The 496870-nt window shown below is 42.8% G+C and overlaps 2 protein-coding genes and 1 long non-coding RNA gene across 13 annotated transcripts; 1 reads left to right on the top strand and 2 right to left on the bottom strand.

The window, feature by feature from the left end:
- Positions 1-26413: 26413 nt before the first annotated feature.
- B3GALT1 (beta-1,3-galactosyltransferase 1) lies at positions 26414-362297 on the top strand. Of its 4 annotated transcripts, none has more exons than XM_083577462.1 (5): positions 26414-26669; positions 109159-109302; positions 184725-184889; positions 271715-271834; positions 354230-362297. In XM_083577462.1, exon 5 carries the CDS (start codon positions 354443-354445, stop codon positions 355421-355423), a length of 981 nt encoding a protein of 326 aa, XP_083433588.1. In that variant the 5' UTR covers positions 26414-26669; positions 109159-109302; positions 184725-184889; positions 271715-271834; positions 354230-354442; the 3' UTR covers positions 355424-362297. The 4 variants fall into 4 exon arrangements, with proteins under 4 accessions (XP_083433588.1, XP_083433589.1, XP_083433590.1 ...); XM_083577463.1 differs by having other exon boundaries at positions 26434-26702; XM_083577464.1 differs by lacking the exon at positions 26414-26669 and adding an exon at positions 26809-27314.
- Positions 321543-326681, bottom strand: LOC310745399. The gene is made up of 3 exons (XR_014540112.1): positions 326646-326681; positions 322372-322417; positions 321543-321936 (listed from the first exon to the last, which is right to left on the bottom strand). It is a non-coding gene; the product is annotated as an uncharacterized lncRNA (long non-coding RNA).
- A 24397-nt stretch (positions 362298-386694) lies between the features above and the next one.
- STK39 (serine/threonine kinase 39) lies at positions 386695-496433 on the bottom strand. Of its 8 annotated transcripts, none has more exons than XM_083577271.1 (18): positions 496349-496433; positions 450966-451078; positions 450127-450235; positions 449041-449182; positions 448202-448257; positions 443409-443518; positions 443215-443316; positions 439748-439881; positions 436171-436219; positions 435981-436046; positions 422982-423104; positions 422458-422490; positions 421105-421167; positions 419966-420033; positions 403990-404042; positions 400961-401029; positions 393547-393611; positions 386695-388247 (listed from the first exon to the last, which is right to left on the bottom strand). In XM_083577271.1, the coding sequence occupies exons 2-18, from the start codon at positions 450978-450980 to the stop codon at positions 388173-388175; spliced, it is 1332 nt and encodes a 443-aa protein (XP_083433397.1). In that variant the 5' UTR covers positions 450981-451078; positions 496349-496433; the 3' UTR covers positions 386695-388172. The 8 variants fall into 8 exon arrangements, with proteins under 8 accessions (XP_083433397.1, XP_083433392.1, XP_083433398.1 ...); XM_083577266.1 differs by lacking the exon at positions 496349-496433 and adding an exon at positions 490418-491129; XM_083577272.1 differs by lacking the exon at positions 496349-496433 and adding an exon at positions 490425-491125.
- Positions 496434-496870: the final 437 nt, after the last annotated feature.

Here is a 496870-nt window from a genome sequence, read left to right as displayed (position 1 = left end):
AAGAAATTAATGTTACAGGGCTGTACTGTATAAAAAATTGTGGGTAGTTGTTTCTTTTTTAAGATGCACATTCCCTCCACTTGAGAGCACTTTGCCTTGAACTGTTCCTATTATACAACTCATTGAACATTTACTCAGAGATTTGCCATCATCATAACCATCTCACGTGACCTTTTGGATGCTGATCATTTTTATTTGTTTCTGAGAAAGAGGTTGCATCCTTCACCCTTGCCTCCGATGAAACAAATGTGGTATTATGACTTGCATCTAAGTGATTGGCAGGGAGTGTGACTTTGCAAGCGTAAATTCCATTGCACAAATGATTACCAGCCCAAAGTGCTCCCTGAAAAGATTTTCCATATATATATATATATATATATATATATATATATATATATATTCATTGCACAATAGTCTAAAACTTTAAGCAGTACTCTAAATCTTCCCTGAAGGAGATAAAAATGAGGCAGCTCATCCATACCAGAAATGAGACACATGGATCACTTGCCCAAATCCCCATCAATTTCAGTGAAGAAGGCTGAGTGAAAGAAAGAGAATGTGAAAGTAAAGCCAAACCAGTCCGTGCAGCGCAGCCGTTAGCATAATAATAAAAAAGTTGAAGTCAAAGAGATCAGGGAAGTGGCATTCTTCAAAGTATTTCTCATCAGGCTAATAGAAAAGGACTGTAGCAACTCTCCATTGCAAAACTTGGGGGGAAATGGTGTTGGGGTTGGATGTGATTGTGCTCTTTATAATATCAATAGTATGCTGAAATCAAATCTAAGAAGCTTTGGAAGATCTGCACTGTGGGAGCCCTGGAGCTGTCAGGACAAACAGGCAAATTAGCAATGTGGAAGCATCTTTTAGCAGAGGTGAGTTTGCACCATTACCCACTTTCCTGAAAGAGGCTGACAGGAATTTCCTAAAGAAGAAGGGGCAAGGTCACCTGGGCCATGGTGACCAATCATGGGGGAGCAGACCTGGCCAATTTAGGGTTGCTCTGACCTCTCCTCGTTCTCTTTCTGCTCTGCAGCAAAGGTGAAAGGTAGAAGGTAGACAATGAACTTTCTCCCTGTGTGGATTGGATTCCACCTTCCTGTCCTCTTGCACGACCTGCAGAGAATGGATTGCACAGAGTTGTGGTGGGAAATGAGCTGCTACCAGCAATGGCAAGCCTGGCTTGACTTCTCTCTCGTCTCCCAGTAACATGTAATTGAGCTTACCTTACAGGACGGCCTTGACTGATGGAGCATAATAATTGAAATGTGGTGATGGTCAATGGCTTAGGCTGCGATCCCAAACCTACTCCACCCTGGCGGAGTTTTCCAGAGTGCTGGAACCACCACCACCTTCACAGTCCATCTGCACCTTGAGATCTATGGGTATAGGGCAGTATGCAAAATTTAATAAATAATAATAATAAGGTGGGAGGGGCAAGCAGATTGCTGCCCAGCAATAGGGCCTTACCGAGGATCCAATGGGACCTATTTGGGGGGTTTCCGCTGGTAGGGATCCCACCAATGCACTTCCACTCAAGAGGCAAGGTGAAGCAAAGGTCTCAGGCAGTAGGAGCCAAAGAAGCAACAAGATCCAAAGGGGTAGTAGGTCCTGCCTCCAAGGAAGGCATCAGCTGTGCTGTCCTTGGAGGCCAACCCTACCACCTCTTCAGCCGCCCTCCCCTGCCTCTACAGCCACCTTTCAGTGAAAAGAGGATGCTGCTGGTCTCGTTCCACCCCTAGGGAGCAAATGGCTGGGACCACTTTCTGGGGTCTCCTGGGCTCTGATTCAAAGCCAACCCCTTTCTCCCCTGCAATGGCCTTTGATCCCCATGACCACCATTGGGTATGGTTACTTTGATTCCCTCCCTGGTTCCTGATAGAGATCTTGATTCCCACCTTGTTCCAGGTGTCAATCTTTACTCACCTTTACTCATCTTCCCTGGTTGTGGGGGGAAGGGCACCATTTGTGGTTTCCCTCAGGTGCCAAAGTACCTCAAGCCAGCCCTGCTTCCATCCACTTGTTTGGAGGGCAGCAGGTGGAGCTACACCTCAGTAGAGCGATACCAGAGTCAATCCACAGGTAGCAGTGGGTGGGAGGCCAATGGAAGCTGGTGGAGTTGGGCAGAGGGGCACTTCTGTGAATCCAACCCCTCCCTCAGCCTGGCGCAAAGTGGGTTTGGGTTGCTCTGCCAAATGCCTTTAAAAGAAGAAGAAGAAGAAGAGTTTGGATTTGATATCCCGCCTTTCACTCCCCTTCAGGAGTCTCAAAGCGGCTAACATTCTCCTTTCCCTTCCTCCCCCACAACAAACACTCTGTGAGGTGAGTGGGGCTGAGAGACTCCAAAGAAGTGTGACTGGCCCAAGGTCACCCAACAGCTGCATGTGGAGGAGCGGAGACGCGAACCCGGTTCCCCAGATTACGAGACTACCGCTCATAACCACTACACCACACTGGCTCAATGAAGGGTCAATGGTGTGTCACAAATTCATGGGCCTGTCTGTGATGGGTGGCTTTAAGAAATGTCTATATCCAGAGCCCATTGATCACTGAATACCATTGGCATAGGCAGAGATGGGGTATAAACTGAAATGTTGCCTTCAGACTACGCATGGGTTTTCTGCAAGCATCTGGTGGAAATGAAGATGGTGGCCTCAACCTATAGTGACCTCTGGTCTGATCCAGCAGAGTTAGAGTTCTTCTAATGTTCTTAAAAAGCTTTTTAAAAATTGAATTCCTTTGTCAACCTAGGAAGGCACAGGAGCCCCTTGGGAAGGCTCACTAGCTTTATTGAATTTGAAATTCCTTGGCTGCACCTCAGGCCCTGCCACAAAATTCACTTTGAATTTTGCTTTATGTGAAATATCACCGGTGACTCTACTTGCACATTTTCTTCAGACTATCTGCCAAAAGGGGGTGGGGGGTGGAGGCTGCCATGAGGGTTTTTGAAACTGGACTTTCAGCTCAAACCTGGTTCTTTTATATACATAAACCTGTAGAATTGCTACCTCTGAAATCAGGGGCTGCCAAAAATCCAGTCAGCTCTGCTGAGACAGAGCAGGAGGGGAAAGGCCATTTTGTGGCCTCGCTACGGAACTGTGACTAAAAGCTATATTAAACCTTTCAACATTTGCTCTGACTCATAAGACAGTGCCTCTCTTAAGTAGAAAAGTTAATCTGGTGGAAGAGAGATAAAAATCTAAAACTCTTTTGTAAAAATGCCATCCTGGGACAGTTTCATTTTCAGTTTTGTCAGATCCATATTTAACTCAGAATGACTCTTTGCTGCAGACGCTAGAGACTGCAATAAAGAAGCAAAACAGCCCACAAAACAGAAAGGGGCTACTTTTCACTGGTGGTCATTCCAAGGGTAAAACGCCTCTTCCCTGGAGTTGTCATTGTTGTTTGCTAAATATGTTGGCTTGGATGTGGTCCACAACCCATCATTGTATAAAAGGCAACACTCGTGTTTTGTCATTAGTGCTATCTTGTCACTATAGCAAGAGAACTGGGAGCCCAGGTGATTTGCAGGTGGGATTTGTGGGGAAGGAGGGGAGGAGAGGGAGGAGAAAGTGGGGGGTATCACACCACTTACTATGCCCTTCTCCCAACCTTGTGCTGGTTTGACAATTCATTAGTTGTCATCTGAAAAGAGTCATGCAAATTCCTCTTAAGTGTCAGTTTGTGTCATCATTTATGACAGAGGGAAAGTGACCATGGGATGGGCCATAGAACCACATGGAGGCACTTCAACAAATACAGATTCAACACGGGGAAAATGACAGGTGACCTTTTTCTTCTTCTCACAACTGTGAGTACAAACTGAGGATGCAGACTTGCATCTGGTCCAGCTGATTCCTTAGTTGGGGCTACTTTTAGTTGGTGAAAATATGAAGTAAAAGCATACCTGCTTGGGATACACACACGCACACACACACACACACTTACAAGATTTAAAAAAATTAAAATATGTTAGCAATAAAATGTCACTCTCCGGTATACCACCTTCAGTTACATTGTGTCACAACTTTGTTTATTTTTGATATTATTATAGTTCAAATAATTATAGTTAAGGATTCAATTCTAGTATGAAGGATGATGACTAAAATTACTTGTGCAATATGTGGCATGTTAGTTCTTACATGCTTTCTAATGTGTTAGGCGTTTTTATTTCTAACAGACTCTCATTCTTACAATGAAAGCCTTTAGTTTAGTGTCATAGACTGGCAGGACAATGGAGAAGAGGAAGAGGATCCCAGTGAAGGGTGTGGCTGGGACTGGGACACACCGGGGCAAGCTGAGGATGGACAAGGAGAGGTTGGTGTAGGAAGTACTCATGGAGTGTCAGAGGATGATAAGGGGATGGGGGTCAGTGCACAGGAACCAGAGCAGCAAGACCCATCACCAGAGCCACAGGGATCCCAGCCTCCACGAACACAGAGGACTCTGAGGCATAGGGAGCAACAAGCAGGGTGCTCTAGGAGGCAGAGGCAGGCAAGGACCCACAGCCCAGCTCACTAGCAAGCCAGGTGGGGCTCACTAGTGTGTGATTCCTCAGCTGGAGTAGACCTGGAACAGGTGAGGGTCACTTGCCTTGCCAAGCCCAGGTGCTGCAATCAGCATGCAAACTATAAAACAGCAGCAGAGCTGAGGTGCTGTGTCTGCTCAAGTGCCCATGTTGATGGACCCCAGCTTGGATGAGATAGAATCTCTGTGGGACTGTGCTTCAGTTTGGACTTTGGACCTATGGATTGACCCTGGACTGGGCGCTTGCCACCAGGTAGGCCAGGGGTTCAGGACATTTACTGAACCATTTTCTTCTCAGCTGTGGAGGAACTGCTTTAAGAGGCAAGAATCAAACATTATTTAATCACTTTGCAGCCCTAGCACAGCACTCATCGCCCTGCAATGTAGGGTGCCATCTGGCACAGGGCTGCCTCTCCTCTTCTGCATAGAAGGGCCACAGCTCAATGGTAGAGCATGTGTTCTACCTGCAGAGGACCAAAGTTCAATCCTTGGCATCTCTGGATTAGGCTGGGGGAGACTCCTGCTGGGGGAGACTGTTGCCTGATATCCTGAAAAGCCACTACCAGTCACTTGCGCTATGTGCTAAGTGAAGACTGTGCAAGGGTGTGAACTTCTGGAGAGGAGCTTGCCGTCACTTTGCTCCTTCCCAGTGCTTTTTGTTGCTGCACCATACTGAGATAAGCCAAAGTTCGGTTCACTTTGTTGTCCAAATAGTGGTTAAACTCATGCGAACCTTGGTTTGGCTGACTGCGCAGTGTGAATCGGGCCAGTGCGGCTAATAGTGAGCCATATCATGGGTGGGGAATCTGTGGCCCTCCAAATGTTGCTGAACGACAACTCCCACCATCCCTGGCCATTGCCCTTGCTTGCTGGGGCTGATGGGAGCTGTGGTTCGGCAACATCTGAAGGGCCAAGGATTCCCCAGCGCTTAGCTAGATGGACCAATGCAGACCCTCCAAGTGTCCTTATTTTCCAGGGACAGTCACAGGTTTACAGAAGCCATCGCAGTTTCTGATTCAATCCTGGAATGGCCTGCTTTTCCTTAGGACATCCCTATTTTCATTGGAGAAATGTTGGAGGGTATGGAACTATTCAACCCCCGAGCTGTCTGAAGGCAGCCCTGTACAGTGGTACCTCTGGTTATGAACTTAATTTGTTCAAAGGCCCGTTCTTAACCTGAAACCGTTTATTACCTGAGGCAAAACTTTAGCTGATGGGGCCTCCTGCCACTGCCACACAATTTCTGTTCTCATCCTGAGGTAAAGTTCTTAACCTGAGGTACTGCTTCCGGGTTAGCAGAGTCTGTAACCCGAAGTGTTTGTAACCCGAGGTACCACTGTATAGGGAAGTTTTTTAATATATGTTTCATGTTGTTGTTATATATGTTGAAAGCTGCCCAGAGAGGCTGGGACAACGAAATCAGATGGGTGGGCTATAAATAGTAGAGATGTTGTTACAGAATAGGACGTCCCTATTTTCATAGGGATGCAGTGGCGCTGTGGGTTAAACCACAGAGCCTAGGGTTTGCCAATCAGAAGGTTGGCGGTTCAAATCCCCGTGATGGGGTGAGCTCCCGTTGCTCGGTCCCTGCTCCTGCCAACCTAGCAGTTTGAAAGCACATCAAAGTGCAAGTAGATAAATAGGTACCGCTCTGGCGGGAAGGTAAACAGCATTTCCGTGCGCTGCTCTGGTTCGCCAGCAGCAGCTTAGTCATGCTGGCCACATGACCCGGAAGCTGTACGCCGGCTCCCTCGGCCAATAATGCGAGATGAGCGCCACAACCCCAGAGTTGGTCACGACTGGACCTAATGGTCAGGGGGTCCTTTTAGCATTACTATTTTCATAGGAGAAATGCTGAAGGGTGTGCCAATCGTATGACTCAATATAAGGTTGCTTTCTATGTTTCCACCTATGTCCCTAAAATGTAAACAATTCAACTAGGTCTAGATCTCTCTATCCGTATCGGCACTTAAGGTTGCCAGCCAGCCAAGGAAAAAGAAACGGCCTGTCTTGATCCCTGTTGTTTTAACAGCAGCTTGGACTTTTCAGGCTATGAAGCTAAACCAGGTCACCTGCTAATTGCTGCAAATCAGACGGCTGTTAAAGGAACAGTTAGAATGCCTGCTTCTAAAACTAGCCCCCCTATTAGCAGGGGGCAGAGCACCCACTTTTGTATCACAGGGCCCCAAGAGTGGACACGTTTTCTTCTGCACTAATCAAAGGATGTGAGTTGATGTGTCCTTAAGAGACTTTTGCATTTCTAGTACTAGGCTTTATGGGGCTTGTAAATGTGTGGAGGGGAGGGAGAGAAGGCCCTTTGCAGCTTCATTAACATAGCTGGCTTAGCACCCGGGCCAGCTTGGAACAACCTGAATTGGCGCTGTTTGCATGATCAACGAGGTGCATCCTGACAACTATAAAAAATGGAACATAGATCATAACTGTAAATGTCTGCCTGAGGTGTTCTTGTTTTCACTGGGATGTGTGGCCACAAAAAGGAAGTGGATGGCTCTTGTACTGTCTTGGTAGTATTTGTGTTTTCTGTGAAACATAGCCAACTTTATGGCCCACAGCACACATACATATATTAGCATCATAAAATGACCCAGGAAATTTTAGTGGTGACTGTAAAGTTCTCCTAGCTAGGAATTTTGCTTCTTTTGGATCCATGAATGCTACATGACCTTGGGGGATAAGATCCCTAGAGACTTGCCAAGAAGGTGGGGAGGGGAGAGGAAGGAGGACTGAGAGGAAAGTGTGCGTGTGAAAGTCCTTAGTAGGAAATAGCAACTTTCTCATCTTCACTGCAAGGCAGTCCTTCGGGACCCTTCCAGTCCTGCAGTTCTGTGATTCTATGATTTTCTGCCCTTTGCATAAATCCTAGCTGTTGAATCCTAGAAATTTTGTGAAGTTGGGTGACAAAACTCTTCCTACACCCAAAAGAGAGAAAATCCATCACTACTTCTTTTCATCTAAAGCAGCCTTCTGCAACCTGGTGCCCTCCAGGTGTTTGGGACTCCAATACCCATCAGCCCCAGCCAGTATGGCCAATTATCAAGACTTGTGGGAGTTGTAGTCCAACAAAACCTGGAGGTTACCATGTGTTAAAACCTAACACACACACCCTGCCCTGGTGATGGAATTAGGTCAGTGGTGTAACATGGGTTGCCAGTGCCCGGGGCTGCGCAGAGGGGTGGGTGGGAGGGAGGGGAACAGACATAGTATGCATGCACATTCGACTGCTTGACAGTATCCACATCACTCAGGAGATCACAGCCACAGAGATAAGAAGAGTGTTCCATTGTCTAGAAAGATCACTTCTTGGTTTGCATGGAGAAGCCATTTTGAAAAGTACCCAGTGACGGAAGTGTGCACCTGTATTAAGGCAGCACCAGGTGTTGAATTTTTTATCCTGCTGCATAATCCGCCCACCAACTCAAATCAGAGCTAGTTCATGGGATCTGGAGGCTGACTGAGGTAGCCAAGAAAAAACTCTGAGCCAAGAAAAACCTTACCCCAGTCCCACCAAACTGAAGGCAAGGGATGGAAGCTTCCAAACTCCTCCCCGGCAACATTCAAGAAAACTCTTCCCGTCATGCTAGAGCCCAACCTTATCTAGCACCCCACAAAGCACTTTCTGCAGAATCTCAGCTATAAATATTTACAGTCAAGGCTTCTGTTCCAACATGGAGGATAATTACCAGAATTATTTATGTAAGATTTAGGTCACAGGAGTTAACTTCCAACTGGTAAATGCAGTTGCAAGCATATTAAATTACCACTGTGAACAACACACAACAAACAAATGCAGAGCAAACGACAGGCAGAAGCAAAAAATGCGTAACAACTATCAAATGTCTAATTATAATAATCTAAATGAAATATTTCATAAGTGCTAATGGCTTCTAGGTATATAAACTGAACTTGCGACTAAAAATTAAATCCATCATGAATAGGCTGTGAAGCATTTGTTTTGCAGAGTGTTTTTAAAAACAAACAAACAAGAAGTTCAGGAAGTTATTGAAAGGCGCTGTAACAGATTACTTTCTGCCTTCCCTCACACTTGGGGCATGGGGCACTTTGCTACTAGAGTTACCACATTTCCCCCCCCATACTTTTTTGTCTATACTTTAACAGCTGCCCAGCATGAGAAAAATAGTGTGGGAGGGTTCTAGGATGGTGATAACACAGTAAAGAAACATTTGCATGTGTCATGTGTGAAAGTGCCACCTCTAAGTGCAATTTGTCTAGCCAGTTAGATAGTGAAGGCCTCAACAACGCCTTCCACCTGGAATAAAGATACAGCATGAGCCTGGAGAACATTGCTGGATGCTTTTCCTTCCAACCTACATAGCAGCAGATAGGAACCTCTGACCATCAGGCCTCTTTAAGGCCTCCCCGGCTTCCACAGCTGGCCCACAAGGCTGTTTCGGTCAAGCCATGCCCGCTTGCCTTACACCTGATGTCACATATGATATACAGACCCTCCAGGTACCCCTGTTTTCCAGGGACAGTCCTGGATTTACAGAAGTCATTCTGGTTTCTGAATTGTACTGGAATGTCCTGCTTTTCCTTAAAGGTAAAGTGACCCCTGACCATTAGGTCCAGTCATGGCCAACTCTGGGGTTGCGCCGCTCATCTCGCTTTATTGGCCGAGGGAGCCGGCGTACAGCTTCCGGGTCATGTGGCCAGCATGACTAAGCCGCTTCTGGCAAACCAGAGCAGTGCACGGAAACGCCGTTTATCTTCCCACTGGAGAGGTACCTATTTATCCACTTGCACTTTGACGTGCTTTTGAATTGCTAGGTCGGCAGGAGCAGGGACTGAACAATGGCAGCTCATCCTGTCGTGGGGATTCAAACTGCCAACCTTCTGATTGGCAAGTCCTAGGCTCTGTGGTTTAACCCACAGCGCCACCTACGTCCCTTGTTTTTCCTGAGGACTCCCCTATTTTCAGTGGAGAAATGTTGAAGGGGACATTTCTATTTTCATTGGAAAAATTGAGCGTATGTGTCAAGTGGAGGTGGTGGGGAGGTAACTAAGAGAGTTGGCCAACAGGTTGTTTCCGGGCATCACCAACTAGCAGATTGGAAGTACCTGCAAAGGTCCTGTGCCCAGCTCTGTGCCCTGTGATCTGGAAGCCCTGCCAACTAACTAATCATCAGGATGTATCTATCCGGTGCTTTTTTCTGGGGGGATGCAGGGGTATGCATATCCCTAAACATTTTGTGACTCTTTGTACTTTTGTCCATTTACTGAATTTATTTCCCCTGGTTTGAACTATAAAATGGTAGTTTTCTTGAGTCAAAATGAGAGTACCCCTAAACATTTTCTTAAGGAAAAAAAGCACTGTATCTACCACACTGTCCAACTCTTCCAGACCCCAAACTGGGGCGCACGTCTTCCAGGACGTGCTTCTGGGAGAGTCACCTGACCCAGATCTTCCTCTTGCCCCAAAAAAGCACTTTTGGAGGGCAAGATCTTGTGCAACCCCAAAAAAGCACTGCCTAGGGGTGAGAATGCAGAGTGAAAGGACTGTACCCAAAATGACCACCACAAGCTTGTGCAAAAAAACAGGATGTCCCATTTTTTTCTGGGGCACTTGGCAGGTACAATATATTCAGTGTATAATTCTTCTTCCAATGAGGGGTACTCTGTCTTCTTTGGATCACCCCCTTAAGGTAGGCATACTATAAAAGCAGTTAAGAGGGGAAAGTGTGCAGTGGACAGCTAGATGTTATTATATATTCCATTCTTATTTTATGAGCCTTGGGCAACCCAGGGCAGGGACAGCGAACCAGTTTTCCTCCTGATCTTCTGTTGGATTACCATCCCCAACATCCCTGACCTTTGGTCATGCTCGCCGGTGCTGATGAGCATTGAAGTCCATCAACATCTGGAGCTCCCCAGGTCCTCCAACCCTGGCTTAGGGTGAAGCAATGAGTGAAGGGGAAAAAATTAATACCTGCACATTTTTTTGCATCCTCTTGTTTTCTATCTTCCTTTGCTTGCTGAGTCAATGCTATAATTCATCAGTACAGGGCTCATTTTTCAAAAAAAGATACAAATTGTGCCTTTGTGAGGAAGGCTGGTGAGAGGAGATTTCCGTCGCCATCAGGCACAGCTATTTTGATACTTGGGAAAGAGGCAACGGAGAACAATTTGAAAGGCTCTTGGTTGCTGTCTCTGCTGTCGGAGTGCAACAAAAGAGAAGCCATGTGAACCCTGCTTGTGGAGTGAAGCAGCATCGCCAGGAGCCTTTTCCCATTTTTCTTTTATTCCTCAGAAGCACGTAAGCCTGCAATTTGTGCACGATCACACCTTGGAAGCTGCTTTTTTTTTTTAAGGCACCATATGGCACAGCCAGAAAGGAAGATACAAACCCTCCCTCAAATACCCACAACCCAAGCCCAGATTAATGTTGCGATGAAATGATTCACTGTCAAGCTCACTGGTGCTTTACGGTAGCCTGACATAATAAAGCTCACGTGGGCTCCACAAGCAAGGCTGAGAAACCATCAGGAAAATAAATGTGCAGAAGAGGGAGATGCTTTGACTGGAGAGGCTGTGCGCCGTGTCGGAATAAAGTCACCTTCTAGTACAAAGTTAGGTGCCTGGTTTAGAAATGTTCAGCCTTCGGGGGCTGGAAACGGCTACAGGACAGAACGGCCTGCCACCATTTGAAATGAAGGCATGTCTCCTCCTGATGTGTTCATTATATAGTTCCAGCCCTGGAGGATTCTTAGCACTTCAAAGAACTGGCACATTTCGGGATCAAAACCACTATTTTTGAACGTTTATTCTTCTTGCCTCTGTCCCACTTAGCTCTGCACAGCTGGAACACCACCTAAGTCACCTGATTTTCAGAAGCAGGGTTGTGGCAATATCAGATAATTAGCGTTTTCTAAAACCAATGAGAGAGATTACATATATTGGGAGGGGGGAGGGATGTTTATTGCAGTGTTAGAGCTTCTGCTCTGTATGCAGAAGGTTGCAGGTTCCATCTCCAGGTGGGACTGAAAAATACCCTGGTCTGAAAATCTGGAGAGCTGCTTCCTGTCATTGTCAACAGATGCACCAATGGCTTGGCTTGGTATGAGGTGTATTCCTATGTTCCTATTGTCTCTTCCCCATTTTACCATTTTGAGAAAGGCTGGAGGTCAGTGGAGGAGCATCTGCTTAGTCCACAAAAGTCCCCTGTTTCAATCTCTGGTGTCTCCAGGTTACAAGGGCACCAGTTTCTGGGCCCAAGGCACTTTGGGCCCTGATCTTTTTTTCTGGGGCTGGGCCCCCTCAAAATTCAGAGAGTTCCAAGTGTGACACCAGGACATCACACATCATCATGTGCGCAATGTCAGGATGGCATGTCAGGGGCCCTCAATCATCTGGAGAAGCTGGAGATGCCAGAGGTTGGAATATTCCACACACAAGCACCTTCTGATCAATTCAACTAATGCTACAACTCTATACCAACTTACCTGAGAGTAAGTCCCATTGAAGCCAATGGGGCTTATTTCTGAGTGTATGTGTACAGGATTATATTGTAAGGGCTATTGAAGGATCAAACTGATGAAATAATTTCTGTGGGCTTTGATCGTCAACTAATCTGATCAGAAGTACAACCTGAGTGCTATGTCCAGGGCAAAGGCAGAGTGGCAGAACATGTTCATGTTTCTTAATTACTTTATGTATAAATGTGTACGTGACTACATTGCCCCAATGCAGCGGAATAAACTCTTCTCTGAGACCCATGATTGCCCTTCTTTATTGACCTTCAGCTGTTTTAATTTGCTCAGGTAGCTTGAGCTTTGTTTGCTTTATATATTTAGTTATTCAGCCAAAATATTGCCAAAGTGTCCTTTATCAGGAGATTCCAGGGCAATGAACAAGTGTGAAAACAATTCCCACACCCTGATCCCACTTGTACTTGCTGTGTTCCACAACTTTAAGTGATTTTCTACATACCTTACTTCATATCATATGTGATCCTATTCCCTCCCAACTTACCTTGCAGTTCTAAGTTTGTGTGTGTGTGTGTGTGTGTGTGTGTGTGTGAGAGAGAGAGAGAGAGAGAGAGAGAGAGAGAGAGAGAGAGATAGATTAGGGTTCTTCCTCCTCTTACCCAATCTGCCCTGCTGCATTAGGGGTACCTCACTACATCCCCAAATTAGTGGGTATATCCCCAAAGATCCTTGAAATAAAGCAGTCTTGAATCTTCAGAGCTTAAGCATCCAACTGGTCTAAAAGATGCATAGGAAAACAGTAGTTAGCACTTCAAAGGAACTTTAATGGTCATATAGGTAATAATGTAACATGGGTGGCGTAGTGGTCTAAACCACAGAGCCTAGGGCTTGCCGATCAGAAGGTCGGCGGTTCGAATCCCCACAACGGGGTGAGCTCCCGTTGCTCAGTCCTAGCTCCTGCCCACCTAGCAGTTCGAAAGCTTATCAAAGTGCAAGTAGATAAATAGGTACCACTTCAGCGGGAAGGTAAATGGTGTTTCCGTGCGCTGCTCTGGTTTGCCAGAAGCGGCTTAGTCATGCTGGCCACATGACCCAGAAGCTCTCTGCAGACGAACGCCGACTCCTTCGGCCTATAGAGCGAGATGAGCACACAACCCCAGAGTCGTCCGCGACTAGACCTAAAGGTCAGGGTATCTTTACCTCTTTACCTTTAAAGAGGGATTGGACCATTCATGGTGATTATATTACCTCCCATATCAGAAGCAGCATTGAACACCAATTGTTGGGGATCATGAGCAGGCTATTGTAGGGTTGCCATATTTCAAAAAGTGGGCCAAAGATGCCATCAGGGAGGGTGCCACTACCAGGAAGGCCTTCTTCCTGGTTCCCTGTAACTTTGCATCTCACAGTGAGGGAACCAGCAGATGACCTTCGAAGGAGGACCTCAGTGTCTGGGCTGAACGAGGGAGGTGGAGATGCTCCTTCAGGTATACTAGGCCGAGACCATTTAGGACTTTAAAGGTCAGCACCAACATTGTGCTCGGAAATGTCCTGGGAGCCAGTGACATTTGTTATGTCCAAGTTCATGAGAAATATCAAATCAAACACTTGTCCATGGACCCTGGTTTGGTTTGCATTATGAAGTTACCTAACATAGTAGGACTGGGGGATCCAAACACCTCTTCTCAAGCTGAATTTGCTAACATGCACAGGGGACTATTCCAGGTCTTGGGCACCAGGGAATGCATTCCATGTGGTGTATTTTAGACAATGAATATTTTAGATTGGTCAGGACACAAAGTTGTTTGCAAGCTACTGGTTCCACCCTATTCATATTGTCTCCAATTTACCTCCTTTTGTTCATGGAGAGATGTGCTCTGTTACACTGCATTCTAAAATCCATTTTTTTCATTCATCTACATATTTTTGATGGCTTTGCGCTGAGCCCAAGGGTAAACAGACAGCTGTTAATAGCCATCGGTTGGAAGCCAGAAAGATATTTCTTGATCAACAACATTTTAACAATAGAGTTGTTGTGTCATCATGATTCACTAGCAAATCACTCAGCCCCGTCTCAGAATTTTTTATCATTATGTTTAACTTAATTATATTCACAATCTTTTGTTATCACCAGCTGGATTCTTTGAAACATGCAGAAATCTCCCCCCAAGAGTGTGGTCATGGTACCATTTAGAGACAGTGGTGGTCCATTTGTCAGAATGTCCTCCAGAAGCACCTATAATCCCTTCATTGGGGGCAGCAGTGCAGCTACAATACAAACTTATGCCAGTTTTATATCATCTTAACTATCAGGGCTTCTGGGATTGGTAGTTTGGTGAAAACGCTGGGAATTCCTACATGCTATTATGTTTAGTGGAACACATATCGGAAAACATTCTCTGCCCTGAAAATAAATGCCTTAGACCATAGCTGGTGTGTCTTCAGATGTTTGCTTATCTGCACCCCCCCCAAAAAAAACCTCTAACCACTCCAGAACTTCAGTTCTGAGCAGTAGTAGGTGATAGGGTAGGATGGCAGTAGTTACATAACCTCCTGCTGTTTTCCAAGAGGGAGCGTGAACGAGGCAAGGCAGTGGAGACTTCAACTGACATGGTCTCCTGCTGGTGTGTTTGCACAGCACTGACCTCCCTGCTTCCTTGCCCTTCCCACTATCCCTCCAGGTGAGCTGTAGAGACTCTGCTGCTAGGAGGTCAGGTAAATGCCCCATCCCATTCTCTCCTACAGGTTCTCAGGGTTTCCTAGGAAGAGCACCTTGTGTTAAAACAGCTTTGTATTGTAGAAACACTGAGTAGTTGTTGTCGGCGGCATTTAACTGGGTCTGCACCTAAAATCCAAGAAGGATGCCAAGTGGGTGCAAGTCAAGAAGGTGGAAGGCAAGGTAGAAGGCCATCTCCCCAATACCCATTAGTCATAGCTCACTTGGCGGGGGCACCCGGAGAAGGGCTTCTGAAGGTCACCTTATCAATTTGATTATCTACCTTGACCTTAAGCAATGTACAGAAGCATGTAATACTGTGATAAATGCATGAAGACTTCTCATTAGAAATGTTTCCGCACATCTCTCCGGACAATGGCACATGAAATTGCCACAGTGCATATGCTGAAGGGGCTTCAGTCTGTGGTGCAGAATGATTATAGAACCAGTGAGTGATGCAGGCTGCATAGTGTTCTCTTTTGTGTGTGTACATATCTAGTAAGTCTGGTTGTGAACTGTAGCACACTGACCTTCTGCACTGTAAATTTGGTACAGGAAATGAGGATCTAAACTATATATAGCTTAAGCCAATGCATGTCCACTCCGAAGTAAGACTGCAATCCTAACCCCACGTACCTAGGAGTAAGCTCCAATGAATTTAGTAGGGCTTATTTTTGAGTAGACACAGGTAGGATTGCACTGTCCTTGATTTACTCTCCAGACAAGTATAGCACGGCTAGACCATGTGGCCCCCTCCATATATTGCTGCCCCAGCCAGCATAAGCAAAAGTCAGGGATGGTGGGAGATAGAATGCACCTGGATTTGGAGGTCATGTGAGAGCACAACCCCCATAAATTAAACTAATTTCTGACTCAAGCAAGGTGAGTGGACTGCAGAATGGACTTTTGTTCCTTTTGTTCAATCTTCCTTTGCATCTGTGAGTGGTTAAGCTATTTCACATCCCACCCCCCACCTGCCACCCCCCGGTTAGAATCTGTCTCTCCACCCCCTCACCAGACAGTAGCAGACCATCTGTTTCAAGGAACATTAATGCTATCAAGAATGCAAAAATTAATTTTCTAATACAAAAAATTAATCTGAACTGGATTAACCGAGGGAAAGAACATTCAGCTTTCAGCTTGCATAAATCTGTAGTTTTGTTCAGTGGTTTCCTTAATCGTGATTAATATTTTCATTTTATTTATAATTTTGCATGTAATTTCTTTCTAAAGGCTTTTCATGGGATAATCTGGCAATTGCTGCTGTTAATAATCATGAGAAGATAACCTGTTTCCCTTTCCCATGGCAGGGATGATGTGTGACTTTTTGGGAAGGGGTCCAGACACTGGCAGGCCTGTCTCAGTCAGGTTGTTTGGGAAGCTGGATCATTTCGCTAAAAGTCAAAACGAAGGTCCCTGAGGAGTATTAACCAGGATCCAAATACCTCTGCTCGCTAGCAGGAAGGGGAAAGGGTGGAGTCTGCTTATGGAACAGTTCCAAACTGTGATTTCATCTTCGCAGAAATATGTTCTGTCTGATTCTGGGGAGGAGGAGTTACAGGTTCAGGTTCCAGAATTTTAAAAAAGCAAAAGACCTCAATAACGAAACACAGGCCACATCTGCACTGTACATTTAAACCAGAGGAGTATCATATACCACTGTTATCATAGCAGTATCATTAGAAGCTCCCTATTCCCCTCACAGAGGCACAATTCCCAGAGTTCCCTGGGAAGAGGGATTGACTGTTAAAGCACTCTTGGAATCGTAGCTCGGTGAGTGGAATAATGGTCTCCTAACAACTCTCAGCCTCCTTAAGAAACGCTGGATCCTTTGGGGAAAGCTATGAGTGCTTTAAAGTGGAATGATACTGCTTTAAATGTATAGTGCAGATAGGTGTAGTGCAATGCAATACAGCAATGGACAGAAAATCGTCAATAAAATCTAGAACTACTAATACAATAATATCCAGCCTCGACAATGCTGGAAACTAGGACCTGGTTCTTCTTGATTCGGTTTTTCTGTGCAGTGAGTTCACCTATGTGGGGCATTTCTTACTAACAGGGAGAGCTAAAAAAAAAATGAGATAATAAGTGCTAGCTAAATTAAATTTTAGGCATATCATTGATGTGATTTCCACACACACCCCTCCCCAAAGTGTGATTTTTAAACGGTTTGTTTCCTTTATCTCTGCCTCCACCAAGATTCTTCCAGCAGGCACTTTTGGGAGAATCTGCAACAATACAGCTGTTGAGATGTGATAGATGGTTTTTGTATTCCAACCAAATGCTGTTTAGTTATCTTCCAACACTTTTGATGAATTGGGTTAGACATATTACTGATTCTGAGTAGGCTGAGGGCAGGCTTTTCTGGACAAGAAAATAGCTACTGTGTGCACCAGAGCTATTATATTATGGGAAGAAACTGCACCAGAATGTTGAGTCTTGAAGGTTATATTTATGAGATGGCCAATATTGTCCAAGCGGAATGGCTGAAGGTTTTTGTTTACGCTTTTCAGATAATACAAAAATATTTCTCTTAGCTATTCAGAAATGACTGAACACAGAATTATTCCCTTTTTTCCCCCTGGCTTGAAGGATTTATGAATCCCACACAGGGAAAATGTAAAATACATTATATGTAAAACTGCAGACTTTAAATATTTATGTTCTAAAGACAACTAAACATTTCTATTGCTAAATATCTGCTTTAACTCACATACAATACCGTAGGCTAGCTTTTGAATATTCATTGAAGGTTTGAGTAACTTACAGCTGATAATTAGTTTCTAATTCAATTCTGCTGCATCCAAAGAGTCACATTTTGAAAACTGGTGGTTGCATTGGACTTTGATGCCCCAATGAAGAATGCTTTGACCCGGGTGCCATACTTGCACATGCAGGTGTCACCATTCGTTTCAATGAAGGACGCCACTTCACATGCACATTCCTTTCTGTGCATGGAGCTGCCTCTTCCATCAAAGTTAATAAACTCCTGAGGAACTACACATATCTGTTGGAGCCCTTGTGACTGCAGGAACATTGCATTAGCCTGTGCACAGTTTAGTGCATTACGCTACATTGACATCATCCTGTAATAGCAACTCATTAAAGGAAACATCATGTGGATTGTTCTTCTGGATGAGGGAGGAACCTGTGACCAACCAGAGGTTGTTGGACTCCAACTCCCATCAGCCCCAGCAAGTATGGCCAAAGGTCAGGGGTGGTGGGAGCTGAACAATGTCCTGAGGGCCACCGGCTCCCTCATCCCTGTTAGGGATGAGCTTCCAGCCACATGTGTAAAAGGGTGCTTTGTAAGAAGGCAGCAACCTTAATCTACAAACACAGCGATGCCCCATACACATTGAGCTCATACTTGTATCATCTCTTGTCAGCTGTCTGATGGATGCGGACCACAGGCTCCCTATTTCCTTAAACCACCCTGCATATATATCATTCTTTCCAGATGTTTTGGTGCTTGCTTATTTGTATCACTGTCGTGTTCCAAATGACACAAGGTTTTGTAACTAAGAACGTTGTCAGTTGATACAGTGGTACCCAACTTGTCAAAAGGATGCTGAGCTGTAGCTTGTGCTGTCCATCCTCTGTGCAGTCAGCTTTCTCTCTGAAAAATTATTGTGAAGCCTTATGATTACAGCAAGTGCACTGAAGGAGGAAAAGGTACTATTGCTAGTGTAAACTGTTCAAAATGCCTTGAAATAAAGAATTGCAAGCACACAAGTTTGGAAATCCAATGAAGAATTCAACGTAATTAATTGGCTTATAGTCCTTCAAATCCTGTAAGCTTAAGCAGTTCAAGTACCTTGATTAATTTACTGCAAATCATATCATCTAAAATTTTTGACTTTTTCCTTTAAAAAAACACACCTCACAATGAATTAAAATCATAATATTGGATTTCAGCACTGAGCTTTCAATTTCTCAGAACTCTCCTTGCTTTTTATGGTACTGCTTTCCCACGGGATTTTAGACGCATTTCCCAGAACTTTGCTTGACCATCTCCAGTTTCAGAAGCTTGCAAATTTTTGCTTCAGGTTGTCTCATCTATAATCTCGGGATCAGATGGTCAAGCCAGTAAAATGAGACAAGGACTGGAAGAAATAAATTTACAACTTAGCAGCTCCCTCAAACCATCTAAATAAATCCTCAAATCCCACTCCCTACAGGAATTAGTTTAGCTGCCAAGTTCCCCATGAGTTCCTAAGTGAAGATATTTGGCAATGTGGAAGGTTGGTGTCACCCAAAACAGGTGAGGAGTGATAATTCAGCTGTGCAGCTGATTTTTGCTAACCCCTGACAGCCAAATCACCCCCTTAAAAAGCTAAAGGTAAAGGTAAAGGGACCCCTGACCATTAGGTCCAGTTGTGGCCGACTCCGGGGTTGCGGTGCTCATCTCGCTTTATTGGCCGAGGGAGCCGGCGTACAGCTTCCAGGTCATGTGGCCAGCAGGACTAAGCCGCTTCTGGTGAACCAGAGCAGCACACGGAAACGCCGTTTAGCTTCCCGCCAGAGCAGTACCTATTTATCTACTTGCACTTTGACGTGCTTTCGAACTGCTAGGTTGGCAGGAGCAGGAACCGAGCAATGGGCGCTCACCCCGTCACGGGGATTCAAACTGCCAACCTTATGATCGGCAAGTCCTAGGCTCTGTGGTTTAACCCACAGCGCCACCCGCGTCCCTTCTAATCACCCCCTTAGGATGCAGTAATAAAGAGGTGTTCTTAACGCCTCCTATTTCACAGTGGAAAGGGGAAATGTGGCAATGACAAAGCAAATACTTAGCAATACTTAGCCTTAATAAATTATATTGAGAATCTGTTTACAAAAACAGTACTTTAGGAGGGGGAAACACAAGGCAAAGTCTCAGTGAGGCACAACCTTTATTAAGAAAAATGCCACACAGAGTAGAAGCCAGCTTTCAAGTTATCCAGAACTGCTTAGGCTGGAAGTTAGAACCACAGTGAAGGAGGAAGTGGAGGAGGCACAAGAAAGGGAGGGGAATTGCTGAGCTTGATGTTGAAGATGCAGAGTCTGCAGATAGGGGTGCAGGAGGTGGTAGGCAGACCATGTTTGGCTCTGCAAGGTGCAAAACAGTGTTCAGGTTGCACTGAAGACTGCCAGAACAAAGAAACAATGATGGTTGTTCCCCCGTACTGTTGGAAAACAGAGAATCTAGCAGTTATTTGGATGTGTCTTCGGGACTGAAGAGGACATAGAGGATCCATCTGAGGCAGGAAGCAGAAGAGAAATGAGGCGACACACATTTATGTGTATCTGTTTGTTTTATGCGTATCTGTATGGGACGCGGATGGCGCTGTGATCTAAACCACTGAGCCTAGGGCTTGCTGATCGGAAGGTAGGCAGTTCAAATCCCCGCAACGGGGTAAACTCCACTTGCTCCGTTCCAGCTCCTGCCAACCTAGCAGTTCGAAAGCACGTCCAAACAGTGCAAGTAGATAAATAGGTACCGCTCCAGTGGGAAGGTAAATGGTGTTTCCATGTGCTGCTCTGGTTTCGTCAGAAGCGGCTTAGTCATGCTGGCCACATGACCTAGAAAAACTGTCTGCGGACAAACATCGGCTCCCTCAGCCAGTAAAACGAGATGAGCACCACAACCCCAGTTGTTCGCGACTGGACTTAACTGTCAGGGGTCCTTTACCTTTACCTTTCATGTTCGTTTTATTTATTTATTGCATTTATACACAGCCTTTCTGCCAAAGCCCCCAAGGCGGTTTACAATGTTAAAATGCTAACACAAATAAATGATACAAGACTTTGTGAATCAAAAGCGGAGACGCTATATGTACTTTGTTTGTTTTGCAAATAATAAAATATTCTGTCTGTATGTATGTATATATACAGTCGTACCTTGGTTGACGAATGCCTTGCAACGCGAACGTTTTGGCTCCTGAACGCCACAAAGTGAGTGTTCTGGTTTGTGAATGTTCTTTGGAACCTGAACATCTGGCTCGGCTTGCACGGCTTCCGATTGGCTGCAGGAACTTCCTGCAGCCAATCGGAAGCCACACCTTGGTTTCTGAATGTTTTGGAAGTCAAACAGACTTCTGGAAATACACACACACACACACACGTGTAAAAGTTGCACCTGACAAAGGCAAGGGGAGAGGACACAGGCCCTGCCTCTCTCGCTCTCTCCTTCCTTCTCACAGGGCAGGTAGTGTCAGTTTGCACTGTGTGAGGAGGGGGCTGTTTGACATATTTCCTCTCTTCTTCCTTGTCACAGGGCAGACCCCTTTGGCCCTGGGAAGGAGAGGAGTCAGTCCAACTCCAGCAGGCCCTGATGTTGCCCTAGCAACAATATACTCCATGACTGTGTTTGTCTATCTGTTTTTGCTTCCTTTGCTGTGTGAATTTGACAACGGTTGCCTTTGTAGATTTCCTGGTAAATTTTGCTAACATGTTGCTTTGCAGAAACTGGAGAAAACTGAAGCAGGAAAGACACCCCACTGCCAGGAAGATAACATTCAGAGTTTGCCCCACGGTTTTGTAATGCCTAACAAAATCCTTTTGTTTGGGGTCTTTTGGTGAGCACACAAAATAACAGAATGACCTTATCAGAACTGGGGGAAACACGAGTGTGAGGATTTTGCCTGGTATATCTATGTGACTGTTTTTGGCTGGTGGAACAAGAAGGCATTTACCACACACCATTCAGAATATTGCCCATAAACTGTTATGTAATTATGGACCTGGTCAAAGAGGGAGGGACCTTCAAGCTTTCTGGACAGAAACTCTGATATTGCTCTAAAAGCATAAAATAAGGATTGACTGCAATACCACATATGCATATTTACTCAGAAGGACAATCCAACCAAGGTCAGTAGAACTTACTCCCAAGTAAGTGGCTTTAAGATCGTATCCTAATGGTGCAATTGTACATGTCTACTCAGAAATAAGTCCGCAGTGGGGCTTACTCCCAAGTATAGCGCTGAGGCCTTTCCACTGAAATCTTGGTTTAGGAATCACAAGCTTGGAAAACACAACATACGGTATGTGCAGTTTATTTGCTTCCCAGTTACGTTGCCTTTCAAACGTGCTGCCCTCATAATTTAAAGCTTCTACCTGAAAACATGACAGGAAAATGACTTTTAAAAATGCAGAAAGATTTTCCAGGAAGCTACAAAGCACAACAGAAGCTTGGCAATGGCGTACGGCCTGAACCCTTCTCCTTACGGTACCATAATAGGAAAAAGCAAGTTATTATACTGCTAATCTTTATTATCTGCCATCGACTCTGGGCTAAGCCATTCTCTCACAGCTCTTCCCATCCATAAAACTGTATAGGAGACACTGCTTTGTATCATCTTCTAAGATTTTGACATTTTGAGGTGAGGAGTGCCTGGTGCTCTGTCTTAAGTAATAAATAACTTTAGATAAGAGTCTATTGTGGCTGAGTATGATGGTAACACACTATTGTGTTTGGACAGGGAGGAGGGGAAGCTTTTATTACTGTACTTGCATCCTGACCAATATAATGCTGGGAGTTCATTTGCCATCCTCTGGGCTTTTTCTTTCCAACTTCTTTTGAAGTTTAGCATGTTTTGGTGTTGCTGTCAGTCTGTTCAGGAGTCCTGTCTTCCTGCCAATGCAGATCATCTTATATTTGTGAATGGTGTGTTGCTGTTCATAAGCTAGCTAGCTCTCTTTAAGACATCTTTTTGCACACATTTGTTTTTAATCCTCTGGTACCCAAGGGTAATTAACCCAAGCAATGTTGACATGCAGCCATGGATTTTATTAGCGCTGGGATCAATGCTTTGCTCTTTAAGTGCTTTGCAGTTTAAGAAATGTGGGGTGCTTTTACTGAAGAGATTGAAAGGTTTTGTTTTTAGTTTTTGTAAGTTGAGTTGCTAGACGGAAGAAAAGTGTCTTCATGTTCCGTTTGCTGTGGCACTTTGGATTTCTGTACAGTTGCTGCAGATCTCTGTGGATTGACAAAATACATACAACGCAGCGTTGATATTGATGATACTTATAACTAATCCTGAATTAAACAGAATCGGCAGTATACATTGTGGTAACTTGTTTAAAATGCAGTTTCCTGCTGGGCTTTTAGCTATTTTATATTGACATGCTATGTACACAAACATCCTAAGTCCCCTCAGGCCTGAAAAATGTTTCAAGCTGTAAGGCTTTAAGAGAACTTATAATTTTCTGTCATAAATTACACAGTGTAAGAATCTGAGATTTTAAGCATAGAATAATGGAATTATAGAGTTGGAAAGGTTCTTGAGTGTCATCTAGTCCAACCCCCAGCAATGCAGGAATTTCAACTAAATCATGCATGACAGATGGCCAATTAGCCTCTGCTTAAAAACATCCAAGGAAGGAGAGGCCACCACCTCTCATGGGAGTCTGTTTCACTGTTGAACAGCCCTTACTGTCAGAAAGTTCTTTCTGATGCTTAGTTGGAATTTCCTTTCTTGTAACTTGAATCCATTGGTTCGGGTCCTAGCCTCCAAAGCAGGAAAAAACAGGCTCGCTCCATCCTCCATGTGATAGCCCTTTAGATATTTAAAGATGGCTATCATATCTCCTCTCAGTCTCCTGTTTTCCAGGCCCAACTCCATCAACCGTTCCTTAGAAGGCTTGGTTTCCAGTCTCTTGATCATATTGGTTGCCTTCCTCTGCACATGTTTCAGCTTGTCAATATCTTTCTTAAATTGTGGTTCCCAGAACTAGACACAGTTCTCCAGGTGTGGTCTGACCAAGGCAGAATAGAGCAGGACTGTAACATCCCTTGATATTATTATTATTATTATTATTATTATTATTATTATTATTATTATTTGTACCCCACCCATCTGTCTGGGTTTTCCTAGCCACTCTGGGTGGCTTCCAACAAAGATTAAAAATACATTAAAATGTCACACATTAAAAACTTCACTGAACACGGCTGCCTTCAGATGTCTTCTAAATGTCAGGTAGTTGTTTATCTCTTTGACATCTGATGGGAGGGCGTTCCACAGGGCGGGCGCCACTACTGAGAAGGCCCTCTGACTGGTTCCCTGTAGCTTTGCTTCTTGCAATGAGGGAACCACCAGAAGGCCCTCAGCGCTGGACCTCAGCATCCGGGCAGAACGATGGGGGTGGAGACGCTCCTTCAGGTATACTGGACTGAGGCAGTTTAGGACTTTAAAGGTCAACACCAACACTTTGAATTGTGCTTGGAAACGTATTGTGATCTGGACACTATAGTTCTGTTGATGCAGTCCGTAACATTATTAGCATATATTTTTTGCTGCTGCATCAAACTGTTGACTCATGTTAAACTTGTGGTCTACTAAGACCTCTAGATCCTTTCCACATGGACTACTGGCAATCCAGATGTTTCCCATCTTATATTTGTGCAGCTAGTTCTTCCTGCCTAAATGCAGAGCCTCCCATTTGTCCCTATTGAAATCCACACTTGGCTATGATGCTCACTGGGTGGTCTTGCTCAAGTCACAATCTTGCAGCCTAGCCTATCTCAAAGGGTTGTTGAAAGGCTTTAAATCCTCACACAAAGACCAATATATCAATGGAACAAGTGCCTTAGCATTATAGAAAAACTTTGATATTTCTCCTGAGGTGGTATGGTTGACAGGTGCCTATAAATGTACAGCATATACTGCCAAATTCACACGGTAAAGGATGCAAAGACATGCTACAGCTGGGTAATATACAATATTGGTCATACTGTACTCAAAGTAGATAATTGATTTCAGTGGGTCTGAGTATGACTTAGTTGGAGTTCACTTCCACCACACATGCACCAAATACAGGGTGCTAATCTTGAAGTGAGACGAATGCGTGTCAACACACACAAATGTGTGGAACTGAACCCACAAGTTCTCAAAGAACAGATTTTTTCCAACATTGTCACCAGACAACATGGATTCCAGGATTCTCTTCCATGCTTTAGTCTCCAAGTTATTTTTGTTCTGAAGCCAATGAAATACATAACAGTGTATTTGTCCCATCTTCCTTTTAACCCGTGGACATTGCATAAGCTCCAAAATTGTTATAAATATTTGGTTATGGGCTCTCCCATTCATTTGGCTCTGGACACATTACTGGTGCCCCCACCAATAGTGATTGAAGCCATGTGCATATGACATGGCACCACAGTTTTAAGAAGGATATTGACAAGCTGGAACATGTGCAGGGGAGGGCGACCAAGATGATCAAGGGTATGGAAACCAAGCTTTATGACGAAAGGTTGAGGGAGTTGGGTATGCTTAGTCTGGAAAAGAAAAGACTGAGAGGAGATATAATAGGTATCTTCAAATATCTGAAGAGCTGTCATATGGATGGAGTAAGCTTGTTTGCTGAGGCTTCAAGGGGTAGAACATGAACCAATGGATTCAAATAGCAAGAAAGGAGATTCCAACTAAACATTAGGAATACGTTTCTGACAGTAAGAGCTGTTCGACAGTCAAATGGGCTCCCTCAGAAGGTGGTGGCCTCACCACCCTTGGAAGCTTTTACGCAGATGTTATGTGGCCATCTGTCCAGGATTCTGTAGCTATGATTCCTGGATTGTTGGGTCCTTTCCAACTCTACCATTCTATGGCTCTATGACATTAGCCACAATTTGTATCTGCCTTGTAATTTTTGAGAAATACAGCTGTTGGATGTACTTCCCCTCAAACCAGCTTCCATGTGATTTGAAAATGTAAGGCACATTCACTTCATGATGAAACTGTGATGTATACACTCGAGACTGCTTTGACACATGTGCAAATGCCAGCTGTGAGAATAGGCTTTTTTCCAGTGGGGTGGGTGGGGGGTAGCAGGTGTAGTTGAAACCAAACAGGCAATGCATATTGGGTGAAGTCAACCTTATTGTGTTCTAAGTTGCTAACCTGCACATAGCCTTTGAGAATGAGAAGCAGACTATGTTGCATGAAACTCAAAAAACAAAAACAAGTTCTCTCCCTATTGCTGGGGACAATCTCCATCCTTGGCCACGAACCTCTCCTTTGTTGCTACCAATGGCTCTGCTACATTCCCTCACCCCACAGCCTCATTCCTAAATACCTATCTGTTAGAAACGCAACGATGCCAGCTTTCAGATAAGAAAAGGGAAATGGAGAGAGGGGCTGGGGAGGAAAGGAACGGGGAAGGCTGGAGTGATCAGGGACAAGGGATCAGAAAGGTGCACTTTCTGCTTGCAGCAGGTGCAAACCTTCCTTCAGCATGGGGGCATGTTTTGCTAGCTCTGCCCTATACTCCCCACCCCCCGCGATGCTAATCCCACCTTCCTTGCGTGCAACGCTTACTCTAAAGGTATTCTCCCGAAGAAGCAGTGATTCCTTTGGTACCGATTTGTCCCCCGCCCCCTCTCTTTCGACCCGGGGTCCCTCCGATCCCCCGGTTAAGCTGGAAGGGGATGGCCGAAGCCACCTTAAACAAAGCCTCGGGCAAGGCGGGCGCACCTCGGCGCTGCGGACCCCCGAAAGCCCCACCGGGAGCCGACTGCCCCTTCCTTCCCGCTCTCCCGGAAGCCGAGCCGCCGACTGAAGCAGGGGGCGAACAAGAACGCGAGGAAGCAAGGAGGCGACCACGGGGGCTGGGTGGGCGGGGGAAGCGGCTGGGCGGGCAGCCCTCCTCCCGCCATTGGTGGGCGCCCCTCTCTCCCGGGGAGCCCGAGGAGGCGCCGATTGGCTGCCGGCGCTTGTCAGTCGGCGAGGGCCGAGTTCCATTGCTGGCTGGGCGTGCGGCGTGAATCGCTGCTGCTGCTGCCGCGGCGGCTGGTGCAGCTGCGGGGAAAGCGGGGCTGGCGGCGCGGCGGCAGCGGAGGGAGAAGGGATGCTGGCGGAATGGGCGGCCGGGCAGGAAAGCGGCGAGCGGGAGCCGGAACTCCGCTGAGAAGCGTCCGCGCTGCTGCTGCTGCTGCTGCTGCTGCTGCCAGTCAAGGGAAGGACGTGAGCCGAGCCCCGCCGGTGAGGTTTGGCGCCGGGCAGGCTTCTTTCTGGGTGTGTGTTGTGGTGTGTGTGTGTGTGTCTCTGTGTGTATTGTGGCTGTGCGTGAGGGGCAGGATCTCCCCGCGCAGCATCCGTTGTTGGAAGGGCTGGACTCGGGCGGCGCAGGGCAGGGGATCGGCCGCCGCCGGGCAGGGCTGGGCTTGGCTGGGGGGCATTGAGCAAGATGTCTGGGCGAGGGGCGAGCGCGGCTGAGCGGCATGGGCGCCTGGAGGGCTTGGGCGCACTTGGCGGGGCAGAGGCGCCCGGCCGCCTCCGGAGCATCGCCCTGGTGCTCGGATGCCCTTCAAGGAGGCTTCGCCGGCAGCCGGAACGCGAGGACGAAGGAGCATCCAGGAAGCCCCGCAGATGGAACTTTATTGGCCTAATTAAAAGAGGATTTGCATGGCGAGGGGAAGCGCGGATTGGCAAGGCAATGCCCTGGGCGCAGGTTGCTGGAGAGCAAGAGGGGTTGCTTGCTTTGGGGTTCTTTTTGCTTCTTGCAAGCGAAACTTCAGCTGGAGCCCGTGGCCTGGCGGGCTTTGCCCCGCAGCCCATGCCCGAAGTTGAGGAAGCGAGCCCTTGGACTGATCTCTCCTAGCAGCTTCGAGCTCCTCAGACCTTAGGGTGAGTCAGGTAGGCAGCCGCCCAACTCCTTCCCTGCCCACCTCTGCCTTGGTTCGAATACCTATAGATCCACCGTGTGGATGCCAGGCTTTGGGTTCAGCTCGCCTACTTTTCTGGAGCTTTTCCCGTGTGTGAGAGAGTACTATTGGAGGCGTGTGTTTGGCTGGGTGTTGGTGGAGAAGAGCAAGCTTTTGTTTTCCTGTCTGAGCGAGAGAGTTGAGAAGTCCAGTGGCTCTCAGCTGTGAACTGTCAGTTCCCCACAATGGGATGCCGGATTATTTGCCAGCCTGCACTGTGGGACTTCCAAAGTGTATTGATGTCAGGGCAGCTGTTACTTTGCTTTTTTCCCTCCCAAATAAGATGCAGGGATTTATTTATTTATTTTAAAAGACAGATTGCCAATTAAGAAAACAGCGTTAACCTTCTGTTTTTGTAACCATCTCCGCAGGGGACTGGGTTTGATTTTATTCTCCCACAGAAATTGCGTTAAATGAAAAGGGCTTTTTTTGTTCCCAACTCTGATGCTGATGGCTAATGCTGGTTGGTTGGTAGATTTGGAACCTTGCAACTTTGGGAAGTGGATGGGATGACCCACTGATGCTTGTTCCTTAATAGTTTTTTTGAGGATTATTATTTTTAAAAGAAGAACTCTATGAATATTGATCCTAGAGGAGGTAATGGTGTTAGTCTGTTGTAGCAACGTTGACGAAAGGGTCTTGTGGCACCTTTCGAAAAGCTAACTGATCTTGTGGTATAAGGTTTCATGGACGAGAAGTCGCTTGCTATCCTATACAAAAGTAAGTCTGTGAGGTTTACTCTCAAGTAAATGTGCATTGGATTGTGGCTGCAGCCATATGTATCCTCTTGAATATAACAAAGTGGGTTGCTTGTAGCCATAAAACCTTTTGGCATGATACATTGTAAGTCTTAAAGATACATCAGAACTTTCCCTGTTTTTTCCTTAGAGATATGCAACCTAATATTAAGCAGTTTTTCTCAGAAGTAAGGTGAAGTAATTCAGTGACACGTCAGTCACCTGTTTGACTTCTCTTGGTTCTTTGAGGGGTAAAAGCAATACAGAAATGAAGCAGAAAAAGCTACTCTGTGCATACTGAGAAAGAGCAAACTAATGGTCAAAAGACACATGCACAAGAGCTACTTAAAGAGAATAGCAACTTGGCTGAGATTTTGGTTGCAGAAAGTTTATTACAAAATCCCTGACCTTGACTTGCGGATACTAATGTGCAGTGCTGCTCTTGGCATGTTTACTCATGTTTCAGTTGCGTTGGGGGGGGGTGTTACTTCTTTGTAAGCGTGGTTAGGATCACAGTATTAAATTCTTCCAAACCTTAGGTCTCACCAGATGAATTCTGGATTTACTGGGATGTGTTCTTTCTTCTTGAAGACTGGAAGCAATAAAACAAAGCCAAACTTCAGCTTATCCAGTGGTCTAATATGTTGCTCTGTTGGCTGCAATCTTGTACACACTTCCTAGTGAGTAAGCACTGTGGACCTCAGTGGGAACTTACTCCTGAGTAAATATGCCCAGGCTTGGGCTGCAGACCATTACGAACACTAGATTCTGAGTTGGTTAGTAGTGTTTTGTTATCTTAGCATGCATTGGTTGTTCTCATATCTTTCTTAAAAAGGAACGACTCCATAATGCAAAACATTAACTCTCTAATAGCTAACCCTCATAATTACGAGAGGGATCTTTATTTTTATTTTTTATGGTGCTTAATGCTTCTAAATTTTCTGAAGCATTGTGCCACTGATGTAATTAGCAGCCAAACACCAACACATTGGGGAAAGTGTAGCATATCTATGATCTTCCATCTGATGTAGAGTCTAATCTACATACCATTCTAATGATTTGTTAAATAATGGATTGTGATCTGCAGATACCTTGGCCTTATTAATTCAAAGCCAGTGGTGGAATGGTAGGGAGACTGCTCAAATATTTAAGATGGTATTTTGTTCTGCTAAAACCATCTGGTTCCCTGTAGGCATTTTTAGCTCTGAAAAAGTCTCACATAGTTTAGAAGTCTAGGAATGTGCCATGTTGCTTATGCGACCTCCTTCTCTAACATACATGAATTCTCTTCTCTGTTTCCAGGTTGTACTATCCACACTTTCCCTTGATGTCTGAACTGGGTAAACCATGGTTAGCATTCACATAATTCATGTTTTGCAAACCGACCTCAAACCATGGTTTCAAGTTGTGCTTTGTTTGAGTGTTAGCACCAATCATGTTTTACTTGATTCAGACTTGGATGCTACATTGGAAAGCCGTGGTTAGGGCAACTTAGAAATGGATGAGTAATTGAAGTATCAGGGAGGGGGAAGAGGAATGAGTGTTTAAACCCACAATACACTCCCAGACCTCCAAAACATGGTGCAACCTGGGTTACTGTGTCTTGGTTGGATGCACAAATCCATTCATAATAGTTGAAAAACTAATGGGAAGTTAATGAAAGCTACGTATTGACACCATTGGGCTTTAGAATACTTAATCCTTTGGTCAAATCAGGTTGTCATTAACAGTATGTTTGTGTTTTGCACTAATAAGCTTTTATAGCTGAATTGTAAATATTAAGGGTAGGTTTTAATACTCAGTGCTTTCCTTGGTCCCTATAAAACACAAATCTTCTGTCCTGCAATGCACTTATCAGAGAAAAATATATTTACTTACAGGAAACAGAACTGAAATGGTACTTTATCAGATTTATGAATTTTTGTCATATGGTGCTAAAAAAGTGTTAAACAGATGTGAAGCAGTTAATGAAATCTATTTAAGATTTTTTTTCGGTAGCTAGGTACGTTGCAGAGAGCTGTGTGCAGTTTGTTCTATTCCTACTTAGTGCTTCCATTCTAGTTTTTCCTGACCTACACCACTGGGTGCAGTCAGTGTCAATTTTTTTTAGTGGTTTAGTGACATAGACAAATGCTGTTTTGTCAAAAGGCAAGGTTGAAACCCCCAAACTGATTTTCCTTGTGCCTTACATTGTATATTGGGGCTTCAATCCATTGTTCATTTGATTCCTGCTTACTCACTTGGGAAATCCTATTTACTTCAGCGCAATTATTCATCTGAATAGAAATATAGGAAATCTCCCTTATTTTTATTGTACTGCCTTACCTCTTAAGCTACTGGTCCTCTGGGCAGCTATTGCGTTTGGAATTACAAAATAATGGGTTGTCAACAATGCTAGCCCTACTTGGAGTAAACCCATTAAAACTAAGGGGCCTAAGTTAGGCATGTGTATTAATTTCAGTGGGTCTGCTCTGAGTAGGACTAGCATTGAAAACTACTTGGTGCAAATAAGAATGATATTATAAGAATAAGAATAAAATCAAAGCAACGTAAAAGTAATTCATAACATAAAAGCTCCCATTTCAAAGGCCTGATGAAAGGGGCATTTATTTGCCCTAAATGAAATGGATCTAGTAGGGAGCCAGCTCTTAAAAGACCGTGTGCAATGCAGATACGTCAAATAACTAAGGCACAGCAAGTTCATTGAGGCTTTCTCCCTGGTAAGCAGACACAGGACTGCTGCCTCAGTGTATGGTATTGTTATTTTAATGGATCAAGAACTTTTTTTTTTACATTATTATAATCTTTTGTGTTCAAATTGTTGAATACACCAAACTTAACCACAATAAAGCTGTAAATTCTCCTACTACAGAATAAGTATTTTTTAAAAAATAAAAATGACTCAACTACCACAGGGCATATTTGCCATATTTTTTGTGTTTTGTCTTTGCATTAAAATATGAAATGTCAAAAAGAGCATTCAGTTTCCATTCTGCCTTTCAAAATGGTAGAAGAAATAGAAGTTCCTTCTGAAAATATATTCAAATCCTATTGCCTGGATAATTAGCGAGCTACTATATTTCTTTGAAAAAGAAACTTCCTCATTTTCCTCATTGCACGAAAGGGATGTAAACAATTAATTTATGTATGTGTTCGGCTTTTTTAAAAAAAATTGAATGAAACAGTCATTTTTGCACATGCCAACCTGCTGCCTGATTTAATTGCCCAAATAAAGATTATATCACAGCACTAAAATCTCAGTGGTGAAATTGGCAGCAATAAAGCGACTTACATGGATACAGCAGGAGAAAACAAAGCCCTTAAATATTGTGTTTGTATACAACAGGTCGAACTACTAAAGTGGTTTTTAAGAACTGCAGAGGTGTTCTTCTTGTTAATTTAGTAATTTTATGAACCCTTCAAAATTGCGTTCTGACTGACATGGGAAAGTTACTCTTCTCCTTGAACTAAAGTTAATTGGTGACATCTATGTCTCCCATTGAAATGATGTTTTTATAAATGCACATTTTTCAGGCACTCAGCAGACCTCCCACGGGCTACCAAGGCAACCAAGAGATGAAACTACACTGATCTGTCAGTTGTTGCCTTACATCTTCCAAATTACTTGATGGTTTTCTTTGGGACATGCATAGATTATCCTTCATTTGCATGAAGGAACTTTGATCTTGGTTAGAAGAACATTTTCCTAATTTCTCTGATGCCCTCCCACCACCTAGTCTGAGGTCTGGATTCTTCATCCAAGTCTCTCCACATACACCAAGACAGGTGTTTCTATGCATAACCGTGTAATGGCTTCCAAAATCAGTGCACAACTCAAAAAGACCAGCTGGACAATTGTTATCTAGTAGTCTCAACCCCCAGAAAGAGTGGAAATGCAGAGTATATGAAGGTTCTGGAGACTGTAGTCATTGTAGTATTGCTACCTATTTGTTGTATATTAATTGTCTTCAGTGTGTTTTGACAAACTAAATTCTTTATCATTCTTCTTAGAGCAGGGGTGGGGAACCTTTGACCTTTCAGATGTTGTTGGACTTCAGATGTTTCTGTCCAGCCCATCCAGCTCAGCCAATGGCCAGATATGACAGGAGTTGTGGTCCTGTACTGTCGAGAGGGCCACAGATCCCCCACCCCAGGGTTAGAGAATTGGTCTCTCTATTACCATCTTCTCTTAGCTGAAAATGTTGGTGATGGCCCATATTGCCTTAAGTGACTTGAGTTCATCATACCTAAGAGAACATATCCATCCCTTTGTCCCATCACAACCTGGAAGACCAACTGGATATACTCTGTTATGTTTACAAACCAAGCTGCAATGGCATATCTTTATTTTTAAAGACTTATATTCCACCTTCTCCCAAAGAATGGATTCAAGATGGCATACATAGCAAAGCCATATAGGCAGAGAGGCGTTAATGATGATGACTTCTTAACTTTGGGTTTTGATTCTTTTGTTGATTTATTCAGATGCAAATGTGATTGTCTTCAGGAAGCAGTGGAATACGTTTTCCAGTTGACTTTGTGTATGAGGAGGGAAGAGGGGAATTTTGAGTGCCTTAGTTGCAGTTTGATTACAGTATTTCAACTGCCCAAGTCCTTTGTATGCAGAGAACAATACATAAGAGATAAAGAAAAGTTCCACAGGAAGTTACTAATGACATGTAGATGCAGAAAATGTCAGGAGAACTTCTAGTGAGCTGGACAAAAGCAACTGGATCACACTACCACCACAATAAAAAGTCTGCAACTCTCATTGCTATGTTTCTATAATGATGGTTTTCAAACTGTGTTCCCTCTATTAAAACTTTTTTTAAAAGGTCTACACTAAATGATAGGTTTTAATTTAATAAGAAAGTTTTTTTTTGGGGGGGGTTGCAGGAAACCCCCTAGATGATGTAGTCATTTATATTTATAAAAATTATATTTTTTTAAATTTTGCAAATACAGTTTTAATCAATAACTATATCCTCTAGGGTCCTGGACTTCATTTGAAGTTTCTTATGGCTTTCTTAATGAGAAAATTTGTCAACTGATAGACAAGATGCCCTAAGTAGTTGTTTCTTTGCTATTGTTGATCTTCCCTTGCAAAGGCCAGCGGCTGGGGAACGTTGAGCAGTTTCTGTTGTGTGTTGTCAACTCCGGAAACAAATAAAAAAGGGCCCTTTGGCAGGCAAAGGGGCCTAGAAAGGTTTTCCCTGTTGTAAATTTGAAAACCACCGCTCTAGAATGTAGGAAACAGTGCTAAAAGTGGGGTTTTGACATTTTGGAGAGGCTGGGCACCTCTGCCGCTCATGGACATCTATGGCTGACCCCTTATCCAGTTTCTATTGCTACAGGCAAGAAAGCATCTTTTCATTTCCGTTGGAATTCCACAGTATTTTTACACGAACATTTCTTAACAAAGAAGCAGAGGAAGCAAAGTTAGGGTCGCAAATTTGTTTTCCAGGAAACCAATTAGTTCGGTGTGACAGAAGAAAGCGCTGATATTCAATCAGGAAGACATTACAAATAGATTGTCTACCTAAAGCTGTGTCTTTGAGCAGTGCTTCTGAGCTGAGCCAGGGAGAAAGGAAGGATGGGAAGAAAGTCTTTGTTCCTAATTATGAGGCTATGTCTCTAAAAAATATAATTAGACAGAGGGCTGGTTGTGCAGCCCAATTCTATGCATGTTTACCCATAAATTAGTCCCATTATCTTCAGTGGAGCTGACTTGCTAGCAAGCGTGTTTTAGGATGGAATGCTTAGGAATAATACTGTCCATTCAAGGCATGTCCAGCAAGTAAGGCTGCAGTCTTTACTGGCATAATTGGTAGACCAATTACTATGCTTTTGTTGATTAATCAAGGACACATTTTAATCACTGGGCTGAAAAGGAAGGACACATTTGTTTACTTTGAGACCATTTGAGGTTTTGCCATGGAAATTAAAATTAAAATGCCTAAGAGAGTTGTTTTCTTCTCACCATTTGTGGTATCTTATAAAATAAGATGCACCATAATAACTTGGCCAGCCTTGGATTCTATCCACCTTGACTGTGTGTGTGTGTGTGTGTGTGTGTGTGAGAGAGAGAGAGAGAGAGAGAGAGAGAGAGAGAGAGAGATGCCTCTGGCTGTGGTAATTCTCCCATCTGTCCTCCTTCAGCAATAGTGGGTGGGTAGCTGGCTTTTCCAAGTGTCACCCATGGCTAGTGCTACTTAGCCTGAGAGGCAAAATAGGTGAAATAATGTAGCTAAGTTCATCTCCCTTGTATGCAGAAGTTCCCAGATTCAATCCCCAACATCGCCAGACAGGACTGGGAAAACAACCCTGTCCGAATATCCATTTCCTGTCTATGTGGACAGTATTGAGTTAATTAGCCCAATGGTCCACATCAGTATATAAAGCTGCTTTCTGTTTCTGTGCTCTAGCCTGTTTGAAGAAGAAGCATGTGAGATGACATTCTTCTGCAAGCCTCTGCTGATGTTTTGTGATGCTATCCTTTTGTTGGCTCATTTCCACTTAAGTGCTAAACCTGCTGTGGAGCACATTCTGATTCTAGGTTGAGAGTGTTAGGCTAACTTGCAACAAATGAGTAATTTTTTTTTGCCATAGCGGTAGGAATGATTGGAGGATTCAATCTTTCATTGCTGATCCACCCCTCCTGGACTAATGTGTAAATAGGAATGTGGTTATCCAGCAACTTTTGCACTTCTGGGATGCTCCATGTTTTCTGTTCACATGATCACGTTTAGAAATGCATCTTCTGGAGAAAAATGTGCTTAGAAATTTAAATATGAATTTTCATGTAGATTGTGTATGTGTGAAAAGAAGCAGCAAATAATGCTGAAGTAATGTACATGCAGGATGGGACAGTCTTATAGGTGAGTGCATGCAAAAGTGATATGAACCAGAAATAGACTAATTCATCCATCCCTAGTAGATTCCCGTTTATGGTCACGGGAGCTTAGATACATGCAATAGAGACCTCCTCTCTGCACTCACAGGGTGGTGTATAAGTCTCATGAAAGAGATAGGGGCCAAAAATAGATTGAATCAACCATCCTTTTGATTATATATATATATATATATATATATGCACACACATACATATTTTAACAGTGCAACACATCTCAGAAATAAGTATAAAGTGGGAGTAGGATTGTACCCTAAAGCCTGTAACAGCTGCAGATTTGTTCAATTAGAAGATGGTCAACATAATGGAATTTTTATATCCATCAAAAGTCTCAAGTGGGAGGAGATGAGAGAGACAAGATCATCTCTGAAACACATTTAGAAGCCTCAGAAATTTTTGCAAAGGCTCATTTGGCAGCTTCTATCCTATTATAATCCAAATCCTTTTACTCTGTCCTCTATTTCACGTTGCTAATCGTAGCTCCATTGTGTGGAATATTATTTACAAAATGACAGATGTGCTGATTTTGGATCAACTTTGAATGATGGAGTACTTGAATGCAGGACCTGCTGTCAGTGCTGAATTTAAGCTCACTGTTTTCAGCTCCACTTGGGAGCTTGTAGTTGGGACCTCCTGAATGGAATAAATTTTAGGGGGGCAGCTGCAAGCCCTACTTCTGGCAGGGATCAGCTGCACTCAGGAATCAGTCCTAGCTGGGCTTGCTTCTGAGGCCAGATTTAAAAGACACCAAATGCAAGAACAACTGAGAATCTATTTCAAGGTTTCTGATTGTTGCTTTTGTAGTAGTTATTTTACCTGCCCTACAGCTGATGTGTGTGGTTGGTGGGCATAGCTGAGGGAAATTGTCCCACAGGCTGAATTAGAACCCCTGGTGGGCCTAATTTGACCCATTGACTGGATGTTCTCCAGCTACTTATGTTCCTATGTTTCTAGATTCCAGGATAGGCAAAGTCAAGGGTTAGGGGATACTCTTAAATTAGCTGAAGGAATGTGTAGGTGACATTTGAACTGGGAAAGGTATTATCTTGTAAATGGTAGTAATGCACATAAAATGGACAGGAGTAAGATACTTAAGTGGTGATTCATGTGCTTTAAAATGCATGTGTGATTTTGCTTTGGCTAAAGAATTGGAGGCATAGCATGTTGGGGCTCATGCACACGGCATCCATATAAACGACTAAATTAAAGGAGGATGAATAATTAGGTTGATCATGCAGTTATTGTGTTCTCCTTTGATTCCGTAAGCTTTGTGATGACTGAAGAAATAGGCAGAACTCTTCAAACATTTCAGTGAATATCAACATCTTTCAGTCTCGTTATGCGTTGATTCAGCTTAGTTGCTTTTGTGGTTAATTTTACTTTAAAATATGAAACAATGTATCAAAAATACCCACCTGTTTGCAAATGACATTACATGTTAAAACCAAACACATCAACCTCAAAGTAAACCACCTAACAAAAAATCAGAATACCCTCTACCCTATTGAAGTTCTTTGCTATTTTTCTACCAGAGAAGAGTTATGTTTTCATTTCCTTATTTTAGACACTTAAAAAAAAATCCAATTTCTTATCTTTATAGCTAATGTCAACCCAAAGGTAGCAACAGCTGCTTTCCCTCCACAGCAAAACAGAATAGAATTCTATCAGGCTAGAATATCATTAAATATAATTCCCATCCTCAGTCAACTTAACCCTGAGCCCCAAAGCTGACTGAATGAGAGGCTTTACTACAATTTCAAAAGGCACCTGGTGGTGGTAGAGAAAAGGCATGGCAGAATCCAAGTACTGGGGAAAATGAAATGCCCAGATCATATTCTATCAAGAGTAGAGTTGGGGGAAGAAATCTGATATGGTTCTCTTTTTAAGGCAAGCCTACCTGATATGCACTTCCTGAAACAATACACAAACTGAAATACAGTTCTTTCTTTCACAGTTCAAACTTATTCAAATGCTGTTATCCAATAGAAAATGCGTACAAAAATACAAATAGGGAAAGTGTGCATATAGTTGCCAATCTCCCTTTCTTGGGCAAGATCCCTGAGCGGATGATTGTGGACCAGATCCAGGCACTCTTGGAGGAAACCGATTTTCTGGATCCATTTCAAACAGGGTTTAGGCCCAGCTTTGGGACAAAAACTGCTTGGTGACCAGCTGTATGAAGATCTCTGTTGGGAGATTATCTGGGGAAAATGTGTCCCCGTTAATTCTCCTTGACCTCTCAGCAGCTTTCAATACCACCAGCCATGGTATCCTTCTGGAGTGGCTGTCTGAGTTGGAGGTGGGTGGCCCTACTTTGCAGTGGTTCTGGTCCTTCTTGGATGGTCGTTCCCAGAGGGTGATGCCTGGGGAATGCTCTTTGGTCCCGTGGAGCCTTCAATGTAGAGTTCCTCAAAAGTTCGATTTTATCCCCTACCTTATGCTGTTTAACATCTACATGAAACTGCTGAGTTGGAACATCCAGAGTTTTGTAGTACAATGTTAGCAAAATGCTGAGGACATACAGCTGTGCTTTTCCTTTACACCTGCAAGTATGTAAGTGGATGTGCCTCGGTAATGGACTGAATGAGAGCCAACAAACTGATGCTCAATCCAGATAGGCACTGTTAGTGTTAGAATTCCCGCTCCGTGATTGCAGTCATGGGATTGTTGTCTTTCACATGACGTGGTGTGTTTTGACTCCACAAAGTGGGAAGTGACAGAGACGGGATGTTTGTGTTACTGTGTTCCGTGAAGTAGGTCTATTGGCCTTTGTTTTTTATCTTTGCTGTCTGATGCTAGAGAGAGAGGGAGCCATGTTGCAGTGCTCCGTGTGTGTTTATATGTAAATAAAGTAGATTAGCCAAAATGCTGAGTTGCTGAGGTCTGTCATGCGAACTGTGAAGACTCTGCAGATCCCTAAGTGTGCCGGTGTCTGTTGGCATCGGTTGCTGTGATGTTCAGGTGGAAGAAAGCTTTTGAAGCTCCCAAACGAAAGACCAGGAGGGAGAGAACATGCTAGTTGGGCATATGTCTCTGCCAGGGTCCTACTCGAGTGTAGGGCAAGCTCCTGACAGCTAGTGGGTGGTTCCCTAGACTGGATGGTTAGGAGGCTGCCTGCTCTTGCTGGGGTTACACTTCTTCTGAAGGAGCAGATACAGAGCCTGGGGGTCCTTCTGGATTCTTTGCTGTCACCTGAGGCTCAGGTGGCCTCAGTGGCATGGAGTGCCTTCCATCAGCTTTGTCTTGTGGCCCAGCTGCACCTTTATCTGGACAGGGATAGGTAGGTAAGGGTAGAGCAAGCAGGTCCAGCCTAGTCAATGAAGGCAAAGTCAGAGCAAAGTTCTCTTACATGAAACACAACAGGACCCTGGACAGCTCCAAATAGGTTATGCTGGCTGAAGCTTTTCCCTCCTAACGTACACAGAGAAGGACATATCAGCTGGAATTTTGGGCTGACCAAAGCCTTATTTAATCTGATGTGACGAGGTGTGGCTGGCTTCCTGTTTACCCTCTACAGCAGTTTTAGGGGGAAGTTTGGGGCGGCAGGAATGGGAGAGGAAAAAAGGAAGTCCTGCTGAGTGAGCAGAACTCCAGTCTTGCAGCATACATTGCAACCCCTAGTTTAGTTACTAGTGAACTTAAATTACATATATGTGGCAGAATTTTTCTTCAGTTCTTTGCTTCCTATTTGAAAGAGACAATGGAGTTGTTGCCCAGCTTCCTGACTGAGGGTTCAGATCAAAGTTGTTGAGCTTTTTATAGGAAGGAAAGCCCTGTTATGGGGGGTTCAGAGAGGAGGAAGGTCTGTTTTTGGGGGATGCAGGGTAAAATGTTGAGCTTTTTTAGGGGAACTAAAGTTATTGAACTTCTTTGGGGGGAGCCAGTGACCTACCGGTGATCTACCACAGATGTCCAGTGATCACGATCTACCTATTGGATGTGCCTGATTTAGACCATTTCTCTACCACTTTATATCTATCTATCTATCTATCTATCTATCTATCTATCTATCTATCTATCTATCTAATTGGGTACAGAAAGCAGCAGCACTTCTGTTGACACTACGAAAACTGCATCATACTGAAGAAGTAATCGTATTATATCAATAATAACAGAATATAGATAGTGACAGTGTGGATAACTTTCAAAGAAACTGCTTTTCATTTAAGTAACTGTCACCTGCAATATAATTAAAATATCATTGTACCATAAAAGCCTTTCAATTGGCAAAGTGTTAGTTTTCTTTAGTCGCAAAAGATGGGGTCTGTTTATAATGAATGGTTTGCTTAGAGAGCAGTTATTCAGGGCAAGAAGAGCGATCCTCACATGGGAAACTTTTTTGACTACTCTTTAGATGAGACGAAGACTAATTGAATTGACAGATTTAAGCTGGCTGGTACAGGACACAACATTGTCTGGAACACTGAAGTCCGTGGCATGGGTAGGGAACATTGAGAATGGCCATGGGCTTGCCCCTAAGACATAGTGTAGGGATAATACACAGGACTGACAAAAAGTCGACTTTCCCTCAGGTTTCTGTGGGAATCTGATATGTTGCCATTGTTAGCCAATTAGGAATCAAATATCCTTCTCAACTGGTTGAAAAGCATCCAGAGCATCACTGATAGATCCCAGTCTTCCTTCTGCTGAACTTGGTCTATGTACTAGGTATCAAAAGACCAAAAGAAACAAAACCAAAACCCCTCTTTTGCTTTCAAAAGGCATTGCTATGGTTATTATTACATGTAAACAAGGAACACAACAAATTCTCCTTGGAATGCAATGCTTCTTCCACTCCACCCTCTCTCATATATTCTTGAATATATCCAAGATCAGACTTTTGAACTTTGCTATGGAGCTTGCCGCTTTCTGCTAAAAAACAACAACCACCCCTCTCCTGCCGATGGAGTCTTTGTGTTTTGTTGTATTATTATAGAACAAATACCCCCCTAAAGAGAGGCATAAGAAAAATCTTCTTAAGAAAGAAGCAGAGAAGATTGTGAGGCTTTATTCAATTACTCCCTAAAGGGTTGAATGTGAGTATTGATTATATGCCTCTTTTAAAATAATAGTGGAGTTATCTGGGCAGTCCCTGAGTTCCAGAAATTGTGTACTGTATTTCTGGTTCCTTGTCTCTACACTAGGGGTGGAGATGTTGTTGGGCTACAACTGCTGTCATTCCTGACCATTGCCCATGCAGGTTGCCCTATTATATTCTGTGACCCCAAGAAAGTTAACATACCTGTACTGAGGAGTTGGACTGAAACCCAGCATCTACTATGTTTAGGTTGGAATGTTTTGGAGTAGTGACCTGAGTTTCGCATTCCTCACCCTATGAGCTGCTTTCTCTAAAGCTCCAATAAACCATGAAAAGTCCTGTCAGGGCTTGCAAATTTGATTTGGGTTGCCAGTTGGATCTCAGTGTGTTGGAGGGAACTGTTTGGCCCTTTTCAGGCTTTGTTTTGTTTTGGTTTTTAAATGCCTAATTGGCTTGCTGCTATTGTCTTCTGCTTGCTGCCAGACAGGCAGCAATAGTTGTGCAAGTAGTAGCTTCAGCTCTTTTAAGTATTGGTGCCAGAAGATGGGATCTGTGTTCTGAAATGTACTGAGCTATGATAAATCCTCCCGAGCCGGCACTTTTGAGAACAAGTTTTTCTTTTTGTGTTCCTTCTCATTTCTGTGCCTTTCTTTTGGGTTTCTGCTTTTATTATGCGTCACACAGCAGGTGTGGATGTGATTTTGTTTTGTTTTTTATTGTTATTTTTTGCTTTTATGAAATGATTTATGGTACAAACCCTGAGGACTGCAAGGTTTTTAAAATTCTCTTCTTTTCCCCAGGGATTTCTTTTGTGGGGGCGGTGGTAGTTCTTCTTTTGAAGAGACGTTTGTGAATTGTAACTTGAAATGGGCCATTGCGACTCCCATGTTCTCCAAGCGAGAGTGGGATGTCTGCAGTGCTAGGCTTTGATTGGAGTGATGCTTTGAATCCATGATGGTGCCACAACCTGATAATAAAATGAAGCCTTTTTTTTTTTTGAATGCTTGAATTTTAATCAGTTCCAGTCAATCACAGTTTTTGAAGTGATTTTGAGCACAGCTCCTTCTTTGTTTCTGCTGTACGGTAAGCAGGTCTTCGAAACTGCTCCGGCTCTCTAGGATTGCCCTGCGCAGGTCCTCTCCAATTACTCGTATTAATTATTGGCATCATTCCGCAATGATTTTGTCCCTGGAGCCAGGGCACGAAATAACTCTGCTTGGAAAGAAGTGAGGCATTTCGAGGATGAGCTTTCCACAGAACTAACACAACAGAGGCAGCCTGCAGTACAGCACAGATTTTTATGGCTGTTTGCTTTTGTTTACATTTCTTTCCTATCTTTCCACCAAGGTCCCATCTGTGCTATACATTTAAAGCACTGTGATACTGCTTGGCTTCCCCCATGAAATCCCGGGAGTGTGGTTTGTTAAGGGTGCTGGGGGTTGTTAAGAGACCCATATTTTCCTTAGAGCTACAATTCTCAAAGTGGTTTAACAATCAGCCTCTCTTCCCAGGGAACTCTTGAGAATTGTTGGGGAATAAGGGTCTGTAGCAACTCTCAGCACCTTTAACAAACTACGCAGTCCCCATGATTCTTTGGGGAGGAATCACAACTGTTTAAAGTGATATGATAATGGTTTTGAATGTATAGTGTTGATGGCACCTAAGTTGCTGAGGGCAGCAAAGAATGGGGGTGATTCCATTCCCCCCCCAAAAAAAAACCCCGGTTCTGTAAGGCTGAGAGGGTGAGGTTAAGAGATCATGGCTGACCCATAAATTTTGAATAGGGAAGAAAATTAAATTGATTTTGTCTGCATTTTAATAAGAAACTACCCAATTTACACTTTCCAAACCAGTATGCTGGCTGAAACATGGTTATCCCTTGAAATCTGCTATTCTCTGAATTTTGTGATGTGGGCCTCCAGCCACTGTGAACAAAAATGAACTTATTAGGGGAGAGGGTGTGCAAAAAATGCATTGCATTCATGAAAATAACATACAAGGAAGGATTATATTAGGGAAAATTGCTTGCAAAAAACATGCATATTCATCAGACCTTTCTACAAAAATGTCTATTTTAAGAGAAATTAGCATTAAAATGCCAAGAAATTGAGAGGATATAATTGAAATTGACAGATTCGTTCATCCTTACACAAGGCATGCTGGGAAAATCCCGCCAATGGGAGATTTGACTCCCAACTGTCCTCTATCCAGTAGACCATTGTAAACAATACATCTTAGGTCTAAGAATTAAGTAGGGCTGCTTCAAATGTCCTGTCAGACTACTTGGGTGGGGCATCATACATGGGTATCTTCTGCCTCTAGCATAGTCCAGGAAAGGAGAAAATTTGAATTTTTCATATAACTATCTAGCATCTACTGCTCAAACTCTAATAGGTTTGTAACCATAGAAACTTTATTGAAATAATGGGTGATAAAAATTCTAAACAGGGAAGAATGTCAAAGAGTAGGAATTGCAGGAAGAAGGGGCTGCACTTTCAACTCTTTGGGGGTGATGCTGTTCATAGAACATTCTGTCTTTAGTTAAACAAATTAGATGACTTCCGTTTGCCCCCCAGGAGGCTGGTCTCTGTATTATAAAATCACTGCCTATCACTTGACATAATTAGCCACATTCTGTTAAAAGTCTGCTCATGCAAAAAAAAAAAAAAAAAAAGCTGCATGGAGGGATCGTTAAACAAGATTTTTTAAAAAGTGTAGATGTATTGGGCAATATCTAGTATGGACTTTGTGCTGGTGGAAAGCATTCTTTCTCTAAAGTGGCGCGCCAGAAATTTGACATCCGGAATTGTCCCCATTCAGTGTTAGAAACTCAGATATATAAGCTGGGTGCCAAATGGCTCCTTAAACCAAGGCTACAGTTGCCAAAAAAGGAATGTCTAGTTGCCATATTGGGGCAAAGACAGCTCTAAAGTCTTATTTTTCAAATGATGGACTGACTGGGATTATCACTTAAGCATCTGGCTAGTTCAGATGACAACCTTGAGCTAGGTTAAGAACATGTTGTTGTTGTTTAGTCATTTAGTTGTGTCTGACGCTTCATGACCCCATAGGCCAGAGCACGCCAGGCACTCTTGTCTTCCACTGCTTCCTGCAGCTTGATCAAACTCATGTTGGTAGCTTCGAGAACACTGTCCAACCATCTCGCCCTCTGTCGTCCCCTTCTCCTTGTGCCCTCCATCTTTCCCAACATCAGGGTCTTTTCCAGGGAGTCTTCTCTTCTCATGAGGTGGCCAAAGTATTGGAGCCTCAGCTTCACGATGTGTCCTTCCAGTGAGCACTCAGGGCTGATTTCCTTAAGAATGGAGAGGTTTGATCTTCTTGCAGTCCATGGGACTCTCTAGAGTCTCCTCCAGCACCATAATTCAAAAGCATCAATTCTTCAGCAATCAGCCTTCTTGATGGTCCAGCTCTCACTTCCATACATCACTACTGGAAAAACCATAGCTTTAGCTATATGGACCTTTGTTGGCAAGGTGATGTCTCTGCTTTTTAAGATGCTGTCTAGGCTTGTCATTGCTTTTCTCCCAAGAAGCAGGCGTCTTTTAATTTCGTGACTGCTGTCACCATCTGCAGTGATCATGGAGCCCAAGAAAGTAAAATCTCTTACTGCCTCCATTTCTCGCCCCCTCTATATATCAGCCTATTCCTACCTCTTTTTCTTAAAGGTGACATGGACCATTCATAGTGTAGGAATAGTCTTCACAACTGTTAGCATGTCTGTGAACCTGCCCTGTGTTTTCCAGGATGGAGGCCTCGTTTGTGCAGTCTCTTGAAAGCCAAAAGTCGGCCTCAGTAGTGGGGGGGGGGGGAGAAGAAGCTCCTGTATCTTTTCAAAAGTAGCTTCCTCCCTCCCTGTTTTCTTTCTTTCAGTGGCATCACTTGAGGCTTTTGTCTGAGCATAAGGGAGCCCCGTGGCTGTGGCTGTGATATCAATAAGCAGGTCAAAACGGCATTTGACTGAGCTCTATTCACTGAATACTAGAAGCCAGCTCACTGGCACCCCTTTTTTTGCCTGAAGGATTCAGAACTGTAGTTCTGAATCAGTGCAACCAGGGCTGGATTAATATCGGCGAATGTAGAGTCTTCTCCCACCTACCCACATACCTCGTTCCAGGTTCTCTGAAGCTATTAATAATTACAAATGCTAAAACCAGAGAGGTCTTGGAGGAGAGACACCAAAAGCTCGGAGAAGCCTTTAAATTGCTGCATGGTTTTGATTGTCAGGAGCTAGCTAGTTATTTATTTACCATACTTTCCCATCTATAAGACGCCCCCATCTATAAGACGCCCCCTATTTTGGGGGACTCCAGTTTAAGAAAATTGGGGGTGTATCTGTGTATAAGATGCCCCCAATTTTTTGACATTATTTTTTAGCGGGGGAAACCTAGTCTTATAAACAGAAAAGTACGGTATTTAAACAAATCACCTACCACATCATCAAAAAGCAAACTTCTTAGTGTGAGGGCATTTTGGGTTGTTGTTTCTCCTGTTTCTACATGGTTCTGCCCGAAAGCTGGAGAAAGAGAACGCAGTCATCAGCAGCAAAAAAGAAGAAGAAGAAAGAATATGCAGTATAGCAGCCTTTTGTTTTGGTCTCCCAACTCCCATTGTCCTCCACCCATTGGCCCTGCTGGCTGATGGGAGTTGGAGTTCAGTGACTTTTGTTTGGTGGGGACAGGGAGGAGTTGGATCAGGCAAAGACCCACTGAATCCTAAGATGGACCAGCCACCATAAAATAGCAGTAGGCCTGATTCAGGGCTCTCTGCTGTTCCATTCTGAAGAACATTTTCCTGCCCTTGCTACCTTCCATCCTGACCATTGCAAGTTGTGGGGCTGCAGTGGCTCCATTGCTCCATTAAACCCCAACACTGCCTCCCACCACCAGGGTTTTGATTGTGCTCTTGGGATCAGGGTGTTAGGGCACCATCCTGTTTATAGGGGCAAATAGCTACTAAATAAATGCTGTTAAACAAATAGCTATTGTCAGTAGAAATCGACCCCATGCAATCACTTGTTACCTTCTAGAACAGACTTGGGTCTTCAGCTGTTTTTGGACTACAATTCTCATCATCCCTGGCCACTGGTCCTGCTAGCTAGGGATGATGGGAGTTGTAGTCCAAAAATAAGCCAGAGTTTGGGAAACCCTGTTCTAGAAGGACAAAAGATATAGCATTCCTTTATATGGGTAACTATGAAATAATGAAAATGGCTAAATTGGAACTTAAGCTGGTGATTGTCAGATTGAGAAACTCTCTTAGTAGGTCTTTTTGGAACAAAGAACTATCGGCTTAATTTTTTTATTCCTGCTTGAAAAATATTTATTGGTCAAATGTTTCCTGTAGAGCACAGTAACGTGTTTACAAATTTAATTGCTTTTTCCAATTGTATTGTCAAGTTATAATGATACATTGTATCAATCTACACTAAATAAAAATTATTAAGATTTGTGCTGGTGATACCACGCGAGGCAATTTAATCATATCCAGGATTAACGGTGAAACAAAATCCTGGAGTAATTGCAGTAGGTAATATTAAAAACATGTGGCTGTTGTTTTTTTGAAGACATATTGTTCTGTGATAATGAATTAATGCCAGGAACTTGAATGCTTCCAGAGAAAAGACTGTCAGCATAGTGATAGGTTTCTGAAACAGGCATTTCAAACAGAATGCTGCTGCTTCTTTCGTTTTTTCATTCCTTGCATTTGTTACTTTCCCCGTAATCCTGGTTCTCTTGGCATCACAGGCATGATAGAATATTCCAGGTTTCCCACTCTGACGTTGGAGTGAGAGCTCCAATATCAGATCCACCACAACCTACTACTGTGAAACTTCTGGTGTCTTGGCCCAACTGATAGTGGCTTACCAGTATTGGTAGGGCCAAATGTTTGGGATATCAAGGACAGTTTGGGGGTGTAAGAACGGAGGAACAGGAAATGGCTTTCACCCAATGCTGCCTCGGTGCATAACACTTCTGGAAAATGAAGATATTTAGACCAGCTCAGGAGCTGGTTTAAACCTTTCTCTCCCTGTTTTGTATTGAAGTTCTCTCCCTGGACCAGCAGGGGGATACTGTAGATAGTTTTCACTCAGGTCCACATATGCAAATAAGGAATTGAAAGTGACGTTCAGTGATTGGATAGTTACAGAAAGTTGTTACTGTTGCTTTGTAGTTGAGCTCTATATAAGCAGGTTGGCTGAACCCTTCAGCCCAGTTCTGTTCTGGGCCTGTGAATAAACAAGAGGTGTTTGAAGAATCGCTGTGTCGTCTAATATGTTCACCCACAATTTAACACTCCCTCTGATTTTCCTCTCATTGCTGCTGCCCGACTAAAATAAAATAGAATAAAATATAATGCCCCCAAAGGATGGTGAAGTAAAAGAGCACACCACCACCTTTGCCTCCATCCTAGATTTCAGTCTTAAAACAGAAACTTCATATAAAAAAGGAAAATACAAGTTTCGTTTGCAAATAGCTACAATACTCCAAACAGATGATTGACCAATTGCAACTCTGCCCCAAGAACAATACAACTCATTTTCCCATGGTGTGACCCAGAATGTAGCAGTAACTTCCCCATTAAAGTTTTTTTGTGTGTGGTACATCTTTGGAATCAATAACGTCTCATCTGCGAGCAAGTGGAAATTTCTGCTGTTGACTTCAAACAATAGAGAAATGAACCCCAACACATTGAACTATATAACAAGTAGGCTTCATTCTGTGCAATAGGGGCAGCTGAATAATGGGCTCTGAGAAGACGCTGCTGTAATCTGGTATATTGCTCCCTCCATGGTATTGATGAAGGGAGCCTTCCTTTGTATCTTGCTCTTTGTCAAATGTTATTTATTTTTGTTTGTTTGATGATTTATGACTAATAGCAAAATCTTCGCGGCTAAATCCCTTGTCCTTGCTTCTTGGATAGATTTATTCATGTGGCTTGTCGGGCTTCTAGACCCAAAAGTCTTCTGTACCATTTCACGGCATTTCATCTAACCCTGCTTGAAATTTCTGCTTACTGCCTTTGCTGCCAGAATTGCAAATTGAAGCCCAGTAGAATCGCTAAAACATAAGACGTTGGCAGGCATCACCCAGCCCAAGCTTAGAGGAGGAAATTCTGTACCGAAAGCATCCCGCTGAGATTTCTATCTACCGTAGCTTCCTTAAAACCTCCAGTGATAAGAGATCCCATAGCTTTTCTGGGCAACATGTTCAATTTCCTAGCTGTTGTTATTCAATCTAAATTGATGCTGCTGCAGTCCTTTGGCCCTCTTCCTTGGGCCAGGGAAGAATTGTTTCCTTTACCTGCTGTCCACCCCCCAATTGAATACCTGAGTGCCAGGATTCACAGAGAATGAATGTGCACGGTTCTTTTAACCTTTCTTTATCTAATTAATATCAGGCTTGGAATGGTGTTGGGATTTAGAATTGTGTCGGAACTCTTGAATGGTTCTTTTTTTTTAATCTGGATGATTTACAGCACTTTGCTGCCAGCTTGGTCTGAAAGGCTATACCAAGAAATGTAATCGCTGGGAGAAAAAGAGAGATAAGGGATGTCATCCAATTAAAGAAATCTTCGTCAACTAATCAAAGTAATTTTAATTTTTGATTAAGGCTGCATACGTTTGCATACGACTAAAACAATAGTTTTGATCAAAAACACACTCCTTTGTTTTTAGGTGGTGCATGTAGATGTCACAAAAGATGCATTTGCTTTTGTGTGAAACTGAAGGGGAATGTCTGTTCAAAGATTATGCCTGCCATCTGCAGTTTATGGAAGTGCTTATATTAACAGTAATTACCGTATTTTTCGCTCTATAAGACGCACCAGACCATATGACGCACCTAGTTTTTGGAGGAGGAAAACAAGAAAAAAAAATATTCTGAATCCCAGAAGCCAGAACAGCAAGAGGGATTGCTACGCAGCGAAAGCAGCGATCCCTCTTGCTGTTCTGGCTTCTGGGATAGCCGCGCAGCCTACATTCACTCCATAAGACGCACACACATTTCCCCTTACTTTTTAGGAGGGAAAAAGTGAGTCTTATAGAGCAAAAAATACGGTACTTGTTCTATTGCTAATTGGGAAGCATATTTCTTTTAAAAAGTTGATTCTTGAGGTATGTATTTGGGAGTGAGCTGGTTAGAATTCCATAATGGCAAAAGGCAGTGATACAGATGTGTGTGTTTAATGAGCAAATTTAAAATAGTTCATCGCTCATCAGTGGTACAGGCCCTTGGAATTGGGGGGATGACTCATATGCCTTGCTTCTTCTTTTTTAAAAAGCAAAACTTTTTCAAAACTGGAGAAAGTGATGATTTCCCAAAAGCTTAATTAGATCCTGAAAGTGTGGGCTGGTTGCTGATCTACTTTAGTTTAACACTTCTTACTTTGGATTTCAGTTATGGTCTTAAATATGTTTTGTATTTTGATTTTATTGGATCTTGGTTTATTCTTAAAAAAATAAACCATAGTTGGATAATGCCTTTAGGACTAATTAATACATCGCAAATACTCTGTGAGCTTTAAAGTTCTCCAGAACTTTTCATCAGGCCAGATGTTACTCAGTGTTGGTGTAGCTGGGTGAACCAAAGAGTCATTCTTTTATTTATTTGACATTGTTTGTGGAGTTTGCTAAGAAGCACTGTAGAAATGGAATGAATAAATGTTGAAAGAGAGACCATGTCTTGTCCCCTTGCTCGCTCAGATCCATCACATACAAATGCAGTACTAATGCCTACAAGACACAAAGAAGCAGCTTTGGCATGGAAATGCTACCTGCAGCGGAAATCAAGTGAACTGGATGGGGAGAGAGTTTCTCATCAAGAAAAACATCTGAGGAATTTTGGCGAATGGCAAAGCAATATAAATGCACTTAGGAAAGTTTCTCAGCATAGTTCCCTGAATTCCTGCAGAATAGTAGGTGCACCTAATTTGAATTGCCATTGCTTCTGCTGTTATTTACAGTGGTACCTTGGATTAAGAACTTAACTCGTTCTGGAGGTCCGTTCTTAACCTGAGGTACCACTTTAGCTAATGGGGCCTCCCACTGCCACCGCACCGCCGGCACGCAATTTCTGTTCTCATCCTGAGGTAAAGTTCTTAACCTGAGGTCCTATTTCTGGGTTAGCGGAGTCTGTAACCTGAAGCATCTGTAACCTGAAGTGTCTGTAACCCGAGGTACCACTGTATTAGATTTCTTACCTACCTTTTGCTGTGAGGGACCAGAGCAGGTCACAACCATTTGGAAATACAATATTAAAACCAGTTAAGACATGATCAGCTCCTATAATCCGCTGCTCACACAAGCTATATTGGCTGTCTGAATGTCCACCTGCTGCATGTATGGATGATCTCAAAAGCTGGTGAATCATTGTGTCACCCTCTTCCTAGATAGGGCTGGTTCAAGACCTTCTGCTGCCCCAGGTGAAGGTTCCCTTTCCTATTCATTGTACAGAAGCAGGTTGGACTACCAGTTGAATCTTACTTGACGCTACCATCAATTTAGCCTCCTCATCTTCTGCACCTGAAGGTAGCGGGTCAGTTTAGAGGGTTGCATGACAGGTTGTGTGACGCACACACAGAGAGCTCTGATCCCTAACAGAAGGGAATGGCCAGAGGCCTCATCTACCTAATGGTAGGACCGACCCTGTTCTTCAAAATTGTTGTAAATGCCTGATTCCTGCATTATGTTTGAGCATGTGGATAGGCAGTTGGGGACGACTGGGGTTACTCATGTTTTAGAGATTTATAAGGAGGGATCAGGATCCCAGCAGCAAAACACCTTTCACAACCAGCACATGTTTGTTTAGAATGGAGAGTTCCCACACATAGAAGCTGTATATCATAGGAGGGTTTCTACATGTTTGAATGAATGTGCCTAGGTGGTGGGAAGAGCCTGCTGCCACAATGCAGCTCCCTTAAGGTATTTTCATTCTCTGCCTCCCCCCCCCACTTATGTCAGAACGGGACTTACATCCGAAACAGCCCATTAATTCTTACTTGTGTGCTTATATTTCTTCATTCCAGTGGAATTAAGCTTGCAATCCAATCTGACCAGGAGACCAATGTAGAAATGTGCCAAAATATTGATAGAAATGGAAGATATGATGGGGTAGAGATGGGGAAAATATGTGAGTTCTGGTTAGAAATATACACTGGAAACCTAATGTATGTTAACATGAACACAAGCGCCCCCCCCCCATTTTTAAATAGGGATTTTCAGTTCTCTAAGGGAAGGGCTTAGATCTTTGTGATTTAGTTCTCCATTCCATGCCTTGCACTTAAGAAAAAGAGGCTTTTCAGAATAAGGAGGACACTGCATAATTAAACTGATGATTAAATATTTTTCTTCTAAAATATATTTTTTGGGGGGTGGGGAGTCTATTTCCCCTTCAGTTCTCATTAGTGCTAATAGGGGCTTTCCACTTATTGCAGACCTGCCCATCTTCACCACATAAGACGAAGAAAGAAAGGATGCAAATAATTAGGCACGCCGTAAAAAAATGAACAACACTCTGTTTACCTGATAGCATGTTTTCATAGTAAGTATGGAAAGCATACTATTGTCTTAAGGAGGATCTCTTTTTTTAAAAAAACCAACCTGCATTTTAATGACACCTCGGTATAATTTGCTCTTGATTATCACAGAGCTCCTTTCCCCTTGATGCAGGACTTTCATCTCTCTCTTTGTATCTAGGGTAAAATTTGCATAAAAGTAAGAAATACAGAGGAACTAAAGAAGAAGGGAAAGTGGCCCATTCCCAAAGAAGGCTATAAAATAACTGTTGTGAGGAAGCGATGCAAGAGTTGGGAACTTTAGTCTCCATTGCACTTCTTATTCATTCTTCTTTCCATAAAAAGGCTGCATTTTGCCAGGGAAGAAACCCAAGAAGTCATTCCTGCCAGGCCACAGCAGGCTTGGCATCAATGCCCAGCACCCTTGGAACCCTAGCACAGTCCATCCATGTTGGTGCCAGTCCTGGACTGATGGCCACAGGCTTATCTGTGAGCGGCAGCATCAAGGAGGTGTTTTATCTTCCCACAGTGCTTTGCATAGTGTCATGCAGGCACTGTGGGAAATTAAAGTGTTCATTTGCTGCTACTGCTGCTGTGAGGAAAACCTCTTGGTTGGGAGCTCACTGGCATTGCTGGGGAGAGCTTTACTAAGGATACTTCAGGGCAGAAGCTGGCCCTGACACCTGCATCGTTGGCCCTCACATTTTGTGCTCCATTACTGCCTTAGTCAATATAATTGCAAAGATTTATGTTATGGGCACAACATCACTTTTGTACTACATGCCTGTAATATTTTTAATGTATCTGTAACTACACAATCCGATTCAATTTTAGTTTACTTATTTGCTATCTGTCTGTCTAAAACAGTCATGTCATCAAAGACCCAGGAGGGGAAAAAAAGAGTTTTCACCTGCTTAAAAGGTAAAGGGACCCCTGACCATTAGGTCCAGTCGTGGCCGACTCTGGGGTTGCGGCGCTCATCTCGCTTTATTGGCTGAGGGAGCCGGCGTACAGCTTCCGGGTCATGTGGCCAGCATGACTAAGCCGCTTCTGGCGAACTAGAGCAGCGCACGGAAACGCCGTTTACCTTCCCGCCGGAGCGGTACCTATTTATCTACTTGCACTTTGACGTGCTTTTGAACTGCTAGGTTGGCAGGAGCTGGGACCGAGCAACGGGAGCTCACCCCGTCGCGGGGATTCGAACTGCCGACCTTCTAATCGGCAAGTCCTAGGCTCTGTGGTTTAACCCACAGCGCCACCCACGTACTTTCACCTGCTTAGAATCATAGAATTGTAGAGCTGGAAGGGACTGCAAGGGCATACAGCCATTGGCTGAGCAACTCTGATGCGATCAAGTAGTCTTCCCCATCCTGCTGACCTTCAGCTTGTTCCTAAATGGCACCTCCCATGGGTGATGCTTCCTGAGAACAATGGGAGTTGGAATCAAAGATCACCCACAGCAGGGTTTCCCAAATTTGGGACTCCAGCTGTTGTTGGACTACAACTCTCATCATCCCAAACTAACCAGTGGTCAAGGATGATGGTAATTGTAGTCCAAGAACAGCTGGAGACCCAAGTTTGGATCACCTAGAGGACCACAGGTTCTCCACCGCTGATCTAAGAATAACCCCAATCCATGAACATGACCTTTCTAAACCTCTCCAGCGCACTTTGAGTGCCACGTCTCTGTTTCATTAAACTGCCCAACAGTGGAACCTCCATCTTGGGTCAACTGAACTTCAGTTTGTTGGTCCTCAACAAATGATGCAGCCACACTTCCTGGGGTGTGTCTTCTACAAAATCACAAGGTATGACATCTGGCCCAGTGCATCATTTGGGCACCAGACAGTGTCAAGCATGGCAGTCCCATGCCACTAATAGGCAAAATACGAAGAAGAGAATAAGCAGATAGAAGTGAGTTTGGACTACTACAAATCGCATGCCTGTACCTCTAGGAGAGTGTCCTCTATGTGTACCTGTAAGAAGAGTTATTTGATGTGCATGACAGTAAGCCATTGTGACAAGCAAGCTGCTGAATATGACTTTGAGCCTGCCCTTTTTAAATAGAGAATGGTGACAATGGCTTTATGCTTCATTAAAATGCTGAACAAAACATACTCCAGCTCTGCTGTTTTTGTGGATTTGTGAATGAATGTATAGTAACAACGTGCTAAACATTTTCTCATGGAATTATCTTCTATTTTCAGTTCTCTGGCTGTAGAATATGTTGTGTTTGTCAAGATGTTTTGCTATTTTGTTGCTCATAGCTGAGTATTACAGTGTGACCAGGGAGTGGGTGACACTGTGCTGTGGTCCAAACCACTGAGCCTCTTGGGCAGGGGTCAGCAACCTTTTTCAGCCGTGGGCTGGTCCACCGTCCCTCAGACCATGTGGTGGGCTGGACTATACTTTTTTGGAGCGAATGAACAAATTCCTATGTCACATAAATAACCCAGAGATGCATTTTAAATAAAAGGACACATTCTACTCATGTAAAAACACACTGATTCCTGGACCATCCACGGGCCGGATTGAGAAGGCGATTGGGCCGCATCTGGCCCATGGGCCTTAGGTTGCCCACCCCTGCTCTTGGGTTTGCCAATTGGAAGGTTGGCGGTTCAAATCTGTGCAATGGGGTGCACTCCCGTTGCTCTGTCCCAGCTTCTGCCAACCTAGCAGTTCGAAAGCACGCCAGTGCAAGTATATAAAGAGGTACCACTGTGGCGGAAAGGTAAACGGGGTTTCCGTATGATCTGGCACTCATCACGGTGTCCTGTTGTGCCAGAAGTGGTTTAGTCATGCTGGCCACATGACCCGGAAAGCTGTCTGCGGACAAACGCTTACTCCCTCAGCCTGAAGCGAGATGAGCACCCCACCCCATAGTCAAGTCTGACTGGACTTAACCATCCAGGGGCCCTTTATCTTTTACCTTTACCGTTACAGTATGTATGCTGAGCTGCTGTTCTGTGCACCTAAGGTTCCTTTCACTCCCTGCCCCATGTAAGCTACTCATTACTGAGAACTATTATGGTTAATAATTTTATTAGACAATAAAAAACCAGGTCCTAATTCAATCCTTTAAAATGGTACCGACCACCCAAATTAAAGTCCTGTGTAATTAGATTGAACTGTGTTGAGAGGTGAAGGGAGAGAGGAGTATTGTTTTACATCAAGAATGTTACTCCAATAGAGAGATGACCAGCCACTGATCAATGTCAGCAGGCTAAATGCATATTGGTGTATGTTATGCAGAACACAGACCACACTTCAGCACCTGTGTAGCATTTTATCTGTAAGTGAAATCTAAATAATATTTATTTCCCCCACCCATCCCTTGTATTATTTACAGATTTTGCACTATCCAACATTTTTTCAGTGCTACTTCTAAAAATTATGTCACTACATTATGGATGTTTTGCACTCAATTTCAGCTGTCTTGGGCCCAATTTGGGCAGAATGTGTGAAAATTATAGCCCCAAACTGGTAACTATTTATTTTTGGCTATTTATTGAACATAATCAACCTTCCTCACACACAGTGAAACAACTTATTACCTAAGCTACCTCATTTATTCAACCATATGGTAATGACCATCCCATCTGGCCCATAAACTAATTGGTATCTAGGGATGGATAGACCTTATTAAAGTCTGGTCTATCCCCGTTCTGCAAGGGTGTTGGCAAGTCCATCCCATTTACATGCAGAATATTTAGGGGAAACCCTTAAAATATCATGCGGAAACACCCAATGTATTTTTATGCTGTTGTTTTCTGGAAATATTCTTTTACATTGATTTACTTTAAGATGATGTAACATACAGTTTACAACAACATCTATTTATTTATCTTGGCAACTTCCCATCCTTCCATCTTTTAAAAGTTAATTGTGATTGAGGTGGTCTGAAGGCTGCAGCATTCCTTCTGTTCCTCCAAAAGAGATTTCTCTCCTTTCAAACTTCTAGGATGCAGGGCTCCTTAGCACTGCATGCTTTGAACGCAATAGAGTAAGTCTCCCTGGGGGTGTTAGGATGATTGTGTGTATGGGACTGCACCTCTTAGCTATGTCCCAGACACCTGTGTGCTTCTCGTCCCTACCCTTAGATGTCTGCTCATTTAGAAAAGCCTCTCCTCCTCCCGGAGGGGAGGGGTTGTGATTGGGAACCGATTCCCGCACTTCACAGGGGGCGTTCTGGCCCCTGCTTGCCATCATCGCTGATGCGCCATGCTCCCCAGATAGGCTTCCAATCAGTGGGAAGCTCAAATGCGGCCACAGCAGCTCTGCCCCTCATTGCGCTGCCAGATTTCTTCGAGTCACCCACCCACCACTCCCTTTAGTTCATCGCTTCATGCTTGACCTTGCTTTGGACCCATGGTTGGTCGCCTTGGTTGCCCAGGGGGCCTGGTAGGAGTTTTTACCCAATTGGCAAATTGGCACTGGCCTCTTGGTTTTTCGCCTACCTCGTAGCAATCGTCACAACTTTCCCGATATTGGCGGTTAGGCATTGGAATGTGTTGTTGGTGTATGGAAAGGCAGGGTGTGGCCATCACCTACCCCTTCACTTATGGGTATTCTGTTAAAGGAATCCGGCGGTCGTGGATCCTGTCCGATGCCCTGCGTGGCTGGGGGCCATGGCACGACCCCCGGTGACATCAGGGGAGAGCTTATAGTTGTATTTACATCAACAGGCTCCCCCTACTGGTGGTTAACCCTCGTTAGACTCACTCCTCTCTGAGTGGGTGGAGTCAAGATTTTCTGTTGCCCAATGCCTAAGCCCAATACCTCTCACATGCTGTAATCGATAAAGTTGTAGCCTTTTCTAGCCCATTAACCTGTGTCCACGTATCTTTATTATTCCCAAGCGGGGAGACGGGTCCTCGAATCACAAAATGTAGTTCCCCACCACCATTCCTCTCAGTCTGTGGTCATTGGGGGCACGGGAGGAAGAGAGAAGACACTGGAGAGGCACAGACCCACTTCCCCTCCATTGGGCATATATATGGAAGGAGCTTTGCTAAGTAGATGTACTGCGGTGAAAGGAAACTGCCACATTTCAGCCTACCCTTGATTCTTTGCAGCCATTAAGGGGCGGAGCAGGCTGCTACATTTTCCTCTCCATTGCCTAGCCCTGATGCAGTTAATGCAAGTTATTAAGAGTGAACTCTATCACTTTGGAGCTGCAATTAAAACATTTTCCACTGGGGAAGCCACCCTTGGAGCACACCCACAAATTGAATTTCCCTGTTCGCTGGTTCTGCACTTAAGATATGCTAGTCTGGTTCACTGAAGAGAAGTATTTTAAACAAGACTCACTAACACACAGTATTTTTGAGTTGGGATCTATTTAAGTGTATCTTTGTAGGGATGAACCCATAATGAAGAAATATAAAATAGTTTCCTGAAATTCATACTACTACTTTTTATTGTATTATTTACTATATTCTATGGCAAGGTGTGAATATTATTTTTTCCTAGGTGCCAGAAGAATGATAAGAAGTAAGTTTTTTTATCATCTGAAAGTTGGTCGTTTCTGGAGGAGCAAGTTACTTTAATTACGTCAATGTGCAGCTTTTTAAAAATAAAAATAAGGTTATTTTTATAATAATTGGAAAAAGATTATAGGTGAGCATTATCCCGGAATGTGTTGTTTCCAGTACATTGCAAACATTATCCACTTTTCAATGAACGTTTCTTTGTGAGCATCATTATGCGTTCTCAGGTAATACAAGTTAACGTAGACATAAAGTGCAAAGTTTATTAATGGCATGGTCTAAAGCTTGCGACATTTAAGCAGGAGCCTAATTAAATCTTCCAGCTGGGATTCTAGGGAAGTGCCTTATATGGAGTTTGACCATTGATCCATTTGTTCAGTTGCATCTACATACACTGCTAAGGGCTCCCCAAGGTTTTAGGGAGAGATCTTTCCCAGCCTTAACTGGAGATACCAGATTTAAACCTGGGACCTGTTGCACACAGAGCATGTGCTTTACCACAGAACCATAGTCCTCCATGATGGAGAAGGTGGAGCTGTGCTCCCATCGACTCTACACCTCATTTGGGTGACCGGATTCTGAGTCCATGGGAACAGCATGGCAACCAGAGGAAGCTACAGTGGTACCTCGGGTTTCAGACGCTTCAGGTTACAGATGCTTCAGGTTACAGACTCCGCTAACCCAGAAATATTACCTTGGGTTAAGAACTTTGCTTCAGGATGAGAACAGAAATTGTGCGGTGGTGGTGCGGCAGTGGGAGGCCCCATTAGCTAAAGTGGTACTTCAGGTTAAGAACAGTTTCAGATTAAGAACGGACCTCCGGAACGAATTAAGTTCTTAACACGAGGTGCCACTGTATTTAGTACTCTTCCTGATTGGGAGACATCAGCCAGGGTCATTCCTACCCGCTCCCCCACCACCTATTAATGATTGATGTTTTACTGTGTTTTAATATTTTGTTGGGAGCTGCTCAGAGTGGCTGGGCCAACCCAGTCATATGGGTGGCATATAAATATAAATATAAATATAAATATAATAATAATAATAATAATAATAATAATAATAATAATAATTTTCTGAGTTTATGTTGCAAGTTGATTCAAAAGTGTTACCAAGCAACTCCCATGCTACAGAAGTCCGGAGATTCATGCAGATAGCCTCTCAAAACCCCACCCTCTCAGTGGATAAATGGGAATAATTTCTCCTCCCCTAGCAAAATGTTCCAACAGTTTCTTGGATATGAGGTTCACCATTAGCAGTGGTGGTTTTTCTTTTGTTTTGCTGCTGCTACAACTGATACCTGTGGCAGCCAAGGGACACCCATTTTCCATTCTCCTCAAAGGCCAGCATTCTTTCTTTCAGAAGGGGTGGAATCCCCAGGTGAGTGGTAAAAGCAGTGGAAAATCTTACAGCCCCTTAACCTCCTCACAGCGCTGTTTTAGCAAGGAATGAGCACTCTCAATAAGAGAGAGAGAGAGAGAGAGAGAAAGAGAGAGGAGGGGGCACCAGGGAGCCTTTGCTACTTGTGTAGGTTCCCCACTATCATGGGCCAGGAGTCAGCTTCGCCTGCTGAACAGCTGCTTGAAGGTGGAGAAGGTGGAGTGACTCCACCTGCAGCTGATCAGCCATTAAGGACACAGAGGAGGAGGCACTGATGAGAACCAGCTGGCTTCAGTCTTCTTAAGCAGAGCTTCCAGCAGCAGTCAGATGCTGGTAACAACGCTTGTAGTTCCTGGTCCTACCTTGCTGCTCATCTTGACCCCATGATCATCAGATTCCCTGACCCCTGGACTGTCTGACCACGTGGATTGCTTTTTGTCCAATCCTAGGACTGGACCTGACTTCAGATGCTGACTCTGACTCCAGGCAAGTACACCTCAGAGACTCTTCTGGCTGGCTGGCCTCCCACTCAACTGAACTCTGCACATTGTTGCTCAGCAACGAGACTATGACACCCACCTGACTTAGAACCTTGGAAGGTCAAGGTTGTTGATCATGCAGGGAGCTTCCTTGAGTACAGTTTGCTCTCTGTGCCAGAAGGTCAGTCTCTCTCCTTCCTGCAGATTAGCCTCTCCACCTTGTGCAATGGAAATTGCACTGCTGGGAGAGGACAAACCAAATGGAGGTAGGGTCCCCTTTGAAAGGACCCACCTTGAACCCAAACCGGGGCCTCGTTTCATAATTTGTTTGGCAGTGGTGGTAGTGCTGCTGTGGCGACGCAAACCAAGTCAACTTGTTTATGACCAGCTGAAGGCCAGAGAATCCTTTAAAGACATTGTCACTTACTGCGTTGAAGGCCATTATTAAAACTGGAGTTTTCTGATGAGTGCAGATTGCTGATTTTATGTTGTGGGTCTGCCTGTCAATTGCTTGGCGGGGTGGGGGTGGGGAACAGAGACAGGGAGATAGTCTGTTCACTTCCTAATCTTTTGAAAATGTACATTTACCCCCTTTTAAGTAATGTTTAGTGAATCGGAATAATGGAAGCAAAGCAACATGTACTTGTAATATGAAAAGAGCTAAGTACAGTAATCTCCTTGCAGAAAGAACAAAAAGAGGGAGGTGTGGGTTCCTTCCATTTGCTACAGTTGCTAGGAGCTGCTTGCAGTGTGTTAATGGGAAACACACGAGGCTGATAATTTCTCTGAAACAGGTTATGGCTGACGGTTGCCTTTAAAAGTCTGAACCTTCTGGTTTAAAATAAAAAGCTAATGCAGATGTTGATAGAACTGTCAGACAGCACATCTGTGGCAGTTATACAAGACATGCAACACAGGGTGGGCTGCCAAAAGCACAATATTTTTAAATGATGTATGTTAAAAGGCAGCAAAACAAGGTGAGAGTGAATAACTTGCATGCACTTGAGGCATTTTTAAATTGCTCTGTGTAGAACTGCCTTCATGCCATAAACAAAACAAATGCATTGGCTTTCTCTATGTTGCTATGGTCTCCCTGTCTCGCTCTTTTCCGAACTTTCCTCAGCGTTTTTAAGATGTTAGCTCCTCACATATTGGCTGTGTGTGCAGCATACGTTTAAACCATGTCTGTCCCCCAAAGAATCCTGGGAACTGTAGTTTAAGGGTGCTGGGAGTTGTAGCTCTGTGAAAGGTAAACCACAGTCCCCAGGCTTCTTTGAGGGGAATCATGTGCTTGAAATGGATGGCTTGTGCGTTATCTGTTGGAGATAATTCGTCCTCTTTACCTGTGGGGCTGAATTGTGGGCTGGAACATGGAACCACTAATGAGAGTGGCTCCACTGTAGTGGTCTTAGCAGATTTGAAAAGTTTCTTTTAAGAGCAAGCTTGGGTGCTGCTTGAAATGAAAACCTCTCCCCCCTTTTAATTAATTCTGAAGTGCTAAGACAGCTCAGTGTGGGAGAAGAAAACCCTGTCAGGAACAATAACAAAGCCTTTTACTTAGATGGGGGCAATGTGAGTATTTTAATAATATATATTTTGCTGCCAGCTATATGCATAGAGTGGAGATGGCTCTGATAAGGAAGATTTGTTGTCTTTTGTCATAGCTCTCCGCCCCCCCCCCCCCAGCACATGCATTTGGTACAGTGCAATGCAAGTTTGTCCCCTTGGCAGCTGAGGCTTCAGCTATTCAGATCTAGCCTCTGCCTATATTGATGGACACCAGGAGTATTTTTAGGTGGGTGAGAATGCCCAAGGCAGTCAGGAGGGCATGATGAATGTTGCCCACATTTCATGTTCATCATGACATCAGCTTATTTAGTGGGCAAAGTATAAAGCTATAAACTATCACATTCAATATTTTTGAAATGAGCTGATTGCACTCATATGCACAAAGAGAGAAGAATATATTAACTTGTTGCCATCCGTCTGTCTCGGGAGACAGCAGAAGTGTGGCTTTAGAGACCAATACAGGAGAGCAGTGGCCGACGCTCCCGATGTTCTAGGCGCATTTTGCAATAGGGAATTTCATTCACGCGAGCAGTTTCTGAGCTCTGAGCACAGTACTGCACCTAAGATTTCAGATTAAAACTGCAGAGTGGAAGGAAAGGATGACCTTTTTCTGCCTCCCCACTTCCATATACTCTCTGAAGACTAGATAATAGACCCTCTTAAGAATATTAGAAGGGGTGGGCAACGGAAGGATTAGACCATGTGAAAAATGAGCATATTTTAGCTGCAGCTCGTTCATTATCTGCTTTGTATTCTTATAAAAAAAGTGTGCCTAGGCATTCCATTGTTGCGCCCATAACCTAGTTTTAAGGTGCCATTGAGCTCCTAGCTTTCATATCTGTTTCGAACACTGTAGAAGAGACGTGTTTTGTTGTAGCTGGGGCAGAAGGCACCTGGTTTTCCTGCTACAAGTGCCTCATGGCGTTTCTTCTCTCTGCACTTCTCCCAGTGATCATATAATAACTAGTAGCTAAGCAAAACAAACATGGAAGAACATCAGCCACCCTCGACTACAACAGCAGTCCCTGTCCCCGATCATATCTGGGGATGCTCAGCCCTCAGAGAGCTCTGCTCCCTCCTGCTTCCAGGAACTGTGCCTGCATTGCCAATAGACTGGAAACCTAGTGTTATCCACATTTCTGACTGGACAGTCGTCATAGTTTCTTTGGAAATGTTTAATGCACAACTGCACAGCTGTGCTTAACTTTAAAAGCCCTGTTCATCCAGATCTTCACCTTTCACAGGGATTGGAGAATGCAACTGTGGTGGTAGCTGCATGCAGCGTGCAACACTTTCTGGGGGAAGTGGGGCTGCCTCCTATTTACCCCAATACAAGTTAATTGAGAGAGCGATTCCTCCCTTAGCCTGCATGGGGAAAAGAAAGGACTGGATCTTCAGAAATGAGTGGTTTTGGTGGAGAATATCTCCCCACTAGCACATATACACCAGTGGTGAGATTTCCTCCCCAGCTGTTTCTGGGGATGCAGCCTCTTCTTTTCCCCTATGCAAGTTAAGGGAGAGATTAATTTGTTAATGTGCATTACATATCTGGGCAGGTGTGGAAGTGCACATGGATGTACTGGGGGGTGGGGAGGAAAGTGGCCTTTCAAGCACCACACACTTCCTATATTGCATGGTGGGGCAGGGGGAGGCAATACAGTAGACATGATTATTGGACCCGCCTCCAGTCGCCTGCAACACACAATTGCCTTTATCCAGCATTGTATTCCATATGTGTGCTCTGCGAACAGCAACTGCATAAGCAAAAAATACGAGCGCAGCTTTGCCTCCCGAGCAAAAGGGGCTGCAATCTGGATTGCATCATGAGATGGATGTGCCTTCCTTCACATCTAAGGTGCAGCTTCTTTAAACGCAAATAGCATCAGGCAGGTAGGTGGGTGCAATTTGCATTTTCAAAAACCTGCTCATTAGGTGCCAAAAACCCGCAGTTGACATCACTTCTGCTTAGGGTCTGAGTCAATCATCTGAGGAAGGCACCCATTTTGACATCCGTATTCCAAAGCACTTCTGCAACAAATAAAAATCTTAAATTTGCTGCAGAGTTAAATGCGCCTTGATTAGTGGAAACATGCGGAAATGAGATGCTTTTAACCGAAGCGTGCATCAGGCAAGAAGGTTAAGCTCTAGGAATTCATCGTTCACGTGTATGAAACGGACTCAGGCTGAAGAATAGGAATGATGCGGGTAGACAAAAATGTAATTCTGAAAATCCTATGAAGGCAAATATGTGGGTTGTGGGGGTGTGATATGTATCAACCATGCCTGAATTGGGGTGTGTGGGGTATGTTTGTGGGTGTATAACATGAGTGGGGAGCCTCAGACCTGGGTTCCATATGTGGGCCTCTGTATCTGGCTCTTGACTCTCCTCAGCTACACTAGTCACTACCCCTCATTTGCACCCTGCTTCGGTGTTTTTGCCTGGCTGGAATGTGTACTTGGATGCTGATAATTCTTCTCACACGCGTGGCTGAAGGGTGGAGAGAGGTCTGTATGTAGATACTAATCTAATGTACGAAGGTAATATTCATTCATTGTTCTAGTTTTGCATACGGACCCATCCACCAGTGGCATGTGGTCCCTGGAAGATTGCCAAGAAGGGAATACAGTCCACAGGCTGAAAATGGTATCTTATCCCTGCCGTATGAGATTTGCAGGTGTGCCCCTTCTGGAGGTCCTGCCAGTAACTGTGATACTATGAGTGGTGACTCGAGATAGGGTCTTTTCAGTGGTGGCACCCAGCTGTGGAACTCCCTCTCATCAGGAATATGTTTAGCCCCGCTACATTGTATGGGATTGATGCTAGCTGAAGGCAACTGGGAAGGTCGTCAGTGTAGTCTATTTATAATGAGCAACTGCGAGGCTTATAATTTGGACAAAAAAATTGGCTTCCAGGTGGAAAAATCAAAATTGGAAACAGAACTGTTAGATCCCAAAACAAAGATACTTTCAAGAATGTATAACTTGCTGTTAAAATGGAATACGCAGGATGAAACGGTTAAATCTGCTATGATTAAATGGGCACAAGTTGTTGGACATAACATTATGTTTGCTGACTGGGAACAGTTGTGGACCACAGGTATGAAATTTACGGCTTGTAATGCCTTAAGAGAGAATATTATGAAAATGATATACAGGTGGTACATGACACCAGTCAAGCTTGCAAAAATCTATCATTTGCCCGATAATAAATGTTGGAAATGTAAAGAAAATGAAGGTACATTCTTTCACCTTTGGTGGACGTGCCCAAAGATTAAGGCTTTCTGGGAGATGATCTATAATGAAATGAAAAAGGTATTTAAATATACCTTCCTGAAGAAACCAGAGGCCTTTCTCCTGGGCATAGTCGGCCAATTGGTGCCAAAGAAGGATAGAACTTTCTTTATGTATGCTACAACAGCAGCAAGAATACTCATTGCAAAGTATTGGAAGACACAAGATCTACCCACCCTGGAAGAGTGGCAGATGAAGGTGATGGACTATATGGAACTGGCGGAAATGACTGGCAGAATCCGAGACCAGGGAGAAGAGTCGGTGGAAGAAGATTGGAAGAAATTCAAAGACTATTTGCAGAAACATTGTAAAATTAATGAATGTTAAAATGATGTTGGATTGAAATTAAGCGGCCTTAGCAACAAGGTTAATAAGAATATGTAAAAATGGATTGATAACGGATGAAAATATAAAGTTATAATATGTTGAGATATAGAGTTAAGATAAATGAAAGAGGGTAAGGATTTGCTGAACTAACCATGTGAACAGGAAAACAAAAAAGGGAGGTGTGAGGAGGTCAGGGAAATAAGCAAACGAAATTTAAGATATGAAAAAATGGATTTGTTTTTAATTATTTTCTATCTACTTTTTCTGTATTTTGTATCTTTTTTTCTACGTATTTTTGTATTTTTTCGTGTGTTTTTTTGCTTTCTTTTTATTCTGTAATTTTCTTCTTTTTGTAAAACTTCAATAAATATCTTTTAAAAAAATATATAATGAGCAACTGCTTTCTGCTGTAGGTTTGGTATGGATTTTAGCACTGATCTTAATTAGTTGTATTGTGTTCAATAGTGTTTTGTAGTTTTAATAGCAAGTATTGTTTGTGTAAGCCGCCCTGAAGTTCTTTACCATGAATGGCATAGAAATTTATTAAATAATTTAAATACTCTATTAAATAATTGAAATGCATTTGTTTCTGACTGCCAGTGACCAATACAATTAAAACTTTGATAATGCTAGAAATGTTAATGCATTTATTTATTTATTCCTTCAAAGTGAAATAAAGCAAAGAAATGCCTTGATGGCTATTTCATATTGTAGGGTTTTGAGTGGACATTGAGGTGAACTAACCTCTATGTTTTAAACCTAGCGGTATGCATTTTCCAAAATTGAGAGTCTTTATTGCAATGCAGCTGTACCATGGTTTTCAAAAGTTACACACCAGTCCTGTCGAAAATTGGTTTGAGTCAGTCTACGGCCATACTACCCTGAACACGCCCGATCTCGTCAAAAATTGGTTTGAGTCAGTTTTTAATTTGGAGCTAGAGGAGACAGTGTCATGTATTCAGGAAAGAGAAATATTTTGTAGACTGTCAGCATTCCTTTCATATTAGTTTCACATCAGATTAGTATGCTGACAAACCACTGGTTTCTCTTTCACTTGAAATGTTTCTAACGTCAATAGGAAACTCAAAGTATCACTAGACATGCAAGCTACATATCAAGTCAAGAACAGAGGAGGTAAATATTGAGGTTTATTTGTTTTATACTGGTGTTATTTCCTTCCTGCAAGACACTTCTGATGAAATACAAGACACAGATGATTAAAAAGGCATGTGGTTTGAGTTTTATTTCTCTGAATAAAGATTGGTTACTTTTGATATACAGAGTTTTGGGAGCAGGAGCTAAAACCAAGCATTTTGTGCTGGGTTGTGTCCCATTTCTGAGCCTGTTCATGGGATCAGTTCTCCTGGGATAACAACCACTGAACTCCCTTCAGCCTTATAAAAATGATCAAAGATATGAATGAGGACTGATTCGCATTTCATACACTTTAAATTCCTATTCTAATGCTGCAGGAGAAAGAGGGAGGGGAATTGTGTGATTTGGTCCTTCACACTGATAGATATGTGCAGTGGCGTAGCGTGGGTTGTCAGCACCCGGGGCAAGGCAAGTAATTTGCGCCCCCTAACCCTAACCCCCAGATGTTGCGCCCGGTGCGGCCGGCCCCCCCCCCTGCACCCCCCACGCTACGCCACTGGATATGTGGATAGGATTTATCACCCACATATTACATTGTGAACTCCAAGGAGGAGGAGGTCCTGCTTCTTAACTATAAGAACAAAAAACTTCAAATACCTGATCTAGACCTGACAAGCACAATAACTTTTGAATGGGAGACATTCAAACAGGGAAACACAACAGCTCTTGCTGGGGAGCTATGAATGATTACTGCACCCTAGTGCATGGGTTGTCAATGGGGAGCCCAGCAGATATTGTTGGACTTCAACTCCCATCACCCCTTTCCAGCATGGTCAAGGTTGATGGGAGAAGTAGTCCAACAACATGTGGAGAGCACTCTGGTTCAGTGCATGTTTAGGGTGAAACATAAGTGAAGGTGGAGTCACTTGAATAATGCAACCAGAGTCCAGAGACTAAAAGAAACTGATAATACTTCACTGAGCAAACTGAAAAAGAAAAGTCTAATACTTGAGGAGAAATAAACAGAGGGCGGTTGTATTTCTTAGTAGTTCAGGACTAGTACATAGCAGGAAGACATACAACTACACATACCGGGCAAAGCTCCCTCAGAACCACACAGCCAATCAACAAGTTACCTCAGCAAGGATCATGGCAATCTTGACTCATTGCTAGGCAGAACCTCCTCCATCATCACCCTCTTGGTTGGCTGACTGTCAAGAGAATTAACCCATAGGTTACCAATTGAATGATACCTGGTATTCTACATCTAACAATGATCTCATATTTGACAGTGCTGTCTGTGGCAGTGCAAACATCAGGGGGAAAGTTTGCATTGCAAAGTGTGAATCAAGCCTCAGAAGTTGATGTTAGCACCAAAGAGTCATCCACCTTTTTTTTTTTTTTTTTTTTTTTTTTTTTGCATACTTCTCCCTCCCTCCTTGGATAAGTAATCATATAAAGCCTTGGTGTGTGTGATTTGTTTCTTAAAGGTAAAGGTAAAGGGACCCCTGACCATTAGGTCCAGTCGTGACCGACTCTTGGGTTGCAGCGCTCATCTCGCTTTATTGGCCGAGGGAGCTGGCGTACAGCTTCCAGGTCATGTGGCCAGCATGACTAAGCCGCTTCTGGTGAACCAGAGCAGCGCACGGAAATGCCGTTTACCTTCCCGCCGGAGCGGTACCTATTTATCTACTTGCACTTTGATGTGCTTTTGAACTGCTAGGTTGGCAGGAGCTGGGACCGAGCAACAGGAGCTCACCCCATCATGGGGATTCGAACCGCCGACCTTCTGATCGGCAAGCCCTAGGCTCTGTGGTTTAGACCACAGCGCTTCTTAGCAGATGCCATAAAGATGCTGAGTGATTTGTGAATGACCTAAGCTGTGCATAGAGATCATATAGCTGAAACAACTATTCAAAGGGGTTGCATGCAGCTTTAAGCTGGTGGTTACTTATTTCTTGCCTTAATATACACCATATGGTAGAAAGACAATTACCGAAATTGCAAAACAGTTTTCATTCTTATTCAGTCCCATTTATTATATAAAAAAATTCTGGAAATACCTGGCAAGATTGTTATAGCTAGCATCCTGTTCTAATATTTAAAAAAAAAAAAATCAGAGAAAATTGGTAATGTGGAGTGCAATTTGACCTGGTGTATCTCAACAGATGTGTGTTCGGCTAGCAAAAGCCTTCCCAATAAACTCTTACCCTTGAGACTTTAGAGACGAACAGAGTAATTCTTTTTCAGTTTATTGTATACCATTTTTAAAAAAGCAAATGATTTGGGAGGAAAATGTGTTGTCAGATGGCAATGTAATTGTTTGTTGGCATGTTCGTGTTTGTTTAGTTTAATCAGTTGAGGTCCGCTTGTCCCAAGGGGTAACAGGATGGTTCTGAATGGATAAAAGTTGCATAGCCTACAACTCCACTGGTATAAGAAACTGAGAGCCTTGGTTCCTAGGAATCTTGCTTACACATTATATCAGTAAACAGCTTTGGGCACAACTTTAAGTAACTTCCTAGGCTCAGTGGTGTTTGGCTTGACAAGACATGTCCATGTATTTCACAGTTGACCATAGAGTTGATTAAAATATAATTTTGAGGGAAAGCATTCCTTGTTTGTTGATCAGGGCCAGATTTTGGGAAATCCTTGTCATGGTGTTGTTGATGCTCCCCCCCAGCTCACCCACCCCATCCAATGTGGCTATGCTATCTATCTATCTATCTATCTATCTATCTAATCTATTTCTGTCATCACTCACTCTCTTCCCCAAGCAGTGTTTTAGCAATGAGGAAATGGCAGTGCCACCTTATTTACCCAAAATGGCAGTGCCATCCTTATTTACCCAAAATGCCATGCCATGCCCTATGCTATAGATCTGTGAAATCATAGATTGGGTAAATTAAAATGGCGGGAGGCCACTGTGGATGGGAACATAGCTTGACTGCCATTCAGAAAGTGGTATCTCCACCCACTCAGAAATAAAACAACCACCTGGGAATTCTAAGAGTTCCTTGGGGAAGAGGGATTGGCTGTCATTTGTAACTCTCTGTGAGGGGAATAGGGCTCTCCTAACAGCTCTCAAGGATGCGGGTGGTGCTGTGGGTTAAACCACAGAGCCTAGGACTTGCCGATCAGAAGGTCAGCGGTTCGAATCCCTGCAACGGAGTGAGCTCCCATTGCTCGGTCCCTGTTCCTGCCAACCTAGCAGTTCGAAAGCACGTCAAAGTGCAAGTAGATAAATAGGTACCGCTCCGGCAGGAAGGTAAATGGCGTTTCCGTGCGCTGGTCTGGTTCGCCAGAAGCAGCTTAGTCATGCTGGCCACATGACCTGGAAGCTGTACGCCGGCTCCCTCGGCCAGCAATCCGAGTCTGTCACGACTGGACCTAATGGTCAGGGGTCCCTTTACCTTTAACTCTCAGCACCCTGAAAAGGCGACAGTTCCCAGGATTCTTTGGAGGAAGCCATGACTGTTTAAAGCGGCATGATACTGCTTTAAATGTAAATGGGGCCCAAGAGAGTCTTCTGCAGATATTTGAAAGTGTTTAAGCATCGTCTCGTCTCTCTCCACTTTCTGCTGTTTTGTTGAAAGTTAATTAACAGCCAGACAGTGCTCAAGGAAAATTTTCATCGTATGTTTTCAAGGAGAGCGATGGACAGAGGTCTGGCTAACACCCTCTCATATGCAGAGTCCTAAACTGATTTTTACACTGGTGAAGGCTGGTCCATTGGGACAAATGGGGAGCTGCTCCACCAACCAAATCCTGCCCTCAGCCAGCTCCTAGTTGCCTGCCTTCTTCCTTGCAACCAGTCCAGGGGCTAGTTCTGGTTATCTGGTCCCCCACCCCTTAGTCTTAAGTGTTAAACTTACAGAATTCTGCAGAGAGTGAAATGGGGACAGAACTACACTTAATGGGCTCTGAATCCAGCTGTCACTGGCTCCCTCACGCTGTTGCTCTCCAAGGTAGACATCTTGGAAAAGCTGCTTTCCTCTCAGATAATATCCTATTAGTTGGACGGGGTTAAAATGTTTGCTCACATCACTCTTACAGGATAGAGAATGAGTGGCAAGTGACGGGAGGGTTTCTAGATACCTTTTTGTAAAATCAATGCAGAGAATCTTCCTTTCAGTGTTGGTGGGAGGATGGTAAATTGTCACAGGGAGCTAGTACAGATTTCTCTCATGTGCTCAGCTTGAGATCCAAACAAGGTCAGGGACATACAAGTCCATTTTTGTTGTGAGAAACCTTTAAAAAAAACCCACAAAGATTCGGAAAGGGGCACTATTCATTTATTGTTTGCTCACAACATTTGACACAGCTGGCCAAAGAAGTTCAAAACCATATTCCCGAAAAATAGTTTACAGCTTAGTTTTGCTTTCAATGTATATTAAGGCAGGCATTGAAAGAAACTGATTTTTCTTTCTTCAGATTGTGTAAGGGAACATTGTGAGAAAATTTGCTGTGCTCCCTAGACATTCTTAACCTAACAGAAGTTTTATTCTTTTTTGGTGACGCAGAGAAAGAACTTGAGTACATTAAAGAATATATATTCCTCTGAGTGTCACTCTGGCTTTGTTCTTAGCCCACTAATATCAGGAAAATTATATATATATATATATAGATAACAAAATGCTCAACTCTACATTGTATTCATGTGGTTTCACATCTTTAACTTTAAAATTAGTGGTTTTCTGTATCCATTAGTATTTTTATTTTATTTTAAATTTTGGAATCGTCTTTCAGTACTATTTGCAAGTTAAAAGCTGCTCTCTCGTTATATTTGTCTTCTTGCAAAATCTGAAGATGCGGTAAACAAGGATAAAAATAGAATATGTTTGTCAGGTGGTGGCAGTTTTTCTGGTACAAAGGTAGCTGTGCCATAATCCATCATAAAGTGATGAGGGGAAGGGGGAGGGAGTCATAAGAAATCAAGCTCAATAAAGTCACAATACAAGGATGGTTGACAGGTGCGGATATGTCTCTGTCAGTGTCCATATAAGCTTTGGAAGGATTCTTCTATAACTATATTGTAATGAAGGCACTGAAGTTTTTAGCCTTTGGCAGAAATTGGCTAAGCTTCTGTGGTATCGCGGAATTTTTATGGACCTTCAAGCAGGTGTGAGGAAATATGTCCGTATGTCTGGCTTCATACAGACCCCAGGAACAAGCCTGAATACTAGATATTTGAGTGTAACAATATCCTAGGGAGTGGGAAATCCAAGGGGCAGAGAAGTTAGAAGAGGGAAGTTTGAGAAAGTAGCAGAGTGGAGTTACATCAACCTTAAGGAAGGCAGGTGCAAAAGATGGCCAGGGTAAACAACAGCAGATAAAGCACAGTTGAAAAAAGAGGGGTTAATGAAAGGTAGGGTGTGGAGAAAGCTCATGGAGGGCTAAAGACCTGCCAAAGTAGGGATTGGCAGCCTTAGATTACCATACTGTTTTCTTGCCTCAGAAAATCTATTCTGAAACTACTTCCTTAGCTGCATACGTTAATTGTGCATGCAGTGGTAGTTGGGTTATCAACATGTTGCTGTAGCATTTCTGGAGGAAAGAAATCACAGTTGCAGCTGCGTAATATTTTCCCCCAACCTGACTATTTTCATTCTCTCAGTCCCTCTCTCTCTCTCTCTCTCTCTCTCTCTCTCTCTCTCTCTCTCTAAGCTCTTGGTCCTTATCATAAGAGGAAATGTGAATAAGAAATGCTTGGGAATTAAAATTCTTAATCCCATTGAATACAGAACACAAAGGGATTGAATAAGGATAATGAATCATTATAACGGTTTAACCCAGAGATGACACTGCAGATGTTATCGGACTACAACAGGGGTACCCAATGGGGTGCCCTCGATATGTTGTGGGACTACAGTTCTTGTCAGCCCCTGCCAGCATGATCAAGGATAATGGAAACTGTAGTCCAGCAACAACCGTAGAGCACCATATTGGCTACCCCAAGACTACAATTCCCATTACCTATGGCCATTGACTGATTATTTAATTTCCATAATATTAAAAAAAAGATTTTGCGAAGTTCCCGAGCTTTAAAAGCTTCCCTTGTACTTCTCTGACAGCTCACATTCTAATATTATTTTGCCTTTTTAAAATCCAATTTGCCAACGTTCATGATGTAAGAGAGAGAAGTTACCAGAGACGCCAACAAACTCAAAGCCAGCTTGATTTCGGATTAAACATCCAAATCAATTTATAGCAATTTTAGCAAATTCCTTTTTTTTTTAACTTATACCCAGAACAAACTTAGTTGGTCTCTAAGGTGCTACTGGGCAATTTTTTTAATTCATTCCTTTTTCCTAGTTTGTTTGTTTTTTGTTTTTCGTAGCCAGTGCATAGAGGGCAACTCTGTGTGTTACGAAGCTATTATTGTCACTGAAAAGAAATTGAACTATTTCTGCTGGGGTGTGCATGTGTGAATAAAGGTTTTGGAAAGCGATCTCTTGGATGTCTGTATAAGGAGCAGGCTAACAGATAATGTGTGATGTATTCCACCTGAGGTTGACCACAAATACAAAGTCTGTCTGGGTTTGGGACCTTATTGTAGCAACCATCCAAGATGGGATGGGCAGAGAGGGTTTCGCTAAATGATACACCCAGATATCTAAATAAGTGAGTTTGTTCTATAGCTTGCTGATCTAAGCTCTGTTTATACCCAGGACTGTGTTTTCCCAAACTCATAATCTTGGTCTTAGTTACACTATGTGCTGAACACCTCCAAGTGATTTCGAGGCCTAGTCGAGAAAGAGAGAGGAGCACTAAATCATCTGCAAACTTCAAGATTGAGATCTTTTTGTTCCTAATTACTGGAGAGGGGGAGTTTGCATTGGCATCCATCATTAATATAAAAGTTAAAGAGTGGGAGCCAGAATTCAACCTTGCTTCATGCCTTGTGACATTTTAGAAGCATCAGCCATGCCACCATTTAAACCTACTCTGACCCTCATTTCTGTATTGCTTTATAGTTCTTGGATCAATAGCAAAAGTCTGCAGTTGATGTTAACAATTTGAAATTGCCCCCACAGTCTGTTTCGATTAATAGAGTCGAATGTAGCAGGAAGATCAATAAAGGCTGCATAAAGATTATTCTTAATGCTCTTAGTATATTTCCTTACAATATGGTTCAGAGTAAAACAGTGATCAATGGTACTGTGTCTTCCTCTGAATCCCATTTGTTCTTCATGAATAATGCTGTTGTTTTTGCAACCAGTCTGATCGCTTTTGAAGGCGATGCCGCGCATATAGCTTTGAGGATATGTCTAACAAGCTAATTGACCTATAGCTTGTGGATCCTTCCTATCCTTTTTCTTATAAATCAATAAAATTATACTCATTTTCCATCCAGGGGACATTTGGCCTGTCTTGTTTATGGTAGTAAATAAGCCAGCCAGGATAGGCATCCACTGTTCTGTGTATTCGTTATAGAGCTCAGGAGGAAGAACTGGCTGTGCGAAAAGGTGCCATTCTGGAAGGGGACCAGCCAGGTAGATTTCACCCCTATTTCTTCAGAGCACTATACATATGCATCTTTGGCTGCTATGTATGCAGGCATCTGGATCAAATCAATTCTCAGCATTTTTTCCTCCCCAGATTGTTTTTCTCCAGATTGCTGTCTTAGGTGTGGGCTGAAATATTAAGTGAGAGAAGACCTTAAGAGGGAATGTGCCCATCTCTAAGCTGATCTGCTGGTTATGTTTCTGGGAATGTTAAGGTTTCTAGTGGGTACTGGTCTGTAGGATCCCAGAAACAGCACCAAGCAAGGAAAGGATTGTCTTTGGGCTTTCAGCTCTACACCAAACTCAGCAGCAGGAGGTGAAAAAAGAGCAAATGTTCTCCTTCCTGCCAAACAAAAGGGGCCCTCATTTCTGCTGTTTGGCAACAGCAAAAGCATCTTGGGAACTAACAAGCCTTAATTACAACTTGTGGATCTGCGATTGTCTCAGTATAGCTATTACCATGGACGTAGCTGAAAATAACTATGCTTAGAGCACTGGCATGAGGGAAAATAAATAGGGATGGGTGAGCTCCCTCAGGCTTACCTCATAATTAATTTTGCTTTTGCAGAGAAATCATGGGATGCGGGGGGGGGGGGGGGGCTCAGCTTTTTTTCCTGAGGAGTTTCAGAAATGCCAAGCTTGAGAGAGCTTGAGAGAGCCCCACTATTAGTTCCTTCCCCTTTCCAAGCAACATATCCTTGTCACGTGTGTCAAGGGGGGTGGTGAAAAGCAGTAGGGAAAGGTCACTATAGAAAGGCTTTGTAGGCCACACTAACGGATTGGATGTGTAGCAGGTTCTTTCAGTATTTAAAAAAACCAGGTTTTGGATATGAGAACATGTATACCAAGAATGAGGAACCTGTGGGGTGGTAGTTGTAGTCCAAAAACGTCTAGATATAGAATAGCCAGTGTGGTACCCTTCACATATTTTGGAGCTCAAATCTCACCAACCTCAATGTGAGTTGTGGTCCTCAATAGCTGGAGAACACCACTTTGGCTACCCCTGTTCTAGATGATATTGAAATACGACTCTCATCCTCCCTGACTATTGGCCATGATGGCTGTGATGGAAGTTGGTGTTAAACAACATCTGGAGGTCCAGCGTTCCTCACCACTTCTTCAGCCCTGAGGGACAGCTCAGTCAGTAGAGCATGAGACTCTTAGTCGTGGGTTTGAGCCCCACATTGAGCACAATATTCCCACACTGTAGCTGTAATACACTTGGTGGCAAATATGAAACCCAATTTGAGCCATCTTTTTCAATTTGACTGGGCAGCGCTCAAGGTTTACGACTCCTGTATGTAATAGAAAGTCAAACGTATGCTCCTTTGTGCGGTTATATATAAAAAAAGTTTATATACTGAGAAAAACTAGTTGGAAGCTTGATCACATTTATTTTCCCACCTTTACCCCATATAAAAACCAATACCCACTCCAATAATACATTAGCTCTTGCTGACCAGATATGTTTGGCTTGCTTCCTTCTCTCCTGTCCACCCCCACCCTGCTTTCTCTCACACACTTTCACGCTTTCTGTATCTGTAAGAAGAATTTGGAAGTCTGTCATTCCTTTCTGTCCTCAGAAAACATTTTACTTCTAAGAGAGGTGAGGAAAACAGCTCTGTTTATGGGGCTGAGTGTCTGCAAGGAGAAAACTGCAATGAAACCCTGTAATTTCATAATCTAGTGAAGTTTATCCAAACCCTGAACAAATGGGCAACAGCAGGTGCAATTTTTCTGGTTTCCTACACTTTTTTTAAAAGTCTTTGATAAGGACTGGCTTGCTCCTTTTGAGGTCAGTGAATCTGCCCATCTCAGGTCACTCTTCTTACACCTGGCAGATGCGAATATATATGGCTGGATCTCAGCAATGACCTTTTTTCTTGAGGTCATTCAATGGGAGAAAATGCAGGTTTGAGCCAGGGGTCAAGGAGGGCATAGCACATCCTCTGCCACTGGAATTTAAAGGCCCTGGTTTGGAAGGCATACAGTTTTTAGAAAGCACTGTGTTCAAATTCTTTTTAAAGCCAACATGTAAAAGGCCCGTGAAAGGTAACAGGGGGTTGGCCTCTTTAATCTAGCCCTAGACCTCATGTAGAAAATCTGATGAGAACTATATCCGTTCTTTTTATCTACTTCAAAAGATAACTGGGTTGTGTTGCCCAGTGTCCAGTCTTGTTCTCATCTGCCACTTCTAGGAAGTTGTATCTTTCTTTCTGCAGAGTGCCAGTTCTTATCTTTTGAAGCCATGGGGCTGCTCTGCATTTTAGCGGCATTAATCACTTGACATATTCCACTTCTTTCTGATGACCATCAATGACATTATGCGAAGCTTTCAACCTCAAAGAGACTTTCACAGATCAGGGTGCCAACTGAAGCAGTGAGCTTCTTAGAAAGTCAATGGAGCTAAATATTGACACCCCCCCCCAAAAAAACCAACACTTTTATTTTGGGCTCTGCTGACATGCAGTACTGATTGATAAGCTGTGTTATGACAACTTTTCATGTGGTAGAGTCTACTTTGAACCCAATGGGGCTAACTTCTAAGTAGGTACATATAGGATTGCACTGTAATTGCCCCTTTATTATGGATGGATATATCTTTGTGTGTCTGCAATTTTTATTAGATTTTTTCAAACATTTTAACAGTAACCACCTTCAAATCAAATAATTAGATTGTTTTGTAAGTTGACTTCCTACCCTCACCTCCACAGTGTTTTTACTCAAACCTTTTCTACTGCATTATATAATTATCTATTACAAAAGTTTCTCTATTATAATTATTTTATCATTTTTCTTCCACTGCTTTTATCTCAAATCCTGCCCGTTATTTTATTTGACTGTAATATGTTTTAAAATAGTCCACGAAAGGCCTCCATTCTTCTATAAAAAGTTGTTCATTTTGATCTCTTCCTTTCTCTGTCATCATTGCAATTCCTGCATAGTCTGTTACTTTCAAAAGCCATTCCTCCTTTGTTGCAACCTTCTTTTCTTTCCATTTATGTGCATATAATGGGGTCACGAAGAGTCGGAAACGACTAAACAGCAACAACAATGTTCTAGCAGCTGCTGTTGGTATTATAGATTAGAGATGTGGAGTTTTCAGACATTTTGAAACCAGGGAAGCACACACACCCTAATTTTTTTTTTTGTAAAATTAAAAAAAAATGGGGAAAATGAAATATCTGCAATACTATTCTTTTCTCTGTTCTAAACTACTGCTTAAGAACATAAAATGCATTATGAATAACTTAGCACATGCAATTGCTAAAATAATTACGTTTAAAATTTTGAATGTTTTACTTTTGTTCAAACGATCATTAAAAATATATTCAGTGTTAGGTTATAACAGCTTGCTGCTCCATATTTATGAAAACAGGGAAAATGAGAGTTTAAGAATAGAACCCATCAACATTGTAGTAAACAGAAGGAAAATTTGCACAGAAGGAAAACAGAAGTAAAAAAAAAACTATTTGGGCTTGGAAAGAATCTCCATGCTCAGTTTTTTCAGGAACAGAAGAAATAATATCCATAACCACCGCCCCCCCCCAAAACCACATACTTCTGTGAGGTGACTAGGATGCTTTTACATGCTATAACCAGCCCTCTCTCTTTGAAGCAGTTTTCTACTCGCCTAAAAGAACTAATGTTTCTCTCTACCCAAGAAGAGTCCTGCCTACCTAGTCCCGCCTCCTGTTCTCACAGTGGCCAATCAGATGCCTGCGGGAAACCCGTAAGCAGGACTCGAGCACAACATCATTCTTTCCCTCCTGCATTTTCCAGCAACTGGTATTCAGAAAGATTACTGCCTCTGACCACAGACTGGTTCACATCAACAATCTACAGGAATCGTTTGCTAATGTAATTTCCTAATGCGACATATTGTCTCCCGAATTATTTTAAGGGTGCAAAGTGCAACTAAAACAGTTTTCAAATCTATAAAACGTTTCCCATGTTGTTGTAAAAGAGAAAATGATTCGAAAGAGCAGAGGGCAGATTTAGGGCAGTTCCGCCACACTGGAAGCTGAGCCTAGAGGGTGATGTAGTGAACTGAATGGAAGGCGAGAGGTGGCGGTGCTGAATTTTGGGCTTGCACAGGGCGCCGTGGAAGTCTGAAAGACCAAAGTGAGTCCTTGATAAGTGGTTCCCAACACCACCCAGTTTCCCCTGATTGCCAATGTTTCAGGAAAAAGGGAGGGGGCTCTGTTTCTCCCACAGCCTTTCCCATTTTCCCCTAGACTTGCATATCCTTTACCCATGTTTGGTATCTGAAGAAGTGTGCATGAACATGAAAGCTCATACCAATAGCAAACTTAGTTGGTCTCTTAGGTGCTACTGGAATGATTTTTTTTTTTTTGTGACTACCGTTAGATTTCATTTATTTTTAGACCGTTGAGATGCTTTTAAAATCATGAATGTAATCAGAACATCAGGGTTTTGTTTTTGTTTTTTATAATAATAATAATAATAATAATAATAATAATAATAATAATAATAATAATTGAGCAGTGCCTCCAACAAGCTTACCTTGCTGCTGTTTTTGTGGTTGGGTTATAATTTGCTATGCAGATCAACTCGATTGCATTTTATGAATACTTCGGACACTTGGTGGCTGGGATAGACTTCAAGGCAGGAGATGCACATGCACAAATATTTATAGAACTTTATCTTAAAACTGGCCAAAAGTTGGCTTAGGGGCCGTTCAAAGCAGCATAAACATGAGAGGGAGGTGGGATGGCACTCATGCTGCTGGAGTCTTCCCCATTTCCTCAAACATACATGCCCCATTGGTGGTGGGTATTGAGGTATGTTGGGAATCACTAAATCTGCAGGGTCCTAATGCCACCTCCGTTCCCCCAGGATACCTCCTTGTAAAACCCTCAGTAATGCCATCCTAGAAGCCTTTTCTTCACAACTCAGTTTCTGGAGAAAGCAGATGAGAAGTGAATTTTAGTCCCTGGGTTATGCAGAGAATAACTCCAGCAGTGTTTGTACTGAATTGTGCAATTACACTGACACCTATCAAGAACCGAGCATATCTGGGTGTAAATATCCAGTGTTATTATACAAGGTATCTGAGCACACTAGATCAAAGAGGAAGATGTTGTGTTTCTATTCTGAAGACATATCAAATGCATCAGCTTCCTTACTGAAGTCGAGGCACACACACACCTCCCTGGGAGAAATATAATACAAAGGGAAAATGAGTTTTAAAGACACTTCAAATCTCCCAGATGAAATGGGCTCATTTCTTTCTTAATAAATTGAATATTGCAAAAAATGCTGAGTTAGCAGCATTAAAGGAGAAGAATCGGCCTTTTGGATAGTAACGTTTTATTTAATAAACACTAACATCTTATTTATATTGCATTTTGAGATGGCATTATTTCTGAAAACTATCTCCCAAATAACTGCTCAGTTGAGTGGAAAATTAAAGTCAGAACACTTTTTATTTCAATTGTGCAATGTCCCTTGTTGATACTCCCAGACAGAAAAAATACCCAAAACGTTCCATATTGTCTACACACAGAGAAGTCAGTTCTTGTTGCATTTCATGGATTGTTCCACATTATGTCCTGATCTACAAAATTCCTGCACTGTGTTGGTGTAACTCCCTAAAACTCCCCCCCCCAAAAAAAACTGTGCAGGGCTGGCGTTGGTACCCAGTGTTGTTAGACACCTGCCAGGGACCCAGCAATCTGTGTTGACCCACCACTGGCATGCCCTGAATTCTCCTTTTACATTTTTATTTTCTGGCCCAGAGCTCTGAGAAATTCTAGGTTGCTTTAAGCCCTACTTAAGGCTTAAGTTTGGTTTATTTTGAAGGTGCACATTCTATTCAAAAGTTATGGCTTCCCTCTCCTGGTTCTGACTGCACTGCACCAGGAGCAACAAACCACAAGCCTTGGCTTGTTGTGTAGTCTGGCCCTGTACTCCTGGTTTTTTTTCCCTCCAAACAAATCATGAGCAGCAATCAAAGTTTGTTCTTGGCTTTCCACTTGTAGTTTGTTTGAGGGAAACAAGCCATGAGTCTGGGTTCAAATGACTTGACAGGCCAAGGCATGTGGTGTGGCCAGGAGAGGAGGAGGACTGAAGTCGGGACTTTTGAGCAGCACAGAGCAGCATTCTGCTCATTTTCATTAAACCACAGTTAAACGTTAAAGGTAAAGGTAAAGGGACCCCTGACCATTAGGTCCAGTTGTGGCCAACTCTGGGGTTGCGGTGCTCATCTCGCTTTATTGGCCGAGGGAGTCGGCGTACAGCTTCCGGGTCATGTGGCCAGTATGACTAAGCCGCTTTTGGCGAACCAGAGCAGAGCATGGAAATGCCATTTACCTTCCCGCCGGAGCGGTACCTATTTATCTATTTGCACTTTGATGTGCTTTCGAACTGCTAGGTTGGCAGGAGCAGGGACCAAGCAACGGGAGCTCACCCCGTCACGGGGATTTGAACCGCCAATCTTCTGATCGGCAAGTCCTAGGCTCTGTGGTTTAACCCACTGCGCCACCCATGTCCCTCAGTTAAACATTAAGTATAGTTAAATGTGACGTGCAAATGCAGCCACTGTCTCCTAATCATATTGTATGATCTGCTTGCTAGTCTCCTAGGTTGTTTTTTTGCTGCTCTCATTCATACTCATCTTGCACAAAGATTTCTTTGAAGAGTTGTTATGGGGGGTGAAACTTGATTAAACTACTGCTCAGTAAATGATAGCTTGCATTCTGCAACTTTCCTAATTGCACTTCCTCTGATAACAAGTTATGCTGTGGCAGCTGTCTCTCTTTGATAGAATTTACATATCATTTAGTAAACAGAAATCAAGCAAAATTAAACATAAATCTCCTGCGATAACTCAGGTTCCTGAAAAGGCAAAAAAATAATAATAATGGTGGAGAACTTGGATCCAGAATTGATCGTGGCTTCTGTTAGAAGCTTAATCCACTTTCCCAGTTTGGAGGCAACAAGAAACTGTGTTTAAAAATACCCCAGAAATATTGCATTAACTAAGGCATGTGAGAGGAAGGAGCAGGGAGTTTATGGGTACAGTGGAGATCGGCTTGATAAACTGTGGTTTATTGAGCTAAAGTTGAGCTTCTGTCTCTCTAGAATTCCTTGGCTGATGCAAGTGGAACAGCAGAGCAAGTTATTTAGCTACCACAACGTTTTTATAGTTTTAATGTTGGGGTTTTTTGTGTTGGATTTTTAAAGCCCCCCTTCTCCCCTGCTGAATGTAATGGTAATGTAGATGGGATTGACAGCCACACACACAGCCACACACACACACTTGTGCTCGGATTGCAACTTGTAGTTAGTTGACAAGGTCAGATGGAAAATGATGCTTCTTCTGACCATTATCAGTATTAAGCAGTGCTTCACTCCTTCATCCTTAGGGCAATGCTTCCAGCCATAACATCCTCACCTGCTGCTTTATGGCTTTTGCTGCCACCTTAGCTGTAGCAGCCAAGCACACACTTGCACCAGGGCAGTTAAAGCAGCATCCCATGTCAGGCCACGTGTGGCCAAACTGTAGAGTTCAGCTTCATTGGTCTTAGGAAGCCCTTACGGTCCATTTTCCACTACAGCTTTGTGTTGGCAATCGGGATCCTGGAGTGTACCAGATCCTGCATTGTTCATCATAGGAATGAACCATCAGTCTGCCTCACATTGCATGGTGTGTGTGTGTGTGTGTGAGAGAGAGAGAGAGAGGGAGAGGGAGGAATGTTGTCACAAGGAAAATTCTGAGCTTTGACATACTGCGCTTTGTGAATTGTGGGAGCCTCCTTCCTTGCTGTGAGAAGCACAACTAATTTCAAAGGGAGCACAGGGGAGAATAAAGAGGCAAGTCCATAATTTCCATAGCTTGTGTTTCTGACAGATTTTTAAAATATATGTGCAGCCTGTGTTGTTGCGTATTTAGCTTGGACTTTTCTGTTCTGACGGGAGTGCTTGCTGCTCTGCTTGCTATTGGCACTTTGCACTTCTTGGTTCCTAACAGCTTGTGCCAACCCAACTTCTGCACAGCGCCTTTTGGCTAGTGTGAGTAGATGAGTTCTATTCATGTTTTTCTTGCAGGCTGCCTTCCAGTTTAGTCTTTTTGTTTTGTTTTTCCTCCTCCTCCTTTTAAATTTAAAAGCTAAGCCTTTGGCCTGAATTATACCTAGTTCTAACAAAAAAAAATGCGATCTACAGTGGCACAAAAAACATATTTCATCAGCTTGTAAATAAGTGATGGCAACTTGTTTCTAGGAGAAACTACTTTTCTGACATTTCAACAGAGTCCACTAACAGGCAATTCGTTTCTGGAAAAGTTCCACAAAGCAGCACTGAAGGGAAAGCAGTGGGTGAAGACAGTGGGTGGTGGGAGAGAGGGAACACCCTCTTCTTTATTTTTCAGTGTTTTAATTGAATTTTGATAATAAACAAAAGCAATAATTCAACAATAGATACCTGCAGTTTCAGTATATCTGCAGTGATACAGTCTGTACCAGGCACTAGCAGTAATTTATATTGTGAGTCAATCCAACCAAGCAGACCTTGGAAAGGCTGAGGGTTGCAGCACATTGCCATTGCGGTTAACATATGCAGCAGAAGGAAGCCGTATTTCAGAAGATTTACCCCCTTCTACTTCACCTCTAGCCAACCTACAGCTCCAAGTTAGCTTCTCTGCTGACTTCTTAAAATGTTCAAAAGATTTTAGAGAAATTGCCATTTGAAGCTGTCTTCATCCTTCAGCGTTAATAGTCCTTATCATCCTTTTCAGCCTACTGACTTAGTAAAATGTAATTGTCTCCATTGCAATAGGCCTACTCCTTCAATAGATTCCACTGAGGGAGCTGTTCTGCCACATATGAAAGCCTGACCCAGAATCCTGTTGCCTGACTTGACTTCACCTGGGACTGTTTCAGAAAGCTCTGCATTTCTTGTTTCCCTTGGGTAACTAAAATTTATGCATGAGGTTCTAGTGGGAACCAAAGGGCATGAGCCAAAGGGATTTCACCCTTTGAGGTAGAGCCTGTGGCCACCAAGATCGGCAGGTGCAATAAGGGCAGAAAAACTACATAACCTATTTGTTAATGCTGCTCATTGTGAAACCTGAAGCAGTAAAAGGGTATTCCTTGGCCCTGGTTTGCACATAGTTTTTTAGGGCTTCTGTTTTAGTTACTATAACTTTAAGAGGGGCTTTGTGATTTTGCTTTTAGTTATTTTTAAGATGCAGTGAGTTACCTTATAAATAGTAAGACCAGACACCCAAGTAGCCCTGGACTTTGTCCCTCTGTGTCTAAATCTAAACAGCAGAACTGATTATTTTCAGATTTCTCCAACTCTCCCTTTTGAGATTAACATTCCTGTTCATAATGGTTTTGCTGCATTTGATTTTGATGCGGCAGGGCTGATAGTGGTCTCAAATCAAGTTTAACTCTTTATTTTTATTTCTTAAAAAGTCTGCTTAAAGAAACACACAAAACTCAACACAATAGAGTTTTGACATACAGTGGTACCTCGGGTTAAGTACTTAATTCGTTCCGGAGGTCCGTACTTAACCTGAAACTGTTCTTAACCTGTAGCACCACTTTAGCTAATGGGGCCTCCTGCTGCCGCTGCGCCGCCGGAGCACAATTTCTGTTCTCATCCTGAGGTAAAGTTCTTAACCTGAAGCACTATTTCTGGGTTAGCGGAGTCTGTAACCTGAAGCGTATGTAACCTGAAGCGTATGTAACCCGAGGTACCACTGTACTGGCTTCAGTAAACAGATCCTTGTGTGCCATCAGCAAACATATGGGTCTGGTCTGGCAGCAGTGATCCCCTGTTCTGGGAAGAGGAGGTCCAGCTTCTGCCCTCGCAGCAGGTGATTGGAACTGTCAGAACTGATTGACAGATGGTCAGAGCAATGGCTGCAGTTAAAGATCCAATCCAGCAATGATCAATGGACAACTCTCCAGGATATGTTGATAGTGCATGCATTGCCTGTCAAGAAAGTAGCCATAGAGAGAGACCCTGCTTCTCTGGACAAATAACTTCTTTCATTTTTCTTTATGCAAACGTCTCATAGTCACAGTAACTAATGAATTTTGCTATTTTCTCAACAATATATTATAGCTTTGCTTGTGTGTTTAAGTGCTTGGTTTCCTGTAACTGTGCTAACATCTCACTAAGTCTTTACACTTTGTTTTTTTGCAGGAAAGTAATTTAATCTTTTATTTCTTTTGAAATTTACTAGTCAGACCAATCAATCTTCCTGGGAGCATTACACTGGCATGTGTCTTTTCTTTGGTTATATGCCTCCTTGCCCCCCTCCCCCCAGCCGCGAAGCGTGCTTAAACATGTGACTGGAGATAATCCAAAAGGCACTTTTTTGGATGTCTCCCGTGGGAAATATGAAAGTGTCCTTTTGAACAGTAGCTCCTTTTCCATGCCAAATCACAAACCCTTGGTATGCTTCTGTCCAACAGACATAAAGTCTCCAAATGATACGTGGACCTATTGTTGTTTGCATTTCTATATCACTTTATATTTTTATTTTAAAAATCTTAAAGCAGTTTACAACACATTAAAACATCAAATAAAACTATCCAGAATAAAACATTGTTGAAGACTGTCAACTATAAAGTAGTAGTAGCAGCAATAGTCATAATAATACTTTTATTAGTTGTACCCTGCCCATCTGACTGGGTTTCCTCAGCCACTCTTGGTGGTTTCCAACAAATATAAAAGCATAATGAAACGCCAAACATTAAAAATTTTCCTATACAAGGCTTCCTTCAGATATCTTCCACAAGTTGTGTAGCTATTTATCTCCTTGATATCTGATGGGAGGGCGTTCCACAGGGTGGAAAACACAAAGTACACATTCAAAGCAACATAATTAAAAGGAAACTAAAATATTATTTTAGTGGTTCTGTGGTTTAAACCACAGTGCCTAGGGCTTGCTGATCAGAAGGTCGGTGGTTCGAATCCCCACGACGGGGTGAGCTCCTGTTGTTCGCTCCCAGCTCCTGCCCACCTAGCAGTTCGAAAGCACGGCAAGTGCAAGTAGATAAATAGTACCACTCCGGCGGGAACATAAACAGCGTTTCCGTGCGCTGCTCTGGTTCACCAGAAGCGGCTTAGTCTGTGGACAAATGCCAGCTCCCTCAGCCTATAGAGCGAGATGAGCGCCACAACCCCAGAGTCGTCCGTGACTAGACCTAATGGTCAGGGGTACCTTTACCTTTACCTAAAATATTATTTTAAAGATTTTAAAATAAAATGTTACAAAGGAAGCCAACTACAGAAGGCACGTTTATTGCATCAAAGTTAACCAAAAAATGCTATAAATATTTCAAAAGAAAACATTACTAAAGGAAGTCAAATATAAAGTGCACACTTGAAACAGTATAATAAGCAAGAGAATACAATGTTATCATAAGCATAGAACATGTCTGCTGCTGTTGCTGCCAATCCTGTCAATGGTGGCTCAAGGTAGGTAGCAGTAGTGGTAGTTCAGGCATGAAGATCTGGGTCTGCACTAAGATAAAGCCAAGATGGTCTCTGGTCTCTTCAGCAGCTTCAGCTTTTGTAGCTGGAGTCAGTCTGGGCCCTGCCCTCTCAGTCTAGGTGAGCAAAGGCCTGCAATACAGGGAGCAGGGCTTCCAGGACTCACAGTCAAGATGGTCTTACACCTGGGAATGTAAACATGCACCATTTTCTGTTCCACCCTCTATTCATCGCATGCTGTGCTCTTTCTGTTCTGCTGCAGTTTGTCTTCTGCCAGTCCCCCCCTACATTATTCATAACACTGTCCACTGTGATGAAATTATGTAACATAAATAATTATGTAAATTGCATAAGTGGCTCGGTCATTATGATAGTCCACCCCATTCATTTCAATCCAAAGAAAACACAGCGCAAATGGAGAGGAATGTAATCAATTACTTATTGTTCGTTAAGCAGCAAATCCTAATTGTGTTGGCTAGATAGGTTTCCGTTCTGGACATGGGGCAAATAAGCAAATACTGGCAATTCTGCTCCTGTGTCTGTTTTCATCCAAATTCTTCTGCATCTCTACTTACAACTTGATGTTATCTGTGCATATTTGTTGGGAAGCAAGTTGCAGTTTTCCACGAAGGCTTCCTTCCAGCTTTGTGGCATTGTGCTGAGCCCTTAGTTCCACACCTTGAGCTTTGCCCGAGGAAATGCAGTGTTACTGAATCAGGGCTGTGGTTCCTTTTCCCACATCAGAACCGCACAGTTCTTCCATGCTTTATTGAATTCACAACATTTGTAGGTTTATAAGTTTATAATCCTGCAATCTTACAAATTTATAGATGGCATTTCATGGGTAGCCTCCAAATGCAAACATTTTAATGTATTGAATCGCTGTGAAACAGAACTGCTGAGAGATGTTGTAGAAGGTCTTTTCTCCAGGAATGGTATCCTCTATGCAACCACAATTTCAATCCTCCTTTCTCTCCTCTCTCTCTCTCTCTCTCTCTCTCTCTCTCTCTCTCTTTTTATTATGACCAGGCAAGAACACTTTAAAAAAGTGAGCCACACATTTGCTTCATGTTTGCATAATTAGATCTATGCTTTGCCTCTCTGCCTCAAAGGAATTGCAGTAGTGGGTTGAAAAAGTAAAGTTGTCGAGAAAGGAATTTTTTAAAATGCAGAAAGTGTGTGTAATTTAACATGACCCAAATCTAATGTTCAAAAGTTGTAAGCCCTTTCTATTTTTGTTTTTTTAAGTGTATGTGTCAAAAGATTCAGGAAAATATTCTTATGATTGTTTTCATTATAATTTTATTACTTTCAGGGCAGCATGTTTGCTATTTAATGTCGCTACATGAAAAACTCATTTAAGGTCATCAGGAAAAGTCTGATTGAAATAAGACTTTGTATTGGGATAACTGGGTCAGTTACTCATTGAAATAGCTCAGTTGGTAGAGCATGAGGCTCTTAATCTCAGGGTCTTGGGTTCAAGCCCCACGTTGGCCAAAAGATTCTTACTTTGCAGGGGGTTGGACCAGATGACTCTCATGGTCCCTTCCAACAATTCTGTGATTCTGTGCAGAATGAGCAATGTTTGACTAGTGAATCTTGCTTAGAGAATAGACTTTACCTGTTGTGATCACACACAGTGATATGCTTGTAGGTAACAAAATGCTTGTAGGGACGCTGGTGGCGCTGTGGGTTAAACCACAAAGCCTAGGACTTGCCGATCAGAAGGTCGGCGGTTCGAATCCCCGCGATGGGGCGAGCTCCCGTTGCTCGGTCCCTGCTCCTGCCAACCTAGCAGTTCGAAAGCACGTCAAAGTGCAAGTAGATAAATAGGTACCGCTCCGGTGGGAAGGTAAACGGTGTTTCCGTGCGCTGCTCTGGTTCACCAGAAGCAGCTTAGTCATGCTGGCCACATGACTCGGAAGCTGTACGCCGGCTCCCTCTGCCAATAAAGCGAGATGAGTGCTTCAACCCCAGAGTTGGCCACAACTGGACCTAATGGTCAGGGGTCCCTTTACCTTTAAGAAAATAATAAAGTTGTTTACTGAAGAAATGCATAACTTGGATAGAAAACTTTGTAATTTTCACCCAAACTTCCAACAGTTGGCAAGTGCCATTGGGAGAAATCCTATTCTCGCAACCCACCTGACTTTCCAGTGTCCCTGTTAACAATGCTCTCGCCTTTATTTATCACTCAGTCTAATTTGAAGTATGCAGGGCTTGTAGGTGTCTATATTTCTTGAATTGTGGAATTATAGATTTTAAATGTTAGGTATTCATCATTCATCTAGTAGTAGACAACGGTCCTGAGGCTGGAGAACATATACCTAAAGCACACCTGATGGATGCCTTTACTCTTCATTGGCTTTTGTTTGAATAGCTCCAAGGAAGATTCCTAAACTGATCTGGACAGACTTTTCTGCTGATGAACTGCTCCTGTACTGCAGAAACAATAATGTAACCTGCCTTGGATAGGAATAAGGACAGGCAACTGAGAAGCCTTGAACTGGGCCTTGGAGCAAAATTTGAATGACTTACTCATGCAGTCCTCCGCATAAGAGCAAGACGCATGTGGTCCTCTGGATATAGCTGTATTTATCCTCTTTTCATCCGACCGCAGCACCACTCCTTTGCAGCTACTGTTTGGATTGGTAAACCATTGATTAAAAACCAACTGATTCTGTTGCCTGCCTGGAACCACAAGTGGGATTATCAAGCACCAGAGGTGCCATCTTGTGCCCAAGATTGAGGGAACCTGGTGCGCATTGCGCACATGCAGCATCATGCCTGCAACGTTAGGAGGAGGCCAAGTGTGGAGCCCAGTGTGGCATGGCATGGCTTCAATGGCCGGTGGCTCCTCCAGCTCAGTCATCCTATTCATTGAGCTTCCTTTAGCACATGTAAGCTCAACTTCATAGTGATCGGAAATGATGTTCTAAAATACAAGGTTTCAATGAAGTTGTTTCTCTTGCTCATCAGTGTTTCATTTCTAAATTGAGAGGTGCTGAGGGAGGTCCATCATTCCTCATAGTAGTGAGCACAGGTAGACCTGTACCGATTGGTTAGGATGGTCATCACAAAAAGATGAGGTTGCTGTATACCCAGTGGGAATTCCAAGCAATAGTGACAGCTGACTTACCCCTTGCTCTGGCCGGGACCAAATCTACGATCGTCACCTCTAGGGGAGAGAGGACTTTACATTGATGCTCTGACTGTTTTGCCAGGAACACCTCTGCTTGCTTCTTCTATTTACTTGAGGATGGACAGGATAGTGTCTACCCATAGTCAAACAACAGTTCCAGATTGATTTCCATGGACGGCACTCATATTTGCTTTAGAAAAAATCTGAACATGGCTTCCAGTGTAAATCTGGAAATTGCCCATCTAGACAAAGGAGGTAATTCATGCTGGACCTTTTCCTATTTTTTGGCTTATCTCTTTGCAACCAGTTAAAATGATTGCCTTAACCACAGTCTTTATATAGTGCACATTTATCAACCTTACTAAAATATTGCTGTATATTAACCATTTACAAAGCTGGAGATTGGAGTTGATTAATTTAACGTCCGTCTCAGTCCCAAAATGTGGGTTTGTGTTTAACACCGTGGTGGAGGAGCAAATCCCATGCACTGTGCTTGCAATATGACAAATACACAAGTTCTTTCTCATGCTCTCCTTCTGCAGATTCTGCTTAGGGGGAAAAAATGCATTTCTCCAAAGATAAATGCCACAGCCCTGTAGCTTTGGATTAATGCACTTCTCTGTTTCCAAAACACAAAACATTTACAATATTGAGCAGGTCTGACCTGAACAAATTTGGCGTAAAGATAGTGATTTGAAGAGGGATCATTTTTTATCTCCGCGTGTAGAAGAATATGTCGAAAAGCCAATCAGTTCTGTCATGGACCAGGATGGTGGTTAAGAAATGGAAAACATCTCTGCTAGCAGGTACAACTCTTCATTCTTGACAACTGGCTGGTGCAGTATTCTTGCATCTTGATTTATCGAAACAGATGGTCTATAAAGTTGATTTCCGGACAGTGTCCACCATTCATTCAAGTATTCCTTCAGAATGAAATGCATCAAGAGACTAAGATCTAGGAGGACATGGAACTCCCAAATGCCCACATGACCTCTACTTTAGTTTAATCAGGAGCCTGGTGAGCCACAATCAATACGCCAGAGTTGTAGGATTACAGTGGACTCTCAGGTTGTGAACGTGATCCATGCAGGATGCATGTTCGCAACCCGTGTCTGTGCCCGCGTGGGTTGCGATTCGGTGCTTCTGCGTGTGTGCAAAGTGCCGAAACCCGGAAGTAACCCGTTCCAGTACTTCCGGGTTTTGGTGGTCCGCAACCCCAAAAAAAGCAACCTGAAGCGGCTGTAACCTGAGGTATGACTGTATAGGCAGCCTTCCTCAAACTGGTGTCCTACACTTGTTGCTGGACTGTAACTCCCATCAGCTGCAGCCAGCACAACCGATGCCCAGGGATGCTGGGAGTTGCAGTTCCAGCTTAGAGAAGACTGGATGAGACAGGTGTTGTCTGGATCTTGCCTTTCCTTCCCATGGAGGTTATTTGGGTAATACATATTTTAAAGCTGATCCTGCTTTGCCTTTACACCTTAAGCTGTATCCCCATCACCCCTGAAACCCAGTATGATAGGTGTGTGTAGGGGGCTGTAAGCTCGTTTCTGGTAGTGAAATGTCTTGGTGCCAGCTGTACAATTTGAAAACTGACTTTTCTTAAATCATTTGGCCTCTCTTTTTCACCACTTTTGTGTGAAAATGTGTAAGAACGTGGTTTTCACAAAGACCTCTAAGTACTCTGTCAACTTCAAGCACGCTGTGAAGCTTGCTTAGCAGATTTCTTTGACTCCTCACTTAATCGCAGTGTTCAAAATTAGCCGGGTGCAACTTTGTACCTGACTATTGGCCACCTGCAATCAAGTGATGGTGCCTAACATCTCTGCCATCTGAAGGTACATGTCTGGGGAATCATTGGACCTTGCCTGTTTTTACACACTTAATACCACATCCTGCAGACTTAGAGCAGTTATATTTTATCTGCACATTTGAATTTCAGGAACTAAGATGCTTTTTCTGTGCAGCCTGAGCAGGAGCAGTGAATGATGTTATTGTTAACTGTTGTCCCTTGTCCTGCTCACAGTTGAGAAGAATTATCCCTACGTTATGAATGGTTCGTGTCGCCATTCAGAAAGAGAGGCAGGAATAGGCCAATATATATATGTGTGAACTGTCCATGGATCAAGTGACTTTTCGTCTTTGGGTTCTCAGAGTTCTTAACCTAGCTCAAGGTTGTCATCTGAACTAGTCAGATGCTTAGCTGATAATCACAGTCAGTGCATCATTTGAAAAATAAAGACTTTAGAGCCGTCGTTCCCCAAAATGGCAACTAGACATTCCGTATTGATGACTGTAACCTTGGTTTAAGGAGCCATTTGGTGCCCAGCTTATATATCTGAGTTTCTAACGCTGCTTGGCAGCTGTACTTTTTAAGGGCTATATCCCTTATCCAGCTCTGTCTGCTTCTCTTCCCTTTGACTACACTCAAGTTCCCTCATTAGGCTTCCATACGTTAGCCAAGCAGTCATCCAAGGCTCCAATAGGCCAGTTGACCACGTCACTGTGTCACATGATACTCTGGTAAATCAGCTATCATGTGCCTTGGGTTGTTGGATTAAAATTTCAAAAATGATGACCCAGTTTTGTTGGTCTGCTTATATACATATGCACGCAATGTGTGTGAACTCCTATCTTAATATGTGTGGTAATGGAACTGTGAAGACAGTTTTGTACTGCAGAGATTATTGCAGTGAACACCAATACTCTGTCTCTGTTTCCTTGATTAGTAGGGGAAATTTAGCAAAGAAACACACAATTATTATGATTAAAGCATTTATGTGCACAACATGGAAAACAGCGAGTAAAACAGCACTGAGGCATTTACTGAATTCATATCCTGCCCTTCCTGCCACAGGAGCCCAAGGCAGCAAACAGATCCACAATTGAAAGCAAAAACATTCCAAAACAATTGAAACATTCTAAGAACAATTACAGTTGAAAACATCTAAAAGCAGTTACAGTTAAAAACATTGTTCTATTTAGTCACCCCGGGCTTGTCAGTACAGAGAAAAGTGGGTGGTTAGTTACAGCTTAAATAAGGTGTATATATAGTGTGGAATGATAGTATATTAGTGGAGTTGTCATTTTACTTCTCCACTTCTTCTCTACTTTACTGTGGCCCTTTCTTGCTAGGGTAGCATTGAAAACCAGGTTTCTGCTAGGGCTGTGCACCAGATTCATAGACTACTCATAGAATGGTAGAATTCGAAGGGACCCTGGGGATCATCTAGTCCAACCCCCTGCAATGCAGAATATGCAGCTGTCCCACATGGGGATCGAACCTGCAACCTTGCCATTATCAGCACCACTCTAACCAACTGAACTATGTATTGTGGGCCCACCTGCTTATTCTTCTAAATGGGACATTGTTTGTTTATATGCCACTTTCCTCAAAATTGTGTCCAAAGTAGCTTACAACATGTAAAATGGGCAACAATAAATATAAACATTGAGAAATGTTAGAAACAATTAGATATAAGCATATCAATAAATACAAAAAATTATATTTGTATGAAAATGATATAAATACGCTAATCTATTTCAACAGTTTAAACTAAACATTGTATAAAGTAACCTAATTAAATAGCTTCAACTGAACAGGAAAGAGAGTAACGCGAACACGAAAATAGAACATTTCCATGTTTCAGACAATGCAACAGATTAGACTGATTTTGAGGGCTCCGAATGTGAGTTGTGTTGGGTTGAGATACCCTTGGCTGGGTTGCAGGGTCCATATTAATTCAGGGCTGTCTGAGGGTGATGTGTAGATCGGAAGAAGGAGATGCAATCATCTTCATGGTAGAAGTTGAGGGTGGGCGGCTGCTTTCCCACCTGAGCTTTTCTTCTTCCTGCCAGGCTTCTCCTCCTTCTCACCCCTGAAGCAGCACCTTGCAGGATTCAATCCTCTTAGAGTGAGTAGAAAGATTTATCCCTGTATAGTGCCGGTAGCTAGTGATGTATGGAAGTGAGAGCTGGACCATAAGGAAGGCTGATCGCTGAAGAATTGATGCTTTTGAATTATGGTGCTGTAGGAGACTCTTGAGAGTCCCATGGACTGCAAGAAGATCAAACCGATCCATTCTTAAGGAAATCAGCCCTGAGTTCTCACTGGAAGGACAGATCCTGAAGCTGAGGCTCCAATACTTTGGCCACCTCATGAGAAGAGAAGACTCCCTGGAAAAGACCCTGATGTTGGGAAAGATGGAGAGCACAAGGAGAAGGGGACGACAGAGGACGAGATGGTTGGACAGTGTTCTTGAAGCTACAAACATGAGTTTGACCAAACTGCGGGAGGCAGTGGAAGACAGGAGTGCCTGGCGTGCTCTGGTCCATGGGGTCAGGAAGAGTCGGACACGACTAAACGACTAAACAACAAAGTGCCGGTAGCTACTCCTTCGAATGCAAGGAAGATGCTTGCTCACTGAATCATAGACTTAGAGTTGGAAGGGACCACAAGCGTCATCTAGTCCAACCCCTGCAATGCAGGACTCTTTCCCCCAACATGGGGCTGAAACCCATGACCCTAAGATCGAGTCTCCTGCTCTACAGACTGAGCTATCCCAGGCCCTATCATGAGCAGCAGCCTGCAGACCTGTTTTATGGCTTTTTTGTAGAGTTGAAGTATTTTGGAATAAGCTATTAAGGTTTTAAAAAAAGGGAACATCTGTCAACATTATTACTTTTATTCACTTTGCTTATAAAGGAACGCAGCACAACTACATTAGCGTTGCTGATGCACTTACCCAATTTGCCGAATTACTTTTTGTTTACACAGGATTTTGTTAGGCAACTGTGTGGCATTATTTAATGACAGCACCATCTCAAATTAAATTACAGCTTGTGTTCACCTACAAATTACTACTTTGCTCAAAATGAAAGAGTTGAGGAAGACAAGAAAGGAAGCATTTTTAAAATTTACGGTTTTAGAGGGAGGAAGTAGCAAGTTGGCTTGTGAAGAGAAATATTTACTGGTGTGTGAGTCCCATCCCCCCTGTATTTCATAGACATATATTTCTATTGTACTACCACCTGGATTCCACCCTAAACAGCAGCCTCTCCGTTGATGCCGAACTGGACATGCATATTGGCAAGACAACTACAGCAATGGCTCACCTCTCAAAAAGGATATGGGAGAATTTGATGCTAACATCCAATACCAAGATGAGCTGTCAGGAGTGACGCCTCAATGCCTTCCACATGTGATGTGGCAGGAAAATAGTCAGTCTATCACATGGCAGGACAGAGTTTCAAACAAAGATGTGCTCTCCCGAGTCTACATTCCCAGCATGTTTGCACTCCTATCTCAGCGACATCTATGCTGACTTGGTCATGTTCACAGAATCCCCAAAGATGTGCTTTATGGGGAGCTGGCTTCGGGCACTAGGCCCATTGGCAGACCAACTCTGCTTTACAAAGTTGTCTGTAAACATGACATGAAGGTTGGCAGTATCAACCTTGCCATGTGCGATTGCTTGCAGACAACCACAGCGCCTGGAGACAGACAGACAGGTCATGTATCCACAGCAGTGACCAGTGGAGGAATGACCACTGGGAGGAGCACAGAGAAGAAATGCCGTGGTGCATCTGCAGCAGCACGACCAGAAACATTCATCTGCTCCAGCTGCAACAAAATGTGTCTCTTCTGCATCAGTCTCTACAGCCACAAGAGGCACTGCAACCTTCCAATAGTTTGACTTCACCCCCAAAGGTGCAGTCCTCCATTTACTCCCAAGATAAAGATGCCAACACATTTATGTTGTGGCCCATCCAATACATTCTCACTAGACCAGGGTTTCCCAAACTTGGGTCTCCAGCTGTTGTTGGACTACAGCTCCCATCATCCTAGTTAGCAGGAATAGTTGGCAAGGATGGTGGGTATTGTAGCCCCCAAACAGCTGGAGACCCAAGTTTGGTAAACCCTGCACTAGACTATCTCCACCCCCCCCCATAAGTGCAGATATGTCCATGTCAAGGCATCACATTATATATTTTATTTCCCTACCCCATGAATGTCGTGGGCTGGAGAAAACATATTCTGATGTTGTAAAGCATGGGAAACGTGCATTGCATAAGATGGAGTGTTGCTGCATATCGTGAATGATTGAGACAGATGGGGTGAGCGCCCATTGCTCTGTCCCAGCTCCTGCCAACCTAGCATGCCAGTGCGAGTAGATAAATAGGTACCGCTGTGGCGGGAAGGTAAACAGCATTTTTGTGCGTTCTGGCTTCCATCACACTGTTCCGTTGCAGCAGAAGCGGTTTAGTCATGCTGGCCACTTGACCTGGAAAATTGTCTGTGGACAAACGCCAGCTCCCTTGGCCTGAAGTGAGATGAGTGTCACACCCCATAGTCACCTTTGACTGTACTTAGCCATCCAGGGGTCCCCCCCCCCCATTTTTTTTTACTACAGGTGGAGGGAACTTTTGATCCCCCAGATGTTGCTGAACTCATCTCCCATCAACTGCAGGAAGCATGGCCAATGGCCAGGGTTGACAGTTGTGGAAACAAGGGTTCCGCACTCCCACTCCACCACAATGCTAAGAGGTACCATAGCCATAGCACACTTCTCTGGCAGCTCAGAGCACAGCCGTGGCAGGAGAGATAGCAGGAATATCTAGCACAAAAATTGCTTTCCAAGGCAGCACAGCAACTGCAACATCCAATGAAGAAAAGAAGGCAGCAGAGTTAATTAAAAATAAAAGCAAAGCCACACTGAGCTAGGAAATACCATAAACTGAAACTGGTTTGGAGTGAGAATAAAAAAGTGTGGGAGGCAAGTAACTCAGAAATACCTCAATTTCAGAGGAATAATTTGTTACAATGTCTTGTTGTTGGAGCGGGTTAATTTAAAAAGGGCAGAGCCTTGACTAATCCACGTCTTCATTTGAGGACTGGGAGGTTTTTTGTTGGAAAGAGATAAGTTGACATCAATGAGGATTGTTTTCAAATCTGTTTGGCTGTAGCAACAGTAATAAATATTTACAGGTGGCCTACTTTTGGGATTGCAAAGTATACCTTCACAGACCTAGATTTGTCAAGATTCATGCAAAACACACATAATTTCAGACAGGGTTGCTGGAAGTCAAGCTATTCAAATAAGATGTGTAAATCTGCTAAGTGATATTTATCTTTTCCGATTGCTCTTTGTCTTGAGCCTGGTGAGGTTTTTCTGGATGGAAAAGCAATCTGTAAAAAGGGAAGAGCACTTCTAAATTCCGTAGTAGGACAGCTTGCCAGCAACCACTTAAAATTGGAGTGATCAAACAGAAAGATGAAAACATCCTCCCAACCCTACCTCACCAATGGATAATGCCACAATGTGTAAACACATCCTAATGCAACAGACACCACTTCACTTTTTTTAAATAGAAAGTGACCCAGTTACTGAAGGAGAAAGACCTTGGATTTAAAAAGCAGACAACCAGTCATGTTTTTGCTTATGAATCCTCTTCACAGAAGTTGTTTTTAGGGTATCTGCTTTTGAGGGAAGCATAAAAAAGAAGCATGCCAAATTTTAGTCACGCAGGGTGCCACTGAAAATTGAGAGACAAAGTCCACCACTGCTCTTTATACCACTTAAATTTGTGTTGTCAGTTTGAATATTTGGTCAGTTTCAGCACTGGTTGTTTGGTGAGTGTGCCCAGTTCCACTCTCAAATTGTATAGGTGCCTGGTGGGGAGAAACATACATTTGCCTCCTGACACAAGGCCTTTGAGAGAGCTTTCTGAACTTCTCACTCATTCTGCTAACGCTGAACTATTCCGAATACACCATGGTTATGATACCTTGGTAGAATATTTGTTATCCCCCCCATCCTTCTTTTTAAAACCTCTTTAAACAGTAAATCATGCAGTTGTCAAGATTAAAAAATAAATAATTTATTTCTGTTGTTTTGGATTGCAAACAAGGGCACTGTGCCCCCTTTTCACTCTGCATAGCTATTTAATGTTAATACAAAACATTAAAGGGATGAATTTTAAACAATTAAAATAATTTCTACCTGCTGCAGCACTAGTGACATTTTCCAAAGAGCAAAACTTGAATAAATAAAATAAATGTGGAATAAATCTGCATGGAATGTGGCACTGAAGAAATAGCGTCTGCCTCTGTGTGAGAAGAATGAAAAAAGGACTAGGCTGGAAGAGTAAACAGCATTTGCACAGAGGTGTAAAATATATATATATATATATATATGAGAGAGAGAATATCTCATGCATATGCACTTATTTACTTATTTTTAAAAATATGTTATATCCCCTTTCAAGGCAATTACAAATAACACATGTAAAACAAAAGCATTGTAAAATACAGTTAACCGAGCATCAGCATTAGTGTTCTACTTCAATACAAACCAAAAAATACAAGTGGCAGTTAAAACTACAGCTTTATAAAAGATGTAAATCAGCAGACTTTATTCAGTTAAAAGTGGACAGAAGTCTCCAGATCTTTAAGGCCAATTTAAAAGTAGTCAGGGAGTGGGCCTGACAGACTTTCCCATGGGAGGACATTGCATAAGGATGGAGCCAGGGACCATGAGGGATAAGTCCTAGGGACAAGCCATAGCTCAGTTGGTAGAGCGTGAGACTCTCAATCTCAGGGTTGTGTGTTCGAACCCCACGTTGGGCAAAAGAGTTGGTTCCTACCAACTCTACAATTCTATAATTCTGTGATTCTAAGCTTTTGAATAGGGGCTTTGTGGCTGATTTTAGGATGCAGGCAGGCTGATGCAAAGGTGTGTGTTTGTGTGGAGAGAGACAGAAGGGAAAACAAAATTATGCTAGGTAAACATCTCAGAAGAGATAAAGGTAAAAGACATACAAGAACTTGCAGACTGTGGATTCAAGGTGTTGAAGCTGAATGACAAAGTTACCTCAGAGGATTGCGGTTAGGAGGAAGAAAATACAAAAACTAAAAAATAAAAAAGAAGCGACGTGAGGGAATATCAGTAAAGTGTGTCTGAGGAACTAAGACGAATTTTCAGCAGAAAATCTGAATGCGCAAATTGCCACACTTCGATTTTACCGTCAACATTAGGGCTGAGCCAGAATTGCTCACTGTTATCCACAAACATTTGCAGCACTGCCTACAACCACCCTGATGCCTCCTTTCCATCGTGTGTGTTGCTGTTTGAAGGCAGGGGTTGCCTATCCTTAGAGAGATATTGCAAAAAGGGGGAATTAAAGCACTGCAGCTGTAGTGACATCTCTAGTGCCTTCCCTGCATTCATATATCTGAAATGTTGGTTGCATGGAGTTTCTTTCAAGACAACATTCCATTTTCCTTACAATCCTGGAATATTGTGTCAGTTGCACTTTGAGGAACCTGTAGCTCAGCGACAGAGTCCATACCTTAAATACAGAAAGTTCTAGGTTCCTTCTAAGGCAACATCTCCTTTTAAGAAGAACTTGGATTGTAGGGCTGTGGAAGATTTCTACCAGACAGAGCTTGGGAAGTTGCTCCCATCAGCTTCGGCTATCTTGGTCTTAAATAGATGGAGGGATAATTTGACTGCATCCAAGGCAGCTTCAGATGTTCAGTTGCATCAATGGTTCATCCTTATGCACAGATGCCACCTCTTTCCTGCATTCAGCTGCTACTACCCTGGAGGATGGCATCTTCTGGAGCTTGGAACATTGCATAGGAAAGAATCGGAGGTGAGGTCCATTGCCCATTGAAGGAACATGAAATAGCATCATTAATCTCCTGGAGCTATAATCTATGAAGCTCGGTCCCAGGCACATCTGTGTCCTCGCAGAGACAAGCAATTGTTAATGAATGTGTTGCCTCTTTGAGTAAGAGCTGAATACCCTTGTGGGTACAGGTACCAGATGGTGGCAAGGCTGTTCCAAAAATACTGGAACTTGTCCCAAACGCTTCACAGCAATTTATTTATTTTTAAAAATAAATAAAGAATAATAACCAAACAAACTCTGGGAATCCAAAATTGGCATAAGAATAACCCAGCTGTAGGAATCTTCCTCCAGCCTAACATTGAGTTAGGTTTCAAGGCACAAAAACATGGACCAGGATTCCACATGGTTATGAAAAAAAATAACCCATGTTCTCATTAATAAATGGAACCTGCAGCCATAAATCTGTGTTTTTGCATTGCACGTAGATCCATTGTGCAAGCTGGAGAAGCTGTTCGACGTACTCATCTTCCCATGACTGGCCGTCTTTTTATTCGTTCCTTATAGCAAAATGCCTATAATGAAACCTCTAAGCAGTTTACAAGGAATATTAAAGTTATCATTAGATATAGTTAAAAGCCTGCCTCCAAAGTCCCCAGTCTCACAGCCCAGCTCTGCTCATGGATGAGAAACCAATTTCCACATTGAGGGCCATATTTCCTTAAGGGCAGCTTTCCGGGTGCCTCTTGCCAGTGAGGGGCAGGGCCAGTAGGGAGAGCAATATTTAAAGGATATGTTTGTACAGTAGACTAGTAGTTTCTGCACACACACACTGTCCTCTGTCTTCTATCCAGGCAAGCAGACACTATCAAAGTTCAAGGACAAGTTTCAAGCAGGCTCGAAAGCAGGGACTGTGAGGGATACGTCCTAGGGACAGGTGGTGGTGGTGCAGAGGGTTTAGGCCTGAAGGCCTGCATTTGGCCCCAAGGCCTGGGGTTCCCCATCCTGGGTCTGGCTCCATACCTACTTGCCTTCTAAAATATGTGGCAAGCAGCCTAACCACTTTCTGTGGGGATTTGTTGTGAGACAAACTTGTCCGCAAGGCAGACTATCTCTATCTCCTCCAGCAAATGAGCACTCGGCAAGGTAAATAAGAGTTGTAACAGCTAGCTTTTGTGGCTCAGACAGAATCATAGAGACCTTGAAATACTTCACAGCTTCCCAGAGACTATTTTAGCTGCAAATGACAAAGGCGCTGATGATTGCGCTACTGTAATTTTCAGTTAATGAGAACTCCTGAGATTTCTACACATGAACTGTGAATGTACAAATAATTTCTTTTTTTTCCAGGACTCTTGCCATGAAGTACCATTTAATTAGGTCACAACTGGAAGTATTAGCTCATACATCAGCCAGAGACATAATTGTTTCCATTTAATGAAATATTTTTTTATAGCAAGAACTAAAATCTCTTAAGTGCCATCAGTTCACCTTACCTTAAAGCAAGTGTGATACAAAAGAAAGACTGAATCAATTTTTAGATGGCTTAACTTGACCATTGTGACTTACAGCTTTTTTCTTTTTAAGTGTCTTTCAGGTCAAAGGTTGTGCCTTAGGCTTACTCTAGACTTGGCAGTCCGAACAGTACAGCGAAGAAAAATACAATGATGGCTCAATTTTTTAAATGGCTGGGTACATCTACTGGCAGGAAAGATTGTCCCATACTGTGAATAGGAAATGCCGCTAATGCCTAAATGAAAGTTTACTGAATATCACAACGATAGAATTAGTTTGCCTTCAAAGTGGCCACGTTTTCATTTTATCAGTTGCGGTTCTGCTTTTCAAGCAAGTAACACACAGTATTTAGCTTATTTGTTTATGGCAATGACAGCTCTCCCAAACATGGCGCTCTACAGATGTTTTGGTCTTTATAGGGCCGACAGGAGTCCAGCAGGACACCAGGTTGTAAAAATGTTGATCTGTGAAGTCACCCTCATGGTGTGTTTCACATCATCTCTGTGTTTACAGTCCAAAGTGAGATAAGATGTACAGGCAACTAGATGAAATGGGAAGACCAGGGGTGATGACAGCCATTACTGTTTGCCAAGACAGAAAACTGTAAGCCAACGGCACAAACGTAATACAAAACTTTGGCGCTGTTTGGAGTCAACTAGACAAGGTTGGGTTTTTTGGTTCATGGCACAAAACAGCACAGAACTGGCACTAAGCTTTGGCATCAGTTTGGGGGGGGATCCAGAATTTTGGGGTTGCATGTTAATGAAGCTGTGGAAACAGTCACCTGGTGTGGGAATGAGCTACAGTGGTACCTCTGTTTGTGAACGGGATCCATTCTGGAGGCCAGTTTGCAACCTGAAAAGAACGCAACCCGCATCTGCGCACGTGTGGGTCGTGATTCGTCACTTCTGCGCATGCGCGTGACGTCATTTTGTGCGTCTGCGCATGCGCGAGCAGCGAAACCCAGAAGTAACCCTTTCCGGTACTTCCAGGTCACCGCAGGACACAACCTGAAAACGTGCAACCTGAAGCAAACATATCATGAGGTATGACTGTATATGCCCTGGTGCGCCCTCCTTGCACGCTTTGCTCTTTGGGGAACATTGCCATCACACTGTGTCTCTCAAGGCCCCACTAGCCTTTGAAAGAAGAGTGTTGAGACTTGAAACATACTACCTCATGTAGTAAATGCTTACATGATTCATTTTGCTTGTTGTTTAGTCGTGTTAGTTGTGTTCAACTCTCCGTTACCCTATGAACCACGGCATACCTTGGAAACTCTCACTTTCTTCTCAAAGCTTCTCCTTTTTTATGTCCATGGAGTTCTCTTGGCAAAATACTGGAGTGGTTTGCCAGTTACTTCTCCAGGTGGATCACACTTCATCTAAACTTTCGGCTATGACCTGTCCATCTTGGGTAGCCCTGCACAGCATAGCTCACGGCTATGCAATGCTTGTTTGGGGAGGAGGGAAGAGCTGTTGGCCAGGTGGGCCCATGAGCACATGCCAGGCTTTCCCATCACTAGTTATGGAAGAGGATGGTCAGCCATAGCCTGCCATTGAAACCTCTCTGTGTGTGTGGATTGGTGTTGGGGTCACTTGGCCTGTTTGTTTATGCTTTCATTAGTAATAAGTTTCACCTACGACTGCATGTTGCTCAGAAGAGTCAGGGAAAGAAGCTGCAATATTTAGCGACACTCTTGGTACATTATATGGTGTTGCTTACAATTTATGCAAGTCACTTGCTGATAATTTAGAAAGCCTTTAGGTCATAAAGTTAAGGACTTAGCCCCGATTGATTTTTCCCCCTGGTGGGACAATACTTAAAATCTGATTTAGTGGCCTTCAGTGACTTAGCTGGCTGGTTGGCATTTTCTTTGCAGCCCACAAGATTTTAACTTCTCCTCTGTCGCTACAAAGATAATTTTCCTTATAATGTATCTTGTACTGAATGGGTTCTCTGGGTGATTTATGAGCACCCCGGTGTGAAACTCATATTCTGTAGAGATGGTTCAACAAAGTAATGTGTTAGCACTGCCTGAAGTAAGAAAGTCCACTACAGAGAAGCAGGAGTGGGGGGAGATGGAAGAGATGAAGACAATAGGTTGACAGTTCAGTGTTTGCGGCTTGGTCATGCTGGGCGTTCGATGCAGTGGATCCTGTTAGGATATTCCGTTCCATCTTAAGTACAGGCATGATTGTTGTGTGTCACATGCCTGTTTACACTCCAGCACAGCTTGCTGGGAACTTCCGTTTGTGTATAGCTTTTGCTTATGCTGCTTGCTTTTGGACACGAAGGAGGTCGGACATGTTTTCCTTTTGTCCTGCTGTACGCTGAATAAACTGCTTGTAGATATGCTCACACAGCCGTCTCCTGCCACTTCTGTTGCATAGCATTTACTCTGCTGAGTAGCAAGCTCTAGCTTCTGAAGCTCGAGTCACTGATGCTGCACCAAGGACTGGAGATTGCCCGGCACACTGGCCGGTGGGCTGGGGCCAGCTGGGGGCTTGCCAATAGCCCCTGTTTCCTTGGCTGCATCCTCTGCTGGAAGGGGTGTGCAGATGCTGGAAAGTCAACATGGTATGCAGGTATAGTCAACATGGTGCCCTCCATAACCTGGTGGATTGCAGCTCCCTTCAGTCACTGAAAGCACAGCCATAGCACAGATGATGAGAGCTGCAGGCCAACAATATTGGGAGTGCAACGTGTGGCTACCCTTCCCTTAGGGAAGAGGTGAGACCTGTTGCTTCCCTACTTACAGAGGTTTTATCTGTCCTCGCCAATTGCTCCCATTGACTTTTATTAGACAATGTAAATCAAGAAGACTTGGGGGGGGAGAGCAGAATTAGGCCCTTTAGTCCAGCTTAGTAAGAATGGACGTTTTGCTGTCACCTCAATGACACTGGGAGTCACCTTATCCTGCCTGAACTGGTGGGATCGTTTCATATCTATGGAAGAAATGAAAGACAGGCAATGGCGATTTACAAGTGTCCTATTGATGTGTGATTGTGCGTACGCATACAGTGCCAAACCCAGAAGTGACCCTCAAATGTCACTAAAACATCACTAAAAGGGTGGAACGGGGGCGGGGTGGGGACAATGCTTTATGCAGGCCCCACCAATGTACATGGGGGACTGCAAGTAACCCCTGTACATCAGAGAGTTTCAAACTGATCGGGGGGGGATGCAACCCTGGGAAATTTGGGATAGATAATACAGGATATCTATGTAAAACATAATATACATTTTAAAGATCTGATGCAGATACTGGCTTTTACTCTGAAACAGAAGGAATCCTAGGATAAGTGACCCCAATTCATAAGTGCATTTCCAGCTGGGGTGTGGAGGGGAAAAATATCACTTAAGAACCCACTTCAGCACTTCAAATATTGTGTCATTGAGGTTCAGTGGTTCAGACTGTTGTTTCACTATGTTTTAGATTCAAAGCAGAGCCTCACTTCAGAAAATACAAATTTTTGTATGTCTCCCAAAAAACTGTAGTTGGGAAATCCACAAATTGCTGTAGTGTGTGTGTGTGTGTGTGTGAGAGAGAGAGAGAGAGAGAGAGAGAGAGAGAGGGTGGGATTTGCATGGAATGTGCAGGCATTATAGACCTATCTGAAGTGATGAAACCTGCCAAATTTCAGGCAAAAAAATGCAGGTTGTGTGTGTGTGTGTGTGTGTGTGTGTGTGTGTTGTGTGTGTGCGCGCACACACCAGGCACATTTAAAGTTGATTTGGGGGGAGAGGATTGAGATTGTCCTCCAAAAATACATATCTACCTTGGGCAGGCACAGAACAAACCATGCCAGGCTCCTGCTTGATGGAGTGCATGATACTTTATTGAAATTTAAAAATGTACACCAATACAGGTTTTGTACACAGGCCCGTGCAGTGGGGGTGCAGCCAGGTTCACTTGCCCCCCCCAGGTCTTGGAGGGTTAAGCCAGTCAGGGGACCCTGCCAGGGGCTTGACGGAGTTACACTGTCATGCCAAGAATGCCCTGTGCCTCCCAGCCAACTGGGGACTTAATGAGTCAAATGGCCATGGGCCCACGCCTGTCTGTCTGCATGGCAAGGCTTCAATAGTAAAATCTGGACTTGCATTGCTACATACCAGTGTGTAACGTCAGATCAGATTAGGTGGCGGTGCTGCAATGGTGAGTCTCATGGACAGGGCTTCTTTTTTTTTTTTTAAAAAAAATCTTTTTATTGAGTTTCAGTTACAACGTCAAAAAAAGAAAAGAAAAAAAAAAACCAAAAAAGAAAACAAGAAACGAAACAAGTTTCAGAAAAAAGGGAAAACAAGAAGAAAAAATATCCATACATAACACCAAAAAGAACATCAATCTCTTACAATTCTTTATCTTATTCTTTAAATCTTTATATATTTAGATATTTAGATCTTTTTTCTACACCCCTATTGACCTCCTTCCCTTCCGATTTCGGGTTTCTTGAAGAAAAGAAATTTTCTATTTTCTGCAGCTAATAGTTATTGATGGTTTGCGCATCGTAAGTTTTATAACAGACCTGCTATAGTTTTTAAATTTCTATAGTTTCCTTCAATGTATACTGTAATGGCTTTAGGGGTTGCTTGTGCGTAAATAGCTGCCGCTCTGGTTGGCTGGTTAAACCATTTCTCGCTGGACAGCCATCCACTCCGTGGCTGTTCAGTCGCTGGCAGAATCCGTCAGTGGGCATTTCTTAAACCTTTTCCAACATAAAAGTTGTTTGACGCCCAGTCTCCTCCTACTCTCCCTGCGCGGAAGTCTTCTGCGCAGGGAGGGCGTGGGTAGCGGAGGACCTGTGCTCTCCCCGCTGGTGTCCAGTGAAGAGTCCCGGAGCCTGCTCTCTGCTTCCCCCATTGGCCCCCCTCTATCCCTGGTGTAGCGCTGATTTTCTTCCTCAACAGGAGACTTGCCTCTCTCCCTGCTTGGCCCCTCTCCAGCATCGTTGTGGGGCCTCGCCGCCTCCTCTAGTTCCGATGGCAGTTCCCTGACATATACCATAAATTTATTCCAATCACTAATAAACTTTGTATTTTTTTGGTTTCTAATTTTTTGCGTCATTTTTGCTAGTTCAACATATTCAAATAATTTTGTTTGCCAGTCTCTTGCCGTTGGTATATTTGTACTTTTCCAATTTTGTGCAATTAGTATTCTGGCCGCTGCTGTCAAGTATTGGAATAAAATCTTATCTTCTTTTTTAATTTCATCCCCAAATATTCCTAGTAAAAAGGCCTCTGGTCTTTTAGGGAAAATATATTTAAATATTTTTTTTAACTCGTTATAAATCAAATCCCAGAATTTCTTCATTTCTTCACAGGTCCACCACATATGGTAGAAATTGCTTTCTTTGATTTTACACTTCCAGCAGGCCTTATTTCCTGTTTTGTACATTTTTCCTAATTTTGCTGGTGTGATGTACCACCTATACATCATCTTCTCCAAATTTTCTCTAAGTGTGACGCTTGCCGTAAATTTTATTCCTTTGTTCCATAATTTCGACCACTTTTCATATTCTATATTGTATCCCAAGTCCATTGCCCATTTTATCATAACCTCTTTTATTTCTTCATCTTTGGTGTCCCATTCCAATAGTATTTCATACATTTTGGATAATAACTTGGTTTTACCTTCAATTATTTCTATCTGAAATTTGGATTTTTTTTCACTCATCCCTGCTTTTTTATCCTCCATCCATATTGCATTTATTTGATGATATTGTAGCCAGCCTGTTAATCTTTCTTTCAAATCCTCATATGTTTTCAATTTCCAGCTGCTTTCTGATCTTATCAGTAGGTCTTCGTAGGTCAGTCTTTCTCCTTCCATATTTACTTTCTTAGTTATTAAAATATCCGTTAGTGATAACCACCAGGGTATTTTCCATTCTAAAAGTTTTTTATTTTTCTCCCAAACTTCATATAGTGGTCCTCTAATAATATGGCTTGAAAACCCTTTATGTACCTTTTCTTTGTTTAACCACAAGTAGGCGTGCCAACCGAACCTATTGTTGAACCCTTCTAGGTCTAACAAGTCAGTGTTTTCCAAAATTATCCAATCTTTGATCCAGCAAAGGCAGGTGGCCTCGAAGTATAATTTCAGATTTGGTACCGAGAATCCCCCTCTTTCTTTTCGATCTGTGAGTAATTTGAATCTGATTCTCGGTCTTTTCCCTTGCCATATAAATTTCGAAAGGGTTTTCTGCCATTCCTTAAACATTATGGAACCTCTAATCACTGGGATGTTTTGGAACAGGAATAATATTTTTGGGAGTACGTTCATTTTTATTGCAATAAAAAAAAAACAATAAAAATGGACAGGGCTTCCGCTGCAGGCCTCAGACAAGCTTTGCACGGGCCTCCTTGTACATAGTATAGTGTACACACACACACACACACACACACACACACACACACAGTCAGACAGATACTCTACTATAACTCACAGATACAGAACTCTGCAGTGATTTAATGCCAAACTTTAATCAAATGCAACCAAGGCCAGAAGAGGAATGAGATTGGGGTTCGGGAAAAGATAAGTGACTTAAAAGCAACCAACAGCAAGAGTAAAACCAGCAGAACAACAACAACAAGGGTTTGGATTTTAGGAAAGAATTGATCTGGATTGCAATAAGATCATACAAGTTCAACCACTACTGCCCACAACTCCGCAACTCGGAAAGTTGCTGTGCCAAGGAGATTCAATAGAACTGGAACAACTTCGGGCAAGTTACTTCCTCCCTAAAGCACTGTGATTGGAAAGCGCAGGAAAGGTTGTTTCTGGATCGGGAACTTAAGCTATCACAAAACTTATCCACCAGCCCTTTGCCCATCAGCACCACCAGCAGCAGCCTTGTATTTCTCTTCAATATAATGGGGGATTTGTTTTGTGCAAATTGAAACTCAAAACAACCCTCTGAAGCAGATACAAAGCTCTGGGAGCAGGGCCACTTCTCTTCAGACCATGTGGTAGCAGTGGCGTAGCGTGGGTTGTCAGCACCCGGGGCAAGGCAAGTAATTTGCACCCCCTAACCCGTGGATTTGCGCCCCCTAACCCTAACCCCCAGATGTTGCGCCCGGTGCGGCCGGCCCCCCCTGCACCCCCCACGCTACGCCACTGTGTGGTAGACATTGCAACTAGACTGCTGTAGCTGGTGCTGGGGAGCTAGAAGGCTCCATGATGCAGCACAAGCCTATGCATGCCTACTCAGAAGTAAGTTCCATGGAGTGCAGTGGAACTTACTCCCAGGTAAGTGTTTATAGGATTGCAGGAACAGGTTGTTGTGAAGCTAGACTAGCTCTCCTTGGCAACTGATATATTTTAAACACCTGGCACGCCAGAAGGTGTCATAGCTGGATGATCATCAGTGTTTTGTTCTTCGGTAACCACAATAGCACAATCTAATTGTGTGCCTTACTCTCGGGTACAACGAACAATGAACACTGCTGGATTAAGCAAAAAGCCCATCTAGTCTAGCATCCTGTTTTCAGAGTGACTGTACAAATAAAGTTGTACATACAAATAGAACTGGAGAGAATAAGGTGAATGGCTTAACCTTCTTTCTGTCATCCATCTCGAGAGACGATAGGACATCAACGAGGCCAAGAGAGGGGTCTTGTTGTCTGGGCAGCCCAGGACCTCCATGACTTAAGCAAAATAAGCTAAATTGACACTTCTGGGAATTAAGATCAGAACAGATAAACCGACACAAAAAATATGAATGTACTATATAGGCACAGTCTGTAGGTTGTATTTAACATTAGTCCTGCTCAGAGTAGACCCATTTAAATCCCTGGACATAGCTAAATGTGCGCCAAATTCAATGGGTCTAAGTATAACCTGGATACAGCCCTAGTTATAAATGTTCAGTGAAACCATGAGAACACACAGTCTAAAGAGTGGAATTCTTGTACCACGAGAGAAAGATTCAAGAGAAAAATAATGCCTATGAGGCATGCTATGAATGCAGTGTTGGAGAAGAACAGTATTTATGCTTCACAAAGAACAGCAGCATAAATAATTTCATAAAGAACTCATAACCTTCCTACTTGTAGTGCCAAGGCAAGTTATTGAACAGAACTGAAAGTGTTTAGACCATCTTCATCTCGCACAGGAGAGCCCTGATGGAGAAATTGACTAAACACATAAAAGTGCTAAATAACACCCAGGACTCGGACAAATCCATTGAAATATGGCATCCATTCATCCATCTCTGGAGAAATGTTTTCTCTTAACAAGGATGTTGATCTGCAATGGGTTCAGTTAAAGGAGGAGGAGTGGAGAGCAAGAATAGTTTTATCCTAGATTCTGGACTGTCTCGTTTCCCCTTTCCTTTTTTTCTCCCACTTTGCTGCACATAGTGAATTCTCCCCCAAGGCCCTTTTTTATTGTACATCTGAATCTTACAGTACAAATAAATTTGAATTGACTGGTGTATACGGGTTTGGTGCTAATGTTCTCCTTAGGGGACGGGCAGCGCCGACCCCCGCAGACATCTGCTGCCAGCTGCCATGGTTATAAAAACTTGGAATCCTGTATGCCTTGCAGATGGTGGAGAAAGATGTATGCTCTCTGCTCCCCACATGTAATGGCTGGGGATTAGGAGCTGCTTCAAATGCAGTTTCTCTGGTGCAACTTTGCCGCAGCAGAAGCATGCTGTGTGTGAACTTGCTGGCTTTTCTGCACTTCCGGATGCTGAATTAGGTGATACCTAATATAGTGTGTTGAAAGTTACTCAAGGGAATCTAGTGGCACTAATGTCTCCTCGGTGGAGTAGGAATAATAATTCCACTCAAAGAATAAACACCCTGTCTCCTGCTTTGCTGGTGAATGCATATCATCGGTGGAAGGCGAAAAAGATCACTACTAAGGGGGAAATAAGGCTCTGAATCTTGGCGTTCATTTAACATGATCATATGCAATGTCAGCTTTTGAATGCGTACCGATTTTTAGCACCATGTATTAATTTGGAGGGAGATTTTGGGAATGCCCTTTGGGAAATTTGCTAGTAAGAAGTATGAGAGATTATTTTAATTTGTTCGTCGGTTGGTTAAATTAGTATTTGCATTTGTTCGCAACCTCGTTACAATAATTCATTTTTAAAAAATTCTTTCCAGAAAAGTAGACAAAACAGGAATAGTAAGGAAAATGACCCCCTCTTCCTCCCCCTGAAAGAGAACAGGTGCCAAAGTGATGTAGAGAAAGTCACTTCACTGATGGAATGAGGAGTTCTTTAGCGAAATGAGTTTTAAAAGAAATAAAAATGCAACATAGAATAATATAAAACAAAGACAGCAGGGATGGGGGGGCCCTGGCTGCAGAGCCAAATGTGGCCTTCTAGAACTTTCTGTCTGACCCTTGAGATTCTCCTAAGGCCACACCTGCTCTGTGACCCTTCTTTGCATTGAGCATTGATGCTATTCTGCCTGGCCTTTAATTTGAATTCAGCCTGATCTTTTATTTCCCTTCCCTTCTCTTCCCTCCCCCTCCCCTTTTATGAAGTTCACCCGCTCTGAGAACCCACAGCTAATTCTCCCCTGGCCTCCTCGCTGGCCCAAGTAGGACTAATTCAGCCAGCTAGCCCTGGTGACAATCTAATGCTTATTAGATGGATTTCCCCCAAATTGATTTCTGAACTTTGAATTTTATTGTTATTCATGTTTTTATACTGTATTTCATGCTGCTTCTACAATTAAGTGTTTTAAATTTGTTGTTAGCTGCCCTGAGCCCAGTTTTCTGAACCGGGAAGGGTGGTGTATAAATAAAAAATATTATTATTATTATTATTATTATTATTATTATTATTATTATTATCATCATTCTATTCTTTTCTCTTTTTTTGCTTGCCTGGATGAAGGATAAAATATATAAGGGTGTGAGTAGAAACCAACCTACTTCGCAAAGGGAAAACTTACAATAATTGACCTGCCCAATTTTGCACCTGACCCTCCCCAGAATTGGCATGCGGCCCTCGAAAGGGAGTGCGGCCCTTGAGCAATATACATACGCCACTGCAAAGCAAACAAGAGCGGCGCAAGATGCTGAGCTACTCAAAAGTCATGGAATTGTAGAGCTGGAAAGGACCTCTGGGTACATCTAGTCTAACACTCTGCAATACAGGAACCAGAGGATATAAAAGTCAGAGAAGGTCCTCTAGCAGTTGGGAGTTCTAGCCCATAAGATCTGAAGGGTGCTAGATTGGGGAAGGGTCCTCTACTTTCACATTATGGAGGGGGCAATGCTGCTCAGTGTAAGAATGCATAAATGTCTCTTTCACCTGTGGGGTACAGTGGTACCTCAGGTTACATACGCTTCAGGTTACAAACTCCGCTAACCCAGAAATAGTGCTTCAGGTTAAGAACTTTGCTTCAGGTCAGGAAGAGAACAGAAATCGTGCTCCGGCAGTGCAGCGGCAGCAGGAGGCCCCATTAACTAAAGTGGTGCTTCAGGTTAAGAACAGTTTCAGGTTAAGTATGGACCTCCGGAACAAATTAAGTACCGTATTTTTTGCTCTATACGACTCACTTTTTCCCTCCTAAAAAGTAAGGGGAAATGTGCGTGCATCTTATGGAGCGAATGCAGGCTGCGCAGCTATCCCAGAAGCCAGAACAGCAAGAGGGATTGCTGCTTTCACTGCGTAGCGATCCCTCTTGCTGTTCTGGCTTCTGAGATTCAGAATATTTTTTTTTCTTGTTTTCCTCCTCCAAAAACTAGGTGCGTCTTATGGTCTGGTGTGTCTTATAGAGTGAAAAATACGGGTACTTAACCCGAGGTACCACTGTAATGGAAAAGGTATGGACTAGGCTCTCCGGAGAGATCAACTGTGAGAACCAGAGGGTCTACTTCCAGCCTAGATTAAGAGGAGGATTTACCAGTGCAGCCCTGTGGTTTACAAGGTACACAAGGTTGAGGAAGATTATTGCTGTGTGTGAAACAAGCTGCGTAATAGTACTCTCGCTGATTTGGAATGTCCGGAGTTAAAGATTTACTCAGAGCATCCCAAAGAAAGTCCAGACATAATCTGTAGTTACTATGGATGGATTGCATTTGAGGCTGTCCTATCACTCCATATCATTGCTTTTACAAGGCAACCAATTACACCCATGAGCTGATAAAAGCTCCTCTCACATTTAAAGCTCTTTCAAAGGTTGGAATGCTTTCTGAATTTCAATAATCCTCCCTCCCTTTTCAGTTCTTCCAGACTGAGCTAAGGGCGTGGGGACAACTTATTCAGGGAAAGGATGCACTGTAAAGTGGTAACTAATAAGTCAAACAGAAACAAATTCCTAAATTGTTTTCTTTCTTTCTTTGTTTTAAAAATCATGTCTCCTATGCTTCCTCCCTCCCTTTCAGTCTTTAAATGATGTCATTTCCTGCAACAATTCTCTGTTTTGGGCCATCAACTCTCTCAGACAGTACAGATTAGTTCAGTGCTAAGCAGTGGGTGGGGAGGATTGAGAAGATTAGAGAACAGGAAAATTAAAAAGGAGGGAGGAGGAATGCTTACAATGAGCAGAGGCAAAATAAAAAATAAAAAAATGAAGTGTAGGTTCCCAAAAGCTGAGAACATTAATAAAATGCTGTATCTTTCTTTTTTCCCGCCCTTCCTTCCTTCCTTCCTTCCTTCCTTCCTTCCTCCCTTCTAGGAGCACTCATCACCAGTCTAAGAGTGGAAACACATGCTCAGAAGTTTCACACTGGGCCACACCATGAGGCTGAACCTGTTCTTCCCACAGCTTAAATCCCGGAAGACTAGGGTGGGAATCAGAAGCATCCATGACCTTATTGAGGTGAGATCTTGCTTGCTATATGCACAGTACTGGTACAAACTGCCTTTTATTTCCCTTCCACTACACTCTAGAACAGCAGTTCCTAACCTGTGGGTCCCCAGATGTTGTTGAACTACAACTCCCATCATCCCTGAGCTCTGGCCTTGCTAGCTAGGGATGATGGGAGTTGTAGTCCAACAACATCTGGGGACCCACAGGTTGAGAACCGCTGCTCTAAAACATAGGGTCAGCCTGTAGCTCCCACCAACCCTCCAAGTGTTCCTATTTTCCAGGGAGGACCCTGATTTAGAGAAGCCATCCCAGTTTCTGATTTGATCCTGGAATGTCTCACTTTCCTCTAGGATGTCCCTATTTTCATCAGAGAAATCTTGGAGGGTATGGTAGGATGTCCCTATTGGAGAAATGTTGAAGGGTTTGGAGTTATCCAACCCCCAAGCTGTATAGAGAAGTTATATATATATATATAAAGTTTAATGTTGTATTATGTTTTTATATATGTTTGAGGCTACCCCAGAGTGGCTGGAGCAACCCAGTAAGATGTGTGGGTTATAAATAGTAAAATTAACTTTATGGAATGGGGTGTCCCTATTTTCATCAGAGAAATGTTGGAGGGTATGCACTCATCATTCCATCATGGCAGAGGCTGATGGGAGCTGGAGTCCGACAGTATCGGGAGAGTGACAGGGACTGCCCTGGAATGATCCTCCTATCGCCCACCCATCCAGAAGTTCCTTCTGCCTCCCAGGATCGCTCTATGGGCTTCCTGGGAATGAAATCCTTTCACAGCCCAAGCCTCAAGTCTGAAGCAGCCCGAGATTATTTGGGAGGATTTAATTCTCTAGTTTTGTCACAGCTGCCCAAATGCCACCCAGCTGGCTTTCACTGTTGTCCTCTCCTAACACAAGACAGCCGGTGGTTGCTTTAGCAACAGCAAAGTGAAGGACATCAAGTATTTGCTAATTACCGTATTTTTTGTCCCATAGGACGCACCTAGTTTTTTGGGGGGGAAATAAAGGTCGGGAAAACCAAACCAGGTTGGGGAACAGCGGTATGGCGGCGCTCCGCCTCCCCGCTGTCCCCCAAGCTTGTGGGACTGGCACTGGGGAAAAGCGCACTTCTCCCCAGCGCCAGCCTCCAAACCAGGTCAGGGAACAGTGGGATGGCGGCGCTGCGCCTCCCCGCTGCCCTCCGAGCTTGTGGGGCTGGCTGATGTCTGCCCGAAGCGCGGGGCACTCTGCTTCAGTGCGCCCCGCGCTCCGTGCAGCAGGCTGTTATCCACAGCCTAGGGAGCCCTGCGGGAACTCCCGCAGGGCTCCCCAGGCTGCAGATGTTTGCCCGGCGTGCAGGGCGCTCTGCTTCAGGGCGCCCTGCGCGCCGGGCGGCAGGCTGCTATCTGCAGCCTAGGGAGCCCTGCGGTAACTCCCGCGGGCTCCCCAGGCTTGCTGATAGCTTTCTGAAGCCTGGAGAGCGAGAGGGGTCGGTGCGCACCGACCCCTCTCGCTCTCCAAGCTTCAGCGAAAGCCTGTATTCGCCCCATAGGACACACACAGATTTACCCTTCATTTTTGGAGGGGAAAAAGTGCGTCCTATAGGGCGAAAAATACGGTATTAAGGTTCTAAGTGTTTTCAAAAGGCCTATGACTTTAAAAGGTAATAGCAAAAGACATTGGGGGCGGGGGGGGCGAGGGGAAGAATCAAATAAAAATTCATGCCACCAACCTTGAAGGTGCATTTGTCTCACCATGGGATGGTCAGTTCTGTAGAGAGAGGAGAGCCTTCCCCCTCACCCAAGAGCTCCAGTATGGGTCTGAACCATTGTCCCTTCATGTACAGTGGTTATAGGCGCTTCAGGTTGCAGACTCCACTAACCCAGAAATAGTACCTCGGGTTAAGAACTTTGCTTCAGGATGAGAACAGAAATCGCGCGACGGCAGCGGGAGGCCCCATTAGCTAAAGTGGTACTTCATGTTAAGAACAGTTTCAGGTTAAGAACGGACCTCCAGAACGAATTACATTCTTAACCTGAGGTACCACTGTACCTTAAATTTTCCTAAACAATCTGTTTATTTGCACTTCTTTTTACATTTTATTTGCACTGTCAGTTTTACATTTGCTCAGGGAGGGAGGATCTCTTGCTGTTGATTTATTATCTCTTTGAGTGTCAGAGTGAAACTTCTCTGAAGCCCTGGTGGGATCCTCAACTTATATCTCCTTTGCCAGGATGCCTTGATGTGAGAACCTTTCACAGTTGAGGCTCAGATCTCTCTGTTCTTCACTGTTCTATCCCACTATCAGACACCTGGATCTCACATCTTTCACCCCTTTCGCACACCCTTGCACTCCCAAATCTTGTCGCTCCCCTCCCCCCCCCTTTAGGACATCAGTTGTCTGAAGTTCATCTCTCTTGCAAGCGAACTTTTGTTTTGTCAGCCAGCCTGTCTGTGGTTTTATTGTTTTCCTTCCCTGGTAGTCAGTCTCTTTTGAGTGCCAGTTTTATTGAGGCAAGAAATCTTGGTGAGTCAGTGATTGTCCTATCATCCTAAAGTCTGAGCTGCTGACAATGAGCAGACACAGGCTTTTTTAGCTGCCCAGTATTTTAGGGTGGTGGTGGTAGGGATGCAGAGTGCAAAATCTCTAAAATCCCACCAGTCATTTCAGATTGTGGTCTAACCACAGAAATAACATCTTTCAACACCCCGTCATAAGAGGGGGGAAAACACGTCTAGGAGGAGGGTCCTAATTTCCAGATTTCTATATGCAGTGAGGTTCTTTTAAAAAAAGAAAAGAACAGAAACCTTTGGAGAAAGACTTGCAATCTGGCATGGTTATGACTCAGCAAGAGTCGCACCCTATAATCCTTCTCTGCATGTGTTTCAGCTCTGTCCTCGATCCCAAATGGTGCTGAATAGAACATGAGACTTGGAGATTCAAATGGCTGCTGAATAATATTATCCAGAATTGGTTTAGCTGCCACTCACGTTCCCCATTAAAAAGCACAGACATCTCTATAGCAAAGCAGAATGCAGCTCAGAATCATTGTTGCCCATTGCATGTCCTTAATTGCAGAGCAGCTTGCATATACAATCACCACATCTAATCAGAGATATGATGATAAAAGTCTCAGACATGGCAACCTTTTGGGGACGCACTCTACAAAATGGAATAGGTAGGGGAGGTGTGTTAGATGTTTGTAATATCAAGAGTAATTTGCCTTCTCTTATTCTAACCTTGGGAGGGACGCGGGTGGCGCTGTGGGTTAAACCACAGAGCCTAGGGCTTGCTGATCAGAAGGTTGGTGGTTCGAATCCCCACAACGGGGTGAGCCCCCGTTGTTCGGTCCCTGCTCCTGCCAACTTAGCAGTTCGAAAGCATGCCAAGTGCAAGTAAATAAGTAGGTACCGCTCAGCGGGAAGGTAAGCGGTGTTTCTGTGCGCTGCTCTGGTCCGCCAGAAGCTGCTTAGTCATGCTGGTCACATGACCCGGAAGCTGTTCACTGGCTCCCTCGCCCAATAAAGCGAGATGAGCGCCGCAACCCCAGAGTCGGCCACGACTGGACCTAATGGTCAGGGGTCCCTTTACCTTTACCCTTTACTATTCTAACCTTACACAGGGAAACATCAGTTTCTAATTCCTACATGGCACAGTACCCAAATCACCTAACTGCCCCCCCCCAATTCTGCAGCTGGAATGATAGATGGATGGATAGCTATATGCATTACCAAAAAGAAAGAAAAACTAAAGAAGCGTTGCATTGTAAAATATGGAAATGGAGATGGGAGGAGATCTAATATCCTACACGTATCATCCATATTATATCGACCATCACATTTTATACATAGATACGCACATTGTGATTCACTGCCATCGTTTTTACACTACTGATTCAGATATATACACTCATGGCAAAGGTAGTAGATGGAATTCATATGTCAACTGTAAACCAAAGTAGCAAAAGTGTTCCATACTATTCAACACAACATCAGTAAATCATTATTTTATATGAACACACACATTACCACTGACAAATTATTAAAAGGCATATCCAGGAACTTTATACCTTAGAAACCAAGCCCTTGCCATAGCTATCTGAATGTTTTAGGCTGTTCTTTATTTCATAATATCTTGATTTTCTTGAGAGGCTTTTAAACTTGCTGGCTTTCCCTCTTGCCCATTCGTTGGATTCTAATTTCCCTTTTAGGAGACTGCAAATGATAGAGCAGGAATTGCTACTTGCAGATAATTAACAAGAGCTGGGCAAGTAATTTGCAGTGAATAATTTGGTACTTCTAATCACTTTGCTTGCAATTTATCTATGAATATCTTACTAACCGTCCAAAAATTTATTTGTTATTCATTGAAATCATTCGGCATTCAATTAGGAGTGGCAGATACAATTGTGCTCGTGGCTTCTGTTCTGCAAGATGACAAAAATCTACTCTGATGCTCTTAGTGGCTTTCTTAACATATGCTAGATATTTAACAATATTGAATAACACTTAGAAAGTGATCAAGCCATGTAAGGATCAGGCGATGGCTCGCTTAAGGCCACTTACTGAATTCATGGCTGAGGTGTGGCATAAACTGGGGGATACTTTGCTTACATCTCATACAGTGAATGACCATTCTGCTGTATTCCAAAAGAAAGGCTATCAGACCGCAAGAGAGAAAATGGTTTCACTGTAGAAAATTCCATTGTCAAAGAGACTCGCTTACTCTTAGTCTGTTTTAACTGAACAGTAGCTTGTCTCTTCACCATATCGAAAAGAGCTCTGCTTTGGAGTTCTGCATTGGATCTTGACCTTAAAATACATTGAATGGAATTCAGTGTTGCACTGTGATGAACTTTCTGCCTGTTCAAGCATTGCAGCTTGCCAGATGGAATGATCCCCCCTCTCCTGCCAACATGAACTGTTCTAGGGATTCTCCCAACCCACTCAAAGCCAATTTCAGGGGGTGCAGGAGGAGGAGGAGAGGTTGTAAACCCTATCACACAGGCAAAAGCTCAGGGCTTCAACTGATGAGGCTTATTCGGCAAATCCCACCTTTTGCTTCTGAAAATACCTTCCAAAACCACATACTAGACAATTTATCTGGAAAGGTAAGTTTCCATGCAAACATAATATCCAGAAATGTTGCAGACGTGCATGACTTATTTTCTAAAAACGCCCGTTCTGATCTGTGGAGCTCCAATATGTACACACATAAATTTACCTTATCACAAGTAGCTTTGCACTCTTGGTTGGGCTTACAAAGCCTTTTGAGAGTTTAGAAGTGACAGCAATTTGAAAAAGGTTAAGTAAGAGCAGGCCTTCATGTGCCTGGGTTAGAGCTTCAGGTAGGTAGCCATGTTGGTCTGACGCAGTCAAAATAAATTAAAAAATTGTCCAGTAGCACCTTAGAGATCAACTCAGTTTGTTCTGGGTATAAGTGCACACGAAAGCTTATACCCAGAACAAACTTAGTTGGTCTCGAAGGTGCTACTGGACAATTTTTATTTATTTTGACTTCCGTAGAGCTGTTACAGTACCGCAGAGTCCTCTTAAATTGGTAAAGTTTGCTTTATGTGGAATTTGATTACAGTTCTCGCATAGGATCCCTGTAGCTGTGTGTACATCATTGACAGCACTGTCCCCAGGGCATTTGCTCAGAGGTATGTCTCACTGGATTCAGCGGAGTTTACTCCAGGGTTAGCATGCTTCTTTATTGTATAGAATCAACAAGAAGGAAATACTACACAAGTTTAGGAGGCAGACAGCACTGTATTCAAGGCACACCACAATTTTTAATATATTTTTAATATCAGTGTTATGTAGCCCTTACAAATTTGTAGGAATAATTTTACAGTTAGGGATTATTAAATAATAGTTTTAAACATGATTAATTACAATACGATGCAGATTTCAGTGATCCAAAGAAAATACATATTATTGCTTGACATTTGTCTACAGTTGTGAAAATATATTGGTAGTGGGGAGAGATGCTGAAAGAGATATACAGTAGATAGGATGGCAGTGTAATAAATGCAAGTTCATAAAACGAGAGTCTTGCTTCCTAGATGAGAGTTTTAGTACCATTAGGAACACTTGTGGGCTTTGACCTTTCTTTGATGTTTATAATTGTACTAACTCAGATGTGAAATTCATTATGGGCTCTAGCAAGAGAGAAATTAATTTTTAGAAAACCTTTTAATTTAGTAAAAGTCCCAGTGGCACTAAAAATGTAAAACAAAATATGAGCAAAAACTCCCAACAATAACTGGAATTTCACTGCATGGCAAACACACAAATATAAGCTCTTTTCCTTGTTTGTTATGAAGTCTTCCATGAGTTTCAAAAACTACATGGATTTCTCATTAAAACCTGAATAAGATTTTGAATCCAGATTACAGGTTTCCCGCTCAGGAAAAGCAAAACTGAAACCCCTCAAAAGGAAATGAAGTTGGAGAAGACAAAGTGGAATTCATTGCAACATGCTTACGTTGGATACATGGAATATGTTCGTGTCCGTGTGACCATCGCTATCACTGGATCTCCTGAATGAAATCTGGTGCTAGTGAAGCAAGTTTGCACGCAGAAGATAAACTTGGAACAAAGTTCCAATGGCTGCATTTGATGTGAGGATTATTGTGCTAGTTTTCCTCATTACAATGCCAGCACGTCTGTCCCGGTTTCCAAGGCTTATTTTACACTGCATTGCTTCTTGCATTATGAAACTGCAACTTTTTAGTCACTTATACTGACACGCCATACTACATTTTCATCCATGCCAGCAAGGTGTGGTGTGACAGAACAGCAGTGTCATCCCTCGACATGTCGCCACTTGTCAGGTGCCTAGTATGCCAGTCCAGTTATGTTATTTTGTTACACAGGAAGCTTGACAGGACTGCCCCAAATTCTGGAGGCCTGCTCCCCACCAATGCAGAAAATACTGAGCTAGATTGGTCAGAATCTGAGGCCGTCTCCTGCCATGGAGATGCTGGGGATTGAATCTGAATAATGATGATGATGATGATGATGATAGTTTATATCCCACCCTCTCCAGCCAAAGCCGGGCTCAGAGCGGCTAACAACAATAAAATAATACAGCATTCTAAAATCAATTCATTATAAAATCAGTTCAAATCAAATTAATGGCAACCATTGGGCTAGAGTTCTATGAGGATTACCACAGAGGATGTTTCTCTGTGTAAAACAAATTCTCTCCCACTGACCTGTGACCCTTCTCCAATCTGATACCTGAGGCAAAAAATCCTACAAGCCTGTTTTCCCCTCCCTGGCATTAAAATACATTTTACTTATTATTTATATGCTGTCCATCTGACTGGGTACCCCCAGCTACTGTGGGCGGCTTCCAACAGAGTAAAACCCAATATGGCATGTATACGATACAACATTACGTATACGATACACATATGATAAAATAACTGATGCTTTGATGTCCTGTCATAAAACCAGAATCGGCTGCCTGAGGCAACCACCTCGCTCTAACTAGTGCTCTAGTTCTGAGAGGAACATAGGAAGATTCTTTAGCTCAGCTCAGAGTCAGACTATCTGCCCATCCAGTCCGGTATTGTCCATTCTGACTCCCTATCTGCTCCAGTGGTTTGGAATCAAGCCCAAGCATGTTGCTGGAGGCTGGAGTTGGAAGAGCAGAGGCAAGGGAGGTGTCATCTCAAGGACTATAGTAGGGCTGGGCAAGATACAGATATATCGTCCCAAACCAATTTGAAGTCCATGTTATTGTATCACTTTCCATAATTTTTAACCTGGCAATGTATTTCAAATCATGATGTATGTCAGTGTTCTACACAAAAAAATCACAATGTGGGAATAATGACAAAGCCAACCAATGCTTCTCTGGACTTTTGTAGCCTCTGCTGGCTCAGCTCTCGCCTGCCTCCTTCAGGGAGCAGCAAATCACAAGAGCGGGCACTGGCAAAAATCATGTTGCAGGAAAAACCATGAAGTCAGCCAGTGTCTCTACATAGGTAAAGGTAAAGGGACCCCTGACCATTAGGTCCAGTTGTGGCCGACTCTGGGGTTGCGGTGCTCATCTTGCTTTATTGACCAAGGGAGCTGGCGTATAGCCTCTGGGTCATGTGGCCAGCATGACTAAGCCGCTTCTGGCGAACCAGAGCAGTGCATGGAAACGCCGTTTACCTTCCCGCCGGAGCGGTACCTATTTATCTACTTGCACTTCGATGGGCTTTCGAACTGCTAGGTTGGCAACGGGAGCTCACCCCGTCGTGGGGATTCGAACCGCCGACCTTCTGATCGGCAAGTCCTAGACTCTGTGGTTTAACCCACAGCGCCACCCGCGTCCCGTCTCTATGTAGCTCCATCCTTATTTCAGACATTATGATATATCAGTACAGTGGTACCTCGGGTTAAGAACTTAATTCGTTCTGGAGGTCCGTTCTTAACCTGAGGTACCACTCTAGCTAATGGGGCGTGTTGTTGCCGCTGCGCCGCCGCCACACAATTTCTGTTCTTATCCTGAAGCAAAGTTCTTAATCTGAGGTACTATTTCTGGGTTAGCGGAGTCTGTAACCTGAAGCGTCTGTAACCTGAAGCGTCTGTAACCCAAGGTACCACTGTATATCACTGTGTTTAGCTGGTGATATCTGGTTTTCAACATCATGATATATCGCCCATTTGTAGGAGGGAATTGCTGTCCCGAATCCTATGTTATGATGAGCTTTGGGCTCCTAGGTCTACAGTCAGGAACCAAGAGTGGCTCTAAGCTCTGACCTTTGGTGGTGGGATTGCTATGAGAGTTGTGAAAAATATCACATGCTGCCTGCTAGTGTTTTATGACAGAAGCAACCTTGGGAGAGTCTTTACCCTTAATAGAAGCACATAGATGCTTTAAATAAATAAAGCTGTCATACACTGAAAGCCCAAAAGAATTAAGCACACACATCCCAGCTCTCTTCCCGTTTAGAAATGTTTCGTTGCCTGATCACCTGAGGGCAATTTTTACTCAACCCAAATAGTAATTGGCTGTTTAGATGACATGACTCAACCTGCAGTTGCCCCTTAAGAATGAGAACTTGCTGAGGAAGGTTAAGGAATTAGCTCTGTGTGTGCTGAACCAACTGGTAGTTTTGTTTCTTTTAGGGGAGTGAAGCCATCGTGCTTTGTTTTCTATTGATATTTTGTTACAAATCTCAGCAGGCACAATGTGTGTATCTCTCTGAGCTAATAAACTAACGTGAGTAATTTATATTGCTAACAATGCCGATACTTAGAGCTCCTTAGCATTCTTACTTTTTCTAACCACTTCTACTGAACACTATCGAAAACCTGCCATGATAACATATTTGTGATTTGGAAACAAGTTCAAGGGAAAGACTTATTTTAAAAACAAAGGTAGGAAAAACCTTTTTTTTCTAACTGACACAGTGAGTGCTGAAAATTACTTTAATTTTCTTTTCTGTGTTCCATTCATTTTAATAACAGAATAGCGAGAGTCCTATAATTGGAAGGTGCTTATTCAGACCTGAGCCCCTTTCTGTTTAATGCAGTTTTCTCTCTGGTTGGTGTGTGTAGAATGCATTGCAGCCAAAAAGTTCAATAACCTCATGTTATACCAGTCTAGTGTCGTAGAGTAATAGAATCAGTGTGGTGGAGCAGACTTGAGAGATCTGGGTTCAAATCCTAAATAAGCCATGAAATTTGTTAGGCCAGTCACGCACTCACTTATCCTCTCAATCTGAGGATAAAATGAAAAAGGAGAGAAAAATGCATGTCACCTTCAGCTCTTTGAAGGAAAGGTGGGCTAAAAATGCAGTGAGTCACTCATAAATAAGTAATTTTTAGTTTGGCATCTACCAAGTTTGAAAGAGAAAGATCTCTTAAAACTCCTCAGTATTTGGCAAGTAATCTCTGTATTCATGGATTTCACATTGCTAGATCTTTCGTATCTCTCGAGTATTGCTGGGGTGGGAGAAGGGGAATATCTCAACACTGAAGAATTCCTAATCAGTTTGCTTTAGAACCACTTCTTCATAAGTAAACATCAGGAGAAGCTGGGCTATTTTGAAATCATTATTTTGAAGCGAGAAAATATATGGCTGTGATCCAGTCATACTTAAATCCCTTTGATTTTAGTGGGAGAGTTGGCCATAGGCCTCCCTCTCTCCCACTGAAATTCATAAAACTTTAAAGTTATTATTTTTGGCTGGATAGTGTCATACATTTTTTAAATGAATGCTGAAGTTGTCTGAATTGCAAAGGAATGGAAGGCTTTCCATGCTCAAAAGCTAGATAAAGCAATGTGCATCACTGTTGGATATGATAAAGCTGAAGAGTTTTGTTTTGGGTAACAGTTTATATATTGTTTTTGTTGGTCATGATGGTAGGAATGCCTATGCCAACGGCCTCCTTTCTGCCTATACTAGGTGTCTTTTTCAAATATTTTCACCCCATCTCACTCTCCCCATCACATTTAGAGATGGTGCTGCTATAATATATCACAGCCTTATGTGTTTTCCATACATTAAGCTGGCTTGCGTAGACTAATGGACCACACAGTGCTTTGCGTTATTCAGGTGTGAATGATTTTGAGGATGAAAATATATTGGGTTGGAATTTATTATTATACCCCAAAAGCAATATTTTGTTTGCTAAAATTGAACATCTTCATATCTTTCAAGGTAAGTGAGGTCTGGCCCTGAGTGAAATGAGGCACTAAACATGATCTAGTATAAATCAAGAGACTGGAAAAGAACAAATAAGAGTGAACCAAGGCTGAGGAAATGTGCTTGAACACATAGCTGGGTTATATATATATATATATATATATATATATATATATATATATAATAATTGTATTCTTCTAACCATAAAAGAGATGTATGGGAAGTAAATTCCTTTAAATTGCGATCTTGATGGGTTTATTCCATGTTGGGATGGATATCATACAAATGTTACAAACAATTAGGGGTTAAATAACTGATACCCCAGATTATAAATATTACAGAATTTTTATTTTGATTTTTTAAATACTGCCCACTTTACCTTGGGTATTACTGTTCCAGTAAATCTGACTCCTGCTCTTCAAATATTGAAATCTGCCGTGCTTCTGTTGAATTTGTGCAAGCCCATTGTGGACTTGGAGTATTCATTGCTGTCACACTTAAACTATGTGTACTGTACTGTATGCATTAGTGTCCACTGTCTTTGTCCAAACATCTCTCCCCAAGGTGTGCTCTGAGACTAAAACTCAGCTTTCCTGGAACAAAAGGAAGCTGGCGTTGCATGGAGAAATAAGTCCCACACTCATTACCTAGCTCTAGCTAAGAGTATATGCTATTCACCTTTCCTTGGGTGGCGACTCATGCAGGGCATAAAATGGCTATTGATGCATTTTATGTCATCAAAAGCAAAACACGGAGGTGTTTGGTTTCCCACCTGTCACCCCCATGCTCGTTCACTCGGCTTGGAATAATGCTGTTGTTGCTGCCCTTGTCTTCTGCTATATGAGTGCTGCATTTTGGACATGCCACGTCACTGTGTTTGCAGCAACAGCAGTTCATTTATGCTGCCTGAGCTGAATGTGTGAGCCACAACCACATATTGAAATTCTTGCATAGGCAAAGTCAGCAAGAGTCTTCCTACCTGGGAAAATAACCCAAACACCTCACTGACATAAGACATTCTCAAGGATTTATCACCAGTACAAATGTATCGGAGGTATTTCTCGTGGAACGGAGCCTCCTTAATTAGAACAAGTTGCATGTGTGCCAATAATAAATTGGAAACAATTTGGATTTTGTTCATAAATCATGTGTAAATATTATCTTTTTTTATTTCAAGGTGTTAATTAGGCAAATGGAATCCTTATGTCACGCTTGCAAATTTTCATAAAAAGATAACTCTGGTTATTACCTTATTTCTGTAAATAGTTCTGACAGGAGGTGATAAAGAGGCTGGATTTTCTAATTAATTTCAAAACTCATTTAAGATAGTCCAGAATATGCTTTAATTAAAAAAAAAGTTCTGACAGAGGTTTGTTACTGATGAATAATGCAAGAAATGTGACCAAAAAGTCATTTTCAGCAGGCATTTTTTATTTAAGCTTGCGTATCATTGCAACAGTTTCCCCAAACCAGAGTGTTGCAATAGCACATCATTATCTTTGTTCAAAATAATAAGTTTTCAAAATCAGTATGCAGTATGTAGTATCCAGCCAGAGTAAACAAGATGGTCTGCATTCAGGCAGACTCATGAAGAAATTGCAGGTCCGGCTCTTCCATTAGACAGACTGAGGAAGTTGCCTCAGGTGTCAGATACTTGGAGTATGTGATGGAACAGTGGCATCCGGACCATCTTCCTGTTAGAATTCCTGCTCCATGATTGTAGTCATGGGATTGTTGTCTTTCACATTGGCTTCACAAAGTGGGAAATGATGGAGACAGGATGTTTGTGTTACTGTGTTCCGTGAAGTGGGACTATTGTCCTTTGTTCTTATTATTTCTTGTCTGATGCTAGAGAGAGAGGGAGCCATGTTGCAGTGCTCCGTGTGTGTTTATTTGTAAATAAAGTAGATTAGCCAAACTGCTGAGTTGCTGAGGTCTGTCATGAAAACTGCGCAGACTCTGCAGATCCCTAAGTGCTCCTGACACTTCCTGTTTCCGCCTTCAGCTGTTCCCCTCTGTTGGAGAACAACAGTTGTGTTCACCATGTGGCCTACCCTGTGCCCCCTAAGTCTGTATTAGAATTGTTTTTAGGTGTTTTATCATTTGTGTGTTTGCTAGCTTGGGCTTTTTGGGGAGAAAAGCGGGGATATAAATGATAGTGATGGTGGTGTGTACCTGCACTCTTCAGGTGTGGTGAAGGATGCTGTCCTGTTTCCAGCACTGAATTCAGCTTCAGCTTTTACTCTAGTCTGCTTCTGTATATGGATTGTGTGTCATCTTGACTTGCTCCTCAGGCAGCAAAATGTCTTAGGCCAGTCCTGAGTAATGGAAGCATCAATGGCAGTCCACTTTATTCCTAGGGAACAGAACCAAACTCTTGTTCCTTTCTAGTAGAGACGCTATTGGCAAATAACAGGTCTGTTGTAGGGGAAAATGTGTGCCCCCCCCAGCAAGTGCCACTTTTCTTCCTCTGGCATGACAGGCAACACCTGTTACCATCCCCTTTTCTGTTTGTTGAGCAATAATTCTGATTTGTTTATGGGGAGGTTATACAATGTCATGTACAGCAATTATTACCCTACACTTTCCAGGGAATTTTCCTGCCACTGTCCTTACAGCAAAAAGTCTTGTGCAACAAATCTGCTTTTTAAAAAATAAAAAACACCAGAGTGCCAAGTTCACTTTAAATATGCAAGGTCAATTTGCTAGTGTGCAATTCACCCTGCACGCAAAATACCAAGTCTGTAAGCAGTCTTTGTGGCATCTAATACTCATTATCAATTTCTCTGTTGCTATTTAAAGAGGCAAGTTGACTGACATGAAGACTAAATATCAACTTTACAATCCTATCTCCTTTCTCCCTGGTGAACCATCCTTTTATATTCACAATTCTGGTCCTTTCAAGACTCACCCAAGGACAGATTTTTGGCAGCTACAGAGTCAACATCACGGCAGTTCTTCCGAAAAGACAGATGTAACCTTCTGCAATCAATAGTGTGTCATCATTTTGGCAGATGAGTTAACACTGTTGTTTCAGAAGTACCAGAATATTTTTCAGAAATCTAGTGAATAAATGTGCCAGAAGCCAGCTGGTATTTAAGAATCAGCCTGTGTCAGCACCTTCCCCTTTTGCAGCATTGATACAATAGGAAGTTAGAGGACAGAAGTTGATTCATGTATATACAGTAGTACCTTGGATCCCGAATGCCTTGCGAGTTGAATGTTTTGGCTCCTGAATGCTGCAAATGCGGAAGTGACTGTTCTGGTTTGCAAACGTTCTTTGGAACCCGAATGTCCTACGTGGCTTCCAATTGGCTGCAGGAGCTTTCTGCAGCCAATCGGAAGCCGTGCCTTGGTTTCTGAATGTTTTGGAAATCGAATGGACTTCCAGAACAGATTCCATTTGACTTCCGAGATACCACTGTACTTCTACTGTGCCTTTGCCACCAAAATGTGTATCATGAAGCATGCAAGCTTTCATAAAACTAGCAACATGTCACCCTGAATGCCTACGTTGTTCTTCTGATGTTGCGAAAACTCTACTCTTTCCTATGCCATTGGATATGTGTTTGAATGAACCCCTTCCACACAGAAACCTAACATGGAGATCTCAGCCATCACAACTGGTGACTGTACAATGTCTGAAAAGGAGCCACCTACACAGATACAGTTGCACAAATGTAGTCAGTCCACATGATCAGGAACACCAGTCACAGACAGAGATAGACTCTCCGTTCAGATGGATGTCATGGGAAGGGTTAGGAAGCATGCAGGCAATGCCAGAGGGCTCCAGCCTTTCAATTTAACTGGATAAGTTCACATCCTCCTAAGTGTTGCCCTTATGCTGTGATAGTCACCAGCATCACTAACAAAAATAATTTCAATAGGGACAAATGGAAGGTCCTACACTTGGGCAGAAGGAGCCAGCTGCACAAATATAAGATAGGGGACACTTTGATTGCCAGTAGTAGATGTGAAAAGGATCTAGGGGTCTTGGTAGACCACAAGCTTAACATGAGTCAACAGAATGATGCAGCAGCAAAAATAATAATAATAATAAAAATGCTACTGCTGTTCTAGACTGCATTTACAGTGTTCTGATCAAGGGAAGTAATAGCCCCACTCTATTCTGCCTTGTTCAGACCATACCTGGAGTACTGAGACCTGTTTGGGGCAGCACAATTTAAGAAGGATATTGACAAGCCGGACATGTGCAGAGAAGGGTGACTGATATGATCAAGGATCTGGAAAGCAAGCCTTATAAAGAATGGATGAAGGAGTTGGGTATGTTTGGCCTGGAAAAGAGGAGATTGAGAGGAGATATGATAGCCATCTTCAGATATGGAAAGGGCTGTCCCATGGAAGATGGAGCAAACTTGCTTCCTCCTCCAGAGGGTAAGACCTGAACCAGTGGATTCAAGTCACAAGAAAGGAGATTCCAACCAAGCATCAGGAAGGACATGCCAGTAAGGGCTATTCAATAGTGGAACAGACACCCATAAGATATGGTGGACCCTCCTTCCTTGGAGGTTTTTAAACAGAGGTTGGATCACCATCTATCATGCAGGGGGTTGGACTAGATGACACTCAGGACCCCTTCTAACTCTGCAATGATTATGTGATCACAAGGTAAAGATAGCATTTGGAAGCACCTAGTGCAGAAATGAGGAACTTGTGGTCCACCAGATGTTGCCAGACTCCCAACTCCCATCATCCTTGATCTTTGGCATGTTGGGAGTCCAATGATATGTGGAGGGTCATGGTTCCCTATCCTAATGCAAACTGACCAATTGATTTAGAGCTCACCTGCATGTACTTGTTTTGCTGTGGGCTGAGCCAATCTAACCTGGAGTTGCTATGGTTCAAGTCAGAAAGGAATCCTTCTCAGGGAGTTGATCGCTGTCAAAGGTGCTTCTTTGTGTTCCAGGGGAAAGAAAACTGGGGTTGAATTTAGAACATCCCACCTTATTTCTATGGTGCTTCTGGCCACAGCTTGCCTTCCCTCTTATTTAAAAGACTGACTCAGCTACTTTCTCCGCATGTGTGCTGTGAAGCAGGCGTCATGCTGGAAGGCATCCATTATTTTTCTCTTAAATACATGTACTCTGCTCTATTAATTGAGCAGCAAGCTGGCTAGAACTGGAAGCCTCTTTCTAATAGCTTTGCCTCCATTTACAAAGCGAATGAGTAATACATCCACAGGGTTTCAGGCAATTTGTCCCCCCACCCACCCACATTTACATAAAAATCTGACAAGGGAACTGAAACTCAAACTAGACAGGTGCTGATACTTACCTGCAAATCTCAACACAGGATGGGGTTTGCATACTTAAGGGTGCACAAGGCTACGTACCCCCTCCCTTGTATCTGGAGAGGAGGGTGCATGATAGCCATGCGCAAGGTTGCAAAGAACTGGTGGATGCAAGGAGTAAACTACGCAGGAACTTGCCTGACTCCAACCTTGCAGACCTTTCAGGTGCCCTGGTCCGCTTGGCTGAAAAGATTAGTAGATCGGGATGGAGCTTTTCTGGTGCATGCAGGAAGCAGAACACAGAATGCTACTATTTGGATGGTGGTCATGTAGTTGGGCTCAGTAGTTGACATCCCCAGAGGGAATACTATAGCCCTCCAGTGGATTGTCACATATAATGAATCGTCCCACCCCAATGTGGCAGAATGAAGCACCGCAAAAGAAGATAGTGGCCTAGGGAGGGCAAAGTCTGCCCCCCCAATCCCTAATACTCAGACCCTCATTGGTAAGACTTCTGAAGTAGTTTGTAAAACACAGCAGGGAGTGTCGACCCTTCAACTGCCCAGATGTTGCAGGTCCAACTCCAATGACCAATGTGGTCAACAGTCAGGGTTGATGAGAGTTGGAGTCTAGCAATACCTGGTAGGACACAGGTTTGCCATCACTACCCCAAAGGCCATTGTAACATTTTTCTTCGCACACACTCTGCACTCTCTCTCTCTCACTCACACACTCACACACCTCACACTATGTTGGGCAATTTGCTATAAGAAATACATGGGTAAAGAAGAGTATCAAAGGACAGGATTATTGATGGATGAACTGAAAAGATATAAAGATATGAGTAATTCATTAGAATATCAGTGATAACAAACTGATGTGATGGGAAGGTATGCTTGGTGCATTGCACACTTAATCCTCGTCTTTTGGTGGGCAGTAAAGAATCTTATTCCAGCAAGCATTTTCTAAATTTGGCCTCTGGTGTTTCAACTGCTGCTGCTTTTTACTGTTTCATTGTTGTGCTTATACTTCTTCTTTTAAGAAATAAGTTGTGGCTTTATTGCCTTGAGTATGCTTCATTGTAGGGAATCAGTGTAGAAATAATTTCAGTGAATAAGCACACATATTATAAGGTATTTTGTATAATGGGTAAATTTGATTGATTTTTTTTTTAAATGATAAAAAACAGGCTTTGTGACCAAGCTAGTTAAAATGTAGTTGTTGAGTATTTTTGAAGGTGAAACCAACTCTTCAGGTGAGTCTTCCCGACACACAGCAAGTCTTTCCTCCCTGCGGCAAGTTAAGTAAACACAAAAGGAAGGGAAGCAGTGATGAGCTCCACCCTTCCATTGCCGTTCTTGTTGCCCTTGCAAATGGAAAAATGAATTTCTGAAGTCCCCTTCCTCCCCGTGGTACTCATGGAAGCTCCCAACATGTTATAGAGCCCTAGAAAATTTAAGTTCTAGAATGTGTGGCGAGACAGGGGCGTCCTGCTTCAGAAGATCATGCTTTATGAGGTGGAGGGTGGCTAAAAACTGAGGGCAGTTTTCTAAACTCACAGCAATGATGCTTGAAGACGGCCGTAGTAAAGAACCAGAGCAAGAGCTGCAGGATTTTACCTCATTAGATGGAATGTCAGTGCAAAGCAAAAGCTTTTGTCTGTTGTGCAGTACAGTCTCCCCCCAGAATTATGCTGCATATTGAAAGTGTCGACGGTGGGTGAACCTTGACAATAAAGCAAAGCAATGGATGCTTGAAAGAAAAGGGGAGACACTATAATCAGGCTTGGAATAATAGCAGGAAAAGTAGTGTCCAGGGGAAAATGCAAGAGTAATTCCATAATTGATTGCTATCATTTAATCTCTCTTATAAATTACTAGACCGTGTTATGGAAAATAATGCCACCAGACGAGCATGTCTAACAAAATATAATTGAGTGCATTACAAATTCGACTGCGGCGACTACTGCAGCAGGGTTATTAGAACCATTTGTCAATGCTCCCTTTTTAACTAGTCATCTGCTCCTCCCTGAAAGCATCCAGGTTTTTTGGGAGATCTCCTGGCTGCTAAAGACTGGTCCCCCTTGATCTTCAGGCTGTGTGTAGATCTGGTTACCACCACCTTAGTAGATTTACCCTAGCAGAAAGTGCCACTTAATAAAATGCCAAATGAGAGCCATGTGGAAACAGATTATGGTATATGAAGTAGAATGATTCTCTCTAGTATTCTGAGGATTATGTGAATTAAGAACATAATAAACTAACTCTATGGGAAAAGCACAGCAATTAAAAGTGTATTATGTCTGCAATCTCAGCCTCTTCCTCTACTGAATTGACATTCTGACTCATAAGAGAGCATTAATGTACTTAGTTTAAACTTTATTACAATTTATGTATGAGCTTGAGTTCCCCTTCACCCCCGCATAATCTGACTTTTGAAAAGTACAAACCTTCATTGGTGGGAGTCACCAGCCTCAGAGCTGGTAGCTACTGAACCAATTCTGAATTGAGCTGAAGGTAGTCGCTAATTAGAGATGCCCATTGCTCAAGAAGATGATGGTTATGATGCTTGGAAGAACCACTGAATGCAAAAAAATCTGTTACCAAAGAACTACTGTATGCAAAAATCCCTGATACTCTGTTCATTGGTGTGAGCTACACACCCTTATACACACACACACACACACACACACACACACCCCTATTCTGCTTTCTAAACCTTTAGCAGAGCTTCCAACAAGGTTTGGGGTTTCCCCCACCAATGAAGATAAGAAAATATCATAGAATCACAGAATTGGAATAGACCACAAGGGTCGTTTAGTCCAGCCCCCTGCAGTGCAATACACCCCCATTTTACAAGCAAAAGCGCGTTTCTTTCCAAGTCACTAATTTTAAAATAAAATAAAAACAACGTCTGCTATGCAACAGCAGCTATGCGACTAACAAGATTCCAGGCTTAGTTGTTGACTCTGATCATTCCCTTGCGTTCCCTTGAAGGCTTCAGCACCGCTCCCTCAAAACATTGGGATTGGAGAACTAGACCTGTCAGTAACAATGACGGGCATCTTCTCTGCTCTCCTCTCCTTGGCATTTTGCTTTTACTGTAAGCTTTGAAACATTAGTTCTGCTTGTATGGACGTTGGCTTTGTATGTCAGATTTGCTAAGGTGCCACAAAGCGCTTCAGAGGTCCTCACTTTGGTTCAGGGTGAATTGGGCGGATGCCGCTCAGACAAGCCCAGAATGCCTGCAAAGCATCTTGCTTTGGTTTGGCATTCGTTTGAACCTATCTCACATCCCAGTATGTACTTTGCAGTGTGGTCCTATGCGTACTTACTCAGAGGTATGTCTCACTTTATTCAAAGAGCTTACTCACAGGTAAGTGTATGACTGCAGTCAGCTACAGTCCTATGCATACTTACCTGGGTGTACACCCCATTGAACATAGTGGGTCTTCCATTTACAGGAATAGGATCACACTGCTAGTCACTCATGACTCTAGTAAGTCTTTCCATGTCACTCAACTGCTGTTTGATCTCATAACAGTTTGCACAAAGAATTTTAAGAAATTGTTCCCCAGGTATGCAGTACCACACCATCTAGAACAAAGCAATTTCACATTAGTAGATTCAGCCCCCAGCCCCACATTTACAAATTCTCCACTTTCCTAACCTTTCTGTTACTGAATCACCATGACGCTTCTCCTTTTCCCCCTCTTTCAGTTGCCCTAGACAACTGCAGTGTGTTTGATTCTCTCACCCATTTTTCACCCATTTAATTCAAAGGACTCTGAATAGCAGTCCTGATCCAATGACAAAATTCCCATTAACTTCAGGAGAACTGGACTCAGTGGGTTAATGTAAGCCAGCCAAAGAGGAAAAACAATTGCTGTCGCCTTGATGTGTGCTAAGTTCCCCTTCGCTCCTTTTGCACATTAAAACACAGCCTAGTTGGAATTCAAACAGCTGAACAGGCAGTTGGCTGAAAGGTTACCCTTTGGAACTTAGATCCTTCTAATAACCTTTTTTTGTTTAACGAGGAAGGTTTAGATGCAGGAGATTGGTGGTAGAAAGAAGAGCTTTGCCAAGACCTGTGTCAGTGAGTTCATTCCATTACAGCAAGCTGTGGTCAGCTGCTACCAAGTGTGACTTTTCTTTGCTAGACTGGGGGGGGAAAAGAGGAAATGCCTTTGAGTTGTATTGGTGGCGGCAGAGAAAGCATGACTGAGGAGCCTGGGAGCAGAATTTATCAGGCGGTCTTTGGTTAGCATTGCAACACCTCTCTATGACGCAGCTGGAGTGGCAGTGTGCATTTCAGATCATAAAAAAGAAATTGGAGAAGAGGCAATTAAGGGCCCTGACATACTCTGCAACATTTCATAATGCCGTGGAATGGTTGTAAGCAGGCTAGCAGCAAGCTAGAAGCGGTTATCCAACTGGAATTATTTTACACACATGCTCTCGCTCACTAATGAGACTGAAGTGTAAAATGTAGTCTAGGGGAAGGTGAGCAAGTAATTGTTGATAGATGTAATTTATTCTTCAGGCAGAGCTGAATTAATATGAATGTCAAATGGGGAAAGTATTTGCCTCTCCAGATTGCAAAGAGAGAGGATAATGGAGAGAGTGAGCGAGCCGTATTTTGTAGTTAGAAATAAGTAGAGAACAAAGGCCACTGATTGCTCTCAGTCCAGCAAGTTAAGAAAGAATAGGAACTGCAGAAGGGCATACAAGACAGACAGATCACCTCACTTGGAAACTCTCTTTTTTATATAGCTCTTAGTTTAACAGAGATCCTTCCACAAAGAATCCACTTATGATCTCTGCCACTGCAATTCCCATGAGTAGGCCACTGTCTTGTCTCCTTCATTTAGGTGGTTGCATTCAGTGAGATGGTGAAAACAATGTAAAAGTGATCCTGGCAAGGACACACACACACAATTACCATCACTTTCAAACAACTTTCAGCTCTCTTTAAAAAAAAAAAAACACTGCTTACTCCGGCCTTAAGGTACTTTCCTAGGCATCCCAAGTTACCCTGGAATCAATAGGACTTAAGTGTGACTAAAGCTGTGCACGTAGGCAGCCAAACAGTGCGCAAGGATTTCTGCAACTCAATTTTGTGGTAGCAATTTGCACATTGTTTTTGCAAATGTTTTTGCTTTTATAGGACCTCTGGGATTCTGGAAGGGCCACATCTATGCAGTAGTGCAATTGCTGTGAACCATTGGGGCCTCCATTTTGGAGCTGTAGATATGCCGTTGTTATGCCCAAATTGCAAACAATTTTATATTCCTTTTATAGGATCACTTACATAGTTTAGATAGGATCACTGGGATTTATTTCAGCAGCCGTTTTAAGTAAGTTTCCTTATGTTACAGATGCAGTCATACCTTGGGTTGAATGTGCTTCGGGATGAGCGCATTTGAGTTGCACTCCACGGCAACCCGGAAGTAACGGAGTGTGTTACTTCCAGGTTTCGCCGCTTGTGCACTCGCAGACGCTCAAAATGACGTCACGCGCATGCGCAGAAGCGGCGAAAAGTGATGTGCATGTGCGCGCAGACGTGCCATCGCTAGTTACGTTTGCTTCTAGATGTGAACAGGGCTCTGGGACGGATCCCGTTCACATCTAAAGGTACCACTGTAGTTTCAACTGGTTTTATTTTCACTGTATCTTTTTTATCTTTACACTGCTTAGAGACTAAGGTGTTAAGCAGTATAAAATGATAAAGAAATAAGACTGTTTGCACTGTGGAAATGAAATGATAAGCAAATATGGCTGCTGCACCAAGATTTTTGTGAGCTGGAAGCTCTCTGCCTCCCCGCCGTTGGCGTTTGATGGGCTGCTTCTTCGTTTCATGCACCCCCCTTTACGCAGGACAGAATTTTGAGACATTGACTAGCTATCATTCCATCCTCGTAATAGATTTCCTCTTTCATGTTTCTCTCACTATTTCTGTGATGCAAGCGAACCGATTTTCAGAAATCTCGGATCTGTAGGACTTTGGTTTTTGTGTGTTTTTTTAATGAATTATCAATGGCAAAGCGATTGCCTTCTTGGGGAGGAAGATGTAGGATTGCTGGTGATAAAAGAAACCCTGTTGGATTTAATTTATTACTAAGAGGAAAGTGCCAGGCTCAGCCCATCCTAGTGCACTGAGAGCTACTTTGTAATAACAGGCTTAAAAGACAGAGTAGTTCAGTAGCTTCTCAGTGTTGGTATAATTGGCACATTTGACAACGCGGGAGAGAGTTTAAATTGATACACCTATCTGCAGGTCTGAAAGCACTAGGAGTGGTACTTGCAAATGGATATTTTTGACACACAAATTAGAGCCTTGTTTTTTAAAAGGGGCGAACAACGGGTTTCTGCCTCGTAAAGTCTGTGCGAAGCAGGCTGCTCAGCGTGGAGGTAGAAGGAGGAGTTACCACCTTGGTTTTCTCCCTTCTGTTGCCTAAGCTAGAAACACAGCCATCCCACCTTTTGTCAGATTGGCCTGGAGGGAGATCAGGCTTGTAATGAACATTCTCTGTAACAGGGCATGGGAGTAGCTTTGGGGAGCTTGCAGGTGGTTATTTATGTATTGGAGTACTTGAAGGTTACATTTTGCTGTAAAGAGCCAGGAACCAAAGATTTCAATTTGCAGGCAAGGAGACATGAGGACTGTTGTGCATGTGTTTGTTTTTTAATGTTTTGGTCTTGTCTACAACTTTGAGCAGGTGTATAAATCATAATATTAGAGACCTCAACTTTTCAAGGACAGGCTTTGGCAAAATCTATTTACATTCTTATTAAACAGAACGTCCTTCATACAATAGGGATAGACACACCCACTTTTAAATACAGTCATACCTCATGTTACGTCCGCTTCATGTTACATCCTTTCATGTTACGTCCCGCAGCGACCCAGAAGTACCGGAAAGGGTTACTTCTGGGTTTCGCCGCTCGCACATGCACAAAATGACATCACACACATGCGCAGAAGTGGCGAATTGCAACCCGCGTGTGCGCAGACGCACTGCTGCGGGTTGCATTCTTTTCATGTTGCGAACGGTCCTCCGGAACGGATCCCGTTCGCAACCAGAGGTACCACTGTATAGACATGTCCCACAATTATTCTTGTTAATTTGCAGAGCAAATTGAATTGTGCTTCAAAAAAATAATAATTTAAAAATTGATGTGGGGTGAGAGTCATGCTTCAGCATCTCAAGAACACTGCAACATATTTGGGAAGATTTCCTCTAGTTCCTTTCCTTTATTGTTCCATGGGTCTTGTGTTCCATTCCTCCCAGGTTCACACAGACTAGCTCCACTTCTGATGTCACACATTCTCACTATCCCTACATCTGGCGATGTCTACAGGGAACCATTTCTGTCAGACTTAGCACACAAGTGTTAAGAACAGACATAGGAGCCAACTCCTAGAGGCCGAGATCCTTTCGGGGGGCCCAATAAAACGAGGCACTGCACAGCCTCAAAGCCTTCTGTTGGTGGCTTGTTTCCAGCAAGAGTCACTTTTGAGGAGACATCTGTTGACATCTTACTTTACTTCTTCATTAGAAAGGGAAACAAAATGGGGAGGGAGACTAGAGCAATTTGGTTTCCTTGGGTAGACCTGACCTAGGACAACGGCTCTCTGTGGGCTGCTTGTAAGTGTAACGTGCAGGCAACATCAGGCAACCATTCTGAAGATTTGTGAAGCTGTCATGTTTGAAGCTAGCAGTGCAACAGTTACAGCGCATGACTTCTCTTCTGCTAGGTTCTTACAGAGCCCTCTACCTCTCAGGACTTGCGTCAAGTTAGTGACTCGCTCCTCTGCTTCTGCTGCTGCTGCTTCCTTGAAACCATGTGCAGCCTTTTTATAGAAGTGCCCGGGGTTAACACATGCGATTGTGGCACTTAATTTAATACACCTGGATGTGGCAGGACCTCTGGCTGTGGAGTTGATGACAGGACAGGGGTGTCTTGGGACCAAGGTAATGCATGACGGGAGAAAGAAACACACTGTTGCCCAATTAAGGGAACAGATCTCTGTGTGCGGAAACAAGCTCCAGCCGGGGAATCTTCTATGCCAAGCAGGATGCTGTGCAGGAAGGTCATCGGAAGCTGTCTTGTACTTGTGCATCTATCTGTCTGTCTGTCTGTCTGTCTGTCTGTCTGTCTATCTATCTATCTATCTATCTATCTATCTATCTATCTATCTATCATCTATCTATATCTACCTCAGTACTATCCAGCCTGACTGGCAGTGCCTCTCCACAGTTCCAGGCAGGAGTCTTTCTTAGCCCTGTCTGGAGAGGCCAGGGGCTGAACCTCGGACCGTCTTCATGCAGAAGAGATGTTTTACCCCTGAGCTGCATTCCTTACTCTGCAGCATCCTTCCCAAACACCCAGCACAGACAATCATAGAATTGCAGAGTTGGAGGGGACTCTGAGGGTCATCTATATTTAATTTTTAACTTTTTCCAAACATTTTCACAATTCCTTTCAAATTACAGGGAAGTCAAATCATAAACTGACTTCCTGCTCTCACCTCCACCGTGTTTTTACTCAAACCTTTCCTACTGCATTAAATCTTTATCTAATACAAAAAGTTTCTCTGTTGCAATTATTCTGTCATTTTTTTAATCTCTAATCCTGCCTGCGATTTCATTTGACTGTATTTTTTTTAAAAAAAATAGTCCACAAAAGGCCTCCATTCTTCTACAAAAAGTTCCTCATTTTGATCTCTTAATTTCACTGTTGGCTTTGCCATTTCTGCATAGTCCATTACTTTCAGAAGCCATTCCCCTTCCTTGGAACCTTCTCTTCTTTCAATTTCTGTGCATATAATATTCTAGCTGCTGTTGTCAGCAGAACTGAGGGTCATCTAGTCCAACCCCCTACAATGCAGGAATCTCAACTTTCAGTCCCCCATACAATTTGAAACCATACTGGATCCTGCTTAGCTTTGATCATGTGCTAGCAGTTTTATTGCTGCACCTCTCTGCTCTCTTATGGACCTTCTTGTTCAAGTGCTGCCATCGCTATTTCTTCAACCCCATATGAGAGTTCATAAAGGATGTGAGAGGCTTCTGTTACGATAATGAAGCAATGCTCCTGCAAAGTCCTAGCTTGAAAAGTAAACATGATGGGAATGTTGGGACTGTCCGTGGGAAAAAGAGGGACAGTCAATTCACAGTGCGAAGCACCAGAATTAGCTCAGAGTGAAATATGAGCTCTTCCGTTTATTCCTGTCCGGGATGTACAGGAAGTGTTAGTCACAACACTGCTGGAGTATGGAGAGAGCAGTCATGTTTTTTGTAACGCTGCAAAGACAGAAATAAAAGCATGTAAATACGTTTCTGTCTATCTCTTTCCCCTGCCTGGGGGGGGGGCAGGAAAGAGGGGTGTGTTCTTCTCACGTTTGAGAAGAATCGCCGATCGAGACCTTGCCTGCGCTTGCTGGGGAATGCAGCCAGGGAGGTCAACAGGGAATCAAGCCGGGTGCCTGGGACTGCTGCCAGCTTCTCCTGAGAAGGGCTTGAATTTCCCAACATCTCCAGTCCTGTTCAGCACTGGAAGAGCACCTCCCATCCCCAAGAAATGCTCTACATCCTGCTATAACTGAACATCCTCAGTCCTCATTGGGCTTGGGGGTCCACTTTTAAAAAAGATTTCTATAACTTTTTTCTAAACTTGGGTTTCCCTTGAGTGTGATGATACCTCCATCTTGTTTCTCAATGATAGGGAAGCAGTTGGCGCTGTGGTCTAAACCTCTGAGCCTCTTGGGCTTGCCAATCGGAGGTTAGCGGCTCCAATCCCCATGATGGGGTGGGCTCCCATTGCTTTGTCCCAGCTCCTGCCAACCTAGCAGTTCCAAAGCATGCCAATGCAAGTAGATAAATAGGTACCACTCTCTGGCTTCCGTCACAGTGTCCCTTTGCACCAGAAGCGGTTTAGTCATGCCTGGCCACATGACCCAGAAAGCTGTCTATGGACAAACACCAGCTCCCTCAACCTGAAAGCAAGATGAGCGTCGCAACCCCATAGTCACCTTTGACTGGACTTAACCATCCAGGGGTCCTTTACTTTTACCTTGTTTCTCAATGACCCCATTTTGGAGTCCTTCCTGTTGGCATTCACCAGCTGAATTTCTAATAGAGAGGGTGATAAAAGCAACAGTGGTGTGTGCACCTTTCCTGTTGGCTGCCTTGTGAAGACCATTAGCTTTTAATTCTCTTAACTGAGAAGTGGAACTCATCAGATATTTTCTCCAGGAGAAGCCGAGGTTCCCGGGTATAGCTTAACAGCTAAATCTGTAATAATTAAATTTTAAATGTTAATATTTTGTATTAATTGGGAGACTAACACATAAAAGCAAAACAAATACAATACATAAAGCAGGGTCAAAGATTGTTAAAAATAAACCATTTACACTTACATTGCAAGAACTGAACAGGCAAACACATCCTAGCTTGTTGGCAATTTCAAATTAATACAGTGGTACCTCGGGTTACAGATGCTTCAGGTTACAGACGCTTCAGGTTACAGACTCCGCTAGCCAAGAAATAGTACCTCAGGTTAAGAACAAAAATCGTGCGGCGGCAGTGGGAGGCCCCATTAGCTAAAGTGGTGCTTCAGGTTAAGGACTGTTTCAGGTTAAGAACAGACCTCCAGAACGAATTAAGTTCTTAACCCGAGTTACCACTGTATTCATCTTCCTAACAGATTCCAGGTTACCCGTTACCCCCCTCACTCACAAACAAGCAAACAAACAAAAATACTGTAATGACAAACAAGAATATGCTGCATCTGTACTCATTTTTTAAAAAACAAAATTAAACTGTGGTCATCATTATGCATATATTCAGTCACTCAGCAAAATGCAAAACCTTTTAAAGTTAATTAAAATGATAGAAAACTAAAATACATTTAAACAGGTTGGTTTTTTTAAGTGACTTGCAAAGAAAACTGGAGCAACTACCATAAACATTTAAGAAAGCCGCAAACAAAATTCAATTCCAAGAAACAGATGTGCAATATCAATATTTCCCTAAACTCAAAAACCATTTGTTTTCTTTTGTGTTAATTTTGTTCCTCTCCACTTAATTGTCTGAATTATTATGAATGTTTGTAGGTGCTAAGAGGAGAACCTAAGAAACGTTCAAAACAAAACTTTGCTGAATAGGCACACTAAATACTTTTTCAAATGCACATTTCCTTGCTGTCAACTTTCATTTGCCTTCAGGTCCAAACATCTCCTTGTTAATTTTGAAATGCCTTTTCTGCCAAAGTCATGCTTTGGAAAATAAGACTACCTTGGGGGTGGGTAGAGGTGGAATACCTAAGGCTGTTTCCGACTTCCATCATACTAACAAAGGCCAAGTGATTCCCATAGAAACTCTGTACATAACACACAAATTTCTCCTGCCCATGTAGAAGTGTGGAGGGCAAAGGACTTGCCGCAACCAGAATGTATTTCTTCCTGTAACATATTTAATACATACAGCAGAGGTGGAGAAAAGCAACCGCTTTTCAAGCTGTAGGTTGGATAATATTAATCCCATTACCCTCACATTTCGCACAGCTTTCACGCAGCAACTATATGCAAGAAAACAAACCTTGTTGAACTCAACGGGAGTTACTTTTGAGTAGACAAGTGTAGGGTTGCATCATCAAGCAGTTATACAAAGCAAACCTGTGGGTCCAATGAGACAAACTCCAAGGTAGGTATGCATAAGATGGCAGCCTTGAAGATAGAACACATGACAGTCTTTCAACTGGAGACAACAAAAGAAAAGATTCTCAAGCATAGCTAAACATCTGTTAAACCCCTATGTTGGGTGATATATTCTTATGCTGACTTGTACTGAACCAGACCTTTGGGGCTCGTCTAGCTCTACATTCACCCAGACTGTAGTCTATTCCACCTGCATTTCTTAAGTGGAGCTCTTCCACATTCTTTACCATCCAAGGTTTAGTGCTGTCTTTTAAAAAAAAGAAAACTGGATATGGCAGGAATTGCATCAAGGACCTTGTGTGAACCAAGTAGGGATGGGCAAGTTCCCTTGGGCTTGTGTCTGATTGCATTGGATTGGGAAAATAAGCCAGGCTGCTACTCAAAAATTTAGAAATGGCTTGGCTTATTTTCTAAGACAATAGGAACTGCCCACCCTGCATAACATCTCCTTACCCAGTTCCCTTCTTTTCTTTGAGAAAGGTCTTACCCTGTCTTCCCTTGCTCTTTCGCTGACCCTTGAGAATTCTTCCATCCAAAACAATTCCCAAAGGGCTCCCTTCTTTCCTCTCCACATATTGACAGGAGGACCACAGCCACTGATTCTTCACTGGAGCTTAACAAGGAAGAGGGTTGGTGATTGGTGTGTGGAAGAAGGCTTGAGGGCTCTGGCGGGAGTAAATTTGGAGTAGTGCTTTGGTTCAGATTTTAATCCAAGCTGAAGAAGAATATGGTGGCTCCCTTGTTTCTTCTATAATATGAAAATTTATGATCTCAAATTTTGTATCTGAGTCCGAAGCTTGTGTGCATCACCTCCATCTTTAATGTGAAGCATTAACACTTGCCCTTCCCTTCCCTACATCACCAGAAATTGCATCATCTGCAGTTCAACATATCGAGATATTTTAGCACACTCAGCTGCAATCACGTTCCTTCCCTTCTGGTTTTCTTTCAGATGCTGTCTGACAATAAACGTAAATTAGATACACTGCAATTCTTTTTAGTTTTTCCTACACTTGAAAGCCAAGAGCTCTCCTGACACTTGAATGGAGAATCCAAAATGTGCAGTACAACTAAAACCCCGAGTCCATTCTTGCAGCCCTTTGAAGTTTTTAAAAAAGAGAGAAATGATATGAAACACTATGTTTTTAAGTAATGAAAACACATGTTAGTTTTTCCATAAGGGACCATAGAGGTTCTTTCTTTCTTTCTTTCTTTCTTTCTTTCTTTCTTTCTTTCTTTCTGTTTGTTTTGGCAGTGCAGATAAGACCTGCTAGGAATAACTAGGGTCCATTTCGAACACAAGCCTCAAAGTCCCATTCATTTGTATAATGCAGTTTCCACAAATACATTGTGCTTGGAGCAGTTCACAGGATAAACAATTTTAATAGCATAACCATAATTAAATTAAAATATAATACGATGAGAACTTAACAGTTCAACAGTTATATTAATATTATTATTACAATAACAGTAATGTAATATTAATTTCAGTTTCTTAGCCATTTTTCATCATAAAATTCCAGAGCAAGTTACAATGATATATAAATACAATATTAATTGTGGCCAACTGTGAGATGTTCCTCACACTATCATGTCTCTGCTTCACCTTTTTTTCTTGAGCAGTTAAAACATCCCCTAGAGAAGAACTGAATTATCATAGCCTTGGGTGGCCAATTCCCACAGACCAGGGTTTCCCAAACTTGGGTCTCCAGCTGATATTGGACTACAATTCCCATTATCCCTGACCACTGGTCCTGCTGGCTAGGGATGATAGGAGTTGTAGTCCAAAAACAGGTGGAGACCCGAGTTTGGGAAACTGTGCCTTTGACCAATCCTGTCTAGACAGTTTAGAACATTTTCAGCGTGCCTATCTTTTCATTTTTATTATTATTTATTATTCATTCAGATTTTTTTGCCTCAGGGAAGTTTGCAGTAGTGCTGCTGTTGTTTTTAAAAGAGATGACATTTGTAATACCAACTAGAATAAAAAAAATATAGTACAAAACTGTTAAACCTTTGCAGTCAGGATTTTGTGGCAATTTGCCAGGCAGCTTCTGCTCCATGCCAAGTTATCCAAAGCAATAAAAATGTGGATCCTCATGATGCATGATAGTGAAATTACTACTGTTTTTGAAATTGGTTTCCAAAGGAAACCAGCTCTGCAAACCTTTAAAAAGGGTTGTTTGGAGCTGATATAAGGAAGGCCAAAGAAACCCACCACCACCACTTCAGCTTAGAAGCTTTTCAAGTCAATTCTGCAATACGCGTTAAGAGAGGCAGCAGGGATACTTTCCATTTTGCAGACAACCGCATCCGGCAGGCAGAGGATCATAGGAACATCTATTCTTGGAACAGCTCAGTGTAATTCTCCATGCCAGACAATTCTCATCATCATCAGGGAGTGAAAACAACTTCTCCCCCCCCTCTCTCTTCATTGTTTACCTATAGCTTGTCACCATAGCGAAGCCCAGTTTTGCAAGAATGTATAAATCTTAAGTGGCAGAAAAGAGTGTTTCTTGTTTTGCAGATGGCGGCTGCTGAAAAAGCTATAAACATTGACAGATTGAACGAGGTATAAATCCAGGTTCATGAATGCTGAAGTCTAATGTTCTCTCTCTCTTTTGAATGGCAATTGTAGAACTGGAAAAGGGCAAGCAAAATGACGGGGGGGGGCTGGAAAGACTCCCTGCATGACGGAAGATGGCAACAATTGGAGTGTTTAGAAGGGGGGGGGGAGATGTGCAAACAAGGGACACGATGGAGGTGGATATGGAATTATGCACGGTTCAGAGAAAGAGAATAGATAAAAGATTTTTTCCCTCCCTCTCTCCTAGTACTAGAACCTAGGGGGTCATTCAGTGAAGCTGAACAGTGTGAGATTCAGGGCAGACAAAAAGAATCACTACTTCTCACGGCGCATAGTCAAACTGTGGAAATTGGTTCCACGGGATGTAGCGACGGCCACCCACTTGGACAGTCTTAAAGGGGAGTTCATGGAGAATCAGTCTATCAGTGGCTCCTAAGCATGATGGTTTCATTCTGTCTCCGGGATCCAAGGCAGCTTGCCAGTTGCTGCGAAACATTAGGAGATGCTTATCACTCTCAGGTCCTCCTTTGAGGCTTTCCAGAGTCAACTGACTGTCCACTGTGCGTAGGAACTAGCCTACTAGACAAAGATAAAACTCAGTCTTCTTGCTCTGCCAACGTTGGCCTCTAGCCTTGCCCACCACAGGCATATGGGCCCTGGACAGCTGCCCAGAAGGGAATGTAGCCCTCCAGCTGAAAAAAAAAGATCTCCCACTCCTGATCTAGGGCTGCATTCACATGGCAGCTTATTCCATTTTCATGACCTGTTAACTTCTGCATTATATTTGAGATTTCACACAATGTAAAAGCCACTTCCAGAGCTGCACAGTGAAACTATAGGGGAACACAGGGCAAGTTTAGCGCCCATTTCCATATTACAGGCACCCACACACACTTATGTGTGTGACTGTGTATAAGTGCGGCTCCGGGAAATAAATAAATTTAAATCAATTCAAACTTTGAAATGGTGGGAGAGAGTTGGAAAGGCCTCATGGCTCATGAGGATTCCCTCCCCCGAAGCCCAAAGAAGTTTTAACAGCTGAAAAAAACAAACAAAACAAAACAAAATTCCAATGATGGTGCACAGGAGCTCTTGCTGCCCCCTGCCCTTTCTAGCAATTTGGAGGCAAAGGTACAGTATGGGTTACTATTTGTTAGGTAGGATTCAGAAGAGCACTGAAATTTTTGGTGTAAAAGAAGAAGAAATCACCCTAGTTCCTTATTCTGATGTGACTCCCCACTTACACAAGGACCCAGAACATAACCCTCACATCAGTGGGGAGTCCCCTGTACAGTGGTACCTCAGAACTTGAACGGCTCCATTCTTAAACGTTTCGGCTCCCAAACGCTGAAAACCTGGAAGTAAGTGCTCCGGTTTTCAAACATTCCTCAGAACACGAACATTCAACGTGGCTTCCACTGTGCAAAAACCTAACTGTTAGCCAGTCGGAAGCCGCACCTCGGAACTCGAACGTTTCAGAAGTGGAACGGTCTTCCAGAACAGTACCACTTCCAAGGTACCACTGTATTTGCAGAATGATTTTTTTCTGGAAACAAATAACACGGAAGTGAGCACTAAACTGGCACTATGACTTCCGGGGGCGGCGCGAACGGTAATGGCGGTCCCCTTCCACTCGTGAAGGGGAAGCTCCGCAGAAACGGGTCGTCCGCTACGGCAAAGCGGAGACCCCTGCTAGAAACCCACAGGTGGGGATAGCCTGTGGTCGTGGGACTCGGCGGGCGCCTGTAGCGCTCCTCCGCGACGTGAAGGGACCCCGTAAGGAGCTCCGGATCGTGTCGGGGGTGGCGCGGCGTTGTGAGTCGATCGCTCTTTTTGCGGAGTGATGCCGCTAAGCTGCTGCCGGTGAGCGCTGACCCTTTTCCTGGGACTATTCGGCCATAAACTTCAACCCGTAAGTGGAGGACTTTATTTGATTTACGAAGATAAATTTAAGAATTTGGCACACAAGCGGGAGACGCAACCAGGAAGTCCGTCTCCCGGGTTTTGTTTCAAGAACAAAGCAAAGACTCTTTAAAAACCCAAGCCCCAGACTTTGGGATAAATAAGTTGCAAACTCTCACATCAAGCTTTGAAGACCCCCTCACAATTTTATTGAGGGGTGGAGGGGTGAAAAATCAGCTTTTTCCAGCCGATTTCTTTGAACTTCGGGACTGTAGAACATTGAATCCCTGGCTACTGAGCTGCCAGGGTTTGGAATTTGAAGGCTACTTTGGAACTGTTACTTTATATCTCGCACTTTGCTGAGACAACCCATCTTTGCTAAAGAGTAACTCTGTGGAAATCTAAGGAATTTAAGAGGAGTCTGAAGGTCTTTTACAAATTGGATATTGTTTAACGCCCAGAGGGAACTTTTAACTTTTATGAACTGCGTCATTTCTGAGCTTTCTTGACCACAGTATCCCTCTAGTGGAATAATTTGGTTTGGCAACCTACTGGGGGAATTTTCCATCTGTTGATTTGGGGATTTCCATGAGAAAGACAGACTGTGAGACCGACCTTGACGCATAGATAAGAAGGGTTATGAGCGGAAGGACAAGATCAGCTAAAGCCAAAACATTGCAAACTACTTTAACTTCTCAGCTGCGCAGATCTTCTGTCCCCACAATTCCTGTGGCACAAGTGGAAGATATAGAACAACCTAGGCCGGAAGGAATGGCCTCAGGTGGGGACTTTACTTCAGTGCTGAATAAAATATTTGAAAAGTTGGAAGGTTTAAGTAAACAAGTTTCTGATCAGTCAGATAAGATAGACCAAAACACCGCAAGCATTAATAACCTGACTCAACAAGTAAATTTAAATGCACAAACTATTGGAAAGCTGGTGGAAGACACTACTGCAAACCGTAAAATTGCTGAAGAGGCAAAGCAGAAAGTTGAAGAAGTTCAGGGAGAAATCAAACCTATGCGCAAACAGATAGGAGAACACCAGGCACTGCTGTCTATGATCGAACTGAAAAATAAGGAAAACAATTTAAGGATCAGATCTGTACCGGAAATTGATAATGAAAATCTAACTGAGTACCTCACGAAGGAATTTACACAATTTTGGCCTTTGGAAGAAGAAAAGGACTTTAAAATTGTGAGCGCATTCAGATTGGGAAAGGGAGGGAGGAAGATTAAGTCGAGAGACTGTCTAATCTCCCTCAGAACGAGGGAGGAAAGAGACAAAATCCTGAGTGCGCACTTCAAGACGCCATTAGAGATCCAAGAATCAAGGTTGGAAATTTATAAGGATATTCCTAAGCATTTGTTGGAGCTCAGAGTGAATTACGGTGATCTGGTGCAACTTCTGAGAAGTAACAGGATTATCTTCAGATGGGAATTCCCCCAAGGGATTTCATTTACCTTTAGAGGGAAAAAAGTTAAAATCAAATCGGTGGAAGATAAAGACAAATTTTTGAATGACTACGGAGAAGACCTTCAGAAAGGGATTGAAGAGCCAAGCGATCCAGGATCGGGATCATCAAGTCTAATACCGGCACCTGGGGAATTGAAAGATCCTAAAGACACGCCACTTCTGGGAGCAACAGGAGGAAAATAACACCATCTCAACATGTCTCTGCAACTACTAAGCTGGAATACCAACGGTCTAAACTCCCCGGAAAAGAGGAAGAAGGTTTTTCATCTATTAAAAAAGGAACAATTGGACATAATTTGCTTGCAGGAAACACATGTGATTAGGCTGCACAGAAAGGTGTTAATTAATAAAAAATTAGGCCAAGAATTTATCTCATCAGACAAGGTTAAAAAGAGAGGTGTGGCAATTTATGCAAAAGAAAGCCTATCACCAAAGCTTCTTTTTAAAGATGAACAAGGAAGAATATTGGCAATAGAAATCCAAACACAAGGAGAGAAATTTCTGATTTTAGGAGTTTATGCACCAAATGAGGGGAAATCAGAGTTTTACAAGAAATTGCATGAGACGTTGATGGACTTTATTGACTACAATAATATTATTATGATGGGAGACATGAATGGAGTGGTGTCTACGAACATGGATAAAGCACAAAGTCAGACCATAACGAAAGAGGGCAGACTACCAAAAACTTTTTTTGAACTGACTGACAATATGGACTTAATTGATATCTGGAGGACCAAAAATCCCCTAGGTAGAGAGGGAACATTCTTTTCTGAAGCCAAAATGACATGGACAAGGATCGACCAAATTTGGACAACTAGAGGCCTGGCACCTAAAATAAAAAAGGTGGAAATCTGCCCAAAAACCTGCTCCGACCATAACGCGGTAAAGATGGAAATGAAATTAACACCTATCGGCTCCTTCAGATGGAGGATGAATGACACCTTACTAAGAAACCAAGATATCGTAAGGAAGGCCCAAAAGACTCTGAAAGACTATTTTGAAATTAACATGAGAACTACGGTTGAAAAAAGAACGGTTTGGGACGCAAGCAAAGCGGTCATGAGAGGGTTCCTGATTCAACAGAATGCAATAAAAAAGAGATCTCAAAATGAGAAGAAAACAAAAATTTTGGAAAAAATAAAACAGGGGGAGAAGAAGCTAAGAGTTAAACCAAACTCAAAAGAGATTTTAAGAGAGATTAAGTTATATCAGGTGCAATATATGAAATTGATTAATGAAGAAATAGAATGGAAAATTAAACAAATGAGACAAAAGACTTTTGAGTCAGCTAATAAATGCGGGAAATTATTGGCGTGGCAACTGAAAAAAAGACAGAAGTTAAATACGATCACAAATCTTGAGATCAATGGAAAAAACATACAGAACCCGGAGGAGATTAGAAGGTGCTTTCAGAGATATTTTAAACAACTCTACACGCAAGGGCCGCAGAAAGAAACTGAGATAGACCAATTTTTAAGAACCAATGGATTACAAAAAATATCTTTAGAAAATAAATTAATATTGAACCAGCAAATCACAGAACAAGAAATTGAAGGTGCCATTCAGAATATGCAACTGGGCAAATCTCCAGGACCGGACGGACTAACCTCCAAATACTACAGAACTTTGAAAGATCTTTTAATTCAACCATTAAAGGAGGTGTGCAATGAGATTTTGGAAGGGAAAAAGGCGCCTGAATCGTGGAAAGAAGCATACATCACATTGATACCCAAGACAGAAGCTGAAAAGACACAATTAAAGAACTACCGTCCCATCTCCCTTTTGAATGTGGATTACAAAATTTTTGCAGACATTTTAGCTAGCAGACTTAAAAAAGTATTAATGGAAGTAATACATAAGGACCAGGCAGGCTTTCTCCCAGGCAGACACTTGTCTGACAACACAAGGAACATAATTGACATTCTGGAGCTGTTGCAAAGGAATATCAACACGAAAGCTGTTTTAGTTTTTATTGATGCGGAGAAAGCCTTTGATAACATCTCTTGGAGTTTTATGAAGAAAAATTTGAAAGGGATGGGAGTGGGTCAGGGGTTCGAAAATGGTATAGGAGCAATATATTCAGAACAAAAAGCGAAATTGATTGTAAACAATGTGGTGACTGAAGATTTTAGGATAGAAAAAGGAACACGTCAGGGCTGCCCTATCTCTCCATTATTATTTATCTCGGTCCTGGAGGTGCTGCTAAACATGATAAGGGGGGACCGATTTGTAAAAGGTATTCAGGTCGGAGCCAAACAATATAAATTGAAAGCCTTTGCAGATGATTTGGTTTTAACTTTACAGGAGCCGGAATCCAGTATGAAAAGAGCTTTGGAATTAATTAAAGAATTTGGTCATGTGGCGGGATTTAGATTAAACAGGGTAAAAACTAAAGTATTAGAGAAGAATTTAACTCCAATGGAAAAGGATAGGTTTCAGAATGAAACAGGCTTAATGGTGGTTAAGAAAGTGAAATACCTAGGGATTAATATGACGGCGAAAAATTTGAATTTATTTAAAGAGAACTATGAGAAATGTTGGGCAGAAGTTAAAAAAGATTTAGAAATCTGGTCTAACTTGAAGCTTTCCTTGTTGGGTCGAATTGCAGCTATAAAAATGAATGTATTGCCTAAAATGTTATTCTTATTTCAATCCTTGCAAATTTTGGACAAGATGGATTGTTTCAAGAAGTGGCAGAGAGACATCTCTAGATTTGTCTGGCAGGGCAAGAAACCTAGAATTAAGTTTAAAATTTTAACTGATGCAAAGGAAAGAGGTGGATTTGCCCTGCCAGATCTTAAATTGTACTATGAATCAGCGGCATTTTGCTGGCTGAAAGACTGGCTGCTTCTAGAGAATACAGACGTTTTGGATTTGGAAGGTTTTAATAATGTTTTTGGGTGGCATGCATATCTTTGGTACGACAAGGTTAAAGCTCATAAGGCATTTAAAAACCATATTGTCAGGAAATCTTTGTTTAATGTCTGGATAAGATATAAAGACTTGCTGGAAAGTAAAACCCCAAGGTGGTTGTCACCTATGGAAGCTAAGGCTCAGAAAAAGCTCAATATGGAGGCTAAATGGCCAAAATATTGGGAAATTTTGGAACAAGAAGGTGACAGACTGAAACTACAGAGTTTTGAAAAATTAAAAGACAAAGTGCGAGATTGGCTTCATTATTACCAAATAAGAGAGGCCTATAATTTGGATAGAAAAATTGGCTTCCAGGTGGATAAATCGAAATTGGAAACAGAATTGTTAGAACCAAAAACTAAGATATTGTCAAAGATGTATAACTTGCTGTTGAAATGGAATACGCAGGATGAAACGGTCAAATCAGCAATGATCAAATGGGCGCAGGATCTAGGTCATAATATTATGTTTGCTGATTGGGAACAGTTGTGGACCACCGGTATGAAATTTACGGCATGTATTGCCCTAAAGGAGAACATTATGAAAATGATTTACAGGTGGTACATGACCCCAGTCAAGCTTGCTAAAATTTATCACCTGCCTGACAATAAATGTTGGAAATGTAAAGAAGCTGAGGGAACATTCTTTCACCTCTGGTGGACTTGCCCAAGAGTTAAGGCTTACTGGGAAATGATATATAATGAACTTAAGAAAGTATTTAAAAGTACCTTCCCCAAGAAACCAGAGGCCTTTCTCCTGGGCATAGTTGGCCAATGGGTGCCAAAGAAAGATAGAACACTCTTTATGTATGCAACAACAGCAGCAAGAATACTTTTAGCTAAATTTTGGAAGACACAGGATCTACCCACCGTGGAGGAATGGCAGACGCAAGTGATAGACTACATGGAGATGGCTGAAATGACTGGCAGAATCCGTGACCAGGGAGAAGAATCGATGGAACAGGACTGGAAAAAGTTTAAGGACTATCTACAAAAATACTGCAAAATCTTTGAGTGTCAATAGGATGTGGGAAGTAAAAGTAACAGGGTTTGTGTGACTTTGGTCAAAGGTGTGTGAAAAGAAGAATTTAAGAAAAAAAGGATAAGGGGTTTTGAACAGAACAATATTATGTCATATTTTATAAGATGAGGTACGGATTAAAAAAAAAATGGAAAATGGGGACATAATAATTAGAATATAATATTAAGTACGGCTGAAACAAGGTTTTGAATTTGCTGAATTTGATTGGAGTAAAGTGGAACACAAAAAAGGGGGATGTGAGGAGGTCAAGACAGAGGGGTATGGAACTTTATAAATTTAAGAAAGAGTGTTTTTTCTTTCTCTGTTTTTCTATTTTCCTTTTTCTCTTTTTTTTCTGTCATATATTTTTGTTTTTCTTGAGCTTTATGTATGGAAATGATGCATTTTGAAATGATGAAATTCTTTGTTTTGTAAAATCTTAATAAATATGTATTTTAAAAAAAAAATAAAAAAAAATAAACTGGCACTATATACCACTATAGTTCCAGAATCGGCTTTCACATCACCTGAAAGCTGAAATACAACACAGAAGTTAGCAGTTAGGGGGAAGTCATGGAAATGGAACCAACAGTCTTGTGAATGACACCTGGGTCGAACCTGGTACTGCTGGCTCCAACCAGCAACAGTTCCTGGGGTCTTGGCTAGGCCTGGGCAATGTATTGATTCATCTGCCAAAACTGGCTTCAAAAGCTGCACCATGGTGATGATTTCACCATTTTAAGCCAGGCAATATACTGCCATTTCCAGCAGGTGTCACCATTGCTTCTCTGGCCGAGGAAGTGGGCCAGAGCCCACTTTCTGCCAGGCACCGGGAAGTGGAGACATGACTGTGTCCTGCGAGTCCCTGCGGTGGGAGCACATGGGGATCAGTATCAGTATCAGTTCTGGCTCTTCTACCTCATCTCCATGCTGAACCATGGTGAATTGGTGGTGTTGGTAGTGGTGTCTGTTTCCCCTCAAGCCCCTGCCCCAAAGATGGAGGTAATGGGACTGACTGTGGTGCTGTTGGGTGTACCACGAGGCAGCAAAGGCCATGGGGTAAGTCAGGGAGTTGGTGTGTCTGCTTGGGGGTGGCAAGAGGTACTGAGGTGAGGCAATGCTGTTGGTGTATGCTGTCCCATTGGTGCAGTTGCTGCTTCTTCTTCTTGTAGCCAAGTAAATTTGTCTTCCATGAATATGGTCTTAACAGTGTGCCCATAGGTGACTGTGGAGGCCAATTCTGGATCTGCACATCCTTCCAAAGTGGGGACATAGGTTTCAGGGCAGGAGTTAATCATGGTGAGGATTTGCCAAACGTGCCTTCCTCTTAGCTTGTTTCTCCTTTTTGTCCTGAGTTAGTGCTTCTTCAAAGCTCTTGGTAGAGACTATTCTCTAACTGGAGCACTCTCAGGCCAGTGTTTCCCAGTTGTCAGTGTTTATACTACATTTTTTTAGCTTTGCCTTGAGAGTGTCTTTAAAGTTCTTTTGTTGTCCACCGGCATTACACCTTCCATTCTTAAGCTGGGAATAGAGTAGTTGCTTTGGAAGACAATCATCAGGCATTCGAACAACATGAACAGTCCAACAAAGCTGATGTTGAAGAACAATTGTTTCAACACTGGTGATATTTGCTTCTTCCAGTACACTGACATTAGTTCACCTGTCTTCCCAAGTGATATGTAAAAATTTTCGAAGGAGTTGGAGATGGCGTTTATAAGTGGTCCTTGTTTCACAAGCATACAGTATGGTTGGTAGTACAATAGCTTTGTAAACAAGCATTTTGGTTTCCCTGCGAATGTCCCAGTTTTCCTCCAAAGGAGGAATGGCTATGAAGGGCTTGCTGGCTACTGTACTGAGCCAGTTCAAATGGCTTTGAAGTCCTCCTTCCTCCTCATTTTCAGACATCAGGCTTTATCCCTTCATTGCGATGTTTCGCTGGTGGTGCATAACAATGTTGAAAAGCAGCCCTAGTCTTGGCCAACCCCACTCCTCATCCTTCCACAACCACACGGCCTTTGACTATATAGAGAGGCACATCCCTTCAGACTTTGCATATTTCCCCACAGCAAGCAATGCTGCAAGTGCAGCAGATAATATGCCAGCACAGTAAAGTGTGAGATGGCCCTGACAGGAAGGTGGTAGCTGACTCTGTGCCATATGGCTGAGGGGGGCAGAAAGGGGAAAGGCTGGAGCTTCAGCTCTGGAAGGAAGCCTGCAGTGTTCCTGCTGGCTATGGCTGACTTGACACTGAGGTGAGCCTGGTTGGCTCGTGGGAAGGAGATGCAGCTGGCATGGCTGGTGTGGCATCCCTGGCCATTTGGAGACTGCTCTAATTTGCAGAGCGCTTCAGAATCCTTCATGTCGAGCGCTGCTTTATAAATTGTAACGAGGCACGATGATTGACAACATAAAATGTCAGGCGGCATAACCTATTAAACCTTCCCGGAAAAGAGTTTCACAGGGTGTGCTGGAAGATGTGCAGAGGACCCTCCCGGGAACCTATAATTTATATTAGGTGGGTTTTTTTGCCAACACGACCAAGATTCGGGAATTAGCTGGATACCAAGGCACCGAGCATAACACTTTGGCTTACGGGCACAAACAACCAAGCAGCCAGAACACCATGTCTGCCGAATTAAATGAAGGCTTCTCATTTCCTGGGCCGATTTGAAAGCTTTCAAGTAACTAGTAAAGCTGGTGGATTGCCGTAAGGAGCAAATTCAGACTGAGGCAGCGTCCTTGCTGATGCTTGTGTGGACGCTGTAACTAATGTATACCTTTTTTATAAAAAAAGGGTTTTAACAAGACTTAAACGCAACCCACGGCCACGGTGTACATTCAAGTGGGGAGCCATATAGGATCATAAAATTGTAGAGCTGGAAGAGATCCCAAGGATCATCTAGTCCAACCCCCTGCAATGCAGAAATCTTTTGCCCAATTTGGGTCTTGACCCTGAGATTAAGAGTCTCATGCTCTACTGACTGAGCCATCCTCCAGTCAACCTCCACAGCATACAAGTTTGTGATGGGGAAGACTATAATTTTCTATAGTTTTCTATTTTTACCCCACCCTTCCTCCAGAGGAGGCCAGGAATAAAAAAAACCTGAGCCCGAGTCACTCTTCCTCACAGGCTCAAGCAAGTGTGCTTTTAACTGGTGGTGAGAAAAATGCTACTGTAGAAGACAAATGCACCTCTATGGATTTGGAGTTCAATAACTGAGGGGCCACCATAGAGGAGAATAACTGCTTTGAACCGAGATACCAAGCCCAGGAGCTGAGGTGCTGGAATTTCATAGACATTGACTTGAGGCCAGAGAGAAAAGGCAGAAGTACACAGGTGGGGCAAAATGTCACCAGAAAACATGGATACAGCTTGAGAGTAAACCTGGTTTGAGTAGACCTTTCCTTCTAGCAGCTGTAAGAGACACTTAAGACCTCCTACTGCTCCCTCCCCTGCTGCGTTCAGCATGTGGTAAGAAGAGGGATAATGCTGGCTGGGAATTATGCAAATAAGGCAAGCTAATTTAGCACACCCAAATTGTGTAATTAGCTCTCTTAATTTGCATATTATGTAAATTACACCGACTGGGTTGGGGTGGGGGGTAAAGCTATGGTAGCCTCAAATTCAGCCATGTCCTTATATAACATTTTTAGAAGCTGGAGCGCGCCAAAGATTTCTTGGCCAATTTAGCTACTGGTGACCAACCTGGCATCCTTTAAGTACAGCTCCTGTCAGCCCCGGCCAGCATGGCCAATGGTCAGGAATGCTGAGAGCCATAGTCCAAAACATCTGGAGGGCACCAGATTGGGAAAAGTTGCCATTGACCGTGGCTCCCTTCTGAATCACTTGGCTAGGTTTGACATTTAGACAGCACTTCCCATCCTGACTAAAAGGCAAGTTCCAAACTCTGGTCTTGATGCTGGGAGGTGCCTGCTTCACCCCATGGGATTTGTCCTGTGGGGCTGCTGTGCGTTTCCATTTTTTCATTCCTGGGACAGAATCCTCTGAGTATGGTGCTGTCAGAATACTGAAGGAGCGTCTCCACCCCCATCGTACAGCCCAGACACTGAAATCCAGCACCGAGGGCCTTCTGGTGGTTCCCTCGCTGCGAGAAGCGAGGTTACAGGGAACCAGGCAGAGGGCCTTCTCGGTAGTGGCAGCTGCCCACCCTCCCATCAGTTGTCAAAGAAATAAACAACTATTTTACTTTTAAAAGACAACTGAAGGCACCCCTGTTTAGGGAAGTTTTTAATGTCTAATGCTGTATTGTTTTTAATATTCGGTTGGAAGCTGCCCAGAGTGGCTGGGGAAACCCAGCTAGATGGGTGGGGTGTAAATAATAAATTATTATTATTATTATTATTATTATTATTATTATTAACAACGCCAAGTTCCCTTTCTCTTTTACATCTGATCCAGGTGAATTCTTTAAGGTGAATTCTTTAAATAAGTACTTCAAGACATTGCAAGGGGTTGGACTAGATGACCCTTGGGTCCCTACCGACTCTATGATTCTATGATTCGGCAGTTGTGTGTGTGTGCAGGGAGCAGGAAGTAAATAAACTGAGGGGTCAATCCAGATAAGTCAGAAATGTGATTGGGAGGTCTAGTTCACCTGGAAGTTTGTTGCATGTCCTGCCAGATGAAATTCTCTTGAAGGTTCATGTATGTACAGTAGCATATGAAGTATCATTCATTCATTGGCAGACCATGTGTGTGTGTAAATATTGGCACACCAGGCGCTTAGGATGAAACCCAACATTCACCTCTTCCACAGGAAGATTTTCCATGGGACTGGCAAACAAATTCAGTGTTGATATCTTCAACCATCACCAATCTGCAGGTCTATATCTCAGTGAAGCCAACACTTCCATGTTTTATTCATGTGGTTTGCATCCTGTGGCAGACACCTTGCAGGGGGAAATTATATAGATAAAAAGCCTATTATGTGGGCTCAGAACAGCTTATACATTCAATCAATTTGTTGATGGCTGTGTAGTTGTTAAATAAAAGACTGAGAAAGGATTTTAAAAGTGTATAAAACTTAAGTTATGAAAATGTGTGACAGCAAGACCCACGTTGAGGTTATGATTATTTATTGTTCAGAATAATTTTTAACTGCATAAGAACAGCGCTTCTGGATCAGACCACAGGCCCATCTAATCCAGCAACGAGATGCTGATGAGAAAACTGGAAACAGGACCTGAGTGCAATAGCCCTATGCAGTTGGGCTCTTCTAATTTTCTTGGTATTAATGGACTGGACTCAGGATAATGTAACACCGAGTGCTATCTTTCCATTACTACAGCTGCATAAACGAACATTAAATGAGAGAGCTCGTTTCAAATGAGTGCAGACGCAGCTCATTTTTTTACAGTCCCAGAAATACGTAAATAAAAAGACAGCCACGTGCAACTAAGATAAGGCCAAGTATTCCGAATATAGTTGCCACTCAAATGTCACCCAAACACCATGCAGAGTTTGGTGGCTTTAACAACCCTCTACATCATGTGTATTTATACCGATACCTTCCAGTCCAATTGAACAATGGTCATGCTTTGTTTTCCCTGTGCCTGAGAATGCACTTTCACTTCCTCTTCAGAAAGCCTACTTATTTTTCATTGATTTCCATTAAAGTAAGAGAAGCAATGATCCAGAAACAGCTCATGAATTTCTTTATCCAGTTTAATTAGAGTGAACAGAAAATTTCTTTGCAGACTGAATAGTCAGCATTCAGCTACCGATGCAACTTTATATCAGGTTGGCAGTGGACTGACATTTGTGCCAGTACCAATTATTACAGATATCAGCTCCGTTTAGGTGGCTTCCACTCCACTTTTGTGTCATTATATTTATAATACCAGTCATCTCAGGCAATCTTGTAACAGGAGTGGAGTACAACCCATTTAGTCTTGCAACATACCGGTACTTGATTCAATGTTTTTGCTAATGATGGCAGTGGAGGCGTGTTGATCAAAACTGATGGTGGAAAACATTCATTTTATCCTGTGCTACCTTCAGGTTCTCATCAGTAAATAATCCAGGATGAAATGGGTGACTATGTGTTCTAGAGTAAAAGGAGCATTGTGACATCTAGTAGCACAAAGAGCCAGGTCATGCATTCAGGAACAAGCAATCAATAAGTGGTTTTCTTTCCTGGCTGCTGGAGTCTTGCCAAGTGGAAAAAGGCGAAGAGGATAGAAGACTCTGAATGATCAATATGATGTCGCCTTAAAAGAAAGTAACAAAAGTACATGGCACATATTTAGTGTAATAGTCAGCTAAGTTTTACTCAAAGTAGACCCACTGGAATTGATTGGCGTGACTCAGTTGGGTCTATTAACGTCAACGGGACTACACTGAGTAAAACGTGGTTGAATACCACCCAATATTTCCTACATGGATAGCAAAGCATTAACTGGGCTTGCAAGCAAGATCTTCTGGACTCAGTATGCCATTTGCAAAAAGAAGAGAGGTTTGCATCACTCAAACACTAATAACTGTGCCGTACTAAAATTTAGGATTAGGTTTGTTAAATTAATGTATTGCTTCCCAGTACGTAAAGTCTGGAAGCAATTTACACCCACAGTAAAAATGCAATAATTAAAAACAAATAGGCATGTTAGAAATATAAAGGTAAAGGGACCCCTAACCATTAGGTCCAGTTGTGGCCGACTCTGGGGTTGCAGCGCTCATCTCTCTTTATTGGCCGAGGGAGCCGGCGTACGGCTTCCGGGTCATGTGGCCAGCATGACTAAGCCGCTTCTGGTGAACCAGAGCAGCGCACGGAAACACCGTTTACCTTCCTGCCAGAGCAGTTCCTATTTATCTATTTGCAATTTGACGTGCTTTCGAACTGCTAGGTTGGCAGGAGCAGGGACAGAGCAACAGGAGCTCACCCCGTTGCAGGGATTCGAACCGCCAACCTTCTGATCAGCAAGCCCTAGGCTCTGAGGTGTAACCCACAGCACCACCCGCGTCCCTTGTTAGAAACGTAGTTGGAATATAATCCTTCAACCATTGCTGCTGCTCAGATGCCCAGGAAAACAAATAGATATTCACCTAGTGCTGAAATTATGACACAGTTGGCAGCAGGTAGACCTCCCAGGGGAGAGCACTGAAGTGCTACAAAGGTCTTAAGTGCTTGTGCTTCCTAATTAGAGATGTCAAAAGGTACGCTTTAGCTGAGATTCCTGCATTGCAGAGGGTTGGATTAGGTGACGCTTGGGGTCCCTTCCAACTCTGCAATTCTACAATTCTGTAATTCTATGAACTGGGATCTTCTTCATACAAAGCATGTGCTCTGCTTCTGAGCTATGCACATCAACTTTTCTGTTTTAGAAGCACTTCAGAGGACTGTCTTATAAAAATCTAGAACAGTTAAACTCTTAACATGCATGCTCTGCTGGTCTTTGGAAATAAAAGCCATGGTTTCAGCCCCCCAAAAAGGGGGGCTGTCAGAGAGAGAAAAGCATGTGAACACTGTCCCAGGCGGGAGAAACGTAGTTGTGCTTGCTTTCAGGCTACAGGGTCACTGTTTTAATGGCATAGGGTAACTTGGGATGCAGGTGGCGCTGTGGGTTAAACCACAGAGCCTAGGACTTGCCGATCAGAAGGTCGGCGGTTTGAATCCCCGCGACGGGGTGAGCTCCCGTTGCTCGGTCCCAGCTCCTGCCAACCTAGCAGTTCGAAAGCACATCAAAGTGCAAGTAGATAAATAGGTACCGCTCCGGTGGGAAAGTAAACGGCGTTTCCGTGTGCTGCTCTGGTTCTCCAGAAGTGGCTTAGTCATGCTGGCCACATGACCCAGAAGCTGTACGCTGGCTCCCTTGGCCAATAAAGCGAGATGAGCGCCGCAACCCCAGAGTCGGTCACGACTGGACCTAATGGTCAGGGGTCCCTTTACCTTTACCTTTACCTTGGGAGCGGGGCGGTGAAATGACTTGCACAAGCAGTACATTTGTAATGCTACAGGGTAATATGACAAGATATTACTTTGAACCTGTCCTGAGCGCTTTGCTTTAGTTCTCCCCAAGGGGTGGAAGCAAACAGCAAGGTACTGAGGCTGCCGTATGATAGAATGCCTGCAAAGGCAGAAATATTAAAAAGAAGAGGAAGAGAAGGGGGAAAGATGCAAACAGGGGAACAAAAAGAGTTACAATAATAATAAGAAAAACCCAGGCAAATGAAAATGAGTAATATGCTACAGTTAAGACTGGAAGTATTAAGATGCTTTTAAGGAGTGATGTGTCATAAAATGCATACATCTTTTTGAATGCAGATTAAGTGCCACTGAATTGTCTAGCTGTGCTTCAAATGATCTGTGTAAGTGGAGTCTTAAACCTATTTTTTTGTTTGTGTGTGCCTCATCTGAAATACATGGGGGGGGAGAGAGAGCATTACACAGGGACCATGTATTCTTTGTTATAAACGGTAATAAAGCCAAATAAATTCAGTTATACCCTTGCAGCACAATGGACAAGACTATGAGGTCACTTCATCCCGTTGAAGTTAATAGGATAGATTAATTAATAGGGAAGCAGCCCTGCTCTGTGATAGTACATGGTGCTTCTGGGGGGGGGGCATTTTCTGAAGGCCGGAATCTTATTTTGAGACCATACCTGATTGTGAAGAAATCAGGAAATGGCACATGTAACCAAATGGTTAGGAACGGTGGATCACCCAATAGCCTCAGGAGTGAATGGTGTGCTATCTTCGAGGATAACCTTGCTGCTTATCATGCATTCACTCTTTCAGAAGAAATGGAAAGTGCACAAGAAGAGTATCTGGGTTAGCTCAGCACAGTGCAGGAGCAAAAAGACCAGATAGGAGCAAAGCAGCTGTGAGGTCATCTTCAAAGTCCTACCCATTTACATGGTTCCAGTAAGCCTAGTTTGGCTTGCTGTGCCATGCAAACCAGGCCACACTCTGCCTGAAAAACAAATGCTTTGAGATCCAACGAATATATGTCAAAACCACTTAGACTACACCTGAGAAAGTCTGTCTCCACATCTTACTTTCTTCTATTTTCATTTGAACTGCTGCAAAGTCTTCGCAGTTCAATTTTTCAATATTGCAAGAAATATTTTTCTTCTGTTGTTATTATTATTATTATTATTATTATTATTATTATTATTATTAATTTGCTGTCCACTTCCTGCAAAGTTCTGATTTATTCCAGGGGAGGGGGAACCTCCAGATGCTGAACCACAACCCTCAGCATCCCTCATCATTGACTATGGTGTTGGGGGCTTATGGGAGCTGGAGTTTAGCGGCATGGTTTACTCTTTGTCTCTTTTCTCAGTTGATCAATTCTCTTCTCTCTAGTTAGCCTTTTTTTCAGCTTCATCCTATCCTTCAGTGATAGCCAATGTGGTACCCTCCAGAAGTTGTTGGACTCCATTCCCATCAGCCCCATCCAGCATGGCAAATGGTCAGGGATAATGGGAACTGTAGTCCAACAACCTGCCTGTCTGATTTCAGTTGGGAGGAAGTGTCCCAGAAAGTACTGAATACATGACTCAGGATGGATAATTTTTGTACAAATATAATACGTTTCTCTCATAGGTAGAACATGAGCTTCCTCTGTTCAGGTTGGTCCTTTTGTCTTGGGAGAAGTTTCCCCTTTTAGGCCCTTTCTTCCTTATCTTTTCTTCTTTCTCTTTATTCGCCCTCTTATCATCTTCACACACAGCCTCTCCAGACAGGTGTTTTATTGCGGGTGTCTTCAGCAGCATGGTGTTGACAACAATCACAGTGCCTTAATGGTGGATTAATTCTGATTCAGCTTGTTCTGCGATGCTTTCCCCAGTGCCAAAATCACATTATTGCTGCCCGGAGAGGCTACAGCACAGCCAAAGCAAGGCAAAAACAAGCCCCAGGAACATTTGTGGTATAAAAAGTTATGGAGATTCAGCAGGAAGTTACAGGGTGTGCACTGACTGGAAAGGAAGCCATGTGACCGCCCCCAACATTTTCGCGGGTGCCAGCAGCCTCGGTAGCAGGATTGCCCTTGAAGCATCATGAACACAAATCATGAGTCCACACTAAAAAAATGATGGCTGAAGGGTCACTAATATTTCCTTTTAGCTGCTGCTTCTCTTCTGCCTATTTCTGTGGTGCTCATTGTCCCTGTTATTTACACCACTCCCTCTCCTTGCTGATTTTTAGATGGTCTCTGTGAATGTGGCTCCCCTCTCCCAAGGTTTTAACCTCTGATCTCTTCTTTTCCTTCTTCTCCCTGTCCCCCTTCCATCTCATTTCCCTGCTCCTCCCCTTGTTGCATTTGTCTGTTAAGGTCGCAGAGCCCGTAGGCAGAGTTTCTTCTTTTAAAACTTAATTATGGCGCAGCACCTCAGATCTCTGAGGCGCTTCATAAATAATAAACCCAGATTGATATTGTTGTTTCTAGAAGAGAGCCTGTTATTGGATCGCTATTAAAGGCAATAAAATGCAAATTTAATAGAAGTAAGGAGCACACTGACAAACATCATTTGAAGAAAGTTATTTTGGTCTAGTCTCACCTGTGGCTGAGCATGCCTGTCAACATGATTGCTTCCTCTCTGATCTCCCATCTCTTGCGCTAAAAAGGGAGATTGTTTAACACCTGTACAAAGATGTGCTCAGGAATGAAAATGTGCTAGATCCTCGCGGGGTGAAGTTTTGGCTGGGGATTTCAATTTGATGAGGGAAGCTTGTTTTTTTTCACATTGCACCTCGGCCACTCAACTCTCTCTCTCTCTCTCTCTTTCTTCCCAGATTAAAATACTAGCCAATTATTTTGAATTTCACTCCTGCCTCTTCTTCACACCTCTTCTCATCAGCGGAATAGCACTTTTCATACATCTTACATCGCATAGCGATGATGTAGATAATCTAGGACAAACATACCTGGTTTGGGTGCTTCAATCCCACCTCTTTCCATACAGGTACATTGGATAAAGGCTAATGCCTCATTAGGACCTGTGCTGCTTCAGCTCCCCGTCCTACAGCCTTCCTGTTTCCCCTGCCAAAGTTTTGGAGGGTTTAGCTTTGCAGTTTCCTTTCACTAGCAAATGGTCTATAAGTGGGATGATTTACCTGGTACCTTCCAGATGTTTTGGATTCCAACTCCCACCAGCCCACATGGGTCAAGAGTTAAGGATAGAATGGTCAAGGATAGAATTGTAGAGTTGGAAGGTATCTCCAGGGGTCATCTGGTCCAACCCCCAGCGATGCAGGAGAAACCCTAACACAGTGGTTCTCAACCTGTGGGTCCCCAGATGTTGTTGGACTACAACTCTCATCATCCCTGAGCTCTGGCCTTGTTAGCTAGGGATGATGGGAGTTGTAGTCAAACAACATCAAGGGACTCACAGGTTGAGAACCCCTGCCCTAACAGATCTATCATCTCTCTATCTATATCTATCCTTTATTTATCTCTTTCTGTTTTTCCTACTTTTCTTTTCCTCTCTTTTTTCTTATGTTTTTATTGTATTTAGATCAATGTTTCAGTTTTGGACACAAAAAAGACATTCAATATTGCACTTTTCATTTCTCGTTATAAATAAAATTTATTTTTTAAAAAAATCCCTGACAGATATCCATCCAACCTCTGTTCAAAAACATCCAGTGAAAGTGTGAGAAAGTTCAGCCTTCCACTGTCAAACAGTTATTACAATTGAAAAGTTATTTCTATTATTTAGCTGAAATCTCCTTTCTTGCCATTTCAATCCATTGGTTCAGGTCCTTACCTCTGAAGCAGCAGAAAACAAGCTTGCGCCATCTTCCAAGATTATCGTGGGTTGTGGGAGTTGTGGTACATGTCGGCTGCCCCTGAGCTCCATCATGTTCTCAGTCTCTCATTCCTCACTCTCCTGCCTAGTTCTTGGTGCAGTCCAGTGGGCTGAAGACTGGGAGTGAATCCTTGAAAGCTGGATTCAAATTCCAGTTCACTTAAGTAGTCAGTGGGCAGCCTTGCAATGTTCTCCATTCTAGCCTATAGCTTGGTTTATTTACATGTTTGGCACTGATTTTATTGGATCCAGACTGCAGCTTACCTGGGAGTAAGCCTCAAGGGGTTCAGCGGGTATTATTTCACAAGTAGAGTATCTGAAAAGTTGCATAAGGTTTTTATAAATGACTTTGATGATGCCTCGGAAAGGATGCCAGTCAGATTCGCAGATGGCATGAAGCTGGGAAGCTGGCATGAAGCTAACACCATCACCGAAGACACGATCAAAACCATCTTGACAGGTTGGAGCACTGAACCGCACCAACAAGATAAAATTAAAGAGAGATAAATGTAAAATCCTGTACTGAGGCACCCCATATAGTTGTGTGTGTGTGTGTGTGTGTGTGTGTGTGTGTGTTTCAGTGGATGGTGGAGGTGTGTCTTGGAAGCATATGAAAAGGATATAGGCATCTCAGTTGATCACACGCCCAGCATGAGCCAGTAGTGCATTGCAGCTGCTAAAAAGCTGACTCGATTCTAGGCTGCATTGTGTCCAGATTTAAAGGAATCCCAGGAAGCTGCCTTATGCTGAATCAGACCAATGGCCCATCTAGCTCAGTGTTGTCTACACTGACTGGCAGCAGCTGTCCAGGATTTCTGGCAAGGCAAGGGATTTGCCTGCAGAGCTAGTGCTCTAACCCACAGCCTCTCTGTAAATCATGGGAAGTAATAGGTCCACTCTTATTTTGCACAGGCCAGGCCATCTCCGTTGTGCACCCCATGATCCCAAGTGGCTGGAGTGGCAGCTGCTGTTAGATTAGCTATCAGAGGAGGAGGATGGCATGGAGGGTGCCCTTGGCAGGGGTTGGCCCAGGAGGGTGGACAGAAGCTTCACCCTTTTGCTTGTAGTGGCTGGGGAGGCAGTGCCACTGGCAACTTGTCCTGCTCCATCCTTAGCAACGGACAAGAGCATCAGCCAGGAGAGGAGAATGGACAAGCTGGAGCAGGAGGATCCCATGGGACTGACCTCCACCTGTCAGGCAAGGAGTGTCCAGAGTGAGGATTTGACTCTTTATTGGCAAAAGTACACTTAACAAATTAGGAAAAGGCATGTCCATCAGTTCTTTGTTTCTCAGCTACTCCTGGGTGTACACCCGATGAGGCAATTGCCACAACAGAGAGCCCCACCCACCCACCCCTGACCTTGGCTTATGTATCTTCCCTCTCCGCCATAGCTGTCAACCTTTCCTTTTTTTGCGGGAAATTCCCTTATTCCAGCGCTGCTTCCCACTGCTATCCCGGATTGTTAGATATCCCGTAGACTGTCCCCGGGACAGGTGAGGCTGCTGATCCCTTATTTTCAAATCTGAAAGTTGACAGCTATGCTCTCTGCGCTGCACACAAGCAGGCAGAGGGCTGTCGGAATGCAAGCCTTCAGTCAGGGGAATTTGGCCACTCTCCAGGTGCCCTTGCCTTTGCACTAGCCTGACTGAGCTCTCTCTTTTTTCCTGCATCTGTTCTTCGATCCTGCAGCTTCTCTTGCCTCTGACTGTCATCTCACAGCTGCTACAGGTTCCTCCAGATCGCTGATCCCTTCTCCCAAGTCAGTCTCCAAACCCCCTGCTTCCCTGCTCAGGATCCAGCCACCATTTCTCAGTGTCTAGTCGTCCCTGACACCACACCACCCGCAAGAATGTCCCGCCAGCTCCACATTTGGAAACAGACCACGCCCCTCAGTCAGAATGTTCTTTGGCAACACAGCAATGCACCTATCGGGTAGCAGGGAGCTTGGGCAAGCGGTCACTTGAAATATTTTTCTGTAGATGCTCAGAGGGAAGTGGTGCCCAGAATAAGTACACCAGAGTATCAACAATTTGGCAATAACTTTAGGAAAAGGGATGCTGCCTTGTTATCCACTTGTATTTCTCGTTCCCTAGGACCAACGCGCAGCAACTTTCTGAACCGGAACAGTCTAGCATTTCTCATGAATACCTTACCGTTCCTTTGTTCCCAACAAAATTCCACACGAGGCTATTTATATGCATTATGTATAGTAATTCTTCCTTGCTGGAAAGAAGTAATAATTCACGATGGGGATATAGTATTATAGTTGAGTAGGCACACAGGCTTTCAATCTTTCCAAATCACAATGCACGACTGATCAACACGCTCGAGGTCCCCCACCCCATCCCCCAAAATATACCCCCCACCCCGCTAGGAATTGTATAAAATAGAATGCCAGAGTAAAGCAGGAGAGAAGCATTGTGTCAACTCTTTTATGCAAAGAGATATCTTCCTGCGGTTTATAATTTTAAATCCTCAAAGGCTACTACTAAGCAGCCTGCATTATTATGTAGCTAAAACAGGGGGGAGAAGGTTTCCGCTGTCAGATAAGGTGCAAGTTAGTGTCCACCAGGGCCTGCAGGAAGATTAGGGCAGTCGCATTGTGGGGGCCATTTGCTTGGAAATGAGGGGTATAATTAATTAACTAGTGGATAGAGACACTGCAGAGAACAAGGGTGTGTGAAAAGTTGCATGCATGGAAGACAGCTTGCACAACTGATCTTTGTTTTCTTTACCTCCCCACTCCTTGTTCTTGCAGCCCCCTATATCCTACTAGCCACGGGTGAATCCGTCAACTTTGGTTTCTCTCAGTTTTCTCAGTTTTCTAGGCTTGGGTTCATTTCTCCACACTGCCACATCTATCTGCATTTTTATTAAAAAAAAAACCTCATGAAAATTCATCCGCATTTTAGTGCAAATTTCTCCTTGTGTACACACGTTTCTATGCAATTTTGCCCAATACTCACTTTTCCTGCAAAGCAATTTCCACTAATACAATGCATGGTGCATGTTATTTCACACACACACACACACACACTTTTTCACAGTTTACCCCTGTGTGTACATTTTTTCACCCATTACTTGGCTGGGGAATGACAATACACATATTGTTTTACGTATTGTTTTTAGAAGTGCAGCTTAGGTTTGGTTTGCCTGTGTATTTGAATTGAATCTAATTTCTCTCCCATCACTAATTCCATTTCACATCCCTCTCCAGGTGGTTAAGAAGGCCTGAAGGCTACTATTTGCAGAGGAATTACCTGTAAATTGGGGGGGGGGACCCAGTGGCCATTCTGGTGGTTCAAGATCCCTCTGCTTGATTTCTTGTGTTTTCCCCTCCCCCCCTTTCCCATGTATGGCTCCCATTGTTTGGGCAGCTGATCAGGGTGTGTGCAAAATATTGGTTGCACAGTTGACATTCTGCTGATGCAACCACTGGGTCTTTTTTCCAGCATTTGCACAAAAATACAACAGTATCAGTGAGAAAGCCCCAACTTGCCCTGGACAAAGCCAAGACTCCTTACAGCAGTTGTAAAGATGGCGCAACTTTCTTTTCCATGGCACAACAGACTCATCGTTGCCATTGGCCTCACTCTATGGGACCTCATTTACACCTTGATTTCAGCTTTGATATAAACATGGCATGCTTCCAAACTAATCATGTACCATATTAAGCAATCTATCGTCTCCTAACAAAGAATTTATGGCCCTTTAGTTCTTTTAACCGCTCCAGTCGTTTTTTTGTCAATTATTCATTTAAAGCTTGGCTGCACAAGGAGTGGACCGAGGCCGTTTTACAGTCTATTACAAGGCAGACCACAAACTTTTGTGAACTTCTTACTTATCCAAACCAAATTCTAGTACTTTAAGAAAAAGAAGACCCCCTTCCTCTCTTCCCTTTGTCACCGCAGTCCTGGTGGGAAAAATATAGATATAAAGAATTCCCTGGGATCGATTGCTAAGCCACTCTGAGAATTGTAGCTGTGTGAGGGGCAGCAGTGCCTTGCAAAGGACTATGGAAGCCCAGGGAAACCCAAACCAAGGCCCACAACCCAAGAGCATTCCAAAAGCTGGAGACAGCATTGTAGCAGGAGAAAGCAGATACTAGGCGAATAGAGAACTCTAACTCAACAAAGCATATATTGTAACCATGGCAATGGTGCAGGCATAGCATATTTTCAGTTATCAGGAGATTTTTGGTGGAACTGCACTGTTCAGCCAAATATTCCAGGGAAAGGATATTGTTTTGATGGTGGTAGCAAGTTTAACTATTCTCTTGCACATTCAGTTATCACCAACAGCACGCTCAGAATACAAGCATCATAGGAAGATGGGTAGCTGCCTTATACTGAGCTGGACCATTGTTCCATTCAATACTGTCTACACTAACTGCTAGTGATTGAGCCTGGGACTTTCTGCACGCAGAGCTGGTACTCTGCAACTGCGCTTTGGCCCTTACCCAAATTACAAGCTTCCGCCAGAGGTTTCAGAATCTAAATAAGAGTCAAAATTCAAAACCCACATCTGTTTTCCATTATTTGATATGCATGACTGACTGTAGTTTATTTACATTGTCAGCATACCTGAATGGTCATTCCAGACAAATATAGTGAACGTTTGAAAAATCTAAGTGCAAATCAAATTTTTGTGTATATGCTCAAAATAAGGTGAAATATATACCTATTTTCTGACACTCACAAAAATTAATCCGAAATCCTTTTGAGTGGAGGGAGGCCTTGCATTTTATTATGACGGCAAGTATTTTGATTGTCCTTATATTTACTTTTTTTGCATTATCAAAATCTTAAGATTAAAGTCCCATCTCAGTCCCCTTTTAATTTTTAATGAGAATGGAGCTGGGCTGTTTCTCATCAGCGGAGATGTTGCAATATCAATTTATTACTTTGCTTCATATGCCAAGGATTATCGTCAGGTTTCCTTTACAAAGCAAAAGGCTCATAACTGAGAAATGAATTATAAATCAGATCTGCCATAAGAGAGAGCTAAAACCCTTTAGAATATATTCTGCTTTTGTCTGGGTTTCCATTAGATGATCATAAACTAAATATGCCATTTTTTTTAATCTTTGTGTCCACATGAGGGACTAATCATAAGAATGAGTACATTTTGTGGGAATGTGTCCTGGCCTACCATACCTGAGGAAGGCCTACGTCTGATAGTTAAGTCTTTATTGACAAAAAAAGCTACTGACCCATCTGTTGGCAGAACAGCCTTTTATTTTCAGCCACATCCTAGATGCTGTCCTCCTCCTCAGACTGCCCTGACTCTTCCTCCTCCCCCTGCACTGGCTCCTGCCTCATGGGTGGCACCAAACTCTAATCGCTGGTCTCCTCTCCTCTCCTGGGTCACTCCCCTGGTCCGCTGCCTTTGCCCCACACTTTTCGGAACCCTTCCGGTCTCTGCCAATATAGTAGTTAGCATTTCTTATAGAAAAGCTATATTAAAAACACTAATAGAGCTTGGGGTCACCAAAATTTGATTAGCTATTAATAACTCTACCTCCAACAAACTGCAGACAAGAAATACAGTGGTACCTCAGGTTACATACGCTTCAGGTTACAGACTTCGCTAACCCAGAAATAGTGCTTCAGGTTAAGAACTTTGCTTCAGGATGAGAACAGAAATCGTGCTCCGGTGGCGTGGCGGCAGTGGGAGGCCCCATTAGCTAAAGTGGTGCTTCAGGTTAAGAACAGTTTCAGGTTAAGTACGGACCTCCAGAACGAATTAAGTACTTAACCCGAGATACCACTGTACAGATATAACTGCAAAGCTGGGCAGCATCTGTCTGTCGCTGTGTTAGCAGCTGCACAGTGACCTCCTCAGGGCACAAGCTGGGAGATCCTGGGCTGTATGGAGATCCTGCCCAGATGGCAGTATCTCCCTCCCGACCTTCCAAAGGAAGGCCGAGCAATAAATATGGCACCAGCTTGGCTTCAAGAGTTGCCGGAAGGAGGCGTACAAAGCACTATCCAACCATCTTAGGGACTGCACTCCAAATTTGTGTAGGGTTTAGCCTTTTCTTCTCCTGAAGATATCCTGCAAAGCAGTGGAGGTTTAGGATAAGAATTTTCCTTCTCCTAGGTGGGCTACCTTCCCAGGTTAACGAGACCCACCTGCCTCTCACTTTCCTCTAGAGCAGTGTTTCTCAACCTGTGGGTCCCCGGATGTTGTTGGACTACAACTCCCATCATTCCTAGCCAGAGCAACCAGTGGTCAGGGATGATGGGAGTTGTAGTCCAACAACATCTGGGGACCCACAGGTTGAGAACCGCTGCTCTAGAGCACATGCAGAAACCACCTTCTTGACCATTGGACCCACTCTTGCTCTCATCTGCTCAATCTGCCAAAGCCTGTCTTTGAATGCAGAGGAAGTTCCTAACTCACTGAGGGCTTGAGGACCCATCAGCTACCCTCACCTGATTTTGCCAGGCAGTCAAAGCCGTTTCTCAGAGTGTGGCTGCTGTCGCATGCTGACAGCTTCTAGGAGCTTCTAGGTGAGAGCTGAGTGCAGGGTGGGGACCAAAAGTGGACAAACTACCCCAAAAAGTGTGCAACGTGTCCCCCACCCTTCCCCTAACACCCCATCATACACCCTTAACGACAAATAAATTCACACCTGTTTTAGGAGCTACTCCTTGGTTGGATCAATCTGTGTAGCATGCGGTGCAGCGATAAAACAGCTAGCATAATCACAAGGCTAAGCAGGTTCCAGTATGGTTTCAAGTTGGATGGGGGACTTTGTGTTCAGATTCCTGCATTGCAAGTGGTCAAACTAGATGGTCCTTGGGGACTCTTCCAGTTCTACAATTCTACATAAGAAAAAAGCCACACCACATATGAATATATACATCAAGCAAACATAAAGATTCTTTAAATAATAATAATTTATTTATACCCCACCCTCCCCGGCCAGAGCCAGGCTCAGGGCAGCTAACACCAGGAAAATTACAGTAAAAACATAATGGGGGGGGGACCAATTTAAAATACAGGTTAAAATGCAATTTAAAATGCAGCCTCATTTTAAAAGTAGCCCATAGATCAAAACCATAAGGGGAGGGAAACATAAGGGTCAGAATGAGTCCAAACCAAAGGCGAGGCGGAACAGTTCTGTCTTGCAGGCCCTACGGAAAGATGCCAAATCCCGCAGGGCCGTGGTCTCTTGTGACAGAGTGTTCCACCAAGTCGGGGCCAGTACTGAAAAGGCCCTGGCCCTAGTTGAGACCAATCTAACCACCTTGCGACTTGGGACCTCCAAGGTGTTGTCATTTGTGGACCTTAAGGTCCTCCGCGGGGCATACCAGGAGAGGCGGTCCCATAGGTACGAGGGTCCTAGGCCGCATAGAGCTTTAAAGGTCAAAACCAGCACCTTAAACCTGACCCCGTACTCCACCGGGAGCCAGTGCAGCTGGTAAAGCACTGGATGAATGTGATCCCGCTGCAAGAACCCCATAAAGAGCCTCGCCACGGCATTCTGCACCCGCTGGAGTTTCTAGGGCAGCCTCAAGGGCAGCCCTGCGTAGAGCGAGTTACAATAATCAAGCCTGGAAGTGACCGTCGCATGGATCACTGTGGCCAGATCAGGGCCAGATCCTTCCTTCCTTCCTTCCTCCCTCATCCCAGGCACAACCCAGAGCTCTGTGGAGCTCTGATCTGCATACAAAATGCTGCCAGTGAAGGAACCACCCAGGGATAGCCAACATGGTATCTATAGGTGCTGCTAGACTACAACTTCCAACATTCCTGACTATTCCCTTTGCTAGCTAGGGCTGGGAGCTAGGAGCTAGCGGCCAATGACCTCTGTGCTACCCTGTAGTCTTTGCCCCAGGAGCACCATGCAGAATTTCTAACATGCCAAGAAGGAATTGGTCCAACTTTTCGACAAGAATAGGACATTTTCCCATGCTAAATGTAGTCTGAGCGTGCACTGGAAACCCTTCCATTTATGCTGCAGCACGGTGGCTGCCTGATTTGAAATAGAATGAAAATAGTTTCCATTCCACTTAGGCCACCCTGTGTAGGTTACACTCCAGGATAAGTGTCATTTCCCATATATTAGTTATCAGTAGATTAGAAAGATTTAAGGACATACAGATAGGTTTTGGACGGCGGGGGGCGTGGATCCCTGTCTGGCTGTGAAGCCGAATGGAGGCGAAGACCCATTTGCTGCTCATATCCACACCTACTCCTTAAACATGAATGTTAACAGAAGACTTAACAGCAAGGAAGATGTAGCTCATCAGTCAAAGTCACTGGAACCACAATTATGCGTTTTGCTTGCTAACTGAACTTCCAGGACTTGACATATGAAATATCCTGTTGGAAATGTGAACAGAAAACAGTGCTTAGTTTCATATTCTAAATATAGCAAGCAGATAAACACTGATTTTGCCTAATTGTTAAAGAAACTGCGGTAAAAAATTAATGATTAACTGAATGCAATGTAGCAAGAGCAATGTAAAGTAGGTTAATCGTCTCCAAGCTCATGCCTGCAATCTTAGCCTCTGGCCTTTTCCCTGAGGTATAAACATGATTTGAATTTCACAAAAGAGATTAACAAAACATAGTTCCCCCTTTTTTCTGTTTAATAAGGATTTGGGCTCGAAAGATGCCAACTTCAGAATTTGCCCTGAATTTCTTATGTAATTGCACTCCTGCCGTTACAAAGTTACTAAAGTAGATATGGATAAATAGATATTTATAAATTGTTTTTTTCCCCAAGTAGCGGTCATAAAGAGCATAAAACCAACGTTGAACAGTAAATACAACTAACAAGTATAAGAAAAAAATATCATCCAAAGTTTCATCGTTGTCTCAGAGCAAACGTTTCGAAGTTCAGGAGCCGCTTCCATAAAGGCCTAGTTTCTAGCTGAGCCATGCTAGCAAGCCAGATCTCAATTATAGAATCAAGTGGTATATAAATTTTGTTAAATAAATTCAAATAAAGGACCATTTCTAGAAACAAAGAACAGGGGGCAAGCCTTGCCATGAGCGACATATTCAGGTTTTGCTAAGTGTTCAGAGGAGAGTCTCTATTGGATTCCCTTGAAATGTTTAGGGTTTGTACCTGGCTTCAGACTGCCTTTATAAAATAGTGTTATCAAGAAGGAAGGCAAAATTGAGAGGACGGGTTTAATGGAAGCTTTTGTTTAGTTTTTCTCATTTTTCTATTACTCATCTCCTTGGTGATTTGATGAAGGCAAAACCTCATTTTAACAATTCTTAGCAAGGAGCTTAGAAGGAGGAGTGGAAGTTTTGCAGGGAATAATGGGCTATATTAAATTTAATTGATCTAGGAAATTGATGCCAGCGGGAAGAATGGACTATTTTCGAGGTGACCTCAGAAGACCAAGTTTTAGCTCCATACTGAAAAGCAGGATGAAGGTTTAATATTCAGCTCACTTTCCTCCCCTACATATTTCTACTTTGAAAAATCTAATTACTGAGCTGTATTGCTATTGCTAACTCATTGTGTAACGCCACATCATAAAGAGGAGGGGGGAATTGATCCAGAGAAGTGAGATCTTTTTAGCTGGCTCAAACTGGGAAAACAACCAACTTTGCTTAATTTCATAAAATTGCTATATATATATATATATATATATATATATATATATTCATTTCATTTTGGCATTTCTCATGTGCTTGCTCAATACTGGTAACTTCAAAGCCAGGTTTGTTGTATTTCTACATGACTTCTTTTGAAGATCATTCTTCCTTGCCCCCTACTGAAAAGTTCTTTTGATACAACAGTGAATACTAAGTCATGATGAACAGCTCACCCAATGTCCTTGATATGGCACAAGGTAGTAACAACCGGACTGTAACCTCCGTATTGTTTTCCTCTTGGAAAAGCAGAGGGAATAGAGATGCATGGTGTGGGATTTCATGACCTTTATGACCAGGTACTCTGTGATACCTTCCGTTTCTTAGTAAAAGGTAACAGTGATGAAAGCACTGGCAAGGTAAAGAATGGAAGAAATAGCCTACATCTTTTTCTAAGCGGTTCTCTCTACTAGGGAGACCATTTTGCACTGTTTGATGTTTAGCATTCAGGTGGTTGTGATACCTCTCGGTACCTTGCTCTCAGCCTTTTGCATAATGTAGCACCCCGTCTTCTGTTCCGTTACCTGCATAATCAAAGGTAGCTTTAGCTTTGAAGGTGTAAGTCAAAAATTCATGCCTGACCCCGTGTTCCCATCCAGTCTTTCTCATTTGTCCTACACACACACACCCAACACAAATTTTGCTTTCACCTTTCTGAAACAGATGTTCCTGGCTCCGGCCATACTGCAGCTTCCACATCCCTGCTACCACCATAACCTTTTCTATGCTGGTGGTGCCAAATTAAACACAATGCTCATGTATACAGTGGGCAGGATTCAACAAACAAGCCCCACCAGCAGAAGCAAGAACGAAGACTTCCACAAGTGCAGTCCTGCTGCCTCCACGCATTCACTCAGGAGGTTGAGAAAATCTCAGAGGGGTGAGAGGGCAGCAGACTGTGATACCATGCAATCAAAAATGCATGCTGTGATGGTGCAATCAGCTTAAGGCAACGTTGATTCCCTCCCAGTACCTTTAAAATGGCTGCTGCACATAGAGGAACAGTGCCTTCAAGGGTGTCGACGTGTTTGTTTCTGCCCTGTTCTGGGCCTCACATAGGAGCCCATAGACAAGGGTGGTTGGTTGCTACAGCACCATGGAGAGCTCCTAGTGAGCAACTTGTGGGGAATCATGTGGCATCTGGTTCAGTGAGCTTCTGCCATAGGTTCCCCTGATCTCCAACAGAGGAGATCAGAAATGGAGTCTGGCTCCTTAACTGATGGCACTATAGGCTTTGGCTCAGTGTCCCCTGCTAGACTCTGAAGTCATTTGAGTTTCTGTTAGTTTCCATAAACTAACATCCATTAGTTTCCATGCATCCTAACATTGGGAGAATCATATAGAAATGGAGAGGCAGGAGGAAGGGAATTCTGAACCCCCAAATCTGTTTTGAAACCATTTTCACTTAAAGACATTTGTATGGTTGTATAACTCCTTGTGTTATTTTTTCAAAATTTGGTGTGATCAACCTGCACAATTTCAACTTTGAAAGCTGGACAGTTGAACTCCTGCAAATTAATTGCACACAAGCTGGAGATCTTAAAAGCTCCTTTTGTGCTGGGTTTTCCTGGTGCAGAAAGAGCATGTAAGCTTTCAAGCTTGCTTCCTAGGCCTTGGGAGGCTTTTGTGGGAACTTGGATGGCCCCACAAGATCTCACAAGAGTGTCCCAGAACCCAGTAAGCAAGGCGGACAGCTTAAAAAGCCTCTTCCTTTACTTGGATGGTAGGGATAATTGTAGAGACAGTTCCAATGGGGACAGTTCAGGTGTACACCTTTGGGGACATGTGCGCCATACCCAAAACATAACCGCTGCTCAAGATGCAATTGTACGGTACATCTAAATGTTTTCTGTTTTACAGATCGTTGGGGTTTCAAAAAATGTAGCCACCTTCTTTCCTTCCTTCCTTCCTTTTTTGCCTGCTCCAAAATGTTTTGCCGTTTCATAAGTATTTGAATAACTTCCACCAGAGAAATTTCATATTCTGATTTAAAGTGCATTCACTCATTTTACGATTCAGGCATAAAACATTTAGGCACTTTCTACAGCAAATGCAATAGCTGTCCTGAAAGCTTGTCAGGTGGTGACTCACTTATACATGGCCACAATGAATAAGGGCCTAGGACCTGCCATTGCTTTTCATTCAGGTCACCACGCAATCTTGGTACCCCACTACTGATGGTTTTCTAGTTCATTAATCACCTCATTATTCTTTGTTTTTGTTGTTCATTTCCTAGGTTGACTGTTAACATTCCAAAGGTTCTCAGATATATAATGCATATTTCAGACACATGCCTCCAGCTGACTTAATTTTCACACCTGTAATTTGGAAAATGTTAATACTTTTTCCCCCTTTGCAAAGAGAAAAGATGTGAATGTCAAATATTCTCTAGAGCCAGCACAGGCTTCCCTTTGGCTGATTCTGTCCTTTTTTCAACTTTTGCTTTTCTAAAGAGTTTCTCTGAGGGAGGTAAAATGGAACAAGGTGGGCTCTGAGATTTATGAATAATAAAAAGCAAAGAGCTGCATTTTAAGTGCACACATATCACTTTTGACAGATTTTTTTCACTATTAACTATTTGCGTAACGTTTCTATGGGCTTCTCACGGTGATTAAACTTCACTCTGGCATATGAGGAATGCCTTTCTGTGTAAAGCTTCCCTTAAACAATATCTGAGGAGGAATTCAATGCAGTAATAAGGAGATGGTTCCATCAGTGCAAGCATTTCTCCTTGCCCTATAGAGCACTTGTCCCTCTCCCCGCCATGCTATTCTAGAGGGTCTCCTGACACATTGTGCTAGCAAAAGTCCTTGCATTGACTTCCACTAGCAGGTCCTGTGGCTGAATCTAGCCCTTCATTGTTTTGAACAAGGTCTGATGATACAACCTCCCAGAATTCCTCAGCCCATTGCAAGTGATGGGATTGTTGAAGGCAATTTTTTGTACAACCCCACCCCTCAGGAAAAAAACAAAACACCAATGCTGGCAGTAGGGGGTGAAAGTGTGAAAAGGACCTTCTAAAAACCCACCTCAAATATGGTTTCAGACTTCTTTTTAAAAATTGCTTACCACGTCATGCCTAAACTATGACTGCATTAAAAATCAATGAAACAGAAATTTCATGAACAGAGGGAAGGGGGGATTTCAGGACTGGGACCCTAGAATTTTTGAATGGTTTTTGTCAGTATAGGCCACTTACGGCGGTGGTAGAAAGAATTCCAGGAGTGGGGAACTGTCATGACCCTTGAATCCAGCAGCAATGCAGACACCAAATCGGAGGGTGCAGAGGCACCAGATAGGGAGCTCGGTCTAGTTCAGCCCCTAGAAGAACTTCCCAGAATCACTGGCACCTGTAGGGCTAGAGCAGGGTTTCCCAAACTTTGGTTTCCAGCTGTTTTTGACTGCAGTTCCCATCATCCCTGACCACTGGTCCTGCTAGCTAGGGGTGATGGGAGTTGTGGCCCAAGTTTGGGAAACCCTTGGGCTAGAGCCTGGACCCTCACAGGCACCTTCTCCTGGACCAGATGCCTCCCACTGCATGTCACCAATTTAGTGGCTCATCGAGTGCACCAGGAGGGAGGCAATGAAACAGAGGACGAGTTCCTGTCTTCAGGCCAGAGGACTGGCCCTTTAAAGCTCTGAAGTTCTCTACAAGAGGGTGAAGCCTAGAAAAGATAGTCTGGAGACAGAGACTTAAGAGGGCTCAGTCTGCTCCCAACTTTTGCCAGAGTAAGATACTTATTTAGAGTTATCCATGGTCCAGCAACTTCTGCCTTGCCACTCTGCTGGCTCTGTGGGATCCAACATTGGACCAAAACACAACAGGGACATTGGAATGGGGAGGGAATGGTAGCTGCCGGTTGTTCATTGCAAATAAATTCAGATGCCACCACAAACAACTGCAAAACTATTTAAAAAAACAAAAAACACTTCAGCAATCGAAGAACAGGAGATCACTGTTCTCTTCCCACCATCATTGAAACCATTTTTAAAAAGTCTGAATCCTGTTTCTAAAATCTCCCAGTTCAAGGGCTTCAAATAACACACACAATGCTGGAAGTTTGGTTCTGGAAGTTTTCTGTTCACTCCGAGTGTGGGTATAACACAGCTATAATTATCATCAAAATTTGCCTACGGCAAGATTTGAAGTGAGCTATTGAAGAGTCATAGTCAAGCTAAACATCTGTAGGAATTGGGAGGTAAAGTAAAATTATTCTGAGATTTGTGGATTTTTTTCCGGGGCTTTTTGTGTGTCTATAGAAATTTTACCTAATGGTATTTTTTTTGGGGGGGGGATTCCCCTGCTCAGGGGAAATGTGGAAGGTTGTTAAAATAATTTTGATAAGTGATGGGGTGAGGAAAAAGAGCTTACACATCTAACTGATAGCTAATTTGCATGTTTACATGCATCACTAGATATTTCATCTTTCACTCCAGGAATTATCTCTGGATGACTACCAGATTAACAGGTGAACTGCCACTACTGAAAAGTATTAAGTTTGACAGAAGCCAGGTGATGTGAAAGCTTTGACTGAGGTGTTTGATCTGTGGCAACTGTTTTATGTTTGGAAGTATGAGATTTCATTTCAGACATAGCCATATAAAAGGCACAGGTTAAGATTTTTTTTAATAAATAAATAAAAGCACACACATTGGGAAACGTTTCTTTCTAAGTCCTATCCTAATTCAGCCATTTCTTTTCAGTTGAAGTGAATAGCATAGGCCCATCATCCTTGCACTTCACAAACTTCACGGACCACCTTCTTTTCTCAAAAAGCTCCTTCCCAGAGAAGCCCAGCAAAAGGTGGGTCATCATAAATCACCATGACTAACCACCAGTTTTAGGCAACCCTGTAGATTAACCCACACAATCTGTACAGGGTCAATCAAGTGCTACTTGTGTAAATTGACTGCTTAGTGAAATGGCTTGTGATTTTGTCCCTCAAATCAGCCTTCCCCTAACTTCGTATCCTCCAGATGATGACTGGCAATGTTGACTAGGGCTGGTGATAGTTGGCGGCCCAAATGTCTAGAACACACCAGGATGGGGAAAGCTGCCCTTTGCTTTTGTTGTTGTGTTTCTAATAATCCTAAACTGATGGGTTCCATAGTTCTGCCCACAATATGCTGTGCTTTTCCCTTGTGGTCTGTCAACCTCTCAGGCAATGACTGCAACAAAATTGCTCACCACTTTCAGCCCAGTGTTTCCCACAGCTTCTCTAATTCTGACAAATTGCAGTTATTATATTCCTTCCCCTGTTGCAAAGGGAAGTTTGGCTGGTGCTGATCTGTGCCATGGACTGGAAGCAAGGAAGCAAATGTCGTCATACTTTTGTGTGTGTGCATTTATATATTGCCATTTATATATTGCCATATATTTGGCTTTTGTCTTGGATCCTTGCTCCATATTCCTTCTAGATTTCAGAGGCATTTGAAATGACATTCAGATTCCCTTGTCTTTACATGATCCAATTCGAAGGGAAAGATTGCAGCAGCTGTTTGTGGCCTGCAGTGTTTGTTGCACCTTCTACAGCATCACAGAACAAAGTTTCATTAGTGAGGGACACTGTAGAGTGAGGTGAGAACTATTGTTTCTTTTCTTTTTTGGTACAATTTTTATTAAGTTTTTCTATTTTACATTTTAGAATATTCATTTAAACAACCTCAAAATATCAGTGACTTCTCTTCTTCTCTTTCCATGGTTCAGTTTTCATGCCATAGATCCCTGCGTATTTTACATAAACTAAATCATTTATTGCATTTTTACATCCACCAAATCTTGTTTACACTGTTGAATTTATTGTAAAGCTGCCAATGTTTTCAAATGTACACAATTTTCAACCATATAGTCAATAAACATTTTCCAGTCTTCTTTAAACGTATATACTTCTTGTTCTCTTATTCTCTAAGTTAAGTCTGCAAGCTGTGCATATTCCATCAGTTTAAGTTGCCATTCTTCTTTAGTTGGGACCTCACTCATTTTCCATTTTGGGACTAACAAAACACGGGCCGCAGTAGTGGCATACATAAATAGCTTTTTTTGACACCTGGGAATTCCCATCTGAATTATCCCCAACAAAAAGGACTCTGTTTTTTGTTTTGTTTTGTTTTTGGAAAAGTACTCTTAAACACTTTTTTCAATTCATTATAAATTATCTCCCAGTACTCTTTCACTCTCTTTCAACCCAAGAGCTACATCTCCTTCTAAACAAGCATCCAAGAGCTGCTTGTCAGTGGTGTGCAGAGCCAGAGATGCACATGGCTGTTAACAGCAAATGTAAACGTTTACCTTTGTACAGCAGGCTAGTTTCTAGACACTCACACACCCGTCTCCATCCTCCATTCAAGAAGTCAAAAAGCATCCTCAGAGTTCAAGGATACATCCCAGCTTGGTAAAAACAGAGGCAGCAAGGATGTGGCCTGGGGAGAATTGGTATGAGCTAGGGAGCATTCTAAGGGCAAGATAGACACTTGGAGGGCTGCATTTTGCCCTGAGGCCTCAGTTTCCCCACCCTTGCTGTTGATCTATGGTCTCTGAAATATGGGATGCCTTCTGAGTTCTAACCCACTCTGTCCTATGGAACTGTGTGATTCTTAAATCCAAGCTGTCCCGCAAAATAAAGGCAGCTGGCAACACTAATGTTTCCCCATTTCTGCTGCAATTGCTAATTAGATTCCAGATGTTGTTTTAAAGGTGTTAAACTTCTACAGCCCAACATGGAGTCATCCTTATGATTGGAAACTACATTTCTAGCCCTGTGCTATAATGACACAGGACACAATCTGTTGGCAGGTTCTCCTGAGTAAGCTTTACCGAAATGAAGGAGAGCACTTGAAGGAGGGTTTTTACACCTGAAATTATATTAGGTTTCATCAGCATTTTTCAATGTAGTAATTTCCTCACCCAGATCTTTTGACTCATTTGTGCTGCCTTCATTTTTCCAGGCTTTAGAAAAAATACCCAAAGAATGCAAATGAACATTTCTGTGACTTCTCACTGGAAAAAATCACTAATGCCTTAGCACTGTTGAGCCTTGCAAGTAAAAGTGAGAAAATAAATCCCAAACCCTTAAAAAACAAAAACCTGTCTCCTGCTTTGGTTTAAAACTGCCTTCTCCAAATTGGTGCCTTCCAGATGTTTTAAATCCAAAACTCCCACCATCCCAGATCACTGGTTGGGATTCTTTGGAGCTGTTGTCTAAAAGATCTGGAGGTCCCAGGTCTGGGAAGGCTAGTCAGCAGGGTCAAATGATCCTGTCTTTTCTCCAACACATTATTCTATCTGTTTTAAAGATGATGGAGGCACTTCTTCATTATTTGTTGAATGTTGCTTTGATTCTTTGCAAGACCTTGCTCTGTGATTTCATAATTCAATACAAGCTGAGCAGTTACAGTCGCAAAGGTCAACCATCCATTCAATCACTTCCTTGCTGGTGTACTTTCATTTGTTTTCTGTCTTTGGGGAGCTCCAGGCAGCACATATGAGGTTGTCCTACTTTGTTCTCACAATAGCCTTCTGAAGTGCATTCTTTATTTCTCTAAGACCAATCAAGGAGCTTCATGGCTGAAACTTGGGTGTCCACAATCTCTTTTAACCTACTGTAACTGTGTAGAAACTGGGATAACAAAAGACAGGCCTGTGAAGTCAATGTGGTTCTTGCTAACTGGCCCCTCTCTTGATTCACATACATTGATCAGACCTTTTGCATGGAACCAGCACGTGTGGAGGCTCTGGGTGCTGTACCCATAGTCTGCAGACTTTTGGCAGGACACCAATCCTGCATACGAAACCTCTGATGCACAATGACTGATCCATGCAGAGAGAATGAAGGAGGGCTGGCATTGTTATCCCAATCACCCTCTCCATGCAGTGAGTGCACCCACTTTAAGAATATCTGCACAGGGCTTCCATCTCAGGAAAAAATGCATCAAATTACTTCACCCTCCTTGTCTTCATTTTTAATTCATTGCTATCTATCTGTCTATTTCTCCCCCACCCTCTTAATGAACGTGCACCACTCAGGGCAGTTTGTGACAATCCAAAATCAAAATAAAATCAAAACACACTGAAATACAAAGAATACAACTATAGTGTTACATAAAATCCTTGGCATTTAACATCCTTTTTAAAAATAGCAAGAGCCAAGATTGCAGGTGAAAAATAACCTCCACTGTTTATACTCAGCAGTCAAAATTCTGCTGGAATAGAACTGTACTTTTCAGCCAGCAAACAAAATCTTGAGGGGTTACTGGAGGTCAGATGAAGTATTTGACCCCATGACCCCCACAAATTAAGAAATTTATCCTGACTCCACAAAAGTCCCCAAGCCGTTCCCACTTTTGTGGGAGATGACCACAAAGGCATTGGGGATAGGATTTTGGCACAGAGAATTACAGAAATGCACCCTGAACGTCAAATCAAGTTTGCCATGGGCTTGTGTTTATTTAAGCACACACATTTATTTAGAAGTTGAACAAGCAACAGTAGCTACTGAACTATGTAATGCAAAAGAATAAAGAGTCAATCTGATCCATTTACTCATTTATGCAAACTTGTTTGTTCTATAATCACAATATCTCCCACTTTGAAATGATGATAAATACTGCTTCAAAGGATAGAGAGCACGAAATAAGCTGACGTTGTAGAAAAGGCAAATGAAATAAAAAAATGAGGCATGGGACTAGAGGAAAGAAATACACAAAGAAATGGGGGGGGGAGCCCACCATAATTTAAATAGAATAATTGGAAATACCCACAATAGAGTTGAATAAACATATTCAAGACCGTGATTTCTTATTGTAATCTAGGCAGACCCATAATGTTTTGCTGTTATTGCATTAAACTTCTTAAAATATGAGTTTATATGCTGAATTTTGAGTTGTTGCAGAAAAAGAAAAATGAAACAAGGGGAGCAATGCATACCCAGAGTTCTGTACAAAACATCACTATTTTACTCTTAAGAATCGCCTTCACGCCACAGAAATTATCAGTTTTCAGATGTGACTCTGCTGATCCCCTGTATTTTTCACTCCATAAGACGCACCTGACCAGAAGACGCACCTAGTTTTTAGAAGAGGAAATCAAGAAAAAAATATTCTGAACGAAACAGTGGATGTATGATTTTTGTGGTTCATGCTGTGGCCATAGACATGATATGTGATTTGGCGGTGAGTTTGGGGTACCTCAATGGAAAAATCCTGAGGATCCATGTGGACCCGTGCTTTGTAACCATGTTTTTGTGACATTGCGGCCCCACGAAACAGTGGATGCGTGTGTGTTTTGGTGCAGGCTGTAGCCATGGACATGCTATGTAATCTGATGGAGAATTTGGGGTGACCCAATTCAAAAATCCTGAGGATCCACGTGCTTTTACCTCCCCCTCCCAGGCAGCCTCCTTTATCTCTAGAGTCCCTTATCTCCCTCCGGATCCCTTGCCGATCAGCTGCTCAGCGGCTTTGTTTCAATACCCCCTTCCCTCTTGTTTGCCTTAGTGTCTTTTCCTTAGCTGGAGCAATTTTTTGCTCCTCCTTTTTTCTAATTTCTCTCCTCATTGCTTTAATCTTCCAGTCTCCTCTCCTTGCAAGTTCGCTGTCTTTCCCTCCCCCCTTCACTATCTGCTTTTTGCCCCTGGGCAATTCGGCTCCAGGGACCACGCATTTGCTCCATAAGACGCACAGACATTTCCCCTTACTTTTTAGGAGGAAAAAAGTGTGTCTTATGGAGCAAAAAATACGGTACCTTCACGTCATCCTTACCTTCACAGGATGAGCATGACCAAAGCAACCTGTATTGTTCAGGTGTTCAGTTGCATATATGCAGTGCCTGAAAAGTGGACCACCATCATCACCTCTCCCTCTGTTCTGGCCAGTATATTGTGTATTGTTTATATGGCATTGATATTTAAGTTTTATTTGCACCTCTCTTACCCCACCTTGGTATCTTTTAGCTAGGAAGTGTTTTAAGTGCATGCATACATAAATCTTAATATTGAGTAATCATTCCCTAAATAGCCATCATTTTTGGTACACAATGCGATTGGCATGGAGAACCTGCAGAAACAACACAAAACCCTAAACATACATTAAGTAAAAGAGAAACATCGCCACCCATCCCCATCCCCACCCACCATTGCCCCCTCCACCTCTTCCCTTTTCTTCCTAATGTAACACTAACGTCTCAACAAATGAAATTGACCTGCAGAAAATGTAACTTGAAAAAAGAGACATTGCACATACTTTTGTAAACCAAGAAATCTTTATAAATTAATAAAAAAGCAATAAAAAGGAGATAAACTTTCGAGAGCTCAGACAACAATGTAGGATATTTTCTTGTTAGAATACCATCAGACTAATGCCTCAATCCCATGCGCACTTACCTGAAATAGAAGTAAATCCAGCTGAGCTTACTGAATGAGGCTTACTTCTGAGTAGACATGCCTAGCATTGTGCCGAAAAAACCGGTAGTCACCCAGAAGCTGTAGAAAGAAAATAGGTTTTTTTTTAAGTAGACACTTTCAGCGAACACCTGGGAATGAAGAGTTTGATTAAGAGTCACTTCTATAGATTCAGGCAGAGAAGGTCATGCTTTGCTAACACATAGGAGTCATCTGAAGAATATTATTACCGTGATGGATGAGAGGAAGGCCGTAGATTTAGTATACTGTTAATTTGACAAGCGTCTGCCATTAGAAATTAATGGTTAAAGCAAGCAAGCAAGGAGGTAGCAGGTATATTAAAATCCCAGTTAGAATATCTTTCTTAATGAGACATACTAAGATCCCCACTTCACCATTATGAGATAATTCAGTTATTTTAGTTATTTTTGGGAGCAGATTTGCAGCCGGCTTTGAAATACAGATTCACTCTGGGTCGCAGCCAATGTTAGTTCTACTCAGTGTAGGCTCATTGAAATGGATGAGCACAGCTTACTTTGGCCTATTCATTTAAATGGGTTTCGTCTGAGTAGATTTAGTTGGATAGAACCCCCTGTTGCAAGCCGCACCTTTGAATTCAGTTCTGGCTTAAGATGGAGAATGCCACTTCTGTTAGCCAGCCCTCTGTGGCAGCCCTTCCCCTTCCCAGGCAAAACAAAGAAACTTGCCTTTCATCCTCCAGCACAAAAAAAGGGAAGGGTGTGTTTTGGCTACATAAGCACATCCCTTATGAGAACAGCAGAATGCCCATAGTTGGCTCCCCAACTTTTCATCTCTGAGACTGGAAATTTCAATAGATTATTAGCAAGAACCACCAAAGGCTGTGCTCCAGAAATAAAATACAAACTTTAGTAGGCAAAGCAAGGATTGTTATGTGGCTGTTGGAAAACAGTGAGCTTTCTGACTACAGAACACTGTTCAGTGGCAAGGCACATGCTGTGCCCCAGGTTCAAACCATGGCATCCCAAGGTGGGCTGGGAAAGACGCCTGCCTGAAACTCTGGGGGCAGTTAGGCTCTTCACATTTCCCTTTGGCCTCCGCTGCCATTTTCTCTGGCATTTCTGAATATTGCGGGGGAGGGGCGGTTTTATGGGAAAATATATAGGCGTTATATCTTTATTTACTCCAGGTTTTTATATTGCCCTTCCCACAGCAAGCTTAGAGCAACATACATCGTCTACTCCATCTCCCATAATCCTCCCAACAATCCTACCAGAAAAGTTAGGCTGACAAATAGTGATTGGCCCAAGGTCACTCAGTGGACCGGGGGGATTTGAACCTGGATCTTCCTGATTCTTGCCTGACACTCTGACCCAGTGGTACAGATTACAGAACTTCAAACCCAGGGATTCAAACCTAGTCCTCTAAGCCTCTCTGCCTGGCCTTCAGAGAAAAAGGTTCCCTACCCATGCTCTAACCACTATACTATGTTTGTTGCAGTAAGACTTGAGAATCCCAGGACAATACCAGCTCAGCAAACCATTGTTGCTCATAGCTTGATTGCTGTTCACCCTCCTCTTTGTCCTGCTTGTGGCAGCTACATGCATCCAACCTGTTTCCCATTTCCCCTCTTTGGCCCCCAAACTCTGAAGTTTGGTATCCACTATTCTTTGTTTGGCTTTGTTCGTTAAACCTACATATTTTGGGGCATAAATAGGAAAGATTTTTCTGCACCTGCTGCGCTTCATTTCGAAATGAGTATTCTCATTACAGGCAAATGATTTGCTCTCTCAGGAAAGCATGCCGAAAAGACACATTCCCTGATATACCCGACCTCATCAAGCATCTTGGTTCTTGCTTCCAGCTGTAAATAGACTCAATGTGCACCTGCCTGCCGTGAACTTTGCACACACATTTCTTCAAGATGTTAAAAGCCTGCTGGTCTGGACTAGGCATGCCTCTCCTCTTGTAAATTAGAATCCACATCCTTTCCCTCCAACACATTTTCCTCCAAGCTGGATAACCATAGCAAAAAAGGAAGCTGGTAGATTCCATTGTCAAAAGTAAATATACTTTTCTTTCCCAGTTCCTCTGTCATCCTTGGTTTGGTTGAGTGCAAGGCAGTGTGTGCGTGTGTGCGCAGAGATGACAGATGGCTTCTGCAAACTAATCACAGATAACATTGTGTGTGTTTTTCATGTAGTACATGCATTTCCAGGCAAATTACGAGCTGCTTTCATTTAATATTCTCCCTGCAAGAAGCCGGACGTTTTAATAGAATGTGGCATGCTCCAAGGAAATGCACAGCGGACTCACACAAATGCAAATTGCATTAAGACATGATTAAACCCGGTGCTCTGTAAGAAGCAACATTACAGATAACAGTGGCTTGCTGATTTGGGAATCTGGGTATGCGTGTGCTTTGTGGAGCATTTGAGGTGGTGCAGGCAATGATGAGCTTTCTTCCCGAGGCACAAATTCCAAAAAGAGGTTTAAGATGTCAGGTCCTGAAGTTTGTATATTGGAGCTCATTTGTTCTGCGCATGCCTGAGAGTGGCTTGCTTACTACTGCATTCTGCTTGGCAGTCTAGGCCGGCATTTCCCAAGCTATGTGCCAAGGGAGCAAACTAGCATGCCGCAAGAGGGGATGGCAAGTTCCTTGGGAATCAACTCAACAGTAGTGTCCACTACTATGTGTCTATGCATGAGAGAAGGCCCCTCTGATACACCCTCCTTCTACTGATGTCAGGATGGAGATACCATCTCCATTGGAGGTTTTTTAACAGAGGTTGGGTGGCCGTCTGTCAATGATTCTTTAGCTGTGATTCCTGCATTGCAGGGATTGGAGCGGATGGCCTTTGACACCCCTTCCAACTCTACAATTCCTTGATTCTGTCTTAAGGGAGACAATCCCAAAGTGTGGCTAACTCTCCAGAAAGCAGGTCCCCATCCCTTAGCTTTCTCTAACTTGGCAAAGGGGAAGATGATAGGGCAAATTTTGAGAAATGCAGAGCTAAGGCAATTCAAAACAATAATTTATTATTTGTACCCCGTCCATCTGACTGGGTTGCCCCAGCCACACTGAGCAGCTTCCAGCATATATAAAAAATAGTAAAACATTTAAGCCTTAGAAAGCTTCCCTATACAGGGCTGCCTTCAGATGTTTCCTAAATGTTATATAATTACTCATTATATAGGGACGCGGGTGGCGCTGTGGTCTAAACCACTGAGCCTAGGGGTTGCTGATCAGAAGGTCAGCGGTTTGAATCCCCACGATGGAGTGAGCTCCCATTGCTCGGTCCCAGCTCCTGCCAACCTAGCAGTTCGAAAGCATGCCCAAAAAGTGCAAATAGATAAATAGGTACCGCTCCGGCGGGAAGGTAAACGGTGTTTCCGTGCGCTACTCTGGTTTCACCAGAAGCAGCTTGTCATGTTGGTCACATGATGCGGAAAAACTGTCTGCAGAACGTCAGCTCCCTTGGCCAGTAAAGCGAGATGAGCATCACAACCACAGAGTCATTTGTGACTGGACTTAACTGTCAGGGGTCCTTTACTTTTACCTTTACTTTTACTCATTATATACCATCTGATGGGCATTCCACAGGGTGGGTGCCACAACCAAGAAGGCCCTCTGCCTGATTCCCTGTAGCTTCACTTCTCTCAGTGAGGGAACCGCCAGAAGGCCCTCAGTCCTGGATCCCAGTGTGCAGGCTGAATGATGGGGGTGGAGAGAGATGCTCCTTCAATACTGCTTGCCACAGAGCAAAAGCCATTCATTACTCTCTTCTGTTTGGACATTGATAGAAATCCTATAGAAATTGCCCCACTGCAGAATTTCCTACCCCATCTCCATTCCCCTTAACTAATGAGTGGCTAACATGGTGTCATCCAGATGTTATTGCACTCCAACTCCCATCAGCTTCAGCCAGCCTGGACAATGGTCAGGGAGAATGAGAATTGTAGTCCAGCAATATCTTGAGGAGTAAGCTACCCCGCCCTAAATCTTCCAGAAGGATGCCTGCTAGCCTCAAGTGCCCAACACACAGGCATGTTCAGTAAGGGAAAACTGCAAGCTTATTCCCCATTACAACTTCAACAGACTGTGAGCTGTGGCTGACCATTAGCACCACTGCTGAGCTAATACCCAATAAACAGCATCTTGTCTTCTCAGCCGCTCCTCCCGTTCCACCAAAAGATAATCAGCTGACCAGCCCATCAGTTAAAGGCAACCCCCTCTCGAGGTGAATCTCAGGCTGAGAGCGGTCCCTGAAACACAAGGTGAAAATATCAGAGAGAAACTGGTAACAGAGATAGCACAATGGCTGGAATTACAAAAGGAAGAAGTCGAGAGATCAGTACAGAATGCATTCAGAATGAGATAAACAGGTGCTGGTCTTTTGTAAGATGGCGACTGGCACCAGAATCAATAATAAACCTGGCCTTGGCCTTTGGAGCAGCTTTTCTGGCAAGCAAAACCTTGTTTTCCACCGGCGTGGGCTTTTGCTGCTTGCCCCCCTGCTCCTGGCCATCAAACTTGCCTTTAGCCTTTGGTGAAGCTGTGCCAGCAAACAAAGCCTTGTTTTCCACTGCCGTGGGCCTTTCACCCCCCTTCTGCTTTGGGCCATCTGCAGGCATCCGTCTCTGTTTACTTCTGGCCTTCCGGCCTCTGCAAAGTTGACCTTGGCTCCCATGGGAAACAGAGCTCTCAGCTGCCGACTCCTTGGCTCCCCCTGGAGGCTGGAATGCTGCCTGGGATGACATCACAGTCAGCTCCCCCTGCAGCTTGCAACCGGTGCCCTCAGCATCCCTGCATTCACTCGCATTCTGGGAAACAGCCAGGACCTCCGATGCAGTCAAACTCTGGGCTGAGATGACCGGCAGATGAGCTACTTTCAAAGCATTCCACATCTGACGTGCAGTCGTGTTGCCAGCTAGCATTTTAATTTCCTCCAGAGAGACGGATAAGACTATTACGTCCATGGCCCTCGAATCTCGGGCCTTCCATCTATCTGTCAGAGGAACTGGAGGGGCTTCACACACAGTATGCCACACTCCAAACTGTCGCAACAAACTCTCACACCATTTTGCCCAGGTCTCATAATTGTGCCTGTTTAACTTTGGGCATTCAGCAGCTTCAGAGGCTTGGAAAAACTCCATTCCAGCTCTTTACTTGAGCCATGAGTCTTTTTCACTTCAGAGACTCCTTATCTTGGCTCCCATAAATCACGAAGCCTGCTTGGCTCGGCTCCCAGGCCAATTAGCCGGCTGGAGTTCAAAGAGGCTGCCGCGGCAACAGAAAAGCCTCATTTGGTTTCGCTTTTCCCACACATACCTCAGCAGTCTGTCGCAGTCTTACTCTCCTGTAAGTGCCGTGAATCTGGGCCCATAACCTGTTGTTGGGATACTGCCAGGGAGACAAAGTCCATCATGACTCCACGTCGTCTCCGGACGTCCATCGATCTCCCATAGACACGCAGTATCAGCAATTAGCGACACGAGCTCCAGAAATAACTTGCCACATTCCTGGGCTGATGCACGCTCTATCAGCAGAATTCACACAGCGAAAGATGCACAGCAGGAGAGCATTATTTAGAAGTTTATTCAGCGTTGGTCAGAACAAAGAAAAAACATGACGGCCTGCTTGCGTGTTCAGGCAAAGAGAGAAACGAAAGCAATAGAAAACATAAACATCCTGTGAACAGGAAGTACGCAGACTCTGTGACTCACAAAGCCTGCTCCCTTTTAAGGTGGAACGGAAATATCCTAACAAGTACAAGGTATATTGTAAAAAAGAAACAGAGATGGAAGGATATTATTAACGGGCAATATTATATATAGAAAATGCGTGAAGATAGGAAAAATGGATGATTGATGGAGGTGCCAGTGGAAGCTCAAAAATTGGAAATTTGTAAACATGGTTGTACGGATTTATTTGTAATGGAAAAAATTAATAAAAATCTATATATATATAAAAGGCAACCCCCTCACAGGCAGGTTCCACTGGATTTTATTTTCTCCTTCATTCATGCTGGGATTATCTTAATGTCTGCTCTCTAAACAGGTCATTAAGAGCTTTTCTGATATAAACTCTAATTTTCTTGGTTTGTTTGTTGTTTTTTGTTTAAAAAAACAGGTTCAGCATCAAGCAGCCCTATTCTCTTTGATGTCAAGTGGGGTGGACACAGTCAAGTATGGCAGAGAATGAAGAACTATTGACAAGATGGGTGTGGCGATGCAATGGCAAGAATGTCAGATTTTTAAACAGAAGCAGAAAAAACAGGACGTCTTGAGAAGTTAGGTGAGTAATTCAGAAAGCTGCATTGAAAAATGTAATTGTGAGGAAACAGTGTAACATTTCTCTGATGTTGGGGGGGGGGACAATAACCCACACCCCATCCTCAAGAGATTAGTATGTTAATGTGTCTCCTATCTATCTATCTATTGCTATTCAGGTCTTTTCCTCTATGTATTTCCCCATGCACCTCCATATTCCCATTGGTACTGCCCCTCATGCATCGGAAAGGGCTCTCTTTAAAGGCAAACCTAGTATATGTGTGCAAGCTCCTTCTGTGCTGTAGAATCCTAATCTTGCAGGATCCCAAATTATGGGAGAAGCCTTCATGTGCCAAGCCCAAAACATGGATGGTGAGAACAAGGCCTGAGGCCAACAGTTAACAAGAGACGGGTGTGTTAAAGAGGTTGTGTGTTAAATGTGCTTGGACTTATTTGAGACTGGGGGATTTGAACGAAAAGAGAGAGAGAGGTGGTACTATGTTGTGAAAAGGGTTTGCGGTATGAGTGACAGAAAAGAGGACTAAATCAGGTTGTTATACAACACAATCCTAAGCGTCAACATAAGAAAAGCCTACTGGCTTAGGCCAATGGCCCATCTAGTCCAGAATTTTATTCTCACAGTGAACAGCCAGATACCTAAGGAAAGCACAAAAGGAGGACTTGAGCACAATGGCACTCTCTCCACTTCTGATTCCCAGCAACTGGCCTACAGAGGCGGAACAAAACCATTGTGGCTGGGAGCCATTGATAGCTTCCCATTGGTGGCAATCACTACCTCTTCTGAGAGTAAATTCCATGATTTAGCTATGTGAAGAAGTACTTTCTTTGGTCTGTCCTGAATCTTGGGTAAATAATAATAATAAAAATATTATTTATACCCCACCCATCTGTCTGGCTTGCCCCAGCCACTCTGGGCGGCTTCCAGCACATATAGAAACATAATAGAACATCAAATATTAAAAACTTCCCAATATAGGGCTGCCTTCAGATGTCTTCTAAAAGCTGTGTAGTTCTTTTATCTCTTTGTAATCTGCTGGGAGGGTGTTCTGCAGGAAACGCGTCACTGCTGAGAAGACCCTCTTCCTGGTTCCCTGTAACTTCATTTCTCGCAGTGAGGGAACCAACAGAAGGACCTCAGAGCTGGACCTCAGTATCTGGGCAGAACAATGTTGAGAGATGCTCCTTCGGGTATACAAGGCCAAGGCCGTTTAGGGCGTTGAAGGTCAGCACCGACGCTTTGAATTGTGCTCAGAAACATACCGGGAGCCTGCGTAGATCCTTAAGGCCGGTATTATATGGTCCCGGCAGCCACTCCCAGTCACCAGTCTAGCTGCCACATTCTGAATTAGTTGTAAATGTCACCGACAAAAAGGGAAATTATTCTCTTATTGGTGTCCATAGGTTTGCTCACCTAGAGAGGAGGTTGACTGAGGGTTGGTTCAGTTGGAGGAGAGTAGGTTATAGACTGAGCCATAATGGGAAGGAACAGTAGAAAGTTCTGCCTAACTTTGTGTACAGAGATCTGGTTTGCCCAGTTCTTTGTCTTCTACTGAAAATTCAGGTTTTATATGCCAGCTATGGCTGTGTTACAAGAGGCAGTACTCCTCAGCTACAAGCTGCATGGAGTTGCAGCTGATCCCATTTGCCATATGGCATGATATTATTTATTATTTCCTCTGGGAATGTGCTAAGGATTAAAAGAGAAGTGAACATTTCAAGGTGAATAGAATGATAATCAGAAGTTAACCTACTGTAGTCCTTGATAACACCAGTGTGATATCTAATTGAGATACGGCAGAGGGGAGGAGTGAAATACCACGGAGAGCTTGGTGGACGATTTTCAAGGCCCTAGTGCTGAACAGACAATGTAATCCTATTAGGAACATCTGAACAGGAAGAAATCTCCCAACTATTTTATTTAAAAGCCCCTCAGACAAATCAAAAGTAATCAAAGCTGAGAAATCCCAAGCTTTTCAACAATTGCAACGCAACTATGCATCAGATTTTCTAGGGTAATCTCCAAAAAATGTTAATCCAATAATCTCCAAAAGAGATTCTCCATATGCGTAGCTGTAGCAAATATGTCCACAGGCTGAGTGGTATTAATATTAACAAAAATTCATTTACTGAAAGGGATTAAAGAAAAAGATTCTTAAATTATTTCAAAATTGGGACAAGTGAGAAGGATTTAGCAAGGAGGAAGAGTGGAAAAACCCACAGATTCTTTTTTAAAACAAAGTGTCAGGTTAATCCACTGTGAAAATAATGCAAATCTAATTTAAAAATGCAAGTGGCTTTTAATAAATGAAACAGTTGCCTGAAGGAAAGCTGCTAGCTAAAGATCCTAGTGTATTTTTGTTTTGGTTTTGACTGTGCATTGTTGTTGTTCAGTCGTTTAATCATATCCGACTCTTCATGAGCCCATGGACCAGAGCACGCCAGGCACTCCTATCTTCTCCTGCAGTTCAGTCAAACTCATGCTGGTAGCTTCGAGAACACTGTCCAACCATCGCATCGTCTGTTGTTCCCTTCTCCTTGTGCCCTCAATCTTTCCCAACATCAGGGTCTTTTCCAGGGAGTCTTTTCTTCTCATGAGGTGGCCAAAGTATTGGAGCCTCAGTTTCAGGATCCTGTCCTTCCAGTGAGCACTCAGGGCTGATTTCCTTAAGAATGGATAGGTTTGATCTTCTTGCAGTCCACGGGACTCTCAAGAGTCTCCTCCAGCACCATAATTCAAAAGTATCAATTCTTTGGCGATCAGCTTTCTTTATGGTCCAGCTCTCACTTCCATTCAACACTACTGGGAAAACCATAGCTTTAACTATACAGACCTTTGTCGGCAAGGTGATGTCTCTGCTTTTTAAGATGCTGTCTAGGTTTGTCATCACTTTTCTCCCAAGAAGCAGGCGTCTTTTAATTTCATGACTGCTGTCACTATCTGCAGTGATCATGGAGCCCAAGAAAGTAAAATCTCTCACTGCCTCCATTTCTTCCCCTTCTATTTGCCAGGAGGTGATGGGACCAGTGGCCATGATCTTAGTTTTTTTGATGTTGAGCTTCAGGCCATATTTTGCGCTCTCCTCTTTCACCGTCATTAAAAAGTTCTTTAATTCCTCCTCACTTTTTGCCATCAAGGTTGTGTTATCTGCATATCTGAGGTTGATGATATTTCTTCCGGCAGTCTTAATTCCAGTTTGGGATTCATCCAGCCCAGCCTTTCGCATGATGAATTCTGCATATAAGTTAAATAAGCGGGGAGACTGTGCATTATCCTGGTGTTAAAAAAAAAGGCAAATAGTTTGTCCACATCCATTCTTGGTTCACTTTCAGACTGTGCCTTTAAACAGTGGGTTCCGTCTTCATGCAGCTTCGTTCCATCTCATTATCCCACTTGCGACCTTCTGCAGCAGTGACAGAACCGAAGCACTCACTGTGCCACTGTGTCACAGAGCTCAAGGGACAGCAAGCTTCTTTGCCTGCAAATACCCACAGAAAGGAGCATAGCGAGCTGCCATATACCAAATCAGACCACTGGTCCACCAAATTCAGTATTGTCAACACTGACTTGCAGCAGCTCCTCAGGATTCCAGACAGGGGTCTTTCCCAGTTGTGTCTACACATTCCAGGAGTTGAACTTGAGGATTTTTGCATGCAAAGCATGCGCTCTGCCCATGAGCCATGGCCTTCCAATGTGTTGTTGTTGTTGTTTTATTTGAAACCCCATGGCCTTCCTTAAATCTCAGTACTCCATACCTGGAAGTGAATCTAGGACTCTTATGCATGTAAGCAGAGCTTTCCAAACTTCAGGTTGGTGACTCACTTTGTGGACATGCATCATTTTGTGACACTCTAATTCAGTATTATTAGCAAACCAGAGGTTAAACTAGCCCCTTTCCATCCCCAGGAGGAGCGCGGGGAGCAATCGAGTGACACACTGCAGCTGGCACACTGTGTGTATCGCGACACACAGTTTGGAAAGCTGTGATGTAAGGCATGTGCATAACGGTGGTCATAGTAACATTATACAGAACCAAAGACAGAACCTACCTGGTCAGAGCTATTTCAGTTTTTTGCCTGTGTATTCTCCTGGAGTAAAAACAAAAAAAAAACAAAAGGGCAAATGCTTTATCCACATCCACTAATTCATATCAGAATATGTCAGGGTATTTTGACATTGATTTCCAGATGCAGCAAATGCCAACAGTTAAAACGTAAAGGGTCACACACTTTAAATAACAGCTTGAAGTTAATTGGTGTCCAAAATGTGTTTTAGAAGCCAGTGGCATTCAATAGGACAAGCTGGTGTTGCTCACCTGCCTTCCGAACACCGAGCATCACTGCTGGCTCCTGAGAGGCAGAGGAGTGAAACTCAAGATTTAACAAAGAGCCCCCGGCAAAGTAAAGATTCTCCTTGTTTGTTGTCGCTGCTGTGTTTTTCATATGCGCCATAGGTTTTGTAGTCTTAAGGCTGTATTTTACCTATTGCAAAAATCAGCTCAGAGCCTGACTTGTCCTCATTCCATCTGCTGGAGTTAGGCTGAAGGCTTATAAAATATTTGGGAATAAAGCACTGGAACAACTGTATTTGATTTGCTCCGCATCTTCTGCCGCGTTTACTTCTTGGATGGTGAACTATTTAGTCAAGTTTCTGTGTTTTGCATTAAAATAATCCTGTTGCAATGTAATAAACTGGCAGGCTATGGCAAAAAGAGAAATTGCCCTCGCTACCAAATTGAATTCTGTGGGTTTGGACTTTAAATACTGCAGCACATTCCAAAGGCATCTCATGGCATGAAAGATTTAAGTGGGTTCTTTTAGCAATGAAGAAAGTTGCTGTGTATTCAGTGGAAAACTTTGGCTATGAATCATCGGATGATGCGCATGCATGGCCAGCTGTGGAAAAGGACACCATGTGCCCCGTGTTCTCAGAGCATGTAGCCTATGAGGGACACTTCATGTGGAGCTCAGCACGGCAGTTTCTTTTACCATACTATTGGTTTATTTAGAAAGGCTAAGTTCTCCAGGGGTTATCTTTTATTGCTACAGATTCTAAAGGAGTAACCCTGTTGGCCTTTTGCCACAAAAACAGCAGTGAGTCATGTGCCATCCTAAAAACTTATTTTGCTGTAAGCTTTCACGGGCTAGCGCTCACCTTATCAGCTCCTGAATTGGTCACTTAAGCAGTATGTAGGGCTATGCATGGGCCCTGCAATCCAATTTTGGACCCGAATCAGGTGTTTTGGAGCAGCCCCAAACTGACCCACGATCATCTCTGACTGACCTGACCCAATTCAGGGGCATTGCACAGTGTTTAATTGGGGCTTAAACCCCTAATTAAATGTCGTTGGAAGGTGGGGGTGCATGCAGGTTGCTTGTATATCCACTCCCCCCTCCCCTCGATGCCAGTCCATCAGTCCTTTTGACAGCCCTGGTGGGTGGGTGATCTGGGGCTGCCTCTACCTGTTCTGGACAAATTATGGGTTGAGCTGAATCACTTCATTTATGGTTGCCATATTTCAAAGAGTAAAAACCTGGAGACCCCAAAAGTTGTTGAACTTTTTTTAGGAAGACCCCCAAAATATGAGCTTTTTTGGGGTAAACCCTAAAATTATTGAGCGTGGGGGTTTGGGTTTTGTTTTTTGTTTTTACAAAAACACCAAAAAAACCCGCGATTTTTCAGTTGACTTGCTTAAGATCCAAGGCAAAGCGCCGCCTTTCAGAAATCCCCCCGGACATCAATTCCACCTTTGAAATCCTGGTAATGTCCGGGAAAATCTGGACTTGTGGCAGCCCTACTTTATTAGGTTCTGATTATGGGATGTAACAAAATCTGATGCAAAGCCTGTCTGTGTGTCCTGGGTGTGAGTTGAACACATATAGAACCCCTCTTGTTACAGATGTTCCCCCTCACAAGACAGCATAAGAGAAAATGGCAACACATGTCTTATATGAGAAATACCTTATGTATGGTTCATATTTAGTTGTTATAATGTGCATATATGTAATAACCTTAGTATCAGAAATCTAAATATCACTGTTCCCGTTCCCATAGCAATCAATCATGTAGCTCGTTTCCCTTTGCACAATGCTACAATATGGTGCTTGCATGGAAGTAACTCGTAGGACAGCCGCACCAACACATACCAATGACTTTTACATTTATTTATAAAAAGAACCTTTTTCTGAGACTCTAGAGAGCCATTGGCAGTCAAAACAGACAATACTGAGCCACATGGACAAATAGTCTGACATGGTATAAGGCAGTTTCTTAGGATAGTATCACCCAATCTCATAGGAAGTGAGTTAATAGCCCTTATACCCACTGTGCTTCTACATGACACCAATAGTCTCCAATAATCATCAGAAGATACAACTTGTGTGTGTGTGTGTGTGTGTGTGTTTTACAACAGGATAGCCCTAATTTTTAAACTGCTGCCCTCTATTGTTGAAATCTATGGCCATCCTGTTTGCTTTCTTTACATTAGCAGCCACTAGAATTTGAACAACTTTAAATAATTTCTGGAATGAGAACCCCCTTTCTTCAAAATGTCATAAGCAATTGTTGCCGGAGCATGAACTTTTCAGAATCATCCCACTAAAATTAATTTGTCTGCCAGTTAAGAGAAGAGCACAATGATTTCTTTTAAAGCTCTGGGGTTTTGTTGCGTTTGGCATATCTGCATTTGCATCCCTATTATTTTTCAGTGAATGTGAGAAAAATGATGTTTGACAGACCAGACATTTCTATGAAAGCTGCACATTTAAAATTTCCTTTGTGGTGCGCCCCCTCCCCAGTATCAAAATTTTCCAAGTGTTTGGCAAAAGTCAGTTACCCTGATAATAAAACTGTATTTGCTAAAATGTAAAAAAGATGGAAATGCTGGAAATAGCTTTTGCTGTTTTTCGGTGTGGACGGCCAAAGTTGGCTTTTGAACAAGAGACACTCAATTTTTAAATCATATATATATGGAATGGAGTGGAACTACTATGTTAAAGTTGCTGAAAATATTGACTCTTGTTTGGAAGCAGCTCAAAAGAACTCACTCCTTTGATTATAGCCTGTTGGCTCTCTTGTAATGACCCCAAATTATATCAAAACATCTAAGTAGTAAAGCCACAAGAGTCTTTAACTCCCAGCCAAGAGAGAGACTTTTCTCCCTCTCAGATGCTTGGAAGCATCTGAGGTCAAATGGGAAGTCTGCTTAATTTAATCGCTGACAAAACCATTGTCATTACGTACTGCATATTAGTTGTGTGATGGGTTCTCCTCCTCTTAAAGGTTTTTCAATTCATTTGAAGTCATAGTAAAGGGAAAGAAAGGTGCCTTGAATTAGAGCCAAAAAAACCCAAGCGTTTTTGGGGGGGTGGGATGATGTAGAATCTCAGTACTGTTTCGTCTAATATTGGAAGGACTGTGAGCTGTAGGGACGATTCTGATGCCTTGATAATGGAATTTTAAACAGTGTGAGATCCAATGGCTTGACCTATTTACATATATCGCAAGCTATTAAAGGATTCCTTTGGGCTTAGCTACTCTTATTCTTTAGAGGAAGGACAGGAAGTGGGTGATAGAATTACCGGTAGGTTTCCTCCCCAGGAGGATCCAGCTGGGTGACTGGAAGAGCTGGAGCAGGAATGAGCAAGCAGACACACAAACAGAGGCTGCTTCCAGACTGTCACTGTTTTAAGGCAGGAGTGAATCATGCACTGGCAAATTCAGGTAGCACAATTGAAGTTGATTTGGAGGTCTTGCACAACAAACCTTCTTCTCCTAATGCTTCATGGAAAGCTGTGGGGAGATGCTTTGGGAAGTATGGGGTGACCTTTGCTTGACGCAATGTAATATATCCTTCCCGCAAGCAAAGGAGGATGAAAGCTCAGTAGATAGCTGACGTCTTCTAACCTCCCCACAACAAATCAAGATAAATGCTCAATTAGCAGGTCACCTGGAAGTGACCTGAGTATCATGACACTGAGGAGAACCTCAAGAGCACAGGAGAATCTGGAGACAAGATAAAGAGTTTTCTTGGTGGCCAGCACAAGGCAGGAAGTTGCTCTAGGAAGAATTTATGGATTGCTAAGGGGGCAGGGACTTAGAAGGTCCCGGCGCACCTGTTTCCTTATCCCATCTATAGTAGAAAAGACAATTCTGGAAATATGTTGCAGAAATTGATTTGGCCTTCATTGATAGTGCTAATGTGTTTACTGCTGGAAGAATTGTGTGGGCTAGATACCAGACAGGACAAAGTGTTCCATCTGTCTTTGGCTGGCTAGGAAAAATCCAAGATATCGCTGAAAGGGGGAATTAAAAAGAAAAGATGTAGAGATGAAATGAAGGATGCTTGTTAATGGAAATGTTCTTTTTTTAATTATTGGAGGTGGCAAAAGAGATACGGCATTGTAAGGTATTTTATTGTTTGCATTTTGCAGTTGTGTTTTAAAGCATTTCTCGTTCTGCAATGCTGATGTCCTCAGGCGGGCATCCCAGGGTCATAAGAAACAATGAATCTCCTTCTTCAAAGACATCAAAGCAAGAGAGGTCTGGTGTCAGATGCCTCTTTTCCATAGAAGCACCTGCATCCTTGTCCTACTAATGTCAGAGCTCTGGTGTCGACAGAAGTACTAAGGGGTCATGCTATGGGTGGCTTGGAAGGTGGCCTGAGGCAGACCTGGATCTGAAGGATCTGATGCCTTCTGAATCTCCAAGCAGGCCTGGCAAGGTGTTGGGTGAGATGGTTCAACTGCTTTTGGTTTTCCCTCAAAGCCACCTTAAGCACACCTTAAGTGTTATTAAGCTATGTTGGAATTCTACGGTACATTTTTGTCAGTTTTGAAAACTATGAAAGAGGGTTGGCCCTAGCTTCTTGAGGAAAGGCTTTTGGGGAACTTGGTGCAGAATAGCCCTTTACCTATCCAGGGAGGGGGAGGGGTTGATGAATTGGAAGTATAGCTAGTGAAGATGGAAAGGAATGGGTTAGATCAGTGGAGAAAATGCTCCCGAGCCATTGGCAACATCAGAGGAGGCACATGCAAACGTTCCACCAGCAAGGTGAACCTAGCTAATTTGTGCTTTCTGAAACAGCACACAAACACAGCCATTCTTCAAAATTTGTTCAGTGCAGTTCTCCAGCCAAGCAATGTGTAAGTGAATGCATGTACCAGGGTTATAAAAAAGAAGCATTTGAAAATGCACAAAATTGAATCCTTTTTTAAAAAAATAATAATTTTTACTAAGTTTTCCATTTTAACCATCCAATCAAATCACATAAATTATGCAAATACATATCATAAAGTCCAAATATTTTGCCAAATTATAATTTTTTTGTTGGGGGTTCCCATGCTTCGAGTTCAGTGGGGTCCAATCATCTCATATTTGTACTGCTTTAAGTGTCCACTAGTCCCATCTTTAAATGTTCTTGTTATTATCCTTTTCTTTAGTAGCCTCTGAGTTGCTTCCACAGGCAAGCTGAAATAAGCAATATGCTTCTGTGTGAACTTTATATGACTCTCCACCCTCCCCCCTTTTTTTTGCAGCTGGTAAGTCCTTTGTTTGTAGTATATCCTCATACGCTGGTATTTATGCTGGATCCATCCAAAAGTCCTTCTCGGGTGGCAAGCGCCATCTTTTCTCAGTTCCGATGAAATAGAGACTAGGCGCTTGCTCGCACAAAATTGAATCCTAATGGGGAAGACTGTATACAAAAATGTGTACATTAGCTGTGTGTTTCAGGAGAAATTTGTACTAAAATGCCTATTTTATTAAGGATTTTCCCAAAAAAATCATAAGGATCTTCCCCCCCCAAAAAAGCAACCACAAACTGATATGGAAATGTGGAGGACTGGCTGGAAAAATGAGAACCTGGGAAAATCCAGAATGGCCGGATTTGCCCATTCCTATCTCAAAGGCTGGCTCCATGGAGAAATAACTGGGGGAGCCATCTGTGGGGGAGAGTTGGAAGGTGCAGAAAGGATTTGACACTGCCATTCCCCGCTCCCATCCAACAGTTCTCCCCAACAAATCTTCACTCTGCCTCCCACTCCACAATTCAGGTTGACAGATGTAGGTTTCTCTGCATAATGGGTGGTTTTGCCCTGAGCGCATTTTCCTGGCCGTGTGGGTAGTCTCTTGGATCAATACTGTGTTATTCTGTAATCCGTTTGATGTACCTTTCTTCTCCCCTCTGAAGGCCAGAGTACAAGTTGTGAATATTTTCATATATTTTAACTTGGCAATTGTTCTGGCCGGAAGCAATCAACAGCATACTGAGCAGATTCAGTCATATTTGAAATGGGAGTTTAACAGAAGCCTCATTCTGGAATGACAGCTAAAGGTATATCCTACCCCTCTGCAAGAAAATGAACCCAAGCACATTACAAAATCTAATATCCTTGGTGCCTGAGCTTTTTTGCTTTATATTAATATAGGTACTGATTGAGCTTCTATCAGCTAGTCATCTTTATACGGAAGAGTCCTGAAGAGTGTGAGTAACTGATGGCCCCACTTGCCTAATGGCACACAATATTTATCTTTTTCTGACCTACTGCAAAGTTGACTGTCTTGTGGCCTGCAAAGGGTTGCATACAGTGGTTAATGGTTTCATGGAAGTGCCTCTCAGTTTGGTGCTTGACTCTTGCGAAGGCTGAATTGTAGGCAATAGTCGGAGCCAATGGGCTGAGCGAGAAGACAAAGCTAAGGAAACAGATACACAGAAACTTGCCAGAGCCAAGAAGCCCATTGTTGATGTTGGTTGTAAATTCCAAGCTCAAACGGGAAGTCTCTTATAGACCTAGAGTGATGGGTGGGGGCAGTCCAATACCCCAGATTAGTTCATTACAAACAAGATGTTCCAAGCAACAGTTCTAATGCTTCAACACACAGGGAAACTGTAACAGTACCAAAAATTCTCATTTCAAGCCCTGCCAGCTCCTGACAGCCATATTCATTAGAGACTATGTCCACCCTGGCCCTAAAACTAAGTCACAGACAGCATTAGAATCTTAGAACTGCAATTAGAATCTTAGTACTGAGAAATGACTTAGCTGGATCCCGTAGAATATTTTTTGTTAATGATTTATCTGCCACAAACCCATGCTTGTTGTTAATTATGCCATGACAATGCCAGCTGCTTCAGAACAAACCCTTATTATGGCAAGTCTAAATCAGATGGAAATTTAATCTTGGGGAATACAACAGAAAGTCAAATGTCCTATTACTTCTGCAAAAATAACATGTTTGAACTGACATGATTTCCCTCAACAAAAGGCTATCTGATTTGCTTGAATTGCATTCATCCACAAGAGGTATACATTTCTCTCTCTCTTTTTTCTTACTGTTTAGAACTTTATTGAATTTTGTTTGACACCACAGATGACAGTAAAAGTGATTAACTGCCTCTCATAATTGGAGTTTCATTCCAGTGGTTATTGCTTGTCAGTATCAATTAATAGCTCCACGAAAACCTCATTCATTTCACAATATTAAAGAATGATGGCTTGTGGGAATTATGCTAAACTAGCATTTTCAATTAGGCTTTGAATTTTATAGTGTACTGAATAATAGTTTACGGTTTTATAATAGTTAGCGGTGATGGGTTATTGTTGTATTGTAATCACACTAATCACACATATACGTTTCTCTGCAGAAATGCCATTATTGTAGGCATCATCTTTTAAAAGAAAACAACAAAAACAGACAATTGTATGTAATTGTTGCTTTTAAAGTAAAGCTTCTTTGGGGTACATAAGAGGACAGATTTGACTGTCTCAATTATATAGCTTTGTTTCGTTAATTAGGAAATGAGCACTGTTTTGAAGAAATGAAACAGAACTTGTCTACAGTTGTCTAACCATACAATGGAAAACGTTCTTCTGCTTTAATGTCTGCTAGAGTCATGCTAAGTGGCTTCAGAATGCCAGTTTAACCTTGTAAAATGTGGAAACACAAAGCCATTCTCTCCAAAATGGTCTTGGTTGTTGGTAATGTTAAACTCCGCATTAAGCTTGAAGACTAGAAAACAACTAACAAAAGGCTCTTTTATTTGTTAGATTCCGTAGCCTATTCTTTGGTGACCACTTTCCCAGTCAATTAGACATTTATTTTTCTTTTGCTCCTAACCATATACATAAATATCCCTATGAATCTCCCTGTGTCCCTTTCTTCCATTGATTGTTGCTTAATTAATGTTAGTGGAATGTGTATATGCATTCTTTTCCTGTGATTGTTTTTCTCAAACCCACAAGTATCCTCACCCAGTAGGAATGATACATATGCAGAACAGGTTTCCATTTGCAGATTGGTACACCCACACACCCAAAAAGTTCACATTCCTACTCTCTAAGAGAAGGGATATATGAATCCGTCCGTTTCGGCCCGTGTCACCTTTGCACATATTCCACTTCTATGTTAATCTCAAAATATGCATTAAAAAGTGTGTCTTCTCTCAGAATAAATATTCAAACATATGCTTTGATAGGTCCTCTGTTGAGCCGCAATGTAACATTCAAGCAAGTGCTAATTCCGCTGGATAGTTAAGTTCTGACCTGAAGCTTAGTCTCAAATGGGAAGTTTTTAATGTTTGAAGTTTTATTCTCTTTTTAATGTTCTATTGAAAGCTAAACAGAGTGGCTGTGGAACCCAGCCAGATTGGCAGGGTCGAAACAAGAAATTATTATTATTATTATTATTATTATTATTATTATTATTATTATTATTATGCAGAACCACAAGTTTTGTACGGGACTTCTTGGCAGTTGAATTCCTCCAGGATTCCCAACTGAGAGGGGTAGATTTGTATCCTGCAACACTGGCTCTGATCCAGAGGTCTTCAAGCTGCACAGCCCTTACTGCACTCATAAAGCCCATTTCTACATTCCCTTAGAAGGGGGTGCAGCCTTCCCTCCTTTTCACAGAGAGTACATTCTTCCCCTCTTCCACTAACCAGTGAGAAGAAACTCCTCAAGTGCTTTTGGGAGTGCTGCTCCTTCAGCCTCCAGCAGAGCTGAACAGTCAGACAGACTGTTCTCCAAAATATTGGTACTGCAGGAAGAAATGGACCCCCTTGAAGCAATAAAAAGAAAGATGCGCCCCTGAAGCCTAGAAAATCATTGGGATTTTATTTCAATGGAAACCTTTTAATATTATTTATGGCACAATGCTCAATCTACAGTTTTTAGGAAACTAAAAGTAATGTACTAGTCAAGTACGTTTGTGTACTTGAATATGAGAAAGTAAGTTTCTAGGACATGTTTTAACTAGCAAAACTGAAATCGTTAGCTATTGACCAATGTAAGCTTCCTTTTGAGAACATATACAGTGGTACCTCAGTTCCTGAACACCTCCGTTTCGGTTCTTGAATGCCAAAAACCTGGAAGTAAATGCTTCCGTTTGCGAACTTTGTTCGGACCTGAACGATGCAGCTTCCACTGAGTGCAAGAAGCTCTTGCAACCAATAGGAAGCCGCGCCTCAGTTTTTGAATGTTTCGGAAGCCAAACAGGCTTCTGGAACGGATTCCATTCAAAAACCAAGGTACCACTATATTTAATTAAGGCTCGTTTGAAGGGTTAGCCAAAGGGCTGATATTATAATTTCAGGATCACAGGTGCATTATTTCATGGATTTAATTGAGGCATCAATTCATGTTTCTGAGCAGGGAGTTCACTTTTGACACTTTGAAACCTTTTGTTATTTTTCAGAAATGACTTAATGTGAGACACTGCAGTGTGTAGCCTTCTGTCGTTCAGATGTGGTGGAATATTTCATTTTTGTTTTCATTGAGCTTTGGATACTGACTATATAGAAACCTTTAATACTACTACTTTTCAAAATTGCCAGCGGCAAGCACCATCCTAAATGAAGTATTTGACATACCCTCTTGAAGGTGATATCTGCTACAAAACAGGCCTGCATCTAATAATAAATGCTTTCTCCTTTAAAACTATTGTGTGTGTTATCTACGCATTCATCTTAATTATCTGATTAACTGAGTAGTCAACTTGATCAACTAATCACATGATCACTCAACTAGGATTTGTTTGACTGGGTGACAGCTCCGCTTGTGTCTTTGAGTGAGTGCACAGAGGGGTTTTTTAAAAAAATATATGAATTTGGTAAATTTGTCTTGTCAGCTTATAAAACAAGCATTGAAGTTGCCATTTGTAGTCTTGCAGTATTAATGTTAATATCAGGAAGGTGGTTTCTGAACAAGTTGTAGAGGGAAGCAAGGGGCAGATGGGGCTCATCAACCTGGGAAGGAAGCCCATCTAGGTGAAGGAAAATTCTGGTCCTGAACCTCTGCTGCCTTGCGGGGTATTTTTGGGAGGAGAAAGGGCTGAGGAGTAAAGCTTACACAGATATGGAGATGAGTCCACAATACAATTGGATGGCGCCTTGTACGCCTCCTTCCAGCAACTCCTGCAGCCAAGCTGGTGCCAAGCGTATTGCTCTGCTTTCCTTTGGACCACATCAGTGAGGCCAAGAGGGGCAGCCCATGGCCTCCATACACACTGCCCAGGTTTGACCCCCACCACCACCACCACCGGAGTCATACTCCATTGTCTCTCAAGACAGACGGGTGCCACCAATAATATAAGAACACAAACGCGTTTGTATGTGAATAAGAAGAAGCTCCAACAGATGGCTTTGACATTGCATCATGCTGGCAAACCATATCATCTGGAGTGGCCAGTGATCCAAAGCAGCACACCCTTAAGAATATAAGGAGAGCACGGCTGGATCACATCCTGTCCAGCATCCTACCTTCCATTTCCCGCAGTGGCCAACCAGATGCCTATAAGAAGCCATTGGACCCTTCTTGCATGCCTGCTGCCCGCTGCCCGCTATTTCCTTTTGAGAAGCTAGCCCTGCAGAGCCAGATCAACTCTGGCTCTTGAGTATTTTATACAAAAACATTTTTTCAAAGGGAAATTGCTACGAGATCCCATCTGCTAATTTTTGCGCAGGTTTTTCAGGCCCTGCAAGCAGGTGGGCGAAGTGTATGAAGGATTACTTATATTTAATTTTCTGCACTAATGAATGAAAATGAAGTATTTATATGCTGTTGAGGGAGACAGAGATGTTCATCTCTGTGTTCAACTGGATCTGGCAACTCTCTCTCTCTCTCTCTCTCTCTCTCTCTCTCTCTCTCTCTCTCTCCATTTTTACCAGGTGCATTCTAACTAATGGAACTAGTCCCTAAGAAACCACTGGCCTTGGAAATGTGGCAGGTGTTTTTCCTGAGTGTTAAGAAAAGGTAAATTTCTTGCCATTAGGGACTTTGGTGCTCTTGCGGGAAGGTAACAGATGCCTCTGCTCCTTTTCTGTCATCTTCTGCTAATGCTTCTGAGGGAGGAGGAGATGCATTAAAAGAGCAAAGCAAGAGTTATTCACTCTTCCTACCACATGCAACATATATTCAGGAATTCATGTGCACCTCTTCATAGTGGTGAGGAGCCGCACAATATAGAGGAGAGGAAAGAGGAAGTCATCCATATTGGCGGTTCCTGTCAGCATTTGGTTGGTCACTGTGGGGACATAATGCTGGACTAGATGAGCCTTTGCCCCAATCCAGGTGGGCTCTTTTACATTCACAGTGACAAAGCATAGATCTAGATCCACTGCCGGAGGCAATGTGCCTCTGAATTCCAGCTGTTGGGCTCCACAAAAGTGAGGAGAGTGTTGTTGCACTCGTGACCTGCTTGCAGGCACCCCATCTGCTTGGATTTTAGGAGAACAGGATGCTCACCTAGAGGGGCATTTGGTCTGATCCAGCAGCCCGGCTGTTCTTCATATTTTTATATTCCACTCTGCTTCCAACCTGGAGTCAGTGGTGGAGCTTCATGCTCCAGCACTGGGGGACGGAGAACAGGCAGAGGCAGGGCTGACATGCATCCTGGGGGTGTGGTGTGCCACCCGTAGGGGCGTGGTGTGCATCCTGGGGGCATGGCACGCCACCCATAGGGGCGTGCCACCCAGCGCGGGTGGTGGGGCAGCCGCGATGGCACCCCATCAAGCCTGAATTTGGATGGCACACTTAGCCAAACCTTGGTTTCGCTCAGCGTGGCACAACAGTAAGAAAGACCAAAGAGGAGCAAAGTGACTATGGGCTTATCTCTTGGAACTGGTAAATTTGTGCAGTCCCAATAATCCATCATGTGCAAACCAGACCATTATTTCTGTGATTCCCTCTTTCTAATCTGACCATGAGTTTGCCTCCTTGGTAGTGGAACCTGTAGTGTGTGTGTGTGTGTGTGTGTGTGTGTGCGTGTGTGTTTCACATGTATCCTGTGTCATAACTCATGAGTAAATCACAAGTAATAATAAATCACTGCATTGGGTCACAGCCAAAAAATGAACATTGTGAGCACTAGAAGTCCTGATGAGTTCTTCAGATATAAGATGGGACAAATGGTGTATCTGGCAAGATATTAGTATTCTGTGCCGAGCTGCAATTAAAGTGTCTTAAGAAGCCAGAGGTCCCTAACTAGCCTTGTTTCCTAATGTAGCTGCCTTGCTTTCTCATGTTGCGGTAATTGTATTTAGATCTCTCTATTTTTCCTTGCTCTCCTTCCACCTGTTTGGCATCTGGAGTTCAGCATGCTAATCCTGTGAAAATATAAACAGGTTTACTTCAGGAACAACTTATGGGATGTCCCTTAACTTTAGGTAGTTCATCATTGTGCCAATTAAGCATTCAGGCTGACCATCTGGATACAGACTCCGTGACATCCCACCAAAAGCCACGATGGGAATTATTGATGGCTAAGTAGCTTTCGTGTTAAAAAACTGGCTTCAAGAATGCTCAACTTTTTCACTGGGTTGTTAGAAGTTTTCAAAGCAATCCAGCGAAGGCACCTTATGGATTTCTTCCAGCTTCTTGATAGTTCCTTCCCAGGAACATCAGAATTTATCTTTCTTCTAGGAGAGTCGAGAAAATAATTTTACAGCCTTCCTTAATTTTCCCCCTGACAGATCCCCTTAACCCTGCAAGTCCTTCTCCTATGACAGCCTTCAGTCTACAAGAGCCAACTCTCTGGTATATTCATAAGTAGCCAGAAAAGGACTGACAATGGCACCAGCTTATTATCCTTTTATACAAAGGTAATTACTGCACTGTTGGAAAGGGTTGTTAGCTCACCAATGAATATCTACTCTTGGGGACAGATAATTGCTGTCACACTCATCTGTTGGGCCCAGCAGAAATAGAAAACTCAGAATAATGTAATGGGGGGAATGAACATTCAAAAACTACATCACTGTAAAGTACTGCTAATCAACAGAAGTGGAAGTGGCACGCGCACGCGCACACTCCACCTCTTCATGTCATATCTCCAGGTTTTTGAGATCAGATGGATATTCCTTGCAATAGAGAGAGAAACCAATTCTTGTCCTGGTCCTTCACCATCACCATTACTGCACTTGTGCAGATACTGACCAAGAGAGGTCAGTATCTTCTTCATCTGAGCCAGGGAATAATGAGTGAAACTGCTGTCCTGAGCCCATTGTCGCTTGGAGCTTGTCAATAATCATAATAATCATAATTTATTATTTGTACCCCGCCCAGCTGGCTGGGTCTCCCCAGCCACGCTCGGTAGCTTCCAACAAAGATCAAAAATACATTAAAATGCCACACATTAAAAACTTCCCTGAACAGGGACCTTTGTTCCTGGGGTTCTCTTTCACCTCCTGTGAGCTCAGGCAAATGATTGGCAGCCTAGCTGAAATATAAAACACTGTGGCTTTATGGAGAAAGTAGGTAAATGTGCAGCACCACAAATCTAGATACAAGCTCCATGTATGCCACAGTTGATAATTCAGTTTTATAAAATAGTACTGCTCTTTGCTTTAGCATAATTGTGGCAGATGTGCACACCACCGCAACGTCTCTAGATGGGGTGATGCTGATGTTGTTTATAGATAAAGGAGCCAGAGCCTTTCCTGATGCTTGCATACAGCTGGTCAGTAAAATTTCAGGATGCAGAGTTTTTGAACTTTCTCCTTTCCAGTTCCTGTTGTAGCTTACAGTGGAAGAGGAGGGGACAGCTCCTGGGAGCTTTACAAGGAGGAGATAATTGTCTCACACTCTTTGCAGTACCTTCTCCAATGCTGGAAACATGCATCAGTTGGTGATGGTTAATTACTTGGTGCACTTGCACTTGGTTCAATCTCCTGAGGAGCAAAATTAAATTTCCTCCTCTTAGCCTGGGAGAAAATAGATGTTTTGTGACCATGTAAAAGAGTGCCAGCGGCAGTGGTGTCTTCTAGCAAGAGGTGCGGGAAGAGCAGAAGGCACTGACCTGAGTTTCAGTGAAACATACTCTTATTTTTATAGCTGCGTTCGGAATCTATGTCTCTTTTTCTTTCCCAGGCAATTTATGTCCAGCGCTGTTTTCACATCCATTTCACAGAGCTTGAAAATGCCCCCAGCTCGTTCCATTGCTCACACACAGTCACTGTGAACAAAAATGTCTTAGCATTGTGGAGATTAGGGGCTGGGGGTACGAGGGGCACAGCAAAAACAATAATAATCTGGAGCCTGTGCTTGCCTTTAAAAATGGGAGAAAAGCACTCCATAAACACAGGAGAGAGATTGTGCTGCCTTCATGCCTCTGCATCTCCCACTGGGGTCTCTATGTATCAACCGTTAGCAGGGTTGCAAGACCATGCAACTGTGCAGAAGCAGGAACTGCACTGCTCTGGTCTCAGAAGAACTCTGCCCATCATGCTTACATCAGAGACATTTTACAACAGAGGTGAGGAACCTCCAGCCCACGGGCCAGCTCTGGCCCAGCATGCATCCTAGTTTGGCCCATGAAGCTGTTTCCCTCCCAAAACGCCCACCGGCTCCACTCGTGAGATCATATGTGACATCAGGGTTGGGGATGTTTGAGATGTGGCTGCACAACCAAGTTCAGTGTGGAGCTCAACCAGCCCTTGTAATCAGCAGGGTTGAAGTTCCTGTGGGAACTTCATCATGCCAGTGATCCCTGCAACCCCCCCCCAAAAAAATCAAACCCTAAATCTTAGCATGCCACATATGCTTGACACTAAAACTAGACAAACTACAGTCATACCTCGGGTTACAGGCGGTTCAGGTTGCGTTTTTTCAGGTTATGGACCGCAGAAACCCGGAAGTACCAGAACAGGTTACTTCTGGGTTTTGGCGGTCGTGCATGCGCAGAAGCACTAAATTGCTCTTTGCGCATGCGCAGAAGTGCCGAATCACAACCTGCGCGTATGCAGACGTGGGTTGCGAATGCTGCGGGTTGTGAACATGCATCCCGCACGGATCACGTTCGCAACCCGAGCGTCCACTGTATAGGCTGGTTTAAAAATTGCAATCAGTTGGCCAGGATAGGGGTGGGGTTCCATTTATTGATTTATTTGCCTTTCCAGATGAAGAAGCTATTTATGAGATGAATAGAATCTGCCATTTCTCCACACATCCCAAGAAACATTCTTTCGAGGTTACAAGAAAGGCTGTAACTATCTCCCTCCTGCTCACCAAGCAGGAGTGTACTCTTCTGCAAGAATTGTTGCATAATTCCCTGGGGATGATCACCTCTTCTTCTGCGATTCTCCAGGCATCTCAGTTTTTATAGACTCCGCTCACGCTTGGCTACGCTCCGGTATTCAGGATGACAGATACCTTTTTGCTGATATTGCATAGGGTTGTCACAAATGGATTGACAGGTTTCACTTGACAACAGCAGCCTGTGGGCGTCAGGAGGGTGCTTGCCTCCCTCACCAAGACATTCACAGCCACCTCCTTCCTCCCAGACATCGAATGCTGAAAACCAAACTGGGAGGTACAAAATAGGCAAGGTGAAACCTTTTGCCAGTCATGCGGGTAGATAAACTAGGATCATGGGAATACAGGGAGTTGCCTTATACCAAGTCACTATTGGTCCATCTAACTCAGTATTGTCTACACTGACTGGCAGCAGATGCCAAGGATTTCAGACAGAGCTTTCTCACAGCGCTACCTGGAGGATGTCAGGAATTGAACCAGGGTTCTTCTGCAGGCAAAGCAGATTCTCTAACACTGAGAAATGCCCCTTTCTTTTTCTTTTTTTAAATGATATTTATTAAAGTTTCAGAAAAGATTACAAAAATAAGAAAAAGAAAAAAAGAAACAAAAAATACAGAAAACAGAAAAATAAAAACAATTAAAAACAAATCAATCTTTCCATGTCTTGTCTTTCATTTGCTTGTTTCCCTGACCTCCTCACACCTCCCTTTTTTGTATTCCAGTTCAATTAGTTAATTCAGCAAATCCTTTCCCTCTTTGTTTTTATCTTAATCCTTTATCTTAATATATTATAACTTTACATTCTCACCTGTTAACAATCCATTTTTACATACTCCTTTGTAACATTACTGCTAAAACCACTTAACTTCATTCCAACATCATTCTAACATTTATTGATTTTGCAGTATTTCTGTAAATAGCCTTTAAATTTCTTCCAATCTTCTTCCACCGACTCTTCTCCCTGGTCTCGGATTCTGCCAGTCATTTCCGCCGAGAAATGCCCCTTTCTCAAATAATATACTAGAACAGGCTATCTGGTGCTCCATGGGCAGGTTTTCGAAGCAAATGATGCATGCAAAAATAAATAAATGTGTAGATCAGGGGAGGGGTGTGCATAAAGAGCCATATATTTGAGGGAATGAACATATAAAGTGTGTTACGTTAGGGAACGTTGCTTGCCAGAATGTTCATTTCAGGCAAAAGCCGCATGCAAAGATATATTGGGAGAAATGCACAATAAAATGCTGGTGAATTTTCACGAGAACTTTTTTTTTTTTTAAAGGAATCGCAGAATGATGCAAAAATGTGGAGAACTGAGCTTAGGACAGGAAAAAATGATAAATTGAAATGGACAGATTTTCCCGTCCCTGGTCCTGCATGGAACTGCATCTGTAGTGGAAAATTGACATAAATTGTGCACTCTTTCTATCTCCGCAATCAAAAGTGCCTTCCATTCTGCCACTTAATAGCATAGGGCAGGCCGATTGGGGCCAGACCTGGGTGGGGGGGACATTTGGGGAGAGGGCAGAAACAGCCTCCAAACCTTGCATTAAATTTGAGGAGGTCAGGGTAAATTCTTAGGAACATGCAACCGACAGATGGATAGTTAGAAGTCACTTTTATTCATATCTCTTCTCTTTGGCTTTATTCTGTTGTTATCCCTTTGCTTTTACCTATCCCTCTTTTATTTTTCTCTCTGTGTTCTTTTATTACTTTGCATTCTCCCAGCTCTTTTTCTTTTTTCTTTTCTATTATTTTAGGTTTAGAATAGTTTGTTCTTTATTGTATTGTGAGAAGTCTTAATCAAACTTTATGCCCCCCCCCCCAAAAAATCTTAGGAACCTAGGAAGCTGCCTAACATTGCTCCATCTAGCTCAATATTCCAAATGAAGTCACTGAGGATTTCTCCCTTTCCCTACCTCTCTGTTACTTAAAATACACAAAGATACTTACAGGTGCTGAACACCCCAGTGGGAATTTCATCCTGGCACAGACAGCCTCAGGCAGCTGATTGGGGTTGTGATGAAAAGGCAGCAAATGGTTAGTTGTTTAATTTATTTCCATTGTGTTTTCCTCCAAACAGCAGGCAGTTGTGGGATTTTTCTGCCTCCGGTGAGAAAATACTGGCAACTTGGCTAGCTTTGGGTACTATGCACCTTGACTGGATTGCCCCACGTGTTGTTCCTGCTGAGGGAACAAAACGTCTTGGACCCATTATAATACCACGTACAAAGTGGTACAATGTTTGCAATGCAGATAGAGATTTTAAGTTTGTATTACAGGTATACTTCAGCATTTTGAGGGAAATCGGTAAACCCTGCACAAGGACTACCGCTTGTTCAGTGCGGCTTCCCCCCTCCTTTCCCTGTGCACTCCCTGCACCCCACAAATTCTTTCTGGAGCGGGGACAGAAGACCCCCCAGAGCAGCGCAGGGGAGACAAGGGGGATTCTTTCTTCTGGCAAGCCGAAATACTTGCGGTGATCAGAACAGTGAGGTGCTGAATTCCTCCCAAAGGCCACATTTAAAGCAGTATTATACCATTTTAACAGTCATGGCTCCCCGCAAAGTATTATGGGAACTGTGGTTTGTTAAGGGTGCTGAGAGTTGTTAAGAGATTTCCCTCACTGAGCTACAGTTCCCAGAATTGTCTGGGAAGAGGGATTGATTTGTTAAACCACTCTGGCAATTGTAGCTCTGTGCGGGGGATTTGAGTTTCCTACGAACTCTCAGCACCCCTAACCAATTCCCGGGATTCTTTGGGAGTTCCCATGACTGCTAAAGTGTTTTAAATGCACAGTGTAGATGTGACCACAGTCTAAATCTTTATTTGGTCTCAGGAAAGAATTTCTCTCACGTCAAAACATGCTATAGATTTGCCTTCTGACTGGATAGGAATTTCCCCTCAGGGTCAAAGTTTGTTGGTGTCTCTGGGGATTATTTTAAATTATGGTAAATGGCAGGAATTATTTGCTTGAGCCATCTGGCTTTATGTAAGTGTTATTCATTTTTTTCCTACAGAAGTTCTAGTATGGTGCATTTTGCCCAATCCCTGATCCTTGATCCTTATGGATCACTATAATCCAACAAATCTGAAGAGGTCACATTTAATTATATGGAACAAACTCTAATGGACATTTTGGCTATGAAGACAAGTTCATATTTCCCCCTTCTTATGGGTGGTGAATAAAGAAAATTAACAGTAGCAAAGGTGGATTTGTGTTCTACACTTCCCTCATATTCTAACAAATGAAAAAAGAGAGAAATAAATTAAGGGTTATGGATATGCCTTTCATATCTATACTAAATTGTGCCTCTGGCACTGATGGGCTTAGCTAGTAGGCTGGCTTTTGATGTTCAGTTACTGAGGAAGAGTTTTGCTGCCCAGCCTGTATGAGAGAAGGAAAGCATTTGTCTGTTGATTAAAGTTTTATACACAGGGCCGGCCCAGCCATTAGACAGCGTGAAGCAACTGCCTTAGGCAGGAGATGCTGGGGACTGGAGAGTTGGTGGACTGGACAGTGTGGGCTATGCAGCTTCTAAGCTAACATGGTGTCCACAGGTACAGTGGAAGATGCTATCCTGTCAGCAAGAGTTCAGATCCTGTGTATAGCAAATTGTGTGGAATGCGGTTTCCTTTCCCAGCCCCAACCTCACCCCTCACCATCCACATTGTGGCTATGATATTTTAGTTATTATTACATAATTATCTCTATATCCCACCTCTCTCCCAAGGAGTTCAAAGTGGAATGCATGGTCTTCCTCCTCCCCCTTTTGTCTTCGTAACAACCTTCATAGCAACCTGCTCTGAAGGGTAGGACTCGAACCAATGGCTTCAAGTTACAAGAAAGGAGATTCCGACTTAACATTAGGAAGTACTTTCTGACCACAAGAGCTGTTCAATAGTGGAACTGGCTCCCTCAGGAGGTTGTGGACAGTCCTTCCTTTTGAAGGTGTTTAAGCAGAGGTTGGATGGACATTGCCATGGATTCTTTAGCTAAGATTCCTGCATTGCAGGGGGTTGGACTAGATGACCCTTGGGGTCCCTTCCAACTCTACAGTTCTATCATTCTATGTGACGTGGGCAGAAGTGAAAGACTGGGTGTTTCAAGGTTCCCCAGTGTGCTCATCTTTATTTCTCATAGGGGATAGAGAGGGTGTCCAATTTTGATTCTCGTTAGCTGAAAATACCATATTGGCCTGAATATAAGCTGCACCTGAATATAAGCCGCACCTTTAAAATTGGAGGGGGAGAGGAAAAATGTGAAAATAACCAAATATAAGCCGCTCCTTTCCTCGCTGCTCCTGGTTGCATACGGGGGGGGGGGTTGCCACACTGCGTGGCCAGAGGCCTTTCCGCTTCCTCGCTCTCTCCCTTCCCAATCTTGGGGGAGAGAATGGGGGACTACACACTGCCCCACGCTCCTGGCTGCATACCGTAAGGTCACAATTATAAGCCGCACTTCAACTTTTCACGGTCAGAATTTGGGGAAAAAGTGAGGCTTATATTCAGGCCAATACGGTATATTCAAATGCATACAAACATATATCAGATTGAAAAGCATCTACTGTTTTTCAATCAGGCTGTCTTTTGAGAGATTTGCTACCGCAGCTCAATACACTGGCTAGGAATTAAGTGCTTGTGAAAGAAAGCTTCTGTGTGCATAATTCTCATCTGGTTGGGTACGAAGAGATCCATCAGCTGCCCTCCTTGATCCAAGAGGAAGGACTGCAAACACAGTGGTGGTGGTTGATAATAGTGGTAGAAATAATAATAATAATACAGTGGTACCTCAGGTTAAGTACTTAATTTGTTCCGGAGGTCCATTCTTAACCTGAAACTGTTCTTAACCTGAAGACCACTTTAGCTAATGGGGCCTCCCGCTGCCGCCGCGTCGCCGGAGCATGATTTCTGTTCTCATCCTGAAGCAAAGTTCTTAACCCGAGGTACTATTTCTGGGTTAGTGGAGTCTGTAACCTGAAGTGTCTGTAACCTGAAGCATCTGTAACCCGAGGTACCATAATAATAATAATAATAATAATAATAATAATAATAATAATAATAATAAATAATATACTCTGCTGACTGGCTTGTCAGGAGAAAAAGTAGGGTGCAAGACTCAACTTCATACATGTTTGGGGGTTTAAAGTTTGCTTGTTTTTTCCCAAAGGGCTTTGCACAATCAGCTGCTGCTAGCACATGCAAGTGATCTGTTGGTCTTCATATATACCGGGGTGTCCAACTTCCAAGAGACTGTGATCTACTCCCACTATAAAAAAAAAGTGGCAGTGATCTACCCATCAAAGTTGTTGAGCTTTTTTGCAGGACACCTCACGATCAACCAGTAGATCGCAATTGACCTGCTGGTGGACACCCCTGATATATACAAATGGAAAGGATAGCAACTGCATTTGTGGAGGTGACTCATCTTTCTCCCTAGCTCTTATTATACCATTCAGAACTTGGGATGGGGGGAACTATATAACCCGGGTGGCCTTGCGCTCTTTGTATTTACTCAGAAGTCTATCCTATTAAATGCAGTGGAGGTCCCCACTCTCAGGGACAAATGCCCAGAATTGCAGCCTGAGACTCCATTCCTATACAGTATTCAGTGAGACATATTCCTAAGATGCCATTAATGTGTTATTTACTCATTATGCAATGCCTATTGGGAATACCTGTGATATGTTTACACCTGGGAATATGCCCCACGGAATACGGCATGCTTCTAAATATGTTAGCTTTTAATGCATAGTCTTAGGCTAAACACTCTTGGGCAATAGGGACATAGGAAGCGCCATCTAGCTCAATATTATTACACTGCGTGGCAGCAGCTTCCCGGGGTTTCAGGCTGGGGACATTCCTGGCGCTGTCTCGATTGAACCTGGGACTTCAGCACGAAAATCAGATGCTCCACCACTGAGCTGTGGCCCTTCCTTTTCGTTCTGGGCCACCCGTGCGAACCATCTCCCCATGCAGCCTGGGAGCTTTCACGTCACAGCCACAAAGTGCCACTTACAAAGTCTCCAAGGTCCTGATGCAGCATTCCAGATTGCAGATGTCGTCCGGCTGGAAACACAGAGCTCTGCTGGCTTGTATAAGTAAAGGATTTCCATGAATGAATGAATGAAGGAAGGAAGGAGCTGAAAGGTTAAAGGCAGGGGGGTGTTCAGCGTGATGCACACCAGACAACAAAGCTGTCTTGGGAAAGCAAGTGGGGAAAAACATAGTTGAATAAATGCACCGAGAAGAAAGGGCAACGTGGGATTAATTGAAGCGAAGCCCTAACTTGAAACCCTTGCGGAAGCAAAAATGTTATCAAGCCCCTTGTCTCTTCCCAAATTCCAGAAGAGAGATTGAAGCTCTGTAAAATACGCTCAGATCTTACCTAATGAATTTTTCATGGAAAGCACTCAAACACTTTGGTGATGGCTGGCAATAAGAACCCTGAGAGAAAGATGAATGGATGCATTTAATTGCAAACAGTACTCCGAGTAATACATTATGTCATTTGGTTCTGTACAGTTCTGGGTGAGAATTCCCCCCTTCCCCGCCCCCTCAACTTCTGTCTCATGTTTTTATACATGAAGGTAGATAGAAAATGAGAAGGGGGGGAGAGAGAGAGAGAATAGAAGCTTTGTGTTGAAACCTTTCTCGAGCTTATTCCGTAGTGACTGCCTTGACACCAAGATATTATAGATCAAGCATATGGGCATTTTATATCCTGAAAATCATATGCTTGACGAATAAATGCCTACTTCTGTCGCAGGCCCCCTCCTGTTTGACGTTCCACTTGCAAATCAAATTTCTCTGCAAATTCTTCATGTCTGGGCTTCAGAGTGAAATGCTGTAATTTCTCCTCCCACCCCCACCCCCCTCACAGCTGCCAACCATTTCTGAGAGACTTGGGCCTTTCCCTAATATATTTCAATTCTCCTGCCGATTAATAACGTGGTTGTGGGAAAAGACATGTTGAGCTGAGTTCAATTATCCTTCCATCCCAATTATACTATGACATTAAATCTTGTGACATTTAATAATAAAGGGCATTTCACCCATGGCTACCTTGAGTGCTGACAAGAATGTCCCTCAGAAGATTTTTTTAAAAGACATCATTAAAAAAAAAGACATTCTGACACACCACTATGTCTACTTCCTTCTGTAAATTAAAAAAAAAGATGCAGCAAAGTTGTTAATATTGTGGTTACCTGGTATCTTGGACAAGGGGGAAATGGATTAGCTGGATGGATGGGGCTTGCAAAGGTTTGAACTTCAATATGGGAGGAGCATAAATGGAAAAGAAATTGATTCAGTTCACATTTAAAGGGAAACCTACCTAATTCACATACCCCGAAACAATTTGCAAACCAAAACATCCATCCTTCTCTTGTCACCTCCCTGAATTTTGCAAAGTGATTTTCCAACCTAATATACAAAATTCTGTATCTTTGGAGAAATTGTGCCCCTGTGTGCATTTATTTTCTCCAACCAACTCATGTGCACAGAGAATGCATCCATTAGGGCAAAGTGTTCATGTAAATGCATATATTGATTAAAAGAGCATAACAAAAATGCATTATGTTAGGGGAAACTAGTTAGCAAAAAAATTAGGGGAAACTGTGTAAGGAGAAATTTGCATGCCAATGCTAATGACTTTTTAAAGAAACTTACAATGATGTGAACGGGCCTTCTCTGCAGTGGCTCCCTGTCTGTGGAATGCTCACCCCAGGGAAGTTCGCCTGGCACCTTCATTATACACATTTAGGCACAAGGCAAAAACATTCCTTTTTAACCAGGCCTTTGGTTGATTTGATTGACATCCTATACCCTTTCAAAATGTGGTTTGGTGGGGTTATTGGGTTGTTGTTTTTATTTTGATTATATATTTTGTGGTTTTGTATTCTGATTTTGTTCTGTGAAACACCGTGAGACCTCCAGGTATAGGGCAGTATATAAACCCGATAGATGGTAGGTAGATAGATAGAATTGAATATAATGTGTAGGCCACATTCACCCACACTTTTAAGGCACATTTAAACCAACAATAGTTCCCAGGATTCCCAGGAGTCATGGAGAAAGCCATGAATGTTTAAAGAGGGCCAGATTTGATGAAGTGAACATGCGTGAGGGTCGACCAAAGTTGTTGAGCTTTTTAAAGGATTTGACGCCAATAAACAAACTGCCACAGGGGCAGATAACACAGACTTTGGACATGCCTGGTTTAAAGTAATAGCATAGTGTTTTAAATGACTGGCATGAATATGGCCCTGATTTATTTAACACGTGCCCTGTGCTTTTCTATTAAGACAATAATGTTTCTGCCATTATTTTGTGTGATTGTTTTAAACTGTGAGTGTGGCAAACGCTTCTTTTCTTACTGCTGCCCTTCTCAGGGAACAATACTTTGGCCGACCCAAACCCCTCTGGCAAGTGTACTATTGCAATGTGTGAAATGGCCTCTTAGATAAACAGTGCTACATCTCGGGGGGGGGGGGGATATGTCACTGCCTGGTGACAAGCAATTGGCTGGATACTCTTAGGTAAGTGTGGGACTCAGATTTAACTGCCACATTCCGCTGAGGCACATATGCATCCCACACAGAGGTTTGTGCAGAGAAGGAAAGAGTTGCAGCAGATCTCGATGTGAGCTACTTTGTGCCCTGCTCTCTGTGTCCACACAGTGAAGGACTGCAGCCTAAATGAGCAGAAATGATAAATAATAGTAAAACAGCAAAGGGAAAGCCATCAAATTTTGAAAAACAAACAAGCGTTTCTGGACTGATGGGCAAACATTTGGAGAACGTTAACATTTGGGGAGTAAATATCTGGGGACTGCCAAATACGCAGGCAGCCTTTGAGGGATGCACATTTTGAGGTGCCAGGTGTATATTCAGAAAAGAATCCACAAAGGCAATGTTGAATTTTTCGCGTAGGGCAAAGGACCAAAGCTCTATGGTAGATAGAACATCTGTTTTGCATGCAGAAGTTCAATCCTCGGCATGTCTAGGTAGGGCTTGTAATGTCTGAAAATTCTGGAGAGCCACTGCTGGTCTGTCTAGGCATACAAAGCTGGGTGGACCAATGGTCCGATTCTGTTAAAAGCAACTGGTTGCTATGCACTTATGTACACCTATAAAATTGATTTTGCTCCTGGAAGAAGAGACAGTTTCACTGCATACTCTTGGTAGTGCAATGTCCTGGCAAAATGGAAATGTAGTGCTAATCCAAACAAGCGGACTCTGCTTTCCTGATGCCAGCTGTGCAGTGCAGTGGGATGCCCTCTTGCTCCATGATAAGGCTAGTTGGTAATCAATTGCCTGCTCCAGCTTTGGCAGCAGAATCTGCCCTTGTAACAGAGAGGCAGTGGGGAAGGAAGGAAGGAAGGAAGGAAGGAAGGAAGGAAGCCATGCAGACTTCAGTGGTTTGGCTCAAAAAGTGATTGGAATCAGAACATATATAATGTGATGAGGAAGGGCTGCATCACATGGCTTAAGTGAAGTAGGACCAGACCGATCAGTGCAGGGAATGAATAGCTTGATCAAAACCTAGAGCCTACACAAAAGGAAAGTTCTGTTTGCCCTGAACATTCTTGTCTTCTTGATAAGATTTCTCTCAGACCTCTGGGCTATTTTGGTCTCTCCCCCCCACCCATACTGCATCTTCAGTGTCTAAATGAAATCAACCACACATATACCCTTTCTTTTTCAAAGAAAAAAACCCCATACTTAGGAAAGTTTGTGCTATCAAAGTTCACTTCGCAAAGCTGACTTACAGTCCAAGTTAAACTATTTACTTGGAAGCAGCTACTGTTTGCTTCAATGATATTTGCTTCCAATTAAAAAAGTAAGATCAGGATGTGAAGGATTTCTGTTCCAAAATTTCTGTTCCAACAAAGTACATGCACTTTAAGGTAAGGAATGAAGAGTGACAGAGATACATGCTAGAATATTATCAGCCCTCCTGGAGTATCTATCAGCCTCTCCACATAACTCACTTAAATGGCTCATCAAGTGTGATGTGTGACACACGTCCATTTCCTGTGTGAGTTAGATAAATAACTCTATTGGGATTTTTGACAATTTTCTGGCTCCTATTACATTATGTGGAAAGCTGGGTAACAAATACACACTAGCATTTGACTGGCAAGGGGGAGAGAGATTCTGGTCCTGGTGATCTCCTAATGAATGCCACCCAAATATCTGAGAAAATGGGTTTTTGTCCAGTTAAACTGAACAACTAACATAATGCTCAGCAATTTATAATGGCCAGCCTTCCAACTTGATACAACCAAGCATCATGTGCAATTTGACAAAGAACTGGAGCATCTGTCTCCATGCTGATGGGCCTACTTTTCTGACAGGGTCAGTCTACACTTGCTTCTGCACTGTTCCACACTGGTTGATTTTCAACTGTGTGTGTGAACTGACTCCACAGAACAGCACCGCTGCAGTGGTGATAGGCAGTGTGGAAGGACCACCAATGATCAACCTGTCCATTCACACATGCAGATTACCATTTGATGCTGCCGTCATGATGTGATGAATGCGAATGCAAAGCAGCCTTAAATGTGATCTGTATTTCAATTGTTATCCTTTTTTTTTCTTTTCATGTTGTGTGTAGCAAATAGTCAATGCAAGAGAAGGAACAAGGAGTAGTCATTTTCCCGCTCCCCTTCCCTGTTTTCCTGTCAGTGGTGCCACTCTCATGTTGGTATTCGCATCGCATCCAGAAATGCAAGAAGGGCTTTCACTCTTGCTAGAAGCTCGGCCTTGCCCTCACCGGTTCTGGAAGGCTCCTCTAGAAGAGTCCCGTACACACAGAGACTTTGTGCCTGCCCATTAGGGGAAATAGGAAGCCCCGAACATATATATTTTTAGATGTCCTTTTTATGTTGAGATTTGCAGAGACACCACTGATCCTTTGCTGAAGAGGCTCGCCGATCTTTCAGACAAGTCTAATCTTAATTCTCTCCTCTCAGGCAAAGATCACGAGAAAAAAACCTGGCTGGTAGCCAGATTCTGCACCCAGATTTGTAGGCACAGATCATCCTCTAGAATAAAATAGCTTACTAGGGAAATGTTGAAGTCTCCCTTTGGGGCGCCTCAGGGTTAATTTTTATGGTAGCCCAAATCTCAGTTGTACGGGTGTATGTATATATCTCAATTTTAACTCATGAGCTATTGCTGCAATCTGCTCTGATTGTATATTTTATCTTTATGAATGCTGTTTTTATTGTGAGCTGTTCTTTGACCGTAATAAATTATCTTTTTTAAAAAAGTTGGTATTTGCATCTAGGGTGGTGATCAGACCACATCTGGAATATTGTGTCCAGTTCTGGGTGCCGCAATTTAAGGAGGATATTGACAAGCTGGAATGTGTGCAGGGGGGGGGTGACCAAGATGATCAAGGGTCTGGAAACCAAGCCTTATGAGAGAGTTGGGTATGTTTAGCCTGGGAAAGAGGAGACTGAGAGAAGATACGATAGTCCCCTTCAAATATCTAAAGGGGCATCACAAAGAAAATAGAACAAACTTGTTTTCTCCTGTTCTAGACAGTAAGAGCCAAACCAAGGGCTTCAAGTTACAAGAAGGGAGATTCTGACTAAATATCTGGAAGAACTTTTTGACAATGTAAAGGCAAGTGTTCATGGCTGTCTTTTCTACCATGGCACCTTATCAGGGGAGCTGCATCAGACCACTGTACTGTTTTAGGCAGCTGGTGAAAACCTGGTTGTTTAAAAAGGCCTTCAACTGAGATTCTTATGTTAGTTTTCTAAAAAGAAAACTGAACTGTTTTTCTGTTTCTGGTTTTTCTATGATGAGATAGTTATAGTGGCTATTTTGAAATTCCTCGTTCTAGTTTTGTTCTTACTATTAATAATTTTGATTTATGGTGGGGTTTGGAATGGTGATTATGATGTATGTGAATGTCATAGTGATGTTTGTATTTGTTTGCTGCCTTGAGGTTCTTTTTGAAAACGGGCCGTGTTACGCATTTGCAGTAGCAGCTTCTCAGAATACCTGATCAGTCCTCTCACTCAGCTTCTGCTTGGTGAGAATGCCCCAAAGGAATAGAGTCCCACAGATGCCTTGGGGAGGCTTGCCACAGATGCAAAGTCAAAACCAATTTCCTAACTCCACTGAGCTGCTTAATTTATAACTCAGTACCCAACATTTTAACTCTCAGCCTTTATTCTTCAGGCTCTCTCAGACATGAAACTCAATCCCCTCGAGCAAAGTTTTATCCTCTCCCTACTTCCTAATTTAACATATCTTTTGTTGAAGTTCTATTAGTCTATTGACTTCTGTCCTTTATATGCTCTCTCTCTCTCTCTCTCTCTCTCTCACACACACACACACACACACACACACACACGTCGCTCATGCTCTCCTGATTTCTTGCTTTGTTTCTAGATCTGTCGTCCTATCAATTCCAAGTAGGGCTACAAGTCACCATCCTACCTCCAGGTTTTATCCTGGCACCTTAATTAGTTCAGTGCCCTCCCAGGCACAACCATTTTTAGAGCTGAGCTTTCTGCAAGTAAGGTAAAAAGGTAAAGGACCCCTGGACAGTTAAATCCAGACAAAAGCGACTATGGGGTTGCAGTGCTCCTCTCGCTTTCAGGCCGAGGGAGCCGGTGTTTGTCCACAGAGAGCTTTCTGGGTCATGTGGCCAGCATGACTAAACTGTTTCTGGCACAACGGAATACCATGATGGAAACCAGAGTGCACGGAAACACAGTTTACCTTCCCACCGCAGCGGTACCCATTTACTTGCACTTGTGTGCTTTTGAACTGCTAGGTTGGCAGGAGCTGGGACAGAGCAACAGGAGCTCACTCCATTGCGGGGATTCGAACCGCCAACCTTCTGATCAGCAAGCCCGAGAGGCTCAGTGGTTTAGACCACAGTGCCACGTGCATCCCTTTCTGTAAGTAGGATCAAATGAAGACATCTGTGCCCTTCCACTACAGTTTCTCCCCCTTCATGGTAATGTAGTGACAAATTCAGAAGAGTCCCTTCATAATAGTCACTGCCACACCCCTTCTAAGATGATACAACTTTCTAAGATTATTCAGAAATCTTACAATTATGCAAGAATAATAATTAGGGATGTGTTGCCATGATCAGCACAGATGGCCATGTGTTGCCTTTCAGCTAGATCTATTCTTTTCCGTGCATGGGCAAATGATTCTGAGTGTTCCAATACCTTCTTTTGGAGTGACTTAAGTTGTGTTTTCCATGAAGTTCCATGGTATGTAACAGAAGCTGTACACAATTCTTTTGACACTGAAGCATCTTCTGTTTTCAGTGTTCCTAAAAGCTTAGCGTTGGAGCATGCAGTGGCTGCAATGCTCCCCTTCCATGCTGATTGGGCAGCTCTAAAACACTGGAGCTCAACAACTTTGGTCAATCCAATGGGTATATCACTGTCAGTTTATTTATAGTGGGAGTAGATTGCAGTCTCTTGGAAGTTGGACACCCCTGGTCTAAGGCTTCTCCTTCCCAGGTAGCGTATACATTTTTTAGCTAAACTTATTTTTAAAAAAATAGTGTCAGAAACAGGCTGAGAAGCAGCCTCTTCCATAACATCTATATCTGGCCTTAGTACATCTGGGAGAGAAAGCAAAAGTGCTTTGTTGTCTTCTCTTTCAAAACAATCCGGGGGTTGGTGGGGGAGAGAAATCTGAATTGCCCTTAGGACAGACTATTAAAGTGTTAGCTGCTGAGTGGTACTCCCATCGTGGTGAAACTCTGGAGTTTACATTATTAAAATATTTGCCTTGCCATTTCACAGTTATTGCTGCATCTGCCGTCACGAATGCTCCAGATTGGGAGCCTCTGAAGTCATTTGCAGTCCTCGGAAATAATAAAATCCACCCTACTCTGCATGGAAATGGCTGCTTAACAGATTGCTTAATGTGAAAGATAGCGCAAGTGGAGTGCTGATGGATTGCCTTCTCTTGCCACGTTACTCGAAGACAGCTGATAAAAATGTCTTCATATATAATCATTAACAGCAGAACTTTCCAAAGCACTGAGGGACCAGCATATGTACAGAGCGGGATTGAGGGGAGAAAACAAACAAAAAATGAATATGTGTCAATCAGCACACACATAAATACAACCTCATAGGTCAGGCTGCACAAAAACCAAATTAAGGGAAAAGGTTATTTTGTTATTTAAAAATGCAGTAAAAATGCAAGTATTCGGTGTACGCTTCTTGCTGCACAGGGAACTGGAGCCAATTCCCCCATTCCCCCATGAAGCCTATTGCAAAGAACGGATTCCCTGCTTCCAGGTATGTAGAATCGCTGTGCTTGAGGTGCAGCAAGGCGGTATATTTCATTACATTTCCAGAAGTGACTTTCACATTGTGTGGAAGCTCAAATACAGGGCCAAAATTAACAGGGGAATGGAGTCAACTGCCATGTAAATGCAGCCTGGTGCTGTACGTGGATGTGTGCCCACTGGGATAAGTTACCATTTGTTAGCAGTCAACATAAACCCCTGTGGCACAGTTGCTTTCCCCATTGGCATTGTAATGACTTCAGCTTGCTGTGAAGTTGGGAGCAGGACCAGCATGGGGCGGGGGGGGGGGAGATAAGGGTGGAGGAGCAATCTATTTTCACCTCATAAAAAGCTGCATGCACAACATAAGTTTAAAATGTGTGTGTGCACGCATGCACACACAAACACACAGAATCTTGGGAACTGTGTGTTTTTAAGCATGCTGGGAATTTTAGCTCTGTGATGGGATAAACTGCACATTCTTTTGCAGGGGAATGTGCCTTAAATGTATACAGCTTTTTGCACAGAATTCGGTGGTTCTGACCAATCCCTGGATCGGACTACATCTTGCTTCAAAGACCTGCTTATGTCCAAATTGCTTATGCTTTGTCAAGCTTTTTTAAAAACAAACTAAAACAAAACCAGTCCAACTAAGTACCGTATTTTTCGCTCTATAGGATGCACCCGACCATAGGACGCACCTAGTTTTAGAGGGGAAGAACAAGAGAACAAAAATTCTCTCCCTCTCCACACAGCGCCCCTTCAGGAAAGCGGCAGGAGAAATGGACCCCCTTCCATTTCTCCTCCCGCTTCGCTGAAGGGGCGCTGCACAGAGAGGGAAAGCTGCACAGCGCCTCTCCAGTGAAGCAAAGCCAGGAGATCAAGAGGGATCGGTGTGCACCGATCCCTCTTGCTATCCTGGCTTCAGCGAAAGCAACACGAAGCCTCCAGAGCGCAGCGGGAGCACTCCCTCTGCGCTTCGGAGGCTTCGCGTTGCTTTCACTGAAGCCGTAGAGCCTGCATTCGCTCCATAAGACGCACACACATTTCCCCTTAATTTTTGGAGGGAAAAAGTGCGTCTTATAGAGCGAAAAATACGGTATATGCAACAAAAAAGTATATTGTATATATAATATATACAAAAGAGTTTAGTCCCATGCAGTACTATATTTCTGCAGCATAAAATTACAAGTATTCATGCATAGGTATTTCAATGCCCTAATATGTGTTGTAATATGTATCTGATAATGCATTGGTTACTGTAGGAAACTTAGAGTGTGTATGTGTACAACATGCATATAATATTATAGTTATAATCAGGGCTTTTTTTTTCAACCAAAACTCACTGGAACTCAGTTCCGGCCCCTCTCAGGTTGGGCGCCATTGCCATTCTGAGAGAACAAGGGAGGCCTTCATGGTGAGTTTCTAGAAAAATAGCACTGGATATAATATTGTTTGTAATCATGCAAATCATGTGCAATAATTGTACATGTTTTTAGTGGAGCAGGTAAAATGAAAAGTTGCTTCTCGTCAAGGAGTGATCAGCTTCCACACAGTGGGTCAGACACACCACAGACTGCATCTGAAAAATATGGCCACTTCTGCCTGTTTTTCTGTGGCGTTAAAAAGAAAAGAAAAAACTGCGGTCGCTAAGGATTACCTTTACTTCTAAGACTTTGTGATGCGGGAACTGGCAATCATTCAGCACAGTGCCACACTGTGTCATTTCAGAATGCTGCACATGGTGTTCCTAGTAGCCTTCCTGTGGCATCACACTCCTAGTAGCTGTCATGTGAGTCTCTTTGAAGAGTCTTGAGGCAGATTGTGGGAGGAGGTGCAAACATTCAAATGAGGCTCTGTCTGATTCTTGGATAGGTGGAAAACTGGGGAGGGCAGAGAGAGAAAGAGAGAGAACTATGCAGTTTTTATATTTTAAAAGTTGCAGATTTATTTCAGAAGCTGTGCTAGGGGGGAAATCATCATCTTCAAGAGATGCTAAATTGGAAAACTTTACCTAGCCATGTATACAACAGTCCTTGTTGCTTAACCTCGCAGAGAGATCTTGTATCACCTCAAAAACCAATACTTTTCCATGGAGGTCAGTACTTTTCACATTGTCCAAATGTGAGTCATTTGTTGCAGGGACAGCTCACAGCGGGTTTCTCCTGATGCCAACTGCCAAGCCTTTGAAGAAGACCTATTATTATTCCTCTAATGGTTTGAAGTACAACATTTGTTCGTTGAATCGCTGCACTGCTCCCTTTTCATATAAGCTGGGATTACCTCTTATCAGAAAGAAGCCTTGAACTATCAGTGACATGATTGTTAGACACTCTCTGACTTTCGGCTGATGATACACCCTCATGCAGCCTGTGTATGAAATATATATTTCAAATGCATGCTGCTGCCTTGAATGCTTAGATGCTCCAGGGTACCTTCTTGAGGAGATTCTTAAGAAGTCATTTCAGCTGCCTGAGTCTCCTGCCAATATTTTGTTGTGGTGTTATAATTGCAAAGCTTCCTCTTCCGCATCGCTGTGTGAACACCCACAAACAAAGAAATGAGGAGCTGTTTGATAACACCGAGGGAACAGAACTGATGGGCTAAGCAGAGAGGAAATGCAACAAGGAGGCAAGGTATTTTGCTTTGTAACCTCTTGCAGCTTAATTTCCCTTACTCCAGTGGTATATGCATACAAGATCGGTGTAAAGATAGAGAAGCAAAGCATTCTGAAATGAAGGAAGTGCTGTCCCAGTGCTATTTATTCTCAGTAATATAGAAACCATTATTTAGCAAGGAAAGAGAGAACAAATGCCCAGTATAGTAAACAGACTTTCTAGAAAATAAGTACCGATGGACAACATAAGCAAGCTTAGAATCACCCACAGCCAGGTCAGTAAGTAGCTGCACATTTTTGGACTCCTTTGACCAATATCACACACAGACACACACCAAGAGGCTTTGGTACTTCAAGTTCTACATAAAGCCAGAATGAATATTAGCAAATCAAATGCTGCAGCATGCCAGAAATGTGTCAAAGGAAATGGTGGTTTAAAGGATTATAGGGGCATCTGCTGAGGGGCATAGTTGCTGAATCCTCAGGTCTCAGTAATCAGTGCTGACCCTGTGGTTTAGGTAGAAGATGGTAGCTTTTGAGGGTACAGTCACACCTCATGTTACGTTTGCTTCATGTTACGTTTTTTCAGGTTGTGTCCCTTGGCGAGCCAGAAAGGGTTACTTTCAGGTTTCGCTGCTCACACATGTACAGTAGTGCTAAATCGTGCTTCGCGCATGCACACAAGCACCAGATCATGCTGCGCACCTGCGCAGATACAGCACTTCAGGTTGTGGGCTTTTCACGTTGCAAACGGGCCTCCGGAATGGATCCTGTTCGCATCCAAAAGTACCACTGTACTAAGAAAGGACAGCAAACTGTCAAATCTTTAGTTACATTTTTACCATTTGGTGGTGGAGAGTTCAGGTGGCCTTCAGCTAATTTGAGCAGACCCGCTGAAATTAATGAACCTAAATGAGTCGTATTGATGGGTCTACTCCGAATAAGACTTGCTTTGAATGCCACCCTCCATTTGTCATACTCTTACTTCAGATCCCCCATATCTTGGGCCTTCTGTGGCTGTGTTCTGTGGCGTTCAGAACAATGCGTGGAATGGTGGAAAGAATAATGTGGAACTGTGGTGTTTAAGTGCCACAAGATTGCACAAGAGAGGAACTTCCTATGGTATTTTCACCTTCCATGAAACTTCCCTGTTTTCCAGTACTGGCCTATGTGGAGGACAAAACCTTGGAGTTGTCCTGCCAACAATGGCATTGTTGTACCCTACCTGAGCAAGGCTGGGGCAGGGCAGGGTGGTGGTGATGCCAGGACTGGGCGGGTGCGCTGATGAGAATGCCAGATTGGCTCTACTGGTGCACATACTGCCACCTGCCCCACCCCAAACACAGCAATGCAGGAAGCTACCTTAGACCATTCTTCCATGGTCAGTATCATCCGCATTGGCTGGTGATGGCTTTCCAAGGTTTCAGACAGGAGTCCTGCCCTGCCCTACCTGGAGTTGCCAGGAATTGAACCTGGGATCCTCTGCAGATGCTCTGTCCCTGAGCTTCAGACCTTTCCTAGGCCTGTCCAGTTTCCTCAGTCATGTTGGTGCTAGGAGTTTGGCTCCATCCCACTCCACAAGCTGCTAATGCTATTTTATACATTACTAGAGTGGTATAAAATGCAGTTATTGTGAGACAGCAGCTGTGTTGCATGGATGGTGTATGAATCAAGCTTGTATGCTTAGAAGTTCAAGGCACTGCTGCATCGCTTTGGGGCAGCAAAAAGAGAAGTTGTGTGTATGTCAATCTCTAGTTCCGCAATGAATTCAAGGGAAGTTTCATAAACCTGTTTCTCAAATGCTTGATTTATTTCTGAATCTCTAAAAGAACTTGTGACCTGCAATGCTCCCCACTACATTTCACAACCTCTGGGTGTAAGAAAACGCCTTTGAGTTCCAAGAAAGACTGTAATGGAAAGAAATGGACTATTAATATTTTGATAACATATTACATGTGTCTGAGGGGCAATGAGAATTTGGGATTAAGAAATGCCAAGGAAATTGTGAATGATGAGAGATATAGGTATAAAAATTTAAACCCATAAAAGTGCTATACTTGGCCACAGCTCTATAATGTTTAATATTGCATGATCGCACTGAATATTGCATATTTCTTCTTTCATTCTGCTTCTTAGGAAAAAGATCTATGTACTGCTAATGCTTACATTTGACAGTATAAGTAAGAGATTCTCCACTCCTTACTCAATTTGTCAGTTTCCTGCTTGGTAAAATTACTTATGGACACATTTCTGTAGACAGGCTGCCTACTTATGGTATAGAGCAGAAATGAGGGACCTGGGACTGACCTTTAAAGCCCTAAATGACCCCAGCCCTGTATACCTGAAAGAGCATCTCCACCCCCATCATTCAGCCCAGACACTGAGGGTCCAGCTCTGAGGGCTTTCTGGCAGTTCACTCACTGCAAAACATGAAGTTACAGGGAACCAGGCAGAGGGCCTTCTCGGTAGTGGCATCCCCCCATGGAATGCCCTCCCATCAGATGTCAAGGAGATAAATAACTAGACAACTTTCAGAAGATATCTGAAGGCAGCCCTGTATAGCTGCTGCTGTTGTTGTTGTTGTTGACGTCTCCCAACTCACATCAGACCCAGCCAACATGGATAGCAGTCCAGGATGATGAGAAGTTTGTTCAATAACATTTGGAGGATAGCAGTTTCCCCATTCCTGGTGCAAAAATTATCCTGGGATAAAAAAAACAATATTGAGAAAGAATAATCAGCAACTTGTACCTGGCCTAACCACCAACAGCTCCATTGCTCTTTGGAAAGGAGAGCAGAGGTGGGAAGAAGGTAGATCAGGATCTACTTGTAGATCTCTGGGTAATAGATAATCAAGGGGTTCTGACTCCCAATTGTTGTACAATAGCAACAACAAACAGACTTTTCCCACCTAAACTGGGCTGCTGAAATGAAGAAAGCTAGCCATGGGTGGGCTTTGGGCTGTGAGCTCAGCTCAGTTCTGGTACTGATGATGAATTCCTAAGCTAAGAATGTGTTCAGAGGCCCCCTGTTCTTAAATTCTACCTGTGTGTTGTTTGCACATGGCTCCCAAGAACCTTGCGATTTAGGTCTGGGCAGTGAAGGAGAGAGGTGTCACAACTGGAAAAGGAATGAAAAAGGCCAGGCTAAGTAAGGAATGAGCATTAGCAAAAGTTGCCCCTGCTTTAATAGTCGGCATTTTCTGTACACTGAAAGGTCATGTTTGTAGCATCACATTCTTTGCAGATGTATGTTTGATGTAAACAGATGCAAAGACGTACCATATTACTCTCCCAGCCTCATATAATTAGAACAGCTATGTACAGCGTATGCATGCATCTCTTTATGTTGAAATATTCTTTAAAATATTTCCTGGCTCAGAAATGTGCTTCCCCCCCTTCCCCACCAATAAATATGCAGTGTATGTAAACATGGGAACTCTAAACGCAAAACGTAATAAATAACTTAAGTGCGCCTCATACTCTATGGCTATATACCTTAATTCAGTGGATCTTAGAGCACTGCATGATATAAAACCACATTCCTCAAACATTAGGAGATGTAAATGGACTATTACAGCATATGCTGCTCTTCCCAGTAATATTATGTGTTAAAGGAGCTTTCTGTCAGACAAGAATGTTCAGACTCAAAAAGCTGCGTCAGAATATTGATGATATATAGCATTCAGTAATGGTTGCCTACTAAAAATAAACAAGGAGAAGGGGACAACAGAGGACGAGATGGTTGGACAGTGTTCTCGAAGCTACCAGCATGAGTCTGAACAAACTGCGGGAGGCAGTGAAAGACAGGAGTGCCTGGCGTGCTCTGGTCCATGGGGTCACAAAGAGTCGGAGACGACTAAGCAACTAAACAACAGCAACAACTAAAAATAAAACTTGGGCTTATTTAAATCCTCCATGAAAGACAGACTGAACATTACAGAGAAACTGAGAATGTCATGATGTTGTTGTTGTTGTCTAGTAGATTTCTTATCTGTCCTTCACCATGAAGTCCCAAAGTGGGTTACAATATAAAAAAAGAGTTAAAATGGATTCCAGTCAAAAGAATGTTTGTGTGTGTGTGTAAGGCCTTGGTAAAGTTGTGCACCTTCAGCCTAATTCAAAAACTACATGATGAATGTACCAGATGCACCTCTGTGGGGAGGGAATTCCATAACAGAGAATGCCTTCTCCCAGGCTGCTACCCACAAGCTTCTGCGGATGGTAGAACTACCAAGAGGGTCCAGCTCCTAACAACTGGAGCTCCACCATCTCCACCTCTGATGAAATTGCCCTTGGCTTATTACTTAAGCATATAAGAACATCATGGAATGGAAGCCAACTTCACTTGATTAACAACATATAAGCAGGGGAAGGGACGTGTATGTGTATGTGTGTGTGACAATTAAGCCAAATTGACTTCCTGTAGCTATTGTAGCTCGTATCCTAGATTTAAGGTGTTATCAGTGTTTATCCATTCTCAATGTTTCAATATCAGCCAATCCTAAGCAGAATCATAGCTGGCAATTCTCTGTGAAAGGCATAGTTAGAATTCCCACTGCTATGGGAAAGAGAGAGTGCATTTGAAAGACTGGTGTCCTCTGGATATCCTTCAAAACAAGGGGAAGTTACAAAAATCTGGTGATCTCAGGTGTGCATCAGTCATGCCTCCTCTTCTTCCGTCTCCTAAGCCTAATCAGCCTTTTTGCAGCTAAGCACAATATTTGCATCCTCTTTCAAGATAGCTGTAGCTCCCAGGAAGAAAGAACAATGGATTGGATCCAAGCTATATATGAACAGAAGGCATGCCTTTGCATGAGAGTTGCCAATACTCCACCACCACCATGTTTGCAGTCCTTCACACTCCCCTAAAGCTGCTCTGGATAGGTTTCTTGGGGGAGGGTTGTTGCCAAAAGGGGTAGCAGAAAAAAGGGGTAGCAGAAAAGCCCCCTGTGTAACTACATAATACTTTGGATCCCAACCAGTATCTGGCATCACCACTGCTGTAATAAATCTCTTGTGCTGTGACACAAGGAATCATTTTGGCTGCTTCCCAAATCAGGATTAGCAAAAGCACGTTTTGCGGGGGGGGGGGAGTCATATTTGAACCTCAATGCCAAGCCAGGAATCATCGTTTTAAATAATATGCAAGAAGGCCTCTTCAATCTTTTCCAGCATTTGTCCACTGCCACACAGCTTATGAATGTTTCTTCCCCCCACCAATGTCTGTCATTTCCTTATAATGATATTGATATTCAATAGAAAAATATAAGCGGCAAACATCTATGGCCTACAGGGATATATTAATGGAAATGGCCTATAATTGTTCCTCTTTTTTTCTACTATTTAATAATAAATCTGCCTAAGTCATTGTCTTACAGATTGGACAATCCCAACTGATCAGCCAGCTAGTGATTTCCTATCACATCAAAGGATTTACTGTCCCCTGGGCCAGATTGTGTTCTGTAAAGGAAAAGAAGGCAGGAGAATAAAGCAGGGAGCAATTCCCCAAGTATGAATCATGATAGCTTGTTTCCCCCTCATTCCTGGGAATAAAATTATCTTAATTTTAGATGGTTTTTGGTTGGTTGAAAAATAAGAACACATAAAGTGCATCTTTCCAAAGTCCAAGTCTTAACTGGGTTTTTGTTTTGTTTTGTTTCCCCCTCCTACAACACAAAAGCCCAACATTGCTTGGGAAAGGCCACAAAATACCACTGAAGTAAAAGGAATAGACAAATTAACCTTTCAAGCTGTATTAAACTGCGCTGCTGTGATTCTGACCTGAGCAATCATTGAATGGGTCTGTTTGTTCATTTAGCACCTTGCCCAAATCTTGCAGGACAAGGATACCCACACGACCCTGAAGGTGGCTAGGTTCCTAGTTGCTGTCCTTTCCCAAAAGCGACGCCAAGGAGCTCTACAAGCTAATTAAGACGTAGTATGCCTTTCCATTTTATAGTATTTTATTGTTATAGTAGTGTTTTAGCGATTGCTTTTTTTTTTCTCCTTACGGCACAAGCTGTTATTTATGTGTTGTTTTTACCTGTATGGGCCTATGGCCGTAATAAATGATATTCTATTATTCAGTTTCATTTAGCACCACAGCTTTGTGTCATTTTTAATAATTATTTGAAGAACCCATCAAAACATTTCTTTCACCAATGCATAAATATATATATATATATAATAACACTTGGCACTGGAAGGCTGGTTTGTGCAGGGTAATTTAACTAATTTGCCATGCCAGAGGGGAGAAGAGGGAAATGTGTGAAGGAGAAAGTGTGCAAGCTGAATGTACTGGGGAAGCAGCGGCGGAGCAAGCCGATTGGATGCCTGGGGCAGCGCGCGTGCCCTGTGCCCAGGGGTGGGGCCAGCCACTCATGGAGCGGGGCCAGCTGGGGCAGGACACTCCGCAGGGCCTCTGAGGAGTCTGCCTGCCTCCTCCCACTCAGCCGCCGTACAGCTGGGGGGGGGGAGGCAGTGAGAGGACTCTTTGGGGCAGCGCAGAGCCTTGGGCAACCAAGCCACCACGTCACTCCCAGGAGAGACGCATGGCTCAGGTGTGCTGCAGGCCCCACGGTGAGTGCCGCCCAGCATTTTGTCACACACACCCTCAGTGGTGACACCCGGGGCGGACCACCCCCGTGTTAGTTTCTGTTTGCCACTGAGCAGTGCTTTGGAGTCACAAGACTCTGTTTACATTCCACACAGTCCAGGCTGTTGGAAGTCTCACGGGAGACGGATGTGACGTTAGTGGTTTCCTGTTCCTGTTCCTTTGTTGTTCAGTTGCTCTCTGCTCTCACAGAGAGAGGATGAGTTTTTTGTCTGCGTAGTTAGGAAAATAAAGCTCTTTGCAATGTAGCCATAAATCTCATCACTTCCGTGTGCTGTTTTGATTCTCTGCTGGATGGGAATGTGCCTAAGGCCTCATCAAAGGCTCAGGTCGTTAATCACGTCAGAGGCGATTCCGAAGGCCGGAGGAAGATGAGCTTTATCAGCTTGACTGAGCGGAGATCCCGACACCCCCCACCTCACCCCCTTCCTCCGCCCCTGCTGGGAAGAGTAGATGGTTGGTTCACATGGCTGTGGTCACACCCACACCATACATGGCTTTCCCCAAAGAATCATGGGATGTGTAGTTTTTAAAGGGTGCTGAGAGTTCTTAAGAGACCCCTATACCCCTCACAGAACTATAAGTCCCAGAGTTCCCAGTGAAGAAGGGCTGGTTGTTAAACCGCTCTGTGAAATTATGCTAGTGTAACTTTCCTGTATTCCAAACTCTTTTCAGGATCAGGCAGAGCTTGGCAGAGAAAAAGCAAGCCTTTAAGGTAGTGTTTGATTTAACACCACCCTCTCTTCCAGTGTAGCGTCCCCTGGCTTGTTAAGATCCTGTGACTGAGCTGAAGGGAGTTTGGAACAGGAGTCTCTCTCTCTGGATTTTATCCTGTCTTCAGCTCAGCTGGCTTTGCTTGTGGTGGCTGAGCCTGGGTGGAGCACTTGTGCCGGTGTATCTTTGGCTGAGCCAGGGTGAGGGATTTTGGCTGACATAACTCTGCTTGAGCCCAGGATCAGTCAGTTCAGCTGGAGACCCACGTGTCCCCAAACTCCATTCATCCCAGTGGGTTTTGTGTTTGGATTGCCCCCTCAACTAATTAAACTCAAGTTCCATTGATTTCAGTGGGAACTAACAGTGCAATCCTAACCATATTTACTGAGTAGTCCTATTGCAGTGGCTCCCAAATGTTTTTCCTCCCTGTAGAGCACTTGAAAATTGCTAAGGGTCTTGGCAGACCACTTAATGACTTTTATGCCAGTTGCAGCAATTTTAATGCACAATGCTGTATAATTTTTAATTGTATTTTATTGCTTTTTATTTCCTGTGTACTGTATTTTATTGCAGTTTGAATGATAAGAAATAAAATAAGCAATAAAAATACAGTTAAAATCACACTGCTGAATGCAATGGATGTGCAATCTCCTATCTTCAACCACAAATCCACAGACACACCATGGATCACCTGAATGAAGCTCATGGATCACATGAGGAACCCCCTCCCTACTGGATTAAGTGGGACTTACTCCCAAGTAAATGAGGTTCAAATGGCAACCTAAGCCAATTTATAATATTTTTTTCCATTGATTTCAAGGAAACTTAAGTTTGACTAATTTAGTCTGGATGTTGTTGTCGTCGTTTTTTTGGTTGTTGTTGATGATGTATTCCTTTCCTCAAGTCATGCAATTTTCTATATTCTCTTTAGTTTCTGCCGAAAGATACAATTCTCTTTCCCGCAGAAGACAATCACTGATGATGGTGAAGTTGATTAACACTGGGTGTTGTGCAATAATATATAGAACAAACATTGCCTGCATGCTCCCTAGCTGGAAAAGGCAGAAAACCTATGTCTGGGTAAAGGAGGGCAGCCCAAAATATATACCTGAAGATACCATGGAACATTTTGTTGTTATTATTTTTTTAAAAAAACACCCCACCTCATTTTTATGTGTGTTAATGCCAGCTCTTCCAGTCTGAAACTATTGGAACATCAGTTGTTTCGGCCATTTTAATTGTGTTTCTGATTTTACTGTGACCCTTAATTGAAGCTGCCTGTCAGTAGTAAAAGTTAAAACAGAAACAGAAAGCAGCTGTCAGTTATCTCTGCGGAATTGGGAACAGCTGCAGTCCAAGGCACAGTGACTTCAAAGGCCCCCTCATCATATGCTATAGCGTGCAGGCAGGATCTGCTTCCACTGAAGAAGTGCTTTGGTAAAAATTGTTGTTCGGGATCTTAAGGGTCCTGGGGCCTCTGTTTTGACTTGATTTAAATTATTTAAAATAGCAGGAGGCATCAATCTTCAAAGAATATTTTGTCTGCATCATTTTCTTTCCTTTCTTTCTTTTATTCCATATTCTTTAGGTGTATGTTGTTTTGTTTTATTTTGCTTTTCTTTTCTTGAGGGGGGAATATTCTAAATCAAACTAAAGTCACTGGGGCCAATAAATCCTACACAGCTTGAAGAGTATTTCTTAATTGATTGTCTGGGATCGGCAACATTTTCCTCCTGTTTTCTGCGCCACAGTGGCAATCAAACTTGGAATGCTGCTAATCTTATTCACCGAAGCTGAAATAATCTACCTTATCTCCTGCATTCAAGCCCACTCACTCGCTCATGCTGGACACATTAGGAATTGCTTCTTTGCTGCCCATTAATGCAACCCCTGAATTGCAAACGAGAGTGCAAAGGGTCCTCAGTTTTTGGTAAATATATGGGAATTCTCACACATCATCCACAACACAGGCTGGCTGGGGTATGCTTCAGCACCATGGACAGTTCAAACAGCACCAGCAAAGAATCTTAAAGAAAATCTATTACAAAGATGTTTTGTTGACTGGAGTCCACTAAATCTAGCAAAGTGGAGTCTAGTCCACAAAAGCTTATGCCATAAGAAAACTGCTCATCTTTAAGGTGCTTTATAGTGTTGGTTTTGCTGGAATAGACTAAAATGATCAGTTCAGCAGTTCCAGCTTGAAGCTTGAAGCCTGAGCTCCTGGCCTTTCATTTCTAGGCAAGAGGATCCTGGACACACCTCCTTTTCCAAGACATCTAATTTTGTGAGACCTCATAGTCCATGTGTTTAACATACTCCCATTGTTTTCTCATAGTTTGTTTTTTTAAAAAAAGGTGATTACTCACACAGAAATTGCTCCCAAAATATGCTGAAGTGAAAAAGTTAACTACGGTAATTCAGGCTCGGCTGAAGCCAGGCAAGGGGCAGCTGTTCAAACGTAATTCTTTTTTTAATATAATCCATCCTAGTTGCAGGCTGTTTACTGACCTATCTGTCAGGAAACTTCTCGATTAAAGAAGGCACTGCTTGATCTGAATGAGGCTGAGGTGTGCCAGGCCAGTTTTCCCTCACGATACACTCTTTGATTCCAGGACAACAGAAAGCTATAATACAGTGTCTGACATCTAGTGCAGCATAATTATCAGACCCTTTCACCTCCATGTATACACAGCTATCAGACCATAGAAATACATGCATAATTAGATTATCTTTTTTTTAAAAAATGAACATATCTACTCATGCATTAAATAGGAAGAAATTACAGCACAATACAGCTTTAGAGCACATATTCCTTTGAGAAGTTTGGGGAACTAATACAGAATAGCTCATTTGAGGAAACTGATTTCCCCCCCTCCTTTGGTGCATACAGTTGGTAAATCATCAGTCATGGCTCTCTTGAAAAGTGGTTCTTACATCTTCTTTTCAGTAAATGTACACATTGGTCTCTTCTGTGATGTATGCATTTCAAAAGCTCTCCATAGACTTCTGTGATCTTTGTAGACTATCTAATCTCTGCGAAGGTTTTGTGTTTCCTTTGACTTTTAAATATGAAAAAAAAATCTTCTTTATACACCATTGAAAAAGTTGATTGCTTTGCTGTTGAACAGAAGCTAAATCTCACATTTTGTAAATGAGAAAGCATTGAGTATTCTTCTAAAGCCACGGCATCTATTTGCTTCTTTATGTGACAAGGCCATTTGAATTGCAAGTTAAGCTCAGGATTTAGGAAATATGAGGCGCATTTCGACTATGTACTGTATCATAGTTGCAGCAAGAAAGTTAATGAAGACTGGGAACATGCTATGTTAGAAATACTTCAAACACTCAGTGGTTCTCCTCATTATATGCTGTTTTAGTGTATCAGTGCAGATAAACAAACATGCAAGAAAATAAATCTACAATGGATTGAAAGTAGGTTTGAAACATTCATTCATTTGATGAGTAAGGATCCATGTTGTTGTAAGGTCATCAATGCAATACCATCAAGCATTTTCAGTCCAAGTTCAAAATCATGGAGAATTTTATAAGAGAGTGAGTTGAGAAAGTTGATGGTTTGGATCCTTGTTTCCCTTATGCCAAAAGACTGCAATTAATCTGAATGTTTTGACTCATTTTCTAACATCCAGAAACCTCATAAGCAGGGCCAGTCATATGGTTCTTTACTAATCAAAACACACAGTCTTGTCACGGCTAAAATGACCGCTGTTTCTTTAATGCTTAAACAAGCTGGGTCAGCATGAGTCAGCGGCCTGCAGCAGGTTGTATATATAAAGTGAGAAATGCTGAGGTTGAGTTGGGTTGGTTGGTTGGTTAGTGAAAGCTGGTAGTGTTGTTGTGTGTCAGTCGCTTTTGCACAAAGACTTTTAAGAATAAAACTCTGCAAGGATACTTTTCTCGTGGACTCTTTTATGCCGACAAGGCTCTGAGGACCAGGCTGAGGAGACAAAGGGAGGTCAGAACCCTTTCCTTTTTTTTTTTTTACAAACACTGACAAGTCTTCCCTCCAAAAGATGGCTCTTGGATAACATAGGGGGAAATGTTACATCATTGGCGCTGCTGACATGGTTCCTGAATTCTTCATAGGATAGCAAGGAAAGAAATCACAGCAAAGCAAGTCCCATACCATTGCCATGAACCAGGCTTCAGTGCCACTGTTTTGCTGAAGCTTAGTCTCTTTAACAGTTTTGTGATGTGTTCAGCTTCAGCACCCTCCACTTGAAGTCCATTGGATTACACATATGAACAAGCATGCATACATGCATTTCAGTTCAGGAAATATGCATGCATATTGTCAATATTTGTTTGAATTTGCAGTATTTCAGTGCTCTTTCAGTAGTGCAAGGTCTGCTGTCAGAATTCAGTTAAGGCAAAAAAAAGGTGAAAAGTCAATCCATGACCACCATGGGATTATTTTTGTGTTCATTCCAACTACGATAGTCACATGAATTTCCCTCATGAAAGGATTCTAAATCCATTTATATTATTCTCAGGCACTGTGTAAACAGCAATGTGAAACACTGGTTCATATGACAACTAAGGATCCATTTGGGGTTGTTTTTAATTGACAACTCTAAATATTGCATGAATCTCATCCATAGAATAATTACAAAATTGCTGGGTGGGAGATAGACAGTAGTTGTGTGAGTCAAGCTGAAATAATGTAAAATCTTTGTGGTAGACATTTCAATCTTTTAAAGATATGCTCAACAGCAAATGTTACAGATGAACAAGTTTATAAATTATCTATTTCACATTTTTTCCCTCTTTCTGTTTTAATGAACAGTGCCTAAGCAAATAGTGATTTCTCTGTATTTATTGATAATTTGGAAAATAAATCTTGGCTCAAAACTCACTAAGCAGTTTATTCTGAATGTTTAGAATTATGGTGTCCATGTGTTTTCCAGTAGCTATTAGGTAAATGGCATATTTACCCCCATATTCCTGGTATGTTCAGAAGAGTGATGTGAAATGTCCTATTAGTCATGAAAAAGGCCAGCAAATGTTTGTCATATATTCTTTTATGCTTTTGCCAGCATTACTATGGCCAGTTAGTAGCTGCACATAGCTCTTAAAAAATATTATTTCAGCTCACACCCTAAATATATTATTATTTGTATCCAGCTTTTTAAAATAAGGAATTAAACCCAAAACAGCTTGTAAAGGCAGTAATAAATTAGAACAAAATACCATTGCTGTTAAAATTATAAGAGAGTGACATTGGACTAATACAGTCTTTAAATCAGCAGATAATTAAAGTGTGTTCAAAAATCAAGGGCAGTAATAATTGAAGTTGTTTAATTAGTGCAATTCCATTTGTGCAATGGAACAATCAACATCCTTCCCAAATCTGCTATGGAGGGGTGGGGGAATACCTAGAACAGATTTTGGGAGTGCCCAAGGAGAGAGGGAGGAGAAGTTCAATTGTGAAGCTACAAGTTCTTGCTCTAATGGAATTACTTTGTTGGATACACACACAAACATATATAGGCATATGAACATTTGCATTAAAGCCTGATTGAATTTTAAATAGGCGAGTTTTCAAATCCCATATGAATGAAGGAAGAGAGGGAGCTTGACAGATCTCACAAGGTAGAACCTTCCAAATCTTTGGTGCCGCCACTGAAAAGGCCGTGTCTCCATTGAATCTCTTAAGAATGACAGGCCAGAGAACAGGGCATCTAAGAGCCAACTTAGGACATAGGCAATTTCATGATGGATTAACTAGGACAGGTCTTGAACTACACCACCCATCATCCCTGACCGCTTGCCATTCTGGCCAAAGCTGATGGGGTTTGGAGTCCAGCAACATCTGGTCAGTCCTAGGCTCTCCACCCCTGAAGTAATGAATAAATGGGTGATATCAAAAAGCTACCATGTTTCTTCCAGGATTTTTCTTTTTTATACACAATGGGCTGCAACCCTTTGCACAATAACCCTAGAAGTAGTTGCCATTTTGAGATGCTAGGAAAATCCTCCTGAGCTAGGCTTAGAAATGAATTTGGTGGGTTTGTTGAACCTGCCTCAGGGAAGATGTCAACTCTTCAAATCACATAATTCTTCCCTTTGAATTAAAATCCACGGGGGAGAAGCATTGATGCTTCCTTACTCCATTACATGTAACTGGTGAAGATTAAGACCCTGCAGGTAGGGGGGAACCAAAGGTGGGTTTGGAGACCATCCCTCATGGAGGGCTTGTGGCATGTGCTTCCCTGTCTGCTGTCTGGTTTAGTCTCTGCTCCTCTTTATTCTAACCTCATTCAATGTATTTTGGCATTTAAGGGGTTCAGAATAAAGAGCTGCAGGGATAAGAACTAAGACTGGGGGAGGGAATCCACCCTCACAAGCTGTCCATGGTGGTGGTGGGCTTTCCTCCTCCCCACAAGCCACTCTTAGATTTTGCCCCTGAACCTCAGTATGTTTCAGAGCACAATCCAAAGTATTGGTGCTGACCTTTAAAGCCCCAAATGGCCTTAGCCCTGTCTACCTGAAGGAGTGTCTCCACCCCCATCGCTCAGCCCAGACACTTAGATCCAGTTCCAAGGGCCTTCTGGTGGTTCCCTCACAGTGAGAAGTGAGGTTGCAAGGAACCAGGCAGAGGACCTTCTTAGTAGTGGCGCCCATCTTGTGGAACACCCTCCCATTAGATGTCAAGGAGCTAAGTAACTATACAAGCTTTCGAAGGCATCTAGAGGCAGCCCTGAATAGGGAGGTTCTTAATGTTTAATGTTTTATTATGTTCTTGTATATGCTGGAAGCCACCCAGAGTGGCTGGGGCATCCCAGTCAGATGGGCAGGAGTATAAATAATAAAATTATTATTGTTATTATTATTATTATTATTATTATTATTATTATTAATCATTCCAGCTCTGTTTAGTATAAGGAACATCATTACTGTAATCAATTCAGCCGTTCACTTCAATGGCAGAAAATAAAGGGTTGCACTCAGGTATACCATTGGAGGGGGTCCAAACTTGCCCCCACCCATGTCAACTCCAATGACTAGGGCAGGTGGTATGCCCTCCATCCCAAATAACAGTCTGTTGACTGGAACTCAGCGAGACCCACAGAGCCCAGTGCCACATGTCCATTTATATAACATCTGCATAACTGCAAACTTACGTTTGTGGTCATGGCTAGGCTGTGAGAGGACACAGGGAGTGGCTTTTATATAAAGATAAATAACCGTTACTCTCAAAGTACTTTTTCATTTTTGGCCTTTTTCTGGGACCATTTTTCTTCCCTTTGAAGGGCCTGGCTTTTTGATGAAAAGAAATTGCTAAAAAATAAATAAATAAAATAGCAGCGGTTATATCATTCTTCTCATGCTGCTATTGTTTTCTTCACACTGTAATTTAGAAATGGTTGGGATTCTATACAACAAAATTGGCGGTGGAGCACAATAGAGAAGCAAGCAGGCAACAAAAAAAGAAGTATGTCTCTTCTTCGTCTGAAAAGCATTATAAGTATGAGTTTGGCTGAAAACAGTGTGTTTCACCTTTTCTCTCAGAGCTGCTTCTGCTGCTGCTGTACATTAAGAGTTTTAGGTTTAAATGCAACTTGTTCAATGAAAAAGTAAAAGTAGAGAAAAACCACCAGGCTTTCATTTTTTGACGAGGAGCCATTTGGGAGAAGGTTTAGTTGTTGAAATTGTACCAAATTAAATCTTGCAAGCTGTTTACAAACAAATCACTTTTTAAATGTTTTTCTCCTGGTGTTGCCTGTCTCCGTGTCTTATACTTCTTACCCTGAGGCATTCAAGCATTTATTCGACTCTCGTCATTCTTCCCACGGTTCCACAGCTGCCCAGCTGCCCTCACACCTGTCAGTGTCTCCTCCATCTGGGAATGTTCCCTCAGGTTGCCCTTAATGAATTTCATTAAGAGCGCATTTGTTATTTGCTGGGCGGGGGGGGCGGGGAATATGTGTAGGCAGAAGACTTCATTTTAATATCTTCATTTTAATACCATGTTTGGAAACATGGATATTCAGCCTGATGAGGAAGAGCTATAAGGCGTGTAGGCCGCAAAGACACTTTAAAACACACACACACACTTGCATGGCAGTACAGTCGTACCTTGGTTTTCGAACAGCTTATTTCACGAACAACTTGGAGCTCAAACTCCGCAAACCCGGAAGTAGGTGTTCCGGTTTGTGAACTTTGCCTCAGAAGTCAAATGTCTGGTGCGGCTTCCGATTGGCTGCAGGACACTCCTGCAGCCAATCAGAAGCCGCGCCTTGGTTTCAGAACATTTCGGAAGTCAAACGGACTTCCAGAACGCATTCTGTTCGAAAACCAAGGTACGACTGTATGCTATATTTAGGCCACATTCACACCATACATTTAAAATGCAAAACAACAACAACACAACTTTATATTTACTGTTTAATCTACTTTTGCCACTGCACATGGCCCCTGGAAAGTTCACCAGAAGGGAATGTGGCCCTCAACCTGGTGGAAAATGGTTCCCCATCCTTGGATTAAGGCATCATGTTGTGCTAAGGTCCAGAATAATACATTTAGCTTTTTTGGAAGCCTCAGCCACACCTCAGGAGATTTCCTTCTTCTTATGCCCTCTCACCAAGACATTTTGCTGTCCTCCTTGTTCAGTGACTTCCAAGTCATGACAGTGATGAAAAGGGTGGAATTTGTCACAGGGATGGTGTCGCCAATGTCTCAGTGGCTGCTATTTATTGACAGCATGAATGCTGAGGCATGTTACGTAGAACCAGCCTGCTGACCTGCATTCTAAGAAACCGTGCATCGCTTTGCGGCGTGAGCAGCAGTTAATTTTGCTAGGTTCAGAGATGAGGCCCAAGGAAATTCTTCTCGGGATACACACATATATTCTCCTGCAGTGCCAGTAGGCATAAGTGGAAAATGGTCTTCTCCATGTGTGCATGGCAGTTCTGAAACCTGGTACTTGATCCTAGACTTATTGTACTTATTATAGGCGTGTACTTTTAGAAAGTGATGGGCAACACTGGAGTGGCTTTGTCCAAATCCAAAGCATTTGATCAGGGTGGAGAATCTCTGGCCCTGCAGATGTTGCTCAGCATATATGACCAACGGTCAGGGATAAGAGTGCAACAACATCTGGTGGGCCAAACCTGCATTGGTGCTCTTTGACACTCACTATTTTCATATATACGCTCCTTGCCCCCTTTGTGCTGCGTACGGTGTAGTTTTGTCTGGTTTTGCCCCTAGTTTACTGAGCTGTAGGGCTGGAGGGGAAAGGTTGGCTCTATCCCACTGCGAGGCCCAGAAACTGTCCCCTTTATTTCCCTTTATCTAAATATTATCTACAAAGCCTGAGAGCAGCTTCCCAAGGGATTCAGGATACTTAACGGGATAGCTCAGTCAATAGAACATGAGACTCTTAATCTCAGGGTTGTGGGTTCGAACCCCACGTTGGGGAAAAGATTCCTGTATTACAGGGGATTGAACTAGATGACTCTTGTGGTCTCTTCTAACTCTACAATTCTGTGGAAGTCTCAAATTAGGCAGGATTCCCTCCTCGCCCTACCTAGAAATGACAGAGATTGAACCTTAGACTTTCTGCATGCAAAGCAGGTGTTTGACCACTGAGCTACAGCCCTTTCCCTTATGGTCCTTATCACATTTGAATAGCTAGCCTTTCTCTCTCTCATTTGTGGTCTTTTTATCACCAGCTGAGCACCTTCGTTTCCCTTCCAGTTACAAAGACAGTTGTAAATTAGAGACCATAATTCCAGGGTGTGTTCCCCCCCCCCTCTCTCTCTCCAGACATCATTGTATGTTTCCATTCTGTAACACCCTTCAACAAGGGCTAACCAGCTTACAAAACTTCTGTTGCTGCAATGTACGACAAGGTGCTATTTAAATGCTAATTTCTTTCCTTTTTTCAATCAGGTGTGGGGAGGCAGGGGGAGACTATGAAAACATTTCAGGTGCAGAATAATGCCTGCATATTTATTTATTTATTTTGTAAAAAAATAAGATGTCACACGTTGGAAGGAAAAACACCATCTTAAAATAAGGTATAGCTTTTCCTGCAAACACAGCATGCTAATTGACAAGCATCTTGTTGGCACCTGTTCATCAACACGGAAATTCACATCGGAATTGATTTTCAAAACATTGCAGAAGACAGGCAGCTATATTAAACTTTTTCAGCAGAGGCTGGTTGATTCACGTGGTTGCTAAGTGACTGCTGCTTCGTGGCAGAGATCTGCATGGAATTCGTTCTTGCAAACTGATTCATGCTGTAGCTCGTGATCCCACAGGTGACTTGGGCTCTGAGGGGAAATGGAGCATTGCCTCTATGGCTTCCCCATTGCTGTCAAGATGCCGTCACCCCTGAGCCCTCTCCAGTACCAGAATTACTACATAAATATAATATAGGAGAGGGAAGTCCATCTTCCGAAGGGCCAAAAAGCCTAGGTGTGGGAGAGGGGATAACCAGACTTTTTTTTTTTTTACATTTGAACTTAGAGGGGAAGGCACTCTGCTCAATGGGAAACAGGTATTTACAAGTAAGATGAAGGATTTGAAATAGCAGGATTGCTTGCATTGATAAATGCACCCTTCTGTTGTTTGGTTGTTTGTTGTTTATTTTTAAGAACCATGTTTCAGGTGCTGAGAGTTGTTAGGAAACCCTATATTTCCTCACAGAGCTACACTTTCCAGAGTTCCCTAGGAAAAGGGATTGGCTATTTAAAGCCACAGAATTTGTAGCTCTGTGAGGGAAAATTAGGTCTCTGAGCAACTCTCAGCACCCTTAGCAAATAACAGGATGCTTTGAGGAAAACCATGACTGTTTAATTTGATATAATACTGCTTTAAATGTATAGTGCAGATGAAGCCATAGAGTAGGACTAGGGAAACTCAGGTTCAAATCAAATTCAGCCATGAAGCTTGCTGGATGCCCCAGCCTAAGCTACCTCACAAAGTCATTGTGAGGATCAAAACTGGGGCAGCTACCTTTTACACTCCCTTGAGCTCTTGCAGGAAAAGTGAGATATGAACATAATAAATAAAAATATGAACATAATAAATAAAGCTTGAAGGCTTTGGGGGGGGCTTGTATAAATTGTGCCTGTGGTTATGATTTGCGATGATTCAGTTACAGCAAGTTGCTACTTGATGCTGGAGTCATCAGGGGAGTTGGGTTTTCATCAGCCTGTGGATGATACCCAGCTCTACCTCTCTTTCAAATCAGAACCAGTAAAGGCAGTGAAGGTCCTGTGTGAGTGCCTGGAGGCAGTTGGAGGATGGATGGCGGCTAACAGATTGAGGTTGAATCCTGACAAGACAGAAGTACTGTTTTGGGGGGGCATCAGGAGAGCAGGTGTGGGAGACTCCCTGGTCCTGAATGGGGTAACTGTGCCCCTGAAGGACCAGGTGCGCAGCCTCGGAGTCATTTTGGACTCACAGCTGTCCATGGAGGCGCAGGTTAATTCTGTGTCCAGGGCAGCTGTCTACCAGTTCCATCTGGTATGCAGGCTGAGTTCCTACATGCCCACAGACTGTCTCACCAGAGTGGTGCATGCTCTAGTCATCTCCCACTTGGATTACTGCAATGTACTCTACGTGGGGCTACCTTTGAAGGTGACCCAGAAACTACAACTAATCCAGAATGTGGGCAGTCAGACTGGTGACTGGGAGTGGCCGCTGAGACCATATTACACTAGTCCTTAAAGACCTACATTGGCTCCCAGTATGTTTCTGAGCACAATTCAAAGTGTTGGTGCTGACTTTTAAAGCCCTAAATGGCCTAGGCCCAGTATACCTGAAGGAGCATCTCCACCCCCATCGTTCATCTTGGATGCTGAGGTCCAGCGCCGAGGGCCTTCTGGTGGTTCTCTTACTGCAAGAAGTGGGGTTACAGGGAACCAGGCAGAGGGCCTTCTTGGTAGTGGCACCCACCCTGTGGAATGCCCTCCCACCAGATGTCAAGGAAATAAGTAACTATCTGACTTTTAAAAGACATCTGAAGGCAGCCCTGTTTAGGGAAGTTTTTAATGTTTGAAGTTTAATTCTGTTTTAGTCCTCTGTTGGGAGCCGCCCAGAGTAGCTGGGGAAATCTAGCCAGATGGGTGGGTAATAAATGATAAAATTATTATTATTATTATTAATAGGAGGGTCTGTGAACCAGCTGTCTGCTAACCTGTATAGAAAGAGGGTATTGCAAGGATTAAAGGGTTTTAAACAATCTTGTGGATGTCCTGGAATTAAGACGTTTGGAGCACTGGAAACCCAAAGAGGGGAAAGATGCAAGTAAACTGAAGTAACTGAAAGCTGCAATAATTTGTTCGTAATTTTAGAAATTCCCCTAGTTAAACAATAATTCAGTAGGAGCGAAACACCAGGCAGAAGGACCCAGTGTTGCAGAATGTGGAGAATCCTCTGCTTCCTAAGAGTACTAGTCTATATTCGCTTACCTGGGAATGAACCCTACTGAACTAGAAAAAAAACTTATTTCTGAGAAACATGCACACAAGGGATGGACAGTGTAGTCTCATCTGAATTGGCAGTCCACCAATTTTTGAAGATGCATCTGTTTTCACAGGCATTCCCTTGATCTCTTGACCTTAGTCTCCTGTTTCAGTTTTAATGGGGTTGTTCTATTGCATATTTTAATCATGAGTGGCTATGTTCTAATGGGATCATTCTATTGTGTGGTTTATTGAGGGTGCGTTTTTTTTTCATTCCATATTTTAACAACGTTGTGCAAATTGGTTTTTATGTTTCGTAAACCACTTAGCCATGTTGCCATTAATCTGTATTAGTTAATACTGTTGACCAATGACTTCCATCATCTCTGAGCACTGGCCATGCTGGCTGGGACAGATGGAAGTTGGTGTCCAACAATATCTAGAGTGTTCCACTTTGGTTGCCCCTGCTGTACAGAATTGCACTGTAATTCACACATTCCTACTGCAGCTTTTTTTTCCATTACTGAGGGGGGCGGTTTTGAGCAGCTCTTACTAACATCAAGTCAAATTGAGGCCATTCTGTAATCAGGTCACAGATATTTGACAAAGTGGGAAAGAGGGCAACTGTTTGTTATATATAACCATACACACACACACACAGAGAGAGAGAGAGAGAGAGAGAGAGAGAGAGAGAGAGAGAGCGCTAGCTGTAGAAGCTATGATTAATAAAAATAACAACAGGGAATAAACAATATCCTTCTGAAGAACTTGGTGATATGTTCGCTCAGGAAAGGTACAACATTTTATACATCAAAATACTGGAAGGTAGGAGTTGTAGAGCTTAACTGCAGACACGATCTGCATATTTTTTCATAATATTATACCAAAAGCTACCCCCATCTGCAGCAGTTTCATTAAGTATCCAGCATTTTTAAGGACACTACAACTTGTTGGATAATTTAGGTTTAGATAAAAGAGGTAATTAGTGTGTTGTTGGCGCTAACGAGCCAATTAGCAGTGACAACATTATAAAGAACTCGTAACACAGGTAGCACTAATCAGCTTTGGAGAACTATCTGTGCTCCAGACTCGATAGCCAGTTAAAAAAACCAGCAACAACAACTCACATGTGAGATATTAGAACAGTGAGAGACTCGCAACATTTAACTAGCTCATGTCTGCGTCATTGAAAGGTATTTTTGCTCCTGCGATTGAGGGTGGGGGAGGAGAGCCTACACCAAAAGGTAAGGAAACCTAACTGAAAACAGATTGGTAGAAGAAAGCCCTTAAGGACTGCTGGTGTCCACATGTCCCTGTGCATAAACTTAGATCAGGGCTGGGGAACCTGTTGCCATCTAGGAGTCCAGAAGTGGTTGGACTCCAACTTTCATTAGCCCAGCCACTGGTCAGGGATTTGTACTGCAGCAACATCCAGAGGTCCACAGCTTCTCCAACTCTGATGTATATCTACAGGAGAGAGAATTCTATGCTTCTTCCCTCTTATATTTTGTTGCACTATGCTGGCAAGGCTGTTTGGTGTATTCATCACATCCACCTAGGCTACATGCATTTCTTCGGGAAAGGGAGGTCTGCTGTAGATATTCTCATGGTTTTAAGCTAAACCAGTTTCAGCTTTTGATCCACCCAGTTAGTGCATTGTTTGTCAGCCAGGTGACATCCTACTATTTTCTACAGAGTAACTGCTAAATATACAGATTCATACTAGCACCCTACAATCATGGGTTTCAAATAGCAGGCAATGTCAAATCCTTCTCCTGATGTGCCAAGGGAAATTTTGATAGTATCACACAATTTCCTTGTAGTGCAATTCTCTTCTGTGATGGGACGCCACAGTTGTTACACTAGCGGCCAAAATTGTGGAAACCTTTTGGGAAATGTCCTCCTCTCAGTTCCAGTAGCTGAATCCTACTGTGACCTGATTGAATCATTGCCAAAACAAGATGACATCTGATTGGCTCTCATTGGCTACATTCAAATGAAGGAAAACTACTGCATATCAACCTAAGCAAGTTGTGCTTCCTTTTTTTGGTTATTTGGCTTATAACTTTTGATAGAATACAGATAATTGAACAAACTTTTTTACATTCTTCATTAAATTATCATTCCATTGATATATAATTCTATGGTATTACTCCAAAAAAGGGGCTTTTATGAGCCATCAAACCTCAGAAATACACTTTTTCCAAAAGGTTTCCACAATTTTGACAACTAGTGTACACTACAACTCCCACCAGTCTCAGCCAGTATGGGCAATGATCACAGATGATGGGAGCTGTAGTTTAAAACATCTAGGAAACACCGGGTTTGGGAATAATTTTCCCCTTCTACGCAGCTCTTACATGTATAGAAGCCATCTCAGTATCTGGATCTGAAAGCCCAGGCCTTGTTCTCTAGCATCCTTGCCTCAGGGCCAATGCAAACATTCATCAGATGTGGAGAAGAGGTTGCTGAATTATGAATGACTTGCAGTTTGGATTTCCTGTGCCCAACATAATTTCTAAAATAGGACACACAGATCTCACCGGTAGCAATTGATCAGATCAATCAGATAGGGAGGGAGCAAGGCCAGCTGATTTATCAGCCCCAGAGGAGGAATCCCAAATATACAAATAGCCTGCCAGAAATAAGCACATTGTCTGCTGCCTGTCCCTTGTCAGCACCATAAACCACACACTACAGAGCACATAACACTATGAACTTGGGATTGAAGGAAAGAGAAATGTTTGCACACCTCCTTTGGCTACTGGCTACAAAGCTTATAAAGCTGTCATGTTTATGGATGCTTTAGTTGAGATTCCTGCATTGCAGGGGGTTGGACTAGATGACCCTCGGAGCCCTTTCCAATCTATAATTCTTTGAAGCAGCCTTGTAGCAAGTCACACCATTGATCTATCAATCTCAGTATTGCCAACACTGACTGCAAAAGCTCTCCGGGGTTTTCAGACAGGAGCAATTCCCAGCCCTACTTACAGATGCCAGGGATTGCAACCTGGGACTTCCTGCATGCCAAACATGTGGAAACCTGGAGCCCTCCAGATGTTTTGGGTTTGCTGGGGCCAGCAGAGGTGTAGTTCAAAACATCTGGGGGCAGCAGGTTGGCAATGCACATCCTAAGGGCACCCAGCTGCCCAGGGTCAGAAACCAGGTGCTGCAATTGTTGGGTCTCTGGTCTGTTCCAGACAGACAATTGATAGCCGAAAATGACTCTCATCACTCTCCTCCGTGCTAAATTGAGTAAAGGAGCAAGAGGTGCAATATCAGTGAACAGGCCAGAATAGTCAAATCAGATGGATATTCTCCAGAGTGTTGGACGCAATCATTTTTTGGAATATTTTCACTTGTTACTCTTTTTTTGGTGGGGAGACGACTGTGTTTTAATCAGACATGTGGAAGATTTATCTACAAGGTATTAGGCATTCTAATCATGGTTAGGTTTTATGCCTCCCTCTGGCATTATTCTTGTTTATGTAAACTAAGTATAATATAAATCCTGCTTCATGACTCTGGTGTGATTGTTGCAGAGATTAATTATAATCTCACAAACACCACGCATATTTTTTAATTATTATTTTAAGAAAAATCATCCTTGTACTTCTAATTCCTAGACTGGATTTCTCTTTAACCGATAGCAATTTACACATTCATAAATTCCCTAAGCTCTTAAATATTTATGGGAAGAATAAAATTATATTGCCAATATTTTACATTACATTATATCAGTGCCCTCAGGATAAGTGTCTTGTTAGTTGCCTTATTTTAAATTACATCATAACAAGTTGACTTTATACAATGAGATTGCTTGTTTCTCTTCAAAGAATGCCGATTACATAATGGGGGCCTAGGAGGAAACACCCAGCCAGCTCTTTAAGGTTATGTTCCATCAATAATACTAATGCACAGACTTTTGCTCTGAGACAGAGGCTCCATAGATTTTGGGGCAGCTGTGAGGAACCTGTGGCCCACCACATATTGTTAGACTTCCTGCCATCCCTGACTCTTGACCATGCTGGCCAGGACTGATAGGAGTCCCCATCCTGTCTCTAAGGATTATCCTGTCTTCGGCCTGAGAGGACGTCCACAAGGCAGCAAGGCAATTTAGGGCACCATGAACAACTCTGAGTGAAAAACTCCCCCCCCCCCAGGCTAAAAGTAAACTGAGCTCTTCTGAGCATTGGTCTCCAGTTCACCCCTCCTAAGCTCTAACCAAACTTGGATCTCCAGCTGTTTTTGGACTGCAACTCCCATCATCCCTAGCTAGCAGGGCCAGTGGTCAGGGATGATGGGATTTGTAGTTCAAAAACAGCTGGAGACCCAAGTTTGGGAAACCCTGCTCTAACCCATTTCTCAGGAAAAAAAACCAACCACATGTTCTGGAGATGTGTGCTGCTTCATCTTTCTGTGGCCTCCCACAGTTTCTCTCTTCATTCCCGAGTAGGCATGGAAAGAGTGACTCTGGGGAAGGGGCTTGTGAAGGTTAGCTCTGGTTCAGCAAGCCGTGAGCCAGGTCTAGCTCTTCAGCCAGTTACACAGCAGTCCTTGTGACGGTAAAGCTTGAGACCAGGGCATTACACACCTAATTGAAACTGCCTTTCCATAAAATTTGTTGCCCCAGTGGAAGGCAGGCAAAGGAGGGCATTTCAGCTATTTTCCAGGAGATTCAGTCTCTCACAAAAAAAGGTTGTAGTGAGGTGGGATCTTCAGGTATACAGGGCCAAGGTCATTTAGGGCTTTAAAGGTCAGCACCAACACTTTGAATTGTGCTTGGAAACGTACTGGGAGCCAATGTAGATCCCTTAAGAGTACAGTGGTACCTCGGGTTACATATGCTTCAGGTTACATATGCTTCAGGTTACAGACTCCGCTAACCCAGAAATAGTGCTTCAGGTTAAGAACTTTGCTTCAGGATAAGAACAGAAATCGTGCGGCGGCGCGGCAGCAGCAGGAGGCCCCATTAGCTAAAGTGGTGCTTCAAGTTAAGAACAGTTTCAGGTTAAGTACGGATCTCCGGAACGAATTAAGTACTTAACGTGAGATACCACTGTAATACTATATGGCTCCAGCAGCCACTCCCAGTCACCAGTCTGGCAGCCGCATTCTGGATTAGTTGTTGTTTCTGAGTCACCTTCGAAGGTAGCCCCACATGGAGCACACTGCAGCAGTCTAAGCGGGAGATAACAACGCTGCCCCCAGAACTCCCGCAAAAATCAACATGTCCCCACTGGTCCCCAAAGGTCAGTGATCCCTGGTGTAGACAACACTTCAGTTTGATGGCCAGCAGGCAGCTTTCTGTGTTCCTCTCCTTGCCTACCTCAAAGTGTCATTGTAAAGAATGACTGAAATAAGTGCAGGAAGGGAGAAAGAGCAGCGCAAAGCAGAGCAGCATAAGTACTCGGAATAAGTAGCTTATTTGGCATATCTGAATTAAGTCCATAGCAGATGGGATGACATTTGTGTTCGTTAGAGTCGAACAGAACAGAAGGTAAGGCTGGGCTGCCCTTTACTTACAGGAGTTTTTCTCTTCAGGTCCGCTGGTCCAGAAATTGTGTTTTAATTTAGGCGCTCATTGGCTAGTTTGTTCTTTCGCAATCAGAAAGCCAGTGAGCAATGCAGTTCAATTACACCTCTTGCAAAGCTTCATTGCACCACCAGTTTGAAACGCACAGGACCATAAAAATACATGGCCGGTGAAAAAGCCAAAGAAGTTTCCTTGGAAGTTTCTAAGTGGAATGTCTGCAGGCGGTCAGGCAGTATCCAAGTCCAGAAACAATTGCAGGGAAGCAATATGGCAACAAAGGTTTGTTCAGTATATCTGGCTTCACGGTCTACTATCGTAATATTATGCAACTAAAAAAAAATCACGGTAAATCAAAATAAAATATGTACTGGAACCTCACAGTTAATAAAAAGCTATAGAACTGGCATTGCCACCTCCCTTTTTCGTTACTCTTTTCTGCTTTATCCTGTTCCATTTTTATTTTGCCTTCATTTTTTCCTTCTTTACATTTAACACAATGCAAACTATGTTAGCCACTTCAGGCCAGGGCCGGCCCACCCATGAGGCAAGGTGAGGCGACTGCCTCAGGTGGCAGGATCCATGGGGCAGCAGATCCAGATGTAGATCTTTATTCCCACCTTGTTCATGATGTAGTTTTTCACTCATCCCTTCTTCCCTAGCAGGGAGGCGGTGCCATTTTGTGGATCACCTCAGGTGCCAAAATGTTTTGAGCCAGCCCAGCTTAAGGCTTTGATCCTATGCTCCTTTAAGTGGGAGTAACCCCCACTGATCTCAATAGGACTTACCTCTGTGTATATTTGAACAGGATTTTCGATTTCAACCACAGAATTAAGAAGCTGCTCAATTCTCTCCCACTTGAATAAATGAAAATTAGCATCCTTAATTTTCAACATACACCGCCGCTATGTTTTCCTTCATTACTCAGAGGGTGATCCGAGACCGCCAAACACTTTTAGATGCTATAGATACCCTTTAGATGTTATCGATGTGAGCATGAACTCTCTCCTTTGAAACCTGTGAGACTAGAAATGCAATGCAATCCTATGCATGTCTACTTACAAGTGAGCCCCATTGAGTTCAATGGGACTTACTGCCATGTAAGTGTGCACTCCACTTCAGATGTCCTATAAAGTGTTAATAAACTCACTGGTGGATATCTGAGGGCTGCAGTCCTATTCTTTCTTCTTTGGCGATCACTCGTAGCAGAGTAAGATTGTCTTCCATAAACACGGTTTTAACAATGAGTCCATAAGTGACTGTGGAGGCCAATTCTAGACCCACATGTCCTTCCACAGTGGAGACATTGGTTTCCGGATGGGAGCTGATCACCGTGTGGATTTGCCAATCGTGCCTTCCTCTTAGCACATTTCTCCCTTGCGTCCTGAGTTCGAGTGTCTTCAAAGTCTATGACACCTTTGGTAAAGGCTGTTCTCCAACTAGAGCACTTGCAGGCCAGTGTTTCCCAGTTGTCCGTGAGTTGAGCCAGTGTGGTGTAGTGGTTAAGAGCAGTAGACTCATAATCTGGTGAACCAGGTTCGCATCTCTGCTCCTCCACATGCAGCTGCTGGGTGACCTTGGGCTAGTCACACTTCTTTGGAGTCTCTCAGCCCCACTCACCTCACAGAGTGTTTGTTGTGGGGGAGGAAGGGAAAGGAGAATGTTAGCCACTTTGAGACTCTTTTGGGTAGTGATAAAGCGGGATATCAAATCCAAACTCTTCTTCATCATCATCTATACTACATTTTTTTAGATTTGCCTTGAGACAGTCTTTAAACCTCTTTTGTTGACCACCAGCATTACGCTTTCCATTTTTAAGTTTGGAATAGAGTTACTTACTGCCATGTAAGTTACATGACTTATGTAAGTGTGCACTCCACTTCAGATGTCCTATAAAGTATTAATAAACTCTCTGGTGGAGATCTGAGGGCTTCATTCCTATGCACATTTGCTTAAGAGTTTAAGTCCCATTGAACCCAGTGAGGCTTACTCCTGGGATAGACATACGAAGAATTGCACTGTGAACAGTGAGGGGAAACTGCCCTTTGGTCTTTACCTCTAGCGCCATCACATCTGGCATGCTTTGAAGATAGCAGCTTGGAATAATTATAGTGCAACTGAAGTGTATAATTACATGCTTTGTTTAAAAGATGTGTACCTAGATGTTTAGCACATCCCACTGAAGCAAATGGATTGTGTTGGGAGTTTGTAAATGCATGCAAAATGATTTGGATGCTTAGGTGCATAATTTCCAGTGAGACTTTCTGGTTAGTTTATTAATACCCTGGAGTGACTAATGTTTTCGTAAAAGGCAATGGATGCCTCTTCTCTTGTGATTATTAAATTCTGGTTTCAGATCAAGTGTGCACGAAGCTTACAATATGTGCCTCTGTGAGTGATTTGCTTTATTTGCCAGATTGCATATACATAACTATGGACAATTTATTTTATGTGATGGGGAAGCCTAAATGCCCGGTGATAAGTGTCCAAATCACATCAAAATACAGAGAAGGAAATAAGGCATCATTGGGGGAAAGATTTGTGGCATGTAAAATAGCACGAACTAATGGCACAATTCCGTGGATGTTTACTGCGAAAGGAAGTCCCACTGTGTACAATGGGCTTGCTTTCAGGTAAGTGTCTTGATGGCAGCTTTAGGGGCTTACTTTTGAGTAAGCATGCATAGGGTGGCACAGGATGGCTGCAGTCTTCTGTACCCTTCCTTGTAAGTAAGGTCCCATTGAACTCAGTGGGAAGCATCTCTTGAGTACATAGGAAAGACTGGGATGGCGTGTTTCTTATCAGTCCTCACACCAGAGGGTGGAAATAAAAATAACGGGCAGGTGACTGCAGTGCATTTATGGTAATTAAAAATAAAAAAACTTTGTCAATTGGACAGTAGATTGTTTTCCTAAATAAAAATCATTGTGTTTAATACAACTGCTTATTTTATTTTTATTTTTTTAAACTGCAAAAGCCATTTTAGGAGTTCCTCCTGTGAGACAATGAAGAATGGACCGCACTTCTAAAAACGATGCCAAGCGTCTCCCACTCCCACCCCTTTGGACTCAACATTGGACTTGCTCCTCGGTAGACATGTTTAAGATTGCACTATTAATCATGCTTTGAGATAGGCCCATTGAAATCAATGAGATTTAAGATTTCAGTGGGCCTACTGTAGGCATGACTAAGTCTGAAAACCAACCTGTATTGTTTCCTTTAAATGCAAAATGTATTCAGGGGTAATCGATTAATTAATTGAACAATTGATGAAAACTCAATCAATGAAGGCTTTTTATATATAGTTTTGATGCTAACCCCTACTGCAAGGGGAAAAACCAGTATTGCTTGATTGGTGGGGTGCAGGGCCTCCAGATCTCTGAATTTGGGAAAGAGTGCTGATGGGATTTTTTATTGGACAGGTCATTGATCATAATTATGTTTGTTAAAGTAAGAAGTTAACTGATCTTGAAAAGAGAGTTATGAACAGCCTAGCTGTGGTCATGGAAACCAGCAGGAGCCGACTGCCTTAAACAGAAGAGGAAAATCAAATACTTAAAACAGGCACAGAGGCTGGTGTTATGTGATATGGAGGAAAACCAGGGTTTTGCCTAGTCCATCCTTTGAATAGAAGCCTCCCCGTGCACTCGTTCTTGTGCATCCTTTGTGTTTGGAAAATCTTAGCGGTTTCAAAGGTCTGATGAGCAAAGAACATGTCCTTTTACTCTGGAAATACATTTTAGTGAGATTTGTTCCTTCTTGTAAGGTAAAAGGTAAAGGTACCCCTGCCCGTTCGGGCCAGTCTTGCCAGACTCTAGGGTTGTGTGCTCATCTCATTCTATAGGCTGGGAGCCAGCGCTGTCCGCAGACACTTCCGGGTCACGTGGCCAGCGTGACGAAGCTGCTCTGGCGAGCCAGCGCAGCACACGGAACGCCGTTTACCTTCCCGCTGGTAAGCGGTCCCTATTTATCTACTTGCACCTGGGGGTGCTTTCGAACTGCTAGGTTGGCAGGCGCTGGGACCGAACGACGGGAGCGCACCCCACCACGGGGATTTGAACCACTGACCATGCGATCGGCAAGTCCTAGGCGCTGAGGTTTTACCCACAGCGCCACCCGCGTCCTTCTTGTAGCATGATGTCAATTAGCATGATGTCAATTAGCTCCTTAAGAGGGACATAATTGTTTCCCTTTTTAAATTACCTTTTTATGACTTAAAATTTTGATTTTCTGGGTGAGATGAAGGTATTCTATTTTTAAGCTTGAGGCGTACAAGAGAGTTAGAGCTGATTCACGGAACCATATCAAAATGTTGGTGCTGCAGGTCTGGGAAGCGCTGTGTCTGCAGTGGTTACTCACCTGACTCAGTCAAAGTACTTCTTCGATGAAAGGCTGTAGCTTGGTGGAAGAGCATCTGTTTTTCCTGCAAAAGGCCCCCCAACTCAATACCTGACATCTCCAGTTAGGGCTGGGAATGTCCTCTCCCTGAAACTTTGGAGATCCACTCATCTGCCGGGAAGCTAGAGTCGTGGCTCCACTCAACCCAACAGTCAGGGTGCTGTCAGCAGACTCTGGCCGATTCCCAGGAAAGCAGTGAGATAGAGAAACAGCAAGCTTTTTCAGTTCTGTTTATTAATACAATTTACAGAGACAAATCCCAGATACACTGTAGAGCCTAATGTCGCCACAAGTGAAGCTGTCCCCCCCCCCCCGCCCTTCTTCTCCTTGACTTCCCTATTCATCTGTCTCCTTCTGCCTCCGATGGTGGCTGGTACATGACAGTTGCCTCTGAGCTCTCTGTTCTGCTATTCTCAGAGAATGCCTGGTTTTGGGTAAGGGTATGAGTTCTGGGATGCTCTCCAGCGACAGCATCTCATTCAACTGCTGCTCAGGCTCTGCCTGCTGAACACTTTCAAGTTCCTCCTCCTCCTCCTCTCCCATTATTTCCCAACTTTTGCCCTCATCTCCCTCTGAGGTGTGTCCCATGCCAAACAACTCCTGGAGGTCTACGCTATCTGCCCCTTCCTCCTCTCTAGGTCTCTACCACTGTTCCTCATCTACCCAGTCCCTGACACCAGCAAACAGCTTCCGACAGTTACATACTGGGAGAATAATGAAGGCTTAATGTTTTGATCTGGTCTTCAAGACTGCATGCAAAAAGCATGTTGAGTGCAAAAAAGCACAAGAAATTTTATGTGGACTTTTAAAAAGGGGGGGTCACAAACTGATGTGGAAATAGGGTGAGCTATACTGAAGGATGCGGGTGGCACTGTGGTTTAAACCACAGAGCCTAGGGCTTGCTGATCAGAAGGTCGGTGGTTCGAATCCCTGCGACAGGGTGAGCTCCCGTTGTTCGGTCCCAGCTTATTCCCACATAGCAGTTCAAAAGCACCTCAAAGTGCAAGTAGATAAATAGGTACCGCTCCGGCGGGAAGGTAAACGGTGTTTCCGTGCGCTGCTCTGGTTCACCAGAAGCGGCTTAGTCATGCTGGCCACATGACCCGGAAGCTGTACGCCGGCTCCCTCGGCCAATAAAGCGAGATGAGCGCCGCAAACCCCAGAGTCGTCTATGACTGGACCTAACGGTCAGGGGTACCTTTACCTTTATACTGAAGTTTGGGAAATAAGGAAACTGAAGGAAAACGAAATTGACAGGTGCATCCATCTCTATTTTGGAGCTCTTCTGGTTTCCTGGACAGCCTTCTATTCTTCCTTTAATTCTTTACCAGCTTCAACAGCTGCTAAAAGCTCTCATAGAATAGAAAAAAACAGGCTTCTTTGATCAAATGACTGTTCTCATAAGATGGCTGAAACTCTGTTCAGGTTCCCCCCCACCCCAGCAAGCTAGCCTGCCAATGGATACCATTCGCCCCATGGGGGCAGGGCATCCTCTGGGAAGTATGAGACCCCCCCCCCACGTGACCACCAGTAACATCTGAATTAGTCTTGAGTCTCTGGTGTTGCATTCTGTGAAGTTACTCACAATTAAGTAGATTCAGTTCTTACCATCTGGCTGAACATAAAGGCACAGTGCATTATTCTATGATTACCTTTTTAACTAGCAAATGCTCATATTCTCTCTCTCTCTCTCTCTTTCACTACACCACTGCAGGGAAATGTCTTTTGTCGGAAGGAAATATGTTCAGTGAAGATAGTGTAATGGAATCAACCTAATTAGTCTTCTGTAAAGTTAATTGTAGCTCTATTACTTGTTTACTTGGTTTTCTGTACAACGAGTGCATGGCTTGAAACAGGGGAAAGGATAAATGCATTGTACTGTAAATATGCATTTCATTTGCAGAGTATACAAGTCACTGTAGCAATACTTTGAAGTTAATGAACCTTCTCGGTTCATTACAGATAAAAATATTACAACCCCCCCACTCTTCTCAGTGTGGTATGAATGAATTGTCAGTTATGTAAACAACTCCTGAATTCCATTGGTAGAATTATTATTTTTTTAAGTGTGTGTTGAAAGCATCAGTGACTTTGCTTTATTCCTTTGGTATGCTGCTGAGTTTTCTTCTCAAATTTGTGGGATATATTGAATAACCAGTGAACTCTGACTCCAGCAAAAAATCCCCAAATGCTTTTTAATTAGGTCTCCGGATTTCCTTTAATGAAGATTTAAGTACTTTCTTTTTCATCATACCACTGCAGTTCGCTCTCCTTCGCAGCAACTGTGGAATTATAATGATTTATTAATTAAAAACTCAATATCGGGCTAAGTGTTGTTGTTGTATCAGTAAATTAGGTTGGACTTTCAAAAAGCCTTCCATGCCATATCAGATTGCAACAAAACGGTTTTGGACTTGGACCTAGGAAGGAATCGAGGACTTGGATAAAACAGCCAGCCATGAATACTACCAAGAGCTGTTTTCCTGTAATGGTCGAGAAGCAGAATGAACTGCGGGGGGGATCATCTAGTTACTTTGAGGCTTCCTTCCCGTACCCCCCTGCCTGGAGTGTGCAATAGCTGCAAATTGCATTTTAACTTGGGAATCGGGGCTCGCCACAAAACCGAATGACATGCACAGTACACACCATGCGTAATGATAAAACAAATACAAAGTGACTGCAGGAGAAGCAGAAGCGAGCCTTTTTATGAGGCATGCTGGCCTCTAAATTCAGTCTCTGCAGCAATATCTAGGAAATGGGAACACATTAGAAAAGAGAGAGATGAAATTGCAGGCTAGACGTTTGAGGAAGTTTTAATGAGACTGTAAAATATTATGATAAGCTATTGTTTAAAATATACTCAGCACCGGTCATTGCAGTATCAAAGGAGATAAAAAGTTACAGAGACAAAGAGTGGCACAATTAGAAATCAGACAGGGAGTAAGTGGTGCCTTGATCAAAAGCAGCGGCAACGACTGAGGCTGCTGGAAAGGGACCATAGTTGGCAAAGGGGTCTCTTTGCACATTCTGCACAGGGATAGCAAAGTAGGAGGCTGATTGACCTGAGGAGGGAGGAACTGAACCCCTTCAAACACTCAAGCCCTTAGAACAGTGTTTCTCAACCTGTGGGTCCCCAGATGTTGTTGGACTACAACTCTCATCATTCCTAGCCAGCATGACCAGTGGTCAGGGATGATGGAAGTTGTAGTCCAACAACATCTGGGGACCCACAGGTTGAGAACCGCTGCCTTAGAGGGTGAGGTCATGACCATTGGTGTTATATGTTCCAACCATCCTGCCCTACTCAACAGTTGGGCTGCTGAATTTTGCGCCATCTGCCGTTTCCGAATAGTCTCCATAGGCAGCCCAATGTATAACGCATTACAGTAGTCCAACCTACTAAGTCACCAGTCCTTTTCTCTCTCAAGAAGAGCCCACGACTCAGCATTGAGAACTCAGTACATGTGAGGCTTCGTTTAGAAGACTTCTGTGTGAACTGGTTCATAGGTTAAGTCAATAATGGGTATCCTGTGACCTTCCAGATATTGTTGGTCGCCTACCCTCACCAGTCCCAACCAGTGTGGCTAAGGAATGGCCAGAGGTCAATAGGACCAATGCTGAGGGGTGATAGGAGCTGTGGGCTAACAACATCAAGGAGGCCAAAGGGAGATCCAAGGGTTGTATCTAATGCCATGTGTGCAAAATTCTAACAGGACTTCCCCTGTCCCCCAACCCTCTGGAGTACATTTTGAGGGGGCAAGTGAGGGGAGAGGAGAGGTAAGTTTCACTGCACAAGTGGAAGTCTTTTGGACTAGCAGAGCAGCAATGTTGAATACAACCCAATGCATTTTCTCTAGCTCTAATTATGTCAAAAGAAGTAAAGGAATGTGTGCTATCTACCCTGAGGATTGGGCGCTATTGATGCTTATTTTATCCAATCATTGTTATATTCCTCCATGTTGATCCTGGTAGATCATTTAGTTTTGAGAGCAATCTCAAAATCTGAATCTGAAAGCCCAGTCATCCTTCCTTAAGGTATTTCCTTCAGAGTCAACGCAGACATTCACCTAATAGGGAAAAGAGATTGCCTCATTAAAAAGGACTTGCTTCTTGGAATTCCTGCGGCCAACAGTCTTCGCCAGGGCACAGAAGTATGGGGTGTGAATCCAGAATAGGCATCCCTGTTCACTTCATTCCAACAGTGGGTGCTGTTTGCATTACATAGGTAGATGTGGAGCAGGAGGGCTGACCCAATATGGGTAAACAATTTCTCTTCCAAAATAGCAACAGAGAAGGGCTCTGTCACATTTTCAGCCTCCAGCTATCTGACATTGCGTGCATGAGATGAAATTCATCCTTATCTCTAAAAACCTGCCACCCTTCCCTGTGAATGATACATTGTTTATTGCACATACAACAGAGAAGAAGCCTTGTTCTTAGAAGAAAAATGGCTCCCTGAAAAGTGAATTAATATTTCCCCCTCTTCCCACTTCTTTCCTCTCCTTCTTTCCTCTACGTTTTTGTCATTCTGCATCTTGTTGCCCTGCTCTTTCCTCCCTTACCCCTTTCCCTACCCTCCTTCCTTAGGAGCATGGAAGCCTGCCTTGTAGGGTTTGTCCATCGAGCTCTGTGTTGTCTACACTGACTGGCAGCAGCTCTCCAGGGTTTCAGACAGCTGACATACCCCCTACCCTCCTTGAAGATGCTGGGGATTGAACCTACAACCTTCTGCATGCAAGGCACAAGCTCTGCAGCTGTGCTAGGGCTCTTCCTCAATTCTCTGTTTTGCCTTTGGATTCTTTCTTTAGTGAGCTCTCCTCTCTCCACCACCTGTTCTGTCTTTATTTGCTTGTCCTTCTTCCTCCACCCTTTGCTATTACCATATTTTTTGCTCTATGAGATGCACTTTTCCCCTCCAAAAAAGTAAGGGGAAATGTGTGTGCGTCTTATGGAGCGAATGCAGGCTCCATGGCTTCAGCGAAAGCAACAGGAAGCCTCTGGTGCACAGCGGGAGCTCCCGCTGTGCGCCAGAGGCTTCCCGTTGCTTTCACTGAAGCCAGGAGAGCAAGAGGGATCGGTGCGTACCAATCCCTCTTGCTCTCCTGGCTTTGCTTTGCTGGAGAGGCGCTACGCAGTTTTCCCTCTCTGCGCAGCGCCCCTTCAGTGAAGCGGGAGGAGAAATGGAAGGGGCTCCGTTTCTCCTGCCGCTTCACTGAAGGGGCACTGCACAGAGAGGGAGAGAATATTTTTTTCTTGTTCTCCTCTAAAACTAGGTGCGTCTTATAGAGCGAAAAATATGGTATTTAAAGTATCGGAGAGGTCGGGTCATACTTCTTGTCATTTTTCTCACCACTCTTCATAATCTCTTTGTTAAATCCATTTCCCTCACCCCCTCAGACTTCCCCAACTGATCTGAATTGCTTTGAGACATCATTGTAAATTCTGTTAAATACAGCCACAGGCATTTGTCCTTTCTTTTATCCCTGGGGCAGGGGAGAATGATTTTTGTTTCCAAATGAAATTTTTAAAAATCCACGAAAAGCTTTTCTTCCTGCTTTCTGGCCCTCTCTTTATCTTCCATTGATGCCACTCCAAAGAGACAGGAAGCAGAATGAAGTGTGATGAGGTACTTTGTCCCTAAAGCAAACAAGCAAACCCTTAAGACCTGAAGCACAAGTGGAAGGTAAAGACAAGGTAAGGGCCATGTCTCAGTACTTTGCAGCATTATTATTAAATAATATACCTCCCTATTGTATACCTCCCTATACATAATAAAAATAAAAACAAAAACAACCCAATAATCTCCCCTCCCCAACACATTTTAAAAGGGCATTGTATGTCAATCAGTCAAAGGCCTGGTCAAAGAGGAACGTTTTTTCCTGGCGCCTAGAGGTGTATAATGAAGGCGCCAGGTGAACCTCCGTGGGGAGAGCATTTCACAAACGGGGAGCCACTGCAGAAAAGGCCCTTGCTCATGTTGACATCCTCCAGACCTCTCCAGCATACCCTCCAACATTTATCTGATGAAAATAGGGGTGTCCTATTCCATAACAATGTTCTAAATAATAATTTTACTTTTTATATCCCACCCATCTGACTGGGTTGCCCCAGCCACTCTGGGCAGCTTCCAACATATATAAAAGCATAATAAAACATTATAAAACTTCCCTATACAGGGCTGCCTTCAGATGGCTGGGGGGGGGTCAAATACCCTCCAAACATTTCCCTGATGAAAATAGGGACATCCTAAGGAAAAGTGGGACATTCCAGGATCAAATCAGAAACCGGGACGGCTTCTGTAAATCCGGGACTGCCCCTGGAAAATAGGAACATGTGGATGGTCTGCTCCAGAAAGTAGAAAAAAACATATCTGAAGAGAAAGACAGCACTGGTGAGTAATGACAATACCCAGCTAGAGAGACAAATGTTTTGATTCAGCAAAATCCATATCCCTGTGTTCCTGTGTTGGAGGCAGTACATAGCCACCTTAGTTCGGTAAGAAGCAAAAGGCAGCTCAGCAGAAGATCTCCTCCAGAAAAACACTTGGAAAAGCAAGCAAGAAAACCTGATAGACAAGAAAACCTCTCAGTCCACAGGACAAGAGTAGCCTTTTCTTTTGTAAGGATCACAAACACGTGAGCCAGGTATAAGCCCTGCGGGTGAATGTGAAAAGCCACAACGTTGTTCTGTAAATTACATCCCCATTTTTCTTCCAGGAAAGTTTGGGTCAATTAAAACTTCAGCAGTGAATGGCCAACGAAACGCCAACATAGCAGCTGTGTTTTTGAGTGCCTAGTCTGTGAATGGCAGATGGTTTTGAATGTGTTTTCCAGCTCTGTAAAGGTTTGCGGAAGCTCCCATAGATCCCAGCGAATGGTAGACCCAGTGTTGCAGCATTTGCAATGTGGAAGCAGAGCAATACAGGCTGGATCAGACCTGGAAGGAAGACCACTGGGATATAAGCCATTGATAAAGGAATAACGAGATGGATATACATCTAATAAAGAGATCTCAAAGCTTCTTTTTAAAAAAGAAAAAGAAATCCATTGTACATAATGTAAAATTCCAGAGTGGGTACTTGGTTGTAGCAAGTCCAGTTAAAGATGAAGGAACACATTGTGTAGTATAAACTTTTGCATCAGAAAAGCATGGGGTTTTTTTGCTTTTACACATTGCTGCTTTCAGATTGTTACCCATAAATACCCTAAATTACGGTAGAATGCACAGGTGAAGGTGATGACTTTTAAACACCAAGACTTCTTTATGAGCACTAATGATTGCAAAAGGTTTTCAGTGATACCTCCCCAACCGCTCCAATTTGACTTGGGTTTGGGTTTAGTAAACCAAGTAATTTTACCAATATATTGGGCAGGGTGCAAGATATATATTTTAGTTTAGTTTTGTATTTGACAACCCTGCCATGCTTCTGTCAGCAGCAGCAGCAGCAGCATCAGGAGCTCATTGGGTTTTCCAAATGTCTTGCAAGATTCACTGTCCCCTTTTCCCAGGGCATCCCCAAATACTCTACCCCTTCAGTTACCTGGCTTAGCCTAGTGGCAGCCATTAGAGCAACAAAAATGAAGGTAGTGGAGAGAGAGATCTGAAGGCCTTGGAGGCCTCCCTCCCCTTCCTTTCCTCCCTGGCATGTAGAAAACTATGTTCCCAAGAGTCTCTTGCACTTAAATTGCCCAATCACTTCAGTCTCCCAATCTCCTTCTTTCATACCACTGTCCTCATTGATACAGCAACTGAGTGGAATGAGGGCAACAGGACAGGGCTGATGGGTCCCGTGGCTCAGAGTATTATCCAGCCTGGAAAAGAACTCTTGGAGGACACTCAGTATGTCTGAGCAGTGCAAGCTGAGCAAGTTCGAATCCCATCCATCAACCCCACATTCAGGAGTTATCTCTTCTTCCATCACTCTGACTCTCAAAAACTCTTGATGTAATAGATGGAACCAGCAGCATTCATTATTTACCGACCCGGAGCCTTTATCCACACACCTCCCTTGCTGTTTGTTTCTCCCTGCCATTTCCCTCCTGTTTCTCGACAATTAAGAACTTTTTTAAAAAATGGATTATCTGCCTTGCTAAAGTTACTAATGGATAAAGTAACGCCATTCTTGGCAATCAGGCAATCTCTGATGGGTTTGATTGTAAACACTGGTCACATTTGGGAGCAAATTTTTAGATGCTCCTCGAGTCCTTATAGATCAGCTTATTTCAAGTTAATCAGTCGATACCCAATTAAGGAAGAGAGAAAGATGGGAGAGGAAAGAAATCAGCGAAGACTGTTTCAGTCTGGTAATTACAATTTGAATCTGATATTAAGTTTCATAATGAGTCATTGCAAACCATGGTAGAAGCTTACTTTCCCAAGAATGCCTCATTTCAGAAAACAGCAAGAACAGGTGGTGATGTCTGGCAGTCCTTTTTATGGCTAAAGTTAGAATATAGGTAAGGTTTTCGTTTTATATTTTTAGAATATTTTGGACATGAAGCAGATACATTTCTGTATTGAAGTAGCTCAAAATAGCTTGGAAGGAGAGAGGAAATAAAGTCTAGGCTTCAATTGGTGCATCCATTTCTATTATGACGCTCTACTGCAATAGTGATCTGATGAAGGGATATCCCAAGGCTAAGCCACCCAAAAGTTAAAATCATTAATCAAACCTTAAAATGTAAAAGTTAGATAAGAAGATGAGAAGTGAGCAGCTCACTGAGAAAGTACTTGTCCCTCTAGGTGTTTATTTGCATCAAAGGTAGCCAACATGACAACCTACAAATGTTGTTGGACTACAGTTTCACTGAGCCCTGACTATTGACAATGCTGCCTGGGGTTGATGAGAATTTTAGTCCACAACATATGGAAGACATCAGGCTTGGCTATTCCTGGTTTACATTGTTCATCAAGCTATGCCCATTTACTACCAGCAGCTGCTACCCACACTAATTGGAGCTACTGGCATTAGTATTCAATTGATTGGGTCTTATATTTACTTTATGGCACACCTACCTGATACCTGTGGCATTCCATGGTCTTTGGGGTGCACTGTGGTTGGGAGTGGAGATCTGTCCTCTGTTTATAATTGTAGGTATTCATACCTTCCCACTTCATATATTTGACATAATGGGATATGGCCCACAAAATATTGTGCAACATTATGGGTTGCATCCAACTAATAATAATAGTAATAGTAATAATAATTTATTTCTTATATCCTGCTCATCTGACTGGGCTGCCCCAGCTACTCTGGACTTCCAACAAAAATACAGGAAAACAATAGCAGCAGCAACAACAACAACAACAAACATTAAAAGCTTGCCAAAACAGTGCTGCCTTCAGATGTCTACAAAAAATTATACAGTGGTACCTCGGGTTAAGAACTTAATTCGTTCTGGAGGTCCGTTCTTAACCTGAAATTGTTCTTAACCTGAGGTACCACTTTAGCTAATGGGGCCTCCCGCTGCCGCCACGCCACCGCCGAACGATTTCTGTTCTCATCCTGAAGCAAAGTTCTTAACCCAAGGTACTATTTCTGGTTTAGCAGAGTCTGTAACCTGAAGTGTCTGTAACCTGAAGCATCTGTAACCCAAGGTACCACTGTATAGTTGTCTAACTCTTTGACATCTGCCAGGAGGGCATTTCACAGGGTGGGTGCCACTACTGAGAAAGTGCTCTACCTGGTTCCCTGTAACTTCACATCTCACAATGAGGGAACCACCAGAAGGCCCTTGGAGCTGGACCTCAGTATCTGGGCTGAATGGTGAGGGCGGAAATGGTCCTTCAGGTATACAGGTATAAGTTGTATTCAAAGCAGACCCACTGAAATCAATGGACTTAAACTTAGGCATGTCCATTAATTTAATGGGTCTACTCTGAGTAGAAGTAAAATTGAATGCAACCCTATCGATGTATTATATTAACACAAGATTCGTCATTGCTTTGTTCATGCAGAAAGATGTATGGACTCCAGCATACCCACAACAATTGTAGGAATGCTTCTCTTGATTCGGATTAGTGAAAATTAACCAGTGCTCTCTCCCCATGCAAATCTGATTTCACTCTTGCTGTATGGCAAAAATCTAAGAGCCACATAAGGATGCAGTGATAACAGCTACCTTTCAGAAAATACATTTAACTCGGGCACAGAGAAAGCAATCAGGTACTGTCTGGTTTGTCCTTTAAAGGCAATCTTACAGGGATTTCTTTTTTTTCTTTTTTTAAGCAGAATTACAAGAGTAATCCATTCTGTAATTAAGTTACAAATAACTGTGAAGACTTTACCAGTGTTTTGGAAAGACCTCATTGGGTTACAGTTTTCAAAATTCAGTCTGCAGTCTGAAGGAAGGAACAGGATGCCTTCATTCTCCTATTGAATATATGGGCTACTTCAACTCTTTCTGCTTGAGATGCAGAAATGGGAAAGGCTGGAGATTTGGAGGTTGGGAGGGGAGCAGTAAGAAGGGTTTTGCAGAGATAGAGAGTTCTGTGAAGAAATCCCCAGCGGAAGGGATTAGGTGTCATTATGCCTGAGGAATAGTAGCATTCACAGCCGAAACAAAATCAAATCAATGACGGTTCATTTTGCAAAGTACTCTGCTCCCCAGTCCATCTCTAGACCTGACTCAGTGGTATACTCTTGAAGGCAAGTCATCAAAGCCGCAGTGTTTTTCTTGATCCCAGCACATGGGAATAGCGACCTTCTGACGTAGCTCTGAAAGCAAAAGCAGGTTGTTTCATCTCTCCAGTATCTTGAGTCTTGGGTTTGCTTTTGTTTCCAAGTGCCACTCTCATTCAATACATATTGCTTTCCTTTGAGGATGCATTGAAGGAGGCAGTTCGAGAACCACTTACAAAGCTGTGTTTAATCAAACGGGATGCTTTTCACATGTAAGAAACAATGTGCTTTATTGGCCCCTTCCTCCTCCCCCACCCCCGCCCCCAAACAGTCAAGCAACACTGTCAAGAGTCTCTTACAATGCAGCTGTTGCTGAGCTAGACAATTTCAAACTTCATGTTGGAGGGCACGTCTGAATGTTTTCACATCTAAAAAAGACCTTACAGAGAGAGAAAGCTGGCATATCAAGGAGAAGGCTAGGACAGAAACTTCTGCCTGACATATGTTTTCTGCCAATGTGGTGTAGTGGTTAAGAGCAGTGGACTCATAATCTGGTGAACAGGGTTTGCTTCCCCGCTCCTCCACATGCAGCTGCTGGGTGACCTTGGGCTAGTCACACTTCTCTGAAGTCTCTCAGCCCCATTCACCTCACAGAGTGTTTGTTGTGGGGGAGGAAGGGAAAGGAGAATGTTAGCCACTTTGAGACTCCTTAAAGGTAAAGGGACCCCTGACCATTAAGTCCAGTCGTGACCGACTCTGGGGTTTGCGGCGCTCATCTCGCTTTATTGGCCGAGGGAGCCGGAGTACAGCTTCCGGGTCATGTGGCCAGCATGACTAAGCCACTTCTGGCGAACCAGAGCAGCGCACGGAAATGCCGTTTACCTTCCCACCGGAGCGGTACCTATTTATCTACTTGCACTTTGACATGCTTTCGAACTGCTAGGTTGGCAGGAGCAGGGACTGAGCAATGGGAGCTCACCCCATCGCGGGGATTTGAGCCGCTGACCTTTTGATTGGCAAGCCCTAGGCTCTGTGGTTTAACCCACAGCGCCACCCGTGTCCCTTGAGACTCCTTAGGGTAGTGATAAAGCGGGATATCAAATCCAAACTTCTTCTTCTCCTCCTCCTCCTCCTCCTCCTCCTCCTCCTCCTCCTCCTCCTCCTTCTTCTTCTTCTTCTGGGATATCTTTGAGAGAAGAAGAGGCTAAGGAGTAAACCCTACACACGATTGGATGGTGCCTTGTATACCTCCAGCCAGCAACTCCTGCAACCAAATTGTGCCAAAATATTGTTCTGCTTTGCTTTGGAGCACAACAGTGAGGCCGAGAGGAGGGTCTTGTTGTTGGGGTGTCTTGTTGTCTGGGCAGCCCAGGAGTCCCATATACTGTGCCCAGGCTTGCACCCTGGGGAGGTCACTTTGGTGCTGCTAATGCAGTGGTTTGACTTCACCCCCCAAGATCTACTCCATTGTCTGATGAGACAGGCAGATGCCAACAACACACCGTCACATACTGAGAGCAGACTTTAATTGAGACCTAGCTGAGAACTCCGGGTATAGGGTGGTATATAAATTCTAATAATAATAATTGACAGCATGTGCACATGGGGAGAGCAACAGTTGTCCATGTGTGTCCACAGCATGTCTGTGCAATGAAACAAACGTGTCAGAACCCATAAGGCATGACGAGTGTATACACAGCGACTACATGCCAATTTCCGCTCAGTGATACTTGTGTGTCTTGTGCGAAGACTGAATGAATGTGTGAAGAATGAATACAGAGCAAAACTAATTCTTCCCTCGCTGTAGGGTAAAAATGGATGTAAGGGAAGGTGAGAAAGTCAGCAAGCAATATAGTAGCTGAATAGCTTTTCAGAACTTCCAAATGATTGCTTTATTGCACAATAAATGTACAGTTGTTGTTTGTGGCAGAACTGTTTCGAGGAAACCTTTTCACTGCACTCAAAAGCACAATGTTTTATTGCCAAGGAAAAGCAAATTTCCCCCCAGCTAGTACTTACATTGAGCTGGTGTGGGAGGTGGAATGAGTGAGGGTGTCACAAGCACCAGTTGGACAACTCATGTGCCATCGCCCTTGACAACATTGCACCTTTCCTTCTACCTGTGTTATTATCCAGAAGGAATGCTTTGCCATTTTATGAACTACTTTTTTCCCTTTTATTAATGCAGTTCTTGAAAGCCATTCACTTTTCATTTTAAGAGGAAAAAAGGAGAAGAAAGCTGACTTATACCTCACCCCCCCACCGGCCACTGATCCTTAAGGGATGCGGGTGGCGCTGTGGTCTAAACCACTGAGCCTCTTGGGCTTGCTGATCAGAAGGTCAGCAGTTTGAATCCGTGTGACAGGGTGAGCTCCCGTTACTCTGTCCCAGCTCCTTCCAACCCAGCAGTTCAAAAGCACTCCAGTGCAAGTAGATAAATAGGTACCGCTCTGGTGGGAAGGTAAAAGGCATTTCCGTGCACTCTGGCTTTGTGTTGCACCCGAAGCATTTTAGTCATGCTGGCCATGTGACCCAGAAAGCTGTCTGTGGCCGGCTCCCTCGGCCTAAAGTGAGATGAGTGCCACACCCCATAGTCACCTTTGACTGGACTTAACCATCCAGGGGTCTTTTACCTTTACCATGTGGCTCATATAAACAATTAAAACCATAAAATGCTGCTAAAACACTGTAATTACAAAGCTAAGAAAAAAGAAGCAATCTATAAACACTAGCCCAGTAATTCAAGGATGTCTCATCCCTGCACATTAGAATAAAGCAATCCAGCTGATGCCCAGATATCTCTGTGAGGTAAACGTGGATATGAATTGGCAAAAACGACTTGGGAAAGTGTTTAGCTGAGACGGAGCATTAAGGAGAGCTGGTGTTTTCCAGCCCACGTATTCTGTCACTTGGGGTGGGGGAGCCAAGATTGGGATTATTCAGCAGACGTCAGGAAAACAAAAGTTCCCAGAGGACCTCTGTAAACTGACAGTTTTCATTTTAAGTCATTCCTATCCTTTTATGGCTACAAGAATGTATTACAACACCATAATGTACTGTACTTTGAAAATATCTGTGAGTCTGAGCAGGGAATTTAAGTTGATAGACCTTTGCTTCAACCTGAGAAGTAGGACAGTTTGTGGCTGGGAATCCACAGCAAGTCTCAGTCTCACCTCTGGCCTACAATATTAATGCTTGACTGTATTGCAGGGCTGCTTTGAGTTACTCTGTGTCAGCAAAGCCCTCTAACCTGTAATAGGGATATGGCAGACTACTGTGGAAGGTTGTTGCAGATGCCTCTCTTAGCACAATGTTGCTGTTGTTGTGGTGGTTGTTATCATTTATTAAATTTGTATACCGCCCTATACCTGCAGGTCTCAGGGAGGGTCACAGGATAATGACTGCACTCTTATCTCTGAGTATCTCTTGCCTCCCTCCCTCCCTCCCTTTCCAGGTACACCATTCTGTATTTCCCTAATCTTCACATCTGGTTGTCAGTCATTCTCCTGCCCTCAGTCTCAGTATCTCAACATTACGTTTGGAGTGGAGAAAGGTTCCCCCATTCCAGGGGTTTTTCACTATTAATTCTCCAAAACTGAAGAGTTTCCCAAAATCCCTGTTGTATGTGGGTGCTACACAAAGGCGGGCACTCTCTGGTGAAGTTCATAAATAGAATATAAGTTTGGAAGTGAAACATAAACCATCTTGTAGAAATCCCACAGAGAGGTAATAACAGTAACAAGAAGAATATGAAAACAGAGGGGGGCGAAATAACGTTGAGTGGAAATTTTCAGGAGGGGACGTCCTAGGAACAGCACGGGAAACACTTATTTTTCATACACACACATATATTATGAGAAGTGTCTTGAAATATATGTATATTTATTTCCCACCACTTCAAGCGGTCGTGGAGCTGCAGCCAGTGGCCCAGCAGCCACCATATTTTGCCATAATGCTTCACAATGTGACATTTGTACAAAAACAAAGATGGCAGACCCCACCATTGGCCAGCGGAAGCGGCCATCTTTCTCTCAACAATATCCCTACATTTAGCATTGTTCCTAGCAACAAAGCATTGTGGGATAACGAGTCTGCTGCCAGGCTGTGAGTTGGAACTGTGCTACCACTTGAAGCTTCTAGAAATTTTTTACAAGAAGATGCCAAGAGGAAGTTGCTTTCACTATTTTTTTTCTAGTGAACCCAATGCCCCTAAAAATCTACTGATTTTCTTCTGCAACCCTGGGGGGGGAAATTTCTTAAAGTGCCTCTCATTTGTGGCCTAAAGATGGGGAAAGGAAAAGGGGGGAACCCTTCAGCATAATATTCAATCATCCAAGAGTCGCTTTCATGAGGTAATGTTTGAAAAGCATCTGTTAAGCGGTTAAAACCCTGTTCTCAGAGAATAAAAAGCTAAGCATAACAATGCAATCCTATACATGTCCACTCAGAAGAAATCCTCTTTTGAGTTCACTGGCACTTGTTTCCAGGCAAATGGATATAGGATTGCAGCCTAATTGGATTGGGAAAGAGTTTTACGGATAAAAGAGTATTGATGAATGAAATTCATCAATTCAGAGATGGAAATAGGATGAAATGAGCAATTCAACAGGGTTAGCATAATGAAATGCTCCCTATAATTTGAAATATACATTCAGAAGATGGAGAAATGAAGAAGGGGGCCAAACTCAGAAAAGCTTTAAAAGTACCAACTTCACAAGCCCCCACCACTGTCCATTTAGATTATAAGCACAATAAATTCAGGATTCTGAGTTCATCAAGGGAGATGGGAGACCTTAAGGTACTTGGATTATCCCACCAGCATTTCTCTGTCTCACCAAGAGATTTGCACCAGGCATTCTACCTACAGCTCTTAGGTGGCGAATACAATAAAAAAGTGTGGGATTACTATTAGATGTGTTTGAAAGGACAGGAAAATGGCAAGCATCTCGAAACATCATCCCAAGAGGTGGGGTAGAAAGCTGTAGCCTCAGGGAGCTGGAGGAGCTTGTGAGCCTAAATCTGTATACCCATTTACCTAGGAGTAAGATGCACTGAATCCAATGGGAATTCCACCTGAGCAAATATCCATAAGCATGCACAGTAACTAGATTTCAAGCCAGAAGATGGACTGGATTTGGCTGAGTCCTGAACTAAAACAGACCTTTTCAAACTATGGGTCTGGCTGAATGGCCCAGAGCAATCTGTGACTGTCAGGGCACAGGACATCAAGCAGGAAGGAGAGAAAGGTGATGCTACACAAGCAGTTTTCTCCCAGGCCATGTGGCTCCTGCTTTTTACCATTGGGAAAGGGGAACGCCTCAGTGGTCACTATTATCATTAATAATAATAATAATAATAATAATAATAATAATAATAATAATAACCCGACCAACTGGCTGGGTTTCCCCAGCCACTCTGGGCAGCTTCCAGCAAAATATTAAAATACATTAATTCATCAGATATTAAAAGCTTCCCTAAACAGGGCTGCCTTCAGATGTCTTCTAAAAGTTGTTTTTTTCTTTCACATCTGATGGAAGGGCATTCCACAGGGCGGGTGCCACTACTGAGAAGGCCTGCTGGCGACATACTGCTGTCCGCTGTGTGGTTTTTGCTGCATTAGCAGCATCAAAGTGACCTCTCTGGGGCACAATCCACAGCAGTGTGTATGGAGGTCCTGGACTGCCCAGATGAAACAACTCTCCCCTCCGACGCCGTCTCACTGATGTGGTCCTAAGGAAAGGAAAGTAATACATTTGACACTACCTTAGGTAGGGACGCGGGTGGCGCTGTGGTCTAAACCACAGAGCCTAGGACTTGCTGATCAGAAGGTCGGCAGTTTGAATTCCCGCGACGGGGTGAGCTTCCGTTGCTCGGTCCCTGCTCCTGCCAACCTAGCAGTTTGAAAGCACGTCAAAGTGCAAGTAGATAAATAGGTACCGCTCCGGCAGGAAGGTAAACGGTGTTTCCGAGCACTGCTCTGGTTCACCAGAAGCGGCTTAGTCATGCTGGCCACATGACTCGGAAGCTGTACGCCGGCTCCCTCGGCCAATAAAGCGAGATGAGCGCCACAACCCCAGAGTCGTCTGCGACTGGACCTAATGGTCAGGGCTACCTTTACCCTTTACCTTTACCTAGTTGCAGGAGTTGCTGAAAGGAGGCATACAAGACGCCATCCAACCACCTTAGGGACTCCACTCCAGATTTGTGTAGGGTTTACTCCTTAGCCTTTTCTTCCCCCAAAGATGTCCCACAAGGCAGCAGGGTTTAAAAAAAAAAAAAATATCCAGATGAATGTATTGCAGATAATTTCTTTTCCTCTTCATTGATAATCCTGCTTTAAGTTAGCCGACTTCTCAGTAACTTCCAGTTCAGGGACTTTGCACTTTTTATCACTTAATAATTGGATCAATTCATCTATCTCCTCTAGCACAAAAAAAGGTTGATTTTAAATCAATTAGACACAGATCAATTCACCCTTGCTCTTTCTCCTGAGGCCCTGAAAAACACATTTATTGTAAGTCATTCATCAGATTCATTCCATCCATTCTCTTGCTCCCAGTACGGCTTACACTTCCCCACTGCCTCCTCAACTTTGGATTTACTTTAAGAGACATTTAAACATATGACCTCCTGACATTCGGCTGTCTCCCTTGTGCCTTCTGGCTCATGAGAAAGGTCACATGTCATTGCCCTGCAGTCCTTGGAAGGAGGGTGTCAATGAACAGGGCCCTATGACTATCCCTGGGACAGCGCTCTGATCAGTACCATCACTGGAGACCTGCTTCTGAACTGAAAATGGAAGTGAGCACCACTGTTGCCATTTGCACACACACCATGTATGTAGTTCTGCAGGAGGCTCAATATACATGCATACACAAAAGTGAACATTACAGTCCAAAGCAGTGATTGCTCATGTGTCAGCTTGCTGAAGCAGGGTGATCTCTGTTGTGGGAGGGAAGGAGGGAGGGTGGCAGAGCACCCACTGCCCCTTACAACAGAGAATCCATTGCTGTTGTTGTTTCGTCATTTAGTTGTGTCCGACTCTTCGTGACCCCATGGACCAGAGCACGCCAGGCACTCCTGTCTTCCAATGCCTCCTGCAGTTTGGTCAAACTCATGCTGGTAGCTTCGAGAACACTGTCCATCCATCTCGTCCTCTGTCGTCCCCTTCTCCTTGTGCCCTCCATCTTTCCCAACATCAGGGTCTTTTCCAGGGAGTCTTCTCTTCTCATGAGGTGGCCAAAGTATTGGAGCCTCAGCTTCAGGATCTGTCCTTCCAGTGAGCACTCAGGGCTGATAGCTGCTACCATGAACCACTGTGCAGATTAAAGCAAAATACAATAGGAACAAATTAGGAAGGGTGCTTGAATTTCCAGGAGGGTGAGGGGTAAGGATGGATGAACCTCTCAATTTTGGTTTCTTTCAGTTTCTCTTTTCTTTCTTTCTTTCTTTCTTTCTTTCTTTCGAGTGTTAACTTCAGCTCTCCACATTTCTGCATTAGTTTGTGAATGTATTTTTATGGGCATTTCTCCCCATCTGCATGTTTTGATACGCATTTCTTTCCTGACATACATATTTTTGCAGGCAAGTTCCCAATACTGAATATGTTTGTGCATGTTGTTTTATGCTAATGTACACGTTTATGCACACTTTCTCCTCCTCTAAGCATTTCTCTAAGCAATGCTATTTTGTTGGCAAACAGCATTGCAAAATTCATTAAAGTGCAAATTTCAAGGGATGGCTGTGTTTTGGTTCACATACTGTTTGGGGAAGTGTGAATTAGGTTGATTTGCCTTTGAACGCAAACTTCTTCTTTTCTTAAAGACTTTTGTTGACATTTTTTCATAAGAATAGTTTTACAGACTTGCATAAAGGCATAATACAGTAGTAATACCAGTGGTTGAATGTAAGGGGATGGGGGACAGTAAGGAAAGAGGAAAATTACAAAATGTGCAATGCAAGCTTAATACAGCAATTGTTAATAAAATATGCAAAGGAAGGAAAGAAAGGTAGTTTAATTTTCTATAAAGACCTCTCCATATGTTTACCTGGGAAACTGGGGATTTAGTGGGCTTTGCATCTGAGCTAACATAGGAGAAGAATTTATGCCATGCTGAATAACAGTGATCTATTATTGTCTAACCTCTAAGGATTATCCTTTGATGCATTAAGTGTCCCAAAGCAAGCTTAACTTCATGAGGGTCAAGACCTTTGGCAAATGTGGACTCAGGCTGCAAAGCACCATGGGGGATGCGAATGAAACATGAGTCACAGCCATGATGACTTTCATAATGACTGTTGTTTCAGTTGAAATTAGCTGCATTCTTGGTGGGGGGAAGGATCTAATTTTGCTAAGTGAGTGTCTCAGAAGCAGTGTGGTCCAGTGGTTAGTTTGTCAGACTATGCCCTGGGAAGCCGGGGTTCAAATCCCCACCCAGCTATGAAGTTCACTTCGGCTGGTCATTGTCCTTCAGCCTAACGTCCCTTACAGGGCTGTTGGGAGGATAAAATGTGGCCATTGGTGAACCAAGTATGCCATTTTGAGTTCTTTGGAGAAATACAACCAATAAAATTGCAGGACAGGCACCTCCCCACTCACGCACAATCAGCGACTGCTGATCCGTGTGCTGTTTTTGGCACCAAAAGGGGGCAGAATGGGGGCAGAATGGGACAGGGGCAGAGCAGGGGGTGGAACAGGGCTGAACGGACTTGTGAGCATCCCTCTGATTCCCCTGTACATTCATTTTCAGTTGCTTCTGGAACACTCCGTAGCTGCAACCATTCAAGTGTAGAGCAATCCCGAGGAAGTCTAGGGTGTGTGGTGAAGTAGCTTTCTAAGCTCAAACGAGGAGGTGGCAGGAATGGCTTTCCCCCTCTTCCACTGAACCTAAAAAATATATATCTCAAGTTACTTTCAGCTGGAGGAGAAATATTCCAGATTTGCTACTGGCGTAGTTCATCTCCCTTATCTGTGGTATGCTGTGATTGAATGGGGGGGCCTTTGGATCCTACAGATCCAAAGTCCCTCCCCCATGTGCCTCTGGCACACACCTTCTCATTTTGTTGCATTTTCATTTGAAAGACTTGGGTCCCACCCTTCGTTCTGCAGCCGTTTGATGGGAACCACTGGAGTGGAGAGTCGTGTTGTGCTCAGATCCTGCTTGTGGGTTTCCCATAGGCATCTGGGATAAGAGAGGGGCTACTGGTCTACCCGAGCAGGGCCGTCCTTACGTTTTCATGAGCCCAGGACCATTTACAGCAATAAGGCACATGAAACAATCGGCAACATTAAAACACAATAAGCAACTCGGTGCAATTAGATAAAACCTCTGCCATCTGTCAGCCAATTCCTTCACATTCAAAGGCCTGAAGGGAAAGGCAGGTCTTTAGCTGGCACCTAAAGATGGATAGCATTGCTTAGATCCGGCATAGATGTCAAATGAGTACAAAACACCTGCTGGTGTTTTATTTCATTAGGAGAGGGGGGGAAACCCAGAATATGTAAACAAAACTGGTGACTGTGCTGTGTGCACCACTCAATAATCATGCGCAGAAATTGGTTTGGAGGACTTCGGTATCATTCCTGTAACTTGAATGAAAAGTACTGCCAAGTACCAGTAAGCACCTCCTAAAATGGAATCTCCCATAAAGCGGAGCTGCTTTGTAACTCTCATGTCCCCCCCCCCCCCCGTTTCAATAAACCAAATGCTGGTTGTTCCATAATCGCAAAACACACAGGTAATGAAAACAGTTTCAGCCTCGGTCCTTTTGCTTGCTTTCTCTCCACCACCCCCCTTCCACCCCCCATCTGTCCTGCTCTTCCTCCCATCTGTTTCTTTAACTCAGTCTGCTGGAATCCTGCTTCATGAAATGGAATCTAAATTCCTAACACAAGCCCTGTATCAGTCACCTACGTACGTACGCGCACACACATGGAGAAGCCTTCTGAAGAAGAAGCACCGTCCTCACATTCGGTGGCCGTTTGTCAAGCCTGATTATTTCATTGACAAGCAGTCTTTTTTAAACGACAACAGGACAGGATAGGTTTAAGTATGAACAAAATGTACTCTGATTCCAGATGATGCGCTTCTGACTAAAAGAAGGGGAGAAAGAAGAACCCCAGGTCATCCTTTAATCAGCTGTTGGCAATGTTTTCGGGACCTTTGGGCAAACTTCGCTTGATGATGCCAAGTATATGGTAAGTGCTTTACCACTTAACTCGTTTATCTGTGGGTCTTAAATTCTGTACAGCAATCTACTTGGTTGCATGCATTCTGTCACAAGTTTAGGGTTTGTTTGTTTTTTGTTGAATGGAAAACAATTGGATTACGTCTTTGATTGTGCTTAATGGCTTGTGTGTCTTATGTAATCACAAGTGATAGTGTTGGGTTCTTCCCCCCTCCCCCCAGTCTACACTGTTGTGATCTTGGGAATACTTGGTATAGCTATGTGCAGCTTGCAAATGCAATGGATGTGTTCCTCCTGCAGGTGAATTTGTCTAGGTGAATGCTTCAAGTTGTGGGGAAAGAGGGAACAAACTTTCATAAAAGTCTAGAAGCTGACATTGTGATCTAGCCAAAGTGAAGCACTTTCGAATCCCATCGATTTAAGTGTATGGCCAATTCTCCCTGTAAAATCAATGGAACTTATAAAAGCACTTAACTTTGGCATGAATATGCCATGAGAAATTAATCGTAAGCCTTTTGGGTTATTCTCCCAGTTGTGTATATTTCCACAATATAAATGTGACGTGTTTAGATTAAAATGTAGTCTTTGTTAATTGGTAGCATGCTCTCCATCACGAGGTGCTTTATTAAGAAACATTATTTAATCAGTGAAATCCTAGAGTGTGGCATCTCATTTAGCCAGTTATTTAAAGTGTGTGTTAATTCTTTGGAAACTGAAGTTTCGCTTAGAATGTCCTTGGAATTAGACGTCTGTCTCTTTTGATTTACTAGGACTTGACTCAACCATATTCTCTCTTATGCATTGTGTTTAAGAGCCTCATGCAGCCACCACAAAGGTACAATTACCATTCCTGTCTACAATTAGGCATTTTACAGCGCTAGAACAAACAGGATCAAATTTTAATTTATTCCTAATTATTACCAAGGTATTTTCCGAAACGTGGTGGCATTAATTAATTTAGCACACAGCTGGGGTTATCCTCACAGTCCTTCCCTTTGTCAACTGATTATTTCTGCCACTGTAAAATGAGACACAAAATCAAACACTTCTGCAGTGCATTCTCTTCTGTGATTCTTGTCAATGGAAAGTAATGAATCGCCTCCCCCTTTGACACACAAATAAGCTTTTACGCTGTAAGAAGAGTTACAAATATGCAATGAGTTTAACTTAGACATCAAAGCACTTTCGCAAGATGAAAATGGGACCAAGGGGAAAAAAGTTGCAGTAATACCATTAAATATAGTAATAGTTCCATCAGGAGATTAATGTTAGTGACATGGACAACTTTTAAAAGGTATGGATAGTGCTTTTGAAGATCTTTACGTGTGCATTTCAATAGGTACAACCCTTTTATCCATTTTATAACAAAAGCCTGAACTACTTAAAAATGAAAGTCAACGTTGAATGGCTTATATTAATCATTCCTCCTAATCTCAAGATGTAAAGCAACAATTAAGTTGCATTAAAGCCAATGAAAGTTTTAATACTGATCTCTGTGACAGGTGAAAAGGGTGAGTATCTCAAAAATTTGCGCACACATAGGCTTCTATCCAGCACAGTGGTAGGAAATGTCACATCAACCCATGGATTTACATTTGTGCAACAAGACATTTCCCCATATGCACCCCAAATTATGTCCCCGTCCCCCCAACCCTCTGGAGCAGATTTTGGGAGGATATAATGTACCCACAGCACAGGAGGAGGAGGAAATTCTCATTGGGCAAGCGTAAATCCTTGCACTGATAGGACAGTTACTTGGTGCTGCTTTGGATACAAGCCCAAGCTCCCAATGTAAATTGGACAATTTGCCTCCCTGATGCTATGCGAAGGTCACCAACGTGATACCCGCAGGTGTGCTCATGAAGCCTGACACTGCTGTGCAGATCTTGTTTTTGCTAATAAAGAGTTAATTCCAACTTACTTGGTGTAATTTGCTGCTGGCTCGCTCCTGTCACCTGCATCCAACCTGTCCATTGCAGCTATTTAAAATGACCTGTGCATGCCTGTCTCCAGCCTTTATTATCCGCTATGAAAATGGCCTTAGGCCCCATTGCTCCAGTAGCTCCACAGTTCTCAGCAGAATGAAGCCAACAGTGTAACAGCACTTTGGTCGTGTATTAGCACGCATTTTGTTCAGCGACGTACTGTGGAGTTCTTGACAAGACTAAAACAGTAATGGCAATGAAGGTATTATGTGATGTGATAAAGTTACTACAAAGGAGCAGTGCCATATCAGTTTCACGTGGGGAATGTTTTGTGTAAATGTGCCCTCCTGTGTTGAGCGCTGGTATTTATCACACCATGGCAAGCTACTGAAACGAAGGCCTCTCTTTGATGTGGAAGATAGTAGCTCTTGCCATGGGACAAATGCATTCAAACAAAATATTGGCCACACCGAACTGACACAGTCAATTCAACTTGTGGTATTATTAGTTTGAGGATATTTTGTTAATGAGGCAAGAGTGAGGGCTTACAACACTAAGGCATCATATGGTACCTTGTGGCCCAGTGGAGATAAAGGCAGAGTATAATTAAATAGTATATGGATCATAATCAGATCTTCCTGTGTTTAACTATGAGGCTACGATTTCTGTGGCTTTTGCTTCTTCTTTTAATGGAAAGGCAAGTTATAATAAATGAACGTGAAGGAGAAGGATTGTAGCTCAGAGGCAGAGAGTCTGCTTTGCATGTAGAAGGTATTGGGTTCAAATCACTGGCATCTCTTGGTGGGGCTGAAATGCCCTCTGCCTGAGGATCTACAAGTCAGTGTAGATAATAATGAGCTAGGTGGAGCAATGGTCAGATTTGAGATAAGGCAGCTTCCTACGTGTTCCTGTGTATTTCTAACTTGGGTGCATTTTTGCTGCTAAAGAGAATGAACTTTGTGAGAGAGCATTGTAGAGTTCCACTGGAATTTTTATTCGAATCTTGCCAAGCACTTGATACGTTGCCAAGTAAACATAGTGATGCCAGCAGTCACGCTTGGGCTCTCCGCTTTTCGTTTGGCACAAAAGTGCTGAGCACCCTCCGTGACCAAAGACAGTCACTCCGCTGCCTGTGCTATCGCATAGCTTCTGCTGAGTTAACTACAGAGTGAAACTGCAGAAGGAATCCTCTCAAATCAGCAAATGCATCTCTGAGCACCAGGGAAGAGGGTGTAAACGAGGGGGTAGCAACAGTTTGAGCGGCTTTTGAAGATAGATAGTTTGCAAAAACAGGAAGTATGCAGTAAAATGTGCAATGGAAGAAGAAAAAAAAGAATGAAGAAGACTCAGAATACTAGAAGGATAAGGGTACAAAGCAGTTGAGACGACTTGTAAAGAACTGGCTGATTCCTGTTGGGTGGAGCGAAAGTCGAAAGTCACACAAAGTCCTCAGCAGGAAGAAAGTTGTTCACTGTTGATTTGATTCCCAGGGGGTGGGGGAGATGTACCAGGACAGTTCTCTTTGCCTCCCTTTCAGATACTTAGCATATTCCTTCCTCTTTTTTTATTAGAGGCTACAGAGGGATTCGATGCTTGTGTCGCCTGTGCAATCAAGTTTGCTTTGAATTTGACTTTCATACAAAATCAAACGTCTTCTTCGAGAAGTGTGCGCAAAATAAATGCCGAGCCAATGGCTTAACAGTCAAGTAAATTTAGAAAAGAATAAAGCACTGCTGGTTTAAATATAGACGAGGGACTGTGACAGGCAGATGTTTTATTAGGTCTGGGATTACAATGGTCTCTTCATACTTGGAGACCACGATCCTTCTGCACATTTTCCAAATCACAAAAGCAGCAATTTTCAGCTGCCACATTTTGTGTTGCATATCTCTGTTTGTAAGCAGGGTTTTCTTCCAGCCAGAACTCAGTTCTGGGTCCTCTCAGGTGGGCACGTTTGCCTTTATAAGCGAACAAGGGAGGCGTTTGTGGTGAGTTCCAGCACCTCTTTTTCTCAAAAAATAGCACTGTTTGTAACCACTGTTAAGAGTAATGTTCCTCTGTTACACCACTGCCAGTTATTCTTAACACAGAAGAGGAATCTGGTGGTAGCAGATTTATTCATTTAATTATTGTATTGATACCCCCCCTTGCCTCCAAGTGGTCTCTGGCTCTCCACGTCATCACTGTCCTGTCAGGTAGGTGAGGTTGAGCATTGGTGATAGGCCCGAGGGTACAATGTGAACTTCATGGATGGGAGGGGATTTGGACCCAGGTCACAATACAGCCCTCTAACCACTGCCCTGCACTGGAAGATCTCCCGCACATACCCACCAACAGAAGTGGTTTGCCAGTGTGTGGATTTGAAAGCAAATGCTGCGACCATGTATTTATTATGATGGAAATAAGAAGCAGTCACCAACATTTGACAAGCGCAATCCTCCCACTATATGAATGGGAACACTCCAGGTTAATGTCCTCTTGGCTTTAATGTGCCCTGCTTGGTCATGGTGTTCAAGGTACTTACCGGTCCCTTATGACAAGACTGCTGCCTAACATTGCAACAGGCCCTATAGAAAGTCCAATTTTGATGTAGGTGAGTGACCAAGGGAACAAGCAGATACTTGGATGAGAAGGATTACAGACCCTCCAAGTGTTTTTCCAGGGACAGTTCTGGATTTACAGACGCCATCTTGGTTTCTGATTTGATAATAGAATGTCCCCTTTTTTCTTAGGATTTCCCTATTTCCATCAGATAAGTGTTGGAGTCTATGATGTTATGTGACCCTCGAGCCAAAGAAATAAGTAACCATACAACCTCCAGAACACATCTGAAGGGAGCCCTGTATAGGGATTTTTTAAATGTATAATGTTTTATTATGTGTTTATATATGTTGAAAGTTGCCCAGAGTGGCTGGGGCAACTCAGTCAGATGGGCAGGGTATAAAGATGATGATGATGATAGAATCGGATGTCTTTGCTAGTTCAGTCTTGGCTTATGGGCAGCCTTGCCTTCCTCCTGGCTGTTAAAGCCATGTTACTCCCTAGTAAGCATAATTCGGACTGTGGCCTCAGTTCTGCAGGCAAAATCTCCACTGATTTCCAATAGAGTTCACACTTTGGCATGGCTTGTACAGATCTTCTCTCTTGTGCTTTTTTGCTCTTTTTTTAAAAGCTGCATGGACCTTCAGCCAAAGGGTTGGGTTTAAATTGCTCCTGCTGATGAGCATTGATTTAGTACTCATGAATTCCCATTAATTTTCCTATCCTGATTTATTAGCAACATTTCAAGAGAGCTTTGTTTACTGTGTTCCGAATTGTTAGATTTAAATAACAACAACTCCAAAATGCTTCGGGTCTTGATTTTCATCAGATCACGTTTGTTAACCTTTGCACAGAATTAGAACGAGGGGTGTAATTGAAAGTACGAAATGAGGGTAGTGGCTTGGAAAATGCAGTTTCGTTGCCATGTGATGTTTACCTGAAGGGTACAGTGCTCTACACTGAGTCACTGAGACGCTAAAACCACCCAACCATATGTTCTCCCATCATTCTTAACGGGGAAACACTTAAAAGCTTTAACCCAGCAATGGTTGCAAACAACTAGTTGCTCATCGCAGCAACTTTTGGTCCCAAGTGGTGCTATACATATCCATCCATATGACAAGATGCATCCAGGCCACACTGACACCATACATTTAAAGCACTATCATCCCAATTTACACAGTCATGGCTGCCCTCAAAGAATTCTGGGAGCTGTAATTTGTTAAGGGTGGCGAGAGTTGTTAAGGTGCCCAGAGTGGCTGGGGGAACCCAGACAGATGGGCAGGGTATAAATAAATTATTATTATTATTATTATTATTATTATTATTATTATTATTATTATAGCCCCCTGTCCCCCCCCCCAAGCCCAATGTGGTTTAATTATCAATTGCTCTTCATGGCAACTCTGGGAATTGTAGCTAGGTGAAGAGAACAGGGGCCTCCTAACAAACTACAGCTCCCCATTAACAAACTACAGCTCCCAGAATTCCTTGGGGGAAGCCATTCCTGTTTAAAGTGGTACCATCGTTCTTTAAATGTATGATGTGACTGCAATTCCAGTCAGGACCACATGGTATTGCCCTGCAGATGAGGGTGGCACATGCAGATGTTTGTGTGCATCTGCATCAGTTATATGCTGGCCCTTCCATTAGACAGAGTGAAATGGCTACCTCCATCAGCAAAGTTTTGGTGATATGAAAGGACAGCCACTTATTTAAAGCATTGTATTGTATTTTTGCAGGGATGCAGGTGGTGCTGTGGTCTAAACCGCTGAGTCTCTTGGGCTTGCCGATCAGAAGGTCGGCGGTTCGAATCCCCGCGATGCGGTGAGCTCCCATTGCTCGGTCCCAGCTCCTGCCAACCTAGCAGTTCGAAAGCCCATCAAAGTGCAAGTAGATAAATTGGTACTGCTCCGGCGGGAAGGTAAACGGCGTTTCCATGCACTGCTCTGGTTCGCCAGACATGGCTTAGTCATGCTGGCCACATGACCCGGAAGCTGTACACCGGCTCCCTCGGCCAGTAAAGCGAGATGAGCGCCGCAACCCCAGAGTTGGCCACGATTGGACCGAATGGTCGGGGTCCTTTTATTGTATTTTTACTGCCAGGGAGTCGAGAGAAAGGCTTGTGGGATGTTCTGCCTTAGATACCAAAATAATTTGACCTGCCTTGGGTCCATCTTGATTCATTTTTTTGGGAGGGGAAAGGTAGGATTTGCTGCTCCACCTCAGGGAGCAAAATGCCTTGCTGGTGGCTGTGTTGACATTGCTGCTTTCTCAGAGCAATGGTATTGTCTTTGGTTCTCCCCAACAGAATAGACTTGGAGCTAGCACTCAACCAGGCCTAAGCTCTGAAGCCAGTTTTAAATTGGCGTGAGGGATCCTTATTTGTGGTAGGATCTAATATGGCCAGTAGTTTTAAGGTTTAAGGAATTTATTCAAGCTTACAGTGTGTTGAAAACCAGGTTGACTTTTCCTTTTCCCTTAAACCGAAATAAGAAAGTGGTTGTTTAATTAATAGTTGCCATGTGTCCTACTTTACAGGCTACAGTCCTCTGTTTGGAGGACTGTCTGTTTTAAAGATATGAATGTTTATTATTACGGCTAAACAGCCAGCATATTAAAATCAGAAATTCAGCATCATTTTTCCATAAACATTAAAATGGTCAAAGTGGAATTTAACAATCAGTATACTAATTCAATAGATTTAAAATATGTATCCAAGGAAATATAAACTCCATTAAAAGTTGTTTTTTTTTAAAAAAAAAAAAGAAGAATTTTACTGTGAGCTGTGTCAGATTATGACTGTTTGTGGAGCCATGTAGTCTTTTGCTTTCTTTGACTTACGGCTGTTGCACAAAAACTAGCTACATTTCTGGTGACGTAGGGATTCCAGTCAGACAAGAGGTAACTTAAAACATATTCCTCCGTCCACCCTGGTACTTTTTGTACAAGCGGCATTATGAGGGAGGCTCTGGTTCCTGAATAAAATCTGCACTGGGAAAAGAACACGGCCCACAGTTTCAATTTGACCTCTCTACCATGGGCAGATCCGCTCACCGTGGGGAATCTTTCTGTATCTGCCTTCCAATAGCGCAGATGGCAAGATGATAAATTTAGCTTACGCAGGTGCCTTTCTAAATGCGGGGGTGGTCAAATTTTGTTTTAAAGATGAATAATCCTGAGAAGGGAGAGGTGGAGCCTAGAAGTTGCAGATGAAACAGGAACCCAAGTTTCCTGCTACACTAGGATGAGATGTGCTTTGTAAAAAAATGTTTACATTATGGCAATTATTTCTAAAATTGTATAAATATTCTATACATCTAAATTGCCATATGCATATACAGTGGTACCTCGGGTTACAGACGCTTCAGGTTACAGACTCCGCTAACCCAGAAATAGTACCTCAGGTTAAGAACTTTGCTGCAGGATGAGAACAGAAATCGTACTCCGGCGGCATTGTGGCAGCGGGAGGCCCCCTTAGCTAAAGTGGTGCTTCAGGTTAAGAACAGTTTCAGGTTAAGAACGGACCTCCAGAACGACTGCGGCAAGAGTATTGTTAGCCCAGAAATGGAAACAAGAAGAAATTCCGACGAAAGAAGAATGGCAGATGAAATTAATGGACTATGCAGAATTGGACATAATGACAGGAAGGATTTGAAACCTGCAGGACCAGTGATTTACAGAAGATTGGAAGAAGTATATGAATTATTTGAAGAGCAACTGTAATCAACAAATTACGCTAGTAGGACTACAAGAAGTTTTGTAAGGAGAAATATATTAAGTGTTACAAAGTAGAAAAAGATAGAGATATTGGTTATGAGTTTGAAATGTAATAGGGAAGATAAGAAATGCATACTGAGAGATTAGATTGGAAAATTTTCAGACAGGATTGATGGAAGTCAAAAATTTGAATAAGATGTAAAAGTATGTTTAATTATTGTTGAAAATGATATGTTAAAAAAACTAATAAAAAATTATATATATTTTTTTAAAAAAAGAACGGACCTCCAGAACGAATTAAGTTCTTAACCTGAGGTACCACTGTACTTTATACCATATACCTTATTTGCCCACTGTTTTGGTGATACATTGCCTCTTTGCTTGGGATGAACTTGTTTGGAATTTTCCAAACCACATTCAGAAGTAGCTCCCAATATTGTTGAATGAATTAAAGATGAATTAAGTTCATTTGGAGAGGGGTAGAACTTGAACTAAACTAGAATGAAACTAGTTAATTTTGTGAAAGGATGGAGTTGAACTGGAACTGGTTCCTTTTTAAAATGTACTTTCCAAGCACTGGTCCAAAGTGTAAATATCAGATACTTGTCTGTCCTTGACATGGGCTATTGTGGAACAGCTGCAATATCAAAGATCAAAATCAATATGCCGAAAGAAACCTCAAAATATCGGCCAAGAAAAGGTACCTGAAGAAATAAATAAATAAATTTAAATTATTAAAGGAAGCATTGGAGGGAATCAAAGAAAGCAATCAAAATGAGCAAGCAGCATTGTAAAAGATTTATATTCCATCCAACATTTAGCGACACCTTGTTTCAGTAGGAGGCTTTCCTCTAAAAATAGGATTTTTAGGAAGGAAAGAAAGGTTCCTACTATTGCTTAGCTTCCTTGCTTTTTACTATATGTGGGGCTTAGGCGTAAGAAGGATTTTGCTAAATTAAGGCTGCGCTGATAAGATCCTGGAGGCAGAAATTCTTTTCTTCTGCAGAAACCGATCTTTTTTTCCTTTCCTCCTCCTTCTTTTCTTTTTAAAAAAAGCTTACTTCACAGCACAAATAACGACTTTTATTTCTAAATCTGTTTCTATAATTTCATCCCAGAGGGTGTATAAGCTGGGAGCTTTATCTGGTGTGTACTTCATTCTTGCCTGATAGTCGGTCACGAGCCTTCCCTGTGGATAATGCTCCTATTTTCATTCAAAAAGCAAACTTGGGTTTAAACATAAATTAAAATACAGTTTTCAATTGTCCACAGACAAAGAACAACAAATACAAGCTTCCAGGATGTAAGGAGATCTCTACTTAGCCTCACAAGCAGAGAGAGAATGCAGATAAACAAATAATAAAGGCTTGTTTATCCATTCAGCCCGACAAGTTGCCCATTGGGAAGGGAGCTATCAAAAGACAAGTAGAGTAACTATTGAATTTGCGTGAACTTTTTTGAAAAAAGACATTCAGGTGAACTTTCCAACCAGGCGGTGTCCCAAAACAACAACGCCGAGCCATTACATCACAACAAAAATTTAATTGTTTGGAAATATGTACCTTAAGGGTGGAGGTAGAAGCACCTGCGGAGTATTCAGAGCAGAAATAATCAGTTTAGGTGACTAATATCCTAAACATAAGCCAAATTTCAGCACCGTCAAGTTCCATTAACTTCGATACATGGAGAGAAGCACATACTTAAATCTCTCCTGTTGGCATCAAATTGACTTATTGTTAAACAGTGCTTGGTTGTGGTCAGATCCTGCTCAGATCTTCAAGGGGTCCTTTGCAAAATCACCATACAAATCTCTGGACAAGTATAGACTGAACCCATTAAGTTAAAAAGTTATGTTTCCCTCTCTTTTTTTAATAGATGAATGACTATTGCAATGAATAAAAATGAACACAATATTAGAGGTTTTTATTAAGTAAGAAGTTGGATATCACGCATGTGGGTGAAGGAAGTCAGACGGGCATTTGGATATAAGGGGAGGTGGTTGCAGGGTTAGATGTGGGGAATTTGCAGAAATAATATATACAGTGGTACCTCGGGTTACAGACGCTTCAGGTTACAGACTCCACTAACGCAGAAATAGTACCTCGGGTTAAGAACTTTACCTCAGGATGAGAACAGAAATCGCATGACGGCAGCGTGGCAGCAGCAGGAGGCCTCATTTAACTAAAGTGGTACCTCAGGTTAAGAACAGTTTCAGGTTAAGAATGGACCTCCAGAACGAATTAAGTTCTTAACCCAAGGTACCACTGTATTCATGTTACGTATAATGATGAAGGTGTATGGCAATTAACATGTAATGCGAATTAACTGAAAATAAGAGGGGGGGATGGAAAAAAAATGGGAGTAGTGAGAAGCGGTTTCGTAGGGGGAGATCCTTTCATGGCTGCGAGTAAGGAGCAGAGTAAAAAGAACTTCCCACAGGACTCTACTGTCATCCTCTTTACGCCATCCCCAGCCCTGTGCCCAGTCACAAGGCACATCAGGGACATGTCAGGCCCAATGGAGCACCTCAGGCCCTTCAGAGGAAGCTGAGGCCCCCCACTCCTCATACTGCAGTACCCAGTGGTTGTCAGGAGCTCAGCCTACACTCAAGTAGGACCCTGGCAGAGACACATGCCCGACTGGCGTGTTCTCTCCCTCCTGGTCTTTCATTCGGGAGCTTCAAAAGCTTTCTTCAGCCCAAACATCACAGCAATTGGTGCCAACAGACACCAGCACACTTAGGGATCCGCAGAGTTTGCCCATCATGCGTAACAGACCTCAGCAACTCAGCATTTTGGCTAATCTACTTTTTTACATATAAACACACACGGAGCACTGCAACATGGCTCCCTCTCTCTCTAGCATCAAACAGCAAAGGGGGGGGGAGGACAGTAGTCCCACTTCACGGACACAGTAACACAAACATCCTGTCTCCGTCACTTCCCACTCTGTGGAGTCAAAACATATACCGTCATGTGATAGACAAAAATCCCATGACTGCAATCATGGAGCAGGAATTCTAACAGTGGCCTGCATCTTCATAGGCACTCTCAGTACACAAGCTACTTGATGCACTTGGAGAGATGTTGCCCTCACAGGTGGAGGAGGTATACTGGGAAGGGCCATAGCAACTTCTCTACATGGATCAGGTCTCCCTGGTTGAATCCTCAGCGTCTCTAGGTAGGAATGCCTCCAGCCACAGAGAGCTGCCACCAATCAGTGTAGACACCAATGAACCAATGGCCTTGCTCAGTTTAAGGCAGCATGTTCCTGTGCATGCTGCATAGCATACCAGCAGAATGCCCTGTGTCAGCAGGGCTTGGCAAGGAAGGAAAGCATTATAATGCAGGTTCAAGGGGCAGGATGGTCTTTTCACTCATACAGATGCACTCACTAGCGAGATATACTATTATAAATACAGTGGTACCTCGGGTTACAGACGCTTCAGGTTACAGACTCCACTAACCCAGAAATAGTACCTCTGGTTAAGAACTTTGCTTCAGGATGAGAACAGAAATGGCGTGGTGGCAGCGGGAGACCCCATTAGCTAAAGTGGTACCTCAGGTTAAGAACAGTTTCAGGTTAAGAACGGACCTCCAGAACGAATTAAGTTATTAACCCAAGGTACCACTGTATAGGTATCGACTAAACATTCGGAAAAACTTTCTGACAGTGAGAGTTGTTCGGCAGTGGAATGGACTCTCACGAGAGGTGGTGGAGCCTCTTTCATGGAAAGTTTTTAAGCAGAGGTTGGATGGCCATCTGTCATGGATGGTTTAGCTGAGATTCCTGCATTGCTAGACTTCCAACTCTAAGATTCGTTGATTCTGTGAAATCACAGGGCGTTAGCATGCATCCCTTGTGTGCTGCTTGGGGGAGTCTGGCCCATTATAGCAAGTTTTCAGGGGAAGAGTTCGTTTTCAACACCCTCAAAAATGCCAATCAGAGAGATAACTGGCTTTCCCCCCATTTTGAAGCGTATCTACTAGGCAGTTATGCCTTTCCTGAGATTGCAACGTTCGAGACACATCTAAGGAGACAGTAATTCTGGGGTTGATTTAATCAATTGCTGTAGGAATATGCAATTGTTCCTGTCCTGCCAGCTCTGCTTATTTTATCTATGTTATTATTTGGGGTGGGGTGAAGAGACATTTTTCTATCTCTTGACAAGGTGTCATGCAGCAAAAAGACACACACCGCATACTAATGGATTGCCAGGGAATGGTATCACCGCATCAGCATTTCTCCAGAAATACCTTCTTCGCTTGGAGTTGCCTGGCTGCTTCTTTTCAAAATATTGACAGTGTTTGTGAAAGTGATGAAGGACTGGGGGTTTTTTTAACAGCAAGGAGAATGTTTGTACGTAATGCAAAACGCCAAGGAGCAATCTTCGTAAGCTTTAGCACGCCTCGGTATTCCTCTGAAGAAACACTGGGTGGTAGTCAACTAAGTTTTATTCAAGAGTTACACCCATTGAAATTAATGAACATGACTAAGTTAGGTCTATTCATTTCAATGAGTCTACTCTGAGTAATACTTTGATAAACCCTCCAACTGTTGACTGTGGGCCGATTCAGCAGACTTTCCAGATTTTCAGTAATGAAAACAGGGACCTGCTTACAAACACTGGAAACTGTCTTCTACCAGCTTAGGCTAATGTCCACCTTGGTCAATATTATCTACTGGTGGCAGCTCTGTGGAGTCTCAAAAATAAGGTCTTCTGCATCACCTGGTATCTGATATTACCTGAATCTTTTCATAAAATAGTTTGAAACCGTTTTAGTTGTTTTTATAACATATGGTTATATTATTGTGACCTGCCCTGGGACCTTATGGTGACAGGTGAGTACAAAATCTTATAAATAAACAAACAAATGGAAAGATTTGACTGGAAACGTAAGAAAACTGATCCCTATATAAAGCATGTGCTCTGGCACCCTCCCCCTTGTGATCTGCTCATTCCCATCAACATATCCCTGATATAGGGGGAAATAAACACAACGCAAATGTTACATCATTCAAGGAAAGAGCAAGGTTTGTGCATTGCCTGTTCCTCTGAAGTGCTTATTTAAGGAATTTACATTTGGAGACCAACCCTATGCTTTCAGAAGAATGGCAGAGAGGCTGTTGTCGAGGAGGGTGGGGGTATGTCAGGGGCAGTCTAATCCATAGAACTGTTCTGCCCATTATTATTATTGGCAGCAGTCAACATTTGCAGTACATTTATGGAGTAGAAACTTCCAAAGGTTCTTAACTCCACATGCACATCACAATATTATGGCTTTAAGATTATAGCCCATGTCTCTCCTGACCCCACTCCCCCCCCCAAAAAAAATACCACTTCAGTATTAAAGGTCATTTCTGCTTATCATATTTGTATAACGTATAGCAGTAGTGTTTTTTTAAAAAAATAAAACACACACACACACCAGAAAGCTAAGTGGGGCAGGGGGAAGGACAGATGAGAAATGAATATAGCTGCTTCGATCACAAACTTTTGCTAAGTATTCATTTTAATGTGCCTCCGACGATCCATCTTGGTTAGATTTCAGCCCTCTAAATCACAGCATAATGTTTCTGCTGTACCACCAGATAACAGGATCTGCTTAAGTATCTGCACATTTCGACCACAAATAGGCAAAAATCGTTCTTTGAATGTCAGCATGGGCATTTTGCATGAAAAACGGCTATTCAGTCTCATTTGAGGAGCGAGAATCTTATTCAGACGCATGTCAAGCAAAAGGTAATAACTCAGAGAGGTACTGCATCAAACCGCTATCCAAAATTGACAAAAACATTGGGAAATAATAATTTCCCTGCTATTTGTCAGGTTTTAGAGGAGGAGGAGGCGACAACTGGAAAACCTTTCTCGTCTCTGTGCTATCTTGTACAATGGTACTGCCATTTCCGATCACCACCCTCTCTCGTGCCATGTGGATGGCATGGCCAGACATTTAACAAGATTCTGCACACTGATAGCTAATTAACAGCTGACATAGTAGGAGGGTTTGCCATATGTAGGTGGACATTCACTACAGTGAACTTTGTACTGCAGAGACGTGCAATTTAGGGGCAGATTTAGGGTTGGGCAAGCATGCACTGGGCACAGGGCCAAAGGGGCACTGTCTCAAAACCTGGTAAGTGAGGCACTGGAGTTTTGAGAAGGAGGTGTGAGGCTCCGACAGGGTCCTAAAGTCCTCTCATCTCCTTCCCAAAGCCTAGTTAGCGCTTTCTAAGATTTGGGGAGGAGGTGAGACAGCTCTAGGACTCTGTCCCAGAGCCCTCGTGTCTCCTTCCCAAAGCTGGTCACCTCTTTACCCTCCTTTCAGAAGGCAGCATGAGGGCTGGGGCGGCACCAAATTTTGGTTTTGCACAGGGTGCCATAATACCCAAGTCCACCACTGAATTTAGGTCACATTCACACCATGCATTAAAAGCACTATGATGCCACTCAGTAGTATTTTTCTAGAAAGAGAGGTGCCAGAACTCACCATGAACACCTCCCTCATTCTCTTAGAATGGCAACGGTGCCCACCTGAGAGGTGGCAGAGTTCTGGAGAGTTCTGGCTAGGGGGGAAAGCCTTCATACTGCTGTAAACAATCATGGCTTCCCCCAAAGAATTCTGGGTTTATTAATAGTTCTGAGAGTTGTTAGGAAGCCCCTATTGCCCCCCCCCAGCTAGAATTCTCAGGGTTCCCTTGGAAGAGGGGTAGATTGTTAAACCACTCTGGGGATTGTCTCTCTGCAAGGGGAATAGGAGACAGATTTGACAATAAAATTATGTCCTCATGCCCTTGTCATTTTATTGTTGTTGAGGAGCCACCCACGGCCTATCAACCAGTGTTTCCCTAGCTCCTTATAAATACGATTCCCATCTCACATGCACATAGAAAAATATGCTCAGCGCATGAAAATTTGAGCCATCTTTTAGTTCCTTTGTCCTCAGGGAGCTCTTAGCTCACCAATTTACAGGCAAGACCCATCAGGTCCAAAACTCGAAAGCCCCCTTCCCACTTCACATTGCAAATTAGGGTGTGGGATCCCTGACACAACTACAGAAGAGACTGGATGATAGTAGCTTAGAAGACTGTATGTCAGGAATGGGGGAGGGAGGGACAGAGCTTCAGTAGAGAGCTGGGTAACAAAAATATGGGATATAGTTTATATGATTAAATTAACAAACATAATAAGAGGGTCAGAGAGGGCAAGAACAGGGTAAGAAATGATAGAATGTTGACTATGGCATTTTCACATGAGAATTCGTGTCATTTGGTCTCGTATTCTAAATACTCCCGATTAATGTTTTAAATCCAAAGTCACTTATTTTTAAACGCTCAGTTATTATGAAACATATGAAAGTATTAAGTGTCATCAGGATTGTAAAACAGATTAATGGGTGATTAACTCATTGTATGTCCTACTCAGAACAACCTCATGTAAATCGGTTCACTTATTTCACTGGTGTACTCTTGAATATGCCTGGGATAGGACTCATTTTATTTAATATGAAATAGTGCTAGAAATAACCTATGTTTTTAAGTGCTTGTTACTTTTATTGTGTTTGAAGTTTGGATTTTGGGAGGGGGGATGTTGTATATTTCATATGAATCCCCCCCCCTTTTTTTGAATCTTCTATGTGCTATTTTACATGGCTCATTGCCTTCAGATGTCATCGTAAATGGTGAGTTGTATATGAAATAAATACATAAATGATACAGTGGAAAACAGTATTGAAATTTAGAGTAGAGGTATGATTTATATCTGAATGGTAATTATTATGTTAAGCATTTTTGGAAATTCACAAAATGTTCTGCACATTATTTCGCCAATAAAAAACAACTGGCTAGAAGAGACTGGCTGGAGAAGACGCAGAAGTGGTTAATGAAGATTGATCTGTTTGTGCTACTGTCACTTTTGGCAGGAGGGGGATATTTACTTATTTATTTAATATAGATTCCTCCAGGGAGTTCATTTATGCATACATGCTCATCTTCCCCCCATTTTATTCTCACAACAACCCTGGAAAGGTAGTCTAGGCTAGTTAAGTAGGAATGTGAACCTGAGTTGCCTTGATGCCAACCTGACACTCTTAATACAGTGGTACCTCGGGTTACATACGCTTCAGGTTACATATGTTTCAGGTTACAGACTCCACTAACCCAGAAATAGTACCTCGGGTTAAGAACTTTGCTTCAGGATGAGAACAGAAATCGTGCTCCGGTGGTGCAGCGGCAGCAGGAGGCCCCATTAGCTAAAGTGGTGCTTCAGGTTAAGAACAGTTTCAGGTTAAGAACAGACCTCCGGAACAAATTAAGTACTTAACCCGAGGTACCACTGTATGTCAAGTGAGAACCTGTGGCCCTACAAATATTGCTGGAATCTGGCTCCCATCAGCTCCAGCCAGCATGGCCAATGGTCTGGACTGATGGGAGTTGTCGTCTAACAATTTATAGGGGGCCACAACTCCCTGCCCCTTGCTATAGTCACTACACAACACCACACTGGATGTAGAATGAATAGCATGGTTAATAATTGTGATTAAATAGAATTGTTTCCGGCTGCGGGGGTGAGGATGAATGAATCATTTCTGAATAAACTAGGAAGCTGGTGGCTAGGGAGGAGAAGACAGAGCTGCTGATTAAATTACTAGTAATAGTGGGAGATCTCAACACAATCCAGCCAAAACTGAGTACATTTATATGTCCTGTTGTTTTAAATGGGAGAGAGTTGAATAGCTGACATCAACAGGACTTTGGCTCATACCCCATATTTGAATTCTGCAAGGTTATTATTAGCAGATTTAAGCCACAAAAAAGTTTATTGTTGTTATGGCTGCACAGTAATTTGTAACGCTTATTCCCTCGCTGTAGTTTTAATAGACCTTTTTAAATTTAACGGCATGCACATTATTTTTGTTATATAGACAAATATAGCGTCTCATACGGAATACTTTGGTAATAATGTATCCCAATAAATTACCCAATTCAAAACCATGTTTCTTAGACACATTATTAAACTTAGCCTTTCAGGCTAATTTGATCCGAAAACTTAATTACTCTTAACAATATAAGATTATTCTGCAATTCAGCAGTTTTTGGTGGGTACAGAGGATGCTAGGCAGAAAAGGTGGCTAGTGTTTAAAAGGGTTGGTCTTCTGTGCATGCCACATGTGTAAGAACACCCTGGGTTGCGCTCAGATGTCGCCTTACGGGACAGAAAGTCTCCTTTTGTCCACAAGGCTGTTGGTTTAACCAAAATGGCTCCTGATTCCCATCCCCACAGTAACCCCCAGTGCCACTTACTGTTTGAGAGGAGAGCCCCCCAACCCTCTGGAATGGTGTAGAAGGGGATAACGGATGTTGCAGAGAAGAGGGACTGGCAAGACTCCTCCCCAACACCACTGGAGATGGAGGAGGAGGAGGAGAAGCAGAGGACAAAGAGTGAAGAAAGTGGGGTGGATGGAGCCCCTCTTCCCATCCTTTGAACCACCTTGGAAACTCAAACGTTCTGCATCTGGAACTGGGTGACACTTGAGGAAGTGCCATACACCTTGGAAAAGCAAGTCTAGAGTGCGATACAGTGGTACCTCAGGTTACATACACTTCAAGTTACATAGGCTTCAGGTTACAGACTCCGCTAACCCAGAAATAGTGCTTCAGGTTAAGAACATTTGCTTCAGGATGAGAACAGAAATTGTGCTCCAGCGGCGTGGCGGCAGCGAGAGGCCCCATTAGCTAAAGTCGTGCTTCAGGTTAAGAACAGTTTCAGGTTAAGAGCAGACCTCCGGAACGAATTATGTACTTAACCTGAGGTACCACTATACTAGGGTGATGTCCACTGTTTCTAGGAACTGTTCTTGTTGTGAGACTTTTGGGGTTTTGCTGAGAGCTTGTTTGGGCACTGGGTGAGAACCCAGACTGGGGAAATGAGAAACTGAGGACAGATCTGTCTACCTCTACCCCATTCCCAACCCTCGTTCTCCAAATTATTTCATTGGGTCTTAAGCAGGTGCGGGGCGTGCTTTAATAATGCCCAGGGTGCGCGCACACACTGCGGGGGCTGGCCTGTGGTTTGGGGCCAGGTGCAGAGGGCGAAAGGAGCCCACCGTGCACCAGCCCAGCCCTCGATGTCAACAGCGATGATGGAGTGACACCAACCCCAAGCCGCTTTGCAAGGCTGGAATGATCCCAGCCTCACAAAGTGACACAGGGTTGGTTCAGGGAGGGTGGCGTGACCAGCGCCCCTCCCCCCAAAAATGCACCCAGGGCGATCACTCTGGTAGGCCCCGCTCCATGTTACACCCTGGGAGTAAGTCCCACTGAACTATGATTAAACATGCATAAGACTGTCCTGTTAATACTGAATTCCTCTTGTTTCCCATAAAACAAAACAAAACAAAATAGCAGGGGAAGCCTTCTTAAGCCTTGAAACAAAGTGTTTATGAGTATTTTCCATAGCAGTAATACATGGGACTTAAAAACTGCATAGGATCAAGCTGTCAATCATACTGGAGTGTGACAGAATGTTAGGAAGTGACTATGACGGTGGCATGGAATAGTTTTCCCATAACATGATTTCTGGGGAAACATGGGAAATAGCATCACTAAACAAATTAGTGACAGCAATAGTCATAAACATTTCACAAGATTCAGGGGATAGATAGATTATAGAGATGGATGTAACATATTATTGGGCTGGAAGAGGACATTTTAGAGTCTGGTTCAGCAAAGCCCATGGGAAAATGTGTTAAGAATCTGTACGGTAATTTGTTTTATTTATTTTTTTGTAATGTGCTTGTTTTCTTTATTGCCCCGGTCTTAGTTTCTGTTCTTAATTAAAGCCATGTGCAAAATGGGTATAATGCAGTCACTGAAACTCTCTTGACGATGCCATTCTTTAGAGCTCAGCTCTTTAATGTTGTAATTATGCTATTGGTAGAAATGTAACTCTTTATTATGTGGGGTGTAGCATACTTGTGGGAAGATGAAAAAGCAGCTTTTCTGTATATCTCCATCTCCGTTTTCAAAAAATTTCCAGCTTCTTATGGAGAGTCTGTATTTTATTTCATCGCTCTGAATGTTAAGTATTTAATGTGGCTTAAATTCTCTAAACAGAGAAAGCCAAGTTCTACAACACTACGTTTTCTCATTTATTTCATACTCTCCTTGGCATCTTACATCAGGAAGAATAATGTTAAGTCAAGCTTCAACACTTTCTGTTGGTTAAGTAAATATCTGTTCTGACATTGATATATACTGAATTTTCTAAGCATTTCTAGTGCTCAGCAAAACTGCCCTATTTGACTGTCTTTTGAAAGGTTACAGGGTGTTTAAGATAAGCAAGAAACACTATGGGAAATCAGACTAGTTCTAGGTAAGCAGTTGCACGATGATCAAAGGCAACATAAAACTATTAATCTATGCAAATATATTTTATAAAATAACAATATTGCTATATTGCTGGATGTGGTACATAATTGTTTGGGAGGTGCATCAGACCAGTGGGGAGAGAGCTCTCCTTTGAAGCAATGATTCAATAACCTGTCACATACCAACTCTTGCAACAGGTTTTGATGACAACGAAGATTGCATCTTAAATACTTTAAAATTAAAGGGATGTGTATTATGATTGAGAATGCAGAGTGACATGTTCAGAGAGCTTATATCCAAGGCTCTAGGGGAACCATCCTAAACCCTCACCCCTCCCCATGGTGGCAGGCCATGACATTCAAGGGCCAGCTATAAGGGCCATTGGTTTATTTAAATAGAACACAAAAATCTCCCAAAATTTAGCTAGTTAAAGTTATTGCTGAGGCACTTGTTTGTTGTGATCAAACTCTTAACAGAGTCCCTGACAAACAGCTGACCTTAAGCATCTGAAATGGATCCATGAATTCACCTGCCTACATGTAGCTTTCAGAAATGTGACAAGCCATCTCTCAGCCTGACGTACCATTTCCTTCCTTCCTTCCTTCTTCTCCTTGTAGCAGGAGAACGCAGAAATTTAGCATCGAGAAAAATGATAATAAACCCCTTACTGAGGCAAAAGGAGGTCTCAGATATGTGGATGAATACCAATATGCTGAGTGAATTTTCATTGAGCAGGATGGTTGCAGAAGTTTGCTTGTCAAGAGTTGACCTTGTTGTTGCTTTCCAAAGAGTAACACAATTAATTAAATGATGAGGTACCCAGCATATTTCTCAAAGACATAGTCGCTTGCTGTCAAATAAAATTGGGGAGGAGGGTTGCAGTTATTTGACATCTCAGTGAGAAACATGTCAGGAATCTTTAATGCCCTGGATTTACACAAAAGTCACCCACATATATGGCAGTGCTGTTACTCAAGTCTACAACTGTTCTTGTTTATCTGTGGATATCAGATCACCAGAAGCTAGCGTTTTTCCCATCTGTTGAGAGTAACATCATTTTATTCAACTATCTGCTAAACGTATAGTTTGTCTTGCCCATTTAATAATGCTTACCATAAAGACAAGAAAATGCTTAAGGTACCACATAAAAAAGGTAAAGGGCCCCTGAACGGTTAAGTCCAGTCAAAGGTGACTATGGGGTTGTGGTGCTCATCTTGCTTTTCAGGCCAAGGGAGCTGGTATTTGTCCACAGACAGCTTTCCAGGTCATGTGGCCAGCATGACTAAACCACTTCTGGCACAATGGGACACCATGACAGAAGCCAGAGCACACGGAAATGCCATTTACCTTCCTGCCAGAGTGGTACCTATTTATCTACTTGCACTAGCATGCTTTCAAACTGCTAGGTAGGCAGGAGCTAGGACAGAGCAACGGGAGCTAACCCCATTGTGGGGATTCGAACCACCAACTTTCTGATCGGCAAGCCCAAGAGGCTCAGTGATTTAGACCACAGCACCACCCACATCCCTCTATGGTATTACATAGGCTCATGTTGGTATTTGTTGTTGTTTAGTCATTTAGTCGTATCCGACTCTTCGTGGACCAGAGCACGCCAGGCACTCCTGTCTTCCACTGCCTCCCACAGCTTGGTCAAACTCATGCTGGTAGCTTCAAGAACACTGTCCAACCATCTCATCCTCTGTCGTCCCCTTCTCCTTGTGCCCTCAATCTTTCCCAACATCAGGGTCTTTTCCAGGGAGTCTTCTCTTCTCATGAGGTGGCTAAAGTATTGGAGTCTCAGCTTCACAATCTGTGCTTCCAGTGAGCACTCAGGGCTGATTTCCTTAAGAATGGATAGGTTTGATCTTCTTGCAGTCCATGGGACTCTCAAGAGTCTCCTCCAGCACCATAATTCAAAAGCATCAATTCTTTGGCGATCAGCCTTCTTTATGGTCCAGCTCTCACTTCCATTCAACACTACTGGGAAAACCATGTTGGTATATAAAGCCCTAAACAACTTGGGACCAGCCTATTTGAGCCCCAGGCCCAGGAAAGGAGCTTTTGACACACTTCTGAGGTACAGTTTGCGACCACCTAGGGCAGGGCTTTTACCATTACCACAACTATTTTGTGGAAATCCCACCCTTAGGTATCCAGCAAGCATCTGTGGTGCTATGCTTTAGACTAGGGGTAGGAACCTGTTGGCTGTCTTGATGTTGATATACTCCCAACTCCCATCATCCCTGACGCAGCCTGGAGAAGTTGAAGCCCATCAATATCTAGAGAGCCAAAGGTTCCCCATCCATGCTTTGGGTGTTTAAAACATTGACACAGACTTTCCCAGTAGAGTGACACAGCCATTCATGTTGTTGGTTTCCCCCCTGTATTTTATTTTGCAGATGTTTTCAAGTCCTAAAATGTACAAGATTCTGGTATCTTATAAGTTGAGCGGGTCAGAAAGCCCTACAAACAAAACAAAACAAATAGATAAGCTAATGCACAGTTCTGTGTTAGGGGAGCCCTTTGTGAAGTTTTGCCATTTGAGAATTCAAGGCGCATTGGTACATTTATCATCTTCTTCTACAACCTTCACTTAACACAATCTATAATAATGGTAAATCAAGTGCTGGCAGGTGCTGGATGTCAAGGCTGTGGTTCCCAAGACATAGAGAAACAAAAAAGATTGAAGGAATGCATAAATTGTGTAGACTTAGCCTGTGAACTGACTAATTAGCAGAGTGTCTTCATTAATCTAGAACGAGCCTTTAACATCATGGGGCCTTACCAAATGTAAACACTGCTACAACACAAGAATAGATATTTCTAATAAAATTAAAAAATTCACAAGCAAAACTTCTGGGCAAAACCATTCAGAAAGAGGATTATTTGTTAACATAGAAACATGCAGCAAGTCCTCTAGGTATATTAGTCATACGTCTAGATTTATTGTGAATTATATCTAAGATTATATACATTAATATCAATAGCATACCCTCCACCATTTCTCTGATGAAAATAGAGACATTTCAACATTTCTCCCATGAAAATAGGGACGTCCTAAGGAAAAGCAGGACATTCTAAGATTAAATCAGAAACCAGGATGGCTTCTGGAAATCTGGGACTGTCCCTGGAAAATAGGGACACTTGGAGGGTCTGCAATAGTTAGTGTGGCATAAAACATTCAATCCAGGGGGGTGGTCAGATGATTTTAGAATATGGGAATTAAATAATCTGACTAAAGTTGGAGAGCCAATTATTGATGGTAGATTCTTGGCTAGGGAAGTGGTTGTACAGGAGAGATGGATAACCCACCTGTAGTTTCAGTATTTTCAAATACTGAAATTATTTTAGCTGAACTTGGTCCTTTTCTTTCACTTAAAAAAATTAACTCAATGGAAAAAATGTTGATTATATATTCTGAAGATGTACTGGTGTGTCAAGAATGCCTGTGGGAATGATGTTAAGTCATGACATAGCATGGTTCCTGTAGGGCATTTATCAAGGCTGCTGCTTTTAATTGCAGCTCCACCGCTGCTTGCAGCAACAGCAAAATTAGCAACAATGTGGGGGGCAGAGACTAATTGCAAACTTCTGCCACCTTATATCTTTCAGATAAGCCAGGCTGCCACCAAATTTCAAAGCTCCAAAAAAAATCACAATAAACTTTGGGGGCCATTGTCACACACCCAACCCCTGAAGACTATGAACATGGCCAGGCTGAATACTTCTAGCATGCATTAATGAGCATGATACAACAGGTGTCAGATTCTGCATTTGTGTGGCGATAGCATAAGCGCATGAAGTACATTTGGCATTAGACATAGAGCACAATGTGCTTCTCCTGGAAATGTCTGGCCCAAGTTCCTAAGCAGAAACAGTGTCTTATTTAGCATGCAAATTCAGTTGACTGGGTGACCACCTTAACTGGGTCACCGGAATATACAGAGATGAATGCATAAAAATCATATATGTAGTCTAAACCCCTAAAATATTGAGAATTATTACTAATACTTTTTAATTAATTCTCATTAAAATCCACATTGTTTTTTGCATTATGTGTAGCTGTTTTATTCCTTACCTTGGCATACCAGGTTTTAGAAAGTTTCAGAGTTAGCATATTTATAACATACATATATTTATAGTATATGTTCTTGTTTTTAATATAAGAAGAAGCTATTAAGATAAGGGCATAATATATTTTTTTTTAAAATCCAGTGCTATATATTTTGCAACTTGAATGTATATATCTGTTCTATAGCAACTTACCTGTTTTGTTTTGTTTTAAATCCTCAACATATGCATTTAGAAATGTAGATTATTTAGCTCATTCAAGAATTAGCAATTTATAGCATTAAGTAGACCAGGCTCTGACAGCAAATGCTTAAGAGATAAACTTGTGTTTTTTGGGTAACTTCCTCCCACACTTTCTTTTCTCCTAATAGGGTTAAAACAAACTCTATAGATACATTAAGTTAATCAATATATCTGCACACATCAAATTATATCAAACACTTAAGATAAATAAACAGACCAGGGATGCTAATTAGGTTTACACCAGCAATATCTCTGGAGAACTGAGCAATCATAGAACAGATAAGGAAAGGGGTCTATCAAATAGATTAGATTAAAAGAGGCTTGTGTGTTTTCCTTGTTATGCTTCAAGCTCTCTCACTAGTATTTTAATATATTGCATATAGTTTTAAGTGACATGCATGGCTTGCAATCCTCCATTAAAACCAATGGTAGCTTTACTATTGACCTTGGTAGAAGCAGACTGCCATCAGGTTTTATATGGATAGCACACCTGGGTTACTGGTGCTGACATTATTCACCCCAGCCTTGGCCTAAACCTCATATTTGCTGTACTGCACAGTAGGATCAGATTTACTCATTCACTGCTCAAGCCTGTGAATGGAAAGAACTTTGCACACTTTGTATGGTGGGCAGGTGTCATAGGTAGAAGACACACAGTGAGGAAGCTTGCCAAGAATCTTCTTATTTCCCGGAAACATGGACAGAAAAACAACAGAAAACTCCTATCTCAGCCCTAGGCAAACTCTGGCCCTCCAGATGTTTGAACTACAATTCCCATCATCCCTGATCACTGGTCCTGTTAGCTGGGGGTGATGGGAATTGTAGTTCCAAACATCTAGAGGGCCAGAGTTTGCCTATGCCTGCCCTATCTCCATCCTGACACAACTAAACTCACAGTCCTCATCCTGGTAAGTAAGGTATAAAGAATTTATGTTGTGTTCATTTATAGTTTCCTTCACACAAATTCCATTTTTTTAAAAAAGGAGGAGAAGGCACAAGCATGATAGGATGAAGGCCACTTAATCAGCCAAGCAGAATTTATTTAGCCAAGACATAAAACAGCCATAATATCCTAGCAGTGCATCATATGTCACATGACCAACTTGCAGTTGATCCATGGGCCATCATTTCAAAGGGGAAGAATCTGAGATGAATCCCCAACACTGCACAAATAAGTATGTCAGAGTGGAGTTATTGCATAGAGAAGAGAGGGAGGAGATGTGAATTTGGGAAACCATTTCTCTCAGGATTGGGTGTGCGTGCAAATGGCTGCTTTTTGAGTAGAAAGAAAGAAAGAAGAACCAGGTTGTTTGTAGGTTTATTGTTTCCAAACTGTCTTTTCAAGGCTTTCTAAGAAAAGTAGGAAAACAAGATAAGATTGATTACTGAATTTTTTTATGCATTTCTTGTTGTGAGTGCAACAGCAGGGATCATTCACTTTGTAATTTAAGAGATTAGTTCAGCAGGATCTTTGCTGAAGGAGCATGAGTTCTGATTGGCTGTGTAGTTCTGAAGGGTTTTCCTCTGTATGTTTGGTTGAATGTTGTCCTGCTACGTGCAAAGCCTGAAATAAGAAAGACAAAAACAATCTATGTTTATTTCTCCTCACGTTATATACTGTTTTGTTCTGGTTTCACAATAAAGTGCAATCAGGACTTTTCTCTCTGGATACCATCTGCATTATCTAAGTGAATTTGCTAACGTTTCTTTGCCCAGAATAGGGAGGCGTTGTTCCGCTTTTTATAAGTTTTGAAAAGCCCAAGTGATTTTCATTCTAGATTTCCTAAACGTATTTGTGGTGGGAGTAGATAAAGATATATCTACTTCATTACAGAGTTGTATGAATATAGGTGTTAGAATTTTCAATGGATAAACGTACAGTTCATCCCTGTCCTACAAGAAATTGTGGCAGCTCTGCTCATGAAAGAACAGTACACACAACAAACACCTCATATATCCAATGGAGCAGAGCATTTTAGTCACAGCTTGGATGGCCATTTTTCCAAGTATGGAGGGTGAGACTTTTCCAGTTGCTAAGCAACCTCATCGCTTGCTTTCCGCTGAAGGTAATTAAAGAGAGTGTCCTGTGGTGGTTAAGAAAGCAGAATCTGATTATTTTTGAATCTCCAGAATCACATTTTTAAAAATAAATATATATATATCCTGCTACAGCAAAACATATAGAGCTGATGAGGAAGAAGAAGCCTAACCCTAGAAAGCTGTTGTTATTGCTGTATAAATGTATATGAGGGCATATTGTCGTTGCATGGTTACTTCAGGAAAAACTCCCATCACTATGAGGAGCCACCACTGGGGCTAGAATTGAGGGGTCTTTCGTTCTAGGTGCAACTATTCTGTACAGGTCTTTTTTTTAAAAATGTAGCCTTGAAGTATCCTCTCAAGGCTCTGGACAGGTCCGGTCCACCCATGCAGGCTGCAGTCCTCATATCCAAAATCTGGCAAACTGACTGTCCTGGCTAGGGAAGGGGTTGCAACATGGAACTACATGGAAGAAATAAGGGGAAATACAGATCTGGCCTAATTCTGAGAGGAAGACCCACTCTCAGCATTAGCATTTCTCCTTTCCCTTCCCATCTCAAATTCTTCAACACAGCCAAAGCCCCCTTATATCTTCTGGACCAGGAATTTATTCCGCTGCAAAAAAAAGGTGGAAGAAGAGTTGGAAGAGCTTTCACTTTTTCTGACCACAAAATTGCCTCGCACGAACTTGGTCTTTCAAGTCCAGAGCACTGCCATTTTCCAACATCTCCTTTAAAGCAGAGAGGAGGCAAACCAAGGTCTTTACTACTAATCTGCTTATACTCGTCAAGGTGTGCTTGCAGGTGTGCTTCTTAAAAATTTTTACTACATAGTCACCTGCCTGAATGCAGTAATGGTAAAAGCTACATGCCTCTCTGCATCGAGCTTTATTGTACACTACAAAACCTGCCGATTAAACAAGCAAGGCTCATGGAGTGTGTAATCTTCAACTCCTGCTCATGATTATCCCTTTTTTATTAGATGAAGAGCATCCTACTCTCCCCTGCTAGATTATTAAATTCTTGACTCAATGGAATCGGAGAAGATGTCATTGTGGTGTGTGTGGATTGACTGCCATGGGAGGATGAGAGCCAGAAGGCACAAAGGAAGCTGCTTTGTACCATGTCAGACCATTGGCCATGTGGTTCAGTATTGTTCACACTGACTGACAGCGTCTCTCCAGGATTTTCAGGCAGGAGTGCAGGGAAAGGACCTGGCACCTTCTGCACGCAAAGCAGATGCTGTACCGTTGAGCTAACTGTGCACTCAGTTCAGCAGCAGAACGATTCTCAGGCAGCTTTCAGCAGAGGCTTTGTGGGTATGTGGTTCCCATATCTTCGCAATAAAACAAGAAAGCACCCAGTGCCTGTGAAGTTAGCTCTTTATTCAAAGAAACCAAAACAGTGCAGGCAACTCTTCTCAGTAGGTCTTGCCCCAACGAGGCAGTTGTGAGGACTGAAAGTCCTCACCTTCCCACAGCTGCCTAAGTCCCCTCCTCTCCAAGGTTTTCCCCCAAGCAATTGGAGACTGTGTCTGCTTGCAAACAATCTCTCCTCTGCTCTTTTCACTTCTCTGCATGTTCTGGGAGACCAGCCAAGAGGGGAGCTGGTCGCAGCAGGAGGAGACCCCCTGGATTCTTCAGCAGCCTACGTCATCTCGGTCTCCTGGCCCTCGTCCTCTCCTACCTCTGAATCAGGGCTGCTGTTTGCCCAAGCTTCTTCCTGCTCATTAAACCCTGTTGCCTCTTCAGCTTCTGACACCTCCTCCTCCCTCTTCTCCCTCTGACCACTCACCATCGTCCCACCATCAGTCCCCTGGCTCTGAGCCTTCATCCACAGCTGATGCCTCGCACCACTCATCTGCATCCAAACAGTCTGTAACATATTGCTGACCTGCTCCTGACTCCACCTCCTGACAGGTACACACATACATGTGCATCGCTTGATTTCTCATAAAGTGTAAAACTAGACCTTCACCCTATGTGCCTATGTGGGTTTTTCCTCTTCTGCTGAGCGGAGGAGAGGGCTGTACATTGCCACCCCTCTCTTTTGTACTTTTAAGGATCTTATGAAAGCCTCTCTTCTCTAATCCACCAAGGTTCAATTGGCTTACTCGTTAAAAAATGCATATATAGCCAATCCTGGTAGTGAAGGCACATCTTCTAAGTGGAAAATAACAGCAGCAGCAGCAACTAATTATAATAAATTAAGGAGATGGTCTGACAAAACAGCCAGAACTTGCACTGGAACCCAGAAGGGGACATGACGATAAAAACCACACACAGTAAGTCATTTAAAAGAGATTGGCACGTTTCCCCTACTCTTCATTTCCAGTCCCAATCATCTAACTAAATGAAGTGTGAAATAAAGCTCTGCCTAAATCATTAGACAATGCCAAAGCCCTTCCTTCGGAAGTCCCCAGAGTCTTTGTTGTTTTCAAACCAAGCCTGGTTCCCAGCATAGCAGTTCTGGAAAAGTCTGTTGCTCAAGGAGAACTTGTGGGGCTGTGCATTTATCTACCTCAGTCCAGCGACTGGAAGATCCGCACATGTAATTGACGTGGATGCCGACGCATGCCGAAATGGGGACACACATCCACAGCAGGTTGGTCATCCAATTGTTGTGCCTTAACAAAAGTGCAGGCTCCTCTGCCCTTTCCTCTTCTCCCTCTTCCCTTCTACAGCTGTCTCTGCTGCTGTAACTTTGTGTTGTCTGGTACCTCTGACATGGAGAGAGGTGGGCTTCAGAAGAGGGAGCAAAGCTCCTTGATCCAAGATAAAAATGCCAGCAGATAGCTGTGACATCGATGTGTTGAAATGTTTCTTCAGTACAGCAGAAAGATATCTGTAGGGCTGTCTCGAGCTGAGAGTAATGATGCTTGTGGTCTTCTCTTCCTTACACAAAAGCTGATAGCTACCCCTGATGTGAAACAGAAACTTCTTGCTTAAAATAGTAAATAAAAACAAACAACTTCTCACATTTTTAAACAGTGAGTAACGAGAACATTTGCAACAGTGTTCCCATCTGCATTGTAACGAACTGTGCTAAATTTACAATGGGCTTCTGGAATAAGGGCCTCTGTATGATATCAACTGTTCGCACTGAGAACATTGATCAAATTGCTAATTGGATTCACACACCCCGGACATCAGCCTTTAATGTTAGGCTTCATTGAGCAGCAAACAGTGGCATTTGTTTTCTTCCTAATGGCCCTGAGTGTCTTCAGGAATGCAGAAGTCCATCAAAGCTCTCGGCGCAGAGAGGAACGGTCCTGACACAGCCGTACGTAACAGAGGCTGCCGCTAAGCCCATCGTTTTGCTTCATCGCCAGTGTCCCCTTTTTTTGTACCTGGGGGACACTTCTCCAGGCATGTGGCACTTGCTTTGTGCATTAAGATAAAGTGTGTTGCCCCAAAACATTCCTACCAGCAGCTTGCAGCAGTCACAAAGCAGTGCTGTGAATATTGTGACCCAGTGTCACAGCTCCCACTGTGAATGTCATCCTAGGGAGACCTGGGACCTCCATTCAGCCATGAAGCCCTTTGGGTGGTCATCATGGATGAGCTACTGTCTCACAACCTAAGCCAGTGGTGGTGTTACAGTTGAACTTTGGAGCCCAAGTCCAAAGTCCCTGGGGGCCCAAATGTTTGTTGTTTGTTTGTTGTTTGTTTGTTTGTTTGTTTCATTTATCTTCCAAGGATCTCAAAGTGCTGTACGTGGTTCTCCTCCTCCCCATTTCATCCTCACAACAATCCTGTGAGGTAGGTTAAGGTAAGAGATGGTGACTGGCCGAAGGTCACCTATTGAGCTTCATGGTTGAGTGGGGATTCAAACCCTTGTCTCCCAGATCCTAGTCCAACACTCTAACCATTACACCAGGGGCAGCAACAGATGATGGGGAGCAACAGTACAGCAGGAAAGATACCTTGGGTGTTGACAATAGTCGCTGAAACGTACTTCTTTTTTTATTTAAAAAAATGCATTTGGAAATGTTTTGGGTGGTTTGGGGCATTGTGTAGCAAAGTAACAAGGCTTCATTTCCCCAGAAACCTTCTGGGCATAAGATAGAATCACAGAATTGTAGAGTTGGAATGGACAATGAGGATCATCTACTCCAATCTCCTAAAATGCAGGAATCTTTTGCCCAACGTGGGGCTCAAACCCATAACCCTGAGATTAAGTCTCCTGCTTTACCAACTAAGCCATCATGTACAAAGATTTGATTCCCCCCACACACACACACCTATTCTTATGCACATCTGGCATCGTAAAGCAGTTCTGTATGCTTATTAAAATGGCATCTGAATATACTGGAGTTTGTTAGGTTCATATATCATGAACGCTGCTTCTCATTTTGCACTATAACATTTCATTAATACTGCAAGAAATCCCTTATTTCTGACTGATTCCTGAAATATTTCCCTCTAACTGTTCCCAAGGGAATTATTTGGGCATTTTGGTGAATACAAAAGCCAGCACCTGGGAGAAATGTTTCAGAAAAGGACATGGAACCTGCTGTGTGTCAGTTTGCATGAAAACAGAATAGTAAATTGAGCCTAACAGTATGTATCTGACAGCTGCCAATTTGGCCAACACTGCCGAACATACCAAGGGATTTCAGAGCTATTGTATCCTCTGCTGCTCATTGCTGGATAAAACAGATAGATTTTTTCTGAAGGATTATGTAACCTATCGAAGTGCATGACAACCTACAAAGCTGACATTAAAGCAGAAGTTACTGTTTTAAAACTATTAAAAATGAGTAAACAGAATTAGATATTTTAAAAAAACCAATTACAAAGGAAAATAACGATTGAGAACCGAATCGTTAAGAGTTGCAAGAGAGCTTGGAAGTCAGTCTGACTCTTGCTCGGTGCAAGATGGCAATCCAGTCTTAGCTTATTACATCTCCAATGAGGGAGAACCCACCACCTCCTAAAGCAGGCAGGTCTTCCCATTAGGAAGTTTCTCCTACTGTTTAACCAAAATCTGCTTCTCTGCATTTTTCACCCAGTGGCTCCAATACTGCCTTCTGGAACAGCTGAGAACAACAGCCCACTCCCTGTTCTGCATGGCAGCACTTCAGTTACTTGGAGACTGTTCTTGTGTCCTTCCTTAACCTCCCCATTTTTCCAGATTAAACATACAGTGGTACCTTGGGTTACAGACACTTCAGGTTACAGACACTTCAGGTTACAGACTCTGCTAACCCAGAAATAGTACCTCAGGTTAAGAACTTTGCTTCAGGATGAGAACAGAAATTGTGCAGCAGTGGCACAGCAGCAGTGGGAGGACCCATTAGCTAAAGTGGTACCTCAGGTGAAGAACAGTTTCAGGTTAAGAACAGACCTCCAGAACGAATTAAGTTCTTAACCCAAGGTACCACTGTACTCAACTCTTTCAGCTTTCCTCATGGGACTTGGTTTTTAGACCCTTTGGGATCCTAGTCACCCTCCTCTGGTCATACGCCAGTTGATCATTGTCCATTGGTGGTACCAAGAGTTGCACACAGGATGTAGCAGGGATCTGTTGATGCAGCCCAGAGGCGCCATCTTCTCAGGTTGATTGAGGGAACTGATGTGATGTCCTGATGTGGTGAAGAGCCAGGGGGCATTGCCAAACATCCTCAGAACATTGAGGGGGCCCAGTCCCTTCAAAAAAATCAGGGGGGGTAACTACCTTGGCCCCTGGTTGCCAGTGCATAAGATGCAGTCTAAGATTGCAGAAGCATTTCATCAGCCACAGTTAATTACAACCTGTGCAGGGCAGTTCCACCCAAGTTGAAGAGAGGCCTGCACAAACTGTTGCCCTTGAAAAAGTAATAATAAATGTGGCGGGAAGAGAGTTTGACAAGGATGTGCAATTGTGCCTTAAAAGGTAAAGGTAAAGGGACCCCTGACCATTAGGTCCAGTCATGACCGACTCTGGGGTTGTGGCGCTCATCTCGCTTTATTGGCCGAGGGAGCCAGCGTACAGCTTCTGGGTCATGTGGCCAGCATGACTAAGCCGCTTCTGGCGAACCAGAGCAGCGCACGGAAACGCCGTTTACCTTCCCGCTGGAGCGGTACCTATTTATCTACTTGTACTTTGACGTGCTTTCGAACTGCTAGGTTGGCAGGAGCAGGGACAGAGCAACGGGAGCTCACCCCGTCACAGGGATTCGAACCGCTGACCTTCTGATCGGCAAGCCCTAGGCTCTGTGGTTTAACCCACAGTGCCACCCGTGTGCCTTACTTTTACATTATTCACAGAGTTTCTCTAAGCTGGTGTCAAATGTTAGCTTTTGTATTTCATGAGGTCGTATTCTCTTATTGCACTGTAGTAGTTTGTGTCTTTTTATTTCCTTGTATTTTGCACTTGAGAATCAACACCATAAACTCTGGTCTCTTAGACCAGATTTTTTAAAAAGTGGGGGCAGGGATTTGAAGTTTCCAGTTAAAAGGAAGGTGTGGAGGGGAGTCATCCCAGCACAGATGTCCACAGCAATCATTTTAGTCAAGGACCTGGTACAACGGATTTGCAATTAAGTGAAGTGAGCTGCTATAGTCAAGCTCTGTGAGATGTGTTTTCCTCTAACTGCCATCAATCCATAACAAAAAAGTCAAATAAATTTGAATGATGTTGGGAAATCACAGGCTAATTACTAGTATTACAGCAGCAGAGAAATAGGGGCTAAATTCATCAGATAAATTATTCATTGTGAATTATATCATTATTAGTATGATATACTTTGATGAAGTCCTGGTTTAGCTGCTTTTTTGGCACATTGTAATAATGTCAATTTTCATTATTTATGGAGTCATTTCTCACATTTGTCCTGTTCATGCCTTGTATAATGTATTGCAGATGCAGTTCTCCACCATTAATGAACTAAGCATTTGGCTGAGACAAACAAAGGAAGCAGAGTTACCTAAGGAAAGGGGAATGAGGAAGCAACAGCAGTGAAGCTCAGTTGCAGTTGCAGTTGCTTGAGTGTGTGTGTGTCTTTAAGTCACCCTACCATTTTAGATTAGAGTTTAGCGCAGCTGCCTCTGAATGGGGGCTCCCATGGTCTGCAATACCCATTAAATTCCCCGAACTGAATAAGTAGGGCTTTGGGAACGCACACGAGGTGGTTCAGTTTGGGGTCTTGAATACTCATTCTAAATGCCTCATATATATTGATCAAAGTAACTGGAGAATGAAGACATAGGCAAAAGGTTGGATTTACAATGGGAAGGCTGCAATATAAACTTTTAGAGAAAGGAGGGAAAGGATATTAGAAGCTGTGCTGCTTTTATGGCTGCAAGGTGGCTTTTAACTTAAGTAGCGTGAAATGAGATCACCTCGAAGGCTTTGAGTCTTTCCCGAACCTCTCTTCATCTGAACACAGGATGATTCTTTGCCCTGCTAATCATTCTATCGTAAAGATCTATAAGGCAGGGACACATTTTGGTGGCCTTCTTGACTGGGCCCCAGAACACACAGCCAAGGGTTCCTCCACATCACCTATTTATTGAGCATCCATCCTGATTCGCTGGCACAAAGCTTCTGCAGCATGGCCAGCCTTGATTGTCCATTTGTTCTGATTTGTTTGCAGGGCAATTGTGAAACAATGAGCATTCACCCAGATTTACTTGAGGGGTGTTTAATCACCCATGCTCCACCCCCCCACACACACACATCACTTTTCAAACTGCAAAAGTCTGGGTTTGTTTGCTTTTTAAGTTAATTTCTTGCACTCAAACCACAGGGCACTTTAATCCGCTTTTATGTGCTCGATTTCTTTCCTCAAAATAGTGACAGTCTGGTGGCACCCGAAGAGAGGAGAAAATACAGGAGGGATGGCAAGAAACTCCACACAAAATTCCATCTCTAGACACATCAAATGTGACAAACTAGTGTCACAAAGCAGCTCAGTCTGAAAGAATCGTTTCCAGAGCCTAACAGGAAAATTTCCTTCTAAGCAGGCCAGACTGGTATCATTTCTTTACACAGTTTTCACAGCACCAAAGGTACCAACAAAGCAGTGTTCAAAAGCCTCTCCTCAGGCTTTGCAATACACCTTGAATACCATCACCTTGAATCGCCTTGAATACCATTGCCTTCATAGCCAAATCTCTTCCACCACCATCTCCCTCATCAGCTTGCACCGTTGCCTTCAACGCAATTTCACCTTTTCCTCCTCTGCCCTGCCTTCCTTCAGTTCAAATTCACTAAATTACCTTCGCCTTCTCCACCTCCTTCATGCTTCATGGCTTTTTGGTTGAACATACTCATTTATTTGTTTATATATTTGTTAAATATATCCTTCCAAAGGAACCCAGAGCAGCAGAATGAGATTAATCAGATCAAAAGTATTTGTAGATACAGCAACAAACTAATAGTGCTTGGTAATGCACAAGCAAAAGGAAACCATTCTACAAGAACTCAAAAAGGATGCACAGTTGTAGTGTTTTCTGCTAACTGGGTATATAACATATTGAATGCTTTTCATAACTCAACTGGAAGTATGAGATGGATTTAGAACTTTGATTTTGTTCCTCCTGTTCTTATTATTTTGCCAGCAGCCTGACCTATAAATGATTCCTACATCTGCTCCCCATGAAAAAAGGGGTGAGGAGCCTGTGGCCTCCCTCCAGATGTTGTTCAGCTGCAACTCCCATCTACTGGACATGCAGGCTGGGAATTATGGGAGTTGGGGATCCAACAACCTCTGGTGAGCCACTTCTGCTAGACCGGTCTGAAAACTGGCTCGTCCGGAGGGGTGGAAACTTGCCTCCCACAACTTCAGCCAACAGTGCCAAAAGGCAAAAATAAACAATCAATCAAAATGAAATGACTACCCTACAAGATGCCTTGTAGAAACCTGAAATAGCCACAAAATTTAATGCTGCATTATGAAGTACAGAGAAAGTTACAGGAACACTCATCAGCTTCAAAATGTTACAGCTTTCTGTATGAACAACGATCTTCCATAAATAATAAAGAGCTGTTCTGTCTTATTTCATAACTTATGCAGAAGACTGAATAACGTGTCACGGGGAGTTACAAATGCATCATGTCTTAATTTGCAGCTGTCTCACTTGGAAACCTGTGTGAGCTGCACAACAGATATCTTAAGAGAACAGCGAGATAATCTGCTAGTCCACAACTGTGCAAATACATTCCATGAATTCCTATAAGACTTCAAGGAATGTGACTGTCTTCAGCCTTGTAGCATAGCGCTCAACGTAAATGTCTCTGATATGTAGTGGCTTTCCTCTATTTCTGGTGTCCCACCATAAGGTCTGTTGCTTCAGTAGCCAAAATGGCACAATGCGCATACAGCAGGAAGATATCAGCAGGCTTGAGGTATACACTCGTACTACGAAAAAGGGGGAGGAAGCCCCCAAACCAGCCCAATGAAGTTATAGTATCACAACATGCTAACAATTGACAGGCGGTTTTACAATTGCACGTTAAAATGAGCATAAAGCTTACCAATGGTCCAAGTAACAGTATTCAATAGCTTCCCATCCAAAATAGCCCCAACGCCGATGGCATTAGAGTAACCTAAAAGGGAAGCGGGTGGCGCTGTGGTCTAAACCACTGAGCCTATTGGGCTTGGAGATTGGAATGTTGGCGGTTCGAATCCCCACGACGGAGTGAGCTCCCATCGTTCTGTCCCAGCTCCTGCCAACCTAGCAGTTTGAAAGCATGCCAATGCAAGTAGATAAATAGGTACCACTGTGGCAGGAAGGTAAACAGCGTTTCCGTGCGCTCTGATTTCTGTCACAGTGTTCCATTGCACCAGAAGCGGTTTAGTAATGCTGGCCGCATGACCCAGAAAGCTGTCTGTGGACAAACGCTGGCTCCCTCGGCCTGAAAGCAAGATGAGTGCCGCAACCCCATAGTTGGCTTTGACTGGACTTAGCTGTCCAGGGGACCTTTACTTTAACCCTCAAAATGCCCCCCACCCAACACTTCTTCTGGAGGCAGTTCCCTAATGAAGACTGCAAGGACCAGAAATCAAGGGCTGGAGATCAAGTAGAAGCAGCCATCAGAACTGGGCAACTCAACTATAGGCGAACTATACCCCCCCCCTTCAAAGTGAATGGGACATTCCACAGTTAGAAAAGTTCAGATTTGCGCATTGCAGTATCTGCTAAGCTTCGAACGGGGCTGCATAACTCTTCTTTTCTTTTTCTTAAAGGGAGAACTTTGGGTCGTGACATCTTTATGCCTTCTTCCCTCTCTCCCCCCCACCCAACGTCAACTTTCACTTCTCACATCTGAAACTTGTTCTTGAAACATGGCTCTGGTTCTCTTGTGTTTAATACCAGCTTGGTTCAATTATTTCTCAGCTTTATTACCACAAAGTAAACTGAAGTCTTGCAGTGAACATAATGAATTCATACTCTATTCAAACAAATCCAATTTAACGTAACATTTAAAGAACAGCTTTATTTGGAATATTTATAATGCATATGCTGAACATCCTTATTTTCTTCCACAAAGGCAAAAGGGGGGACTGTTCTTCCAGCAGCTAACTACTATATTTCAGATGAGAAATAGGCTTTAGCTGTTAATTTCTTTCTAGTACTTTGCATATCATTATTATTCAGTAACAATAGTGCCTGAACTGTTCGGCTTCAACTCCTAAGTACTGTGGGGGCAGACGGTGGCTTTTGCCAGACTTACATTATTATTTTGCTATTGTTTTATATGTTGACTTGAGGAATGCATCCAAAATAATTGTCCAAATTTCAGTATTATTACTATTACCATTATTTATTACATTTCTTGCCAGCCATTCACCATGATGTTCAAGGGCGTGCAACAATTTCAAAATACAATATTAAAAAAAGTTAAAACAGATTGTAATCAAGGGAATGGGGTGGGTCCTAAAACTGTTTATCAGGTGTCAAAGGCCAGGATAGCAAGACACATTTTCAGCACATGTCAAAAACTATGTAATATAGGGTTGCCATAATTCAAAAAGTAAAAAGCAGGACACCCCGAAAGCTGTTGAGCCTTTTTTTTACAAATACGCACAAAAAAAGCGATTTTTCAATTAACTTGTCTATGATCCAGGACAAACCGCTGCCTTTCAGAAATCCCCCCCCCCATCAATTCGGCCTTTGAAATACCGGTAACGACTGGGGAAAATCTGGGCGTATGGCCGTCCTAAGTAATGTAAGTGCCTGGCACACCTTTGTAGAAATGGAACTCTAGAAGTTATCACAGATAATTCCCTCTCCCAAGCTGCCACCACCACCCCAAACTCGTGAGTGCTTTAGAATTCAAATGGCAAAACAATAAAATACAATATAAGAAATAAAAGAAGCAATCGAACGACAATTGAAAATCAGTATGACTAATTAATGCAGACACGAGCCACAGTTTGGGAACCCCTTGTTTTAGCAAATAGGATTAATTGTAAATTTAATCACAATTCTTGTGAGCGCTGAAAGTGCAATGGGATGCTAAACTTCCCTATCCCTCCTCTTCGCCTAATTAGAATCGGGTCTTTTTGAATGAGCTCCACAAAACTTCCCACACGACACCAGACTGTATCGTTGCAACAATTGGTAGGAGGGTAACTCTTTCCCTCTGAAAAGCAAGTTTGCAGTAGCACTGGGGCACCATCTTGCCGCACAGATCTGCACTCATATGGTTCCATTTCAAGCAGTCACCTTTGTGGCAGAACGTATATATAGATTGAGTCTGAGAATAGTTCAGTTGTGGGATAAGGCTCCAGGCAGAGCTGGCCCTACCATTAGGTGGAGCCAGGCAACTGCCTCAGGTGGCTAATCCTGGACCTCAGGTGTGGTAGAAGCAGCCAGCATTGAGGTCCAACTATCTTCTGTATGTGGGGTTTTGTGGAAGAGTGCCATCTTGTCCTTTGCCTCAGGCAGCAAACCTCTTGGACCTTCACTGGTTCAAGGAGAATTTTCCCAAAGCCTTTCTAGGAACTGTTAATTATGTGCTTGGTTTGGAAATGAAATTCCAAATAAGAAACACAAATAAAAACTGTCATTTTTATATACATACCAGTGACTGGCTTAATTTCTCCTTATCCAAGGACACACAATTGATCATAACATAATAGCTAGGAGCTAATATTGATTAATGATTACACACACAAACACATTCACAGACTCATTATTCAAAGCATTCATATTTCAGTAGGACTCATCAGACATAAGCTCTCTCGGGACCAAGACACAAACACCTAGGAAATTGTTTACCGACAGAACTTACCCATATGTACCAGGGGATCCAGTTCTGCTCTCATTATACATCTGGGAATTGTATACTTGCATGTGAAATCAATTATATTCTAATCCCCAAATCTTTCTCTTGATGGTAATGGGCTGATTTAGATGAAATGTGCTTCAGTGTGGATTGCGAGGAAGTGAGACTTGTTTGGCACTGCATGAAAGCTGTGTGATGCAGCAATTATGTGTTGCTTTTTTTCTATGTGCTTTTAGTAACCAACTTTTGCAAAGCTTTGCACTCACATCCTGATGCAATGAGACACTGAGACAACAGAGTAAATTGGGAAATTGGTGCACAGTAGGCACAGAACTCACAAACCACAATTCACCAGATTCACTTGGATGAATTTCTTTCTTTTTTTAATTTAAAAATAATTTTATTCGCACAGCCTTTTGTTATTTAAAACTTGACTCATGTTAGAATTATGCACAAGAATTATCGGAATCACATGGGATCCTTTATAAAACAATATAAAAAGTAAAACGCACAATCCTTTTGGATACTGCCAGCGAGTATTCTTGCTAAGATTTACACTGCAAGAAGTTGGGCATGACATAGACGCACAAAGTGCTGCATAAAGTTTTTGAAGCATGCATTTATCTCCAACTTGGATGAATTTCTACATAGAAAACAGGGACAGAAGAAGCTGCCTTATGCAGAGTGAGACCATTTTCTACCCTGACTAGGAGGGGCGACTCTCCATGATTTCAGATAGGAAACATTCCCAGCTGTATTTGATGATGCTGGGGATCTAACATAGGACCTTCTGCATTTGGAGCAAATCTTCTACCCTTCTTCAGGGAAAAGAATGTTGGCTTACAGGGAAGGGATAGAAAAACAGCCAGAAGCAATTTGAATTTTCACAGTATGGGAAAGAGCTGTGAGTTTAGGTTAGCTACAAGCAGTCTTCAGACTTGTGAATGGTCCAGATTATTGCCTTGAGAATCTGATGTAGGATTGGTGGTTGTGCTGCATGCTGTAGGATTCTGTTTGCTTGCACTATTCCCTGCTTGTCTCTTTGTAAATACAGTGGTACCTCAGGTTACAGATGCTTTAGGTTACAGGTGCTTCAGGTTACGGACTCCGCTAACAGAGAAACAGTACCTCGGGTTAAGAACTTTGCTTCAGGATGAGAACAGAAATCATGCTCCATTGGCGTGGCGGCAGCAGGAGGCCCCATTAGCTAAAGTGGTACCTCAGGTTAAGAACAGTTTCAGGTTATGAACGGACCTCCGGAACAAATTAAGTTCTTAACCAGAGGTATCACTGTAATCAAATGTTACAAAGATACCATGAGTTTGTTCTCTGAGCCAAACGGATATTTAACCTATTGATGCTGTTTTAGGGCTTCTGTTTCTTTGAAGAATGGGGAGTATGTAGTGTTCATCTAAACTTTTTTTAAAAAAAATAATGCGAAATAGCAAAATATTTCAAAACGGCATGAGTTCACATATGTAAACCTCCTTAAATTCAATGGGACCTCCCCTCTAGTAAGTACATTTAGGGATTGCAGCCTTAGAACTGCAGGCTGTGACAGTTGTGTTAATAGCAAACACCCAAAGGCTGGATGCATTTTGGATTAATCACATTAAGTTATGAGAACATAATGTATGATGTAGGGAAAGTATCTCAAAATGAACATTTTCTCTCTTTTCATAAGATAAAGCATATATATTCAACCATATAATTAGTCAATTAATGTTTGTAAAAGCTTTCCAGTCTTAGAAGACATCTTACTAGGAAAAGAAATAGTAGGATTTTTATTTTATTTTTATTTTTTTGTGATGGTGGATTTCCAACAAAGGACTGACATATCTGGCTGCAGAACTCCAATAGTTACTAGTCAACTGGGATATACGGTAATCCTGTCAATGCAAAGAAGGATGTTGTAAACTACATTTGCAGCCAAAAGCACACTGGGGGCTCAAAGCTAAGCTCAGAACAGCCTGCAGTCATGTTGTGCTGGGCTAGAATTTAGATGTCTTCTGATTCTACCTTCTGTGGATTGGTGTCTGTGAAGCAGAGCCTTCCCTATGCAGCCCCAATGCTTTGGATTAACCTCTGGCAAGAAACAGTCCTGCAGCCATTTCAAAACAAGTTAAGACCTTTCTCTCCGCCCCCCTTTTCCCCTTTTACCATGGAGTCACTGGTCTTTTCCCCCCTCTGCTGCTTCTACATGCAGTTACTGGTTTATACATGTGCTTATGTCATCTTAAATGCTGTCAGAGGTTGGTCAGCGCTTTGTGATTTCTTTGAAAAGTGGGGTGAATTTTTAAAAAATCCTTCTAAATATAAAATACATGAATAAACCAGTCACTTTCAGAAGTTGCATGAACCTAAAGAAAGAAAAAGAGAACGAGAACGAGAAAAAAGAAAAGTTTTGTACCTACATTCTGGCGACAGATGACAAAACAGAGGAGGAGAAGGAAGGGTGGCTTGTGTAATATGAGAGCATGTAGATGCTAATACTTGATATATAAAGCCAAATAAGACTAAGTTTTGCTTCTTTTTTCCATATATGCCTGGTGATGCGCACACAGCTCTGCTCTCAGAAGCATCCTCTTCCCACCATCCTTGAGGCAGTGTAAAAATGTCTCCATTTTAAATAATTCAACCAGTAAAGTTTATTGTAGGCAGTGTTTTGCCCCACCTCACGTTACAGTTTTATGCCTGCTGAGAAACTGGCCTTCTAGAAATATCCCCTGTTTACTTCAACAAGGAATGTGGAAAGTCAGTGACCCTTAGCAATGTTTTGCCTCTCTTCCCTTCTCTTTGAAGAAAAAAAATAATCAGTTTGGCTCTGCTTTCTCTCACTGCCTGTTTTTCGTTTTTTTGTTTGGGGGGGTTGTGGGCGTGTGTGTGTTTGTGTGTGTTGTTCTAGGAGATAAACACCTTTTGCTAGCTACAAATTTCAAACCATTTACTCTGGCTTAATCCCTTCAAGGTCAATGGGATTACTGCCGTGTAAACACTTTGAGAATGGGGGGGGAGGGTCACTATCTGTTTATTGTGTGGAGAACAAAGCAGTAATTAAACAGTAGCCATTACAGATAACAGCAGTGCAAAATGGCATTAGTCCCCAAATTGGTTTGAGAGTGAGAACTCAGAATTATTTTTTTTAAAAAAAAAGTCTGGTTCTGTGGCATTTTACAGAACTGTAGGGTCTTAAAAGGAGGACATTTATGTTCCATCCAATTCTGATACACAGAAACAAAGTAAAATGTGGAATCCTATCTGAGATCATATAGAAACAACCCTCTTTTCCATCTGTCTGGTTTGCTTCCTTAGGTATAAAGTTTCTCAAACATTTTAATCTTGGGCATGTCAACACAAAAGCAGGCTAGTCGATCAATGGGAGTCTTTCTCCAATAGCTCACAATGAACAGGAGCACTCCCTGTGTTATATTCCTAGTTTTTGCTATTCAGGTGGTTGGGTGAGTGTCTGTCTATCTGTCTGTCTGTCTTTCTACCTACCTACCATGAGCTCTGCAGTGCTCTCAGGACTATTCTTGGTTCAACCCACTTCCCATTCTCTCTTCATGTTGCAGAACCCTCTGGAATGGCATGATATATGGTGCAAGGAGACTTTGCTGAAAATGAAGAGCCCCTCTTGCGCCTTGAAGTCTTTTTTGCTCAGGAACTTTTGATTCAAGATATGCTAAGTGTTCTGTTACTTGGTTCACCTTCCTCACCAACCCTGCCTTCCTAGCAACTCAAACACACCCCTCCTTGCCAGACCCTTCCTTTAATACCTGGCCAACTAAGTCCAGTTGAACTCAACAGAACATCTGAGTGAACATGCACAGGACTGGGCTGTTAGAATTCCACATGCAAATGTTGTGGTTGACCAGCTGAACATAAGGACATTTTAATGGGAACATAGGAAGCTGAGTCAGACTACTGGTCCATTTAGCTCAGGATTTTCTACATTGACTGGAAGAAACCCCCCAGGATTTTCTGACAGGAGTCTTGCTCAGCCCTGCCCAGACAAGCAAGGGGTTCACCCCAGGACCTTCTGCCCCCATAGCAAATGCTCTAGCACTGAGCTACAACTGTTCCACATATTCATTGTAAAGTTTGCAGAGTAGTGTAAAGTTTCTTGTAGCACTCCATGTAGAACAGCATAAAAAGAATGAATTGAATGCAAAACTGCTATGGCAGATGGATATTTTGCTTCGCGGTGCATCATTTCTCCTTCATTACAATAGTCCAGCTTTTAAAGTCCTGGAATCTTCAATTATGCTTTGCCAATGTATTTATGTGGCCTCTTTAACAGGTCACTGAAGTATTGTGTGTGCTGATAAAGATTCTTAAGGATTTCAAACTACATGGTGTAGTGGTTAAGAGCAGTAGATTCGTAATCTGGTGAACCGGGTTCGCTTCCCCGCTCCTCCACATGCAGCTGCTGTGTGACCTTGGGCTAGTCACACTTCTCTGAAGTCTCTCAGCCCCACTCACCTCACAGAGTGTTTGTTGTGGGGGAGGAAGGGAAAGGAGAATGTTAGCCACTTTGAGACTCCTTTGGGTAGTGATAAAGCAGGATATCAAATCCAAACTCTTCTTCTTCTTTATGTGTCTGAGTTTGGGACATAAATGGTGATTGGCAGTAAGTGATGCCTGCATTTGGATCACACGACAAAAAGACTTGGAACTCAAGACAACTATTCCCTTGCTTCCGTCTTAAGTGTACAGCCACCCCTTTGGTAGCCAGTAGCAAACTGATCCTCTTGACCTTTACTCGGAAGTGTAGCTCATCCTGATTCTTCAGCAGCAGAGAAACTCTAGATGCTTAGTTTCTGGGAGTCCAGTTCCCACAGCAGAGGAGTTGAATAAACAAATGTGAGATTATACTCCTTCAGCTCAGATTCTCACTGAAAAACTGTAGGCAGTATTTTCTGAGCAGTATGTATTGATCTAAAATTATTCATCATTGCAATTAAGGAACAAAATGAAATATTTCAGCCATGAAATGCATAACAGAGAAAGATTACAACATATAACTTAACAAATGGTTCCCATCTCAGCTGAAAATCATTACTCATTATCCTCCTTAGCCTAACAAAATAGTTAATTTGAACATTTCAGCCACAAACCAAAGACTTGACAAAAACATTTGGGGTTTTTTTTACCCACTTCCCAACTCTATTCAAACCAGAATTAATAGATTTGGTACCAATTCCAAACCTCTTTTATATTCCAGTTCTATAGCCGAGTGGTCCATTCATAATAACCAGCCCATTATATCTAGGATCATTTTTGGACATTTTCTCCAAAAAAAAAGGGAAAAAACCCTCTGTATTTTAAGATATGACCACCAACTGAAATAATCCACATTTCTTGTCCCACAGTTCCAGTAACAGATATTTGCGTTACTGATTCTTCCAGGGGCTAGGAAACATCTAAGCCAAGCCTTGGAAAAACTATCCTTAAAAACTGTTGCATAAAAATGCTTTTCAAACCATCTGTTCAAAATCTTACATTCACACATATTCTCCAAACCTTACATTCACACAGAGCTGGAAACAAGGAAGAAAAGCCCAAGGTGTCACTTTTATATATTATTATCGTTATCATCATCTCACCCTTTCATATTTCCCAGGGTGGTTTTCTTATTAAAATAAGAAAACAAGCATATCACAGCAAAAATTACATACACATTAAAATACCCAAAGCAGTATAAAGCATGTCAGCACCATGATAAATCCAATTCAGATGCTATCTTAAAAGGCCCAGGGAAATAAAATGGACTTACAAGATGATAGGCAGGAAGAAAGCATCTCTGGGGGAAGTGTGCCAAAGGGAAATTGCAACAACTGAAAAGGTCCTCTCTCCAGTCCCCATCCATCTAACCTCAGAAGGCAGAGATACCCAGCTAAAAGGTCTCCAAAGACTAACTCAGTGTACAGGAAGGTTTGTGTGGGAGAAGGTGGCCCTGTTGGTGATACAGAATGTCCTCAAACATTCTAACTTCAAAAGGGAACTGGTCTATCAGTTTCTGAAAATACAATAGAGAGAAGCAGAAAATAATTTTATTGTTCCACCCTGCAAGGGAGGAGTCATGTAGGGACTAAGTGCAAGGGTGATGTATACTGAAGAAGGACCGATAACAAGGGGGATTTGAGAAGCAGGGATGTCAGGTAGAGGGGGCTGATGAAAAAAATTATACGGGGCCAAAGCACTAAAGGAACATTATATACTCAGTAGGATCTGATGAAGGCAGGAGATGAAAGCTGTTCAAATATTGGTTCAGATTCAGAATAACTACCCAAATCTTTGGAAGCAGCCTCCTAGCATATGTACATAATCAAAATATTTGCCTATGTTTACCAGTTGTATTTCATTAATAGTCAGTAGCACTTGTAAGAATGGGGTTCTGGCACAGTATGGGCTGCAGGAAAGAAAGAAATTAGGGCTGAAAGAAATGCATTTCAAAGGAGCAATCTTTTAAGAGAGTATGTGACTGTGGAAGGTTGAGAGTTAATGCAGGGTTTTATTATACATGTACATTGTAAAGAGAGGAGGGAGAGAAAGTACATCTAGGAGTGGTAAAATTCATTGCATTCGGGTAGAGAGAGAAAACAGAAAATAATAGATCTAGTCTGATTAAAAATACTCATAGTCATATATCATGAGCCACATTTCAGGATCAAGGAGGAATGTGTTTTAGAGTTTCAGAGGAGAAATATCTCCCAAAGAATAAACATACATTAACTCAGATTTGCAGCTGTTGTCTCTCTCCTCTCCCCCCCCCCCAACCCCCACCAGCCGCTCCAGTAGCAATGGCATTATTCAGACCAAAGGAGGCAAACTAGACAATTCATTTTATGAGACAGGAAGACAGAGTGCGAGAGGGATGGGAACAGCTAGCAGGGCTCTGGTATTTTTGTATTGTGAGCAGTGGGCCTAGAATGAATAAGGCAGCTCAAATAACACAGCAACATCATATATCCACGTCCAGTTTTTTTCAGTGCGGAATTAGTTGCATCCCACAGGCTCTTTTGAACTTCAGGTTTTGTTTAACAGCGAACACCCAGATAAAAAAAAAAGCAATGGAACAATAATTCACACATGCCATTGGCTCCCATTCAATTCCTCTTGACCATGCTCAGATGCACAATTGCACAGAGAACAGCGTTATCAGCAGGGGCAGGTATGAATTGCTCCAGGGATGGGCAAGGATGAAGTGCCACCATTGATTCCAGAAGCAGAGACAATGATGTCATCCCCATGTGTGCTTGTTGCCAGTCCCCTGCATGCCAAATCTGTGTGTTTGTGTGTGTGTGTTTATGTGTTTGTAGAGTAAATTCATCAAATAAACTCATCAGAGGAATAAGTAGCTTGGTTCAGGGTCAAAGTGCCATAATAAAACATGTTTATTATGAACAACCAAACTGTTACTAATTAGTGAGCAACGTAGCCAATGAACACGCTGGGATGGAAAGTCAAATAGTTTATTTAGTTATGGCAGAAGGCACAGATTACAGGCCCTCCAAGTGTCCCTATTTTCCAAGGACATCCCAGATTTACAGAAACCATCCCAGTTTTTTATTTGATCCTGGAATGTCCTGCTTTTCCTTAGGATGTCCATGTTTTCGTCAGATTTATCCCTCCACATTTATGTTGGAGGGAATGGAACAGGTCCCCATTTTCATTGGAGAAATGTTGGAGGTATGGAGTTATACGAACCCCAAGCCAAGGAGATAAGTAACTAAACAACCTTTAGAAGACATCTGAAGGCAGCCCTGTATAGTTTTACTATGTTTTTATACATGTTGGAAGCTACCCAAAGTGCCTGGGGCAACCCAGATAGATGAGTGGGGTATAAATAATAACATTTATTATTATTATTATTACTATTACTATTATTATTATTATTATTATTATTATTATTATTATTATTATTATTTTCATCAGAGAAATGTTGGAGAGTATGAGATTAAGTTAATACCCAAAGAATTTCCACGACTCAAAAGAGTCCCAAAACAGTTACATGTGAACAACCCAAGATCATAGGCATGCGTTACTAAAGTCAAGGAGGCAGACATTGATAGCAAAGGAGAAACCTTGTGGTCAGTCCTCTATGAGACTTGAGGGGCTTAGTTCCTCAAAAAAACAGGTTCTAGCAGGTTCAGTGATTGTTTCTGTCACTCCCCCCCCTCCCTCCTGGACATTGCCTTTTCAATAATGGCATCACGTGGCATGCCTTTTAGGCTGGAGCGGCAATTTACCTGCCACCCCACCTTCCCCCTTGTTGGCATGAGCAGCAAGGCCTTTGAGCAGGATGTGGCCTTTCATCTCCAGGCAATGACTAGGTTTTGGATTGCACAGGATCCCTAATCAAAGTAGGCCAGATATGTAAATTGGTGTTTCCAAGAGCAGATTCCCCCCCCAAAAAAAAAACCATAATCCACAAATTTAAAGCTGCAATCCTGTATCACTTTCCTGGGAGTAAGCCCCATTGAGTACACTGAGAGTTAAGACATCTCAATAAACATAGGATAGGGGGTGAATATTAGATAGAGACAAACTAGTAGGTTTCAAGCTTATCACAGTTAAGATTAGCTGTTGTGTTGTGGCCAATATGTGTTTCTGTTTTAAACCCACAATTACTGTAACGGGAATCGAGGAACAGCGTGATGTTGCTAACCCTCCAAATGGAAAGGGCATGGATTGATCTTCATGGGCCTTTGTTTCCCATGGAAGCAAGCTTAGCACATCGCTCTCTCCTCAATGGGCTGAGCGAATGAGCCCTTGGAGTGTTTACAGATTCAAGGTTAGCAGGGCAAGAGAAGAATTAAAAGAGCTATGCCAGCCTATCTGGTCTCCCCACTGTGCATTTAAAATATTTTAATATTACAGTGTAAAGGATGTTATGGATTAAAAATGTAACTAACTGGCTTGGGGCGGGGAATTGTGTTGGGTAGTTACTCTGAAAGTTCCCACCACCACACCCCAAGACAGAAAAGGAATTCATTGCTGATGGTACTGCTTATATGACCTGGAATTTAAAAGCACAAAAATAAGCAGCAAGACTGATGCATTAGCTTGCAGACAAAATCAATTATCTAAAGGTCCAGGTTTTGGATAAGTATCTTGATCTCAGGGACTTGCAGTATCAATCAGAAAAGTTTATGAGACTATCCCAAAGTTTCTAAACAGTTTCTTTTCTGTGAGCTAAACTACATCTGGAAAGAATTATGCATTTGGTTTGCTTTCCAACTAAACAAGAGCACAGGTTTATGGTGAAGAAATAAGATGTATTTTCTTCCAAATATATTGGCTTCCCCATAAGCTGTTCAAGCATAGCCAAGTATAATGTGAACATGATAAAAGGGATATTGGGGTCATGCCCCTTGATCCTTCCACCAATATTTATGACAAGTACGGGGGGACTTTAGCCTTCCAGATGTTTTGCTGAACTACAGTTCCTGCCAAGCCCCAGTAAGCATGGTCAGTGGCCAGGGATTGGTGAGAGTTGTAGACCTGCAACATCTGGATGTCCCCCACATCTGCTTTATGACTTGAAGGCCTATAAATTGCACAGAACTTGTACGCGTGCGCTCCCAGGAAAGATTGGGAGAGGGGAATTGTTGCACGAGCACCAGCAAGAACACTCTTATCTCAAGAGTCATTGGTGGGGTGTTGGCTTCTGTCCCCCACACCACAGATTTATGGCAATACAGCCTCTTCTCCCAGTTGACTTGCCCAGGGAAAGAAATGAGGATAGAAAAAAGATGGGGGATCCCTGTGGAAGACAAATGCTGTTCTTTTTTACAAGGAAAAAAAAGTGGAGATTTGCATAGGTAAGGGGGAAGGGAAGGTTATGGCTCACATCTGATCTAATCATTGTTTGAGATGAGTAGTGTTGCATCTGCACTATGTGCGAGAGGGTTTGTGCATATTCACATGGCCCTCAGTAATCTTATAGTGCTGATTTTTCATTGTTCTGGAAGTAAATGTATCTTTACTACCACTTTGCAGGCATGTAGTACTTGAGCCATGCATTGCTACCAACATTACATTGCTGTCAATTTACAAACCACCTGACAAGATTGTATTGCAGGGACTGGGCCACAGCTAAGAGTCGATGGGGCACTTTTGCTGGTCTCCCATGCCTAAGGGTTCATGGCATAGAGTAGAATGAAATACTTCTTCTTTTGCAGCTCAGTTTCTTAACCACTATGCTACCACCAGCCATCTATTAGAACCATAAATACTGAGGGGGAAAGTCACGCTGATTCATTATTACCATATATCATGGGAATGCTTGGTCATCAAAAAATACTCGTTGGAAGCCAACTCCTAGGGGCCAAGATCCCTTCAGCCTCACCAATAAAATATTTGAGTGGGCCAACACACATACACACCCAAGTTGATGGGTATTGCCATTCAAATGGTATGTGTGCCACATCTTGTAATCACTTATGTGGGGCGGGGCTTACCTGCCGCTCCCAATATTTTATTCAAGTTGACACCCCTGGAAGGTGACAACTTTTGCTATCTTACATCATGTAGGTAGGTCCCTTTAAGTCCGTTGACTGGTTGGCTGGCATTGCTAAAGGAAACACTCAAGCGTAAGCAACAGTGTAAGTAACAGGATTTCATAGTCAATTTAATCATTGTAGCAAGAGTGGAACTAGCACACAACTGGAAAAAATAAAGGACTTCAGACAGGTTAGAATGAATTTGGAAAGTGCTGACGGGTTGAAATGAATTTGGAATGCATTGATTATAATTATGCATGCACATTTGATAAGGTTTAGGGAAGAAAATGAGGAAACTAAGAAGGCTAATATTAGGCTAGAATCCACTGGTATCACATTGGGCTATAAAGTATCACCTAATGCATCAAGGGAAATCTTGACTTTCTGAGTTACTGTTTCGTATTTTTTTCATTTCATTTTTAATTTGTATGCCAGCTTTATACAGTGGTACCTCGGGTTAAGAACTTAATTCGTTCTGGAGGTCCATTCTTAACCTGAAACTGTTCTTAACCTGAGGTACCACTTTAGCTAATGGGGCCTCACGCTGCCGCCACGCGATTTCTGTTCTCATCCTGAAGCAAAGTTCTTAACCCAAGGTACTATTTCTGGGTTAGCAAAGTCTGTAACCTGAAGCGTCTGTAACCCGAGGTACCACTGTACACTGCTATGTACAAGGCATTTTGCAAGCCATGGAAACAACAAAATAAACAACAAAGCCCACACATCCTATAAACATCCATGACTATCAAAATAAACAACTGAAATAAATTACATATTTAATGATCCATTTGAAATATAATATTCGGGGGGGGGTCAACTCAAAATATCAGCAAATCATTACTGAACAGAAAATCAGTCCCAGCAATTATAACAAATCATTAATAAATTATAATCAATAAAAATAACAGCAAAGTCAAAATAAATTAATTACTACAAAGCATGTTTTTTTTAAAAAAAAAACCAACTGAGCAGGCGACGCAGCTTACAAATTTACAAAATGCACAAACATATCTGGTTCCCTAGCCCAGGTTCAATACGTAATCCACAAGCACTTGGTAGTGGGGAGAAGTCAGTCTCAGTACTGAAGTGGCAGCACTAAAACCCTCAAAATGAAAAGACATCGTGAAAGATGGTCCTGGTTTCATGTATGCTAACAAAACGTGGATGGACATACATTGGTTGTGGGACAGCAAGAGTCCTGGGTCAGGTTTGTTAGCTATAGTAAAGTAGGGAAATGGGGATAGAATCACTTGTTGCCTTTACAAATACAATGCACTGTGCATTTGTGTAACTCCGGAAACATCAACTGCATGCTGTAGTCTGCAAGCGCTGAACAAAATGCCCTCTGCCAAACAGTTCAATGTAGTAATAGGAGAAATGGAATCAGCTGTTCTACCTAGGAGTTGGCTCCATTGAACTCAATTGGGATTGCTTCAGAGTAGACTTGCATAGGGTTGTATGTCACTTTGGGTTGTCCTGGGCAAGATAAAGTGACTAACAAATTAAATAAATAAATAGGGTTGCACAGTAACGGTTTCAAAAACAAAATTCATGGGGTGTTAGGGTAGAACACCAAGTACAGTGATCTCCTACAAAATGTAACGTTTTGTTGTCTTCAAACATTTGAATGCTAGAGCTTTGCAGCTTCTGCTGTCGTGATCTTTTTAAACTCTCCCTGCAATTATCTTGTAGTCTTTGAATAGTTAACCTTCCACCCACTAATGCAATGAGGCTATCATATGGCATTTCTTTGAAAGTATTTGTTTTAGTGCTTTTTGTCAAGTTACTCTATGTATTTATTTTATGTATTTATACCCAGCTTTTTAGAAACTTCCATAAAATGGCCATACACACACACACACACACACACACACACACACACACACAATTTATTTAACAAAATGTACATACCATGTAATCGATGATGACAACCTCTATGGAGTTTACATGGAGCAATCTACAATACTCATTTTTTAAAAAAAATCAATGAATGCAAATATTAAAAAGAAGTTGATCTAAAAATTTACCAAAAAATAATAATCAGCGGTTTTAATACAGCGGTGTATTAAAATAAAACATTGACATTGACATGTTAATGTCACATTTCTGGGTAGGCTTGCTGAAACAAAAACAAAAAAATTATTTAGCGGGCACCAAAATAAATGAATTACTAGTGGGAATCTATAGTAATTCTATAGGAAGTGAAAGAGAGGCAATATGCACCTTTCTTCCCACACTGTTCTGATCACATGCATTGTGCATTTTTATAAATAATAACCAAGAAGGAAGAAGGAAGAAAATAAAGGGCTGGAGCTCTCTTATATAAACTTTACGCATCCGGATAACACATTTTGTTCTAGGGCCCGAACATAAATACTCTGGAAACCAAAGATCTCTTAATACTAGTGTAGTTATTTTCCCTGCGAGATTAGTTGGATCATCCCATTCAGCGTGGGAGAATCTGAGATGATACTTGACATGCAAGCCGATTTGGGTGGGGGAAGGGGGAGATTGGAACCATTTATAGATTTAAATGTCAAAACTGTAATCTAAAACGGTTGCTACTTGTGGTACCAGCTCCTGGGGGGCATGGAGGGATAAAGCAGGCATGAAGTCTCTCCTGAGCTGACCCCTAATGACAGATGACTGCTGTGTCGCCATCTGCAGTAACTGTGCAGGCCTTGGATCAGCTTTTTGTTCCCCCAACATAGAACATGCTGCAAGTAATCAAACACATATGGCGCCCAATGCCCACGGCTGCTGCTGCTACCAGGCCAGGGCACTCGAGACAAGCCACATTTTCAGCTGGTATCTGTGAAGACAGTGCCAAGCATTCAGACATCCTGTGACAGGCTGCTTCCCGGCTGAAAACTGGGCATGAGCTAAAATTTGGGGTTTCGTTTTGGGGTGTAATATTGCTTTCTTCTAGGAGGATTACCAGGAATGTGTCTCATCATAGCTAGGCGTGTTTGCATCTCTCAGCCATCGATGGAATGATGTTTTTAAAATGAACACTAAATACCACAAGGGTGTGATCGAAAGTTACATGTGCAAGCTGCACTCTGTCAAAGGCACTGCCTGGTTTATTTCATCTTCTCCTGCCGCTGGCTTTCCGGACAACAGCTTCCAGATGTTACCGCTGCAGCATTAAACTAGACATACCAAAAGGTACCTCGAACAGGCTCATCCAACCCATCACCTCTGTGTGACAGACACTGCCCCAAGCTGTGCCACTCCTGAGCCTCACAATTTGGGAAAGCAGCCTGGAGAGCACTGTTTTTTTCCACATGGTTGCCAGGTATGGGGAATCAGCACACCTGTCGTCTCCAAAAGTGCAGCTTGTCTGAAAGCAGCTCTGGCATCAACCAACTTTGCACCGGGATAAAGTTACAGAGTTTAGAACATGGGTAGGGAACTGGATCCAGCCGACAGGACAGATCCTGATCTCCCCCAACTCCATACCCTCCAACATTTCTCCGGTGAAAATAGAGACGTCCTATTCCATAATACAGTCATACCTCCGGTTGAATACGTTTCAGGTTGAGCGCTTTCAGGTTGCGCTCCGCGGCGACCCGGAAATCACGGGACACGTTACTTCTGGGTTTCGCCACTCGTGCATGCACAGATGCTCAAAATGACATCAAGCGCATGCGCGGAAGCGGCAAATTGCGACCCGCACACACGCAGATGCACAGTCACGGGTTGCGTTCGCTTCAGGATGTGAATGGGGCTCCGGAACGGATCCCGTTTGCATCCTGAGGTACCACTGTAATAATAATAATAGTAATAATTTTATTATTTGTGCCCCGCGCCTCTGACTGGGTTGCCCCAGCCACTCTGGGTAGCTTCCAACATATATAAAAGCATTTAAAAAATAATTTAAAAAAAACAAAACCTTTCCCTATACAGGGCTGCTTTCAGATGTCTTCTAAAGGCTGTATGGTTATTTATCTCCTTAGCTCAGGGGTCACATAACTCCATACCCTCCAACATTTCTCTCATGAAAATAGGGATGTCCTAAGGAAAAGCAGGACGTTCCAGGTTCAAATCAGAAACTGCCACAGTGTCTGTAATTCCAGGACTGTCCCTGGAAAATAGGGACACTTGAAGGGTCTGCAACCTGTGTGGGCCAAATTGATAGGTGTCTGGGACTACTGACCTGTCAAACACCTGACTTTGACCTTGATGTCAAGTGAAGCATTTTACTTTGCCTGCACAGTTTGAAACTGAGCCACACAGGCAAAGGCACAGGGGTTGCAGGGGCTGTCAGTGAAACTGGTTGGCAGCATCTGCAAGCCCCACTTTCGGCTGCGAGCTTTGTCTTCACCTGCCCCACATGCAATGTCATGCGTGATGTCAGGTGTAGGACAGGGGTGTGCAGCTTGGGGAAAATGGCCTCGTGAGCCAAATTGGGACTCCTGCTGGACATGCTCGACTCTAATCTCATTCTTTATCCTCTTTCCTTTTTCCTATTATTTTACAATCTTTTCAAAAGGTTCTTGTTTCCAGCGCTCTTCCATCTGAAGAAGTCAGCCTCAATTTGCTTTTTTTCCCCCTTGCCACCCTCCGAGCTTTAATTTGTGCCAGGACTCGCCAGGGCTAGAATCTATTTTCAGTGCCAGGGCTCATCCTTGTAAGGAATTAATGAGGTATTAATTCCCATTAGAACTCTAATTTAAGGGCCATGTACAGGCAAGATTAAAACCACTTCATTTCCCAGAGTTGACTAAGAACAGGTTTATTATACTGATTCAACCATATATTTTCATACACGCAGTGCACATCGCTATTAATTCGTTGAGGATGGGGAACAGGGCAAAAGTTCAAGCTGGATACAAATGAAGTATGGGCTTTAAAGAGGTGTCGAAGGAAAACTCAGCAGCCTGTCCTTCAGGATGTGGAATTTCACCGCAGTGTGGCTGTTTTCGGCCATTTTCTGTGTACAAACTACATTTCGGGGCACCGACTATTTTTTAATTATGTGGGAGAAAGTGAGACGCTTTTTAAAGAATATATATAAAAAATCTAAGTTTAAAACTTTCCTATTCACCAAGGCAAACTAAGGCAGTAGTTCAGGAGTTCTCCTGGCCACCTCACCCAAAATGCCAGACTCTGAGAAGAAGGATTTCCTTGACACTTACTCAGAGCTCAGGCAAAGGAGGGATGTAGAGGATGGAGCCAACGGTCTGACATGCTGGCTGTGGTGGGTGGGAACTAGGCCCGGCGGGGGGGGGGGGCGGATGTACGACAAGTTGGACCAGTGAGGGATGGGGCTTCTTTTTCTTTATCCTTCTAACTGAGCAAGTGAGGGCCCCTCCTGAGTCCTGGTTCCCTTGGCAGTGCTCAACCTGACTCTTCACACCAATCCTGGTCTTGCTCCACATCTTCCTATGTCCCAGACCATCCAAGTGTCCCTGTTTTCCAGGGACAGTCCCAGATTTACAGAAGCTGCCCCAGTTTCTGATTTGATCCCGGAATGTCCCAGTTTTCCTTAGGACATCCCTATTTTTATTGGAGAAATGTTGGGGCGTATGCAGTTATGCAACCCCGAGCCCAGGAGATAAATAACTATACAACCTTTAGAGGACATCTGAAGGCAGCCCTGCATAGGGAAGATTTTTAATGCTTAATGTTTTATTATGTTTTTATATACATTGAAAGCCGGCCAGAGTGGCTGGGGCAACCCAATCAGATGGGTGGGGAATAATCATAATCACAATAATAAAAGAATAGGTAAAGGTAAAGGGACCCCTGACCATTAAGTCCAGTCATAGCCAACTCTGGGGTTGTGGTGCTCATCTCGCTTTATTGGCCGAGGGAGCTGGCGTACAGCTTCTGTGTCATGTGGCCAGCATGACTAAGCCGCTTCTGGCGAACCAGAGCAACTCACGGAAACACCGTTTACCTTCCCGCCAGAGCGGTACCTATTTATCTACTTGCACTTTGACGTGCTTTTGAACTGCTAGGTTGGCAGGAGCAGGGACCAAGCAACGGGAGCTCACCCCGGCGTGGGGATTCGAACCACCGACCTTCTGACCTTCTGATCGGCAAGTCCTAGGCTCTGTGGTTTAACCCACAGAGTCCCTTCATAATAGAATAGGACGTCCCTATTTGTCATTGTTGAAATGTTGGAGGGTATGGTGTTCTCATTCCAAAAGGCCTTCCCATACATTCACCAAACTCACCTCCTTTCTTCTTTACAATCCTGTTCCTCTTCCATATCCATGTGTGTGGCTTTTAAAAAAAAAATCTCCTTAAATCTCCAGCTTATGTAGCACACTTCGAGTTCATTGAGTAAAATCTTCAGTCTATGACTTTCGTAGTGCTTAGGAATTATGAGCCAATAACTGAACGAAATAGAGAAGAGAGTCCTAAGTAGAAGGAGAAACCTCACAGAAGTAGCTTTCGAACACTGTCACAAACAATGCTGTTGTCGAAAATTAAGCTCTTTCCACTTATAACCCAAGGCCCCTAGACAATCGCAGAGAAAAGCTGCAAAGCTTGGCTTTTAATATCTTTTTCTCCCCCCACCCCACAAATCAATACGCAACTTCCTACACTATGTTATACATTCTAGTACAGTCATTGTTTTCCATGCCCCGTGAAAATTGAAACTGGGTGATTAAAAGCTATGTGGTCTGTAAAATTACTAGATTCATCCGGTTGCCAGAAGAAGAAGAACCCCCCCCCCAAAAAAAATATATTATTTAAAACTATTAGAAATCATACAGGGGGACTAACAAAGAAAATTATATAGACATGTAGGCCCAAATCTGTCTGCTAGGTTCGTTATTATCATGCCACTATTCAGTAGCCATTAAATGTTCCCGTCTGTGTTCTGAAGACACATGAGGCCACCTGAAGTTATGCAGGGACTCAGCTATGCAGCTGCAATTATAACGTTTTCAGTGCATTTTAAGTGCAATATACAAGTGTGACATTAGAAGAAGAAGAAGAGTTTGGATTTGATATCCCGCTTTATCACTACCCGAAGGAGTCTCAAAGCGGCTAACATTCTCCTTCCCTTCCTCCCCGACAACAAACACTCTGTGAGGTGAGTGAGGCTGAGAGACTTCAGAGAAGTGTGACTAGCCCAAGGTCACCCAGCAGCTGCATGTGGAGGAGCAGGGAAGCGAACCCGGTTCACCAGATTACAATACTACCGCTCTTAACCACTACACCACACTGGCTCTCCATTAGATGGCACCTGTGAGCTAATGGCAAATTCAATATATTCATTTTCACAGCGTTTTATATATATATATGGATTCCACCCAGGTTTGCATTTTACCAGCGTTCCCACAGGTGTGTCATGCGGCAGAGGGGGCTGCTTCACGCTGCCTTGTGGGGGTCTGATATGTATGGAAGAAAGCTAGCATGTAAAAGTAATAAAATAGAAAGATCAATTGTCTAAACACTTAAACCTCAGGTTTATTTCCTTCCCTGACCATTTAGCTGTGTGAGTGTCATGGATACTGCTGTTGTATATTATGGATCCATATCAAAGTCTAACAGCCAGTGTGGTACAGTGGCTAAAGTGCCCATCTTGGACCCAGGAGACCCGGGTTCAAATCCTCACTTAAGTCACGCTCACAGGCTGACTTGGGGCCAGTTATTCAGCCTAATCTACTGTTGGAGAACAGCACAAGTGTAATATCCCATTGGCCTCGCTAGTGTCACTCTTCTTTGGGCCCTGGTCAAAGTATCTGAAGAATTGTCTCCATCCGCATTGAAACACGCTCTGCAGGCTCAGTGGTATCAAATCCAGCCTTCCAGCAATGCATGAAATCTGCCCTAGACAGTGTTCCTTCCTGGAGATTCAAAATATTGAAAGGGGATAGGCTCCCGGCTAGACATAAATTGCAAGAGCCTGGACAGGAAATTCCAGCTATAATTAATGTATGATGAATTCCATTAACTTCTTTCGGGAAGTCTCCTTCTGCCACACCCGGTGGCTGACACCTGTCTCACTATTTACCCTGTTTGTCCATGTATAAGATGATATTTTTTCCTTAGAAATAATAGGCAAAAATTGCAGGTCATCTTATACACGGATAGCAGAGGGCAGACAGGCGATTGGTGGCAGCAGCCAGCAGGAGATTGGCAGCATTGATTGGGCGTGTGATTGTTTGCTGCGGCAAGGCCTGTTGATGATTGCCTGCAGCAATTGGGCGGTTGATTTACAGCAGTGACAAGGTGTGCGTGCAATTGGCTGTGGTTGTGTTTAGTGGGCAGGTGGTCTTTTGGCGGCGAGCTGTATAGATGATTGTTGGCTGTGGCTCTGTGGCTATCTGTGTCCCCCCCCCCAAAAAAAAGCTCAACGACTTTGGACAATTCCCCCCCCCATTTTTTTTTGTTGTGGTCCAAGGTATAAGGCTGTCTTATACATGGGGGCCTGTTATACACGAAAAAATATGGTAATTGTGTGCAAAAACATTCATTAGTAGCATTATACAGTGGACTCTTGGGTTGCAAACGTGATCCATGCAGGATGCAGCATTCGCAACCCGCGTCTGCACACACACGAGTTGCGATTCGGTGCCTCTGCACACGCGCAAAGTGCAATTTAGTGCTTCTGCACATGCACGACCACCGAAACCCAGAAGTAACCCAGTCCGGTACTTCCGGGTTTCGGCGGTCTGCAACCTGAAAAAACGCAACCTGAAGCGGCTGTAACCCGAGGTATGACTGTATAACAACAGCCGATTTCATACGCCTCCAAGACATAATATTCAGAGCACTGTGGAGGGGTAGGGAACCCAGCTTCCAGGTAAAAAAATCCAACACATGAAGAGCACATTTGACTCTGGCCCATGTTGGCCCTGCCTCTGTCCCCCACCACATCACACCACTAGGCTGCCAGACTCTGCCTCTTGTCCCACCCCCTCCTGCACAGGAGGGCCCCTATCCTTTTACAACCATGGAATATTGCGGCTTGCGTCTGTTCTTCTCAAATACACAAGCGCCTCGAAAAAAAGGGGGGGAAGCATCCATTTGGAGCAAGGTCAACCAAGAGTTAATTGTATCCCACATTCAGCCTGTGTTTCTATTTTGTTTTTCCTTGTGTTTTTTGGAGGCTCAGCTGCTCTGGATTCAAACCCATAACTATATTAAATCGATGTATTATAATTTGCATATCTGGTGCTACCTTTCTGCCTCCGTTCATTATAGATATGGGCTTCAGGCCTGGAAGGCTTTGGAGGCTTTGGGGTGGGGGGGTGTTTCATTTTTCTCCTTGAGTACCGCTTAATTTGTGCAATTATTTTTCCACAGTGCACATGCCACATATTGACATGTGCCTTTTAAAGAGAATACAGTTGCTTCTGATTAAGCCACTGTTCCTAAGAATAGAATGGATTCCCACCCCCACTCCCGGTCATCTCCACTGTGGAATGCCAATGACACTTTGCATACAAATCTATTTAGCTTCTCCAATAAAGAGACTGACAGATGAACCCAAGTCCCTCTTCAAGAAATTTGCTTTCAGGATGCTGCGTAGAAGCTGCAGTTAGTTCCCTCCTCCCACAAATTAAATGATGGTGCACCGTTCGCCATTGTGCTTTCCAAAGCAAATCGAGCCCCATGATTCAGAAATATGGGCATGCAAAAGTGATCTCCCTTTGTGCTGTCTGTCTTTAGTTAGTTAGTTAGTTAGTTAGTTAGTTAGTTAGTCATTCATTCATTCATTCATTCATTCATTTATACCCTGCCCATCTGGCTGGGTTTCCCCAGCCACTCTGGGTGGCTCCCAACAGAATATTAAAAACATGATAAAACCTCAAACATTAAAAACTTCCATAGACAGGGCTACTTTCAGATGTCTTCTAAAAGTAAGATAGTTGTTTATTTCCTTGACATCTGATGGGAGGGCATTCCACAGGGCGGGTGCCGCTACCGAGAAGGCCCTCTGCCTGGTTCCCTGTAACCTCACTTCTCACAGGGAGGGAACTACCAGAAGGCCCTTGGCACTGGACCTCAGTGTCTGGGCTGAACGATGGGGGTGGAGGCGCTCCTTCTGGTATTGTAAAGGTAAAGGGACCCCTGACCATTAGGTCCAGTCGTGGCCGACTCTGGGGTTGTGGTGCTCATCTCGTTTAATTGGCTGAGGGAGCCGGCGTACAGCTTCCGGGTCATGTGGCCAGCATGACTAAGCCGCTTCTGGCGAACCAAAGCAGCGCACAGAAACGCCGTTTACCTTCCCACTGGAGTGGTACCTATTTATTTACTTGCACTTTGACATGCTTTCGAATTGCTAGGTAGGCAGGAGCAGGGACTGAGCGACGAGAGCTCACCTTGTCGCAGGGATTCGAACCACCGACCTTCTGATCAGCAAGTCCTAGGCTCTGTGGTTTAACCCACAGCGCCACCTGCATCCCCTCCTTCAGGTATACTGGGCCGTATATACCATATGCAGGTATATATGGGTTTCTGGCTGCATTTCTCAGCCTGATGGCTATGTGGAACTGCCAGCTCTGCTGGCGATGGTCACCTGAATCAGAGGAAAAAGTGAGTCCAACCTGATGCACTGATGGGAAGGGAAATTGAGTCAATCATGTTAGTGCTGTGTGCACAGTTCCAAATCTAGCGTGAGGAGGCACATGCCACCTCTGAGTGCTGGATACAAGCATTCTTCCATTTCAAAGAACTGCCTACACAGCATCCTGAGTGGACGGCTGCTTTTTTGTTCACAGTGGGTCACAGCACACAGAGATAAATGTTATTTGTCTGGATTTGTCTGGTGGGTTTTCTTTTACACTTGCCAGGGGTTACTATTCAGCATTATTTCTCGATTGCTGGATTTATATATACTTCAGAGCTCTGCAGGGGACTGACTTTTTTTGCGGGGAAACCAAAGGTATCATTACACACAACATGGTTTTAAGAGGGCAGCATTATGAAAACAATCGAGCCGTCTGTCATTTGAGATATCTGCCAGTTATTTATATACAATACTAATCTATAAAATGCAACAAGTCCAGATGTCAGTCGAGATGTCTGCCAATAATATATAACAAGTTTTAATGTTTAGTTATTAGAATGGTTCCTAATGCTAATTAAAGGCAGGTCCTTTCTGCGTAGTCTGATGGATGATTTGTGTGATTGATTGCCTTCCCTGAAAGAAATGTCTAGTCTGACCTTCTGCAGCTGGGTGCTGCCTAGATGCTGTTGGACTCCAGTTCCAACCAGGAATGTCATGGAATGGTTGGATGCAGAGGAATGATGGGAAGAAAGAACATGCAGAAACTGCCTTCTTGACAGTTTGACCCACTATTGATCTCATCTGCTCAATCTGCCAGATCCCGTCTCACCAAGGGTTTGAGACCCATTGGCTACCCTCACCTGCCTTAGCATTTTCACAACAGCTCTCCAGAGTAAGATGCCAATCACATTTTTATAAATAAATGAAGCAGAATCAGCCACTTGCCCCAGGCCACTCAAATGAAACTTGAAACCATTGTCAACCTTAGACCTTAGACCTTTCTTTTCTTTACCGTGAAAACCTTTTGTGGTAAATCTATTCTGTGAGTATTATATTGTTACAGATTTGGGAGAGGGGACCCCCAAAACTCTATAAAATAATAAATGCCAGGATTCTGATTATTTGGGATGTGAAGGGAGAAATACCAGCTGCAGAGGAATCCCTGGGCTGGCTTATGCAAACCAGCCTGGCTGGTTTAGTGAAGAGCAAGTCTATTAACATGACAAAAGGTATTAATGGGCCATCCGAGAATCCTTTGGCCTAGGGAGTCAGATGTTACCAGTGTGATGGGTGTGTGTTTGAGGTGACAGGAAAAGGGAGTTTCAAGCAAAGGTTGCTGGGAAGAAGAAGGAAGAAGGTCTGGGATTCATATTTGGGGAGGTTGGCTGCAGGCTGGCTGGGAGAGAGGCCTTGGATTCCATGGCTGCACTTCTGTGAGGGTACAAGCCCCTCTTGAAAGGACCATGCTGTAAGATCTGGACTCGCTCCATGCATATTTCTTAAGGCCACAACTGTCTCCACTGTGTCTTCCATTCTCCAAAGGATACAGACCCTGGGTGAGTGCCGGAAACCCCATGGGCTCTTGCCACTGCTCAGCAGAGAGAGAGGCAGGCACCCAACTTTTGTAAGAATATATTACTGTGTTTTCCATGTTTCCTTTCTCTGCTAAAAAAAAAGTAGTAGTCCTGGATCTTCATCTGGCAAGTTTTCTTCCCAATACAACTTAGCTTCTCGTGTTATATTTGATTTACAGCATGGCATTGCAGGAGAAAACTTTGTGTGGCTGGGTAGCAATTTGGAGGAGCATTAATAACTTTTCAAGTACATTTTCCTTGAGCCCTTTCAGAACAAGAGCTACTGAACCCCTGAGAAACACAACTAGGCAGGACTGCTGAGTACAGCTTCGTACTGCCCTAGGAGCGGTTTTCTTTAACAATTGGCTGGATTGTACTTTCTTTTCTTTTCTTTTCACTTGGCCATTCAGAAGGCAGACCAAATTATTCTGCTCGCTGTGTCCTGAGCCAAAGGTTGTTGCTTTCTGCTACCGAGATTCTAAAGGTGTGTGTGCCTTCCATGATGCCAAGAGAGCCAGAGGAACTAATGTAATCACAGTGGCTTGTTATATGATGGAAGGCGTTCATACATCATTGCAAATACTATCATGCTAATAGAGGCTCAGAACTTACAGGGTTAAGAGTTCTGAGTGATGACGCCTCACATTCTGAGGGCGGGCATAGAACACGGAAAGGGAGTGGTTTCTCTGTGTTCTTTCAGTCTGCGTGTTTGCTCTATGGAGAAAGGAGCAACATGGGCGAACTCTCGCCAGGCAGGAGATTTATAGCTATTGTGTTTTGCTAAGGAATAAAGACTTTAAGATAAGGAGAGCTGCGTGTCAGCCTGAGTTATTGCCACCACACGACAGAACGTTTCAAGCTTCTACTTCCGCTGTGTTTTACGCTCTGCTGAGTCAAAGGTCTTTGGGAAGGGTCAGAGGAGGCGCAGAGAAGTGTGCCGGACCCCTGGACGTAATTGACTCACCCGAACAGGTTATGGGAGATCAGCAATAAAGATAAGCAACGTTCGTGCGTGTGAGAAGAGCTGCAGCCAAAGGCCAGCCGATGAGACGCTGGGAAAGTGAAACTGCAGGCAGAATCGGCTGAGGAGCAACCAAAGGCCAGCTAAGGAGTAGCTGGTGCCAGCTAGAGCGAAGGGAGCTCGCTGGGAAGGATCTGCCGGACCGGGAGGTACCTGTAAGTAAGCTGGGCCCCCGGGGAGAGATGGCAGACAGCCAGGAGTCGTCAATCCCTTTTGATAAGGTGGACGGGAGCAAGCCCTGGGCCGAGAGAAGGCAGGCACTGAAGAAAGCAGTGGGAGCCAGGCCAGAGGGGGCTGAGAATTGCTCTGAGAAAGCACCAAGCCCAGGAGGGGCTGGAAGTCCAAGAGGGGCTGAGCAACGCCCAGAGGGGGCCAGATGCTGCACAGAAGCTGAGGAATGCCCAGAAAGCCCAAAGTGGGCTGAAGCCGTGTCTGAAAGCTGCTGCGATGCTTTGACACGCCAGAGAGATGAGCAGCCGTGTGCTGGGAAGCTGCTGAAAGCTGGAAAGAGGAAAGCAGTGGCAAGCTGTTCCTCTGCAGGCTGTGCACCTAAGTTTGGGGGTGCAGGCCAGAAAGGCCATTCCAAGGGTCTTGAGAGTGCCCAGGCTGTTTGGCAGGAGCTGGAAGGGGTTTGCAGAGAAACCGCAGCAGAAGCCAAAAGCCATTTTCCCAACGGCAGAAAAGCCTCAAGGAGGAGTGCTGCTGGAAAGGTTGGGGGGGCAGAAAAGACCAAAGGCAAATTTGCAAAGTTTTCCATTCGTCGCTGTTTTGTTTGCGGTTCTCCGGAGCACCTGCGCAGAAGCTGCCCACAGAGAGCAAAGGAGCCAAGGCAGGATGCGCCCAAGGTCGTTTCCCATGGGAACCAGCCCGGGAGAAGAGGCCAGCGTGGAAAGTCCCAGGGTCGGCCGGAAGGGGAAGAAAAGGCTTATCAGCTGACTGCTTCGATGGTGGTTTTGGACAACAACAACACCTGCAAGGACAACTCCAGAGGGGGGAGAGTCCTACGTTGGGTTGTTGACTCAGCTGCGAATGCCCATTTGGTATCAGCGCCACCTGATGGACGAATGTGGAACTGCAAAGCTGTTTCCACTGAGAAAACAGTTAGATTTGCTACAGGTTCACAGGGCCGTATAACCCATGTTTCTAACATGTTTGTCTCTTTTTTACAGGCTGAAGTGAAGGTTTATGTTCTCCCTGAGTTAAAACATTGCCTGCTGTCTGTACCTTGTCTTTTACAGGAGGGATATTCTGTGAGTTTTGAAAACAATGTTTGTACAATTTCCAGAGGTGGAAAGCAACTGGTACGTGTTGAGAGAAATCAAAACAACCTCTTTGTTTTGGAAACACCACTGGAGGGTGAGGGGAATGTTGGGAAAGCCACTGATCACACTCATGTGTCGTGTGCTTGCGTGTGGCACAAGAGGATGTCACATGGGTCCTGTGAGGACGTCCAGATGTTATCAGAGTGCACCAAAGGTTGCAAGGTAAAAGAGTGTGGTAAACCTTTGAATTGCAAGGCTTGCAGGAAAGCCAGAAACAAGGGATTTAGCCACCCCAGAGTGGAGAGAGTGACCACAAGGCCTTTTGAGCTTGTGCATGCAGACCTTATAGGTATGCCACAGCCAAGTCTGGGCAAGGCCAAGTGGCTGATGGTGCTGACAGATGATTATACTAGGAACGCATGGGCTTTCACGCTGAAAGCTAAGGAGGAAGCAGCGCAACTGATCAAAGATTGGGTTGCAGAGGTGGAACAGAGGTTCTCCACCGAGGTGCAAGGTTTCCAGTTTGACCGTGGTTCAGAGGTTACTGGGTCTGCTCTAAAGGGTTTCTTTCGCCAGAGGAGGATACGTCACAAGGTGTCTTCGCCTCAGAAGAGTGGCGTGGCAGAGCTTAGGAGTAAAGCCCTGGTTCGAGCATCCGAGATTCTACTGGATGACTCTGGTTTGCCTCACAGTTTTTGGGGGGAGGCGGTAAAGACGGCCAATTTCACGATGAACAGGTGCTACAATGCAGTGGTAGGTGACACCCCATATTTCTTGCTCAACGGACAGAAGCCACAGGTGCATTTCTTCCGTTCGTTTGGTTGCAGGGCCATGGTGCCTGTACCAAAGTGGTTGCAGCAAGAAGGTGGTCCAAGGTACCAGGAAATGATCTTCTGTGGGTATGAACCCGCGACCAAGGGGTGGAGGTTTGCGTACCCAGAAGGTGATCAGACCAAGCTTCTGGTCAGCAAGCATGCTGAGTTCAAAGAGCAGCAGGGAAATAGTTCAAGGCGCAAAGTCAGCCATGACACTGTCTCAGATTGTCTGTCTGAATCCGAATCTGAGCAGGAGGGAGAGCCAGGTAATGGTGATCTGGTCGATGATCAGGATCAGGACCAGGGGGAGGCGTCTCCACAGGTTGTGAAAGGAGTGTCCAAGAGTGAGCCCTCATCTCCTGTGCGCATAATGGAGAAAGCTCACAGACGTGTCAAGTCAGAGGGGGAGTCTGATGAGGAAGACACACTTGCTGGCCCCAGTGGGTCAAGAGAAGAATCCCAGTTTGTGCCCAGGCGGTCTTCACGGGCAACAAAGGGAATTCCACCTGAGAGGTTTCAGGTCACAAATGCGTGGGTTGGTTTCGCACAGTGCGAACCTGAGGTTTGTGAGGTTCAACAGGTGCCTAACAACGATGCCAGGAAGGGGCGGAAGGCAATGGGGAAGGTGTTGAACACTCAGAAGTCCCCTCAGAACGTGATTCGAGAGGGGGTGTTAATAGAGGCTCAGAACTTACAGGGTTAAGAGTTCTGAGTGATGACGCCTCACATTCTGAGGGCGGGCATAGAACACGGAAAGGGAGTGGTTTCTCTGTGTTCTTTCAGTCTGCGTGTTTGCTCTATGGAGAAAGGAGCAACATGGGCGAACTCTCGCCAGGCAGGAGATTTATAGCTATTGTGTTTTGCTAAGGAATAAAGACTTTAAGATAAGGAGAGCTGCGTGTCAGCCTGAGTTATTGCCACCACACGACAGAACGTTTCAAGCTTCTACTTCCGCTGTGTTTTACGCTCTGCTGAGTCAAAGGTCTTTGGGAAGGGTCAGAGGAGGCGCAGAGAAGTGTGCCGGACCCCTGGACGTAATTGACTCACCCGAACACTAATGTAATCACAGTGGCTTGTTATATGATGGAAGGCGTTCATACATCATTGCAAATACTATCATGGCAGATTGGCACTTTATGATGTACAAATAGAACCATCTGATACTCCATCCATAGCCTCTGTTCAGGCGTTCACATTATCCATATATTAAGCAAGCGCACAAGAGACAGGAGAGGTATGCGGCCAAGTCCCTCTCCTTCCAGCATGTCCTCTTTGTCTTGTTATCAGCCCTCCATGGGCTACAGGTCTGAAGCAAGGACCTTCTCATACTTAATGGAGGCTCCCCACACATTTTAGAACCCCAGAAGATTGGGGTTCCAAAAAGCACAGGAAGCCTCCATGAGTACAAGGGGCTTTCCACTTCCAACAGTCATCCTCCACAAATTGGTAAAAGATGCGAATCCCAGTCTTATTCCGCCTCTCGCCATATTCTTGACAACAGAGGGGTCATGCGGTGGTCGAGCCTCTTCTAGATCCAGGCCTCAGCCATCAGGGTGTTCCAGTTGCTTTAGAAAGCGTGAGAGCTCAAAGTGCCAGATGTACGCACGCTTTGGCCAAGAAGCCTGGTCCGCTAACTCCAAGGCGCATGACTGAAGGCATTTATGTACCACACATCTGCCAGGACTAAGTGCATACCCCGCAAGTGTTCTGGAAAAAATAGGAACATCCTGTTTTTCCCATGAGAGCACGGTGGTCATTTTGGTCATTGATCTCACGTGATTTCGTGCTGAGATGTTACCCAGAAAAAAATTCTGCTTTTCAGGGTTGTGATCTGACATGGCACCCTAAAACATGTGTTTTGGGACACCATGAAAGCACAGCCCTGAAAAAAGTGTGTCTTTTGGGCTCTCTGATCTCATACAAGTCACAAAGACGTGTCTCCCGATTTGGGGACTCAACGTGTTAGAGGGTATGTCAGTGCTGACACACAAAAGACTATTTCAAGGTAAGAGAACCTTGGTTTAGCCCATTGTTCCAGTCACTACTAGATGGGCATCTGTTTTGGGTTTCAGGGCAAAAGCTGCGTTTTCAATGAGATGTCTCCTAGAAACTCCCTTACTTCTGAGAATGTTGCCTCCTTTGAGTTGTCTTTCATTCTGTTTCTCCATTTAGTGCCTTTTTACTCATTCGCAGAGCTTTCTTCTCTTCCACTAAATGACCTCAGTCCAAATATTGAATATGATGGCTACACGATGATGTCACTGTAAGGCAACACTTCCTGCATTGGCCGAGTCACATGGGTCATCTCGGCCAATCAGATCCTCATTACCTTCATCTCTGTCATCATAGTACTGCCCACTGTTGAAAGGAACTGTGCTTTTTGGTCATGGACACAGCTCTTGCTGTTCCAGGTCAGACCTAATGGTCATATGTTCTATTGCTTTAAGATTAGCACAAAACCAGCTATGAGGCCAATCATCACATAGCAAAAAAAATGGGGCTTTTTTTTTCTAGGAAGAAGCAAACCTTAAGCTAAAAAAACAACAACCACAAAGCAACCACACAAACATTATTTTCTGAGTGGGTGGAAGTAGAGTTGTGAACTAGTTACAAAACTCCAATGTTCCAAGATGTGCAACTGTTTCAAAAGAACTAAATTAGCAGCTTATATAAGAAGATTGCAATTGGCACTTACATGACTCTTCCTGAGTGGTTATGGAATCGCTCCCACTGCTGAACATAGAAAATAAAAATAAGCTCCTTTTACTTTTCTTTCTGTGCTGTGAACTCACTCACTCTTGTCCTGCCTCCCTAGATGTTAAACGAAGTAGCAGATGGTGTGTTCCTACAAAGTGCATATGCACTGCACTGCCACAAATGGAAAAACATAAATTTGTTTACAACAAAAAATACAGAATGCCAGAAATTGCATTTGGGGGAACAGAGAGAAAGAAGGAAATGAATGCTGTAGTATCAGATTTGCTCAGTAAGTAGGTAAGAGGGAGTGGAGAAGGGAGCAGGATTGTTCTGCACGCCTCACCCACACCATTGCCAGGCACCATTTGGCATGTTCACTGACCTCTCTGCGCATAGGGTTGAAAGGATGCCCAAACTTCAAAATAGGTACACAAAATAAAATCAAGCAGAGCACAGCTATTATTCTGTTCTTTACTTAATATGCTATCAAGGATGGCAGGTTGCTCAGCACACTTTCTTCCATCAGTTTACCTGGCATATCCTAGTTGTAGCTGTCAAAGCTTAGGTAACATTGCCACCACTTTCTGAATTATTAGGGTTCACATCCAAACCAGCTGGTAACCTTAATAGCTGCATAAGGCTCTCCATCTCTTGCTTTTATATTACTTGCCAACTTTCCTCCAGGAACTGGAATAAGGCGATCCTGTTATTTTAGCAGAACAGCAGACTTTTGGGCAAAGTCCGTGTGTTGCAATTCAAATCCAACAAGAAGCATTCTTGTTGATTGTACAGGATCAGAAAGGAAGGTATCATATAAGAAAATTAAATAGTAGCTGTTTGACAGTGGGATGGAATAATAGAACAGTCGGGTTGGAAGGAACCCCGGGGAACATCTAATCCAAACTCCTGCAATGCAGGACTATTCAGCCATCCCATGCAGGGACCAAACCTGCAACCTTGGCATTATCGGCAGCACGCTCTAACCAAGGACTCAGCTGTACATCTGCAAATATAATGTTTTGCGTGCATTATACAAATGTGACACTAGATGGCGATGGTGAGTTTATGGCAAATTCAATTTTTTTTAACCATTTTCGCCGAGATTTTTATATGTGTCTAGATTCCACCCAACTGTGCTATCCTAAATGCACTCCCTTGGGAGGTTGTGGACTCTCCTTCCTTGGAGGTTTTTAAGCAGAGGTTGGGTGGCCATCTGTCATGGGTGCTTTAGTTGTGATTCCTGCATTGCAGGGGTTGGGATGGATGACCTTCAGGGTCCCTTCCAACTCTATGATTCTAACAAACTTCTCTTACAATGAGAATGGGTTTGCATAATCGGCTTGGTTACAGCATCAGGCTACATTGTCCAGTTCTAGATGTTTTCTTACATATCGTATATATTTAGTGAGACCACAGAGCACTACCCCTTGAACATTTAGCATAGCAGAGAGTTAGTGGTAAGCCATAATAGCTTTCCCCCACACACTGTTGGAACTTGTGCCAGAGGGATGTGTGAAAAGAGATTTGGATTATGTCCTTTAAAGTATGTTCATTTTCCAAACTGCAATTCTCTCTGTGTGTGCGTGTGTGTGTGCGTATACACACACACACACACACACACGTGAGTGAGGTTTGGAAGAAGGATGGTATATGAATGCCTTAACCCACATTCAGGCCCACACAATTTCCAACAGTGCGAAAAGGCTTAATGTTACCATACATGTGGGGCATAACATTCCACAGACCGCACTGAAAATTATTATTTGTTTATGTAAAGCAACCTTACCCCACTTTTTCTGGGGGGAAAACCCAAACAAAACAGAGAAACCAAAAGGCTCCCAGGGTTAGCCGTGGGGGCGAATTTTGTTTTCCTTCGCCGTTTAATGAGAATTCACACTTTTCAAACCAATCCTCAAAGCAAAACACATTAATCCTACCAGATTTGGCACATCTCTGAATTTTGCAGTGCAGTTCTGCAGCCGAACAGTGTGTACAAAATTGTATATATTAGGGGGAAATTCTGTTTTATGAGTGAAAGTCTTGTGTGGTAGCAGAACAGGAACACTGAAACCCACCCACTGTTGAAAGAGAGAGTACATTTCCTTCTGTAATTATAATTATATTCTGTAATTATATTGTTCATATTTCCCCCAATATGCAGGAAGCGTGGAACAAAACAGCCACTCTCTCTCACACACACACAAACAAACAAACACATATTCACTTTCCTGCCTGAACTCAGAAGTGCTACTCTGAATAATGTCTCCCAACACCACCCCAGCCGCAATATGAACTGCCATACCAGTTGGCTTTAGCAGCTGCTCTGCCGAATTGTGTGTCACTTTTGCCTCAGGCTGCTCTTCGTGTCAGAGAAATGAATAGTTAGAAAGAACAGGTTCAAGGGACACAAGAGGTGCAGGGGAGGGTGGGCAGACAGACCTTTTGTTCCAAGACAGCTCTCAGATTAAAATTGTGATGGAAGATTCCTAGGCATGACAGAAAGAGGCCAAAGAATAGCGGAGGTGAGATGTTCAGAGTTCAAGAGGCTCCCCGTTGAGCCCACGCACGGGGGGCTTCTTTCTGAGCAGCTCCGGGTTCGAGATCATTATAGCCGAGCCACTGCTGTTTGAGCGGATGTACTTGGCTGCCCTCAGAGCTTAGTAAATTACTCAGGAAAGGCTACTCCATCCCAGAATGGAGTATGAATGTATTGTCTCGATACATTTCCTCGAGAATGGCTCTCGAGGAAAAACACTCTGCTGAATTTCCCCACCTCTAAGGGAGGTATTTTGGTCTAGTAGATTTTATTACTTTCCTGCCAGCCTCAGAGATGCTCAGCTAGCTAATATTTTTAAAGCCCTTGCCATTTCCCCCAAAGGAAGGCACTATTAAAGTATTAAGCGAGAGATGCAAATTGCATTGGCAGCTCTGCGCCTCTTAAGGACCAGCTCTGAATGTGGACACAACACACCAGCGTCGTTTCCCCCCCTCTTGTCGTGGATGTAATGTATGCATTGATTTAATTTATCCCACATCTTTCGGCAAATTCCCAGAGCAGCTTACAGGAACTTAACATTAACAGTAAAACAAATTAAAATAAAAACAAGACCGTCAGGACACCGTAATGTAAGAGAGCAGTACAGAAGCAATCTATGGAATTAAAAAACAAAAAAAACCAGCAAGCTGGGTAAGAACGTAAGAGCCCTGGTCTCCAACCAGGTGCCCGTGAGAAGCCCTCAAGCAGGACCTGAGTGCAAAAGCACTCTCCTCACCTGCACAAAGGACTGAAAAGCCTTGGAAGGTAAAAGACAATACAAATTTGCATTGATAAAACACACTATCAAAGTTGTTTCTCACCTTCCTAGGCCATTAAAATATGGGCCAACTCACATAAAGATTCCCTGCTTGTCTCCAGGGAAGTGAATTCCCCAAGGGACTTCTGAATATAAAAGCAAACATAAAGACGACAGCAATCCAACCATTAGAAACACAAATTACCAAACCAAGAATAGCAGCAAACAAACCCTGAACACAAAGAGTAGCATCACAATCCTAGAATCATAAAGTTGGAAAGGGACCATTGGGATCATCTCGTCCAACCCCCTGCAATGCAGGAATCTTTTGCCCAACGTGGGACTTGAATCCACAACCCTGAGCTTAAGAGACTTGTGCTCTGCCAACTGAGCTATCCCGATTAAACAGCATTTGTTGTCCAAACTTGGACCTGTGGCACCACCACTGTTTTGTGGGAGAGATTCCATCACATATCAGAACTTTAGGTTTTCACATTTGAAGCAGATCAAAGGGCCCTACCTCCCTAGCAAAACAAATCCATTAAAAAAAAAAGCATTCTGTGGTTGGGAAGTGTTGGGGAAATGCATTGAAAAGTTTGGGTTGAATGACTCCACACTTCATCTTTTTTCCATTGCTTTTCCCCAGGGGGAACCACTCTTTAGCACTCAATTGGAGCAAACATCAGTTCAGGTTTCCCCCAAATTGCCATTTGTTCCTATCTATTGCTAAAGAGCGCAATTTCCTTTGGAAAGGAGTGGGGCAAGGGGGAAACAACTTGGCCCCTTTCCTAGAAAGTGCGGGTCAAGTGGGAAATTGTACAGACTTGCTATTTCTAAGGACAGCACAAGCAGAAGTGTGGGCAAGCCCTAAAGAAAAGATGTATAAACACCCCACAAGCAGATCAGAATGAATGTGGGAGAAATGCTTATTCACCTATAACTGTCCCGCAAGCAAATCAGAATGGATACTCAATAAAGACTGGATAGAGTCTAACCTCCGCACAAACCTTGTGCAAGCAAATCAGGATGAATGCTCAGTAATGGACAGAGCTGCCACAAGATTTCATCTAAAAAACACCCCCAAAGGTAAAGTCAGCATCTGCTGCTCAGAAAAGACAATTACGGAATCCTGAGGGAACCAAATTACATTAGAGGAAATTCCCATTGGATGTACCGCACATTGCTTGCTGGGAATCATGGCAAGTATTAATACAGGTTGTTAGTCAACGTGGCTCCATGCTAACATTGGGTGCCCACTGTAAGTCTATCGCTGGTGGTGAGGTCTCTCTTGGTTCAATGTGCATAGCTGATAGGACCAGCCAAGACTAGTCTTGCCACCACAAGTCACCTGACACCAGGGGAGTCTGGTCCGTCAGAGCAAATGGAGCATTGCCTCACCAACCACAGTCTGCCCTTAGCCTTCCTGCCTTATTACTTACACCCAGTCCAGCAGCTGGCACAGACTTTCAATATCCACCTTTTTAGTCTCAGTGTTGCCATTTTGGAACTTAGCAGTGGGGAGGATGGGGGTGAAACAAGAGATTAGCTGATTCTGCCCGTGATGGGCTCTGGCTCTGCCACCTGTTGGCCTCCCTGCCTTCCACCCCACCAGTTTTAGCCACTGCTGTTTTTCTAGGAAAAGATGATGAAACTCACCATGGACACCTCCCTTGTTCTCTTAGAATGGCGATGGTGCCCACCTGAGAGGTGCCGGAACTGAGTTCTGGAGAGTTCCAACTGAAAAAAGCCTTTGTTCCACCAAGCATCACAGCCTTATACAAGTGTCTGGAATTAGTTTGTGGTTTCCTGCTTTGAAAATCCTAAGAATTTGGGGAAAACCCAAAAGTGGTTGCTGGGGCTGAGGGGGGTAAGACCTAGACATGAACGTGCTGGGATCAAATCTCAGGGCAGTCATGCCTTCGTTGGTAGCCTTGGCCAGTTTAGGTGAGTTTCACACATGTGCTTTAGTGAGTGTGCATGTGGGTGAAGGAGAAGAATAGGAAATTATTGGTAACACCTCCATATTATAAGGAATGTACTCTGCATACTTCCCTGGTGTTCCAGCACAAGCAAACTCTGAGATATACACATTTTATCCCTCTTCTGTTGAAGCCTGCAGTTCCATTAGTCCATAGTTACACTGCTTTGTATGGGGAAAGGCACTAAGCCCAACTGCACCTGCCTCATCCCAATAGGGAGCCAAAAGGTTACGGGCAGAATATTCTGAAACCTCCAATTAGATTGGGATGCAAGGATTGCCTGGCTCATGCTCCTCTAGTGGGAGAAAATGCAAGTATAATGTGCAGGCTGCCTAATGAGGATGTGGGAGAGAAACCCCACTTTCATACCTTGCTGAAGAAACAATTCACAGTATGGAAAGGCAGAGCACATGGGATTACCCAGGGGATTTTGTTGAACAGGGAGCAACAACTGCAATAAACCAAATGATGCAGATGCAAAGGAAGGAAGGAAGGAAGATGATAGATAGATAGATGATAGATAGATAGATAGATAGATAGATAGATAGATAGATAGATAGATAGATAGATATAGATAGATAGATAGATGATAGATAAGATTAGATTAAAGGTCTGGACTAGCATGTTTGACCAGAGGTTCCAGCACTCCAGGAACTTTATGCACCTCAAATAAAAACACAAGAACATCTACTAGAGGTAGTTCTAATGGTGCTGAGAAAGAAATAAGAGACCGAGCAAGAAGTCTGAATCCTCTCATTGTTGCATTTAGGTTAGCGGCAGCACCCTGGTTAAACACAAGGGCTCGTGGCCTCTGTGGTATCTAATGGGTGGAGGAAGAGTCAGAACGCTCAGGTTGCTTATCTTCACATAAACTTACAGAGCAATTCCCTCTCTCGGACTGGACTTTCAAAAGAAGAATGTGGTAGTGGCTGGAGCTAAAACTCCACCCGTTAGTTTGTTCTTGTGGTTCCTTTCATTCTCCGCTGCAGTTGCATGTTGGGCTATTCATCAACAAACAGCCTCTTGCTCCAGGCCTACCAAAGTGAGCAGCTCTGCCTTATTTTCAATAAGAATTTAACAAAGATGTCAGAACTTCCCCATTCAAAGTAATAAGTGGACCCATCAAGCTCGTTCTTGCATAGCTGTTCCTCTTAAACACATCTGAACCTAGTTTCCGTCTTCTGTTCCTAGATTTAACAGCTACCCTGACAGCGGTTGTAAATTTCGTTAATCAGCCAGCTGTGCATTTAAGTAGATGCATATTTTTGCCTAAAGCGTGTCATTTTTAACTAGCATACCATATTTCCTGCACACAGACCTAGGAACAAAATTCTGCAATGAATGAGAATTACGATTTGGAGTTTTCTGTTGGAAAAAAAGAACCTTTTTTCTGGAGTGGCTTGCAGGACTTTTTTAATATCGCTGCTATGGAAACAGGAGACAGAAATACTCACGTAGCACTTTCTTCCTTAGACCCCTTGGTAACTTCTATTTTACGCTTTACATTTTAAACACTTACAATTTAAAGACATGTGCCCTGATCCAACAGGCGAGAATACAAGGGTGCCGTGCATACATTTTCCCAAGCTGAGAAACTTGCTCCAGATGTTGGGACCTAATGCATCTAGGCCTACTGTTAGAGGCGGTTCGATACGGTCAGTTGTCTGCTTATGGGAGGCGAGGAGGAGGACAAAATCCAGACCTCTGTTACCCACACACACCCCAGCCAATTTCAAAGTGGGGGTGAACTATATAGATGTTTCACCTACCACCACCCTCTTGAGTGTAACTGAAACAGGCTGGGACTGGGAAATGGCTGGAACTGAAGAGGCAGAAGACTCCAAGAGACTCTCCTCTGAATGTCCTGAGGTGAGGCAGATGTCAACTGGAGACGGCGGCCATCTTGTGGCATCCAGCCTGAGGAATGTTCTCCCCATCTGCCCTTGATAACATAACATCCAAAAAGACCATTTCTGTTTTCTACCAACCTTTAAATCTTTTCAAGCTGCTTTCAAAACAACAACAATCATCTTTTACCTGCTGTTTTTGTAGTTTTCTGATCTTCTGTGCCAGGAGTGGGGACCCTGGGGCCTTCCAGATGTTTTTGGACTACAGCTCCCATCATCCTTGACCACCAGCCATGCTAGCTGGTGCTGATGGGAGGTGGAGTACTTCAACATCTGGGGGATCCACAGGATCCCCATCACTGTTCTATGCTGACCATATTCTCTTTTCTTTTTTGAAATTGGGAGTCAAACCGAGGACACTTAGGTGACAGAGGGCAGAACAAAGACCAAATAAAGAAGCAAACTTTCAGGTTGCCTCAAATGTGCAATGTTTTCACTGGAGTCAATGTTGGCCGTTTGCTCCCCATCAAAGGTTAAGGAAAGTGATGAGAATGTTGTGCATCTCAGGGGAGTGAGTGATGCCTTGTGGACCCTTCTGCATATAGAGCTCACATAAGAAGATCCTGCAGGATCAGGCCAATGGCCCATCTAGTCCAGCATTCTGTTCACACAGTGGCTGAACATTTGCTGCAGCGAAACCAGCAAGCAGAATTCACACATCTAGTCGGCCTGAGTAAGTTCATGTTCATGATTAAGGAACACAACTTGCAGGTTAGAAATCGTTTCCAGGTAGGAATCGGCATATTAAAATTTTATTTAGAAATTAGGGTGGGGTGGAGGGAGAGAGAGAGCACTCAGTCATGTTGTGATGGGCACGTTCCCTGTATAGCTTATGTCTGCTTTTATTTGTGGTGGGTAACTGGAAGTTTAGAGACCTTGTGTTATATATCTTCAGTAGGTTCCAGAATTATGTTGATAAAAAGCTGTAATTACACATCACAATTTTAAACATAAAATATTTTGCTGCTTCGTATCTGTTGGCACTTAAAATGTTTTCATCTATAACACATCATTTCTTTTAAAAAGCATTTTTTAAAAAGAAATCTCTTTTTTGTTACAAAAAAGGTAGAATTTCAGGTTCCCTTCCTGTTTAGATTATTACATATTCTTGCTGCACATTCATATTGCTGTCCAATTTCCTCTTTATAAATCTAAAACTCAGATGTTTCATTTTCATAAAAAGTCAAAGAGTTCAGTTCCTTCTGCACAATGTCTGGACTGAAAATCCTAATGGGTTGTGAAATGATGGATTAATCACATATTTTAGAATATGAGTCTGTTGATTGAACAGAGTTTAATCAAAGATGTCTCCTGTAGAAAAGGATCAGTGCTGATGACCTTTATTCTAAGCAATTTTGTCACGTATGTTGCTTCAAACAGAATTCATTGAAGATTATGATATTCAAAACGGTACATGATTTTTCTATTGTCCCTGAGTCTAGAGAGCCAATTAACATCATTAAATGCCCTCCATGACACCTGCATTGAGATATTATGATTTCCATGATCAATTATTTTCAAAGAATAGAAGTTAATGGGTAAAAAAATTAAGGTGTCTGATTCTTCTATTCATTGCCATTGTTGCATTCATCATACTGAATACAACTGAAATTCTATTAATAATGAAAATAGTTATTATGGTTTTCTGATTGCTGTTTCTTTATATATAGTAGATTCCTTAGTCCTAAACCAGAATGAACCATTGGCATAAGGTCCGTGCACACAATAGAACTTCTTTTCCTGTCCCCTCCAGTTCCCTGTGCACCCTCAAAAGAAGATTTTGGGGGCGCACAGTGGAAGGAGAATCCCATTGCACTAGTGGAACCATGCTGGCAGACTATTAGATGCAAAACATTTCTTCTAGGTTCTCAAATTTCTGCTTATTCAGAAAGTGAGTGAGTGTGTGGCCCTCAACCCCATTTTAGCCTTTGCTCCAATGCAAACTATCTGTTGCACTAAATACACAGCTTCAGGAGTGCCAGCTTGGCCCTGCAACTGTGGGTGCCTGGGCCTGTAGGTGCCATGAAGTGGCCCTGGCACCAAAATGTCTGGGTGCCCGGCCCCTTCATGGGGAATTTTGTGGGTGCTCAGGAACCGAGGTCCGCAGGGAGCCAGCACCTATGTGTGGCTTGGAAGGACATCATGGGTGTGTGTTTTTGTGTCTCAGTTTCAAAATAATTAAGTAAAATATTCATGAAGTGGGGCATTGCTCTTGGGAGAAGTGGTGTTGGCCATTTTTTATTTTATTTTTACAAACAAGGGGGCCTTCTGAATATGTTATTTGTAGTGGTATAGTTGCATACCCTCCAACATTTCTCTGATGAAAATAGGATCGTCCTAAGGAAAAGCAGGACATTCCAAGATCAAACCAGAAACCAGGATTGCTTCTGAAAATCTGGGACTGTCCCTGGAAAATAGGGACACTTGGAGGATCTGTAGTTGATTTTGGACCCAAAGGTTTTGAAAGGCCTGTCTGCACTTACCAGTTATTGTGGTACAGTGGTACCTCGAGTTAAGAACTTAATTCGTTCTGGAGGTCCGTTGTTAGCCTGAAACTGTTCTTAACTTGAGGTACCACTTTAGCTAATGGGGCCTTCCGCTGCCACCATGCAATTTCTGTTCTCATCCTGAAGCAAAGTTCTTAACCCGAGGTACTATTTCTGGGTTAGTGGAGTCTGTAACCTGAAGCGTCTGTAACCCGAGGTACCGCTGTATAACTGCTGTCTGTTGTGATGTTTTGAGGAGTGAAATTGTATCTGCAGCTTTGATCACATGCCCTTGTTATCAGAGAGCGAGTGTGGGGTTTTACTTTCCACACAATTGACAAGTTGCGCCCAAGCTGGAAAAGGTTCCAAAGCCGAAGTCCCACCCTTTACATACCCTCACGTTCCTTCAGCCAGTAAATGGGCTGCCATTTTATTGGGGTTTGTTTGTTTGTTTGTTTTTCGTATTTAATGCCTAGCATTCAGGAATTCTAATCATGTGGATGTGCAGTATATGAGATTAAAAGAGGAAAATGTGTCTGCCTTAGGTACGTCAAACCTGGTTGCTCTGATGAACGTTTGTCTGCACCAAAGAATTGATGTCATGGGCAGTACTTTGACTCCCACCACTCTCCTCGGAATTGAACTCTCAAACTGACAACTCACACCAGTCAAATAGAAGTGGCATGAAACAGCTGTCCCCCAAACCACATCCACCAACCCCCATCCCCTCCTCACCAAAAACCAGAATAATGCCACACACAGAGCCATTCCAGATCTTTCTCGAAGTAGCAGATTTTTTTGTGGTAGAGAAGGAAAAGCAGAGTTATGTTGTTGTTTTTTAAGAACACTCTTCTGGAATACTTGCTGAATAATGACATTACATGGCAGCATGCAAAAAATAAATAAAAAACCAACTCCAAAACAGTTAGTGTGCCACTATAAATAGTAAGTGAAGCAAGATCAAAAGTGAGTGATTTTAATAAGACAACAATTAATAAGATGGCACAAATGGCATGGCCAAGAGTAAGGAAGCTGGGATTTGTCAAAATTATTGCCGCGGGTAATTAGCACTAAAATGCTAATGAATTTTCTTGATGACTTAAAAATAGAAATGTGGAAAACTGAACTTGGAGTGAAGGGCACTAGAAATACCTGGATAATTTTGTGTGGATAATCTGACGTGTAAGCTCGAAAGCTCTCCTAGAAATTTGCCCAATAAATGCCAAAGTCTTAAATTGTTTGTCGTGATAACTTGTTGAGTTATAGGAGGCCGATTCATTATTCAGTTCAGTGAGCTAACACCCCGGACATCGTAAGTATGCTTTCAGATGTTTGAGCCATCATATTAGTATTAGCTCCTCTCATCCTGACACAGATTAATTGAAAGCTGCACTGCTCCGCCAAGAGGCTTCTATATCACCAAGGCCATTGTCACCCCTTCTGAAAGTCACAACCCAGGCTGCCACGCCACAAGCATCTTTATGAACACTACAAGAAAGAATAGGCTTAAGATTAAGACAAGGAGCAGAGAAACAGCTCCTTACTACAATATAATTTAACAGGCTCCGGTGGCAATTATTGTCAGTAGCATTATTGCAGAGATAATGAAGAATTCATTAAATAGCATTGAAAGACATCCCTGCCCAAAAAAGAAAGGCGCCGAGGGCTCGTATGGGGGTGGGGGTCCCTGTCTGTTGCTGTGGTAAAGTTTCAATCAAACGAAAAACACTATAGTTGATTTAATAGAGGGAAGGAGGCTCGCTGAGAAAGCTTGGAGGAGAGCATGGCACATATGTGATGAGGAATAATCACAGTGGCTATGGCAACTGAAGGTGAAATGTGTTATTTGCATCAGTTTATAATCTCTCCAGGATGCAATTTCCATGTTACTACCATAGCGGAATGTGATCGATGTAATCACGGGCGACCTATCGCGCAACACGGAATCTGAGGAAGTTCCAAGAACAATTTCTTAAAGGCAATGAGAGGGGAAGTGCAAGAATTAGATGCCTCTGGAAGAAATTTCAAAAAAAGCATTCCACTCTGAAAGTACGGCACAGTATCGGGGGGGGGGGTGCTAACCTAAATTTATATGCAAAGGCTTATAAGCTCAGTGGTAGAGTAGAAGGTCCATGGGTTCAGTACCTGGCATGTCTAGTTGAACTGCGGAGGATCATGGGAGATCTGAGTGGAAATGTAGAGGTGTTAAAACACCTTTAAGCCTCCACGAGTTCAGTGAGAAAAAGTTCAACAGAAGCTTAATTAACCAACTTGGGTGGAATCAGATATGGTTTGGGTCTAACATAAGGCAGCAGTGATTAACTGGTTCTATATACTATAACTTGTATTCCGGGGGAAACTGGGGGGGGGGGGGAGCCAAAAAGTGATCCAAACTTTGGATTTTCCAAAGTTTTCTACAAGCCTAGGGAATTCCCAAACTCTTTTCTGGTGCCAATGATCCTATTTTTATGCAAGTATATTTAGTAGTAAAAAGAACTAAGGTTTTTTTAAAAAGACAACAACAACATCCTAAATAATCAGATTTATTTCTGTTCAGAATGTTTTTGAACGTTTCCTGAAAGGCATTCAAATCTCTTTAAAGCAAAATGTCTTGTGCTAAATGGTAAGTGCATTAACCATAAAGAAGAGTCTTACGTTCTAGGATAAATATGGTTGGGAATCATATTTCCCCATTCATTACAGTGGCTCTTGATTTACTATAAAGGGAAATTTTAAACGTTAAGACTATTTAAAAGTTCCCCAAAGTAATTCCCTAGCCTCTAGTATTTCACAACAGAGAGATCTCGTTTCTGTCATAATAATAAAAAAAATGCACCAACAACTTTTTCACAGTGTAAAAAGAAGAGTGGCTTTTTATACAAAAGCAGATATTTATTGTCCCTTTTGTTTAATTTGCATGCATGAAAGCATAAGCCACAATTTTCCATTTTTTAACAACTCAAATAAAAACAAACGCAGCAAACCACATTATATATATATTTTAAAAATCTGAACTGTAGGGGATTTTTAGTACCACATAAATTTATTACCAGCATTTTTTTTAGTTGCATTTATTGCATTTTGAAAATTAAAAAAAAAAAGATTCAATTTTTTAACTGGGGGGGGGGGAAATACTGGAGAAATAAACAAACGCTTGGGTTTTATCTGTCTCATTTCTGCCACAAGCACAACACCCAAAGCAGCTTCTAAAATAAAGATTGTACAGTAAAAATTCAAAACAAATAATCATAACACCAAGCAGAAAACACAAGTAGATGGAACCCTATTGGCTCCAGTTGCCACGTGATCCCTGCCATCTATGGTCGCAGTGCTGAAGCACGGCAGAGGGGCAGACAAGCAACTCTTTCCTCTGGCGAGAGAAAAAGACCTTGGCCAGAACCAGGAACCCTGGTTTGAAACTCATGAAGTGTTACAAATGCATTTGACAACCTGGTGCCCTCCAGGTTTTGGACTACAGCGCCTTTCAGCCCCAGCTGACAGCCTCTGCCCAAAACATCTGGAAGTTGACAAAGTTTACCTCATAGTGTAACATGACCACACTGCTGTTTGCAATGGAGTCTATGTGACCATACAGGACTGAGTGAGGCCAGATCTGCCTGCTTCCCTTATGACTGAAACTATGAAAGATGCTGCGGACTGAGATTGTGTTGTCAACAACTGTGTTTCAGCATTCTGCACAAACGGCAGTTTCCAGGGCAATTTCAAGGGAAGCCTGACTTAAAGTGCATTGTAGTAGTCCAGTCTCAAAGTCACCAATGCCTGAACTACTGTGGTGAAGGCATCCCAGTCTAGGAACTCTTGTAGCTTCCTACCAGGTTCAGCTAGTAAAAGGGATGCGGATGGTGCTGTGGGTTAAACCACAGAGCCTGGGGCTTGCCGATCAGAAGGTTGGCGGTTCGAATCCTCGCGACGGGGTGCGCTCCCATTGCTCGGTCCCTGCTCCTGCCAACCTAGCAGTTCGAAAGCACATCAAAGTGCAAGTAGATAAATAGGCACTGCTCCGGCAGGAAGGTAAACGGTGTTTCCTTGCGTTGCTCTGGTTCGCCAGAAGCAGCTTAGTCATGCTGGCCACATGACCCAGAAGCTGTACGCTGACTCCCTCGGCCAATAAAGCAAGATGAGCGCCGCAACCCCAGAGTTGTCCGTGACTGGACCTAATGGTCAGGGGTCCCTTTACCTAGCAACCAAGGTTATCTGGACCTCCACTGAGAAAAGGAGGGTCCAGAAGCACTATTAGACTGTGTACCAATCCCATTCAGGGCTGGCAATTGTCCAATTTTTTGATACAGAAACCACTCTCCCCACAGTGCTTCCATCTTGCCAGGATTCAAGCTAAGCTTATTTCCCCTCAAACCATCCGAACCAGGCACTAGTCCAGGGCCCAGACAGCCTCTCCTCACTCAGATATAATGGGGAAATAGAGCTAAACATCATCGGTGTACAAATAGCACCTTGCCCCAGATCTCCTACTGGCTCTTTCTAGCAGCTTCATATAGATATTAAATAGCATTTAATAGTGCCCTGAGGTACCCCACAGCAGAACCACCAGAATCAAATGTAACAAATGGTACTCCATTTCTTTATTTCAAACACTTTTACCCCGCCATCCTTCAGTGAACGCAATGCAGCAAGTCACATACATTAAAACAGGAACTGAGTTTGAGGGTCAGGTTTTGACCACAATAGAGTAAAGCAGCCATAAAGTACAAAAGCAGCAGAGAGAGCAAAGGTTTAAAAATATGAACCTTCGAAAACAACTGTCAAGAAACAATTAACAGGGGGCAACCATTTATTGTTAAAAAGGCTGCCAAGGAAGAAAGCTTTTGACCAGCCTAAAGCAGGTCCTTAGAGAGGAGGCAGGATGAAGCCTCCCTTATACGCCCTGCTTAGTGGTCTCTGTATTTTAATGCTATTGAAGCCCTTATCTGTACAGTTTTTTGGGGAGAACCTAGACCAAATACTTTGACCAGGCATTGCTTGTAACTGGGTATCACCAGTTCTCAGACTGCTAAACCATGTTCTTGTTGTTTCTTTTTATGTTTATTCAGTGTTGATTATTTTAGTGTTTGTCACCTTGAACTCTGAGGAAAAGACAAATATAAATATATGCAATACAGGCAGCCCCCTATTTACCGTATTTTTCGTCCCATAGGATGCTCCGTCCCATAGGACACACCTAGTTTTTTTGGGGGGAAATAAAGGGAAAATTTTTTTTCCTTTATTTCCCCCCCCCAAAACCAGGTCGGGGAACAGTAGGATGACGGCGCTGTGCCTCCCCGCTGTCCCCCGAGCTTGTGGGGCTGGCCGATGTCTGCCCGAAGCGTGGGGCGCTCTGCTTCAGCGCGCCCCGCGCTCCGTGCAGCAGGCTGCTATCCGCAGCCTAGGGAGGCTTGCGGGAACTCCCGTGGGCTCCCCAGGCTTGCTGATAGCTTCCTGAAGCCTGGAGAGCGAGAGGGGTCGGTGCGCACCGACCCCTCTCGCTCTCCAAGCTTCAGCGAAAGCCTGTATTCGCCCCATAGGATGTACACAGATTTCCCCTTCATTTTTGGAGGGGGAAAAGTGCGTCCCATAGGGCAAAAAATACGGTATGTGCGTACAATATGTGCATGACTACATGTGCATTGCACTGAACCAGAAGTGACCCGGAAATGTCATAAAGTCGTCATTGAAACATCAGTAAACAGGCAGAGTGGGGTGCTTGCAGGCTTTTTCAAAGGGTTTCAATTATACGCAATTTCCAATGCATACGATGCCTCAGAACGTAACCCCTGGGTAAGTGAGGAGCTGCCTGAACTTCAGAAGGCAGCTGATATTTTGTGCTATATTAGCCTACAATAAATGGTTCTTTTCATATGGTTCAGATCAATGTTAGGTCAGCCAATTACAGGACGGGGCGGGTTGCCGAAACTAGTTGTAAGAGAAAGACATCAGTATGGATATTTGTGATCTGTTGCTGAAGATCTTAGATGGGCTACCATAATTGCTAGGCAATATTGAAAATATCAAAGTACCCAAGTGAACTGCATTGCTTTGCCATGTTAAGTTAATGATGCTTTATTTGCTTCCCTACAGTCGTGACCAAGCCTGTTGATAATAGTTACCATTCATTTATCTCTGCACAAAACCTTAAAACATCTTCAACTGATATCATTTAGCATTTCAAATGTTTTGCTGCTAGCATCAACATAAACCAGCCCCTGTCAAAAAAAATCATTTTCTGTTCATGTTTTTCAGAAATAGCATGTTGCCACAAGGAATGGGGACTACACAGGAGAAGGAAGACCCCTCAAGACGTTAAACCTTTTCTCTGAGCTCCATGAATGTGTTCCAAGTTGCTTCTCTACGTCGAACTTTACGGCTTGGAAAGTAACATGCTGCCCTTGTGGGAGAGGCCAGAGGTAGCGAGGCTATTCATTTGTTCTGCTGAATAGGAGAGCTCCAGGAACAATGGCTTCAAAAGTCTCCTGTTTGTATGTCTTGACGGTCGTTTGCTGGGCAAGTGCTCTGTGGTACTTAAGTATAACACGACCCACTTCGTCCTACACAGTCCACAAAAGTTTCCGCACCATCTCAATAGCTAGAAAGAATGTCTCCTTCGGCAATATAAGGACTCGGCCAATCAATCCTCACTCGTTTGATTTCCTCATAAACGAGCCGGAGAAATGCGAAAAGAATGCCCCCTTCCTGGTCATTCTCATCAGCACCACACACAAAGAATTTGATGCCAGGCAAGCCATTCGAGAGACATGGGGAGACGAGAACAACTTCAAAGGTATTAAGATTTCCACTCTCTTTCTTCTGGGAAAAAACACAGACCCCGTGTTAAATCAGATGGTGGAGCAGGAAAGTCAAATCTTCCATGACATCATCGTGGAGGATTTCATCGACTCCTATCACAACCTGACTCTGAAGACGTTGATGGGAATGAGGTGGGTGGCGACATTTTGTTCGAAAGCCAAGTACATCATGAAAACGGACAGCGACATCTTCGTGAATATGGACAACCTCATTTACAAATTACTAAAACCCAATACCAAGCCGAGGCGGAGGTACTTCACTGGCTACGTCATCAACGGAGGCCCGATAAGGGATGTCCGTAGCAAGTGGTACATGCCTAGGGACTTGTACCCTGACAGTAATTACCCGCCATTTTGCTCGGGCACTGGCTACATCTTTTCAGCGGATGTAGCGGAGATGATTTACAAAACCTCCCTCCACACAAGACTTCTTCATCTTGAAGATGTGTACGTGGGACTTTGCCTGCGGAAGCTGGGCATCCACCCTTTTCAAAACAGTGGCTTTAATCACTGGAAGATGGCCTACAGCCTATGTAGATACCGACGCGTTATCACAGTGCATCAGATATCACCTGAGGAAATGCACAGAATTTGGAATGACATGTCAAGCAAGAAGCACCTCAGGTGTTAGGACACTTTGCAGATGTAAATGCTTTTTGTAAAAAAAACACACACAAAAAATTAATTGAGTAGAGAGTAAACGGATGTCTTTTGATTGGAAAATGGGATGCTAACTTTCAGGAGGGGAAGATCTTCTGTATTTTTTGTTTTGTTTTTGTTCTTCTTTACGGCTTTGATTTCTGGTTTACAGACCACATAACGCAGTTGTCAAAAAAGGTAGGGTCACATCTGTCTTGGCCAGTCTCATAACTGCATAAAGAGGACAAATGACTGCTAGGTGCTGTATGATCTATTCCTATTACACCTCCAGAATAGGAACCCTCCTCTAAGGCAAGGGTAGGCAATCTGAAAGACCAAGAATCTTAGCTCTTTCTTTCTTGATCTCATGCTCACTGAGATGGATTTGAATGGGGAAAGCTAAGCAGTTTTATTATGGTCTTCTATTTTAAATTAGCCTCTCCTTCCTCTAAATACTAGTGGCCTCCTGATCTGAGATAGAACAAGGAGCTGTGGTTGAAAGAAGAAGAAAAATCAGGTGTCTCTCTCCATGCAGAGGATTCTTTGGAAGCAAGTGTTTAATCCCACCTGCCTGGAAGTAAGCCTTACTGGATTCCACTGGACTTACTTCTGAGTAGACATGCATTGTTAGAGATTAAAACACAGGCCCCAAAATGGGATGGTGCAGGGTTTTTATTTTTTTAAAAAATCACTATGCACAATTTCTTCACTGAGATGCAACATAAGGCCTCAAAATACACTAACAATAATGATGATGATGATGTTAAAATACAGAACAAAAAGTGCGTGCCAAAATACATTACATTATATTCTTTACAAAAGGCAAATTTCTCCAGTATGTAAACTGCAAAAAAGGAACCTTTTAGAACTTTGCAGTTTTAATACAGATGGTGACATGCCCATTTATCAAAATAAGATTTTCCGTTTTATTATTATATTTGTAGACACAGAATTAAAGATCACATGATTATTAAGGATATGCAGTATTGTTAAATAAAACAAAATGTTAACTGGAAAACATCTGTAACTGCTGTGAGAGGGAAGCAAATCCTCAGCCGACACTTTCACTAGTTCAGTGTTAAAAACCGTTTGTTACGGCACTTTGCTTTTCGAAGAGCCTAAGTGCTTTTTCAATTATAAGAGGCTGCCCATAGGAATTATAGCACTGTATTCTGTAGATATAAGCATAATTAGTTTTTTCCCCATAATTAAAAGGCCTAAGAGCTACATAGAGAACCAATAGAAAGGGGAGGGCTTTCTGTTTATTACTCCCTGCATGCCTTTCCCAGTGACACTAGTAGTAATTAGATTTGAAGCCAGCAGTTATCATCATTTGACAGACACATTGACAACTTCGTAACAATAAGCCACACACATCGCTAGGTCAATTAAAAGCAGCAATACCCAATATTAAAAAAACAAAGAGATTGCTGTTACAAAATCAAGCAGTGGACTCAAGTCAAAATCTTTCCTAAATTTACCAGCAACTCAAGCTGGGTGGCAAGGAAACTGGGTTCCTCAAGGTGTCATTGGATACCAGCTCGTGGTTAAGGATGCCAAAACCTTCCCACTCCTGAACTAAAGCAACTTTGTGGACCATTCCCAGTATTTTTTATGGGCCATCTCATAACTATTTGATTATTATTTTTTCTGGACAGCAGAACCACAGGGCACTCTGGAAGGAGTAGTTCAGGAATAGCCAATGTGGTGCCCTTCAGCTGCTGTGGACCATAACTCCCATCATCCCTGACCATTGGGCCCTGCTGGATGGCAGCTGTTGGGAGCTGGAGTCCACAACATCTGAAAGGCACCAGTTTAGTACCCCTGGAATGGGCGATAATTTCTTTCCACTTAGAAGAGTAGCAGATAAATCCTCAGCTTGTTTTGCTCTTCATACACAACACATAGTTTGAATGGAATATTGTTAACAACCTCCTTTCCCCGCTCCCTTGCTGCTTCCCATGTGCCACAAGTGAATTCAGAAGTTACGATTGAGCAGGGGCAGGGTCCATTAAAACACTAAAGAGCATGCTCTCCTTTAGTTGAGGGGATTGGAATGTTTTTGATGCATATTTAATAGTCTGGACTCCGGAGATATTTTCTGAAATAAAGGGTGGAAGAAAAATATTACAAAGCCCCCTACACAGCACAGATTCCATTTCATTTCTTTCTTTCTTTTTTACTAAAGAACGTGTTTATGCTGGAAATACTACTGAAAGATTTAGAGCAAATCTATTACAGATGCTCAGTCATTTGCTGTTTTCACCTGCCATTTATGGTTCAATCTGTGGTAGAAGTTCTGCATGGGAGGAGAAGCTTCCTCTGTGGAGGTTGTGGTCTCCCTCAAGAGGATGTGGACTCTCTTTCCTTGGAGGTTTTTAAGCAGAGATTGTCACAGATGCTTTAGTGGAGATTCCTGCATTTCAGGGGGTTGGACTAGATGGCCCTTAGGGTCCCTTGCAGCTCTAGAATTCCATGATTCTATCCCTGTTGCATTCAGTGCCTTTCCCTAAAAATCAACAATCCCCTGTTGCTTTTCCCATGGCAGCGGAAGAAGCAGCTGGGGGTCATTCCCCCCCCTTAAGCTTAAAATACTATTCGAGGGGGAAAGGTTCATGCCACACGCAAACACATCTCCCACTCTAGTAAACAATGCATGTGGCTCAGTGTCATGTAAAATTTGACCCTTACATTTGCCAAAAAGCAAAAGGGCAGTGGCATTATGATTGCCTCATGATTTGAAATTAACAAAAGTGTCTCAAGTTGAACATTCAAAAACTACCTATTCCTTTCCCTCCTTCTCTTGAACGCTAGTGTCATTTGTGTGATGCCACAGAGTACAGCAGTTCTGTCAAGAGATTCCAGGAAGATGTCCACTTCCAGCCCAACCCCACATACCTGCTTCCTTAGCCCAAGTAGAGAGAAAAGTTTCATATCCATCTAATTCATGCTGGTGATAATCCACATTAAAAAGTATAACAGCACAGAACACCTGCTATGCAAATGAGGAATTTTGAAAATAGCAGCGATGAAAAATAAGCCCACTTCTGATCACACATAACTATATTAAATTTGAAAAATAATTTGGGGAATAAATCTGAATTTTAAAACTGCTGGACAAACAGCAAATAAAAGCAGGCCAAGTAATTAACAATTTCCATTTAACTTAGATGGCGTTACTGGCAAAGAGAATATGTGCAGGCAATGGACAGAGCACATCTCAGCATATCGATAGAGTTTAAATTCCAAATATCTAATATCAGAGATGTAAAGGTGTTTTGTTCTAATATCACATGGTAGCTGCGCATGTCGGTTTGGTAGAGACTTCCCATATCAGTCCTAGAAAATGCAAGCAAGTCCACACACGCTTGTGGCTGCTTGGTGGACATCGGCTGGATCTAGACACATCAAAAAAATTGTTTCAGAAAAACGCATTGTACACTTCAAAGGGGGAAATCGCATTGGCGAAAGATGGAACTCCACAGTGCCATCTGGTGTCACAGTGTTATAACACATACAAGGCGCTTTTTCTTTACTCATGTAGCTGAGTAACTGGCAGAAGTTAGTCATCACTTAGGCTGCAACCTTATATACAGTTGCCTGGGAGTAGGTCCCATTGAACTCAGATGGGGCTTTCTTCAGAACTGATATGCTCAAAGCAATGCATCTGGATTTTGCTGCAGCCAACAAGCTCAGGACTAGTTGGGCATCCGAGAAACATGGGAGGGAGACAGCATTTAGGAGGTGCATAGGCTTGCTCACTCAGTGTTTCCATCCCACATGCATCACCTCAACTTTCCCACATTGAGTGGGCAAATAAATGCTTAGAAATCTCCACTTGATAGGGAATCTGAACAATGCAGGATTTCTCATCATGCAGATATTTCTAAGCATGCTCAGCTGAATGTACTTGCAAGTCTCGTTCTGAACTTCACACTCAATGTGCAAAGGTTTCCTGTGGGGATGAGGACATTAAGGGCAGAGATTGTGCCTGTGCCCACTTCATGCATTCATGGTGAATGCTTGAAAAGGGCTTCTCTTTAACTTGCCCCCAAATGACTGCAATAGCAAATGATAGCTCAGTGTGTGAAATGCCCATCGTATGTCACAGGTCAAACATAGCAGAGAAGAAGTTTTTATATCAGACACTGATATGTGTTCACATGATGCATACATCAGCTTTAGGATGTAGTAGGGAGAGTAGCATTTCACTAGACCAGCATCATCCGATGAAAGCTGCTCTCTAGCCAGGAAGAGAGACATTCAGATACATTTTTATCATACTTACAGGACAAAGACACCAGTGTAAAATCTGTTCTATCTTTTAAGATAGTTTGACTTATTTTAGAAAGTATGTTTTAAGTATGCATTTAATGTACTGTGCAAATAATCTGTAAGAACTGATACCTTTGCTCAATATTTTGTAAAGGAACTACTGGATGTCGGTGTGCCTACTGGTTGTGTAACACAACCCAAACTAGGAGAAAAAATAGTGACAGTGATGGTGAGCATTAGTTATAAGCAATGACCAGTTGCACTGATGCCCAAGAATGTCTCAGGAAAGAAGCGGAACTCATTACAGATCACAAAGAAGTTACGGCTTCAATAAATCACTTCATCTTTGGGTACTTCGGGTAGATTGACTAGCATTTTACCACCAACATGCTGGAAGGCATTCTGTAGTGGCTGTTAAAGAGTTCCTGTATTTCGGCTTGATTAACAGCTTATGCAGAACCTCAGCAATTTTCTGACACTTCTTATTCGTTTTCTTATATGAGAGCTGCTTTCTCATTAGCACACAGGCACTAAGTGGTGGCCAGCAATTTGCAATCCAGCATTACACAGGACTGAAAACTCACAGTGACTGAGATGTTACTGAACCTGTGCCTGAGACATTCTTGGACCGTAATGTCAACAAAACATTCACTGTGAGATGTGACGCAGTGTTGTCACATGGTGAGTTAAAACTCACCATATGACAACAATGTCACATGGAGAATGTTTGCAGATATTAAAGTGCACAGATGGAAACTCATCATTCGGAAATAGCAGGGGATGTATAGACTGAGTAACATATAAACCGGTTCCCTGCTGGTCTGTGGCCATATCATGAATCCCTCCAGTAACAAACTCAGTACGTTTCAACAGAATTGGTGACAAAACTGAGAAATAAGGAGGAGGTATCATATCTCAAGGAACTCTCAAGCTTTTAAAAATATTTAAGACACCCACAAACAGGGCAAAAAAAGGGAGTCCAGTGAGCATCCTCAGTAGCCACAGATGATTGAATGTCTGTTGGCAAGAAAAATGGAAAACCAGGGGCATGGAGAGACGAATGAAATGCTCAGCTTGAGGGAATGGCTGGATGAAACCCTCCACAGGAGTGCTTTCATTAGGAGGAAGGACAAACTGCACATTTCACATCATAGGATCCTACATTACATTCTTAGAGAAGCTGGCAGGCTCTATAAAATATCTTAAGTATGTTGGCTTACCGTATGAATTATTCTTGGAATATAGATGAGAGATATGGTTCCAATGCAGTATTGAATCACAATTAGCAATACATCAAGATGTAATCAGTGTTTTAAAAGAGTACAAGGCAATCTAAGTTCAAATCCAGCAGCTATTTAAAGAAAAAATCTAAAAACGGCAAGATTACTATGGGGAAAACACATTTTCAACAGTGAAGAAATAAGATCTTCCTAAGTCAAGAGATTTTGAAATTTCCCTCAGTGTTGCATTTATGCTTAGCATTCTCTCCTCTCTCTCTCTTTTTTTTTCTTTGACAGATTTGTAAATATTCATCACGGAAAGTGTTGTATATATTTTAAATCAATTTATTCTCTTTCCCACTGCATATGTCTGTAGAGTCAGCTTGCAATGTAACATTTTGTTCTGCATGGAGCTGCGACAGGCTTTTTATCTCTTAGTGTTTCAAAAGCCTTAAGCATGAGTGCCCTGATTTTTGAATGTACAAGAAGTTTTTAAAAATAACTGGTTTTTTATACTTTTCTTAATTATTTTGAGCAAATTTGGGAGGGGGTTAAATCAGCAAAGGGAGACCAATTTTGGAACCTGAAACCTGCATACAAGTTCTGTTACTTGGAAGTATTTGGTCACAGAGAGATTGTAAAGAACCAACAACTACTGGGGTTTTTTAAAAAAAAATCTTTGAGGAAAATAAGTGCTTACGTTACTTTTGAACAAATCACTCTTTTTTTTACAATTGCAACCAACATCCGAATCAAAGTCATGTTTGATTTTTGTTGAAATTTGAATGGACAAAGCACATGTTGCCAATAAGAACTATATAATAATAGATTTCCTTAGTGGGCGACTTTGGAGGATTCCAGAGTCATTAAGATTTGGTGGATTAGATGACCCCTTATTGGGATTAAACCTTTATAGAGTCATGTAGAGAAGTACAATTTAGGAAGGAAAAAAGGTAATGAACTAAGAAAACTTGTTGACATTATCTGAAGTTTAAATGTACCATTATATACAGATGGCTGTATTTATGTATTTATTTGTCAAAACTGTATATATTGTTTTATCTAGTGTAATTGTCTAAAAGTGCATTTCTTCTAGTTGAAAAGTATTATCTAGGGGGTTGTGGGGGTGCCAGCCAAGCTGCTAATCAAGTTTTTATAAACATATATATAAATGTTCAAAAAAAGATGAAGGGGGGAAATGAAAGTGTCCTGTACAGTTTTCTTTTTTGTCATTCCTTACTGAAATGTAAACTAGACTCAGACAGCACGAAGCCAAGCTATAACCACATCTGAGGAGGACAGAGTGTTGTTTTGCTGATTGTTTTTAAAAATTGCAGGGGGGGGTGAGGAAATAAATTAAGGAAAAATAAAGTTGTATCAAGTCGTCATTTCTACAATGCTTTCCTCAAACATGTTGTTTCATGTTTCTTGAATAAATTATGTATCCTATGGAACTGTAGCTAGTAGTAAGCCATGCTAAATTCGGGTCAAAATCAGTTCAATTACAGGGTTAACACTTCTCATAGTAACTTAGGAGGTCTCTTCAAGAGTGAAATCTGCTCTTTAGGAAGCTGAAATATATTGACTCACAGTACGAATAGGATGCCAGGGCAAAAGAGACGCATGAAGAGATAGGTCAGAATTTGGCCAAAACTCAAACACCATCCATTGGTCATGCTTCCACAGCTGCACAATATGAAGCAAGTTTACATGAATGGGAGACAAGTTCATCATAAGAAGGGAGGACGTCGTAAGAGCATCTTATCTAGCTGCTCTGACTCTTCTTCTTTGGAGAATTTCCTGTTGGAGCTGGGAGTAGCATAGCCCTGTACTATGTTAGCTCACCCTCAAACAAGTGAGGGGAAGAAGAGTTTGGATTTGGATTTGATATCCTGCTTTATCACTACCCGAAGGAGTCTCAAAGCGGCTAACATTCTCCTTTCCCTTCCTCCCCCACAGCAAACACTCTGTGAGGTGAGTGGGGCTGAGAGACTTCAAAGAAGTGTGACTAGCCCAAGGTCACCCAGCAGCTGCATGTGGAGGAGCGGAGACGCGAACCCGGTTCACCAGATTACAAGTCTACCGCTCTTAACCACTACACCACACAGGTTCTACTTGCTGGTTATACCTTGCCCCTTCTGTTTCAGCCCCATCACCTGGCCCTCACCATCTTGCATGCATTGGAGGGGAAAGGTGTGAGACGGAGAGCCTGCTCCACATGTGTGGGGTCCCTGCACTGTCAGAGCTTTAAATTGCAAGAGGAGTCAACATACTTAAAGCAGGCTCTCTGCCTCAGACCTTCTTCCTCCAATGCATAAATCCCAAACTGTGGCCCATGAGCTTCATTCAGGTGTTCTGCAGGGTGTCTGTGGATTTGTGGTTAAAGGTGGGAGATGGCACATCCATTGCACTGAATATGTATATTGATTTTCAATTCTATTTTATTACTCCTTTCAATTCCTGTTCTGCTTTTTATTGTTTTACATTTTAGATTCTATGAAATTAGAATTTCTACAAGTGGCAGAATAAGCGTTAAGTGGTCCACCAAGATCTGCAGCAATCTTCAAGTGGTCCATGCTGGGAGGTGGGGGGGAGTTTGGGAACCACTGGTATAGATGACAGGGGGAAGACACAATGTTGGAGGCAGGGCCAGCCAATCTGGCCCGACTCTTCCCTTTGCACCATGATAACTGCATTGAGAGTAGAGGGTAAATGTGCTAACCTGCACATTTTGTGTATGGGATATTCTGTATGAGGTTGAACAGAATAAAATACTTTATCAATATGGATATCTGCCCCCATCAACAGTACTTTATCTTTGTTTGCTCTCATTTTGTGGACAAGAAGTCTTTCTATACCTACTCCTTCTGTTTCATTCTGGTCTGCTCCCATTGGCTCAAGAGAAAAAATGGAAGACAAACCAAGGAGCGTTATTCTTTTCCCATCAACAAAACACTATCTCCTCCGGTATACCACTGCATTTTAAGTATCCACAAATTTCTGTTTCCTCACACAGTGGCATAATTGCTGCAGGTAAACAAAAGAAGTGCACATATAGCTTTGATCAGAACTTCCTGACATCCTCAGCCTCCCATTGCTAGCAAGCTCAACAGCAACCACAAAAGGCCTGCCATTTATAGGCATCCCATATAAATCCTTCATTGGTATTCATTCATTGACTTTCATTTATTCATTCATCATCATCCACACAATGAGTATTCCAGCGCTTCCCATATCAGGACAACCAGGATGTCAAAACTGCTGTCAAGGGAGTGGGACCTCATTCAAAACAGCAATATTCTGCAGGGCGGGGTGAATTTATGCCACATCTAAGTTTGGTGATATATGTAATCATCTGATCAGTTGCATAAAACCATTCTAAAACTTCCATACAGTGCTACCTCAGGTTACATACGCTTCAGGTTACATACGCTTCAGGTTACAGACTCCGCTAACCCAGAAATAGTGCTTCAGGTTAAGAACTTTGCTTCAGGATAAGAACAGAAATCGTGCTCCGGCGGCGTGGCAGCAGCAGCAGCAGCAGGAGGCCCCATTAGCTAAAGTGGTGCTTCAGGTTAAGAACAGTTTCAGGTTAAGTGCGGACCTCCAGAACAAATTAAGTACTTCTTGACAAACCTTCGATGTCAAGATTTATCCCAAATTTCCACCCCTGTACCGATTTCCTGTCATCATTTTTGCCCTAATATACCAAAGCTTTAATAGCTCTAGGTAACACCTACTGAGGCAAGAAAATAGATTAGGTGTTACAGTACAGCAGCATCTCTTGCACCATATACTTGATCACAGTGGTGCAAAACTGATGTTTCTTCGCTCCTCTTAGTTACATGACACATACAATCACTGCACACTTGGACACTGAAACTCTAGCATTCCACCTTCCAGTCTGAGCGGCACACTGCCTTTTGACACTCGCTCCATGGATCACCTATTTCTAACCCACTCAGCAGAACTCATTACCCAAGTAGCATCCTTGGTCTCATGATAATCTCTTCCCATGAACTTTAGACCTGGAGAAAAGTAATCCACGTTTCCTTTGGTCAGCATCTTTTGAATTATTTTCTTCTTTTTATTTCATAAGAGAAACCAAAAAGATCCATCTTCCTTCATTTTTTTTCTTCATCTTTTTCTTTTTTCTCCAGTAATAAACTCACTGCTTGAGGGGCTTCTTTTAACAATGGATAATGCAATTGCTTCATATTTAAATAACTGTCAAGGCTTCCTGTTTACCCCTTTATTGCACCGCCTGCTGGCTACCTGCACATCTTTGTTAGAATTTGGAGCTTGCTGTACCCATTAAATATACTCTGCTGATCACTATGTTTATCTTACATGTTTCTTTTACATGTGGTCCTGGAGTAGCCGCTGGGACCATATAACACAGGTCCTAAAGGATCTTCACTGATTCCCAGTTGTTTCCAAGCCCAATTCAAAGTGTTGGTGCTGATCTTTAGCCCTAAATGGCCTTGGCCCAGAATACCTGAAGGAGCATCTCCACCCCCATCATTCAGCCCAGACACTGAGGTCCAGCTCCAAGGGCCATCTGGCGGTTCCCTCACTGTGAGAAGTGAAGTTACAGGGAACCAGGCAGAGGGCCTTCTCGGCAGTGGTGCCCTCTCTGTGGAATGCCCTCCCATCAGATGTCAAAGAGATAAAGAACTACACAACTTTTAGAAGACATCTGAAGGTAGCCCTGTATTGGGAAGTTTTTAATGTCTGACATTTTAATATAGGCCAGATGGGTGGGGTATAAATAATAAAATTTATTATTATTCTCCCCTGTATTTTTTACAGTTATTCTGTATCTTAGTCCTCCTAAAGTGATGAATTTCTTCTGACGCACTGGGAAATTTCCAGAGCTGCAAAATAATAATAATAATAATAATAATACTCAAACAAATGCAGCTTCGCCCATGCTCACTACCATATATATCCAGAGCCCTGTGATCCAATTACTTCATAGGAGAGGACATCTCCATGCAGCACAAACACATTTTTGTGAGTGCAAAGTTGCCCCTTCCTTTGACATGGATGGAGATGCCATTGCAGGTTGGAGCAAGTACTGCCATGTTTTAGCATGATCAGATGCAGCAGAGAAATGGGCTCTTCCTTGGCATGAGCAGATTCAAAAGAGCAGAGATCATACACCATTCACACAAATCTCCTGTTGTATTTTATCATCCTATCAGGAGCAGATCAGAGCCTCTAGATCAACGAGGAGAGGCCGGGATTGTGCCACATATATAGGCTTCAAAACAGAATTGCAGATAAGAAACATATGTTGGGCACATTCATTGCTCTTGCAGGAAGATGGCCTTAAGCAAAAAGCACATTAAATCATCCTGGCAACTGCTTAAAATGGACAAATAACCTTTGCAGATGAAGTCAGGGGCAGTGTGTCATGGGCTTTGAAGACACTCAGACTCAGGACACAAGGGAGAAACGTGCTAAGAGGAAGGCACGCTTGGCAAATCCACACTGTGATCAACTCCCACCCAGAAACCAATGTCCCCATTGTGGAAGGACGTGTGGATCCAGAACTCGCCTCCACAGTCACTTACAGACTCATTGTTAAAACCGTGTTTATATCTTACTCAGCTACGAGTGATCGCCAAAGAAGAAGTAGATGTGTTTTAGCAGCAGTTTTGTCTCCATGCCACAGATCTTGCGTATTTTTTTCTCTCCCCCAAATTGCCTGTGAGTGACTGTAACTGTTATCCAGGGTTTAATTAATGTACAGCTTAAAGCTGCATGGCTATTAGTATTAGGAGGGTGGGTTTTTCCTGAGCTTGATTATCTTAATTACAAGCACTCTATTTTCTCATTTGGTTAATTGTCATAGATCTCCCAACGTATCCACAGTACTGCACAAGAAGCCAATATAATTCTTAAAAGTACTGAAACGAGGCCTCTCAGGAGAGTATGCCTGCCTCGAAAGAATATGCATGCAATGAAAAACTTTGCCCTGAACAATACCTGCCAACCTTTGGACTTAAAAATAGACATACGTGAAATTGAAGAAAAGACTACTCAGGAAGGTGGTGGAGGCAGTCGGCACAGCTGCCGCTTGTGCTTTTGCAGAAGGTTAAAAAACACATTTAGCTTTCTTACAACAAAAAGTCTGTTTATTTGATATTATACCAGCTATGTAACTGCCATGCTGCTTGCAGTGACCTGAGCCTTCCTGGATTGTTTTAAAAGAGGATTAGGCCAGGAGTCAGCAAACCTTTTCAGCAGGTGGCCGGTCCACTGTCCCTCAGACCTTGTGGGGGGCCAGACTATATTTTTTGGGGGGGGGGAATTAACGAATTCCTATGCCCCACAAATAACCCAGAGATGCATTTTAAAGAAAAAGACACATTCTACTCATGTAAAAACATGCTGATTCCCGGACCGTCCATGGGCCGGATTGAGAAGGCGATTGGGCCGCATCCAGCCCCCGGGCCTTAGTTTGCCTACCCATGGATTAGGCTATCAACGCCTACTAGCCATGATAGCTATATACAACTTCCAATACAGAGGCAGAATACCTCTGAACGCCAGTTGCTAGGAATCACATGCGGGAAAAGTGTTGTTGTACTCAGATCCTGCTTGTCTGATTCCCCATGGCATCTAATTGGCCACTGTGAGAAACAGGATGCCGGGCCAGATGGCCTGCTTCAGGAGGGTTCATATTTTGTGGAAACAACAGCAGAGGATTCGTGAAGGTTTCCTCTGCGGATTTAAATCAGCAAGCAGAGGCAACCTTGGATAAAAGCTTTGTGTGAGTCTGCAGCATGCTTTGATAAGCATGGTGGATGTGCCACGATTGGCAGGAAGTATGAGCCTGGGATTCCTTTGCCTTCAGGCACTGTGCCGTAGAAGGGAATTGTGGGGTGTATAATTTTTCTAACTCTCCCCCTTACAGGAAAAGGTGGGTTCTTATCCATTTATACACACACCCACACCCACTCATTCCAACACACAGAATCCACAGAATTCATAAGAATCCACACATAACACCTACATATATCCATTCCCACACATAATGCACACCCATTCATTCATTCACACACAACATTGCAAAGCAACAACAGCATTATCCAACAGCACTGAACCAAGGGAGCTCGCATCCATGCCTGTAATTAGTAGAGTTACAGATTTATCCCCTCAGCAGAAAGCTAGGCCTCCCTCATCCCACCCCCTGCTATAAAATAAGAAAAAGGTCCAAAACCTGCTGGGAGTAATATTACCCCACTCAGACTTGCCAGAAAGAGGAAAGAGGAAGCAGAAATGGCTTCTTAGCTGTTGCCCTCTGAGCTGTGTCCAGTTTGTTAACGGGCTTCTGACACAGAGGCCAGTCCTGACCTGAGCTAACAAGCACAAATGGAGTTTCGTGCAGGTCAGTTCAGAGGGCAGGCTATTATCTCCCTGTCTGGTACACCTTCTTTAAGTTGTCCACCTTCCCCATGGATTTTTTTGTTTCTTTATTTTGCTGCCACAGCAGCTTGAAATCCAGCTGTGATCCCCTCTCGATCATCTTAATTCTATCCCAGCGTCACTGTTCTCTGACTGGCTGTCAGAGCCAATGACAATGGGTCATCAGTCACTCAGCTTGAGCAACACAGGACCAAGGGATGGAAAACCTGTCCATTTCACTTCCTCTCCATTTCTTATTTTCCCAATCTTAAATTCAGTTCTCCACATTTCTATGACGGTTATGAATTTATTTTTTAAGTTCTCTTGGAAATTTTAGTGCAAATTTCTCCCAAAATATACCTTTTTAATGAAATTTTGCCCAATATACAGTTTTAAAAAGCAATTTTCACCAACATATGCATTTAAAATGCAGTTTACCCTAGACTGTGCATTTCTGAAAACATTGCTTGGCTGGAGAAATGAATTGCAAAATTCAGAAAAGTGCCTGTTGTGGATGGCTGTTCTTTCAATTTGTGTATTGTTTCAGAGAGAGTGAATTAGGTAGGATCACCTTCAAATGAGAACTAAATCTAAGTTCTCCCCATACCTCTTCACTGGCCATAGTTTACTCAATCCAGATGCAGCAGAAGCTGAGGTATACCTTGCTGAGAACGCAGCAAACCTGTGCTGTTGCTATATAGGAAATCCCAATACTGGCCTTGAACAAGGAGGGAATATTGGCAGGTGTCTAGGTATATTTCAGGGTATAATGACATTGTTGAATCTGGACACCATGCCCCATCTTCTTAGTTTTCATGATCCTCATCTTCCAGTGCTCTTATTTTTCCAGCCTGAAATGCTTTCTTATACTTTTGAGACCATTCTGAAGTACAACCAGGGTGTGTTTTTTCAGCCAGAACTCACAACTCTGACATCCCTCCGGTGGGCATTATTGCCATTCTAAGAGAACAAGGGAGAAGTTCGTGGTGAGTTCTGGCACCTCTTTTTCTAGAAAAACAGCACCGAGTACAACTGTTTATAAGCTTCCATTTTGTTTTAAGATGGATGGACAACCATGCATTGGGGAAGGCCAGAACACAAACATAGCGGATAGATACTTGACTGAACGACTAAACAAAAACAACTTGACATCTGAGTGCCCTCTACACTGAGAGAGAAATCCACCAAATGTATTATTCCCTAAATGTTATTCTGAATGGGCAGTGAAACTGGCATGACTCCATGGTACTTTAATGATAGATACTAATCTTCTTCAGTAACGGCTAAATTTTCCAAAGTTCATCTGACAATTTACGAGTAGTTTGATGAGACCAGCTTAGTGATGCTTTTCAAAACAATATAGAGGGCAAATGTGAGGTGCATATAATCAGGAGGATCAATGGGCAGGTGCACCTTTAAAAGGCGACAGTAATCCATGAGCTACAGTTCAACAGATGTCAAGGTGGAGGTTAGGCTGGTTTAAATGGTCCTTAAGCTCTATTGTTTACCGCCATATTCCTTGGAATCAGCATTTCTACAGTCAGGAATAAAACTAATGGGCCACAATAAGGAATATATATACTGCGAGGCATTTCAATAGCATAATTTATATGTAAATAGACACATAGTCAAAAATGGTATATAGTCACACATGGAAGACATACACTATGTGTTTTAATTTGTACTGCAATTTAGCTGTTGCTTCCAACAGATGGGAGAGTCGTGCAACACTTTCAACTCATTTAATTACTTATGTAAAATATTGGCTTGTGTTAATTAAGTTCAATAAATTACATAATGGTTCAGAGATTCTGCTAAGAGACTTTTTGCAGATTTATTTGATGTCTACAGATTGAATAGCACAATGAAAACTAAAAAGCAATCCAAACTTTGAGGAGGGATTTTTCAGTTTCCTCTTTTTTTTTAAGAACAAGGATAAAACGTATAATAAAACTTTATTAAAAACAGAATTACCTACTCGACAATCAGAGAAAGGGGATCAGAGAAAGTGAGAAGAAAAGGAGTAGCCCCATCCACACTTGTCTTTGCCTCTTCCCACACATGTCATGCAGTCCCTGACAAATTTTCCCCAAGGAGATGCAGTCCTCCACAGACAAAAAGTTGCCCAGCCTTATGTTGGATTATTTCGGTTAAAGAAAAATAAAGGTACAATTAAAGGCGAATTCCTGGATGCCTAAGATCCAGGTCTGCTGCAAGTACTCTTTGGTGAGAGAACCCCAGCAGATATTTAAAATCACAAAATATGCAGCAAAGTAACACGTGGAAATTAGGCTACTGGGCCTTTCAAATACAGTCATACTTCATGTTACATTTGCTTCATGATATGTTTTTTCAGGTTGCGTCCTGCGGCCACCTGGAAGCACCGGAAAGTGTTACTTCCAGGTTACGCCGCTCGCGCAGACGTGCAAAATGACGTCATGCGCATGTGCAGAAGTGACAAATCGCAACCCGTGCATGCGTAGGCACACTGCTGCGGGTTGCATTCTATTCATGTTGCGAACGGGCCTCTGGAACGGATCCCATTCACAACCAGAGGTACCACTGTACCACCTTCTGAGTTGCTTCCAAGATTCCCCTCTACCTCTCTACCACACATTTGGTAAATTTAAAAAAAGGTTTTGCTTACAACCTCTTCAAAGGTCAGATTCGTGTGCTTTTCCACACAGCAGTCAGAAAACACAGCAGTAAAACTTAAGTTCCAAAGTGGTTAGAGTTCCTAAATCATTTGTATAGAATCGCAAAGATGGCTTCCGTCAGCCGCGCACTCTAAACTTGAAGCAACCATCTCAGACCTCCTTATTCGTAGGAGTTCACATAATGGAATGAAAGAACAAAGAGCTTGATAGCCATTCCTCCCAAGGTGAGGCGGAAGTGACATTGGCTAAGCCTGGCAGGACAGCTTATTCTATGGTCTTAACCCCTTCATGCATTAATTAGACTTAAGAATGTTGGTTATAAGTGGCTAGTTATCCCAAATCATGCTCTGTAGCAAGGTTTCCCAGCATTATGTGGAGAGAGAGAGAGATACAAATAGATATCTACCTCTCCCTTTCTCGTAATTCAAAAGGCATTTAGTCAGTCTGTCAGTCAGTTAGTTAGTTGGAGATGCTTTTTTGAAAACATCTCAAGGTGGTTTTCAATAAAAGCCATTCCAATAAAACAGCCTGAGTATACACCATACACTGAAAGCCCAATTAAGGTGCATGGCTTCCCCCCAAAATAATCCTGGGCATTGTAGTTATGGGTGCTGGGAATTGTAGCTCAGTGAGGGATAATACATGCTTTAAATATACTTCAAACGCATGGTGTGTATGCAGCCTCAGTCAGCACAGATGTTAGAACAAATGGCCAACACACAACAAACAATTCAGTATACAGGAAAGTTTTTAGCACGCAGTGAACTGTTGGCACTCACCTTATTTCTGAGGGGAGGTTGAAAGATCCTCCACCTACGGTAAAGGTAAAGGTAAAGGGACCCCTGACCATTAGGTCCAGTCGTGACCGACTCTGAGGTTGCGGCGCTCATCTCGCTTTATAGGCCGAGGGAGCCGGCGTACAGCTTCCGGGTCATGTGGCCAGCATGACTAAGCCGCTTCTGGCGAACCAGAGCAGTGCACAGAAACACTGTTTACCTTCCCGCTGGAGCGGTACCTATTTATCTACTTGCACTTTGACGTGCTTTCGAACTGCTAGGTTGGCAGGAGCAGGGACCGTGCAACAGGAGCTCACCCCGTCGCGGGGAATCGAACCGCCGACCTTCTGATCGGCAAGCCCTAGGCTCTGTGGTTTAACCCACAGCGCCACCTGCATCCCTTTGCTGCAAAATGAACTTTTGCAGAGTGTGGCAGAGTCAGGAGTGCTTCAACTGATGACTTTAATCAGTGCAATTTTTCTAGAAAAAGAGGTGCTGGAGCTCACCATGAACACCTCCCTCATTCTCTTAGAATGGCAATGGCGCCCACTGGAGGTGCCAGAACTGAGTTCCAGTGAGTTCCGGCTGTAAAAAAGCCCTGTCTTTAATGAATGGACAGGTTCTATGTGGCAGAAGGTGTTCCTTCACATAACCTAGTCCCAAGTTGTTAAGGGCTTTATACGTTAATACCAAAAGCTTATACATGGCCTGGTAGCAAACTGGCAGGTAGTGCAGTTCTTTTAATAATGGTGTTATTGTTGGGATGTGTATAGATGGTAGGAGAGAATGTATTTGTTAGAAATTATCCTTCCTTCCCCATGTTTGTGAGTTGAGCAGAGTGCAACCCTTTGCAGCTTAAAAGGGAAGCTTAGATAGGCTAGTTTTAGCCTTTTAGTTTAAGTAATCCAGGATGCTTTAAGGCAGACGATTATCCTGGTATTTCTCCCCCCCTTAAAGCAGTCATCACACAGTCTTTTCAAAGGTAAAAATAGCATTTACTCACTCAGAATACTTGTTGAAGAGTAATCGATAACAGCAGCTTTGTACAGGCAGGCTTAAAATGGTAATCCAGTAACAAAGACATGCTTTAGTCTAATTTAAAATGGTGTCTGAGCTGTGGAGCTCAGACATGCAGGTGTTCTACATTACTGCAATGAGGTCAAAGAGGAAAGAGCCTAGCCAGGTGAGGAGATTATATATGGCTACATACTCCCCCTATCAGTGCCAATGGCTCTCAGAGTTCTCTCTAGCAAACTTAGAGGGAAACTCTTTGAGCTTCTGCTCCTATCATGTGCCTATCTGGCAAACATACATTGCTGGTTTGACTGTATTGCAAATATTCCACAGTTACACGGCCAGCCACTGCCTTTAGCAACCCTGCCCTTCATTCTGCACTAGTTGCAGCTTCCAGAAAAAACCCCCCACATTGTCATGGCAAGGCTATGAATGAGAAGAGCCAATGGCATGTTTGAAATTCTACCTAGTGGTAAGAGAGACAGGAGAGAATTTTCCCAGCACAGATCCATTTGAACTACATCACTGATTGCGCATTACTTTCAAATGCAGGGCTCTACTTAGATAGTTGGCAGCTCCTTGACAATTATTTGCGATTCATATTGCAATTCTTCTCAAGCACTTGTCTGGATAATCACATACGGCGACAGGCGTCTAAGTAAACATTTGTACCTAGTAGTTCTCAAGTAGCTTTTCAAAAACACACCACAATACATTCACACAGAAATCTATTTTATTTGAATTTACACACACCAGCAAAGTTTGTCATTCACTGAATTGCTCTTATGGGTTACAGTGCATTTTAAAAACAGAAGCCCCTGAGTTATGTACTCACATTTCATCTTATTTTCCCTTATTTTAATGGTATGCTTCCCATTTGGGGTTTTTGCTTCTCTTTGATCCCTCAGCAGCTTTTGATATCACCCATCACAGCATTTTGCTGGACCAGCTGTGAATAAGCCTGGATACTGAGATCCAGTACCAAGGGCCTTCTGGCCGTTCCCTCACCATGAGAAGTGAGGTTACAGGGAACCAGAGAGGGGGCCTTCTCAGTAGTAGCACCCACTCTGTGGAACACCGTCCCATCAGATGTCAAGGAGATGAGTAACTGTATAACCTTTAGAAGACATCTGAAGGCAGCCCTGTATAGGGAAGGGAAGCTTTTTCATGTGTAATGTTTTGTTATGTTTTTATATATGTTGGAAGCCACTCATAAGTAAGCCTCACTGTGTTGAGTGGGACTCATTCCCATTCACGGGAAAACACCCGTTGTCCAGGCTTAAACTGGAGACATCCAAAGAAGGGGAGTCCATAGTCCCTCTTTCCAACCTAGAGGTGGTGATGAGAACCATAGGGCACATACTTCCAAGGAGCAGAGGAATATTTTGAAAAAAGAACATAAACAACACAGTGGTTGCAACTGAATCTCAGCCATGGAAACTTTCAAAGGAAGAAGAAGAATTCAGTCACACAGGAGTGCAAGGAATCTCTGGGGATCTGTGTAGAGATTGTTATCGAGATGTGGGTAGTTTTAATTTTGAGAGGGAATCCATACTGATTGTTTGTGTCTCCACAGGCGCTAGTAAATGAAATGCTGGGGAGTGCTAATAAAATACAATGGCTCTAATGAGAAAATTAAATTGGTCATTACGGAGAATAAGGTAGCAGAAAAAAGGAGAAAAAATTGTCAGAGATTAAAGTTAGGTAAGTTTCATCTCTCACAGATAAACAAAGTTAAGTACCACCAAGTGAGTATAGATGCTCTGTAATTCAGAGCAAGGGGGAAATGGAAGTAAGAAATTATTGCTGAGATACTCACAAAGTGTCACAAATACATATAGGACTAACAACTGAAAATGCCCTGGAGAGGAAAATGAGATGACTGCTGGAATCCAGCAAATCACATTTAATTTACTTGGTTATTGCATCTGTGCATACCACCAAATTTAATAGTTCACAGAAGGGGCCAAAATGCTGATGTGTTTGTCCAAGCATGCATCACATCAAAATACTCTCCCATCAGTTTTAGAATGTACCCAATTTATTTATTTAGTGTACAATGTGTGGGGTGTGCGTGTTCTGAAATAAGTACACAGGTATGGCCACCATTTTGGAAAGACAGCTGGCAGGGGGTAAGATATTTGCTATTCGCTGTGCTTCAGACCACAATTTGGAGAGCCCACTGGTTCTAAACACTGAATAGCTGGCTATTGGAAAACTTGCAAGTGGAACTATACATCAGACAGGAATTGCAAAGGCACAAATCCCTTCACATAAGTTACAATTGTGTTGTTAATGCTGTTGTAAGAAAAGGAAAAAGACACCTACTCTTAGAACACACTAATAATTCAGTTTTGAATGTACCCAAGAGCAGATGTTGTCTTTGGGCCTTGGCTTTTCTCCCCATTAAAGTCTCTTAATGACGTCCAAATTACTTGAGCTCTATAGCTCTTCATGTTTACCTGAACAGATGAACATATTCCGGATCTGGATGAAGTTAACAGATTCAAACCCTCCCATGTATATTCTGAGGTTGACAGGAGTAAGAATGACTGATACTCAGAAAAATTTGGGTTCCACTTTAAATACATTGGAGCAACTGTCTAGAAGCTTCCAGAACTTTGTAAGAGTACCATGTATGGTGACTGGATACTTAACTTCTCAACATTAAAATGATGCAGAGTGAAACTAGTTCACATTTTACTGTTGACATTGTTAGGCTAAAAGCAAAAAGTGCTACAGATGCTTGGTTCTTTTCTGTTGGTCACAGTATGGAATGGGGTGTATGGAGTGTTAGGGGAGGGTTAGTATCTTTGGTGGGGAACACATTGCACTTCTTCTAGGGTAGTTTGTCCACCTTTAGTCCCCTCCCTGCACTCAGCTGTCACCTGTAGCTCCTAGAATGGCTTTGACTGGGTGGCTAAACCAGGTGAGGGTAGCCAATGGGTTTTAAACCCTTGGTAAGTTAGGGACTTCCCCTGCATGTGAAGAATGGCTCCAGCAGATTGAGTAGATGAGACCAATAGTGGGTCCAGCAGTCAAGAAGGAGGTTTCTGAATGTGCTCTAGAAGGAAGTAAGGGGCAGATGGGGCTCATCAACCTGGGAACATAGTCCATCCAAAACTCAGATCCTAAACTTCCACTGCCTTGCGGGACATCTTCAGGAGAAGAAAGACTAAGGAGTAAACCCTACACAAATCCAGAGTGGCATCCCTAAGATGGTTGGATGGCATCTTGTACTCCTTCTTCCAGCAACTCCTGCAGCCAAGCTGGTGCCAAATGTATTGCTCTGCTTTCCTTTGGACCTCATCAGTGAGACCAAGAGAGGGGGTCTTGTCATCTAAGCAGCCCCGGGGCTCCATACACACTGCCCAGGCTTGTTTGTGCCCCATGGAGGTCACTTCGGTGCTCCTAACACAGAGGTTTGACTTCACCCCCAGAGATGCGTTGTCTCTCAAGACAGACGAATTCCAACAACAATACGGAGTGGCAGGATGGGATAGGAATAATATAAAGAAGTTCTGGAATGGAAGAAAGGGATGATTTATGATACTTTTATTTGACAGAGCATTTTAGGCACACCTTTATCTATGCTTCCCTGCCTCATTTCAACTTGTCATTAATATCACTCAGCTGATGTCACTTTTGTGCCACAAGCAGTTGCTTTAACATATGCAGACATTTGCATACACACACACACACACACACACATACATATATATTTGCATACACACACACATATGCTAAAAGATTCATATTGCAACCAAATGGCTGTGAAAACGTTATCATGATCTTAATGGCTGAAATCTAGTGGACATATTTTGTAAGCCTGGGTGCTTACAGCAAAGACGTAAGAAAACAGGAGGAAATCTCACCCTCTGGCTGCAAAACTAGAGAGCAGACAGCCTATTTGTCAATGCCTAATGTTGTTCTGACCCAGGCAAAATTGTGGATTTCATTCCATTTATATTCAGAAAAACAGGGCTGCTGTTTAATGATCCTCCCTATGGTCACACATTTGGGGATGTGGTAGATAAGACATGAGCGGAACTTTCTAGAAAACTCAAGGAATAAGAAAATATTGGCTCCCTTCTCTTTCCTGATGGACTTGGCTGCTCTGAACTGAATGGGCCTTATTTTATGGACTGTTGTGCATTTTATGGGAATACATATAATTCTTGTTGGGTCTTTGGGGATCATTGGGGTAGCTAGCTATACCCTGAGACATGAATAAAAAGGCAGTAGAACACCATTGTGAAAGTTTAGCAGGGGGCAAGCAAACAAAGACTATAGCCAAAGGTAACTAGTCTGGAGCTGGATAGATCAAGGTGGAACTCAATGTGGCTCATAACTATCAGAAGCCATGTTGTTTTTTAAGTTTCACATAGGGTTTTAGTATGTTTGATGTTTTCTTTCTTACTGAGCAACCAAACCATGATCCGATTTCTAATTCCAGTGACCACTGCTTCTGTTCATTGGCAAAGGATGTGATGTGGAGGCTGGCTACATTGGAGCCAGATAGAAAGTTCCACAATGGTATGGATATGATTTCATTTCACATCAGAAAGTAAACTTGCAATCATAAAATACTTGCTTCCTAATAAGTCCCGTTGGGACTTCCCCCAAGCCTTTAGGATATGCTTATAAATGGAGTAAGAGACAAGTTTATATATTGAATAGCTTATAAATGGATTTTTCAAAAGCCTTGATGACCTAAACTCAACTCAAGAATATCAGGAGTCAGTTGTTTGCTTGGGAGTCAAGCTTTTTATTTGCAAATTCATTTATATTGCCCTCACTTCCAGCATCTTGTAACCCCTTGTAGCCAAATGTGCTTAGTTATGTAATATAGTGCCATGCTGTTGTGTTTACAGTTTGAAGATCCATAACTGGGTGGGATTACGCATGTCACTAATTCAGAAAGGTGAAAACAGTTGATCAGGGGCCACCAAGGGGAGCAAACATCCTGAGAAAGGTGAACTGTGTATTTGCTCAGCAGTAAGCTCTATTGAATGCATTTATTTATTTATCATCATTATGTAAATGTATTCATAGCTTTTCGCAAGAGTCTTAAGAGTGACTTACAAAGATGTAAAATGCAAGAATGCCAGGAAAATAAAAAACAGACATACTATGAGTGTTCATCCATGAACAGCACAACATAGATGTGCGTGTATAGCTATAGATAATTGATATACAGTGGTACCTCAGGTTACAGACGCTTCAGGTTATAGACTCCGCTAACCCAGAAATAGTACCTCGGGTTAAGAATTTTGCTTCAGGATGAGAACAGAAATCGCGCGGTGGCGGTGGTGCAGCGGCAGCAGGAGGCCCCATTAGCTAAAGTGGTACCTCAGGTTAAGAACAGTTTCAGGTTAAGAACGGACCTCCAGAACGAATTAAGTTCTTAACCTAAGGTACCACTGTATGCACATTTCCCCACCCTACTGAAAGATGGAACACCAGGCTAAAAAATCACACTAAAAAAAACCAAACAACTTGGAAGAACAAGAATGTCTTTGCCTGGTGTTAAAAAGCTGATAATGTCAGCACCATGCAAGTCTCCTTGGGGAGAGCATACCACAATTAGGGGCCACCACTGAAAAAGCCCAAGCTGACATGGCCATTATCCATACCTGCCTTGGAGGGGGCCTTCAGGTTCTGTTTGGTTCCATTCCACTCTATTTTGTTCTGTTCTGTTCTGTGGATACATGTGTGCCTGAGGGTGCCACATTGGCAATCCCTGACTTAAGACTATGGCCGCCACTCCGCTGAAAGAATGAGTTCGGGAAAAGGTTGATTTGGCAGTCAGTCAAGCCTGTTACGCGGGTGGCACTGTGGGTTAAACCACAGAGCCTAGGACTTACTGATCAGAAGGTCGGCGGTTCGAATCCCCGCGACGGGGTGAGCTCCTGTTGCTCGGTCCCTGCTCTTGCCAACCTAGCAGTTCAAAAGCACATCAAAGTGCAAGTAGATAAATAGGAACCGCTCCAGCGGGAAGGTAAATGGCGTTTCCGTGCACTGCTCTGGTTCGCCAGAAGTGGCTTAATCATGCTGGCCACATGACCCAGAAGCTGTACGCTGGCTCCCTTGGCCAGTAAAGCGAGATGAGCGCCGCAACCCCAGAGTCGGTCACGACTGGACCTAATGGTCAGGGGTCCCTTTACCTTTACCAAGCCTGTTACTAGCCAGGCCATTTCCCCATTCCAAGTACACACACACATCCAGTTTAGAAGCCCAGGACCCTCATTTTAAAAAATGTGTATGTAATTCCTCTTAGCAGTAGTCTGCAGAAGTAAAAATTATATATGGAAACAGCAGAGTTTTCTGCCTTTGTTATTATTACGGGACTGATACGTGGCTTTTAGCATCAAAGCAAAAGCATATCAACTGAAAGCCAGGATAGTGACTACAAAGCTTTCCTTTAGCAAAGCATCCCAAATTTCTGTGCCCAGCATGAGCTCTCGCTCTCTCAATTTCCCCCTCAGTCACATGAGCATACAAACACAAGACGCTTCAGTTTCTCCTCGAACCATTAATTTGTCCCAACTCCCACACAGTGCTTTTGCAAGTGGGAATGATGATTTATAGTTTGTTTCCTATTAATCTTTAAAATAACTTAAAATCCCTCCTATAAATCATGGCTTAGCCCCTTCATTACCTCTGGATTATCTTTTAATATTTCAGATGGAAACCAAGGCTGCAGGATGTTTCCCCTACTTACCTTAATTCCATTTAACTCTGAAGAGGACATTGTTTTCCCGCCAATGAAGGCTGAAAAACAAACCCAGGAATTCAGAAAGAAAGAACTCTCTTTGGGGGAGGAGGGAGGGGAACAGATATAGCAGACTTGCATTCTGGAGCCATTTAACCATAGACACAGGAAATGAGCAAAATATATAAACGGGGGTAGGGAGCCATGAGTAGCTTGTATGAAACTGCCAAGTGGTGAGGGGCATTCAACTACTGACCAGGTGCAGAGGTGTGGTAGATTGCATGATAAAATATTATCTACATTGTTTAATACAAATCTCAGTAATACCGACTCCGTAACACACCCCAGTGAAAGCTCAATGGATTTAATAACTGTAGAACAAAAGGAGATAAAGGGGAAATGTTGGTTTGAACAGTAAGGCAGACAGGGAAACAGGTGGAGGGGAGGAATGAGCAGAAAATAGTCTAGGAGTATCTAATTGCCTCATAACTCCATATCTTCACATAAGCTGCCATAATGGCCTTCTGTGTACCCTACTGAGATAACAGAATGATGCCATTTCCAAAGGCATGTTTGTATAATGGGTGGCAAGAATTCACCCACGTGGTCTTTTTTTTGTACAAAAAACCCCGCCTGTCAGCAGTTTAGAAGACTTCTTGCTTTGGGGCATAAGCTTTTCTGAATGAACCTCTTCAACGTCTCATCTGCATGATGATCCAGCATTGCCCCGGCCTTCCATAATTGGGGAGTTCTCACTTAACTTGGTTTCATTGAGCAGGTCTGATTGCCTTGGCTATGCATATAAGCTTGACAAGTAGCAATCCAGCAATCATAAAAACAGCCATAAAACCTCGGTTTTTATGTACCCTGTAAGGTTGAGTTTATTCACAGTGGCAAAATGAATTACAGAGTGTCGCAGTGCTCAGCCATTAAATCTGGATATCTAATCAGTTGGGCCATCATGTAAATGAAAGACAAGTAAAAACAAAGGACATTTTCTAGCAGTGGAAAAAAGCAGGGTTGCAAGGGGGGGCGGTTCCTGCTTAGGCGGGCAAATCCTGCAGTTCATTAGCAGAGAACTAATGATGCATGAAAATAAAGCTACTTGCATGGACACAAATTCAAGAACAAGTAGCTCTTACATGTCTACAGAATGAAGAATGAAGATATAGTGCTGAATATCTGTCCTTACCCTGGTTTGCCAGGTTAAGTTCTCTAACTGGGTGGCATCGTTCATGTGGCTATAATCCAGGGAGGAGAAAGCAGAGATCACAGAAAGCAAAGATGGCAAAAAGATTTTAAAAAGTGGCTATTATAAGCACACACAACAGGTGGGTAGGGTCTAATCTAAGGAGGGTCACAACTGCATCATTCACAACCACCAATCTGATTGAAAAATTAGAAAGGGTCCCCAAATCCATGTTTGGATTAAAGGTAGTTCACAGGATTGGCTCTGAGAAGGTGAAGACTGCACACCTAGAGAACAATGATGGGCAGCCATGTGGTGGGAGCCAACATTAACACAATTAAATGTTTCACAAGCAGAAAATAAAAAATGCATGCATAACAGATAATGCAAGAAGGTGAGTCAGTTAGCAGGCCACATGTATATGTGTAACCTAATCTGACGTCCATCAGTCGCTTCACCTTCGCATTAAGCAGATGCAAGGCATTCTGGAAAATATATGCCACTTTTCACTCTCAGAATAGACCTTCAAAGCAGCTCACATTTAAAAAGAAACCAATTTAAATACAGTAAAACTAACAACAAAACACAAAGCAGCAAGGTTTCTATATAGACTTGTCCTTATACAACTGTTCTTCAACTTGCCCAGAGGAAATAAAAATTAGACAGAAGTTAAGGACTTAAGGATATGAAGGATATTATGTGAGAGTCAGTAAATGTAGAGAATGGAAGAATAGAAAAACAGATTCCTTGCCAAAGCTCCCTGCTCTTTCAAGAGCATCCTTGAAATTCCAGCTGAAATTGGATATGTGATCTAAGAGTCCATGCATGGGCAGCTGCAGCTTTTTCAGAATCCCAGTGCCTTTTCACACAGATCTCCTCACAAGGGATAGGGCTCTACATATGAAGCTGCCTTTTCCTGAGTCAGACCAATGGTCTCTCTAGCTCAACATTATCTACTCCAACTGGCAGTCAGTCCCCAGGGTTTTTAGGCAGGGGACATTCCCAGCCCAACCTGGAGATGCTGAGGACTGAAACTGGGACATTCTGCAGATGCTATTTGAGAACCGGTATAGCAGAGCTTTCCAATCTTTTCATGTTGGTGACACACTTTTTTAGACATGCATCATTTCTTAACACAGCAGTTCAGTTTTACTAGCAAACTGGAGGTTAAACTAACCCCTTATAAGAATGTGAGGAGCGTTTGTGTGGCACACATACACACTGCAGCCGACACACTAATGTGTCGTGACACACAGTTTGGAAAGCTCAGCGGTATAGTGTAGCAGTTAGAGGACTCGATTTGGATTTAAGGAGTCCTGTTTGCAGCCCAGCTGCAAAACTCACAGGTTATCTAGGGCCAGTGCTATTTTTCTAGAAAAAGAAGTGATGGAACTCGCCGTGAAAGAAAAACAAGTGTTGGAACTCACCCATGAATGCCTCTCTAGTTCTCTTAGAATGGCAATGGCACCCACCTGAGAGGTTCTGGAACTGAGTTCCAGAAAGTTCCGTCTGGGAAAAAAGTGCCCTTTCTAGGGCTATTCACACAGTGTAATATCCTTCACACTGAGGGAATATGGGCTGCATGCAGAGCTGCGGATGCCTCCAAAAAAAAAGGCAAAATAGACACAGAAGAAGTATTATTTAGGGCAAAAATGAGGCCTTCTTGTAGTGCTTCCACTCGCTATCAGATCCAGCCAGCACGGCCAATAATCAGGGATGATGAGAGCACTAATCCAAAGATCCCTGCAGTTAGGAGTTAAAATAAAAGGTTGGGAAACAGGTCAGAGCTATTGCGCTTTTCATTTATTCCCCCCAAATAGAGTTAGTTTCCTACATAAAATTTATTACACAGCCTGACACTTTGTGAGGAGGTCAGGTCAGTCTGTGCAGCAGCAGATACTGGGCATGGAAAAGGCATAAACAGGCAGCCCCGTGCAGATTATTTGACCACATAATGCAATTTTGGCAAAGGTTTTCAAAATCTGAGGCACTGTGTGTGCCCTCAGGGGAATTGGGAGCCCTGACAAGAAAGACCACAACCAAGGAAAGGCTAATGCATTCACAGCAGTACAAGTGTTTGGCTGTTTCCTTTTGACCTTTTATCCCATTCTTGACTGATTAAATTCTTATGCTAAGCAGCAGGGCCAAATTTTACACTAATTGCACTACAGGCTCATTAGACCCAGCTGAACTAGAGAGGCAGGCTTGCGATGAACCAGCCGAGCCGCTGTCCACATTTTCGGTTTTGATTGTCACTCAGAGTGATCTCACCGATATTCCCCTTCACAGTGTGAGATATGTAAATTTGGCCTTTGAAAGGCCTTCTCGCCTTCGAATGCCAGCTTACTAATGTTGCTCTTTTCCTCCTGTGTATTGCCGTTCTCGTTCTCATACAGCTGCCTGTCATGCTCTCAACTTCATGCCTCTGAGGCAAGTCGCTGTATACTTTACTATCACCAGCTATGTGGGTTTCGGTTTCTGCTTCATGAATTACCACAGACCCACTTGAATCGCTGAATTCCACACACAAAAAACACTGTGCTCAGTGGGACACACCCCCAGCAGCTGGAAAAGAGCAGAGAAAAACAACGGCTCGAGTTTAATGGAGATCATCTCTGGTGACAATCGTGTGGTTCAGAATCAGAGCTTCACAGAATGTACAAACAGCAAAACAGACACACATGCAATTTGCCAAATGGAAGGCTCTGCAGGAAGGGGGACCAACCTCTGAATTCTCAGCGGTTGCGCTCTAAGTCAGTGGTTGGAAGCACATTTTTCCTCAGAAACTTACGTCCTAACCACACCTAACATATCACTACCAGGAGTGCAAATAACATATCATGTAGAACATCAGGATAAATTTAAGAGAGGACGGGTTTGTGCAGCCTTCAATACTGCTTTATACATGCAGGAACTGCAATGTGATGTTGTACTATATCCTCCTCACCCTGAAACAGGTCAGGGTTCCAGTCACACCTTCCTCCAGGATACTTGAAGCTATTAGCAGTTCAAGCAAACCAATTTTCATTCTCCCCACTGTGGCTCCTGGTGAGGACTATCTGCTGATAACTCCGAGACTGGAGGACGACGACTACAACAACAACAACAACAACAACTTCTATACAGTCCTTCCTCCAAGGATCACAAAGTAGTTAACAATATAAAAACACAAAAATATATAGCATAGTAAGAAACTAAAGCAATAACCCCCCCCACAGAGTTTAAAAGGCCATATATTGTTCGATTCGTCATATGTGGTTTCCCATGATCACTTGCAAAGAGTTAGGTCCATGACAGCTGCTTTCCCACAAAACCTTTCTTCAGCCTCTGGGTTTTTGCTATAGCATCAAGTCGATAACATAGGAAAGCATGGCTTACACAAGCACTTGCTACCTGTTGACAACTCAAAGAAAAACACACCCTGTGTGCTTCAGAGTACACTTGTGATGTTCAGTAAACTCCAATGGACTTCAAATGTTGCTCCTGGCTGATGAAAGCTGATATGTGAAAATTAGGTGAGCTGTCTTAACTGAGCAGAAGCATTGTCTGTGAACACAAAATCACCACTGCATCTGACTCAAAATCAACAAGATGCAACATTGTGAAATGTTTCTGTTTCTTACAATTGTGGGGCCGGGTGAGGGTGGGGGGATTCTTCCCCGACAAGTGAAACTGAGCAAACTTTCTGCTGTAGCTCAATTTAAATTCAGTAAAGACACTAAGCATTAGATAAAATGGCTTCGGGTGTTGCATTCTGGGAAGTGAACCATCTTGCCACCTCAAGGTTTCACATTCCCACCCCCTGCAGTTTAAGCAATCTTTGCTTCTGACCTCAGCGTCAGTTTCCCTTAGTTAGATAAATCTTGTAAATTAATGTTAACACAACTTTACTGGTTATTTTTCCTCTTTTTTTAGTATTCAAGTGAACAGCTTTTAACAATACCAATGCTTCATTCTATGTATTCAGGAAACCTTTGAAAGCTTTTGCGCCTCTACATTGATCATTAATGCATGAATGAGCATTAGCTGCTGTAGTTTACTTTTCCAAGATGGTGTTGACTTTTCACTTCATATTACAGGCACTCGCTCTCTGGGTATTAGCGTGGCCTCTACTTCTGTCAATAGTAACTATGTAAGGAGTTCAGGTGACTACCACTGTTATTTCTGCAGGAATGCTGCATAGAAAGAGGCTCGGGGAGAAAAAAATGTATTAGTGATGCACTGTGAACTCTTCCACAGGCTAACAGAGTCTTCTTATAGCACAGTGCTGCAAAGCATTGTGGGGTAATTGTTTCAGGGACTGCCAACATGGCACCCACAAGCACCACCAGGCAATCTACCAAAACCTCACAGGATGCATGCATAAGGTAAATATCTCATCTGAAATCTATACTACACAAGAGGTTGCTTCCTCTTCCCTCTTGGTTCCCATCTATACTGGCTTGGCCTCTCCTGTTTTGAATGTGCCCCCTTACACATGCCCACGTTTCAACGGATGCCAAGACTGGACACTCTCGTTTACTTTCTTTCTGAAATAAGAGGTCAAAAAGCTGTTCTCTGTGAGTGGTTGCTCAATTTGTTTCTCCTACCCCCAATGAAAGAAATGGCTGGTGCCTGGGGGCATGTCAACTCTTTTATGGTCCTGTCCCTTTTTCTGCTCTTTTCACATGGCAGCCATTTTGTGTTATACCATGGCCCCAGAAGAAAGTTGGGCACTAGGTGTTGCCAGTCCCATGCTTTGGAGCACTCTTCTAGCAGAAATTCAGCAGGAATTTTCACTTCTGACTGTCAGGAAACCCTTGGAAGACTTCCTTATGCCAGCATACCTAGGCAATTGTTTAAAAAATGTCTTGGGCAGCCAGTCATTTTAACAATTGTGCTGTATTCCTTTTAAAGGTTTTTTTATGCTGCTGTACACGGCTTTGTTTTCTTAAAGGATGGTATATAAATACATGAAATAAATAAATAAATAGAGTTACAGTGAAGAGGCTTCCTATGCAATGTTTATGGTGCTTTGTCACTGCTTACATATCTAAACTATTCTGATTTTTACTTTAAAAGGGGGGGGGGGGACTGAACAGCAGAAAGCTGTCAACTGGTTCATTAAAAAGCCATAGGTGTTTGATTTCCTATGCGTGCTCTTACTTCAGCTGAGCTTATTGTGTTCTTCCTTGATCATTTGTCTGTGCCAGGTAACAGCTTTTCCTCTTATTCCAAGGTAGTCGGCAGTAACCCTGTTTTCATTCATAGCAATGTTTAAACAGCTTTAGCATTTTGTCTCTGCACCATTACTCTCTAATACTGCCTGTTACCGACTCTATAGTGGTGGTATACAGGCTCTGGTATAAATGCTGCATATGGTCTCTATTCACCTGTAGAGGAACATCCCCATTTTTCTGGTCTTCCTTGCCCACATGGTTACATTTTTAGAATTCCTTGCCTCCGCCCCGCAAAAAAACTTTTGAAAAAGAAAACGAAGTACTTATTAACACAACAGCTTTAAACAATTGTTCTGTGATGACAAGTGGTTTTTGGTTTTGTTTTGAAAAACTAAAACTAAAAAAGGAAAAGAAAAGAAAAAATGGAAGTAAAGAGGCTTCTCGCCAGTTAAACATGTGCAGGGGTTGACTGCTAATTACTAAGAAACTAGAAATGACACGAACTCAAGGAAAGTGGGAAATGGAAAGAAAATGGAGTTAACTTCCAGAGTTAAGTCTGCTGCAGCAAAAATAATGAAGGTGGCACCATAAAGATGAAGAAAAGCAGACTGCTTCTGGTTGGTAAGAAGTGTTAGGATGCTAGACTGACTCATCCTTGAACTGAGCATGTGCAACACGTGGGGCGCATTTTGAAGTGCTCCATATATACACTGAACCAACAGCAATTGGAGACAGTAACCAGTCACCTGGGGTGGGTGAATTTTTTATTCCTCTCTCACGGTTACTTGGAATTCTGACTTAATACAACGCAGCTTCACCCTTAAAGGAAAGTCAACAACTTATTTGTGCAATACACTTTTATTTTCCTTTTACCTCTGCAGTCAGTCTTTGAGTAATCATTGTGTAAACAATAGAATGGAATGGAATTACAATGAGTTGTATGCAAATGGTTCTAGAACACCTCAAACATTTATGACAAGGCATTATAAATAACTCTTAAATAACACATTTGCCATTCCCCCCCCAGTATGTTAAGAGAGCTGCCATTTATCTAAGTTTAGCAAGGAAGTTGTTTAACATGATAACATCCAAGAAACCCACTTCTCTGAAAATACGCTTCAGATTAGAGAATCATTCTAACATTTACTAGCTCCAAAATATCTATGCCACAGGTTAAGCGTATGACTACTTCGGTCTGAAGTATTTAAAAAGGTTTTGTAACAGAATTTTGTATCTTTTACCTTTTAAGTCATTGCACAAAGCCCTTTCTTATTATTTGCACTCCACCTGGGTGTTCTGCAGAATTTCAAGTAAAGCTCAGATTCTCTTCAAGTTTTATCATTATAAAACAATTCCTATCCCTTAAAGATAAGCCAAATCAGAGATGGGCAAAGTAAAGGCATTTTTTAGCTTAATGGCAACTGTTTATAAGGTCTCAGCTTGTAGACTCTCCCAACAAAGCAGAACGTAGGCCATATTTGTCTCAAGTCTCTGCTACAATAAATCTTCCTCATTACTCAGCAATCTAGACATGGCAGGCCTAGGGATGAGATGAGCTCAGATTCACCCAGCTTCAGGCACAGTCTTAGAACATTTAATATCTGCAAGGCACCTCCCACACTCTTGACAATCCACTTGCGGATTTTAAAAGGACACACAAACCAAACAAAACCAAAACTAAATGCCTACAACAGTTCAAAAAAGGGGAAAACCAGAGATAGTGACAAATACTTCAAAGATAAACCTGAAACTCTCTTTAAAACAAACATGTTTAACTGCAATAAGCACGTAAATCAAGAAATGGAGAGGGAGAAATCAATTTCTTACAACTAGGATGTATAATGCATAAATATAGGGGGAAATAAAATTCACAGTTGGGTTTTAAAACTAGAATTCAAGTTTGGCTAATAAACTCTAGCATTTACCATTATGTTCATTTCTACATACAACAAAAGAGAGTTGGTATCATCCACTAAAATAGTTATTACTGCATTATTATTTTAATTAAAGAATAGCTCTGATAGAAAATTCCTTTTGTAACCAATGGATACATAGCCACCTGAGCACATTTCCAATCTGTCTGGTTTTTTTTTTTTTTTTACTTCAGGGAAATCCAAACTGATTGCTAGAGACACATTTAGTAGCTTTTGGAATGTTAGCAGAAGCAGTGTAGCTGTGGACTTTTGCTTGGGTTCCAACTTGGTGAATTGCTAGAGAATGAAGCAGAAATTCAGTGTGTGGTGCTTGAAATTTTTCCTTTGCAATGTAAAGCTGGCCTCTTCGCAATCTCACCGTTTCGCCGGGGGTCAAGTGATTGGCATCAGCTGACACTTAACTGAGCAAACCCAATCAGTTTTACTTCATCAGGGATCTCGGTACCATCACAGCCAGAAGCCTGGAGGGGAAAAAGCAGGAGGGAAACCCCACAAAAATGTCAATATGTGTAAGGAGAACTATGGTTTGTTTGTTTTGCAAGCATTTTTAAAGACCTTTATTATATTACATCTGACAGATACACAGCATATCATATAGGCATCAAGCCATAATGTGTTGAGGCATTTCTATCTATATGCTTCCATAATATCTTCATAACCTCTTTAATTTAATGCACATTATATTTTTTTAAAAAAAACAACTGTGCATTTTCCATTTATGTACATTTTACCATTGTACAGAAATTTTGCGCAGACTTCCCAACCTTACATTCCATGGCATTCTTAACAAACCTAGCTCTTGCTGCATATCAGTTTGTTACTCCACCCTAGTTTTCTCCTCCTATTCCTTCGTTGTGTTTAACTGTTGTTTATAGAATTACCCTTACTTGCAGATTGATTTTAGTATTGAATTTTTTAAAAAATATTCCCCAAAGCTGTACCATTCACCCTTTTTGTTTTTCCATCTTGATTTCTCATTTTGGCTATGAGATTTGCAAGTTCTGCAAATTATTTTAGTTTATACCGTCATTGTTCTTTAGTTGTATATTTTCCCCTTTCCAACTTCTGGCATATACTACTCTGGCTGCTGCCATCACGTAGAGAAATAAGTTATGAGCCTTTGTGGGGATCTCATCTCCAATGATCGTTAATTGGAAATCTTCCGCTTTTTGTTTCTGTTTTGGAAATGTGATCTGGAGAAATTTTTTGAGTTCGTCATAAACCATCCCCCAGAATTTTTGGGCAAGTTTACACTGCCATCACATATGGATAAAGGATCCCTCAACCTCTGAGCATTTCTAGCATATATTAGACCCTTGTCTGTACATCTTAACAAGTTTACTGGGGGGGGGTGAGAACTATGTTTTTTTACACCTTCCAATACAGACAAGGAGCAAAATATCTCTCTTGTCTTAAGTTCAACCAAGCAGCCTTTGGTCTCTAACGCAGCAAGGATTTATTCGTGGTATATCCAGTGCTATTTTTCTAGAAAAAGAGGTGCTGGAACTCACCACGAATGCCTCCCTTGTTCTCTTAGAATGGCAATGGTGCCCACCTGAGAGGTGCCAGAACTGAGTTCCAGCAGAAAAAAAAGCCCTGGGAATATCCTACTCCTATTCCTACTTTCTAACACCAATAAGTGTTAAGAAAACCCTTGCATGCTAATATTCACTGCCAAAGGGGTATCTACGAGAGTGGGGGATGTAGCTTGAATCATGACACCTGAATGGGTAGCAGGTGGCAGCTACCTGTTAAAAGGGGGTTGGACCTGTGTGTTTATGAGAAAAAGTTTTAGTAGTTAAACCAGGAATAGCCAACATACCACCCGTAGCATGTGAAAGGCACCAGCTCCCAACAGCTTCAGCTAATGTGACTGAAGCTCCCTCGGTCCAGTATACCTGAAAACGGCCTCAGTCCAGTATACCTGAAGGAGCGTCTCCACCTCCATCGTTCTGCCCAGACACTGAGGTCCAGTGCCGAGGGCCTTCTGGCGGTTCCCTCGCTGCGAGAAGCCAAGTTACAGGGAACCAGGCAGAGGGCCTTCTCGGTAGTGGCGCCCGCCCTGTGGAACGCCCTCCCACCAGATGTCAAAGAGAAAAATAACTACCAAACTTTTAGAAGACATCTAAAGGCAGCCCACTTTAGGGAAGCTTTTAATGTTTAATAGGTTATTGTATTTTAGTGTTTTGTTGGAAGCCGCCCAGAGTGGCTGGGGGGGACCCAGCCAGATGGGCGGGGTATAAATAATAAATTATTATTATTATTATTATTATTATTATTATTATTATTATTAATAATAATATGTTGTTGTTGTTATTGTCAGGGACAATAGGCATTGTAGACTAACGACAATGCTTGGCAGGGGGTTGGACTCGATGGCCCTTGTGGTCTCTTCCAACTCTATGATTCTATGACAGCTTGAGGGTACTATGTTGGCTACTCCTGCTGCAAACCATTTTCTTTATGTTTCAAAATGCAAGACCTTTAAATATGCAGTGTTGGACTTCTCCCCTGTTCCAAGCCTGCCCTAGCCAATTTCCTGGAAAATGCAACAGGGCTAATGTAGCTGACCTTCATTAACTCAAGTTCGCGTTTGTTTTATCAAGATGCGATAGATCTTTGAATCAATATTACTAATTAAAACAACAGCTTGGAGACACACACTCCCCTCTCCCTATTGAGGGCAAGCTGAAAAATAAGCCACAGTTGTCCGACATTTTAAATCAGCAGAGACTAATACGTTTGTCAAGAGCATAAATTTAGCACTTCTGCAATTAACTACCCTGTGTCAATGATCCCAAGTGTTAACATGTCCTAATCGTTCTGTGAATATATCCATTTTAAGCCATTCTTGAATAGGCTTCATCTATTGCAGGCAGAAAAGAATTTTGTTGTTGTCTTTAAAAAAAGCAAAACCTTTTTTTTTGTTATTATCTCATTGAAATATCATTAAAAAGATAAAAGAAGCAAGAGTATATATTATATAAATTTAAGAAGTTTTTGAAAAGCACCTCACAGCTAAAAAAAGAATCTGGGAACAATTTAGGTTTTATACCAGCTATTTCAATAAGCCTGCCTAAAGAAACAAATGTCTCTTATTGGATGCCTAAAAGAGAGGGAGAATTGCAAGGCAGGTTCTGAGAGCCCTGCAGTTCACATTAAACTCCCAACCATCAGGGCTTCAAAAGGACACATCACCTGACATCACTATGACATTAGGTGATTATCAGGAGTGGCTCCGCCCAACCGTCAACTTTGACTTTCCAGGGGTAGGAGGAGATAAAAGATCTGGCCCTCCAACCAGAAAAAGTTTCCCATCCTTGGTCTATGTCAGTCTTTTTCAACCTTATGTTCCCAGATGTCATTGGACTACAAATCCCATCATCCCTGACCACTGGGTCCTGCTAGCTAGGGATGATGGGAGTTGTAGTCCAACATCATCTGGGGACCTAAAGTTGAAACAGACTGATCTAGATAGACAATCAACTACATTCAGGTACAACCGGAGTCGACCAGCCCTACACACACTCTCAATTATCTTACGAACACACTCCTGTTATCCAATACCTCTGCATCTGTGGAGGGCCTCTTGAGAAGATGCCTTACAGCCATCTCAATCAGGCCAGGCAGCAATACCTGCTTCTCCACAGAAGCATTAATTGCTCCCTGGACCCACTTGCCCAGAGCCTTCCAGCTAGCTTTCGTTAGCAGAATGTGTGTGATTACAGCAGCCAAGGTGCCTTAACATTTTGGCACTTGAATTCATGTTATGTGTAAAATTGCAATCATGGATAGATGGATGGATGGATGGATTTATTTATTTATTTATTTATTTAATCAATCCTTATTTGGGAACAGACCATCTAGTAGAAGCATAGTAATTTCCTTGCTGCTTAGTGGCTCACCATTTTTAAAATAATAAATAACTGAAGAGTTTCCTCCCAAGCACTGTTTCCTAAATGAGGCCATACATTTCCCCACAAAGCCTTATAGAAAGGAAGCATCTGAAAGTAAGTTGTGTTTCTTTTGCATCTAAATTGCAACCCACCATAGCTTCTGCAGCACTTATCTTCAGAGCCCAATGTAGACAATACCTTTTTTTTAAATGCAAAAGCACTGCATTTATGCGAATAAATGAAATACATTATTGATTCCAAGCACTGAAAGGAGGTTTTTTTGTGCAGAATGTAATACAGAAGCACATCCAATAATAAACACTTTTTACTGAAATCTACTCATTGCAAGCTATAAATGTGGCTGCTACTCCACCACAATCCCCCTTTCAACATCTAAGAATTGCACTAAATTCTGAACTGTATGTAATCGCTAAGACAACTGTTGCTACATCATGGCTTCATGTTTATCTTGAGTAACCTGAATGCCACCCATATTACGTTATAGCCCCGACAAACCAATTACATCTATGGTTCACTGGCTCCCAAACACAGCCTTGGCATAAATGACCGTTATTGTGATTTGATGGCTTTGTATGACAGCCTCTCACCTGGGCCATTCTACAGTTGCTTCCTATCACATGTCGCAGTTATCTTTCACAACTAAACAGATCTTAGTCAACTGGCTCCACCAGAACGCTTCTTTAGAACCACCGCTGCGATCCATTTTAAATTACTGGACATATACGTGTTAAAGCTACAATATTAGAAGATAGGAAAACAGTTTTCAGATCCATGTTTCCCAGTTTGGCTCCTACAAAATGTATCACTAAAAATGGTGGCTCCGCAGCAGGAACTTTTTACCTGCACAACGTTTTTCTGGCAAGTGATCCATGAACTCTCCAGTTTTGCTGTTAAATCTCACTTGTTTCTTTCACTCTCCCTTAGCAAATAGAGCAGAGAACATTAGCTCCTCGGTATCGAATGGTGTGGTGGGGGTCTGGGAAAGGGGAGAATCGCTCACAAATGGAGAAACGCCCCACATCAGGTAGGAGCTATTTGCAACCCATCCCAAATTGTTCAGAAGGGTCCTCTGGAGAGGCTTTTTGAGGTGGCTGCAGAGGGACGGAGGGGAAGGCAAACTTTCCTTCTATGAACCTCTAAGTTAACTTATCTTACTATCCAAGCCACTATGCACCAAGGAAGGAATTGACACGTTTAGCTGCAAGTTTATGAACATGGAGAATTAGCAGCGCCCGTGCAACTAAGTGCATGCTGTGTAAGAAGTGCAAGCCACCATTTCATCTGACTAAACATGTGGTGCTGGCATGCTATTACTGCACTCTGCATCTCAGGAACAATGCAGTGCTTATTGCACTTCAAGCACAGCACCGTTAACACAAGACAACAGCAAGTCCCCTCCACAAAGAATACTTCAGATTCTGCTCTCTTTATAGAAAATACTGTAGAGCCATTGGTTCAGCTGGTCCCAATCAGAAAGCCTTGGCTATTTTCCTAAGTAATAAACCTGAGACATCAATAGTCGCTTAACTTCAAGAGCAGCTGTTGAGTCTTTGGATACATATGCCAAGTTTGTTTTTTTCTCTTTGCAATTAAGTAGTGCTGTTTTCTGCAAATTATCCTTTCCAGTTAGTGAACTGTTTGTTTTTTCAAAAAAAGAGACCATTAAAACTGTTTTCTGCTTTCCTGTTTCAGTTTGTGTAGGGTAATAAAATGTTGAAAAGGTCAATGTTCAGTGCAGAAAGGCAGCTAATAAAGCACTAGAAATTAAGAAGACCTGGCTCAAAAGATCAGTAATTGTTTTTTATTTATCACATTACTTTATTGACCACAGTACTGTACTTACCAGCTTAAAGGTTAATGTTTTCAAGGCCTTGGGATCATCTACTATTTTTTGTAAATTAGCAGCAACTGAGGAAAACAAAGCATAGAAAATGGAGTACACAGAAAGCAACATGGTATACAGTTAATCATTGAATACATTTATTCAGGAGAAGCAGAATAGTGCACTTGTAAGAAGCTGCACCCCAAATTACACAAATTTCCGCTTGATTGCAACAGATGCATGGCAAGCACCTGCTCTATTTCCTTGTGTCCTGATTTAATATTTGTCCTCTGTAGATGGATCCTCATGGGGGGAAAATTGCAAAATTTCATCTTGATATGGTTTCTGTTCTAACATTTTCGCAGAGCTTGTTTTGTAGGGACCAGGACTTAGAAAGACAGGAAAATATATATTGTATTAGTTGCACACTTGCACTCAACTTCTGAAGACTATGATAATTTAATAGCCATTTCAACCCAGCATATTAAGTGGGTAAACAGAATGTTATTTATAGCTTTAAAAAGAGAAACAACAGGGTAGTAATTAACACACAACCCACAAGACCATCATCTTCTGTAGGACTGCAAGTTTAAAAAAAGATCTATATGGCCTAGTTTTCTTGCTAAGTAGTAGAAGAAATAGATTTATTTTTTAAGGGGAAAGTGTGGGTTTTTCTCCCCACTAAGAAGAGGTCTGAACTTTATATATTCTAAAAGCAGAAAAATAATAGTCAGCTGGCACCTTCTAACTCCTGAGTCTACAGCTTTTAGCTATTCAATGCTAATCCCAGGAGGTAAACTTTCATTTTATCTCTTGTGACCCACCAAGTTGAATTTAGCTCACCTGTCACCTCTGGTGCCCCACCACCAACTTCATTACCCTTCTGTTGCTGTCAGCTGCCTGGTATGGTGAAGATGGGTGGTGTTGATACTGTTTTCTAGCACCTAAAATACATGGTCCCTGGGCTGCACTTGTCTTGGTCAGTTTGAAGAAATGTACGTCTGCTCTAAGAGTAGTGGATGAAATCACAAGTAGCATCCCAGTGGCAAGTTCACCATCACCACCACTGCCCTAACAGCATTTAAGAATATACTTATTAGAACACGCTTGTGAAAAGTATTTGCAAATGTGGCAGTAGCAACATGGTGCAAACTTTACAACCAGGATGCTTCAGGCAGCATGTCAAATACGACATGAGCTCCACCCCAATCCAGCCTGAGCTTGATCATATGCAGTCAAATACTCTTAAGTCACAAACACTGTTTGCTTTTAAGTGTCATTGCTCCCTTCCTGTCCCTTCTGTTTTCTTTTAACGCGAACAGTAATTTTGTTCTCTGGCTATTAGAAAAACATCAGTGTGTTGACAATCATTTCTTATTGTAATTCTGTTTCTCTTCTAGTTATGTGCTTACATAAGCAATCTTTCACTCTTTATTATGATAAAATGGGCAAATGCTGTGCAACTACCATCATCCCAGCCATGATGGTTGGAACTGGAGTCCAACAAAACCTGGTTAGTCCTGCCCATGTCCCCCAGTGATAAATTCAAGCATCTATCAAAAAGTAAGTTGTGCCACATGGGTTTTATGATATGTAAAAACAAATTATAATGAAGAAACAAATAGAGATGCAACGTTCCTGGTGTGAAGTCTCATATTTAACAGTCCCTAGACCTCATCCTCCCAAATCCTTGGGAAAATTAGCCACTCCGGAAAGAGGCAGTAGAGACAGACAATGGACAAAGACAAGACGGTAGCTCCTCCTCTCCTCTGAGTTTGATTGTGAGCAATTCCCACTCCTGTTATTTCTGCCCATTACTGGGAGTTATTTAAGAGTTCAACAGGCTAGGCTAGGCTGTTCATGTTTTCAGTGGTGAGCATAAGGTATAGCCCAGCTTTAGAAGTATGAAGAAACCATTGGAAATTACTTCGTGTTCTTTGACAAGCATTTTAAGATACTTATTTCCGCATTGATCTGATGCCATTACTATGTTAATTTTGACATTTGAAAGTCGTTGGTTCATTAAACCTGCTGCACTTCAAGAGTAGAAGGAACTGAATTTGTGATTAACTAGTTTCCAGAATAACTCAATCAGTCAGCCTTTATCCAAAGTTTTCTTGAAAAGAAGGATCCCAGCTGAGGCAGCACTAGGTGAAGAAAAGCAGTACTCTCACCAAAGAACAGGGCCACAGTAGGCCCAGATTAGAGACTCACAGAATGAAAATGCCTTGGTTCAAGTTTCTTTGCTGACCTGGGGGGGGGGGGGGAGAGAGAGCGAGCTTCACAACATTTCAGCTTGAGCACAATATGCAGAACTTGTAGTCAATCAAGTTTTACTCAAAGTAGCCATGCTGAACATGTCTGTTAGGGTCATTCATTTCAATGGGTCTATTCTGAGTAAAACCTACTTTAATATTACCCATAGATATTGATTAAAGAAGTTTCTATACAATACTGGAAGTGCCTTGTGCATTTTTCCATGCTCACAAAATCTTATGTCATAATAAATCTGTTAGTCATCAAAGGTGCCACAAAACACTCTTGTGCTGGCTACAGTTCAGACCAGTGGCATAGTGTGGAGGGGCCACAGGGGTGGTTGCCCTGGGAACAAAATTGTTAGGAGCACAAAATTTCAACAGCCAGTGCTGCCAGTGCTTCAATGTGGGCTCCATTGAAAACGGCTTCTGCATGTGAACCTGGAAGTGACCTCTGCAGACAAGGAAATGACTCTTCTTATCTCTATGGCTGTGATCTCCTGGGTTACGTAGATGCCATTAGGCAGTTGAATGCGCATGTGTACTCCATCCGTTACCCAGCCACCCAGCGCTCCAGCGGCGCCGGGCTTCGGTAACCTAGGCTATGACCCTGGTTCAGACTCTCCCACAGCCTACATTCCACGTCAATACACACAAGAGAGGCTCAAAAGGCAGGTTTGCAGTCATGGGAGAACACTTGAAAAACATACACAGTACAGCATAAAGTACTTGTGTGGGTTGTTAAAAATCAAGGTGTGCCACTTCATACCAGCCTGGCAGTTATCAATCAGTGCCTCCATTGTCAACATCTACCATCACTTTCATAAAACTGACTACTGAAGAAAGATCAAGCAGAAGCTCTTGACAAATTTCAGTCCTTATATTTTAATCAAAACAGGAAATGTTATTTGACGACCAATTCCTGTTAACTCAAGGTATCTCCCCTGAAGAAACTATTTTGGGTTTTGAGATAGGATGCAATGGCAGATAGAGGTGCAGATCAAGGGAACGCCTGCAAGTAATCCCTGCAAATTGCACTGTCAGCTAACTGTTAAGAAGAGAAGCCACACTTTGCTCAGAAACATCATAAGGTTAAAAATAACCTCTGATGTGCACAAGTACAGACACACATTCCTGTATTTCAATCCTAGTTCTGAGCAGAAAAACTAAAAGGGTCAAATGGTTTCTCTCCCGCATTGATTCACTGCTCAAAATGGTCACCTGGCACAGCAGCTTTTCCTTAAAAAATAAAAGCTGTGAGATTGTTACAGGGGGTCTGCTGTCCAAAATTTAGTTTAGCCCCCAGTTACATTATCAAATTCTCTCTGAGGAATACTAAAGTGAATCCTGATGATTTGTGAACGAGGTTTTGAAGGACAGGAACACACAAAGTGTAGATCAAGAATAGGTGGGGAAATTAATATCACTATTTTATCCAAGAAGCAACTTGAAAAAAATACAAGAGAGAGAGAGAGAGAGAGAGAGAGAGAGAGAGAGAGAGAGAGAGAGAACCTAAAGCCTTCTGAAACAAGGATCAAGTCATGAAGTTTTGAGACAGAGAGTGCTTTGTGAAAAGGGTTTCTGTTGTGTTTTGTACCCCTGGCCATGCATGTTACTGTTTCATGGCTTTCCCGTATCTTAACGATTCACAACGCATTAAGGAGCAGGATGGAAAGCTGCGCAAAAAGACATCTAAATTCCATCTTCAGCTAGATGTATGTATCAAGAGACGGAGGTGTAGAAGACGGGGAAATAAATAGGCAGGGAAAATGATGAAAGCAGAAGTGGCAAGTCTTCAGAAGCTTTACAATATTCTCCTGTGCTTTAACTACAAATGCCATTGCAAATTAGGCAGAGACTGTATGCAGACACTTTGATCTCTCTTTTAATATAAAAATGAAGCAAGCGACTTTTACATTACGAAGGCAAACCATGCCATGGAGCAAGTCACTATGGGATTTTTCAAGAGAAAGAATACTGTTATTTTCATATCCTTAAGCAAATTCACTCTTATGTGTCTGACCAACCCGACTGAAGTATGGCGAGAAATTATGTTAAAGTGCGCTATTTCGGTTAACCTTTTATGCCTTTTCTTTTTAAACACATTGCGCAAAGACTAAACAAATAATTCTTCTTTACTCAAGTCTCACCAGAAGTCGATGTCATATAATATTTCAACCCCTCTTGGTTACCAAGGCATAAGCCCCCTATCATCTTAAATATATATATATTCAGAGTAAATTCAAAATGCAAAGCTTGCTGTACAAACTTCATAGGATGAAGAGGGCACTGGAGAAAATTCCTTCAATGATATTTTACATTTATTTTACACCAGAGATTTCCCAGTCAGCTTGTCAAAGCCAGTTGCAGTTACCATCTTTGTTACCTATTTATACAGGCGGGGTGCTTAATCTGTAGCCTTCCAGATGTTTGTACGACTCCAGCTACCATCATCCCCGAGAACTGGGCGATGCTGGCTAGGGCTGGTGGGAAGGACAGCCAGTCAACACCAAAAAGGTTTAAATTAGAACCAGAGGGCTCAATTTCTCACTTAAGTAATAAAACCTATGTCTAGACTGAACCACTTGACTACAGGTGGGGGGGGGAAGGGGCGTCACCTGACTGGTTAGTTCTCTACACATGAACGTTTCATCCACATACCAAAGTTAGGATCAGGAATAAAGGTTCTAACTTAAAAAGCAAGAACACTCATGACCCAATGGCTTTGGAGGACAAACAGCAGGTCTGGTGTGTGCTATGGGACACTGTTCCAGATTCCCTCAATGAAGTACTTGGCTGATGCAACAGGAAGAAAAAGGGGCAGAGGTAAATGCCACTTACCATCTCAAACCATTACCGTATTTTACGCCCTATAGGATGCACTGGTCCATAGGACGCACCTAGATTTGGGGGGGGAATAAAGGGGGGGATTATTCCCCCCCCCAGGCACGGGGCTGGGGTGGGGGAAGCCCGAGCTTCCCCCGACCCCAGCCCCCAGAACGGGAGCCAGAGTGATGCCGAAGCTGAGCGCAGCTTTGGCATCGCTCTGGGAGCTTGTGGGGCTGGGGGTGGGGAAAGCCCGAGCTTCCCCCGACCCCAACACCCAGAGCAGGCTGCCGCCCCAAGCCTTGCGCGCCCAGCGGGACCTGCCACCGGGTGCGCAAGGCTTGCGGACATCTGCCTGAAGCACGGGGCGTGCTCCACAGCGCACCACGTGCTTCGGGCTGCAGGCTGCTGCCTGCAAGCCTTGGGAGCCCGGCGGGCACTCCCGCCGGGCTCCCAAGGCTTGCGAATAGCTTCCTGAAGCCTGGAGAGCGAGGGGTCGGTGCGCACCGACGCCTCTCGCTCTCCAGGCTTCAGCGAAAGCCTGCATTCACCCCATAGGACGCACACACACTTCCCCTTCATTTTTGGAGGGGGAAAAGTGCGTCCTATAGGGTGAAAAATACAGTATCTTTCTGCTTCTGTAGCTTCAGGTGTGTGTGTGTTTAGGCAGAGGTTGGATGGCCACCTGTCATGGATGCTTTAGTTGAGATTCCTGCCTTACAGGGGGTTGGACCAGATGGCCCTCCGAGTCCCTTCCAACTCTACAATTCTATAAAACCTACTGGAAGATCAAATCTCACAAGGCTTTTATAGAACTTGAGAGTTTTGTCTGCACTTTGATCTGGTACGCATGCTGAGACCCTACCTGCCCGCAGACTGTCTCGCCAGAGTGGTGCATGCTCTAGTTATCTCCCACTTGGACTACTGCAACGCGCTCTACGTGGGGCTACCATTGAAGGTGACCGGGAAACTACAACTAATCCAGAATATAGCAGCTTGACTGGTGACTGGGAGTGGCCGCTGAGACCACATGACACCGGTCCTGAAAGACCTACATTGGTTCCCAGTACGTTTCCGGGCACAATTCAAAGCGTTGGTGCTGACCTTTAAAGCCCTAAACGGCCTCTGCCCAGTATACCTGAAGGAGCATCTCCACCCCCATCGTTCAGCCCAGACACTGAGGTCCAGCTCCAAGGGCCTTCTGGTGGTTCCCTCCCTGCAAGTGAGGTTACAGGGAACCAGGCAGAGGGCCTTCTCGGTAGTGGCGCCTGCCCTCCCATCAGATGTCAAAGAAATAAACAGCTATCTGACTTTCAGAAGACATCTGAAGGCAGCTCTGTTTAGAGAAGTTTTTAATGTTTGATGTTTTATCGTGTTTTTAATATTCTGTTGGGCGTCGCCCAGAGTGGCTGGGCAAACCCAGCCAGATGGGCGGGGTATAAATAATAAATTATTATTATCTACAGGTTGCTTCTCTGCATGGTTCAGCTGTAAAGTGGAATCGCAACGTACCGGTTGCTTTCAGTCAGGGTGCTTTGGGAACTGATGGAACCTGTTCCTTCCTAAAAAAAATAAATTTAGCTAAACAGCAATCCCTGTAGGAAAAAAAACCCTGAGAAGATTGTTTTGGTGAGAAGAAATGTCAGTAAATCAAGTCGCACACACCAGTAAGCAAGTAGCTTATATGCATTTTTGGCAGACACTGGGAATCTTCCCTCTTTAATGAGTTCATCCAATAGGCCCTATCTTTGTATCAGAGGAAGTTGAACACTCTCTTCTCTTTCATTTTCTGGATCTCCTTCTCATGTCTATGGGGGACACTGGAAGGTTATGAGAACCATAAAGAAACCTCATTTTTCTTAGGGACAGGATGTTGGTGGCCAAAAGATATGTTGGAGCCTTTTGTAAGGCCTATTTCTGTGAAAATCTCAGCCTGAAATGCTGCGGGGTGTGTATGTTGGGGTTTTTTTTGGGGGGGGATCAGAAGAGAAGAAAACCTCATACTTTTAGAAGCATACGGATAGATCCTAACACCACAGATACAGAAGAGTTCCAGATGAAGCTGAACATTTTATGTTATCAAACAAGCAAGAATTCCACCACGAGGCAGAGATAATCACTGAAGCTAAATAAAAATATCTTAGTTAAACCACACTGAAGTACCGTATTGCTTATTTATATTAGAAATCATGCTGAGGATTCCCTTGAGAATCGATGGTAGTCAATGAAGTTTTGATAACACGGGTCCTTTTTGTGCAAAACCAAAGAATAAGAGAGGTTGTGAATGGGCCCTTATCCATTTAACCATACTGAGTTACAGCAACAGTGTAATTTCAAAACGAAACATGATTTACCTATGACTACATCGTGGCCGTCAACCAGGCCTGCAGAGAACAGCTCTTGAGAAACGCCATCTGCTGTGTCTGTGTGGAACGTGAAATGAATATGTATTAGTCATAATTAAACTGGGGGGGGGGGGGACAAAACAAAACAAAAATCAATAAGCCAGGGAAATTTGTTTTAAAAGTAATTTTAATCTATGGACGTCCATTACCAAAGGGTGCTTAAAACCAAAACTTATTTTTGTTAGAGGCACCATGTACTCCACCACTGATAGTTCTCTCATTTTCTACACACATTCAAAAGCACAGGGTTAATTGTTTAATTCTTCACCAATCCTATAAAGCTCCTTTGTTTAAGCCAGTGGAATTCCTCCTCAGCCATGTAATTAGGTATCCACATTGTAATGAATGTAGGAAAGTTAAGGGGGCCTATGAAATAAACAGGGCCTGAGAGCCACACGGTCTTTTTCCATCCCTCACTTTTAATAAGAGCTTTCAATTCAGGACACAAGGAGCAGCTAGACCCAAATTCACGAACAGCTTCAGAAGCAAGTGTTTGCACTGGCTCAATCTAAAAGTGTTGCGGGGGGAAAGACAACACTCTAAACAACTTTCTCCCCATGATTGATACGGTCCTGCCTACAGGTACTGAGTAGCGTATAAGACTTCCAAGACTTCCATGATCTGTGTAACCCTTCAATGCTACGACATTTTAGTTATCTCAACTAAAAGTAACATATTCCTGTATTAGGACTACAATGACATGGCAGCACTTGATGCCACAATAAATAAAAACCCTAAATGGATATGTAAGGAGAGAGGCATGTGGGCAGCTGGGTCTTCCACCACAGAAGCTCTAGCAGCCATATAAACACATGCTGCTGCTGTATGTTTCTCCCCTAAGTGACTTATGTCTTCAGCGCTCAGATTTGCTGCAACAAAAACTTCAAAAAGGAAAGCCCTGTTGAGTGCATCGTTCTCTTTTGTGCAGGCAATGAAGTCCAAGTTTACCGTTTACTTGGTGAAAAGGTTAAGATTGAACAGCTTTGGATAAAGCCTTCCATCATAATATTTCGTACATTGAAAGTGTTTAAGTTCATCAAGATGGCTTTTGGAAGTGTGTACGCTGTTAGGGCAGGCCCACAGTTTATGCAGCAAACGCAAACTGGATAGCTCAGTTGGTTAGAGTGTGGTGCTGATCATGTCAAGGTTGCAGGTTCGACTCCCGTATGGGACAACTGCTTATTCCTGCATTGCTGTGGGTTGGACTTGACGATCCTCAGGGTCCCCTCCAACTCTTTAATTCTAGGATTCGATGAACTGCCATGTGCAAACTGCTACTTCCCATCACAAATGCAATGTTCCAGGGTTTCCGAACATTGCACAGCATTGCTGGCATACTTGCATTTAAAGGCAGATGCATGCTTTACATACTTGTTTCATCAGAACCAGGGTTTGTGATAAAGGACATGTGTTCTGCAGAGAATGTGACTCTGTTCTTAAGTACTGCAAATGGCTTGACCATAGCAATAGGCATTAGGGGTGCTGTATGGACCTTTGTAACAAAAGGGGGTCAACCCCCGGCTAGTATCTATCTTGGCCTGAATTACTATATCACCACCAAATGCCATTATCACCCAAAGTTAACAGCACTGGAAGCAAACATGCTACAAAAAATACACCCGCTGGATCTTGGTGTTCCCAATAGAATTTTCTTACCCAAAACCACTAAGGTTTCAATGTAGCTCCTAATACCTAAACAGTCCTAGTCAATCTATTTATATGCGACATTTTCCACATGAAAGGCAGCTTACAAAAATAACAGCCTAAATAAAATACTCCTAATAGGTAATCAAACTTGCAATCTCCCTACAGCGCTAACAGTTCTATAAGTAACAGTTCATTTTAAATATATTAAATAAAATTAAGTGAGCATAAAAACTTACCAGCAAGCCGATTAATATCCAAAAGTAGTCCTAGAACTACTAGAACAGCAACTTGCAACCTCCCCACCCGACTTTTTCAGAAGATTCAAATGGCCAGAACCATCTTTGGCAGCCCCTCCCACTTTGAAGCAGTGGCCCAAAGAGACGTCATTTGCACAATCTTATTACTACTGCCCGGGCTTTCATTGACCAGCTTAACCGGCAACCTGCAACTGTGGCACAGTGCAAGAGGCAGCATGGGAAAAGCTGTACGAGAAGATGACTCCCTTTTTAACAATCCAAGGAAGTGTAGATTCGTGCATCGCAATGTCAGAGCCATTTTCTTGCACACAGACTTCCTCGAAGTAAGGAATCCTGATGACAGGAACAGTGCCATGCAGGCAAGTTGCCACAATGGCACTTGGGAGATGGCAGCCTGACACACAATGCAGCCAATTCTTCCCCACCCCCCTGGGTCGCAAATGTGCTCATAATGAGAAGTCAACTGTGCTGAAGCTTAGTACCCAAGATGGTCCCATGTGGTACCTTTGGGGCACATCGATAAGGAGTCAGCACTAGGCGAAACATCCTGCAGAGATGAGAAGAGCTACAAGGCTGCAGTGTCTCCCTGCAATTGAAACTGCTAGATTGTACCCTAGGGGGTCGGTTAGTAGAATCTTCACTGCCAAGGCTCCCACACTCTTTATATTCTGCCCTGCAGTTAACAATTTTTACATAGCCATCACTTATTGGTATGCCACAGTAACTCATACGCTGTACAACTCTGGGGTCAGTTATCAGCAGGATTGCTTTGAACTGCGCACTTCATTACATTAATTTTCAGAGAGACTGATAGAGTGCTCTCTTTCTCGTTCTTTCCCTCTCTCTCTTTCTCTCTTTAGTATCCTCTACCTTGAACCAAAACATTCCACAACTATGCCACTAAAAATTTACACACTTGGCACTAGTTTTGTTTCAGTTAAGTAGCGTAATATAAAACATTTGGTTGGTACAAGCGATTTCACAGAGCTAATTTATATTAAACTATAAAGCAGAAATCAATTTCCGAAATACCATTTGGAGCCATAAAAGCATAATTTCAATTAAAAGTCTTACCTCTGCCTGGAGTAAACTCAAATCGTATGTCATTAAGTTCCTTTCTGGAATTCCTGGAGGGAGAAAAAAAGGAGCCACGGTAAACACATCAAAATGTAATGAAGTGCAAGCCTTGTGCATTCCAAATGTATTCAAGCTTCATAAATAAGTTGCTATTAATATGTAGGCAGTATTTTGCAGTTTTATGGCCTTGTCTTTCCCCAAGTGCATCACAAATGCACAAGGGCATCAACACAAGGGAAAACCCTGAAAGGGGGGGGGGGGAGTTTAACCATATTGCATTTTTTTCAAATAAATCTAAAATTACACACGTCTACATTCAGTTTTATGAGCATCCAATTTTTTTAAAGAAAAAAGTATGAGAGAGAAGTAAGTTTTGTTCTGTACCAAAAGAAGTATAAATATAACTCAGCACTCTCTCCCTGAATAGTAAAGGGCTAGATTACAATCAGAAAACTCAATTCAAGTTCCTCCAAGTTTTTGTCTTGTATTTCTACCCTTATTTCTGAGTGCAACTGTGCTTATACATAAGCTTAGGGCACAGGTGGGAAACCTGTGACCCTCCAGATGTTGTTGCACTCCAAATCCCATCAGAATAGCCAATGGTCAGGAATGACGGGAGTGGTAGTCAAAGAACAGCTAGAAAGCTGAAGGCTCCCCACTCATACATCGCGAATTCTATATTCTGCCACTGAAATGGGAGGGGGGGGGGAACCATCATAAGGGGCTGAATCCACAGCACTGTGCTGCCCCAAGAGCTTTCAGGCATTCTTTTGAGACTTTATTTTCACAGCATCACTAAGCTGAAGAGGAGTAAGGTTAAATGAGACGGAAGAAAACAAACAAGCATTACGGAATCAAATTCAAGAGAGAAGTGCTATCGCTTGCCCAAACACTCAGCAGAGCACGCTAAAGTCAGCAGGTTAAGTTATATTTCTCTTTCAGTTTTATAAGCTGAGCTTTCAACAAAAAATTAGTCTGCACATCTGTTTTGAAAAATGCTGCCCTTCTTACGTAAAGGGAACTTAATACGTAGGGCTGCCTCTGAAGACAGTTCGGAAACTTCAGCTAGTACAGAATTCAGTGGCCAGGTCACTTACCGGAGGAAGAGGGTTACACCGATCTGGTCTGACTGCACTGGCTAACTATTGCTTTCCGGGCCCAATTCAAAGTGCTGGTTTCGACCTACAAAGCCTTAAACGGTTCAGGACCGCAAGACCTCAAGGACTACCTCTTTCCATATAAACCTACCCGGACCCTGAAATCATCTTCTGAGGCCCTTCTTTGTGTGCCTCCTCCCTGTGGGGTCCAGAGGGTGGCAACATGAGAAAGGGCCTTCTCTGCAGTGGCTCCCCATTTGTGGAATGCACCCCCAGGGAAGTTCGCCTGGCACCTTCATTATACACCTTTAGGCACCAGGCAAAAACGTTCCTTTTTAAGCAGACCTTTGGTTGATTTCATTGATGTCCTACGCCCTTTTGAAATGTTGGGGAATTTAATAAATAAATTAAAAAAAAAAAATTCAGGAATGGGCTGCAAGAAATCACTTGATTTCAGCCTTGAGATCACATATGCAAAATTCAACTAATCAGCAGGATGATTCGGGGGTGGGGGAGTGAAAACCAGCTCACCTGGGCAAAAGTTGGATCACCGGGTTTAGCTACTTCCCAACGGTGTCCTTTACTATGGCCGCCCCTCACACCTGTGGGTACGTAGATTGCAGAAAGGCCACACAGTTAAGATTGAAAAGGCCATGGCTCAGCTGCAGACCACATGCTTTGCATGTAAAAAAAGTCAAAGTTCAATCCACGGCATGTCCAGGTACACCTGAGACATACTCCCTGAACCCCTGGGGAACTGCTGCCAGTCAAGTGTAGAGAATACTGAGGTAGATGGATTAAGGCAGCAACTTCCTGTGTTTCTGAAGTCCTGCTCCTGAAGACACATTTCATTAAGAGACAACCTCCTCTCCTCACCTTCCACTAAAAAACAGAAAAAGGTATTGTGCATACAGACAGCTCCAGAGCAGCACGAGACTAATTTCACTCCTCTTTCCTCAATTCATAGTGATAGGTGTTTTGCTAGTACCATAAAAAGTTCGGTAGCGCATGGATTTTGTAACAGCTTTGTATGTAAGAATGCATATAACATAAGGAGATATTAATCCTGGCAATCCCTTCTAGAATACGCCTGAAGGTAGTTAACATTAACATGTTTCTATTTAATTCCACCATTTCTTTTAACATTTTCACTGAGTTCTGTGTCAATCTGCCCATGCAGGATAGAGCATGTTTAACATGTGTGCCACACACAACGTAAACAACTTTATGTTCTGATAATGCGGCTAATTCTGCACTTCCACTTTCATATTGATTGACACTTTCCCATTTGTCAATAAAACAATCTCCTTTGCCCGAGGACAGAAGTGGGGGCATAGGGAGAGGAAAAAAGAAGACAGCCATCTCATTTTGGAAACAGCAAGTGGGCAAAGACCAGATACAAACATAATTGCTGTAGAGCACTTTTTTCCTCTCCTGGCAAATAGCTCAATCTGCTTGAAAAGCTAATAGCAGTGAAATGTGTTTTGCGGTCCATTATTCTTCTGTTCCTCAGCATGGAAACTGTAAGCAGACTCATATTTCAGTGTACCAGGCCATGAAGTCTTGCTGTGGGAAAACTAAATCCAACATCCAGGCACGCTCAGCCATGACTCAGAACTATTATCACTTGCTAAACACATATTAAGAAAATGTCACACAGTCACAAAAACACGATCACGCAAGAACAACAAAAATGGATTGGCAAGACAACAGATACAACTTTTGCAAAATGAGCGCAGCAAAAGAAGTATCCAGCTGCTAAGTATAGCAGGCGCGATTCAAAAGGTGAATTAATTTCTTGTTATCCCGTTCTTTAGTCAGACCAAATGGATATTGCATAGTGCAGTATTATGCAGCCAAACAACCATGCAGAACTGTTTCGATTAGTGAGAGGCAATGGTAAAGTTCATTTGCTGCCTTCAGTAGCTCCGACCATTAAACAGAAGGTTTCTTTTATTTTGAAGGGTGGAAAGTAGGAACTTTTCAGAGCTCACAGGAAGTATCAGATCTGCTCACAAGATGCTGGAGAGAGGGGGCTTTAGCTGAAAGCCCCATCTATTCACTTGCATCTGGACTCACACAGATGTCCCTATGAATATTAGGGGTGGAGAGAGAAGCAAATGGGCTTCTTGAACCTCTCCTTATAATCTAAGAGACAGATATAAAGCTACTGTTAGTATGAGCCAATGCAATATGCAAAAAGAAAAGAAAATATGACTTTGGATGCTGAAAGTGCAGCAGTCTACATGCAGGTGTATAATGTGAGTTACTGAGCTGTCCAAAAAGGTACTGAGTTCGATTTACCTTAATAAATTGCATCAACCATTTATATGTGATTTTAAAAAAAAATAGAGGGGGAGAGGTACTCAGCTGTTGAAAAAAACGAAATTGATCATTCACACAGGTAAAAGCGACAAGGTTAAAAACAAAAATTTAAATGTCTTACAGCACAAAGTGCAATCCCGCAATGCAAAAATAAAAAAATTAAAAATGCCCCTCAGTACTGTCCACCGAGAAGAGACTATTGACTGTAATTTGCAACTTACGGCTTCAGAGAAATTAGGACCTCCTGCACAAACACTTGACTTATACTCTCTGTGGTACCCCAAAGTTCTGTTTTCGCAAACCCGGAAACAATAATCTCTGACCTTTGTGTTTCTACATGCATTCTATATGCAAGGTGGAGTTGCCAAGGCCCATAGTCAGGGTTTTGAGATCTTGCTTCCTAGGCTCTCCGCTGTCTGGCACAACCCCAAAGCTAAACTGTTTGTCCAACAGCAGAGACCCTCTGGTACGGCCCATAAACACTATTTTAACACAAAACACCACACCCACCTACCCAATTGAGGAGGAATTGTGGCATCCCTACTCTCTCAAAACCGGGGAGAATATTGGTGGATGAGGATATGGCAGTGTTTGTAGATCTCCAGATCTCTCCCTGTGTCCAGGAGGAGTTGTTTTGTAAAGACGTTTGTTTCATCTGGATCTCAGTTCCTTCTTCGTTCTTTTTTGTACCCCTTGAGATAGCAGTTACAAGAAGTGACAAGAAGAGGTACCACTAATCAATGCACCATGGCTAAGAAACTAACTGAAGAAACTGTGGCTAAGAAACTAATCAATGCACTGTGGCTAAGAAGACGGGCCATGTACAGCTTGCAAAGGATGTGATAAAGGCCACTAAAAGGGGCAAACAACAGAGTGGTCAAGACTCTTTTCAGGGTAGATGAAGCCGAATGCAGATTTTAAGACAGACAAGTTTGGGCTCAGTGCACAGAACATGTTGGTACAAGCATTAGGGAGGGCAGTGAATGTGTGGCCCTATGAGGGAGTCAAATACAGCCAATGAGCAATGGATGGCAGAGAGCTATCTTGACTAGATGCTACTGAGTGCCTTGTTGGCACGACGATTGCTTAGCCAGTCACACTCCTACTGGAACAGCAGAAGTTTCCACCAAAAGGTTACATGGCACAATGGTGTGTGCAAGATCCATTTCAGCAACTACACCCATCTCCAATAAACCCCATCCTTCTGTTTCCCAACAATCCTTCCATGGCCTTAAATCTCAATATTGACTTTTTTACTGAAATTACTTAACATAGTCACACCCATTTTTGTATTAATCTGATCACTTGAGACAGGTTGATCATGGGATAAATGACATTTACAACAATGACTTTAAAAAAGGAGAGTGCCTGTAATTAGGAGGAAAATCTCTAGTGGACTGGATCAGAGGTGAGGGAGCGTGCCCGCCCCAAACATCCCCGGACACCCACATTCAGAGGGTGTGATGTGGAAGAGGCAATTCACCCAAAATTCAGTGTATCTAGGTCCACATCATGCAGGTCCACAATTGCCAGATTTTGTGTGGAAATTGACCATGTGGAACAGGCCTGAGTGGGCTGATTTTACTCTGGTGGATTCTGTTCAGTATTTATTCCCCTGCACAGACAGCAAGAGACCTCAGAGGTGAGACAAGCTGGCTCGCAATCCCCTCCAATGAGAGGTATCATTGGATCCGGTTGAATGCAGCTTAAATACATAGTGCAATTATTCTTTGAAAAACTCGAGGAAAACCCTAATAAATGATCCATTGTGTTCCCTGGTCTTTCCAAACATGATTTTCCTTCCCAGCTTCTAAAAATCCACTCGAAATGCAAGAGCAGCAAATAATATATTTCTTTTTCTATGTCTCTGGCACTACAAAGCTGAATAAAATTGAGTGTAAAAATGGGATTTAAACCAAGGTACATAAAACCCATACATCCTTAAGAATAGCAGTGTTCTATAACAATTATTTGGGCAAAGTGCTTATATTAATCATTCATTATTTAGAGAAGAGCCCCATTCTAAAATAATTCACTCAACAAGGATATAGTAGGAAATTACTTGCATAGTTCCATATCTATATAGTAAAATATTGGCTGCCAGACCGCTGCATTATAATTCCTTATTCCAGTTTAATACCAAGAGTCTTACTGATTTTTGGTCATTTCGCTTTTTATAGACAGCCTCATTCATTCCCATTTTTAAATGGACTGAGTCCTCACACATAAAAATACCTAGAACTCGCATTCATACTTCAAACTGACAGGCTCCCATGTACATCAGCACTTTTACTCGGTTCCCTTGTTATAAAGATTTAGAATGTAACATTTCTTACAGGGCAGTCCATTTTCCCAACCTCCATTTTATCTTGTTCCTTCCATAATTCCTTCCATACCCTGACCCTGTGCACTCTGCAGGCTGCCTGTCCTTCCTCTGTTCAGAGCATCTTTCCCTATACACAAACTTCATGGGACTGATAGTGGCTGGAATTACCACTCTATCCTTCCAGAAAAATATTGGTTCCAACCACATTCCACACTATGCATCTGGAGCAAACATACGTGCCTTGGGTTGCATACAGTGTATGGAATCCAAGGCTGCAATCCTATGCACACCTACCTCAGGAGTAAGCCCCGGAGCAAAGCATGCATAGAATTGTGCTACATGGCCTCAATCCTAAACTTTAAAATGGCAAGTCTTGCTGAACTCAGTGTGACATACATCTGGGCAAACACTCTGCAGATCAGACTGTACGGCTGAAGACATTTCACCCCGCAACCGAAGTGCAAGCTTATTCCAACTGTCATCTCCAGTCATGCAGATTTCCAGCATTTTGTAGTGGCAGTGCTTCAAAAATCCTCAAAGCCTGTTAAAGGCTGCAGACAAATGTTGCATAAAGGGATGAGCATGCACACCAGATGAAACTATCAGGCAGCATAGATGCTGTTTGTCTCCAATTCTCTTGGATGTTGTTTGCCGCCAACCTAAGACGTGCCGTAGTCTAGCATAGAGTCTTCATGAAATAAAAGCACCCGGGCTAATGTCTGATGTGGCGTACTTTCATTTCACTTCCCCAGCTCCTCATAAAAAGGGGGAAAGGGGAGAGTTTCAGCTAACAGTATAGCACAATGGCTGTGCTTGCCATTCACAACACTGACCTCTCTACAAGAGGAAAGTACTGTAAAATGCAAAAACAACATAGCCTCTAGCTGCTGAACACTACCAAACAGTACACAAACCAATAAACTTCTCCAGTGGGCTAATTCTACCTTTCTATGTGGAGGCAGCATTCACAATTTGTGTTTTTATTATCCAAGAGCTCTGGGTAAAATAAGTTGGGGGAAAGATCGCATGATCTCAACAGACAGAACCACCAATTAAATGTAAAGATATGCTTGCAGTTGCCATGAATCTCTACTCGTTAACTCTCACTCAGCTGGAAACGAATCACCGCTGGGATTGAACCCATCAACAATTGGAGCCACAACACCTCAGGCCCAACGCAAATTCCTCCCTGTGCACACAGCTCTCTGCAATGCTAATGTGAAGACACAGTTTTATACTTAACTCTAGTTAGACCTAGGAGGATGAACGGAATAGCCTTTACAATTGCACACCTAAGGAAAAGAAAATTCTTTTATAATCCCCACGCAACAGGGAACTGGTGGTGTTCTCTAACAACATGCCTTTTGTGATGAATTTGAGACCATTACTACACATTGCGGATGAATCCACATGGCTACTTTACAATCACTGTGTTATCTGCTACACATATTAGGCAAGCTCCCCTCACACCCCAAGCAGCAGCTAATGAAAATATCTGATGGGAACTTAAAGCATATTTCTATGTATTCTAGCTACCCAGCATGTAGTATATAAAACAAATAAAACCCCAAATCCAGAAGACAGGCTTTGCAATGCAAACATGTCCATGGGCTAGACCAGGGATGGAGAGCCTCAGGCCCAAGAGACCAAACGGGGACCTCCAGGCCTCCCTATCTGACTCTCTGATGATGCAGGCTACAGTGGTACCTCGGGTTACATATGCTTCAGGTTGCATATGCTTCAGGTTACAGACTCTGCTAACCCAGAAATATTACCTCGGGTTAAGAACTTTGCTTCAGGATGAGAACAGAAATCATGCAGCAGCGGCAGCGGGAGGCCCCATTAGCTAAAGTGGTGCTTCAGGTTAAGAACAGTTTCAGGTTAAGAACAGACCTCCAGAACGAATTAAGTTCTTAACCCGAGGTACCACTGTACATCCCTTCTCCTCAGGCCACATCCTTCATTGGCCCTGTTTCACCCCACAAGTGGTTTTGCCTGGCTAAAATGTGCACATGAACTCTGATAATACTTCTTGCCTGCCTGCCTGCCTGCCTGGATAATGGAGGGTTCTGTGAGTTTGTGTAAAAACTAGCCTGTTGCACAAAGATGAAATTTACATTGATTGCTCTACCCACTTTGGTTGCTGACCCCCCACACAACGAGCACGCGGCCCTTGAAAGTCTTCTCAGAAGGGATGTGGGGCTTGGGGTGAAAGAGTTCACTGCAGCTCATAACACTAAACCATGGCTGCTTTTGCATATAGTCCTGAACCAATATCTTGTTCCAGTAGACTATGATATCGTGACCTAAAATTTTAAAGGCCTATACCAAAATGTGTATTATCATACTACCAGTTCCACAACCCTTTGGAGATTTTGGGAGGTGAGTGGGGGGAACAGCGAGAAGCAAAAATCACTGCCCCCTCCCACCATTTCATATTTCTCCCAATTTGCAGAAGCTCTTGTAGAACACCAAAGGTTGAAATAATCTCACTCTTATTCTTCATCATCATTAGGCTCTTACAAAAATCCAGACTTTAATTTCTCTAAATTATCCACTTAAAATGATGGCTGTCCTCTGTGACTGAAGGTGGCAGATCGCCTGTACAAGTTATTGGCTTGCTCAACAGCGCTGAGATTCCATAACGCCTGGTTTCAATATCATTTAGTTCTGCTAATTTCAAAAATGTCATTTTAAATCCGGTCACCCCAATTTGGCACAGTCATTGCCTAAGTATTCTCAACACCAGCGACTGTTATGATGAAAGCTATCAGAACACACCACTATCTCAAGTCCTTCCAAAGTCTGTTGAAGATCAGTGCCATTGTTCCAAGGGCTCTTTGACCATGTTTCAAGATTTGAAATCACTCTGCTTGGAAAATGTGTGCAGGCACACATGGTGCTTGCCTGTTCAAAGATGGTACAACTAAGTCAATATTCAGCATTCCTCAGAACAATCGGCACAAGCATTGATAGGAGTTATGAAGTCAACTTGCTTCCAGTGTTTCAACCAGAGATTGCAGTCTTGCATCTCCTGAACCAGTGAGCTTCTTCGCACACGAAAACCCACAAAACATTAATGTGCATTGAATCTGGAGACTCACTGGGAAGATGATGGGCATATTCTAACCTTTAAGGAATTAGACCTTGTTTGGGCTGTAAGATGTGGCTTTACTTGGTGATGTTGTATGTCTCTTCAATAGAAGCGAAGAATTTGATAGAAGACATTGCCTTCTCCCTAATGAGGTTCAAATGAGAACTCCCAATTTGCAGTTGCTCAAAACTATTGGACTTTCCATCTCCTATGTGTGTACAGCCTGCATCTGTGGAATAATTCTGACAGCAAGGAACTTCATACAAATTGGAATACATCCTGTCTTCCTCTCAATTTGGGCAAAGAATATAAATCTTATGGAATGGCCAGACCAATCTTTATGAACAGGCTGTGATTTCTGCCCATTGCTGGGAAGATAGATTGATTCCTAAACCACTCTGAGTAGCTTCATGATGGGAATGGGGGCCACTGAGCATGTCTCTGCATCCTAAACAAACAACACCTCCCAGAATTCTTTGGTATAATACCACTTTAAACATATAAATTTATCTCCTGAGGTGATGTCAAACACATGTCAAGCACAGGTGGTATTTGAAACCATGCCTCTGAATAAACGGCCCAATTCCAGGGTAGATATGATTTAAATCAAATAAATTTAAATCACTAGTCAGCAAGACTTGATTTAAATTTTTCTTTTTACAGAAATACTCATTCTTGCTGGTATAATCTTAATATCTGCAACCAGAAGAAGATTTCATTTTTAGAATAATAAATTTTCAGAGTAGTTTTTACAGTTTTATCAAAAATTACTGATTTTGTTATCCTATTAGAAATACATAGATAATTATGAAATTATTGTTAGGTTTAATAACTTAACTGTTTATATTTGGACAACTTTTCTGCTGTACTTTATTGGAAGGAGAAAAATAATCATTTCCTTAATAAAAATTTGTTTAACCAAAACAATAACATTATAGCATATGTATCCATGCTTATTAACTAATGTAGTTAAATAATTTTTTAAAAAAACAAGACTGAGTTTTAGCACACATGAAAAACTTAAAACCTTATTTCCTGATGAATAGCCTTTGGACTATAATGTAACTTAAATAGAAAACTATCTTTAGAAAGATTTTTCCTCCAAAAACATTTTATTTTAAAAATCCAATTTATTTTTTTTAAAATCCAATTAAAAATTTTTAAAATCTGATTTTTTTGATTTTTTTTAATCACTGATTTTTATCCCCCCTGCCCAATTCTAATCCTCCTTCCCCTATATTTACATGGATACTTCCTTCACCAAAAGATTACTGACAAACCTTGGTTGCCCACCCTTCCACACACGGCATATCCTGGCACTGGGGTGTCCTTTGTCCACAGAGTAAATCCTGACCCTTCCCTCCTTGTCTGTCAAAATATATTCCATACTTAGTAACCTTATTCCTCTCACAATAAGGCTATTGAGCACCCGTCTGTCCACAATCCAACATAATTGGTCTGAAGGCAGATGAGTTGGCAAGTCTGCCAACTGTGAGTGCTAGGATGGATGCCACCCAATGGGTTCCATTAGGGAAGAAAGGCAGGATTTGCACACTGCAGGAGAGCAATCCTTATCAGTAATGAAAGCTATTTGGCATTCTCTGCATGTACCCATGGGTGGGAGCTATGCACAAAGTGTGTATGTAATGCCTAGGGCATGTGCACTTGGGTCAAATGGGAATGCAGCCATTTTTCCAATCATGGAAACGAGATGGTTATGTGCATGTGAAACACCCAGGGGCTCTGGCCCCAGCCTCAGCTCATGAGTAAGAAAATCAACTGAGGGAAAAAACTCTCCACACAAAAAATCCAGCCTTAAAGTAAAGCATTCATCTGACAGCTGCCTTAAATTAGAAGCAAGCTAGCTGAAGAACGGGCTGAACACTCCAGTAGAAAGAAGTCTGCTCCAATTACCCATCCCTCCTGCTCGGCTCTTTCTTTCCTCCCCGCCCATCCCTCTCTCGCACTGCCAATCTGCCTCTAGCATCCCCTACTCTGACTTTATCAAAAATTTCTGTATTGTTATATACACACACAGCACTTCTGAGGGGCGGCGGTGGGGAAGGAACAGTAATTTGGCTACAAATTACTGCTCTTGTGAGCCCCAGCTCCTCTTTCAGTTTTTTCCCTAAACCTCTTTTATAATTGCATTTACTTTACTTCTTTTCACTCTGGAAATAACTGACAAAAGTTAAGCACGGCCCTCATTATTGGGTAATGCTTGTGGGGGCAGGCTACTATATTAAGCCTCGGATGCTCAAAAAAGTTTTGCTCCCAAGAACGGAAGATGGGAAAATGCAAAATTAATCTTTTACAGTTCTCTCAACTTCTATTTCAAGGCTACTATAATGAGTTCACTGTCTCTCTGGATGGTGATTTACTGATAGAGTGTCACAAAGTCAATTTTACTATAAGATATGTTATCATGGTTTGATTTAAGTTCTACTGTTCAGGGAAACCTTGATAAAAATGATGCAATACACCTAAACGCAAGGTGGAGGGAAAGTCTTTGTAGAAGTAAAATCAAAGTGAACTGAAAATAACTTTGCATTAGAATTAACTTTCTAAAGTTTGCATTTTGACCATTTCGATTAAGCTGTAAAGAAGCAGTGTACATTTATGGTGCAAATTTCAACAGGAATGTTATGCTGAAGTTTCATCATAAATGTCGTTTCAGTTACTGCCAATAACTGCATCTCAGGGGCAGAGTTCAGAGGATCATATCTTAGAATCACCATTACTATCTGAGATATGAATGAGTCTTTTGACTGTACACACATGTGGTTCATGCACCAAGCAATAAAATCATAGTTGAATTAACCATATTTTCCAAGTTTATTCAAACTGGAAAACCACGGTAAACGGCTTTGGAAAAAGCCAAGCTATTAGATCAGTTTAAAACCTTGGGGAAAATGCTGTTCAATTCCATCTCTTCATTATGGTCAATGACCAGTAATGGGGACAAGGGAATGCAATAGTGTCACAGGTAAGTGAAACAACAGGGAGAATAGAGATGTTATTTTGGGCAGCAATTCAGACTCTGTTGAAACACACAGTTTTGGCCCCTCAAAGATCTGTTCACAGATCTCTTATCTCTTAACTATTTTCATAGTTAAAAAGGCAGTATATAAATAAGATAATGTATGCATGGATCTGGATTATATTCATTTTATGTAAATAAGTCCAACTCAGATTACACCAGATACTTGGGGGATAATTAAAGCCATTAAAAAGTAACCTTGGAACTTGTCAACTGTACTCTAGGAATAGCTGTCTTAGTTCCTACAGCCAAAACAATCACTATATTCTAGCTGGAGTGTTCTGCATCTGTGAAAATACCAAACAAGCCTAGAATTTTAAAATGCTTTGAAAAATAGTAAAATGCATTGTACCAGCTCTTGGCACAGAGTCCTCCTCTGTGTTAAAAGGGACATAGGTGGCACTGTGGTCTAAACCATTGAGCCTCTTGGACTTGCCAATCAGAAGGTCAGCAGTTCGAATCCTCATGACAGGGTGAGGTCCTGTTGCTTTATCCAAGCTTCTGCCAACCTAGCAAGTTCAAAAGCATACCAGTGCAAGTGGATAAATAGGTACCACTGTGGCAGGAAGGTCAACAGCATTTCCGTGTGTTCTGGCTTCCATCACAGTTCTGTTGCGCCAGAAGCGGTTTAGTCATGCTGGCCACATGACCCGGAAAGCTGTCTGTGGACAAATTCTGGCTCCCTCAGCCTGAAAAGTGAGGTGAGTGCTGCAACTCCATAGTCCCGTCCAGGGAACCACCACCTCTGGCACAATATATATATTACATTTTTTTCACAAAATGCCAAGAAACAAAGTATAGGCAAGTCAAGCAATTAAAGCTGGAGATCAAATATTTTAGAAATATTCCTGGATCCCAAGAAGAGAAGATATTTCCCCCCATTAACAGACATACTAGCCCTTGAAGATTGTAAAGTGTTTCAATTAATTACTGTATGCTGTGCAGCACTAAGTCACATCTAAACCCAGAAGTATAGCGGCCGCAATTCAATTTTCTCTAGCTACTAGTGTTTCTTTGGTAGCAGGATGTGAACCTCTATATGGAGAAATGGTCAACATAACAGCTTTAAGGGCACACCAGGCCCATAGACGGTTTAAAATCTGTGCCTTTTGCCAAACATCAGAATAATTCATTTATCAAATTGTTAGTCCATGGCCACAAGCCAGGGCAGAGGAGAGAGTGTTTCTGCATTTCACAACAGGACTCCTTACACATTACATGGAGTGCAAGTAGAGAGTGTGGCTGGGATTGTGCTCAGGAGCACTGCTTCTCATGTATACTTGAAAACCACAAAGTGTAAGCTTTATGGGTGCGATCGGGGTACAGGGATACCATTTGCAGTGGAACAGCACTAATTCTGCTAGCGTTTCCTTTCCGCAGCACCCAGCATGAATTCAACGAAACCCCTACAATTTTTGCAGCAATAACAGATGTAAGAGAAGCATTACTAATACTGAACTGCTTCGTGACGAGCCTAGGAAATGGCTTTAGAAAAGTTTGCCGCTCTTAAAAGGCAAACTAATGCTTTTAAGAAAAGATTTAGTCATTAAAGAATTTAAAGCAGTTTAAAAAAAAGGGAAGCCAAAATGGGATTTGATCACCAAGACACTTCTCCACCCTTCGCCCTTGTGTGTACGTGTGAAGATCGATCCCAAAAGCATAGGAATTCCCAGGAGAATGTGTTTAACATGTAATGGTTCGATTACTCCTTGGCAAAAACTCATCAGACTACAGCCAGCTCTTAGTGGAAATTCTTCAATGTGCTTTTCAGGTCACATCAACGACTTGATTTAACTATCAGCTCAGCAGGTGGTGGCACAAAATTTCTCAGGAGGAAAGTAGTCGAGATGGGTAAAGCCAAAAACCCTAGATTTTAGCTGCTTGAACTCATGTTAATACCAACTCAATGCAGCGCATTACAAAGCAAACCGTATAAAACCAAGAGATTGGGCTTGTGAGGGTACAAAATATAAGCGCTTTTCTCCATGCAGAAAGGGCTGATGAAAGCAACAGATAGACTGAATACAATTTATAGAATGGTTATAGCTTATTGTGCTCTCACAGCTTTTGTTAATGGCAAATAGTTTTACGACAAAGGCTTTAAAAAAGACGAGGAGGAAAAAAATCCCACCAAACCCCCATCTATGAATAGCAAAAACAAGTTGTGCCATTCCTACACTGGCCATAGCACTTTCCATTAACATGTGAAATAGCAAAAATAAAACTCCTTATCTTGGACTGCCGTTGTAAATTTGGCAGGAATAGAAATATTGCCTGCCCTTTCCTTCTACAAGATGAATGCACACAGAGTTCTACAGAGTCTCACAATCTGTAATAGTCACAAAAGGAGTTACAATAAAATTAAATCTCTTTCGAGCACTGCTAAAATACTATTGCTATGGAGGCAGAGGAAAAGAGTAAATAAAGAGACTAACAAAGCTATCTTAGGCAGGGTTACTCAGAATCAAGTTCCTCTATATCTAATGGTTCCTACTCCCAGGTAAGCATACACAGAACTGCTTAAAGGGTATTTTTGTTTTATAATCAAGAGGAGTACATTTTGTATAACGTATACTACTGTGTCCCATCAGCACAAGGATTTTCACTTGCACAATGGGACTTCCTCCCCCTCTCCTCCTGCCACAACCTCCTCAAATTTGCTCCAAAGAGCTAAGGGAACCCTGAGAAAATGTTTCAGGGGACACAGGAGGGGACAAAACAAGGGCAATATTCCATTGAGCAAGGAGAAAATCTTCCACTGACAAAGAAGAGACATAGAGCTACAATGGATTCTGCCCTACATTTATGGTGCATAATTAGAATGTCTAATGGAAGTTTTTTCATCAAGACACCAGGATAGGCACACTACAGGAGAAGTTTCAAAATGTGATGACCTGTTGAGATCAAGGGGAAGATAATTTAGGTCAGGAGGAAGTGAGCACATGAACTTGCAGCATTTTCCCTATCTCCCAGGGCGTGGGAGCGCAAGGTTGACTAGGAAGAGAAAGCCCAAGTGACTTTTGCTTCCATTTTTAAATTCTCTTTTCCCCCTTTTTTTGCATTATTGACAAAATGAGGAGTTCATGTCATACATGTCAAAATACATGTCAAATACCTTCCTTCACAGAGTACATGGGAAATGCAAAAGAAGTCCTTATCTTGGCAACCACCCACTGGGCTGTTCCAGAAAACTTGCAGAGGGCCACATCACATGAGAAACTAGAGGAAAGATCTTTGGACATGCAAAGAGGATGGGTGCTAGTGAGCTCTTCTGTATCATTGATTAATCTCATTGCTACAGCTAAGAGACCAGTACTCAATCTTCCCACAGTACATTAGAAATAACCACTTCCTTCCATTGAAAGAAGGACTAAGACGTAGATCAACACGAAAGAAGTTTCAGTTTCCAAAGTTATTTTAGGTTAGCTAAAGAGAAAAACTAGGTTAGGTCTACATGAAAAGCATGTTAAGCTAGTTTTGTGGAAATTAATTAGGCCTCTGAAAAACTTGCTCGTTAAGAAGCAATTAATAGACTACAGACTCATTTTCTTAAAATGGAAATCAACTTTTGTCTACTGCCAAAAAAACTATAAAGCCTGACACCATATTTGTATCATTTCCTAAAAGGCTAAATGTTCTTTGAAAATATATCAGTCATTTTTTCCCTGCAGCTGCAGATCAAACCTGCCCAGTAAAAATGTTCTGAGCAGGCGAGTTGTAATACAGCCATGGTTTATTTCCGTCAGAGGTTGACTGCTGAAGTGTGAAAGAAACTCATTAAAAATCTCTCACTGTGATCCTGCAATGGAATGAAAAAGGCAGGCGGGGGGGGGGGGGGAGAGAAAATACTTAATGAAGGGTACCCTTAGCCTGGAGCTACAGTCATATTCAGTTATTTCTCTCCCCACCCCCACCCCTTCTCTTTTAGTAAGCAATTAAAAGAGAGCAATTAGTCATGGGAATGCCATTCATATTGGTCATACTGAGAAAGGATTATGTGAACACTTAGTTTCTGCTAATGTTATTAAAGTTAACAACACTGGCCCCCCACCCCACCAAGTCTATGAAGGCAAATAGATGAAAGTTCTTACCTTAGTCTTAAAACAAGATTCACAGCACATGGAACTTCACCAAATTCATTACTAACAGCAGGCCGAGTCTAAGTTCCAAAGAGAGAGAGGGAAAGAGAAAGTAGTACACACTTATTCTTCCTAAAGAAACAATCAACCTTACAAAAACAAACTTTAAAACTGATACAAGACAATAACAGAGCACTCACCTTAAATCTATTTCCCAGATTAATGCAATAAACTGCAAACCTGGACTTAAGAAGGCAAAGCTTAACACCATTGTATTAACTATGCCACCCCCTGGTTTAACGTAGAATTGAATTTAGTAAGAAACCAGGTAATGTGCATTTTGTTTATATGTCCAACACATAAAATATGAGGTTAGGTAAAGGTAAAGGGACCCCTGACCATTAGGTCCAGTCGTGACTGACTCTGGGGTTGTGGCGCTCATCTCGCTTTATTGGCCAAGGGAGCCGGTGTACAGCTTCTGGGTCATGTAGCTAAGCTGCTTCTGGTGAACCAGAGCAGTGCACGGAAACGCCATTTACCTTCCCGCCAGAGCGGTACCTATTTATCTACTTGCATTTTGACATGCTTTCGAACTGCTAGGTTGGCAGGAGCAAGGACCGATCAACGGGAGCTCACCCTGTCAAGGGGATTCGAACCGCCGACCTTCTGATCGGCAAGTCCTAGGCTCTGTGGTTTAACCCACAGCGGGACCCGCATCCCAAATATGAGGTCAAGGGCCTCTAAACGAAGAATCACTGTGGCTAACTGAGAACAGGGAGAGGAAGGAAGGAAGACTCTGGACAGGGGCACAATTTCAACTCCTCTCACCACAAATGCCCATTTTGCTTAAGGCCAATACATTCAGCTAACTTTGCACAGTTAGTATGTGGACCGATCACTGTGGCGCATGGTAAAAAATATGTGTTATGGCATAACTTCTAATCTAGTTGGTAGCACAGTAAACCTGTAGCAAGTTGAAAACTGGCGTTGTGGAGAGCTATCATGAAACCACTTCACCGAATGCCAAACCCAGCCTTAGGCTGCTTACTCAGTGCTCTCTCGTACACCCCATGCTAGTTTGATTGTGCAAAACACCTCATACAATCCACCCCATCAACCCAAACCGTAAGTAATGTTAATAGTGGTCGTACCTCAGAACCTTTAATAGATAGATTCTGTATTTGATCGGGGATATTGCTGGAATTCATGGAAATCTGTTTAAAAGAAAGCACGGTGAATTTCATTTGCTTGTTTTCATATCCCAACATTGCACAAGTTCACGGAAGAATTAAAAAAAAACAGAGAACATGTCCCCTCCCATTCAAAGAAGGCTCAACGCAACAGCAGAGGCTTCTATAAGAAGAACAGAGAGGGAAGTGAATCTCAAATTCTCCCTTTCTCCTGCAGCTCCAGACCTCTGTGCCACCTCTCAAACTGTTGTGGGGCAGATTTGGGAGAGACACAGCAGGAGGGAGGAAATCAGTGCACATTCCCTCCTTTCCTGCTCTACTCATGGAAGCTTCTGCTGGATCAAAGAGCCTGCTGTGAATGGAAGGACAACACTGTCTGCAATTACTATAACCTAAGCACCTGCATGGAATTTCACACCACTGCTTGAACTTGGGGTCGTCCAATGGAACCAACAGACTAATCAGAACAGACAAAAGCAAAGTACTTCACACAACAAACTCGCCACAAGAGGTGGTGGACACCAGCCCAGGCAGCTTTTAAAGAGAATTAAGACAGATTCCTGGAAGAAGTCTAGTTACTCATCATAGCTTGATGCATCCTACAGGTTCAGAGGCAGTCAAGCTCTAAGTATTAGTTGCTGAGCAACAACAACAGTAGCATCTCGTTGACCATTGCTAGAAAAAGAGACTCACTTAGATGGACCTAAACTATTCTGGGTTCCTTAAGACTATGAGGAGAGTTCCTTATAGTCTTAAACTTCTGTACTGTTTTCCACCTACTCCTTTTTGCAGCTACGCTAGTTGTGTGGAATTCCTTTGACACAGTGCATTTCAGGTACCAGTGGCAAATAAAATCTATCGTTTTAGGTAGGCACTTGGTCTCCCTTGCTCCTTTACTTAGAACCGAGCGACTTTTTTTTTTAAGGGCTTTGTATTGAGTCGATAGGTTTTAATTGGACAGATTGCAAACCACTTTGGCGACATGCGGAATTTAAGTAAGTAAAACCTTCTTTAAAATGCAACCGCAAAAGCTCTAGAGGTGTATAATTATGTGGATAGCTCAGTTGGTTAGAGCGTGAGATTATGCTCCAAATTCTTTATCTGCTGTGGTGCCTTTTCAAAATAGTTTAATAAATGCTGACGGTTTTTAGCTGAAATCTACACCTCACCCATATATTATCTATTCTGAGGACAATACAAGCCTAAAGCTTCATATTTTAAGATGCCAACAATGCCTAGCGTGATCACAGACAAAAATATAAAAAGGACCATTCACCTATTCAAAACATAAGAGATAAGAGCACAGTTATTTACCTCAGCATCCTCCTCCTCTTTTACTCTTCGGGACTAGAAGAGAAGCATCCAGAGTTACTTGTTGCATGCTTTTAAGTGCCAAAATAATAATTATTTATATGTGTATTTATTGGTCTTTTTTCCAGAAAGGTGAACCCAAAGCAACTCACAGAAACAAGCATTAAAAATGAATAAAAACAGGAGAAAAAAATAACTTAAAATGTTCACTAATAATATATATAGAAGAACAGAGCCAACTCAACCCAAACTCACTAAAAGATATGCAGGAGATATTAAAGTCCAAAGGCCTGGGTGAATAAAAATATTTTTGGATCGCATATAAAATCAGATAGTGATGGCATCAGGTGTGTCTCCTTTGGGAGAGCATTGCATAGAACAAGAACCACCACTGAGAAGGCCCATTCTCATGTCATCACCCTTTCCACAATCCCTTGGAGAGGACACATGGAGAAGGGCCTCAGAAGACGAGCAAAAGGTCCAAGTTCCACGTAAGTGTGTAACAGTGGGCAGTTTCCAAAAGTCACCTTTTCTTGGGAAAATGCAGCTTTGCCTTCTTCACTCTTCTCATCCATTTCATCATCGCTCCATTCCCAATCTCCATCTTCTGTCTTGTGGAGGTGGCCACTGGAACCTGGTACTCTTCTAACCTAACAAAAACAAAACATTATACCACTTATATATAAAAGCAACAACACTGCAACGTTTTCTTTCTGAAGTCCTCTTGGCCATTTTTTTTAAACATACTTTGGTCATCACATAACATTAAAGCATTTATTTTTAATATACATACCTCACAACAGTAACTGCAAGCCACCCTGTGATCCTTGGATGAAGGGCAGTATATTAATTTTTAAAATCATACGTTCAATAAATGATAATAATTTTAAAAAGAATGGTTTCCCCTCAGGCTCTCAAAGGTTTACAAAATTATTAGTAGAATAACCTCTATCAAAGTGCAATTTCATACAGTGTACTCAACCACGATGCCTGGCTTTTAAGAATATGGTAGAGATCATCAAGAAATAATACCCCTGTAGAACATATTAACAATTCAAGAAGAAGAACCAAATTTGAACACACTCGTCTCCGTAACAGTAAATGGTGAATAGCAAGCTTGAAAATAACCACAGGCCTGGGTGGTAGTAGGAGCTGTCCTGCAAGATGAGCTGGTGCTCATTTGTATCACAGAATTATAGAATTGTAGATTTGGACAGGACCGTGAAGGTCATCTTGTTCAACCCCCCGCAATGCAGGAATCTTTTGCCCAATGTGGCCCTCGAACCCATGACCCCAAGATTAAGAGTCTCAGGTGCTCATTTGTATCATGTGCCCATTGACAGACTGGCCATTCAAAACAGCAACAAAAAACCCCATGCATGGTCAGTATACACTGTGGAGTGTTTTTACTTCGTTCCAGAAGCTTTCTTACTGTTTCGCACAAACAGCCTCGCTCTGTGTGAGGTCCACCTATTGCCACAGAGTCAGTCTGCATTCCCTTGATCAGTTTGCTTTCTCTTGCTCTTAGCTGAATAATTGAAAAAGTACAAGGCAAGTGTACTTCGCAAAGGGAAAAAATAGTGAATCGAATGAGTTTTATTAAGAAAAGACAACATGGGAAGCACTTTTGTAATGCAGGCTCATGCTTTTAAAGGCCTGCATTTGTGGGAAAGCAGGGTGATAGGGTGTTGTTGTTTTTTAGCAGAATCTGTACAGTCCAGTATTGTGGTTTTTTTATGTAAGGCTGGTCGATATTTTAAAATTCCCAAACTATTAGGACTCTCACAATCACTACTTTAGAAATGCCAGTAAGTGCAGGTGAAAACCCAGGCTTTTACAATCAGGTTACAACAGTGGGACATTGACATTCACTTGCACTGGGTGCAAGAATATGGAGACACATTTCACAAAGCGGCCATTTTGTCCAACTGATTTGGCCCTCTTCCTATCTTCCCCACTGAGAGGATAAGAAGATTCCTATACCAGAAGGTTCTTTTTTTCCCCATCTCAGAGTTTAGACTTTCCAGACAAATATAAGGGTAGCAGTCTCAGCCTCCGTATTGAAGAGCAATCCTGCAGAACAATTATTGCTCATGCAGGTCGATTGCCTGGCTAGCTTAGGAAGTAACACAGGACCCAATTCCAGAAAAGGATGCCAGTAGCCTTCAGGTATCACACCAAAGACATGGCATAGCAGGCACTGGTTTTCTGCTTTGGGGTCACAGCCTGACCTAAGGGCAGGTCACAGCAGCAAAACTACCACTGTACAAAATCTATGGTGTAAAATTAAAATGCAGGTCTCCAAATGCCTGTACAGATTGGTCTGCAAAAGCTGAGGACTTGCAGGTTGAGGGTGCTTGTTGATTCCAGGTAGGTGAAATAAAACTGCAATGTTATCCTGAGAGAAAAATATCCGTACTGTGGGACTTTCTGTAGAAAGCAGCTCCATTGCACAATGCAAGAAGAAGAGAAGGCGCCAACTTCCTCCCACTCTGGCCCATTATCTTTCTCCCCATTCCACCCCCAAAGCTTATGAACCTGTCAGCTTCTGTTTCCAGGACAGATGTCTGAGCCACCAGAATCTCAGTACAGGTCAAAACTGTGGTTTCCAACTAGAGGCTAATTGGATGATACGCTAAATGCATCGTCATATTTGCAGATCTTTAAATGTTTAATGTTTAAACACGGAGGGGAGCCAAAACCAGATTGTGACTATGGTGCACGGGTTAACCCTTTAACTCTGCACCATGGTCCCAATGAAAATGCCCCCCCCTTTCAAATATGTCATTCACACCCACGGTAGAGGGTTCTTATCAGGAAGACTGTCACCCCAACACACCAAGGTCCTGAAACAGACTTGGAATTCTTTGGCTCTTAAACTGCTTTTCTTAAAAAGGAAAAACAAAAAAAGTTTAAGTAGAATAATTAATTTATAGTATGTGGCCCTTAATCCCTTCCCCTAACCTTCTTTGCTGCGAGTGTGTGTGAAGGAATTAAGCACACAGAATTCTTCTCGCACAAGATTCAAGATGAAACATTTCAAAGTGTCCTTGGGATTGTGCACATATTAAACGTATAGGCAGAAACAAAATTCCAAGCTGCTTTTTTCTGTTCGCCTCCCTTTTTCCACATTAGCATTTGTATCTCTAACAGATTCATTATAAAAGGAAGAGTGAAGGCAGAATACCACCGGCAACACAAGAGAGTGATAAAAAGGCTTTTCCATAGCGTTCTGACCTTGCTGGTCAAGTTTCTATCATTATAAATGAATAGGTGCATATGACATGTAATATTTAAAATTGATTCATTCCTATTAAGAAATGTACTGCTGACAGGACATATGCCTGGCAATCAAGCATACCAATATAATGTAAGCCACACATCAGAATTTAAAGTCGAGAGGCCTTCTGATGCTACAGTACATTTCCAGTATCCTCCTAGTTGATTGTGTGTTATGCCTCAGCCTGCTTGATCAAAATAATATGTTGCCAGGCTGCTTGACGCTTCTTATTCTCAGAAATCACATGATGACTAAGAGCAATGCTCAGTAAATCAGCAGATGCACCAGGACATAATTATTAAAATTAAATTAGTTCACATTGCCCAAGGTTTACTGAGACACAGCAAGGGAGCAGGGGGCGAAAAATAAAGCACAGCATACAGAACGGCAAGGCTCAAAGTATTCATGAAAATGGCGGGATGAGGAAATGAGTGCCCTAATCTTAATTTCCAGGATTATAAACAGGAACTTTATTTCAGGGTTTACTGCCTTTCTTTTCCCCCCCTTTTTTAACAAACTTGGCAAGGTAGCTAAAGAACCATCAAGAATTAATCAGATATATAACTTGGATGGTCTCCCAAGAAAAACCTAAGTAAAAGGTGTTATGGACACTAGGACTGGGCGATGTCAAGCTTTTCAACACCGTGATACCAAACATCATGATACAGTGGTACCTCGGGGTGCAAACGGGATCCGTTTCGGAGCCCTGTTCGCATCCTGAACAGAATGTAAGATGCGACAGCGCGTCTGCGTATGCGCAGGTAGCGTTTTGCTGCTTCCGCACATGACATCATTTTGACCGTCTGCGCATGCACGAGAGGCAAAACCCGGAAGTAACGCGCTCCATTACTTCTGGGTCTCCGCAGAGCGCAACCCAAAAATACTTATCCTGAAGCGTATTTATCCTGAGGTATGACTGTACAGAGGGACACGGGTGGCACTGTGGGTTAAACCACAGAGCCTAGGACCTGCCGATCCGAAGGTCGGTGGTTCAAATCCCCGCAACGGGGTGAGCTCCTGTTGCTTGGTCCCAGCTCCTGCCAACCTAGCAGTTCAAAAGCACATCAAAGCGCAAGTAGATAAATAGGAACCGCTCCAGCGGGACGGTAAATGGCGTTTCCGTGCGCTGCTCTGGTTTGCCAGAAGCGGCTTAGTCATGCTGGCCACATGACCCGGAAGCTGTATGCCGGCTCCCTCGGCCAATAAAGCGAGATGAGCTCTGCAACCCCAGAGTCCGTCACGACTGGACCAAATGGTCAGGTGTCCCTTTACCTTTACCTATGACAGTACAGTGATACATCAGAATGTCAAAAAGTGGAGGGAGGAACAAGCTGCATTGGCCCCAGCCCCGTGAGGCGTTGGGGTGAAACTGCCTCAGCTCCCTTGGTGAGAGTGGCAGCGTTTCACCCCGGTGCCTTGCAGGGCGATGCATCTTGCTGCACCCTCCATGCGCCGGGCACTGGAGGGAGTCAGGTTCAGGCAAGCCCCACCTGCGATATACCACCAGGTGAAGGCACCATCTTGCTGCGGCCCTCAAGCTGGTCCTGGGCGATGTAATAGCTAGTAATAGCTGCTACAGAGCGAGGCAGAAGGCACCAGTGGCTGCTGGGAGGTGGAGAAAAGGGGATTAGGGCAAGATCCATTATGGATTTGGTGTTGACGCTCTAGTAAGAACTGTGGAACCACACCTGGGAAGTTGCCATTCTTTCTTTTGTTTTATTCACTTTTATTCATTTGAGGCACTGCTAGCCCGCTGTTCATTAAATACAATCCTACAGCAGGGCACAGAGGGAGGAGTTCAACATGGTGCCACGTCAATTGTTCTGTCAGGACAGACATTTTGGCTTGCCGGAAGGGATGATCCTGCTCTCCTTCCTCCATGCACTGCTCCTGTGTCCTGTGTCCCAGCTCCTCCCCAGAGTGAATTTAAGGGGCACAAAGCAGGAGAGAGTGGGGAAAGCCCCACTGCACACATGGAAGTCTATGCACAGGGTTTCCACTGACAGGACTCATTCATTGAATCTCGTCCCCAATGCATAAAACATAGTAATTTAGTTTTATACTACTTGGAGAACCCCGCCCCCCATCAAATACATTTTCTAAGTACAGTGGTACCTCAGGTTACATACGCTTCAGGTTACAGACTCCTCTAACCCAGAAATTGTGCTTCAGGTTAAGAACTTTGCTTCAGGATGAGAACAGAAATCGGGCTCCGGTGGTGCGGCGGCAGCGGGAGGCCCCATTAGCTAAAGTGGTACCTCAGGTTAAGAACAGTTTCAGGTTAAGTACGGACCTCCGGAACGAATTAAGTACTTAACCCGAGGAACCGCTGTAATAAGACCACATTATAAACCACAAACTACTATCCCCTTAGACAGCAAGGGGGGAAATCAGCATGTCTAGCAACGGCAGGGCTCACCTTCAGCAATAAATATTCAAGATATGGGTGAATAAATAAGTTTTCAGCTGGTGCCAAAAACCCACCAAGGTCAGCACTTGAGAGAAAAGGGCACTGCACAACTGGGTGCCAGTATCAAGAATTTTAGGGAATTTGGGGACTGGAAATAGCACAAGTTGCATCATACCATGTGCCACAATTAGCACTGCTTTGGCAGATGGAGGAGGAAAATAATAATAATAAAAAAGAGCTTCTAATTTGGGTCCTATTATCTCCCTGCAACAAAAAGCTTTCCTTCCAGCAGGAAAGGCAAACTTATTTGTAACTTTCATAAAGAAAACAAAAAGGAACCTTCACTCTCAGAAAGACAAATTAACACATATAGAGGGCACGGCGCACATGAATCAGACAAACATGCAGGTGATAAAAAAGAATGAATAAGAGCGGCTGACATTTAAAATGTAGGTAACACAACAGCACTTCAGCACATGGTAATGGGCAACAGAAAGCTGTTCACGCAGGGAAGGAGGGGGAAATTCGCAAGCTGCTGCCAACACTGCCACAGCTGTGGAAGGAGACAATACGAACGTCAGCTGGAACATGAGAATGCAGGACAAATTAGAGGGTAGGCACACACAAACACACACCACCACCACCACCACCACAATGACAGAAATGGCAAAAAAGCAAGCCACCCGCACAAGCTTCTACTGAGGTTCGATGTGTTTGTGCTTTTTTTTCTCTCTTCCCTTTTTCTGGCTACTACTCAAGCAATTTGTGTCAGAAGGTGCCAGAAATCTTCTAACAAAGGTCATTCCTAAGAACTCATTGTAGCTTAGTCCTGTGCTAACGAGAAAAGAGAAGACATTAATTCGGAGCAGGCAGTACAACTGCAGCTAGTGTCACCTGAAGGTGCATCTAAGATCCCAAAGGTCACCTTTAGGATCAGGTAGCCCGTCACGGACTGTCTCAAATGACAGCAGGCGTTGCAAACCGCCAGGAATGAACAAGACACATTTGTTTCGCAAGCTCTCGGTCTAACTGTATGGGCTCTTTTCAGCCTTGGATGCAATTCACGAGCAAGTTGGAGAATGTCGTCTTTGGCAAGCCTTTCTTCACTTCCATTGCAGTATTTGTATACAATACCTTTGTCCTTCCTTACGTTCCTCATAGGAAGGGAGGGGGAGTCACCCTCTGAATTTGGTGCATATATGATGCCTCAGTTCAGTAACGGATTGTGGAGATGCTAAATTCAGGCTAAGATATGAGCACAGTGGTGCCTCGGGTTACAGATGCTTCAGGTTACAGACTCCCCTAACCCAGAAATAGTACCTCAGGTACTATTTGCTTCAGGATGAGAACATAAATCGCGCGGCGGCAGCGGGAGGCCCCATTAGCTAATGTGGTACCTCAGGTTAAGAACAGTTTCAGGTTAAGAACGGACCACCAGAACGAATTAAGTTGTTAACCCGAGGAACCACTGTACTGTACAGGCGTCTCACTCTTAAGTAACAATCCAGATAGATGTAAACAATGGTTCTACACATTGCTTTCCCCAAATTTAGTAGCTATGAATACAAAAAAAGAAGTTCTAAACATCTTTGGACCAGAATCAAAAACTGATAGGAGCTACAATTACCTTTCCCATTAAAAACAAAAAATCTGGACAACTAGGATTTTTCGATCCCCATTAAAAGGATGTATATTGTCAACTCTGAAATAGCTGCTCAGTACCGCTAGTATAGAAATTTCATTTTTAGTTGTTAAGGTTCGAAAAATGTGATTATTTGACAATACTCCATGATTTAAAAGCAGTTTTGGATTATGAAACATGGTTCATTCAGTTTTAAGCCACTGCAACTCAATTTAAAGTATACGCAAATTGGAACCATTGTCGCACTACAAGCAACTCATCAAATATTCATTTGTTCAGTTATAATTAAATACGTTTAATTACCATAAAAGATGTTTATAAAAAATGAATATCATCTCATTTAATTAAGGCAATTAGGAGAATTTATAGAGAGAAAGGAGATGTGCTTTAAAAGCGGTTCTTTCAACTTTTGCTGATGACATCACACTGCTTGCTAATAGCTGTAAAAAGGTATAGGCAAGGGAAAGTAATAAAAAAGAGAATAAATATGAATTGCCATTTTACTATCCTTGGCAATCCTGATTTGGGGAATGAATTTGAGATTTTAAACACCGGTCTTTTTTCCTGTTGGCGAGTGAAGAAGCTAAAATGTTTAAGGAAACAAAAAAAAAGTAATTTCCTCTCTTGCCTTGTTTATGCTAGCCAATTATATCTTTATGGCCCCATTTTACAGACAGAGAATTAAAAATGTGTGACTTGCCCACACAAGCAAGTCTGAGGGGAGGCAGAATTTGAACACTGATCTCCTGTCAAAGTCTAGGCCCACTATACTATACACTGAACCACAATGTCTTTGAAATAACTAATTTAATACTAAGATGATAATCAGTATATTTATATCCTTCAAAATTGATCTTCAAGTTTCCTAAAACATGACAACAGAATGGGATGAAAAATTGAACAAAAGCAATAGAAAAAAATGTGCCTCAAAAACCCCCAATGATGTATAATTATCCCGCCCCCCCCCCCACGCTGGGGAGCAACCAGAAACTCAGGGGTACAGCGTAGACTTGTATACAGGAAGTGCCAGGTTCAGCGTCTCTGGTAAAGGTAAAGGACCCCTGACAGTAAGTCCAGTCACGAACAGCTTTGGGGTTGCGGCACTCATCTCGCTTTACAGGCCGAGGGAGCCGGCGTTTGTCTGACAGTTTTTCCTGGTCATGTGGCCAGCATGACTAAGCCGCTTCTGGTGAAACCAGAGCAGTGCACGGAAACGCCGTTTACCTTCCCGTTTATTTACTTGCACTTTGATGTGCTTTCAAACTGCTAGGTGGGCAGGAGCTGGGACCGAGCAATGGGAGCTCACCCCGTCGCGGGGATTCGAACCGCCGACCTTCTGATCAGTAAGTCCTAGGCTCTGTGGTTTAGACCACAGCGCCACCCGCATCCCAATGTCTCTGGTAGCCCCAGTTAAAGGGCTTCAGGTGATGGTGAATACCTCAGCTTGAGACCCTGGAGAACCTTGGAGAACCACAACCAGTCTGTGCAGATTATACTGGTCCAAATGGGTAGATATGGTGACTAAGCTGATTACATACAGTTAGATGCCAAGATAGGATCTAGTGAAGGCATTTTCAGCAAAAGTCTCACCACCTCAATCTCCTTTAAAGCTTCTGGTAGGACACCTTCTCTTAATCAGAAGATACTAATATCCTTTCACTCAGGCTATGTACAAACCATGTATTTAAAGCTCATGGTTCCCCCGCAAAGAACCCTGGAAACTGTAGCTTGCAACTCACAGAACTACAGGACCCAGGGGAATCCTTACCAAACTACAGGATTATTTGGGGGGCAGCCATGTTCTTTAAATGTATGGTGGGTATGCGGTGTCATTTGGTGGAATCTGCCAGGTTGGGTAAGGGGGCAAGCGGGATATCTCGCTCCTGCATCGAAGAATCCCGTCTGTAACATCAGGCCTAAGCCAGCTGAAAAGTATCCATGATTAACAAATCCAGCAATTCGCTGCAGGCACACAATAATCAGCACAAAACCAAGAGCCATGGGGGGTTAGACTAGATAACCCTCATGGACCCTCTTCCAACCTTCCAATTCTACAATTCTAAATGTGGTTGTCATGAAAACGCTCGGAACAAGGACTGTTTGGCTCAAGGTAACACCAGTTCAGCAGTTATTGAATCAATCTCTGCCAAGCCTGTGTTGTGTAAATACAGTATGTTTCTCAATGTGTATGTTTTAATGTTTTTGAACGTTATGTTATTATATTGCTTTTAATTGTATCGTTCTGTCATTTTCTGGTGATTTTCCCAACCGCCCCAGCTCCTTTGGGAAGTGGGGGGGGGGTAATATAAATTTAAATAAATAAATAAACATTCTGGGGTTGAGTCACCCAGAAAGTGAGTTTGTTTGCAACCCATGTTTATGCACATATCTTTCCAGACCTGCCTGACTGGGAAGCCATCCATTTTACCACTCCCTTCCCAGATATTTCCCAACTATCAGGAAAAAACAGGTTTTACCAGCTGACTGACAACCTAGCAAAGCTACAAAGGGGTGGGGGGTTGGGTTATCGAACAAGCCCAAAAAGGTTTAACTGGAAAAAATGAGCAATACAACAGTGGTACCTTGGTTCGCGAATTTAATCAGTTCCGGGAGTCCGTTCCAACTCCCGAAATGGTTCAAAAACCAAGGCGTGGCTTCTGATTGGCTGCAGGAGCTTCCTGCACTCAATCGGAAGCTGTGTCAGACATTTGGCTTCTGGAATATGTTCACAAACCGGAGCACTCACTTCCAGGATTGCAGTGTTCAGGAGCCGATTTGTTAGGGAGCCAATCCATTCGACAACCAAGGTACCACTGTATTCTACTTTTCCACCTTAAATATTTACATGTCAGATGCCGCAAGGAGAAGACATGCAAGTTTCATTCACAATGTTAATCTTTTAAGATAAGGGATCTAAAAGAAATGGCTATCAGCAGGGACTTCCTCCTCCTGTTCTACATTAAGCCATAATCTGGAAGCCTGGTGCTTTGTATAGCACTGCTACAAGTATTTTGGGAGCCTAAGTGAATACCTGAATATAGATTTGTAACCAGAAGCCTTGTGAGTCTTCTTTCTCCACTTTTTTTAAAAAAATAATAATTAGGTCTTCAAGTACATTGCTGTGACATTATCAAGCTATGCAGATAAGAAGGCATGCATCATTCAGCAGGGAGTTTGCAGGTGAACCTCTCTCCTTCATCCCATTAAGATAAAATAAAAATGCCCCTTAACCATTTATCCACTTTATTCGCTTGCTAGCTTTATGCCTTACAGAGGTTGCTGTGAATGCACGATAAAATCAGCCCGAGAGTCTGAGTGGAACAGCCGAACCTGAAAGGGAAAACATGCAGGGAATCGAGTTTTCCCATCAAGTTCCGAAGAATGGGGGAAAGAAAATAAGATTACATATGTGGTGTTCAAACCAGGCTCTGAAATGATCTGTTCTGGCTGCCCCCTCTAGTGGCAAACATAATCACGTCCCAGTAAATTTTCTCCAGCAGCAAAAGAGCACTATGGCAGATTTAGGATTGCATACACAGGCATTTAAAGCAAGTATGCAAGAACAGGGGAACAGGAAAGATAAACCCATGCAAATGTGCTACAATTCCTGCTCTTCATTTGCTTTCAGTTTTATACCAATGGTGATAAAATCACCATTTCTGATTTCAGAATTTTAACACCTAATCTAGGTGTATAAACCCAGAGCTACCCCATACAGATTAAATCTTTGAAGAACAGAGCTAAGTAAATGTGGGCAATGAAGAGCATTCTATTTGCATCTCAATATTTTTTTCCTACTGCAGTTAAGTAGTACATAGTTCTAGCCATTGTAATAAAAAATTAAGGTCATATATATATATATATATATATATATATATATATATATATATAATAAATGTTCATAAATGTAACAATGTCTGGATGCAGCACAGGAATACCTTCCTGAAACCATTCTGACTCCCTGAAACCATTTTGACTCCCAAACTGACCAAATGTTTTCTCTGCAAGGAGGGAGGGGGTGAGGGAACTTTCCCATTGTCTCAGGAAATGGGTAATCGTAATCACCATTTCAAAGGAATGGGCAGACTACCAGGAAAGGCAATCAGATAAGGCATTATCAGAAAACCTGCCAGACAGGAAAAACAACAACAATTAAATTTCTGTTGTAGACCGCCTTTTCTGTGATGTAGGTATGATGTTTGTGGGGGGTGGTCCTGGGTTACACCCCTTCTGTGATCTATGTGTGATGTATTGAGGGGTGGTCCTGAGCTCCAGGGCAGGGAATTTAAAATGTCTATATAAGGCCTTGCACGCCATTGTTCAAGGTGCTCCTCCTTTCCTGCGTGTGAGGGGAGCACCCTGTTGCAACAGATCAATAAGGATCAGGATTACTAGCTGCTTTGCTTCCCAATATTCTCTGGTTGGCCTCTGTTATTTTCTCCTACCAATAGGGAATCCATGTAAGGACTCTATACAGGCTCTTGGATACCCCATAAGGGAAAAAGGGCATATTTTGTTTTCAAAAGCCGTAAGACTATACAGTCAAAACAAAAAAAAATTTTTCCTTCCAGTAGCACCTTAAAGACCAACTAAGTTAGTTCTTGGTATGAGCTTTCGTGTGCATGCACACTTCTTCAGATACACTGAAACAGAAGTTGCCAGATCCTTCTATATAGTGAGAAGGTGGGGAGGGGTATTACTCAGAAGGGTGGTGGGAATGGGTGGTTGGCAGATAGCTGTGATGAGCCTGTTGACGACTCTTAACGACTGCAATAGGTCTTACAGGAAAAAGCAAGGGGTGAGAAGGTGAAAAATGGCTTTGTCATGTATAATGAGATAAGAATCCAATGTCTTTGTTCAGACCAGGTCTCTCCATGGTTTTAAGTTTAGTAATGAGTTGCAATTCAGCAGCTTCTCTTTCCAGTCTATTTCTGAAATTCCTTTGTAGTAATAAATTTTTTTTGTTTTGACTATGGCAGACCAACACGGCTACCTATCTGTAACTGAGACTATACAGTAAATATGAACTGGGAAAGGAATGGTGAAACACACCCTAATGGCCCTATGCTGGACTCCCAGCTCCCATCTGCCCTAGCCAGCAGGGACTCCAACTCCCATCAGTCCCAACCAGCATGGCCAACAGTCAGTGATGATGGGAGTTTGGAGTCCAGCAATATCTGGAGGGCCACAGGATGCCCCCCCCAAAAAATGTATCAAGGCCAAAATGCAAAATCTGTCATAAAACTGTACTCAGGCATTTGACACATTGCACCTGAAAATACTCATGCACTACTTCCAAAGAGAACCTCTTTCTCCCTCAGAGCAGCCCTTTTCTCAGAAGTCAAGGACTGGTTTTATCAGAATGGTTCTTAACAATAAACAGCAATGACTCCCCAACCTTTATTTTCCATACCGATACAATGACAGCTTTGCTGCAGTTCTGCGGAGCGCTCATTAAACGCATTGAGTGTATTGTGAATCTCCTATATAAATACTAAATAGCCTATATTGTTGCTGGTGCAATCGTCGGCAAAGGGCAAAAAATAAAAAGTAAAGGGTAGAAATATCCTAACTTGAATGGAATTATATTGGTACTACAAATTACTATATTTAAAAAAATGGAAAACGCCATTGTTCCCCCCCCCCCCTTTTCATCTGAACCAATATTAAACACTTGCAAGTGCACTGCTGCCCTCTGCTGCATATTTCAGTACTAAAATACAGGACCAAAGTCACCCTGAAATATTGCTTCTCTATATAGATTATAGATAAATCTTATGCATTTGTAATGGAAAAAATTATATCTCTGTGTGAGAGGAAATTGGCTTTCAATATCTAAGAATAATAGAGTAGTACAATATCAGCTCCAGGCTTTAATCATATTAACATGTATTTGGTCAAGTAACGCAACAAAAGCTACTCAGCTATAGACTCTGTTTTGCCAACTGCAGTTGAATATCCGGCATTAAATAATCACAGTGGACAGCCACTGCGCCTTGGAGGGCTGATACACATTAACTTGAAAGTGAAGAAGATCCCAGCAGGATTGAACCCTGAATGGACAGGTGGGCATGGTTTGGGGAGAAATTGCCTTGCAGGCCAACTTGGGATCCCCTGGCAGTCCAAAGCAATTACTGCCACACCCCAACAAAGAGGCTTACACTTTAGGGAGTAAAAGTTGTGAGAATCCTTACCTTTTTGGCTCTTTGTCCTATGTCAGGCGTCTTTGTAAGCAGTTTTTCAATCAAGTATTCTCTAGTCTGCAAAGCAAAACATGCTTATAATTAAGGCCGGGCAGCCCCGAGAAAGTAAAATTATAAATAAATAAGTAATCAACTGATATTAAGACAGGGTCAGTTTACTTGTGGCCTTAATTATTTTTACCTTTGCTTTCTGGAAGAATTTGCATTTTAAAAGTTCTGCTGCTGTAGGCCTGAAAGAGATTAAAAGTTAGGTTAGAGCATAAACACAAACTATTTCCTAATATATACAGTTCAAAACACTGCTCAGTACACAGATTTAATGTATTCAGCAGTGACAGCTTGTTCAAAAATCCAACATTAAACTTCCAGTGATTGAACATGTTTTTTGAAACAGGTATTCAGAATGGTATTGCGTGTACCATTCTGGACACGTGCGTGTACACACACACACACAGAGAGAGGGAGAGAGAGGGGGGGGGGCACATAAGCTTTCAAAATGTATGACTTTTTTAAAAAGTCAATTACAGTTGTAATCTACATGTGATTAAAAATGTAAAGATGCCACACAGTCTAGAAACTCATGTTTTCTAGTTTACCTCATAGCTCAAAAAGCTGCTTTCAACAAGTTAATTACAAAAGGATTGAGAATCTGTTCCAACTGTTTATTAAAACATGCATTATCAGTCCTTTGGTACCCAAATATTGCCTTGAATTTTAACCCAACTTACAGTTTTAGGTAGGGAAGAACAGATACTTTAAAGAGGGAGAGAGGGAGAGAGGGGGAGAGAGAGAGAGAGAGAGAGAGAGAGAGAGAGAGAGAGCGCAGTATAAACAGTCCTTATTTTGCAAACTGAAGTTGGCTGACAATGTTTTTTTAAAAAAAAAAAAATTAACGCAAATAGTTACTGGGGAAGTGCAAACATTGTGTCTTCAGCAGATCAACATAGGCAGCAAAACAAAAACCCCTAAGAAATGATACGTAAAAAGATAAGGCCTTCTAAACGTGCCTGAATAAACAGCAGCATTCGAGGTGGTGGCCGAGGGCACTAATAAATCTCATTTGGCTCATCTCACCTTGAATACTTTAAAAACTGTTAATTACAATCTAGAAATAACTGACTGGAAATTCGAGACGCCTCTCACAAAGCAACCCAAATAGATAAAAGCCACTTTGGTGGCTCAGCAACTACAGCCAGAAATAGTGGGAGCTCTCATGTGTGGTGATATTGGCTGCTAATGGGAAAACGACACCACTGGCAACGTCTGGTAAAACCTAACCATGCTTGAGGTCTCCCATCACTGCCCTCTCTGCCTCCTCTGATCTGCAGCGCAGCACCTAATGGAGTGATCCTCTAGAAAGTGGGGAAAAGAGGGTGGGAGCAGCTTTGAATAGGAATGACTGTTCTGCAAACACTGAGAAAACCAATAAAATGTGGGTTCAAAAAGCAGCTGTACTTCACTTTTGCACAAATCTGAAGTAAAAAAAAAAAAATTAAGGAAAAAACCTTGATATCAAATCACTCGAGAAACCTTACATTTAGCCAATTCCTTTCATTGAACCAATACATATGTATCTCTTGATATACCCCTTATTTTGTATGTGTACTCACTGCCCATAAGCACATATTGCTTGAAACAGGACTGGTTCTTCCTTATACCAGTCCGGTTTCACATTTGCTCTGGATCCACAGCATTATTCCACAGCTGCAGCAAACACTCTTTGCAATCAGGTATGGAAGGAAGTTCTAGATCAGTTCTCAATCTGTAGCCAGAGCGGGGGCTATAGGACTTCGATGGTGCCGTTAAACAGGAACATTTTGTAGCAAGAGTTGGCATATTGTGGGATGCCAGATGCTAGATACAGCGGTACCTCGGGTTACAGATGCTTCAGGTTACATACGCTTCAGGTTGCTGACTCCGCTAACCCAGAAATAGTACCTCACATTAAGAACTTTGCTTCAGGATGAGAACAGAAATCGTGCTCTGGTGGCGCGGCGGCAGCAGGAGGCCCCATTAGCTAAAGTGGTGCTTCAGGTTAAGAACAGTTTCAGGTTAAGAACGCACCTCCGGAAAGAATTAAGTACTTAACCCGAGGTACCACTGTATATCCATCAAGCTACTGTGAACTTAAAAGAAAAACCACAACTTGTGCAAAACAAAAATATTAAACTTGTATTATTGTTGTTGTTGTTGTTGTTGTTGTTGTTGTTGTTGTTGTTGTTGTTGTTGTTGTTATTTTCAAAGATGGATAGTCCTGATGCCTTTTCCCAGGAGATAACTGCTCATCTGCTTTATTTTATTCCAACAATGAAACAGTAGGCCATTTGTGCACAGTTAGCAGCTTAGTAGAAATGAGTTGTCTGGAGCATTCCAGACTGAATAACTAAACACATTTCTATCTGCTGCCAAGTGGCAAACCTTTGCTTTCAAAGCACATGCCCTGGGGATTGAGAATTAATAAGAAATTAATAAGAGAGACAGTGAAAGGCCAAAGAAATTGAAGACAGGATGCAGAAGAGAAGAAAATCAGGGACTCTTGGAGAATTCAAAAGGCTAACTTATAGCAGACATTCGCAACTCCAAATTTCTCAGTTATGATCACAACTGCTCCATTTGAACTGGAACAAACAAACAAACAGAATGGGCATGTGGCTTGTTTCACCATTTTTATTTGCAATTAACCCAAGTAAGATCACTGGAAATGAACTACTGAAATTTCTTCTATGCCTTGATCTTAAGAAATGCAAACACATTATAGCTACATTCCTTACAAAAGATAAACTCCCTGGCAACCCTAAAATCACTGGATGAGAGAAGGTTTTTAGAACTGTTAATTGTTTTGGCCATTTTTAACTGAAACTGCTTTCTGGAGCGCTTTAAACTGTTTTAGATTTTTTAATTTTTTTTTTAAAGAAATACATGTTTGTTGTGGATGTGTCTGCCACAGGAGAAAGAGAGGGATACACGTTCAGTTAATAACAACAATGATGATGGTGAATTTGTTCAAAGCCAGGTTCAGAAAATATACACTGCCCTTCATCCAAAAATCACAGGGAGGTTCACAACATAAAAATACAAAAAGTACCCAAAAAAGTAAGAGGGGAGCTTTTAAAGCCCCAATCACCTTCCCGCAACTAGACCGCCAAACAAACATAGCAACCTTTGTGAGAGCTATATGGTACCCAGCCCTGAATGGGTGCTATTATTCAGCAGGTCAGGGAACTGTGAGGGACAGAGGTAAGGGGGGTATTTGTCCCCTCAAACCAAGCACCTTTGCTACTATCACTGCCACCTAAAAGAAAAGAAAAATATGTTTTTGAGGTGGGGGCTTACTTTTGCGGACTGGGTAAGGTGACTGAAACAGGTGGGTGGTTATCTGAAGCCCTGGGTTGTTCAAAATCTGAGATTGCTCTTGCGCAATAAACTGAGTTTATCCAAAGCAAGACTCAAAATGATGAAAAGAAAGAAAGAAAAGGAAACATGGCTTCACAATGCAAAAATACTGCATATAGTCTTCATAGCCAATGTTCCTACAGCCTGAAGTTCTCAGAAACAAATTCTCAAGTGTGCTGAAAATGACATCTTTATAACCCAACACGATGCCCAATATATTTCAGATGGACCTTTAAACAAAAGAAACCCTGTTAAACAAGGCAGTTTAAAGTTATTCCCTCCCTTACTCCAGAGAAGCTTTGCGTAACTTTCAGCAGACTCTAGCCTTCCCACCTCCCTTTTCTTTTTCTTTTAAAGAGACATACCTTTTAGAAGGGTCTTTCTGAAGACACAGCGAAATTAATTTTCTAAAGGACTTGCCGTACTTTTTTGTCATTTCTTTATCTTCCACACCCGTTTCCAACGTTGGAGGGTCATTTTGCAATGTCAACATTAATACCTATTTTAAAACCAAAGGCAACAAGAGAAACAGTATCAGACAAACAGGTTAAAACAAACACTATGTCACAATAGCAGTTAGAAACATATATGAAAGTCGAATCAAATTATGATGAGAGTCTTGTAGTTAGCGTTAACTCTCCTAGGAGGCCTCATTTGGCCAGAATCAAGTATACACTTCCGGAGTAACACTAAATACATTACTTCTGGAAAATGAGCCATCACAGCCGCTATACAGCCATGAAAATTTGTGTGCCAGGCTTTTTAGACTCGTCTACCCATGTACTAGGGACGCGGGTGGCGCTGTGGGTTAAGCCACAGAGCCTAGGACTTGCCAATCAGAAGGTTGGCGGTTCGAATCCCCGCGGCGGGGTGAGCTCCCGTTGCCCAGTCCCTGCTCCTGCCAACTTAACAGTTTGAAAGCACATCAAAGTTCAAGCAGATAAATAGGTACCGCTCCGGCGGGAAGGTAAACAGCGTTTCCATGCGCTGCTCTGGTTTGCCAGAAGCGGCTTAGTCATGCTGGCCACATGACCCGGAAGCTGTACGCCGGCTCCCTCAGCCAATAAAGCAAGATGAGCGCCGTAACCCTAGAGTCGTCCACGACTGGACCTAACGGTCAGGGGTCCCTTTACCTTTACCCATGTACTATCTGAAACCCAAGGGGCACATTGGTTGCTAGGTGTAAAATATATTGGCATTATTGTCAGCTATGCTACCCCACTATAGGAGGTGGTTCTGGGGGCCCGAGTACTGGATCTTTTTTGCCGGGACCAATATTCTGCCCTTTGACCTTACACGGCGGCAGGACACACTGTAGTGCTAAATTAGACCCCAGCCATCTGTAACTTCCTAATTTGGTCGGGTGCACTCTGTATACTCATGCAAGTTGTGTCATGAGCCTACGCACTGGCGCCTTTAAGGGCTTTGCACAACACCCTTGCTAACGGGCATACTCTTTTCGAAATCAAAACGAAACCAGGCACTGCCATCTTCAAAACGTCTGTCTGCTCTTGTTACTATCAAACTGAGGGGCCAGAGGTCATCCACATTAATAGCATAGCACTGAGCCAAGAGTCACGGAAGTTGCAACACCAGGACCAAAAACATACCAGGTATCTGGTTTCTTAGGCACCGAAAAGTTTAAGCCTGTTTGGTTAGGAATTTACACTGCTATATTCAGCTCTGTTAAGGGTTAGTTTCTGAATATGTGAAACTGGATCCTAGGAATTTGCAGTGTTTTTCCAGCCCTGTGACAGACACGGCCAAGGAGAGTGAGCTTGTTCAAACTTGTCCTATGGGTTGCCATTCTTTTAAGACCAGTGTCCAGGACATCTAAATAGCCACTGCAAAATATACATGCTCATATTATGGCAACTATTCTTATGTCATTATATAAATATGGCATTCACTTTCTGTAAGTTCATAGCTCCTTTTATGTTCCTAAATAAAATTCACTTATGACCCTAACATATGTTTGGGTATTTCTGGGGGTCTTTGCCTAATGGACTCCTGCCTTATTCTTTCTGTATTGCATGAAATAATGAAGGAACATAAGTTGTATCTGTCGTCCACTTTCTTTTTTAGGCTATGGTCCATCACCCCCGGTATAAGTTACCAACAATACTTCAAGCAGAAACCTAGAACAGATTCCCGATTCCTACAACTGGCAAGATTAATATATATCTTATGCATTATAATTTTAATTAACACATAATTCATACATGACTCAATACTTTAAATTCCTCAAAAAATTACTTCATATATGCAAATTTTATTTCTGATTAAAACTGGATGATTAGAAGGCCACAAAGATTCGCATATGAGCATTTACAGATGCATGCAAACACCTACACCTTAAAGATGCTTGCGCCGAGTTGATATAAGCTTGTCACCTCAGTCAGTCCCATGGACCGAAAGAGTAAAAAATGGGGGGGGACAATATTAGCACTGGCTGTGCAGTTGGCATCACTGATGTTGGCACATCCTTTGGGGAAAGGATACAGGGAAGGAAGAAGGAAGGAGAAGGACTTCAGCAAGTCAACAGCCTGGGAGGAAGCTGCTATGCAGACATTGACTATAAGACATTTTCAATGTTCAGATCTGTTTGCTCAGACCTTTTTGGCTATCTTAGCGAGAGTGCGTGTGTGCATGTGTATGCACTTACGGATGTTTAACAGACCCCTGAATCAAAACAAACATCAAGTTGGCACATCAGTACACCTGGCACTCATACAAGCCCCAAACAACAATAACTAGCAGTGCCGTCCAATCTTGCAATGCATATCTCAACCTTCACATTTTCGGATTTGCTCAGGAAGGGCTGGTATTTTACTTGGTAGCTTGACAAGATTTCTTTTAAGCACACAAGGGATTCAACACAGGCCACTGTTGCGTGTTATTCTGGCAATCCTTTTTCAGAAAGAAGCTTATGTTAGTCACCTTAGAGAAAACAAGCTAGAAAGCTTCGGTGCCTACTTTTCTCACGGTTCCTAACCCACCCTGTTGTTTTGATTTGGTTTTAATAATTGGGTTTTATGGATTTTACTGTATCGTATCATAAAACTGTCTTGACAATTCACCACAGAATGACATCCTGCTTTCCTTCCATGGGACAACTTGCTTACTCCAGGCACCCCCAAACTCGGCCCTCTAGCTGTTTTGGGACTACAACTCCCATCATCCCTAGCTAACAGGACCAGTGGTCAGGGATGATGGGAAATGTAGTCCCAAAAAATAGCTGGAGGGCCGAGTTTGGGGATGCCTGTGCTACTCCATATAAGGTGGGAGGCGGGGAAGAGAGAGAGAGAGAGAGAGAGAGAGAGAGAGAGAGAGAGAGAGAGAGATATTGGCATATTCTTAGAAATCTGGGTGATCTGGCTTGAGTTTCTCTCTTTTTTTAATTACGAAAAAAGTGCTTCACTGCTGTTTCAAAACAGGAAGCTAGGCTGCCCTTAGCATGCCAGTCGCATTCCCTCCTAAACTGGGAAAGAAGGCTTCACGGGAACAATAGTCCATCACAATGTAGTGTTGCTCCCAAGAACGCTCCTGGGAATAGTGCTGCATGGTTTCCATTGGGCAATCTGTACCAAAACAGAGGAGAACACCACTGGACTGCTGAGAACATTTTTTGTCACATTTTGTCACCCTTAGGTGTCTCATCTGGTAAGCCCACCATCAAAGTTCCAAGATGGCGCACATAACCCCTTTGCAACATCACTTCATACTTATAGCGGGGAACAAAAATGGGGGGGGGATCACAACAGTGCCGTCTATGCAATGCTACTTTTTATACAAAATTAGACTTCATTCTTATTTTCAGAACTGTATTTACTTTCATCGGAGGATATTTGTGGTAAGGCGCAGCTCCTGTTGCTAATTCAATGGCTGTTATTCCAAAGCTCCAAATATCAGCCTTGAAGTCATAGCCTCTCACCTATTGCATGAAAACATAAGACAGACAGGTTAGTTTAGCGCTGAGATGCTGAACTCGAGGAAGGCCAGGAGAATGGTGTATCACACAGGTACCTGTTCCATGACTTCAGGGGCCATCCAACACGGAGTACCAACAAATGTCTTTCTTACTTTGTTCCGAGTAACGTCTCCTCCTGTGGCTAAAAATGCGCTAACGCCAAAATCTAGGAATAGAAGAGACAGGAAACCCTTTTAGTGTTTGATTAGGTTATACTGAGGTAACTATGCTATTTCCACTTGGATTCCTACATAAAATATGAAACGCCTATTTAAATGAAGCTGTGAAGTTAAATGTTTTCTCAGTAGGTGTAACAATAACACTTCTATAAACTGCATAGACGCCTCTCCCCCTCGTGAATCATACCTTTAAATAATATTTGTCCTTATGTATTAAGGCATGCAATACCTATGGACATGAACAAGAGGTCTATTGCTTCCAAAGCAGCATTCTGGGTCAGTTTTCCACACGCTCCATTGAGAATTTAAAGAGTGTTATTTTTAGCTATGCATCAAAGTTTCAACAGAGAGCTGCTTGCACAGTTATTTCATATTCTGCTTCAAGTAACTTTGGAAGTTGCAAGATCAGAGGGAGAATTTTAAACAGTCATGTGAGGGCTGTGGGAGAAACTGATTAAGATGCTAAGTGTGGGTGTAAATAAAGAGGCAATTAATAAAAGCAGTCCTGCTGCTTGAACAGACCAAAGAATTCTGGACGACAAGGGATATTTGCTATAATGGCTAGGCAGGTGTTTATGGGAAGCCCACAACGAGGGACCATTCTTATTTTGAAGGGTTTTTTTTAAAAGTTCTGTGCTCAAGGATGTACCACATCCTCAAAGCCACATGCTTGCCTTTTTTGTCTGAACTGCCTTGTTTTCTCCAAAGATATCCACAACAGCAGGAGAGCAGAAGAGTTTTTCTAGCATACGATGAAGGAAGAAAAAAAATGCAACCCTCCAGAAAAATAAAGAGCCACTTGATCAAGATGCTCTTTGTGAGACATTGATCAAAGGAACAACAACAGCTCGCTTTTCCTGAGCGCAGAGAAACCTTTATCAGCATCTGTTTCGTCTGCCCCTCCTTATGCAGCCAGTTCAAATTCACTGGTCCCTGGAATAAAATTACAGCACCTTAAAGTAGTGGCATTCTGATTTTTTACTAAAGACAAGCCCTCTGTTCTTGCTCCTGATATTAAATAGCAAGAGTTCAAGAGGGAGGAAAACAAAGACTTGATTAAACGATATGGAGTGTTGTGGTAGACAAGCAGACCACCGCAAACATCGCTTTCGCCAATAAAGTCATTACGGATTAATTTAAGAGGTTGTCACCAACACTTATCCAATGCTGGTAAGGTGTCAATAACCCCCACAAACAAGTTCCCAGAATTATTCTGAGCCAGGGGTGCCAACTTGAATAAAATAATTGGGCGGGCAAGTTAAGCCCCACATAATCAATCACAGGACACGACACACGCCCCATCTGGGGGCCCCCAGTCCCTAAAATATTTTTTGGGGGGGCAAAGTACCTCAGCCCCTAGGAGTTGGCTCCCATGTTCTCGACTAATACAGTTATTACCACACACAAATGTCTGTGAACATAGAAAAAGAAATAAAATGTAGGGGGTTACATGGAAAAAGGAAAAAGGAAAGGCATGTTAGGCAGACTTTGTTTTATTTCGGCCAGTAGGTGTTAGAATTAAGAGCATGTGGATAGCTCTTTATTGTTATTATTTAATGCAGGCACCCCCAAACTCGGACCTCCAGATGTTTTGGGACAACAACTCCCATCAAGCCTAGCTAAAAGGACCAGTGGTCAGGGATGATGGGAATTGTAGTCCCAAAACATATGGAGGGCCAAGTCTGGGGGTGCCTGATTTAATGCCTAGTATTCTGGAAATCTAGTATCATGGGAATATAGGAGATCCAACGGGGAAATACATGTCTGCCTGAGCTATGGCAAATGACTGCTGTCATGAACAATACTTTGACTCGGTCTCCGTATCTGCCATCTCTGTCCTATGAACTAATCTTGCAAACTGACAGCTCACGCCAGTCAGAGAGAAGCGGCAATAAAAAGGTTTCTCCTAAACCTTCTGCACAGAAACCAGGATGTTGTTTGTAAACATGCCATACAAATGAAAATATTGAGGATCCATTATGGATCTTTCACATGTCAGATTTTTCACAGTAGAAGGAAAAGCAGTTTTCTGAGTGTGTTATTCTGGAGTACTTGCTAAACAAAGGCGACGTTATGAGGCAGCACGCCGAAAAAATCTGGAAAATACAGCAACTAGGGCTGGGTGATACCTGGTTTTCAACATTGTGATATATCAGCAGCTAAATACTGCGATATGCTAATATATCACAATGTCTCCTAAGGTGGGAAGAAGAAGCGGAAATACATTGCCCAGTCTGGAGGAGCATCAGAGCTTTGTTGAACCCCCTCAACTTGGGGTGGGGGGAAGCCTCCTGTCCCCCAGCTGAACGAGCCCCAATGCCTCTCAGGGTCATGCAAGCCAGAGGCAGAGAGCTTTGTTGAGGTCCAGCGCCGAGGGCCTTCTGGCGGTTCCCTCACTGCGAGAAGCCAAGTTACAGGGAACCAGGCAGAGGGCCTTCTCAGTAGTGGCACCCGCCCTATGGAATGCCCTCCCACCAGATGTCAAAGAGAACAACAACTACTAGACTTTTAGAAGACATCTGAAGGCAGCCCTGTTTAGGGAAGCTTTTAATGTTTGATGCATTACTGTATTATTTTATATTATTATTTTATTTTATATTTTGTTGGAAGCCGCCCACAGTGGCTGGGGAAGCCCAGCCAGATGGGTGGGGAATTAATAATAATAATAATAATAATAATAATAATAATAATAATAATAATTTGTTAAACTGCTCTGCTGAGGCACGGGCAGCCAAGGCAGGAAAAAGCTGCATCAGCCCCAGTGCCTCCAATGTAGCTGGTTCCTCCCTCTGCGGTTTGAGGCCAAAGCACGATGGCACCTTCACTTGGCAGTATATCATGAGTGAAACTGCCACTGCCAGCGCCCAACTGTAAATTGGGTTTCCCTCAGCACTCCAGATACTGGTGTCGGAGGGGCTCGGAAGCGGTTTCACTCGTGATACACCACCAGGTGAAGGTGCCATCGAGCTCTGACCCTCAAACCAGTCTTGGGCAATGTATCGATACAGTCATACCTTGGAAGTTGAACGGAATCTGGGAAGTCCATTCTCATTTCCCAGGTTTGCGGCTTTTGGGAGCCAAAATGTCTGAGTTCCAGGGAGTTTGGGATCCAAGGTACGACTGTACATTGCCCAGAAACCATACCAATACCAATGGATATGGGGGGGGTAAGGCCCTAAGTTGTTGATCAACACCTGCTGAAGGCCCAGCGCCTGGGGTCAAAATGCTAGCAACAAGATTTTCATTGTTCTGGAGGTGGGGTTTCAGCAGCTTGCCAAAAGCTCTTTACAACTCTGCCTGTCTAGCAAAGTAAAACTATGCAAATACATGAAGAGCATGTTTTTTTGTTTTCTTAAAAGTCACGTAACTGTGTTAGTGCAACTGTTAATACCTAAGCACTGTGCCAAGATGTAAGCTTAAAGTATACAAAACTGTCCTTACTGTGGAACACTGGTCATGAGATGGATCAGTGACCACAATGAATTAGCTTCATGAAAATCTTTCATCAAGTAACTACAAAAGAGGTACAAAATTAAAATTTCCAGCCTTGTCAATTTATGTCTCCTTGATATTTTGATAAAAGGCCACGGAAAAGGTTTTGATTCCCCCCCCCCGCACTTGTTAGAACAATGGACCATAGTGTTTGTTTTTAAGGGACATCCTTCTGCTTACATAGTATTTTGTACATAAAAAATCACTTTACTGTGATATATCGGTCATTTTTAAAAAATAAACTGTCAATACTACTCACTATCGTTTGGTTCCCCCCCCCCCAAAAAAAAAGATTTTATTAAAGTTTTCACAATACAGTGAAATAATACCTAGAACAAATAAAATTTAAAAAGGAAAGGAAAGAGAAAAGAACTAGAAAAGAAAGGGAAGAAAAGAAGCAGAGAAATAACAAACATTGAGGATAACACTAATAATCATAATATTATACCTTAATCTTCAATCCACATACAAAGAAGTGTGTCATCTCTTCTCTCACCTGAAGAAGCTTCCCTCCTCCTCAGCCTCACACCCTGAGGAAAACCCACTCTGACCCATCTTCCGCCCAGGTCTCCCTTCTCTATCCATCACCTCTCTGTTTGTACAGTGGTACCTCGGGTTACATACGCTTCAGGTTACATACGCTTCAGGTTACAGACTCCGCTAACCCAGAAATATTACCTCCGGTTAAGAACTTTGCTTCAGGATGAGAACAGAAATTGTGCGGTGGCAGCGGGAGGCCCCATTAGCTAAAGTGGTGCTTCAGGTTAAGAACAGTTTCAGGTTAAGAACGGACCTCCAGAACGAATTAAGTTCTTAACCCGAGGTACCACTGTATCTTAAAAATAAAGTTTTGCAGAAGGAATACGTAGCAACAGCTTGCCTAAGGCTTTCTAAGTAAGGTCCTGTGAGGGTTGAAATTTGAACTGAGAACTCGCCAGCTCCCGCTCTTAACCAATGCTCTGACATTAGCTTCACGCCTTGCAAGGATTAAACCTCACAACCCACATAAACATTTTCTAAGCGCACAGTGGGTGCTTCAGCCTATGGCTCGTCATCAATGAAGACCAGGGCTCTTCAACCTGGTAACATTTTTAAAAGGTTAAAACTTCAATTGGGTCTCTTAGCACATTTCAGATTCTCCATACACATTTTGAAGCTTTGATGATCATGATTATTACCTGCTATTTGTACCGAGCCATCTTCCCCCAGAAGAATATTACCAGCTTTTAAATCCCTATAAAAATGGATGAATAGGAGTCATTTCAGTTCAAGTAAACGAGAATATGATCACACTCGACGGAATTTTTTTTGTTGAGAAACATGCCACAGGATAAATTAAAAGCTACTCAAAACGCAGTGATTATATGATCTTCTCATTAATACTGAAATTGCCACTTTTAAAACGAGATTGCGAAAAACGGGTATTATTCCACGCACTTGAAAGCTTATCTTTTAAATCACATGCCGAGCTGGAAGTCTCTGCAGTGCTGCGGATCACGGGATATAAAGTTCCCCCCACATTTCAACCTGCTATGTCCTTCAAACTGCTCCCACTCTACTATAGCAAATAAAGGGTTGGAGCAGGCTGAAGATTCCACCAACAATTTAATTTCTTTAGATGAGGTGACATAGGAAGAGAACCCAAGTGGAAACCAGGAAGCATCAGTACTCCCAGCCACACGTGTTTTTCTTCCTTTTCTGTTCCTCTCAGCATCAAATTCTGGACACCAATCAAACAGAAGGAGGCACAATTCAGTGTTGTGGTCTGAAACATGTGGTTCGGCAGACACCCTCCTGGCTGGACTTCACGTATATGACAAAGACTTTCTTACTTCAGCTTGCATTTCAGTGTTTTTTATTCATCTTGTTTCATGGCAATTTTTTCATTGTTTTATTCTCTATATGGTTTGTTTTTACCGCTTAGAAATGCTAACAATTAAGAGGTATGAAAAAGCCATTTTAGAAAATCACAGAAGAGAAATTGTACTAATACACACGGCACATTAGCTTTTTTTACCTGTGAATCTGTCCGTTCCTGTGTAGATAATCTAAGCCTTCCAAAACCTCTTTAAGAATTGTTGCTATTATTGATTCTTCAAGGACGCCACTCTTGTGCTCTCCTCTGTTGACCACATACTTTATGATGTCCAACATGGAGCCTAGATTTTCATACATATACATATAACGGAATAAAAAGAGAAATGTTCTTTTTAGGAAGTCATCTTGCAATTCAAGCTTAATGATGTATACTTTAGCATTTCGTTTTCAACTCAACCTTGACATACATACAAAGACCTCCAACAAGTAGAGCTTTGCTGAATGTCACCCCATTAACATTTTTGGTATAGAGGTTGTGCTTTCAGGTGGGCCAAATGCTTTTTCTCCAGTTCCGAACACAAACATGAGCATATGCCACCACAACCCTTAAAAACTAGGGCCCTCTCTCTTCCTGGGGAGTGAACTAAGCCAAATGATATACTGAGTAGGAGATTATGACATTAATAAGGGCTTTAGCACTGCCTTCACTCTGCAGCAGGGAACACTTCTGCCTCATTTTCTCAGGACTCGTTCCCCAAAATTACCCCAAAATGTGTTGCTTTTCACAAATGAAAAAACACTCTCTCTCTTTCTCTCTCTCTCTCTCTCTCTCTCTCTCAAACACACACCCTCTTACAGGTCAGTGTAGCAACATGCAGCCTATTTCTAAAGAAAACTATTTGCACAGCTTTAAAAATTTACACCACACACACCAAATTGTTAGCATTGTTGTGGATTTATTGAATATTTTTAGATAATGAGCTATGCTACTATAAAAGCAACCTTGAAGCGGAGGAGGAAAAAACAGAAAGAGATAAAGAAATTCAACACACTATTTAGGTCAGTGTTTTCCAAACTTGGGTCTCTAGCTGGTTTTGGACTACAATTCCCATCATCCTCGACTGCTGGTTTTGCTAGCTAGGTATGATGGGGATTGTAGTCCAGAAACAGCTGAAGACCCAAGTTTGGGAAACACTGATTTAGGTGCTCACGATCACAGATTTGATTAGCTAAAATTAATCTCAATATCTCACTGCATCAATTTAGATAAACTACAGAGACTTACCTCCACTTAGCAGTTTCATAACCAACCAGAGCTCATCCTTGACCACAAAAGACGTATAATATGTAACTATGTTGGGATGGTTGCATTGACTCATGGCTTGAATTTCTTTCTATAAGTAATGCAAAATGCAAGTATAGTATTTTGGCAAGGAAACAAAAATGTTCTATAAAATATGTTCCAGCTATTCAAACCCAAGAGAGGCATTATTTTGTAGAGCTAGGGAATTTAAGCTATGTTGCAGAAAAAACTAGCAACTTATACTTGCAGCTTTCAGAGTGGGAAAATATGGCTCAGATCAGGGATAGCCAACATCATGCTCTCCAGATGTTGCTGGACCAAAACTCCCATCATCCCTGTTCTTTGGCCATGCTGGATATCCAAAAACATCTGGAAGGCAACACGCTGACTACCCTTGACTAAGATTATATGGGTGATTGCCATGTTTGTCATACTTAAGTAGACCCACTGAAAGTAATGAACTTTACTTAAATTCATTCATTTCAGTGGGTCTACTCTGAATATAACTAACACAGGACATCTCCCTATGTGCACAAATATTATTCGGGAAGGGGGCCAGAAAGCTACAGCCCTCAAGTTGAATAAATGTTTGAACCCAAATACGAATTTTCAGACTATGACCTTTCTTGAATTATAAAAAGACAGAGATGAAACATGCCAACTGGCCATTGGTTCCATTACCTGATTAAGGATTCTGGGTGGGCAGCAACTTTAAGAGTTTTTTATTGTTATAAAAATACTAGATTTTCAAGAACATCATTCAAACGTTAGGGAGTCTAGTATGTACACGTATACATGTCCTTCAACTCAGTTTAACTTACAAGCAGTTCATCCATACTGGTCTGGCATTTTTCCAAGTTGATCCTTTTTATTGCTACGCGTTCTTGCCTGGGTTTGCATAGCGCCGCTTGGACCACAGCTGTAGCACCACTACCTGGGAGAGACAGAAGAAACGAGGTTCAAAGTTACCTATTGCCGCAGCAAATTTCAAACTGTGGGTTGCAAAAGACTGTGGTTTCAGAGGAGCTTCTCAGGTTCATCCTCAATGAGAGTATCTTGCCAACCATGTCCTCCTTCCCATCACTTGCAATGCAGTCACAAGGGACACTGCCTGCAGACTCTTGCACAGTGTCAAGTACTAGGAAACAAGACAAAGCAAAAGCTGCCGAAGGGAGGCCAATGGGGAGCTGTTACCCCAACAAAGAGCCAGCCAAGATGGAAGGTTTTCATCTTCTCAGGCTGCTCCTCCTTCCTGGTTACCTAGGCACACCAGGGGCCTTCCCTGGCTTCTCCCTCCTCCGAAGTAGGCACCTGGTGCCAAAGCCCTCTCTGGAAGCCAGGTGAGCAAAGCCTCCACTGGATCTGAACCTGGAAGCAAAAGGGAAGGGATCAAGCCAGGTGTGTAGGGTCTTAAGAGGAGCCAAGGAAGGCGTCTTTGGGGCTGGGAAACTCAGGCTGCGCGATGGCAGCAAAAGGCTCTTCACGGGTCCCTAGTGGTTCTGGGGGCCTCGGCAGAGCCCTCTCCCTCAGATGAGGTCTTCCCAGAGTTATGGTTAGTCTAAGAACTCTAGAGCAAATAATAGATACACAAGGAGGCAGACTTCCCAGCAGAAACCCAGCCAGATGGGCAGGGTAAAAAATTATTATTATTATTCCTGGTGTTCTCTTTATATATCAGCTGCCTCTATGCTGTGTGCACCTCCAAACACAGTGGATTTGATTTAAATCAAATCGATTTAAATCACAATTTGTCAGTAAGACTTGATTTAAATCATTTTTTTAACAGAAAGACTCATTCTTGCTGGTATAATCTTAATATTTACAACCAGATGAAGGTTTCATTTCATTTTCAGAGTAGTTTTTACAGTTTTATCAAAAATTACCAATTTGGTTATACTATTTAGAAATACATAGACAGACAATTATGAAATTATTGTGAGGTTTAATAAGTTAACTGTTTATATTTGGACAACTTTTCTGTTGTACTTTATTGGAAGGAGAAAAATAATCATTTCCTTAATAACAATTTAAACAATTTATTTAACTAAAACAATAAAATTATAGCATATGCATCCATGTTTGTTGAATGATGTGGTTAAAACATTTTTTTAAAAAAACATAACTTCGACTGAGCTTTAGCACACATGAAAAACTTAAAACAAATCCTTATTTCCTGATGAATAGCCTTTGGACTATAATGTAACTTAAATAGAAAACTATCTTTAGAAAGATTTTTCCTCCAAAAGCATTTTATTTTAAAAATCCAATTTAAATTTGTATAAAATCTGCTTTATTTATTTTTTAAAAAAATCATTGATTTTTATCCACCCTGCCTCCAACTTTTTAAGGCGTTGGAGGTGGTAACTCAGAACCTTTACAGGCTGAAAATGTGCGCTACACTGATGTCAACAGGGTATTCTTTAAAGCACCCCAGTGACAATAATAGACATCTGAAAAAAATTTCTAAGAGAGTGTGTTAACACACTTCAGCTGAAAAATGTTCACGCTGATCTAGCTTAGCTGGGTAAGCTTTAAACTCCCGTAGCTTTCCAGCCGCTCTGTGGAAAGAGGGTTCGGTGAACCTAAAAAAAAGAGGGCTCAGTTTCAAGTTACACAACTTCTGCTTGTCTGATTAGATATGCTGGACTCTCTTGCCAGTGGTTTCAGTGACACCCCTACCTACCCAACTGATGGCAGACAAAAAGCTTAGGGAATAAAGCCGACCTTGACGGAAAAACGTTTCAGATTTGGGACCATCTGAGGTGACAATTAGGCAAAAGAGCTCTTTTGTTTATTTAATAGATGCAAAAGGGCCGACGGGAACATGGACCCTTTGAAACCCTAGACATTGCGTAAGAAGCTGGCCTGAGTGCAGAAATATGGAAGCCTTGTGCAAAGGTTGCCAAGTGGTATTTTGGATGGAGCTGAAAATTCAGGACCCAAAGCTAGCAGAACAGTGAGCTCCTTGGTTAAATCCATCATGGAAGCAAGCATCCTCCATGGCAGGTTCAAGGTGAATGGATTCCTTTGAGACGAGCTAGTAATTTACAAAACAGGACTACTACGCAAGCACTTGAGTATCTTCTGTGAATAAGCAATACAACTCTGTTACTCCTATACGTAACCCTTGCTTGGTTCACGAATCAGAACTTGACGTTTCCGCTAAGATCCCCTTTTTTATTTTTTAAAAATACATTATTTTGCATTTTACAAATTCAGTGAACAGACCACACTTGTGAGATACCCCAATTGGCCTTCTCAAACACTAGGTTTCATTCTGCCAGCAAAACTGGCATGCCCTAAACTAACACAACGTGTGCATAAAGAGCCTTTTGTTACGCAGCTTTACAATGGGAATTCAGTTACGTGCCTAATCCAGAATAATAGGGTGCTCTTCCCTCCCATCGGACAACAGAACTGACACAATACCTCATGACTGGAAGTTATTGTCTCTGTGTTAATTGATGTTTGCTTAGTTATTTAGAAGTAGGATGTTTTGTATGCAATTTTCGCCCTGCCACGCTTTGAAGACAAAGCTTGTAGCTCAGCATATCCACTCAATTATATTACCAAGATACACAGACAAAACCGACACCACAACGTAGCAATAAGTGCTTTGATACACACTCCAGTGGGTTGTACCCTTTGTCACCCTGTAATCTTTTTTGTTTTCTTTCTTTTTTAAAAACCCATTAAAGTGCAAATGGGCAAACACACTCAAGAGCGCACCCCGCTCGCATACTGGAGAAAATTTACTGCAGACACCCAGCTATGAATACCTCGTAGATCCCAGTGCTAACTCCTAAGTGCCGAAGTCCCGCTGGTATTAATTTACTTCAATGTAAATAAAACTGCTGGAGCAAAGGCTCCACTGTTGGAGAAAGTTTGCTTCTGAATGCCACTTGCCCAAAACCACAGGTGAGGAGAGTGTGGCCACACTCAGCTCCTGCTTGCAGACATCCCATAGGTATCTAACTGGCTGCTGTGAGAACAGGTTGCTGGACTAGATGGGTCACTGATCCAGCAGGGCTCTTCTTAAGTTCATATTCGCATAAAATATTTCTGATGCTAGCATTATAAATTTGGAAGCGCTAAGACACCAGGATCGTCCTGCTGGCAACACTTGGTCCTCTTAGGGGACAAACATATAACAGGCAAGGAAGAAGGCCCACAAAAATAAGGATCTCGGCAGAGCGATATACAGTCGTGCCTTGGATCCCGAATGCCTTCGCACTCGGCCTTTTTGGCTCCCGAACGCCACAAACCGGGAAGTGAGTGTTACGGTTTGTGAACGTTCTTTGGAACCCAAGCGTCCAACAGGCTTCCGCAGCTTCCGATCGCGTGCAGGAAATTCCTGCAGCCAACTGGAAGCCGAGCCTTGGTTGTCAAATGGACTTCTGGAACGACCAAGGTACAGCTGTACACACGAAATAAGAGCACACCCCCAAATCAAAGGGTAGAGGGGCACAGCTATCACTGGAGCGGCTCAAAATGCAAATGGACCAGGACCATATGTAAGTTTGCAACTTTGTGAACCACCGTGTGCAATTTGAGGCTATCAAATTCAGGCAAAACACCGCCAGACCTATTGCTTATGAACATCCCTTCCTTATCATTTCGGCTGTGTAATTACAGCTAGGAGAGTGACTCTTGATGATGCAGTGGTGGCGATTCCCTTGCCCTTTTGTTTTATTGGGGAAACTTGCATCAATAGTTACTGCTTCCTTGTCTTCATAGGAGACAGATCTTCCTTGCCTGGCAACACAAATGGATTTCATTCCCTGTGCTCTTCTTCCTTTTTTCTAAACAATGGATTATGGGTTAGGCATTAATCCTTAAAGGGGGCACATGCAGGAAGGAATGGAAGCAACTATGTCAAGGGTAGGAATGAAGTACTGGCTGCGTTGAGGCAGAGTTACTACTAGTATAACTCAGAGGGACTTAGGTTCTGCAGCAGAGTTTGCCAAACTTTTCATGCTGATGACAATTTTTAGACATGCATCATTTTGCAGCTCAGTAATTCAGAGGTTAAACTAACCCTTTTCCAGCCCCCGGGAGGGGTACAGGAAGCGTTCATACAACATACCTACACACTACAGCCAACACATTAATGTGTTGCGACGCACAGTTTGGAAAGCTCTGTTCTACAGGGTAGGGGTGGAGGCAATATTGACCTCATCTGAAACATCAATATCCCTAAATGAAATAAACGAACGTTGGTTTATCCCAATATAGTAATTCTTCCTGCAGTACATAATCAGACAAAGTAGCAACCCAAGAGCACACAAGTTTCCTTGCCTTGTTCTTCTAATCTTCATTCAAGAGCCAGTGTGGTGTAGTGGTTAAGAGCAGTAGACTTGTAATCTGGTGAACCGGGTTCACTTCCCCGCTCCTCCACATGCAGCTGCTGGGTGACCTTGGGCTAGTCACACTTCTCTGAAGTCTCTCAGCCCCACTCACCTCACAGAGTGTTTGTTGTGGGGGAGGAAGGGAAAGGAGAATGTTAGCCGCTTTGAGACTCCTTCAGGTAGTGATAAAGCGGGATATCAAATCCAAACTCCTCCTCTTCTTCTTCTTCTTCTTCTTCTTCTTCTTCTTCTTCTTCTTCTTCTTCATTAATATAATACTCAGAACAGTGGAGGATCTTGGCTTGGCATTTTGGTGGTACAAAGCCAACCATGCCAGCTAAAGCTTCTGAAGGGTACAGCACACTGTCCACTTGTTGCAAACTTGCCACTGGCGATCAAAGCAGACGAAGGCACAAAACCAGTACATGGCATGGTTTTCTCCTGTAGTTTTATAAATAACAACCCAAATGCACACACATACAACTACTTCGTCAGGATGTTAAATATTTTAAACTAATACAGTTGTACTTTACAAACTTCACTTTCAGTGCAAATTGCCGTACTATTAGAAGGCAGCAATGAGCCAGTTTAGCTCCAGAAACAAAGAATCGGGAAGTGGTGCCAAAACATGGAAGCAATGCATGGAGAAATAGAATATCTTCACTAAACAGCTTGTGGAAACAGTAACAGCCGTGGCTGCCTATATTAGGGGGCTTCAGAACACGTTTAATAAATTAATTGTGACAGTTTAATCATGTGGCAAATTGGTTCTCTTTATTCACCCTTAGTTCTTAAGATTCACTGCTATTTATTGTTCCACTTAATGTTCTTTCTAGGTATGAGCTTATACACCAATGGCAATATAAAGATATTCTCACAGCTTATCCATTCACAAATCCTGAGTTCCCCAGACTCACCTCCTGAAAAGTTTAGTTCGGGCACTGGGATCTGCCCTATATATTTTGCTGTGAAGACAGATGCAAAGAATTCATTCAGCACCACTGCAATCTCCTTATTCTCCTTTAGGGTCTAACCACCTCCCTAGACTGCTGCCTGCTACTAATATATTATCTTGTTGTTGTCGGTCTTAATGTTTTTAAGCATTGTCCCAACTCTTCATTACTTGACTAATTTTTGCCTTGTATGAAATGCTCACTTTGTACTACTGCATACTTACATCCATGTGGCACAGACTTGTGGCTTTTGAGCAACAACTAAAATTAGGGGAGAAAGACTTGGAGTGGGGGGTAGAAAGAGGGACTACTGGAAATCAGACAAGGAAGTGGCCACCAGCCTGGTCTCCGGTATCTCCTCCTTACTTAACACGTTTTTTCTTGTACATTTACTATGATGTGTGTAAGTAAGGAGCAAACTGCATAAACTTACAAGCGGTGTGTGGGAAGGGGAAGGAAACCACAAAACTTTACGAGAAGAAAATAACAGAAGACTTGTCTCAGCATATTGGTTTCAGCAACATCCTGCAAGGCTAGGCTGATGCTTCAAAAGGCCGAAGAACCTTTGAATCGAACAACTGGAAGGTACTACAAGGGGGATCTACTCCAACCTGATGCGATGCATGAATCTTCTGCCCAATGGGGGGTTTGAACCCACAGCCCTGAGTTTAAGAGTCTCATGTTCTACCAACTGAGCTAAAGGGCCCGCTGAGCCAGTTCCCAGAACCAGCAGTTCCACAATGGTCTCAGAACACCAACGGGGAGGATAGATTAAAAGTTGCAAAAGTGAGGACCATACCTGCACTCTTGCTGGGAAGGAGGCATGGAGGAGTGAGATGGCTTGTCACAGGGAAAAGAGGAAATCCATTCCCTAGAAGACGGCTTTAAGAGATGGGAAAATTCTAAGTGGCATGTGGTGAGTGTGCCGATATGCACACACACACACCCTAATTTTATTTTTATGAGCCGCTCCACTGGTGTAGAACACAGATGATATACTTGCCCGAAGAATACCATACTCTAAGCTGCTGAACTTAGGAATGGAGAGCTGGGGAGGGGAGCAATCGTGCAGGTGCCGCAAAAGACCGAACTACTACATATTCCACCTTGCAAGGTACAAAGGAATTACCCCTGGCACACCATCAGAAACGGCAACTCATTGAATCATTATACAAACAATAGCCCACAATAGGTTATTGTTAAGAAAGCCTCATAAGCCTCTGTCATTTAAGTCTCACTTCACACGGAAGTTCCTGGAAGAGAACATGTCTATACAATTTCAGCCTAGCAATCAGCAAGACTATCCTTTGTTCTTGGCTTACCCTTCAAACAAGTGGACACACACACACCTTTTTTGGTTTTCGACATTAGAACCCACCATGTGCTTAAAAAAAACCTTCCTTGCCACTAACTAAGATGATGCAGATTACCAAGACAACCCAAAACTAGGAGAACTCACCAGCTCCCTCCCTCTCTCTCTCTTTTCTGAAATGGTGGTCCCTACATGACCATCATTAACACAGCTTGAACCAGTTTAAGCATTAGATCTTTACAGCATAGAATGCAATCCCAAAAACCAGTATTCCTGTCTCCCAAAACCTAGTGAGAAATATAGGCTGAAGTAGCAGTGGGGGGAAAATGGGTTGTTGTTTTTAATCCAGCTGCATAATCATACCAACGATAAAATTACAAAGAAGTGGGTTTTAAGGAAGGCTGGTGGAAAGTTTAAGGGGTAAACCGTTCAGGATGAGGCCCAAATTGGTGTCAAAAACTGCCCTAGCCATTTAAAAGTATGAGGCTGAGCAAACCATAATTCTAATAACTTGAGTTTTAGGCCTTTAAAAACACGAGTCCTTTAATGTATCACAGTGATCTGAGGGTGCAACTGCACTGACAGTCTAAAAGAGGAAAATCATCTATGCACCAGACATCTTGTCCCCTGTAAATCAGAACAGGATGGTAGAGAGGCAAGTGTGAAGTTTACACTGCCAGGGCCAAAATTAGGCTTCCCTCTCGTGAGTATTACTACTAAGAGGCAGCATTTCTTTGCAGAACTCCAGTAATGCAATAGAGGTATAGTGTAAAAAAAAATGCATTTGATGATGACTCGGTCCATTTAGTCTGAAGGAGAGGTTATTTGGGGAGAAAAGAGAAACCATGAGCCTTCCCCAGCTTTTTCAAGGTGGGTTTTGCTCATCTCCTTAAAATGTGCCAGTAAAAGTTGCTCCTGTCCACTTGGAGAGCTCAGAGAGTTTATTTTGAGAACACTTCCAAGAGCTAAAGTCAGAAGGAGGAAGAGACCTGGGAAAGTTTTGAGCACAACAGAAGTTAATCTCTTTGCCAATATGCATCATTTTAACAAGTGATGGGAGATTTTTTTTTTTTTTGAAGAGGCAAACACATCATCTTCTAAAACTAGATTGTCACAAGTGACGCACTTATAACTTCCGATGTTTTTTTTTTTTTAATTAATAGCAACTGTAAGTTTTGCTGGAGTAACCAGTTGGGGGAGGGGGGAACCGTCAACTTTCCCCACCAACCACTGGTTCCTACAGTCAAATTCTCATGAGCAGCTCACATTTCTATTTTACACACACACACACACACACACACTTTATATAAGTGTTTTATTTGTAACCTATAACTTGGTCCTTAAGGCTATTGAGGTGTCAGCTGTCAAGTTGAACTTGTTACACAAACTTTTTGTTTCAAAGTAATAGTAAGGCCAATTTATCTTCTTCTCAGATTCTTTCTCTAGAACACGAAACATGAACTTTCAGATACAAATACGCACTCACTGCACTTAGTCCCCCAAGCTGCGTCATGCATGCTTGCACATCACTTTAGCCCTCTACATTTCACTGCTGAAAGCTGAAGGTGTCAATGAACTCCAACAGAAAACACCAGGGATTATGTGAAATCATCACCTCTGGGTTCCAGCAGCTCTCCATCTAGGCCGCAACTAAACCGGACATTTAAAGCAGCAACATACCATACTTTTCCGTGTATAAGACTAAAAAATGATGTTAAAAAAGGGGGGTAGTCTTATACATGGGGGCAATCTCCTCCCATTTTCTTAATTTTGAGTCCCCCAAAATAGGAGGAGTCTTATACACGGGGGCGTGTTATACACAGAAAAATATGGTACATTCTTTAAACAGTCATGGCTTCCTCCAAATAATTTTGGGTGCTGCGGTTTGTTATGTGTGCTGCCATTATTCCCAAAGTGGTTTAACAATCAATCCCTCTTCACAGGGAACTCTGGGAATTGTAACTCTCTGAGGGGACTAAGGACTGACCGTCAACACTACCCATGTGCAAGGAACACACAAGTTAACTTGCTACCTTTCAGGGTTAGGATGTACTGCAATCGGTACCAGGATGTACTTTAACCACCGTAAAGGTAAAGGGACCCCTGACCATTAGGTCCAGTCGTGACCGACTCTGGGGTTGCTGTGTTCATCTTGCTTTATTGGCCGAGGGAGCCGGCGTACAGCTTCCAGGTCATGTGGCTGGCATGACTAAGCCGTTTCTGGTGAACCAGAGCAGCGCCCGGAAATGCCGTTTACCTTCCCGCCGGAGCGGTACCTATTTATCTACTTGCACTTTGACAGGCTTTCGAACTGCTAGGTTGGCAGGAGCAGGGACCGAGCAATGGGAGCGCACCCTGTCGCGGGGATTCAAACTGCTGACCTTCTGATCGGCAAGTCCTAGGCTCTGTGGTTTAACCCACAGCGCCACCCGTCAGCAAAAGTGTCTGGTGCTACTTTGCTTGATGAGGAAGTAGACACGGACTTTTAAAACCAGCCACACACCACCGTGTTCCTATTTTGCAGACAACTTCTGCAGTCGCTCCCTGTATTCCTTTCCGGCTAACTGAAGGTAGCATTGACAGGAGAACATATGATCCATTGGCAGAGAGAATGTGCAATCCCCGAGGCATTTGCAGAAGATACTCTCCAGATGTAAAAGGATACAACGGCGCTGCGAAAGAGGCACACAAACGGCTTCTCATTTACCTGCATCAGCTGGCTACCTTCCCCCACAAGAGAACTGAGGTTGATTTAATATTAATAGGGTGGAAACAGCATCCAAAATTCAGCTAGATCAGAATTCTATGAAAAAAAAGAGTACCAGGCAACTAAAGGTGCTTTCTATCTTGCAAACTGTTTGTCACAGTTCGGCTTTCTCTATCAGAGAAATAATTCAAAGAATTGGACAGGACACATACACACACGAGTTAAGATGTCATCGCACAGAGACTTTACCATGTCAGCCCCATCTACCTGGTCAACCTACAGAGAGTGTTAGCAGAGCCTAGACTGCAATTATACAGCCAATTTAAAGTACCAGAGACCTGATTGTAGCTTAATGTTTGCTACCCTCACACATTCTGACTTGTTCCAAAAGGAGGAGCTTGCCATTCACCAAAACGTATTTTGAAAACCCCCATTATATAGGAGGGGACAGGAAAAGGATCCAGGCTAGCAGAAAATGTTTGTGAAAGTTAATGATCTTTGCAGATGTAGAACAAAAATGACTCTCTTTATAATAAATACCCTGCAGCTTTCTTCTTTTTTTAAAGGAGGAGGATGTGGTTTTCTAACCTGGCAACCTATGCTGATCTGACACCAGAGTAACCAAGCAATTTTGTTATCCAAGCCACTGTAAAATGAGAAGAGATTTATTCTTCTGCCATGGAAGAAAACTTGGGTTTTCACAAAAGGTACTGAGCAAATTACGCTGCTCAACCAATTCGGTGAAAGAGGATTGCGACAGGATAGGATAGGATATAATTTTCACATTAATTCCTTAACTTTTCCTCTCAGCCACAGCGCAAGGCCTGCCACAATGAAATCTGCTGCTGTCAGTGCCTATAAATGTCTAAGAAGCATGGCTGGAAACCGGGTATTCATTTCTCACAAGAGCACACAGACCTAGGAATTCACCATTCTGCTAATTGTTTCAAAGCAACGCAAACAACTGCCAATCGCGAACAAGTCAAGCTGAGCAATGATCCAAAGAGACCGAGAGAATTTGGTGGGCGGGGGAGGGGGGCTGTAAACTGAGATGATGCTTAGTGCGCACCAGGCCAAAGGAAGACAAAAGCTGCTAGGCCTCAAAATCCATTTACTGAATTAAATGGCCAGGAGGGGCTTCCTTTGAATAACAACTTTAATCTTCCAAGAATGGACTCCAACTACGTTTTAGCTAAACAACTGGTATTATGCAATAACAACTGAAGCAAACTGGCAAGAGCTGCTGAAGCAGAGCAGCTACGGGTGAGAGAGCTTGGAGCTCCTGATTTAAGTAATCTCGGCCATAAGCCCACTAGGTGGCCTAACAGCAAGCTACTGATTCAGCCTCAGGCCCCACAGCTGCAATACAACGCATCTACTTAGTTTTACTTATTTCATTTTTAATCCTGCGGTGTCCCTGTGAGGACCTCAAGGAAGCACAGGCAGTTCTCACTTGATGCATTTTGTCCTCACTACCTGTTAATTCTTTGGCTGTTTAGCTTTCTAAAAATAGAGTTAAAGAAACCTCCCAACTATTGTGTTATAATATGAGGGGAGATAGATATATAGATGATAGATAGATAGATGATAGATAGATAGATAGATAGATAGATAGGTAGGTAGGTAGATAGATGATAGATAGAGATAGATAGATACACACACACACACACACACACACACACATATATTTATACATACATATACATATACACACCATTTTTAGCATTACAACAGTGAGCCCCAAGGAGCATGGGATTTATGATCTCCTTCCTCGTCTTCACCTTGCTTTCAGTGAGAAACTATGAAATCCTGGTTTAGCAGCAAACAATACTGTTACTATTCTATCTGAACCTGGTAAACAATGGTTTGCTAAAAACCATGGTAGATCTGCCATCCTGGATGGCAAACCACGGTTGAACAGCATACAATGGTTTACTGCTAAAACGGGATTGGAATTCCCTAATCATGGAAAGTGATCAGCAACTTCATAAGGTCAAGGCTTCTTCCCACAGATCAAACCTGTCACTTACTGTTCCATTCTAATGCATCTTTTCTTGGGTTATCCTTTAAACTGAAGGGGCAGGGAGCTTATGTTCAACTTCTAATGTAAAACTGCATTGATTCCCAAACAAACACACCAAATTTAATTTATATCTATATAAAGAATTCCGAACAAGAGAATTAAAGCAAAGGCCTCCCCTCCCCTCAGCTTATTATTCTAACTTTTACATTTTCCAGATCCTTTTTAGAGGAGTAAAGAGCTCTCTTGCCAGCTCACACTGAAGGTGTTATGTCCTCTCAATGTAAATGAGCATGTCACCTGCCCCACCTTTGATTAGACCACATTACACACAACTGAACAAAAAACACCCCAGGCAAGGAATGAATAAACCGCAGTGGAGAGTTGACAACAGTCTTGGAATTAATCACATCATTTTGACATTTGCACTGCACACATTTCTGATGCTACACATCTCAGAACAAACTGCAGCCAAAAAGGAGAACCTGGACATTCTCCCCTTGCTTTGCTAAAACCATACATTCCAATTTCCCCTTTTCTTGTGAGATTAAATAAGAGCTCCGGGGGGGGGGGGGGAGGTTTGAGGGATGTTGAAATAGGAATTTGTATGGGTTTATTTTGCATCTTGGCAATGAAATAGTCAAACCAAAACACATTAAAAGGGAAAGTGCTAAAGGAGGGAGGCAGGGAAGAGAGATTCAATATAAGCTAGCACAATTCTCTCCCACCTAGTAAAAGCCAATTTGAGGCATAAATTTGTAATCAAAGCATCTAAGAAGTGTGCACTTAATGAAGTGTAAGACTATTCTCACCGAGCAGAAACTGTGTAGGGTTGAAACTATGCTAATGTCTGTGAGGGCATTTGCCTTTCAGGGATATTTCTGAAAACATCCAACCTTCTTACTTCCAAGAAACGAAATCTCACAGGCAGCACTGTCAGCTGGAAAATTTCCTGCACCCATGTTTTCCTTTGGAAAACTGGCATTTCCTAAAATTAACTAGGAAGGTATGGGCGGGACCTCAAGTAATGCTAAACCATGGTTTAGTGCTAAGTGCATGTGCAGGAAGGAGTCCCAAGTAAGGCCTGTAGTTCACATATTTTCGTCTCTTACGGAACCAGGAGAAGACCTTCAGTAGAATTTCCTTTGTTTCTCAGATTCTTGGTTTTTCATCATGTGCAAACTGGAGATTCTGGTTTAAAACCAAGAAGCCAAGTTGGCTTGTTTTTCTTCTCTTAGCAGAGTTGCATTCCAATGAAAACAGAATTTCCAGGTAAAGCTTTGAATTTGCTTGAAAATAAAGAATTAAGCCACATTAGCAGTGCAAACCAAAGCGACCCTATGCGAGTCTATTCAAAAGTAAGTTCCCATGAGTTTGTGTGGTAATTACTGCCAGGTCAATGTATAGGATTGCCGCCCAAGCGATTTGCTGATTTTCCTTGATCAACTATTTCAGGTTCAACTACTTCTGAAAATTACTGGAAAATTGAAATATGTCAGCATTTTTGTTTTAATTTACTCAACATAGATTGAATATACTGTATAAGATCTCAAGCTACTTAGAGTGGAATTCCCCTCACACACACACACACACACACAAAGTTTCCCAGAACACCCACATCCTAGGCAGGCCGTATTATACCAAAACTGCTGGGTTAAGTAGTAATAAAGAACATAATTCCACCTAGCTAATGAATGCCAAGACACTAAAGTGACTGGCAAACACTTCACTTATTTTGAATTTTATGGAAAGAATACGGCTGCACAGTCTTGACTGAAGTACCGTAACACTAATCACCTTTGTTTGCAATTGCATCCCCAGTCAGCCACTTTCTTTTACCTGGAACTTACGATTTCTGCCTCACCACACCAAACCCTTTTCCTCGGGTTAGGCTGACAAACGAGAAGCGTTGCCCAGCCCACTTCTGCAGTACAGCCAAACAAGTACAGATCATAATAAGCACACAGACCAGAACACTCTTATACAACTGAAGTTTGTCTTGCAGTGATCCTGGCAGAAGGTCCGCTTTAGTATCTTTGTTTCGCTTAAGAAGTAAACATCCTGCATACAGTATTTGCTTTCCCCGCTTTGCCTACACGATTAAGTAGCAAGAAGTCTAGCACAGGTTTCCCCAATCTGGTGAACTCCAGATATTTCAGGCAAAGACTCTCATTAGCCCTAGGCAGCATGGCGGTCATACAACACAACAGGGTGGCACCAGATTGGGGAAGGAACAGAGTGGGAAGCAAGATGCATGGCTCCATTTCACATACAGACCCCAAAAACAGACTACTTCTTGGTATCAGGAGCACAAGATTTCTCCTTGCCAGCTGACTCTTCGTAGACAATCCACCCAACCACTCCTGGCATTTCAGGCGTAAGAGAGGGCTGTGTGGTGTGCAAATTGTAATAAAATACCACTGCTGTGCAGACAAGTCACCAGGGTGCAGACCAGCAGCTGTGGAAAGACTGGACATGCCCACATTCAATCTGTGAAAGAAAGAGGAACTGAAATTGGCCAGACTGGGGGGCTGCATGTTCCATCAAAGTAATCCAGATGGATTCAAGCAGTCCAAAAACTGCAGGGAGCTACAAAGTAAACTGGGCTCTTATGACAACAGGCTAGCTCCCTGTTTTTGATTTTGTAGTATAATCGATGTCAACAATTCCTCTGCTTAATTGTATTATGCAGCTATCAGCATTTACAGTCGCCCTCAAAGAAAATGCTTCTGAAAACAAGTTGGGAATTTGCAATCGGGGGGGGGGGGATGGCAGTGGTGATGGTTTCTTCTTCCTAGATCCTTTCCCTTTCTTGCCTTTCTTTCCCTTTCACTTCCCCTTTGGTTGCCACAAGATTAGCCATGCTCTTAGCAAAAGAAATTCTCTTAGACCAGGCATGGAGAACCTGCAGAACTGAAGACGTGGCTGGACTCCAACTCCTATCAGCCCCAGCCAACATGGCCAAAAGGCAGGGATGATGGGAACTGTAGTCCTGTAACATCTGATGCAATACAGGTCCTCACCCTGTCTTCGGCCACAGTTGCTTTTATGGTTTGCCATGCATTTACACCAGTCTTGAAACTAACCACCCAAATACCGATGCACCTATTACCTGTGCTACATCTTGTCTGCACCCACTCTCATACACAAACACACACAAAGGCTTGTGCACAACTGATGTGGCAGTTTGCACACACAACTCACACTGTGTTGAGACCCTGGAGAACAGCTGCCAACTGGGATAGGCAACATTGGGCGCAACTGAGAGACCAATAGCTTAGACTTGGGCTGTACTCACGTGTGGAGTTCATCGCGTTAGAGCAGGGTTTCCTAAACTTGCGTCGCCAGCTGTTGTTGGACTACAACTCCCATCATCCCTAGCTAGCAGGACCAGCGGTCAGGGATGATGGGAATTGTAGTCCAAAAACTGCTGGAGCCCCAAGTTTGGGAAACCCTGAGCTAGGTTGTGGAAGCGGCAAAGTGATTTTTTTCCCCAGGAATCCAACGGCACAGAAATGAGTGCTAAACTTGTTCTACATTCTATTCCATTAGCTTTTCTGGAAGTGGCTTTTACACTGTGTGAAAGCTCAAATATAATGTGCAAAGCAACAGGGAAATGTCAGGGAAACTAAATAAACTGCAGTGTGAACGCCGCCTTAGCATAAGCCAACTTCATAAGTTGATGAGCACAGCTAGGTGACAACTACCAGACGTACCCATCTGTTAATGTTCCCCCAACACTGTGTGCTATTCACTGCAGAGAGCCGTTTAAAGATGAGTCCTCCTTGTTCCTCTCCTTTCGAGAAAAATGGATCTCTCTTTGGAATGCCCCTGGCTGGAAGAGAGAATGTGTATCTGTACTCTAGCAAGCAGAGGCAAGAAAAATCCTGGGATATTCTCCTCTCCCCACCCGCAAGAGTTCGCCAAACATGGCCCTTCTAGCGGTGAAAGTGTCTGCACTTAAAACATGTGTCAACAGAAGCTAAGGCACGCCGTCCTCAACAGACCCTAACACTGCATGTTAAGTGGCCACGCAGCCAAAGCTTTCGCTGAACCTAGAAGTCACAGGCACTGCAAACCATCCGCCGCCACCAGAAGCACGCAGCTTTGAAGTTCCAAAAACCAGGGAGAGCTCGGTGCTCGGATTCCGTCACATTCTGTTCTTTCAGTTCTAAAGCACACAAAGACCATTTGTTACTGCTCTTATGGAGATGGGGGGTGATGGAAATCCTAAATAGGCTGCTTTATCAATTTTTTTGGAGGGGGGGTTTAGAAAACAAAAACACAGCCACAGCTTGTTTCAAGCTCATCTCGGCCTGCTGGTTCACTCTAGTGATATCTCTTGTTGTTCACTCTTTCGATCTGGCCGCCTTCCTCGGTCAAACAGGAAATTTAAAAAGACAATTGAATTGCAGGTAAGGCTGGACATTGTCTGCTGCAAGCTGTGCTGTAACATGGAATCGCTGCTGTGCCACAAGAGAGTACATATTCTATTCTATTCTATTCTTTATACTGTACAGTGGTACCTCGGGTTACAGACACTTCAGGTTACAGATGCTTCAGGTTACAGACTCCGCTAACCCAGAAATAGTGCTTCAGGTTAAGAACTTTGCTTCAGGTTGAGAACAGAAATCGTGATCTGGCGGCGCGGCAGCAGCAGGAGGGCCCAATAGCTAAAGTGGTACTTCAGGTTAAGAACAGTTTCAGGTTAAGAACAGACCTCCGGAACTAATTAAGCTCTTAACAAGAGGTACCACTGTATTTATATTTATATTGCCCTTCACCTGAAGATCTCGGGAAGGTTGCAAAAGATTACATATTCAAGGTCGTTCATTTCAGCAGAGCAGGGGTGTTCCATATTGCCTGTTCACTTACACCCCTGGCGTATAACAAGGTAAGGTGACCGCCTCAGGTGGCAGGATCCACAGGGGCAGATCTGGCCTCCCAAGCAATGCACTGCCCACTGCTGCTGCCGTGGTGGCAGCAATGTGCTCTTAGGATGCTGGATCTGCCACTTCCACGGCAGCCTCTCTAATGCCATATTTACAGCAGCATCTTGGCCAATAGGTCTCCTCCTACCTCTAGGGAGGAAATGCAGAGGTTGCCGTCTGGGGTCTCCTGGGCTCTGAACCCAATTCCACCCCCAAAAAACATACTTTGATTGCCACTTCAATTGTTGGGTAAGGTTAACTGGATCCCCCCCTTTGTTCCCAATGTAGATCTTTATTCCCCCATCCTTCTTCCTAATGTAGCTCTTCCCCCCCGCCGCCGGGGGGGGGGGAACCATTCTGTGGTTGCCTCAGGTGCCATAATGTCTTGGGACAGCCCTGCTCTAGAGAGTATCCTATAAACTGAAACTTGCACAATGAAAACTTTTCCGGAAAACCTACACCACTGCCTGCAGCAATGCGCAGTGTGTTGAAACTGAGGAAAAAAACAGAATGAGCCTGGCCTGAGGTTAAGCAGCTGAGAGAGATCATTAGAGAGATTCTTCCAAGTTCCATTTTTTAAAAATTACAGAAGAAGTATGTGGGTTCAAAGGAGAACCTGAAATGCCTCTTCCCACCTTTGACCAGTGGGAAGAGTTACAGAGACACAGATGCCATCACTGTCATAGTGACAATGAGCCATTTTGGGAGTAAGAGATAAGGATTTGAGCCCAGTTCCTTCAAACACTCCTCTTGTGCTCAATTTTGTCCCCCTACATGCCAGCTGAAAGAGGAGTGTGATAGGAAAACAACAGCCCATGCATTACTGCTTCTGAGGCATTCACTAAGGCTTGAGAGCTCCTTTTATAAGCAACTCCATTATATTATTAGTTGCCTGCTGAGTCACTGTCTTCCTCCGCTTTAGGTGAGGAGGATGAGAACACAGATAAAGTTGTAACAATTCCGTAAGAGATGAAAAGAAAGAAGTCCTTACTCCTTGGCACAAACACACAAAATATAACATCAGAGTAAAAAAAAAAATGATGTTGCGTTCTGTTTTAATACGGGAGGAGGCCTGCAGAGCTAACCACAGCAACAGAAAAAAGGAAAAGGGAGTACATCTGTATTTTACAGAACAGAAGCCTGGTTTTCCATATGCCTTTGATATGTTAACACCTTTCAGATCTTCTCTCTCTTTCTCTCTCTCTCTCTCTCTCTCTCACACACACACACACACACACCACATATACACACAAAGAAATATTCCATACTTCATCTGGTGGCATCAGAAGCCACTGAGCATTCTTTCTCCACTCTACAGGGAGATTTCTCACCCCTGAAATCTACCAGTGGAGTGCATAAACCTTTGATGCAACGGGGAAATGATTCACTTGCCATTTGTGAAGAGAGAGGGGAAGTACGCATGGAATTGAGCATTTTGCACGCTCCAAGTGGATGATGGAAAGACACCGTAAGTGGCTAAGAGTTTATCACTCTGAGCCTCTGGTTAGTGGTTGGGCAAGCAAAGCCGGATGTTCAGTTTAAATCACACATTTGGCAATCTGTTTTATAGGCTTGCCTTTCCATCCATTTGCAACACAGTACCATTAAGAGATGAGACATGGGAATAAAATCTGGAAAAAAAACCATGGGTCGGGGAAGAGGGGCAGTGCAAGGTATTAAAGCAGCATGCTATATGGTCTGCAAATCTGCTTCTTGTGCAAGATTAGGGCAATGGGTGAAATTCAACATCACCTGTTTACGAACGTTTTGTCTGTGCAAGCATTGTTGCTTGCCACCTCACCTCCCCTATGCGCTCTTCTCACACCACCACCTGGAGCCAATTATGGGGGGGGGGCACAGGGAGAGGAGGAGAAAGCACCATTGCACAAGCGGAGGTCCTTGCAGAGGGTTCCCACTTACAGGGCTCGTTAGTTGAATCCTGCCCACTATTCCTGTGCTCCAGCCTCAACCCTCACACCCACTGTCAAGGGGAACCAGGGAGGATTAAATATAGAACACAAAGCAATATCCAGCTCAAAATCAGAGAGCCAAACTGGAAAAAGACCATAAGGCCTAGCTTTATCACCAGGTGGATCCCAACCCGGGTGCAATGATTCTAGGAACATAAACTGGAGGGATGAGGAATGGCTTGCAACTTTATTCTTCGGAGCCTCTGGTACAAACTTGAGCAGCAACTTCTACGCCTCTGGAATGTTCTGGATCTCTCCTGTGGCTCAAGGTCGGCTTCGTCCAACTCTCACAACCCACATGGCAGCTGTACTTTTAAAAATCAGCCAGGGTCAATCTTCTTAAATGTTGAAAAAACTGCTTTGGGGAGGAAGGAAGCAGACCAGAAACCTACGTGTTCGGAAGCATCTGCTACTAACAGCTAGAACAAGAGTTTAATCTACGGGCCTGGCCAAAAGCCAGGCAGTGAACTTCCACAAGAGGCCCACGGCTAATAGCTATCCACCTCTGGATACACTCTGCAGTAGTCCAGGTAGGTTTTTTGCCAGGTTGTGAATATTCATTTTAATTACCATGCTCCTTCACCCATCTGAACAGTTTAATATTAAAAGATACAGTGAATGGGTTGCAGTGAATACAAAGCAACAGCAGCTGTTAAGAATAGACTAAAGAATAGCAGACTATGCTCTGAAGTCTAACAATGCAGTCCCCCTACTAAAGCCAAGCATGTTTTGGCCTGTTCAGTGCCTGAATGGACCGTCCAGAGCCCCACATGACGTTCTGTGATGAAAGAAAGGCAGAATATAAAACAAAACACCGAACTTAGTAAATGGAGCAGTAAAATCTGGGGAGGTATTTTTTTCCTGGCAGATATGTTAGAGCATCACTGCTAGGAGGTGTCAGGAGAAACAGGCAAGTTGAAAACTCTGAACACCCACAGAAGAATTTCCTCCATCATGTCATACTGCGATGAAAAACAAGCCACTTCACTCCCTTCTATGTCCCACACATCTTTCGCACTAATGCACTGGTTCATCCAAGAAAATCACCCGTGAACCAGCTTCAACCTCTGTTTATATATCAAAGGGTGAATCAGGTGGTAAGATCATCTGAAAAGGCCAGATTTTCTTGACTCATCCTGGGATAAAAAAGATAAAGTGATTGTGTTAATAACACAAGCAAATATCACGACCCACAAATGACTCTGTATGGGAAGCAGCGATGCAACTAAAATATGGAAGGCCTCACTGGGAGTTGTTAGCTCAGGTTAACAAACCTGGAGTAAAGCTTGATAGTTGACTCTTCAACGCATTCAGCCTCCCTACTCCAAAATATCTACCTCATTCCCAGTGCTTTTCAACTCAGACTTGAAAGCACTGAAATAAACCCAATATCCCACCTGCAACATTTGGAAATATGCTTTTCCTAAGTAAACAAAATACTTCGCTGCTGCAGTTTTACTGTTATCTTATATGCTCATTGTACTTTATGTCTTTATTTTTAAATTGCCATGGGATAATTTTTTATGATGAACAATATAGATATTCCATACTCCACACTCATGTTATACTCCAGCATGAACCAACTGTCCTAAGTTACTACTTGTGTATTTCAGGGCCTTTAACCTTGGAGCAGTTGAAGAGCAGAGGTTTTCTACAGTCTTCCTATAATACTTTCAAGACAGGGAGGGTTCTAATGTGCCTTAGCAGTTATGGACACACCAGGTCATGGGTAGGCAAACGAAGGCTCAGGGGCCAGATCTGGCCCTATAGCCTTCTAAATCCGGCCCGCAGACAGTCTGGGAATCAGCATGTTTTTACGTGAGTAGAATGTGTTCTTTTATTTAAAATGCATCTCTGGGTTATTTGTGGGGCACAGAAATTCATTCATTCCCCCCCCCAAATATAGTCCAGGGCCCCACAAGGTCTGAGGGACAGTGGACCGGCCCTCTGCTGAAAAAGTTTGCTGACCCCTGCACTAGGCCAAGTAAACCTTTGAGAGGAATTATGTTAATGAAGCTATGAATTAACATGATAATAAGTATGGGGGAAGAGGAGAAAAACCATGAACTCATCATGATTACCCGAGTATCAGGCAATTCAAACACTTGCTAAGAATTGTGCGAGGAATGGATGAGTTCATCTCAGCAATTATGATCACAGTCCCTCTATTTTGCATTAGATGAGAAATAAATTATGGTAAAACAGCTAATAGACTATGTTTCTAGACATATCTACAGGCCCAATATACCACAGAGGAGGCAGTGTCTTATATTCTACTTTAATATTTAAAGTGTCAAAGAGTTAACCAATGCATTCTGTGTCTACCCCACAAGAGTTGGGCACCCTCCTCACCCAACAACAAACTTTTGTGGGTGTAAGCAACAAACCCTTCTTTATATTTCCCCAGGGGTGGAGAACCTGTGGCCCTGCAGTCGTTGCTAGGATTCCCATCACAGTCCCAACCAGCATAGTATTTACCATTTTAAGACAGTTTCAAACTAGTATTTTATACATGTCCGTTCTAGGTCATCGTCTATCCTCCTTTGGGGAGGATAGGATACCTACATCAAACAAAAAAATAATTCTATTTTTTTGTGTTAAGCATGTGCTCCTTCAGATCATCTAGAAAGGATGCCAACCTGCTTCCATGGAACCAACAACTGGCATGCTCCAATATGTCTATTTAAGTATACAGAGAGAGAAATCTCTTTCCCTAGCATGTAGAAAATACATGCCCATCTACCTGCAAATCTGCTTGAAAAGACAAACAAATTTATTATAGTATAAACTTCCACGGACTAGAGTGCACTTCAGCAAAACATGAGGCAATTCTTAAATTCCCTGTGCCTGATGGTACAAAAAAAAGCATATGCCACTGTAAAATTGTCTTGATTTGTTGTGGCAAACAAAACTAACTCTCTGAAAGTCGACATTTCCACCCCAGCCCCAGCAATCATACAGCTCTAATTCCCAAAACTATGACAATAAGTATGCCCGGCAATTGGAAAAAGTTGTTAAGACTCATTCGAATGATGAGCATATTTTATTTTATTTTTAAATCTACTTTGCAACTAAATGGGCACATCTTGGACAAAGTGCTCCTGTAATAAGACACAAATCAGGCACACACACTCACGAGCAGCTGGTACACAGAGTGCAAAGTTAAGACCAGGAGCTGTTCATCAGATACTCTTAATGAGTATGGAATCTGAATTAAGATCAAATGCATATTCAAATTTACTACTTAAATCTTTTCAGGAAATTATAATCATCCATGGGTCTCACTTCTGTGCCATGAAGCCTTGTTTGCAAAATGCGAGGAGGAGCTTTATGGGGAAAACAAACTTGATATAAGGTTTCTTTTATTAAAAAAATAAATAGACTAAATGCAGCTCTCTCCGGAGAGGTACTGGAAAAATACTAGCCCCTCCTCCAGTTAATTAGCCTTCCAGGCTGACTGCCAGTAGAAACCTCCTGTCTTTTCTCACTGGCATAGCTTGCAGAATAGGGAAAAGAAAAAAAAGGCAGCAAGGGACTACAGTCAAGAAATGAGAACCTTTATGCCCCTTTTCTCTTTTTGTTCATCTCCGTAGATAACTGAAGAAAAAAAGCCTCTCCCCTGATTAATGAGCATGTCTCCCTCCCCACTGATGGTGGGGGTGCAACAGGGAGGGCAAAGCACCCCCACAAAGATTATGCATCAGAATTCGCTGCAGCCCAAGGCCTGTGAATTGCTATACAATCCAGGCCACGGAACAGAACCGCTGGGTGTGTCTGGATAAAATCTATCTGTTATCATTAAAAATATGAAAAACACCTCAGAGCTGTCTAACGAATGAGCTGAACCAAGAAACCTCATTCCCCCTCCCCTCACGGACTAACACCTTCCGCGTGAAATACGTGAGTGTGGGGAGGGGGGATTTTCCGCCACACCGACAGGTGTGTATGAAAAGCAACAGAAAGCATGGAGGTGCCACGGTTCAGGAAGTGAAAGGCAAAGTCTTTGGCAGCCTGAGCCGACTCTCATGTAGCAGGTGTGGCACAAATAGGGCTCAGCTGGGGAATCAGTTTTCAGCACCACAACAGACTCCCAGAATACAAAGCAATTAATAAAGGCCCATAGTGTCGTTCTACTCCCTCCTCACTGACCCAACATCGCATGCTCAGATGGAAGGTGCAGCCTACTTGACTCCCCGTCAGGCTTGAGGCCTGGCTTCGTTCATTTTCGGCGTCACCTACTGGACGCTAAGCCTGGCCCTTGCTCTATGTAAGCAGCAAACCTTTCTTAGAAAGACACATTTCCCAGACGTTTTCTGACACAGGTTTGCACCGGTGCAAGGGGCCACTTCCGTAGTCCTCCATCTCCTGGCATCAGTGGCAAGATGTTGCCAGGAGATAGGAGCACTTACCAAGACAATGGGATGCGGTCTCCCTGCATGCCAGCGCTGAATAATATATTTTTGCTATAACGTGCCGCACAGGGATCAGAGGGCAAAGTCTGAAAAGGCAGCAGTTCTAATCTCATAAATTGCCTGAAGGCCAATCCACCCCCTTATGTTTTCTGGGCATCGGTCAGTCTCGTTTGCTGCTCAGGGATCTCTTTCCTACCTTGCTTGTATGATCCACAACTATGTTTAAACCTTGTATTTTCCCACAGAAAAACTTCCAGGGTCCCCTTTGCAGGGTGTGGAAACATAATATGCAAATCTGAACTTTAATAGCAATTAACTAAAGGGAAGGTGAGAATTCATTACAAAAGGAAAAGCACTGAAACCAACCACAATTTCTCTTCCTTTTCACCATAGCTGTAAAAGTTTGCAGACAACAGCAAAGAGGCCATAACAACCAGATCATATCAAGATTAAACTATTTTAGACTAAGACAGCAATGCTGTCCTTACTTAGCTGGGAATAAGGCCCACTGAACTCAACAGGACTTACTTATGAATAGTCCACCTACTTATGAATATTCCAATACAATAAATAGATGCAACATTTTATATCCTAGATTTTTAAAGCTGAATGTTAAGATATCAAATTTCATCAACTAGTAGTTAATTTATTAAACAGAGATCTGGAAAATGCTAGTTAAGCATGAAGAGGAAAGGAAAGAAATGCAAAACTTTCTTTGGTACAACTCAAAACACTAACCATCCTGCTCTCATTGCCTCTTAATGAGGTAACTCCAAGCCAGAAAAAAACATTGTTAAGAATAATTAAAAGATTCAAGAGTTAGAAAAATGTACTGAAAAATGTACCATCTTAAATTATTCATGCTGCATTCCCATGCACAATGTTAAGTATGCACAGGAACAGTTTTTACAACATAACTAGCAACATCTGTCTTGCATCCTCTTTCCTCTATCTTTATGCTGACGTACATAGTACACTAGCCTATTGACCATATGGCATCAAACATTTGATGACCCAACAAAGGCATATCCCATATAACATTTGACACTTCTTGTAGCAGTTCTGCCATCTAGTGCCAACAGTATCACCACGATTTGGCGTGCACATCATATTAAACCATAATTAAAAATGAATTATGACTTAAATGCTTCTCCGCCGTTCCTGCTGTTGCACTGCAAATGAAACAAGCCAGAGTCTAGTTTCCCATGTTCCTTGAAGCTGAGCTCATGGTTTGTTTCTCTCAACACAAACTACAAACTATACCCTAGGTCTGTCCTGAGTTTCCGCTCGTGGTTTGTTGGGAGAAAAAACAAGCCATGAGTCAACGTTTGGATATAATGACAACTAGACCATGGCTTGTTTTCTGGCAGCAGGAGCATGGGAAATCATGTCCTCCTCCCAGAGAGCATGCGTTGCGGTCAGATCATCAAAGCTGACTTCACTGCTGTTGTGGGTGGGAGTGATTGGATAGCCACAACAACCCAATTGGTGGTCCCTCGGTTGCTGGGGTAATTCTGGCCAATGGGATCATTTCAACCTTTAATAGCACCCAAGATCTACCAGCTGAGGAAGGTCTGCTTATGCTACTCTTGCACACGTAAGTATTTCTGCACAGAGTGATTCACTACCGCAAGTGTGAGGAATCTTTGGTGCTCCAGATGTTGCTGAACTACAACTCCCATCATCTCTTGCCATGGACCATTCTTGCAGGGGCTGATGGGAGCTCAGCAAATCTGGAGGTCCAACACATGGTACAAATCACCACTAGCATGAGGGTAATAATAATAATAATAATAATAATAATAATTTATTTATTTATTATTTATATCCCGCCCATCTGGCTGAGTTTCCCCAGCCACTCTGGGCGGCTCCCAATCAAGTATTAAAAACAATACAGCATTAAATATTAAAAACTTCTCTAAACAGGGCTGCCTTCAGATGTCTTTTAAAGATAGGATAGCTGCTTATTTCCTTCACATCTGAAGGGAGGGTGTTCCACAGGGCAGGCGCCACTACCGAGAAGGCCCTCTGTCTGGTTCCCTGTAACCTCACTTCTCACAATGAGGGAACCGCCAGAAGGCCCTCGGCGCTGGACCTCAGTGGCTGGACCTCAGGGCTGAACGATGGGCGTGGAGACGCTCCTTCAGGTATACAGGACCGAGGCCGTTTAGGGCTTTAAAGGTCAGCACCAACACTTTGAATTGTGCTCGGAAACGTACTGGGAGCCAATGCAGATCTCTCAGGACTAGTGTTATGTGGTCCCGGCGGCCACTCCCAGTCACCAGTCTAGCTGCCACATTCTGGATTAATAATCACCACCTTGACGCCTTCTTAAATCCATACCCCCCACCTTTCTACCTAACACATATACCAAAAGCGAGGCGATTTTATCATTTAAAACTTTAAATACACCTCTCCTGAAACTGTGGATTCACATCAAGTTCACAAAGCAGCTTCTGTCCACAGAGTATTGAGATGTAATTAGTCTGGCGAGATGATTTAAGTTGGTATTAATCATACAACTGGAATAAAACCAATATTAATTCAGCATACAGGGCACTCAAATCAGGTCAAATACCCAGAGGGGAGAAAAAGTGGAAATATTAACCCTACAGATGTCATAACAATCTGCCACTTAATTAACAAGTAACTAATTATTAACATCTTCACTCAGGCTCTCTCCATTGCACCCTGGAAGCCTCTGAAAAGAAAAGCAGTTCTGTAACAGAAAAAAAAGATAAATCTCTCTCAGTGCACCATCTATCCGGCAAAAAAAAGGGAAAAAAATCAAGTTTGAAGAGGCTTTGCTTGGTGGACATGAGAAAATTCATTCCTAGGGGCAACATGTGCATCTCCACACATAAAGAGTCCTCTGTGGACCACTTATCAAGCACTACCATCAAAGCTATTTACGTGGCCCATTGGCCATGCTTGTTAACATCTGAATGGAGCCAGTCATCCTGTGGTGTCATTCAAAATAAGTTCAGCCATTTTGAGTAGCTATTGGATTTGTTGCATTTTGAGTAGCTGTTGTCCGATTCTGCAGTTGCCTCCCTTACCATCACCACCGCCAACACTGTGGCTTTAACTACGACCCACTTAAGACGAAGGTGAATCTCTTATTCTTCATGCCATAGATCGACCTATAATGCCACCCACTGAAGGCTTATTAAAAAACTTAAACCACCTTAGGAACGTTGTTCTGAGATAATAGCTCCTGCTTACATTCCAGGGCTCCTTCTCCCTTGACAGTTTTGCATTCAGGTACATACATCCCAAACTACAAATACAAAGACCTCTCCTTGAATCAGCTGTGAATCATGTGCAGACACTTATATCACTGCTTTAATCTGGAGGAGGGGTGGAAATGTTGCTTTGAAATGAACCCCAGGCAAGGCAGCAATCGGGAAAGTGATGCTCTGGTCTGCTGCTTGTGCAAGGATAAAAAATAAGCACACAAGTCCTACTCCTGTATCCCCCTCAAAGTGGAAAAATGTCACGAGAAGCAGTCTTCAACCACACCCTCTAATTTGGAGGCCCCCCCCAGTTGTTTTTTACATTTAGTATTATGACTAGTAAATGTTGTATCATCTGTGGAATTATTTTGATGGTTACTAACTTCTTACAAAGGTTCGTATAGTTAAAGCTATGGTTTTCCCAGTAGTGATGTATGGAAGTGAGAGCTGGACCATAAAGAAGGCTGATCGCCAAAGAATTGATGCTTTTGAATTATGGTGCTGGAGGAGACTCTTGAGAGTCCCATGGACTGCAAGAAGATCAAACCTATCCATTCTGAAGGAAATCAGCCCTGAGTGCTCACTGGAAGGACAGATCCTGAAGCTGAGGCTCCAATACTTTGGCCACCTCATGAGAAGAGAAGACTCCCTGGAAAACACCCTGATGCTGGGAAAGATGGAGGGCACAAGGAGAAGGGGACGACAGAGGATGAGATGGTTGGACAGTGTTCTCGAAGCTACCAGCATGAGTTTGACCAAACTGTGGGAGGCAGTGGAAGACCGGAGTGCCTGGCGTGCTCTGGTCCATGGGGTCACGAAGAGTCGGACACGACTAAACAACAACAAACTTCATACCTAAATGCCTGTCAGGAGCAGGTTGGCCATAAAGCTCAAGTTGATTAGAGCATGGCGTTGATAACGCCAAGGTTGCAGGTTCGATCCCCATATGGTACAGCTGCATTTCCTGCATTGGCAGGGGGTTGGACTAGATGATCCTCAGGGTCCCTTCCAGCTGTACATTTCTATGATTCTATCAGGCCTACCTAGTTTGCACAGCAACTCGTCTTGGTAGATCTGGCCCCTAGGAGGAAGCAAATCCATCTAGCAGCCCTACTGGGAAAGGGAGAGAAACACCAGCTGTGGCATGTTGACGCTCCTTTTTCTGTGCATGGCTGTTACTACTGTAGATAAAGGGCTGGAGTTTCTTGCTGTAGATGCTTGTGGGCAGCAGTTCATGGTGTGTGGGGAGGTTGGATGGATTAGAGGGGAAGGGGGCAATGTTAAGTTACTCAAATGCCACTGAGGTCTATTGGCTCAGAGTGGGGTCTTCTTTGTGTGAGAGACAGAAGAGGGAGGAAGAGGTCTATTGCAAGTGAAAAACAGGGTGGGAACAGTTGCTAAGACCACTGGTTATTTACTCTATTTGAATGTCTTGGAATTGTAGAATTAGGAAGGCACAACATCATCTGGTCCAACGCCCTGCAATGCAGGAATATTTTGCCCAATGTAGGGCTCACAAAGCTGAGATTAAGAGTCTCGTGCTCTACCGACTGAGCTACCCCAGCTGTCTTGTTTGTTTTTACCTAGGTATTTGGTTAAATTGGAAATGCAATTTTTTGTTACTGCAGTTTCGCTTGCTTACCTTATGACTGAATTTTTGAGCTGTTGCTTATAGGGCTTGCTAATACGATTTTTGCAATTTCTGTATTATTTTTCTTTGCTTATTTGTATTACTTTGTTCTCCGCTCTGAGATTGAAAACATTCAGTGAAGAGCAGGATATAAATACTGTTATGTAATAATTCTTCTTATTGTATTTATAACACTTAAATAAGTGTTATTTAAATAAGTAAATACCTACTTATTTAAATAATACTTTAACAGTATTATTTAATACTGCAAATAAGTATTTATTTACAGTAAATATTTATTTACTGTAAATAAATACTTTGCAGTATTTCTGTACAGCAAATAAAGTATTTTTATTTTATTCATTTTTATTTTTGCAACGTGCGCTGGTGGTACCTTAGGCTGTAGCATGGGCAGTAAATCAAAATGACAACCATCAGAAAGCTACCTCCTCTCCATCAAGAGCAATTTTCCGAGGTTAAAATTTAAGAAAAATATCTCATAGGGCAAAACAAATTCATACAAAGTATGCAAGAGGGTGCAGGAGTCAAGCTAAAGCACAGAGGAGTGAGGAGGCAATGTGCATTCCAGCAGACTATTTAAGGGGGAAAGGGCACCTGGAAATTGAGCAGAGCTTGCCCAGCAGCAGAGTAGCCAACACTTAGTTGGTCTGCGTATACACAGTAGCCCAAAAAAGAATATGGTGAATCAAAAAATCCCTTGTTCTCCCAGGTGAGAGCGGAGAGGCAAGGGTTAAAATCCACCTCTGATAGAGGGCTTTGGGGGTCTTTTTCCTCTCTCCGTCTCTTTCTCTTTTTTGTTGTTTATTATTCTTATTTAGATTAGTGTTTTTTAATTGGATTGTATGCTGAAAAGTTTCAATTTAAAACCAAAATAAAAAAGGAAATCCTTTGTTCACTACATTGGGATGATGATACAGGCCTACTTAAAGGGTTGTTGTAATGAACCCCTTTTGAACGCTTGAAAGCACAGCAGACACTCGGTTATCATTGCACTTACTTATTATTCTGCAGCAGAACTGTAAACGCACTTGAAACTAAAGTGCGCTCAGGAGGGCTGTTCTCCCAGGACAGCTGATTCCTCTCTTGCAGCATATGACTAGATATTCAGTTGTCCCTCCAAAGCCAGTTCCATCTGGCTGTGGTTTCCTCGGACAACATAATTAGTAAGGAATACTGCAGCTGGTTACAAATGCAGCTGTCAGGAAGAAGAATCCGGCCGCATTACCCGGTGCCAAACTTTGCAGAGCCAGCACTGTCCAGGCTGACATTGAGACCAAGCGTGCCAGAACAGAAGTTTAGGCTTTTACTAAGCAATATTTCAACAGCGTTAACTGTGGCATAACATTAGTGGTATTTGGTAGGGAAGCTACTAATATGATAAGATGGTTTCAGCAGATGACCATACGCAGGGGGTTTTGTGAGCAGGAAGTTGGGGAAACCAAGTTCCCTTGCCTTTTAAAAATTAATTATTGATTCATTATTGAGGGAGGACATCAAGTTCGAAGAAAATATTATGAAGATGATGGCACCTTACTCTAGATGGCACCTTACTCTAGCAAGAATGGCAAAAATGTACAAAAAATAGATCACCTATCTGCTGGAAAAAGAGATGGGCTCTTATTTGCATATGTGGTGGAACTGCATAGTTATCCAAGACTTCTGGAAAAATATTTATGATGAACTTAAAAAGATATTTAAACTTAATTTTTAAAAAAGACCAGAAACCCTCCTTCTAGGCATACTGCCAATAGAAATAGGAAAAAATATAAAAACATTGTTCATGTATGCAAAATATTAGTGGAAAGAAATTGGAAAAAGGAAGCAATACCTACAATAGCAGAGTAGCAAGCCCTAATGATAAAATATCTACAGCTAGCAAAGATGACAGGGAGAGTAAGAGATCAATAGAAACAGAATGTATATAAAGAATGAAGAATATTTAAAGAATATCTAAACAATTATTGTAAGAGTAAGAATCTCCTGGCAGAACTAGAGTGATTCTTGTAAATAAAAGGTGGAAATGATATTATGTTTGGACGTATGAAAATAATTAAGTTAATTTGAGACTGTGTATTATAGAGGAAAGAATAGATATAGTAAATGAAAATATTTGGAAGTCTTTTTTTAGCTAATTCACAGTAATGTTTTTGTTCTTTTTTGTGAGTTTGTAAAAAAAGTATGATATGGTATTTACATATATGAAATACATAGTATTATGTTTTTTTGTTTGTTTTTCTCTTTTTCTTTTTTCCTCTTTATTTTCTAGCTTTGCATCTGTATTAAATGTTGCGTTTTGATATTTTTTTAATTCAAATTAATAAAGATTTAATAATAAAAAATTAAAAAAATAACTATTACTTTTGTCGGGTGGCGGGGCTGGAACAGATATGTATCCAATGCCTGAGCCAAAATCCACCTATAATCTGTAATCAATAAAGTTGTGGCCATTTCTAATCCAGATTGTTGTCTGCTTGATTTTATTAATCATATCTTACATTTAGCCGATGCCCGAGGAGGTGGTGGCACTGTGACTGGGCCCACAACAAACAAACTTTGTGGTGAGTTCCCCTACCTTTTCCCCCAGAAAAAAAAACACTGGTCATATGGATGGCTTTATTCACACAACTGCACCAAGATGCAAGTAAAGCATGTGGTCCTCACTAGGGCCACACTCACAACCATCATTTAGAGCTCAATGATGCTACTTTTCACAGTCCTGGCTCCCCCCAGGGAATTCTGGGAGCTGCTGAGAGCTGTTTGGAGAACCCTATTCCCCTCAGAGAGTTGCAATTCCCAGAGTTCTCTGGGAAGAGGAATTTATTGTTAAAACTATTCTGGGAACTGTAGCAAAACTAAGACAAATGTGCACCCAACCAAGCAATTCCACTCTGAGATTTCCACCACTTAGTCTGGCCCCTCCAGCTTTCTTTTGCAGGTAAGCAGAAGAGCTCATTTATTGCATTTATATCACACCTTTTTCTCCAAAGAGTACAGGATTCACCCCGCTCCTCAGTTAACCCCTACAACAACCCTGTGAGGTGGGTTAAGAGGCTGCGACTGGCCCAAGGTCACCCAGTGAGCTTCATGTCCGAGTGAGGATTTGAACCCTGATCTCCCAGGTCCTAGTCGGACACTCTAACCACTACACCACATTGGTTTCCTAGAGTACTTCTGCTATGGGGCAGTTATATAAATTAAGTAGATAAAAAAAATACAGGGAAAGCAAATTGTGACTTAGAGGAGGATCTGAAATATTTTCCCTGGCACTTGAATTTGTTTTATTCTGGATTGTTTGGTGTTTTAATTCCTTGTAAACCGCTTTGAGATTATTATTTTTAATATAAGTGGTATTGAAATGAAATGAATAAAAATAAAAATAAATTCTACTGCCAAAAAAAGAGGCATCTAAGCATTCCATTGTGGCGACCGTAACTTAGGTTTAAGTAACCATTTTGCAATTAGCTAATATATCTGAGTTTCTAATGCTACATGGATGTGGGGGAGTCCCATGACTGAAAGCCTGGCAATCCACTGCTAGTCTGTGTATAATTCACTGTTTCCCAAACTTGGGTCTCCAGCTGTTGTTGGACTACAACTCCCATCATCCCTAGCTAGCAGGACAAGTACTCAGGGGTGATGGGAATTGTAGTCCAAAAAACATCTGGAAACCCAAGTTTGGGAAACAGTGGCAAATGATTCAGAGCTGGGTGGATCACTGGATCTGATGCAACTTCCTATCTTCTTCATGAGACATTTGCTCCCATCTTAAAAAGAAAAGGATGGTGTTACAGCACAATTTCAGGTAAATCTTCATGCAAGACTCCAGAGGAAGGGGAAATCAAGAGTTCAAAAATGCCCTGCCTTTGAGAAAGAGGAAGAAAGGCTGTAGCAGATTTATGGGCAAAATTCTATGAGCATAGTTCTGTTTCCCTTACGCATCTAATCCAGATTACAAACCCCACATATATGTTTTTCTTCAAAACAGAGATAGCTGTAGTAGCAACAGGACCTATATCACCACCATGCAATGTGCTTGGAATCGAGACTACCTGCTCATCTGATCAACAGTCAAAAACTATACTTGTACCTGCACAGTCTCTCACAACCATATTATGCTCCATGCCACTTTTAGCACGTTCCTATAGCTGGAGAAATATAGCAGTACTTTGGAAACAGCATCTACAACTCGCTCTCCCACTCATGGCCCTGACTCTAACTGGAAGTGGAGAAAGCAACAGCCTAGGGCAGAGGTTTTCAACCTTTTTGAGTCCACAGCTCCCCTGACCAACTGCCTTCTTTCTGCAGCACCTCTGTGGGGCTCAGGAGCCCAGTTACGTCAGCTGGCAGCCTCTCACCCTTCTAACACCCTCCCTCAGTCTCCTCTCCTCTCCCCTCTCCTTAGGAGTCCTCTGGGCAGCCACACCTGCCGCCCCTGGTCTCTGCCCCGAATAGAGGTGTCTCCTCCCACCGCCCCACAGGGGCCTGGGAAGCACCCTCAGAGGCACCCTTCGCCTGAGGAGCTTATAGGCAGGGCTGCTGCAACAAACAGCTATGGAAGCCTTTGGGAGCCAGAGATGCAAGAGGGCATCAGAAGATGGGACAGATGGGACAGAAGATGGGAAGATGGGACAGAGGGAGGGAAGGGAGGGAGGGAAGGAATGAGGGACAGAGGCCAGTGTTGCCCACAGCACCCCTGACCATCATTCAAGGCATCCCAGGGTGCCATGGCACACCAGTTGAAAAGCACTGGCCTAGGGGAACACAGTGGGCCTCAACTATATGCAAGGCTAAAGTAATAAAACTGAGAATTAAATGTTTACATAACTAGATTATTATTGTAAGACCAACACCAAAACACTGGCAATGTCAGCCATCACAACGCACATAGCACAAAATGAACAAACTAACATTCTGCCGTTCAGCTCATGCCAGCAGATAGTGGCAACATTCATATTTCTCACATGGTTTAATACCCAAGCTGCATGACTAGGAACAAGCTACAAAAACCTGTGGGCTAGCATATTCTCCTTGTGTCTTCCCACACTATCAGTAGAAGTTCGGAAGCTTTTGCTTCCACTGTTAAGCTTTTATTTCATTTATTAAATGTTTATTCTGCCTGATCACAGCTTGCCGTGTTATCTGGACACAGAATGGCCATTGACATAAAACTGACCATAGTTTAAAAAGACACCATGGTCTGAAGCAGACTTGTTTGCAACAAACCATAATTAAAGGTAAAGTACGGACAGCACAACAAACCGCAAATTATCATTCCCTTATGTGTTCACATTATTACCACAAGGTCTCAAGGCAATTTGCATTAATACAGCAGAAACATACAGAATACATACAATACAATTCAAATAGACTAAAAGTAGTTGTACTGAAAACAGTCGCACAACACAACAGTATAATCCACCATTAAAACAAACCAACAAACCCCACAGGCAAAGTGGAGGCAAGGGCTTCCAAAATCCTGCCCCCATGTGGAAGGAGGTATGAGTTGCACACTGCTCCTGCATATCGTATTAAACCATGGTTTAGTGTGACGGACCAACATGGCTGCTTACTTCAGTTGTGAACTCCTGCTTTTGTATAATTCTCAAAGGAAGTTTCGTCCTTACATTAAGGCAAAGAGGCACAGACCTCCTTAACTTTTTCTTCATGGGATCATTAGCAGACCGGAGCTATCTCTTCCTAGGATGCCTGTGTCAGTTGCAAAGCAACAACTATATCCTCCTCTACAGAGTGGAGAATTCCAGAAAATCTTCATACATTTTTCATCAATGAACATAATCCTCCTTTGGCAGGGAAAACTGAGAGATGCATTCTTATCAAAAACAGCCACATGTAAACAGAAGTAAGAAAAAACCCTCAAATAGCTCTCATAGGAGCCCTTTGTTCTTGTGCGTACAGCAGTCTCACAAACTTGGGGGAACGACTCCATACAAGGATAGTGGCTTTTAAAATAATCAGTAAAACCAAGTTGACGTTTGTTAGAGTGGTATGTTTTATTCATGTAAATATGCTGACATAATCAGGAAGCTGAACTGAACTGCACCCTCAGAAAAAGGTATGTGCACAGGTATGTGCTTAATTTTACCTGCATGAGTAAAGCGACTCACAATGAACTCTCGCCTGTGTACAAACAGATGTTGCTTGAAAGGCTGGGACCTCAATGCCAGTTGTCAAGCCTGAAGCTCAGGGTATATACAGCAATTCAGATATACTGGCCAAGAAGCAACAGCTTGAATGCAGGAGCTAATAGACTCTTCCCACCCCCTTAAAGTCACTCCTGAGTGTTTAACCAAAGCCTAAAAATAGAAAAATGCTGTTACCTCCTATTTAAGCTGCAAGTAACCTGCTGGTCTGCTAACTGTATTAACAGCTCCCTAGGAGGCTTCACTTTAATCCACAAGCGAAATCACTAACTCCTCAAGTAACTATAGTGAACTACAGGGCAAAGAGCTACTACTAAAGTGGGAAACTATGGCAATAGGTAAGCTGGGCAAAACTCATCTAGCTGAAACTTTATGAACCCCTTTGCTCAACCCTGCAAGTTTGATGCAATGACAACAGTATGCCAGCAGCAGCTTTGCTTAGTCCAGGGAATAAGGAAGGTTTCCACTGAGGATGAAAGAAAGAAAGGCCTTTGCTATCTTACTTTCCCGCGGTTTCTAAAGGGAGAGCAGAACCTCCCAACCATTCCCAAGGGTCTTGGATGCTGCCTGGTAGCCCTTTTGCCAGTTCTCATACACTAAACTAAGCCAGCAGACCTTCATCCACAGAAAACCTGTGTTAAATGGACTACTGGGGTCCCAATTTTAAGAGGATGGATATAATACAAAACCTATTGAGCTGTGTGTGGCATCTTCCAAAAAGCACTCAAGGGTGTATGGGATGGTGGGCTCAGTGATCCATCCTCCTCCTCTGGTTTCTCTTTGCTCAGGCCAAAGGCTAGCTTTATCAGCATCCTGTTCACACAGTGGCCAACCAAATGCCCATGGGAAGCATTAAGAAGGACCTAAACACAACCGGATTCTGCTCCCTTGCAATTCCCAGAAACTGGTATTCAGAGGCATTTACCTCCTTTGACAGTGGAGATGAAACATGGTCACCCTGGCTAATAGTCGTCAGCCTTAACCTCCATGAATTTATCTAATCAAAGCCTCCGAGTTGGGTAGCCCTCACTGCCTCCTTTTGGAGTGAGCCATATACCAGTAGTTCAATTTACGCTGCATGAACTAGTTTCTTTTATCAGTCCTAAACTTTTGAACACTTCACCTTGCCAATGTCCAGAAGTTCTAGTGTTATGGGGGGACAGGACTTTTCTCTATCCCCTTTCTCCATGGCAGACATAGTTTTATAATCTTCTATCATGTCATCTCTTACCTTTTCTCTAAAATAAAACTGTTAGAAAATATTGTTAAAGATACAGTAGCCAAGCATATAGAAGAACAAGCCTCGCTGAAGCAAAGCCAACATGGCTTCTGCAAGGGCAAGTCCTGTCTCCCAAGCCCATGGCAGTTCTTTGAGAGTGTCAACAAGTGTATATAGATAGAGGAGATCCAGCTGACATTGTGTACTCAAGACATTCAAAAAGCTTTCAATGAGGTACCTCATAAAAGACTGAGTAAGCTTACTGGTCCCTCAATGAGAGGGGAGGCTGTCTTGTGCATTGGGAATTGGTTAAGTAGCAGGAAACAGAGAGTAGACAATTGATCACCTTATTCTCCAGGAGTTTATCTAATACTGTTGAAAGAACGTAAGGCAGAGTCCTCTTCTACTAGATATGCACCAGTAAGGTACTCAAACCCATTAACAGCAATGGGATATTTGAAGCCAATTGTCAGAATGAGGGCTTCTCCAATGAAAACTAAAGACCTAGAATAAATTACGTCTAACTGCTACAGTGGGTACACACTGCATGCTCTTGTTGTAAGTATAAAGTATTTAAGAGCCAATTCAGAGATTACATTATCTTGACCTGAAAATGAATGCAATGCAAATTACACAAAAGGAAACAGAAAGCCAGCAGGTAAGTGTCATCCGGATTAGACCAGAGAAAGTTAAAATCCATTCCTCTGGCACTTTTAGCTGTCAAATATGCTTCCATCAGGAATCACAGTTGTTACACTAGTCCGATCATGCTTTTAAAACAATCTTGCAGGTAAGCCACATTTAATCAGGGCAAGCATTTTACAAGACTCTCTGCACAACTACCTTGAAACTACAATAATAAAACTGTGGTTTTTTTGTGGCCTGTCACTGCTTTTACTTATCTGAAAAGTTAATTCAAAAGGAGCATTGCTCTGGATTAAATTAGGATCCATCTGGAACACCCTTCCAAAAATGCAACTCAGAGAGACATGTATTATAACAATGCCATAAGTACTGAACATCCACGGCTTCAAACTAAGCCAAGATCAAGAATCTTACATGCTCATGTTTGCAATGAATGAACCGACTAATTGCACCGGTTAGGGTTTTCAGACCTAGTGCCTATCATAACATCAACATAATATAATGTATTTTAAAATATTTATTAAAAATATGGTAATTATGAAACCCTGAGCAAAGATCCAACTTTGATTTAAGTTACGTTTATTCTCACAAGTTCAAGATTGCACTATTTCTGTTTGTTCTTCTTTGAAAGGTGAATATGCTTAGTTCATATCCAAAGCTTATTTTCACATGACTAGTTTAGGCCTTCATCATCCTCATTTTGTAAGCAATACATAATACAAAGAAGCTACAAGTCATCGTACGGAATTAAAGGACCAAGATAAAAAAAAAAAATAGTTGCTTTTAAAAGTTTGATTATATTAAGCAACATTCGAAGGGATAGCATTTGGTTTAAATGAAGTCTGGATTTAATATAAGGACCCAAAATATTAAAAATCTACCCTGGCTCTCTTAAAAGTTAATTCAGAACCCTCTATCAATCAGTTTAAGCCCGATTCTCTTGGTAACCCAACTTTTTGTACTGTATTTGTTATTGTGCAAACTATGAATCTTTAGGCTGTTCTCCAAACAGTATGGTCATTTGATGTCTCTAGTCCACTACCAGATCTTATACCTAGAAAGCATGGGGCACTTAAAGTACAGTCCTATCCATGTGTTCAATGGTGCTTACTTCTTAGTAAACAAATCTTGCTTAGAATTAAGATGGCAGCACAAAACAGAAATCCTTCATTTCACAACTCCCTAGTCTATGAATGTAAGTTTTATACCACAAAAAGTGTGTGGGCTATGTGGCAAGAGAGAATGTGCCAAAACTGAACAAAGCCAGATTTTTGTTACAAGCCGGTATGTTTTAACTGTTGTGGCAGCCAAGGAATGTGCATGCTTGTTCACTGATTTTCTAAAGTTTCCTATTTAATTCAGATTTTGTTTTCTTGGAGAAAGAAGTCACCTTGATTTAAATAAAGACAGTCTGCAATTCATTTAAAAGTCAATGGGATTTTATCCTGCTTAGCTTACTTAATAAAAAGTTTATTAAGCATTTTGGAAAGGAGGACAAGTGACAAATTACAGCTTCATTTACGAAGCACATGGGACTGGGAACAACTACCACGGAATTCAATAGAACTTACTTCCAAATAAACACACTTAGGCTACCACTCTAAGAAAGTGATTCACTGATTTCTTGCAGAGGCTTGTTTAACTCCTACCATGATGCAGCAGTCTCTGAAGAACATGGCCAGACATGGCTGGCTCTTACATTTCACAAATTTACAGAATTGCAGAGTTTCAAGGGACTATGAGGATCATCTAGTCCAACCCCCTGTAATGCAGGAATCTTTTTGCCCAACGTGGGATTCGAACCCACAACCCTGAGATTAAGAGTCTCATGCTCTACCAACTGAGCTATTTCCAAAAGCAGAGTGTCCATTTGCAATGTAAGTTGTGTCAACACAAGGTCTCTAAGGCTAACCGGTCAGAAACCAAGGCAGACCATCACCCAGAAAAAAATTCTCGTTTTAATTTGCTTTTTAAAATAAATCCCTCTCCGAGGAAAAGTTGAGCGGAAGCCACATAATGAACATCAACTGGCCCCAATAAATATATGATTTTACTCTCCCTGCAATGTTCTCTGTCAATGAGCTGATCTTTAAAAAACAACTTAAACTGGTGCCATAAATGTTGGAACATATAGTTAAAACTATATCTCTACTCAGAAGTAAGCCCTGCTGAGTCCAATGCGACTCTGTTAAGTGTCCCCAAAATCTTGATGAAGAATGTTAAGTGGACAGTTTTACAAGGTGCTTTTGATGGTCTTCTTCCCCCTGGAGGATGAGGATGCTGGCAATCCACAAGTGGGGCTGCTGCAGGATACCTCCCTGCTCCAGAAGCAGAAAAGAGGAGAGCTTAGGCACCTTGCTTGCACAGCATCCTTCAGCTATTTCAGTGCCATGGCTGTGAGAAGGCCAAGAAAGAAGTAGGATGACAGGCAGCAGGACAAAAAGACTAAAAAATCCAAAGGACAAAAGGATACGGTTTCTCTTTTTAGCAGTCCGTAGGAGGCTTCAGGAGACCACATGCAATACAGACGCACATCTCGACAAGTACAAGAGGGGTGCCAAAACTTCCTAAAGGAGAGTCTGCTCTCTTCTTTTCTTTAAATGCCCATTTCAGCAGTTCTGAGGCCATCAATATTAAAAACAACTGCAAGAGATACTGGAGGCAGCCCTACCCCACTGCTGGATGTGGCCTAGCTCACAAAGCAATGACACTCCTGGATTTGGAGTTTTGTTGCATTTGCAGGCTTTAGCTGTGTTATCTCTCTCTATAAACCAGACTTGCAAAGCAACTGATGCCCAGCAAATAGCATCCAAGTCACCCCTCAGGCTTATTTAATTAACTTCTCGGGGATCGCTGCAACACCAAACGAGCAGATTATTAAACTGGGGAGGGGAAAAAGATGGGCACTGGCATTAAAAAAACTTAAAGCAATAGCTATGCCATTACAAAAGAAACCTACTTAAAGGCTGAAGAATATGTTAAAGGGGTGGGGCACGGATGGTACGGAGGGGAGAGAAAGGAGAGAGGTAACTGAAGCCCTTGGCCAGGGCAATGTGCAGAAAACTGTCATCTAAAACTGATAGACGTGACGTTTCTGGATGCAAGAGTGACGCTGCACCTGGAGAAAAGGAGTTGGAGGGTGGGGGCGTGGGGGCGGTGGACAAGAGAGATTCAGGGAGGCCGGGGTGGACTTACATCTCCCCACTAACAGGAGAGAGAGAAAGTTGGGAGCCAGAAAGGCAAGAAGTGCCATGGCAACTTAGGAGGCCGGCAGAAGCCGCAATGCTTAAGGGAAAACTCCGGGGAGGCGAGGTGGGGGTGGGGGAGAGAAATCGAGAGAGCAAAGGGGGGGTGCTGATGCCCCACCTCTCAATGAAGGCAGGCAGGCAGGCAAGCAAGAAGGGAGCCGGCCCTAAGTGTTCTAGAACGAGCCGGGCTCCGTTCTCCTCCCCCGGATCACGGAACGTTGCAACAAGAGGAAGCGAGATGAAAGCGGCGCTGTGCAAAGAGCCGGTGCCTGAAGCAGGAGGAAGTCAAGTTTGCAGCATCGGGCACTGCAGTGCCGGGCGCATCCGCCGCAATGAGAGCCTCTGGGCTGGGGAAGCTCTGAAAAAAAAGCCGGTAGGCCCCAAAGCCGGCTGACGAGGCATCCCCGGCACCCACCCGCCTCCCCCTGAGCCGCCGCTCCCTGCTACACGCGCCACTGACCGATCACCTCCTGCAGCTCGTAGGCGTCCCGGCAAATGGGCCAGCCGACGGCGAGCGGCGCGGGGGTCGGGGGCGGCGCAGCGGGCGCCGGCTGGGTCTGTTGCACCGGCGGCTGGGGCTGGGGCGGCGGCTGCTGCTGCGGCGGCGGCGGCGACGGCTGCGGCGACGGCTGCTGCTGCTGCTCCTGCTGCTGCTGCTGAACGTGAACGGGCGAGTCGCTCTGCTCCGCCATGATGCTGCCGGAGCGCACAAGCGGCGGCGACCTCCTTCAAACTTCCCTGCCAGCAGCACCTTTAACCCTCATCCGCAGCTCGCTCATCCACTCCCTCCCTCTTTCCCATCCTTCCTGCCAGCCAGCCAGCCGCGCGGTGGGGGAGGGAGCGCACCGAGGGGGCGGAGGCTGAGCTGCTGCTGCTGCTGCTACACGCGTTAGACGCAGGAGTAGCCCTACGCAGTCGAGAGCAGGAATTGATCCGCTTGGCACAAACCATAATATTGAGGAGGAATAGTGGCTCAAAAAGAAAAGAGAGGGGTAAAACCAGCGCTCCCGGGAAGGAGGTTTGCAAACGACGCTCCTCCTCTCAGCCGAGAGGATGGGTGCGATCATAACGTTTAAGGGGCCCGATCCTCTTCTTGTGCATGCTTACTCGGAAGCAAGTCCCAGTGAGTTCGGAGGGACTTCCTCTCAAACAAGTGCACAGCCTCGTTGTGGGGATGAGCATCGCAGGCAGGGTTTTTGATTTATTATTTTTTCGTTTCTTTTTGTTATTATTACTTCCGAGTCAGCAGGCATTGCATTCTGCTGCATAGGAAGGCGATGGGTGAGAGGAGCGGTTTTATGCGGTTTGTGACTCTTCGTCGGTTCCAAAACCTGGGGAGCCAACCAAGCATTTATTTTTCCCTGTCATGCGGCCCTGATCTGTTCAATTCAGATCGCTTACTGTTCAATACACTTCCTTAAACATCCTGCCGCACACAAGGTGGGTCGCCCACGAGCAGATAAAAACTTTCTTGTTATATATGGATAATCAAAGCCGGACGTTTTAAATCCAAAACGTTTGCAAGAAAGGGACTACAGGATGACTGTTACTTCTCAGGTTACCGAAGCACAAAAGCTTCATCTTGGTTCCTGCCCACTGTGGTTTGTGGATTTAACTTGTGAAAGATGACTGTATGTACTTTATACAGTAACTGTACGTACAAGGTTACTTTCTGGAGCAGAGGAGGCTCGTGTGGACCATTTAACATGCGTAACATAATGTATTATACACAAATGTTGGGTTTTCCCACAGGACACCCCCTAGTTAGCAAACTCCAGTGTTTGCACAGTTGAACAGCAATAAAATGGAAGGAAGATTTTGCATTTAGTATGTGATTGTGCATTTATTCTGCAAGATGTGCAGTGCCAACATTATGCAGAAATTTGAGACTGACATTACAGCCTCAGTACTCTGTATATGTTGAGTCTGAAACCTAGGCCTCACAAACTTGCACAGTATGTCACTGTTTTCATAAGAGACAGTGCAAATACCTTTTTTTTAAGTCTGGGAATGTTGTTAACAGCACTTGGGCCATTTTTTAAATCAAATGTACATTTCTGACAATGTACCTTTTCCCCTTAAATTTATGGGTGCTAACATTCAGAAACTTAATAGTTTGTGGCAGTTCTGTTTAAGATTGTTCATGTGACAGAGTAGGTGTATCTCATTTTCTTTTTGAGTGAATCATTCCTACTCGTAACTTTCAAGAAGTGATGATTCACATCACACTGTGTTCGTTTTCCCCTAAAAATCCCCCAGTCCAATAATTCCATTTTCTTGTAAGTTACCTTTCCTACCTATAGTCACCCATTAATTCCATCTTCTTTCCATTCAGCCCACCCAGCTCTCATTTAAATTGATTTATTTGCAGGTCTTGAATTACATTGCTGTACTAAATATACTATAATAAAGATTTTCAGGAAAATTATGGCACCTGAATTTAAAATTTCCCACTGCTCACATGCTGGAGGAGCAGTAGCCATGCTCACAGATGAGAATCTACCACAGCATTATTATTTCTTTTACGCAATAGGAACCATACAGAAGCAGACACTGCAGGAAGTACAAGGGTCAAAGCAGGAACACGTTGCCAAATCCAAGGCACAGGCTTGGCAATGAGAAACAATAAAGAAAAGCGCTTCTTACAATATAGATGCAGGTGTAGAGTCAGCCATCCCATACAGGGATCGAACTTGCAACCTTAGCATTAGCAGCAGCATGCTCTAACCAACTGAGCTATGCATATGTCTTCATGGTTGAATAACGTCAACAAAATGCCATGTCTTTAGGATCAGAGGAGAAGCTTTCCCGATCAGAGGGTAAGTGTCGCGAGCAACCAAGATTTTGCTGTGTGGCAGACGCCTGCATTTGGCGATGAAGTCTGTACAAGAAATAGTATAACTTTTGACAGACAGACTGCGAGAAAAAGACAGCAGTGACTTTGAAAAAGAATGGGAACCATTTAGATTATATCTGCAGAAACAAAGAAAGTATAGACTTGATGGCAGGATTTAAATAAACATTCACATCATTAGTATTAGAAAATGTGTAGAAGATAGGGAAATAATATGGTGTACTTATTTTCATTTTTATGTTTTTAGGTTAGATGTTATTGTATAAGTATACTATTAGTATTTTCTCTTTTAGGAGGTAGCAAGGTGGGTGAAAGGAGAAACAAACCAGAAGCGGAAGTTGGGGGAAGCCTAGGAGGGGAGGGAGGAAGGAAGGAATAGAAAATGTTATGGATATGAGATGTATGTAATGAATGAAAAAGAAAACTGAATAAAAATTTAATTTTTTAAAAAAGAAATAGTATAACTTTGTTAAAGAATATTGATAAAATATAAGATGCCTGTGGAGTTCTAGGAGCTTAGTACTCATCTGCCTTTGTTGATTCCTAGCATAGAAATTGTTACACAATTGCACATATAACGTGGTCATATACAGTGGTACCTCAATCGCACCGCACGCATGTGCAGAAAGGCGCCCCTGGTTACAAAGTTTTCGGGATATGGCCGGGCCTCTGGAACGGATCCCGTTCGTAACCGGAGGTACCACTGTATATTCTGACGGCTCAATTCTACGAATGTCGACTTAAGGGCTGTGACACAGAAGAGGGAGCATGCTTGTTTTCTCCTGCTCTGCTGGGTAGAACTCCAGGTGAGGCAATGGCTTCAAGTTACAAGAAAGGAGATTCTGACTAAACATTCAGGGGGAAAACTTTCTGACAGTAAGAGCTGTTCAGCAGTGGAACAGACTCCCACGAGAGGTGGTGGGCTCTCCTTCCTTGGAGGCTTTTAAGCAGAGATTGGATGGCCATCTGTCATGGATGCTTTAGCTGAGATTCCTGCATTGCAGGGGGTTGGACTAGATGACCCCTGGTGTACCTTCCAACTCTTAAGATTCTTTGACTCTGTGTGCCCTTGGAAGGAAGGCCCAGTGAATTCAGTGGACCTTACTCTCAGGTCAGCGTACAAAGGATTGCACGCCTCCCATGAAATTTCAAGGGCGTGTCTTCTCCAGTCATTTTGCATCTCGAGTTCTGAACCCAGGAAAAGGCGTGCCTCGCAGTCCTACACTGCAGGGCTGACCTAGTGGGCATGGGATTGGTACTTTAGGCTCATGCACACTTAGGAGTAGCCCCCACTGAACACAGTGGGGTTTAATTCTGAGCAAACATGCATAGGATTGCCCTGTGGATCTGGCAAAACCATTTATAGCCATTCAGAGTACTAAGGAAAATATTTGATATGCCAAATGCCCGTTCAAAAACAAAATCAAATGCAAGTGCATTACCAATAACCCCCAAAAAACCTTTAAGGGGAAATGGCATTTCATGTAGAAACCACTGCCTGGCTATTAGTGTGGCTGTAATCTAGCTCTGAATGAAGAGAGCAAATGTGGGATGTTGAGAATCAGTCAATTTCCTGTGAGGTAACAGGGAAGTCTTTCCATTTTACATCAGTGTGTTTATTTCCTTTTTCAGATCTGCGCAGGCAATGGGTTTTACACACATCAAGGCAATAGTCTTCTGTTTCAACACATTTTAGGTAGTTGGACACGTGGAACGAACAGCAAAGGAACTTAGGTTTCTCCTGTAATTCTCTCAGCTTCTGACAGATACGCATACGATTCAAGGCTGCTGCAGTGGTTTCAAAATTGCAAATTTAAAAGCCTGAAACAAACTAGATGAATTCTGTTTTTTATCCCCCCAGTTATATGAAGAGATGACAACAGCTGTAGAAATGCAGCCATTGTTTTTGAACTCAACATTTCTGCAAGGGTTACCCATTGTATACTTAAATTGAAAAAAAAAAACTTTTCTCTAGCTTTTCTCTACAACACAGAATTTCTAGTCTTATCGAGACGGAGCACGGTCTTCTTACTTTTCTCATTTCGCAAAGCTACCGAAAGCTCGAATGTGTGTGTTTTCCAAGGTACGGTCCCCTCTTTTGTAAATGGGGCTATATGTCCTTTGGAACATTTTTTTAAAAAATGTAATACGTTCCATATACTGTACAAGCAACTGCTTTAATTTTGCTTGCTGCTGACAGATTTTGAAGGTTACATCAGCGCAGCACAGATGAGAACAAACGATAATAATAATAATAAAAACTTGATTACTGATCAAATGGTGTCCCCGTGCATGCCATAAAGAGGTTAATGGAATAGATTTGTTGCTGTGCAGATGCAGATAGAAGCAGATGCTACTCAAAACATTGCTGTGTAGGTGTTAAAAGAATGTTAAGGTCATAAATATATATATATATATATATATATATATATATATATATATATATACACACACACACACACACATATATATATATATATATATATATATATATATATATATATATAATAGGTAAAGGGTCCAGTCGTGGCCGACTCTGGGGTTGTGGTGCTCATCTCACTTTATTGGCCGAGGGAGCCGGCGCACAGCTTTCGGGTCATGTGGCCAGCATGACTAAGCTGCTTCTGGCGAGCCAGAGCAGCTCACGGAAACATTGTTTACCTTCCCGCTGGAGCGGTACCTATTTATCTACTTGCACTTTGACGTGCTTTTGAACTGCTAGGTTGGCAGGAGCAGGGACCGAGCAATGGGAGCTCACCCCATCGCAGGTATTCGAACCGCTGACATTCTGATCGGCAAGTCCTAGGCTCTGTGGTTTAACCCACAGCGCTACCCGCGTCCCTTATACAGTGGTACCTTGGGTTAAGAACTTAATTCATTCTGGAGGTCCGTTTTTAACATGAAACTGTTCTTCACCTGAAGCACCACTTTAGCTAATGGGGCCTCTCGCTGCCGCCGCACGATTTCTGTTTTCATCCTGAAGCAAAGTTCTTAACCCGAAGTACTATTTCTGGGTTAGTGGAGTCTGTAACCTGAAGCGTCTGTAACCTGAAGCGTCTGTAACCCGAGGTACCACTGTATAAGGGCTTGCACGCATGGCTCGGGGTCCTTTCCCCCACCTCCTGTGGGGAGGCGGAGCATCCTGTTGCAACAGCTTTAAAAAAGATTAGGCTTACTAGCTGCTTTGCTTCTCAATATTCTCTGGTTGGTCTCTGTTATTTTCTCCTACCGATAGAGAACCTACAAAAGGACTCTATATGGGCTCTTGGGTACCCCATAAGGGAAAAGGAGCAGTTTTTTTCTCAGAACATAGGCAAGGATTTGGGGGGGAAATGCCCTTAAGCAAGGCAAAATTCTTCACAGGCAAGAGAACCCTGTCTGAAAACAGTGTATTATTGTGGTACCTTAAAGACTAAAGAAGTTATTATGCCATCAACTGAGGTACTGAATACGTTGGTGGAGGGTTGTTTTTTCTGCCTCTGTGCTGCTGTTTCCAGGCATTGAAAACCTCCTTAGTTTGAATTGGGCAATACTCACCCACATCCTGTGTGGCTTATGCTATGGTAGCACTGGGGTTGCCTTCCTTCTCCCCCGCCCCCCCTTGCCAATGACTAGTTTGTGACTTGACCAACAGCAGTCACATCCACAATAGTATGTTTAAAGCACATGGTTTCACAAGGCATCCTGGGAACTGTAGTCTGTTACAGGTGCTGGGAACTGTAGCTCCGTGAGGGGCAACTGACAGCCCCCAGGATTCTTTGGGTAAAGCCATGTGCTTTAAATGAATGGTGTTTCACAGAGGAGAAATTAACAGGTGACAGGATTACTGGAGGTATTTTTTCCCAGGGTGGAGGTAATAGTTTTAAGAAACAGGACATTAAAAAAAACAGTGAGGGCATCAAAACAACTGAAAACAACTGACAGCTGCAAATGTGCTTCGACAGCTGCCGTTCAGGAATATAGATGCCTGATATGCAGCTATTAAAAGTGAAGAATCCTTGACAGAAGGAAAGCTGCCCTTGCATTTCCTTTTCTCTTTCCAAGCATTCCAGCTGTTCA

This window comes from Podarcis filfolensis (genome assembly GCF_964270895.1).
Source record: "Podarcis filfolensis genome assembly, chromosome: 1".
NCBI lineage: Eukaryota > Metazoa > Chordata > Lepidosauria > Squamata > Lacertidae > Podarcis > Podarcis filfolensis.
The sequence above is the reverse complement of the archived record's forward strand: the minus strand, read 5'-3'. Positions and strand labels throughout refer to the sequence as shown.

Coding starts and splice junctions, on each gene's coding strand:
- B3GALT1 (XM_083577462.1), top strand. CDS start 354,443: ATGGCTTCAAAAGTCTCCTGTTTGTATGTCTTGACGGTCGTTTGCTGG.
- STK39 (XM_083577266.1), bottom strand. CDS start 490,649: ATGGCGGAGCAGAGCGACTCGCCCGTTCACGTTCAGCAGCAGCAGCAG. Junction 423,105..435,980: donor TAGGACAAAGAGCCAAAAAG/GTAAGGATTCTC, acceptor TGTTTTTGTTAG/GTTAGAAGAGTACCAGGTTC. Junction 421,168..422,457: donor AAGAGGAGGAGGATGCTGAG/GTAAATAACTGT, acceptor TCTTTTAAACAG/ATTTCCATGAATTCCAGCAA.